General features: G+C 42.4%; 22 protein-coding genes across 40 annotated transcripts; 11 read left to right on the top strand and 11 right to left on the bottom strand.

Annotated features, from left to right (window-relative positions):
- The first annotated feature begins 5,061 nt into the window (after positions 1 to 5,061).
- On the top strand, positions 5,062 to 104,069 carry doc2b (double C2-like domains, beta). Of its 2 annotated transcripts, XM_035177661.2 has the most exons (10): positions 5,062 to 5,757; positions 53,720 to 53,799; positions 63,042 to 63,065; positions 70,403 to 70,477; positions 79,191 to 79,300; positions 81,790 to 81,916; positions 92,386 to 92,543; positions 96,909 to 96,990; positions 98,714 to 98,810; positions 99,597 to 104,069. In XM_035177661.2, exons 1-10 carry the CDS (start codon positions 5,427 to 5,429, stop codon positions 99,728 to 99,730), a joined length of 1,218 nt encoding a protein of 405 aa, XP_035033552.1. In that variant the 5' UTR covers positions 5,062 to 5,426; the 3' UTR covers positions 99,731 to 104,069. The 2 variants fall into 2 exon arrangements, with proteins under 2 accessions (XP_035033552.1, XP_035033553.1); XM_035177662.2 differs by lacking the exon at positions 63,042 to 63,065.
- Positions 104,070 to 116,566: 12,497 nt separating this feature from the next.
- Positions 116,567 to 129,186, top strand: castor2 (cytosolic arginine sensor for mTORC1 subunit 2). Its single transcript, XM_035178640.2, has 9 exons — positions 116,567 to 116,932; positions 119,974 to 120,044; positions 120,803 to 120,996; positions 122,729 to 122,861; positions 123,642 to 123,765; positions 125,231 to 125,341; positions 126,417 to 126,499; positions 126,594 to 126,688; positions 126,956 to 129,186. The coding sequence occupies exons 1-9, from the start codon at positions 116,820 to 116,822 to the stop codon at positions 127,016 to 127,018; spliced, it is 987 nt and encodes a 328-aa protein (XP_035034531.1). The 5' UTR covers positions 116,567 to 116,819; the 3' UTR covers positions 127,019 to 129,186.
- A 2,884-nt stretch (positions 129,187 to 132,070) lies between these two features.
- rcc1l (RCC1 like) lies at positions 132,071 to 139,393 on the bottom strand. The gene is made up of 13 exons (XM_035179495.2): positions 139,322 to 139,393; positions 139,188 to 139,233; positions 137,986 to 138,271; positions 137,542 to 137,671; positions 137,116 to 137,244; positions 136,962 to 137,028; positions 136,476 to 136,527; positions 136,034 to 136,118; positions 135,322 to 135,503; positions 134,468 to 134,555; positions 133,747 to 133,920; positions 132,674 to 132,759; positions 132,071 to 132,519 (listed from the first exon to the last, which is right to left on the bottom strand). Exons 3-13 carry the CDS (start codon positions 138,268 to 138,270, stop codon positions 132,442 to 132,444), a joined length of 1,356 nt encoding a protein of 451 aa, XP_035035386.1. The 5' UTR covers position 138,271; positions 139,188 to 139,233; positions 139,322 to 139,393; the 3' UTR covers positions 132,071 to 132,441.
- A 1,529-nt stretch (positions 139,394 to 140,922) lies between these two features.
- On the top strand, positions 140,923 to 144,047 carry tlcd5b (TLC domain containing 5b). The gene is made up of 3 exons (XM_035178857.2): positions 140,923 to 141,147; positions 141,823 to 142,018; positions 142,657 to 144,047. Exons 2-3 carry the CDS (start codon positions 141,829 to 141,831, stop codon positions 143,202 to 143,204), a joined length of 738 nt encoding a protein of 245 aa, XP_035034748.1. The 5' UTR covers positions 140,923 to 141,147; positions 141,823 to 141,828; the 3' UTR covers positions 143,205 to 144,047.
- A 268-nt stretch (positions 144,048 to 144,315) lies between these two features.
- On the bottom strand, positions 144,316 to 170,445 carry LOC118122249 (rho guanine nucleotide exchange factor 12-like). Of its 2 annotated transcripts, XM_047343518.1 has the most exons (37): positions 169,732 to 170,445; positions 161,688 to 161,779; positions 160,333 to 160,431; positions 160,159 to 160,208; positions 159,466 to 159,523; positions 159,088 to 159,287; positions 158,033 to 158,110; positions 157,653 to 157,886; positions 156,650 to 156,775; positions 156,391 to 156,489; positions 156,022 to 156,132; positions 155,819 to 155,917; positions 155,689 to 155,731; positions 155,065 to 155,170; positions 154,830 to 154,967; positions 154,700 to 154,732; positions 154,401 to 154,515; positions 154,095 to 154,200; positions 153,486 to 153,725; positions 153,211 to 153,355; positions 151,024 to 151,193; positions 150,798 to 150,944; positions 150,139 to 150,224; positions 149,534 to 149,659; positions 149,233 to 149,347; positions 149,002 to 149,102; positions 148,653 to 148,730; positions 148,461 to 148,536; positions 148,215 to 148,382; positions 147,762 to 147,849; positions 147,599 to 147,679; positions 147,441 to 147,520; positions 147,009 to 147,329; positions 146,669 to 146,914; positions 146,384 to 146,583; positions 145,772 to 145,844; positions 144,316 to 145,687 (listed from the first exon to the last, which is right to left on the bottom strand). In XM_047343518.1, the coding sequence occupies exons 1-37, from the start codon at positions 169,761 to 169,763 to the stop codon at positions 145,674 to 145,676; spliced, it is 4,374 nt and encodes a 1,457-aa protein (XP_047199474.1). In that variant the 5' UTR covers positions 169,764 to 170,445; the 3' UTR covers positions 144,316 to 145,673. The 2 variants fall into 2 exon arrangements, with proteins under 2 accessions (XP_047199474.1, XP_047199475.1); XM_047343519.1 differs by lacking the exon at positions 169,732 to 170,445 and having other exon boundaries at positions 160,333 to 160,459.
- Positions 170,446 to 171,023: 578 nt separating this feature from the next.
- On the top strand, positions 171,024 to 184,795 carry emsy (EMSY transcriptional repressor, BRCA2 interacting). 8 transcript variants are annotated; one of them, XM_035178966.2, is made up of 20 exons: positions 171,024 to 171,282; positions 172,972 to 173,080; positions 173,172 to 173,271; positions 173,369 to 173,443; positions 174,020 to 174,195; positions 174,282 to 174,437; positions 174,663 to 174,922; positions 174,991 to 175,216; positions 175,372 to 175,590; positions 175,864 to 176,013; positions 176,114 to 176,287; positions 176,381 to 176,517; positions 177,061 to 177,234; positions 178,519 to 178,729; positions 178,867 to 179,034; positions 180,567 to 180,722; positions 180,839 to 180,933; positions 181,287 to 181,856; positions 182,447 to 182,851; positions 183,757 to 184,795. In XM_035178966.2, exons 1-20 carry the CDS (start codon positions 171,280 to 171,282, stop codon positions 183,937 to 183,939), a joined length of 3,747 nt encoding a protein of 1,248 aa, XP_035034857.2. In that variant the 5' UTR covers positions 171,024 to 171,279; the 3' UTR covers positions 183,940 to 184,795. The 8 variants fall into 8 exon arrangements, with proteins under 8 accessions (XP_035034857.2, XP_035034854.2, XP_035034856.2 ...); XM_035178963.2 differs by having other exon boundaries at positions 177,031 to 177,234; XM_035178965.2 differs by having other exon boundaries at positions 175,357 to 175,590.
- An 8,435-nt stretch (positions 184,796 to 193,230) lies between these two features.
- lrrc32 (leucine rich repeat containing 32) lies at positions 193,231 to 201,059 on the bottom strand. Its single transcript, XM_035179256.2, has 3 exons — positions 200,830 to 201,059; positions 199,252 to 199,345; positions 193,231 to 196,592 (listed from the first exon to the last, which is right to left on the bottom strand). The coding sequence occupies exons 1-3, from the start codon at positions 200,871 to 200,873 to the stop codon at positions 194,721 to 194,723; spliced, it is 2,010 nt and encodes a 669-aa protein (XP_035035147.1). The 5' UTR covers positions 200,874 to 201,059; the 3' UTR covers positions 193,231 to 194,720.
- A 2,338-nt stretch (positions 201,060 to 203,397) lies between these two features.
- mpzl1l (myelin protein zero-like 1 like) lies at positions 203,398 to 218,526 on the bottom strand. Its single transcript, XM_035177982.2, has 6 exons — positions 218,364 to 218,526; positions 215,858 to 216,039; positions 212,937 to 213,147; positions 211,220 to 211,346; positions 209,485 to 209,590; positions 203,398 to 208,575 (listed from the first exon to the last, which is right to left on the bottom strand). Exons 1-6 carry the CDS (start codon positions 218,434 to 218,436, stop codon positions 208,480 to 208,482), a joined length of 795 nt encoding a protein of 264 aa, XP_035033873.1. The 5' UTR covers positions 218,437 to 218,526; the 3' UTR covers positions 203,398 to 208,479.
- An 888-nt stretch (positions 218,527 to 219,414) lies between these two features.
- Positions 219,415 to 240,143, bottom strand: rabep1 (rabaptin, RAB GTPase binding effector protein 1). Of its 2 annotated transcripts, XM_035177975.2 has the most exons (19): positions 239,971 to 240,143; positions 236,968 to 237,096; positions 236,647 to 236,850; positions 236,315 to 236,475; positions 234,773 to 234,892; positions 233,140 to 233,275; positions 232,701 to 232,879; positions 232,302 to 232,412; positions 230,891 to 231,352; positions 230,281 to 230,385; positions 229,859 to 229,975; positions 229,228 to 229,326; positions 227,672 to 227,812; positions 225,753 to 225,942; positions 225,562 to 225,573; positions 223,810 to 223,865; positions 223,398 to 223,496; positions 222,841 to 222,957; positions 219,415 to 222,624 (listed from the first exon to the last, which is right to left on the bottom strand). In XM_035177975.2, the coding sequence occupies exons 1-19, from the start codon at positions 240,014 to 240,016 to the stop codon at positions 222,523 to 222,525; spliced, it is 2,586 nt and encodes an 861-aa protein (XP_035033866.1). In that variant the 5' UTR covers positions 240,017 to 240,143; the 3' UTR covers positions 219,415 to 222,522. The 2 variants fall into 2 exon arrangements, with proteins under 2 accessions (XP_035033866.1, XP_035033867.1); XM_035177976.2 differs by lacking the exon at positions 225,562 to 225,573.
- An 11,199-nt stretch (positions 240,144 to 251,342) lies between these two features.
- vps37d (VPS37D subunit of ESCRT-I) lies at positions 251,343 to 279,156 on the top strand. The gene is made up of 4 exons (XM_035177980.2): positions 251,343 to 251,604; positions 257,519 to 257,690; positions 270,783 to 270,865; positions 276,474 to 279,156. Exons 1-4 carry the CDS (start codon positions 251,386 to 251,388, stop codon positions 277,011 to 277,013), a joined length of 1,014 nt encoding a protein of 337 aa, XP_035033871.1. The 5' UTR covers positions 251,343 to 251,385; the 3' UTR covers positions 277,014 to 279,156.
- A 7,035-nt stretch (positions 279,157 to 286,191) lies between these two features.
- kcnj1b (potassium inwardly rectifying channel subfamily J member 1b) lies at positions 286,192 to 289,873 on the bottom strand. The gene is made up of 2 exons (XM_035177979.2): positions 289,674 to 289,873; positions 286,192 to 287,958 (listed from the first exon to the last, which is right to left on the bottom strand). Exons 1-2 carry the CDS (start codon positions 289,688 to 289,690, stop codon positions 286,839 to 286,841), a joined length of 1,137 nt encoding a protein of 378 aa, XP_035033870.1. The 5' UTR covers positions 289,691 to 289,873; the 3' UTR covers positions 286,192 to 286,838.
- Positions 289,874 to 292,201: 2,328 nt separating this feature from the next.
- Positions 292,202 to 299,850, bottom strand: foxred1 (FAD-dependent oxidoreductase domain containing 1). Its single transcript, XM_035177978.2, has 11 exons — positions 299,450 to 299,850; positions 298,651 to 298,871; positions 297,659 to 297,769; positions 297,036 to 297,154; positions 296,775 to 296,869; positions 296,498 to 296,599; positions 296,246 to 296,322; positions 295,420 to 295,580; positions 294,360 to 294,489; positions 294,170 to 294,274; positions 292,202 to 293,637 (listed from the first exon to the last, which is right to left on the bottom strand). Exons 1-11 carry the CDS (start codon positions 299,604 to 299,606, stop codon positions 293,383 to 293,385), a joined length of 1,533 nt encoding a protein of 510 aa, XP_035033869.1. The 5' UTR covers positions 299,607 to 299,850; the 3' UTR covers positions 292,202 to 293,382.
- Positions 299,851 to 302,666: 2,816 nt separating this feature from the next.
- Positions 302,667 to 332,470, top strand: LOC118121804 (F-BAR and double SH3 domains protein 2). Its single transcript, XM_035177977.2, has 20 exons — positions 302,667 to 302,905; positions 306,085 to 306,182; positions 309,142 to 309,187; positions 313,848 to 313,924; positions 314,180 to 314,324; positions 315,621 to 315,754; positions 318,502 to 318,556; positions 318,637 to 318,765; positions 318,850 to 318,972; positions 320,620 to 320,715; positions 324,309 to 324,425; positions 325,627 to 325,725; positions 326,704 to 326,856; positions 326,978 to 327,112; positions 327,540 to 327,623; positions 327,705 to 327,888; positions 328,105 to 328,328; positions 328,438 to 328,648; positions 328,792 to 328,856; positions 329,422 to 332,470. The coding sequence occupies exons 1-20, from the start codon at positions 302,885 to 302,887 to the stop codon at positions 329,503 to 329,505; spliced, it is 2,280 nt and encodes a 759-aa protein (XP_035033868.2). The 5' UTR covers positions 302,667 to 302,884; the 3' UTR covers positions 329,506 to 332,470.
- Positions 332,471 to 333,270: 800 nt separating this feature from the next.
- rsf1b.1 (remodeling and spacing factor 1b, tandem duplicate 1) lies at positions 333,271 to 349,206 on the top strand. Its single transcript, XM_035177972.2, is given in 16 exon segments — positions 333,271 to 333,460; positions 336,248 to 336,339; positions 336,651 to 336,743; positions 337,252 to 337,457; positions 337,605 to 337,723; positions 338,020 to 341,315; positions 341,700 to 341,978; positions 342,061 to 342,165; positions 342,259 to 342,338; positions 342,794 to 342,848; positions 342,927 to 343,039; positions 343,470 to 343,537; positions 343,966 to 344,185; positions 344,282 to 344,499; positions 344,618 to 344,797; positions 344,887 to 349,206. Coding segments are annotated over 16 exon segments (5,844 nt in total). The 5' UTR covers positions 333,271 to 333,306; the 3' UTR covers positions 345,453 to 349,206.
- Positions 349,207 to 350,437: 1,231 nt separating this feature from the next.
- LOC118121757 (aquaporin-11-like) lies at positions 350,438 to 353,665 on the bottom strand. The gene is made up of 3 exons (XM_035177850.2): positions 352,982 to 353,665; positions 352,225 to 352,341; positions 350,438 to 351,669 (listed from the first exon to the last, which is right to left on the bottom strand). The coding sequence occupies exons 1-3, from the start codon at positions 353,568 to 353,570 to the stop codon at positions 351,569 to 351,571; spliced, it is 807 nt and encodes a 268-aa protein (XP_035033741.2). The 5' UTR covers positions 353,571 to 353,665; the 3' UTR covers positions 350,438 to 351,568.
- A 2,880-nt stretch (positions 353,666 to 356,545) lies between these two features.
- On the top strand, positions 356,546 to 366,229 carry LOC118122595 (glycerophosphodiester phosphodiesterase domain-containing protein 5). Its single transcript, XM_035179415.2, has 16 exons — positions 356,546 to 356,869; positions 358,232 to 358,450; positions 359,616 to 359,719; positions 360,994 to 361,087; positions 361,466 to 361,525; positions 361,673 to 361,771; positions 361,861 to 361,954; positions 362,314 to 362,459; positions 363,156 to 363,238; positions 363,309 to 363,459; positions 363,659 to 363,883; positions 364,322 to 364,479; positions 364,655 to 364,802; positions 364,981 to 365,063; positions 365,274 to 365,353; positions 365,838 to 366,229. The coding sequence occupies exons 2-16, from the start codon at positions 358,277 to 358,279 to the stop codon at positions 365,909 to 365,911; spliced, it is 1,773 nt and encodes a 590-aa protein (XP_035035306.2). The 5' UTR covers positions 356,546 to 356,869; positions 358,232 to 358,276; the 3' UTR covers positions 365,912 to 366,229.
- Positions 366,123 to 393,787, bottom strand: myo7ab (myosin VIIAb). Its single transcript, XM_047343642.1, has 50 exons — positions 393,444 to 393,787; positions 391,531 to 391,648; positions 389,680 to 389,776; positions 387,581 to 387,694; positions 387,328 to 387,480; positions 386,015 to 386,199; positions 385,631 to 385,752; positions 385,032 to 385,174; positions 384,824 to 384,937; positions 383,846 to 383,999; positions 383,668 to 383,744; positions 383,445 to 383,564; positions 382,778 to 382,920; positions 382,456 to 382,666; positions 382,184 to 382,319; positions 381,439 to 381,545; positions 381,139 to 381,181; positions 380,086 to 380,222; positions 379,773 to 379,931; positions 379,523 to 379,615; positions 379,333 to 379,427; positions 379,096 to 379,180; positions 378,386 to 378,604; positions 376,761 to 377,078; positions 376,111 to 376,320; positions 375,862 to 376,038; positions 375,657 to 375,746; positions 375,051 to 375,178; positions 374,477 to 374,603; positions 373,441 to 373,560; positions 373,165 to 373,338; positions 372,800 to 373,027; positions 372,505 to 372,675; positions 372,311 to 372,428; positions 372,097 to 372,223; positions 371,722 to 371,891; positions 371,418 to 371,608; positions 371,201 to 371,325; positions 370,833 to 370,990; positions 370,368 to 370,521; positions 369,999 to 370,154; positions 369,807 to 369,912; positions 369,510 to 369,623; positions 369,204 to 369,291; positions 368,699 to 368,805; positions 368,363 to 368,548; positions 368,104 to 368,220; positions 367,882 to 367,965; positions 367,569 to 367,688; positions 366,123 to 367,309 (listed from the first exon to the last, which is right to left on the bottom strand). Exons 3-50 carry the CDS (start codon positions 389,695 to 389,697, stop codon positions 367,217 to 367,219), a joined length of 6,585 nt encoding a protein of 2,194 aa, XP_047199598.1. The 5' UTR covers positions 389,698 to 389,776; positions 391,531 to 391,648; positions 393,444 to 393,787; the 3' UTR covers positions 366,123 to 367,216.
- Positions 393,788 to 401,195: 7,408 nt separating this feature from the next.
- capn5b (calpain 5b) lies at positions 401,196 to 431,457 on the bottom strand. The gene is made up of 13 exons (XM_035178718.2): positions 431,292 to 431,457; positions 422,819 to 422,992; positions 415,480 to 415,611; positions 410,118 to 410,326; positions 409,651 to 409,843; positions 407,961 to 408,154; positions 406,109 to 406,186; positions 405,308 to 405,503; positions 405,102 to 405,224; positions 404,825 to 405,021; positions 404,103 to 404,224; positions 402,850 to 402,986; positions 401,196 to 402,075 (listed from the first exon to the last, which is right to left on the bottom strand). The coding sequence occupies exons 2-13, from the start codon at positions 422,981 to 422,983 to the stop codon at positions 401,893 to 401,895; spliced, it is 1,929 nt and encodes a 642-aa protein (XP_035034609.1). The 5' UTR covers positions 422,984 to 422,992; positions 431,292 to 431,457; the 3' UTR covers positions 401,196 to 401,892.
- Positions 412,350 to 413,103, top strand: ompb (olfactory marker protein b). Its single transcript, XM_035178719.2, has one exon. The coding sequence runs from the start codon at positions 412,492 to 412,494 to the stop codon at positions 412,972 to 412,974; it is 483 nt and encodes a 160-aa protein (XP_035034610.2). The 5' UTR covers positions 412,350 to 412,491; the 3' UTR covers positions 412,975 to 413,103.
- Positions 431,458 to 433,682: 2,225 nt separating the features above from the next.
- On the bottom strand, positions 433,683 to 443,955 carry cul5b (cullin 5b). 7 transcript variants are annotated; one of them, XM_035179065.2, is made up of 20 exons: positions 443,898 to 443,955; positions 441,507 to 441,616; positions 441,320 to 441,419; positions 440,869 to 441,045; positions 440,619 to 440,760; positions 439,768 to 439,913; positions 439,141 to 439,221; positions 438,905 to 439,043; positions 438,741 to 438,791; positions 437,783 to 437,913; positions 437,504 to 437,611; positions 437,355 to 437,419; positions 437,134 to 437,266; positions 436,915 to 437,046; positions 436,456 to 436,579; positions 436,181 to 436,380; positions 435,911 to 436,072; positions 435,601 to 435,719; positions 435,067 to 435,190; positions 433,683 to 434,874 (listed from the first exon to the last, which is right to left on the bottom strand). In XM_035179065.2, exons 1-20 carry the CDS (start codon positions 443,919 to 443,921, stop codon positions 434,680 to 434,682), a joined length of 2,463 nt encoding a protein of 820 aa, XP_035034956.1. In that variant the 5' UTR covers positions 443,922 to 443,955; the 3' UTR covers positions 433,683 to 434,679. The 7 variants fall into 7 exon arrangements, with proteins under 7 accessions (XP_035034956.1, XP_035034957.1, XP_035034958.1 ...); XM_035179066.2 differs by having other exon boundaries at positions 436,181 to 436,356; XM_035179067.2 differs by having other exon boundaries at positions 438,950 to 439,043.
- Positions 443,956 to 446,741: 2,786 nt separating this feature from the next.
- On the top strand, positions 446,742 to 452,499 carry slc35f2 (solute carrier family 35 member F2). Its single transcript, XM_035177754.2, has 9 exons — positions 446,742 to 447,247; positions 447,861 to 447,966; positions 448,629 to 448,801; positions 449,285 to 449,412; positions 449,578 to 449,737; positions 450,020 to 450,176; positions 450,381 to 450,433; positions 450,548 to 450,702; positions 451,254 to 452,499. The coding sequence occupies exons 2-9, from the start codon at positions 447,878 to 447,880 to the stop codon at positions 451,446 to 451,448; spliced, it is 1,110 nt and encodes a 369-aa protein (XP_035033645.1). The 5' UTR covers positions 446,742 to 447,247; positions 447,861 to 447,877; the 3' UTR covers positions 451,449 to 452,499.
- Positions 452,500 to 452,890: 391 nt separating this feature from the next.
- elmod1 (ELMO/CED-12 domain containing 1) lies at positions 452,891 to 485,148 on the top strand. 3 transcript variants are annotated; one of them, XM_047343338.1, is made up of 13 exons: positions 452,891 to 453,058; positions 453,458 to 453,521; positions 455,908 to 456,053; positions 456,387 to 456,415; positions 456,514 to 456,611; positions 456,889 to 457,018; positions 457,252 to 457,385; positions 457,829 to 457,897; positions 458,531 to 458,551; positions 459,192 to 459,242; positions 460,152 to 460,285; positions 460,556 to 460,755; positions 485,088 to 485,148. In XM_047343338.1, the coding sequence occupies exons 2-12, from the start codon at positions 453,505 to 453,507 to the stop codon at positions 460,729 to 460,731; spliced, it is 1,005 nt and encodes a 334-aa protein (XP_047199294.1). In that variant the 5' UTR covers positions 452,891 to 453,058; positions 453,458 to 453,504; the 3' UTR covers positions 460,732 to 460,755; positions 485,088 to 485,148. The 3 variants fall into 3 exon arrangements, with proteins under 3 accessions (XP_047199294.1, XP_047199293.1, XP_047199295.1); XM_047343337.1 differs by lacking the exon at positions 485,088 to 485,148 and having other exon boundaries at positions 460,556 to 463,869; XM_047343339.1 differs by lacking the exons at positions 458,531 to 458,551; positions 485,088 to 485,148 and having other exon boundaries at positions 452,892 to 453,058; positions 460,556 to 463,869.
- The last annotated feature ends 5,020 nt before the right edge of the window (positions 485,149 to 490,168 follow it).

Genomic DNA, 490,168 nt, shown 5'->3' with positions numbered 1-490,168 from the left:
ATCTCTTCTTGCAAAATGCCTTAACATTGTTCACATACATTAGATTTTTCTTTTAATATAGTAAAAAACGCGCCGGCTTTTGAAACTCAAATCTAAAAACAGACTTCTCATGTTACCACCTCTGAGCTGAAGAAGCTCAGATGACCGCGCTCAGTGTTTTGAATCTACTCCACTTATATATCGACCGGAGGCGTTTTTCTTCCACGTTCAGAAAATCGGGCAGAACAAACAGGAAGCTCGAGCACGAGGCGGCCGTCTCATCGTCCTCCGTCATGTCAGCAGCGCTTCGGCGAGTATTAAGCCAACTCTGTGCCTTCTGCACTACGGAGCTGCATCCTCTTCCCCGTTCATCCGGTAGATAGGACCATAGGTTTAATGTGGCTGTAGGTCGTCAGCTGAACCCTTCTCTTCTCCAGTGGAACTGCTGTAAATGAATTCAAGTTTAAATAAACTGTCTCAATGATAAACCTGCACTTGTCTCGACCTCATGTTTGTCTTATCTGCTCCTTTTAGAGGAAGATTGATGACGTGCCAGTGGAAATAACTTGGACTTTATTGGCTGGTAGTGAATGTCTGAGTGTCGAAGCTGAAGTTTAGGGCTCATTCTCTGTGTGTGTCGGAATTAAAGGATAAATATTAGATATTTTCATTTTCGTTATTGTCAAAAAACGAAAAATACGTTTATCTCTAAACTCAGAAACTGATAAACTGCTCAGAAATAACAAATTAAGTTTATAAAAATGGGAAATGATGTCCTGTTTCTAAATTGTGCACTTGTTGTAGATTGTTTCCAGCTGTGGTTTTGAAACTCAGTGGCTCATTAATATATTTCTAACAGTTCCAGGACAGCACACTGACATGTGGGGCACAGAGTCAAGTTTCTGATTTACAGACAGAACTAGTTTGTAGAAATTCATTAGAAGTTTTGGTCTTTTCATGATGATAAAAACACAGAATTTCACCAGACTTGTGCTGTAAAGTTTGATTCTGACTCGACATTTGTGCAGTTTAAGTTGTAATGTTTGATTCATTTGTTCGACCCAGTTGTGTGGAAGTTAAGCCTCCTGTCTCCACCAGAGGGCGATATTGGCAGACTTATACATGATAGGCAGCTTGACTCCAGGTTGAGTTTCTTCACCTTCATTTCTTCAATGAGTTTCTCTTTAATAGTCGTATGTAGGAATTACATGAGTTCGACATTAACGTTTACTTTTATTTAAAAGTGCAAAACCTGAAAATAAATTTAGTTTCTTCACTTTTCAGTTAAATTCCTTCAGATGTTTCTGTTTTACTGTAAAGCTGCTGTCAGACATTTCACTGCAGCCCAGATATTTTCCAGATATTTTCTGGAGTGGCCGTTTGTGAGAACACAGATTTTCCAGAACTTTTCCTGCAGACCCCCTGGTAAGTGTGGGTGTGGGCGTGTTGATGGCGTTTCTAACACGCGACAAACGTGAAACTTCTCAGGAGGAGAAGACGAAGACGTCCACTTGAAAAGACGACGAGATTTGAGAGCTTTTGAGGTCAAAAACACTTAGTTTGAGGCCTTGATTGATTTTTACTTAAAACTCTCTTCCACCTTAATTAGACCCATAAAATCCATGGATACGTTTGATGTTATGATGAATATTTTAGTTTCCTTGAATAAACATTTGGCAACGTTTGGCTCATGTCTAGACATTTTAAAAACTAATAACCGGACTGAACTTCGTGTCCTTGGAGGAGTCCTCACCCTCTGAGTAGCAGTTCAACTTTAACGTGTGAGAGAAGTTTGTTCATTTGCTGGTTTCAGGGGCAGAACTGCAGGCGTCGGTTTGGCCCATTATATGAAGAAGCATATTGGAAAAGGTCGCTCGTACCCTTGACTCCCTCATTTACGCTGGATTCCCGGGTGACGGCGGCGGCCGAGCCTCCGAGGAGTCGCTCGTTAGGAGACCATTAATCAGATTTCTCCAGACATGGCGTCCAATTTGAGAGGAGGTTGTTTATCCTCCTCCTTCTTCTCTTCACTGTAACAGCAGCGTAAACACAGTCGGGACTCGTCTGCTTGTCGCTGTTGATAAGTAACTGTTACTCAGCGAAGGGAGATCAGTGAGCTGGAGTCAGGCCAGTGGAGACTTTTATCTCTGTGCAGATACTTTTCACAAGTTTAATGATGAAGGAGTCGACCGGTCAACAGACGCAGACGGTCAGAGATGGACACAAGAAAAACTAATGGGCTGCCGGGAGCTGGAGGTCGGACCGGGGGGGGGGGAATTATTCACTTAATTTGAGCACAATCATCAAACAGAAACTTTTACAACAAACATTTTATCTAATAAGTTTGGTTTAAACTTTCTAACTAAGGGGCTTCACTTTAGAGAACGACTGATATAGAGTTTTAGAGGCCGATACCAATATTAGAGAGTAAACAAATTCAGATGTTGCTATATTATTATTATTAAATATATGTTAAAAAAATCTCAATGATCCCTAAGATGTCTTTTTTAAATCCTTATGACCAGGAAATGTAATTGAGGTTTGATATTTTACACTTTAACCATAAACTTTTGCATAAATAACTAAAGAAAACACAAATGAAACCAAATATATTGAGAAAATAAATAAATACGAAAAATTCACATCTGTTTATAATGTAAAAGAGGATTTTTATACCATCATTATTAACACTGATACTTTTATGTCTAATATGTGAAATTCACTCATGAAATTACTAACATTTGTTGTAGAAGTACTCAGAAAAGTTTTTCTATATAAAATACAGTTTATTTTCATCTTTTAAACCTGTGAGAACACATTTTTTAACACTTTATTGATATATCATCATGTTGATATCTTAATCAAATCTGGAATTATTTGGAGTTTTGGAGGAACAATAGTTTTCATCTCGTCACATAATGAATCTAATCACTTTCTTTTTGCTCTGGTTTTAGTCTCCACCGCCTCCAGGAGCCAATCAGCTGCTAATTCCTCCTCCGTGTTCACCGGTGTTCACCGTGACCTCGGTGTGAATCAGTTGTGTTCGTTGTCTCGGAGCCGACGCTGCTGGAGCTCGGGGGATTTATTAGTTTTGTGTTTTCATAGAAAGGTCGACCTGGTGTTTACTGTTGTCTCCTCTCGCTGATTATTTCAGATAATTGCCTCGGCGTGTCCGGGGATTAAGGGACGGCTACTTTAAACATCCCGGAGTCCCTCGCTGCACACACACCTCCCGGTGCATTATTACCAAGCTGTCCAGGTTTTACCACGTCTCACTGAAGACCCTGTTCTGTATGAGTGAACAGAGACAAGCTCTTCATCCTCAAACTCATAAAAAACATGATGAAATTGTAATAAAATGGACAAAGTCTCCGTCTCTAGTTTGATGATCACAATAAAACACAGAAATAACAGTTTCCAGTCTTGTTGAGAATAGAAAAGGGATGTCAAAATATTAGATTTCCTCAAATTATGTCACAAGCAAACACTTTTTTAATGAAGTCTTTGGTTTTAATTGGGATTTGTGGGCTGATCAGGAACAGGAAGCAAGCAGGAGACCTTCGGCGTGTTTCCCACGGCGACGCCTGGAAGAGGAAATTGAGGCCACCTGTTCAGAGAGGGGTTTCCTGGAGGAAGAACTCTCCTCCGGGGCAGCGACGTGAAGCTTCTTGCTGCTTCACAACACCCAGATGATGATGAGTGTGTTCCTGATGTGCACGGAACAAATTGAGGGGAAGACTGGCAGGAAGCAGAGAACAGCAGGGAGCAGCTCAGGGGTCATCACAGGTCTTCATCTTGAATTGAATTATCTTATGAAACTAATAAAACCACCTGCAATGTGCACAGCCCCTGCATTTCAATCTTCCCCCTGAGCTGTAACCTGCTCCTGGCCAACACTAGAGGGCGCTGCACCATCTGTTGACTGTTTGTGAATGAACAGAGGAGCTCCATGTAAATCTGCAGGGACACTGAGAGTCGCTCTGTTGTGAAAGGTCTGTTACAGGAGGAGCGTTGAGGATCTGATCGTTTGCTTCAAGGGGAAAAAATCTACTTTGACATATTGTAAATGTAAATAAAATATAATTATAGTTCTGGATTCAAAGCTGCAGGAGAGAACTGCTGGTGTATTAGACTGAAAGGATTCAGTATCCAGAAATGTTCCTAATTGGATGTTTAATTAGTAAATTGTGCTTTGATAATTCGTGTTGTTAGTTAGTTTGTAGGACCGGTGAGTGTTGTGTTATTAAAGTGATGGTTGCCAGATCTGGTACAACTTGTCCCTCTGACCCTCTGAATGAGAAGGTGAAGAGCTGAACGGGAGGAAAATATAGTTTTTAAAACAAAAAGTAAAAGTCTGCAGCATCACAGATTTCCACTGTGAATAATACATTTAAAAACATCCTTTGTAAACTGAGACGTGTAAAGAGGCGTCTTCAACAAAGTCTGGAAAGAGTAAATGAAGAATTCTGTGTTTTTGTCTAAAGTTAAAAGTTGCACAATGCAGGTGCGGCATTAGCTTTTCTGGGGCCCGGGGGTTGATTTAGCCCTCGGTGGCCCCCTCTGACCTTTTTCTCTTTTTGATTTTCAGTTCACTTTGTGTTAATTGAAAACTTCTGAGGTAGATTCCAACGGTGTTTTCAAAATAAAACAATCTAAAAACAAGTGATTTTTCAGTGTTTTGAGTTGATGCGTTTTGAAGGAAAAACTATAACAGCCTGCATGTTGCCTAAAAGACAAATTTTCCAAAACAAACAATAAAAAAATCACTAAGCATCGGTTCGTGGCTCGTTGTCCAGGTGATCAAAGCAGCCGAGGTGCACACACACACACACACACACACAAACACACACACACACACACTCTCTCTCTCTAATGGACACGCGTTTGCACGATTCTGGCACCGGCGCTGCGTCTTCCCTCCCACTGACAGATGGATGGAGTTAATATCATAATTAAGCAGCCCAACCGACGGTTCCTGTTTACCACTCGGTTGCTAGGCAGTGACATCAGCTGATCCCTCCCCTCCTTCCTCTCTAATCCCTCTCCCTCACACACACACACTCCACTCGCTCTGCTCTCTCTCTCTCAGATAGGCAGCGCAGACGTGGGCAGTGTAGGGGTGTACAGGCAGAGGAGAGAGGGTAGGTAGTAGTGTGTGAGTGTGTGTGTGCGTGAGTGTGTGAGGCTGTCAGACAGCATGGTCTGGGTCTGAGGACAAACACTGGGAGACGCAGCAGCAGCAGCAGCAGCCTCCAGATCTCCATGTAGACCAGTGTGGTGACATCCACAGATCACCTGGACCAGCACCCACCCAGGACGACACCCGGAGAAGCAAGAGGAGGACGAGGAGGAAGGGGAGGTTGGGTCTGCTTCTTTTTTTTTTTTTTATTTTTTTTTTTTCTCAGTTTTTCTGGTTTGGGGAGTAGGCTCCGGGCTGGACCGCATGCATGACACAACGCAAAGGCGAGAAACCCACCATCAGCATCCAGGAGCACATGGCCATTGACGTGTGCCCTGGCCCCATCCAGCCCATCAAGCAGATCTCAGACTACTTCCCCCGCTACCCACGGGGCCTCCCCCCTGCTGTGCCCCAGCAAGCGGGCCACGCCGGGCCCCTGCGATCTGCCCTCTCCACCTCCTCGGCCGCCGCCACTGGCGAAAGTGACCGACCCAATGAGGACACCCCGGACCGGGCTTGTGCCGGAGCCTCCGCCTCCCCACAGGCCGCCAAGAGGGACGAGGAGCCCGATGTGGAGGCATACGACTCAGACGACTCGAGTGAGTGATGGTCTGCGCTCTCATCCTCATCCCTGTGGTTGCCATGATGTTTTTCCAACATGTCTTCATGTGTGCGTCTGTCCCTTTTAGTCATCCCTCTCCCCTTACTCTCTTCTTACTGCATTTCCATTTTTTTTGCCATCGGTTGCCAGGCATCCCTCCAGCCGTGCGTCTTTGTGGCTTTATCTGTCACCTTGTCTTCTCTCGACTCCACCTTCCATCTCTCTCTATCTCCAATTTGCCTGGTGTGTGTCTGTGTGTGTGCGTGTGTGTGCATGTTGTGCGTCTCTCTGCTGCAGCTAACTCTTCTCAGACAGCCAACTGTTGCTGCTGCACAGAATCCACCTCCCCTCCTCCCGTCGCTCGCTCTCCTCTCCTCCGGCTGAAAGGATGATATGTTTGATTTTATCTTCAGCAAATGCATGTGTCTGCAGCAACTGAGTGTGTGTGTGTCTGTGTGTGTCTGTATGTGTGTGTGTGTGTGTCTGTGCATACTTCATATCCCCCCCTGTGTACAGGGAGCTGAGTCTATACTGTCGATCAGCGTAAGCAGGTTGAATGATTCATGGCTTCTCGGTGAAGCTTCACATTAGTCGCAGTTTTTGCGCTCAGCGGAGTCTGACGCTCATCCACCCGCTGAACTGACGGGTGGCGAGACGGGCAAGTTCCAACTGTGTGAGCTCACTGTTTGTCTGTCGCCGTCTTTTCTGTGTGTGTCTACAAAGCATAAAGACATGTGCGACTGTGTGTGTGTGTGTGTGTGTGTGTCCGTGTCTGATTTCATCGCAGAGGAGCCATTGCTGAATGTCATGTTACAGGTTTGTGTGGATGAATAATAGCAGGAAATAACAAATGACAGAGCTGGGACTGGATTTCTCTGACAGATGAACTGAGAGTAAATGTGGTGACAAAATAAAAGCTGCTGCATCATTTTAACACACCTCAGGATCCAGGGGATAAATCACAGAGAGAGTGGAGGAGTCTTTGTCGTTTGGAAATCGCCTGCAGCTCACTCAGAGTAACGTGTTGCACGAAAACAGCAAAAAACGCCTCAGCGTCGGTATCAGACTCTAACGACCTCCTCCAGCAGATTCGTTCCCTGTGCACGAGAGGCTTGTGATTGCAGGTTAATGTGTGACAGCAGAAGAGTTAATCCGTGCAGAGCGGTATTGAAGGGGGTGGGGAGGAAGGGTTTAGGCCGTCTCTAATCCAGAACTGGTCAGGAGCAGTGCGTGGGGGTCGGGCCTGGCAGATGTTGCTCAATGACCTCCGTCAGGGATCCAGGATTTCAGTCCCCGGGGGGAAAAAATAAAGAGATGGCGAGATAGATTCTGTGCAGCTCTCGTTTCGAGAGGCGGCTGCACTGAGATGACTTCCTGAGGGTGTTTGCTGTTTTCAATCAGTCGGCTCTGTCCGTGCATTTATTCAACTTCGCTCCCAATTACACACCAAGATACGATTCCATTTTTATGCACTTTCCTTCACAATCATCTGCTTGTATGTGTATCGTTGAGCCGGGCGAGGGGTGGAGCCTGAGCAGAGCAGGAGGAGCCAGGATGTGACGGATACATTCAGCTGTAGAAATCATGTATTTGTGTTTGTAGTATATTGAAACTGGCGAAATCAGGCGTCACAACAGCTGCTGACGTCTTCGCCATCTTCTACGTGTATAAATGTAATCTTCTGTTTTGTGTCCATCACGTGTTTGAAACGTCGTCCCTCCATCGCTGGGAATTATCTGGATATTTTCCTGCTGTTTTCTCACTCTGTAACATTTTCCAGGGTTTAATTCTGGGGCTGTCTGGAAAAAACCCTGGAGAACATCTGCAGCAACCGACTCTGACTGTTACGTTCTCTCATACAGCCCCTCACAGAAAAGCTTGTGAGATCATCTGAAGTTCAGGTTCTGAAAAGCAGGTTCATTTACCTGAAGTACAAGTTGAGTAAAGCTTCACCTCACACCTTCTACACAAAACCCCCTGGAAGCGTTTTCTACCTGTTGCTTCAACGTGCAGCCGAGCACGGAGGAGCTAAACGAAGTATCGCCCTGGGGCTGCTGTCGATCAGGAGGCAGAGAGGAGCGTCCATTAGCCGCGGGGTTGGTGGTTCCCTCCCGGCTCCTCTGGTTCAAATGTGGGCTTCTTGTGCCCCGAGGTTCCTCCTGATGGACGTGCCAGCACCTCTCATGCATACGGGCGACTGAGAGTGTGAATGAACGAGAATTCTGAAGCACTTTGTCCATTAAGGCACAAAAGCTTTTTTGTTTTTTAAGTGCAGTCCACTTACCCACTGCCACAAGTAAGAGTGAAGGATTCAATCTGCATCTAATGAAGCGTTTGTCAGATCCTCTGAGAGCAGGTGGAACTCAGTATAATCTGTGTGTGTGTCTGTGTGTGTCTGTGTGTGTCTGTGTGTGTGTGTGTCTCCACTGGTTGTTTCTATGGTCTGAGAAAAAGATTTGATTTATAACGTCAGTAAACATTTTAATTCATGATCTCAATCTCTAGTTTCAAGTTTCCTTCAGAACAACGTGACGTTCATTTAGTAAATTAAAGTCAAATAACCATAAAGCACTATTTGCATTGGGGCATGGAAATCGTGTGATTGACAGCTCGTACTGTCCAATGGGTGCAGGTGGCAGGTGTAGGTTTCCTTGAAAGGCCCCCCCCCCCTACTTCTCCAAATATGGTAACATCTGGTTTAAAAAAAACCAACCAAGATGGCACTGGACAAGAATCGTGTCTTCAAAACAGCTGCTCACAAACCAATGGGTGACGTCACAGTGGGTTCATGCTGGGATCAGAACTTAGACAGACAGATGTAGACCTTTAAAACATCTGGATGTCACATGCTTGTGGTTTTATTCCGTCTCTGAAGCTTCTGAGGTTCCTTTGCTCTTTGTTTTTCTTGATATCCGTTTCTCTACAACTTGCCCGACAGTCACGAGATGGTATGAACGTGGTCGAGTGTCTGCAACAGGTGTTGTGATGTCGTGGCGTGCTCTTCGATCACCGTCGCTCCATCAAACTGGTGTTGGTGACGGGTACTTGTCACGGTGCAGGTTCGTGTAAACGTGTAAACGCCTAAACCGCGACGTCTCCTCACAACCGTCCTCCCTGATGATAAGACGCCGGATCATCTGCTCAACAATAGAAATTAATTGTAAATGCAAAGTGTTGGACAGGTAATCCTGTGTGTTTATTACCGGGCCTCACCTACGAGCTGATGTGACTAATGAAGTGCAGGAGAATAAATAAATAATAAATAAATAAATAACAAGTGCCTGTCTGGGTCTGATGCAACGTCCCAAATAATCCCAAGCTGCTGCTGCTGCTGGCGCCGCCGTCATGGGAGTTTGAATAGAAGAAACACAAGGTTTATAAACAACGTGCAGCAGACACACACACCACAGAAGACTGTCAGTAAAACAGGAGCAGCCGGGGGAGCACTTTAATGCTACAGGTGATTCTGTACTTTGCAAATCTCTGAATCAGGTTCGCTGTCAATCTCGTCTCTTTCTCTCTTCCTCCTGGGAAACAGGTGCAATCCGGTCTCAGATTCACTTTCCCAGACGAATGATCATGTTGTACAGACTTGAAATACAAGTCGAGCCTTTTGTATTTGTTTGTTCTATCTTTGATAAGGGAAAGAAAAACTTTTGACTTGAGAACTCAGACAAATCAGTGAATGGTTTCATTCTTTGCAAAATATGTTTGGTGAATATTCATTCTCTGATTCCAAAACCTTGATAAAGCAAACAAATTAAAGAAAAAGATGAAAGGGAAGGCTGGGTAATTTGTTTCTGTAACACTTTTCTTTTTAATCTTATTTGTTGAAATCCTCTTCACGTCCTCATCGTCATGAATAAATAAAATAGTCTGAAAAGAAAGAATCTGTGGCCCTGACAGGACGGAAATACAGACGACCACGACCACGACACTCGGACCAGATGCACTGATTGGCTGGAGGGACATCGCTGAGGCAGAGGCGATAGACAGAAGGGCGGAGCTACGACGACAGGGTCGATGTGGGGGGGCGGGACGTATATCCCAGATTACCAACCTTATCTTTACGAAGTTCTGACTCTACAGCAGCACGACCCTCAGAGTCAGTGACTTTAACTGGACGGTAACGAGCTCATAAGAACAACAACAGTTTCTCCTGCTTCATCAACTCAAATCTAAAGCTTGAACACACGAGTCACACTCTGACGTGAATTAAGTTAAAAATCTACACTGGAGACTTTTCATTCTGCTGCTGTGTGAAACAAAGAGGAAGGAACTCACTGCTTCCTGTTGTTTGTGATTTAAAAGAACCAGCGCTGCCCCAAATTGGCTGCTCGCCGTCCTGCGGGACTTGATCCAGTATCTGCGTGCGTCCTCTGGAGGAAGGGTGGGGCTGGGGGATGTGGGGGTGGGGCTGGGGGATGTGGGGGGGTGGTGGTGCCGGCGCTGGAGCTCCCTCATGAACCAAATCACACAGGGACGCCTCGGTCCTCGCTAACAACCTGCTGGTTAATCTGCATAACGGCGGCACTTTCTGATTCATTGTGACTAAAACTTGACTCTAATTGAAACGGAAAAGTGCATCAGCCACCCAGCGTCCCTGCCCCCCCACTCCCCTCGCTTAAAGGGCGTAATCAAAACCAATTGGACGTCCAGATCTCTGCCACATCAATTAATGGTTGTTTACGCCGGGTGTCGAGGGCCACGTCGCCGCCGAGGCCGGGGGAACGAGCCGCCGCCACCGGCTGGCTGCTGTGTTTTCAGAGAGATAAGCCTCGGAGCCATATTTGTTGACAGGGCGGTGCAGGGTTGGTTGGTTGGTTGGTTGGTTGGATGGAGGGGGGGGGGGGGTCGGTTATATATATGCACACACACAGGTCTCCCCCGAGACGTCTTGCTCTGGCAGTGTCTCCTCTGAACCAGAGTGGAGCTCCACTGTTTGCGTGTAGTTGTCAACTGGTGAGACGCCGACAGAGACGGGAGGAAGCGGCTGAAACTGAGCGAACTGCTGCGGCAGGAGAAAGTCACATAAAGCAGAAAGAAAACACATTTCATTCTTTTTATCGGAGAATGATGGAAGTACTTTTTTTTTTTATAAATGTGACATTTCCTGACATGTTTTGAGAGTTTGACTCTCGGGGGGGATGGAGACACAGATGTTGAAGATGTGCAGTTATATGATAATTCAAATAATAAATCTGACAGTGGGAAGGAAAACTAAACACAGACAAGAATCAAAACTATGGTGTATTTATAGCATATATACTTTTGTTATACTAATACATGTTCAACTTTCTTTTTTATACCAATATATAACCTGTATTCAAGATTTAGTCTGTTTTATATTTAATAATTTGAAATATTACTCATCACTGGTTTCTACCAAACTTATTTTTTAACTTTTCATTTATGTATTTATTATTCATAACCTAAACTAAACTATAGACTGGAAATAGCGTCAGACGCTTCCTCCCACTGTACGAGAATGAAGCCAGAATATCTTGGATATGGTTTCGGCCATCTTGCGTTTGCAGACGTCATGTGGAGTCGGAATCTGTGCAGCAGGTGGAGCCAGCTGACACGTGAGCTCGACCAATCACGAGTCAGCCTCAGCTGTCAATCATGACCTTTCACCCCCGATTTTTTACAGCATCAAATAACCAATTGAAACCAAACTTATCGGAAACACTTGATGAAAACTACCAAAAGTGACAGAAACCGTCTTTGATAAAATTGTATTTTCACATGGAGGAGACAGGGTTCATGACCTTTTCTGCAGCCAGCCACCAGGGGGCGATCAAGAAATTTGAATCAACTCTTTGGAAGCTGTCACATCGTCCATGTTCTTATAGTTTATGGTTGAAACTAAAACATTTACACAGTTTAACATACACAGATTTGATTTTTATTGAGTTTTAAGTGCAGCTGGAATTAAGGATATATTTGTAAATCATTTTAAAGGTGCAGAGAAAAACACACTGACAAGAGTTTGTACAACATTTAACATTAAATCAAATGTGCTAAGTTAAGCGAGGTCACATTTGGAAATTGTTTTATTCACAAGTTATCTTCACACAAAATGAATCAAACAGATTTACCGTCTCAGCGTCTTCTCGTGATCCCTCTGACTCCTCGCGCTGCGATCACGCCTCTTTGCCGGACTTCACCATCTGTTGCAGCTCCAGAAGCTTCTTCTGCGTCCGGCCGTATATTCAGGGTTAATTTTTCAAATGACTTCTGCAGAGTGGCTGAAGTTAATTTTCTCTCTAAGCCAGCGGAATTTCCTCCGCGGCCCAGCGAGGACACCTATCCACAAAAAAAAGAGCTGATAATGTCAGAGGATGAAATGGCAGCGTGGTTTTTTCAGGGAGCGAGAGGAGAATAATAATTCAATATTTTCATACGCACCATTTCATCCCAATTTACTGTGAGAGTACGAGGATTACTGACATCTCTTCATTCTGAGTGAGAGCAGGACTGAAGCAGAGGCCGAGTTATAAATGAGACAACAAACTCGTTTTTAAAGTGAGGAACGATTCGGCAAAGAAGCAGTTTGGCAGAAATGTGGAAATATTGGAGGACGGAGCATTAAAGTCATATTGAAGAAACTAAATTCTGATATTTCAAGGAATAGTCGTAATTTAATTAGTAGAAAAACTCTCATAAATAAATATAAAGAACTGTTTTGAATCAGTCTCATTGTTTCGAGTTTTGAGGAAATGCACAAGTTCTTTGAACATCGTGAAGATGTCTTTGTGGTTCTTTATTCAGAATAGAAAGATTAATTTCACAAATTAAGGCTGATTTACTTTTAGTCAGTGTTGTGTTCACACGTGATGTTAGGAAACTTAATCAGATTTTAATCTGTGTTTTACTTCTCAACTATTCTGCTGTCACATCTGTTGTTTTGATGAATGTTTGCTGCTTGGTTTTACTTTAAAGGTTCAGTGTGTAAGATTTAGGTGAAAAGGATTTATTGGCAGAATTGAATATAAAATAATCCTAGTGATGTTTTCATGGGTATGTTTCATCTAAATTGTACGAATTTATGTTTTCTTTACCCTAGAATGAGCCTTTATGTTTAAATACTTTATATTTACATCAGGAGCGGCTCCTCTCTACGGAGGCAGCCATGTTTTTTACAGTAGCCCAGACTGGACAAACTAAACCTTTTGAGTTTCTATGACAACTGAAGCTACCACAGGTTCTCTCTCATATTTGGAAGAGGAGGATGAGGTGAGGAGTATTCAGCTGCAACATGACACTTCACCACTAGATGTCACTAAATCCTACACACTGAACCTTTAATTATTCATGTGTTTACTTATGATATTACATTAAGCTGATGCTTTTAACAAAAGCGACTTACAATGATATATTGTGAGGTGTCCTTGGGCATCTAGAAAGAAGACGTAAAATAAATTATTATTATTGCAAAAACAATAAACCAAAGATTATTTGAGACTGAGCTGCAAATAAAATTAAGAAATAATTGAAACAAGTATCCAACCAGTGAGCGAATCTCCTACAAACCCTGTGTATTCCTTTAAGAGCAGAAGAAGAGTGTGTCGAGCCATCTGTTGCCTCTCAGACCAAAAGCCGGTTCCAGACCTCTGCAAAAAAAAAAAATAAAAAAACCCAGAGCTGCGTCAATCCACTAGTAAACCTCCCCCGAGCCTCGTAATGCTCAGCTCAATGCAAGGAGTGATTTCCGTGCTGCTGTGCCGGCTGCAGTCCAATCCTGTAATGTGCCTCTGTGCAAGCTGCCATGCAGTAGTAATGAGTCACTGTAGAGTCCCCTGCTTCCTCATGACCAGCCCAGCGACAGACGGACACACTGTCAGTTCACATCCTGGCTTTTTATCGCTGCTCCTGTCTGATGCCGTCGAGTGTTTTTATAAGTTAGCAGCAGTTCGGCCTCTACTCCCCCCCCCCTCGTCCCACTAAGCACATTATGCAATGATAATTCCAGCTATTACACAGATCCATTTGGCGTCTGCATGGGGCTGTCGTCGTTGGGGATGGATTTAGTTTGGCTTTCAGTTGGTCACACTTGCCATTGGATGAGTGTGTTTTTTTTTTTAAATATCGCAGATGATGCTCAACCTCAACGGGGCTAAATTAAAAACCCCTGCATCACTTCTGCGCCCACGCAAAGTGATGCATCAACACTTCACTAACTTACCACACCGCTGCACAGAGTGGGCTCGCCGACAGGTCGCCGGTATCAGGTTTTTAGCCTCTCGTCTCTCTGGCGTGAAGCGGGAGTGAGCTGTGGGCGGTGGAATGAGGGCGAACGTTAGAGGATATCTGGTTAGGAAAGTTTAAAGCTTTCAAATGATCCCTTGGGACAAAGATGCACGTGTTCATGTTTACTGATAGTTTTATTATGATCCTACCAGAGGGTCAGTTCTTCTCTCCTCACCCTTCACTTGTTCTAACCGCAGCATCGATCCCTGATCTTTTTGAGCAGTTTTTACAGCTTCAATAATATCTAGAGTTGTGTATTCTTCCTTGTGTAGTTGCTGCACATGTCTCACTACAATCTAAACGTGTGGTTTTCTCAGCGGTTGGGCCTCAGCCATGAATGGAGGAGCTTCTCCTACACTTGTATTTCCTACTCGGCCAAAGATTCTTCCTTTCTTTAACTCCTGTTGGCTCCCCGAGACGATTGCTTGAACTCGAGTTCTTTCAGAGCGTCTGCATCCCACGTCAGTCGGATCGATCGCAGGTCACCGCGCTGCTCCTGTGGACTCCTGGAAGCCGCAGGAGAGGAAGTGCTCAATGAGGAGCACAGAACCTGTGGGCTGCCGGCGGGGCTCGGTGTCGGGGCCCCTGAGAGCAGCGAGCTGGGCTGAGGACGCTCGCTGGGCTCACCTGCACTAATACCAGCCAGGCGGGAGGATTTGCTGGTGTAGGTGTATTGTGTGTTTCCCTTTATTGTCTGCTCAAGTCGGTTTGATTTCCTCCGGGCGGGGGCGGGTGTCTGTCTTGCCAGATGGTCTCCAGACAACTGCAGGCTTAAAGATTATGCATGTAATCTGTGATCACACTGAACTAAGTCACACAGAAATTACATTTCCATGGTAATTATATACATTTTCAAATGGGAGCGGCGGTGACGAGGCCGAGCAGGTGGAAAGAGATGGAATCAGTGTTTGTTATTTAATCTGCCTCTTGGAAAGTGACTGGATTTATCATGTTACCGAGCAACTGATTGTTTTTGTGTTCTGACGCAGCCTGATTACTCCCAGATTTACAGAAGTAATATTGTGTTTAAAGCCAACATGTGTAGACTTTTGAGACCATGGGTTTTTGATTTTTCTTTTTCTGGAGGCACGGAGTGATTCTTGCGAGCTCGCTGCTCTGATCACGTGACCTCCCCTTAATCCTCTGTCACACACACCCTCCCAGTGTGGAGGTCTGTTGAAGCTGCAAAGATTTCCCATCTCTCTCCCTCTGCTCGTCCAGGCCTCTGTTTCCCTGCCCGTGGATTCAGCCCCTCCACCTCCGCAGCCTCCACCTGTAGCTCCGACATCATGTCAGCGTGAACATATCTGGGGGAAGGGACGGCGTCTGGAGCATAGAGTATCTGTAATATACAATATACACACATATATATCATATATTTTAATATAATATAGAGTATCTCTTATATTCTGCTGCTGTGATAAACATTTCGTTAAGTTTGTTTGTAGAAAAAGTAGATAATGGCAACTGTACATTTTAGATTTTTGCAAAAACTATTTGTTGTGGTACTAATTGTGGAAAGGGCATAAATTCAAAATAAAAATTGAAATGCAGAAGTTTGTGTAGAGTTAAGGAAACGAGCTTTGTGACTGTAAGATAAAGCTGATGTGTAACGTGACTTGAATACATGAAGCTTCGACTATACAGCATCTTTTTAATCACATATCTTTGCAGCCTCTTCTTCTAACTTAAATTTGACTCCATAAGATATATATATATTTTAAATATCTTGAAGAAAGAGCAATATGTGAAAACTGAGAACTGAATTCTGGGTTTTAGACTAAATTATGACATGACAGATTAATTCAGGTGAAATTAAAATATCAAGCTGCTCTGAATTCATCGAGTCAATATCCCTGCCTCGTTTGAAAGACGGGGTGAAGCTAATGCCACGGAATTGCAAATCAAGCTCTCCTCATTGTGCGGCGTGACATTTAGTTGTCATGTTGTCCATTAAAAGCACATTTCGTATGCGCGCGGTGTTTCCAAAATAAAATAATCATTAGAAATACCATCACAGAGCAGCTTACATAAAAAGGCCCCGTGACTCGTCCGCTCCTGGCAGCAGCGCAGAGTGTGTTTGAGTCATGGTCCGTAGAAACTCAGGAAACCAGGGAAATTTAGATTTTTTTCCCATGAAAGTCCACTTACATCAATACATGTTGGGGCGTTGTTGATGGTGTTACTTTAAACCTCCACTTTGTGTGAGGAGGGCGATGAAGAGGAGTTATTCAACTGGAGCTGCTCCTCACATCAAGAGGAAGAACGTCACGGACCAAACAGGCTTCTTTTTCCTTTTTGTGGTATATTTTAAAAAAAACACTTCACTCCCTTTATGAGATTTTGTAAAAGTATAATAATAATCTGTTAACAGGATTGTGAAAAAGCTTCTAAACTGGTTAACACTTTGTGGAATGGTGGGTATGGGCCAGGGAAACCGAGAAACCATTAACTTTTAGAGATTTGAAAAAGGAATTTAACTTTTTTTTGTGCCTTTCTAATCCTGCATAATATATTGCTGTATCGATCAGGAGATTTTAGAAAATTGATTTCTCAAAGGGATGTCCTGTGATTTTTGCCTCTGCCAAGGAGGTGGGTTTTTTGTGTGCGTGTGGTTGTTATTCAGCAGCGTTAAACTAAAACTACTAAACAGATACTGGAACACGTGGTGGAAAGTTGTAATTTGGATCCAGGAAGAAGCCATAAAACTTTGGTCCAGATCCGGAGCATAGGGAGGAATATATATTCACTTCCTTTAACATAGCGAGATGGATCGTTAGCGCATTTGAGCAAACTTGTATTTATCGCTGTTAGGGAAAGTTGTTTTCATTTGCGATTGTTTGTTTCTAATTGAGCGAGATTACGCAAAAAGTACTGGACGGATTTCCATGAAACTTGGTGGAAGCATGTGGAGTGCGTCAGGGAAGATCTCATTAAACATAAGTGGGAGTCACCAGTGATAAATTCCCACAGCGATGATTGGTCAAAGAATCCATTCAAATCCCACCAAGTACAAACTGTTTTGGCTCCAGCTGTTCTGAGCAGCTTCATATTCACACATTCACTTATCGTACTCTGTACATTCTTCTTCTGTCTTGATCTTATCACAGTGACGAGGGATTGGTTGATTGATTGATGGATGGATGTTCCCTTTGATTGTCGGAGATGCTTTGAGGTGACGACTCCAGTGTTTCCTTTCCTTTATTCACCCCCAGGTTTTAAAGGGATAATGAAGCAAAGCACTTTAAGCCCTCGTACTATTCTCCAGAGCGTTGCCACCGGGGCAGTCAGCTTGAGTGTGTGTGTGTGTGTGTGTGTGTGTGTGTGTGTGTGTGTGTGTGTGTGTGTGTGTGTGTGTGTGTGTGTGTGTGTCAGAGAAAATAAAACACATCATTAAGTCTTTAGAATGTAAATCCCCGTGCAGTCTTGAGTGGGAACTCCATCTTTGTAGCAGATCTGCTGTGACACAGAGTGATCGTTTGCTGGATTGATTTCAGAACCTGAAATAGGCCCAGATTCAAACTATAATATGAAAGACCTCCTTCTTCTTTGAATCAGATCACAGCAGCAGAATAATTTAATCATCTGTCTGAATTTTCTTTTTGAAGGCGTCAATCGTTTTTTTATGCTACTTCAGGGTACTTCGCTGTAGAGGGACTTCCTCGGGTGAACCTTTGTGTTGTTGCACGGTCACAGAGATCGGTCGGTTACTGTACAACTACTGTTCTCCATGCAAGTGAGTTGGTGTCAAAAACCCTGCCTCCTCCATGTTAGCAGATAGGACGTGGACCTATGGTGATAATGTGTGTTCAAGTGTTTATATTCCTGATTTCATTGGTTATTTGATGATATAACAACGAGGTGAAACGTCACGATTGACAGTTGAGACCGACTCGTGACGGTTAACAGGACATTTCACGTACACCTTATAATCACGTCTTCTGTTGGCTGCTAGTTACGGATGTTTTTATCCTTCCAATCCCCGAACATGATTTGAGCCCGAGATGTTTCAGCTAGATTAGCATTGGTGAAAACAACAATTCCCATGATCCCGCGCTGCTTAACGATGCAATCAAACGAGCGGCCCGAAGTCACATAGTGGATTAAAGAGAGCTTTATTTCCCTCCAAAGGAAAGGTCAAGTAGAAGGAAAGTGCACGAAACTCTAAGTTGTAGTAGTACAGGACGTGAGTAACTTTCCACCACTACTTCGAAGTACATTTTATATCACAGAGTGTTAAAAAAACCTGCAGCTCTTCACTCGACTCCACTCGATTAGCATTTGCTCTCATCCCACCTGATGTACATCTTTATTCAGCAGCCGAGCAGAAAACCCACACAGCGCTGCACACAATCATTCAGGAGGCAGCTTCCTCACATCACGTCCGAGAACTGACGCTGTGCGTTTCTAAAGGTTCGACTCCCTGCAGGCTCGTCTCTTCTGTCTGTGCTCTGACTCACGACGTCCCTGCAAGTCTCTTTTGTTTATTTTGAATTGTTTTCTCAGTCTTAAAGCTTCGATTCACACACAGTCCTGTCTTCGCTCAGTAGTTTTGCCTCATAGCTGAATATCGATTGTGGAAGCTCAGTGTTCAGCCCTGACTGGTTTCCAGTGAAGTGGGTTGTGGGCTTCTGTGTGACTAAACTTTCCACCGAGGAGATATCGCCTCTCATGGCATCTTTTAAATATCTGAGTCCGAGTCGCCTACTGGAAAACCAGATGAGCTTTTACCGAACAGAGCGCCAGAATCTGTGGGCGGGGAAATGTGACAGAAAGATAAAAATACATACAGGATATGTACAGTTTATGAAGTGTGTCAAACCAAAGGGAGAGAACACACACATTTGATTTCATGAATCAGGAGTTGCAGCCTGATTAATGCACAAACTCCCATCTCCTCTCATGTAAACCTCTTCATTCACCAGAGTAGGATTAGAGAATTGTGTAATATGGCGTATGTTTGTCTCAGTTCCCGTCAAGAGTCAAAGCTCGGCCATTAGTGAATGAAATCCACACACACAGTGCATGGCACGTTGCTGCAAAACAGCCTCATCAACAGAAAAATCAATATTTGCGTTGATCACATAATGCCCGTCCAGGGTTTTCCCCACTTCCTGCAGTGACGGTAACAGGAAGAAAACCCACAGACATTAGCTACAGACGTTCAAGCTTTCAGCCGACATTTAATTGTATAATTGAGGATAGAAATGAAGACCTTTCATCAGCTAATGCACTCACCCAGCAGCTCTCTCGGTGTCAGACCCTCATTACTGCATGGGCAGGCTGCGGACCGCATGTGGCCGCCGGTGATAACGTGCAGGAGACTCCAGCGGAGGAGCTGCGGCGTGTGACGCACATAACAAACAGCTGGTTCCCTCCTCAAAGTAAATCCGACTTTGCCTTGATCCAGTTTGCTCCGGTGCGGGGGGGAGCAGCCGACTGCAAGAACATTGAAGTGGGATGAATAAAAGTCCGTGAGCTCGAGGCTCAATCAACTCCAACAAGTGTCATTGACTGTGTTTGCACCAATATTCTGATATTAACCAGATGTAAACACGTTCTGTTACCTTTACCTGAATACAGATTAATGGATTATCAATGGACTTACGTAGACTTGCAAACATCTGCAAGAGGTGAAGCCAAATTGAAAAGAAAATAGCCAGAATCGTAAAAACTGCAGCATCGTACATGAAACTATTTCAGGTTGTGTTTTTAAAGCTGTAAGAATAATGTTTTGACGTAATTATGGAAGTCGTAATCCTACTATACTCTATAATAACGTCTTATTCAGATACAGATAAAACTGAGTCCCTCCTCCCTTCTTGTCCTTAATGTTCCTTTAGTTCTTCCTTCTGTCGGCCATTGCATTGACCCGTTTGTTCCCAGTCAAACCTGAAGTGACCTGAACCAACCAGCAGCCGACGGCCTCACATGCACTCAAGCTTTCTGTGTGTGAGGGAATAATTGGCTGTATAACAGACCAGCAGTTATCTGTGAAAATGTTTCAAGCCCCAGTGTTGTTTACGAGAGCGCAGCAGCCAATCGGAGCCGAGCAGCTATAACGGCTCATCGATGCCGTACGACCGTCTTTGCACTTTTCTGTTATTCAGACACTGTTTCCACCGTATTGACTTTATTTTCTCGTGGCTGTTGTGTGTGTTGACATCATGGACCCACTGCACGGGAACAATAACCCTCAGCCTCTCCCTGCACTAATCCAACAGAGCGTGCCCGTGAATGAAAGGACCCCCGAGAGGCCCCTGGAACCTCGGTCAAACAGCAGCGCGCCACCATTGTGCTGCGTTTGGACTTTGTGCGGTGTTTGGTTGTAAAAGTGTGTGTGTGTGTGGGGGCAGCTTACCAAGGTGTTGCCGACTCATTAGAGGCAGCAGGATCCGATCAAACCGTATTCGGATCTATACAAGTGGAGCTTTGCACAGAAACAGTAATCTCTGCAGCAGGGGTGGGGGTTGGGGACCGGGGAGGGGACAACGCAGCTACACAGCCCGACTGAATCTTTCATATACGACTATTAGAGCCATTTCCTATAATGTGCTTCACTGACAGAAAGAGGTGCAAGGAAACAAAAAACCATTACAGTGAAAACACGTCCGTTGAAACACAACCATGACGGGTTGTGTTATCAGCCGTGACAGGTATTGTTTTCACTTTGTGAGGCCATGTGTGTGTGTGTGTGTGTGTGTGTGTTTAATCACGACATGTGGTTCTGGAGACGCCCACTGTAACGGGAACTATACCACAGAGGCAGTTTTCAGTTCTTTGGGGGTTTTTCTGTTTGCATTTTGAGTCTCTAGGTCAATCAGACGCGTCTCCACTTCCTGCCGTTGTAAAACAATAAAGCAAAACTATCCCAGATGTGGGTCACTTGGAGTCTGCGAAGTAGTGATCAGGAAGTTCAACCAATCAAATTCTCAGAAGACAGTTCATAAACAATCCAATAATTGCATTGCCATTTTTTATTTGGGTGCTTGTCCTGTGGCACAGGAGGAAGAGCAGGTCGTCCATTAGCCAGAAAGTGTCCTAGGGCACGATACTGAATCTTAGATTGCCACGGTCGTCAAGACTAGAGAAGCTTGTGGGTTAGTTTCTCCTCTTGATGTTTGTTTCCTAGACTGTAAATAAAGATTAACGAGTCATTCAGAGTGAACGTCAGCGCATTGAACTGAGGTCCAGTCAATACACACTCAAGTCAGTCTCTGCTGTCAATCATACCATTTCATCCCATGTTCATAAATCAAATAACGAAATTAAACCAAACGCGGATCATGCATCAATGTGATGAATGACCTAAAATGATCAGATACTTTATTATTGCAGCCAGCCACCAGGGGGCGATCTAGATGGTTTGGCTCTTACTCTTTGCAGCCGTCATGACGTGAATCCTTATTTATCGTCTTGACTGGAAACGTTTCCTCTCCGTCTGAAGATGGATCGTGTTCACGCTGAGCTCTCTGACCCGCCGCTGGGACCTTTGACTCGGGAATCGAACGTGTAGCTAAAAGGACGAGCATTCATTCCCGCCCGTGCTCCGTCCGTTCAGCCTGTCGAAGGTGCGAGAGAAGCTGATGATGGAGCCGCAGGAGGCTCAGGTGCAGAAAAGCTTTCAGGCTGAGTAAAGTCACCTACAGGCGCCGTGACATTTAGAATCAAAGCAAACGCATTGAGCAGCAGAAACCACGGCTCCTCTTTGTCTGACCGGTGTTGGATTGATTGGTCGGAAACAGGAAGTCACTCTCGTACGTTTCAGGGAAAATCCTATAAAAGGCACTTGTAGATTTTTTTCTATTCTTTTCTTTGTAGTGTAGATTTTATGTTTTGACGTTTATTAGTTGAATTTCCCACCTCGGTTTCCTCGGGAGATATTTAAATATTCATCTGATTTGAGATTTTTCACATTTTATTCCAGCGACTGATCAGTTGGATCGACTCTTCTCATCCTGATGATGTGGAAGCTACAGATCGTGTTTTGATCAGGTCACTGATGTGAATCTTAAATTGTCTAATACCTAAATTACATATGTTGACATTGTTCAGCTTTGAAACTCTTCTGCTGAGGTTTCACGATAAAGCATCAAACGGAATTTCAGGTGTAAAACTCTGGGCTGAAGAATTTCTCCTCATGAATACTTAATATATTTTTGGGTTTATTACCTTTTTAAATGTCAACATTTAGAACTGCGGAATTGATTAATGTTCATTACCCTTGTAATGACTTAATTAAGAACTGATGGTTTTATTAAATAAGCACATTTATAACTGTTGATTTTATTTACCATTTATTAATGATTTACTCGCCGTTAATGTTGAGTACTTAATTAATAAATTAATGACTTCGGAATTATGTTTTATTACCGTCAATTTGTGTCTTAGTGACATTATTACTGCAGATTAATGATTTATTAGCATTTACAACTGCTCACCTGTTGCTTTACCCGTTTCTTGCTGACTGAACTTTTAGCCAATTGTTAAAAAACAGTCATTCTTACTAATCTCATATCTTCTCTTTATTGGTTTATAGATTATCTTTGATGCTCAGTGAATTATTTATGAACTATTAATAAATCCATTAGTTACAGCCGACGAACACTGTATTAGAAAGTGAACATGGAGGCAAGTGATGATCCTCAGAGAACAAATGTCATCTTCTTGCATCACGGCCGACGTCTCTTCAGCCGTTTCCCAGTTTGCACCCGACGTGTTTTACCTGAAAGTGATGAAACTGAAGCTGTAGAGGCTCAGAGCTCCGAACGTCTTCTGTGCTGCGGCTTTGTCTCTTACTGCTGCTCATGTGTTTATTCATTTATCAATGAAGGTGCATCTCCTCTCAGTGTTTCTGCCAGTGCTGGTGTGTGTGTGTGTGTGTGTGTGTGTGTGTGTGTGTGTGTGTGTGTGTGTGTGTGTGTGTCTGTGATCAATATGGAGACACTGCAGGACGAGTGGATTCCTCAAGCAGAAACTACACATTCTACACATCAGTCAGTTCTTCGTTAGGCCTCAGTGACTTTCTAGATTATTTTCCTCTGTGTGTGTCTGTCTGTGTCTGTGTGTCTGTCTGTGTGTGTGTGTGTCTGTGTGTGTGTCTGTGTGTGTGTCTGTGTGTGTGTGTGTGTGTGTGTGTCTGTGTGGTGTCTGTGTGTGTGTGTGTGTGTGTGTGTGTGTGTGTGTGTGTCTGCTCCTCTCTTCCCAGATGGTTCATCGTGCACAGAGACAGGGAACATTGAGACAGAAGAGTAAATGGAGGAGGAGGGCATGTGATCACAAGGTCCTGAACACGACACAAACCGAGCATGTCGTGTTTACATCTCCTCAGGATTCACGTTGCCCTCGGATAAAAAATAAAATAATAATAATAATAATAATCTGAATCCTTTCATTGGAATATGACCTCAGATCATATCACAAAGTCTAGTGACGTTTGATAATCCCTCCACTTTGTAATCTAGCAGCAGGTCAAGGTTAGACAGACGTGCTTCTCTGAGTAACATCAGGTATTATTCCTCAAAACTAAACATTTAATTCTTCCTAATCTGTGCAGCCTGGAACAACACATGACTCCGGGCTGAACTCAGATTACACTAGAGGTGTCGAGCTCTTTGAGAACCAGTTGTCAGAGAGCATTTATTCTTCTTGCAGCAGAGAGCTAACGGCTCTGTCTTCTACCTCATCATGTTGGACGCTCCTGATGGAGTCATTGGGTTTCGTGGTGTGTGGTGAAAATGTGGAAACTGAGGATTTCCCCAGAATGGAAGCTGGAGATGGCTGTTTCCATGATCTTGAATAAAACCAATCATAAAAGCGAGATCATTTATTCTTTTTGCAGCAGAAAGCTAAGGGCTCTGTCTTCTACCTCATCATGGTTTCCACTGATGCCAAACTTGACGACAAATGAATCAATGTCTGCATCTGCTGACGTGGCTGTAAATGCAGCCGGGAGACATCCAGACATCCAGAGGTGATTGGATTTTCTTATCGGGTGAGGTGCACAGTGCCGGAAGCTCCTTATTTCAGAAAGTACATTTACCTCTTGGCCTTTGTACACGAACGAGCAGCACGTCTTCCTCTCCCCGTCACTCTCACCCTCATCTTCCTCCCTCTGACTCCTCCCCCTGATTACAAACCACTTCTTCATCCACATCACTTGACTCCTCTCCCTCGGCAGCACAGGGATGTGAATGTGACACACTTTAATGGAATGTACTCTGTATATAACATAGTAATACACCTCCGGTTATACGCTGTATTACACCTAAATATCTAGTACACAGGCCTTCGCCTTTTATTATGGTTTTGTGGAAAACCTTTCATCTTCAATTTTCACGCTCTTCTCATGTTTTTTTGTTTTCGGGAAAGTTGACATTTTCTGGAGATGCAAGGTTTTCTCGTTGAGAACAGTGATTTGTAATTTGCCGGCTTGTCAGCTACTGAGCTGCAGCCTCGGGCGAAACTCTGAGTAAAACAAGGGAGGGACCTGCTTGTTGGCTTTTATATTAAATCTCCTGAAGTCCTTTAGGATGCTACCAACACAGAGGAGGAGGAGGAGGAGGAGGAGGAGGAGGAGGAGGAAATGCACATATACATACGTAGAGCGAATAGTCATGCATTATTCTTTTGATTAAATCATTATCAGCACACACATGGGCATTAGGGTGTGTGTGTGTGTGTGTGTGTGTGTGTGTGTGTGTGTGTGTGTGTGTGTGTGTGTGTGTGTACTCCAGGCGTCTGGTTATGCTGATTATATTGAGCCCGACTCCACCCCCCCCCCCCAATAATCAATCAAAGTGTTTCTTTATCGCTCATTATTCAAAGCAGTCTTCACTTGAGTCATGAAGCAAAACAGCTCCGAGTTATTCTACGAAGCGAACAACTGTTTTGGTGTCGTTTGAGTTTGTCTGCAGGAAAATCTTTCTCTATATACAGTATATATGATGAAAAGCTTTGGAGAACCTGCATGTGCTGTATGTACCCCAAGCAACTTGTGTTTAATATGAAATAATGACAGATGATTGGCTCATGAGCTGTAGAGCGTGTCCCTAATGTTACTTTGGGCAAAATTCAATGCATTTCAACACTATGACGTCTTATTCTGACTTTACAGTGTTCGATCTATATAAGCTTCAGGTCCTGTCTATGGTCAATTTAAGTTTTAGATCGATTCTCTGTTATCTGCGGAGATAAGAAATGTGTTTTTGGACCATTTTGTTTTGTCGACCTTGACTTTTGACCAATCGGCTCCGAAAGTGAATCGGCTGCAGATTAACTCCCAAATAATGTTCCCACTGAGTTTGGTGAAAATGTGTCCATGTGTGTTTGAGTTATTTTGAACACAAACACACAAACAACCAGGTGAAAACAACACATCATCACAGGTGAAGCAAAAGGGTTTCGGAAACTTTTACAATTAATTCAGTTTCAATACTAAACAGTTAGAAACCCCCCCAGATCCGGCATCGTTAGAGAGAAATCACCACATCCTCCCACCAGGATTCATGGAAATCTGTAGTTTGTGTAATTCTCTTTAACTAACAGAGGAACAAACACGTTGTTCTTTCAAATCTATTCATTACTTCACTTTTCATGATAGTTTCAGTTTTGTGTGACCAGCTGCCTTCATTCATTTAAAAACAAACACTTGTGAGTAGTTCATTTCCATTCTGAAGTCCATCAACACCATGTTTAATAATTAACAAGTTTAATCTGCACACTGGCATCTTTAAATATCATTTATTTTACAGAGTAAACATGTTGAATACATAGCACCAGATTCACAGGCAGGACACTGTGCACAGTGCTGGGTTTGAACTGGTAAATTACTGTGTGCTGTGTGTGTGCGTGTGTGTGTGTGTGTGTGCGTGTGCGTGTGCGTGTGCGTGTGCGTGTGCGTGTGCGTGTGTGTGTGTGTGTCCATGGTCGCCCTCTACATGTTGTCAGAGCTTGTATCTTGTGGCGGGTGGTGTCTGCTCGGTGCAGATTAAATAAGGCGTGGCTCCCTCTTCCCTGTGTCAGGCGGCAGCATCATTCAAACAGCACACAGCTCACCAGACGGGTCCTGAGGGGAACTCTCGCTCTCATTTGATTTGTTCTTAGTTGAAACAATTATCCTTTTGTTTCGCAAAAAACCCACCGTCCTGATTTCTCACTTTCCGGGAAGATAAATTGTGTCATTAATTGGATTTGAAATGCTGAACATTCTAATGAGCGCCCTGCATACATTGTGTCGCGTGTGCTCATTTGTCACGAGCCAAAGCCCCTTTTACATTTAGCCCAAGTGGTCATTTCCAATTAATCCCAGGGCTCCCTGTAATTGGCTCCTACGCCCAGGCTGTCAGAATAAGAGCATCCATTATTTATTTGCTTTTCTTCCGCACTGTCCACTCGCAGCCTCGCTGTCGCCTAATTCCTGCCAATAACAGGCCTCCCATGGCTTCATTTATTACAGGCGAGGTGGAAAAAGCATTAGTAACCATGAGTCACGTCCCCGTCCTTTCACCACACCCCTCTTGTCCTCAGGGCGCTGTCACCAGCCAGCCGGGTCAGTAAGGAGCTCAGAGGACGATCAGATGGACCACACGTCCCCTAATATCCAAATAAACTGGAAGTGAAGCTCTGCAGAATAAACAAACACTTTCCCAGAGCATTCACTCCTGGGTCGAACTTAATTCTGGTCTGCTGGTACGAAGCACCTGTTGTTATTTTGCTTCCAACTAAACTTGAATGTCCAAAAGGTCCAAACAAGGTCGGTTTGAAAGCCCCCCCCGTCGTGCTCTTTGTATTAAGATGGACAAAATGGTTTTACGCTCATTCAGGACATTACAATCCAGCCTGTGTATCTGTGGTGAAAATCTGGTGCAGCCCAGCAGGCGTTTTCCTGCCGCCTCGTTCCACCCAGTATCCGACCACAGGCCCCTGCTGGTTAACATAATGCGACCCGTCTGTCTCCTCGTCTCCACGCTCGCTAACGCTCTGTCGTCTTACATTCAATCACAAGACGTTAAAACAACCAGCTCCCTGTTTTCTATCCACATCACTGCACACACAGCTCCTTAACCTCCTGTAACCAACAGCCCAGATTCTATACGTGTACCTACAGATGCACATTTTTCTTTCCGGCCCTGTTCTACTACATTAAAGTGTCAGGTCTCTGCTTTAATTTGAGCCGCTTTACAACACTATAGCGTACGCTGTAGTTAATAAATACTGTGAATGGCTTTTGACATCAATTCCCGGCTGGTGGTTGGTATAGCAACAGGTTTACAAGGTCTGTGTTTAAAATAAATTCCCTTCTTAGTCATCCACACAAAAAAGAAACAGATCATCAACAGGTATTCAATGTGTGTGTGTGTGTGCTGTGAACATAACGATGGCAGCGGTTGAACCCAAATGTCGAGTCTTATTTCACTGACATTCATCAGCCGCGCACATCTGGGCGTAAGTAGCTTTGGTCTCCGGAGGACGGACCTGAGGACGACTGGCTCCTCCTCCTCCTCCGTGACATCTCTTGCGTTCCCAGCGATGTGGCTGCTCTGCTCCGATCCCTCGTGTCTGGACGTGTGACTGAAGAAGCCGCAGCCGGAATTGAATCAAATGGAAATCAGCTAGGGGAAGAACAACAAGCCTGGAATTGTTATTAGCAGTAAAAGAGTCAATAAGGATTTAAATTCAGACGTCGGGATTCAATTTACAGACGTCGGGTTCTGACTTAATGTTGTTTTTCAGAATTGTTTATCATAATTGTGATGTCAGTTCCCTCAGCATATTAAATAATGACTCATAATTAAATGATCTGTATTTCAGAATCATGAGAAAACTGTAAATATAGGTGTTGTAAAGATCTACTAGATTTGCATCTGCAAGATTATAAGACTCGGCTGAATCCTCCGACGGCCTCGTACGCGGCGTCGGCCGACCCGAAGCGATCTGGTCTTATTGCGTCACCAGCTCGTCCCGCCCTCAGAGCCGTCGCCTAGCAACCAAGCTACAAAAACGTTCTCTGGTTGATTAAAAATGTTAAAGAGATGTTATTGTAACCATGATGATCCTCTGAACCCAACCATCTTCTCTTTGAACCAAAACTCTCATCTGTAATCACGACTCTCCCGAGCTCCGGTGCACCTATTTCTGTTATTACGGTTCTGCCTATCCCTGCTATTTTAGGAGACGCTCCAATGAGTCGCATCATTAAAGTCATTATGATTCATCCTGGGGGCCAGTGGTTTTATTTATCCTTTATTTTTCATTTAACCAGCAAAAAAATGTCTCTTTTTAAATCCAGACCTGGCGAAGAGAGGCAGCAGAAAGGGAACCAACATAATATTTGGGTTTTGTAACCGTGGATACGTCAACCAAACTTTGACAAGATGTTTGAGTCCGGACCAAACTTTACTTCGGTCCAGAGCTGTGCTGAAAATTACATCATATTTGCTCACATAATAATAATAACTTTATTTGTATGGCACTTCTCTTACCACAGTTACAAAGTGCTTCACAAATTCCATGGCAGAAATGAATGAATGAAAATAAAAAGGTGGTAAATTCAGCGCCAAATCGTAAAACATATTACGATCGAGACCTTGAAATCTGCAGAGGAACCCGACAGTTCCCAGCTTCCTTCCTTCACACTTTGTTTTTCTTGCTCGCCTCAGCCTGGCAGCGTCCCGGCTGCTTAATGGAACCATTCAGGTAAAAAAAAAAAAGGAACACCCGTTTCTCTGCGTTATGAATTTAGATAACTAATTAACTCGTGATTTCTCCTGTGGAGGCGCTTTCAAGTTATCGCTGATGGAAAAACTGCAGTTTCCTGAGCAGACGGAGACTGAAACCTGGAAGTGTGGTTCCTTCAGGTGTCTGATATCACGACCTGAGCAGGAGGTCACAGGTTTCAGTGGCGACTGGTGCAGTGTTAACTGGTTTGTATTCGCAGATCAGCTCCAGACCTTTATCCAATCCGTGTTACTTTATGTTTCATAACTGGAATTCTGTAAAGTTTCATTTTTTTTTAATGGAGTTTTCTTGTCTTCGGGTTTTTGACGGATATTTAATCCAGAACATAGATTTATGTCCAAGCCCCATTATTGCTGTTTTATTGCCAAGGTGATAAATGAAGGAAAACACAGGCTGTAAATGTCCGATATGGTTCTTCACAGCTCAGAGTCTCACAGGGAACAATGCTGGACGAACAGAACGGAGCTCTGTTCACCTTCTGCTTCAGTTTTTAATAGAAAAACAAATCATGTTTTCTATTGTCCTGTGAACCTGCAGCTTCCATCGTAATCACAGGCTGTTAAAATGGTCAATGGTGGTTTAAAAAGCATCTTGATCGCCACCTGGAGGCTGGCTGCAGCATAGGTCATGAACCTCGCCTCCTCCATGTTAGTGGATAGGACGCAGACCAAACTAAAATGTCACAGGTACACGTCAGATAAATGTTTTTTCAAAGATGGTTTCTATCATGTTAGGTCTTATCTCACTGATGCAGGTTCAAGTGTTCAAGTTTCTGATAAGTTTGGTTTTAATTGGTTGTTTGATGCTTTGATTGACAGCTGAGACTGACTCGTGATTGGCGGGACTTCACCTGGCTTCAGCCCCGATTGCTGAACATTCGTATGTGGGATATTCTGGCTCCATTAATGGATACTGGGAGGAGGTGGAGTCTGTAGTCAGGACCTGTGGGTTACTACCATTGACTTTGCTTTCTCTTGTTACATTCCCAACATTTAATCCTTGATACTACATGAAGTTACCATCTGTTCCGAGGTGTCGCTGCTGGGATCCAGATCAGAATTGATCTACACTCACGATGCTTTTTGTTTCCCTCCTCCTCGCTGCCTGGTCCCAGTTTGCTGCAGAGATGAAAGCGGTGCTGGTGGCTGCTGAGGCGACTGTGGGGAACGGCTTTTCCTGCAGGGAATTGCCGAGCTGCAAAGCGTGAGCATGCAAACTGGGGAGAGGGAACCAAATTCCCCCTTTTCAGATTGGACCAGCATTGGAGAAAAAAAAAAGTCCAATCATTGAGAAGAAAGCGGGTCAAGAGCCAATCATTCGATCAGTAGAGAAGGGCACTTCTGGGCTTTAATGTGTCCTGAATGTCACCCTTTTTTTTTTTTTTAAAGGAAAGGACAACAGGGAAAATAGACTGTTTCACATTTTATAGCAGCGGCCTTGAGGAGGAGGCAGCCTGCTGTTTCCACGTCTGCGTGGTGTGGAACGCTTGAAAGAGGTGGGAGGTGGGGAAATCAAGATGTTTAGCCTTGCTATTCACAGGGTTCGTTTTCATTGTTCAGTCAGAAGTCAGTGACGCACACGGTGCTTTTGGTAAAAGGCCGCGGTGGAGGGAGTATCATGAGAGTAACATCAGTTACGTTTCAGGGAAGGTTTTACCTCAATTATTCATGCAAGAAATGGAAGTTTAATCTTGGAATAATCCGGCAATAAGCCTGAAAATGTTTTGCTGATGAACAAGATAAGCTTCTTTAGCCTGATAACGGCGGCGGCGCTGGCGGCGGCTCGGGGGCGCCGCCGCCGAGCAGGTTCAGGGTGTTTTGCAGCAGGAGCACAATCATAACATTGTCTGTGTTTTGCATTAGCAAACCCTTATGCACCGTGACTCTGAATGCATGGAAACACGGGATGATGATGATGGCTGCGACTCTATTATTGATATTTTCAGTATGACCATGGCAGACTCTCTTTCCCCGACACATTCACTTTACTTTCGGAAAGTGCGTCAGTCCTTTCCACTCGCTTCAAAGCCCACAGTGAGCCAGCGTTTCCAAAAGATTTGTCCAATTATCTGAAGCCAAATTTAGATGGGCAAGGGCCAATCAAATAATCAGGCCGAAGGACACTTGTGCACTTTAATTTCTGCCCGAGGATCACACCTGAGGAGAGCTATTGCTTTTTCAGCATGACAGCGTCTCTGAAGGGGCAATTTCACATTTTCTAACAGCGGCCTTGAGAGACAGAGACATCCCATTTGATGGGTTCCTTTCAAAGCTCGGAGGAGTGATGGAAAGTTGTGGTTGGCCTGTCAGTGCACACACACACACACACACACACACACACACGCACACACACACAGGATGTGGTGGCGACATCATTTCATCATACGTGACCATTATGTCATATTATTTATTTACACCCTGACATTTTACAGCCTGTCTTGTTTTTACGAGCTGGAACCAGATCAAGGCATAACTGTGGTTGTGACCTCGACCATTTGCTCCAATCATTTCCATCATGTTGCTCAAATCTGATACAGATCACCTGCTTCCACACACACATCCGTCTACGTCTCTGCTGTGGACGTCTCACTGTGGGAGCCGTCCCCTCCTTCACAGAAATGACTCAACCAACATCTAGACTGACACACAAAAGCAAATTATTTATATCCACCCATCCATCCATCCATTATCTGCACCACCCTGTCCCCTGTACCACCCGTCCTCTGTAGCGCCTGTCCCCTGTACCACCCGTCTTCTGAGGGCCGCAGTCCATCACAGAGACAAATAACAAAACAACAAATAACCAGTCCATGGTCAATTCAGATTCTCCAATTAAGCCACATGTCTTTGGAGTGTATGAAGGGTGGAGAATAATATGTTAGTGTGTGTGTGTGTGTGTGTGTGTGTGTGTGTGTGTGTTTATGGACAAAATAACTCAACAACTCATGGACATACTTTCACCAAACTTAGTCTGAATATCACTTGGGAGTTAATCTTTAAATGATAAGCTTTTGGGCTGACTGGTCAAAGTTCAAAGCTCAATAGAAGATATAATCCTAAAAATCACAAATCCCTAAAGCGACAATCTAAAGCTTTTTATTGATCAAGTCGTCCCATCATCATGACATCCACAAAATTACATCCCTTATCATCGATGCATTAACTTTTCCAACCAAAGACACAATCTGTAGTTTATTTACATAAATCAACCATTTGTCATCATATGCACAATTATGAAATGGAATAACTGAAATAATAGCATTGAGGTTTATATATAAAGTATTTTCTAGAAATCCTTGAACTCAAATTGAAGCTGTAACAAGCGTTTCAATTGTTCATGTGTGATAATGATCCTCGTCAGTGTGGATCATCATCATCATTTTCAGACAGTTTGAGAACTTTTCCAACCCGACGATGGAAATGTGAGGGATCGTGTGGTCGGCTTTTCATCAGCGGGAGCAGCCACCCTGCATCTGAACCTGCACAATATTACATTACATTCACCGTCTGTGGCTGTGAGTTATGTGTCACTGAGGGATTACACCAACAGCAATAAAATGCAGACGATCGGGATAAGACGAGAATCGCGATGATAAAGGTTTTTAGATTTGTATTAAATTTACATCTATAAAATCTCTCCTGCTCGCCGCTGATAACTGGAAGCAAACACTCGGTGGCATCGTATATCTTCTCTTTATTGTCTCCTTATCTGCTCACCTCGCTCCCACCCACCACGCAGACTTTCTTAAAAAACAACCCAGTGGAGACAGTCTGCGCCTCTGGCTTTTATATGATTCAGTAAAAAAATGGAGCGCTTCAAAAATAAAAAACGGCTCCCACGTTGAAAAAAACACTTTAAGTTATATTAAAATGTATTCTGGATATTCATTATGCTGATTATCGCAGACAGACTGAAAAAAATAAAAGAGACGTCGCCTACACAATCAAAACCAGACCAGGACCAAAACAAGCGACTCACAGACTGTGTGGGTTTTGACATCACAGCAAAACACTCAATGTTTCTTCTGAGCAACACAAATAATAATCCTAAATACAATAACCAGGCTTTGATTTATTGATTAATAATTCAATTCAATTCGCAGCAACAAATCACAGCAAACATCATCTCAACTAACTTAACATAGTGAGGATGAGACCATAGACTGAAGATACAGTTGGACGACCTGTCCACACCTCCTCCCACTACACAGAGATGTCTACTGGACAGTAGTGAGGAGACGATCCTGCATGTTTGGGTTGTTTAGATTAAATTACAAAAAGGAAACACTGAAAAACTGCTAATGAAACAAACTAATCGATCATTTAATGGTCAGAAGATAAATAAAAACACGTGATGGTTGATTATTATTTAAAGGTTCAGTGTGTGGAATTTAGTGACATCTAGTGGTCAAGTTGTATATTCTGACAACTTGAAAGAAAGATGGCGGCCGCCGTAGAGAGGACCCGCTCCTGATGTAAATATAAAGCATTTAAATATAAAGCATTTAAATATAAAGCATTTAAATATAAAGCGCGCATTCTAAGGTAAAGAAAACAACAATTCATACAATTCAGATGAAACACACCAGTGAAAACATCACTAGGATTATTTTATATCCAATTTCGTTAGATATATATCCAATAAATCCTTTCACCTACATCTTACACACTGAATAAGTCACTACTAGTTTAATTTATTAAATTATATATAAGATAATTACTGTTGTTTATGTTGTCAATTCATCTTCCAAAACATTCTTTCAGTTTCTGCTTTTCTGTTTTATCATATCAAAAATAATTGCAGACTTAATATCTTTAATCTTATAATATATAATATTTGAATCCCTTTGACACATCAGGGGAAGATGCATTTTATTAACAACGTTCCCCTGAGCAGTGTGTTGGGATTCACTCCTCATGTTGTCGCACATTACTCTTCATGTATCAGCCGCTCGTTCTGGACACAAGGTCGCACAAGGATAACACAGTCCACTACACCCTACGTTCTCTCAACCCCCCCCCACCACCACCACCACGAGATGTTGTGGTATTCAGCCCATGCAGGGACGGGAGCGAGATCACTCAAGTCTTGTCCGACAGCCGGTTATCGATCTGGGAGGCAATTTTATCCCTGCATTGGGAGAAACCAGCGGCGGCGGCTCTAATTCTCCTCGTGACCAGATCCTATCGCTCATGCACATCGGTGAAAGGTCGGACAGGCTGAGAACGGCCGAGATGTGAGAGCAGTGTTTCATTTGTCATTACTGCGAGGCAGATATACTCCGTATCTTTATTCATTCATAAATCTCTGCTTGATGAGGTGGGCCTCGGGAAATTCCACCACTGCAGGCATCAGCGTGTGTGTGTGTGTGTACAATTACTACACACACATACCTTTAATACATCTACTGTCTTGTTAGGTAGTTTCCTGATCTCTGACTATTAATTAATTAATTAATTAATTACCTTAAACGCGACAGATTCACATCCACACATTATCTTTTACTCGAGTTTTGCTGAAAGCTCTTTTTTCATCGTCCAAACAACCTTCACAAGTTCAAATGTTGCTCCGCGGCTTAAGGACGTGTCTGCACATTTTAAAAAGGTCTGAAAGTCAAGTCAATGTTTTACAGTACAAACCTCATTACCAGTCGTCCCTCGTCCTCCTGCGAGGCCGGAGAGGAGCTGACGTCCAGGACAGACACGGGGGGATTCTCACGTCTATCGCTCACAGCTGCTTAAGACAGCTTTGCTAATAATATCGGCGGTGTTGTTTGTGTTGCTGATGTTGTGCTGCTCGCTGCTCGCTGTTCAAACACAGCGACGCTGTAACCGCCGGTGATGTTCACGCAGACTCGACAACAGCAAATTTAAGCCTCTATTCTGAAAGACTTAAAGCATCTTCCGGTGTTTGTAGATGATTTACTTAAGGCTAAAGATCTACTTTAGCTTTAGGGATTTATTTCACTCACAAAAACACTCTTGTTTTAAGTGGAGCGGTTGATTATTGGAGGATCTTTGCAGCGCCGAGGTTTATTCATCCAGAACGATTTTGTGTGTGCACTCTCTCATTTCCACACATTTACTTCTCCTCTGTGATATGCAATATATATATATTACTGCAGTAGCCGGCTAATTAGCTGCACTGAAGTTAATAAAGGCTTCTTCTCTTCGATCGCTGAATCACTCTCTAATATGATCTGCATACACTGTACAAATCATGCTGCTGGTTTGAAAACTGACTTTTACCCAATAACGTATCTCATCCTGTAGGATTCCCCTCATGTTCACAGCTCTGTAGGGATGTAACGACTAAATGGGATGAACAGCAAAGGTGAAAGAGCGGAAACAACGAGGCTGAGGACGTTTTAAGTGTTGATTTAGTTTGAGTTGGTGGGACCTGGACGTAGAAGTGTGAGAAAGGAGGCTCAGCTGAGGACCAGGAATACTGGAGACATGATGTCGGAACATGTGAGGTTTGGTTTGAGAGTCTTTCTCCATGAAGCCCCTCAGACAGGAGGGAATCTGTGCTGGAAACCCCAGGTTCAGTGAGAGAGTAGAGAGGTTGATAGAATAGTGTCGCTGAGTAGTACAGAAGTACAGTCTCCATCTAAAGAGCTAAAACACGACTGATTGTAGAAGCTTCTTCAGGTCGAACAACGACAGGTGTTGTTCTGAGATGTTCACACGGGCGCCTCTAACACTTAAATGACCGTAAACTGCAGGTTTGCTTCATGGATGCAGACGGCTACGAGCTGCATTGAAATTTGCCTGGTGTGTGTGTCTGTGTGTGTCTGTGTGTGTCTGTGTGTGTGTGTCTGTGAGAGCAGCCTTTTCTACGAGGATCCACAGAGACATTTCCAGGCTTTTGAATCTCGCCCTCGACAATCACAATGTAAAAAGAACAGTGATGGACTGGAGCGTGAAGATAATGGCTCCCCCTTGGATTTTCTTCATGTAATGTGCTAATTTATCAGTCTGCAGCCCCAAAAAACTGACATTAAAAAAAGTTTTGCATGTTTGTGGAGCCAATTCTCAGTGTGACGTAAAAGCAGCGTCACAGGAACACGAGGAACAAGCTCGTCAGGAGAGGTTTTGTTTTAACCAATAGATCTGTACACTAAAAACAGTTTAAGATATTAATCATTCACGTCATGGTATCTTCAGGAGTTCTACAGGTTGACACAGGAAACTGCAGCTGCTTGTGTTTCTTGAAGTTTCACCTCTCATCCAAAAGGCTTCTTCATGTCTCACTGAGTCTCAGAGAAACTTGGATTCTTCACATAGAAGCTGCACATTTTCCAACTAACCACCTGACATACTTATTTGTATAGCACCAGATCACAACATACATTAATTCAAGGCACTTTACGTAGTAAAGGTCGAGACCTTGTGATATCAGAACCCAACAGTTCCCCACAGTGAGCAGCACTTATATTTCCATCGCTTTCTTGAACACTGAGGTTTCTTGACCTTTTCCCAGATTTCCCAGAGAATCATTCATGGATCTCGATGAGAAGAGTCAGACATATTTAGGGGACTGATCTTTATCCGTGTGAGCACATTGGTGCTGCTTGATTGAATTTGATGAGACTGTAGGGCCTTGGCTTTGGTACGAGCTGTTATTCTACTGTTAAATACTGTTTCTCTCTAGTAACAAACATTTAAAGCTGATTTTATTGTGAAGGAAATGTAACTGATCTGCTCAGAGCGTGAATCTGACTAATGCCACAAAATGTCTCGTTGCATTGCCTCCTTTGTCGTTTCATATTTAAACGGTTCATCGCCTGCTGAGCTGCGGCTGCCGGGTCCAAACCTTCATGCACCAAATATTTATGGAAATCACCGGCAGCGTCCATGAAAGTGACAGAACGTAATTGTCAGTGAAGAAGCTGTTTGTCAGGGACAAAACCTCTTGACCCCTGCTCGCCTTGAATCACTCAGCCACACAATGACCACATGCAGCCGCGGCGTATCGTCTAATATGATTGTTTCCAGCCAAATGCATCCCCCCCCCGCCCGCTGCCCCCTTCCACAACCAGCAATTTATTCCCCCTCTGGATATTAGATCAGGTCCAGCTCGATGTGGTGAGCTATTTGATGGGGATATGGAATCGTCCGCCTCATCCATTCCCCAGCTTGCCCAGTTCCTAGCAACCAACAAGATTAGTCTGTTTCTCAGTGGTTTGCAAGGACCCGGAGTACAGACAGATACCATAATCACATTATATGGACTTAATGCATGCAAGCACACTAGATAAACACACATGAGCCTGCACACACACACACACACACACACACACACACACACACACACACACACAGGCCAATGATTCAAAATTAATAAGATGTGGATATGGACAGAATTTTGCAGTCATCATTTATAAATAAAATCAGAAATACAGAGAGAAAACTGCGACAATTCACTTTGCTCCTTATTGTATTTATGAAATCGGGTTAAGCTCTTGTGTTAGACTGAGATCAGCTTTCAGATCAGGGATTCAGAGTGAAAAGGAAAAAAGATATTTAAAAAGAAAAGAGCGTTCACTGAACCAGTGGGATCCCACTGGTTCAGTGAACCAGTGGGATCCTGACGTCTCACTTTTCCTTTGGTGGTTAACAGAAGAAAATGAAATCTCATACGACCATAAAGACATTAAATCAGAGGAAGATCCTTCACTGAGACTTGGAAACAATAGAAGTGTGATATTTTACTGAAAGGAGAAGCAACAGGAGGATGTGTTTGGTTTCACAAGAAGCAGCTGTGGCTCAGGACGTAGATCGGGTTGTCCACTAACAAAAACAGGGTTGGTGGTTCGATCCCTGGATGCACCAAATTGCCCCTGACAAGCTGTGCCGGCGGTGTGTGAATGGTGTGTGGTGGAAAAAAGGGGCGGCACGGTGGTGGAGTGGTTAGCGAAGTAGATCTTCAAGGTTTGAATCCCTGCTGTTTGTGTCTGTGTGGGTTTACTGTGGATACGCTGGCGATCTGTCCAGGATGTACCCGCCTCTCACCTGTCGTCAACTGGGATTTGGCTCCGCCTCCCACAATGCCCGTCGGGTTCGGGTCAACTCGGCTAATTTTCTCGGACAGAAAATTGAATTCTGTTCTCCTCGGAGTCAAGGCCAGTAGATTATTGTCACTTGTTGCTCCGCTTCCCACTCTAACCTGTGATTGATGGTTGGTTAGTTGGCTGCACGAGGCCCCGGTTTGAGTCCTTGAAGGCAGCAGCTATAAAAGCAAAATGAAGTGAACTTGAAACCGGCCTCTGGCGAAGGGAGCCCCTCGGGTCGTTTGGTTTTGACCAAACAAACCAATCAACCCTCGCAGACACTAAATCAGGGATCGTGTCTGAGCGACGGCGCAGGAAGGGAAAACGTCCAGGGCTCAGCGACACGAGGGGGATGAAGCCAACATGTTGCAGCTGCAGGGACAGAAGCACGTGATGGACAACAACGTGGACAGTGATGCTGAGATAAGACAACGAGCCAGAGAAAAGACACATGAGGAGAGAGAGAGAGATGAGATTACTGTCAAACAGGCTGATCCACTGCTTGGTGGGAATCACTGCGGCTGACAGAGGACAGACAGCTGCACACACACACACACACACACACACACACACACACACACACACACACACAGTAGATATATAATTCATCCTCACATGATAAACAGGGAAAGTTTGCTCCTCTGAAAATAGACGCGATGTTTACGCTGCTTGTTCTTTGACTACAGGTCTTTAACCGTGGGCGTTTTTTTTTTATTCATGCAATTAATTCACATGCCAGTTTATATTTTTTTCAAACTGACACAGTAGTTGAACATTTCCATTATTATTTTATATTATTTGATACCATTCCCTTCTTCTGAACATCTCACCACCACCTTGAGGGCGATTCTTCAAAATGGGTTCAGTCGGGCTCGCGGATGAACTGATTACATTTTGGTGGTTGAAGGTTAAAGGTCGACGTCTGACCTACAAAGCATGTTGTTGGTGTTATGAACGCAAACATCTCAGGAACGCCTCGAGGGGATTTTCTTCATACTTGGAAAGAAAATGTTCAGTTGGACTCAAAGATGAACTGATTCGATTTTGTTGGCTGAAGGTCAAAGGTTAAGGTCGTGACGGCCTCAACTGCTCTCACCTCCTCAGATGTGGCTGTAGCATCGACTCTTGTACGAGGCAGTTACTTCCTCTGCAGTGTAAAATGGGAAATATGAAGTTATGAAGAATGAGCCTGAACAAATATATTCAAAGCATTTATTGGAAAAGCTGTTGCCAATCTGCATCGCTGGTGGTTTGAGTGGTTTTCATGCAAAATATTAGCATTTTCATGTTTTTTTTATTCCTCATCCCCTCCAGTTTATGAAAGACTAGTTATTTTCCTATTGTCATGGGGCTCAATCTAGAAGCTGCTCATGAAAACTACTGCTAAAGATAAAACGTATGACAAAAACAGCTCGTGGACAAAATATATGAAGGTACAGGAAACATAAACAACAAGATACTCAACTAAGTTTAAGATTTTAAAAACACGATACGACGCAGATGCGGTTTCTTGATGTTTCCTCTTTGTTCGGCTGCGGTGGCGAACTCCACATCCAGGCTGATCACACACAAAGATGAAGCTCCGCATCAATCAAGCAGCGCTCCATCACACAGACTCCTCGCCGCAGTACATCACAGTGTGGAAACACTCAGGAGTCTTTAGCATGCACATAACATACATCTCCCTAATGGAAACCAGGCAGCAGAGCTTTGTCACCCTCGGCTCCGGGAGTCGTTCGGTCCGACGCGACATTTTAGAGACTAGAGAAGAGAAACTTCGATTAATCACCTGCTCCTCGATGTTTAGTGACATTAGCACTACTCACTGGGAGGTTGATATTACCGGCTCACAACCATAAACCATGTTTATATTAAGATGGTTTGATATGACTGCTCCCTAAAAATGAAGCCAAGGTGCCTTGATTTCCCCCTGGTGGCTGGTGGCAGTATAGGTCATAAACCCTGCCTCCTCCATGTTAGTGGAAAGACGTGGACCACACTAAACTTGTGAAATACATTTTTACCAAAAGATGGTTTGCTCAAGGGTTCATTTTCCTGGTAAATTTGGATTTCAGTAGTAATTATTCCCATTACTGACAGCTGAGAGTGACTCACGATTGGTCGAGCACATATCGACAGGACCTGGATCCCTCTGAGTCGTCCATCTTTGTTGACAGTCCATGGTCACAAATTAAAATGATCACTGCAACACCTTTGTGTTAAAAGTTCATATTTGTGGCCGAACCATTGTGAGCACTTCTGGTTCTAGTGTCTTCTTCAATGTTTCCGTGGACACGAGGGGCAGGTTTGAACTCGGTGATTAGTGGACAACCCGTTCAACCTCCCGAGCCACAGCTGCACAGCTGTTACAGCTTCCTCCGTGTTGGACCGTATATCTTTACATCCCCTCAAAAGGTCAGCGCTGTCAGGGCGGCTCGTTAACGGTGTAAACGCACGTCTCAAAGTTCAGCAGAGATTCGACCGCGAGGGTTAAACGAGAGAACGACGTGGCCTTTCTTCTGTTAATCATTACGGTGCCTGATGCTGGTCAGAGACGTTCTTTTAACACTTTGGTTAAAGACCAGATTTGACCTTTTGACCAGAGTCCTTTAATATCTAAACACAGCTCTTGAGGTGTTGGAGGGATTTCTTTGCGCTGGATTCTCTAACATGATTGATAAAAATGGCAAAACCGACCGGATTGGAGACGACAGTGTTCCAATTTACCACTGCCCCCCCCCCATGAGTTCCATTGTAAGCTTTCAGAAGACGAGCACGAATCGAGAGGATATGAACGTTGCCCATAAACAAGTCGCTATGAATAACATAATGAAATAATCTAGGTGAAATGAAGAGTTTGGTCATTTTTCGTTTTTCATTTATTTTTATAGTTACAGTAAAAAAGACAAAAATGAGTTTCAGCCTGAAGCGTCATCATTTGTTCAACTACTAGCTAATATCTGAACTGTTTTTTAAAAAAGGAAAAAGGAAAACTGCTTCGTCCGCCCTGTGGCCTTTTCTTTCATATTTCATGTTAACTTTCTCCCGTCTTCATCATCAAACATTTCTGACATTCAATAAATGTTCATACAATAGCCCCGCAGCCTACATTGAAATAAATTACAGCCCAAATGAAAGTGGAGCCGACGTCCGCGGGGTCGTCCATCATCGCCACACCTGCTGTTTGGCCCCGTGAAGTCAGGAGCTAAATATCTGTCTGAAATCAACAGGATCTCACGCCGAGTGTTTCCACTCTGCTGCTGGGGGAAAAAAAAAATCCCATTGTGCAAATCTTGTTCCCATTCGGAGACACGTTGAACTCGGCCTCCTCTTGCATATTGCCTCCTGCCCATCGCTTGCTGCTTTGCAATTTCATTCAATCTTTAATAAAAGGACGGAGACGGCGGGAGTTCAGCGTCTCATCACAATGTCGATGTGATGATTTATTTTTTTCACCGAAGCAGCTGATGTATAACGCACTTAACTGCTGCTGTGTTTTTTTTTTTTTATGCAATATGGACTCTGTAGCGTCTCGTGCCTTATTTTTAAACCCTCAGCGTTTGACTGACCGAGGATTCGTCTGTGCGGCATCAACATAATCTCATTACCGGCGCTGATATACATTCAGCAAACAGATTCCCTCTGACTACGAGAGGTGGCAGTTGTTCGTGTGCAGGTGTCATTTCATATCAAAGAGCTTTTCCTTCCCTTCGTTCTGTTGTCAGTTCTGTCCAAAGATTTCATTTCACAAAGGGGTGGGGGAAGGGAAGCAAAAAGCTCTTCTTTCCTGTCTAAGCCAGTGGGCTGCACCAGTGAATGTACGGCAGGGTGGAACAGATAACTTCCCTCGGGGGAGGCTGCCAGCTCTTCATCACCGACTCCCGTCTTCGCAGGTTTGTGAATAAAAATGCAAAGTTTCGCCCCCAAAGAAAAAACAAAAACGATGTGTTTTATCCGTCGAGGCCTCGGACAGAAGTTTGACTTTTAACTCCGCGGGGATGTTGGACTCTCCTCTCACCCCCGTAAGTGGATTAGCACAGTGTGTGTGACAACAATATCATCGAGGAGTTACGCAGGCCGGTGACGAGGGGCGGCGTCTCAGGAGGTAGAGCAGGTCGTCCGTTAATTGGAAGGTCGGCGGTTTGATCCCCGGCTCCTCCGGTCGGCAAGATACTGAACAAATGGCCTCTGATGAGGAGTGTGTGGGTGAGAGAGTTAGAGAAGCTGTGTATGAAACAAAAGCTCTGTGAATTTGAGTTAATGCAACTGCAGTTCTTTACCTTTTAGTGTACTTACCCCCCAACAATGCTATTGGATTCAAGAAGAACCATATAATTAGTCACCTGTAATCACCCAGTGATCCCAGTGTTTCATGTTAAATGGTTTTAAAACAGCTGCAGAGAAAAGAGGAGGAGACAGATCCCTGCAAAGCTGCAGGAGCGTCACTCTCCTTTAAATCAATAAACACAGTGATAATAATTCTATGGAAATGAAAGTGATTGATTCCACTCACTGATACTGGTAACTGTGTTGTTACGCTTCACCGGGCAGACACCGGGTGAATCTGGAGTAATAACGCAGGTGCTCATTTTTTTTAAAGTTGAAGAAGAAACTGTTGTTTGACTTCTGGCAAATCTATCTGAGTAATTCTCTCAGTTGGGCTCATTTCAGCCATCACTGATCTCATTCATGTTTCCATACACCGGCAGCGGTACGCTCCTCCCACACACAGGTTTGGACACTTGTTAAGTTCACTTCCTCCAGCCAGGAGGGAAGAGGGCACAGACTGCAGCTGGACATTTATTTCATAAATAAAGACGACTATAATCTTTCCCTGTAAAAGCCTCAACCTGGAGGGAATAATTAAGCGTCCTGGCAGCCAAGGTCACGGCGAGGACATTTCTGAAAACCCAAAGACAACATTTTGGACAAAATCCCTGACCCTTAATATTTCATAACGACAGAGTAATTACACAAAGATCTTTTTGCTTATCACCTGTCGAATCAACAGAATTTATTAAAATCAAGGATCCGGCCTGAAAATGGATTCCGTGTCCACTCGGAGTGAGATCATGTCGCCGTTGGTCTGATTTATTGTAACAGGATTTCCTGGATATAATTAATAAATAATTGATATTAGCATCAGCCTCCATCCAAATACAAAACCCGCTGACCTTTATTCTAAATGAGTCTGCAGCTGAAATCCATGGGACGTATTGAACGAAGCAGGCCGGAGCTTTATAGACCGAGACACAGAGGAGATTGAAGATGTGGTGTGAAAAGTCTTTTGAGAGCCTCATTGGTTTATCCATTATCCCGACAACTACGAGACTGAAACTCATGCTCCTTTCAGGATGAACTAACTTTGGCGAACCTTTTAACTTTTCATCTAACAGCATTATCCATCCTGCCATTCGATATGAACACGGCTCCATCCTCCGAGGGGGGGGAGAGGCGATGAACATCCTGGAAAGGTCGCCAGCGTTTCACTGGGCCGACGTATAGAAAACAAAGATTCACTCCTGCAGTCGATTTGAACTGACTCCGATTAACCTCACTCCAATGTGCATGTCCGTGGACTGTGGGAGGAAGCCGGAGTAAACACATGCAGAAATTAGAACGTGCAAACTCCCCACAGAAAAGAACCTGGACCATTTTCACTGTGAGACGACCACTGCACCACCGTGCCGCTCTTCCAGCATCACAACCAGAATTCAATGTGTCGGTTTAACACCAAACTAATGACATTCTGATCATTAGCTGTTCTTTGTGTTTAATGCAAATGAACAAACACGCCCTGTACTCGCGGTGAACATTTACCATCCTCCACATCAGCGTGGCGTCATTGTTATTGCCAGCAGGTTAGCATGCTGACATTAGCATTCAGCAGAAAGCACCAGCGTGCCTGTAGTGTAGCTCTTGACTTTCAAACAGGAGAACAGGTCACAGAGGTTCAGATCCGGGCTTCACATGCACCACACATACGTATCGACAATGGACCAATCAGGATCAAAGCATGATGACTTGCTCTTTGTGCAGAAACGTTGTCCATTTGCATGTAAAGCAGGGAATCACGAGTGGTCCCTCAACACGTATGTGGAGACACATTTTAATGCCAGGTTTGAAGTAACAAGCTGCAGGACCTTGAGCACCATCTGATCTAGGGCCCCCACAAGACAACATTAATCGTCAGTGCTTTCCCAAACGCATATCGACCAGTTAAAATAAAACAAAGTGAGATTCTTATGAGCATTTTCTGCTCTGACTCGGAGCCTGGGAGTCACAAATCAAACCCGGCTCAATGACTCTGTGCAAGAGGCCACTTTACACAAACAACACATCCACTCCAGCCCGCTCCTTGCTCCTGAAGGTTTCCATCGCTGTAAAAATGACAAGCTCCTTCCGACTTTGATTCAGATTCACTCTCCACACCAGCCCGGAGGTTGCCTGAGGTCTTTGACCACATGATAAATGTAGTTGTTTCTCTGGGAGGCTGCAAAAAAACCCCACAAACAACAACCTGCGTTCAGTGAAACGTTAACGCTGGAGAGACCTTGTGGTGATTGCTGCATCACCCCGGATGCTGCAGAGGGCGTAAACCAACACTTGTTGCCTTCGCTTAAACAAGCACGGTTCAGCGAGCCATCGGGAAAAGAGCTGCACAGACCTACACCTCGCCTTCCTCCGTCTTTTACCTACCACGCACGTATGATCACGTACCGTGTGCTGACATGCACGCACACTTCACTGCTTCCACACTTGTGATGCACGCTCACATGAGCACATACGCTGAATATTTTATGGGTCACATGAACTCTGCTGTGAAAAAGCTAATTTTAGCCGCTAGCCTGACGTCACGTTGTTAAACATATTCAAAACAAATCAAAGATATAGCAGCAGCTGATACCTGGAGATTTGTCATTTGGACGTGACGTGAAAACAGGAGACTTACAGGTTGTGTTTGGTTTATGTATCCTGAAGCATCAGCACATTGGAGTGGATCAAATTACACGTTTATCAATTTTCTTTTCATAGTCGTAAAATAAAGATGTAGCTACAGAATCCAATGTGCTAAATTTCAGTTAATATTTAACTTTACAGCAACATTTCGATGAAATATTGTATTAGAATTCTAAGTGTTTCTCAATTGATGATTTTATGCTTAAAGAGAAAACCGTGAAAATCTGAAACTTTAATTTACTGTGATGTTGGAACAATTTATCATATATGGAAGATAGTATGTGTAAAATGAACAAATTCAGTCACAGCTCTTATTTGAGCCTCTGACTGATTCATTTTCCATAGTAACAGCAGCAGCAGCAGCGGAGGCTCACGGTATCAGTGGGTCAGAGCTTTCTGCCGCACCAAACATAATTCACCAGTGAGGAAATCTAAATTGTTTTCCATAACATCGGCGCGTGGTGTGGAAACGTAATTGCGAGACTGATGCGTTTCTATATTGAAACAGGAAATTACATTTGGTAGAAACACGTCTGGATTCATGTGCTCTTCCCACTTGGTGACTCTTTGTCAGTTTGGGTCGTTTCATAGTCACTGGAATATTATTGAGTACTGAAATCAGGCTGTTGGCCAGGAAGTACTGTAAGTCTTCATACTTACAGTATTAGAATTTATGTACTTTATATTTAAAAAAACTTGCTGTCTAAGTATCTTGATAAGTACGTGAGAGCCCACATGGTAAAACATTAAAACATATCAGCTATTGGTTGTTTGCTTAGATGCTGATGATTTTGTAAGTAACAATTTTACTGAGTTTCCTCCTGTCGACATTAATTTTAAAAAAGTGAAATACACTTTGCAATAATCTGGTAAATGGGATTTACCGAAGAAGAGTTGTTTGCTTTGTTGCCAGGAATTTAAAAATATATATAAAACTATCAGAATAATAATATTTCTCCTGTAAATTCAAGATGGTCTTGTCGTTGATGAGGTTAATTAAGCCAATATAATAACTTTATTTGTTGTAAATTATAATCAGGCCAATGTGTTGAATGTATTTCTGTTTAGATATTTAGACGTTATGTGTTTCTACCTGCTGCCTGAGGCTCCTTCTCTGCTGCCTGCGTGTCCTGGAGAGAGTTTAGTTTATCGTTCTACATAATGTGCCGTCATAATTAGCACATGTTCAAAACAACGAGACGCTGTCATTACATCAACGAAACAAAATGTCCCCTTGTCAAAACACGCAGGAAGTTCAGAATTAATATGAACTCCATCCGAAAGCATTTAGATGCTTCGGTGTTTTCCCCCAAGTTTTATTTCTCATTAAAATGCAAATGTGAGCAGTCACAAGCTCCAATCGTTTCCCTGTCAGAGGAAGTTTCTGTCATGTCTCATAAAACATTCCCTCATGACAACAGATTACATGGTAAAGAGCAAACTGAAATATATCCGTGTCAAAATCCTGTTTTTTTTTTTCAGACGTGAAATCTGTGATAAAAAGCAAAAAAACAAACAAACGTCTTTTACAGAAACCCGTCTCCCCTCAGGAGAGAGAGAGCCTCCCTCTGAAGAGAGGAGCAGAACGAGAGGCTGCAACAATGCATGCGATCTAATTGCTCATTCAAGCGTCACAGAGGCAGACAAATTAACACTCGGGCAATTTATCTCTCCGTCTGCAGTACAGGTGCATTGTGGGACTCCCCTGGCTCTCTGAAGAAACATGCACATGAGAAGTTTAAACATTCAAAGTTAAAACATTCAAATGTGCACCGGTGGGAGAATGAGGAGATTGATACCACTCTCAAGTCTGATGTGCCAATAATGACCATATATATATATATATATAGAGAGAGAGAGATGGAGAGAGAGAGAGAGAGAGAGAGAGAGAGAGAGATAGAGAGAGAGAGAGATAGAGAGAGAGAGAGAGAGAGAGAGAGAGATGGAGATGGAGATGAGATGGAGATAGAGAGAGATATAGTTAGAGATAGAGAGATAGAGATGAGAGATATATATAGAGATAGATATCTCTATATATCTATATCTATAGATATAGATATCTCTAGATATATATAGATGGAGGATGTCTCCTCTTCCTCCCAATGTACGAAAACGAAGCCAAATTATCCAGGATACAGGTTTCGGCCATCTTGTGCTGGTTTCATGATGTTTCACCCTGTTTTTATAGGATTAAATTACAAATTATACACTTGAACATACATCGGTCTGTTAAAGAACAACTTAAAAAACGTAAAGTCCTGTAGGCTAACATGGAGGAGGCAGGATTTATGCCCTATAATGCAACCAGCCACCATTGAGTGTTTAATATGTTTTGGCTTCACTTGTCGTCCATCTTTATATTCAGTCTGAACACTAGTCAGTAAAATATGAAGCCAGCTGGTCGTGTAGCTTAGCACAAAAACTAGCAACAGGTGACTAAACTGCCTCTGTGTATGTTTATAGACAAGCTAGTGAAGATAACAGAATATTTAACAGGCTAAGTACTCATGTTGTTGACAGGGGGTTGGTGGAGAACAAAACGGAGCTAAAAGTTTGTATAAAAAAACGATGTTTCTGCTCACACGTTGACAACACTTCATTTAAATGCTAATATGTGAGGGCTGTTGTTTATTTTGGACTTTCTGAGCTTAGTTTCTTCAGGTTATAACAAAAAGGTAAGAAACTTAACACGAGGGTTTACATACTCTACGAAAAAACTCAAATGTAAATGTATAAAATCGACTATTTTGCATGTAGAATCCATGAATCCCAAATTTTCTGTTCTTTATTGAATATTTCACTTCCAGCTCAGCCATAATGAGCAAGTCACTCTGGGTTTGACCCAGTTTGCAAGATGAATCACTTCGCACTCAATTTATGCAATTTGACTTTGAGCTATTTAGCGGTAATGGCACCGTAATTGCGCTTCTATTCCACCTGAGCGAGCCCAGGAAATAAACTGTTGGCGGTGCTCACACTGTGCTGTACACCTCTCCGGCTCCGTAACCTCGGCTGCTCCCTGTTGATCAGCAGTCAGACTGTGAGAGAATATTAAAGTTCAGCTGCCCTCACAAAGCCCACGTCTGCAGTGGGTTTACCTGAATGTTTCAGCACAGAGAGACAGAGAGAGAGAGAGAGAGACCAGGTTTTAAGGATAAATGTACAGAGCGGTGCGGTGCATCATGAACCGGGAGGTGACGGCCCGGTCAGCCTCACTCGAGGGGGGGGGAGAATTGCCTCTGCAGTTTAGCCTGGAGGAAAGTAATGGAGCCGGCGTGGCGCTCCTCTTTCCCGAGCATTGTGTCGGCCACTCTGACGGCAGTCATCGCTCTGAGAACCTCCCGTCCCTGTCAGCTGCGTCTCCGTCACCAGCTCCTTTAACACCGTTATTGCCACGAGAGTGAACCGTGACCACAAATAGCTCTCGGCCCGGCTGTGTTGTCGCATGAGGCGGAAGCGTGTGAATCTGTATGATCAGCAGTTTCTTCCCTGTACCCCCAATTCTTCACTGTAGTGGACATTACTGACCGGTCCACATGCGACTCACGGCTGATCTGCTTTGGTATCGTCCGCTTCCTGTTTTTGCCAAGACCCCAGGATGTCTGTTGAATTTGATCAAACCACGTCATAAACCATGCTTCGTCCATTGGTGGAACATGGACCAGACAAAATGTGCAAAAGCACACGCCAAATAAATTCTTTCCTTAAAAAATACGTTTTGGAGCTTTTCAAGGACTGAACTGCTTTGAACCAACTGTGTTGTTCATTAGCATCATTGGGGCTGATGACAATAAACATTTTAGGGAGTAAAGAAAGATCCCCCCCCCTCTAAGAAACCCAAAACCTGCTTTGGGGAAACTAACAGAACACTAAGCACTGCAACAAAACAGGTCCTTGGGTTCTGAAAGCCAAGTCACCCACTAAATCTATCAAAACGATAGAATAACAGGAGAATTGGACCTAAACCAAAAGATAGTGGGAGTCACAGAGAAAATGGACAAATGACAAACTCTTAGAAGAAACAAAACCAACAACACAAACTCAGAGAAGCAACTGAAGGTGTTGAGCCTCTGACAGCAAACAAGCAACTGAACCAGGAAACCAAACGTCCTTACAAACCCTGGAGCCTCAGCTGATTCCCACCAGCTGACGGAGATCCCAGCTGCATCCCACTGCTCCTGATGAGCTGGGGAACCAGTGGCCTGGACTCTGATCTGCAGACGATCTCTATGGCCTTAACAATATATATATAAATACTCTGGGTTGGTTGGATGTTAGTCGATTTGTAGTGGAGACGATTGACAGGAAACTACCAAATGGAAATAAACTACTAACTAAACTTGGAACAAAGCATCTTTTGTATTAGTTTGGATAAATCTACTTTTATTCATTTCAACATCTCTTGAGTGTCTTTTTTTTCTGCCTTTGCTTTCTGTAAAAATATCGATCATCATACTCACACATGCACATGATTGACCAGCATCAGCCTCAGATACATAAAGGAATAAAGAAAGACCAGGTGAAGCAGCGAGGCACAAATATAAATCACCTTTTGTCAACAGCAGACGTCGATGTCTGCGCAACGAGTGAGCGAGAGAGCAAAAGAAAAAATCTGAAATCCATAAGTTTCAAGGTTTTCATGCTGGAGCAGAAATACAATTCTCCCATTTGAAGGTAATTTGACAATTTGACAACTACACAAGCACGGCTGGTTTTTCAAAACTGTTAGAAGCCTGTGATATATTTTTACGGCCGACTTTTAATCAATGCCCTGCCCGGAGGACGCTCCGTCCGTGTCACTCGAAAAAGCGCCGATCCATCGTGGTCAATGCGTCCGCCTCGAAATGTTGCTGCAAGCAACGGCTGCGATAACAGGCGGTGAGTTGTGTCAGCACATGAATCATCACGCACAGCGGGGCACCACTGACTTTGTGCAGAAACTGATGACGCTGTAAATATTTTAATAACTTTCTCTCCCTGGGAAACATCCACATCCAGCTGATCTTCCACCGGAATCCTCTCAGAGCGTCGCCTGATGTTTGCTCACAGTTTACACACTCGTGTGGCGTCGTGCTGCAAACGCTCTGCTTCCATCTGCAAGCTGATTTCATTTGTCATCATTCTAACATGTCGCTTTCCTGGAAATTACTTTTAATCTGAAATCACTGTGTCTGAGAGTAACTGAGCTCCTTCTGATTCAAATAGTTCTCTACAAACTCCTTTTCAGGATCTGCTCCTGTAAAGCAGATATAATGAAACAAATCTTTATTACAGAAAGACGACAACTAGACCTTTTGTTATGTATTTTGACGACTTGTGTTCTTACATTATTGAGAATGTTTTCAACAAAGTTCAAAAGCACGAAACTCCTTCGTTTAATTTCGGTCGAGGATTCGTCCGTCTCTGCTGTAACTTCTCACGACGTCTGACACCAGTTAGCCGGTCGGACAATATTTTGAATAATCACTCGTAATGAATCGAGATTATTCTTCTAACATTTGAATACCTCACCTCACCTGTGAACATGATTTGCACCGTTTCATCAACAGTGGCACTGAGGACAATAACTCCCATGATCCCTCACTTCCTCACGACATCATCAAACTAGGTTGATTGAGAGACCTCTAGTGGCCGAAGTTAGATATCGTACGTTTAAAAGCTTTTGTGGAAATTCTTGTCGACTTGTTTTTCAGTTGTTTGGACTGGAGTTGTTTTATTTTTTTTAATCGTTTGCAGTGTGTGCCCAACCATCCTTCCACCTCCCTGGTGTGTTTAGTCTCTACAGCTGTTCCCTGGTGTTTCCTCACAGTTCTGTTTGTTCCTTTTAAAGCTCCAGGCTCGTTCCCTGATGATTCTTCTCTGTTTGGTCCGTTGGTTAATTTCCTGGGTTTCTCCTGCCTGATGCATGAGTTAGCTTTTCACCTCCAACAACGACTGGAAACTTGCATTTTTCTTTACACTACATTGTTTCTACCGGCCTCGTCTGTATATTCTGCAAATTGGCTCATGTTGAAACTCCAGACGTAGCACAAATAAAGTGATTTAGTCAATTCTGTGCAAAGAACATATGTTTCTTTGCAGAAATGTGGTAATTATTGCTTTCGGCACAGTAAAGTAGTCACTTGAGGATGAATTAGATCTATCACATCACATTTCCACGGAAATTAGGCTGCACAGCAAGACGGAAATACGGCTCCGACAGGAGAAAAATGAAGTGACTCCACTTTATTATTCTCCTGTCAGGCTCACAGAGCTGATCTGGGCAGAACCCCACAGTTCCCCAAATGGCTCATGCAGCTGCAGAGCGACATGGTGTTACAACGAGCACCCCCTGCAAACTGCCTAATACCATCCCACTGTTCCCCCCCCGAACACAGATGAACTGAGGCTCGGTTACAGTGGATCAAATATTAATGTTGTCAAAGGACAAGCTTCATCTAGGAAACAACGTTTGTCTTTCTGGGAAACATATCGGAGAATTAAATCTAAATCTGCAGAGAAAAGGGAGCCACAACTTTTACAGATTCACTCTGGAGACATTATTTTACAGGAAATACACAAAGAGGTCTGTTGTGGTATTTAGATCTGCAAGTGTGTGTGTGTGTGTGTGTGTGTGTGTTGGGGGTAAAGTGGTCAAGACGTTCAATCCCCGTTGATGAGCTCAGCTCTCCACAAGCACTTATTCACTGCTTGCTCGGAGACTCAGGACATCTCTCATCATGAATATAGACTCATGTAATTTAGTGTTTGGAAGCCAACAGGTTATCGATGGTGCATCTCATCAAGGTTCACAGTAGTAAAGTTGACGGAGAGTCTGAGGCCCCGAGAAATCAAACCTCGTAAAATATTCAAGCATATAATTAGAGACTTCACCACAGTATCTGTCATTTAAAAACACTGTACGAAGTTTCCTGATATGTTCATTCATCACAGCCGTCAAATTTTCTCTGAGCGCGACATCGAAGCGTTGACCTTCCCGGGCCCGGAGCTGCTGGCTGCCGCCTTCCTGACCTCTTCACCTCTGTTGCTCTACCGCTTCTCGCTCCACCACTTCAAACTGAGCTGAGCTTTCTGCACTTTTAAATAAATACAGTGTACCCGGCGTACACGTTTGGAAAAAACCTTGATGTGATATCAGTACAACATCGGAAGAAGCAGAAAAAGAATCAAAAACACTCATGACGCCACTTAAGCAGAAATTAACAGGGAATGCCACATGTTACCATGATCCAATGACAGGTCTTACATGTGTGTGTGTGTGTGTGTTGTGTGTGTGTCTGACATGTGTAATATGTAAATAAACACCTAGTTTTTCTGTGACATGGCTTAAGACTTTTACACTTTGCAGACCAAAGACCTAATTTAACAAATACCAAAAGTTAAACACAAATCTCAAATGAAAAATAACCAAATTATCAGTTTTACTAATTCAATTTGATGATTGTTGATTTCTAAGATTTGTAATTTAATTTAATTTATGTTGTGCAAATTACTAGAAGGCAGACTTTCTATTTCCCACACAGCACCGTCAGGACTCCTGAGGTTTGAAGTTTTAGATCCTGTGATTTGGTGTTTGGAGTTTAAGAGGAGATTTGCCAAAGCGATATTAATTGGATACATAAATAAGAAAACTAAAGTTTGGTGCTCCTCTTATTGCTTGAAGAAATCGACAGTAAAAGGTGGATATAGCGTGAAGACGGCATCAAAGAGCATCAAAGCAAATTTGAAACCATCAGGCGGTAAAATTAAGTTGTCAAATTGGAAAAAATGTATTGACATAATTAAAGTGTCACATAGGTTGAATATATCTATTTTTTTATCATAAATATAATTAAAAAAAATTGTAATCTATTCAGTTGATTCTGTTTTGGAGCTTCGTCCAATCAGCTGTTTTATTCTCCTCCTCCTCCTTCTCCCCATTATTTAAATCCCAGTCTGAAAGTGAAACTCACTTCACCCCTGCTTGTAATTAACCCGGCGCTTCCTCTACTGCGTCTTGTTAAAGCTGCGCGGTGCCGAGCGGCCGACTGTAACACTTTATGGCATCATCTCATCCTTTGTCCTTTTCAAAATGCCAAGTGACGAGGGACGCTCGGCTCCTGGACTAATGAAATGTTGTTAGGATGAAAACATTTCAACGAGCGCAACATATAAAAACCAGGCCGTGTGTCTTCAAAGGGCCTCGCAGCCTCTGAAGCTTTGTGTGGCAGCTTTTAGTTCTGCTTTACTCACACTTTGATATTCAAATGGAAAGTGAACAGCATATTAGTTGCGTGTATTTGTAAGATATTTCACCACCTCCGTGTTTTATGTTCTTTTGAAAAATGAAATCAAGTGGACGTGATCTAAAATGTGGGGATGATGCAGTGAATGGTTCCTTTTATAATTTTATATTCCAGGGTTTTTAGATACTGGACTTTAATATCTCAACAACTGTTGAAGGGATAGATAAGAACTCTTTGTGCTCCCCAGATAAGATACTTTCACTTTTTTCCTTTCAATCTCGTGTCGTGCTGTAAAGATCAACAGGTCAGGACTGTACCACTTTAAAGACGAGCTGCTTATAAACGGCTGTGGACTTGATTGCGACTCTCGGCGTCGCCTGCCCACTGGACCGGACTGAAAGAGTCCACCTGAGGTTTCCCCAGTTCTCCTGATGACCACTTAGATTACGAGCTAACTGTGCTTTTAATGTCTCTACACGACTAAAAGACTCTGAAGCCGAAAAACCTCAAAACCCTGATCATTAATTTTCCGTAAATGTCCATTTCTAGGGTGATTATTGAGGCTTTAATTGCATGTCCGCGCTACTAACACCAGGAAATTTCCCATGAGGACCATTAGCGAGCTGGGCCGGATAGCTGGATTCCTTTCTCTTCCCCAGCGAAGTTGTTTGTGCAGCAGGAAGACGTCTTTTCCAGCAGCTAATTTCTGTCTTTCTTCTTTGTCTCTGCAGCCACATTGGGGACCTTGGAGTTCAGTTTGCAGTACGACCAGGAGAACAATGCACTAAACTGCACCATTAACAAAGCCAAGGTGAGCCACTGTGACGATGACGTTGATTTGCAGCTTTTAAACTCACAACAAGAACACTGAAACAAGCAAACTGTTCATAGCAGTTATTTTTCTTTCAGCTAAATGAATCCATCTCATCGTACAAACATCCATCACAACCTCGCCAATCAGACAAATCAATGCAAATCAATTAACAGCCCTTCAATATGTTTCTCAGATTCAATCAGACAACTGTCAAAGATGAACACTTTAGCAGCAGCCTACTCTCGTGTCCGCCCACACACACACACACACACACACACACACACACACACACACACACACACACACTGGCACAAAGAGGCTGTGGAGTAACCACACATCCCACAGTCTGCGTGAGATTTACATCTATTTCCATCTCGTAAAAGTCTGTGTAGCAGTAAGAAATATGTGTTTTGAGTTTGTCACACCGCAGAAGAACGTGTCGTCAACCAACCGGCCAAATCTGAAGGATAAAAAATTATATAGTGGGGAAAAATTAGGTTTCTTAACAAATTATGATTTACTGTGACACTGTTATCACTCTACTAATCCTAAATGAAGCTAAAATACCCCGGGTGTGAATGCCACCATCTTCATCTAGTGATCGTCAGCGTGATAAGAACGGTTTAAAATGACGACTGTGTGGTCCGTGTCCCATCCATTAACATGGAGGAGGCGGGATGTATGACCTATACCGCAGACAGGTGGTGATCGAGACGGCGTCATGTCGTCCATCTTGTTCCATGGTGGTCGTTGAACTTGGGTAAAGCTGAACTAAAGATGCAGGAAACAGTTTCAACAACATTTAACATTTATTTGCATAATTTACTAAATGTATTGATTTTATAATGAATTCTCTTCAATAACACTTTGGCCTGAGACGTGCACACCTGAATAAAGTGCTAAAATATAGATATTAATAGTCTATGTGTTTAAAAAAAAGCTCTATTGCCAATGCTGCTAACAAATTCAATATTTATACTAGTAAAACCCCAAAGGTAACAATTTCAGTATCCTCTTATCATGCAGCACTCGATCAGAACGGATTAATGTTGCAGCCGTTTAAAGACGCCAAGTGGACAAACACTGAGGAATCGATGAATTCTGAGATAAATAATCTATCAACATAACATCCACCACATTGGAGGTGGGCAGCGACAACTAACTCGTATCTGATTTTAATACGGAGCCAATTTTGAGTTAATTTACAGTGAGTCTGAGTTGAGGGGTGTTTGTCCTCTGTGATGTGCTCCGGTGTTCGTGGTGATGAAGTGAGGGATCTGTCAGCCACGGCTGCTGTCGGCAGCTGTAACTCTTCCCATCTATCTTTCTGAATGGGTGGTACGGAGGAGAGTGGGCATCAGAGAGCCAGCCTTGGCAGGAGAGTTGGACAGCAGAGCAGGCGTCGGGCCATCTTGATTTATGGAGGTTATTCTCTATAAGACTCTGCCCCTCGACGTCTGCCGCGCATCCGAGCAGAGAAAATGATTCTTCTCTCTCAAATACCGTATCTTCCAATTTCCATGATTTAATTTGTTTACCAAAGCACTTATTCAAACCACTGCATCTTTTTTTTGCTGCCCGGCTTCCAGAGCTGCAGTCGCCTGAGTAGTAACTGTAATTGAGTGTTCTCTGATTAATCATGTCTCTAATTAGATCTTATGGACCCTGGCTCTGGGTAGAATGAGAGGTTTACACAGCAGGGACAGGAAGTTTACTTGGAAGTTCTGTGGACTCGGGCTGGGGCCTGGTGTGGTGCTCATAGTGTACAATGCAAACAGGACTTTACATTTTACACAACAGTAACAGCTCATAAGTACAAAGCTTATATATCGTCACAGGCGTCAAAATCTGTATTCAGTGGCAGAAACTGACAAAAGGTCGGAAAACATCATTTAAGAAAACAAAATGTTAAAGGAGCAATCGGCCACTGGTCTGATTCTTATTCCAGCAAAGAACAATAACTCAAGTGAATTAAATTTCTAAAAGATAGAATATGAGGAATGCAAAGGGGCTGATCTCTGTATGCATCTCCACTTGCTGGAAATATATGAATAGCAGAATAGTTTTTTTTGGAGATAAGAAAATGGTAGAATTAGAATAGTGAGTGTGTGTGGGCGCATTACTCATTAATCCATCATCCCGACCTCCACAGTATCTACACACACAGGCCCTGGATGTAAATCAGATGGGAATGTTCCTTGGTTAACTGGCATTTAGATTTCGGAAGGGTAAATATAAATATCCTCTGAACTCTTGGTGTGTTGCTAATTGCTGTTTTACTTTCTGCAGACCTCACGTCTATCTTTGGACCTAATTGAATAGATCAGTCTGCGCCTCCTCTCTTACAATAAGTCAACTTGTCAGGAAATACGGATCATGTCTTATCCTGTTTTGGCAAGTATCAGTTGTGGGGTCCCTCAAGGCTCCACCTTCGGTCCTGTGAACTTTTTTTGTTTCCATTTCCCGTGTGATTATATAGATTTTGTCACTGTTAACAATAACACTCTCCTATACCTCACACTCAAAGATAATAGGTGTAGTTTAAAAACACTCTGGGACTGTTTTGAGTACTTGGAGTAAATTTGTCTCGTAGAGTTTCAACAGCATTTCTGAAATTGCCCCTTTTTTGCTTCCTGGACTCCGGCATTGTCTCTAAAGTGTTGAGTAGGAATTGGCTGAAAACACAGGGGGCAAAAGGTTTGATTCTGATATGTTTCCCCTTTTAACTTCTCATTCAAACTAATATCTACCTCTTAGCTCTGAGATCTGTTGCTTTTCCGGATGCACCAGACAAGGACGGCTCAAGGACTGAGTGTTTCGATGGTTTCTGGATCAGACCCAGTTTTACCGTGAGTCACGCTGAAAGCAGGAAAGGGTCCAGTTCTACAAATGTTGTGCTTGTTCTATACCGAATATTTTACTAAACTGTGAAACCATGAAAATATTCACAACAGCTCAGTGGAGCATTTTTACACGTAAAGTAAAACATTTGTGAGTTTCTAGCCGGCCGCACTCGTCAATCAGCCTTGTTAATAATTTGTAAGTGGGACTAATGAAAGGTAGAAGGACAAAAAGCCCATAGACTCATACTTGATTTAATTAAATCCTTCACAACAGTTTGATGATTCACGTTTTTTTTATTTTTTTTAAATGAAAGCTACTCTCACAAAGTGAAACGACTGCTGCGAGAGCCTGTTTTTAGTTTTTCACCCTCATGGGAAAGATTCAAACCTCTTATCCTTTCACATCGATGCTCCGTGTCCCGGAGGACTGTTTATGAAATAACACCCTGTGACATGTTATCTCACAGGGGTTTTTAACATGTCACAGTGAGCGTTGTTTATTCACACGCTGACATCCATCCCACCAAGCAATTCACTGCTCCGGGAGGAAAACTCGCACCTATTTGAGCCAAAGACGTTACAGTGACGCTCAGATTATGTTTGGGGACAAAAGTTACAGCTGCAGGCAACGAGGACTATCTTGGTATCTGTCAATCAAATGGAATAAAGTATCAGGGAAGATCTAAATCGGTTAATGGCTGTTTGCTCTTAATAGATATTTCAATTTAGGTAAATATATCATAATGAAACCTGATGCTTCTTCCACTGAGCAGTAAAGTTCAATATGCTCCTGTAATCAGGTCTCAGCTCAGTGAAACTGTAATAAGTACAGTTCTCTGATCCTCTGTATCCAACACACGTTTAATATTACAAAATACATTTATGGTCATTATAGTGGACATACAACATACTAATAATAATCTACGGTGATAGCATAGCAATAATAATAATGATAACAGCACAGCATAAAAATATCATGGTAATATCAGTAATAATACAGTAGCAGTAGTGTTGTAATAAGCCAGATATGTATTTATGACTAGCATGTAAGAGGTGTTTACATATATACACTCATATATACACATTAACATAGTATATGGATATAGTACATACTATCAATATAGTGTATACTGTCAGATATAGGACAGTTAGAGCATCTTTACTGATATGAAACTTTTATATACAGTAGTTGTTTTCCCTGGATGAGGAGAATTTAGGAATTTCCTTCCTCTAAGAACATAAACAAGAAAGATATCAACTCATCCAAAGACAGCATTAAAGATATAATAATATTATTGCTGAATTTGTACACAATATTTGTCAGTGAAAAATGTAATCACATTACTGGATCATGATTTTCAGTGATGCTGCTCCGTCCAACCTTGTTTGGATCTAAGTTCTTCGTCCTATATTTGCCGATGAAGTTAGAAATAAGAAAAAAAGTGCTTATTTATATTCACATGTAGGACAACGACACGTATTTCACGACACTGCTCTGTGTGGATGATGATGTGTGATTGGCTGCGGCCTCACGTCACAGGGTCAGACTTTAGCTTTTGTCCGAGAGACATTAAGTCCGAACCGACTACTTTTGCTTCTCTGTGTGCGTCCACCGGCTTCGTGGGCTCCTTCGCTGCAGCCGGTGAATCAGATCACATCCGTTGTAATGTCTCTAATGACAGAAATAAGTCAATTTCAGCCTCTTTAAATGGACTTTAATTGATTTAAAAAGGGCGTTCATACATGTGGACACGCAGGGAGACAAATATAGCTCAGAGCTGACGGCGCTTCCTCTTCGTGGTCTTCGTCTCCGTTGGCTGCGGCAGGGAGGATGTGTGGGATCAACCGTGACTCAATCACATGGAAACGATTTTTGGTCTAAAATTCAGCTTTTTATTGGATGTTTCTCTCTCACTGGTGAGATTTCACACAACGACTCGCAGCCCTCGGACTTAAAGAGTTCTGCCTGATATATAAAACTGGTAAAACGTCACTGGTAATATTTTAAAAACTTCGAGGTGAAGCTTATTTTCCTTGTGTGTAAGATATTAAGGAGTTTCTCATTTAAAAAATCTCACTTTACAACTCGCTCCTCCAACAAGCAGAGGAGAAAGTGGGATAGAGCAGAGATTCAGGACACAGAAGACAATAGTTAATTGAGACGGAGGAACAGATCCTCTCCTGACTCGCTGAGCTTCTGAATCATGTGTTTAAAAATGAGCTTCTGAAGATCTGGACTCAAGTTTTCTTTCTCACGACCACGAACAGTGTGTTTGTGTTTCTTTAACAGGATGTTTATCCTCAGCGGAGGTTTGTACTCTCCAAGCTCAAATTGAAATGATTCTGCCAACGTCTCAGGTTTACATGAACTGTAGAAAATATTCCATCAACCAGTTCCCCTCATCTCCTCCTCTGTGTCTTTCTGGCAAGATTTAAAAATGATCTGGAAATTGCCAAAAATAATAAAAGTGTCCCAGTAGTAAACAAGGGGAAAGTTCTGACAATGAAAATCTAATTTCAAACCTCATCATGTCCATGTATTGACACGTAGATAGAACTTTCTCAAAACACACCCGTGATTGATTTTTAGACTGCACACATCCATTTTGAACCGTGCACATGATGCAACAGTATTTTTCTCTGCTGTTAAACTGGGAAAAGTGGATTTGGAAACAACATATTTTCATTGCATCACTAGAAACATAATCCTGTTGTGAAAGTGTGTTTCCTACAAACTGCTGCAAATAAGTTGTTTTTGCAAATGATTTCAACAAGACAGTACATGGGAGAGTTTGTCATGTTTTACTGTCCCATCTGTCCACATGTCCTGCTCCCTGTGCAGACATTGATACCGTGCTACACACAGAAAACTAACCGAGCCCGACCTGAATCCTGTGTTTTCCCTGATTACTGGAGTCGGAGATCCACTCCAACGCCTGTACACGTCATACAAAGCAGTGAACGACGTTTGAATGACACATAAAACACATCCACTCACACACTTTGGAGGTAAAAGAACAAAGCGTCTGTTGTGAAGCTTCTACAACAGCGACAAACATCAGATATTCACCTCAGTAGCCTGTCGGATATAAAGATAAAACGGCCCCGCTCTGTTTTGTACCATTTCAAAATCGCACTCAGTGACACGCTGCCACTTTCTGTTTCTTCTCTCTGCTCGGCTGACGAAAGGATTCCCCGTCTCCTCCTGTAACAACATTACATGCATCTGAAATCGTAAAGAATTAGATTGTCTCCATCGTCGTACCTTGTTCCCACTGACGGCATCTTCACATCACCGCGCAACGGTGAAATCATCCAGAGAACTGCTCCCTGCAGGAGGCCCGGCTGCAGGGCGGGGGAATGCCGTCCTGGCTCCTGACGATGCTCCGCTTACTCAGCTTCACAAAGGCTGTAAACTTACACAACAATTAGTAGCTCGCTAACCCTGAATTTCAATAATTCCCTCCAGCTCGCCCACACCTGACTTTTTAGATTTAGCTGCGAACAGGTCACAGCTGATCTGAGGTCTGTTTCTAATCTCCCCATCTACAGATGTAATTCATCCAGAGTGATCTGTGTGGACTCTGGAGGCTGATGCACAGAAACACACAAACGCCACATGGTATACTTTTAAACTTCGGTCACATGGACGACGATAGTTTCCAGCCGTCCGTCCGACTGTAAAACATTTCCGTGCACAGTCGGACTTCTCTGCAGCTGCTGCTCGGATTGAAACTGTCTTAATATAGAGACCAAGGAAGGAGGTTGCAGGGTTTATCATTGATCAGCTCATGTTCCGAGCTTCTAATTCCTCTTCTTTACCTTTAACGGTGGAAGTACAGACATCTTCAGGGGAGATAAGTGTGGTCAAAGTTCTCCTGACAAAGTTCTAACCAGAGAAAAGTTACCGAGGCCCAAAACGTCCATTTGGTTCCAGACGGCTTCTTCTCTGCGTCGCTCTCCACGTTTTCCAAAGCTCTTCAGTCTGTGTTATGAATATATTCATAACACAGCACATATTCTCTTCACTGCCAATGTGTCTGTTGGTTATTAAGAGTTTCAAAGACACAAGAATTAGAATCTAGAAAGAAACACTGACTGCAATCTTTTAATAACCAACTACTTTGTGTTGCTTTAATAGGAAACAAATAAGATTAATATTCTCGGTGAAATTCAGTCCATGTCTTGATGTGGCAGATATTGTGATGAATAAAATGTCCTCATAATTAGGATAAGAAGAAAAAACGTCTGCAGCATAGACTGTAAATAAAGATGGACGACATGACACTTCCCAAAAGTGAAGCCAAAACGCCTCATTGCCCCCTGGTGGCTAGAAAAGTCATACAGGGGGATACATGCAGTGTTAGAAGATAATAATAAAAAAATATTAATCCCAATTTTAAGGTACCTGAGAGTGAATTGCTTTAAATTGACGCACATCTTTTACAATTAAAGGTTCTTCTGGACCAGTTGTGTCTGCATCTGCACTTTCTTGTTTCCAAACTGTTCGTACGCATGGTTTTGGCGAACATGCGCACATTCTCCCGTCAAGTTTGTTTTTATAGATCCCAACTTTTGGGGCGAGAGGTGGCGTTGGCGTCTTCCAGACCCCGTGAGGCCCCTGGTGTCATTTGAAACATCTCATTATGAAAAGGGTTCCTTCAAAGCATCCATGCTCCTCGCTGCTTCCTCCGGTTAAAGTTGCAGGATTCAATAGTTGTGGAGATATTGCAAAGCATTTCAAATTTGAATCTTATTTGTTTTTCTTGAAGAGCCAGTGTCGTCTGTGGCATATACACATCGTCCGTAATTCCACCGTTCATCAGACGTGTAAATTCCGATGTTCGTCAGTATATTATTTTCACATACTCTGATTTTACAAACTTTTACTGGCCTCGTCCTTGTGATGTACAGCTGATCGTCCTTCTCTCTCCTCTCTGTTGTGTTGTGGTACCTCCTCGCTTCCCTCCCCGTCGTCCGACACACGTCAGAGCAAACAGCTGCACGACGAGCTCCCTCCGTAGAAAAACAAGTTTCCTGTCCTCATCGCTGAATCAGACTCAGTCTCACTATTCAATTGCAGATGTAAGACCTGTTTATTCATCTCCGCCCACACTACAACCTGCCTTCACACTCCACTGCAGTCTTTCATTCTCCTCCTCCTCCTGCAGACTGGCCTCTCATTGCCCAGTACGCCCACACACACACACACACACACACACACACACACACACACACACACAATCACACACACACACACACACGCACACACACACACACATCACACACCACACTTCTCTGCGTTTTTGCTCTTTTGTGTTCATTATCCGTGTTTGTATCACTTTTCGTGTCCCTGGTTTAAAAAGAAAAAGCTTCTTAATACAACTCGCTGTCACTCGTAATCCCTGCATGAATTGAAAATCCTCTTTTTTTCCTATTGGTCAATCGTCACATCGGGCTGTAAATATTGACGAAACGTCAAACAGACGATGAGTCGCTGCCGCGTCACCGCTGCAGTGAAATCAATTCCGGTTCATATCTTAACAGTTTGTGTCGGTGCTGTCGAGTCTCGGACAGATAGACGATAAATTCAATAAAAACAATAAATAAAAAAGTGTTTTGTGTTTGTGTGGAGGTTGTGCATCTACGGCTTCGAGTTATAGATCAACGTTTTGTGAGAAGCTCTTTCTTCTTAGTGACGAGACAGAGACCAGAGGATGAATTAAATCAGCGTTGAGGCCTTTGCACATCAACAGCGACACAGGAAGCTGTGAATTCTTCAGGGGTGGAACTTTGATGCGTGTGATTATTATGCTCGATCGTAGCTTCAACTCATCTTCTTTAAAGACAAAAACAACTGGCAGCAACGGATACAGACAAATATAGTTAATAAATCGACCAATAGACTTTATATGAAACTTAAATACAAGAGGAAGTCGTCAAAATGTGACATCATCAACAACACACGTTCTGATTGGTTGGACGTGTACGTGTCGTAAAGTGAAACCTTAGTAAAATCGACTTGAGTCAGCAAAAATAAAAGCAGCAACATCTGTCGCTGATGTGAAAACTTGATAAGTTTGAACAATAACAATTAAGTGCAAATGAATTGCATGGAAAACAGCGATTAGCTTAGCTTAGCATAAAGTCTGTCGGTGATACCTCGCCTGGGTCAACTTCACAAACACACTAACACACATCGAAAGCTCTTCAATCAACAGGCTGTGTCTGCTTTTTGTGTAACGTGCACATTTTCTGTCTTTTGTCTTGTTTCCTTTGCAAACATCCAACGTTCTTCTTCTCTTTCTCCTCCCTCTTATTCTTTTTGCATGCTCCTCGCCGTCTCTGTGTGTCGCTGCTTTATTGTTTTGCTGGATGAAAAAAAAAACCCCCCAGCTTCCTGTCCCCAGATACAAGAAGGTAAGAAATGAGCTCAAATCCCAGCCAGTCCCCGGCATCAGTAGTCTCCTCCACCCACAGTCCAGACCCAGTGAACCCTGATCGAAACCATCGCCGACCCCAGTTAACCCCCGAGCTCCCTGTCGTTATCCCTGTGACGTGATTCAATTACTTTACCTCAGAAATAACATTGTTTCTTGTGAATGAGTGTTTTTATGCTTCAGCTCCGTCTCTCCGCTGCTCACGTTCTCCTCCGCCTGAACATTAGAGTCGATAATTACTCGGCAAAATAACTCAGGTGATTAAAAGCGAGGACTTTGATGAATGATGTTGACGGGAGCAGACAAGGCAAACGTGGTGATTGACTGCACTGCACAGAAAGGTCAAACAGTTTAATGATGAATTAAGCATTAACTTTATACTAATACTTTTAATTAGCTTCAGAAATCTGTTATTTGTAAAAACTCAGATTCCCCCAAAACCCGTTTTCTTCAGTTTACATGAGTGAATTTCTGCTTTTCTCAGAAAACTCAAGATTAATCTACACTTTCATAATTGATAAATTGGTTATCTACATTATACCACAACTTAAAAAGACACATTTAAATCTAATAAAAGTCTTTACTGCCCTGACGTAGTTCACAAATAGAATACAAATTCAGTCAGAGCTGCAATCATAGATGTTATAATAATAATAATAGTCTTAAATGATAATACACCATTAGAGTTGTAATGTATCTTGCAGGAAAATAACCTTCTGTTCTGTTCTATGAAGCAAATGTTCCTGTATAAGTGTCCAATGTTTGAACAGCAGCTCTGTAATAATAATAACTTTATTTGTATAAAAACTTTGATTCGGACGTTTACCATTTCTGATTTGGATTGTGGGGATTTTTTCTCTTGCTACTGGGAAATATCTCTGGTTGATTTTTACCTCTGACTCTGACACAAGCATCAGGTCAATAACAAGCAGGTTATTAAACCTTCTGATTGTTGTTTGAATGGTTGTTTAGTTTTTCCTTGAATCAGCCTCTTCCACCGAATCGATGGGACGTGACCAACGACCTGCGTGGCCTTGAGACTCGTGTGTCCCAGCGTGACCCGGCACCTCCGACCGTCTCCTCCTCCTTAACCACCCCCATCATCAGCGTTGACATTTATTGGTGATGAATGGGACCCGACTGCCGGCTCTCAACACTGTCGACTTCCATCACTCCGGGATCGGCTGGAGTAGCCTTGACCCCGGGGCCCCTCCGCCGATCCCTGGAGGCCCCCGCAGCGTTAACCCCTCCTTAAACACGACCGCAGGCCGGCTCCCCGGGGACGAGATCGATGCCTCGTCTCATCCGTCCTGTTATCTGCTGCTGCCGGTGATTGATGCCTCCTCCACCTGCGGGTGAGCAGGCCAGTCAGATATGCTAATGAAGACATATGCTGTGGCTGATGATGGCGCGGCGGAAAATAAACCCGTGTGATGATGGAGGGTTTAGAAAACAGACGTCAACAGTCTTCGCTGAGAATAAACTGCGTCTGCTGAGGCTCCAGGTTCTGATAAGATGACACTTTATTGATTTATGTAATGAAATTATTTCAGGAGAAGACCAGAGGCAAACAAAAGATAGAATTGATGCACGTAAATAAGAAAACAAACCAGGACGACACTGAACCTCCACCGAGGCTCAACAATCCTCCATCAAGTTCTTATAGTAGAAATATAAAGGAGGAAAAAAGGAAGTGGTCTGATAAACTTAATCATTTGTCACAGAATAAAGACTTAAACAGTAACCAGGAATCTCCTCATGAGAAATAAACTCAGCACAGTTTTATATAGCAATGCAAAATTGCAGTAATATGTCAACTAGAAAGGAAAAGTTGTAGAACAAGTGATTTCAAGCAATCTGGAGTTTTGCTAATCAGAAATCTGCCATTAGGACACGATGAAGAACATCCCCTTGTACATTTGAAGGTCTTCTGTAAACCACTGGCCTCCATTCACCAGCATCTCCCAGTCCGGGTCCTGCTCCTGATGACCACTCCTGGTCAGTGGAGTAGACCCTCTCTGTCCCTGTTCCCCTTCTCGGACAAAAGATGTCTTTTAAATGTCCGTATATTAAAAACATCAAACCTCAATATGCAAGTTACAGAAGTTATCTGAAGTATCTATCTACGGGTCCGTCTCTAACATCTCTAACATCTCTAACATCATAACAACAGTTATGATGTTAGAGATGTTAGAGACGGACCCGTTTGCAGAATCTTGCCTCCAGGTTTCATTCCTGCTGCAGAAACCTTTTCATCTGTCTCTGTGGTCCGAGCTCGCAAAACGCAGAACTTCATACGATTTAGATTTAAGCCAACTTTCTGTGATGTGGTCTTATATCACGTTTACCAAGGTGCATGTTTGCAGGATTTAAACGCGATTTTATTTCTATTTCTTCATCACACCATTGATATTGCAACTGCAGCTCCGACCCCACACGACCCCGACGTGCCCCAGCACGGCGAGCACCAGCCCCACTTCCTCCGAGAGACGTTAGAAAGGAAGCCGATAATTCCCAAAAGGGAGCTCGACTTCATTTCACAGCATTTACGGGCCTGTTATTCAGCCGAGCTGTTGGGAGCGAGTGTGTGCGGGCACACTGATGCATGTTACCCATCTGCCTTTTCGCCGTGGTCATTCTTCCTCCAACCCTCGGTAATTATGATCAAGCGAGTATTCACAGGCAGCGCGCGCAATCAGCTGCGTGACACAGCTGTCTGCTCATCCCAATCTAACCCCCACATAATGTGCCTCCGCTTAAATCACAGCTCAGGTGGTCGCCCGGAGGCAACAATAGGGGAAGATGAAGACGGCACATTAACCTCTCCAATCAGCTCTCATGGTGCCGTCTCAATAACCGTGTGTGGAAAACACACAGTCGAGAAGGACCTAACGTTTCAACACCCAGAAGTGAAATCAGAGTCAGGGGGCGGATTCACAGGCTCATGGTTTATGTTTACACGTGGAAAAAGATCAAACATGTTCTATACAGATGGATATTTCACGTGTTTGCTTCACCGGGCTGCTCCTCTTATAGGGGAAGAGGAAATAAGAAACAAGATTGACGAGGACAGGTCCCGGCTGGTCCTGCAGAGATCTTGGGGGTTTGCTTTATAACCTGATTTCCCCCCCCGAGCTGCAGACAGCAGATTCCCTCCGCCTCGCAGGTTTGTTTGGATATTCGCTGGTGAGCGTCGTGTGTCTCAGTGAAGCAGCGAGGACACAAACACGTCTCCGTGCGTGTAACTTTGACTCAAATTAACAATATGCAACTTCAAATTAGTTTACCGGTTCACTGACTTTAATATAAAAGATAAAAAAAACATTTTTACTGAAGTCGTGTAATTTTTAATCTGTAAAACACTCAAGATAAAAAAGAAAAAGAAAGTTTATAAGAGCTCAAGTTTGAGACCAGGACCCATGAATGTGCAGGAAGCATGAACCTGATCTTTAAATACCAGGAAATTAGTCTAAGATTTAAATATGTTTGACGGTTCAGTGACTTGGAATCAGGTAAAAACGTTTCCTCTGTCATTCCTCACCCTGAACATCCTTTTGGAAAGGACCTACACACTTTCACATATATCACAGGAAGCATCAAACAATAGAAGAAGAAGAAGAAGAAGAAGAAGAAGAAGAAGAAGAAGAAGAAGAAGAAGAAGAAGAAGAAGAAGAAGAAGAAGAAGAAGAAGAAGAAGAAGAAGAAGAAGAAGGAGAATTGGTTGTAGTCTTCGCCTCAGACGATTTAATGTCTGGACGACGAGGACGTTTCATTTTAATGGTAAAAGCTCATTTCAACCCACCGGCTACTCACAACTTTGCCATCAGCACAAAACTTGACAGACACGTCTCTTGTGAGAAATCGTTCTTTTTCCCCACTTGTTCTCTGAAGACGCACAGAATGAGAAATGAAAAGCCTTTGGCAAAATCTAAATGCAAATGTAATGATGATAAAAGAAAAATGGGTTAGACTTGAAACATTTTTTTTTTGTTTCCACTGCATTTGGCAGTTTGGTGATAATGAATGAATTAATGTCGGGTGAACAAAGCACAGGACTGTGACCTCGGACTTCAGGGTCACCCCCCCATCACCCCCACTGAAGTGAGGCTCAGGCAACAAAACACCTTGATTAAGGTCACAGGAAGGTCGTGTGTTTAAATAATCATGTTTTATCTCAAGTCACTGAACTTTTTCTCTTTTAAACCAGGTCATGAACCGGTGAACTGCAGCAGAGAAAGTATCATTAAGTCAAATCATTTCTTTGTGGACACGTTTATCAGAGGCAGCTCGAGAAATGATAATAATGATAAGGTGTATTTGTATTGCACCTTTCTGAACAATAGTAATTCAAATTCACACAGAGGTGAAAGCATGTTTTAAGAAGGCAGTGACCGATGTAAGCTGTAGGAAGCTGGATCCTTGGGAGGCTGATTGTGTCACAGCGCTGCGACCAGGCTGTTCCTTTTCACAGGATTCTACAAACGTGGTCGAAAAGTGCATCCTTGCAACACTGCCCGAGCAACAAAGGTGCATCCCTCTCGGGTCGACATATCCCAGGATTCAATGCACGCCAGTAATGAAGCTAATGAGTTAGCTACCCAGGTGTCTGAGGCGCAGGAAGTGCGTTAATAGTTTTAAGTATGTGTACATGTCTGCATCATGGCTGCCTCAGGTGTCTTGAATCCGCGCACGTCCTTAGAAATAAAACTACATGTCTGCAAGATTCAATGCACATGTGAAAATAGAAGTTCTGTAGAGTTCCCTCTAGTGGAAGTGTGTGAACAATTACGCTTACGACATATAACGAAGTCGACTGCGACGCTAAACGACAAGTTTATCTCCGACCTGAAGCCTTAAAACGAAACAGGAGGTCAAAGCAGCGACGGCAGAATCTGTGTTGTACGGTCACGTTTTCCTGAACCAGTGAAAACAGCAGGATTTTGGACTATTTGAAGAAGAGTATGTGTGTTGTGTGTTGTGTGTGTGTTGTGTGTGTGTGTGTGCAGACGGGATCTGAAGCAGCCCCGTCTTCTTGTTAGTGACACAGCCTGAGTGTGTCATTTTGCTGCCAGTAATTCCTGCTGAGTGCCGGGCTTTGAGCCGAGCTCTTCTATTAAGCCTGATAATTGCGCTCGAACAGACTTCATATTTGTTTTGTTTTCCTCTTTTTGATCCATTAAAGGAAGGAAAAAAAAAAAAAAGACAGAGAACGAAGACGGAACAATTAAAATAATGGCCTGAGGCTGATAATACAGGATTTTCTCTTTCTGAGTAATGGCTTTTTTCTGTGATGTTGAATCGCATTACTGTGGCAGATTAGAAATTAAATCTGTGTATTGAAAGATCAGAAAGGTTTTTAAGCCTCATAATCATTCACGCTGTACATTAATATGCTGAATCTGGTTTGTTTTGCAGGATGTCTAATTTAACTGTGTGTTACTCTCTTTAGAAAACAGTAAGATAAGTAAATAGTAGTTAATAAGTAAAAGCAAAACTCCTGTCCGTCGAGAATCAAGACTGAACATTTTTCCCCCGGTCACACGAGGTGAAATCAGCCGAGTCTCAGATCAGTTCAGACACGAAGATCAACTCGCGTTCAGGAAATGTGTCTGTTTTTCTGTCGGATTATAAAAAGACTGCGGAGAAAATATTTTATTGTTGTTGTTGTTGAAAAAACATTTACATATTCCTCACGTTTCTTTTTAAGCCTCCTACCTTTTCTACACGTCCCCCTTTCATATTCTTCTTCTGCACTCGACGCCCACTGACTCACACTCCCCCCCCATCTCCCGTCTAAGTGTCTGATATTCATTGTGTTATTTATTTCTGTTAATAAAGACGGAGGAGTAAAGGAAAGAAAGACAACTTTACAAACTTTGAGTTGTGGGATTTTAAAGAAGTATTCATCCATCCCTCCATTTCCTGCTGCTTCTCCGGGCCAGTAACTTTCCCAGCTTCTCCCGGAGCATCCTGAGGCTCCAGGTTGAAGTTGCCCTGGAGGCGTCCTGAGCAGAGACTGGAACCATGAGATGGGGAAGGAGGAGAGGATGTTCGTGTTATTCTGTAAATTAGCAGATTCTCATGAAATTTGCATGGTCTAACCAGATAAACGTGTCGTGAAGGAGCCGTCCAATAAGAAGATACCGGAACCTCTGACTCATTTCAACGCAAAGGAGCAAAAGTATTAAATCACAAGTTTTAATCGAACTAATACAAATTCTTGCTAATTCAAATTTAGTGATATTCATGTTTTCTGAAATTCTCCTACCTAATAAATGAAAGAAAATCATTTTCTCATGAAACTAAAAGCGAGGCTGAATTCCCTGTTTGCTCTGAAGCCGTCAGCGTCAGCGGCTCAAATCTTCCTTCGCCGTTTCTCTCCAAATCTCTTCGGGAGGTTTCGCCGAGCGCCCACACGCTTTGTTTGATTTGCTCATCGTATGCGTGACCTTCGCACACTGTGTCCTTGTGGATTTGCTCTTGTAAAGAATATTAAAATGTTAAAACCTCTTTATTAAAGTCAGAGTTACTCTGTGCTGCACTGAACCAGAGGCTGTAAATTAAGATGGACGACGCGTCTCCGTTTCCTTCTGTTGTACTGAAATAAAATAGATATACGGCTGCTGCCATCTTGCTCTAATGACGTAGTTTGAAGCCAAGTCTGTGCAGCAGTGATCACAGAGCTGCAGCAGTGAGGTCATGACCCTGTTTCAACTACTTCAAACTAAACTTACTGCACAAAGTAGAACTTGAACATACATCAGTGTGATGAGAACGACCTGAAAGGACAGAAACCACCTCTGAGGGGAAAGAACGGGCACTTTGAATTTTAAGTTTGGTTCATGTCCCGTCCACTAACGTGGAGGAGGCCGATACTGCAGACAGCCACCAGGAGGCGCTGCAGAAGATTGTCATTCATCTTTACGTACAGTCTTCATACTGAACCTCTCATCACTTAGAGCCTTCTGGAGTTGAACCAGCGACCTCAGGGTGTATGTGAGAATCAGGTTCACCCCAACAAATAAACACTTTTTACTAGACAGATTGTCATTGAATTTTCTTTGGTTAAAAGTGGTTGACTCTAAATTCCCTGTGGGTTTGAATGTGAGTGTCTCTGTGTGTTGGCTCTACGCTGCCGACCTGTGGCTGCACCCAGCCTCTCGCCCAATGTCCGCTGGGATTCGCTCCTCAACGGATTTAGACATATAAATCATGGATGGATGGTTAATGGTTGTTGCAGATGATAAATCAACAAATTAACGCCTAATATTCTCTTATTCCTAATGAATAAAACGCTTCTCTCTCTTTCTCCTCCAGGGGCTCAAGCCGATGGACCACAATGGGCTCTCAGACCCGTACGTCAAGCTGCACCTGCTGCCCGGTGCCAGTAAGGTACGTACCATGTTAATTAACATTAAACCTAATGACCTATCTTCCTCACTCCTAAAGGAATCAAATCAACGCATCTCCCAAAGTATTATGAACAAATATGAGCACTAAGGTCCATTCGGCTTCCTGCCTGCTGCTGTTTCAGTCCCTTGTTGGAGTTTTCTTTGCAGTCTTGAGTTTTCAGGAACACACACAGTCTGTTTAACTCCGATCCCTCGTGAGAAGAAAGCTAATATATCGACCTCATGATTCAGGGAGCACCACAGTGTGGATATTTCAGTGCATCAGCGCTATACGTCAATGAGAACAACACTAAGCAGAGTGACCCGCAGTAAAAGCTTCCCGATGTTGTGCTTCACATGGGAGAACATTGCCTCTTTCCACGATGCTGCGATCCTTTGGCTCGATGTCGCGAATGGACGCACTCGAAGAGACATAACGTACGATGTGTCGTTTAAGAGCCACTACAGCTCTCTGCACCTCAGCCTGTACGATCACATCACACACACACACACACACACAGACACACACATACAGAGACACACACACATACATGAAGTAAAGATGGAGCCCGAGATGAGTCACTGTGCTTGTTTTGTAAGAGACAGTGGATTCTTTAATTTGATGGCTCGAGGTTAATTTAATCCTTTCATTAAAATCTAATGCAGATCCTGTGAATGAGTTTATTCCACAAAAGCAGCTCAGTGAGAGCTGAAGCTGTGTGATTATCCTTCTACCTGACTCACACCTGCCTTTCTTAAAAAAAAAAAGCTTTTCACACTCGTCTCATTTGTTCTTCGGATGTGAACTTTGTGATTGTTGTCCGTGTCTGCAGAACTTTTTACTTTGACTTCAGATCAAGTTTCCGTGTGTAGCTACGTCTGACAGATGTGTGAAAGGTTGAAGATGTTTACACCAGATATTCACACCACTCCGTAGTTTTCGATTTCCTAAAATGGAGAATTCTGGAAATGCCACCAAACCTGTCGAGCAAACTGAGACGACGGTGCAGTCACCAACACTCACTTCCTGTTTGGTTGTTGTCAGTCATGAGTCGACCACAACTGGTGAAGACAATGCATCGCTCCAAGAAAATAAATCCCAGCTCTTAATTGTCACCATTGTTGTTCCTAGTTCGTAGTATTTTCTGTAACTAAGCAACCAACTGCAGAGTAGAATCTACATCCTGTTTACGCACAGGACAAGTGCACGTGAACGGTCTGGACGGAGATCGTTTTAGTCTTTAAAACCAGTTGCTAATTACCATGTATATTAACAGAATCCAGCTGTTAGTCAGTAGAATTAAACAGGAGACACATTTTCTGTGGATGTAAAATGTTCTGCAAAGTTGAAAAGCCAAAAGTCTGTGGTAAAGGAAACTAAGTGTTTTTAGACAGAGGCTGAAAAGAGGAGCTGCAGCGTTGGACAGTCTGAGGACAGTGACGTGTTCACTGAACATTAGAGCATGTGAACCTTTTCGTGTTATAACACAAATCAAAATATGAATATATCCCCTTTAAGATATTTCTCTAGAGGCACAAAGGGATGGATGAACAGACAGTCGAAAGCGAATGATGCAGAAGTTTTGAGAAACTGTAGCGCATGAGGAGAAGACATCAGAGCAATGATCATTTATCATCACGAGACACAAACAAAACAAGACATTCACTTGGAGAACTAGTGAGAATGTTGTGTATGAGACTAACGGTGCATTTCTTTTCTATATGTTCCGGTTGTCATGACGATGGCTGAGGGAGCCCTGCAGAGCTGATAACTTGTTGGTTTCACCCTAAAAAATCCAGACAAAACTTGACTTGTCTCTGTTGTTTGAATAAACAGGACGTGAGAGATGCACAGTAACGTCCTCGTCACATCACTCGGTCACAGGCCGAGGCTTTTCTCAATCTCTGCCCCTCTGAATAAACTCCTCCATCTCTGCAGACAGATGGAAACACTCGTCACGTCTGCTGTGCATATGCCGTCCTTTATTGTCGGCCACGCCACTCGGCCCGCTGTGTGCACAGCCAGACAATATTGAGCAGTCGACGTACAAAACACAGTGTTAATAACATTCTCACTCTCTCCATATCTGACTGGAATAGATTACTGACCGCTTTGTGTGTGCAGACGGAGACGGTGCTTTGTCGCGACACGTGTTTTCCCAGCATCTTAAAAAAAATTGACTAATTAGTGGCGGTGCAAAGATAGAGTCGTGATTAATACCATGAGAATGTGCAATTAGCCGTTCAGAAAGCGAGGAAGCCCCGGGCCCGATGACGGCAATGAAACTGTCGCACAATAATTGTCACACAACAAGTGTGAATAGGCCAATAAAAATAACAGTCTGTCTGCTGTGCGTTTGTTTTATTGCACAGCTCCTCCCGTTTTAATCACTCCGGTTAGAGAGATGAAATCTGCCAAGTGTTGATATCATCCGTGATAAAAATCCGTCCAACACATTTGGTCCAGAGCGAGATTCCTCACCCTGAGGCTGATACACATGATTCGATGCTTCCTGCGAGATCTGAGTGTTTATAACAAAAACAACTGCAAGACTATGAGCTTCCACCTGTCTTCATTCAAGAGAGTGTATTTGTATTGATTTCATGCTCATACTTTGTAATGCTTTCACCCTACGCTTGCACTCGAAGGCCCACTGCTTGTGCTCAAACTGTTTGCTTGCGCTCATATATTCTTTAAGATTCCCGTGTATACTTAAAATTCCTGCTCTCAAGAAAGACCACGCTCCTGAATCAAGACAGGGAATAAACTAATGTAAAAGTTGGTTATGATTGTTTAATATGAGAAAACACGAGGAACAAGTGATTCTTAGAAGAACCTGTTGAAAAAACCATGTCCACAAACTGAGTTGTTCTGGCCTGAGGTAAAAAAATCTCTATAGAACCATTAAAAAACGTAAATGACACGTAACTACATGAGGCGTGATTCACCCCCATTTGCTCTAAATGGAAATGTTGTTTCATTTTTCAACAGATTAGTTTGTTGCCTTCACGATAACAACCATGATGTTATTGTTAGTGATTAGTGAAGATGATGTCATCATTCTGCAATAAAACATCCGTCCCCCCCCCCCGCTGAGGTCTAACGCTCACTGATGAAGACGTTCTTCATTCCGTGAACAAACAAGAATGAAAAAACAATAAAGTGAGGTTTTAAGGGAGATTTAAAACAGCGACCCTGTTCTTTATGATCAAAGGGAGGATCTCAGATTTGGCAAAGGAAAAAATAAAAAACCTTCGCACAGAACGAGGGTTGTAGATTCTGACCATGTGGGTTATCTGTGTCGAAATCATCGAGAACCATCAATTGCAAAGCACCTCTCTCCCAGGGCGAAGTCACAAAGAGCTTCACGTAAATAGAATAACGCCATAAAAAAAAAGTAGTAAACAATAAATATATGCAACAGAAAGATGGTGAAAGGAAAAACATGCAACTCAAGGACAATAAAAATGCACAAAGTAAGAAAAAGGCCAATTTGAGTTAATGAGTTCATTTGTCTTTTAAAAGCTTCAGCAGATGCTGCAGAGCCACAGTCCGGAGGAATGTGGCTCAATGGAGCCAGATGGGAAATGTTGGAAGTTTTGTACCAGAGGCTTAAAATCTAGGAAAATTATAACATGTGAGTCATATGCAGGAAAAACAAATATGTGTAAATGCTTTAATTAAACACGTTGACAGTGATTTGAAGAAAGAGTATTTTACACTGCCAACAAATCCAGGATTAGGGTTAGTTGGTAAATTCAAGCTCCACTTCGAAATCACTGTCTTGCCTCTGACGCTGTGCCAAGTATGTCACGTGCACTTTTACAAAAACAACGTATGGTCCAAATTCACGTAATCATCATTGTAACAAGCCTGCGTGAACATGGATGTAAGATCCTACTGTACTGATTATTATAATTATAACTATAATCCTTTGCTGCATGTCTTCCGTCTCTTTTTACGTTTGCACAAAACTTCCAACATTTCCCTTGTCAATAAAAGTAAAAGGCTCCAAAAATATGGTCAAAAACTACTAATGATGAAATTTGAAAAGGTAAATTTGATGTAATTGATCGTACGGAGGGCGAAATTATCGTAAAAAGGCGATAATTATCATGCAAATGTCAAAGGTACGATCATTTTGTTTTAAAAGGAGCACGTGGGACGACTATTATGTCTCGTGGCCGGAAGTCACTTTAAATGAATCCTAAACTTTATGGGAAGATAATATGATGAAATTCTGCTGCTGAGACACTTTTTTAATTGTCATCCTCACCACCTTAAGGACACAGGACTTCCTGGACTGGTGCTAAACATTGGCTTTGCAGAATCATATAACACGAACATGCATTTCCTGCGGGACGCTGCCTCTTCTTTGACTTTCCAGCGTTATTACAAACATCGATTGACCATTTTCCTCAGTAGTTTGTGTGGGTGCATGGTTTTTTTCCTGGTTACTTCCTCTCGCGGCCCAGAAACGTGCAGCGATGGAGTCTCTGAATTGACTGTGAGTCTGAGTCTGAGCGTGGACGGTTGTTTCTTTATGTCAGTGAACCCGACCTTCTGTCCGATGTCAGCTGGGATTGGCTCCAGCCGTCCGTCATAGCCCAAATTTGAATCTCTACTTTGACAAGATAATTTGCTTCTCTCAGAGTTTCACCAGTGCTACCTCTTCATCCTGTGATTGGTTTGAATTCATGTGAGGGTGTTTTCTTTTCTTAATGCGACCTGCTCTGCTGCTAATCACCACCCAGCTCCTTTCAGCTTTAATTTACCGAGTGTCAGAGCAGGCGTGGATGTTTTATTTGATTGCTAAGTGCAGTAAAAGTCTCTGCGAGGACACGTTGCCTCGAGGATTCGTCTCCTGTCTGAGTGGGAGGCCTCGGCGTAAAACAAGATGCCGTCACCTTCCCCCCGCTCTCATATTTTCTCTCCGCTCGCCCTCAAAATAATCATTAGGCTCGGTCTAAGAGCCTCATTAAGACCCACTAAAGAGGTCATAAGTTCTGCTCGCGCTCTAATCAGAAGTGAAGTTTCACGCTCGGCTGCAAAGTCAGATCGAGGTTTCGTCTCCGCCGAGGCCACAATCAAACACAATGAGAGGCCTGTAATTATTCCACATTAACGTGACGTCTGCTGACGGAGGTTAGATACTGTAAAAGGATGACGGTGACACTGGAGAAAACAAAAAGCTGCAGCAAATGTAAACCTTTTATACTGAAAACCTACAACGTAAACTAAATTATATGACTGTTCTTTATTTAATGCTTGTTTTGATATCACATTTATTAACAAATGTAATAAAAAAAATCTTCATTGAGGTGTTGAACATGACTTATAACGTGTTGAAAACGTTTTCAAGGCTAATTGTTATGTAGAGTCAACAGTTTGGGACGTCTCTACGTCATAAGATTTACAGTATTTCCCATTACAGCCGACATATATACGTCATAATATACAAAAACATATTTTACACTTCGTAAAATAACATAACGAGCTCTCTAACTTGCTGTTTGCTGCGTGTTCCCTCCGGCTGCTACCTCGTGCTTGGTCCATAAAGTTTTTATGATCCCCGCCAACAGTCAAACCTCGTTATTACAGCTGCAGTCGTAGCATCAAGGCATCAACGCAGTTCAGAAACTGCAGCGTGTGCTCCTGCAGCTCATTGGTTCCCCCTGCACAAATCATTCCCTCCTCATGTTCTGCAGGTGTCAGAGCATTTAGAACAAAATCTAGTTGGAACACAGATCAACAGGTTCATGTAGAAATGGTTAAATGGTTTAAACGCAGCTTTTTGGCCTTTGCAGCCGAAATGACTTGTGACACCAGTTGCTCTTCTTCCTCCGTCTGTGAGGAGGAGGCGGCGGCGGTGGCGAGTTATTTCACCTTTAATGCCGCTCACACTTGCAGAATAGGACCCCCCGCTGCTGCAGATTCCCTCCTTATCTGCTTAATTCACTGGCTCCTCCAGCTCAGTGAGAAACGACCGCCTGTCACTCTGACGTCTTGTCGTTTCACTGATCTGGACCAGTTAAGGCTTTGCAACCCTTTAATTAAACCCTTGTTGGGCTCCATACCTTCAGGTCGGCCCGCCTCATTGTTATTTATTGACGTCCCTGCCCACAAGTCACTTTTATCTGACGCCGCGGTAATTCAGCTGATGGCTTCTTGTGTTTCTCGCCATCCTGCCAACAATCCACTTAGAACCTGACGACGGTCGGTAGAGGAAGAGGAAGAGGAAGAAGCTTCAGACAGTGATGGAGGATTTAAATGGAGAAATGTCACATCTTGACTCATTTGTGGGGACATTTCAGGACTAATCGTGTGTTTTTAAGTCTGTTTTCTCTGCTGCTTTGCAGAGAAGGACTTTTTATATTCACCACAGAAATGTTGTTTGATCATTTACTCGTGCCAAATTCTCTTTAAAATTAAATAAACATTAAATACAAGTTGGGATTTAAAAGGTTATTGTGTAATTAATATGTACATTTTCCTATTTTAAGGAAAATGTTAATTTATGATGAATAAATGTGTTTAATCTTTGTATTATTTAGTAATAACCCTGCACACGTAGCTGGAAGCTGGTATTGTTTTTGTGTGTGTGTGTGTGTGTGTGTGGCTGTGTGTGTGTGTGTGTCTGTGTACAAAATAACTCAACAAAACATGATTACATTTAGACCAAACTTGGTGTGAGTGTAACTTGGGAGTTTATCTCCAGTTGATTCACATTTGGAGCTGATCGGACAAATGTCCAGGTTGATTTATATATACTCTTATAATATCACCTGATAAGTGATGTGTCATGAAGGCACCAGATAAATTATGTGTTTTCCTAATGTATCAATTTGAGATGTCTATAAGGATGAAGGTCCATGAAGATGAATCAACGCTGCAAAGGTTAAGTGCCACGTCCTCAGATCTATAAAGTGCAGCTTCCCTTGACCGAGTTAAGAGTTGTTACTTAACTTCGACCTTGTTACCATCTCTCTGTCACTTCTTTATAGATGGCTAAGTGAAACAAGGGAGTTTATTTTCTTAATCCCGTCTGCAAAGCTGTGATTGTGACTCTGAAAGCAGAGATATTCAGAACATTATTAATATTTCCAAGTTGCTCCTCTTGGCAGATTGAGGGTTTGAGTGGATGAAGGTGATGTGGACTGGAGTTCATGGAGTTGATGGAGTTCATGGAGGATCATGGAGTTCATGTAGATTCTGTTTCAGAGATATTTTATTCCAACAAGAGAAGGAAGGAAGAAAATAAATGAATGATAATTGAAATGCAGCCAAGATTCAAATTCAGGTGTTAAATTAAATTATAGAATAAAATCTGGTATTTGCATTTTTATACAAAGCGCACAGTGTGTGTGTGTGTTAGTGAGTGTGTGTGTGTGTGTTAGTGAGTGTGTGTTTGTGTGTGTGTGTGTGTGTTCGTGTGTGTGTGTGTGTGATCAACTTCCTTCCTGTGGGAAACAACCACTGATTGAGGCAGAAACAATCAGATGTTTATTACGTGGAACGCTGCTATCGGACCTGCAAAATAATCACACCAGCTAATTGATTAAATTCATCAGGCTCACATGTCCTCGCCCACGACTCACACAACTGAACCACCGTCCCCGTCTCGTTCTGTTCGGCGTCTCAGAGGATTCACCCAGAACAAGGTTCCTCTGATGAACCTGCAGCTCGTCTCGGTCACTTTCAGTTTATACACATCTGTAGGTGTAAGTCAGTGGAAATGCTACAGACTGATATGATGCTTATCAAACCACCCAGTGACTCCCAGTGGTTCCTTCAGACTTTCCAGTTTAGTCTGATACGAGATATCAGGTGTGAACGGTTCCTCAGAACACGGTCCAGACCAACGCACCAGAAAACGAGATCAAACTGAACCATGGTTCTTTTCCTGTGCAGTGTGGAAACTCTTTTTAGGATAGTTGGAACTTTTAGACCTGTAATTGCAGGAAGTTGAGTCAGAACTAAAGAATAGAAGAAGAAGAAGAAGAAGAAGTGGCTGCAGTCTTCACCTCTGATGATGTAACGTTTGTACGATGATAAAAACACGTTGATGTCACAGAGGCAACGTGAAACCAGAACTGATCAGATCAAATGGAAACAATGGAACAAACAAATGAAGCTTGTTTCCAACTTTCAGGTGTAAACAAATATCTGAAGGTTTTAGTTTGTATTAAATCTTAATCAATGCTGCCTGGCATGTTGTGTTATACATTATATATATCAAATTGTAAATGACTTAACATTTGAATTCTCTGTTTATTTGGTCCTTTTATTGTTTACATTTTTCCTGACTGAGAAGTTAAAGGTCTCTCTGAAATCAATCAATCGGATAACGAGGTGTGGACAGACTGAGCCTGAACTGAGCCACCGTCTCATCTCTCACTTTCAGAGGAGTCAACACGTCGGACTCTGTGTTGTTTTGATAATTCCTGTAAATGCAGTCCAGTGTTTACTTGTCACTCTCGGCTCTGTTCAAAATGCAGCAGTGAGCGTGTGTTTGCATTCGTTTCACCGCACGTCAACGCATCGACTCGTTCTCTGCAGGGCCCGGAGGCTCCGCAGGTTTTCACTGATGTTTGTGCAACTGGCAGCTTCTTAATGACGGTGACACCTGAGAGACGAGTTCTGAGATCCGGTCAGAGAAAGACGAGCGTCAGTCGATCGTCGCCTTCACCCGTCTCCTCTGTTTGTCTTTCAGGCAAATAAACTTCGGACCAAGACCCTGCACAACACACTCAACCCCGTGTGGAGCGAGACCCTGACCTACTACGGCATCACCGACGAGGATATGGTCCGCAAAACACTCAGGTACGGAGAGGGAGGGAGGGAGGAAATTAAAGGTATGGAAGACAAAAAGTAGAAAGGAAATGTGGGAGTGAAAGTAAAAAAGGAAAGAAATTGGAAAAATGGCAGAAAATAAAACAAGAAACCAAGTGGGGGAAATAGAGAAATAAAGAATAGGTGGCAAAACAAAGTGGAGGAAGGAAGGAAGGAGGGTAATAAGAACAATAGACGGAAAGGGAGGAAATGAAAGTGGATGAGCAAAGGAAGACAAAAAAGTTATACGAAAATGGAGGAAGGAAGGGAGGAAGGGGGAGTAGATGAAAGAAACAAAGGAAGACATTAGGGGGACGAAAGAAATTGAGGATCAGAATAAAAGAATCAAAATAAGAGGAGCTGATAGTAAGAGGAATGCAGAGGAGCGAAAGGCAAATAGGGAAATTGAAAGAAAGAAAGGAATAGAGGGAAGGATGGTTGAAATGACAAGGAAGGGAAGAAGGAAGGGAAGAAGGAGTAGTTTCGGCTGTAGTTTCTGTGGATATAGTTTTAAATGCAGTAAAAAGTTACAGTCATGAAAGTTTCTTCTCTTCTGAAATAAATGAATCCAAACATGTTTCAGACAAACGACCATTTTAACCTCCGACAGTTTTATTTCATGTTTGTGCAGAAAAACTGTTGCTGTGGTAAAAACTGCACTAATTGGCTGTCGGGGCCATTTCTAGTAAATACCAGTCATTTGTTTGGAATCGTCACACAACACGACTGACAACAACAACAACACAAAACGATCCTTAAATGTCTGAAAGTCTCACTTTGCTCCTCGACGCAGAGTGAAGTGTGGAGTGTGTGTCTGTGGGAAACAGTGAATGAAGCCTCCTCGTGTTGAAGCCTCGTACAATCATCGAACACAATTCTGTTGTGAGGTTTAATTAACTTTTCAAGAAGCTGAAGCGTTTCTCTCCAGCTCTGCTGCCAAATTGGATGTTCATCCATCCTCCATGAACAACGGCAGGCGAACGCACAAGTGCTCATCAAGTCATTAGAAAAAGAAAATTATTATTTACAATCTGATCATCAATTTCTTTATGTGTTTATTTTAAACTATTTTACCCACAGATCATGAGCCGGCAACAACGAGCTGCGTCTCACTGTCTCAGAATCACTGTTGATTTGGTGACTTCATCGGTGTGTTGACATGTGACTATAGATCTCGTTACGTTAAATGCTGATGTTGATCGGAAGCGTCTGAAAGTCGGCTCAAAATATCAGCGTTTGTTAAACACACTCAAGTTGTGATGGTCGGAGCACGAGCAGCTCTTCTGTTGTCACAGCCTCCCGCTAAAGTGACTGTTAATGTGCACGTAGCTGTTTAATGAAATAAAACGACCCTGATCTTCTGTTAACACTAATATCTTTGGATATCTCGTACATTTTGGCATCATACCGTCCAAATAACTGCACAATGAACCCATGATTAACACTACGACCGATTAAAAACAAGCAAATACCCCACGATTAAAATTCAAGATTAAAATCTAACAATACTTTGCAACACTCACATACAAAACCCACAAATACGCATATACACTAAATCACATGGGATAAACTGGAATGAGTCATATCTTAAGTTTGCATTTAAAGTTTAGACGTGATCTGATTCACTGATTAAACATTTTGTTGGCTGCATGTTTCTCTTTCATGTGACGACCTTCATTATGCAGCAAAAAACCACATGAAACAAACGGTGTTCGGGGGGGTTGAGTGTGACGTGGTGACGAGTGTGAGTCATGTCATGTCAGGGCCGCGGCTCCTCGCTCCCGGGCCGCTGTCGGCGTTTAGTGAAAACATACAGAGCGTCCGCAGAGAGCGCCGCCGCCGCCGCCGATAATTGACTTTCATTATAAATGTAATGAAATGTGGGAGATGAATATAGATCTCCTGTCTGGAAAGTAAAACCTAACACCAGTGCACTGCATGTCCATTTGTTCTCAGTGGTTCTGAGTTTAAATGAATATGTGTTTTTTTTTTATTGATTGAAAAATAAACTGATGAATATAGTGCGATGTTTACAAAGGACGCCGTCATGCACGGAGTAATTAGATAAATAAGCTGAGCACAGCATGAGACTGTTTGTTCGGGTAGAAGTTTCTCATTCCAGCATCTTTAGGTCTCTTACACGGCTGATTGCTTCATAAAGCTTAATTATTCAATCAGTTTTTGATTGAACGACTCTGACAAAATTATTATAAACTCCCTCTGTGCAGAAGTACTGGGGGGGTTTTCTTCCTCGGTGTGGAGAATGTGCTGATAAGTGAGTCGCTGCGATGGAGGATGATGAGCTCCAGGTGGAAAATGACAGTATTTTTCAGTTGTAAAGCCTCCTCTCAGCGACAGAGACCTTAACCCCAGCCACGCTTCATTTATTCGTCCTCCTCCTCTCACTCTGTTCTCCTCCTCCTCCTCCTTCACTCTGTTCTTCTCCTCCTCTCACTCTGTTCTTCTCCTCCTCCTCTCAGGATTTCGGTGTGTGATGAGGACAAATTCCGCCACAACGAGTTCATCGGGGAAACGAGAATCCCTCTCAAGAAGCTGAAGCCCAACCAAATCAAAAATTTCAACAACTGCCTGGAGAAGCAGTTACCTGTGAGTCCACTGGGCCACACACACACTGAAGGGTTTTAGGTTTTCAAACTGCATAATCAAACTGTGGTTTTACAAATGTATATAATTATATAATCCCTGAAACATTTATTATATTAAATCAATTTTATCTTAACGACATATTCCTCTCTGTACTGGAAAGCACTTTACTATACATTGCACATATCAGTATAGTATACTATATACTATACTGTATTATACTACACAATATACCATATTATACTATCCAACACTATAGTATACAATATATATATGGCACTACACTATACATTATATTATGTTAAAAATATATTATATTATATTGTCTTATTATATTATATAGCACAATCATTACACTATTTTAATATATACCCAATAAAATGTTAATTGAGTTTTATTTAATTGATTTATTTTCATAATACCATATGAATTTAAAATAATAGAGTTGTTTTTCTCAATGACCTTCCTGTGTACCTGTTATTATCAGATAAACAAAATAAATCATACTTCTAATCTTTCCACCTTCATGTAAATGAAATTATCCATAATATGATCAGCATGACAGATATTTATTGTCATTGTACTGACATTTTCTAACAAAGCAAATTAACCCAACTGCTTGTTTGACTTGTCTTTTGTTTTAAAATCATATAAATATCAAATATTAAATAAGTTTACGACCACATTTCTCCATTTTTCCAACCTATAACTCTTAATTTATTCTTCAGCGTCACAGCTTCATGTCAGAACCGTCATTGAAGAGATGAAATGGAGGAAATATGCTGCACCGTCGGTATAATTAACAATAAAATTCCATTACATCATTTTGACAGTAGCAACATGAAACCTTGTGCTGCTCAACAGAAGATAAACACGTTCTGTACACATGACGCTGAAGACGCCGTCCGTCACAACCGGGCACGGTGTCTGTTTACCTGAACGAGGTAACGACAGTATCCAGCGGCGCGCTGGGTTTTGAACCCTCGCCTCTGAAGCAGGAGTGGATTATGCGTTTCGAGAGCATGGGAGTGAAGAGTCATCGAACTGTAATTGAATATCAACGTGCCTACACACTCTGTGCTTTGAAAAGAATCACACGGTGCAATCCTGGACCATCCAGTTTCCCGGAGTACGCAGCCGCTGCCTCCAGTTTCCTGGAGAGACACATTCCCGGTGCTCTGCTCGTATGCTTTGTTCTCCACGTGGGAGTGTGAAATATCAGAAAACACAAAATATGCTCGAGCAGAACTGGTATGAAACTGTGCCTTCGCCAGTCCACGCCTTGGTCTCGTCAGGGCTTATTTAATTTAAGTGCACGCTTTGAAAACGACCATATTTGAAATGTGTGTGCTGCTTGTGGTTTGTCAGACAGTGATTGGAGAGTGAATCAGTCACAGTCTCAGCCCTGATTCTTTTCTTTGGATGAAATCATAACCAGACGATAAAGCAGTTTGTACTTTTCACCGTTTCACATTTGATATATAATTCACAAGCAGTGTTGAAGTGTTTTCACACGGAGAAAACCTCAGACAGGAGATTACAAGATGTTTGTGGCTGAACTTTCACTGTGAAGAGCTGGTTTATCTTTTCGACACGAGGCTGAGCACGTTGGGTCATATCTCTGGGTTAGTTACAGGGAGTTGTGTAGTTGTTGTGTAAACCAGCTGCTGGTTTAACACTTTATTCAGACCTAGTGAATAGGACGGCTGTGGATCGGGATGTAGTTCGGGCTCGGTTCGATCCCCCCCCCCCCCGCCCCGTGGCTCGTCATACATCCTCGTAAAAAGCTTTGCGTGTGTACATCATTTGATTTGTTAAGCAAAGTACTTTCTGTGGTCGTAAGGTTGGAAAACTGTTGTAGATTAAACTGATATTTGTTTTAATATGAACATTTCTGTAGAATATTCAACAAATTTTGCCGAGTTAAATTATCGGCCCACCAATAGTGACCCAGCGGCGAAGTTGAAAACAACCCAGACTGCGTATTGCAATAAATTCAAGGTAGAACCTGCTTGAATCAGAAATACACTTATGCATACACTTGTAAGGTTTTGTTACAGTTACAGTTATGAATAAGAATGTATGCATGTGTGTATTTAAGTATGTACAAATATGTGCATTATGTGCATAATACTACATTTTATACACTATAATACAGTGTATATATAGCAGCTATACAGCAGGAGTGACATTAACACCTGCTCTTCAATTCTGATATTGCTCTTTATTTGGATACAAAGAATAAAAGGAGGTTTCAGACTGTTGCAACATGCAGCGACGTCTGAGTCTAAACCAATAACAGGTTTTTCAGGGACTTTTTCTCTTTTGCTCTGTTTCATTGAAGCTTGGTTTTGCAACTCTGGACCGACCGTCACATGTCTGGTGACGGAGGGTAAACATCACAGTTTGGCTGTTTTCACACAGAAGCGCTTGGAGGCGAAGTGAAGCTTCGACTGTTGCTGGACACGTAGCTGAAGGTGGGAGGCGTTCTGCTCCGCTCGCTCCTGAAGCAGCGGATAAGGAGTTTTTACCCCAACACAGGATGTTGCTTTGCTGTGCTTGGGGGGGGAAAGAGCAGAGACCATTTAATCCTGTTGTCCAGCAGCGAGCAGCTCCTGCCTCGTTGATGGTTCTGGACAGTCAGTCTTTGGACCGGACGTGTCGCACGCAGGCTGGAATATATTCAAATAAATGCTAAAAGTCTGAATTTCCACCACATTTTTGGCCTTTTTAATCAGTAAATCCTCCATCCATCTATTATCTATGATGCGTATCCTTTGAGGGGAGCTGGAGCAGATCCCATTGGGCGAGAGGTACAACAGATCAGCAGCGTATCGCAGGACCAGCTTACAAAGACAAACAACCATTCATTCTCACATTCGCACCTACAGACACTTTATTATATACCTCGTACTAATACTGGGTAGTTCTTCCTCAATTCTTCATGTTGGAGACTTTCCTCCGAGATTCTGCTTGTTTGCTGACGTCATTTCAAATCTACAAATCGGCAAATCTCCCGCTCGGGTGACGAGGAAACTCTATGATGGTTGATGATCGTGGTTCCAACACTATCACCAAAAGTATGAAACATCTACACACACACGTCATAAAGGCCGATGAATATCAGAGGAGGTGTTTGTATGTTCGAGGTTCCTGGACAGCTGTGTCCTTTCTAACATGGTGACCACCCACCCATGTCTATCTAATGGCTGCGTCTGCCAGCGCAGACTCTGGATCAGCCTCCAGCGTTGGCACCAGAGGACGACGACAGGGTCTGAGCAGTGCGAGAGCCCGGAGCCTCATCTGGCAACGAATCCTGGATCAGTGTCTCTGTGCGATGCATTTCTCTGCTCCCGCGGCTCGGCCGGACAATGAAAGGCTTCACAGTCAGAGATGATTACAAATTTGTCACCCACCCTGCTGCCATTTTGGAAAATGGCATTTTTAATTCTTGCTCTGGACGGCATTTTTGGCTCATTACGGTGGACGCGAGGCAATTGTTTAGAGGACGCTGCTTTCTCCCGTGTGGAGGCCGAGCTCCAGCAGCAGTGTTGCTCATGGGCAGATGGCGGGGATATGTTCTCGTAACATGGAGTTTTCACAAAATATTGAGCACATCATAGTTCAAGTTTAGGGAATTAAAGATGTTAATCTTGTTCGGGCCGTGGGTCGACGGACACAAACATTAATGAGCAATGAAACTTGTGAAATACAGAAACTTACGGCTCCAAGAAGATGTTATCCAACGATAATTATAAGTGAGCTTTTCATCATCATCTTTTTCTTCCACCATTAAATGAGTCCATTCACGGTAAAGGGATGAGGAAAAATGGGAAACTAATGAGAGTTGAAATTCTTCCCAGTCCAATTATTATAAATCCGTTTGCCCACCAATCTCTGAGCCATTCAGCTATTGTTTGACGATGAATTAGCCGCTGGGGGCAAGAGCCAATATTTCTGGGGCTTCGGCTGTGCACAGCAAGTATCGGGTCAAACGTTTCTCCACTCAAAAAACAAACAGAGATACTTGTTCTTGGTGTTTTAGGTCCATTCACTATCATAATGGCTATCTGCATATGAATGCAACCTAAATTTAAACGCTATTGGCCACTTGGTAGCAGCAGAAAAAACAGTTTACACATCCAGCAGTTACACAGCAGCATCAGCATTCATCTGGAGAATCCTCAGTTTTTGGTCTCTGCCAACAAAGGGGGGGAATTGTCCCTGTGTTGTTTGCTTCATGTGATGCATGTGTGTATTGTGGGGCTGTAATAATCATCGCGGCACCCAGGGGCCTAAAACGGAGACTTTTATTCTTGTTTTATTTGAAAATAAAAATCCGCGGCCAGCTTCTCTTATCTGATTTTGCCTCCTCATTATCGGAGCTGCGTTTTTTTCCCGTCCTCTCTGTGTGGGACATGTTTGTCGGAAGCTGCAGCCGCTTCTCTTGTATCAGCAGAACAGTCGGAGCCCCACTGTTCGTTTAGAGGTGATCCCGGCGACCCGACCAGGACGTTGGCAGGTAGATTCGTTGCTGTCTCAGCTTCCGACAACACAGATTTACAGCCTCACGTCCTGAACTGCCCACGCATTGTTTTAATAACTTTAAGTCATGTTGTGGCACAGGACCTTTGCTCCATGTCATGGTTTTCTACTTTATTTTGTCAGCTTTTAGTGGTGAGGTTGACCATGGAATGAATCAACAGTTGCAGCACTTAATGAAAGTCTTCTACTCAGACCTGAACGTTCAATAATAGCTGGAGTGTGAGTGTTAGCAACCACCGGTAGTCGAGTCGGAATCAGGAAGCAAACGCAGAAGTCCATGTCATCGTTCCCAAATGTCTCCATTTCTGCCCATTCAGACATTTCAAACTAAAAGGGAGCAAGCAGCTTTTTCCAAACTTCAACCTTTTGGCGTTTGAATACTCCAGAGCTGTGTGGACACCAGATGTAAACCATAAAAACAGTGATGCTTTAACTCTGACATTTGACTGGCCGATGGTGCAACTCCATCACTCAGTCACTGTCGGACTGGCCTCATTGCTGCAGTCGAGCCCAACATGTGATTTGATTCCTGGCTCAGCCGCCTGAACCAGTCAAAGCCAAACTCCCCTTTATCCGGGGATATTACCAGACCTTGTTCCTGGTAATAACTCAGATTCCCTGGTAACCCCCCCCCAAGCCGGGGGCTGAGTAATACCTGGAACCAATTCAATACCCTTGGAATATTATTGTGTTGTGTTGCTTTGTTGCCACGCTGTGGAGTTCAGAAAACAATGGAGCAGGCAGAGGGAGTGATGTATATCTCATTCAATTACTTAGCGCTGCTGCATTTATCCAGAGCGATGTTCAGACAGTCACATCAGAGGTGTCCGGTTGTACTGTGCATTAAATCCAATTAATGGACATCCTCTGGCCAATCTTAATCGAGTTGTCCCCCAGGCAAGGGTGCAATTAGCTGGAGAATGTAAAGTAAACAGTGCTGCGCAGTCCGGTGTTTGCTTATGTGAGTTGATTTTATGTTTGAGCAAATTGATGGAAAAAGGAAAACGAGACCAATAGAAGGCGGGAACGAGGACAGACCTTATATAGTCTGTGAAGAGCCGACGCCACGCTGCTGCAGAAATGTGTTTATATCTGAGATTTATGACGTGATCGTTGGAAACTTCTGTCTTATGTTGGTATCATTTATATGCCAACGTACACAGTGAGTGAAGGTAGGCTAGCTGGGTTCAACTTTGTGAGTGCGAAATAGAAGTAAAGACAGTGAGTGCTCTACAGACGTCTGCACTTGTCAGGTACGCCGGTAACCACCCAGGCAGCCTGAGGTTTCTTACTTCCTCCCTCGCTCACTTTCTGTCTTGATGCTCTTGTATTCCTGTCAGCCTCCTGCTTTGTCACAGACTTCCCAGAGTGCATGTTGTTAAAGGCCGGACAGCGAGACACAGACAACAGAGAGGTTTGTCCTGAACACGTATAAACAGCAGAAGAAGAAACGGGACCTAAATCGATCCCGACAGTAAAACCGAGGCGGCGCCTGAAACACGTTGTTGGCACGTCACACGACATTGACGACGAGTCCACAGGTCCAGCGAGACTTCCTGCAAAAGTCATCTGTGATTCATGCGGAGAGCGTCGGTTTCTCTGGTGATATGTGATTAGCATCCTGCTGAGGGCTCGGCTGCACAGCCTGTGGAACACTGGAGGAGACAGAAGTCTGTGTCCGCAGGGGCTTCTTTCTGCCTGTTTTCCTTCCTCATTTCATTATTCTCATATTGTTTCTGAATGTCGAGGATGTTTTGGGATGTCGGTGATTAGTGCCGAAGACAACAGCTTGCAGCCTGTGATTATTTCAAACAGCAGCTTGCCGCACATCAAATCATATAAAGTAGCTCTCCAGCCATGTACATGGGTGTATAATTAAGTTGTGTTAATGAACTACAGATAGAAGGACTTTTTTTTGGTGCATAATTACAATTGCAACGAGAAAAAGTGTTTTTGGTTTTATTTTACCATCTGGTTGAAGGTTGTACAAGTTGCTGCATTTTACATTTTACCAAATTTCTGCAATAACTTGAAGAATACTCACATATTATCACTTTATAGAGATTATTATGCCAACTTTGTTATGCCAAACTGCATATTTGGTGAATATAAAACCCGATATTTACATATTCTCGCTCTTTTTGCTCCGTCTTGGGTCTCTACCAACTCTATGGCACTGACTATAGACTGTATATCAAGACGACAAGGCAGCTCCCCAAAACTGAAGCTAACGCCACATTCCGTTCTACCTCGGAGCGACTCGACCCGCGACTTCAAAATCCCAAACAGTCTCCATGTATCAATTGTAGGGAAAGTTTTTACTGTTTATTAGCACTTCTGTCATTAAATGTGTCATAAACATAGTTCTGTCCAATTTCTGTCTGTGGACGTGTTACTACAGTGTTAGTATGCGCGAAATGCAGCATTATGTGTTATTATGAACTGGTTATGCTAACAATGGCTAGCTGGCTAACGTAAACATTGTTCCTGTGCAACTGGAAATCATCGGGTTTGACGTCATTTCGAAGGCAATGAATGTGGCATAAATCCTCCTGGTAGCCCTCTGGTGGCTGCCTGAAGTTTAGGTCATAAACCGGGCCTCCTCCATGTTAGTGGAAGAGACATGGACCAAAACTAAAAACTAAAATTCTTTCTCAAATATGGTTTCTGTCACTTTAGGTAGTTCTGTGTGTTCTGATAAGTTTGGTTTTAATGTGTTATTTGATGACATGATGGCATCGTTTGTATCCAGGATATTTTTGTACATGTTTTTGTACAATAGGAGGAGGTGTAGATATGTCGTCCGTCTTTATAAACAGTCAATGGTTCCTAAAAACTGTGGGTTTTGTGTCGAGTAGCTGATCCGATATGTGGAGGTTCTGGACAGTTCAGTGGTGGTGACATGTTTCCTTCCCTCCACTGGGAGACTGGGGATTATCGCTTAACCCTACAAAAGAAATCAAGGATTCTTAAGTAGTATTTCTTGCCATGTATTATAATTTTGTAAATGGACATGTGAAAAAAAAAAAAAAAGCTCATTTGACTTTCTTCTCTCTGAGGTTTAACTTTATAAAATGTGAAGTAGTTTGCACTTTGTCATAAATGAGAGAGAGAAAAGTCTAATGAATATCGTTTTGAAACGGCACAAACCAAATTGAAAGAACTCACTGTGCTAATACCCACTTTCCCTCCGGTCCGAGCACTTTCATGTAGCCCTCGATAAGCTGGAAGTTGTTAAGCCTCTGTGCATTTGCTCTGCTGATGGTCTTGCACTGTATATGTGGTTGCCAGTAAATGCTGAGGTGTGGGAAAGGCCGTTGCACATTAACCAAATCAGCAGCTGTGGGAGTGTTGCTGGTAAATTGCATTTCTAAGTCACTGGGCATAGAAAAAAAAAAGCTCAAATAGCTCTCAAGGGGCTGAGCTGATTTTCTGTGGAAAGTCGAACGTTGAAGAGAGTGTTTTTCTCCGAGGAGAACTTTGAGACAAAAGCACAACGATAATGAGAGTGTGAGGAGAAGCACTGATGACTGATTGATTATCGGGTGTCGCTGATGTGGATGGACACCGGTGTTTATCCTCTTGGCTACTTAAGGGACATGGGTGGTGCACACGGGTATTTAATTTATTGTGCCAAGGTTAATTAGTTAAATCTATCTTTCCCTTGCATTTCTTTGTTTTTCCCTCTTCGCTCGCCTTGAGCTGTGGACGTCTGCTACAGATAATACACAGCAGGAAACCTGGCTGGATGGATGGAGAAGCTGCAGTCGATGAGCAACCGTTTAATTCCCTCAACTATTCAATCGCCTGATCAATTCGTCTTTCTAGGCGACAAGTTCGAACCAACACGCGGTTTCATTAAAACTAGGATCAAGATAAAAGTGCCTGAACCCGGGACTCGAGATCCAAACTCTGATCTCTGTCATTTACTCTGTTTCCCCCCCGACGTCCACGTCCTCCGCCTCCGTGTGCAACTCTGTCCCCGAGCGAACACATTCTGCAGAATCCTAATTGCAACCATATTACATTTTCTATTAACATAATGAAGATAGGAGTTAATTTGTGTATGAAATGTTCCCGAGCAACATAGTCATTTTCTGCAAATCCATCCAGTCTCTCAGTGCCACGTCCATTTGAAGTGATTACGGCATCATTCAACGGTTTTATGGTTGTTTTTATAGACTCTCACCGCACTTTGAAAAATAAGGGAAATATTGTGTGTGTGTTGGGGGTTTAATACAGAAAACCTAATGGACAATAATCAAGCCTGCGATTAATGTTCCTGCTGCTGCAGTTTATTTTAAAACATAATTTCTTGGAGGCAAGAGGAAAGTTGACCCGTGACTCTGGTGAGAAACATTTATAAAACTTTAACCAAACCTCACACATAACTGGATATAACTGGATATAAATGAAATTAGAAAAGTCCATTGATTGGATTTTTTGTTGAGATTCATTTCCATCGCACTGCCCTCAAGTATAAACACATGACGTGAACGTGGCTCTGATGGTGAAAGGTCGTAATTCAGACTAGTTTCTTTGTCCCTGGGCCCTGAAATCCCCGAGTCCATCCCTGGTTCCAGATGTGTGAGCCTCTGGAGTGAAAGCTTTGCTCTGTTTGTGTGCAGCTGAAGGAGAAGAATGCATGAAACGAACAGACTGTCAGTGTGAGTCCATGAATAGTTCTGCAACTGTGTAGAAAGAAAAGAAATCAATTTTCTCTGCCTGGTTACCAGCTGCGACAGCGTTTCTCGTATTGTTTTCATTCTGACTCAGTCTGAGTGTGTGAGTGGGACCTTGTTTCACTGCACTCGTGGGGTCCGACCATCGAAAACCACTGCACATGTGGGGACTGACGGCTGAGACCACCAGTGTGTGTGTGTGTGTGTGTGTGTGTGTGTGTGTGTGTGAATGACTACTGAGCACTGAGAGCTAATAGTGTTTGTAATAATAAAATAATAATTACTCATAAGTACTCATAGAATAGTATTCTGTAAAAATGTTGTAATGATTACAGAGTACTCTGTAATAATATAGTAGCAAATAGCTACTGTGTACTAATGACTGCTGAGTACTTCAGTAATAATGTTGTCATGGAAACTTGTAGGAATGAATACCGTGTACCGTCACAAGTATTTACGATTGAATGAATACTGAGTACTTGTATACTAATGTAGTAATGAGTTTTCATAAAATATGAGTACTGTGTACTGTGGCATTGAATACTGAGTACCCTTTAATGGTGTAGTAATAAATATGATTACTCTGGACTAATGTAGTAATAACTACTGAGTGATCATGTAATAATGTAGTAAAGATTACTGAGTGCTGGTATAATTACGTAGTAATGACTACAGAGTACTGAGTGTTGAATTTGAATTTGACTTTGAATCATCCAATCAGAGCAGAATGTTTGGATTCATCAGTCGGGACCTGAACGTCTGATCCTCAGTCAGTGAAGTCACGCACACACACACACACACACACACACACACACACACACACACACACACACACACACACTTGTCACACAGGTCATGTGTCACTTCAGATGTTTATCTTGTCTCTAAAGAACGTGGCAAATTAATTGGATGAGGCTATTAACTCACCATCTACAGCGGAGATGACATCAATCAGCCAATCAGTGTTGGGCTGATTTTCAGGACACACAGTAACGTCTCAGACTTTTAATGACACCGACCTACTCTCACAAATACTTGACAGGACGAGAGATACTGGGGATTTAAAAAAGAAATGAATTAAAACTTCATGGTTGACACTGAGAGAACGTTTCCAGGTGACGATTCCCTTGTCAACAAGGATTAATAGCATTTCTGGAATTAGAGCTTTGTTTTATCTGATCAGACGATGATGAGAAACGTCACCGTGATGGTTATTATCCCTGAACCTTGTTTCTTTCTCTGCAGGTCAACAAGACAGAAGACAAATCCCTGGAGGAGCGAGGACGCATCATGATTTCTCTCAAGTACAACACCGTGAAGTCCTGCCTGGTGGTGGGCATCATACGCTGCGCTCACCTCGCCGCCATGGACGCCAACGGCTTCTCCGACCCCTACGTCAAAACGTCAGTATTACAAACACAAACTTTAAGCTATCAACAATGGAAAGTATTATATGGGCGATGCTAACACTTTTTAAAAAACTCATTTATACGACACGGTGAAAAATGATTGGTTTATCTAAGCTGGAGATCGTGTCTCTGATCTTATTGGTTGCAAAAGATAAAACAAAACTATATGACGTCATTCTCTGACGTCACAGTGACGTCACAATGACATCATTTCTCCTATATCATCATTGATTATTATCTTTTGATCTATGCATCATACACTGTTTTTTTGAGCCGTGTTGTTGTCTGTAGTTTTATATTTGGATGTATTCTTTGTATTCACAGCTTCTTGGTAAAACAAACGTTGTGCTGCATTTAATACGATTAGGAAATATACAGACTGACTGTCTGAGTGTCCCTGATACCAGGGAACATTTTTAAACCTGAAACTCCTCGGCCTTCGCTCATTTTTCTGTCAGGAATATGTAAAAGGAAAAAAAGAAATGACACACACACACATTCATGTCCTTCACACGACGTTCGTTTGAAGCTTGACTCGGAGCGTGCATCAGGAGCCAGTCAGCCGAAAGGAAGAGTTTCTTTTTCTGGTGAATGCGCTGAGTCAAGTTCATCTTCAAATTCTCTTTCATACTGTGGAATTTATTTCTACATTATCCTCATATTCTGAGACATCCTCCTCTTGCTCTTCACCGTGTGTCTCACTCTCCTTCACCGTGAGGCCCCTCGCAGCCTCTTGCTCATATCTCTGCTGCAGGATCGGAGCTGAAGTGACACACACACTCGTATCGTCACCTATATTTGCTTTACAGTTTTAATTATCATAAGATAAAGGTAAAAGTCCATTTAAAATACCACTTAAGAATAATAAACATCCATGAAAACATTGTTTCATTTCATATTTTATTGGATAAACATGATTCATGCCAACAAACCCTTTTAATTACAGCAGAATTTATTCAATATTCATTCATTATTTTTAATTCGCTGTCGTACATTCGAGTCACGGCCCGAGCCTCCCCCGTGCACGCAGCTGTGCACACGTGCATTTGTTGCAAGGCTGATGGAGAAGAAACTGGTAACCTCGGAAACCAAAGAACCATGTTGAGTGACGAGTTCTTTGGTATCTGACGGTAAACGTTTGCACTTTCACTCATGGATTCAGAAGGGTGGAACAGGAGCTAGTTATCCATGTCGGTGCTTCATGTTCATCAAATCCCATTGAATTGTTGGACTAACTCGCTGAACCTCTTTCGTTTACCTGCTCCTGGTGTTAAACAAATGAGTTGACGACTTTAATTTCACGGCCCAACGTCTTTTCACTCAAAACCCACACGTAAACACTTATTTTACACTTAAAACAAATTGCATGATCGTCTTTAAATGTAGAAACTTAACGACAGGTCGGGCTGTTCCTGCTGCTCTCTCTCCTCTCGTCTCTCCGCCGCGAGCGCAATGCATGATGGTCTATATTGCTCGGTTACTGACCATCGGTTGTTGCACTACTCTTCACGATGCATTGTGGGAAACAATGGCGAACTCACTATATCGTGATTAGTGAGGGATTTCGGACACAGACTTTTGACACTTGTGGATTTACAACGTACATGTGTTGACTTCACCTGAAGGAACCCGTCCATCGGCCCCTGTTGCTCCTCCCCCCCAACGCCGGATGCTCATCATATAAACGTTATTTTTAGTGGATGTACGACGCACACCCAGCAGTAGAGGTGCCGAGATGGATTAGCAGGCAGCGCTGACATTCTCGCACTAAGCAGAACCGTCTGGCTGTGATTATCAGCAGCAAGACACACAGCACGAGAGGCCGTCCACGGGGCTGCAATTTGAAGGAGAGTCCTATTTATCACACCTGAACATTTCCCCAGTCTTTCATCTGGCTGAGCAATGAAAGTGCAATTAATTTCCGACTCCGCTGTGCACACCTCGAGAACAAAAGCGCGACTCGTTTTTTCGGAGAGGAGCGGCACCGGTATAAAAAAAAAATTCAGACGGTTCGAGGTTGAGAAAATCTCCCTGAAGCTTGAAGGACACGCTGGCAGATAAGGGATTTACCGACTGGTTTCGTGTGAGAGGGAATAAAGGGAACGTATGTGTAAGATTGACTTGATTGGCTATCTGATGCATCGGGTCACAGCTGTCACCTGAACAGAGAGAAGTGCTTCTGCTCTGTTGTGTTGTCTGTAAACTGAAGGTAGGAGGCAGGTGTGCATTAGTGGAGCAGGAAGTGGAGTTCACCGCGAGCAGCGACAGTGTAAATGCCCTCGTTAATGGCTCCTCTTGTCAATTACAAGCGATTTTCATCACACGTAGACGTCAGGGTATTTTTAAAGAAAAGAATAATAATAGCAGGGCTGAAAAGCTGCAGCAGCTGACAGAGGAGTAACATTTTCAGAACCATTATATTGAACGGGAGCATTGTTTGCATCGTGACTTTCACTCTCAGCTTTGTTTCGCCCGAGGGTCACTTGTCCCATTACACGACAACAATTAGGTTCCCTGCAATATCCTCATCAACAACGATCCCAGCCCCCTCTGCCCCCTGGGTAAGTTTGTGAGCAATAACCCACTTAGCCGCCTCCCTGAACGCCTGCACGTTACCCTGGGAAATTGAAGCCTGTGTGGGTCCGGTGAGCACGAAAGCAGGAAAAGACGGATGTGAGGAGCCGCTGCGATTGAAATGTACAACACCAAAATGAGCGTTATTGGTTCAAATTGTTTGAGACGCCAAACAAGATACAGACCTCGGGGGTTGAGACATAAGTGCAAACCGCCTCCTGCGTCGTTAATGAAGGCAGAAGCTGAAACAAAGGTCCACACGAACCCATTCTCATTAACACGTATGTACAGTGTGTCGGCTCCCAGAGCAGCAGCAGCACTGACTCACTCCTGACTGCAGTCGATCATAACCAGCAGCAATAAACCCTCAGGATGGATTCATCTCTGTTGCATATTTAACATCGTGCACTCAGGTGTCAGTTTATTAGGTACACGCAGCCAAAGATAATGTAATACAACAACCCACGATGCTCAGGTTTGGTTATACCTCCAACGTAGAGGTTTTGTTTTTACCCCTATACATTTGTTTGTTTATCAGCAGAATTTAGCAAAAACTACTGACTGCATTTCCACAAAACTTTGAGGAAGGATGGGACACAGGCCAAGAAAGAACTCATTCAATTTTGGATCTGGACAAAACAGCAGATCCAGGAATTTTTCATTACTTTCTTTACTATTGTGAGAAAGTAAGTAACATTTCGCAATGATTTCTCAGAGAATCCTTCATTGATTATGACGAACACATTTCAGGCACTGATATTTATAAGTACAGTACTATAAGTATTTATAAATACAGATGTTTTGAGAGGTTTTGGATTAATTTACCATCATTCTGGAGGCTGAACAGTGATGTTATATTGTAGTGTGTTAATTAATCATCCAAAATCTCTCAGTATAACGTGAAACCATTAATTACAGGACTGTTGTATTAGAGTGCATGAGCTTTGATGTACCTAATAAACTGGCAACAGAGTGTAAACAGAGAAATGTTCATTTAAAAACGTGGTACTGTTGGATTGATTTGCATCTCACATCCTGCGAGACGATTATAAACAACTTTTATTGAAACACAACAGCCTCAAAATGACAATAAATGAGTCTAAACTCTCTCAAACAGTTTAAATACAAACTGAACATCATTAGATTTGGGTTTATTGGAGGACTGTTGCTCAAACTGCTTTAGTTTTGACATCTGGGTGTAGTTTGATTTAAAATGCCTCACAAATATCTCGGATGAAAGCAGGAGCACAAGAACAGAAACACACGAAGTAGCTCTGTAAAGATAATAAAACTCAATCAGACCAAACCCATAAAACCTCATAATAACCAGATTTAACATGAAGCTTTTATGTGAACGTCTTGCTGGAGACCTGCTGCTGTGATGCATCACAAACATTTATTTAACTCTAATCTTATTGAAAATACAACAACAAATTAAATTATCCAGCTAAACTAAATATGTATCATTAATCCTGCAGGAGGAAAAGTGAGCTCAGAGGTGAAGACACAGCTGCAGCTGGGTTTTAGCTGCAGGAACAGAAAGCACAGGTGGATCTAGAACATGTGAACATGTGAACACGCGTGTGCGGTGACATGCAGCAGTGTGGTTGAATGTAGGGCAGCACCACAGCACCCTCTGGAGGACAGAACAAAATAGCAGCTGCTTTCACATGAAGGTTTCAGATAATTTCCCACATCAGCGTCTCCACGGAGATGAGACGTGATAACAGTGTTCAGCTCGGGAACGAGTCTGTGATGAGTGCTCCTCCCTCTCTGCTCCTCCAGGTACCTGAAGCCAGACGAGAACAAAAAGTCAAAGCACAAGACGCTTGTGAAAAAGAAGACGCTCAATCCTGAGTTCAACGAGGTACAAACCTTTTTATTCATGTGTTTATTTCTCCTTTTTGCTCGTGTCGAGTGTTCGTCTGACGTGTTTGTGTGCCGGCTCGACCTCCGTGACCCTGAACCTTCAGGAGCACGTCTGGTTTCTTAATCCATCATTAGAAGACGTGTGAAGCTGCTGCTGCTGCTCCTCCTCCTCCTCCTCCTCCTCCTCCTCCTCCTCCTCCTCCTCCTCTCGCCTGTGAATCTTTGATGCATCTCACTGAAGATTAATGCTGTAACATTTTGATGCAACATCCTTGAAAACAAGTGAGAAACTGACAGAATGAAGATAGAGATGAGATTGAAGAGCCACTGATCGATGATCTGTTCATCACGTCGTCAAAGACCCTGAGGACAAACTGTGTTTTCTTAATAAACACACACACACACACACACACACACACACACACACACACACACACACACACACACACACACACACACACTTATGTGTTAAACTGTTTTTGTTCATAAATGGATGCATGAATATAAAGACAGATAGATAGATAGATGGATAGATAGATGGAGAGACAGATAGATTGATAGATGGATGTTAGGAATGTTTAATATACGAGGGTCAAACTTTACATTTAAAGATTTTAAGGAGCTTTAAAGCTGCACTAATCAATATTTTTACATCATCGAGGGGTAAAATTACAGCGTGTGATTCTTGCTCATGGAGACAAACCCACATAATTGCTAGATGCTAAAACGCTGGAATTACCAGCCACTCCATCGCTTCCCCTCAACTCTTCAGAGCCTTCTAGCGTCTTTTAGCCGCCAGAGCAGCTGAGTCCTCGCAGCTGAACGCCTCCTCTCTCACCACAACCATTGATTGTAAACACTGTTGAAATCAGAAATGCGTTTGTTTCCCTGAGGACCGAGCCACCCCAGTTTTTGCAGAGCGATGCCAAATGTGCTTCTGGAGGCTGAGCAGGCCTCTCGCTTCTTTCTGCCACAGGGCAGCTTGGCTCGGGGGGGGGGGGCCACCTGTATATGAACGGACGGCTGCGGCCAAACACACACGCAGGCCAGCGGCTTGACATTTCCTCTGACATTTTTTGCGCCCGTATTCCTCCGTCACCTCTTGGCCTTTCTGTCGGAGCCGAGCGGAGGGGGGGGGTCGTCGTCCTCCCAGGAAAAGGCATTGATTTCACAGAGGTGGAGCAGAAAACCCTCGATTGAACCGAACGTCGTGACGCAGAATAAAAACCCTCGTTTATCGGACAGTGGACTCCATCGATTGCACCGTCATTCTGTTCACATTTTATTACCTCGGTGTGTGGCTTGATGTGAATGTGGACTAATAGGACGAGCTAAGTGTTTGACGATGAGGGAAACGACTCCCTGAGAGTGAGAGCAGGCAGCGACTGGCACCAGCGCCAGCCTGCGCGTTATTTTAGGCAGCGACAAAACATTAAAACTCAACGAGGCGCTCGGAGTAATGTGAATACATTTCAGCAGGAAATAAAACATGGTAATTGCGTTCGGGTTCATAATTTTAATCATGCAAACCCAGCAGCTTGCAGAAGAAGAGTTTTCGTTGTGAAGGAGGTGAAGCAGAATCGACTCTTATTCAACATGTTCAACAACATGTTCAACCTGCGAAGACTTTGTTCTCCGCGGCGATGTGAAGAGACGAGATGTGTATTTGTTATTGGACGTGGGAGGAGGAAGAACTGCAGCTCTTGTTCTCTTCTCTGCAGGAGTTCTGTTATGACATCAAATATGCAGACCTCACCAAAAAGACCCTGGAGGTGACGGTGTGGGACTACGACATCGGGAAGTCCAACGATTTCATAGGTCAGAAAGAATATCTAAATGTGTTTGACGTGTATTGTATAAACATGGCAGACTGAGAACCAGCTGTAATAATCTCCTCTTGTCAGATGGAACATACATTAGTGATCCTGAGGGACATTCAGGATTTATTTAGGGATTTAGGGAACATGTGGCACTGATGAAGTTTGTAAGTGATAAAAGTTCAGTTAAAACAATGAGAATCAAAGTTTTGTGAAAAAAGAAGAAGCTTCTCAGCATTAACGTTAATTCTTCATCTTATAAACTTGTTATTTAACTTAATAGGAACCAGGTAATAAAGTTGTGGCTCCTCCTCCAACATGGCTTCATCTGTAGGTTTATAACACAAGTTACTATTCCTTCATTCATTGTTCACTAACATGCATTTCTTCCTTCTTGATGACACATTACTTGTTTTGTGAAAATTCGTTGTTGAGGTTCATTCCTGATAATGGAAACAGTGGCGGTGTTGATTTCTCTTGAAAATGTAAAATCACAGAACTTTTCTTTCTTTTCACTTTTCAAACTTATTGGCCTTGAGCTTTATTTTAATTTGGAAACAGCAGATGATAAATGTTTGAATATGATAAAAAGCTACTAAATGGCCCTTTCTCTGTCAAAATGATGCATCAACCATCGTAAACAAACCGTCTATGAAGGTTTTTGTATCTAAACGCTGCTGATCTTCAGTTTCCTCCCTGTATTCAGCTGTTTTGTGCAGTTATGAAAACATCATCATATTTCTATGATTTCTATTTAATGCACTGGACCCTGTCCTCTGTCCCTCAGGTGGTGTGTCTCTGGGTATCAATGCAAACGGAGAGAGGCTCAAACACTGGTTCGACTGCCTCAAAAACAAGGACAAGAAAATTGAGCGCTGGCACACGCTGACCAATGAATTACCTGGTTCTTTAAATGACTGAAGACCCTCATCATCCTGTCGTCCAAGCTGTGGTTCCTCCTCCGCTCCGCCCCGGCTGCACCAGGTCGGACTCCGGCCTCCATTTTCCTCACTCTTCTTCTCTGGATTCGGAGTCGGCCACAGCGACACGTCTGTGGGAACATGAATACTTCCTCTCAACAGGGCTCAAATTAAACATATCCAAAATGCTCTTACATGTACAATAGGATTTAGCCGGCTGTTCTTTAATTTGATTTCAGATTCTAAGCTTCATAATCCTGATTTATCGTATGATCAGTGATATTAAATATTCAATTAGATCTTCGAGAATTCCTGGAACAGCACAAGAAACGCCTTCACACTGTCACGTGAATTAAAGCAGAGCTGCAGGAGACAGGAGGTAAAAGAGTCGAGAGTCTTAACAAAGCACGTAGCGAAATGTCATCCTGTGGAATTATGCAGAAAAGTTTAGAGGAATAGATTTTATCTTCTCAAGTCGACCTCCCACATTCAGTCTGCTTGACACTAATATTTAGTGTTGTGTAGGAGCAGATGAATTATACATCAATAACCCACATATTTGAAGATGTTGCACTTTAATGATACGATTGTAAAAGTGTTCGGCTGGTGCACGTCCTGCTGTCCCTCAGCCCGCACGTAGGCGGCTCCCACGCAGATTGAGAAGTTTGGTTTTATGCATCCGGAGCGTTTCAGTCTCAGATCCTCCTCGAAACACGTCATTTTTGCAGATATGAATGTTATCTTCAAGTGAAAAAGACGTCCAGCAGCTGCCAGATTATGATTTATTGTCCAGTGAGAACAGAACATACTAGAACGGCACGTTAATGAAAGTGGAAAAGAAACTAAATGGATCTGTCTCTTTTTTTGAGGGGAGAAATTAACAAAAATCACTATCACAAAATGTGATCAAACAGTCCTGGATCCACTCCATCATTTGAAGGATTCTATCTTTGCTGCTCTGCTGCATCCTTCCACCAAATTTCGTGTTATATCCGATATATAGTTTTTGCGTAATCCTGCTAACTAACTAACTAACTGACAAATCGAAACATAACGTCCTCGAAGGAGATAGTTATAGCGTTAGGTTCTGTCGCCCAAATCAAACGTAAACATGGCGATGTTTCTGCAACGTTTTCCAAAGGCCACTGGTAAATAATGCTGCGCTGCTGACAGGGGTACAGAATGTAATTTACCTACAGATGCTTTACTGTGTGTGCAACGTTCAGACGTGACATTAAAACTAGTAACAGGGGTTCAACAGTTCATCTGTTAACTCTGAACCATCAGTGCCCAAAATGATCTTATAGTTTCAAAGACACAAATCAGCTACGAGATAAAAACAGGATGTTTTAATATTCCAGTTTGGGACAAGCTGCCATAACCCAACACAACAACAACAACAACAACAACAACAACAACAACAACAACAACAACACAACACAACACAACACAACACAACCTCAACATGCAAAGCTTTATGGGTAAGACGAGATGAATGGTTGGTTGTTTAAATAAGTTTGACCAACTTACTAAACCAATGCAAAAAACAACTTTACCTGAACTCCTGCCCGAGGCTTCTTGCAGCAAATATTCATGACATCACAAAAAGCCCAATCTCGGAGCCCAGCGGCTAACGTCCGATTGGCGATTGGTGCATTGTTTACAGTCCAACTAGCAACGTGAAACACAAGAATGGAGTTTCAGGTCCAGACGACATTGGCTCCTCTCTATTTACAGCTACCTGCACATAGCCAAGTGTGTTTCTCTCCTCTGTTTACCTGCGGGCAACCAAACCCTGCTCAAACCTAATCGGACAAACTAGAAGCTTCAGGCCCAAACAATCTTGTCCCTCACCTACGATTAATTCTGCATATTCACATCCAGAATCTATTATAGAGATCACAAGAGATCGTCTCTCTGTAGACGAGTCAATATATCAAACAGATCAATAGGCGCCACCCACTTTAATACTGACTGATCTGATCAGTGTTTATCTCATTCATTCGTCGTTTCCAGATCACAAAACGCCGGTTCCTTATTTGCAGTGCAAATGCAATGAACAGCTAAGTCTGATATATGCATTTTGAAAAAAGCGAGTCAAACTGGGGGATGTATAAAGGCGACGAGGCCGCGGCGTTGTATTCAATCAGCCCCCTGCCTCCTGTGTGTGTGTGTGTGTGGTCAGGAGTGATTCTTACAGACGTCTTCAGAGTGAACGCTTGAAAGAACAGCTGAAACTCAAGGGCGAGTCGAGAGCCGGCACGCAGGGTGTTAGCAGAGTGCCACTCAGTCAGACTGGAACCGACTGACAATTGAAGGAGCGCAATGAGAGCATAATGGTGTAATAGCGGCCGTTTATTCAGGAAGTGAGGAAGGTTATGGGTTTGAAAGTGGATTTCATATGCAGCTGATAATTGTGAACGGGGGTGGAAACGCACAGCGTGCACAGCGACCGCGCAGCGAAGGCGCCACGTGATTGGGCAGCTCCAACGATGTACGTGCATCTTATTGTTTACACTACAGGACACGAGTTTCCCACAAAGACTCGCAGGCAGGATTTTAAAGCTGGATGAAAAAAACGATCCTGCCCGAATGTCAAAAAAGGGCAAAAATTTCAAAAGCGGAAAAAAGTTTACGTCAAATATGCGAAGAAAAAAAAAATACTATCAATAAAAGCATGTATTGTTTACAACAGCCTACTCTCGCTGAAGTTAAAGTCTGCTGCGGAAAGGGCGAACACGCTAACGTCACGTCAGTCGTGCGATGCAAAGCTTTGCCACAAGGGGGCCGAGGCGAGAAGGGAGGAATTTTTAATATACTAGCCGTGAACGTATATTGTTACAATGTTGCTGCACACGTTTTTTTTTGGTTTTTGATTTTTGATTTTATCGTAAGCAGCTCCACGGTAAATGTATGAAACAGAATGTACATGTTTAACCCTTTCTATTCCACAGTGAACCCTCTGAGAATGTGCACCTCAGTGCTCCGTGTTGTTCATGTTCCTCATCAGTCAAATCACAACTGGACACATCTGGAAACACAGACGGTTGAACTCCGAGCCCGGAAGCAAACTACAGGCTTTGTCACTCAAGAACTCCAGATAACTAAAGTTTTACTTCGATTGCTCCAAGCCTGTTTAATTATGTATGGGTTTTTTTCTTCATTTAATATTTTATGTTAAAGTTTTAATGCCCTGAGTCCCTGTGCAATCCTGAAACAGAACTGAAAACTCTTCTCCTAAGTTGCCCTCGAGGACCAGTAGGCTGGGATGCATGCCATGTATTTGTGATTTTATGAGTTTGATTCTGCAGTATAACCTTTTCTGCATGTCCCCTGCACCTCCCACGTTTCTTGTAAATTCCCACAGTGGCGTGCACTGACTGGTAACGCAGAAACACACACACACACACACACACACACACACACACAATCATGTAGGTTTCCTGCAATTCAGCTAACAGCTTATTTGGCTTTACATCACGTCACAGTACATCAGACATGCACATTTTCCTGAAAACTTCTGGAGGGGCTGTATGTGAGAACAAAACATGTCTGAGTCGGTTACTCCAGATCATTTTCTGGAAGTTTTCCTTCCCGCTCCTGAGTAAAATATCCAGAAAATGTCTGACAGCGAGCGATTGGGCCTGTTGATGTTTCCACAAACAAATTCGTAGATTCCGTGTCCACCAGGCCGCTGGGTTTGCTCCGGTTCTTGTGACGTCATCATCCACTCATGTGCGCTAGGTTACGCCACCGGCCCCAAAGCCGACGTTCGCATGTAGCCCAAAACTTGTCACCGCGCCAATTGTACGCGTCGACTGCACAAGCTCCAGATACAAACCTGGAATGGGATGAAATGCCAGACTAATGCAGACCCTCATTTTAATGTGAAATGCTCCGTGGCCATGTACATGTGACCGGAGCGAGTACACAACTTCTAGCAGAGAATATGGTCGACCCTTTACACGCAGCTGACGTGAAACGGAGGAGACGCAGATAAAGATGTCGAGATTCGAGATCTTTTGGTGATAACGGTCGACACCGGTGCTGTGAAAAGAAAAAACACGACTTCTGCAGCGTAATTAATATTGAACCTCCCACTCGTCACCCCATGTTCCATGTTCATGTCTGAAAACAGCCTCAGTGATTTCATGAGGTCTAATCACAGCCGAGCGGATACTTACAATCAGCCCCTTTGAACTATTACACTCATTTTTAAAGAAAATGTGATTTTGATATGTGACACCACACCTTCTGTTTCCCAGCGTCACGTCGGGCCTCACATCTCCGTTTCCTCAAAGTGTTAAACAGCCTCTTCAGCCACATCGACTACCCCCTCTCTCTCTGTGGAATATGTAATGATTACAACCGACATGTGGTTTTGATTTTGTAATATGTCTGCCTTTGTATGCAAGCTCAACATTATGAAAACAAAAGGAGAAAAAAAAAAAACATATCTGCATGCATATGTTCTTGGTTTTGTCACGAGATGACTTTGCCTAATGTTTGATACTGTTTTCTGTATAAAAAAAAAAAAACACACACACACACGACTGTGGATGCTCTAAGATTATGCTATAAGTCAGTCTTTTCTTCTGGACAACTTTTTTGTACCTTTGAACACTATCGCATTGCCTGTTTGGCTGCTGTATTGATTATCTGGAAGCGTGACTTGATGTAAACGAAAAAAATCTCTCCTCTGTTGTTTTGTTTCCTTTCTAACACTCAGGCACTTGTTTGCATTATTCCGGTTCGTTGAATGTATGACTATAAATTATTGTCCCAAATTATATTTTAGTCCTATGCCAAATGGACAAGTTATCGTGCCGCTCCTTGTTTCTGTTTCCTGCATTTTTGCACCACACGCTTTTCAAACAATAACTACAGACGTCATTGATAGAAACTGTTTGGATATAAGTTTGTTGCAAGGATTTTTAAACTTCAGAAAGCATCCAACTGGACAAAACATAATCAAAACAAATCTATCTACACAAATTTGACCTGTGCAGGGTCGTTGCACAGAACCCACTTTAATTCTTTGATTGTTTTTGGTCTGAAACCACCTGACGAGGCCCCGTGTCGCCAGGTTTCTGCAAAAATCTTTGTTATTCTATAAGTTTGGTTTAAAACTAGAACATCTGTCATATCATGTTTCTTGAGGAGGGTTGTTTTTCGGTTGGACGCAGGGTCCCACAGGTCCCTTTTACCTGGGCCCCCCAAAAGTCCTGCACACTATGTAGGAGAAAGAAAACACAAGCATATGCACGAATTTGACAGCACACATGCAATATAATGTAATACAAATGAAACTTGAGATACCTCAACAGTCTCCTCATCAAACCACATTTAAATTCACCTGATGCAGATTTTAATGTGCAGCCAAATAGCAGAAACTCATAAATATCAGACCCCTTAAAAATACCTGATTCTTTCCATCAAGAGCCATGAAATATCTCTTCGGAAACAATAATTGTAAAGAAAGTGAAAACTTAAACTTAATGGTTAGCCACTTCTTTGATATTTTTCATATTCCCCGTTGCAGGGTCAGTTATTTCTGCACACTGAGGTAATAAGAACTGAGTCACGGTGTAAAGCTGAAGGAAAAGATCAGATTATTAGTCTCGTTAAAGTTGTGCAGTGCGACTGTGTGTTGCAAGTTTTGTAGGTCAGACCAGGGTCCGTGCTAATTGTGGCTGCTCACAGCAGGTGGTTCCTGGCTCCTCAGTGACACCAGTGCTCAGTATTTTGACTGGGAAGCAACAGGAAGCTTCATTACTGCTGGGTTTCCTCCCACTGTTCGGCCAGTGTGGTCACGCAAGTTCAAGCCTCTGTGTTGCAAGAGAGATTTCATCTTTTGTGTGTTTTTTAAAAATCATTATAAGCTTTTCAGATGACTCGCCGTACAGTATCAAAAGAATTCAGTTAGATAATGAATTTATCACGACGCAGAGCGGCACTCGGATGGAGGACGTCCCTGAAGTGAGTCCTCTCTTTAACATTTCACCATGTTAAACATCTGAGTTTCACAACAGAGCCTTTTAAAAATTAACATTTGACCTGACGGTGACTCTCAAGAATCACTCAAGTTATTACGATTCATCCTGAGGGGACATGTTGGTACTTTCATGACAATCCAGCCGACAGCTGCTGAGAAACTTTACTTCATATCCTAAATGTCAATGTGAGGATGGCAGAGTTTTAGGATTTATTGTTTAATTCATCCATTAATATCTGACACAAAATGTTGGCAACCATGAATATTTAAACATTTCATGGGAATCTATCAACTATTTGGTACCGTGTTTCAGTCTGTCCCAAAAGAAAATATGCCAAAGAATGAGTTTTGTATGGATTTTTAAATATATTTTATTTTATGTACTATAAAGTAAGAATTAGTTTTATTCAGGGATCACAGGAAGCACATTACTCCTCCAGTATGATAAATACACTGGACAATACAATATATAATACAACTATAGAGACATTATACAGATTACTATCAGAGTACTAGCAGAGTGACTCTCAGGGTTTCCCTTTAAATTACTTGACTGAAGGTAATTATATCCAAAGTACTGCTTCAATACTGACTATACAAGTATCAATGTTAAATTGTATATAGTCTGTATAGGTATCAAGTTCCACCAGAAAGTATTTTAACTCCCATTTTGAAACGAGAGCTTTTCCTCTTCAGAACTCTGCTTAACTGCACGTGGCCAATTTAAAGACAGGCTGTTTTTCAGGTGCTGTTTCCCTGCAGGCACGTTTTACAATTCAAGAAGATTCAGATCTCCCTCCTCTGCTTCTACTTACTCTTGCAGAAAAACCCACCGGGCGGCCGGGCACTGATTCAGGTGCAGGGAAGCAAAGGGAAATCAATTAGCTGTGCGACTGTCTGTGTTTCTTTGTGCCCTCATCACCTAATGCAGCTCGTTATCACCCGACCATGAAGGAGTCTGAATTCTCCATGTCCTCATATGATCATTTACGCAGTTATCTGTAGAAACTGGTTTTCAAGTACCTCACTCCCACTTTAAAAGGTGGAGCCATGCTTTATAATAACTAGTTGAACTTTAACTACAGTGCCAAATGACGATGTGGTCGGTGACTTGGTGATGGAGAACCAAAGCTCGGGAAGAACATGACTCTCTCCTAAATCAATCATCATGAAACCACTGGCTGCCACCCGCTAATAAACCAAGAAGAAGAAGAAGAAGACACAGTAGATGGGGGCAATGCATCTTGATGTTGGTTAAATCGACATCAAACCGAACAACGAAGAAGAAGACCTGTATTTTAAAAGTACAAACCTGTGTAGCCGACAAAAAAAACTAAATATTCTGTCCACAACATTCAGTCACTGTGTACAATTCAAATAAGACTTGGGCATGTGAAGATGGTGGAGATGAAAGCCGAGTTAAAAGAGGAATGAATTTAGGACTTGGACCAGACTTGGCAATTAACCTTCGCGCTGACACGAGGCTTCGTAATTTACTTTACTTGATTAACTTTATCACATGCTTTTAGTGGATGGCCTTTGGGAAGAGATAAACAGAAATACTGAGCAGAAAAGTTTTACTCAGACACTTTTGTTCTTCCTCCCACTTTTTCAATTTCATATCATTGCTCATCCCTTCATACATTTAATGACTTGGCAGAAAATCAAAGCCCAGCTCATCACAAACCTGCAAACATCATCTCTGCAAGGAGTTCAAGACGTCTGCTCTCTAAACACTGCAGCCAACTTTACAAGGGAAAAGCAGAGATGCACAGTTATTCTTGTGCTCTTGGCGGAGACGGCGGTAAATTGTCTGACAGCGTATTGAAAGGACATTTCCATGGATCTATACAGAGCTGTAGAGGAAAAAGCCCATTTACTTCCCCGTCAGAAGTATATTTTAGCACATTTTGAACTTGTGATGTATTTCACTGAGGAAAATGAGGAAATTCGAGCTTTCAGCCGCCGTCTGTCTGACAAATGGAAAAATGCATGAAATGACGAACGAGCGGCCTTTTCCGACTCGATGGATCTGAACTGTAGTTACAGGAAAAAAACATTACAGTGCGCGACAAGACAGATGCAGCAATTAAGACGACACGGGCCGAGTGTGACCATGGCAACGGCACTAACCACACACGGCACGTACTGAAGCCATAAGGCCGCACTGCGTTTTTATAATATGCTGGACGGGACGTTCCTAGCAGATATAGAAACAAGCAACCAATTTATAACTGCTATTAAAATTTAAATTGGAAATCCAAATCATTTTTTTTTTAAATTGACATAAAAAAAAGAGAGTCACAGCTTCAAACATCTCCTGGTTGATTGGAAAAACTTAAAGAACTCTATTTAATATACACGATTCTTTGATTTGAATAAAGACAAAGACAGAAGATTGTTGTAAATGAAAAGCAGGTTTCATTTTGGCAAGAATGTCCCAAGCTGCTTGAAGCTTAAGATGATGTGTTGAAAAACTGAAAAGCTTAAGTTGGTTCTTTATGGGGCCATGTTCTGAAACGACGAAGTCTGAATGATTCATCATCATCTAACTGGCTTCTTCTCTACAGCAACCGCAGCTGAGGTTGATGGGTAATGTAGTCCATCTGTCTCCTATGCCAAAAGATACTGGATCAAATGGACAAAACATTCATTAAAATGGGGACACAGAAAAAAAACATTGGTCCAATTTGAATTTGCAACATTGATTTTATTATATATTATTCTATTTGTTTCTATTTCAGTTGTTCTCGGTGCTTATGTAACCTGTGGGTTGAGGGGACAGGCTTTGGTATTTTCTGTTCTTTGAGAGTGTACAAAGTCCACTGGACCATGAGGAATGGTGTTTGCACAGATCCCAGTTGTGTGCACTGGTGGAGGGAGGTACTTCTAAGACTCGCTCCGCGTCCTGCCAACACCCTGGTTGTTCTCAGGATTTCATCTGGGTCACGAGGAGGAGATTACAGCTTACCCCTGTCCTCCATGTTTCATGCCTCTGTCTGGCTCTGCTGCCTCTTAAATGACACCGAGCAGCAGCACAGAAAGTGAACGTGTGCGGAATGCATTCATAATTCACTCAGTGCTTTCACTGTGCCCCGACTCGTTTCTTCTTGATTCAGAAATGAAAATATCTCACACCCCAAATATCTCATTAAGTCCCCGATTGGAGCATATGGAGGTTTATAATCCTTGAACAAAGGGCAAATCTCTGACTCTCAGCACCTGATTATATCATTTCTGGAAAATGTCGGATGACTCAGACACACACAGGATAGACGGAGCAAACACAAAACTAATGCTCGGCTCATAAGCAGGTGACCGATATCTGTATTTACTCAGTGCAATAAAAGCTCACGGGTTAACCTCTGGAAAAGAAAATCTCCAGAAGTAAGATGAATATTTTTGCAGATGAAATTCTTCAAAACAACTTCACATAGGTACATTTTTTTGGCAAAGATAGATTAGGTTTAACAGACTTACACATTCATGCTGTTTAACATGTTAAAACAAAGTGAAGGGAGTGAAATCTGTCCCGCCCTCACACAGACGTTTGAATGTTTCCAAAAATAAATAAATGTCAACGTTTGGTTGTTTGGATTTTTGAGAACTGGGGACATTTCTCAGCATTGTTCCTTTTGTGGAAATCTACTTTTATTAAGAATTTTCAATTTTCTTAGTAGCTTAGTGTGAACTGCACTAGAAATAGAACTTACTGAATAGTAATTTGAGTAAAACTAATTATATATGGAGGTGCACCAGTAACTGTGTTGGGGTGTAATGAAATACATGTAACATCCATCCATTATCTATACAGCTTCTCCTTAGAGGGTTGCGGAGGAGTCAACCCAGCTGACATTAGGCGAGAGGTTGGATCCACCCTGGTCAAGTTGGAAACAAACAACCATCCACACGCCCACGGTCAATTTAAAGTCTCCAATTAACCAAATTAACCCCTGATCCACATGTCTTAAGCCGTAGGAACCCAGAAAACCCCCCCACACAGGGAGAACATGCAAACTGGACATAGAAAGACGCCGAGCTGGGATTCGAACCAGGAATCTTGAGATGACACCTGGAGCACCGTGCCGTGTACATGTAACAGTGCAACAGATTTAGAATATTGTAAATCATGATTTTTCTTAATTTGTACAGTCAACAACCTTTTATACCAGTTTGAGAACATTTTACTCTACAACAGCAGCAAACGTGGCTTCAGGGCCATTAAATAAAATCTTCATCAGTTTCCTCAGTCTGTTGCATCCTTTGGTGTAAAGCATCACAAAGCAGCCAAGTTTGTAAACTCTCTGTGTGTGTTTGTGTGTCTATGTGCAGTTTCCTTGTGCTATTAGCAGAGTTTTTGTGTACCAGAGTCATCGCAAATCCTCTTATCTCCTGCTGCTCGGCGTCGCTGATGTGTGAAGTTCTTTTGTGCACCTCAGGACAACTGTATCTTGAAAAAGTGCTGAGTGGGCCAGGAAACTACAGTGGCTCAGGGTCTGGAAGCTGCAGGAAATCAGTCTGCTGGAAGCGTCGGTTATAGAACCAGAGGCTGTCGGGAGTAAACATCTGACTCACCAGTTTCTGACCAATAAATGGTACTTGACCATCTTTTCACATGGATTCCAGAAGGTATTTCAAGGTGTTGGGCCTTATGTGTTTGACTGGGCTGCTCCAACCTGCAACACAAACAATGCACTGAATGCTTCTTCTCCCACAGCCTGCGACTGCGAGCTTTGTTTCTCCATCTATATCCACGATGTGCAAATGGAGCATGAACGTGGCTTTAGTATCTTTGTGCAGCTTTCAAATGAATCCCACCTGAGCCCTGTATAGATTATGCTGCACGTATAGATTCTCCCCACTCTGCCAACTTTCTCACACAGTCAGCTATCAGTTGCAGCTTCTGTAATTCTTCTTTTAAGATCCATGGCTCCATCTTTTTCAGTAAAAGCAATCATCGTGCTGCTGCCAGAATTTTAAAATGCTCTGCTGCTCTGCTGCCTTTGGCTGTCATCTCAGCACGGTTTAATTCACTCCACCTCCTCTCCACCTCCTCCTGCGTTAATTCTCCTCCTCACAGGGAGATCCAAACTCCACCGGCAGGATTTCCAGTTTGATGGTTGACACTCTAATTTTTCATATTTTACGATTAATGACTGGAAATATGTGACGTCCCACCGAGATATTTTCCAGGCAAATGCGACGAGAAACATTTGAAAACATCGTCAGCCCTTTCCCTCGGCTTTTGGAATCAAAGAGCAGAGATTTTCTCCCCATCGGGCTCTTATCTTTTTCTATTTATCCACTCACACAATACAGAGAAAAACATCTTCGCGCAAGTGGCAGCACTCAGAACGGGAACAAGCAAATAAACACAAGTTAGTATAAAGCAATCTGTGAGAAGCATCTCTCACACGGCTCATAACCAGAGAACGTTTCTGTGGGCGACTGAAAACACGTCGTGAGTTCAGACTCGTTCTAAAAGCAAATGTGAAAGGAACCTGCTTTTAAAACGGATCCAAGAACCAGAACACGCTGGTTTTTCTGTTCTCATTGTGATCTGTAGACTGTAATTAAAGAGTGAGGACATCGTTCCTGGCTTCATTTCTGGACAGTGGAGACACGTCATCCATCTTTATTTGCAGTCCATGACTAAAACTGATGAATTCATCCTCTGAAGCATATTAAATACATATACAGCCCATAATGTGATGACACATCCATCCAACATTTAGCACCAGGTACGTAACATGAGTAGAGTGGCTTTTATTTAGGTTTGCATATAGTAAAGATTTGAAGCTGCAGAGTTTCAAGCAGTGTTTGAGCCTGAGACTAATCGAAGTGTAATTACAGCTCGAAATCCACTGCACACGTTTCCCATCATGCACCAGGGGTGAGAAATGTGAGGGAGCAACAACCTCGGGTGAGGTGTGAAAGTTTAATTTTCTGTTATCGGTTTGTTTTATTTGTTTTATTTATTACCTTCTTTGTTTTCCTTACTCTGTTATGCACTATGAAAATCAATTTATTATTGTTATTATAGTTTTAACATCACACTACAAATAATTATGGGTTATTTCCTTGAGCACAGTCTGCAGAGTTGTGGACTGTATTTAAAACAGAGTTCTCTGAAGGTCAACCAGTGGAGCCAGCATCCAAATGCTGATTTCACACAACTACTTCAGTTACTTTCGGTTTGTATAACACCGGGATTGCCTGCGAGGAGAAACTTGTAAAACTGTCGGCTGTTATCTCCAAAATGGCCTCCAATTGTCTGATTGGTCACGTTGAGACGAGAAACACAGGCGAGTTCTTAGAGAGACATTTGATGTGACTGGGAGGAAGTGAAAATGAAAATGGAACAAGCTTCACAATCAATTTGACAAGGACTTTTAACAAAGAAAGGAAGCTGAGGGAAGGGAACAGAGCTGGAGGGAAGAACACAGAGTGTGTTGTACAACCAGCTCTGGTTAAAAAAAAAAACGACCTTTCCTCTCTGTGACGCCAGGCGTTTCACCTCCGCCTTCAAACGTGTGTGTCCAGTGTTTTTTATTCTCCTTTCAGTTGAAGACTAAAGAGGAGAAGTGTCCAGGAACCGTCACGGCTCCTGTGGAGCGGAGAGAAAAGCCACGAGTTCCTTGACATATAGAGGAAACTTAATGGACATCAGGTAACGGCTGAACACTGAAGAACAAAGGGTCCACTAGTTAATTGAATGTATAAATGGTTTGAGGTTGAATTCCTCTCACTTACTGGCACAAAGGTTTAAAAGACCCACTTCTAAGTATGGAGATGGAAATACATTAAACAGGTTCCATATACAGAGACTGTATATAGATGTATATGTCATAAACTCAGCCTCCATGTTAGTGGATGGAACATGGTGAAGGTCACATTAATGTTTCTTAAAGATGGTTTCTTTCATTTGACGTCGTTCTTATCACACTGATGTATGTTCAAGTTTTCATGTTTCTGATAAGTTTGGTTTTAATTAGTTATTTGATGATATAAAAATGGTCAGAGACTTCATGATTGACAGCTGAGACTGACTCGTGATTGGCCGAGAACTCGTACATGGCGGCACCCACTGACCTTTTATAAAGATGGACGACATGACAACTCCCCAAAACAGAAGCCAAATTGTTTTGATCGCCATCCAGTGGCCGGCTGCAGTGTAGGTCATAAATCCCGTCTACTCCATGTTAGCAAATGGGAAAAGATGGTTTCTACCATTTAAGGTAGATTCTCTTTTCTTGTGATCATATATTTCTGATAAGTTTTGTTTGTAATTTGTTATTTGACGATATAAAACGGAGGTCAAATGTTGACGGCTGAAGTGTTGTTCATCTTTATTTACAATCTATGGTTAGGAAATGATTGTTGCATAAAGAGCAACACATCTGTAAGAAAGAAATCACAGTATATCTGAATTACTTTTCTTGGTGAGGTTGTTTTAAGTGTTTTTAATTAAACATTTCCTGTCTTCTTTGTACCCGCAGAAACGATATAACAGAAATATGACCATAACAGTCCTGAAGTGTCAACTCATACTTTTACAGTTATCCTGGTGGAACATCACAATAAAAGGAAATCACAGAAAATATTTTTTAATCTACAACTATTATATCATCTGTCATCATATATAAACATAAAACATAATGAAAAAATCTCACTTGGAATGCCTCAGTGGTATTAAACTGTGAGCAGTTAATGTCCTTATTACGTTGTTTGTGTATTTATTTGTCTGGGGACATATTTGCTTTCAGATTTCCACGTGAAGATTAGCAGTTCAATAGTTACATGTCACAAGGGAAACATTTTTAATACAATTATCTCTGTGTTGTGGCAGCAGAGCCCCTGTCTCTGTTTGTCTAATTAATACTTTGTTTTGTGGGCTGTTAACAGCTAAATGTCCCTGCACTTAGAGTGTTGACTGGAAATACTACAGCATCAGAGGCCCTCAGCTACAGACAATTAACACCACAGTGCCTCTGTGAGGCTTTTTTTTATTTATTTAGACGGTAATATACTTGTGGTTTAAGACTCTCAGGTGAAATGCAGACATGTAGCCTTTGGTTGGCAGAAGGAAAGAGGAGCAGTGCTACTTGTTTATCTAAAACACACACATTTTAAGTGTCTGTCGGAGGGAGAGATGCCGAGGTGCAGAAGTTTGGTGATATTCAGGATGTGGCGTGTCAAGTTTCAAACCAGGATTAGAAAGCACTTCAAGATGGCTCGCTCTAGGCTAGAGATTTGGAAGAAGGGATTAAAGGTTGGTGCACGTCTTCTTCCTCAGGCCCAAAATGCTCAAACACACGATGGGCAGGAAGACACTTATTCAAACCCTGAAGTCTTTAACCCGAATAACTGCTACTAGTTCTGCAAAACCTCTTTCACATTTGTGTGTCATACGTCGTTACCACATGCACAGCAGAGCCCAGGAGACGAAGCTGGATATGAGTCATTCATGGCTGAATGAACCTATTAGGGGGCACCAGGGTAAAAATATACTGATAGGGCCCCTCAGCCTCCTGAGATCAGTGTATGTACTCTGTCGTCTCACATTTCCATCAAGTACAATGCACACAAATTACTGGAGGGTTTAATTGAACCATAGATAATGTGTCTCCACTTCTTCCCACTGTACTCCCATACACTGGAGACAAAGTGTGTGCAATAGCGATACAGGGATGGAGCCACGGTATTTAGACCTTTTACTCTGGTCCATGTCCCATCTGCTAACATGGAAGAGGTGGGGTTTATGATCTATATTGCAGCCAGCCACTAGAGGGCGATCAGGACGCTTTGGCTTCACTTTTGGGAGTCGCCATGTCGTCCATCTTTATCTCCAGTGTATGGATCTTTATTTCAGAACATGCACGACGTGGATGGTAAAAACTGAAATAAAGATTGTTTTGGAACTTTATTTTGATAAGGCTCCTCAAGAAGACAATGCAAATTATTCTCGAGAAACTTTATTTTAGATGTTGTTAAAATGTCTTTAAAATATGCAATTGATCAAAATAGCAAAAACAAATTGATTACACAGCGAACAGGAAGTTTCAGGACAGATCGGCGGATGAGAGGAACAAAGGTGAAGAGATCCTCCTCTGCAACATTTAATAATGAAAACGTGTTCTTGGATGTAGGTGGAAATTGAGATTTTTAGTTTAGTCCGACTTAATCACACCCTGCAAAACTTTGAACACACATTTCCGCCGCGGCCTCACAGCTGGAGGTGACATTTCACACATGCACTGGAAATACAACAGGATGCCAATTACTGAGCATTTCACTGTAACATCATTTAAAATATGCTGGTTCCCCTTTTACCACCGTCCAAGAAGTGAAATCCCTGCTCCGACTTCTTCTGTAACTAAGCAACTGAAAGGTGGACAGTCGGCTTCCTGTTAACAAAGCGTGACCACATAGGTAATTTCAGGTGAGTTAGAATGGACGAAGATGATACAGAGCTTTAACGCTAACGTGGATGGAGTTGAATTTGTTTTAAAACAGTGGCTGCTTGTCAGTGCATATTGTTTTTTCCAGCATGATAAACTGGGACGTTTCAATGGAACAGTTCATGTATAAAAATAACAGCTGTCATTTTCAGCCACAGAAATAAAATCCGTCCCAGATCATCTGAGTGGATGTAAATAAACCAGAGTGCAGCCGAATAACCTTCAACCTCACATCCAGTGTGGAGCACAATGCACTTTATGGACCAATCCCCAGGAAAACCACATTTCCCATGATGCCAGGCTCTACTGCAGACCCGCCCCCTTCGGTTGAATGGCAAGTTGTTTGTTTCACTGGGACCAGCTGCTAACTCTTCCAGCAGGAGAGCAAACATGGGGACCAACACTGAGCAGATCCCACAAGCTGCAGGCAGCTGCTCGCAGACTCACTTCCACTCTCAGGGCTTCTCTTCAAAATAAAGGCACAGGGAGGATTCCTTTTAAAATAAATAATAATGATGCAACTACTGAGGTTTTAAATCCTAATATGAAATCTTCAACTTCATTATGTTTTCCCCAAAACTTAACTTAGTTATACTTGCTAGGAAATTATAAGGAAACTGTGCATAACCATAATAAAAACAACTTTTGCCATTAAATCTACCCAAAGACATGAATGTGGTTTCACTTTGTAACTTTATATCATTTTATATATTTATTGTTTCACACAAAAACCGTTGTTTGAATAAATCCATCACAATTCTTTATTGCCTGATCTCTAGATGCTTGTTTTTGTTGAGACTTTTTGCAGCTCACGTGTTGTCAAAGCGATGAAGTTGTATTCTTAATTTGTACATGTTTTTTTGCTATTTGCGTATGTTTTCTTGATTTGAACGTGTTTATTTTATTTGCACGTGTTTTAATAATTAGAAGTTTTCTTAATTTGTATGTGGTTTTTCTATTTGCATGTGTTTTCTTAGTTTGTACGTGTTTTTTTCTATTTGCATGTTTTGCTGATTTGTACGTGTTTTTTTCTATTTGCATGTGTTTTAGAAATTAGACGTTTACTTAATTTGCAGCTGCATTTTTTCTACTTGTATGTGTTTCTCCTATTTGCGTCTGTTTCCTTGATTTGAAAGTGTATTTTTTCTATTCACATGTGTTTTCTTAGTTTGCACTTGTTTATCTAATTGCATGTTTTGCTGATTTGCACCTGTTTTTTTCTATTTGCATGTTTTGCATGTGTATTTTTTCTATGTGCATGTGTTTCTCCTATTTGCGTCTGTTTTCTTGATATGAAAGTGGTTTTTTGCATGTGTTGTTCCCAACTCGCAGTGCTTTGATCTCCCTCGGCCCCCGTAGCTTTATTCTGAAAACCCCCTGCCCGGAAGCTGGCTTGTTTCCGTCGCAGCTTTGACAGCGGCTCCGTTTTTTCTCCCCCTTCACCTCTTTGCTTTCTTTCTTCCTCCCTCTTTCTTTCTCTCTCTCTTTCAAAACGCCTTGCAGCCCGCGTGTGCGTGCGTGCGTGCGTGTGTGAGTGTGTGCGTGCGTGTATTTATTTATTTATTGATGCATCTCATGTCCAAGCACCGAGCTCTCTCGTCCTAGTCGCTCCTTCCAATGAGAAGACGGAAAAGATGGAGCTGCACATTTTAGAGCACAGCCTGAAAGTGGCGAGCATAGAGAAGGAGGGGATCCAGGTCTGCACGCACGCTTTAATCAAACTCGCCTTCCTCGCCTCCAGGACACGGTACGTAACTCCCCCACCCAGGGGCTGACATGTCGGATCCCTCCGCTGTCCCCCCCTTCCTTGCTCTCCATGTCCCCCTCCTCCTCTCCCCTCCCCTGGGGCTCTTCTGGGCTTCACGTCGCATGTAAACTGATGCCGGAGGGTCGCGGGGACCCGTGTGTCTGCGGTGGGGGGGTTTGCGGGGCTCGTCCGGGCTGCGGCCGCGGTCCTGCGCCGGGGTTCAGGCTTAAATCTGCAGTTTCCCCAACGCGGTCTGGTTTTCGGAGTGTGTCGCCGGTCTCCAGGCCCATCCTTGTTTGTGTGGGTCATTTTGTAGCTGTGTGTGTGTGTGTGCGTGAGAGTGTGCATGAGAGAGAGTGTGCATGAATGTGTGTGAGAGTGTGCATGAATGTGTGTGTGTGTGTGTGTACGTGACAGTGTGTGTATGTTGGCTCCTGTACTTATTCCTTTGTGAGGACCATTTTAACCACAGACCCTACAAGTGAGGACATTTTGACCGGTCCTCACTTTTACCAAGGTCTGTTTGAGGGTTAAGACTTAGTTTTAGGTCAGGGTTAGACATTTAGTTTGAAAGGTTATGGGCTAGGGAATGTATTATGCCAATGATTGTGTGTGTGTGTGTGTGTGTGTGTGTGTGTGTGTGTGTGTGTGTGTGTGTTGTGTGTGTTTGTGTGTCCGTCTCTATTTCAACCACATCTGACAAACTTGAATCCTGCACAATAAAGTTCATTCACTGCCGTTCTCCGCCTCAGGAAACTCTCGTTGAAATAGTCCAGGCGGAGAAATGAAAAACAGACGTTTGCACTTGTTCTCTTCGGTCTAATTATTAATATCAGCCTGAGAAAGTGAGTTCACCTCACAAACACACCGGCTGTTTCCTCCACCGAGCTGTTTGAGAGCCTCTCGGCCTTCAGGTGCTGAGATTTGACGCGAGAAGTCGACCCACCCGTGTTGTGTTGGAATGATTGTCGTCCTCAGGTGATGCCAACGACTAAATCCTCTTGGTCTCTACAACCAAGTCCAGTTCCCTTCAGTTTAGTCTGGAATAGCCAGACTGGAGAATGGTCGAGCTACAACGATTATCGTTCTACTATTGGTCAAAAACACTTTCTTTCAAGCAATTAAATTTCACTTGAGTTGTGTTAAGGCCAGGATTCAGTGATGTTGTTTTTTTTAGCGGAACACGTGGACGTTAGATAAATATCAGCTCGTCGTGGGAATTTAGGATTGAGCAAAGATGTCACGTTTTCTCTCAAGCTGGTTTCAGACATGTACCGAAGTCTGGACATTAAACGTACCGGAAATTTTCCCATAACACAAATGTCTAAATCAATTTTCCTGACAAAATGTCAGAAAAATGTTGGGGAAATTGCGTTTCAGCAGGAGAAACACTAAAGACTCTGATAGTGAATTGTTGCCTCATTTAAGTTGCTGTCTTCTTGCTCATTTGTATTTATATAAGATTTGAATGGGGAGATAAGTACATAAAAGATAATAATATATGCTAATACTACTATTAATAACAATTATTATACAAACAACACCAATAATAATATGTTATTCCAACTCTCCATGTTTCTGATACTCGATGCCCTGGATGTATAAAGCTGTCACTCTCTTAATTCTACATTATATTTATTATAATAGTATTAAGATCTGAAGATATTTTCCTCATGAGAAAACTTCGGCTTGTTAACTCGCATCAACAACTTTCAGCCTTAATTAGTTTTCTGTCGAAGTTTTTAATGACTTTTTAACTTTTCTGCTGACGATAAACCTAATTGTAGTTAATTTAATGAACTTTTCTAAATACTCCCTGTAAATGCTCCGTGATCTCCCCCTAACAAAGACTCGTATGCCGAATCTCTGCAGTGATTTGCTGTTTCATTGTTCCTCTGGGTGGACGTTGTCAAAGTAAGTCATCGTGTATTGCTCATAATGACATGATCGTGATTAGAGGAGTATTATCAGCCCGGGCACAAGACAAAAAGATCCAGCTCTCGTCATCCCAATGTCCTCGCTTTACAAAAACACACTGAGAGTCAAAGTGACACTTGACAGCTCATTTAATTCCAAGAGAAAATGCTGCTGTTCCCATAGAGAGCTCTGCTCGGAGTCTTTCTGTTATTACCCCATCACTCTTCACACCTTTCAGCCAAATATGAAGTGCGAGCATTCAATGGCCCGGCCTGCAAAGAATGTGATTATCACAGGAGTGTTGTGCGCGGTGTTTTTCCAGCGCGCTGCTCTGCACACTGTGCCTCAGAAAGTCTGCTGGACATGATGTCAAGCTGAAAGAAAAAACAATATCCCAAACGGCCACAGAGCATTTTTGTTTTGGTAAATTTAATCTTGTCAAACAGCCTCAGACACACACACACACACAAGGATAATTGTGACACAGTATTTTAGAAAAGGGTCTGAAACAAAATGGATTCTGTCATTTGAAAAGGAAACAGTGGATGTCATTTGAAAATGTTCAATACCATCGAAAAACTGAAACCTGTGTTTTGGTACTGATATGAAATTATACTTGTATTATTATACGTATCTCAACTTCCTCCCATTGTATGAAAAATGAACAAAAAACTCAATATAGTATCTAGTTTTTGGTTTGTTTGTTTATAAGCAAGTTTACACAAAAACAAGGATTTCCATGGAACTTGGTGTAGGGATGCAGTTTGCGTCAGGGATTTATTTTATTTTTTTTTACCATTTTCCTATAAATAATTAATGGAACCTGATGAAAAAAGGGGAGTGATAAATATAAGTGTGTGTAATTTGGTGCAGCCAGATTGAATTGAATGGGTCTGTTGTGATTTAGCAGAGGGATTCTGATGCTCGATATAAACCCTCGATATCACAGCCCCACAACTGAATCACTACTGCACTGACTCTGGTTCCAAATGACGTCATCAGCACAAGATGGCAGCGTCCATATCAAACACATATGTCATCCATCTTTATGTACAATTTTTTTTTTTTGAAATCATGAATTCATATATTTGACCCCTCTCTCTCTTTCTCTCCCTCCCTTCCAGATGCAAGTTCTTCAGTTTGACGGAGACTCCGGAGGACTACACCATCATCGTGGACGAGGAGGGCTTTAAAGGTGGGCCCTCGCTCTGCAGGTCTTTAGCGTCACTGTGGCAACCATAGATCGGGGACGGCAGGAAGAAGAGATCACATTGTGCAATCTCTGATTCTCTCCGGTTCCACGTATCTTCTTCTGCCAATGTTTGAGCACTCTTTGTCATTATGGACGTGAGGCAGAGCGGCTGCTCGCGGTGCTTTGTGGTCGGCTGAGTGACTGAATCCATGTCATTACACACCCTCTTCCAGGGTGACCCTCCTCGGTTACCCTGGAGACTACAGGCTGTTTGTTGCGTAACTGGCTCAGGTATTTTCTACTGGTGACCGGCTCTGAGTGGGTCTGTGCCCGTTCTCTATTCAAACTTAACTATGAAACATTTATTCAACTTTGAAAAGAAACCGAATATGGACATACATTATTTATCAGGGATAATTGAGGTGCACTTAGTACGAGGCTATAAGAATATTCTTAAAAACTGAATTAGCTTTCTAATCTGGATCAGCTAACAATTATTTTCATTTTTTGATTATTCTGCTGATTATTTTTTCAATCAACTAAACCTCTGAAAGTTAAGTTTGCAGACATTTAATATTCAAACAACTAGAATCAACAGTTTGGCTTCAGTTTAACTCACTCAGGTTCATTATAAATACAAATGTGTGTCACTGCCGCTGTGACTAAAGTGTACTTTGTGTGTTTCTACTTCAGTTATTCCAATATCAGCAGAAATCACCTCTTCTCAAAGTGTATTTGCTTTGTTGTCTGTCTGTTCCCAGAACTGCCCCAGTCGGAGCACATCAGCGTCGCCGATGCCACGTGGTTGGCCCTCAATGTGGTGTCAGGGGGCGGCAACGCCTCCAACTCGCAACCCATCGGGGTCACCAAAATCGCCAAATCGGTCATCGCACCGCTGGCCGACCACAACATCTCTGTTTTCATGCTGTCGACGTATCAGACGGACTTTATTTTGGTGAGTGTGGATGATAATAATCCAGGATGATGTTTGCAAACCTCTTCAACATGATCACAGAACATGTACATGGTTTGTGACGGTCAAAGCTGTCGATCCGTTTCTATAGCTTCAAATAACTGATTCAAACCGAACTTATCTGAAACACGACCACTTTGACATACATCCGTCTGATAAGAACTACCTAAAATAACGGAAAACGTCAGAAGATTGTATTTTTTGTGTACTTTGACTTTGTAGTTTGGCCCATATCCTGTCCACTAACATGGAGGAGCTGAGGTTTATGACCTATAGTGCAGCCAGCCACCAGGGGGCCATTGAGATGCTTTGGCTTAACCTTCTGGGTTTAAAGGGACCACTCATCCATCTTTAAATACAGTTTGTGCACAAGACATGAAAGGAATTTAGATGAAATATGTTAGAAACTCAAGGTAAAATACAGTTAAATGCACCATAGATTTGATTTAAATAGTAAAACGAAATAGAAGATTAAAAAAAGACACTTAAATAGAATAAAACCAGGGAATACAAATCTAATTTCAGTTGTTATGGAAATATTTGGGACAAGATTTTATGATGGCATCAAGTGTATTTATCTGTATGTTCAGTGAAAACCTGGGTAATGGATGAAATTGAAAATTAGATTTTCTTATCGCCGCTTCACAATAAAAGCCTCCCTGGTTTTCACCGGTTGAATGCTTTTAATGTGAAGCTGCAGGAGGGTAAACAAACAGTAATATACAGGTTTCTATACTTTACATACATCGAGATTTACTAAATTACTAATGTAAATATATTGAATGAAACGAAAGGGAAGTGGTTTTGTGTTTGCAGGTTAATCGTGTGTGTGTGTGTGTGTGTTTTAAGTGTTTTCAATGTGGTTCAGAGGAAAAGCTTTAAAAGCCACATTACGTATCTGTTACACAACAACTGGCAACACAACTGTTTGTGTCCGAATGCCTGACGCGAAAAAAGCAATAACCTTGGATCGAATGCAGCTTCCTCAGCCCCACTTCCTTTTGATTTAGGAAGAAATCCTCTCCCACACCGAAGCATTTTCTGCTACAGGGATTCTTTTTTTTTTATTGCCTTGCTTCAGTGGAAAAACAAGGTCTGCTGAACAGCTCTGGCATGTTTATGAAAATGAAAGAAAGCAGAAAAAAAAACCTGTGTGGACGTTGATAATCTGTTACATAAAGGGGATCAGCAGCTCAGCCTCTTTCTGGAATTCCAGGTATCATACTCCCGTCTCTGCGCCGGCTGCTCCCACCCATAATCCTAATTATTGGTGGTATTAGATTTTTTTTTTTTTAAAGAGGCGAAGCCCTGCTGGGTTCACACCCATCAGGTGTCCCACTGTGTGGGGTTGTGTTACAGAGCAGGAGACAGAGCAGGAGACAGAGCAGGAGACAGACAGCTTAAGATGTGTGGGGTTGTTTTGTTTTTTATTCCCAGGATCCTTTGTGTTACATAAAGCGGTAAAGCTGACCCCAATGATGAATGCACTCATTTAGACGGAGCATTAAGTTTCTGGACTGAGGGAAGCCGCTTGGAGCAGCCACACACACACACACACACACACACACACACACACACACACACACACACACACACACACACACACACGGGATGAAAACAACACTCAAGATCTTTATCCTTGATGTAAAGCGTTAACACATTATAGGGTTAGCCGTTTTTAAAAGTGTTTTTATTTTGTGTTTTCCGTCGTCAGGTTCGAGAGCGAGACCTGCCGATGGTCATGCACACGCTGTCTTCCGAATTCACGTTGCTGCGGGTGGTCAACGGCGAGACTGTTGCCGCGCACAATCTGGGAGTCACCAACGGATTTGTAAAGCCTAAACTCGGTACGGTGTGAACGTGTATTTGTGTGTTTTTGTATCGAATCTAATTATGAAAAGCAGGACACAACTCAAACTGAACCTCAATCCAAACAGATTAAATATTGATTTACTGTGTCACAGTAAAGATGCTTAAACAGAAGATTTTAAAACTCAATAGTGTAAACAACTGAATGTCATTTTGAATTTAGAAATACAGCATGATAGAGTTTTGTGTTCATTCAACAGTGGGAGTGAAAAGGAACAGAAGCTGTGAACCAAACGGTTTCAAGTTGAAAACACAATCCAAAGCAAATAGCAAACTTATCTCGGTTTAATTCTGGTTGCCAGGCCTTGTGCAGCTCCAATATTAATACTTTGTTACTAAACTAATCTTTTGACCTTGGAAATAACTGTTGTAGACTCTCACTCATCGTGAAGCACATTTCAAACGGCCACAGTTTTCACCAAAGAGATAAAGAGAAGAACAAGAATAAAATAAAGTGCTGAAAATGAAATGTGTCTTTTGGAAGAGAACATTTAATTATAAAAGGGAAACTGGTCCAAAGCTTTGCAGCTGCTGTATTAAACCTGGACCAGTGAACAACCAGACAAAGTTCAAACCTTCTTCTACTTGTTGGTTTTTAAGTTTAGCTCTAAAAGTTCATTCTTGACCTTTTTGATCGCAGCTTTCCAAAATGTAACGAGACTGAATGTTTGTTATTTCCACGTAGACTTTATCTGCATATTTCTCACGTATCTGTTTCCCTGCTTCGTGTTTTTAATCTTGGTTTTTTTGTTCCTCAGTGCCCCGTCCCATCATTCACCCTCTATCTAGTCCCAGCAACATGTTCTGTGTGACCAGCCTGGACCCGGACACTCTGCCCTCTGTAGCCACCCTGCTCATGGACGTCATGTTCTACTCTGGAGGGTAAGAACCTGCTCGTCTTACTTTAAACATACAAAAGGACTTTTAATTGTGTTGTATTCATCTCTGAGCTGAAGATGAAAACGATTGAGAACTCACGGATCTGTTAAGTTTGAACGCACGAGTGAGTTGTTGGAGAGAAGATTAGTCTCATAGGAACAACAATGAAAGAAATCCATTCATGTTTGTTTTCAGCTTTTATTCCCTGAAATACAAATTCAAGGAAACTCATCGGCTTCACATCAGTTTTCCCATGAAAAGTTATCCTCTTGACCTCCTTAATCTTTCCTGATCGAAATCTAGGTTTCACGTTTGATGTTTGATGTGGTTAAAGCAGGATGGACACTCGGTTCTCTCAGTTCTTTAAACCCCTGCTTTCCTCTGAAGGCAGCAGGACACATTTATTGATGAATCTGCAGCTTCTGATTGGAAAAAGGTGTCAGACGTCATCACCTCTTTTCCATTTTTATTTTGGGCCAAATGTTGGGTTTTGTCTTATTGTTAAAAAAAGCGTAACTGCAAACACACTTTACGATATAATTGAGATCCAGTAGAATTAAAACTTATGTAAGATTCGAATCCTTTGCTTATTTAAACGCCCTCAACAACATGTTTGTGTTGTTTACTTCGATGTTTGTTGCACGAGTTACATAAACAAAGAGCCACAGCTTCTGCCTCTGGCTGTGGATTTGTGGTTGTGTGTGTGTGTGTGTGTTCCGGTCGTGCTCTGCACCATCCAAACAACAACAGCATGATTTCCTGGAGAAGCCTGGTTCCTTGTGTTGCTGTGGTCATGCGTCACAGAGCTTCGAGTCCACTGATGCGACTGAGAGCAGATTTATTGATCCCTGTTCCACCTCAGCCCTTCTACACTCAGCATGCAGGTGCCCACACAGTCTGTGCACCACAGCACCTGTGAGATTAAATCAGGACCATGTTCATTAAGAGTTAACTTTATTTTATGTTTCTCGTCTGCGTTTGTCTGATAGTTTGCAGGATTATGTAAAAACTCCTCGACCGATTTCCATGAGATTTTGTGGAGAGTTGGGACAAAACCTGTGGATCATTCTGTGGATTCTTTAACATTGTGACGCATTTCTAGATTGGACCGTACAGTGTGAGCTCATAAACCGCGACCTTTTGTCTTTTCCATTTCTAAAATCGCAGCATGTATGTCCATCTTAGGGCTAGGGTCAGTTATCCTGGAAAAGCTAGCGAGAGCAGGCTACTCTTACATCCCACCCCTTCCCCATGGCCGCCTCGTCAAAGTTACACACGAACAAAGTTAGGCACTGACCACTGACTTGTCCGTGACTCGCTCGCTAACTTCTGCTCTGCCTAAGTAGTGTATCTCTTCTTGAACACTCAGGTAGGCACGCAGGCAACGTACCAACACAACCTTTAAGTGAGGCTGGTCCGACAAACATGTGATTTCTAGTCCCACTGACCTCTGTCCTTTCCTCCTCAGCCCCAAAGAGCCCGGAGCATCGAGTGAAGACTCCAGCCACATCCGCTTCTTCTCCTTCTCCCTGATCGAGGGCTACATCTCCCTGGTCATGGACGAACAGACGACTCAAAGGTTGAGAACGGAAAACCCACCTGTGACGCAACAGCACCTTCATAACGCCGCCGTGTCATTAACCAAGCTCGTCCTCTCAAGACGTGGTTTCCTCGTAGCCGGGACTGAACTGGGACATAATGTTTATGCGGGGGAACAAATTTATGATTGTTGTTTAAGGGAGCGATTAGTTTGTTGCTAAGCAATAACGGAGCAGTCGGGCGTCACAGCGGGTTTTCAGTCTGACTCATTTATTCTCCGCTGCGTCCCGCTCTTTTTCACAGTACAGTCTAATTAAGCAGAACGGCTATAAGGAACCCGAGCAGCTGCAGACCCCATGTGGCCGCTCCTCCATTAGCACATCTGATCGTCCATTCACAAATGAGGGGTCCCTTTAAAATGGGTCAGCCGTGACTTAAAGGCATTTGGAGGTGAAACAGTAATTGGACCAAACTTTTTATTAAATGAAGTTAATATTTTGATAGAGCAGCATGTAGGTCAGCGTTGTTTACGTAAGATCTAATGTGTTGCCTTAAAGGAATAGGTCACCCATTTGATTCTTATTATTCAGAGAGTTGGACAGAGTTTACCTGCTGCTCCTCGTGTGTGTGGGAACGGTTAATTGTAGCTTCTCGTGCTGCACGTCGTCCACACAGTCTCTGTTTCTGAGGTTTGTTAACTAAGAGGTGCTTTGACCCACGAGGACACAGAATAAAGACACTTTAAAACCTCAGCAGTGTTTAAAAACTCCCCTGAAACCTGAGGGTTTTCTGAAGAGCTGTCAATGTTTATATAAACTTACATTTCTCAGCCTCTGAAGCAGAAAGAGACATTAAATAACAATATTTGACAGCTTAACGATTTGTCTTTCATTGTAAATCGTTTACGTTTCCCTAAACATTGTGTATATTTAAAAAAAACATCAACAAAGCTGGTAAACTCGCCATGATTCCTCTTCCTCTTCTTCTTCCTCCTCCTTCTCCTCACACGCGTCTCTAACGACTGAGCCTCGCGTAAAATTATACATTTATTGCATCTTATATTAAAGAAAAACAATCTTTTTTGACCCGTTTTATTTCCTTTTGTTTTCTTCCAGGTTTCCAAACAACGTGCTCTTCACCAGTGCTTCTGGTGAACTTTGGAAAATGGTTCGTATCGGGGGACAACCTCTAGGCTTCGGTGAGCAAACTTTCCCTTTCTTTACGAGAAAGGTTGCTTAGGTGAAACTAAATCAGCCCAGAAAATCTGAATCTGTAATTTTTTCTTTCTGCAGACGAGTGCGGCATCGTGGCTCAGATATCAGAACCACTGGCAACAGCCGACATTCCAGCGTACTACATTAGCACCTTCAAGTTTGACCACGCCCTGGTAAGAGAGGATAATAACCCCTTAAATGTTCTGTAGGATTAGTGGATCTTCTAAAAATCAATTCTCCATCATTTTGACAGCTAATTTGTCCATGCAACCACAAGACATTCCAATAAAAACAAAAACAAGAATAAACATAATTTATACAGCACCTCTGAAGACACAGCTACAAGTTGCTCTACGAGTTAAAACGAAGAATTGATAAATATAGAAGTGATTGACAGCCCTGATATCCTGACCAGGACGGATCCTCCCTGTTTTCTCCAGGTTCCTGAAGAAAACATCCAAAGCGTGATCGGAGCTCTGCGGACCGAGAGCGCGTCGCAGTGAAGGGAAACCACGGGAAACGAGCGTTTTCACAAGTCACTTAGTTCAAACGTGTATCATGTCCAAAAAGTGCCAAGAGTGTATCGGCGGACGACTGAGGACGGGCTCCGCGAGAAGGAAGAGGTGTAAGCACAGAGTGAGGGTGGAGTTAGTTGTTTTTCTTTCTGACAGTGTGATGGGGATGATGCCTTTTTGTTACTGGATCATTTTATGGGTTTCTTTACCCTCACTCCTTCTTCGTTTCTCCTCCACTGCTCTGGTAGTTTTAGTTTTTACCCCGACTGACTTTCTTTTCCTCTCTAAAGCTGCTTATTCCCACTCCCTGACCCTCGTGAGCACCATACTGTATTAGTTACAAAATTCCTCTGATGGAAGGATGACGAATGTACTCTGAAAAAAAAGAACGAGATATATACATATATAAATATATGTGTGTGTGTATATCTCGAGTTCTCAATTTCTCTTTTTGGTTTGGTTTTGTTTTTGTTTTTCCACAGGTCATTTTTCTCAGTGCCAAGATGTTTGATGCCTGATTTGATGCCTTTTGTCAAAATACTTTACATGTGTGCAATTGAAGGAGACAATTTGGGCGTTGACAGGCGTTATATGGTTTGTTTGGTTGTTGTTGTTTTTTTTTTTTGCTTTCATTAGCTGCTGAACATGTTTTAATTACAGAAAGTAGACTGTCAGACTTCAGAGGTTAAATTCAGTCGCCTCGTCTGGTGAAACATGAAGTGAATCATGAACTCGATGAGAAATTCATCTTTTAGTGCTTGTGTAAGTTTTATTCTTTCGCACTGTGAGCAACTTGGTCCGCACAGAATCTGCAGAATGTACCGACGCAGGTTTTAAACAGACAAATCGATTGTTATTTATCTATGGTTGATTTTTAATTGATTCTAAGCTAGAAAGCACAGGTTGTGCACAGTTGCACTTGATTAGTTCATTAAAAGATTATTTAATGTAGGAAAAAAAATAATCAATGAAGTGTTTGATGTTTGATTTAATCATTTAATCTACTTAACATTTTGGCAACATGCATATTTTTAACATTTCTCTTTTAGGGTGTAAATTAAATCCAGATAGAAAGTAGAGGATCACACCAGCTGTTAATGTTCTGACCTGTGAGTCATCTTTTTATTTTCAATCAGCGTTAACTCCCGGGTCAATGACGTCGAACATGAATAAGAAATGATTGCTTATGCTTAGCTTAGCATAAAAAACAGGGAAACCGTCGCCTGGCTTGGTCCAAATGAATAAATAAAATACAACTACAGGCAAAAACTCTACAGAAACTAACAAATCTTTTCATTAATCTCAGCACTAACAAATGTAAAATCAATATTTTCTGTTTTACAGGCTCCGTTTACAGAATTCTCGATAACGTTGAGTTTCTGGAAAAAAAAGAGATTTGTTCATCAACAGACGATTAACACAACGTTAAAGAGTTCAACGCTTTTTTTAAAAAAAAAAATCGATCGAGTTGCTCACGGTGTGAATCCGCAGTAAGAACCTGACGATACATCCCATAATGAAAAATGTTTGCATCAGCCATGATAAAAAAAATTACTGAGCCACTTTGATAGTGTACTACAATAATGACGAAGCATAAGCTAAGGTTCACACAGGGCGGGGGGGCGTTGAAGCCGCCTCTCCCCCCCCTGCCCCACCCAGTCTGCACTTTAACGCAGGTTCACCCCCGCAGGCCTGCTGTCATGATGTGAAAACGGAGGGAGGGAGGGGGGGGCGATTAACTTCAGAAGGATTCTGTCCACATGGGGAGTTTTCTGTTGGTCTTAAGCATTTGGTGATAATGTTTTTTTTCGTTTCTTATTCTTTCATGACACCTTGCACCTAACAGCAACCGTTCTCCTGACCAGTACCGATCAGCAGAACCCATATTTATCAGTGTTAATACGCGAGGAAGGGACATTTCTTCTGACTCCATTTCAAAGAAAAAAACGTCTAAAGCTTTTCATTTGGAGCTTCTTGTGTGGAAAATAAATAAATAAACAAGCTTCTTTTTTTGAGCTTGACACGTGTTCAGTTTTTTTTTGTTTTGTTTTTCAAGTGTCTGTACTCCGCTAGGTGCTGTCACACTCCTTTGATCCTGATGTGTTCTTTGATCACTGTGTTCTTCAGCGCTTCCAGATTAAATGTGAATCCGATTATCCAGTCAAACTTCTTTGCATTAGCCATAAACATAAAACTACACGAAGATATTATCTATGGGTTTAATTTCTGCAAGTTTATTTACGGTCATAAAATGTAATTAAATACACTAAGGTTTGTAACGACCATATTATTATAACTATTAAATTTGTAGAGCGTAAAGGGCTTTTCAGGGTCAACACACAAACCATGTGCAACATTCAAAGATTATACAAATGATGTAAATAATGAAATGTGCATTAAAAACATACATATTATACATAAACAAACAAACTATTAATACACATACAAGCAAAAATACACAACAGAAGTAAAATCTATCAGTTAAATCATTTTGATTGAAGCAACAAATTCACTGGGGACATATGAGACATTTCCACCATCAGCAGCGTTTTCTTCAGACGTCCACAGAGGCTGAGCCGTCACATGGTTCCTAATGGGCCGATGTGCATGAGCGGTCACATCACTGTTCCTCTGGAATGTATGAACCATCTGGAAAATCTGAAATTTGAACACGTTTGATCCTGAAATCCACAAACACTTGGTGTTAGAGTCACGACACCTCGGCTAATCCCGACTTTATCTCCATGACGTCCGATTCTATCTCTGAACCTGAACTCAGGGAGAAAAGAAACAAGAAGCCTGCACCTGATTAAAACCAAAGGAAACAACACAACTTTAGACTTTGGCACGTCTTGTATGAAGGTTGACATGTTGTCCACAGGGAGGCGCTAGAGAGAGACTGGCTGCAGCCTCTGGGGACCATGAACATAGTCAATTTCACAGCCCATTGGATTGTAATCGCTTTAATAAACCTGGGATTTTTAAAACATTATCAAAGATAAACAACCTCTTGGGAAAACTGTTCCAACGTCTGACTTCTCATTTCCACTGTATTCTCTATATGCAAAATAAAAAAATCTCTGATTTAATTGGAATTTATTCTCAACTGTTCTCTTTACATTTCCACTTTGAAGAGAGATTTGCATATGGAGAGTAAAGAGGAAATGTTGAGATAAAAACTCTTCATATCATGAAACAGTTAAGTTTTTTGTAAAGTGCATATCAAGAACAAAGTCCAAATGTTCATTACCTGATTTAGTTCAACTTTATTCTCAAAATTTCAAATTTAGACTTGATGGTTTCACTTAAATTAAAAAGTTGTCCTCTTATTTTGTTCTACTTTTTTATACATCTCGACTTTGTTGTTGACAATTTTTCCCTCAACATTTCCACTTTGCTCCCGATTTGCAAAACGAAAAAGTGTCTCAATTCTACAACTTTATTCTCTAAATTCAGAATGAAAGAAACCTCTTCTCATGTTTTATTTCTGCCCTGATGCTCCTCTGCACCTCTCGGAGGAGGAGGAGGAGGAGGAGGAGGAGCTGTTCCAGCTGCAGCCTCTGTGAGGAGCAGGGTCAGAGGAGCACACATGTTAAGTGTTTTCTCTTATCATGATCATCTATCTTCTTACATAACCTCCCTGCAGCTGAACCCCTGCAGCTCACTGCTCTGTCACCGAGGCGTTCGCTCACCTCTCGCTTCCCACTCACTACAACTCAAAGTGAAGACTCCAGTGGAGCCACGTGCATTAAGGAAAACATCTGATCCTGCTGATGCGTCACTCGTCACAGAGGGAAATCTTCACCCACAGACCAGACAAACCTTTACGAGTCAGTGAGTCAGCGTTTCATCCAGACAGAGAACAACAACAATCACACTGTGCCGCCCACTGGTGTCACATTACAAGGGTTCTGCATATGGAAGCTCCAACCTTACACTAACATGGAATCACACGATGTCTGTTTGTCACATCCTCAATCACTGAGGAACTAAAGCTCTGTCTTCACCTGAAAGTCACTTTGACGAGAACCTAAACTCAATGTCCACTTAGTGTCTTCTGGACACAATATTTTCCAGGTTAGGTTTTAAACCCGTTTGTTTGTGAGCAGCATGAAGCAAAAACTCCTGGACCACAAAACATGGTGAAGGATGAAGAACCCATTCAATTCAGAGCAGATCCAAGAATATTTTATATAAACATTACTTTCCTTATAGGAGATCGGACGTGTAAATGTGAAGAATAAACTTGAAATTCAAAGGATTTTAGTCAAACTTTTAAGAATATAACAAACTACTAAAATAAGATGTTTACAGCTGTTTGTTTGTTTGCAGGATTACACAGAAACTACTTAACTTGGAATAACCCAAGGAAGAAGTGTTAGTTCTAAAACATAAAACCTTTCATGGTATAACACATTTGTCTTTGTCCAGTGTGGCAGCATTAGGCTTCCGTACTCCAGCCCCATTAGATTGACCGACCAATGAGAAGTCGGTCGAACAGCGTATCGACCAATAGCCCGGGAGGCTGCAGCCCGAGTGGGTTTTATGCTCGATCAGTAGCTTTGTTACAAATACACTTGCCTTCTCTCTGAGGGCCCTGAACCTGTCACAATGATGAATGGCCCAAAGTTACAGGAGCTCAGAGGGGGAGAGAACAACAGCAACAACAGACCAGAGCTACAGTCACTGAACTGGAAGAATGAAAGTGTCCATCAACCACAACCGGCTGCGTTTGATATCAGGAAATCACAGTTAGAGATCAGATATTTAGAGATGAATATATAATGCTACAGCTCCTTTAACTTCATCTATAACATTAACACCTTAGGATGTAAAGTGCTTGGAGATCACGTAGGTTGTGATTGTGTGATTGTCTTCAGTCTGTGGACAGAGGTGCACGTGTCTTCTTCTACGTCCTCAGGTCAACCACAGGTGGGTAGATGGTGTCTGTGTCTGCCCGATTAAAAAAAAAGCTCATTCTGTGATTTGAAACTTATTTTGTCGTTTGCAGTTAAATAGTGAAAACACGTCCAGAACCCAAAGTCTTGAAATGTCTTTATTTTCTACGACCACATATTTGATCAAACATGAGAATAATTTAAATTTGTTCACACTTCACATTTGAAAAATGAATGAATCAGTAAATGGAATCATCCTTTCAGCTGTATTTGTTCATAAGTAACTGTCCCGTGTGACCTTCATGCAGGAGGAAGTGAACCACGTCGCTGACCCTGTAGAATCCACAGCTCCACTCGCCTCTTGACGTCACCACAGGACGGAGCCGCCCGAGGGGCCGTCGCCTGTGGAGAGCAGCTGCCTCCGAGACCCCACAGTCAAACCCTCCGTCGGCTCCCTGAGGCGACCGCGACTCCAACATCCAGCCTGTTCCACCGCTGCTGCTGGGCAGGAGCTCACAGGAGGGACTTCACCAGCGCCACCATGTGGTCAACACCACAGGCTACATCCACCACTGAACCCGGCACAGTCACCTGAGAGAGACATGACACAACTTAGGGGAGGAACGGGCAGTTTGCTTTGTTTTCTGAAAGTGTCTGAAGCCGTTTTCAGACATGAACTCTGGAGGAAGAGATTTCAGCTGCATGTTTCTCTCTTCGCTTGCAGGACTAAACGGTGTCATCTTACCCTCCACGGGAAGAACTGGTCGTCTCTGCTCCCGATGCCCAAACAGCCTCTCACATTCTTCCCCCAGACGAAGAGCTCGCCGCGATCTGCAACGCAAACCATCAAACATGAGCGCGCTGGGAGAGCGAGCGCCCGCTGAGCCTCGACGCGGAGCAGCTGCAGCCGGGAACCAGCTCTGTCTTTTTAGGAACCATCATCTCTTCATGAGTCACATGGAACATGAGGATGGAGAAAATAACAACAACCCAGATTCATAAGATTCCTGCAAATGTCTTACTACTAAAAGCCTTGTTGTTTAACCCAGTGGTTCCCAAGCTGAGGGTCGGGAGGGGATCCTGAGACGTTTTCCAGAGACAAATACACTGTTAAAGTATTATAGTTTATTATATTATTATTAGAAAAGTTGTATTTACCCCCATATGACTCAACATTCTTTGTATGTCTGAACCACCTGCAGCGACCATGAGGGTCTCAAGTCCTCAGGCGGTTATTTTGAGGGTCTGAGAAGTTCGGGAACCTCTGGTTTAACCAGTAACTACGAGACAAAGAACTAAATAAAATATGACGGATTGTATTTTAAAATGTAGTAGAATAGGAGCATTAAGGACCATAAAATAGCAATGTACATAAAGTACAATTATACTTCGAGTGCAGTACTTCTACTTAGTTGTTTTCCACCATCGCCTAAACCTAAAAGACAGAACATTGATTTTAAGAATTTGATGTTTAATATTCATGTTGTTTGTTGCTTTAGAGTCCGACTAATAAAAACTGGCTAAAAGGATTTTCCTTTTTCATCGTCCAGTTTCAGTCTCATTTTAGATTCTTGGTTCAGAGCCATAAACAGACGTCTCCCCAGACATCTCCACCTCACAGCTCAGACCGGATGAGACTGAATGACTTTGTGGTTTATGAGATTTATGTTTCTATCTTTTATCCTTGCAGGAAAAGAAAAAACACGTAGCTGGCATCAGTAAATCTCATCTCACTTTATGCAGCTTCAGATAAAGTGGACACGTCTTCCACTGGTGTCTGAGGAAACTCTAAAAGTGACCATACAAACTTGTTCTCACCCGTTACTGCAGCGAAATGTGAGAGGCCGCATCTGATCCTGGTGACGGCGACTGACGGGCTGAACTCTGAGCGTCCAAACAGCGCGGAGGGAATCATCTCCGGGGTCGACGATTCTGAAAGCTGTGGTCCTTTTCCAAGAATCCCATATCCCCAAACAAACACCTCTCCCTTATCTGACGAAAACAAATAAATAAAAGACAGAGACGTAGCTCGATATTAGGAGCAGGATATTCAGTGAAGACATCTGGACTCATAATGGGAATAAAAAGACACCAGAGAAACCAGGACTGTGATCAATGATGCCAGCAAGAGTCAGTGAGTGGAGTCGCACCTCTGATGCCAAAGTGAAAACTGACTTTAAGGGAACTTCAGTTCTGGAAAAACTGTTTATCGTCAGTCGACCTGACGGCTGTAAAGGTCTCAGGTCTCTGGAAGCTGCAGCTGATTCAAAGTGCTGCTGCTCAGGTCGTCACTGACACAGAGGAAGTGGATCATATTGGTCCAGTTCTGAGATCTTAACACTGACTTCCTGTCAAAGAATCAGGTCTAGCACACGTCTGCTTTCTGTCCCAGACTCTAAACTAAACAAGGAGAAGCAGCGTGAAGTTTTCATGATCCACACATGTGCAACAGGCTCCCCGAGAGGTTCAGGTCTGTTTACACGTGGAGTGCACGTTTACATTAATGCACACGTGTTCATGCGCCTTTGTATAAACTGACCGTTGAGAATAGCCACCTGCGTCCCGCCACACGCCGCCTGAACCACCTTCCCGCAGCCTTTCAGAGGAAGACGCCGAGGAGAGTTGATCTGTAACACGAAGATTTACAGGAGTTGAGTGAGAGAATATCTGGTTGAGTTTTCTTCTGCTCCCGTCTTGTACGGTGGCCGAGACGTCGCACACAAGTGCATCAGCGCAAAACACGAATGCCAAAGCCACAACAGAAGTGTGAATGAAGTGTTTGTTTTCTTCTTACTGCCGTCAAGTGAGCCGTCGTTTGGGAAAACCCAGTCAAGCCAGTTGCCACTTAAAATGTGATGCTTCTTATTTGAGGTGCTACGGCACAGGTGCGTGTTTCTGTTTTCACAATTTGACGCCTCACTCGACGGCATTAAGTAACTCTGCTTGTTTCCATGACGACATACGTAGTCGCACTCTTCCGTTGAGGCCTTTGCGCTCGTGTTGCGGCTTCGTGGTTGTGTCTTACGTTAATGCACTTGAGTCGTATTCCCAAACATTGTAGTATTATTTATCTCGTATATGATGTATTTGACCCCGAAAGCCGAATGCATGAACAAAAAATCCCTCTTTTCATGTGGTTTCTTTTATATCAAAATGTTGAACGTCACATCTGTAAGTATTTGCCGAGTGCTGTGAACTGAGGAGCCTGGAAAAGACCGTGTGACAGATGACTGGCAGGTGGAAACAGAACCTAACTGAGCCATCAAGAGTAAAACAAACCTCTCAGCATCCGTTCAGAGGCCAGACTCAAGTGTATGACAACATTTCAGAAGACAGAATGTGACGCCTTCAAGTGGTCGACACCTCTACCAGCTGGATGTCAGGTCTCCTCACCTGTGTGGCTTCCGTGACCGAGGCCAGCTGCAGGTACTCGGAGTTGCCCCAGCCGTACAGCTGCCCGTCTCTGGACACGGCCAGGCTGCAGTCTCCGTACGTGTTGACCTGCTGCACCTCAACACCGGCCAGATCCCCCCCCACCTCCACTGCCCCGGAGCTGACGCTGTGGTGACCCAAACCTGGAAGACGAGGAAACGGACGTGAGCAAAAGAGAAGTTTGTAAAAACCCTTCACATTTATTCCTATTCATAGAATAATCAGTGGGACAGTAAAGAAAACATGTATCATTTGGCTCTCAATGTTTACAGGTGCAGGGGGGAACATTTACAAATTTGCTATATTTGCTAAAACTGTCATTATGATCTGAAAGTTGTACAAGAGACAGATAATATTAGAAATAAACGCTTGTTCCTCTGGCTCCACTTGCAGCTCGTAAAGCAATTTGGAAGAATTCAAGGCTTTTTAAACAACCAAGACCCAGACCCACAAGGAGTCAATCACTGTTTGTGAACTGTCTCCATGTTTTTCCTGGTTGCGTGCACAGCGGTGGTGCAAGGGGGGATTTGGAGACAGTTTTGAACGACAGCGGAAAGGGGAGGAGGGGTCTGGATCGTCACTTTCTCTCTCTACCCTAGTTTTAAAACCCTACTGTCTGCAGCCGACTGTGTCCAATATAAAAATAGTCACGGTTTTTGAGAAGAGCACTGACCCGTCTGTCCGTCTGCCCCCCATCCACACGCAAACACCTTCCCAGTCTCGGTGAGGAAGAGGCTGTGGTCCTGCCCACATGCCACCTGGAAGAGAAGAGCTGCATCTTCAGTGACCAGATAAAGACCAGAGAGGTTAGACTCACATTTAGTTACATCAAGTGTAAATTTAAAGCTATTTTCACACATAATCTGCAGAAAATGTCTGGAAAATTGGGTCCAGACAGTTTTTCCTTTCACATATGAAGAAAACAGCAGGAGATTGTTCTGGCCAGACATTTTCCAGACATTCTATTATTATGTCAGGAAAAACTGAAGTGTAATCTGGCTAAAATGAATCTGTGAATAATCTGCATGTGTATATTTGTGGATCCAAAGGTGCGGAACAGGAACAAGAGGATGAGACGTGCGACAGTAAAATGTTCAGGAAAAGGCTGCGCTCACCTGGGTGACCCTGCTGTCGAAGCCTTTTATCTTGTGAATGATGTGACTGCCGCTGTTTGAACATGAGACAAGAGGAACAACAAATCCATCATTCGAGGTTGTCAGCATCTCGGAGGGAGTTCACATCCTTCTGTGCTTCACTCGTCCTTTAACATCCCTCTTGCTTTTACAGAAGTACAGCTCACAGATAAACAATACATTCAACCATTCATCAGAACCACTGGTTTGTTTGCTTGTTTTTCAGCAGGATTTTGCAGAGTCTACTTAAAGGAAGCTTCCAAACTTGATAATGAGAAATGGACCAAGAAAGAACTCATACATTCTGTAGCATATCCAGGAAATTTGTTCCACTCTATTGAACTTATTGACATTTTTCCCTGTGACATTCTTTCAATTTCCTGGAGGATGTGACGAGAATCAGAAGCGGCCCGATGAAACATGTGACTCAGCAGCAGCAAGTCTGTGCTGACGTGTTTGAGGACCCACCTGTAGACTTCATCTTCAACTATCCTCCTCCCACACTGGCCGTACGCGTTGTTGCCCATACTGAAAACTTGGGAGAGAAAACAGAGAGCAGTCAGTTATCAGGGGCTGATGGTTAGTCATGAATCCTCTGGTGTGGGAGGCGCGAGTCTCTTACCCCCCTCTTGATCCGTGAGCACCAGGGAATGAGCTCGGCCACAGGCGACCTGGATCACTCTGGTCTGTAGAGGCTCGACGAGAGGCAGAGCCAGAGGGGACGGCTCCAGGACGTAGTCGTAACTCCGATCTGCAGACAGGGAGGGAGGAAGTGTTGGGATGTGATGAAACACTGGAATTTAGCTCCCAAAAACTGTATATGACAATAAAAGGTCTTCATCAGTCAGTGTATTTACTACAGTATGTGTGCCTGGCCCCTTTCTGTACATTAGTTCACTCTATGGTCACTTGGAGGCAGCAGGTCCAGCTGGATCTCGTGTTGATATAAAAATACAAACTTCTGCAGCTCTAAACTCTAAGTTTTGAAGCAGGTTAAGCAGAGTGAAGTGAAGCAGTGTTTCCGTGTCATCGGTCCTGGTTCCCTTACGGCGGCTGTGCTGCGTGCGCTGGAAGCCCAGCTGAGAGTCCGTGTTCAGGCCCATGGCCCAAAGCTTGGACGCGTCTTTGGTGGAGGAGGCGATGATGGTGAAGCCGTAACCACAAGCAGCAGAGGAGATCTGCAACAGAAGAGGAGTTCAGCCTTCTAAAGGAGTTTCTGTCACAATTAAAATGAGTATTACTGTGGTTGTGGGTGAAATATTATCCACGTTTACAGTAGTATTATTATATGTAATTTTAACTGGATAAAACAAAGACAGTATCGATACTACTTGAATAAAAAGACAAGTACTGCTCACAAACACAAATAACTTCTGTTTTAAACTGGTCACTAGTAACTGCAGGTATTGACACTGAACCAGACTCTGTAGTCCGTGAGCAGAGGATGAAGTAAGAAGCTTCATCCAGCAGTTTTCTAAAGGGATGTTGTCACCTGCTCTGCGGTGTCCAGGCGATACGGAGTGAGCTGGTACTTCCTTGGGTTCTTCCTGCCGCTGTCCGGCACCACGAAGCTGGGGAGCCCCAGGGCCCCGGTGAAGCTGAAGCCCCACACGAACACCTTGTGGTTGGGCTTCCTGTGCTGCCCGACGTACTGGAACACCGGACCCCCGCTGCTTTTCTCCCGGGGTCGGAACGCTTTACCGACGGTCGCATAACCACAGACCTGAAGTCCTGTGGTCATCTGTCGAGAGCAGAGACGCACACAGGGAAGAGACATTCTGTAGAAAGACAAGAGACAGATTGAATTTAGGACAGATCTGAAACAAGCAATCGTTAAAAACACCTATTTTCAAAATAATATCATTACTATATTTATGACATGAATAGCCAGGTTTAAATACATTGAATGTATTACAGGTTATTTCTATGATTTTCAAATAAAATATATAAAAATGTACTTTATCATAAACTCTTATAGGTGTTTATCATTAGATTAAGTTAAAGTGGTGTAAGAAAAACAAAAAAATTGATAATTGCTGGCATTATTTTACATTATTACCAAGATAAATAACACATTAAAAATTAAATTAAACATTAAAGTAGAATAACCATTAAAAATCCATTGAATTAATCAATTGACTTTAGAAAATATATTTTATCTGGTTGTACATTTCAGCTTTAACAGACAGTCAATTGAATCACAACATATAAAAATATCTTTAACACGTTTTGTAATGCAGCCAAATTCCCTTTACTTTAACTGTCAATTTAACGATAGCTTAGTTTTACTCACACTAAATATAAAATACTGGAGCAACTAAAGACTCTAGAGTATTATAAGGATCTATATGTAAATTCGGCTTGTAGCTAACGTCTTCAATAGCTTTACATTTTATCTAATTTTCAATAATGTCCTAGTATTACAAGCTAAAGCTCGCTAACTCAAACTGGAACCAACATACTGATTAGAAGGTGAAAGGACCGTTATAAATGGAAATTAACAAAAAACAAGTGACGTGTAGTTTGTGTGAATGAAGCCGAATTGAAGAGAAGCTTCACATGATCAATTATATTTAATAAAACATGTCGTAGTAAGAAAATAATTCTGACAGAAGCCAGTTGAACATTAAATTGTCAGGAAGGTGAATTCAGTTTCGCTTCGTGTTCTGTCCCGCATGATGTCGCTGAACGTACCTTCCTCCCTTAGTGTCGTTGTGTGTTTCACAGGATGAGAAACAAACTGAAAAGACGCAGAAACAAAGAAGAAACTGTTCAGATGCGGTTCAGTGACATTGTCGCGTGTTTACTTTCCTGAAATCAATATTTACCCCGGAAGAGAAACAGCTGTTCTTCTGCAGTTCCTCCTCTGTGAAGAAGTATGTGGCGCCACCTACTGCCCTGGAGGACTGAACACATGGATTTATAGAGAATAGAAACATGTAATAAAAGTATATAAATAAATACATAGATAAATATACAAATAAATAAAGTACACGTGGTATAAAAAAATACAGAAGCAGGGTTACACATGTATAAGATATGTTTAAAACATGTATAAGAGATATTTAATTAGTGATTTCAGGTAAAAGAGTGAACTCACCAGCTTAATACTGTTTTTGTTGACTAATAGATTTAAAAAAATACTTTAAATAGTGATTTGAGTTTTAGAATAAAAGGTGAAAACCTCCTCTGTGACGTTTGAGGCCTAAACACAAGTGAATAAGAACGTGAGGCTACAAACTAACTCCCCCATTACATAATGGAAGAGAGTCACCAGTATGATGGAGTGAATATATATACATATATGTGTGTGTGTGTGTGCTGGATCTAAGTGGCCAATAATCTGCCGTGGTGTCAGATTAGAGCCCCTGTGGAAGTGGGTTAATGCTGCAGATCTGTCAGGTCACAGGTCGTTAACCTGCAGCAGCAGAGGGACGTGAAACGCACGATTTACGTTGAGCATGAAAACCTTTTACCTGTTTGTATGATTCAGGCTGTGAGAGACACTCGACTGTCGGCAGAGCAACACTCTCGAGGAAACTTTTACATTTATGTGAAACTGTTTATTTACCACAGAATAGGAACAGTAATTTAATTTTGTGGTCGTGTTCACAAAAGACTGCAAATCTAACAGGCGTCTGATGCATGTGCACTGACTGATATTGTCATTTTGACTGTTGCTGAAGGACATGAGACAGTAAACAAGATACAATACAATTCCAGCTGTAGGAGCCGGCCTTCCAGAATCATATATTTTAATTATTTTTTACTTTTTTATAGCTTTCAATTAGTTTTTCTTATAATTTGAGTTTCTTAGCTGCATTTTGTTTTGTCTCATTGTATTTTTTTGTCATTCTAATTCATTTCTATTCTCATTTGTGGCATTTCCTTCATTTTGATTATTGTTTTTTAATGTGCAATCTACTTTAATTTGGTTTGAACTTTATTTTCCTCTGTACAGCACTTTGCATTTGCTAAATTCTTATTATTCTTATTATTCTTATCATGTCAGACCAACCAATCTGTGGAACAGTCAAATCATTCAGATCAGACAGCGTCTTTTAAAAGTCGTGTGTAGTTTTATTCCACTCTGTTTAATGAAAGAATCAATGTTCTCTTGTTTTAACTGCTGTTCTTTTACATTATCTTTCTGCCCATTACATTTTAACTGTGTAAAGAAGAGTGGTAGATGGATGAAGTTTTTTCTAACTATTATTTAAAGCCTGTTGAGTCAAAAGGAGGATTTGTCCCCGAGCAGAGACACGAGGACATCAGGACGTTTTTGATCCAACTCCACTTTAGTTTGATTTTAATGTGACACAGCCTGGTATCATCCGTCCCGTCTAAAAGCAGGTATCCACAGAGAAGTGGACACAGTAATCCTTTAAGAGGATCAGGTCTGAGATCCGGGGGGGGGGAGGAGGGAAACAGGATCCACTAACTGTCTAACGTCGCCTCCACATGGTTTTTCTGTCATCACCGAACATGTGGTCGTTTTAAATGTGCTCAGATTCAGACACTTTGATGGAGTTTGTTCTTTTCTGCCTTTAACAGAACAGACACGGAGATGGAGGTCGAGGCTGTTGACGATCGTCGGGGGAGTTTTAGACATGAATCCTGACTTTGAGGTCGACTGAGAGGAGCAGGTGTTGAGGTAAAACACTGAGTTACTGAACATGATGTATTTTGTAAGTATCAGACTTTTAAAATCCCTGGGACCAGAACTGAATGAATCTGGATAAATCAACCCTGTGAACATGAGAGATTGTTTCGAATCAGAATCGTTTATATATATAATTGTTATTTACTCATGAGTAAAATAGCCTTTTTAAACTGACGTGCTTGTTTCTGATTTGGCTAACACTTTATTATAACCGTGTAATTTAGCATTCAGTGTGATTTAGTTCATAAAACGTTATAATGTAGTTTTAAGCAGATATATACACAGACTTTTAAAGTGTTTTTAAAGTTACAGTCGTTGCCATTAATTCAATTTGATATTATTACAACTGTGTTTATACATCAGCCTCCACTTCTAGCTGCTCACTGAGGACAGGATAGTAGTTGACAAATATCTGCGTATAACTATATCACAGGGTTTTATTAACTATTAATCACATGTTCACAGCTTCTAGTTTGAAGGTTTGAATGTCACATGCAGTGTTTCTCACTGGGTCAAAACAACTTAAAGATATAAACCAAGCTGCTGATTGTCCTTTATTCTAATGCAGCAATATGACCTTTGTTGATTTACAAATTAAATCCACATTGAAACGGACTCACGAGGACAAAGCACAATTAACAAGTCAGCTCCATCGTTTCCTCGCAGGACGCCATGGCCGTGCTGACGGTGACCTGCAGCCTGATTGGCTGGCTGTGCCTCTACCTGTTGTTCCGCTGCACCTTCGCTCAGCGGGGGCCCGAGTGGAGCTGTCGTCTGGTCACTTTGACCCACGGGGTCGTCATCGTGCTGCTGACGGCGTACGTGGTCTTCATAGATGGACCCTGGCCCTTCACACACGCAGGTCAGTGGAATAAAACACATGTACAGTTTATATTTATATACATATGTGTACGTTTTAACCCTTAGTGATAACATTAGGCCCCTGATAGTACTAACCCTTGTTTAAAAAATAGTTTAGTGAGATATATTTTAAGATGCATTTATAAACTTCAGGAGTCACAGCGATATCTAATCAATGAAACCTGTTTATCATAATTCCTTATTTCTATTCAAGTGAATCTTTTCAAAACTCGTTAATTCCTCATATCTGATAGTTTTCTCTTCAAAATATTTCAATAGCGGACAAAGACGGCAGTTGAAGAAGTAAATAAAGGAAATTCTTCTGATATTATTTTACATATGACACATTTTTTACTTTGTTGTTTCACTTACTCCAATGAATTCTGAGTCTGAGCAGGGGCGTTGCCACAGGGTAGGTGAACGAGGCCTTTGCCTGAGGGGGGGGCCCCGGAGAACGGCTGCTTATGGTTGTTTTAAGAAATACAACGATCATTATTTTTGAGGTTTGGTTGAAGACTGGAATGACGTGTGTGTGTTTGATGTGCACGAGACGGTGGTGGAGGTTTGCACTTTACTTTAATGGTTGGATGTGAGGCCCCCAAACATTTACTCTCTTATCTGACCCTCCTTCTCTTGCAGGTACGGAGAACACTGAGCTCCAGATCTTCGCCCTGTCCGTCTGCCTCGGCTACTTCTTCTTCGACATCGGCTGGTGCGTGTTCCACGGCACGGAGGGCCCCCTCATGCTGGCCCACCACGCCGCCAGCATCCTGGGCATCCTGCTGGCCCTGCTCATGGGGGTGTCGGCCTGCGAAACCTGCACCGTGGTCTTCGGCAGCGAGATCACCAATCCGCTGCTGCAGAGCCGCTGGTTCCTCCGGCGGCTGGGCCTGTACGACAGCCTGCTGGGCGACGCCGTGGACCTGCTTTTCATTTTACTGTTCGCCACCGTGCGCGTGGGGGTCGGCACGGTGTTGTTTTACTGTGAGCTCACGTCCCCCAGGACCTCGCTGGTGATGAAGCTGGGCGGCGTGGTCATGTATGGTCTGGCCTGGGTGTTCATGGTGGACATCGCCAGATTTGGCTTCAAGAAAAGCAGAACCAAGTATAAAAGGTGGAAAGAGAATCACAAGCTCAAAGAAATCAACACAGAGAAAGTGGACGGGTACGAGCGACTGAAGGCATGAAGTTCTTCAAAATGTGTGAGATGTATCTGATACACAGGCCTCTGCAGCTTTAAAGGTGCTAAATACTTAATAAGCAGCATTTATTACGAACCAGAAACTTCAATACAGTTACACTGAACATGATTTTGTAGTCAGGGTTTTCAAAATCACTGCAAATGAACAGGCTGCTTCTGGATTTCTAAAAGTCTCGTTACCCCCACATCACTGCAGATACTGTATGAGTTTTGACAGAGGAAAGTTATCTATTTAGAAGTGATTTAATTATGACTTCCATAAAGTTCAACTTGAGGTATTACTCTTATTCCCTGTAGCAGAGCTTCCTAAACTTCAGAGGCCCACATCCGGAACCATTAGCAGGACTGTAACAGAACACTTGAATAATCAAAATTAATCATGAAAATAAATAACTTTGCTTAACATTTTCTATTAAAAAAGAAATAAACCCAAATATTAGATCATACTTTATCAGACATATTTTAACGTCTTTTCATTTAGGTTTTTTTCCCCCCAGGCTACATATTTTGATGAAATTGCTAAATGGAATATTTTTTACATCCCAGTCTGAGGTGCACGTGCAATAACTCCAAGGTCCAACAATTATCTATCATCTGTAGTTCACATTTCTCATATGCAACTTAACGGTGCTATAGTTTCTTTCAGTGAACGAGTAACACAAGTTTTCCATCAGCAGAGATAAACCTGACTCGTTATTTATTTAGACTCTATTCAGGTGTTTTTGGTGTGTGTTGCATCACATGTGCTGCAGCAGGAGTTTCTGAATTTGTGATTCCTAACGTGGGAGTTGTGCAAATGTAATGAAGAATTTGAGAAAGTGTAACTGTTGTGTTGAATTTGTGGCAGAGATAGAAACAAGTATTTAACTGACTTTAAATTTACTGATGCACACGTGTGACTATTTGTTGTTCTGCACCAAAGAACCGTCATAAAACTCCAAAAGAAAGTAAACATTAGTGTAAACTAATGTGACAGTAACGTGATTCAATTTTAACATTTGTAAAACAAATAAAAGCTGCATGGAGACCCCCCCGTTTTAAGTAGTTTGTGTTTGTACATGAGTGCATTGTCTGAAGAAATGACACAAAACGTTTGATATCATATAGTCATAAATGTACATTATATTTTACATGAAAAACTGTTCAACACAATCCTTTTTGTTTATATATACTTTTTAGGTTAGTATCTTCTTTTTAACTTGTTGTCCAGAACTCTATCTAGTGAAGTGGCCAGTGAACATTTTGTACAGATTATTACAGATGTTGAGTTTTGAGAAATCAGGAACATTGAACTTTGACGTGTGATTCTAACGTTAGACCACGGTTATTTGTTTTTTTTCCATATGATGCAACATTCAAGTGCTACGGGAAGATTCAAACAGGCACTTTAAAGTCTGAGGCTAGTCCGCATTGTGTTAGTACGTTATTTGCTCAGGCAAACAAACTAATAAGACGACCGCTAAACAAATGACAGTTAGTTCAACTGCAAGTGGGACAAATTATTCTTTGGAAATCTTCCCCCAAAGAAATGAGGCTCAACCCTTCACAGTGAAAAGGAAAATGTTCCATGCACAAGCCTCTTATCACGTTTTTTAACGCCATCATTTCAGGTTCTTGCAGGAACAGTTCAGAATCTTCTTTTCTAAATCTGTGACGAGGAGATCAACGTTAACGCTGAATCCACGGCACTGTGAAGAGCGGCCCGAGTGGGAGAAACATTCAAATCAACAGAAAAGTTGGAGACACCGTTCATTTCTCTGAAGGCAACGAAAACTCATCCGCAACTGCATTACCGGCAGATTCTTCTAAATAAAATAAAATGTCTGCAACAAGCTGCAGCAAAATGTCCAATTCCAGCTTTTAAATTCAAATGTTCATACTAAGCAAGGCTAAAAACCAGTGGACACGTTAGGGGGGGTGAACGTATTTCTATGAATTTGGCCGATTTTTTAGAAACCCAATCAGTTTTTTGAGAAGATATTTAAGTGTGTATAAAATAAGCAGTGTGTGTTTAAACGTATATGTAGCGTGAGGTTCAGCTCATCTCTTATTACAGACATTTACATCAAGCTTACAGCAGTGCTCCGAGTCCTAAATCAGAGAATCCTTCTGTCAGAGTCTCTTTTCCTTCTCTGATGTGCATCTGTGCGACTTCACACCCTCGACTTCTCCTTTTCATACATCCAGTGTTTAAAGATAACTTATGTAGATGATTATTATTAAAGCAAAAAGTGACTGAATTATCCTCCAGTGAATCCAAAGTCTCAGAGCAAAAACCTGGGTCAAGGATGATGGTGAAAATGATCCACTGATTGTCATATGTGCCTGAAGCGGGAGCAGAGACACACGAGTCCTCCATTGTTCAAGTGTTCAGAGGTCGGAGGTCCAGAGGAGAGTGATCATGGAGGAACGTGAACTCGGCTCCTACGGCGACGAGAGGCAGACGAGTCCGTCATCACTGGGTCCCGTCTGCAAAACATCAGGAACACAGATGAACACAAACGTTTAAAGTGGATGTAAAACTTCCAGGTGACCGAGAGAAGTGAAACCCACCGTTGTTGTCGTCCGAGTCAGTAGTTGTGTCACTGTGTGTTTGTCGCAGCTCGTTGTATTTCAGCTCCACCTCCTGGAAACACGTCATCACAACACAGACGGGATTTATGAGTTCAAATGGAGGAATCGGAACATGACGGAAGAAAAGTGTAAAGAGTTTTCTTGTATTAAAATGAATCAGTGACTCTGGAAACTGAATTTAGTGTTAAACGCTGTTAGGACACCAAACACAAAACCTACGACAACTTCGTGAGTGAAGAGAGAAAACGTAAGGTTAGCTATGTGAAAGGGAGTTCGCTGTTTAGTTCAAATTATTACTTTTTAAATTTGGCTTCAGCTTCTTTAACAGGTTTAAGATTTTCCTGCGACTTTAAAATAATTACATGGCTTTGATTTATTGTATTTATCTTTTCCCAGGATTTCTGGTATTTTAATAGAATTAAAACAAACGATTCTAAAAGCAGAACTTTGATTATATTACCGTAGCATTTCCCAAGTTTCTAATTGTATTCGTTTGATATATTATGTGTAAATAAACATCACTGAATTAAAAGAAGAAAAGAAAACTTCTAGGTTTTCGTAAACGCAGCCGCTGACTCAGACGTGCGATACCTTCAGATGCTGCAGGTCGGCCTGTAGGAGGCGCAGGTGGGTCATAAGCTGCCGGCTGAGGTTAGGACCACCGCCCCCTGTCTGCGAGGAGGAGGACAGCAGCTTCCTCATGTCGATCCCCACGTCGCCTTCTAATACCACGTCATCGTCGGTGCTGCTCTCCTCGGATCCTGCGCCGAAGTCCAGGACCATAAAACCACCTGGATGGAGACGCAGGGCAGGCGAATTAAATAAAATTGATAATTAAACTTATAACAAAAGATCCAGACAGAAAAACCTGTTCACCGTTGCGTTCGGTCGTCTCAGACAGGCCTGCGTGTTCAGACGGGAGCTGGGAGTCGTCTGGGGGTGAACCTGAAGATGTCTGGCTCTCGTCACACGTGACAGACGGCCCCTCGTGGCTCCCAGACAGGGAGTCACCCCGCTGACACCCGGGGGCCCCACTGGGCTTTAACTCCTCCGTCTCCCCTTTCTCCTCCTCTGCCTCCCGGCTCAGCATGTGGTTGAAGAGAGCCTGCTTCAGCACCGCCACTAGAACAGGAAAGAACGTGTTATGATGGGATTTTTCCCTATCTGCACGTCCAGATACTGATCGGGTGAACTGGCCCTTTAATGTGGAACTTACACGTCCTGAGAGCGTCTTCAGCTTTGGACGGGGGAACGCCGAGCTCGTCCAGCTCGTGGCTTTCAATGGCGATTCCCTGACGTGAGCCCTCCTGCTGCAGGAAGGGCAGTCTGTCGGCCAGCTGTCCGTCCAGGAAGGCCTCTAGTTCTGCTTCGTCCAGCTCTTCATCCTCCTCCTCCTCTTCCTCCTGTCGGCCGGCCGCAGCCAGCTCCTCCTCCTCATCCTCTGATTTCAAGCCATTAAAGGGGCCGATGCTCGCCGGTGGAGCTTGAGTGTCCGGAGAAGAGATGGCATCTTTTCCTGGAAACATAAATTTGAATTCTGGAAACAGAAATTTGAATTCAAAATGAGATAAAGTACATCAGAGGAAACATTTTATAAAAACTATAAAATTGATAGTTATAGGAATAGAAATATAGAAACATGACTTGCTTGAGCTCGTTGTCCCGTTGGACTCTTTGCTCGGCCTGTTCATCCCACCGTTGATGATCTCAATGGCGTCACGCTCGGCACTAAAACACACTCGCACACATTAGAACCGATGAAATATTAAGACCTAACAATAAACCTATCGGCGTTATCGGACTCACTCGGTCTGAGCTGGAGCTGAGTCGCTGTGGCGAGGTTTGGCCTTCATGGCGTCAGCACACTGCGTGATGAGACACTGCCACCTGAGGGATCAGAGGCGAAACGGCAGGATGAGAACTACAGAGAACAAACGTCACGTCGTGGTGTTTGTGGGGAAAGACTCACATTCTCTGATCGGACACGGTCTGAGCCATCAGCTCGTAGATCTGAGCGCCGTTGTCCGACATGGAGAGCACGAAGAACGACTTGTTGTCTGGTGAGAACAAAATGTGATAATTCTCACATATTACATGTTACACAAACATCATGGATTTGCATGTAAAGACTAGAAATACTGCCTCGGTCAACCAGTGCTGTTTCAGTCTACGTCATTATTAAGCCTCATAGGAAGTGACTGTGACCTTTGACCACTTATATCTAATCAGTCAATCCATGAGTCTAAGGGAACATTAAAACTAAATTTTAAGAAATTCCATTCTGGTGTTTTTGAGAAATCGTGTTCATATGAATGAGACTGACGGTCAACCCGAAAGCAGAAATGAAAGTTTTGGGATTTATCCTCTGGGGAACATGAATGTCTGCACAATCTTTCACGGTACAGGTGTTAATAGTTCTCACCAGTTGCCACAGGACGAACCAGTACAGTGCTGAGTTTGATGATGGGGCTGAAGATGTTCTTGGTGTCGGTAACGCTCGCCGGATTCTTCCCGTGGAACTTGAGGATCAGACGCTCGTCCTGTTTCTGCAGCAAAACCAAAATGTCCTCCAGCAGAATAGTGTAGAGCTCTGAAAGTAAAACGCTGGTGAAGCAAAACTGAATTGTTTTTTAAAATAACATTTTCATGCAGTGGTGCGTTCATGTACCGATGGTCTTGTCTTTATTGACTTTCCAGGAGAGAGGTCCCTCGTGCACCATCTTCCTCTTGGTCAGGTCCAGGTTCTGCAGGAAAAGAATCAACTTTCAATATAACATCAACATCTCATCCACGTCGTTGAATAAAAGCTACTTCACTCTCTTCACGTCCAGAGCATCAGAGGTGGCAGCTGGTTTCTTACCTTCAGCTCCAGGATCATGGGGTTTTCACTCTGTTTGAGAGACGAGAGATCCAACCTCCTCTGATACTCCTCCAGCCTCTGTTCACACAGAACACAACTCGTTAAAGGGGTTTTAAAACACTGGATATAAGCAGAATCATTTCAGAAAGTATCTAACAATATGCACATCCAAACATGTTGAACATAAGGTGCTGGACAGAAGCGATGAAGACGAGAAATGTCCGTGCACCAATTGATGCTATGACGAAACATAATATATGATGTGGACATATTCTCTATAAAAATTAAATCCCCAAACCTCCAGTTTAGACTTAAATATGAGATTCTATGATGATTCTCGTGTCTGTACCTGTTTGTTCTCGGCCTCCTTCACAGCCTGGTTGACGTGGTTCAGGATCTTTTTACAACACTCACCAGCTTTCTTCACCTTCTCCCTCTCCTCACCGTCCTCTGAGGGAGGATAAACAAGCAGAACAAAGAAATCAGTGATGAAGAAACCAAACGTCCATCATTCTCCTTTGTGAAATACCCACTCTGGTACTTACAGGATAGTAAAAAACCCTTTCTGTCATGTTTGTACCTGTGTACTTGGCGATGTTGTCCAGTAGCAGCGGGTACTTGGTCAGTCTCTGCATCTCTACGGGGATGATGTCTTTGAGCTGCAGCCTGCGACACAGACGGTTGCTCTCGGCTTCCTGAAGACGACACGGTGGGAAATATATAACATTTAATATAATAAACATGTCTTTACTGCTATTACCGAGGTTTTAGTGACGATATTAGACTTCACGTGTTAAAGTGGAGTAAAATATTCAAAATGACATAATTTCATTATTAAACTAGTCACGTCCTTGTATTTAATAAATCAAATTTGTGCTGACCTGCATGAACAAGTTGAACCTCTGGTCTTTCTTCTTTTTGTTCTTGATGAGCTCCAGAGCCGAAGGTTGGTTACTGCAGAAAGTTCCCACCGCTCGTTTGATCTTCTCCTCTTCGTCCTCGCTGAACTGGAACCAACAACACGGACACATTTACATTTACATCATCTGATCAACAACATCTCAACAGCCCACTCGTCAATATCAACACGAGTAAGAACAAACTTTTCACATAATGAAACATATACAGCTTTTTAGCTTTTTAATGAACAACTTTGGAAATAGCTTTATTAGTGTTTTATTATTATTTTTCCCTCTGAATCCCAGTGGACGTACTTTACATTCCCAAATTTGTTCAGACACATCCAGAACTTTATTTTCTAATAAGAGTGATAAAAAATAGCAACGTACATAAGAAGCAACTGAAGTGTACAGAAAAAACACCGTCCTTCTCTCTGATAATCAGAGCGGGTTTTGTTTTTCCTTAGGATCTGATAATCCTAATTGAACCCTTGCACGACAAAGGCTTTTGCTGTAAAACACAGTGCCTGATAAATCCTACTGCAGCCTGTGTTTTACATTTGAATTTGAACAGAAACGTGTCTCACCCAGGCCAGAAGATCGTCTCCGATCTGACCGATCACCGACGTCTCGCTCCTCTTCCTGGTGGCCGTCATTTGTTCTGTAATGGAAACTGTGGAGCACAGAGATAAGATATTAGTGTCCAGATCCCAACATGTGGTCATGAATCTTTCATTTGTTCCCCAGCTGCTTTGATGATGACTTTGAAGATGACAACTGAATGTTTAGCTGAATTGTTTAAGTTGTTTTCATCGTTGAAACAAGCTCTTTGGCCCCTAAGAGCCACCAGCATGTAGTAAGATTGTAGAGTGTAAATAAAAATGGACTAAGTGTCGGAAAACCATCTTTCAAACGTGAAATTTGACTATTTTCTATGGCGCATGTCCCATTTGCTAACATGGAGAAGGCGGGGTTTAGGAGCTACACTGCAGCCAGCCACGAGGGGGCGATAGAGACGCTGTGGCTTCACTTTTAAGGAGCTGTCATGTCGTCCATCTTTGTTTACGGTGTGTGGTGTGAACAAGGAAATATGTCAGCTTCTATTAAAAACATTGTATTTACGTAGATAATTAAACCTTGACCAGGGTTGACGACTTATATCTGGTGATGTATATATATACATTATATTTATTACAGTGGAATTCAATGATTTGTGTAGTAGTGTGTGTGTGTGTGTGTGTGTTACCGTGCAGCTGAATGATCTCCTCCAGGTTAATAAAGATGTGCTTGATGTCGTCAGGGGGGAGGACGCCGTCTCTGTTCAACCTCTGGTAGAAAACACAGTCCAGCACCTTCAGCATCCGCAGGTGGGCGCGCTCGGTGTAGAACAGCTCTGACGGCGCACAAACAAACACGTGTGAGCGAATATAAACCGTGAACGCTGGATATTTCACATGTGATTCCTGATTTACCGTTGATGACCTCCTGCCGTTTGATCTCCTGCGGCGTCAGACTCTCCAGGACGCCGCGGCTGACCAGAGCCTGCCAGTTCAGAGGGTCCTCCTCGCACTCCGCCTCGCCTCCCTGGTCGTCCTCGCTCTGGATGTCGGTTGAAGTGGCCGCCGCACTCGGCACCTCCATCCTACAGCCGAGCCAAGACAGAGGGAGAAGGGCTTTTAAGAAGATTAATAAAAGGAGCAGAAAGGGGAAGATCGGGGGTTTACAAGCTGTTACCAGCATCGCTGTCGAGTTGCTCTTTACTTATTGGTTTTAAAGAGAAATCATCATTATTTTAATAGAATTCCTGCCACATTATCCCCCAGTGTGATCGATTATTAGTCTGCAGCAGCCGTTAATGTGTACTGTGATATTAAACTCAATGGGCCTCATTTACTAACAGTGCGTACGCACGTCTGACGCACGAATCTGGGATTCATCAATATGTTCGTACCTAAATTTGGTGATGAAGGCCCGGCTGTCCTAGAGAGTGTAAACACCCTTTTGACTGAATGCATAGTGTATTAAAACTCCATTTATTTAGATAAACATAGTAGATAGACTTTAATTTACTAATGCATTGACCAAATGTATGTTTCTGGATAAAGGGGGCGTCACTTTAACCCTGATGTCCAGACTGTGCGCGTCACGTCACGTCACGTCTCGTGTTGTGTAGCAGATTTGAAACATGTGTCGAATCAAACAAACACACACATCAGCACTGTACGTGTCCTAACAACCTGTGAGCAGTGCTGGTGTTAATTGGTAAAGTGTAAAGTGAGCGCAGGTCAGAGGAGGAAACAAGAGACACGGGACGACCGGACCTTCACTGTGCGTCGGATCTGATCCTGGAGCAGCGGAGTCCACGTGCACGTCGCGGTGCATCTAACGACTCCGGTGCTCAGGTCAGTGCGGGGCGCAGCGTCCACCGCCCCAGGTGTTACAGCCCAGGTGCAACTCCGTTTAAACATCGTCACAAAGTGCTACACAAAAGTGTGTCCATTGTGTCGTCCACCTTCCACCTGCCACTCGTGCTGCTGTGAGAGTCTTGTGTATTTTACCTTTTAGCGCGGTCTCTCAAAACTTCAACTGTTCTGCGCACAGCTCGCCTCATGACAAACGCACATGTCCTTATATGGAGAAATGGGGGCGTGGCAGTATGCTAATCGCGCACAGAGCGGACACGCGCCAGGTGGTGCGAGAGTAAGAACATTTCCGCGCACATGTTAGTAGATGAGGCCCAATGTCTTTGCATTTTGGATTATTTGGATATTTTTGAGCGAGAAATGGGGATAGAAAGTTGGGAAGACACAGCAAAGGGCCGGGTCGGGAATCGAACTACCACACGAAACACAGAGGACCCCCATGTTTCACAATGATCTACTGTACATGAAGTTACCACTTTAGGCTTAATCTATATCAGTTTATTGACTAAAGCCAAATTAATTGGCAGATTGTCTGTGGGGACAATAACCATTAGTTGCAACACCACAATAACTGTTGTGTTCTTTAGATTAATTTCAGCTGAACATGTGATTACAGTTGACATACTTCATACTTCATAAAAATACTGAATGATATTTACTCCTACAGTTTATAATATAACTTTTATACTGTTGTTATTTATTTTCTTTTGTTGTTTTGTTCTATGTGCAGTAAATGCCTTCTAGTGCAGTTCTATCCTACTAGAAGCACAGGACTTGTATTATTATTGAAATATGTATTGTTATTATTAATATTAATATTTTCTTGATCAGTTTTCTACCACATGTGCACTTAACACTAAAGGCTTTTGAGTATTATACGTTTTTTACAGTATATTTCTTTTACTGTTGTGGTGACATGCTGGTCGTTGTTTATGATCATTTTATCAATGTGATTCTAGAATCGTTGATCTAAAGTTTGTGGGTTTTTAAAGTAGAGTTCTCATTATCTGGTAAAGTAATAGTCCATCACATGTTCTGCTGCAGCTGACACAAAAAATATGTAGTTTCCCTTCTTGTTTTCTGTTGTAATATTTCTAAAATGGATGTGTGATAATATTAAAATGATGCTCAGCATGTAGAACACTTTTAATTATCTTTTTCTCAGCACACCTTGATTTAGTTCCTCTCCCGTGTCCTACATGGAGGGAGACTAATACAAGACAGTCCTGTAAATACCTGAACGTCTCCTGCTCTTCCTCCTGCAGCTGCTCCAGGTTGGAGGGGCTGAAGTCGAACTGAGTGGGACTGACGACGCTCTCCTGCTGGTCCCCACACTGCAGACCCTCGCCCAGTCTGGGCTGGACGGGGAAAGGAGACAGATCTGGAGATAACGAGGGAATAAAGTGAGGATTGTTATCTGTGCATCTTTCCTGGGAAACATTTTGAAGTTTGTCTCAACAAATATTTTCCAACAGAATCCTCAACGTTTTAAAACCCTGAAGGTTTCTCACTGGAGTCGGAGTCCTGTCCGCTGGTGTCCGAGGCCTGAGCGGAGGGCGAGCTGTGACTCTGGGATGTAGTGGAAGGTGAAACATGGAGACCAGCGTCCGATCCCTCGCTGAGCAGACTCCCACGGATCCGTCCGGAGGAAGAAGTGGAGGCGGAGGGGTCGGGCTGCTCCGGGATGCAGACGGCCGGCTGGGAGAGCGGCTTTGGTGACCGCTGCTTGCTCAGCTCCACGGCTTTACCCACTGCACACAAACGCACACACACACACACACACACACACACACACACACACACACACACACACACACACACACACACACACACACCACACACACACACACACACACACACACACACACACCACCAGTCACAACACTGATATCTGTATGTACACACTCATAAACACTAGATATGATAAGATATTACTATTTGCCTCTTTCCTGCCTCTTGTGAAAACGTCTTGACTGATCTAAGAGCAATTTCTTAAAGGGACAAGATTTTACTGGTTTATTACAGTTGCAATAAAACAAGGCACCGTGCATCAAAGGATCTGGGATGTGACTTATCTGTGATATTGTAAAATAACATTAAACTGCAGGTTTTATCTTCACCTGACGTTGAATCCACTCTGCTCAGGCGTCTGGGCGGACCGAGGATGTTGGGGAATCGGGGCTTTTTCACCTTCTCCTCACCTTCTCTCTCAGGTTTGATGCTCTTCTGTTTGTTTGAATGACACAGTTTTTAAATATTAAAATATCTGCTTCACGGACACTGTGGTACAATTAAATCAGACTGTAAGAAACTCAAAGCAGTTATTAGACTTGATCTGGACACTGTGCTATTATTCAAATCAATGATTTCCCAAGATAATCGTGATTAAAAAACACGTGTGTACGTTTCTGAAGAAGCGATCGCACCTTAATCTTGGGCAGGAAGTTGATTCGTGCTCGTTTATGTTCGAGTCCGCGCGGCTCCTTCACTTTGACCCCGAGGTGCTTCATGTAGGTGAGAATCACGTACTGCATCGTCTGACTGCAGCAGGACGCGACGTCAGGCAAGAGGCACATCGTTGTTTTATGAATATCGCACATTTGATATTTTATGTATATAAGACTGCTAACATCTGCTTTCTACAATCTAAAATATCTGAATAGAAACTGAAACACTATACAAATAGATTGATGATGTGAAAGATAAGGAAACTCCCTCCTCTCACCACTTCTCCTCCTCTGACGGCTGTGACGTCAACCTGCAACACACAACTCCAGGTCAGCGCACACACACACACACAATGACTCTAACAACTGAATATTCACTCATCTTCGTGCACGCGCTCACACACTCACAGGATGTCCTCTATCTTGGAGATGATGTGTTCGGCACAGGAACATTCCTTCTCTAAACCCTGTTGATCTTTTCCTCCGTCGACGTCCAGCTTGGACAGTTCGTCCTCAGCCAGAGTCAGACCCATACTGCGCTTCTGTCTGCGCACACAAACACACAAAACACACAGATTCCAGCACATGGGGATGACACCTCCTGAAACGTGACCTGTAGGAGGTTCCTATCGAGAGGTTCTACCTGAAGTCGTCCAGGTTCTTGTGCAGGTCCGGCAGCAGCGAGTCCTGTAACAGCTGCGTGTACTGTTTACACAGCTCCTCTGGGATTAACTCCAGCCTCCGCTTCTCTGCGCCGACACAAACACACAAACCAGAAACAGTCAACCTCAGGATAACTTAATGCAGCTCTAACAAATTAAACTGGAATGTCCCTCAGAGCACATATAGGGCAGAAAAGTCCCTAAATTCAATCAAGCTGCATTGAAATTGGACATATTAATGGATATATCACTCCTCTATATTATTTTTATCTAGATCCATTTTATGTTCTCTGGGAAAACAGTAAAAATGTCGAACAAAACATCCTATTTCACAATGTTACAGAAAGTGAAAGAAATCCAGATCTGCACCAAAATTGAATGAGCTCTTTCCTGACTCATATCAAATCCTTCCACCAGGTTTTGTAGATACGTAATTTTTGTGTAATCTTGTTCACAAACAAACATAGAGCAGCTTTATTATGGGATCAACCCTCCCACCTGTCCATCAAGTATCCTTAGCCTGTTGATTTAGATGTAATGTGATTATTAGCCTGTGATTGTCAGTGTAACAAGGATAGAAATCAGATATTAATATTCTTTCATACCCAGTTCAGCTGCAATCGTCTCCGGCAGTGGAAGTTTCAGATTCTGCAAAGGACAAAACAGTACAAACCATTCAAGGATTCAGAAACTTGGTCAGTGGGGAAAGGAAACTGACAGCGAGAGTGAATTTACCGCTGTTCGGTCCATGAAGAGCGAGTGGAACTCCATGAAGAAGCGTCGACTTTCTTTGGAGCTGGTTTGTTTGTGCATGTCAGCGTAGAGATAACACAACTGTCACGGGAAAAACACACAAATTACGAGTTTTATATCACTGTCATTCTTGTTTCATGTATTTACTGTGTGTGTGTTTGTGTGTGTGTGTGCGTGTGTTGTACCAGAGGTGAAGGGTCAAACTGGGAGACAACATGATGGAGGAACACAGCGAGGTGAGCCGGCCGAGTCTTCAGCAGGTCGATGCTCTGGAAACAGCTGCACTGACCGTTAATCTGAAACAAACACACACACACACACACACACACACACACACACACACACACACACACACACACACACACACACACACACACACACACACACACACACACACACACACACACACACACAGAGAGAGAGACAGACAGACAGACAGAGAGACAGAGAGAATGCAACTTAATATCATTGTTTCATACATATTTTTTCTATGTTTTCGAATTTAACGCAATTTTCTCAGTTTAATCCATCAGCAGCTACTGAAATATAAATACCTGCTCTTGCTGAGAGTCAAAGTAGTCGTCTTCTGCTCCGATGATCTGGGGGTTGAGGAGGTAGGGAGGGCTACCCACAATGCACTGGGCAACGGAGTCCTGCGGGACAGATTGAGGGTTAAAACTACAGACACAAAAACTCAAATCATTCAAACTGAAAAAGAGAGTGTGTGTGTGTGTGTGTGTGTGTGTGTGTGTGTGTGTGTGTGTGTGTGTGTGTGTGTGTGTGTGTGTGTGTGTGTGTGTGTGTGTGTCTTACAGTGTCAGTGTTATCCTCAGCGTCAGGCGACGAGTAGAGGTTCAGTCCGTCTCGCCGGCCGATGTTCGGGCTCTGACAGGGCGTCTCTCTTTTCCCAGGACCCTCTGGGAGGGGACTGCTGTGCAACTAACACACACCCAGACACACACACGAACACACAGGTCAACCCACAGACAGAACAACACCACAATTAAGCCAAATTGATTGTTTAGTCTGGTGCTGAATGCTGGGAAATCACCACAGACCAGGACCATTTCACCCCTATTTATAGAAGCGGTGATAAAAGGTTATTTGTTTTTATAGACGTCTGTGTGACTCATATTTTCAGAGGCACTTCCTGTTGTATTTACAATCAGATGGTGGGTACTCCTACAGTAAACTATTAACAAAATGCACCAGTGAACAGCAGCATCTAATCCATGATAAACTCGAGCTACTGACACTAAGTAGAGCGCAGACGTCGGCTAAGGCCCAACAGTTTCCTGAAAGTATTTAAATATAAAGTATCATAAGTTTATGAGCACGTTTAGCCCCTACAATAAACAATGATAAATCCTTGTAAGACAGCAGGGTCCTTGGCCCTAATAAGAAAATAAGCACACATATTTTGTGTACTTGTATATATATACATAGATCTTTTGTTTTTTTATTTAATGATCTTAACTAGTAGTTCCATTGGAGAGCAGCCAGATCAAACCTCTCCCTCACATTTTTATATATGTGTATGTAAATCTGTATCTCATGAATATGTGTAAACTGATAAAATTCTAATCAAGATGAAACTGGAGGGTATCTGTCATTTTCAGTAACTGATAAATATGTAAAAGTGCCATTGATTAACTTTCTGTTCATCAAATAATAAAATAATTGACAGCATCTTCCAAAACTGGATTATGCAACTGGCACAACACCTCCACCCAAATAAATGTACAATAAAAAGTAAAAAATACTTCTGGGTTAATGGTTCACCACAGGGATAATTATGATGTGTCATTATACTCACAGAGTGACTGTTCATCTGGAGCCTGTCGTTGACGCCGTCCCCCCACGAGGACGAGGTGGGTTCCCTCAGCGGGGGCCCACTGTTGTCCCCCTCCTCAGCCTCCTCACCACTCCTGGACACAGCCTGTAAACCTCTGCTGATCTGCTCCTGCAGCAGCGAGATCTGCTTCTTCGCCTCCTGCATCTCCTTCACCAGCTTCGGTCGAGGGTTTCTGCCGCACTCCTCCTCCTTCACCTGCCATTCATCCCAGAAGAAGCAGAGGGAATGACAAATTACTGCCACAAATTATATAAACAATCCACAATCTCTAGACTCGAGCGCTGAACTAATTATTCCCCTTCGTAAATACAGGAAATACAACAAGCGATGTCACTTTGTACCTCCAAGTCCAGCTGCTGTTTGGTGAGCATCTTCTGCAAACTGTCCATCTTGTGGCTGTGTGTGGTTTTGCTCTCATCCTACAAAACGAGATAACGACGAAACACTGAGTCTGAGCTGAAGGTGAAATAAATGTTCCTGTAACACTGTGACTAATGTGAGAAACCTTTGCAGACAGATTCATGTGAACCGATGAAGAAAGAGAAGTGAAACCGATGAAACTGAAAGAAAGCAAGAGGAACAAGGTCCACATCATAAATTAAGATTATGACTTCATACAGTGACAGAGCACAAGGGCCATAGTGAGGAAAAGGAAATTGAGGTTTCGAGAACAAAGTCGTTAGGAGGATAAAGAAAAACAAGTATATTTTGTAAAATTATGACTATTTTTTGTAAAACTACTACTTTTTTCATGACAAATAATAATCTTCTTCTCACAATCTTCCTTATTCTTTCCGTTAAGTGTCTCTAATGCTCCATCGTAGTAAATAACGCTGAACAATCACGATAACTGATTTTAAGGAACTCAAGTCTCTAGTTCAACAAGTTCACCGTTACCACGACGATAAATTGTTGACACAGTGCATTTTGGTTAAAGTTGGCAGTAATGGACTGAGACGACGTGACTAATGAAAAATAACGAGCTGTGGGCTGAACCAGCGAGATAAGCTCCTCGTATCACGAAGCTTATCACAGTTTAAAACAACATCGTGGAGACCGTTAAAGATCCAGCAAGACAACGTGAGAGTGGAGCTGCAGGACTGAGTCACACTGAGACCAACATCTCTTTAATACAGAAACAATGTTCAAATTCACTCATGAAAAGTATTTATTTCTAAAAGAACAACATGAAAATATAACAATCCACTTTTCCTAATATTTTAAATACTGCTTTAACACTTTTAAATTCTTATTTTAACTTTTGTTTTCTTTATTTTTGCTAAGAAAAGTGTAAAATAAATAAATAAAGTTCATTCATATTTTTTTGCATTATTCATAACATGGCAGATGTGTAAAAAATTTTAATACATTTATTTATTTATTATTAAATCCTTACCCCATCAGGCAGAGGGGAGGCGCTGTGCTCCTGGGGGCTGCACGGCTCCGCACCTGACAGCAAAGGTGAGTGCGGCACCGAGAGAGACGAGGGTGAACCGAGCTCGGCCCCTTCGTCACCCTCACCCTCGTCCTCCTCCAGGGGGATCTGAGGGAGACCCGGGGGCCTTCCCAGCACCGTGAGGGCCACATAGGAGCCCGCTGCCGGAGAGAGGGAGTCGGGGAGAAGGAGAGAAAGAATAATTCTGAGACTCTCAGGAAATTAAATCTCAGTATTTCTTGTATTTCTGTAGCAGCCAAACAAATGGTATCAAGTGATTTATGAAGTTTAGACTTATTGCTCTTGGTAGGAAAAATACAACGAGAAGTGCATACTCACATTTGATCAGCTTTACAACCTCTATGTGGTTTGAATGTGTGACTAAGGTCCCGTTGACCTGAGAAGAAAAAGCATCGGGAGATAAAAGATTTGTCACCAATTTAAAACATAAGTAACAAATATATATTATCATTTTTTTTTAAAGGGTAAAAAAGTTCATTTTTCAGAGGGGATTTTCCACTTGTGTGTAAATACAACATCAGGATTGTGTATATAGTATATATTCATCAATGTATTTTAAAAAGGTGATTAACAGTGGCTCTCTATAGTTTTTGTGGGATTTGGGATAATTAAAAACAGAATAAACATAATAAAATAATTATTAAATGTATACATTCATACCTATGTAATCACCTAAGGCATTAACATATTGCACTGAATTAACAAAAATTGTATAATTATATTATTTCATAGTGAAATTTTGTATTTTGTGGTTAGAACTGTATTGGTCATGCTGGGTATAATAACACAGTTCAAATACAGTATGGAGTTCCACAAGGGTCAGTACTTGCCTTTCATATTCTTGCCTGTTAGTTTTCAAAAATTACCATTTTATTATCGCTTATTATTATTTTAACATACAACTTACTATTAGGGTTTTCAGCATTAGTAAAAATGCAGAGTTTAGCTGTGAAAAGATGAATCTATATCCTTAAATAAACACGTTTTAACTGTTTACAGACCCAGACTCACCTTAATGATCCGGTCTCCTGTCTGAACACCAGCTCGCATAGCAGCTCCATCTATAAGAGGGAGAGAGAGCCGAGTCAGAGACGTTCCACAAGCGTGTGTGTGTGTGTGTGTGTGTGTGTGTGTGTGTGTGTGTGTGTGTGTGTGTGTGTGTGTGTGTGTGTGTGTGTGTCTTACCTTCTTTGACCAGCTGCACAAACACAGGGTTGTCTCCGCTCACCGTCAGCCCGAAGCCATTTTCATCTCTCTGGATTATCACGCAACGCTGGACGAGACCTGACTCACACACCATCGAAAAGAGGATCTTCACAATAAGAGTTTGTGTTTTTGTTCGACCCATAACCATAATATTAAATAGTGTAATTTATAAAAAAAAACATGTGTATATTTGTTTACATGTCACATGTGGTGAGGACAAATTAACAACAATTATTAACAAAAGTAAGAATCTAAGCGGACTTTTGCAGGATTCTTCCTAAAAAGAAATTCTGGCACCGAACATCTGGAATACTTGTTGTCTGCTGGAGTCAAATATCTCCACACAGGAAGTGACAAGTGAGGACAGTGAGAGAGAGAAAGGGTTTTAAATAGCAGCCAGTTCCCTTTCCAAGAAAACTGGAACCACCAGCACGACGCTGCTTTCCTCTCTATAATCTAAAATCTATAGATAAATCTATAGAACGGCTTAAAGGAGACATATTCTGCTCATATTCGTCTCCATCATTTAAATTAGGGTTATTCCTTGAAAAGGTTTACATGCTGTAATTTACAGAAAGCCCATCATTGTCCTCAGACTGTCCACTGCTGCAGCTCCTCTTTTCAGCCTCTGTCTGAAACACAGCTTGGCCCACTCACCTTTTAAGTCTGCAGAACTTTTAAATTTACCCCAAAAAAAACTTATATAACACGAGAGGAAATAAACAAAAGTCTCCTTTAAGAAAATCTAAATGCTCTTTCATCCCTGACGCAACACAAATGCAATCAATCGATTAACACACACACAAGAAAGAAATCCCATGACCATGTGGCAGACGTGACCAGCAGCAGCCATTTAAATCGACCAAGCTCCTCGAGACGCTGTGAAATCAGCCACTAAACTCAGCTGAGTCATTCACGTCCCTGAACTCTGCAAATATCTGCAGCATCAAGGTTTTTTCCTGTGGCCGCTGAGGAAGTTCAGTGACTCGCAGGCTCCGTCTTCAAAGACGTATCTGAGTGGATAATTGGTCGTCTTCTGGCCTCCGTGAAGGAGCCTCAAGACTCCAGGGTGAGGAAAAGGGCAGGAAGGATTAATGTCGACCCCTCAACCCAAGAAGCAACCACCTTAACAACTTGTTTCATCCACACCACCTCTGTTCTCCCCCCACCTCACCAGCCCCTGTGGCAAAGACTGAGGCACAGTCAATGATTTAAAAATGTAGATTGGTGGAAAATGAGACAAACCTCAGTGAGATTAATGTTGACATGGATTTTAAAAGCGTTCGACAGAAGAAACAATGAAAGAAATACTAAATTAAATCTGTGTTTCTTACCTGTCGGGTCAAATTCATGTTTGAGGGAGACGGGGGATTTGTCATTCTTAGCCTTCTTGTCTGTGGGCTCCTTGTTGAGAATGTTTGGGGTCCTAGAGAAACAAGGTACAACGTGAGAACACGTAGAGAAAACATCCAAAAACTTATTTCACAAGATATTGGTGTCAGATGTTTGTACAGAGGGAATCTTGGGAGTTTCTATTTATACATATAAACAGCTATAAAGAAAATTGACTTTGTTTTTAGGACTAAAATGTTTTATAAATCAGGTTATGATTGAACACTTTTGTGACAACCTTCAGAATATAGACAGGAACACACAAGGAAACCACATTTAAAATTCACTAGATTTGTATTTGAATATGCACCAGATTTCACACACACATGAATATAATCTAAATATGTCTGATTTCTTTCATCAAGATCCACGAAATATTCTCAGAGAAATCAGGGAAAATGTCAAAAATGTTAAAGAAAGCTAAAAACAAAACTCCTGCATCCGCCCCCTGATCTGGATCCGCACCAAACATTTAATAGGCTCTTCTTTGGGTCACGTCCCAAGTCGCCACAAAATCTAATGGAAGTATGTATTTTTTTTAAAAATCCTGCTACCAAACAAACAAACAAGGACGAAAACAAAACCGATTAACTTGGTGAATTTGGCCGTAGATGTATGAAAAAGAGAAAATGGTCTTCCTCGGACTTCACAGGGTCGCCGTGTTAAATACCCACAATCCATTTTGAACAAATCATGCAATACAAAATATACAAATATCATAGTAGATATCAAAATAAACATAGGCACATATAAAATTAATTTCACATCAGTAGCTGGTCTTCAGGCCAAACAGCCGTCGTGGAAACTATATCATTTAAAATCATGTTCTCAAAGTGAGATGATAAAGTTTGAATCAAGTGTCAATAGTCAGACTTCAACAAGCTCCATGTAAACTCTGCTTCTTGGTATTTAAAATCCCTCATGGGAGCGTAACCTTATGGTGGCCGTCCATTTATTAATAGAATACGTTCCCTCTGCTCATCCCCCTCAACAGCTCCGACGTGTTCCGCAAGAGGGGGTTTCGTTTGTGCTGCTGTTCCTCCCTCGGACAATGGGGGCCCTGGGCTTTTAACAATGGCTCCCACGTCAGAGCTAACTTACTATACTGTGGCTTTGTGGGACAGATTCCCGGAAACGGAGGCTCAGGGTTTTTTTGGCCCCGCTCCAGTTTCCTGAATGTGGGAGAAGGCTGGGAAAGAAACAGAGGAAGAGGAGAGGAAGGAAGGAGGAGGCACAAGAGTGTCTTTGAGGGAAGACAGGAGGAAATTTCAGCTTCGCTCGCAGAGACTGAACGATCCTGAACAAAACTCAAACTCCTCCTGGTGCAGAGGAAACGATGAGATAAATCAAATCCTGGGATTTCAGATTCAGCCAAATGGAAATAACCGAGATAAATGAGAATATTCTGCTTTGTGTCGAGCTCCTGGAAACAAAAATGGACCAGACCAAACAGCTGATCCTGACTCTTCCCTCTTAGACACAACAAAACTGTCACAAAAGGGTGAAATCACGTGGAGGAGCAGGGAGACAGCTCTCTGAGGGCCCACTCGGGGGGCCCCCTCGCTGTGGTCGGAGGAGATTAGGAGCTGATAAGACTTTGGCGAGACAACGGCAGGCTGCATCCTGCTCAGTGGGTGGCAGCTAAGTGCTGGATAACAATGAGAAATTCATCTTTCAGCTCCAGATATTTAGTTCCTTTTTCACAACTTTTTTTTTAGAAAATCTGCAGCTTCAGGATAAATCCGTCCCACCGAATGACTCAAGCTGAAAAAATAAGAGTTGCTGAGTTGCAGGAGCTATTTTAAAAGTCATAATAATATTACCCATTTGGTGATGCACAGCTCGAGCTGAGATCGGCACTAAACAGCAGCTGAATCATCACATCGAGAGAATCAACAGCTTTGATTAAAGTAAAAGCACATGTTCACAACTCCCACAGTGCATTGTGGCAAGAAACTCGCAGTCCCCAGGCTTTCAATTATGTGACGTGACACGATAACAGCAAACAGAAGTTAAAAATGACTTCGTTGGGAAACTAATGCAACAATCGGTAGATTTTATCAGTTCACTTTTAGTTCTCGGGGCAAATACACCAACTCTGGTGTCACGTTTTGTCCCAACTGCAACGACAAGGCATCTCGATTTGGTGACGTCAGAGCAATTCACGTCTTTGCTTTGCTTCTGGCAGCTGAGGTAACTACTGTTTAAATATCCTAAACTCATGGAAAGAATATATTATGATATGTTTAAAATTAAAAGTGGTGACCTGGAGGCTCGTCTCATTATCCAGGAGCATCCATACAATAACAATGAGGATATGATTAAAGAAAATGTCTTCTTCTTCTTGTCACTTATCAGCTGACATATAAACACTAATACCTATGAGTCACAGACTAAAAATAAAGATGGCTGACACGTGTCCACTTCCTTCCATTGTACAAAAAGCTCTAATAGCCCTGATATCACTGCCGTCTTGCACCGATGACGTAATTTAGAGTCAGAGCCTCAGCTGTCAAATCATCCAATAAGTAGTTAAGCAGAAACTTATCAGAAACGTGAACATGGCGAGGAGGCTGGGTTGATCACCACCAGGGGGCGATCTAGAAGATTTGGCTTCACTTTTGGGGCGCTGTCATGTCGTCCATCTTTATTTACCGTCTATCAGCTGATAATATTTGATAAACCTTCCAGTATTTGTTGAACATGCGGTGAGAAAGTTGCCGAAACGTCAGAACAGTTTCCCAACATTACAGAGATAAGGCCCCTGAACGCCTCATTAAGATCTGATGCATATTTTCTGTTGTGCTCAGGACTCTCTAGTCACCAGAGGTTCACAAACAAGTTCACATGCACAGGAAACGTCTTCGTGTCCATGTGAAAACTTTACTGGCACCGCGATTATAAGGGAATTATTGATTTACTTAATGAATTCGTGCTGGGATACATGTCCGCTGGCTAATTTGCGCAGGTTCTCTCTACTTGCCTTCGTGCACGGTTATCAAACAAGGAAAGAGAAAACGTGCAGCGATCCACTTGGGCCCCAGATGCCAAAAATACCAGACAATTCCTCCGGGAAGATAACAGCAAAGAACTCGGCTCCAGAGGCCGGGAGACAAAAGCCCGACAAGAAGGAGAGAAGCTCGAAGTCCACAAACACTGGAGCTCAGTGTTTGTCATGAACACATTTAAGATATATAATAAAATACAACATGATTTAACCAACTGATAACAACTGATCACTTTCCCTACGCAATGTGTGGCACTTAATATTTAAAGACATGTCACAAATACATAGTTTTGTCTTTTAAAAACTGCAATTTATTCCTAAAGCAGTTGTTCAACCACGGAGGGATAAACATCTGGGGTTTTCCAGCAGCTGGATGGTGCATCTCAGTCTAAATTGAAGTACAATGTGTGTGTTGATGAAGGAACATGTCACACAATCAACAACAGTGTGGCTCACTATTGGGTTTTTTGATGGTGGACACAGTGGAATCTAAAGTAAAGCTGCTTTCAGACCAGCACCGAACTCCCGATATTCTCCTGGAACTATCCAGAGGGGAAGTATGTGGGAGTCAGTTAATGTGGAGTTTTTCCTCCCAGCCCCCTATAAAAACTCTGGATAATGTCAGAGTGAGCCCACGTGCGAATACAGCAGGAATATAATAATAACAATAAACTTTATTATTAATTTTATAAAAATAAAAACATGTTAAAAAGTTATTTGTACAAATTATAAAAGCGCAGGCGTGCGGGCAAGTGTAAGATCTCGTTAAAGGCTGAAGTAAAGAGAAATGTTTTAAGTTTTCTTTTAAAAGACGTTTCTTCACATGTGAAAGACAAACTAAGGAAAAGGTCCGAAACCAATTCTCCAGAAACTCGGGTCTGGAAACAGCTTCAGTGAGATGCATTCACAAGACTTGTCCTTTCATGAAACAATAACTTGCCTGGTTGATTATTGGAGTTTTCAAAATTAATGTTTTCAAGTCTGTTGCATGAATGAATCTTTGTGCGTTTGCCTCTGATGTCACTCGGCTCCGGCCGCAGCTTCACCACAAACATCCAAATTCAAATTTAATTCCCGGCAATTATCTAATCAAGCAGCTCAACGCATGTGAGACTCGTCCAAACACCACACGAGGGTTTAGAACAACAGTGTTTTGCATCACTCGTTCTGAGTCTCTTTGTAGATTCTGTGTTTTTTTTTTTAAATGAGCTCTTTTAAATTATAGGAATATTATCAGTTGCTTCATGTTGGATCTCAGGCCCAGCAGTGATGTGTGACACCAGCAGCACTGTGCTGTCACTGAGCTGGGACGGCCCGGTGGCCTGGTGGGCCGGACAGACATTGTTCAGCAGTGATGTCACCACTTCCCGTCAGAGCCCGGGTTAGGTTGAGGGGGTGCGGCGGGGGTGGGGTGGGGGTTGGGTGGTCGGCGGGCGAGCAGGCGGGAAAACACAAGGATCAGCAAAACTGTGTGACAAAGAGCTGGTCCACTGCCTGCAGCCATTCAGCTTCATTTCACAGTTTACTGTACATCACAGATCTGAGCACTGGGCTGACACGACGTTTTCACCAAACCAGTTCATGAGTCTGTAAAATGCAGCCCTGACGTGTGAGGGGGGGATCAGTGATCGATGATGTGCTACAGCTGTAGTAAGTGTGTCAATGGGTGAATGTGATCAATGTAAAGCACTTTGAAGGTCACGGACAAAAAAGGTCGCTAAATAAAATGCAGCCCGACCTGTGTGATTCTCCGTTATAGTCGTGCAAAAAAAAGGAGAGAGGCGCAAACTTCGAGCAGAATGCATCGCACATCTGGCGCAGAATGTGTCACATCTGCACCTGCGTCTGCTGCTTTAGTCCCGACGCAACGAATCGTGCAAAGTGGGAGTAACAGCACTTTCACGGTCTCTTCTTGACGTGTTGCTCTCAGTTGAAAATGTGAAAAGTGACGTGATGAGGATGTGTGAACACTGAAAAGAAGGAACCTCTTGTAAACCGTGTCTAGTTTCGAACACCTCTACACATCAGGACGATTCCTGAGTAAAGGGATTGACAGATTGTCTGTTTCCTCACTTTTTAACGTGTTTGTGACGTCAAACATGACTCACCGAGGGAAATGAAAAACGGAAAGGCAACTGGCAATGGGAGGTGGGGTCAGCCACAATTTCTTTCGAATGTTTCACTTCATTTAAAAAACTTCTACTAGACTACGTCTCAGAAAAACTACGTGGTCGGTCACACAGCTACAAATCGGTCCATGAACTGTGAAGTTGTTTCCGAACAAACTAACCTCGTGGTTTAAGACTTTTCAGTCGTCTTGTTCTTTACCCATTTTTAGCCATGTCCAAGTTCCCAGATCTCAGTAATTACTTTCGTGAGTCCAAGGTTACTGGAACCGATAAAAGCAACGGCCAAAGTAAAATAAAACCCAGGTTGTAATGAGCCAGAGTTTTCCTTTAAAGGGTCTAAAAGCCGTCTGCCGAGACCCGTCCTGCAGGGAACTGTGCTGTTCCACTTACAGACACCGTGAGTCCATCAGGACATTCACAGCGTTCTTCAGGAAAGACGGAGGATTCAGTCTGTCCCTTGAGTCCAGGCCGACAGGAGGACATGTCCCACTGGGGGTTGTCACATCCTGACAGTAAAATATCACAAACGTTAGGAGAAACCAAGCAGGCTGCTCACCCCGAATTCTTCTCACTGAGAAACCCTTGAACAACGTCCAAGATGTGACCTACCCACTTCTGGAGCCGGTACAAATGTTGCCCCGGCAACTGGACCCCCTTTTTTTTTTTTTTTTACCGACCAGGCTGCAGCAACAACTTTAAAATCCACAGACAAGAGTGTTGTTTGAATAATGAAACAAACTCAACGAGTCATAAAAGAGCAGCGACGCCAGAAAGTACCCGAGAGATGCAACGTGAAGAGTGGTTGTGTCTTCTCCTCTGAGCTGGAAGAGATTTCTCTGACTCAGGGAAGGATCAGATAACAGGAGCAGAGACGTAAACTGATTTGCAAGTAAAACAGTTGTTCTGAAATGGTTCTAAATGCAAAATGAAACAGATGAAACCAAGACGCTGCACAAATGCTGCCATCTTGCACCAATGACGTCATTTGGAGCCAGGGGGGGACAGTGCCATTCTTTGAGAAACATTTATACCATTTCTTTCATTTATTATTTTCTTCTGTCTTGTTTTTATAGCTTTAGGCCTTTAAAAGGAGCTGAGAAGATTGAAACAAGTCACGTGGGTTAAGTCCGACGGGAATAAAGACACACGGGGGAAGCAGTTACCCTGTTTCTCTCCAAAGCTGAGAAATACACCAACAACACTTCTAATGCTCGGTAATCAAGAACCTGTGAATGCTTTGATTTATCTTTACACCAAGATACAAATATTCCCTCAGCGGTTTTAGGGGGAGTCACTTGATGGAGCCATTTCATGACAAACAACATTCAGAGGCCATGATCATACGCAGCTTCCTGAAGTCTTATCTTCACAGGGAGGTTGCCAGGTTTGACATCATTGTGTTTGAACGGAGACCAAAGACTTCGCTCGCTGACTGTATCTGGAAACTCTGCTAGAGCCCATGACCCTACAAAGAAATAAGCTTTCTGTCTTCATTCGTGGATCTCCAGTGTTCCCAGTCTTTATGTTAAAGAAGCCACCAGCTCATCCAGTCATGGTTGACGTAAAGTATTTATATCTGCTGACTGTCCCTCTGTTGTTTATGATTGTAAAACCTTATACAGCCTTAATGTGGAATTCGTGATAGAAACCTTACTGAGAATCCAAACTAGGTCTGCAGAGAAGAGGCCAATTGTTCTAAAGAGCAGCAGAGCCGACGAGCGGCTCGCTCCTGTCTGCAGGCTGAAGGTCGAAAAATCAAATGACTTTGTTTGAGTTTCCGAGGCGGTCATGTGTGCCTTTATTTTGGCGTTTCCTCAGAGGAAATTACTGATTACTGACTGTACAAATACACACAAGTTACCGGGGATGGAATTTGAAAAGCTGAAATTCAGGAATTGACCTTTCAACAACATTTTCACCTCATGTTGATTCTTATGTGGGAAACTGGCCAAACGTGTTTCAGGTTGGTATCAATAAACTCCAGGAGGTGCAAGAATAAAGGACGAGATAAAGATCAGGCTCAAAATAAATGTTATTCCTGTGTTTGTCATCTGATCATAGAATCAAGTTTGTGTTGATGTGCTCAGGTTGATGTGATTTTAAACTAGTTTGTGTATAATTCTGCAGCCGGTTTCCAGACCAACTGTCAGTAACACTCGTGTTTTAACCTTGTTTACAATGATGATGCACTTTAATGTCAGTGAAACATATGGAGGTGTCATAGATCCTCCATCCTGCAAAAGACATGGGCCTGTTTCACTAAATACTAACAGACATGTTTACACTGGGGCATATCGATCCCTCAACCGTCAGAAAGTCAACACAGCAATTTGATCAAATCCTTCAATGAGCAGACAAACAAATCACGTTCACATCCGTTTTTTTTTTTTTTTAGAGAGGAGACTTTTCAGAACTCCATTGAGAAATCGTGTTGTTTTGAACTTGCCTTGAATTTCCCAAATAGACATTAGAGACACAACATACTTTAAGGACCCAGGTGGAATATAAAAGGCTTGTGCTTGTTTCGGCCTAAATTAATTACATCACAAACTTTTACATTTACTAAAATCTAACTTCTGAAATCCTGTCGAATCCTCAGACGCCATCGTCTCCTCGCACAACGCAGCATGAGGAGGGTCAGCAATTCTAACCAATTTAAAACACTAAGATTCACTAACTTGTGGAGACCTGGGGGTTTATATTGAATAAAGTTAATGCCGAATTTACCAGAAGACTCAATCAAATAGCAACATAGCTTATGTCATGTTATATTTCTTAAAAGTGCTTCCCAACAACAAAAACAACTTTAAATTAGAGGATGTTTAAAGGAGTTTGGCGAGTTTCACCTACCTGTCAGTGAGTGTGGACTGTGTGACACTCATTGGGCTTCCCTGACGAGTTTCCGAGGATTTCACCTAAATAACATGTTCACCATAAAATCCTGCTGTTATTTATTAAAACGGCTCCTTCATTCTGTCTCCTCGGTGTGAACGAGTCCTTACATCCATTGGAACAACGTTTAAATCCCGTTATTCAGCTGGGAGGGGTTGTTAGAATAAAAAATCCCAGAGGAGCAGAAATAGTAAAGTTGATCAAAAGTTTATTATAAGGACGAAACTTAAATATATTAAATCCAAGGAATGAAGATAACTTTTCTTTTCCTCTTTGGGGTGTGAGTGTATTTCATCAGTCAGCTCCTGTTTGCTTCAGAAAACACATCTGGAAATGTTTCCCCCAACTTTTCTTACATTTGACTCCAAAATGCAGAATTATTATCTTTTTAAGTCGCTATTGCTCCTCAGGAAAATCCTCCATGAAGAGGCTCAGTCGGTTCCTGGTGTCCGAGGGAAAGTTACGTCAAAGTCTGGCTGCAGGATCCAAAATGAACTTTATCCGTCCTGTTGTTTTTGACGCGACGTCCGGAGTTATTCCGCAGATCAGAGTTTCTGAAGCATCCTCCTCCAGCTCCGTTTGTTTTATTCACCTTCTAATGCAGAGTTGTGGGGTTTTCAGTGTGATGCAAAAGGAAAAAGGAAATGCCTTCTCTCTCTCTCTCTCTCTCTCTCTCTCTCTCTCTCTCTCTCTCTCTCTCTCTCTCTCTCTCTCTCGCCCCAAAAGACTAAAAACAGGAGGAAAACCCACCTTCCATCCTGTTGCGTTCAGGAGCTGCTCGTACATCACAAAACTCTCAGAACTGGTGGTGGAAAAAGTACCAAATATTTATAATTTATAGGTCAAATCAGCAATTTAACATGGACTCGGGTCATTAAAGGGACAAATTGTATCATAAAAATGCCAAAAGTACCTTTTGGCATTTTTTTACCCTAACCTTTTTTTTGCCTATTTACATTCAATAATTTCACAATATTAATATGATTGTGTCTAGATTATATTTTCTATTACTATTTACTGATGTAAAAGTATTTAAATATAAAGGGTCCATTCTAGAGTAAAGACAACCTAACCCAAACAATTCATACAATTTAGATGATAAGTGAAAATTATGTTATATTTTCTAACAATAAATCATGTCAACTAAATCGTACACACTGGACCTTTAAAATTTGGCAAGCCGCAGTTCGCTCGCCCGCATGTGGGTGGCAGCACCGCGTCCTCACTTGTATGTACGCACCCCTACATTCTTACCAGGAAGAAGACGCCCCCCCTCCATCCACAGAGCTAGCAGCCGAAGCTAAGCTAACACACAACGTAAACACTGGAGCACCTCGGCGGAGACCGACACCTTTCCCCGGGGTAACTTGTGTGTTTCCCCGCCGCCCCGGTTCCTCGGACCCCGCCCCACACGATGCGGTAGTTCGGCCCGACGTGTTTTGTTTTTTTCCCCAGCCATGTTCGCGTGGATCTCTGGATTTACCCCGAAGCTGCGCTGCTAACTAGATGGTAAGAGATGGATGTGGCTTCACCCAGGGAGCAGCTAGCTAGCCGCGCTATGCTAACAGCGGGGGTTTTAACGTCAAAACACGACGTTATCCCGTCGTTGAGCTGATGACCCGCGTTTTTTCTGGATGTTTTACTGGTGTGTGGTCGCTGCTCCGTGGACGAGGGGGGATTTGATGGAAGATCCGTTCTCTCTCCCTCCCCCACCCCGAGCCAGAATAAATAATCCTAATGTTTTTCTCCCCTGATCTCAAATAGCAGAACAACATTATAATCACACGTGAGGTTTGTGATCGTCTGTGATCTTCGTCTTGTCGGTTGTTATCTGAGCTAAATGGGTTTTCTTTTGTGTTGTGTTGTGTTTGGCCTTGTGCTGTGCTCTCCAGTGTTTTGTAGTTACTGGGTCGTCCAGTGGTGGGCGGTGCTGTCAGTGCGAACTGGGCTCAACTGGGATTGAAACCCAGTGAATGAGGTCCTGGTTCGTTGTATTCTGTTGGTCCAGCAGCTGATCCGTTCATCTACAATCATTAATTGAGTTGACATCATTCTTTTAAGTGTATTTATGGTGATATGTGTTTTTCCTATGTTAAAAAACAACAACAACAACGAATTGAACTACCAGGAATTGTTTGTGTCGCCTCGTGTAACTGTCGTGCAGAAAATAGTGAAAATACTACAATTCTAAGTAAAAAACAAGAAAGTAAACAATGATGACATCAGTGCAGTGTCCACGGACAGTTAGAAATCAGTGCAGCACACTAACGTTATAAAGTAAGAGTTGTGTATATGACTGTAAAATGACAACTCTGATAAAAAACTAACAGTAAGAATGTAGATAAATACTGAATGATTAAAGTATCAAATCAGTGAATGTATAAAATAAAAATGAATTTGGACACAAGTGGGAAATTATGCAAAGTTGATTAATGGTTATTTTCAAGTAACTTAACTGTAATGTCAAAGTGAAGTGTACTGAACTGAAGGGTGTAATGTGCTTCACAGTAAATCAACAACAGACTATGCTACTGACGGAGATGCACAGACAAATGATGGCTATTTATAAATGCATTTATTAATATTTAGTTAATTCTTTAAAAAAAATCACACATACCTGAATATAACTTATATAAACAGGCCTCTGCACTGCTTCCAATGCCTGAAGAGCTGAGCAAGACTTTGTTCATGTGTCTGGAAACAACCAGAACATTAAACCATAAATGGATGCAGTGAGGAAGTTTGTCTTTTCTGACTGACTGTTGCAATATATCAATTAATTTTGGTGATTTATTCATAAGTAACAATTCAAAGAAAAGCAAAAATGATAAAAAACAAGTAAAGACGTTTATATTCACCTCTTCTCCTTCACACAGCAGGTTAACAAGGTTTCATTGGTCCTTTACTCAGGTTTTTCTTGAAAGCTGCATAATTGATGCTGATTTGTCGATTAATTACTCAGAGCAGTTCACTGGGGGAAAAGCTTCTTTATGGGGGAAGAGATTCAATTAAATTCAAGTGCACTTAATTAAAATGCACCAAGGTTCCCCCTTCAGAAAACCCCGGGTTCATTCCTCTCGTGAGGCTCTTAAGGATAAACACACAGAGCCTGTGACTCGGAGAGGAAACCACAAGCAGCACAATGGTTTATGGGACATGTTTTGTTCATAAATGCATTATTGTCGTCTCTCCACTCAGCCCATGATTCAGCTGGAGAAGCCAGTGCTGACTGGTACCATGCCAGTGGTATGGCCCACCATCCTTGACCTGGGCAGGGATGAGTGCAAAAGAATTCTCCGTAAACTGGGTAAGATCATTCACTTGTGAAAAGATATATTTGACCGTCACTTCTCCTCTTGATGAACGAGATGGTTGACGTGTGTTTCTGTGTTTCTCAGAGCTGGAGGCCTACGCCGGGGTTATCAGCGCACTGAGAGCCCAGGGAGACCTGACCAAGGAGAAAAAGGATCTTCTAGGAGAACTCACTAAAATCCTCGGGTAATGGTTCCCCCATATGTTCTAACACTGGATGAGTGAGAGGAACAATTTCTTCAAATTTTAAACGCTAATGTTGTTTTGTCCACCATCTTTCTAGAATCTCAACTGAGCGCCATCGTGCAGAAGTTCGCCGGGCTGTCAATGATGAGCGCCTCACTACAATTGCTTATCAGTGAGTATACAGCTGATGTTTGAGGGTCATTTATCATGTGCATAACATTATGAGATGTAGCACATTGAATGAGCAGATTGATTTATTAACTTGTGTGTTATATTCTATTCTTGTGTAATTTCAGTGAGCTAATGAAACACTCTAAATAGCATCCTCATTAGTGCAGATGATTTAGTTTCAAATGGTCGTTAACTGCACAGATGGGCTCTGAGATGATTGACTGATTATCAGCAGGTTCAGATGTTAATGGAAAGAGGAAGAGAAGAAAACAATATTAACTTTCAGAGTGTATTGTGTATTTTGGGAAATGTTCATAAGTGAGGTTAACTCCTGTATTTTTGATTCATCCTAAATGGGGTAAAACATGATAATGGCTCTTTTAAATATTTATCTGGTTTGTAAAGATAGTCTGTTAAAACATTTGTGGATTTTTCTGATTGTAAATTGTTTTGTCTTTATCTGTCTCTTCAAACTAAAAAGGCCACGTTCACTCCAACAAATATGAGCTTATTGCATCTCTGATCCCCTCTGGGCTGCGAATTGTAGGAACTAAATGCTGTGTCACCTCTTTTTCAGCATGTCCGGTCCTAACAGCTCGTCTGAATGGTCCATCGAAGGACGCCGGCTCGTTCCCTTGCTGCCGAGGCTGGTCCCTCAAACAGCTTTTACTGTCACTGCTAACGCGGTGGCCAGCGCCACGGCCAATCAGAACGCCTCCCTTCTGTTGCCGGCTGAAACAGGAAACAAAGAAGGTAGGTCAGAAACACTGTTTTTTTCACTGAGGGCATCTTGAAACCGATTAGACCTTAAATGACATGTTTCCTTTCCTCCCCTGCAGTGGTCGTATGTTACTCCTACACAAGCACCACCTGCACCTCCACCAACGCTACATCGACCAGCGGCGCGATGGGAGCAGCGGTGAAGTCACCACGACCACCCAGCCCCTCGTCCAACGTGGTGGTGCTGCCCAGCGGGAGCACAGTCTATGTGAAAAGTGGGTCTCAACATCATAATGGGTCTTATATCAAATGGAAATAGACCTGATAGTAATTAACAATCAAATAATTATAGTACATTTCATATCCTTTTTTGGACTTGTTGGCGACTGTGATGAACAATTAAATTAATCAAGAAAGTAATAGACAGAGTTATCATTCATCGTTAGTGTCAGAACTTATGTCGTCCCAGCCACATCCTGAGCTTTCACCTTCCCTCCCAGGTGTGAGTTGTTCTGACGAAGACGAGAAGCCTCGCAAGCGGCGGCGAACCAACTCGTCCAGCTCGTCGCCGGTGATGCTGAAGGAGGTTTCCAAGATTTCTCCGCAGGTTTCCAAGAGCATCACGGTGCCAATGGGCAGCAGCCCCAAGATGAGCAACATCATGCAGAGCATCGCCAACTCGCTGCCGCCTCACCTGTCCCCCGTCAAGATCACCTTCACCAAGCCGACCATCCAGACCACCAACACCACTACGCAGAAGGTGAGTCACGCTGCTTGGTCACATTTCTCACGCTGCTCCAGAGTTCAATCGTCTTTCTGCTCCATCAGGTGATCATCGTGACGACTTCCCCGAGCTCCAACTTTGTGCCCAACATCCTGTCCAAGTCTCACGCCCACAACAACGCCGCCTTGTCCAAGCTGGGCGCCTCCACCATGCTGACCGCGCCCACGCAGAAACAGACGGTGGTGTTCCCCTCCACCAACCCCAACACCATCGCCGTGACATCAGTGGTCTCCTCCAGTCCGTCGGTGGTCATGTCAACGGTCGCACAATGTAGGTCCAACATACGTCAAGTGTTCGGTTCCAAGAACCTGCATTTCATATTTGAAACTTTATATATTTATTTGTTTTCATTTGAAGGCACAGATGCAGAATATGAGCTTTTCCTACAGTCTCTAATGTCTCACCATCAGTGTTCACTGCCGTAGGTTCTGGTTCGGCTGGAGTGAAGGTGGCGTCAGCCCGACTTCCTTCACCCAAGACACTGGTGGGCTCACCCACTCAAATCCTGGCCCAGTTCTCCAAACAGCACTCACCCAAACACCTGCAGCAGGGCTCGCCTTTAGGAGTCGCCGGCATCGGTCAGACCCAGACCACGTCCTGCTTAACTGGAACCAAGCCGACCATCCAGATCAAACAGGAGTCCGGTAAGGATGCATCACATGATGGTTCTTTCTTTCTTCTTCTATTTCTCTTTATTTGATACTAGATCTCAGGTTTTTCTTTGTGTCTCTGGATATAAGATACTTTTTTGACTAAACCTTAATTGGTCATGAAACATTTCCTTGACCTTTTTAAGAAACCACATTTTTTAAAATGACTAATCAGCTCTGTCATATCTCTGTATTTAAGTAACTTTAGTAAAACTACTCTCTGTTTTTTTTCCTGAGCTCTAATTAACTATATTTGTTTGTGTGCAGGAGTGAAAATCATCACTCAGCAGGTTCAGCCCAGTAAAATCCTGCCCAAGCCGTCGTCAGTGGCTCTGTCCGGCAGCAGCTCGTCTCCCATCATGGTCGTCAGCAGCAACGGAGCCATCATGACCACCAAGCTGGTCACTCAGCCCACAGGTCGGTCCGCTTACACCCCGTGATACCAAATCTAATGCCGTTCATTTAAAGCCTGTCTTATTCACTACTGTATTCTCACGTGGGCTCGCTCTGCACACAGCTTCCCAGGGAACCTACACTCGACCCACTGTCGGCACCAACATCGGAGCAAGAATAACAGCCTCTGGCGGGGGGGCTACCTACGTGAAGACCACCAGCGGCAGCATCATCACCGTTGTGCCCAAGTCGCTGGCCACTCTGGGCGGGAAAATCATCAGCAGCAACATCGTGTCTGGTGAGTCGACACAGTTCTGTAACAGTTCGATATCTGTATCGCACCCTGCGACGTGTCGTGGTTCAATAAAATGTCGTCGTCCCTCCTCCACAGGCACGACGACGAAGATCACGACCATCCCCATGACGTCCAAACCGAACGTCATCGTGGTGCAGAAAACGACGGGAAAAGGAGCGACCATCCAGGGGCTGCCGGGCAAGAACGTGGTCACCACACTTTTAAATGCGGGGGTCAGTCAAACTTTATATTTAAGAGCTTTGGTCCAGATTATTTATTCATCATCAGTTCTTCTTTCGAAATTACAGCATGAACTTTAGAATGAGGGATTTTTCTGTAAGAAATTGTTTTGTTGTGTGTTTTTTATAATTTCTAGATCTCATTGAAACTCCTTCGTTTCAGATATTTGTAGAGAAAATTAAAGTAGCAACAATTTTCGATGATTTAGTTGAGTTTTTCTATTCGTATTATTATGTTAAAAGTAGGTTTTTAAGGGGATTTTTTATCTGGGATCTTGTTACAGACAAAACAATTACATAATACATTTCAAAATTTACAGGTTAAATAATCTTTTAAATGATTCTGATGTTGTGAGCGTTTGTTTGTAAAGAAGTGAGGCGGTGTAACTGCAGTATCTCATGTTGGAAATGTTGGACCTTGTTGTTTTTGATTCTGCCACTTGGTGTCGCCAAATATCCTGAAAACCTAAATCCCACATGTGCTACGTGTAACTGCTTTCATTGCAGAGACATACGTGTGTTTCTGCTTTGCCTCAGGGTGAGAAGAGCTTACAGGCCGTTCAAGGGACCAAGCCAGCGATCATCACCGCCTCCAGACCCATCACCAAGATGATCGTCACCCAGCCCAAAGGCCTGAGCGCTGGATCCGTGGCCACCGCCACCAAGATCATCCCAACCAAGATCGTCTACGGCCAGCAGGGCAAGACGCAGGTGACACGCAATCTCCACCAGCCAATCGGACGCTTCTGTTTACTGAAGCAACCAAACAAGAGTTTATCTTTTAGATCATTTTACAGTTGTAGGGGAAATTCTGTAGAAATCTGTGAAAATGAGAACAAACGACTGACGTGAGGTTTGTTCTGTGAGCTGCACGTTCAGTCACTCACCCGGTGACACCTGCAGATGTTTTCCAGAGAAGTGAGAGTTTGTAATTAAATGCAATCAGTTTGACACAAAGGAGAGAAATCCCCTGTTCTTCTGGCTGACCTTTCCTCTTCCTCCTCTTTACTTCCCTCATTCAGGGAGAGAGATGACTCTGACCTTCAGTCTGTGCACTGAGCAGCCTGAAGGTCAAACAGCTGTAGAGAGTCTGTCTCCTGCAACACGATCGTGTTTCTGACATTAAACCGGCATTCAATAGTATTTTGGCCTGTTTGAGACAAAGCAACAAGCTGTAATCCCCACACTGACATATCACCACCTTCTAAAGTAGATACAGGGATGACGTTGGTTTGTAGTAATTGTGGTAGTTTAGATTTTGACACGTCAACTTTCAGCAAAGCGAGTGGGTCGGTTTGATTCCAGGGGTTTATTTACAGGTCATGAACAATGAAGCCTGACACCACAGGCGTGTCTTCACTTCCTGGGGATTTTTATGTCTATTTTTGAAGAGTTAACGAGTGAATGGTTCTGTAGAAATTCTCATATTTCAGACGATCAACTTATCGTCCTGCAGTGTTTCTCTCTGACTCTTTTAGGGAATCTGAATTTATCAGGATATATATTTTCAGGGAGTTAATTCCATCGTGCTACTTTCAAGGTGTTTTTTTCGCGGAGGGATGAAAATAGGTCGTAGCCGACAAACGAGCCTCGTGACATTAGATCATAGTATTTTAATACGCTCGTTAACTTCCTCTTGTCCATTCACAAACAGTGAGTCATTGTTTTAAAGTCAAACTCATAAATCAATTGTCATATTTAGTCTGAATTCAACTTTTGTGTTCAGTCATGAAGAGGAATTAAGATCAGTGACTTGGTTCTATTGACACAGCTTGCATGTACAGTTCCATATACATAAAATGTATTATTATTATGAATATAAGCAGCTTTAACAAGCCGACAGCATAACAACCGCCTCCTGTCAACCTGAGTCAGCTGCAACCACAAGGGTTGTGAATTTGGACGTTTATCACATTACAGCTGTGTCCTGTATGAAATGAATATTGTAAAAATATCAATTCTGCTTTACAAACACGTTCTGTCATTTCTTTCCAGGTTCTCATCAAGCCCAAGCCCGTTTTCCAGACGGCGGTGGTGAGCGAACAGACCAGGCAGCTGGTCACAGAGACGCTGCAGCAGGTGACGCGCGCCGCAGAGGTGGGTCATGTTCTGGCCTCCTGCTCGGACGGGTCCACGAAGGACGAGGTCGCCAGCTTCACGGAGGCGAGCAGCTTAGCAGGCGAGGCCTCACACGGCAGCGTTCAAGGTATCCTGCTCTTCTTCTCCTCTGTGGCTCAGGGTCAGAGATGAATTAGTTGGCACCGCTCGACTCTTACGTTAGTTTTTTTGCCTTCATGAGAACATTAACTGTGTAAATGAACGTTTGCTCCCATCATTCCTCAGAAATGCACCCTGTAGTGCACGTGTTGTCCTCCAGAGAGCAGGATTGGACCGAGCAGGAAGTATCAGTGGAGTCCACTCCCACTATCATCTATCAGGAGGTGACAGCAGGGGAATCCCAGTCAGCGACCTCCACTATCAAAGCTCTGCTGGAGCTGCAACAAATTACTGGTGAGCTTTTTATGTCAGGGAACGACTGCGGTTGTAAAACCAACCAGGGAAGGGGGATTATCACCTGTGAGCATGACGACAGCAGCTCTGCAGAGTCGAGCAGAATATTCCTGCTGTTAACCAGCGTACAAGTCTCTGAATCTGTCAAAAATACCCAAATACATCACTTCGTGACAGTTTGCCTTCGTAACTTTAGTCTTTCAACCTTTTAGCAAAGAAGATTTAAACATTTATTGGAAACCACCTTTATAATCTATATCTATAGAGCACTTTAAAATATCAGATTACAAATAGCTTGACCAGGCAGCATTTAACACAAAAGAGTCATTAAATCATCAGAATTAAAAGATAATTCAGATTTGGTTTAGATTCCAGTGAAAGAAAAAGGTCTCTCCGATAGAAGTCTGTCTGAGTCAGCCGACCTGATCTCATCGGGCAGATTGCTCCAGCGCCTCGAGGGGCCTGTAAACACTCCGTCCCCTTTTAGTTTCCAGCCAAACTGCCATCAAGCAAATATTCCTGGACTTTCTGGAGCTGCTAAAAAGCTCCCAGCCCGCAGAAACAATGTGTTTTTCCATTGTGACTCTCACACTGAGCTCATTGTGTGACAAACCTGTAGAACTGGGTCTGATGAGCAGAGATAAGAGCTGCGTGGAGTATGTAAGGGTGGGGAGGGGTTTTTTAGACCGATTCTGAATGTAAAGTCCCCGAAGAGATGATTGTGAGAGATCCAGTAATTTTAATGGAGGTTTTCCTCGTTTGTTACCGTCAACCACCTTAAAAACACCTTGTGATCTCTCTGTGTTAACCACTGAAAGGTTTATCAGGTAAAAAGCTTTTTATTTACCTGAACTACAGAGAGAAGCATTCGACACAGGATTATATTAGTGTCACATGTTTATTCCTAATTTTATCATCATTTATCTTGACATTTTTCATCATATTTTGTTAAGAAAATTCACAGTTTTCCCAGATTGTTGTTCCCATTTTAATTTCCTTCCTGCACATTTACCAGTTGTCTTGATAAATTCAGGTTCTGGACATTTGTCAGTGTCACACTGTTGCCTTGAGTATTAGATTTAACAGTGATTTAGTTCTTAGTCACTAATTTGCAATAATTCAACTTCGACATCGTCGTTTTTAAGGAGTCATAAATAAATGCATCATTTCCTGCACAGATGTTTCATATCAAAAGTCTTTCAGTAACTCAGAGAGAATCATCCCTACATTTTCTGGAAAATATAAAAGTGCAACGTGTTGGTTTTGTAAGCAAACACATGTTGGAGTGGTCGTGTTTCTCATTAGATTCCATATGACGTGTCCTTTAATGCATTTCCTTCTCCATAGCACAAATCTGATTTTTCTTTTCTATGGTTTACATCCATGTTTACTGCAGCTGTCTTCTTGTTCACTGTCTTATACATCGTAGGGATTAGTGTAATTATGTGGAACCTTTGGTAGGACTGTGACCCCTCTGTTTTGTGATCATTTATGGATTTGACCTGAACTGCTGCTATATTATTATATAATAGTGAAGGAGAAGGGCGAGGCCAAACTGCGGCAGCACACTATCGACCTGAGCCAGCTGGCCGTGCCCATCCAGCTGACCCAGGAGAAGAGGCCCAGCGCCGAGTCGCCCAGACCCTCCACCTCAGAGGCGGAGCCCAGCACCGAGTTCCTCGCGACAGGTACGACCGCTCCTACTGTCACATGACGGACTCTTCAACACCGTGCTCTCCCTTATTTGCTTTGTATCTAACGTGAAGATCACCTGACAGCTGGACTCTGATTCCCCCCCCGCCAGGTAAAGTCAGCAGAGTTGGCGAGGATCACAACTTCAAACCAGCCGCCGTCTCGGCAGCAGCTGCAGCAGCTGCAGCTTCGCACGTCAGCCACATGGTGAGGGTCAGAGCTCATGGAGATGTAGGTTAAATTCAAAGTTAAGGAGTAAGTCAGCTGATTGAAACTCTCAATCCGAGAGCCAGTTGTGCAGAAGTGAAAAAGAAACCAGATTTTGAACAATCGATTATTGCACCAATTTTTCCTTTTAATCTCCATGTGAACAACCCATATTTGTCCTGACACTCTTCTAAGTTATCTATGTTAATCAGTCCAAAATTTATTCTGGAGCCTTAAATATTTTATTACCTGAACAAATAGTGTTTTATTTTGATTCTCTGAAGACAGTGTTAGATTCCTCCCTCTGTTCTTCTGATGCCGTCGCTCACTCTGCGTCTTTGTGACTCTTCCAGGCGTCTGAAAGTAAAACTGTGTTGGAGGTGGGGGATCTGGAGGGCGACACCTTGGACCCTCAGACGGGCTTGTTCTACCGCTCCTCTCAACCAGCGGCAGATCCCGTGAAGCCAACTTCCAGCTCAGTAGGTGCTCAGCCGCCACCTTTGAGCCAGGCAGAGGCCGAGCAGAGCCGGCACACCTCCACCTCCGCCCAGGCGGCGCCGCCGCCACCGCCACCACCTCAACTGCAGAGCAAACCTCAGATGAGCCAGCCTTCCTCTTCCTCCACTGCCTTCCCCTCCACCCCCCCTCTGACCAAGAAACTCCCCAAACTACGAGAGCAGACTCTGCCCAAACCCCAGACCCTAACCCAGAGCCCTAAGGACAGACCGCTGCCTGCACCAGCCCAGTTAGTAGCCAAGGTCGTGACCCCGAGCCCGCCGACCAAGCTCCTGGTGACACCGCAGCTCCCCAAGCTCCAGCAAGCGCCCACGTCCCACCACAGACCCCTGCACACGCCCATGTCCCACCCTCCTCCACTGCAGGCGCACCACCCTGTCAGCACGGAAAAGACGGTGTCCAGTCAGGTGAGCGGTCGTACCACTAAACCCTGTGGGTGCACAGTCTGCTGTTCACACACGGCATCAAACATGTTTCATATTTACCTTGATACAAACCTCAGATGAATGTTGTTACCTCAGACTGCTGCTCTGCTCTGCTCTCCATCTCTGTGATTTGACAAAATAACAAATTCATTAATATCAGCCGCTGCACGAGGAACATTCATCACTGTTTAATAAACTTAACAATTAATAACAACTGACTGATATATAGCTTTAATAAAACTATAAATGCAACAACTATTTTGCACTGAGGCCGTTCACGTCTCTGACATGTGGATGTAAATTAATCACAGCAAGAGAAGTGGAAACGTCGCTGAAATGAATTCAGTTGTTTGCTACAGCAAACATCTGCTCCATAAATCCTGTGTTCTCCTCAGAGAGAAGGAAACATATGTTCTCTGGTTATGGAGAAAACTGCTGTTGAAGTTTCCTTCTTTTCAAAACATGAAACACGCTTCTTGTCCTGCATCTTATCTCCTCTCCTCTTATAACAAGTTGATTAAGTTGATTAACGATATCTTTTGTTTATCCTCATTAAATGATCTTCCCCGCAGCAGCCGATCATCACACAGAGCGCCACTGTCACCAAGATCACCTTCGGCAGTTCCCACCATTCATCGCCGGTCTTCAGCAGCGCAGAGGCCACGGCCAAACTGGTCCCCGAGTCCAGCTCCGGGCCCCCGGGAGCCAAACCCTCGGTGTCCGACATCCTGAAGATCTCTATGATGGAGGCGGAGATCGACCCGAGCACGGAGCCCATGGTGGTGGATTCCTCCAGCGACTGCGGCCCTCTGGGTAAAGCCCTGGCGGTGCAGGCTGTGTCCGGCACGCTGGACTCGGGCCAGTTCATCAGCAGCTCCGGGGCCGCCATGCATCACTCCCACGCCAAGACGCAGCAGTTCAGCTGCATGCCGGGCCTCACCGCACAGAGGAGCAAGGCAGACCTGGAGGTAATCGAGGTGAGATGTGTATCACATAAATATATATATCGGCAATAAATTACAGAGCTCAGTGTAAAGAATGTGTTCACTTCTCCTACCGGCTGCTTCCAGTGTGGATCTGCTCCACGTCACAGAGCAAACGTTTCATCAGCATCTTCAGCGTCGAATAAAACACGTTTGGATGGAGTCGAACCTTCAACTGTAAATAAAGATGGACGACGTGTGTCAACTTCCTTCTGAACTAAAATATCTCAGATACGAACGCTGCCATCTTGTGCTTTTGGCGTCATTTGGAGGCGGAGTCTGCACAGAGGTGATGGTGGAGTGGAGGTGTGGCATCGAAGTCCTGCCGAAACACCTGCTCGACCAATCAGGAGTCAGTCTCAGCTGTCAATCATGACGTTTCCCACTGTTTTTACATCATCAAATAACCAATTAAACGATGTGACAGCTCACAAAAGTGAAGCCAAAGCTTGTCATTCGCCCCCTGGTGGCCGGCTGCAGTTTAGGTCATAACCCCGGCCTCCTCCATGTTAGCAGATGGGTCACGTACCAAACTACAGTCAAATTACACATTAAATGCATTTTTCTCAAATATGGCTCCTGTCACTTTAGGTGGTTCTTCTCACCCTGATGTTTGTTCAAGTGAAAGTTTGGTTTTGATTTGTTATTTGATGATAAACATCTTGATTGACAGCTGAGACTGACTCGTGATTGATGTCATCACAGCAAGATGGCCGCCTTCTTATTCAGGATATTGTGGCTTCACTTCTGGAAAGTGTGACTTCTGGAGGACTTGGAGACGCGTTGTCCATCTTTATTCACAATTTATAAAAAACCCATATAGTAAATGATCAGTTCACCGTCTGTGTCTGAGCGAGCTGAACCGTGACTGAGAACCTCGATGTGACTAACACGTGCAGGTGATTCCTCAGTACTCCATCCTGCCGGACTCCAGCCAGTCCAACGTGGTGGTGGAGCCCAGCGGCTTCCTGGAGATCACCAACTACACCAGCCAGCAGCTGGAGGAGGACAGCCCCATGGAGCAGGAGGTGGACAGCAGCAACGACGAGGCCGCGGCCGCCAGCCCCCCCGACCAGCCGTAGTCTCCCCACGCGGGACCCTTCGACTGAGGCCTCCGACCCAGCAGACAAACACCCACTGGTTGTTTTTCCTGACAACAGCGAGAATGTTTTCAGTCGTGTAAAATATGAATTTGTTCATAATAAGCCTAGTATTATTTTTCTTCCTCCCCACAACTAACGGCACATGTGGTTTTTATTGGCAGCGAGATGTGCTGCTCGTAAAAATAATGTGGGAGTGAGGTGAAAGGATTCCGACGGTTGGACAGATCCGAACCGACCTGATGGTTCCAGCGTGTTCACTTTGTTACTTACAGGACTTTGTGAGACATTTACACGTTTATGAAATGATTTGTTTGGTGCAGTGTCAAATCATCAAATTTCACAAACACACTTTCCACCAGCCGGAGGTCGTCCAGTGTTTCAATTCACGCTTAAAAAAAAATCATGTTACCCAGAAAACTTCGGCGACATGTATTTTTGTAGAAAGTGTCTCAGCTGTTGGATTTTCTTCTGTGGACGAATCGAAGGTTTTAATCATGAGATGAACTTTGTAACGGTGGATTTAAAGTTTTCTCAGAAAGAGAAGCTGGAGCAGGAGGAGCCACAGACGAGTCCCGGAGGAATCATCGAGTCCAACATTATGTGTTACTGCTCATTTTAAGTGTAAAAAAAAATACAATGAATTAAGAAATGTACCTTTTTTCTTTTTTTTTTGTAAGATATATTCTGGAGTTCAAAAAAGTTTGCTGTGAAACTTTCACCACGTATGAATTTGCATAGAGAGTTTGAACTATGCATTTCTTTTATACCTTTTTCGAAACTAGACGACTTGTTGAGAGGAATCATTTAATCTGCACAATAAATCGGCTCAGTAGAACCTGTCGGTTTGTTTATTGGTTTTAAAGGAAGTTCTCAAATTCACCTGAAGCTTTTAAGATGATGTTATTCTTTAATATTCCATGTTTCCGTAAAGCTGTACGTTTGTGGTTTCATCATATCGGACGTTAGGATGCTTTTTCTTATCAGGATCAAGTCGTCGCTTTGGTTTCGGTCTTTAAACAAAACCTTCCTGACAAAAATAAGAAATATTCATTATGAAAAGACACAGACTCAACTTTCAAAACCTGGATCTGAAATCATCAGTAAACCAAAAGTTAATTCTCCACTAGAATATTGTAACGACTGCATGGTCTCTGTGCAATGTTTCCATTTCAGACATATTAGCTGTTAGTTAAGGACGTTTAAAAACATCTAAAACCATTTCAATCTGTATTTAAGTCCCAGATGTGTTTGAATATTGAAAGCGTAAAAGGACCTTTTCATTCGGGATCAAACTTGTAAAAATCTCTCAAACTATAACAAGGGTTTATGAAAACACATACATCAGAGTTTATAGAGTTTTATGGGCTGTTCTTTGGACGCACACTTCATGTGTTATATATCTACTTACACTTGGCCTGACATTTGCTCAGGCAGCCAAAAAGAACTGTGGAATTTATGTTGGCTCCTACTGGCAGATATAAAAACATATTTATTGCGTTATAAGGATCATGTGAGCCAGGTTTCATGTTTACTGGCCTCTGTGCTGTTGTAGGATTTTTCAGTTTGCCCTGCACACTTGTAAAAAACACACACACACACACACACACTCGCTGGTAGAGTTCAGCTCCACACACACTTTTCTCTCCTCGTGTTGAAAGGGATCCAGTGGGCTCCTGGGGGCCGGCGGACTCTGATTGGCTGGAATCGACCACAGAACATGTGGCTCTGGTTAGGAGCGTGCTGACTTACCGCCCTGCCTCCCTCCACCCTGCACCCCCCCCGCTCAGATGATGGTGTCAGGGTCCCAGAGGGTTACACGCTTTGCCTCCACCCGCTCTGCTGACTCACCTGAGAAACAAGGGGAGAGAGTCTGTGTCACATCGGTGTTTCAGGATCTGAGTTAAGAGTTAATCCGCATTTTCCAAGTCAAAATATTTCAAATACTACGTAATAAAATACTTAAAAGTAATGAATGTAACACAGTATGTTCTCCAGAGGATGAATTCTGATAAGATAAAGTAAAAAAGTACCTTTATTCATCTCCCTCAGGGGAAATTCACACCAACAAGTAACCGTGCAAGAATAGAAACAGAATCCAAAATAAATGAAATAGAAATATTATGTAAAACTGTGAGAACTTTATAAAACCAGAATAGTCACTGGAGCTCATTCTGTGAATCTAGAAATGGATGTGAACCACTCAATGAATTCATCTGTATCCATAGATCATTATGAAAACATATCGTCAAATCATAACTAATGTTTCAAACATCTTTGATTTCACCAAGTCTCAACAGTCCCGTTAAATTCAAACCAGCTGCAAACACTTATCAGAAATATCGGTTCCCTAAATGTTTGTTTGTCAGCAGGATTACGCAAAAAACTACTGAATGAATTTTCACAAAACTTAGAGAAGAAAGGAACCAAGAAAGAACTCAATAAAGTTTGGTGCAGATTCATTTTTCTTTTACATCGGGGTCCATCAATTTCCCAGAGAATATCTCATGGGAAAATCTGGCATATTTTGCGAATGTGTTTACAGTTTGGTGCAGCCTGATTGAATTTAAGAAGCCTTGACGGAGGTTTGTGCTCTTCTGAGTCCTCTCGTGTTTTCATGGGTCTGTTTGTCAGCAGGATTACTCAAAAACTACTTTCCATGACATTTTCAGAGAGATGGGACATTATGGAGCAGATCTGGATAAACAGGCCGATGCAGGAGTTTTATTTTTACTCTCTTTAACATTGTGGGACGGAGCATTAACCTTGATGGAGGTTGTTACTCTCTGAGGGCCCTGATGGTTCTCTATGGGTTTTTCTTTCCCAAGCAACATAAACATCAACCTCTCCCTCGTTCTGATCCCACCGGAGTTCTGCATGATTGAGGTGAAAGGTCAGAACTTTACTCGAGTCTGGTTGAGCTTCAAGTTTAACTTTCTCTTCACTTATCCCTCGTTTATTTCGTGTTCCAGCAGCAACACAGCAGGGAATTGAATCCACTGGTGCAACAACCGTTTCCTGTTGCCGTCAAATTTTTCAGGAGATGGAAGTTACTGATGCAGAAGTCTGAGCCGTCAGTGAGCCGTCAGTGAGCCGTCAGTGAGCCGTCAGTGAGCCGTCCCTGGGCTGGAAACTTTCTCAGAAACCAGACACGTCCAGCTGCTCTTCACTCAGGTTTTCACCGCCCTGTCTCTTTTGCTGCGTTTCACCAGGAGACAGTTTGTGTTGTTCCTCACGATCACTATGTAGGAAAATGACGGGTGTAGCAGTGACTGTGTGAAGGAGTTTCCTCCGACACATTCATCACAGGGGCCGGAGCAGCATTCCTTCGGCTTGAGATGACTTGATTTCATTTCAGCCGTTAGTCAGAGAGCGCTCAGGAGCGGTCTTTATTTATTTCTCAGTGTTTCTCAGACACTGGCTCCTCTTGTGTGAAAAGTCTAGTCTCAACAAAACAAAGGTTTATTTCAGTCGAACCATCAGGAAGTTTCCCGCAGGTTAAACACAGAGAAGAGTCACAATGGTTCTTTAACGTGACGTATCGGTGTTTGACATCTGAGGCGTCTTTGTCTGTGATCAAGCTTTAATTAGCTCCAACAAGGAGGTTGTGTTTTCACCCGTCTTCATGTTCGATGGGAGATTTAAACAAAAACTACCGAACAGACTTGAATCAAACTTGGTGGAGGGATGAGGCTCGCACCCGAGAAGACGACATTCAAGTTTGGTGTGGATGTGGATTAATGTGCGGATCCAGGATTTTGTTTTGCACAGATCTTAGTTTAAATATTTATCGGACTGATATTTATCAGTGAGTAAAATATGATCCAAATAGAAACCTAAATCTAGCAGCTTTTAATATTCTCATTGGTTGACAGCCTGAATGATAAATAGGACGAGAAACCTGTTTCATGAAGGTGAAACTATAAAACGATGACGTTTATTCCTCTTGAGCAGACACACGTAGTTAAGGGTAAAATACATTTCACATGGTTTTCCACAGTTCAAGACTGAGTCAAATAACAAATCATTTTCAGACCACTTCCTTTATATTTGCACTAGAATTGTGTGATGACTTGTTTGAGACATTCTGGTTTCAAGTCATGTTTTTGCTCAGTTTATTTCTCTGTTTTGGTTTCGTATAACTAGTTTCTATCTTTGTTCGACTACTGTTTCATGCCGAGTCTGGAGATGTTCTAGATTATCAGGTGTGGAACCGGAGAAATGAAAAGTTTGACCCGATGATGTTGGACGAACATATGAGAGATCGATAAAGTTATTTCTGGGGAACATGAGAACATGTGATGGCATCAAATAGTTGCTGAGGTATTCAGGTGTGGACCAAAATACAAAGAGGACCCGTGCTGTGTTCTCAGAAAATGTCTGGGAGACATTTGTGCTTGAAGAAGTTATGACGTCTTTTCTATTCCTATTTCTTAAAATGTTGATGTTGGATGAATTATTCTGAGTTTTTCTCCCGGACAAGAGTTGGAACTCTCAAATCTGAACAAATAAAATCAAACCTTTTTCTTTTTTTGTAGTTTGGATCAACCCTCCCTTCTTCAGAGCCGTAAAAAACTTCAGGCCTCCTTCTGAGAGAGAGAGAAACTTTCACAATCCTGTTCAGCTGCCAAACAAACTTACGTTATCCCGTTCTCCTTGAGCCTAATCACACGCTGACATCAACGCAGCGGATAAATAAACTCTCCAGCGTGTGTGTGTGTGCACAATAAAAAGGGAAATTCTGCAGATTATGAAGTTTATCTCACGGTCACATAGTCCCAGAGTTCGCTCATAAAAGAAACAGCCCGAGTCCAAAGTGACTCATCCTGTGCTCTCAGACACCAAAATGTTACTGGAGCGACCTCAAAGCAAAGTGGAGTAAATATGTCTGTTATTTCTTTCCGCAGAAACAGCAGATGCAGGATGTTCGATTCCATTGTCCTGAGTTGGGCTTCACGTTTCGCCCGCTGCCCTCCTGGGTTCGTCGAGCAGCTGCTGCTGAGCGGCACAAACAACAACACCACACCACCGTCCACATGGAGTGAGCGGAGAATTAAACTTCGTGTAACTATGGAAAACAAACGGTGCCCTCTGACCTTTCCCATGGTCCCTGGCGGTGAACGGGGCTGGCGAGCGAGCGCTTGTGTGGGAGCGCTGGGATTAACGTGGATGAGTGATGGGATGATGGTCCGCTCTCTGGAGACGGCGGAGCAAGGCACAGGCGATCGCACACGAACACACACACAGACGTCTTCCATCCATCTGCAGTGATAACGGCCCAGAGACGAGACTGAATCACGGTCACTCACATATTTATATCATCTGAGTCCCAGCAGAAAGATGGAAGACGTTCATAATCTGAAGGAAACAGAGACGTTATCCATGTTAGTTTGTTGTTATTATATTTATCCACTGAAATGTTCAAGCACTTCAATTATTTCCATCATCGGCTTCACAAGAAGAAGATCAAGACAAAAACAACACACAACACACAAACACGTCACTAAATTACAACAATTCCACAAAATATTAGAAAACTGAAATCATAAATTCACTCCTGAGGAGCTCGTAACATATCGAAGACATTTACATTTTTTCTTTACACCAGAGTTGTGTCTTATTTTAATTTATGACACATAAAACCAATATCAGTCTTCATGGCATATTATATTATATATACTGAATTGAAAATCTTTTATTTAATATTTTACTAACTTACTTTTGTGGCCCTTGATCAGGTTCTTCTTCTTCTTCTTCTTCTTCTTCTTATGACTGATTAATAACCTTATTAATAAAAAATGTAAAAAATGTAAAAAACATTTTATATATTTACATATATTAAAGACGGTTTCTGTCATTTTAGGTTGTTCTAATCCAACTGATGTTTGTTCAAGTGTTGGTTCTTCTGATAAGTTTGGTTTTAATTAATAAAAACGCGGTGAAACATTATGATTGACAGGTGAGGCTGACTCGTGATTGGTTGAGCTCCACTCAACGATGGCTTCACCTGTATCCGAGATATTATGGCTTCATTTTCGTACAGTGGGAAGAAGCAGAGAAATATCGTCCACCTATATTTAAAGTTTATCTAAGAAAATATTTTGATTTGTTGCTCAGACACCACAGGACAAGCATCGTTTTCTCTTTCTTCTCACTTTCCGTTCTCCGTGACTCAGCTTCGTCTCCAAGTCCTGCAGCTATAACACATTTCTCTTTTATCTCAGCGTGACTGAAGTATGATAAACACAGGTTAACGTTCACCGGTGACTCCGAGCCCGCTCACACAGACGAGGAAAAGTAGCCGAGGTCTGCTTCCAATTAGGGAAAACTGCAAACCCTTCCCGTCGGCCTCCTCTGATTCAATCTCTGCCCATCACTCATCTCATAAACAAGGAAAAAGCACAACACGGTGGAATTTTACAACAGGAGAACAGGAAGAGAAGAGGAAATGATGCCTCTCGGCCGGGCGGTGCAGCTGCTGGTGGGAGAATGTGTTTTGTCTTTGAGGAGTTTGAAGAGTTTGGTTCATACATGTGCATTAAGAACCAGGAGAAAGCTGGTGGGTCCCATCAGGGGCCTTTGACCTCTCGACTCCCCGAGGAGGAGAAGCTCCTACTACTGTGTATTTGTGTTCGTTTCCCCCGGAGACGAAGGTGGACGCTGGAAAAATAAAGTTTGAGTGTAGTCGTCTCATTTGATCTCCCTGTGGAGCACTTTCCTGGAACCACTGCAGGGATATTTGGACTGTTTCAGTAATTGAGTCATTGGTAATTTGTCGTCAATGATCCGTGCAGACTCAATCATTGTTTCAGTGGCTGCTCGTTGTAAATAAATCTGTTTCGATCTGCTACAGGCAGAACACTTTAACTTGTTGATTTTAGGACATGAACTGCAGAAAATGTCAGGAAAACTGGATCTGGGCCTTTTCTGGAGTTTGTGTTTCAAAGTAGCAGCAGTTTTCCTCATGTTTTGAGGAAAACGTCTGGTTGAGGCGAGCGGCGGCTTCTGGGTAGAACAGGAGCTCGTCAAGGTTTCTGATCGCTCGGCCGTCACTTCTCCGGTGAGGACAGATTTCCACGAACTTTGCCAAACACGTTCACGCTCCCTGGAGGAAGAACGATTTCCGTTCTCGACCCCTCGGCCTTTGGGGTTTTCATCGAGCCAAAGTTTGCACAAAAAGTTTTCATAAATTTAATCGGCAGGTTGCCATGAAGTTTGCTGAGCACATTAGTGAGCTCACACTTTACTGGAGTTCAGTGGGAAGTAACTAAATATACTTAATCGGCTACAAAACCGTAGTCGATTAAGTATATTCAGTTATGATTTAGTTTTAAATGATATTTTAAAAAATCATATTCATCAGATTAATCCACAATGAAAACATTAGTAGCTTCAGTCCACTAGAGATTAGTTCAAATTAATCTAATGACATAAAATATAAGGCTATAAAACAAACTGGATATTTTTCATAACCTGAGTACATTTGTACAGTGCAGGGTTTGTACTTGTAATTAAGTACTTTTAGAGAATACATACTTTTATTTAAGTACAGGAACTGAAAACTTCCTGGAACACACACGGTTGAAACAGTTAAAACAGTCATTTTATTCATTTCTCTCACTAATAAAGTTTAACCTCTGATGGAAAGCACGAAGCCGTCACTTCCAGGTCCTCAGTGATGTAACTCGTTCACAGCAGCAGACGAGCAGACGTGATGAACACCCACACAAACACCGTCTAGACGTATGATTGTATTTATCTTCTGGATAAATCGAGTTCTCAGAGCAGATCAAACAAAAAAAAGATTATTCTGGAGTTTCCTGCAAAAACAAACTCGACAGATAAAAAGTTAAATCAGCAAATTATCACTTATAAAAACCTGAAGATGTTTTTTTTTTATCAAAGAAATGAGCTGGAGCCACATGGTTAATGTATTTGAATGATTTAGTCCATTACTGGAAAAACTTGTTTTATAATAAGATAAAGTTTATGTAGCAGCCTCGACTCCGTCCTGACAGAAATACAAGGACGAAGCTATTTTTAATAAAGTCCCTTGAGTGTGTTTAAAGAGCTTGACAGTGATTCATATGCAACACAAACACGCGGTGACGTGTTGACGTTAGTGCCGAGCTCAAAAAGAAATAAAGAAAACTAACGCAGGACTTCGTTAAAACAAAAGTTCCTGTGAGTGAATATTCTGCCCTGAGATTCTGATTCCTGTGATAAAAGAGGCTTTTCCTGTCTGATGTGGAACAGGACGGCCCGTCGACAACTTCCTGCACCACCCTGGACGGTAAATGAGTCTGAGGGGGATCTGAGTCACAGTAAAAAGCTTTGGTTCAGACGTTAGTGAAGATAAAGCTCCTCAGGCTGAGCAGCACTTTCTCAACGTTAAGGCTTTAATCCAAACGTAAACACGGGAGGAGAAGCAGCCGAGGCCGGAGGCCGCAGAGACGTCAGAGTCTGAATCTAAAGGTTAGGGTTAGGGGAAGTGGTACAGGTTTAATTATCATTAACCTGGAAGGCTTTTTATACAACAAGTGGTAAAAGTGAAAGTTAACGGTGGTAAGTTCGGAAATTTCCCACTTCACAGGCTCCACTCAAACGCCCCGTTATGAAGTGTAACTACAACATGAGCTTAAAGAATAATTAAGTTCAAGAGTCACTAACTGTGATGAAATTTAATATTTAACGTGTATTTCTTTGTAAAAATGTAAAAAGTTCAGGCGACTTATCTTTCAAACTATTTGTCAAACTAATCAAAGGTTAACGTCAGTGGTTTTCACAATAAGAGACGACAAAGAAAGAAGGCTAGAAACCAAATGTTTCTTTTTGCTTAAATAAAAGTTAATCAAACTTCCAAACTCAATATTAACAAACTAACTTAATCTTTTCTTTCTATCTTCTGTCAATGAGCGAGTAGTTTAGTTTCAAAAATATTCTTTTGTATGACGTCTGGTCTAAGTTTGGATATGAAATGTTTTATGTCATTGCAGTATTTTGTGATTTTGTTGTGTAAATAAGAAACATTTTTATTTAGATTTCAGCTCTTTTCCAGAAGATAAATGGTCAAATCAGCAAAAAAAAAAATCTCTCAACCTTATTGTTCTATTTATTGTCTTATAAACTATTTCATTAATCTAATAATTGTCTGTTAAGTTTTATTAAATGATTTGTTAAGTATTATATCAGCGATGTAACACATCCCCGATGTTGCTTCATCACAAAGTGGAAGAGAACACAGATCAAATAATGTCAACAAGCAAGAGGCAATTAGAAAAGTACATTCAGTTTAATATCGTTTCATTGAATTCTTTCCTCATAATTCTCCATTAAACATTTCAATCATCAACCATCGACCTAATGTGTTAATTAGTGAGTTTGATGAGGATTTTGTTTCCTTCGGACGGAGCGAGGCGAGTGTTTGTGGAGTCGCTACAGATTCATCACACAGACACGAATATTTCCACAATATTACAATAATGAATATCTATTGAAAGGGAACCAGGCAACTGGAGTCAGTACTTTGTCCAAATACTTTCTCACACAATGTTGAAATGTAGAAAATGTCGCTACCACAGTAACAGTAATAGTAATAATTAAAAGTTTGGGATAAAGCACATATGAAACTGTGGATCCCAGTGTGACTGTTTCTATTCATTCTTTTATTCATGACAGTATAATATTGTACTTCTGTATCAGAGTATCACAGTTTTTGATTTCAGTGTTTGTGGCAGCTTTTAACCTGTAGTTAATATTTAAATGTCGAAAGAATCATTGAGGAGCATCACAGACCTGGGATCAGTTCAGAAAGCACTAAAAAAATAAATTATTTCAACATATGCTCCGCTTGGACTTCTAGTCATATTCATTTCTTAGTGTCGTCTGTAATAAAACAAGATACACGTCACACAAATAAAAAAAATATATAAAGTGCAAACTACATGGACGGCTTGGACTGGTTTGAAAATAAAAAATAAAACTTCTTCATCTACATCATCCAACAATAAAGAGGATTTTGGTTCATAGTGTTGTTTACTTTAGTTTTAGCTTAAAGCTAAATATCATCATTCAGTACAGTAGCAACACAGACTGGAAACAGGGGAACAGTCAGTTTAGCTGGTTTGGTTCTCAGGTAACAAAGTCCTCATAGTTTATTCGACTTTTAAAGCTCATTAATTAATACGTCTTTTTCTAAAAACATCCAAAATATTTTCCCGACGAGCCTCAGATAGTTTTCAAGAGAACTCCTGTAAAAACCAAAGCTTGTGTTGTATTTAAAAATGGACGTCATGTGTTTGAGGTGCGGTAGAAGTTATTTTCTTATGGAAGCCAGGTTAACTGTATCCCCGTTACTAATCTCATATGCTAAGCTAGGCTAACTGGCAGCTGGTTGTAGCATCACATTTACAACAAAGACGTGGTTCTTAGAAACTCTGACATTAAGAAGTTCATGCAAAAAGTCCAAACTTCTCTTCAGGAAGTCAAAGTGAACATATTTTCCACGGGAAGTTCTGGTTTCAATAGTTTGTACATTTTGCTGTTTTCTCAGGATATCAAGGCACAAGATGTTTCAGCCAATCAGCAAATGATTGTGGTTTTTACCCAATTCAGCTTTCTCAACGTTGCCCCAAATCCTGAAATGGTTAAACCCATGTCAAGCCTTCAACTTGTCCATCGGGAGACGCCACAGACACAAGGTTCATGTGTCCAACTTGTGTCTGGGTATCTTTCTTCTAGGTCCCGTTTTGTTCCTTCATGTTTTACGCTCGGAATCTTCTGATGCGCTTTCTTCTCCCCGAGCGGCTCCGTTGAACGAGAAGTGCCACCGCGATCATCAAGACTAACAACGCCAGCACACCGACAACGATATACGTCGTTTTTCCCGATGTCTGGCACATCCCCTCGGTAAACTTCTCGATGTTAACCGGCTCTGAAAAGTCCTCGTGGACACAGGTCACGGTCTCGATGTCGGGGACGACCACGGCCGAGCGCTGGACCATGTTGAGGAAGCCGAGGTTGCTGCAGCAGTTCAGGGGGTTGGAGCCCATGTAGAGGGTTTTCAGCGAGTGCTCCAGAGCGACCATTGTGCTGCTCTCCAGCGTGACCAGGTTGTTGTTCTGCAGGTTTAAGGACTCGATGGAGGACTCTTTGTTCCACACAGGCAGGGACGTCAACTGGTTGGTGGACAGGTCTACGTGTTTGAGACTCTGCAGCAAGGACAGATCAGTGTGGAGACTGGAAATGTTGTTTTCCCTCAGGAGGAGGTGAACCAGCGAGTGCTCCAGACCACAGAGGGAGTCTTTGTCCATGTCCAGGCCCGGGTTCAGGGACATGTCCAGCAACTTCAGAGGGGTGTTGGCAAAAGCATTTGCAGGCAGATACTGCAGATTGTTTTCCGAGAGGTACAGGAAGTGCAAGCTGCGAACAGAGGACAAGGAAACACAGTCGGGAGGATCCACCTGGTTTCGGCCCGTCAGCTCTGGTTCGTACGGATTTGGCTCCAAGTCACAGATCTTCAGATTGTTCTGTTGGAGCTGCAGGTATTTGATACTTGGAAGTTTTTGGAATACGTTATGGTTCAGGGTGGTGATGTCATTCCCTTGTAGGAAAAGTGTTTCCAGCGATTGCAGAGTGTTTTCCCCGAATGTCAGCCTCTGCAGGGAGTTAAAGCTGAGATTGATAATCTTCACTGTCGGTAGAAGACCTTCGGCAGTCATAGAAAACGAGCCGATGCAGTTATTGCTCATATTCAGGACCTCGAGTGATCTCATAGAGCAGAAAAATGACTCCGGTATGGATTTGAGTCGGTTGTAACTCATGTCCAGGTATTGAAGTTGCGTTAAAAAGACATTTGCCCTTTTCTCAGGACTCCCTGAGACGTTGACGCTCTGGATGTGGTTGCGAGAAATGTCGAGATACTGAAGCACGTTGGTTCTGGGGAGGAATGGAAAGTAAAGCATTTTGTTTTCACTCAGGTCGAGATTCAAAAGGTTGTACAGATGATTGGAGCTCGCGCTGTGGAAAAGCTCCATGCTGTTCTTGCTCAGATTGAGCGCTTTTAAATTGTAGAGATTAAAGTCCGTGATGCACGTGATGGAATTCTTGGACAAATCGAGTTCGGTCAGATGACGCAACGAGTCGAACGCTCCGTCCTCGATCTCCAAGATCACGTTATTGTGGAGGCTGATTTTCTCCAGGGACAAAGAGCCACTGAAGGTATTTTGTGCTATTTTCGTGATGCTGTTGCTGTTCAGAGAAAGGTTCGCCAGGGACGGAGAATCGTCCAGCAAGTAGTCCGACATGCCCGTGTACAGCCCGTTGCCTGAAAGATCCAGCGACTCCACAGCCGTAAGAGGCCCGATGCTGGTTTTGGAAAGAGCGAAGACATTCAGATGATTCTTGGACAGATCCAGAACCTTCAGCTCCGTCATGTCCTTGAAGAGGCCCGGCTGGATGAAGTGGATCCTGTTGGCGTGAAGGTTCAGATGATAGAAGCCGGTGTGGTACGCTAGAGTTTCCCGGCTGAGGTTCTGCACCTGGTTACGGGAAAGGTCCAGCAGTTGGACGCCGTGAGGAAGGTCGACCGGTGCACTTCTGAGGCTCCGATCGCTGCAAAGCACGTCCATCTGGACCTGGGAACAAAGAGAAACAGGCTGATTATGTCGGCGTCCTGCCAGGATTGTTTGACCATGACACAACACAGACCGAATGTTTAAATTAGGGTCGATTTATGAGTCAGTGCGTCCTCGGCATGTTCTTGGCAGCGTTGCAGTCCTTTGAGGTTCAAGATGGTTAGTTGTTCTAATAACAAAAACCCTTTACAATGTTGTCTCCCTTCGAAAATAATCCAAAGAGTGAACTGCCATGAATGATTGACGGCATCGCTCCTAATCCCCTGAGGTTCTCCAACCCAGATAAAACTTTTATTACAAGGATTGTTTTAAGAAAATCCACAAACTCCACATCTTTTCGTCGTCTTCTGCCCATTTTCCCTTAATGGATTCAACTATTTAACTTATTAAATGTAGATTAAGATTGAAACCACATGGCCACGAGACCTCCCTGCGCAAAACAGCTCATAAAACTGTCTCTGCTCTCGCTCCCGGGCCCGAGCACATTGCTCCGCATGTCTGCGGTATCCTGGAGATGGTTGTTTACAAGCCGGCCAGAAAACAAACACATTCATTTATTCAAGAACTGCCGCAGGGGATAAATATCTTCAGTCTGTGATCAGGTATGTTGCAAAGAATCGAACCATCTTTCCTCTGTGACTCATTTGAGAAACTCAAATCTTCTCGGCCGCTGTCGACAGAAACTACATTCCTGAAAACTCTGGAAATCTGAACTTCAGTCTTTGTGTGTCCAACGTGTGATTAATGTGTGAAGTGGGTCAGGACACACACATGGTGAGTTGTACTGTAAGAAATGTCCCGTAGAGGAGGAAACAAGCAAGGAAACAAAAAGGAAAACACTCATTTCAAAGTTTTTTAGACAACACTCAAATGATCGAATGTCCATTTAAAGAGTTCGTCACGACCACCTCAACCCGAGAGCTGCGGGGGCCTCGACTGTTGTTACATGTCAGAAACCACCTCTGTCCCCTCGCTTCCTGTCATCTCCTATTACTTTGCTTAGTGTGAACGACTCCTTGTCTGCGAAAAAAACAGTTCCAGGGGCTGTGGACTTTGTTCCTGGACGTTGGAATCACAGGATAAGTGAATCCCATCATGATCACAGCGAACCACACGGATTCAGTTTGATGTTTCGGCTTGGGGGAAAAAACATACGTAGCTATAGATGTGTGTATTATCCTGTAAATTAACATTTCTTTGTTTGATAATGTCCCTTATAGAAATCTGACTTTCTGAGTAGAGTCAGAAACACGGAGGAGATTTACAAACTGAAACCATTCACAGATATCTGGATATTTATAGAAGCAGGTAACAAACGCCAGATCAAAGAAAAGGGATTTTAGTTTCAGTTTCAGTTGCTATTTTTAGAAAAGATGAAAGGAAGCGAGATCCTGTTTCATATCGTGGATCCGGTTTTTTTTAACAATCCATCCTCCACGTGTCATGTTGGATTTCAGTTCATCTCTGGGAAACTACGGAAACTTTTAGTAAAATCTTATGTCACTTTACTTTATTCATTTGTTTAAAAGGGACGATGCATAAAAATGTGTAAATGAGCCAGATTCAATCAAACAGGCTACTTTTCATCTGCAGTATTTGTTATACAAATCACAAAAAGACGTGTGTATAAAAACACAGTACAAGTACATACGCGGACACAAACAAAGGCAACACAACTGACCCATAGAAACAATTTACATACACAACATTGAGATTAGACAAATGACGACATGTTTGAGTGTTTTATAGAATTAGAGAAGTTTAAAGTTAAAGGTACTTTTTCAATTTGGTATTTCACCGTCCCCTCCGACAGTAGATCTGGTAAACGATGGTTTAATATATTCAGCGAGTGGAGGGGCAAGATTTTACAAACGAGTAAAATACCTGCAAGTTTGATCACGTTTTCCCGATTTAAAAACCTGTATCCATTTAAAATGTCACAGTCATGACAAGCATTTGAATTATGATCCAATCTTTTCAGAGCCTGCTCGTAGAGTCTTTGGTGGTTTGATGGTTTTGAAGTCGTCAACTTCTACAAACCTGTGATTTAACCTTTGTCCACTTCATGAAAGCTCTTCGTTGGAAAAGTAAGAACTTCCTACGCATGCGAATCCACACGTGTCACATTTCCAGTTTATAATTACAACAAGCAGCCGGTTTGCATATCAACATTGAACTGGAAGTTGGAATCCCAAGGAAACGATGTCTCTCTCACACACACACACACACAGACACACAGACACACAGGCACACACACGCACACAAACTGTAATATCTTCTGAGCGAAGCCAAATAATGTGTCAGGGCTAAAAAATTGCAAAGTCCAACGACTAAAACTAATAAACCAGATCAGCACAGGTCAAATAAACTATTTGCCTGGAGTTTATCTGAAAAAGCCTCGAGCACCTGATGGATGAGGGGCCTCAGGTCGGTTACCATCGGCAACGCATACAAATAAACTGACATGAGATGAGAGGAAACCCCACGTGTGTGTGTGCGTTCAGCAGATATTTAACTGGAGATATGAGGAATGTAAGAAGATAAAGATACAAAGATAAAGATATAACGATAAAGATATAGAATAAAAAGCTGAATTCAAGCCCCAGATCCTGTGTGTGGCCGTGGAACCACTACTTGGTGTGTGCAGTTGTTTACTTACAACTTGGCAGGGAGGGAGGTGTCGGGGAGGACTTGCGGACGCCACCACGCAGCTGACCAACAGCGGGACGAGCAGCTGGAGGACGACCATGGTGCTGCGGCACAGGGAGAGTTAGACACACATGAGGGCAGGAAGCAGGCGGAGAGGTGATGTGACAGGGACGGAAGGGGGAAGTAGGCCCGACCTATGACAGAAGCTATTTCTGCTCCGAGATGCCGCACAAAAGGGGCTTTTTGTCACTTGTGTGAATGAAGTGTAAACAGCTGCGGAACTGGTACGACGAAAAAGATGACGAAGCAAATTAATGTGATGATTTCAATATGACAGGTTTTATTTTTTTGACTTGAGACTCATTTTGGGCAACGTGGGAGTGATGTCACAGTGATGGTAAGTACCCATGTGGGGTGAGGAGCACGAGGAAAAACAAAACAGGTACTGTACACCAGCGATTAACAGGTAGTGAAATGGAAAATAAAAAAACCCGGAAACAGGTTTTTAAACTAGAAATTCTACAAAAGTCACAAGCTGTTTATTTCGGGGTTGGAAATTAAAAAAAAGTTTTCATGTGTGATGTTCATCAGCATCAAGAGTCACATGTTGGAGCAGGTTTTACATTAATCACACGGAGCTCATGTGATGTTTGTGGGTAAATTTCAACATCAGATATTTACTGCGGCTGAGAAGCATCTGGATTTATCAGCAATTAACAAATAAATATAAAAGAAGTTTAAAACAAATGTTTGTTCAACAAGCACTTTGAACATCTGCCACTTTACTTGTTATTACTCTGCTGTCAGAACCAAATCAGGAGAATACATTGATTCTACTTGTTTTTTTACACAAAGCTCATCACACACGTTACTTTAGAACTTTTACAAAATGATAAAACGCTGTTGTTCATCAGCAGCAGCAGATGATGTACAATGAAAGAAAACAGTTGAGTTGAGAATATTGTTCTTTTGAAGGTTTGGTGCAGATTAAGAGTTTACGTTTAAAACTTATAAAGACAAATATAAAGTGACGTATCTTCTCTCCTCTCAGGTTGATTTAAAACCCTGAGAACCAAACAAATGCTTAAAAATGTTTCCATAAAAAGATTTTCATCATTTTTTCTTGATCATGATGCCTGAGATTTATTTTCCATCTTGAACAACACGAACATGAATCAATATTAACAATCTCACAGTGAAAAATATCAACATATGATTTCAGTGAAGGACGACGCTTCCCTACAGAATTTGTACTTTTACTTTCATTACTCTAAGTACATTTTGCGAGTAACTAAACACCAGAAACCTTTTTTCTAAACTTTTCATTCAAGTATTTAGATGCTTTACTTAAGTAAAAGAAGCAATGACAGAATGTAAACACGCAGAGATAAGAACTGGAATATGTTCGTACATCACATGTTTAAATATTAAATCTTGTGTACTTCTACAGAAGCTGCAGTTTGAATGCAGGACTTTTACTTCAAATAAAGAAACTCAGTACTTTGTCCACCACTGCACTTTGTGAGCATGTGTACGACAACGACAACAACAACACATGTTGAGACTCATTATAAAGCTGAACATTTACCTCACGCTCAGCTGATGACAAACTCTGCACAACCTCCTGAGCATCCTGATTTCACATCCTCACACACACACACACTCACACACACACACACAACCACACTCTCTCACACTCAGAGATCGATAGCAACCAGCAGGAGCAGCTCAGTCCAGCAGCTCCCCTCAGCCGACTCTCCTCATCGCTCTGTCCAGCCATCACATCCTGTGAGAATATCCTGCATCGCTCGGCCCCCTCCCCACTCCCACTGCTCTCTGGGAAATGCCTTATAAGGGGATTGGGAAGTCCAGTCCCCCCCCATCCCCCCATATCCTTCCCTCTTCCCATTCTCCCCATATCCCACTGCACAAATTCAAAATATCCCTTTTCTAATCCTGAAAACCTCTTCAGAAATACTTTGGATGCTCTCACACGCACGTCTCCATCAGGAATTCGGGGTATTTTAATGCATTTGACCTCAAAACTCAAAGTTCAAACTTGCTCCATGTTTTTTTAAATTTTTTTATGCATGTGAATCAGATTTAACATTTTTTTTAAATGAGCCTTTTATGGGTGTATTTTTTGAAATAGAGATTTGGTTTTGATGCTGATCATCTCCACCCGGGGAGAGCAGCACGTCAGCAGCAGCACTAACTGATGGATGTGGGGAGAAGTCGAGCGCCCAGCGCAGACATGTGGGTGTGTTGTAAAATCACACACCCTCCTCCCAGCAGAGGGCGGGACGTGTTTTGTGGCTCTGGTTCACCAGACTGTTAACAAACATGTAATTATAATGAGTAACACCCGTTAACATGTACAGACAATTAGTTTGGAAATGACTGCAACTGTCTGAGTGACACACCGCTGGATGAGAACGAGCAATAGCACAAGTGCTCTTGAGCAAGGGAACTGAACCTGCGACTGATTCAGGCCAGAAATAACGATTTCAAGCAAAGAAAATCATCTTTGATTTTAGTAGCATCACGATCTACAGACTATATATAATTTTTAAGACTTTATTTACAAGAAATAGTTAAAGTCCTGTTAACAAGTCGTATTTCAATAACATAAATTCTTACTTTCTTGCGTCTTTGCTGCTGATTTTATTATATTTTCAATGTATTTTCAAGCAGCTTCACAATAATAAAGAAATGTGTTTGCAACAGCACGAGAATATTATATTACACTGTTGTTTCATTGTTGTTGCATCAAAGTGTCAGCTGCTGTTCATGTGATGTTAAATAAATCATATTTAGTAACCTTTTAATAATTATATTTATTATCATTATTAATGTATAAGCAGCATTTTACTGTTGTACCAAGTTATTTCCTCTACATCCCACTGAAGAAAGATTGTTTTCCATGATTGAAAGCTGCGGTAATAAGAAAACTTTGACTGTTCCTAAAAGACAAAAGAGTAAAACTTCTGTGGATGAAAATCGGACCCATCTCCATGACAACAGGGAAGATTTCATCCAGTGATGAAGACGGTGGGAACTTGTCTCAGGAAAAGACAGTTAGTGGGTGGTCTGAGCCGACGAGTGCAGGAGGAGGCACATGTTCCTACAATTGTACTTGAGTACAGTACTCGAGTAAGTGTACTTAGTTACTTTCCACCGCATACTGAAGATATTAAATGTTGTAAATGATAAAAGAAGTGAAGAAGAATCAGTCTCACCTGTTCTCCGTCTGCAGCGTCTCGTTCTTCAGCAGGTTTGGTTTCACATTCACCATCATTTCATATGTTGTTATGATTTATCAGTGGTGTCACCCACACCCACACCCACACACACACACACACACAATGCTTCTTTCCTGAGGGATTATTCCCTTTTGTTGTTTGCATCTTTCACCGGGATTCCCAGACTTTTAGTTTCAGTTTCTCTGCAGCTCAGCTTCATCACTGAGCTTGTGTTGACTCAAGGGTTTATTTTAATATTTGTCATATTTCCATTTCCTGGAGGGAAACAGATCAGTTGTACATTCACATATTAATTAGAAATTCAATAGAAATTCACTGAGGTCATCACATGAATGATGTCTACAGATCAACTCTGCCTCCTGCTGGTCACAAACAGACAGTACAGCACACAATTCACAATCATCAGAGCTAAGTACAAAATATATAATGGCTCCAGCTTCTTAGCATTATTTTATCAATTTGAAGTTATTCTTAATGATGATGTAAATCTCAAATATTTCTTCTTGAACCACTGAGGAATCATTCAAGTAAATATATCAAAATCAAACCAGCGTCTTTAATCTCTAAGTGACCGCTCACAAAAACAGAAATGTGTAGTTTGGGCCCCGTGTCATGTTTGTCATGAGTTCCTCTTTGAGATTTTACAGTTTCATTTTAATAACTGTGGGGTCAAATCTTAAAGGTCAAAACATTTACTTTAATCCTTTTTATTGGAGACGATTTGTGAATTTCATGTTCTCTGGATAAAAAAAGATTATATGACTGAGAAAATGTCTTCAAATGTTAACTTCTTCCCTCCTTTAAGTGATAATAACTAGCAAAGGAAACAAATCACAGCTGAAATAAAGTTGTTATGATGGTGAGAATAGTAGAAATCAGCACAAACACAGAGATAATTGGCCAGGAATAGGTTTTATATAAAATTTGAACAGTGGATACAGAGGCGATATGTGTATAAAAAAATACATACAATAAAAGTAAAATAAATGAATCTTATCTTTTCTATTTTGAGCAGATGTTCAAGTTAGCTGATGAAATGTAAAAGGCACTAAATGTACAACATTCCAGTTTTAAGGACGTTAAACAGAGGCCAAGGTCACTCGGAGATGAACGAAAAACAAAAACAAAAATCACAGGGCATTTGTTGTCTTTGATACGCAAGACATAGTGCAGGTTTTACAACAAAACATACCAAACAACTCTCAAATAACACACAACTATTTACCATCGAAAGACACTAAGTACGCACTTTAAGACTCGTCGGGAGCGGAGTGAACGTGGCAGCGTGTGTATTCACTCGAAATCCCCCGAAACGTTGCGTGAGCTCGGTCAGATTGGAAATTGTTCATAATTTATAGTTTACATCACAATTTCTAACGACAGCACTAGAACACGGCAACAAGTCACGGAACAGGAGCAAAGTGACCAGCAGTGAAGGTTCGTCGGTATCATACAGGTTTGTTTTCTGTCTTGTTTTTTTGGTGAATACGTTGAAATACATGCTAGCTAATAAAGTAACAAACAGAAACTAACACGAGACGTTAGAGAAGGGACACGTCTGGAAGGCTACACAGCGCCTGCAGCGCCGAGCGGCAGAGAACCAGGCAAAACAAAATGAATCGAGATTTTCTTCAGTCAGAAAGTTTACGTATGGAAATATGTAGTGTTTAAATATGGAGTGTTTAACATATGGAGTGTTTAAATATGTAGTGTTTAAATATGGAGTGTTTAACATATGGAGTGTTTAAATATGAGTATTTAACTGCGACGCAGAGAACTTAGTGAACAAAAATAACAACTGACTACATTTTAAGACACAAGTGTAAAATGTAAAGTGTAAAATGGAAAATATTTATTTACAAAAAAATATTTCCACATTTGAAAAGCACAATGTGGCTCTGACTCGATGTTTGGTACTGACATTCATATTCGTACGCATCATTCTTGACCTTTAGCGCCACCTACAGTAAAAAGAAACGTTTTAACTTCTCACTAACTCCTCTCGACTTAACTGTGACCAAATATTAAGGCATCTGAAGTGTTTACAAACCCTTTGATACATAACGTGGGTTAAAAGTGACCCGACTCCCTTTTTATTTCCTATATCTTTGCAGTAAATTAATTATTTTATATAATATTATTTTCAGGTATTACTTACTACTTGTTTTTGATCATCACAAATCATTGTTTTTATTTTTAACATACACTCAGCTATGCATGAAATAACAGGAAATGAATATGGTTCATTTCTCACCCATGTTGTGCGTTAGGAGTTTGCACAGCTTGTGTATCAAAGGGTTAATTCGCAGTATTTGTCAGAAATTATAACTTACATGATTCTATTAATAAACACGATTAAAGCTTTGAGTTAACCTTTATAAATGATAAATAGGGGGACATAGCATGCTTGCTAATTTCTGGTCTAACTTAATTCATTAGCCCCAAAACAAATCACAGCACTTCCGTGAGTCTCAGCTATTATTGCTAACGTATCATGCTAACACGCTAAATGCTAGCATGATCCGTAAAGAAACTAAATTTTACAACTGATGCGAGTTACAGAGAATCTCTGCAGCAGCCGAAAAATCCTGATTACGCAAAACCTCCGAACTTCTCTCCCTGCAGCGTACTTCAGGGTGGGGCCACTACACCGTGACATCACTAGTGGGTGTGGTTACAGGTGTGATATTTGTAACCACACCCAAACACACGCTCAAGTTTCACAAGTTCTCACGATATCAAGTTAAGCGATATTCCGACTTAAGCCTTAGCCTCAGTCCTAACCCCGTAGTCCGATAAACCTGTTTAGCCAATATTAGCTTCTTTTGTTGCGTTACAGTTCCGAATGAATCGTTAATGTTGTTCCTGGATTTTGTTTTAACGTCACAGACAGCGGTACATTTGAGGTGGGTTTTTTCCCCCCCGCTGAGCTGCTTTTGATCACGGTTTAAAATGATGCGACTTAAACGTGGCATCAACGCTAGCATGTTAGCATCATCGCTGAAGAACATCAGGCCCCCGTTATTGCAGCACGATAGCGTTAGCACATGGTGAAAGAAAATCTACAAAATATCAAGTTTCTCTCTTCCTTTTTATCTACATATCAACTCGTGCACACAATATCTTATTATTTGTGCAGTAAATTGTTGGTTTTTTTGCATTGTGTTTATTGATTTTTATTGATGGTGGACAGATAAAGACATTTCTGTCATTGCTGAAGGAGAATAAAGCTCCGTTCTATCCACTGATTGTGTTTGAGCTTCACAGCAAACATGGCTACAGTCTTAGGTCACTGTCACGATAGATATGTTCTATCATGCATCTTCTTTTATTACTCAAGCAATAGATCTTTTGGATTTAATGCGACACGTTAGTTTGGTGTGTTTTTCTCTACAAACAGTCGACTGAAGAAGGTTTTGATTCAAGTCATTTTGAGCCGACAGGTTCAACGCTCCCTGCAGGCGCTGTATACGTTGGAGCGTCCGCTGACACATAATTAAGACTTAGAAGAAAAAAGGGAAAAATACATCAAGCATGCCACCAACTCTCTAGACCTCTACAGCAAACAACTTTCCTTCCCTGGAAAGACATCCACAGCCATACCACACTGGAATGAGTTACAGTAAACGGCACTATATCTTACACGAGCAGGAAATATATACAAGTACTGGTCAGCAAGGACGTGTTACTGCATTCGGAAATCACAAGCTGAAGCTGAAGGCATTTGGACTGGTCGCGACACAAAAACATATTTTTCATATGCAACCGAAACCGTTAAAACGAAAAGAGAAATAACAACATGGAAATTTTGGCTTTTAAACGCGTCAAGACAAAAAAAAAGAAAATCTAATTTGGAATGCATTTTAAAGCTTAAAAGCATCTGAGGTGAACTTACCTAATATAACTGTCAGATATTTGGCCCATTAGTTTAAAATAATAATAAAAAAAAAGAGCTTAACATGACATGTAGATGAGGAAAGAAATACGCATATTCCCATAATAATGATTGTTCTGTTAGTAAGTTGCATGCAAACAGTGTATTTAGCATTTATTGAGTCCAACAAATAAGAGCTCCCATGTTTTCATAGGAGGAGACGTTTCACCTCAGTTGAACATTTATTTTCATCGTGCATCTTTTGGAAATCGCTCAAGATTAAAAGATGATCTTTTATTCAAAAATTACACCTATAACCATGCAGATAATTCAGAAACTTGCCCATGTTTTTTTCCAAATTAAGACAAACAGAAAGTTGTTTAAAGCAGAAACGTGTTCAACTGAAGTGAAAATCAAAAAGGAGGCAGTGTTTTTTGTTTTTTTAATTAAAAAAAAAGGTACCTTAACAACATGCCGGAAGTTTACAGGAGAACCGAAGCATTCACAGCAACACGACGCCGGGCGGCTTCTTCTGCTGCTGCGTCACAACTACACTTGAAGAGTACCAAACTTAGCTGGTAGATGTTATTAGAGCTGCATGCAAGGTTACTGAAGGCAATGGAAATCGAACTGAGATGAAGTGAGCTGTGGTTTCAGTTCACTGTTGCACCAGCTTGAAGACGAGAAGAGACATTTTCTTTCTCACTAATGTGACGGTCACTGAAGAGTTTGTTTCATATGATGTCGGCTGATTCAAATAACTTAACGAGTCTTTCAAAAGACATTTGCTGATATGAAAGGTTCTTATCTTACAGAATAAACATAATCGTTGCCAGTATTTACGTTTTTATATCAAAAATGTTTTTACTTCCTAATTTACAAAATCAATATCGGCCTGGCTGTAAATAAAACTGAATTTAGTCCCAAACTGACTTTTTGTTTTAAATAAAAATGGACTATATTCCTCAATAGATTTGTTTTCTCACATCGAATGAGACCCGTCTTTACTGTTGATGATGTTTTTGCAGTTTATGACCACAGCCGCGTGTCGTACCGGCCTCAGCCAACTGGTGAATGATGAAGTGGTGTTGGTCGGATGGGCGCTGCGTCCTGAAGCTACTTCACATGTGACAGGATTCATTGTTTGTAGTGGTTTTCTCTCCCATTTCATTTAAATGCAGCCCTGAAATAAAATGTCAGTTTCTGCCAAAATAATTTAACAACCATTGATTTAGTAAAGAAATACTAACAGTCCGGGAAACGATTCTTTTTTTACTTAAATTTGAACAAGCAAACACTTGATCCCCTTTGGAACTGTGTGATTTCCCCCGAAGAAACAACATTTGTCTTAAACTTGAACAATGTCAGAGTCAGAGGAAGGTTTTTGGGCCGTAGACAATAAATAAAACGTCCTGCAGCTGAAGGTGTTTTGCATGGAAGTAAATTTCCAGCAGCCCAGAGTGTGACTGATGGACAGTTATGCAAAAACACCTACAAGAAGCTATTTCTGTAAAACAGGCCGTGTGAGCTTCTGAAGCCGAGGGGGGAGTTTTACATCGGTTGATATTCTAGTTCACTAAATGATACGTTATAAAAAAGGATAAATTATGCACAAATATATTTTTAAAAAAACGTTGATATTCTCTTTTTGGATGTGCTCGTTCGGTCACGTGACTGTAGCCGTGACGCGTAAAGGCTCAAACTCGTGTTCGGCTGGTGCAACAGTTTGCAGAACCTTCTGACTTTAACAACATATCTAGACACACGTGTGGAATCATATTTGGATTTTCACTTTGATCCCTGTGTTTGGAGAGCGACCTCCAGGCTGATGTGATGGAGTGATGTAGTGTTGTGGTGTCCACGAGGACGCTTCTTTGCCGTTCATGTCTTTACGATAAAGCACATGGAGACATTATGTTATCACGTAGCGGCGTCATGCGTTCGGAGGATGAGAGATACAAATAAAAGAAACTGCACCGGTTATGTCCCTGTTGAAATAATCCCACCCTTCCCAAGAGCAGCTGATAGAGAGGTCTGATACTTTACTGTGATTTTCATCTGTTTTTTTCATTTTTTTCATATTCTGGTCCCCTGTTCCTCTTCAGTTTTTACGAATGTCAGCATAGACGACTGGCTCCATCTTATGGAACGAGTTTTTGCTGTTCGAGTGATCCAGCTGGGCGTATATCACCGGGCCCTGGAACACAGCGAGAGCAGAGAGGAGGAGAAAGAAAGTCAGCGACAGTCACAAGTAAATGGAGATGAATCAGAACAAGGTGCAACAGACTGAGGAACCTTTAAACTGCATATGGAAAAGACATTTAGCTTTTACTCTGGTAAATTATATATATCTGAAGCCCATAATTAAGAATGTGCTCGTTATAACAGTAGAACTTTTATGAAAGCTTTATTTTTTTTAATGGAGACACAGTTTGACTCTAAAATGCAGCAACAAAAAAACCCTTCTCATGTTCACAGGTGATTGTTTGAAGTGAAGTTAAACCGTACGTTAAGTTTATCAATTGATTAGTTGATCTTCAGAACATTAATACTTGACTATTTTGATGATTGGTTGTACCTCTTCTTTGTAAAGCTGCCATTACTCCACATGTACATATTTTTCACTGAATCCAGAGAAGAAGAAGAATCTGTATTGAGGAGAGCTGATGCTGTTTTAAGGCAAAGTTTGGAATATTGATATAATCTATGTTTTACTGTTTACAGCATTCTGTAAGAACTGTATTAATAAATACTTCATATGTTTTACAATTTTTTTATTTAAAATGTTTGTTTTTCTGTTTTGTTTCCCTCCTGGTTCATTTATATCATTGTACTGTTTTTGACTCATTTTATTTTTACCATTTCATGCAGCTTCTTCTGTTCCGATGAAGCACCTTGTAATACTTCTTTAGAAATGTGCAAGATATGAACTTAATGACATAATTAAAGGTGTTTATGATTTATCTAAACCAAATACTGTCCTCGTATCAGTGGATATCATAGAAGGAGTAAGTTTCAGGTGTGTTCAACATCAGAGCTTCATAACTACAACAGATCCCCAGTAAGAAGGAGGCAGCCGGTGGATTTCTCGGTCCCCTGCTCCTACCTGTAGTGGACCCAGGGGAATGGTACTCTTGGAGCCCTCCAGGCCCGACTCCACCTTCTTTCGTGGCTGCGGAGCCTGAGAGCTCATGCTTTCCAAGGACGTACATCTAGTTTAGGTTTACGATTTGCCGTCATTGGTGCACAGTCAACACGAGTAATGGGACACAAGACAGAAATAAAAAAAAAAGTAAAAAACAATGAGAGATGAGCACATGAGATACAGGATGCAAACAGAGAGTGCATGGCAGCTCCCAGGACTTTGACAGAGATAATGAAAGCAGCGACCGACACTAGAGGAGCACAGATGAGTTCAGGTGACTGATGCTGATGCACATCTCAAATTATAAAAATGTAGCTGGTGTAAATTCTCAAATGGAGGCAAAGGGAAGCAGGTTTAGATCTGCAGGAGAAAGTGAGTAAACTCTTTGGATTTGTCTGTATTTATTTATCTATATTTAATTAAAAATATGAGGAAACACAAACTAAATATCTAATTAGTGAATCCTTTTTGTCCACACTGACAATCGACGACATGACAGCTCCCAAAAGTCAACTTAAAAGTCTGAAAACATCACACTGATGTTTGTTTAAGGGTTAATTTTTCTATGTAATGTGCTGAATACTTTACTCAAACATTCACAGTCAATGAAATTACACCTCACAGAAGGTATATGATTGAGAAAACTTAAGATTGAGAATCATTGCTATGCAGGGGGTAAAAAGTGATCTCAAAAAGTTTAGACATTCATTAGTCCACAGTTGTAACTGTATTAAGAAAAGTGCGAGACAAATAAAGCTTATTAAGCCATGATGTGAGAGCAGTGCTACGGTTCATGCATCAGACCGTCCACTCAAATGATCCAGCCCATAAATTTATCAGATGTATTAGAACCAGCTCATCAGTGCACCTCTAGCAGAGACACATTACAATTCTATGTACAGCAGCAGAAAGGGTCCAACACAACCTCAGCTGCATGAGCCCAAAAAGGACCTGAGGCAATTTGCGTTCTGTCATTTCAAGGTTGAGTGAAAACTCCTCAGGAAAAAAAACCTCGACACACGTTTCTGTTGACAGAACCGGTTTCATCCGGACAAAGAAAACACCGGTGAGGGTTAGTTTGACACAGCGGTGAAATATGGTGAGCGGTGATTAGACGACATGCTGGTGAGACAGGTTAGTCGAGTTAACACACTGCAATGGAGGAAAGTGACTGGCACCAGAGCAAACAGCGACCCCTAGTGGCGGCTGCGTCTTCAGCCCGCAGGCTCAAACCATCCAACGGCCAATCAGGAGCCGGCTTCCGCCTTCGATAGCATTTATCGTGTTTATGGGTCAATGTGTGATCACCGAGGACGAACAGGGAGGCGTGGTCAAACTATTCTAAGCATACACAGCGAAAACAAAAGCACGTTTTTTTTTTGTCTTTAACAAAGAATGTTAAGAATTAGTAAAAAACGTCAGCTCATCCAAACGGCCCAGAATGCACAGCGTTTAGTCTAAACACGGGAGAGTGAACCCTGCACCCATGCACAAAGAGTTAGAGTGTTACGGTTTAATGATTAAATCTCTGAGGGCAGAACGTTAAAAAGTAAAAGATACAAGAAACCTGTGCAGTCATCAGATGAATGTGTGGAAACTACCTTACTTTTCAAACACAGCGAGTTTCTCGTTGTGTTAACTCGCTCCAGAGGCGGATATTGTCAGCGATGAAATAAACTGGTAAGACGACACTCACCCGTAATCGTGGCGGTTGTGAAGCACCCTCATGGCGATGCAGGCACCCACAGCGATGAGGACGAGCAGAACTAAAACTCCACCCACGATTGCAATTATCATGTGGGTGTTGTTCTGAGTGAAAGACTCTGGACACACAAAGAAAACAGAGAGGGGATCTCAGATTTATACAAATACTGTATAAATAAGCAATAACGTCAACAAAAAAAACTTAAGTTTAAAGGTCAAGTATGATGCATCCTCCTCCTCCTCCTCCTCCCTCCTCCTCCTCCTCCTCCTCCTCCTAATTATAACCCTCAGCTGGGAGTGTCACGGATACCTGGGCGACCGCCAGTAAACAAAAGGTCTGTGCATTTTGCAAAAATACCGAGAGCGTTCTTTGTGAGAGGAGAAAAGAAAAGTCGTAGTCAAACATCTTTCCATGAGAAGACATAATGTGTTTTCATGTTGGTGCTGTGCGGCTTTTCAGATGATCACAAATGGTTAACGAAAAAACAAAGTCCCACCTGCAGGGGGGGAAGCTGCAACTGGGGAGATAACAAGCCATCACACGCAGTCGTGGGCTTCGTGTAAATGAAAACACACGACAGGAATGTTCCTGTGCGACGGCTCGGGGTTGGCACACCTTTTATATGTTTGTATAAAGCAGATCTCACAGTGCGAGGACACTGCCGGCGGAGCGAGGGGCCGACATGTTCAACTTGTCATCGACAGAACAAGCGAGGATTAACTGTTAATAACCAGAAACCCTGAGACGCACGTGGCAACTATGAAGTTAACAACATTTAGCAGCTGTTCTGCAGGTTTCAACAAGGTCGACTTAAAACTTAAACGATCTCAATGAATTAAATTTGACACCTACATCATGTACGACAGGTATGAAGGATTGTTCTGGCTCGTGCCGATATCTGAGAAAGAACACGCATGCTGCCCAAATACTTCTGTTAAAGATAAAGCACCGGGGAGGCAGCGCAATTATTATAATAGCGTGATTAAGACATACCTAAACCTATTTAAAACCTGGAAGGCAGAATTTTAACAAAACACATTTTTTAGACTATTAAAGGCAGAAACCCTGATTTAGGCTCAACTAAAGATGAAGACAATATTATTTAGGTTTTACATGTAAATGCTTTTTAATGCTCTTTAAATTCATTTTGGGGGGGGATTGAATTCAATGTTTTTAAGACAGTTCAAAACCCCAATCGGCTGCTTTTTCTCTACATCACTTTCTTTCACATTTAACATTTAGACAAGCCGTGGTTTAATCCAGGTTTTCATTAATCTGAAGTGGTGCCACTCACCCACTGGGTCTCAAATGGAGCCTATTTCAGTCAATGACATTTGATTACTATTAATAAATTGGGGGTAAAAGCCAAATTGACAGGAAAACAGTCGCCTCTTTGCCTCTGAACAGATTCAGCACAACGAGGCTTCAGATGTCTCTACAAAGCGTTTTCTCCAACGGGCCAATCAGCACGTGTGTTTGCTGTGTGTGCGCAGGGAGTCAGTGGGTGGATGCGTCTTGTCAAGGCCACAATCCTCTTTACACAGCACCGAGAAGCAGGTGCATTCAAAACGCATCTCGGTATCTGTCGGGGCTTTTAAACACAAACCCTCCAATTGGCTTTCATCATAGAAAATGTATTTATTTAACAATAAAAGAAACATTTCAGTGAATCGATGAAAACAAGAAAAACAAAATCGGATTCATTTACCTTTCAGAACGACCCTGAGCTCCGTTCGAGCCGGTGTTCCCATTATGTCTGGCGGGTTCTTCACGTCACAGAAGAAGGTGCCGTTGTCACTGAACAGAGCCGGACTCAGCTGTATAGAAACGTCCCTTTTGTTCATGTCCCCGATAAACTGCAGTCGGTCTTTGAACTCGGGCGCTCCCGGGAACCCTTTCCCGTGCGAAAAGTAGAAAATCTGCAAAAGAAGGAGGATCCTCGGGGTTAAACTGCGTCAACCAGGAAACACATGCAGAGGCTTTAAATGCAGACATGCACTGAACTGTGGATATTTTTCTGCCAGTCAACTTCTCATGATACCAGTCCTCTAAAAAAAAAAAAAAAAAATGTCTGATTGTTTTCATCAACATCCATAAACTAATCTCTAGGAAATCAGCGATAAATGTCGACAAAAGCAAAATCTCGCAATGTTTAAAGAAATCAAGTTTTGTGGGAATCCTCTCAGTAGTAGTTGTGTAACTTTGCTGACACACACACACACACACACACACACACACACACACACACACACACACACACACACACACACACACACACACACACACACACACACACACACACACACACACACACACACACACACACACACACACACACACACAGTAACCTCCTTGCAGATGTAATCAACATGTCGCACATTCTGACTCGTTAGCTATACAACTAATCACATTAGCAGTGGCTCAATTTCATTTGAACTGTGACACACACAACACAACACCAGGATCCTGAGTCTAAAGCAGCGACTGTGTTAGATCTTCAATATTCATCATTTACACTTTGTGCTTTTCCTGCTGTGACATGTCAAAACTATGCTGCATGAAACAATGGTGAAGGTAAACAATATGAGTAACGCTGATATCATCTAACTGGTTATAAAGAATCAGAGCACGGGGGAACATCTGTGCACAGGTGTTTCTCCTCATTCCTAAATCTCAAGATGCACACACACACACACACACACACACACACACACACACACACACACACACACACACACACCATCAACGTTCAAAATGGAGTCAAGGAAATCCAGATAGAAAGATATAAGTGTGCCGTATCTTCCCACAATTTTAATTTGCCACTGATTAAAATCTGATTAACAGCCAATTTTGGAAAAAATAAAGTCAATGAGAGAATTTCTCTCTTCTTCTTCTACCTGGTTTGGCGCAGCGCTGCTCTACACAGCGTTTACACACACTCACACCTACTGACGCCCAGTGAGTGAGCTGAGGACACGGCGGCTAAAAATAAAAAAACATTCGATTGAAGTGTCCTCAACACCAACGGGGCTCAGGTCCATGTGAACACGGAGACAGGAGCCAGAGATTTTGAAAGCCTTGTTGGTTGAAGTTGGCTGCGGAGGAAGTGACTTCTGTAGAAACCATCTGTCTCTCACAGCCTGAAGATTACTTATCACTTTCACCTCACAGGTAGATTGCTCAGAGCGAAACTCCGCCATGTATGTTCCCATAATCTTACACAGATACCACGAGTCAATATTTTCTGCTCCAGCCGGTTTTCGTTGAGCTTGACTGACACTGTGTCCACAATACGCCATTTTTTATATAGATTTTAAAAAGGACAATTTGCTGTAGACAACTGACACCACTGCAGCAAACCACAGAAATGAAGACAGGGGAGTCATATACCTAAAAGTGTCAGTGGTCAGTTGTTGTCCACAGCAGTGAACCATGTGACCGACCCTTAAACAGGAAGGTGAAGGATATAAAATGCAGATTTTTAAATGCCACTTTTGGTGTGAAAGTTATTTGCAACAACACTGGCATGATTTCCTGGGTATGTTCTTTTCCCAGTGAGACACGAGAGCAGCATAAAACAGTTAAAGCTCTTTTTCTGCGTCAGCTGTTCGGTTGGCAAACAACAACATCGAGTATCGCAGCCAACATCTGGACAGAAGTGAGACAGCTGTTGAAATAACAAGCTGGCGTTTTTTAACATTTTACAAACCGTGGAGGCCACATGGAAAAGTTTTTTGGGGTGTGAAAATCTGGATGGACGACTGAAACTAAACGTTACCGGCTAATTGTGGACGCGCTCCATGTGTCGATTGTGTGTGTGTGTGAGCTCTGACGTGACTATTCTGCTAATTAAAAACCCTACATCTATGTCATTATATTTGCAGGAGATCACAGAGACAGGTGGGCCCCCCCGACCAGGTGCTGTGAACGATCCGCTCTTTTCCCCGAACCAGAAACTTCCAGAACCTTACAACTGAATATTTACATGTGTCTCCAAGTGTAACAGTGAAAGAAATCTTTAAATGTTTGACCCTTTAAATTTGGAGGACCTCTAGCTGTTAATATTGTGAATGTAGAGGCACTGAATCAGCTCAGATTAGTGTAGACCAATAAAAGCACAATGCGTTATTATTCATTTTCACTGAATTGGCACTTGCCAGTTGATCTTAATTGTCTGAACCAGCTTGATAATTCATTTTGCCAGAAACAAATCAATGTGCCTGCTGTGAGTGGGCGACACGGATAATAACATTGTGTGGAAACTCCGCAGCTTTCCACTTGAAAGCCTGTGTTTACTCAGAGCGTTGTGTTCTCAGTCTGCTGCAAGAATGAGAAAGGAAAACTAAAAACACACATGACTACGCTCAAGCTGAAGAGAAACCAAACATGACAAATTCAGCAAAATACAGAGCGACAGCAGAAGCAGGATCATGCGCACAAACACACACATAAAAACAAGCAGATTGTTGAAATCTTGAATCTTTGAATCGATGTCATCACAAGGAGAATAAAGCCTGAGGAACAGCGGAGGCTTTTCTCCGTGTGTCAGTGCAGATACAACAATCACAGGAAAACATCCTGGAGCTGTGGGAACTCTTGTCAGAGCGGATACGGCCGGCGAGGACTTACCACGTACGGTGCTTTGGAGAACTTATTATCGGGCTGACTTGACTGAAAATTCCAGGTCACCGAGGTGCCGCTACTGACCACTTGACTGGACTTGAAGGTGCAGCGAAGAACCCCCGTGGTGCCGTTCTGCATCATCACCTCAGCGTCGGCGTATATGTCGATTGCAGACGTGGGTTTCGTGACTGGAATTAAAAAACAATTTCCAAGGTTTAAGTGACAAGTTTGAATGCGGCAAAGGGAAAAACAGAATAACAGAATTCACTTCTGCATTAACCCAGAATGAGCTGTGTTGGCGGGGGTGCGCCGTTAAGAGGCTGCTCTTAAACCATGTAACACGATACAGTAAATCCAGTTTGAGAGACAGGTAAACGTTTAAATCTCACCAAACACCAAAACACTGCACAACAGTTTGCAATAGAGCTGAAATGAAACCAGAACTTAAGTGAAACCAGAGCTTGTGAGTTTTGTTGCGGATGAAAAACAAACTCTAACCAACTCTGAGCCTCTTTCAACTGTACGACAAGCAGCTCGTTTCATGCGTTTGGATAAGGACAGTAGATTTTTTTGTTCAAAAAGGATGTAATATTGTTTTATATTGTAGTATTTCTGTTTATTTTTATCAATAAAAATCCAATAGATATCGCAACCAGACAGAAAAGGTGTGTCCATGAATGAGTCGGGGGTCATGATCATCTCAGACATGTCTGCTCGGTGCTTTCTAAGTAATTATTTAATCTAGTTAAAATCTGAAAGGTTTCGATTTGTAACATCCAATCCGATAAGAGGAAGCTGCTGTTAGATTATGGACAGAAACCATCTGGAGAACGATTAAATAAATGATGAACGAGAGGTTGTGATAAATTACAGAAGCTGGTGAAACAGAGGTCAATACTGATGTTTAGTGACTTTGGTTCTTTACACTAACAAGACGGATTTTTAAAAACTTTTTGGTTGAGTACAGGATCAACTAACGTTTTAAATAACGTTATTTTTACACTGAGAAGTTACATTTTCCGTAAATGTGGGTCCCAAAAATAAAAAAGAGGACATTTGATGCTTCCTTGTGCTTCATTTGTGATGAACTTGCAGTTATATTAAAAACCAAGTAGCAGTTATACACGGTGTGAGCGTTCTAACCTCACACTGTACATCTGTCACTCAAATCACTGATATAATCACAGCAGATGACCCTTGATCGCAGGCTGAAGGACATGGATACATTTGGGACGTTCGGCGGTTCCTCTCTCGCATCCCTTAAAAAACAAACCTTGACCTCGTGATCTGTTCTCATGTCAAACCGTCATCTAACGGAGATTTAAACTCCAGCATAGAGCGATGAATGTGACAGAAGCCAGACCGTGAAATCAATGTGACAGCATGGAACTGAAGGAAGCGCCTGTCAGATGAGAGTCTGTGATTCAAAACAGAAGAACCACCACTTCCCTAAACTGCAGGACATTACTAAGCATTATTCAAAAAAAATGGCAACAACAAAAAAAAAGTATGTATTATTCAGCAGGAAGGTGTGTTTCATAAAGAAATCTGTGCTGGTGCTGGTTTTTAAAGTCCAGCTCCCTCTCATATGACAAGACCAACCAGTACAGACGTCTTACTGGGATTCAGGGGTGAAAACATGACTGTTGGGCAGACATTAGCACGAACAGTGACGTGAATCTAAATATTTAAGCACAATAACCACACGCATGCTACGTGTACGATCTTTGTCCGGTGGGGGGGGGCGAGGAAGTGAGATGTTATGGTTTTGTCTCTGGACGCTAAGCTAACGAGGGAGCTGATGCGTTGGCACCGTCCTCCTGTGTGTTAATGAAACCTCCCCGCGATAAGGACTCATTGTCCCGCTGGACACGGAGACATGGAGTAACAAAGCTGCTCCGCCGGACTCACAACCAAAAAAAACGAAACCCTCATTGGGAAACCGTGCACTTTAACGTCCGTTCGCTTGTTGTGGAAAAGCAGCTGCGGCGTAGCGGACATTTTTAAACATTTACTACACCGGTGGGAGACCGTCTTCAAATCGGCGTCGGTCCAACACACCTACGGGTTCGTGTCGCGGCTCAAATGTAACGTCAATCAGCGGGTGAGGCTGCACGCTCAACGCGGCGGGTCCCACCGAGGACTCCGGGGGAAGGACGCCAACAAGGGCGGCAGCCACCGAATCTGCACCAAACCCTGTTGTGATTTTAGCCAATTTAAGAACTTCTCCTCGCATTGCACGTAACGTGTTGTGTCGAGGTGTGAGCGGAGAGGGGAGACAAGGCCCCGCGGGGGACGGGCGACGGGGTTTGGTTCTAATCCGAGGGGCCCAACAAAGGGAGATTAATGAGCAGATCCCCCGGCAGATGTTCGGCTGTTGTTAGGTGTCTCCCAACATCGGATGCTAGAGAACAGCGCTAGCTAGCTCCGCTGATACTCCACCTGAACGAACGAGCTCGAGGTTACACATTTCCGAGCCGAGTTCGAACCCGGCGCGGGCTGCGACACTCACCTAGTACAACACACAGCGTAAATCCAGTCAGTAAAACACGCGTGCAGACGGAATGTGTCCATTTTGGCTCCATTATGTTGTTGTAAACAGGAGAAACTGCTCCGCTGCTTTTTTCCTCCCTCCGAGTCCTTTCTTCTTCTTCGGCGGCGTCACGGCTCTGGGGGAAGCTGCAGCTGCTGCCCCCTGCAGGATCACAGGCGCAGTGACGGGCTGCAGACCACAGCCTGAGAATAAAGTGACTGTTAAACATTTAATTCTGCTAAAGTTACACAAAACATATTAATAGTGCTACAACAGACTGTATTTTAGAATATAGGACATCATGGGGAACGTCCCTTGTACGTTTGAGGGTCAAAATAAGGGATGGTTCACCGAAAGTTTTTTAATATTCCCTCCTTGTCTACTCACCACTATGCCGATGGAGGAGTGGGTGAAGTCCCACAAAAAATACTTGTTTCAGGGGTAAACAGCGTTGCAGTTGAACCCATTACAATTGAAGTAAATGGTGACCACAAGAAAAACATAAAAATGCTTAATAATAATCCTTGACTTTCAAATTCGAGTTGAAACGGCGTCATTTACGCGAGCCCTAATAATCCTAGCGGTAATGTTTTCACTAAACTAAACTTTCACTACATCTAAATTGTACGAATTGTAGCTTTTCTTTACACCAGAATGGGACCTTACTTTATTTAAATACTTTATATTTACATCAGGAGCAGGTCCTCTCTACGGAGGCCACCATGTTTTTTGACAGTAGCCCAAACTGGACAAAGTTTTAATGACAACTGAAGATTCCACATGTTCTCTTCCATGTTTGGAAGGGGAGGGTGAGGTGAGGGGTGTACACCTGCAATATGCAACTTCACCACTAGATGTCATTAAATTCTACACACTGAACCTTTAAATAATGATCCTAAAGTATGTGAAACAAGTTGTAGCAAAGCTCAAATTGTGCATGCGAGTTGGTGAACAAAAATTATAATTTAAGATAAGTATTAAAAGTATTTGTCTGCTGAATTTTTAATATTTTAATATACTGGAAACAAGACTTCTTTAATTCATTTATTGTCAATGGGTATGATGCAAGAAGTGACGGTATATTACAGCTTTAGATATATTCTGAGTGTACTTTTATGTATACACTATAAAGACTATAGTGAAACAGTTGTATTCTCAGTAAACATCGGTTACAAAAATGTCCAAAAAAAGCACATCTTCCACACGTCGTCCTTGTCAGACACAAACAAACCTGGGCTTCAAATGTGCTTTATTTGTTTTGAATTTGTATTTATGCTAAAAACCAAGTAGCGGTGGTACAGTGTGAGCGTTCAGACCTCACACTGTACGTCTCCGACCACAAACTCAAACGGTTTCACATCTCTAATCATTTTTCAGGGAATCGAGGATACAGTCTGCAGATGTCCAGCGATGTTAGATCAGAAATTAATCGATAAAAATCTACTTTTAATCATGACCACAGTGAATTAGTAAATGTGTGGTAAGACTCTCCGGATTAGGAACCGTCACATTAATGCCATATGGGCCACGAAAGAAAAACGTTTTTGTCACGGACATTAAATTAAAAGAGACATCAAATGTCACAAATAAAATTAAAACACACCAAGCCAATGCAATAAGGCCATCGGAGAAAAATAAATGTGCAGACTTCACACGGTTAAAATTTATACTCTGTAGGTTCAGTTCACCAGTTTTCATGACGAGGCTGAACTCGTCCCATCAGCCCACAACCACACAAGCCGAAAACATACAGGGTTCTCTCAGTGCAAGTCAGGCTCGCTCGCCCACACATCCACACATTTCATAACACATTGCATGAATCTATCATAAATATCAACTCCAGATATCTACAGTATTGACATATGCAACAGAGGGAAATGTAATACATGCAAGTAAACAAACAAAAAACAAAAAAATCCAGAGATCATGTCCTTGAACCAAACAACGCAGCTGTTTGCAAAATTCATTCAGCCTCATATTTTTCTTTTTTCTTTCCATAAATCCGTGTTTTGCCGCCTGGTGTGTCAGAATGAGAGCCGGGCAACTGAGTCGCCATCTTTATTCAAAGCACTCCGTGACTGCCGGCTCCTGGGGAATGGCTCACTTACATGGAAGTTTGGAAAGAATTAATTCCCAACAATCATGTTTGTTCTCCGAATGCACACAAGGAAAGTACAGAGTTTCACAACAGTTGGAGGGGAAACATCTCCAGAGTTGTTTTTCCTCTCAGTAGTCTGATTTTCTTAATCGATTAGAACTCAATATGTTTTTTCTGAGCTCGTTTTGACAGAAAAGCCCGGAGACTGAAATGTGGCAGCTGATAATGAACCATTTTAACACGAAGCCACATCCTCCCGACTCGTATCAATATTCAAACATTTATTTATTCTATTTGAAAAAGGGTTTTTGAGGGAATGTGCAGCTCAGTTTTACACCTCAAAGGTCCCAGTGCAGCTGCTTAATGAAAACCACCTGTGTGTTCCGGCCTTGCCGAGCTTTAGATGCTACAATTACTCAAACTGCTTGAATTGAACACGGGTTATGAAAGAAGGAGCTGCACTGGTGTCAGTTTTAAATCAGGTTTCTAAACAAAGTCCTGGTCATCAAACAGATTTTTCAAACTTCCTGTTAATCTGTGTCAGTTGAGTACAATTTTTTGTAACTTTTCCGAAAAGCAGCAAGTCGCACACTTCCACCACTTTCACGCAGCGGTTGGCTACGGTGGTGAAAGTTGAGATAGTGGATACGATTTGAACTCCGGTCTATTCTCCTTGTAGTTTATCAGGTTGAGACAACAGCACGTCCATGTGACAAGACAACAGGAAAACGTCCGGAACATTCACAGCGAGCGAGTGCACGTGTTGATGTTTCCAAACTGAAAAAGGAGCGTCAAACACGTAGAAGACGTGAATTTGGAAAGACGAGGACAAGTCAAGGTTTATTTTGGGGATAATGGCCGAAGCCACTGTCGATGTTCTGTAAACAATGTTCCTGACATTTTCCTGTTGTCTGAGCCGCACAATCTCCTGCTGCCTTCTTCATATGTGAAAGACAAAGTTCATGTCCAAAAACATCAATAGAGATCTTGTACATATGAAACGTCAGTCTCTAAACCCTCCCCTCCCCCCCCATCCCGAAGTGTCCTTGAGCGACACAGAAACGCCTCGTGTCAGCTCAGCGTTGTTACAGCGTGATCTTCATTTCTTTCATTTGAATTTCATGATTAAACTTAGAACAAACTCAGTTTAAAAAAAAAAAAAAAATCTATGAATAATTTAATCATCATAATTAAGAGTGTATTAAAATCTGTTTCTTTCATTAAACATTTGAATGTTGACACCTGATTCTTCTGATCTCTTCATTTAACCAACTGGGTTAAATCGTTATGTTGTTATTTCAGCAGCTTTATAGAGCAAAACAAGACACAGTGGAGGATGATAGAGAAATTCATGGTATTGCTCACTTTGTGTTATGTTCCTTGTTTTTTTTTTTTCAATCCTATTTAAGTTACGTGCAAGTATTTTCCATCCTTCATTGTGTTTTTTTTTTTTTTTGCAAAGGGTGAAATGACCAGAACAAGGTGGAAAATGCTTCAGGAAAATAAAACAAAAAAAAAAAGACGTCGGAAAAAAGAACAAGCGAGTGAAACGAGGAAGCGATTATCAAACCGCTTCGAGAACAGGAGGAGAAGAGTTTACGCATCCAATTGTTTTTTTCTATTTACCTGGAAAAAGAAGTCGCAGATGAAAAGTGCTTTAGAGGACGACAAACCTTTTTGGTTGAGCCTAATATAGACAAGTCATATCTACAGTAGAAACGAGACACAGACAGACCCACATGACGATGGACTTCCTCCCCCCCCCCGTCCACAGTCACACATTTAGTTATTTACATTTTTTTTTAGTAGTGTTCTTCTTCATAATTCTATCCTTGGTGTGTTCCATGATTTTATAAGTTACACAAAAAGGCCATGAGCTCCTCATGCTGTGTCCGTCCTTGTCCTTCCAAACTCGTCCACGGGGGGGGGGCGGGCGGCGTATGGGCGGGAGGAAGGAGGCGTCAGATCAATAATGTTATTGGGCCAGTGATGAAGAAAAAGGAGGGGGATGAAGCTGAGGGCAGTTTTCATTCAGTGGTATCATGTGTCTGGAAGCTGGTTGATGTCAGTCAAGTTGGTGTCGTTGAGGATGACTCGGATTCGGTCCAAGGACTCCGCCTGTCGTATTCGCTCCATCTGTACCTGAGGACGCAGACCAACAACAATACATTCATTCAGATGTTTGTTTGTTAAGAGATAGAGACAGAAACACAAATGCAGGGGGTCTGGGGTTCGATGCCCGGCTCCGAGTGTCCTTGTATGGAACAGTGCTGCATATAGAAGTGCTGTGTACAGGTGTCCTGTACTGTAAAGTGTTTAAAGTGGCACAACAGACTGGAAGAGCCAATTCCATCTCACCTGAAGAGTCTGAGAGAGTTTGACAAAGTCCTTCTGAACCTGTTCACTGACGTCCAGCTCCGTCTGCAGCCGCTGAGCTTTGTCTTTCTCGTCGAGGGCCTGACGCTCCAGTGCACCCTGCAAATCCCCACGCACACAAACACACACACTAATCAGACCAGAACAACTGAATGGAGCCAGTGACACGCAGGAGAAAAGAACCGTAATAAATATTTAACTGAAACACACTCGCTGAATAATTAAAAGAGGGTGTAGACTGTGAATCGCTGGCTGTGGGACTGGTCTCGTGTCAGACTACAACTGTTTCTGGATTTTTAGAAACATAATGTTAAATATTTACAGCATGTACAGGCTCTCTCGTGCATAGAAAGAACATCCTGCTCAACGTTAAATTACAAACCACCTGCTTTAAAGGGTGGAAAGCCCGAACTGTCCAAGGAGCTGCATCACACTCAAGCTAGATTCGATATAATATCTGCAATGCTCTGATATGATTGGCCAGGTTTTAAGCGACGGGCTGTTTCTGGTGGTTTGGTGCAGCACAGTGTCAAACTGACCTTTGCAGTGTTCAGCTCTTTGAGTCTCCGCTCCAGGCTGATCCTCAGGGCCTGGAGGTTTTCCAGTGTCTCGGTCTTCTCTGCTAAACTTCTCTCCAACTACATAGAGAAACAGATTACAACTGAAGGGAGGGTTGTGCAATCAAGCGTTTTTAAAAACCTACACATGCTCGATTTTAACATTTCCATCTTTGCAGTGACAGATTTTCAAAATAAAAGGCTAAATACATTCAACGTTTTTTCGGCCACTTGGAGGCAGCAGAATAAACTATAAACACAACATCTGATTTATATATATATACTTTAATAGTTGTGTTTCATGATAGTTTCAAACATGTTAATAAGCCACTGTGAAGTGAATCATTTTTCTTCACTGAGGTTTTCTTCTTCATGAAATCAAAGAGAATAGTACCTGTTCCTTCTCGGCTTTTATTCGCTCCAGCTCCGTCTTCAAACTGGAGAAAGAAGCTGCAGGAGGGAGACGTCATTAGAGGATCTCACAGAACTCATCTGAATCTCAGTGCCCACATGTTCCCTCTGGAATAATAACCTGGCACCTTGAAGATTATTACGCCATTTATGAATTATGGAACAAAGCTGCGAGTGGAGCTGCTCGGCTGAGTGATGGTGTGTCAGTGTGTGTGTGTGTCAGTGTGTGTGTGTGTGTGTGTGTGTGTGTGTGTGTATGTGGTTGGCTTGTGTGAAACAGACAGTGAGAGGTGGTTTACAGGAAAAACCCTAAAAACTAAAGACTGGCAGCTTTGACTGACGACCATGAAACACTCAAACATGGACGTGTTTGTTCCCCAGATTAAATCCAAGCAATTCACAACAGTGTGTTAAAGTGGAATTACTGATTAGTTGATGTTACAATTACTAATTCAAGAAACAATTTGAAATACATCCCACCTTGTGTCATCTGATTTTTTTTGTATTTCAAATAATTATACTTATGTTATTACACCTTGGGCCTAGAGAACTCGTGTTTGTGGTTTTCCTATAACCCTCACAATTGATTAAATTATATTTCAATACTCAGCAACAGTTTAAATGAGAGTCAGAATTATTAAATGCATCACATCACAAACATGGAACACTTTACTAATATGCCTATAGGGACGGGATTTAATGGCTGGATCCATTTTGAATGAATAAAGTTCCCTGATTCATTTAACTCTACAGACAACAAATCCATTCTTGAATCTTTCATTCTGTCTATGATCTGTTTTGATTCTTGTTTGTGACCTTTCAAGTATCTGCACAGAAAGAAAACACTGATGATGTAAACAAACGTGTGCTCGGTCAGCGACAGACTTGATATGAAGAGCGACTAATTGTGGCACCTCGACTTAAATTAAATGTTCCACCCAATGGAAACACTTGTAATACAATTGTTTTGCAAAAACTACCAACTAAGGGCCAGATTTGTGGAAGGGAAGTCACATTGTAGCAGGGAAACTTTTTATTTCCTGTTCCTCGTGTTAAAAAAAGGAACTTCTGTGCATTTTTTTAGACTTGACCCAGACGAGTGCACGACCTCAGTCTTTGCTCTGATGCAGATTATGATCTGCAGCAGTGCAACAACCATTTCACCTATAAATAACTTCAAGTGCTTGAAACAATTTGCACTATATCGAGTCAATATTTACTGAAAGACAAAGTGCAATTAATATTATATCCAAGGCCTGAAGCACATGAATATAAAAATAACTTTTCCGGGCAACAAAGGGAAAGCGAGTAAGGACAGATAAAGTCAGTGGTTCAGGTATCTGTGGGAAATTACTGCACTGATTGAATATATTTTTATAACTAAGATTCTCCACCAAACAATCTAGCAAAAGATAAACACCAGGGATTTGAAAGGATTAAAACTTAATAACTACAATTAGATCCAATGAAATGCCCCTGAGCTCCATCCCAGGCTGCAGCGTCAGTGTTGCATGCTTGATATATATAGATCTAAATCTACAGTGAAACATGTAATGATTAATCTATGGCATGGGACAACATACATTAGGGGGAAATTATCTATTAATGCACATTATAGCCACTTCAAACACATGTGGGGGAGCACTACACTGATGTCACACTACAGTTATTAGTCTCGCAGCTCTGCCATTAACACACACACAGAAGCAGCTCCAGTGAAACTTGTTTTTCATACCTTCCAAGATGTCTGAACGACAGAAATCAACGGAGAAGAAACAAAAGGAGAAACAGAGGAAAATGTAAGAAATGCCCATAAAATAAAAAAGTACGTGTGTCGGATGCATTGGTTAGATATTTACCGTGTAACGAACACCGGTTAGTAAATGACGAAACCGAATAGTTTAAACTGAACCACCTGAGTCTCACCTATCTCCTCCTTACAACCCTCGATCTCCAGCTGCAGCGTGTCCTCCAGGTTCTCCTTCAGACACTGCTCTGCCTGGATCTGCTCCTTCAGAAACAGGATCTCCGCTTTCAGCTTCTCCTCCATGTGATCGGCCGACGTCCGCAGCGCCACCGTGTCCTCGCGCAACCGCAGCACCATCCCTTGTAGCTCCTGGAGAGGAATCAGACCACATTACAGGGGATCAATGTGGGGGATCATCATCACCATCATAGAGCACAATCTGGTAAGATGATGAGCAGAGCCAAAGAAAAACAATGTGGAAGCAGCTCCCGGGCAGAATTGTGACTTTTTAAATGTTATCGTTTGCTAATAACATACTTTTCTATATGTAGATGGTGAAAAAGATCGGTTACACTATTTGCAAAGTGTTCACTATAACACCAAGAAATACGTCTGTATCAGCTGATATTGATAAAAATGCTTTGAAAGTAATCCTCACAATAAAACACACTATAGCAAACATGGCCCAAACTCTGAACATGTGTTGGAGAGACACTGTAAAAAGAGGAAGAGGAAAAAGCTCAAATACAAAATAGTGTTACCAGGGATTTGCTCGTCAAAACATTATGCAAGGCTTGAAAACTTCATACACTCACTCATCTAACGCCTCGTCTATTAGATTTCAACCTGTCAAAGTGGCATGAGATTTATCCTACAGCTGTCTGAACGTTTCAATGCATCGGTTTTTGTCATCTCGATTGTACTGCAGCTTGTTGAACCACCAACAAGATGTCACAGGACCATCAGCGATGTTCTCCACCTCCACTGAAGCTCCACTCTTTTTTTTGTAATCCACTGGACCACAGAGAAAGAGGCTCTGAGTAACAGTGTGTGGGACGAGATGTGTGTGGAACCTCCTGAACAGCGGAGGGGTTGTAAGTTGTAAAAATTCTCTTCTCGTCGTGCAGCTCAAAATGAGCCCGGGTGCCATTGATCGGTGAAAATGAGCCGGTGGAATCATGAAGGAATTACCACAGGCAATTAGCTCCTGTGTGCTACACTGCAGGGATTATTTTCTCCATCAATTGGTGTCAGATTCCTCTCTCTCTCTCTCTCTCTCTCTCTCTCTCTCTCTCTCTCTCTCTCTCTCTCTCTCTCTCTCTCTCTCTCTCTCTCTCTCTCTCTCTCTCTCTCTCTCTCTCTCTCTCTCTGGCATGAATGGTTTATAGACGGTTTATAAATGGATAATGTGATGCATAATGGAGAGCTGACTCTGAGTATCCACAGCAACAGACTGTTAAGAGTCAAATCATTGTGAACTGGGATCATCTGTGTGTTTTTTTTTTTAGCTGTTGTAGAATGTCAGTAAAAATACATTTACTCATGGTCAGTACCTTCAGGGAGTGTCAGTAGTACGTTTGTAAAAAATTAAAGCCAAAATCAACAAATCCCTTTTTATTCTGCACTGCATTAAAAAAGATTTGTACAACCACAGCAATGTTTCTGTAAATACGACCAGTCATCGTAATGCTCTGTGTATTCAAAGATCATAAAAGTCCCCGGGGAGAAACTTTTAAAATGGTGAAGTCGCAGCACTTTTACTTGTAACAGTATTTCTTATGTGTAATAAGTGTATTTCTCCAGTTCATTTGAGCGAGAGGTGAATGCACTGCACACGCTCTGATTAGCATTTGGAAAGGAAATCCACTTAACACAGTAAATCCTGATTTTAAAGCTCTTATCATACTTTGATCTTATCATAACCTTGAATTTCTTATCTTATTGTATTATTATTGCTTCACATCACAAAACAATTAAATCTCAACTAATCATTTGCTCCAAGGAATGAGGTATAAAGGCCGGGCACTGTCATTAACGCATTATATCACATAATTGAGTTTTGAGGCAGAATACACAGCGCTTCTTGGGTTTCACCTACTTGCACAGTATTGGGCATCTGGAAGTCTTCCTGTTGCTGGAGCTCTACGTGCAGCCTGTGTTTTCCCTGCAGACTCTCGTTGTCTCTCTGTAGTCGACTCAGTTCGTCCGCCACCTGCTCCCTCGACTTCACCAGCACCGCCTGGAAGAGCACAAACCAGACAAATCACTCTTTCTCATCGTGTGTCAGTTTGTTTCCCTTTTTCTAGCTCCTGTCACAAGTAACCAGCTCCACTTCTAAAACACAGAGTGATTCCCCAGCAAGTCTCTGGAGCCACGATTCATCCGATTCTCCCCCCCAGAACTTATACTTTGCTTAGAGCAGCGCCATGACTCACTTCATGACAGTATTAAGACTCATGCTCCTTCAAACCACATGAAGCAAATGTAATGTCTCATTGCTCTGGCGGACGTTTGAAAGACCTTCAAGTCCCATTAGGGCTGTTCCTGCTTCCAGCTGCACATTCATTACTGAGAATGTTTGTCTCACTGGTCACCCTCCTGTTTGTCCATCTCTCTCTCTGGATGATATTCTGCGAGAACGAGTAAGTACTTGACTTAGAACTGCACGTGATGTGCATTTGTTTTTTCTCTGTTGGGGTGGAAGACCAATTTTTGTACATTTAACTGAAACCGAGAGCTTCATAGTGTCAGGAAATATTTGTGGTCATGAAGAACAGTGACGTCATGTGACAGTTCCTCTTTAAATTCCAGAAATTGACCGATTAGTTTATTTTTTAGGTTTAAACCAGATGTGAAATAATTAGGTCAATTATCAATTAGTAGACATAAAGGAAAATTATATAAACAATTGATATAATCAATATGCACTCAGTCCTCAGTTTTTTATTATCTACTATATCTACTTCTAATGTGTGTTGAGAATACTTTGTTCAAACTACATGATCATTAGCCCAGATTTTTCACTCGCCAACAAATTTTTGAAAGCCAAAAAAACGGAGCCACATCTGCATTCGACACGATTCAGGGGAGTCTCCCACACGTCTCCTCCTCTGGATAGATTTCTAACAGGCTAATTATCTATGGTGCTGTTGAACTGTGTTAAACTACTCCCAAGAAGTATAATGCAATACAGTTCAACACTGAAACATTGTGAAAGAGGAGTTTTCACACTTACTCTCCTTAGTGCACATGGCAATAGTTGCAGTGAAAAACAAATCTGTGAATTTCTCTCGTGGTGGAAGAGCAACCTTTGGACATAACTTAATTTTTTATGAGCGACCACAACTCCCGTAGCCAAGAGCTCCTTCGTATCAACAAATACTCGCGGTAAGAAGGAACAGAAAAGTAAACCCAAAACACGGAAAGCCAGCATCCTGGAGCTGCAGTTCACTGTGGCTGCAGGTCAGATTACAGAGATGGTGCTTGTTGTCAATCCAAAAACAATGATATGCTTATTTGAAGGGCTTATTTCGTGCCAGTGCAAACTCAATCCCGTCCAATATTAAACTCTGTGACCTAAGACGGAACGAGGGATCCAAACACAGCTGTCGAGAGCAGGCAACGCAGAGGCTAACGGAGGGGTGTGCTGCTCACCATCTGCTCCTGTGTGTTCCTCTTAGCGTCACTGAAGGCTTGTTGTAGTGTGCCGAGCAACGCCTCCGACTCCTGGACTCTCTGCACCAGGGCGGAAACCTGCAACACAAAACACATCACTGAGACAAGAGCAAAAACGCCTTCAGGGCTTCTCAGACATTTACAGAGATATTTACAGGACGTGAACATATGTTTGTGCGAAACGCTGTGGTAATCTTAGTCAATGAATGTTAGCATATGATCAGTGAGAAAATCCAGTGGAGCAAAATGTTGGTGAAAGTACTGTAGGTCAGATACTTCAGTGTCTGTGCCGGCTGTGAACAGAGCCGCGGCTGTGAGTGACATCTGAACCCATGCAAAAGATGCACTTCCTGTGTGTATCCCCCAAAGCGATGCAATCTGAGCTCCTGCAGATTCACAACTTGTTGTGGGAGGGGGGGGAAGGGCGGTCACATCTATTATGTGAAAAGATGACGTAGCCCACAATGTTAGGTATGTTGTTGTGTGCACAGTTCATGGAGAATTTAACCCAGTGAGCAGGAGGATAAACAGACAAAATTGACTCGAGCAGCTGCACTAAATCAAACACCCGAAAAGAGAAATAATCAACTTAATCATTTAGTTTTCAGACCTTAGCAGCCGTTTCCTCGTTGCCTGATTTCACTGAATCTTCCAAAGCCTGTTTCTCCGTCATCGTCCTCTCCAGCTGATCGTTGGCCTGACGCAGCATCACCTGCAGTTTCTTCACCTGGAGCAGAGAGAAAGGCAGAATCCTCGCAATGAGCGTTTCTCTTGTCAAACTGCTGATCACTTCAAACACAAAGTGGCTTCGTTAAAATTACAACTCATCATGTGTTCAGGCGATGACATATTCCTCCGGCCCCCACAAAACTTGAAAGAGCAGATGATTTCGGTGCTGAAGTCGTAATATTTCTCTCACGAAACCCAGAATATCAAGAGGCACCACTTTGATACCTGATTAACATATTTGTTTCATGATTCTGCTCCACAAACGAAAATATTACAGCCGAATGGACAAAAAAAAACACAAACCTGGTCTCGTGTCTCGGCCTCTTGTCCCTGGATGGCCTGCAGCTGCTTCTCGTAGTTGGAGCACATGTCACAACGTCGGCCGAGCTTCCTGCCGGCGTTTTTCACCTGGCGACAGACAAACCACAAAACACTTATTGATAACTGTTTGATGACATAATGTCTAACACCTAAAGCGATACATTATCTATTAGTTAACCTGTCTTGAGAGTTAGAGATAAACTCGAACACAGAGAAAGACATTTTTAAAACTGGCTTGTTCATTAACAGCAATTTGATAATTCAGCTTTTTCGTTAGATTCATTCATTTCTGGAACTGGAAATTCATCAAAGTTAGGGCCACCTCAAAGAGAGTGTACTTTTAAAAAAGAGATTGTTACTCTATCATCATCACCATAATTCTGTCCAGGAAATGAAAATTAATTTATGGGAAGAAATCCCTGGAAAAAGATACATATTCCCAGGAACCTTTCATCTTAAAAAACACAGAAAAATCTTTACCAACAATTACCAACTGTATAAATATGATGTCCTGCCATAACCACTATGTAGCCACTAAATAGTTTGAACCACATTTCAACCTCTGTGAAACAGCCTCTGGAGGAGGACGCACCTCTTGCTGCAGCAGGTTCCACTCGCTGTCGCTGACCAGTCGGTAGCCTACAGGCGGTAAGTAGGCGTTGTTGGCCGTGTGGGAGATGCTCGACAGCAGCGACGCCGTCTCCTCCTGCTCGGGCGTCATGGCTTTGATGGCCTTCTCCTGGTCTTTTGTCAGCAGGAAGTGGCTCGACGTCAGCTTGATCGAGCTGATGGACAAAGTTTCCCCGAAACTACTGTCTGTCACGCTGCAGTCGGCCCCCACCAGGGGCCCAAAGTCCGATTCTTCCAAGTGGCTGGCCGACTTGGCCTTGTGGTTCTGGCCTCCGAGGCCCTGCTGGGCAGACAGCGAGGAGCCGAGGCTGTCCGTCGACTGAACTCTCCGCAGGTTTTCTTTGTAGGGGTCCATGGTGCCCCCCAACACCACGTCAGTATCTAAAGAGTGCATCGAGCCGTGAGCGCTGTGGTTGGCGTGGGGCTAAAAGAGAAAGAGCAGATTAAGTTCTGAGAAAAATGGAAATATGAAACAATCACAAGGGATTAATTTCATTCATGCTGCAGATGAGATGAATAAAAAGCAAAAGGGACTTTTTAAAAATTCAATAACTAACACCAAGTGTTTTAGAAGCTTTGTGTGACTCTGATACCAGTGGAACTAAGAGAGAACACGCTGACTTCTTTCTGCTGCAGCACAGTCGGAGTCAAGACTGACACGACATGTAAAATACTCTGATATTCAAACCAGCCCAGTGCAGTTTATAACTGCTCTGCAGACAGCGGCCGTGACGGAAACTGAATCAAGGAACTGCTCAAACTGAAGACAGCTGGTCAAAGTCTCTGACATGCCAGAAATCCAACTGATTCAGAGTTCTTTCACAATAATGAGGTCACTGTCACCTTTGACCTTTAACCACTGAAATCCGATCAGTTCCTCTTTGAGTCCAAGTGAAACTGGTCAAAATGGGAATAAAGTCCCTAAAGTCAAACTTGAGATATCATGTTCAAGAGGCCAAACAAACATGGTTTGTGAGGCAACCGTGACCTTGATGTTGTGAACACCCAAATCTAACCATTAATCTGAGTCTAATGGAACATTTGTGCCAAATTTGAAAGGATTATCTCGATGCGTTCTTAAGATATCAAGTTCACAAAGTAAAAGTGTTTGAGGTCACAGTGACATTGACCTTTGACCTCCAAATTCTAATCAGATCATCCATGAGTCAAAGTGAATGTCCTATGGAGGATTTTTTAAGTTACAGTAAAGGAGGAACAACGTTTCTCAAATCATCACTGCTCCTGAGTTAAAGGACAGAAGTGACGGTGCCATGTTGTGTGTCTGAGGATCACTTTACTCAAAGGGGAACATAACACGACGATAATGGCCCGGCTCTGTTCTCTCTAAGGGACGTATCGAGTAACGCTCAGACCTCCTCGACGCTCAGCCCGAGGAAGGAGTCCTCCAAAGGCTCGGTGTTGTCTCCCCCGTCCTCCTCGTGCATCTCGTTCACTTGGCTCAGCCTCTCCTTCTCATCCTCCTCCTTGGATGGAGATAAAAGGTTTTAAAGTCATAGAGTTATTGTTTCATGTTGTGGTTTGCAGTGGTGTTGAACTGGACTACATTATCCTGAGGAGTTCTAACAATCATGGATTGAAGCATATTATCTTCAAACTGGACAAAATTTCGTGAGTGTTAGAAATAGAAAATACTTTATTTGTCAAGGCAGAAACGTGTCTTTGCTGTCACATCTAAACAGGCATATTTAAAAGAAACGTTTACAATAAAGACACTTTAATAAAACACGACAAAGTTGTAACGCTGCGTGTACCTGGTCCTTCTTCTTCATCTCCTCCACCTGGCGCAGTTGTTCCGATGACAGCACGTTCTCTATCCTCTGCATGTCCCTCATGAGGAGGCGCTGGGACTCCAGGAACTGGTCGTTGGCTCTCTGCCACGTGTGCTTCAGCTGATTGTGCTGCTGCCGCTCCAACTCCAGCTTGTGGCAGACTGAGACGCCAAAGAGACAGAGAAGGTTGGGGCAGTGGTGTAGAGCGGTATGGAAAGATTAGGTGCCAGAAACAATAACATGACACTGCATGTATATGTGGCTATTATTTTTTAAGTGGCCAACTTTCACGAACGCAAATGTAGGAAGTCCTATTTCAAGGTGGCTTTTATTGTGAAAAAAAAGAGACCCAAGAGACTAAAGAGCAACAAATATAAACCAACCTGTCAAGATTCTTATAAAAAGAAATATCACAAAGTACCCTCATGTAGCTCTTTCCGTAGTTTCTCTGCGTCTTCCTGCAGGACAGATTTCTGCGTGTTCAACACGGCCACATACATCTCCAGGTCCGTGCGACATGACTTCTCCGCCTCGAGAACGTGATTGAGCTCTTTGACCTGTAAATAAAAGAAAAGCAGAAACATGAAAATGCGGTTCATCTTCTCTCCTATCGTTTCAATTTGTAAATGTAACAGTTTTATTGATGAGGTGGTTACTGGTATGACGAACAAACACGCGATATTTCAGCCTGAGTAAGTCAACGCAGCAGCAGTGATGCGGTTTGAAACTAAAACGTAGTCGTGAGGATGTAGCCTGAGAGAAATGCCCGACTCTTCTGCTGCTACGTCCTCTGACTGTTTACAAGCAAGTCCCTAACTCTGTCAGTCTGTGGTTGAGTGGCACAGAGCGTTTTTTTTTTTTTGCTGACAACAGCCATCTGCTGCGGCAGGAAACACGCTCGATGGGAAATTTGTGGAAGGCTGTGGTCACCCTTTTCGATTCCGCTCAGTTACAGTAGATTCCAATGGTGACAAAGCTTTAAAAAAGGGGCAATAAAATATCAAAACATCCATTAAAAACGACTGAGACGTCGCCTCGGTCCGTCTGCATCATCACAGTGGACTCATTCAGCAGAACACAGCTGAAACACTGCACTGCATTGTAACCGTCCCACACGACGATTAAACAAGTCGAACTGAAACCAAAACCGCGACGATCTGTGAGGAAAAGCAACTGTCAACGTTTAACAGCCATTTTTCATGCTTACGACTGGTGAGAACTACCGACAATAAAACACATCGTAGCTGCAGTATAATTTTTTTTTTTTTTTTAAACAATGGTACCACAGTAAAATGACTTTATAACTACTGTGTCAATACTGTCAGACATAAATAAAACAGTTTCTACCAACACAAGTCAATAAATCATCCTATGAAAAGGTTCATTTATGAATTTTACAGACAAGTTGTCAAGCAAAACATGGATTTAAGTCAATGAGCTCTCTATTATTTCAAAAACATAATAATTAAAAAGCCTGTCACGTGTTTTCATTTTAAATTATAATTAATTTTACTTGCTCTATCGCCCCATCAATGCTCAAGTAAAAGTGACTATACTATTTTATTATACAAAAAATATTTCATAACCAACAATATTACTACTCCCAATCAGATGTAAAATTAAGAGGCACTACTTTAAATTACAGCAGGACAAAAATTACTATTTTGTCCTGCTTCATTTTCATCTGATTTATAATTTTTTGACATTTGGTAGTTGAAGATCTTAAAAAGTCTTAGAAAATCTTTAAAAACAATAGATTTGAATTTAAGCATTTAATTTAATTTACATAGGTTATAAATATATATTTTTTGCCTGATGGGTTTCTTTTGTAAAAAGGTATTTTCTGAATGTAGCATTTACACATTTATACGTCAGGTTTTCCGGTGCGACTGAGGAAAGGGACATAAAACTAAAACAATGGAAGAGTTTTCTACTTGTAATGTAATTAACCTTGTTAAATTCGATGTGGCTGCCACTCATTAACATCACGCCCAGTTAACTTCTTATTGTGCATTAATTTTCCACAATGAATGATTGATTTGTCGCCGACTGACCTTCGAGGCCTCCAGTTCTTTCACCCGCTCCTCGGCTGTCGTCAGTCGGGCTTTCAGGGCTGCGATCTCCTTCTCCATGGGCATCACCACCGAGCGCAGCTTCTCTGCGTCCTCCTGGGCCTTAAAGGGGTTTTGAACTCGCACATTAAAAATGTACACATGTGGATAACTGCACAGCTTACACTTCTTTTATGTGCTTCACTTCCTCTAACCGCAGCAAAAACACACGATATAACGTCATCATAGAAACTGAGACGCATTGTAATTCAGTCTTTACTTAAAAATAATTCAGACTGATACAAGGTAGAAAACAGGAAGTGACATCAGGGACCTGGGTTCCTGTTAAGTTCCATTTTTAGACACAGTGAAATGAAAAATACTACTTTCATAGTATAGTTAATTAATTTCTTGGTTTCTGTAGAAATTATTTTGATTATCTAGATATCAAAACCTCTCTTTTTTCTTCCAGTAAACCATTTAAATATTTCTGCTCACATTTTGGGGGCTTTAATGATAATTTATTTATTTTATCATCGGGTTTTTTATATATTTCGATATTGGTTTTAGGATTTATTATTCAAAGGCTTGGAAATTACTAATGTATTTCATACTCTGGCACATCTTGATTGTGTATATTATTTTTTAATTTAGTTTAGTTGAGCTTGCCAAGACAAACTCCAACTTTGTTGATATAGCAATAATGTAGTGAATCCTGATTCTTGAATTATATTATTTAATCTGTTAATGTCTATCTATCATCATAATTATAAAATAATAATAATAATAAATAAAAAGTGCCTAAAAAAACCCATCAAATCTTCACATTTGAGAAGCTGAAACCCAGGAATAAGTTTGGTATTTTTATAATAATGACTGAAATAATTATTTATTTATTTTTATGTCAAAACCAATTCAGTTGCTTATCCAATAAAATGTGATTTGGGTTGTGAAGCTTCACAGCTCTCTACGCTCAGCTATGTCAAGCGAGCCAATCAAAGGTGACGGATCTGATCGGTCTTGTAATCACACCAGATGCACATTATCTATTTTCAGTCTTAACTATGTGACATCTCACACACTCTGCTACTCACAGTAAAAAACCTGGAGCTGACCTGGTGATGTAAAGACTCCTGTGCCTCAGTCTGGAGTCATTACATCACCGGGTCAGCTCCAGTTTGGTGTGGAAAATCTAGATCCAATTTATAGGTGCTTATAGAAAATTAGTGTAACAGGAGTATGAGCTATCGGCTGCCTAAAAACTCAACATTGGTCAACACCTCGTGAGCCGTCCAGCTGGCTCCGGTGTCTGGCACAGTCTGAGCTGTTCTCTGGCTCATCTCCATGTTTCTTGTTTTGTTCTTTTACTGAAAATGTGCGGCCACAAACTAGAAACTTAAGATTCCATATCAACACAAACTCATACACTTGCCAACAAAAAAACGATCTGTCAAACCAAAGGAAATGTCTTTAGTACAGAAGTGGAGAATAAGGCTCAGCTTCATGTACAAGACTCAAGGAAATATATTGAATAAAGAAGCCTACTTTTTTCATTTCCTCCTCCAGGTTTTCCTCCTCCTGGCCCACCGTGAGGCGGCGTCTCAGGTCTCCCATTTCCCGCTCCATCGCCTCGCGGTACTGGTTCCACTGGGCTCGCTCCTGATCCAAGCGCTGGTGGAACTGGACCTCGTATTCACACACGGTTTCTATGACGATGAAGCACATAATCCAATAAGAACAAATCTTTCAGGCCGGTTTTAAACCAACAACCATACTGATAAAAACAAGCAGATTATATGTGTTGATTAAAGATGTTTTACGTTTTCAGATCGGTGACAGAGGTTTTCACTGCACATTGAAGAGCCGCTGGGTTTTACCTTTCATGATGGCCTGCAGCGAGGCCACCTCCTCCTGCCACTGGCCGCGGACCTGGTCGATGGCTTCCTGTTTGGTGTTTTCCGACACGGTGGCCACAGTTTGGATGTTCTCGATCTCAGACTGGGCCTGAATCAGCTGGATCTGGACGGAGCTCAGCTCAGCGTGGGCACCCTCCAGCGCCGCAGTCTGCCTCTTCCACTCCTCTGGAGACAAATCGAGGAGGACATGAATGATGGTGGAGAGGGAAATATACAAGAGTAGAGAGAGAGATGCTCTTCGGTTAATGATACCAACAAGCTTGTGTGATTATGGATCCGTACCTTCCTTCGTCACAAAAAGATCTTTAATCTTGGCTCGTTTCTGGTTGAACTCGGCCTCCAGCTGCTGTTTGAGTTTGATGAACTCGGCCCTCTCCTGCTCCAGAGCTGCCACTCGCTGCTGCACCACCTCTGGAAGATGGAGAAGACACAGGACAGTAATTAAATCAACCGGTAGTTACATATAATGGAGTTAAAGTCTTAACAAATCCTCCGGTTGGGAAACTGCTAGACTTTGCAGAGTAATTGCGATTAACACACGTTGCCCAGGATGATAATAATACACTACAAGGAAGGAATAATCGTCCTAAGAGCAAATTCTAAACAAATACTTAAGATACTTTAAATGGAGACCATATGAGTATTTCTATTTTTTGGATTAATACAACTCTCAAACTAATGTATAAAATGTTTCCAAGTCATAGGGTTTTCCAACAATCTAGTGCATCTAACTTCCTGTTTTTCCCAGTTGTTATTTAAAAGCAGTCGGTCAAGACATGGGACGACTGAATCCTCAGACTCAGACAGAGGCATGGAAACATTTACAAGCAGCCACAGCAGGACTCCGCCACGCCACCGTCATGTGACGGCTGAACGCTGAACACTTAGTCTCATGTGTTCCAAGTGAATTTCAGCAGCCGGGATTTAGTGATCACCGAAAAACAAAGGAAATACTTTTACTCCCAATGATTTGTCACGGTGTCGACCTCCTTGTTCAGATTTTTGATTTAAGATTGAACAAAGATCACATGAATCACAATGTAAATACAATAAACCAGAGGAGCTTCAACATTGATTCACAGACAATGGAAAAAACGGATCAAGCTAAATCTCAAGCTTCTCTCCGGCAGTTTACAAAAATGTGGTGAGATCTTGCATCAATGATGATCACTGATATGGAAACCAAGTGAGAGAAGCTGAAGATGAACACATACCAACATGTCAGCTTGAAACTTTCTGCAGCATCAGTTAACGATAACTTACGCCAGAAACTGAAAACAGTTTTTTCCTTATTGATTTATCTGCAGAATATTCTCTCCATTAAATCGTTTAGTCTATAAACTATTAGAAAATACTGAAAAACTATTTCCTAACACCAAGATGCCGTCATCAACTTGATGTTTCCTCTGAACCTTAAAAATATGAAATATAAATAAGAAAATAGGAAAAAGAAAATCTGCAAATCTATAAAACTGAGAAGATGGACCTAGGAAAACATTTTTGCTGGATAAATTACTTAATTATTAATATAAATGTTGACTTATTTTTATAGCAATTAACTAATCGACTAATGGACTAATCGTCACACATCCTCACAATCAGATTTCCACACTGATATTACAACAAGCTACAGTTCTAAGTATTGACCTGAAATGTTCAACAATCTATACATTCCTCTCTGACTCTGTGTTTCTATGTCTATGTCTGAGCTGTTCAGGTGAGAGATAACAAAACAAGTCAAAGGTCAGACGCGTTAGGTTTGTCAAGTGACGATACAACTCTGTCAGGAATCATTCGTGAGAAGGACAGAACTCGCTCCAACACAGACACTGAGAAATAAAGACTGACAGAATGAGCAAAATGTTGCTATAACCTCAAAGATGCACATGGAAAAACTTTTACTGCTGCAGAAGTGTCTGCTAGTGATTCAAGTGAAGCATATAAACAAAATCCAGCTACAACTAATGGTTTCGTTCTGGAGTCTATCAAATTCAATAAGAGTTCAAAACCACAACCTTCACTCGGGAGCAGAAATCTAGATAATCGTGAGCCAAGTGAAAGCTCAAAACTAAATAGTGACGATGAACAATATAACTTCTTCGATGTCATGGTGAGGTCACGTGAAGACGAAGGAAAAGCTTCAAATCCTCACATTCTTAAAGCTGCAACCACCTAATGTTTTGTAAATTCTTCAAAACAGTTGCACAATGATTTTAAGCTAATTATACATTCTTATACCCAAGTTACACAAGTTAACATACAATGCAACTCCTCACTCAACATGTCCATTCTTGCACGTATCAGCTGTGCATTGGGCAATATTATGTTTTTATTTTATTTTCATGTGCAATATTACCACTCGTGTGCAATTACACCAATCACATGCAATCTGTGTGACATTACTGTTTTGGTGTTTGGCTATGTGCAATATTTTCAAAAGATTTCAATATCACGTGCAAAACATCATGTGCAATATTTCAATATAATTTGCAGTATCCCTTATTACTTACTCCTTTATCGTTTCATTTCTACTTTCTGCCACTGAAGTTAAGTATTAGTTTCTCTCAATAAACTTCATTTCATTATAATACACTTATATATTTTACTTTATCTTAATCTTAACTTGTATTTCAGACTTAATACGAGTTGTATCTTTCATCTTGTCTGTATTTTATTCTACTTTATATTGTTCTGAACAGTAATATTGGAGAAAGCTGGTACACGAACTTCCTTCGGGGTGAATAGAATCCTGTGTTATTAAATGTGGATCAGTTCCCTGCAGGACCCTCCGAGGTCCCCGGACCCCTCCGAGGTCCCCGGACCCCTGGTTGAGCAGCAGAGGGGTGAACCTGCTGCAGGATCAGCCTCCTGTGCCGGTGCTCCAGCCCCCGAGCGAGTGCGTGTGCGCCGGCCACTCACAGCTCAGAGTACCGGGCTAATAAGACCCATATGACCCGTGTTAACCGCTGACCAGGCTGGGCCAGAGCTTTACACCAAATTAACCAGGACTAGCCTCAGCTGCGAGCTAACGTGCTAACGTAGCCCTGCTGGTAAACAGACAGCGGCGTTAGCTCGGGTACAGTTAGCACGGCACGGTTCGGATTTAAGCAGCTTTAACAACAAACACGCATGGAGTTAAATGTAGAATCCGAGGCGGTGACAGCCAGTGACACGTCGCCCGGATGCTAACGAGCTAATGTTGTCAAGGATGCAGAGGCCGCTAGCTCCGGCGCTGGCGGCCCCGGGCACCCCCTCCACAAACCCGCACACACACGAGACATTTACCGTCATGTTGCGGCGACGGGGCGGATCCCGAGGCCGGCTCGGCCATGGTTTCCTGCGGGGGAACTGGAGGCTATTACCGGGGCAGAGGGGCAACAAGCTAGGAGCGTCCAAGTAAACAGGCTAACATCACAACTGCTGCGGCAAGCTAGCGAGGAGGCGAGTCCGCTGGTTCCGGTGGGGCTTTCAAAATAAGATTCACATCGTTTCACGTGGGTGACTGTGATGTTCAATCCGCAAGAGATCAAAGGTCCCTGGACCCCCAAGCCTTTGATATTGTTAACATTTGTTCATGAAAATATACACAAACGAAAAGTAATACGGCCTTCGCACTTTTGGTGCTCGGTGCCCTAGTTATAAAAATAAAACACCTGTAAAGTTGGACTTGTTACTTCACTGTCTGTTTTTAAAACATCCCTCAGAACGTACTTTCACCGGGTGGCTTTTATTGGACTGTTTTAGCTTTTAATATGTTTATTTTATCAGTTTCCTTCGCCATTAGATTTAAATGATGCTGTATTTTATTTTAAAGTTGTCCTTTATTAGCTTTCGAATTATTATTTTGCTTGTTGCCTCTGATGTGTAAATATTTTGTTGTTTTATTGTCGTCTATTGTAATGGCTGTTTTTAAATTTGCTATAACGATATAATCAATATTATCATTATTACAAAGGGACAAACTGAGAAAAAAGAGGCACAACATGTCTTTTTGTCCTTTGTATCATATTCCATCCATGTTGTACTATAATATAAAAGCAAAACCCATAAAAACTATTAAAACCATAAAAAACTTTTTTATCGCAGTTCACCTTTTTAACGTTGATATTATGAAGCTAACCCACCTATTTCCTGTAAAGTACTTACTAAATATAGGTGGCTTTGATCATTCCTGTAGCTCCTTTCAAAATAAAAGCAATCCACATGAATCCTTTAGAGAAGTAGAATTAATGAAGATCCACCTTCCACGTTTAAATTTAAGATTTATTTGGACATAAAGACAGTTAAGGGTCACTAAATAATACAACATATGAAATTCATAAACAAAAATTCAAACGTGACTAAAAGGGGAGTTTTAACACTGTCAGACATATGATGATACACACACACACACACTCTCACACATACACATACACACACACACACACTCACACGTATGATGTAGTCACTAGAGGAAGGCAGAGGGTGGGGACAGCACATTCTGAGCATTCAAGTTTCGTTGTTAATCTAAGAAAAGTAGAAACTGTCATGCAAATTTCACATACAGTACAGGATGCCTCCTCTCATCTCATATCCACTTTCCCCTTTCACTCACTGAGACCATCAACCCTCATCAGCCCTGAAGTCGTCAGCTGTAAAAAATAAAAAAAAAAGGTAAGATACATACAAGTATTGTGTTTTATTCAGTGGAATGTTTACACGTTTTCTGTGCATCATGGGAAAAAAAACATCTCATTTCAGTCGGACTTGATTCTGAATCAGCAGAATTTGTGACTCTTGGCAGGAAGCTGTTGCACAGCGAGGATGTGTTTCGTACAGATAGACATGCAGTAAAGAGTATTTATGCCTTTCTGGTCACAGAGATAAGGAAATAAACTCAAACAATTTGTTTGTAATGTTCCTTCTTCTGTCAACAACATGACAGGTTCTTGAAGGACTTGCTCAAAAAAAAGAATTGCCCCAGAGCTTTTCTGGAATCAAGTTTGATTCTAAGAATGCTGTGTAGAAATGACCAAAATAACCTGAGGACTTAGTCAACGTAGAAAAGAGGGAAGTGGTGAATTGTCCTCTTTCCGATGAACAGCGCTGAAAAGCTGCAGCACAGATGTTTTCTTGTCCAGAAGCGTGAAGTGTGTGTGTTTCAGCTTTAATGTGATATTTTCTCTTTAATCTTCAGCGGCATTGAGAAAGAAGAGCGTCCATGGAAGTTTTACGTAAATACATGTGGCTGTGGGTGATCTGTGGGACCGTTTTTGGGAGTGTGTTGATCGCCATCCTCTTCTTTCTCATCAACAAGTGGATATCCAGAAGTGGTATGTCTCACCTCTGCTCCACACGTCTATCTGTCAGCTTAATAGATGCTATGTCATCAGTGTTTACTTTATAGACAGAGCTTGAGTGAATATGTGATTGTTTTTTTTCCCTTTACACCAACTTACACAATGTATAATTGTGGTTATGTCATTGAAGCAGCCTTGAGTTCATCATAGACGGACAATTACAGATAGATATTGGTATTGTAGTGTAGAAAATGCAGCAAAACTAAGAGTGCTACTGCTTATTTGTGCATAAAAGTGAAATAAGATCAAATTAAATGCACAGAAAATGATTCTCAGAGTGGTGAAATTTGGAATCACATATCTAAAACACCGACTCTGCACTTTGGTATCAGATGTGACACAAGTCAGATTATTCTACACTAGATTCAGGGTTTCAAGGCTTCTTATGGGTCCCATTCACGTCACAGGATGAAGAAGGAAAAGTAAACTGAGGAGCATCACAATGTAACTAAGTACATTTACTCAAGCAGTTTACCAAAGTGTAATAAGAGTATTCAAAGGGAGGCATTGTACTTTATATGCTGCTATAATCATAAATACATTATGATGTACTTGAGCAACTTAACAGTTATAAAGTTGTTCAAATTAGCCACAATTTTACTAATTGTAACATTAGAGTAACGCTCGTATTTTAAAGCATCAATATTTAAAGGAAATGTCTCTACCCCAATCAGGCAATGCTAACTTTTTGATATAGTAATGATGTCATTTTCCTCATCATGACACAATTTATACCGTATGATTACAAATGATTTGTTAATCTGAATAAGCTGGAGATCATGTCTTGCTGCAAAAGTTAAAACATTACTACACTAGTTGATGTAATTGTGTGACTTCACAGTGACCTCCAAATGACAACGCTATAATTTTTGGAAGTATCTTCACTGAGGATATTTGTTACCTTGACATTTGACCTTTGACCATTCAGCTCCAATGGTTATTCATCTGCGAATAAACTTTAATTAACTTAGAAATACTTTCAGTTTTGATATTATTAACAATTTTGATTATGTGACTGTTGTGTTTTTAGGTGACTGAAAGTTTGAATGGAGATTTTGCTTAACAGACTATTTCTAATCAATAGCTTCAATATTTAAAAACAAATAAATAAATACAAATCTACATAGGACATAATCACGCGAGTTCTTCTGCCTTAAATCACTCATCTGGGAAGTGAAACAAATGCTGAAAACGAATCGAAAAGACTTTGCAGAAACACATAAATCAGTTAATGGTTGTGTATTGGTTCCAAAAATGTAAATGGTCTGTATCCCTCTAAGCGCCATGCACATACAAGTCGCATTCAACAATTCATGCACACACTCATAGAGCGCTGCTACACACAGTTGAGGTTTATGTGCTGAAGTTGTGAGAGATCCACCTCATGAAGATGAACCATCACACTTCAGTGATTAATGTCGACCATCTGCTGTCTGTCCTGAACAGGGGCCCCCTCTCTCTCCTCCTCTCGGCCTCTTTCACCCATTAAAGTTGGGTTTTTTTCTGAGGGGAGTTTATATTATACAAACTGAGCGTGTAGGAATCAACGCCGTCCAGACTTTAAACCCCCTGAGGCGAAGTTTTGTGATTTATAATTTTGGACGACATAAATAAAACTGCCTCGACTTCACATCGCATTATCTGATTACTCTGGAAAATCCACAGACTTTGACTCTGAGTTTTTTCCTGGAAACGAGTCTCTGGTGAGAAAGGAGAGAAGAGAAAAGAAGTTCCAGTAAAAACAGTGAAAACTGCTGGAGCCTGAGATACTTTTTCAGAGACTTCAATTGTACAAAATGATGACGAACAAAAACCTAAACGAAAGTAATACTTGAGTTTGAATTCAACTTGATCTGACATGAACTGTACAGTACATGCTATATGCTAATATAAGTACTGTTGTACTATTGTCTCTTTGGTTTTTAAAGTTTCAGTTATAAACAGTGTTTCTAACGAAAACTGAAGCTACATCTATACCGACACATATCTGCTATTAACACCATCGTGAAATGATGAATACAAATGATTACATAAGAACAAAACCACAGAACTGTTACATATCCATAAGTTGACTCTATAAAGAGCCTTTTATGATAATCGACGTGTTTTTAAACATAAAAAGCCAAACTCAGCCTTTGTGCTTCATCCATACTTATCATAAAAACTTGCACTGCTCCATTAAAATGTCACTTATATGAAAAAGTACTGTATTAAAAGAAAAATTTTAAGTAAAGGTACTCATAAGTATAAAAATGTATCGAATTTTATGTATTAATGTATGAAAATAGATCATGTTAAATATATCAGTGGATCCATACCAGTTTTATTGTTGTAGTCGGTCAATGTGGAACAAATTTTTAATATTATTTTGGATTTTACATTAATCTACAACAGTCAATCATATTTTATAAGCTTTTATTTATAAGACTGCATTTTTATTTACAATTTTAATCTTAAAAAATGTATAAAACTGTCATAAGATGAAGCAGGAAGTACAATATTTCCCTCTGAGCTGAAGTAGAGTACAAGCATAAAGTATCATGAAATAAAAGTACTTAAGTAAATGTATTTAGTTACACTCTGTCGATGGAATGTCACCTAACGTGCTGGGTCAGCGAATTCAAACACAATTTCATGTGAAAGCAAAAAGATTTACAGTGAAATGAGCGGTTTCATTTTCAGTAGCAGTTTAATTTGTTATAAACACCAACACATTGCAGATCTGCACCACAACATAGAACAGGAAGGGAAACTAAAGCATTGTCACTGTTACTATGGAAGTACACTGTATGTACTGGGACGGCTTTAATACAAAGCAACGGAAAACTGATAATAATTGTACAAATTGCTATTATTAGGGGGTTTCCCTCTGGATTTGATTAGCTGAGATGAAACTTTAATGATCCCTGTGGAGAAACTGGGCTGCGGATGAATAAATAAAGAACAAATAAAGGGAACAAACTAATAATTATAAGTAAAAACACATGTGGAGATAAAAGAGGCTTGTATGCCAAACACTCAATAATACACTGTATGTATATAACAGGAATTAGGAGTCTGTGTGTGAATGTGAATGTTTATTATTGGGTTTTACAGTATTTCCTATTTCATCCTCATTATATGGTCTTTAAAATCCTATTGTATTTGTCTTTGTCCCAGTTTGTTAGAACAGGATCCAGGCCCCAGCTGTTAATGAGCTCACTGCAGAAAAGACCCTCTGGTGTTTTTATGATGTTTGAAGATTTGACTTAAAGAGTTTTAAAATTTTAATTGAGGGTTTTTCTGGGGGTTTTCTTATGTAACTTTTATTTGACTGGATGTTCTCTCTGTTTTGTTTTTTTCCACAGGCAAACACAGAGTCTCAAAGCTGCAGAGAGGATTTCTCTCCAATGTCGAGTAATGCATTAATGTCTTCAGTATATTTTTTATCAATTTTAATATGAAATACATAGATTTTCTTTGGGTTATTAGAAGCACAATGTCAGTGAACTGTTGAGTCCAACGTTTTGGGGAAATAATAACTTGTTTTCTCACTAAGATATATATAAAAGAACTGATGCCTCTATTGATTATGAAGCTACAGCTTGGCAATGTTAGCTTAGCTTAGCATTAGGACTGGAGGCAGGGGGAAACAGTTAGCTTCAGTCTATCAAAGGCAGAAATATCCACCTACACCAGCAGCTTTAAAACTCACAAATCAACAAGTTACATCTTAGGGTTGTGAGGAGTAAATGAAGCATGTTACTCAGATTTACTTTCAACATCCACTGCAAAAACGTCAAGCCCTGTGATTATAACAAAGTGGAACAATTATTATTTATTAAAAACTGCAGTTCCTATGAACAAATACTTCAAATTGAGTCTAAAAACAGCTGCAGTGTTCAGTCGCCTCTGTCTCGCTGTTATTACCTTTGTTATCACCACTTCTTCACTTCACGTGACGTAGCGTGATCAGGTGTTTTTGACCACTTTGTTAATATCTAAAGAAATACTAGGTAGATTTGGATTAAGTTAAATCAGGACATGTTTAGAGAACTGATTTCTATGAGTGTGTGGAATCTGCTGTGGCTGGAATGAACTTTGTTCTCCTTGTGCCAATCAGAGAAGTTTAAACTAACCACAGCCTCTCAACTCACAGTCTCACTTCTGCCTGACGGTAACGTTCAGCCTTTAGAGGTCCAGGCTTTGAGGTTAAGTTAAAGGTCACTTAAAGAAAAAGAACTGAATGAACACCAAGAGATAATCGTTTTTCGGAAAAGTATTAAATGTCCTTATCCAAGTATGAAGTAGAGGAACCAAGACTGGATTTTTTGTTTTTTATAGTTAACTACAAATGTCAGTCGGATTTTAAATGAGGTTTTCTTTCCCCCGAAGCAGAACCTGGTTCTAGTTTCACTGCGGCTTCGGAGTTTCAAAAACACATTTGAGGATCCTGTTCACATACTATTACCGTTTCAGTTTCTCAGTTTTTATTATGACAGAATTTTTGCTCTCTTTATTTTTGGAAAAATACCTTCATCATTACAATAACAGAAGAATAACAACATACTTAGTTCTTAATGATTCATTCTCAGTAATGAATTCATATTGAAACGTGTCTCTCTTACTCAAAATAACATTAGATTTGTATCTATTATTAGTATAATCGTTAAATTGTGATTATAACATTAGTACAGATAGTATTTATAATAGCAACAAAGATGTTGGGCAGTTCCTTCATGTCAGATTTCACTAATCACTAAAACTTTGCTGTCCTCGATTCCTCAGGAGCAACAACTACCAGGAGAGACGCCCTGCGCCCAGCGTCACACCTCCTCTTCCTCCTCGGACACAGTTTCTCATTGAAGGTCTGACTCTGCTGGATCTCGAATGGATCATATGATGCAACACTTCCCCTAAAATCCACCCACACCCTTCTTCTTCATGCTCTTACAACTAAACTACACATTCTCTGCTCATTTTTACCACATCATCCCAAAAACTGGACACAAAACCTCAAGAAATCTAAAGTTTGATCAGAACCCCCAAAATCTGAAGGGCAGATAAGCACGAGTACATTTGCGGTGTCACATCGGTTCGGCTTCACAAAGCAAACAATCATGACCACAGATGACGGTAAAATTAGACAATGTAAAGGGAAGTGAAAAAAAAACCTGTCTGTGAACTGGACTCAGGTCTGAGACCAAACACATCCTTGATTCAGTGGAGTGAAGTATTACAATCAAATGTTACTTTGCCGTGAAAATACGCAAAGTAACCGACTAAAAGTAAAATTACTCATTGCAGAAAAATAGTCCTTTGACTATCGTTAGATTTGTGTTATACATAAGTATAAGCGGTATTTTACTGATTGAGGTATATCTTATTTTTAAACTATTTTAATTTGGATTAATCCCCTGTGACCATTTTATTTGATCAATGAATTACTTCTTTAATAAACATTAGAATTCAAATACTTATCACATTAAATTGGATTAATATTGAAAACCAATTCCCGTAAATGGCTATTTGTGTTCTGTATGCTATATAACTTCAGTTTATTCAATAGGACAGTAACATTTCTTTAATCTAATAGTTTGTTATTCTCTCAAATACGATGGACTCTGAACTCTTTGTGACTCTTGTTGTTTCAGAGTGCCAAAGCTATGAAAACCTGGCTGAACAAACGGACAATGGGGACTACGAGGAGGCGCTGACGGAGTTCGAACAGGCCCCGGATGAGCAGTTGGACTATGTGAAGGTGGAGAATGAGGAGGATCTCCTCCCTCCTCCTCCTCCTCCGTGCCAGGATCCAGACGTAGACAATGACGACGCTTCCACCGAGGACTACGACGACATCGGAGGCGAGGATGAAAACCAGGATGAGGAGGACTACGACGACGTGGGATAGAGAGATGAAGAGATTAACCTCAGTGACACTTTTGACTCTGGACCACTTTGCCTTTCCACAGAAATGCTTTTGATCATTTGTATTTTTTGATATTATTTATGAAGAAGGAAGTAGAGTTAGGTGTGGTGTGAGAAAAGCACAAAGAAAAACAGTTTAGAGGTTTTTGTTCTTTATCACAGGAATCTTCAGCCAACTTTACTTTTATCTATAAACATAATCTCTATGAACAGATTCTACATGTGAGTATTTAGAACATCCTGTAGGTGAGGGACAATATTTTGCGGCAGGAAGTCGTCTGGTTTCCGTCTCTAGTTTGACCGATTACGTTTGAACAGGCTTTGGTTGCCTACACATCACAAAATCTAACTCACCAGAGTGTCAGTCACCAATCATCCGGTCTCCAGGGGGCCAGCTCCAACCACCAACCTCCACCGGATCCTCAGACCTCACACAATATTTCTTCTTGTCTCCTTATTATGTCTGGAACCAGCCAAACTTTACTGACATCGCCCGCAGCCACCACAGGTTCCTGTTTCTTACTTTCTTCATTAAAAGTTGTCAGTGGTTCTGTTTTTAGGTTCTGAGTTACTTCTGCGCATTACTCAGAACCTAAAAACAGAACCACTGAACAAAGTGATTCAGCTGAATTTCTGTAATTAAGTCCTGCAGTTATAAAGAACGTATGATGTTAGGATGCTTATAGGACAATTATCAAATCAATAAAAAAAAAATACTTCTCCAGACTCAAAGAGAGTTTAAGAGAGATAAAGAAAATGCGTAAGAAAGTTTTTATTTTCTCTACTTCTGTTTATGGCTGATTTGCCCATCACACATTTCCTCGAATCCACAAACAAGAGCGAGCGCCTCGTCCACCATAAAACCAGAGTTTACGCACACAACCGCTGTTTGGCAGCAGCTGCAGCAACAGTCAGCAGAAAGTGGTGGAGCTGCTGCCGCTGCTGGTCGTCCAGTCAGAAACCGAAGCTGGCTTCGTGTCCTGACCGCTGTGAAGTCAAAAAGTGCTGTCACAGTTTGGAGGGGGGGTGGGGGGAGATGCTTTAATGACATAATGACAGAAAAACTGTTGGGGAAAGAAAAACTCTTCTGCCTGTAAATAAAGAGTGAAGCAAAAATACAGATGCAAATAATGAATGATTTTACATCTCTGGGCCTTGTGCAGTCGAGAGGTTTAGAGAAATGTGTCTTCGGTGAATCAGGAAACTAACAAGTCAAAAACATTCAACACAACTATTTTATAAGATCGGAAAATTTCCTTTCATAAGCAAGAAGATGGAAATAACAATAAAATGTTATAACAATAATGGTTAAAAAAAAACTTCACATTAACATTTGTTGACAATGGAACATGAGCAGAAAAAACTATAACAATGAAATAGATCAAATCATATTAATTAAGTAATAAGATTTGTCAGTGTAAATAAGAGGAAATATCATTCAATCGTGAAAGTTTTCACAAAAAGAAGTTTAAAAAACGTTTTAAAAAACTTAATAATAAGAGCTTGGTCGTCCACTGTTATCAGATGTGTATATAGATATAATTGGAAGTATAAAAAAATAACAATACTACTATATACAACTAATACTAATATACAATGTAAACAGAATATATAAAGTGTGGATAGTTGGATTCATTGTAGTGAATTTTATAATATTACTGCATGTTTTTAATGTAAATTCTCACCCTGAGAAGAATCCATCAAATTAAACTACAATATTTCATATTTTAGTACTTCAAAAAGATACTGGAGTAAATCTTTTGAGCTATTCTCCACCTCTGCCTAAAATAGATTGATCTGCGATAAACAAAATATCAAATTGAAATTATTCATGGCCCCAAGAACAATTTTACTTTTTTAATTACCATAAATTTTTACTTTCTTTTTCACGCTGGTTGGCTTGAGGGCCCCCTGGTGGCTGCACAGCTCAGAGAGGCCCCTCATATCCAACCTATACATTGTGTCTATGCCTTAAGCCGTACCATGCTGAGTCTGATTATTAGACATGGGGGGGAAAGCACTTAAAATTAATTTGGATATGTTTATGACAAAAAAACCCAAATCCAATAGTTTGGTGACCTACATACATGAAGTAATCCGTCACACACACCACATAATAACACACTGTCAGTCCCCACTCGCTGCTTCACTTGCTCCTGAGCTGTGTGATGGGGCGGGGGGGGGGACTGGGCCACAGCTCAGGGTTTAGAGAAGTGAGGGGCTCGCCACAGAAATGACGCAGCACACAAAGTGGGTGAAAGACTCAAACGGCTCAAAAAAAGTGAATTCAGCAAAATGAGGAAGAAGAGCTCAGTTACAGATTCACTCTCAGCAAACTGACGAGCCTCCGGTCAAAGGGTTTTCTGGAAGTTCTTCCTCTGTCTTAAGTTAAGTTATACAAATAAAGTTTGACTGATTGATTGATGGTTTCTGAAGTGTAGCTTTGGTAGAGATGGTGCAATTAGTTTCATTGTACCTGTAACGACTACATGACACTTTTTGAGTTGGTTTAATTAGAAAATAGAATTGAGTGAGGACTTTAACTTTGAAAGGCTAAAACCGGAAGTCAGGTTACAGCTCAAGGCATTAACTAACAAAAGGCAAAAGCTACAATTGGCCACAGTCAATTATTAGATAGTGTCAATAAATATATATAAATTCATTGAATACAATAGTTAGTCTAATTTAAGTTAATATGTTTATTTGATTTAAAAAAACCTGTGGACAGACGTTATTCTCGTCGAGCAATTTAAAGTAAAAAACTGGGAATGATGGTTAACAAAGGGGCCCATTCTCTCACGTGTGCCCCAGGGCACAGCAGCAAGTTAATCCGGCCATGTTCATGGTAATATCCTGTTTGAAGGCTTGAATTTGGGCCAGTTGTAGATACTCGCTGCAGCTTGACTGTTTGTAGAAAGTCAGAAACACTTAAAAGAATGAGACAGCGTAGAGGCAACATTAGTGTTCCTCTAATTCAATCTGGTTTAAAGAGCATGAGCAATTTAATATAGTTTATAAGGTTTTAAGGCCACCGCATTTGTAAGAATTAATTGTAAAAATTGCTGGTATTTTTAAAAAAATTTTTTGTTTCAAGACTTTTACTGTTGCCGCTGTGAACTTTGAAACAGACCATAAATACATTTGATTTAATTTCATTTTAATACCTTAAGACTTGCTTGAAATAACTTTTTGCTAAAATATAAGTATCATTTGTCAATTGAATCTAAATACCTTAACTATGAATTATTTACTGTCTTTATACTTTTAGCTGCATCGTGACAGGTGCTATAAGCTATAAATAAAATGTAATATTATTATTATCATTAACTGTATTATTAGTATTATATTTGGTCTATATATTAGTGGGATCATGACAGGGATCAGGAAAATGTTTTATTTTGACGGTGCGTACCGGAAGTGTAACGCTGAAGCGCTTCCCCCCGCTTCACGCTGCATGCGGGCGGATCGCATCACATTCCGACGGGAGCGATGTGAGCGCGGCGCGGATCCTCCGCCTCTGAACGTCCACAGCCGCAGCGCGAGGGGGAACATGTCCGGATCGAAGGAGAACAACTCTTGTCCGGACGGCTACAGGGCGCTGAGCCCCGCGGAGCTGCGGGAGCTGCTGCACAGCGACGGCAAAATGGACCAAATCATCCGCCTCAATGAAACGGTGGGTCCCCCCCCCCCAAAGTGCTGGGAGCGATCCGCGCTGCGTTCCCGGTGCGGTCGCCCGGCTCCTCCCGCGGTTCGCGTCCGTTTCTCCGCTTGTTTCTCCCCCTGGAAATTCACGTGTTTCTGGGTGTTTTGGGTTCATTTGCGTGAAATGTGTGTGGGGGGGGGGGGTTTCGCGTAAATCCGCTTTTTCGAGGCTCATCGATTGTCTGCGTGGCGAGTGGTCGGATTTACAATTCGTTCCCCTCTCGCTCCTGATATTTACATTTATTAGTTGTATGAACGCAAACGCAACACAAAGGGATTCACGTGTTTTTCTTTGCGTGTGTTTGTTTTAATCCACAAGTGTCCAGGAAGAACCGCAGCGTGGCGTGAACACCCCGAAACGCGCCGTTGTGTTGCGCCGAGCTCCGCTTTGAAATCTGGCAATTTGGGTTTTTTTTGTCCGTTTGTGGAACCGCATTCTACCTGGAAGAGGATTTTACATAACTTTCAACATTTCATGACATAATATCAAATTCGGCTTTACTTCAATATACATAGCAACATCCTTTAGTGTAGAAATGCAACTTTTACAACTAGTCCTCCAATGCCTCCTTCCCTCAAAGGATTTTCTAAAAGGCTCTAGCGAGCCTGTTTAATTTCAAGTAACATTTCACTTTTCCTGCACTAAAATGATTTTTTGTTGTGCTGGATTAATGCCGAATTGTAGAGAGGTGTCAGGGCTGTAGAAAACATCCTCACTCGGATAATTTCGTGCGTGCAGGTTTGCGTATGAGCGTAGGAATTCAAAAACTGCTGGGACTTCAAAGGAGTTCCACGCGCATTTGTCTGCATGTCAGTGATGCACGTCTGGGAGGGCTACATGATGACCTTCCTTGCGTCAACCAATACTCCATCCATGTTCTCTCTCTCTCTCTCTCTCTCTCTCTCACACATTCTTCTACCTATATCTAGCATAATGCATTTGGCAGCCCCTAACCTCAACCATCACAGCTAATTGTCTAAGCGTAACCTAACCCTAAAACCAAGTCTTAACCCTCAAACAAGCCTTTGTAAAAGTGAAGACCGGCTAAAATGTCCTCACTTTCCAAAAATGTCTGTAAGGTCTGTGCTCCTCACAAATATTTAAGTACACACACACATTTCCTAACTTTTTCATGGGCCCCATTTTCATGAGGTGTGCCTTGGGGGTGCTCAAACCGAATTGACTCACTCAATCAGGATTCAGCAGGCTATTGAATTTCATTGCTTTTTCATAGCTGTGGGTGGGGTGACAACAGCGGTGGGTGTAGTGAAACATAACCAGTGAGGGCAATTCGTCATCGTACACGTTCTCGCTGCGTTAACATACATATTAAATAAGTGAAACTTCTTGAAATACCTGGCAGGCACGTTGGGAACAGCCAAACTGGTCCTGTGCGATAATGTCTTCGACCGCACTCTTTGTCCTTGATTCATTAAGACAGCAAAACCCACATGTCATTTGATTTTGCTTAGAAACAAGAGAAAGCCACGACTCTTTTTGTTCTTTGGCAAAGTGTGTGACATTTGAAACCTGGCTCTGATAATGAATTGGGAGGATGGAGCCACAGTGGTGGAATCTGACTAAGGGGTCATACAACTCTCCCCTGGGAGTCGAGCTCAGTGACTCAGAGACTCGATCCGGCGAGCTTGCGGTTGTTATAGCGAGTATTCACCCATCGTCTCATTTATCTGTCACTAAAGAATAATATCAAACTCTCATTAGCGTGCTCTCCTGCAGATACATTAAAAATGCGAACCATATGTTGTCGTGGCTGCACAAAATGATGATTTCACAACGCGTCTTTCTTCTCCGCATGGGCTCTGCGAGCAGGACGCTTCATTAATTTCATGTAAATGATGACTGTTATGTAAACTGCTGAGTTTAATCAATCATAATGATTCAGGAACGCTACAGCCGCCTTGGCAGTGTTTCCTCTCCTTCTCTTTATTAACTGTCCAAACAAGAAGCGACATGTCGGGCTCCTACAACAATCTCAAACATCAGGTTTTTGTTGTCGGTGCCACCGGAGCTTCCTCCCAGAGTCGCAGTTTTGTTGTGACCCTTAACCGCGGAGATTGGTGGATAAATATTATCATAAGTACTAAAGAGACCAGTGTTCAGGTAGAAATGTTTGGTGAGAGAACAAAGACTCACTGTGACCTCACATGCACTGTAGCTGCTTTGCTGTGGTGAGGTTTGGGGTTGAGTGTTGCAGTCATAACACACTTGATTGAATTGGGGGAGAACTTTAACCTGGACATGAAACACTTCCTCAGTCGAGCTCGTTGTTGTTGCAGACTTGAAAGTGGCTTTAACACCTTTTTTTTGAAAAACGGTCAAGCCCAGAAAGCTGACAGTGAAACGCTGCTCCTTCACATTTGGAACAGGAGATTATGCGGAGTTTGCCTTTCATATATAAGGAGCACGACAGCAGATTGTCCGGGTCAGGCACGTTCACACCAACAGGAAAATGTCCGGAACGTTCAGGCGAGGGGTGGCGTCCTGGAAAAGTACGCAGTGGGCGGGATGTGATGTATAAAATGTGTTTTTTGTTATATCACATCTACACCAGTGTCGGACCTTATCGCCTAAAGCTCTGAAATCTTGTCTTTCCGAGTTGACGTCGTTGTCGCCGTCTTCTACGTGTAAATGGATCTTTTTCATCCTGACATATTGTTGTCTTCCAGTTTCACAACCATAGTGTGTTAGAAACATCATCTACACGCCCACTGGTGCACAGTATTTTCTGTAACTAAGCAACCAACTGCAGAGAAGACAATCCGCTTCCTGTTTATAGATTAATGGCACATGTTGTGTTTTAAGGTGTGTGAGTGTGTATTCTAAAATGCTCATGTGAGTTTTAAAACAGAAGACGTATGGATGAAGTTCTAAACTCATCCCAAATGGTGTGAGGAGAGAGTTGAGTTCATTCTTTCCATTCAACATTTTGGAGAACATGCATATTCCCTTTATTGCAGAGCAGGACTAGTGTTACATGAAGGATTCTCTTTCATGGAAAAGACTTCACACCCCATCAATTTCTGCCGTGACTTACGCCTTTGGTTTCCAGAGGTCTCATTAGGTCTGAGCCTCACTTAAGATGAAAGGGAAGCACCTATTTACTGCATTTCATGTGGTCAGACACGTTGAACCGCAGAAAACAACAGCGCCGCTCCGGCAGAGAACCAGACTCTCCTAAGTGCTCCCCGAGTGTCGTTTGTCAGGGATGAAGAAAACACTATCGGCTCTGTTCTCCTGGCTGTGCATCACAACACAAAGAGCATTCACTCCCCCAAAGACGGCAGCGGGGGCTGTTTGATGAGCAGAAAAGCCAACGCCGGATATGGAGTGTCCGTTTGGATTTCTGTTGAAGGAAATGCGACGCATGTTAGGGCTTTGAGCCTGAAACAAGCTGTGCTATTTTTATTCCTTTTTGAATGAACATCCCATCTGTAGTTTCTCACTTCATTCGACCGCAGGCCACATTCTGCAAATTCCTCTGGACTCGGGACTCCGACGTCCTTTTTGACGACCCGTAAAATGTGAGACAGATGCACCAAACAACTCCGGACCCAGTGAAACGGCCTCCAGGCCCCAGAGCGACTCGCTGCTGAATGAAAGCAGTTGAGCAAGAAATGTATCCGGCTGGGCAGAGCAGCAGGAATGTGGAGAGTGATGGAGTCTTCAAAGACGATTCGGGCTTTGTGCAGCGAGTTCCTCACAAAGTGTCATTGTGTCAGTGTTTGAGACTCTGAACCGTCTCTTTACAGTTATGTGCCGTGACTATATTGTTTGGCAACACTTAGAGAGGGAGTGGCAGTTTTTCAATAATTTATAGCTTTCTTATGGTCTGGTGACAGTCCCCACCCTTCCCCCCCCTCGACACAAGCCTGCATTTAACATATTTAATCTATAACAGAGTGAGTTTATGTCCTTTTATCACAAACAGCAAAATTGTCAATTTTAATATTTAAAGTTACAATCTGTAGGGTTTTTATTATACTGAACCCATTTTTGATAATACTTATGGCCAGTATTTGTCTACAAGAGCCTTTAATTGTATTTTCATGCTGTGACTTAACGATTTATAGATTAATTGAATAGTCAGTAAAATGAAAAATTGATTGGCAACTTCTTTTCCAATCACGTTTTAAGCAAAAATGTCAAACATTCACTGGTTGCAGCTTCTCAAAGGTTCCGATTTTCTGAGACTAAACTGAACATGTTCGTGTTTTGAATGCACCACCCTGTGCTTCAGGAAGTATAACAGGCATTTGTCTTTCGTTTTAATGGAAAAGCCATTAATGAAGAAATGAACTGCCAGTTTCATAGATGGTTGCACCCCTAAAATATTGGCCTTATCTTTGGTACTGCTGGAATCTGCCTTTCCCAATTGGACATTGAAGGAGTGATATAGTGCCTACAGACGAGGTGTTTCAGGATTTCCTTCTACAACAGACTTTGGGCTTTTTATGTCTGCAGAGCTTCTTAGATTCACAAAAAACCCACATAATGCACCAGATGGAAGAAACACTAAAAAAGCATCGTTAGTCTCCTTTTAAGTGCGACCGCTGCTCAAGGAAATGACACAGGAAATAATAACACCTAGCAGTAAGAAAACACAGTTGGCAGGATGTGGCCCCCTCTCACATGTACACTCCTGCAAATATTTGCAATTGTTTCGTTGACTTTGGAAAGTTTAAGTCAGGCCGCCGTTGGTTAACAAAAGCTCTACTGTGTTAACACATGTTTGAATATGTCATCTCATGCCTGTAGGGTCCAAGACTGAAGAGACTACATAGAGAATAGTTAAGGTCGTATGCAGGTATTCATCAGCTACAGACAAATTAAGACCGGCTTCACAAAAGCAGCTCATAAATCTGCTGTCATTCGGCCGTGACTCCATCTTGACACCGACCGTATGAACTCGTGCGTCTGCAGTGGGTGTAACTGTTTTTGTTTAATAGGCCACGAGAACCACTGGGACTGTCTTTCATCAATTTATCGCAAGGCACCATCACGACTTTCCTGCAGCTGAAAGGAAACAAAGCGCTCACAGGGTCTCTTTTGCATAAATGCTCCCTCTGCATTTTTTAACACCATGAGCGGATTCCGTTAAACGCACCAGGACGGTAATACATGGTGTCAACTGTACAATCGAGTGTTGCAGTGTGGCTGGTCTGCAAAGGGGCTGCACGCGTGTTGACATTAGCGACTAATAATTGCATTTAATAAATAGGAAATAGAGCATTTTTTGGGCTACACATGCTTTTTATGTAGAAGAAATGTTCGCTCAAACATATTTACATTGAAATAAAGTGAACTCAAGAGATACATTTTCAGGCCATAATGTCAAATGAACCACAGTAATATTAAAGCTCCTGTGAGAAAAACATCAACTCCTCATATTTGAGAAGATAAAACAGCAGATATTTGATATTTCTGTCATTTGATTGTATATAACGGAGAATTACAGACATATTGAACAAAAATAAATTGTGGAGTTTCCAGAATATACGAGAATCAAGTTGTGATTGAAAAAAAAAAGTCATAATATTAAAAAAATAAAGTAATTTAAGAAGAAAAATTTAATTTATTCTTGTAACATTACGATTAATATATTTAAATTAATATTACATTATTAATATTATAATTTCCCCCCTTTAAATGACCCTAATCCTCTCGTCATTTTCAGATTTGTTGCTGATTAATTTTCTAAAGATTAATTTTTTGCTGGTTAATCCATATATTTACAGGAAATCCCCCTTTTTCCAGTTCACAATTGAGCTTCATGTGCTCACTGTGACGCAGTATTATCACACGCATGATAAATGTATATGAATCCATTTCTGTTCATCGTTTTAATCATCGGGTTTCTGTTCAGTTCCAGGAGCTTCAGGTGGACAGGGAGATGCTGCTGACCACCAACCGCAGCCTGGCCGAGGAGAGCCTCGCCCGGCGACCCCGCCTCAATAACGGCAAACTCCAGCTGGCGGAGAAATACCGGGAACTGTCCAACCTGGCAACCACGTGCTGGGAAAAACAGAGTCAGCTTGGTGAGTGCACCCAAAAGACAAAGAAGGGAGAGGGGGGGGGCTGGTTCTGGTTTCATATAGGTAAGACCACAGTGGTAGATTTCTGTGGTGGTTATGACAAGGTCACTGGTTCAAATTCCAGGACTGGGTTGTTAAATATCTCCGTAAGCAGGTTTTGCCAACATCTATCTGACCTTAAGTTTACTTTACTCAGAGGACCACACAAGCTTTAACAAGCTTTTACGTCCAACTGCAATGAAAACAAACCGAAAGACGAAATCGCAGAAAGCCCACAGAAAGTTTGCGTCCTAACTTCTTCGTGTTGAAACACTTCCACGTGACGTCCCACAGTGGCTCCTCATTGTCTTCCCTTGTAATTGCAGTGAGACTTGCAGCCTTGTCTGCTGCACAGTCTGAGGCACAGAAATCACTGCAACACTCTCACTAGTTCACAGTTGGGGGAAGATTCACATCAGAGTGCGGAGCAAGCTTCAGAGTGTCAGCGAGACGAGCCTTCAACTGCTCAGCGAAAGCCTCAGCATGACTGGAGTTTGGTCATGGGAACGAAATGGAGCATATCAAATGCCAGCAGGAAGCTTGCAGCAGTTGTCAAGGAATTTGCCGGGTGAAAGGGGCCTTGTCTTTGTTTAGGCAAGTCAAGCTTTTGACAGGGCAGCTCCAGGGCAGCGCCGGAGGATGTCTCCTAAGCCTCAGCCCCAAAATTTTTAAGCCTCATGGGCAAATTCCGTGCGCTCTTTACAGTAGAACCAAGCCAAGGGCAGGTGATAAAATAAATCTCTCTGCATTAATTTCCAGAGGTAATGTCAACTGCAGCTTATTCCTAACTGCCAGTGAAAGCTTTTAATGGAGCAGTCGCTGTGCGCCGCGTTTACCCCTCGTGAAGAAGCCGGTTGCCAGATCTCTCCGCCTCAGCTGCCGGCCAGTGATGGAAGTTGGGAGGAATGTTAAACTTCCTGTCAATGTGCGCGCTTTACACAAGAGGCAGTCCCACCTCCCCAGCAGAGCAGGATGGGTGGGGGTCCGCTCTTCCTCTGCAAAAAACATCTGATTCTCGTTTGGTGCGACGAGGAAGAGGGGGCGAGGGGGGAAAAAAGAGGGGGAACGAGGAGGGTTTTTTCTCGTGAAGCGTTTTCTCGGGAGGTTTAATCTCAGCAGAGACAAACTGTGCAGTGTATCGAGGCCGACGGCTGAATTGTTTAATACATCCTGCTGTTTGCTGGACGGATCTGCGACCACGGAAAGCTGGAGGAGAGCGATGTGGTTCCCAGGAGGCGTTGGAACTCTGAGTGGTTCTTAATGTCAACTCTGGACAGTTTCTCACAGCTTTTGTTGGCGTCTGTTTCTCTCTGCTTCCTCCTCCTGCTGCTGCACTGTTTACTCTGACTTTTACACTTTGGAATAGTGATGCTCAAAGCCAATGTTTTTTCACCCTAGAATACAAACGCTGATACCCAAACCTGGAGATCAGCTGATACGATGTTCAGATCATTATCGTTCCTCTTTTTATCCAAATCTACAAACTAGAGTCTGACTGTTTTATGTTTAGGTTGATAAAAACTGGTCTTTTACAGTCTTATCTTATTGGCATTTATGCACCAATATGAAATATTTCACAATAAATTTATGCAGAATGTCACTTTAGCTGTTGGCATCATAGATCATTCATAAAAAAATGTAGTTTGTTATTATTAGTATTATTATTACTTTAAAAAGATGTTGACAATACAAAGGGTGTGTTAAAAATTAACAACACTTAATGTTGCATATATGTTGTAAAACACTTTCCAAATTGTATTTAAATTTAATTTAACTTCTATTTCTTTCATTCAACAAGTGAGCAACACTGATGTTTCCCCGAAGATAAAATAGTTAAGTTTTACAGTTCTTAAAACATGACACATCTATATTTTTACGGTCTATGCAAAACAATTGAGCGAGAATGATGAGAAGTATTCCACCACTTATACAGGAAGCATCATTATTCTGATTTTTTTTAAATAAATGCTGCCTGTGCAGCTCCTGCACGGCTTGTCAGTAGCTGCACAGACTTCCACTTGAATGGGGACCATGAGCACAAAGAGAATAGACAGTGAAAGTCTGCTCACTAATTCATCTGCACTGTTTGTGTTGACAAGACATCGGGCTGATTTCCGCAGACAGCTGCGAGTGTTTGCTTCCCGGCAGAGACCGACAAAATTAAGCCGAATCCACTCACGGTTCAGTCGTCTTCCACATCTTCACGTCTCTCAGCCAGAGATAATATCTCCTCCGCGAACTCAAACAAGACTCAGATCAGTGTGCCAGGCTTTTTCTTCCCAGTCCATCCGTCTCATAGATGTAATCTCTAATTCATTAAGGAATATCCAGAGTCAGTTAATCATCCTGAGCGTCCACAGACACACAAACTGTGGCAGCTCCACAGAGACGGTGATTATTCATGTCACAGGTTTTACAGGACTGTTGTGACTCAGGGAGGATCATGTGTCAAGCTATCGTCTACACAACGTTTAACTTAAAATAACCCTGTGGTGCTCTATTGTAAGAGCTTTCCACAACCTACACATTTTACACATCATGCACCAAACTGAATTGTTCCCAAGTAGCCACTGCCTACACACAGTATTTAGCACAGATATAATGAATGTGGCGCTGTCTCATCTTGTTTGTTGTGGACCTCTGGACTCTTCAGTTTAGTGTGAACAGGTGAGAAAGGTGCGTCAGTGCCTGGTCCTGCCACACGAGGTGGTGTCAGTCTGGATCAAACTGAACCATGGGAAGGTTCGTTTGCACTGTGAAGACATGTTTTTGTTTCAATTGGTTCGCAGGTTTGCTTGCCTTCCTCACCTCTGTTGATATAATGTTGAATGACGAGTAGGTTCATTTTGCTGGTAGTGATTTCACAATGATATTACAGTGGAAATTTACAAATTGAAACAGTTCATTAATTTTCTCCCTTCAAACTGAAAGACTAAGTTTTGCATTTTATACCAGAAAGTTATCAGAAGTGACTAAACGCCGCAGCCCACGTAGATGATGACAGGAAGTACATATTTCATACTAACTTCTTTAGTCCCTAAGTTACAACGTGGAAGCAAAACTAACAATAGAACAAAGAAATGGAATTTATTCAGCCCTAAAAAGGTGAGGCTGTAATTGAGTATCAAAAACAGTACAAGAGCTAATGTGGAACGAGAGACTTGCCAGAGCTCGGGGGCAGCAACACAGAAAAATAAAGTCCAATTCATGTTTCTGTGTCGAAGCTACGCTTTTGAATTTTATTTCACTTTATTATTTTGTCCTTATTTATATTATTAAACTCAAAATATACCAACACACATATATCATTTTTCTGATGTATTTGAGACACTCAAAATCATTTAAAAGTGCAGTGTTTAGTATTTTTTTATTTAGTCTCGTGGCCTTTGTACATACTTGTCTCACTTTAACGGAGAATGGACCAAACGTTGACAACACCAGATCACTGAGATATTTTCAGCACGGCTATGGTTCTATTTAAAACATCAATACACAGCGTTTATCGGGTGTCAGCGACGAGGAATTCAAGAGCACGAGCCTCTGTAGATTTCACACTTAATGTTTATACGATTCGACATTAAAAAAATGACTGTTATTTCAAGTGACAGCAGTAGTTTTGAGTTATGTGCACGTTCGAACGTACACATCACCGTTCACATAATAAGTGGGGAGTTGACTGTGTTTCTATGCCCATGTGGCCACTCTAGATTCCTCAGTGGGTGTTGAAACGCAGTCTGTTACTGTGCCGAAGCAGACGTAGGCGAGATGGGGCTGAAGTGCATCGGCGGAACGGTTGACAGTTGTCCAATAACAGCTTAGCAGCAGTAACTACACACAGTCTACCTACTAAATTCAGGATTTAGAAGCAGCACGCACGAGGCTGCTGGACGAGCTGGAGATGGTCAGTTTATCAAGAGGATAAATGGCGGTTTGTTTTCCCTCAAACCACAAGTACGAAGGCTCGAAGTGTAATTAATGCATTAAACATGGTTTTTATCTGCTCTAACCATCATTTGATGCAGTGTTACTTCCAAGGCCAGCAGCAGCATTTCATACTTCATATTACAAGTTTCATTAAAAACAAGTCCTGTCCACGGTGAAGTGTTTCCTGGCCTAGAACTAGGTGCTATTATATCAGAGCCTTTGTTTAAATTAACATTATGTTACATTTCAGTGACTAGTTTTACCTGAGAGAGCGTAACGTTAACCAAACAAGTCAGTTCGCCCTCAATCCTTTTTCTCTTGTGATGTTGAAAAGTACAAAACAAGGACATGATCATGGACTTTATATGAAGATGGTCGACAGCAGGTGACAACCCAGCTTTTTAGCCTTGGACTTTTAGCATGATAGCATTAATTATGTGCATTAAATAAGTAATGAAGTCACCCTTACTGCATAATTCTTATAATGCATCATCTGCAAAAACACTAAAGCTCAGCATCAATGAGCGGTGACAGTGTCACGTCTTCAAACTTCACTTTGTGTTCGACCTTAAGACAAACTACTAACAAAGCTCTCTTGAGCCACAGCTGATAAAATGAGCAGAGTTTACAGCTTTAAACAAGGGATGTGTTCAAAACTACTATTTGATGGTAAGTCTCTGACCGTTTGCATTAAGGTAAATATGCGCTTTGCAAGTATATCAGCTTAACACAAAACGTCCTGGGTGACACGTGTCTCTGCAGCCAAGCTGTTCCCTTGTCGATGCTGCAGATGTTTGAGTTCAGTGCCATTTTCAATGTGGAATCTGCTGTTACGCCGTTTATCACCGAGCAGAGCCGCCTCTTGTTTGGCTCCTGGCATCAGTTTAGTTAAACCATCGCAGGTCTGTTGTGCTGCATTGTTTGATGTTATTGAGCAACTGTTGTTTTCATCTGTTTGACTGCTGCCGTCTGCTCCCCGCGACAAGACCGCACCTTTTGTCTGGTACGGTTCCTCTTTAATCTCCTGTAATCCGCGTGTTAATCCACGTTTCATTTCAGAATGAGCATGAAAGAGCAGAAATTCAAATTCTAAAACAGAAAAGATCAAGTCCAGCCTTCGTTTTCTGACCGAGCGGTTAATTTCTCTTGTCACGCCCACGAGTTCAGCAGGAAGAGGGGTCAGCAGCTACAGGACGTATTTGTGATGTTGGGTGCGGCCATCAAACAGGGATTTGGGGGGTTTGTTTGCCGTCATCATACGAGAGCGAAGGCTTTTATGTTCACTTCCTCTGGGATTGTTTCTGTCCATCTCCTCTGTAGCGAGAGAACAAAGTGCCTACAGTTTATTTGGGACTTTCCATATTGAGACTTGAGTAAAAGGATCCCACCCTTTAGCTCGATGTCAACTTGACACTTGATGGTTCTGAGGGTGTGAAGGTGTGAAAGGTCTGAACGTTCCCTCAAGTTCCAGTGCGTGATACAAACTGGAGATTTAGACATTTATGAGGTGTTTTGCCGTCGGGGCAGATTCAAAAAAAGAGTGAGCTCAGTGTCTGATACATATTTTAAGGATCCAGAGTAAAAGAAGTTGTGTGAAGATGCTGAGTGTGTTCCTCTCAGTCGGGTGAAGCCGTCAGACAAACCACAGGGTGAGAGTTTCCATTGACTGCGGCAGAGACGATGTGAATGGTACAGACACGTTTCAGCTTAGTTTGGGCGTTTGGGCCCTCAAGCAAAATGGACCCTTGAATATGATACCAAACCACATGATTCCAATCTTCAATTCGTTGTTTTTATCATTAAAATTATAGACAAAAGACAAAACACACATTTAGATGTTCCAGTCTTGGACCAAAACTCTAAAACTTGAACACAACTGACGCTGCAACCTGGCTTTGCATTAATGAACCATGTACAGTCAATATAATGAAACTCAAGAGGAACATGAGCTCAATATAAACTAAAATTAGAGGTGCAACCTGCCCAAAATAAAAAGTGAAAGTATGTTCAAACAGCTGTTGAGGGTTGTTTTTTTTTTAGCCATGGTGGCGTAACGCTATGGACGGCAGTGTTAGTCCACCACTTAGTTCCAGAATGAAATATCTCACAAATCGTTGGAGTGATTGACATGAAATCTAGTACAGATGTAGATGTTGCCAGGGCAACAAATCCTACCAACTTTCATGGTCCTCTGAATTTCCCCATAACACCACTTGGAGGTTGAAATTTGTGTATTTGGAGTCAACAACTTAACAACATCCCCACAAGCTTCAGTTGTACTTTCTTCAGTTCCAATTAGCACATTTTCTTGCTTTGAAATAATCGTACATTCTAAACAAAAAAGGGTGCACGGTGTACATTGCACGCTCAACATCAGCGTGTTAGCATCGTCACTGAAAGCACCGCTGCTCTTCCTCACAGAGCCGCTAGCATGGCTAATGCTCTTAGTCACGTTTTTTTTTTTTTTTTAAAGAAACAAGATTGAATTAATTGCAAGCCCCGGGAGTGTGAAGCACTTTTCTGAAGAGGTTTGTTTTAAGCCTGTGGAGAGAGTGTTGGAGTTTGGTCTGAAGCGGAATGGATGGAGATGCAGTTAATTTATTAATCCCACAGGGAAATGCCAGTATCAATGATGGGAGAGGATCAGTTCACTGGATTCTAACTGTTCCTGTTCTCTGGTGTTCGCTTTGAAGATGCAGTGACACTTTCGCTGTCCCCGTGCAGATTATAACACTAAACCCAGTGTGTCATTGGAGATCAAACCAATGTCATTGCTTGTTTTCTGAAATTCGAGTCCAAACTGCTGGCACCCACCCCCAGGAAGTCTCATTTAATGTGGCTCAGTCATGTCTGATACCCGGGATCACCTTGTTGCATCCCGAGGCTAGTGCAGGTGAGAAGCTCTGGTTTGTCACTACACTGTTCATACTCCTGGTTTGTACAAGCAACTCCACTGCAGAGCATTATGGGATAGCGTGCCCTCCCCTGACCAGCAATAGAGTTAGGAGTGACACGGATTAAGATACATTGGGGACAAGTTCTTTCCAAATGGGAAGAGAACAGGGGAAAAAATCCTTGAAAAAGATTTAATAAACAGCTTTTTCCGACGAGGTCTTCCACTCACTGGTCCTGGCATTAGACGGCTGTCTCAGAGCCAGCGTTAATCCCATGAGCAGCATTGTCCATGACAGAACAAGCTGAGGAAAGAGCATCAACCTCCAAAACAGCAGGAAAGTCAAAGGAAAATAAGATGTCATGGATGCTGATCATAGTGTTTGATCGGCGGGACTCACCACAGCTCTGCACTGTGAGTGAATGGAAGGAGCAGATGGTGGAAGAGAAACCGATATATAACAGCTCCTATTGTCAGTTTGATGTCAGTTGTATTATTTTTTTTTTCCTCTCGGTGCAGGAGCATGGCAGCGTGGCACGAAGTTAAAAACAGCAAAGTGTTACCCTCGGCTCGTGGCGCTTCAGGAGGAGCCGTGAAGCCGTTATCCCACTTGAGTTGGATTCAGCACAGAGCCTCTCAGGGTTTTTCCGTGCTCTAGAATTGTGGCAGAGACGACAAACAAGAGGCGGGGGTGCTGCAGGGGTGTATCTCACTGCTGAGTCGCTGGCTAATTTTCAAGCCTCGGATACATCCGTGCCCTGCAAGGCCCCATCTGTAATACCATGACCTATTTGTGTATAATCAGCAGCAGATTGCTTGCCCAGCATGTTAAAGTGCATTTATTCACTTGATTTCTCACAACTATCCGGTGCAGTGGAGAAGGCAGCTTTATAACGGGGGGTGGGGGGGGAATTGTATTCATTATTATTGACTGATGGCGTGTTTGTGTTTCCAGCTGGCGCTCAATCAGTCGGGCTCATGGATGTCTAGCGCCCGATGATCCGGGACGATGTTAGCTGCAGGTTAACTCGTTGTTTAGCCGCCCAGGCCGTGTATTGACTTATTTCAACGGTGTCGTATTGAGCCACAACAGGAAGCTGTGTACAGTGAAAAGAGCTGTAAAAACATAGGCCGTAAATAAAGATGGAGAATGTGTCTCAACTGCACAGAACATCATGTGGAGCTGTGATACACGTGCTTGGCCGATCATGGAATTAAAACGTTTAACCTCCTTTTTTATGGCATCAGTTAACTACATGAACACTCGAACATGCATTGGTTTGATAAGAAATTCCTAAAACCTCAGAAACCACCTTTGAGAGGAAATTATTGTGACGTGTACTTTGACTTTTTGGTTTGAACCAAGTACCGTCTGCGAGCATGGAGGGGGTTATGAAGTGTACTGCAGCCAGCCACCAGGGAGCGATCAAGAAGATTTGGCTCAGCATTTGGGAGCTGTCATGTTGTTCATCTTTACAAACTGTCTGTAGTCAAAACACACATAGTCCACTACCTGCTCTTCTAACAGCTGGTGAATCTAGTGGAAGCAGTTAGCAGCAGAAGCAGATGTTTCCCTCAGGAGTTTGTAGAGAACAAAAACGGAAATGGAATCGTTTAAAGGATGATGATGTTTCCACGCAGGTTGGAATCTCAGTTTAAAACATGGACGTACAAGCATGAGTGTGTGAAAAACCAGTGTGGAGTCGTATGAACAGTGTGGACACATGGGCACAAACCTGGAAAAGGGGCTTTTTATCCAGTGATTTAACGTTTTTACATGATTATAAGACAAGTAAATCAGATTTTAGGAATTTTTAATGAAGCAATTGAAACAGATTTTGAAAAACCATATCAGATATAGATTTTTATATATATATATATATACATACATACATACATACATACATACATACATACATACATACATACATACATACATACATACAGCTGACCTTTGGTGAGCAAGACAAGTTGCAATATGAATATCAATTGAGTTATGAATAATGTACCAGATTAATCATTTATATATTATCCATGACCTTTAAATATTGCTGTAAAGAGGAAGTCTTGTTGTCATATGAAGTTAATATTTTTTCCAACGATACATCTGTGTGTAAAAGCTGCTTTTTCTGCTTCAAATTGACCTTTTCATCGTCTCAATGTGAATTAATTACCTCCACATAGAGGTTATCTCTTCACCCCTGTTCGTTTGTTTGTTTGTTGTTTGGTTGGTTCGTGAACAGGATTACATAAAAACCACTGGACTGATTTTCATAAAACCAAGAAAATACTCATTAAATGTTGGCAGGGATCCAGTAATTCTTATTTTATCACCTTCTTTAACATTGTGAGACAAAGTTTTCTGGCGTTTCCATCAATTCCCAAGGGAACGAATTCAAGGATCTTTATGAAAGAAATCAGGCGTATTCAGAGTTGTTGTGTGTGTGTGTGTGTGTGTGTGTGTGTGTGTGTGTGTGTGTGTGTGTGTGTGTGTGTGTGTGTGTGTGTGTGTGTGTGTGTGTGTGTGTGTGTGTGTGTGTGTGTGTGTGTGTGTGTGTGTGTGTGTGTGTGTGTGTGTGTGTGTGGATTGAAGGGGACCGTTGGGCCTTGGCGCTGCTCTGCACTCTACTGAGTATCATTCTATTTTTGAGTTGATTTATTGACTTCATCTCTCAATTCGTGATGTTACATGTGAAATGCGACAGAAATACTCGTGAGGAATGACGATGCCTTCAGGGAAACAATTAAAAACCCTGCCTGCTTTCATACCTCTGCACACCTGCCCTGTCACTAGGTAGAGCGAGCGGCTGTTTGTCTCTTCTGTAAAGTTACAGTAATCTGACAGGCTCATATTTTGAATCCTGCCACGACCTGAAACTGACCCCTGCTTCCTGCTGTATTTATCTGATGCGGTATTAGCCCTGCATATGGCACATTGCGGCATTTAGGGCCCAGATTACAACCAAATCTCACATTTCAGCTTCTTCCTGCCAACCTGCCGTCTCAAAGCAGAAGCGAACTTCTCCTGTTTGGTTCCTCGGAGTTTACTGGAGGACTCCTGCAGCCTTGGCAGGGCCCATTAACATGTCGACATCAGCTGTTTGCTGCGAGGTCGGTGCTCAGCCCACCGTGCGTTCACAGCAACTGTCACATCGATCAGTGTTTCCCACAGCGCGAGTCCTCCAAGACGATGTAGGCTTTGACTTCACATTGTCTGAGGTCACAGTCGAGCTCTGACTCTAAACCTGACCGGACCGGACACCTCGACAGTGGGGGCTTCCGGGGCATCAGTGCCCCTCAAGGTGGATCTGATCATTCTGTTGTGGGGACAGTGTCTTCAGCTTTTTAATGACTGCAGACCTGTCGTAGTTACAGGGTGTTTTCGAAAGATTTCTGATCTAGGTGGTCCAGTCCGGAGCTGTGTTGCAGTGCATGACTGAAATAAGAGAAGTCAAATTTCTAAATACGTTTTACAGGTGAAGAAATATCTAACCCCGTCTCGTTCTCGTTAGTGAGGTTTAACTCTGCCGAGTCCCAACGGCTCCCCTTGTAAAACTACATTGAAATCCTATAGATCCAGAATTTTATTTGGATCTGATTCTGCACCAAATTTCACACACTCGTAGATATTAGTCCCCTAAATATGTCAGATTTTCTACCATGAATTATTCCCTGAAGAATCTAACAATGTCAAATATGACCCATCCATCAAGTTTCATGGTTATCTTTTCTGTTGTGCCTGCATCTTGCTTGCTTACAAACCAACAAACAAAGGGACAGGGGTGAAATCACGACCTCCTTGGTGGAAGTGAATGTTTGAACTGCAACTCATTATTTTCATTATTTTAAACCACCCACTGTTTCATAGAAAAAGCTGGAAAGAGCACGAGCTAACTAATCATCCAATCGGTCTATATTAAGTATCTGTCTCCGTATTGTTAGTGCATTCACATAAACCTCCCAGCGTGCACAAGGTTAAACTTCCCCAGAAAAACTTTGCGGAGGCTATGATGTGTCTTTTTTTTTAAGCGTGTCTCGAGGTCTCAGGCGGTCTCTGATCAGCGTTTTTTAAAATATGTGAATCTGACTGACAAACGCAGCAGAGAGAGAACTCGAGACACAATGAGGCGGAAGCGGCGGCGAACGCGGGTTTGCCTCGACTCCTCATCGTCTCATATCCGCTCCCAGACAAAATGTGTTACTCCATCAGCGGCACCATGCAGTCGTTAGTGCTCCGCAGCGCTGGCCTCCAGGTCCTCTGCCCCCCCACGTCGCTCTCCACCTCCTCAAATGTAGGGCACATTCAGCTTCTCCGTGCGCGTTTGTTTGCCTGGCTGTCACCTCACATTACACCCCCATCTCCCAGCAGCTGCAGTGAGGGGTCATGAAAAAGGCCACTCCTTAATACATGCTTTCTTCTTACTACAGCTGAGTCCGCGTTGACACAACGACGGTCAGAGCACAAGGAAGATGGATTATTAATGTTGAGGTCACTGCGTCACAGAGAGCTTCAAGGAATCTGGTCGTCATTATGTTTCCAGCTCAGAAGCTTTGATCTTTTTATAACAAACGTATCTCTTCCAAAGATCTGGGTGAATTATTTGATTGCCCAACTGCATTAGGAACATTCAAAGTGAACATCTTGACTCGAACCGCAGCCGCCTGCACGCTTTGTCCCTCTCTCTGTGGATTTCCCCCGAGGCCGGAGAGTTATTCGAGTCAATGCTGTGACCTTTGTTTGCCCCTCAGTTTCCAGTGAACCCAGTCTGACTTGTGGGGGGTTTAGCGTGGCTGTCGCAGCGTCTCTTGCAGGGACAGGACACACCTCCCAGTCAGCTGGGTCAAGCCTGTTCACAATGATGGCCGACTGCCGGCCCCTGGGAGGTGAACACATGCTGCGTGGGAGCGTCATACATATTCAGTGTGTGTGTGTGTGTGTGTGTGTGTGTGTGTGTGTGTGTGTGTGTGTGTGTGTGTGTGTGTGTGTGTGTGTGTGTGTGTGTGTGTGTGTGTGTGTGTGTGTGTGTGTGTGTGTGTGTGTGTGTGTGTGTGTGTGGCGCAGCTGGTAACACGTGGCGTTGGTGTTACTTCCTGTATGCAAACGTGTATAGTTTGTTTTTTCACGAGGTTGAAACGACTATAAACTGAATTAAAAGTCTTAAAGGATCATTTCATTCTTATGACATCGTGGGTCCAATTTTCATAGTTTCATACATCATTAATTCCGCCTTCATTAATTATTTAACGAAGCTAATTAAGGACATTGTACTTGCAAGAATAAATATTCTGAAATTAAATTGATTTAAATACTAATGATTTTACACCTTCAACTACAGACGTTTGCTGTGTTGGACTCTGAAAGGCAGCTGTGGGCTTTTATCTCTATTAAGCCTATATTTATATATGCACCACTGAAAGTTAAAAAGCTGTAGCAGCTCCTGTTTGATATGCACCAATATATGAACAGTCAATTATCTCCTATGGGATAGAAATGCGGGGGGGGGGATTCTACAAAAATACAACACAATATGGAAATGGGAGCGTTCAGTTCTCCTCAGCGTCTCCGCTCAGTTTGCTGACCTAACGTGTCACGATGACAAAATAATTTCCCCTCAGTCCTCATGTCGCTGCTCCGCGGCTCCTGGTGTAGCGTTGATACGAGCTGGTTTGAACGTCCTGTGGCAGATTGGACTGGTTCAGTTCCTCCTTTGTTCTGCGAGCGGCTGCTTTCATCTTTTTCTCGTATTGACACGGCCATAAATAATTCAAATACAGCATGTGTGCGTGAACAGTAACCTCCTGGGCGCCTCGGGCAAAGCACGGCGCCAAAGAAAGCGCTAATGTGCTTAATTATAACATTTATCCTTAATTAAGTGTTGGTTTTAAGTTTGATAGTTTATGTGGGTGCGTGCTGGAGAAAGTAACATGAGGAGATACAGAAAGACTCTGATATGGAAGTCAGCTTCGTGGTCACCAGAACTGAGACCAGCTCCCCTAAATAGCTCAAAGTCAAATATCTCCAGTCCCTGTTTCCCCCTTCTTCTGGCCAGAAGCTGTCCACCACCATCTCCTCGTCAGCACATACTCTGAAAGGCTCTTTGTGATCTGGAAAATAATTTTCTCTGCTGCGGTTTCTTGGTTACTGGGTTGTTATTTTTTTTTCTTTCTTCTTCAGCTCCAGTGAAGTCATACCTCATCTCCCTCCACATGCATCACTGATGTTTCCTTTGTCGTTGCAGGAGCTCACGTCCAGAAGCACAGCCTGCAGACGATGCAGAACCTCCTGCAGGAGGAGGTGGCACAAGCCGAGGAGCATTCAGAGGTAACAACGACCAAACCAGCTCTGTTCTTTTGTTCTTGCCGAGGAGGAAAACGAACAGTCCTCCATCTCGTTGGCCGCGCCGTTGTAGTCGATTCCTGAAAAGCCTGGAGTCTCGCTGGCAGCCCGCCCACTTCTGTGCAATCTGATCCCTGAAGACATGAGGAATATACATCCACAGTGAGCAGTCGACCAGCATCTGAGAGGAATATCCATCTCAGCAGCCGCGTTAGTGACCGTTAAATATGTGTTGTGTTCATTCTGCCCTCTGATGTTGCAGCTTTAAGGATTTAAGAACAAAAAACCAACATATTTTCTCTGTTAAAACGTTTTCCAGAGTCAATTTAGATTCTTCTTGGGGATGAAGCAGCTTTAGATCAGTTGGTGTCACTGTGCCACTAAACGCTGAAGACAGATCTTAAATGTTCGGGTCCGAATAAAGACACACGAGTGAGTCTATTTTTCAAACTGATGGAAAACTCAACAAAAGCGTTCATGTTTTGAATGGAAATGAACATAAACTGTAGATCAGTGGCTCCCAACATAGAGATAAGTGAAACCGAGATAAATCCAAGGGGCTGTAATGAGGAATTCAAAGTTATTTTATGAAATATTTCATCTTTTCATGCTTTTAAATATCCCTCAAACAACACAGAGGCAGTGATGAGGCATCAGAAACTGATCCAGACATTCACATCACTGATAATCTGATTCAATATGTTGCAGGTTGAATTTTAAATGAGGAAAAATGCAGCCTGAAGGAAAAAACGTCACTTACAGGCACAATATCCCAAAGCGATAATCACCCGGCCCAAACACATCATGTTCTCACGTGAGCAGCTTATCTTAGATGTTCATCCACATCGGAGCCAAATCACAACTAAACCTCAGAACCACCCGTCCATGAAGAGACCGGAGCTTTGGTTTTATTTTATTCACAGAGATTTGGTGACGTCTGCTTCAATGATTCTCCGACATGCACTGACATGAGTGTTTATACACACACACACACACACACACACACACACACACACACACACACACACACACACACACACACACACACACACACTTGTTTTCATAATTGTGCAGCCTGTCCATGGGAAATGTGTCACATACAGGCTCCATTTTAAAAACATTTCAAATTTAAACCTATCGAGAGGAGAAACTCGTCAGTTTAAATGCAGATGTGGTTCATAAAGACGCAGCACAACACATTCAGTTCAGTATAAGCTTCTGTCTTTTGACTCTCCAGTGCCTGTACAGACCGTTTCACAACAGACTGAGCCACTGACAGAGCCACTGACAAAGCAAACTACTCCACAGAGAGTTAACCAATCAGTGTAAATACTGTTTAGTGGCCTTTGAACTGAAATCTGCCACAAATAGCATCAAAAAGCTCTGTTTGATATTCTAAACATCTGAAGGATTATAACTTTAAAACAGTTTAAAAAAAACATGCCTGCAGGGGCAACAGTTTGCAGCACAGGTGTGTTTACACAGTGTCGTGGCTCAGCCGCCAATCAAAGACTGTGGTTTTCTTCTTCTAAGTTAAAGGAGAATAAATGAATTCAAAGATGAATTTTAGTTGCAAAAGCATCAGAAGTGTTTGGTTCATTATGGGACAAATTGAATGTCCACAGTCCAGATAACTAACAGTAAACACTGGATGATGTAACCTTGTGTATATTCTATAAGTTTTTCCTCTGTATAAACATAAAACATTGAAGTAAAGCTAACGATCGTCCATGTTGGAGTAAAACAATGTTCATGTCTGAGCAGCACGATCACGTTTCTCTGCTCGTTGTTCACAAGCTACAGGAACCTTCAGCTTCAGTCTTTAAATAACGTGATGATGCACAGATCCGGTGTAAATCCTCCGTCCTCCTTGTCTTGTTCACGGATGAAATCCACCCCCGGTGCCCGAGTTGCTGCTCCAGACTGGGATTGATCTGCTCTCTAACACCTCCCCCCCCCACCTCTCCTCCGATCAATACCTCCCCCCTCCGTCGTTAGCTGCTGTCCGCTGATTGATTGAGGAATGCCCAGCACAGGCCGAACAGCCACGCTGGCTGAATGCGAAGAAAACGCCTCAACACGGACACAGCAGTAAATATTTGATAGACGCTTGGTGTTTTATACCTGAATCTGTGGGTTAAACAAACTCTTTAAGAAGATGGACGTGTTAAATCATCTGTCTATGTTTGGATTTTCTGATTTAATAATGTAGGTGTACGTTGACCACAAAGACAAAGGCGTCTCTCTTCAGCCTCCGTGTTCTCTCCTCTGATCTCACACATTCCAGATTAAACCCTCACAGGGTTTTTATTGGTTCAGTGGGAAACCGTCGAGCTCCTCATCAGCGTTGACATCCAATACTCCAGTCTCCAAAACATCTCAGAGCTCGGACGTAGCCACTGTAGTGTTGACGTGACTGTGGAGAAAAGATGTGTGTTTTAAGCCTTTCGAAGACTTAAGTCAACATCATCTTCTGTTGCCTTAAGTCAAACAAGCGTCCTCGTTGGGAGGATTCCTCGTCAGGTACCAACTTGAACAGAGCTATCTGAAGAAGGAATCAAACTTTAACCTGTTGTCGTCCATCGGCGCTCGTGTAAATCCCTCACGCCCCCCTGCAGCCTTACAACAGAGCTTTACTTTATGTGTCCGGATATGAGCTCTGAATCGAGGACACGCTCATTGAACTGGTTCAGGCTTTAACTGTAGTTCACAGCCTTGTTTTCTGAAGGGGCTGCAGATTTAGTGTTGCAGCCGTGGAGGTGACTTCTCTTTGTCTTTGTCAGACTCACACTGACGGCTTCACTGTATTTAACGGCTGGTGAATAAGAAATCCTGCTGCAGATCTGGATTCCTGTTATTTCTGGGAAAACAGAGTTTAACTGATGCGTCACTGATCGGTTTTCTTCGTAAACTGTGGAGAGAAAAAAGATTTTAATAATACATTGTGTTGACATAAACTATTGAAGACTGTCTCTGCACTAATCTACATAAATTCAGCCTCAGGGCGAAGTTTAAAAGTAATTTAATCTATGAATCAAAGTAAATATCAGAAACAGATGTTGCCCCTTGTCTGTTTTTATAGATGGAGAAATTCATCGTACACTTTTTTTTTTTTATAATCTTATTTGCTCAAAGCAGTGTAACCATCCCTGTTCTGTTCTGCAGACACTGACACGGACAGTAAGTTAAACACATCATGAAAAGAATCATAGTTTTCTGTTGAATCGTCCATTCATCTTCCTCCACTAAAGCCAATAATCAAAGTTAAAAAACTTACTTCCTGTACAAACTTCAATCATATTTCTTGCATCAGACTTGAGGTAAGAATCCAGATGTGGTTTGATGTCATGATGAAAGGAGAAGCAGGAGGTTTAATGTCGACATCCAGCTGCAGCTTTTATTTTTGATTCCGTTCACTTGTGCAAAGTCAGAACATGACGCTGCAGAAGTCGGTTTGTTTACCACACGTGACCATGAACAAGCTTCGCCTGTAGCAGCTGTCGTGTTCTCGACAGTGAGGTCAGTAGATTCACTGCAACCTGAGGTTACTAAACGCCGTCCTTGGCAGATGGAGAAGCTCTCGTGTCACAGTGGGTGAAGACGCAGTGGGAGGGAAGGCAATAAACCAGAAACTCCACCAATCACACGCTACGGTTGACCAGGGGGCGAGTGACAATTAATGGAAGGACAGTGAGCGAGGCTGAGAGAGAGAGTTTTACACTTCAGCAAACAGCAGCTGTAAAGTTAACGTCTCAGATTTAAGCTTTAAAACAACTTTTCTAAAAGGAAACGTGTGGTTATTGCATTAATGAATAAAACCAGAGCAACTTTGAATTGATTGAAGTGTTTTCTCTGCACCTAAATCCTCATATATATTATTCCTCAGGGCGTTAGAGCTCTTTTTTTTAATAGAAACTTTTAAAAACCGCCTCTGGGCGACATCACCTGTGGTTTATTTTGAGTAAACCTTCTTGTAACCAGAGCGAAGAATGTGTTTTAATTAACTGCTCCAAACAGCAGCACTTTTTTTTTTTTACTGTGTGAGTGAATTGTGCTAAAACTACAGCTGTGTAGTCTTTTTATAAAGTGAACATTTGTGAGGTGTTTATAAAGATTTATATCTTTAATTAGAATAGATGTGCTGGAGGCTGAGAGCCACAGACGGAGGACGTGTTTAGACTTACACGTTTCTGTCTTTTCCTGACGGACTAAAAAACAGAATAACACCAACGTTGTTCTTTAAATGAAGGAAAAGTCCATTTGTTTGATGTAACTTCTGTTTCCAGGTTACTTGAAGCTTTAGGTCTGAGTAGATCATCAAATATCAACTGTCCAAACAATTGTAATTAGAAATCATCCTGTTTTTACAAATGATCAATGAAACTAATTTGCGTACCTGTTAATTCACAGGTCATCACACTGAAGCTCAGAATGAACCAGGTCACTGTTACTGTGAACATGAAAAACACAATTAGAGCTGAAAAAAATCAATAAGGCCAATCAGCAGAAAAATAGAAATCACACCACGTCAGTTTGGCTTATGGGAATTTGTGATTGACCAAATGACCAAACACTTAATTGATTTATGAGATTAATTGATTTGATGGAATATCGTTATCATCACTGAGGGGCAATTTGGCGATCAGTGGTAGTCAAAACCAAAACACTGCAATGAAACATAAAAACACTAAATGCATGATAGTCCAAACCAGCAGATCAGTGCAAATCTAAAACTGATAATAGATAATTAACTTGTTTTTCATCTACACCTAAAAGAAACCTAATTGAAGAAGGTTTTAACAATATAAGTAGCAACGTTCAGTTTGTCCAGGAAAAGTGTGATAACTCTTAGTAGCTAGTATGTAAATCACAAAACGAGTGTAAAACAGATTTAGCATGAAGACAATTTACGTTTGATTTAACTTGATCTTCTTCCATGAGCAGATGTTTTACACTTACATGCAGCGTTAGTTCCTGTTCATACACATCAGCCTGAGCACGGCGCTGTACGTTCACTAAGTGGCGATGCACGGAGGAAAGTAGGTCAGGGGGTGAAATTAGGTTACATACATACTGAACACATTTAGAGCTGAAACAATCGATTAGGCTACGGTCAGGAAAAATCTGTTGCCGGCCATTATAGCGAGTCGACGAGTCCTTTAGGACAGGAGGTGATAAAACGGCCAAACTAAATATCTGCCTTTCGTCCCAGTTCCGTGTTAAACTGAATCACATTTGACTTAAGAACAATAACTGTGGTTTATGGGGCAGATTCACTTCACTCCCGAGCAGCTGAGGCTCAGACTCCTCACATCCTGGGAACGTACACAGAGAACCATCGCACGGCTTTCAAGCTTTGCCAAATGTAACAGTTGCTGCGCACGGATCTTTGTTGACTGTGTAAAATGTTCTTACAGTGAAATATTGTAGCCGGCAAACTGTGCCAAAGTTCATGGGTAAACATCCCCGAGCTGATTAAATCCTCTTTATACTTGCAGGAGTTTGTTTGAGCGGCTCCCCCGCGGTCGGACCTCCCTTTGTGTGTTGTCCTTCTCCGCTGATGCCGGTTTGTTTTGTCTGTGCTGCTTCACAGGAGCTGCTGGAGAAGTTCATGGAGGGGAACGTAAACCTGGACGACTTCCTGGACTCCTTCCAGTGCTCCCGGAAGACGTATCATATCCGCCGGGCGCAGGCGGAGAAGATGCAGGAGGTCGCTCAGGCCAAACGCCAGCCGGGCAAAACCAAGACGGCGGAGGAGAGTAGAGTCCCTGAGGTGAAGAGGGACTCGGAGCAGCCTCAGGAGCCGCAGCGGCCCAACGGCTTTGTAGCGCAAGGACCTTTAAGAGTGTTCCAGGTACGCTACGGCCTCACGCCGGCCATCCTCCTGCCTCATTACCCCGTTTCTCCTCCTGCCTCGGCCCCGTGCTATCAGGGTAGTACCCCGCTGCCCGAACCCCAGCTGGGGCAGACCCACATCCTCAGCCCCAGCACGCCACACCCAGGACACGGCCAGCCGGTCGGCCTCAGGGTCATCGGACAGCTATCAGGGGGCTGGCCGGCGAACGGGCGGCCGGTGAGAGTGCAGCAGCTTTACAGGCCGAACCCTCAACAGCCCGAGCCGCCGTTCCGGTAAGCTGGAGGAGGGCGGGGGGGGAGGAGGAGGAAGATGAGGAAGAGGATGAAAAAAAGTCTGTTTGAGAGGAATCAAACAGTGGCTGTCACAACCACGTAAGCAAAGACTGATGCAGAGGCAGGCGGAGATGCCGACGTCCGTCTCTGTTCTTCATCCATGACACGCAGACGTCACCATCAGAGGAACCCGGGCAGAGAGGCGGCGGAGGCAGGGAGGACTCGGCATGGTTTTTTTTTATAGCTGGTTCCATTTTGGATCCGGTGAAACGCCAACAAATCTCACATCAAACCTTAAATCTCACATTGTTCTTCTCCGTTAGTGAAGAGCAACAGAAAACGTACAGTTACAGGGACGAAGTGAGACCGTAAACCAGTTTATCATTTATCAATCATCATAATTTCTGGGAGATATTAACTGTGATGGTGCAAACTAGTATTTTTTTATTGTGTGACATCACTCGGTGTTAAAGTAACGACGGTTACATTAAGAGGAAAAGCAGCAATAACTGAGCTGCAGATTATCCTCCTGAAGGCGATGACACACAATCTGCAACAAAATCAAAATTAAACAGAAATAAAGTGTTTAAATCTCATTTCAAACACAAACGTGAGCTGATGAAGTCCGTTAATTAAGTGTCAGATAACAAGCTGCTACTGAAACTGTAGTTTCTGGCTCCTCCGTCAACAGAAACATCTTTGAGTCATAGTTTTTTTGTTTTTTTTACTCTTTACCTGAGATAAGTTATTCAAAAACAATTCAAACCAGACTGTGGATTTGAATTCAATAAAAAATGCTATCGAGCCCCGTCCCCCTAGTGTTATTTTAAATCTTATCATATTTTTATACTTCAAACTGGAGGATGTGAAGCACATGGTTGTGAAGCACATCCACAGGGAAAAGAACAAACTCTGGTTGTTGGATGTGATGCGGCTCAGGACGCCGGGTGTCATCAAAGTGAACAATGGCATCAATAACGTGGATGTTTTTGTGTAAACTCCTCCGTCGAATGAGGGGAAAACCTTCACACCTGGATCCTGGGGCGACGAACAATGGGTTTTAGATTGAAGGTGAAACAAAGACGCACTGTGGGAGCAGAGCAGGACGTATTTATTAATGAGTCCCAGACTGTAACCTGTCAGTAGTGTTTCCTGTGTCGTGTGTGTGTGTGTCTGTCTGTGTGTGTGTGTGTGTGTGTCACCGTCACAGGAGATTACCCAGAGCCCTCTGCCTTCTTGTGCGATTTCAGCGAACAGTGTTGCCGCTCACACATCCGTGAGCCGTTTTATTTATTCATGTAAATCCTATTTTAAATGGCTGACTTCAAAGATCCTTGTTTACCGTGCTAAATGAAGAGCTGCGTCTCCTTCACAAAAGCAGCCGGTGTTTGTGGTTCCTTTTTTTGATTTTTAATTTTTAATTTTTTTATTTCTGCCCCCGAACTGAGATGCAGAGTGAGGTGGAATTTAATCTCTATGAGAAAAAAAAAACCACAGCCGAACATCTTCCTCTCTCTCGTTCTCCGTCCTGCAGCGTTTAAAGGGAAAAGCTTCGGATTGTAGTTGTAATGTGTCGGCTCTCAAACACACATTTAGCTCATTAATAACTCAGATAAGTGCATGCTTACTACATCTCGACAAAGTACATGAAAATGCCTTTTACAGGCCAGTGCCCAGTTACATAAATACAAAAATGACTTTCATATTTCTACTGTAAAGAAGCTCTGATTTTAACATCTGTCATTTTCTCATAGGAAATATCTTGATGAATTTTGAAGTGGATGTCAAAGCTCTGAGGATTTTTCTTTAAAGCGTTCTTCCATTTTTATTTTTTATTTTTGGGTGATATTTAAAAGTGTGGGTCATGGTTTCTATCAGATAACGCTCAGAACGTCGACTGCTGAGATCTGTGAATGTTGTTTCTGCAGCTCAGCGTCTTATGGAACCACGAGGTCAGAATTTGAATAAAATTATAACCCAGGCTTTGTGTTTGTTCACAGATCTCAGCAGTTAGACTGGTGATGATGGTACAGCTGATAAAAAAAACAATGGCTAAAACTTCTTTAAAGATGAGAAAGAAATAAACTTCCTGTTTGAACAAGATGCAAATGTGCCAAATAAAGAGTTTTGTAACTTTTAAAAACCCAGCGGAGGCTTTTTGATTTGTTTGTTTTTCTTTCTTCGGACTGGATAAAAGTTTTTAGGTCTTTTTTCCTCTTGAGTTCAGTTTTTATAGTTTTTTCATTTCATGCCTCCAACCACAGGGTTTTGTTTACAGTCTGTCGTTAAATCAGTGAAGGACGCCTCACCTTCTTTTAACGTGCACACTTTTAATTCAACAGAATCCTTGAGGCTTTCTTGCAGGTCCCTTAAAGGAATTGGTTTAGCATAAAGGTGGGGGGGTGAAGCATTAGCCCAGCTCTGTCTGACGGTAACGAAAACTACACATCAGCCCCTGGAAAGCTCAGTAATTAACACATGATGTCTTATCTGTTTATTCTGTACAACAAACAAAGTTTAAACGGGCATGTTGTGGTTTTACAGCCCTGAAACTTCCGGGATTCTGCAGCTAAAATCAATCATTTGGTTTTATGTTATTTCAGAACATGTGTAAAAATGACTTGATTGATTGTTTGGGCTCTAATCTGATTATAGTCGGGTAAGAAGACTCCAGGAAGTTTCCACGTGTCTTTTTCTGATGGAATAATCAAGATGCTCATGATGTTAATCAGTGACAGTTGTAAACGAGGCTGGAGGTGAAGTTGTTTCCTGCAGACAGAACCATGCTACCTGCTTCTATTCACAGTCTTTATGCTACGCTAAGCTAACAGCTGCTGGCTGTAGCTTCTGAGGTTTGGATGTAACTGGGCACCGGCTCCGACTCATCATGCAGTTCTGTGTCCACTCAGGGTCTTCAGGGGAGAAATCAAGATGCAGTGCGGCTTCTTAAATTTAATTAATGTGTTGCACAGAGGTCGTACCCCCCCCCCCCCTACACACACACACCTTCACAGGTTCATGTCAGAGTCTTAACCATCAGAACAGTGAAAACCTTCAACATTCCATTGTTGCATTGAGATTTGACCGGTGTAATAATATAATAATAAAAAGTTTGAAACACCAAATTTTTCAGTTTATTTTACTGATCCTGCATTTTACAGCTTATTTCCTGGAAACTTTACACACAAGTAAGTAAAAGTTACCTGGTATTCATCTGTAAACTTTATAAATTAGTTTATTTACAAGGGAGAAATGGAGAAACTGTTTTTGCTGCAGTTAAAATTCATTCTGTTGAGTTTTTAGTAAAGAAGTTATTGATGAACTGCTTCGTTTCTTACTCTTCCATCAGCCACACAGTTTATCCTGATGTTGGCTGAGAGTCATTTTCTAATTTCAATTAAAGACTTTGGATTTACAGCTAAATACCAGAAAGTTTCCAGGAAATTAACTACAACACAGGACCTGTAAAGTTTTCTTTTTGCAGAACTGTCTGAATTCTCCTGAAGCAGAATTCATTTAGTTCAGACCTGATGATTCATGCGATGATCGGACACTAGTTTGAAATATCCTCCGACTGTAAAGTGCTTGTTTCTGCGACTGTGCTTCTGTTCGTTCAGCCTGTTTTCTTGTGTCTCTCTCTCTCTATATCAGGGACTCGACCCAGCAGCCTTCTCAAAAACACAAAAGAAATAAACACAGTGATAAAACAGATAAATGAATGTTGCCTTTTAGAATAAAACCTCTTAAAATGAAGTCCAGTCGTTGAGCCTGAACATTAACATCTCACACGAAGGAGCCGTGGCCACAGGCGCTCGGACCAGGTGACTCTGAACCATGTCACAGCCGATCAGCGCCGCACTGACTGAACATGAGCTAATAATATCCAACTCATTTCTGTTCATGTGTGCGGAGCCGCATGAGCTCGAGTGTTGAGCTACAACGACACAACATGGGACTGGACGCACGTGGACGTCAAAACCTTTCAGAATAAAGTGTCAATTTGTAAAAAATCTCAAACAAACATTTGAATGCATTGTTTTTTGGATCATGTGATCAGTGGCTGGTTTTCTCCCGTTTAACTGTCTTTTCAAATTAAAAATGATGGTTATTTAAACTGCAGGATCCTCGTATGTTAATTGTTTTTCTGGGATTACAACAAAGAAATCGTTGATTCCTGAAACTGGATGGTTTTCGTGTGACAGACTGATGATTAAAATGCTTCTTATGCATAGAGCAACTATTATTAATTCATGTTAAAGGACAAAGTGGCACAAGGCCTCCGGAGTCTGTTCCATCTCCATCAGGACGTCGATAGAGAGAACATGTTAATGTATGTATGCGCTAAACATCAGTGCTGTTATATGTGGGTTACATGATGATTACATGACTGTAATGTGCTGTGACGGCTGCTCTGACTCACAATCAGTGAACTAAACGAGCTTTTATACAAATTCTTCAACCGCAATGAAGCTTATTATAACATTATACTGAACAATGCAACAACTACAGCGCTAAAACACAAACACAGTGAACAACACTGGAGATAATGTCATTCATTAGTATTGTTGTGCGTCACAATAAGTTAAGTAGGTTAGAAATACACAGGAGAAGTCAAATGTACCTCGGAGCTGAACCGAAGCAGCAGCGGAAACATCTTAAATATGAATTACAATAATGTCACTGCTAAGTAGCACATAACAAATGTGTTCAACATGAGGGTTGGGATCCCAGAAGTGGTCACGGGAGGAATCTGAGGGGTCGAGAGAGAGTTAAAGGGGAATTCTACAGAATTTGGAGTTTGTCTGTTTGTTGTGCAGAGTGCAGGGAGGAGCGAGGAGCGAGGTGTGATCACATGCTCCCGACCCTCCGTCAGACACTTGGATTAATTTCTGGCATAACAGAAATTTGAATGAGCCGTCTTCAGGCTCTGGCACAGTTGAAGTACAGTCACGACTCAACTCTCCAAACTCCCAACAAACACAAAAGTGAAACCAGGACATGGTGACGTGTTATATAGTCTGAAAACTTGGAGGCCAGGCTGGTGGAGCTGATGTTCCACGTTTCCTCCTCCTCCTGTTAGAGCGCAGTCTAACAGAACCCGACCGGAACCTGATGTGGAACCTGCACGTAGACAAACTCTGAGACCTCAGAGGTTCTGATTCCTCAAAGTCCCCGTGGTTGAGCCGAGAACTTGACATCACTCTACATTTAAATAAGACACAGCCATCTCTAGTAAACCTGCTCATTATTCCCTTCTCCTCCTGAGGGAATCTATAAAGCTCGAGGCCGAACGTTGCATTGGTTGAGATTTACAGAGGTAATAACTGTTCCATAGGGAAACGAATAAAAGTCTCTATCTGACTGGCAGCAGGTGGGAGCCTGGAAGGTCACTGCTTCGTATAAGTGGTCCAGCTGGTGGTGGTGTGGGGGGGGGGGATCCTGACCGGTCACAAACCTCCTCCGTTAACTGTGAAGTGCAATAAAAAGTACTTCATACAGAAGGTTTCCGATGTGATTTCAGCTTTGTGAGTCGTGTCGTTTTAGGGGAAAAAAATGATGTTTTGATTAAATAAATGTTTGTGTGTGTGTCTGAAGTGCATCATGTGCAGGCGGGCGTCTCCCGGGGGACGTTCTTTAAGTCGGTCTGTCGGACGCAGCTGAGGGAAAATGATGCTAAAATATTTATATGGAGTACATTAGGCCATACTCTGCGTCTGTGGGTGGTTGAGACGCTGCTAAACCACGAATCTGAGGAACATTTCTGCTGGCGTCTGACCAGCTGCTCCACTGAGACGCCGCCTGAACAGCTGATATACAGTGTGTGTGTGTGTGTGTGTGTGTGTGTGTGTGTGTGTTCACTGGAGACATCATTTAGGAACAATGCTGTGGAGGAGGTTGTGCAACATTTTTCTTCTTCTGTCTGAAACGACAGGATGTTAAAATGTCAGAATCTCTCGGCAGGCGTCACATCTGGAGTTTTAGTACGAGGACGAAACAAAAGTAAACACAGCTGCTTCGCTCGCTTCAATCCCACCTGGGACTTTAAAGCTTTATCTTTTCAGCCGTGATAGTGGTGTTGACTCTGCGGGTGGCAACTGGTCTGACAGTGGAAATATATCAGGAAGTATTGGATGGAAACTTTCTCCGGTGAATTCAAGGTCCCCAGAGGATGATCCCGCTGTGTTTTGGGGCCTCGAGGTTGGAGACGTGGGCTTGAGACCCAAAGGTTGATGAAACTAAAGTGACAGAACGCATCTTTGAGTGGAAACGATTTGACGTGTCCCATCTGCTAACATGAAGAAGAAAAAAACTCTCCCCTTTATGAAAGGTGGCTCCATTAGCGCCACTAATTAATTATTAATCATTTAACAGCTATTAGCACCGTCGCTTCACTGTAATTATACAAAAAGCAGATGTCGTCTAGTATTTTAATTCATCACCTGATGCTACTGAAAAAAAGATGTTCCTCATGAATAATGTTTGAAGGTTGACTCGCTTTTAAATTCTCGTGAAGTCACATTTAAACGTCCATGATTCCACAAGCTGAAAACAAATGGCTGCAGTTAACAGTTATTTACACAAGTTAAATTCACTTTCTGATGGGAAAGTTCTTACACACGCTGAGCTTCACTCTAATACAATCATGTTGACGTGTTATTGGATAAAACTCGACACTGAAGTGACCTGAAACAACACGTTTACATGTGACATCATTTACGTTTGATGCACGTATGGATCCGGAAGTCGTCAATAAAATACATTTGTCCGATCGAACTCGTCCAGTTTGTCACCAGCTGAAATCAAACTGAGAGAAGAAATGTGTTTTTTCACAAACAAGAATTATATATTAAACTTAGAATATAATAAAACCATTTGTCCCACTAAGTTTGTCAGAACTATGATGGAATACGAGTGGAACCAAACTAATCATTTAAGTAAATAATGTATTTGGGTAAATGATGAAAATTAAGGATTAAAATGGACTAGATTCTTACTGTTCAGTTGCATTTTTAATTTGCAAACTATCACACACTGTAAACTTATTTTAACTAGATAAGTTTTACTAATCACTCAAACAGCAGTTTCTCTGCAGAGTTCATGGCTGCATGTCTGAGATGTGACGTCTCAGCAAGTTGCATGTTCCTATGGTTAAAAATAAAAAAGTGAACTTCTCAACCAGAACCTCAGAGGAGCCACAGCAAGATGCAAATGTCAGTGGTTCTCAAAGGGCAACCTGGTATTTACTGTTGTTCAGTGTCGATGGAAGCATGAGGATGAATGCAAAGGTTTACTGGAATATTCCAAGTGTTCAGATGAATTCACAGTTCATCATTCAGCAGGAAAAGGACCCTGAACAAACATGAGCTGTAAGAGCTTCTCAGGGTGAAGAGGTGGAACGTCCTCGACCGGACGAGTCACTAATATCTACAAGTCTGCAAAAAATATAGAATGTGATGATTTTTTATTTAAATAAAATTACAATTCACGTTTTCCTCTTCCTCTCGTTGGCTCCTCTGGACCGACCATCCCTCCATCCATCCTCCAGACGTCCTCAGGTGAACCTGCTCTCCTGCCTCTTCTTTCCCACCCACTCACTCTTAAACCGCCCGTCTCCACCAGCTCTTCATCAGATCGTCTCCTCGTGCATCTGTTTTTAAACCTCCGTCCTCTTGAGGGAACCATCTGAGTTCCCTCACTGCGTCTTCCTGCTGATTCCACCAGCTCTGTTACAAATATATCTCAAATTAAACCGACTCAAATTACAGCTGAGGCTCGGCCCTTTAATGTAGAATCCATTATTTTATTTCAGATTCATTGTGCGGAGGCTCAGAGCCTGAGAATCGGGCCTGTGTGTTTATCGTCTCCATCTCGGGGGGGATAGAGTGTGATTGTGATCAGTGAAACCAGCCTCTGGCTCCTTCAGATTAAAAAACGCTGCTGTACCCTTCGCTCAGTCCTCTCATCTTCATCTTCATTTTTTATTTCCCCTCCTCAGCTGCTCTGACTCTCTGAGCCGATCCCCCACAACACTTCTCTTCATTGTTATGCAGATGAAGCCCAGTTTACTCGCCTCTGTAAATCCAAATGGGATGACAGCCATTTCAGAAAAAAGTGCTGGAGCCTTAAAGGAACAACCTGCCTCCACAACACACAGAGACACACAGCTGCTAAGTAACCAGGCCCGTCACTGTGGTCGCATCAGGGCCGGTCGTGTTGCTGCCAGTCAGTAAACTGAAGGGCACTGGGGGGGGTGGAGTTTGAACATCAAAAGTTTGCAGGCTGAACCTTTTCTCACATGAGTGAGCACGTGGAAGCTGCTGCTGGCAGAACTGGGACAATATGGAAAAAAACCCCAGAATTAATTGTTTATAATAAGATTTTCAGGGTAATTCCAGTAAATCACAGCAGCGCTCCGATGCTCTCTAGTGGCCGGAGAGGACAGGAGACATATTCAGGTTCATAATTTGAATTAGTGTTGTTATTTGAAAAGGTTTTAAAAGCTCTAAAGTTCAGAAAACACATGACTTCTCTCACACGGCCCATCGCTGCTGCTCCTCTTTTCAGCCTCTGTCTGAAACACTTGGTTTTAGCTCCTGTCTCTTTAATGCTGCGGTTCCCTTACACCTCGGAGCTCAGAATGACATCACACCCGAACAACCCGAGTTGATGGCGTTCCAGTTGCACAGGAACAACGTTTGAACGACACATTTAATGACAGAAGTGCTGATAAACAATAAAAACTACAGTGTTGACTACTGTTGATTTGCAGAGGGGCCATCTTGGATTTCAAAGTCGGGGGTAGTGAGGTTTGTTCACCACCCCCGTTGCTTTACGACGAAGCGGTCGGAAACTCCGAGCTCTGTAGTTTAATAGAACACGGCGTAAATCGGGGTTCAGTGTCTTGCCCAAGGACACTCCGCTCTGCCCCCTCAGCCACAGCCGCCCCCGCTCTGCTCTGATTGGTCCGTATTCCTTGAATGTGGGACGTGCTGATGGTTGTTAAGCTGTAACTCGCTGCAACTTCTCATTTTCATCCACCCACTGTGATTTGATAAATATCTGCAGCACAGTTCAGTCTGTGCCGCTCGCTGTCACATCCTGTTCTAAAAGGTTCCGAATAAAACTCTCAAAAGACATTTTCTTCTGCTTCTCGATCCTCATCGTTTATTTTTTTGCGTTTCAGATTCCCACCTCACCGACTACAGACGTTAGTTTCCCTGAGAGGTTTCGGTTTTTACACAACGTGATCTACAAACTGTAGACTGGTCACATTTCAAATCATCACATGTGCAGCAGCTACATTCACAGTTTCCTAATTATCAAGGCACATGAGCCGAGTCGGCAAGAAATAAAAACAGAAAAACAGCACGTTAAGCAAATCAGCAGGAATCATGAGAAAACTCTAAAGTCCTCACTTCTTTTTGTCCTCACTCAGCCTCTGTAGCGACAGATTTTCATTATAAAAGGCTCAGGCCCCTAATCTTCTCGAGTAGTACCCACTGTGCCATCCAGTATCCCCCCCTTTAATTTTCTACACATCAGAACTTCAGGCTCCAGCTTCCACACGTTACCTTCACAAGTCCCAACGATGCTTTGATTGAAATGAGCAGCTTAGCTCTCGCTCATTTCTGGATTTCTTTTTTATTCCAGACGGTTAAACAGCCTTGAATGTTTTTTATGCCGTTCGAGGCAAAAAGAGTCGACAGTGATTCTGAAGTCCTCATAGAATCGTTTCCTCACCACGTGGTTTGACTAACTGTGAAACTTGGCCAAAAAGGGGAAGTAACAGACACTTTCCCACAACCCCAGATACTTTCCCGCTCCTTTTTCACATTTTCGTGATGTCCACAAAGTCGTTGATGTCGATCACCTGAAACCCCAGGTTGTCGATGCCGCTCTTCTGCTGGCTGTGGCTGTTGTGGTTCCTCTGGTCCACGTCGCTCTCGAAGCAGTGGACGCAGTGCGGCGTGGTCACCCGGACGCTCTTGGAAAAGTTTGAGAAATCCACGTGGTACTTTCCGGTCTTAGTGCGGGAGATGATGGGCAGGAAGCTGTACCCCCACTGGATCTCCTGCGGGATGTAGGAGGTCCGGACCTGGCAGGAGGAGCTGGTGGACTCGGCCGTGCCGTCCAGGAAGACCACCAGCTCGAAGTCCTGCTGGGGGAGAGTGTCGACTGAGAGCTCGTAGAAGGGACTCGACACGTTGATCACATGGTAGAGGGTCAGAGGGCAAACGAAAAACAAGTTGTCCTTGCCAGCGTCGACCATGAAGTCGATGTCCACCTGGTCCAGAATGATGGTCTCTCCGTCCGGCGTGGTCGTGGTCCTCAGCAGCTTGCCGTAGATCTGGCTTCCGATTAACAAGGTCTTCCGAAGGTTGGCCACTCGGATCAGGAGGCACAGACTTCCTTTCTTCAGGCAGATGACGGCTGTTTTGCTGAAGGTCACAGTCTTTGCCCGTTTTTTGGGCGACGAGATCTTGGCCAAGACGACGCCGCACATGAAGCAGTTGATGAAGACTCCGATTATAGACTGGGCGACAATCAGAGCCACCGTGCCGGCACAGTGACCCGTCAGCGCCCTGCCACCGTACCCTATGGTAGTTTGGGTCTCCAGGGAGTAGAGGAACGCCGTCGTGAGGCCGTTAACATTGTCTACACACCGCACGTGCCCTTCTGTGCGGTTCTGTCCGGCCAGGTCCCCGTTGCTCTTTGCGATCCAGAACCACAGCAGGCTGAAGATGAACCAGCTCCCCGTGAAGGAGGCCACGAACAGGAGGAAGACGAAGCGCCAGCGGATCTCCACGAAGGTGGTCCAGAAGTCCACCAGGTACGCAAAGTGGTTGCTGTACTCGATGTTGCCAAACTCAATGTTGCAGCGCCCGTCCTTGGTGACCAGGCGGGATGTGCAACTTTGGTGTCCGTGGAGCAGCCGCAACATCCTGGAGCTGCAGGGGGCAAACGCAGGAGTTAGTTCAGAGCATCGAACAGTCGACCAAGTTTTACCAATTTGGCTCATGGGGGGGGGATTCACAATCTCACAAAACACTACTCCTTACATCTGTAATGTTTCGGTTCGGAGAAGGAAAAGTTCTTCATTGTGGGAATAAAAATAAAACAGAATAAACATGTTTCACACCGTTTCATTATTATTCGGTTACAACGGCCGAACAGTTGAGGAATTTGTTTGTGGTCTTTTTGGATGGATATACGTCCCTGTACCTTTAAGGATTAGCTTTACAGATTAAAACCGACGATAATAAAATCCAGCTCATGAAACTTCATTATCTCCAAAAACACACTGTTACTTTGAGTCACTTCCACTTTCTACATTAATGCCGAATGTGTTTTCATCCACAGCTGAAACAAATAGTCCCAGATAAATGCACCATATTCCCGTCTGAGCGACATTTTAAAAACTACATTTTGCCTCATAATCAGATTTTAACCTTGATTTCCCTTTAATTGTTCATGTATTTATTGATGATATACCGTGAGGTGTCCTTGGGTGTGTGGAAAAGTGACGTGAAATAAAAAGTATTATTGTTGTGACCAGTTTTCTAAAGAGTTGAGTGGGATCCTCTCGGGGCTGAATGTCACAGACAGAGCTGGGATGTTGAGCGAATTGATGGACGGTCTAATACTGTCTAGGTTTTGTTCTTTATACATAATTTATTGACAAACAGAAAAATACACAGCCGCTTTAGGCCCAATGTGGGAAACACTGTCGGAACATTTGATTACACAACCTGGAGTTTAGCATGAAAATGTGACGGCTCAGTTGTTTGTATTTTTCCAAGAACACGTAGAGCAGCTCGAGGCGTTTGAACGTCGGAGCGATTAATGGGTGACATGGGTTCACATGTGATGAATAAGAATCCAGAGCATGAAAATGAACAGAGCACAGAACACGTGACGGTAAATCTAATTTCCCCCTTTTTTCCAGTCATTACAGCAGAAGCACCGTGTGTTTGTTTAGTACAGAACAGTGAAGGGAAAGATATATAATTGTATTTGTGTTATAATGTGAGTTCTGTACAGTGTGAACCACGTTTCTCTGAGTCACTCACATAACAGACGCTGATCCAGATTCACATTCAAGAAACTTGAGAAACTTCAGAACTGAAATAAAGATTTTTGGATACATTTTATCGCACTTTAAGAATAATTTTATTGATAAAGTGTTTTTCAAATTTGTTAATAACTGTCTTCAAAGTGTCTGATCCCACAAGAGTTGAAGTAACTTAATAAACTAACTAACTCAAATCCTCGTTATGTCCTCGTTGAGCCTCTTTATATCTTTATAGTCTTTATTCAATGTTGTCGAAGTCTCTTTGTGCTCCTGCTGTTTTTTCCCCTGTGATTAAGATTAAATTATGTTTTTTTCAGAAATGCTGATGTCAACACATTCCTTGTTTCTTTGTATTTCTGATACACAAAAGTTCAATTTCACATTCAGCTGTAGACCACAGAGAGAAATTCTCTTAATTAGTTAACATGTTAAAGCAACTTTCCTCTAAGCAGCTGTAAATACTTCAGTAAAGACAGTCCTGTTTGAAATGAGACTAAATGCACAGATATCACAAATACTTGAAAACTCACTCTGTAGTGTAACAAGAGAAAAGTTTTACAGCCTCAGTTGAAAAGTTTGGTTGGAACGTACCTGGGAACTGAGACCATGGACCCCGACTGCTCACTGCAGCTCTGCTGGAACTTCTCCTTTCTTTTCAGCAAGTGGCCGTGGAGGCGTTGGAAAGATTTTAATCCACAGTGAAATGTCCTAATCCCAGCCACATGCCACCATGTACACTGCCTCCATCCAGACACAGGGACCAGCCACAGAGCTGCCAGGGGACGTCGGCTGTGTCTGACTGGCAGAGCGACACTCTGCACTACTCCACTGAAACCAGTGAATTCACCATGATGGAGTCATGGTGAGGACGGCTGCTGCAGAAAATGTTCTGGAAGCAGAGTTTGGGGAGAAAAGCCTTCAGAGCTTTTGTGTGGCAGAAGGTGAATCCATTGAAGGGGCTAACGTGGCCGGTGGAGCACCCATGCTGTTTTTGTTTTCAACCCTGAGAACATTTGGGATTTGCATCGGGCCTCACAAAGAAATCCCTCAATTGCATGTCCCCCCCCGGTCCCCATCCCCCCCCCTTGTCCAAACTGGAAGGCTGCCTCACATTTGCATTAAAATGAAGAGCTGCAGGGACCACAGTGTCTTTGCCACATTCTGCCGGCTGCACGAGGAGCATATTTCCCTGATCTGTTATGATATGAAAGAGGCCTCGCGTGGAGAGGATGCCCCCCAGCGATGGACGCAGATGCCACTGATGTGTAAGTGACGGGAAAATTGGATGATTCAAGATGCAGACTGTGTTTCTGCTGAACTGACGCAACTGCAGAGGCTCGGCTGCATCAATCTGAGAGACTGGTGAAACTTTTACAGTCGTCTCAGGTGCATCGTACACAAAAATAACATCCAATCAAATACTGCACAGCACACTGTATTCTGCAGACTAGATAGATGGATGGATAGATGGATAGATGGATAGATAGATAGATGGATAGATAGATAGATAGATAGATAGATAGATAGATAGATAGATGATAGATAGATAGATAGATAGATGATAGATAGATAGATAGATAGATAGATAGATAGATAGATAGATAGATAGATAGATAGATAGATAGATAGATAGATAGATAGATAGATAGATAGATAGATAGATGATAGAGAGATAGATAGATAGATAGATAGATAGATAGATAGATGGATAGATAGATAGATAGATAGAATAGATAGATGGATGGATAGATAGATAGATAGATAGATGATAGATAGATAGATAGATAGATAGATAGATAGATAGATAGATAGATGGAAAGATAGATGAAGATGAGGATAGATAGATGGATGGATAGATGAAGATAGATAGATAGATAGATAGATATAGATAGATAGATAGATAGATAGATAGATGGATAGATAGATAGATAGATAGATGGATAGATGGATGGATGGATGGATAGATAGATAGATGATAGATAGATAGATAGATAGATAGATAGATGGACAGATGATGAGATAGATAGATGGATGGAGTAGATGGATGGATAGATAGATAGATAGATAGATAGATAGATAGATAGATAGATTAGATAGATAGATAGATGGACAGATAGATAGATAGATAGATGGATAGATGGATGGATGGATAGATAGATAGATAGATAGATAGATGATAGATAGATAGATAGATAGATAGATAGATGGACAGATAGATAGATGATAGATAGATAGATGGATAGATGGATGATAGATAGATAGATAGATAGATGGATAGATAGATGGATAGATAGATAGATGGATAGTGGACCTTTAAGTCCATGTGCATCGTGCTTTAGTCATGAAAGCTGTTTCTTATCAGCGTAAAATCTCTTTCTCTGACTTTTTCTTTTAGCAATAAAGAAGGTTTATGATTTTCTCCTCCAAACTTCACTCATACAAGTTTTCAAAGGTCAAAAACATCTGATAAAAAAAAGCCAAGATTTTAGAAAAGTCTAAATTATTAACACATATTCGTTTCTTTTCATTCTTCCCTTGTCTTTGACTATTGTGGAGATAAACTCACTGTTAAATCAGCGTGTGCATAAAGTACCAGATGTGACGTGAGTGTAATTGTTCACATACTTGCTGTGTACTGCACGTACCACTGGAGTATTCCACTGGAGGATTCACACCACTGAACTCAGGATTCTGGATTTGTATTCTGTAAATAAGAAACATGGTGACCGTGGGAGGTCACATGTTTATTTCCCCCAATAATTGAATCATCTAAAGGTCATTTTCATGTGTGAGTCTCATTTTTCCAATTTGAAAAGCTACTTGTTGGTGCATCTTTAAATTATTATCACGAGTATAGAATCAGATCTTTTCCAGTAAGTAATTGTTCCTGACTTAGTATCATCACATCTTTTATTAAATCCATGTGTTAAATGTTGTGATGCTCTGTGCCGGTTCCTTGATTTAAAGGAGATCAGCACAGAAATGGCTCCATCTGGTGCAAGGTTCCTGAACAACTGTAATATTGTTGTTGCACATCTGTAGAACAATTTAAAATGATCTATCTGAATGTATGTGCACCGACGCCCCCTCTTTAAAATGTCCACAAACCATCACACAAGTTACAAATAACATTCTTTATTTTAACATTTAACATTGTGAACTTGAGAACCCACACGTAAAAAAATAAAATAGTCACATCTTATTTCAGCTTCCTGGCAAGAAAATGATAATTAAATAAACAAGGTCATTTATTGTTCCTGAGTCCAACATTCTGTAGATTAGTATTTTATCCCAGGTAAATAAATAAAAGTAAGTGTTTTTCTTGTTTCTGGGTGATTTAAAGCTTTTGTTTTCACAGATAAACAGTAAAATCAAATAGAAAATTGAAGCATCCACTAGCATCCACACATTATTCAATTTGCTCAAAGACAATGAGTCATTTTGTGAAACCCAGAATAAAATAAATAAAGAATTCAAACCAAATAAATTAAAATAAGCAAAATATTCCAATGATTTTAACAGGATATGGAAAAGAAAGTAAGTCAGTGATCGAGGTAATATTCAGAAATGAGGCCAATTTTTACATAAAAATGTCAAGATGAAATGTATATAAATAAACCCTAATTATCAATCTATTACCAATTGGTAAAATATGATGTGACTGTATACAGTATGTACACTATACAATGTACAGTTGACTATACAATGTACCTGAATGTAACAAAAATACCTTTGAGTATAATATAAATCATTACTGTACATTAATGAGGTTTAACAAAAACTGGGTATTGTGAAGCTTTTGTACACGATTGTATTATATAGAGATACAATATACATTATACAATTGTTCCCCCCCAGAGGACGACTCAAGAACTTAAAAAAAAAAAGGCCTCGTTATCTCAAACGTAACACGATTGATTATAGGAACATTATAGTCATCATGTCGTTGTTGTAAAGCCGATCGATAACAAAACATCTTGTAATTTCTTGTGCTGACGAAAACGTTGAAGTCACGGCTGAGATCTGGGAACACTGAGGCACAAGTCAGGTTAAACGAGCACATAAAAGGATATGGATGTGAAATTGAAAGCAACTGAACACCAGAACCCTAAAAACCGTTGCTATTGGACATCGCCTGGAACAGTATTGATCAGCTGAGAACGACAGAACCAGACTTCAGTGATTAATTTGGAACAAAGTTAACATTACTGACAGGGAAAACATTCACCGCTATGAAAATAAAACCAAGGTTGTCATCCTTTGTCACCGGCCGCAGAGCGAACGGGATTTTCCACGTCCTCTACACGATGTTCCTTTCCAGCATCGGCTCCTGGGCCAGGATCCGTCTGAAGTTGAATCCACTCAGGTCCAGCGTTTTAAAACCTCCGTCCAGGATCAGCTCGGCCACGGCCCGACCCACGGCGGGCGAGTGCTGCAGGCCGTGGCCGCTGAAGCCCGTGGCAAAGTACATGTTGTTGACCAGAGGGTGGATACCGATGATGCCGTTCTGGTCGAAGGTGTTGTAGTCGTAGTAGCCGGCCCACGCGCTGGTCACCTGAGGGCGGGAACAAGACAGAGGGGCCATAAGTACCAGAAATCAGCCTCCTGGTTTTAATTCTGCAGTAAGTCATGAAATTGGAGAAGTAAGTTTTGGTAGCACATTTAAATTAAATCTAATATATAAAGTGAAACAAATAAGTTAATATAACAAGAGATGAAAACTGTTTTTTTGGTATCTGGTACAACTTGTAACTTCTCTCAATTAAAACGATAACACAAGACCTAAGTTGATGATGTCATTCAGCAGCGTGGGATCACGGGAGCTGTCTTGACTCGATTGGAGTTTTAATCACGTTACGCAGCAAATGGAAATGAGTAATCCAGATCCTTAGCGAGTGACTAATACAAACAATGACAGCTAAGAGTGGGTTTTTCCTTTCGTCATACGTTGTTTGCAGCAGAAGTTATGACACTGAGAACAAACTAACTTCAAAAACGACCAATATTGTCTAAAGTAATGTTGGGAATCCTTGAGTGCACTGGACGTGTAGAGTTATTAGAACAGAGGAAGACATCGCAGCTTCTACCTTGAGCTTCTCAAAAGCAGGAACCCGATGAGCCAACGGCGGCCAAATCTTGTCCTCAAAGAAACTGTGATCCACCTCTAGATTACTGATATCCGGCTCCTCTGCCTGAGGGGAAAACAAATCATCAAAACAATTAGATATTCCATCAAACAGGTTATTTCGTATGTGTGGAACAAGTCGAGGAACAAACCTCATCTGGTGACGCACCGGCGATGTAGTTCCCTCCGAGCCCCTCTCTCCTGAAGTACACTCCTGAGTAATCGACCAGGAAGGGGGTGTCCAGACCCGGACCGTCAGGGCAGTGGAACACATACACGAACCTGGAAGAATCCACAGGCTTCAGCATGAAGTCAGACTTTGGATTCCCTCAGAGCTACGTATAATGTATTTCAACGTTCAGTTAATTCAATTTTCGTGGTGGAGTCTTTGGCGTGAAAACGGTCAGAGTTTAAACGCTTCCCCTGAGGTTCTACTCATGTCTGAGCGGGAGAGTAGTTGGATCCGTCCTCCGGCTCCGTGACGCAGCGTGAGGAGGATTTACTGAAGGTTTTTAAAGATGAAGCTGAAGCTGGTTTTCGTGCCAAGTCCACAAGTCGAAATGTGTGTGACAATGAGGTTTTTATTAATAACTAGAAGGGAAGAGCTCATACTTCCACCAAAAATTAATGGGCTGTTCATTGGGTCAGTCTCCACAGAACGTGGAAAGTGTAAAATAAATAATTATGGACCAGAAGTCAAGCCCCCGGGTGAAGAAGCCCTGGTTAACATCTGGTTTCCTTCAGTTTCATACTTTGGTTGGAACATGACACAGGTTTTAAATTACATTTTAACTTGGTGAACCCAGTGAATCCTGTATATGGAGAGAATTACATTAAAATTCTACCTTAATGATTTGGGGCAGTGAAGCGCTCTTCATCGCTTTTCCTCTTCTCCGGCAGCGAGTTGTAAGAAACGGTGACTCCGAGGTTGAAGTGCCGACTTAGTGTTGTGTTTGAGGGGCTTAGGGGTTCGGATTATTCACATGCAGTTCATCAAATGTGGAAGTAAACACCCTCGAAATTAAAGCTGACAGTCAGCGCTATGAAGTTGGACAGTTTTCCAATTTACTGGAGCGCAGAGTGCAGATGAAACTGCCAGAATACTAATGAGCTGTGCCGTGCGAGGCTCCGACAGCCAAAGGAAACCAGACATCTTGACAGCACCACTCGTTATTTAAAGGAAAAACTATAACCATCAAGTCGATGACCAACCTTTTCCGAGGCTCGACGGGCAGAGGAATTCCAGCGATGGTGCCTTTAGGGCCGAAGCCGATTCCCATGATCTGTGCCAGTTTAGAAGAAAAGGCTCCCGCCGCATTCACCACAATGGCACATTCCACCGGCTGGTACTCCAGGCTGTTGGGCATCTGCACCTGCTCGACACAAGCACACACCCATCATTCAGTGGGATGGTCCTGTGGTGGGGAGTCGGTGAAGCGAAGCACTTCCACATCTTTCGGGGGGGATGTTAACCTGATCAATGCTCTTTGCACATATTTCAGAGATGTTTCATTAGAGATGAGGAGATTTTTTAATGTTAAAGAAGCTTTTGTTATTTATTATTAGATGTTAACATGCAAATTAAAAGGGTTCTTATTCCTTTTTTTTATCAAGACAGATATAAAGATGATCAAATGTGCCTCATCTTTAAGAGTTGGGAGGAATCTGAAATAAAGCAGATTATATAAACCATAATATATCAAAGTAATCGATTGACAGACAAAAACTTGAACTTAAAACTTAAATATTTATTTTTAAGTTTTGGAACTGTTGGTTTACCCCCAAAAAACTGTTTGAACATTTAAACTCTGAGAACTCAGGTAATAAGGATTTGTCAATATTTTCTCACAATTTATAAGATGATCTATTAATCAAAAAGACAATCTATTGATTTACAGATATTAAAAATAAAAATATGAGTTTGTGAACTGAGATCATATAAATAAATTACAGGTTTATATAACAGAAGACAGAATCTTCCTGCTACATCAAATGTTTTTGTTGACTCTGGATTATAAATTCTCACAGTCCGACTTACTTTCACGGATTTTATTCTCTTCAAAGCCACATTTTCACCCTCGGGAGTCGTCGTCACATTTACTGTGTATTTAAAATCTGTGGAGGAGAAGGATCTAGTTAAAATACAAACTCATGCGTCACAGTAAACACAGACGGGCGTTAGACTGCAGGAGTTTGTGTTGAAATCAGTTATTGTTTAACACGTCTGCCTCTCTGAGATAACTGTGATACTGGCAAACTGGAGGAACTCAACTTTCTAAACGAAACCCACCTGTCACTTCTCCACAGCACTGGATCACTCCCATGGAGACGGCCTTCTTTCTGAAGGCGTTCAGCAGAGTCCAGGGGTCAAACCAGCCCTCGTTCTCCAGCCCTGGAAGGCAGGACGAGTGGAAGTGATTGTTAGAGATGTTGGATGAGTTGATGCATCCACATATCAGGTGTTGTGACATAAAGAAGCTCATGCATTCATTGAAACCTTCTTGAATTCACAAAGAATAAGAGAACTACTTCTCAAAATGATGTTTTATAGTTTTATTGGCACTCACCATAAGAAGCGAGTGCCACCCCGTCTGAGTTGATCCATGGAAACTTCTCCTTTAGTTGTGTGGGAGAGAGAAGTGAAACTTTGGCTCCGGCATACCTGGGATCAGATCATTGGATTAATGACCCGGTACTGACACCTCGGTTCCTCAACTGAAAACCTCCTGCATGAATTTTCTGAATAGAAATGTTCTCTATTCGCAGTTTCCCACAAGATGAACCTGATTTCTGTGGCACAGTTCTACCGAATGAAAAGGAGTCAGCACCTCTGGGTGCTGTAGTTCTGCTCCATGATGTGAGCCACCTTCTCACTGGCCAGGAAGAGGTACCCTGACTGATTGAACTGCAGGTCCACGGGGTCTTCGTTCATCACGCCGAGGTGATCCTGAGAGGGACCAGGGAGGAGACGGACACGGGATGAAAAAGATTTAAACAGCGAAACGGGGATGCATCATGCAGCCTCCAGCTCATACACAGATACAGTGAGTTCTACTGAGAGCTGCAGCAGAGGTGGTCCTATAAATAACACTCGTCCTCCGGGTGGTACAGAAAAGACAATACGGTTATTATAGGAATAGTTTAACATTTCTCACATCTGTCCGTTAACTATAAGCCAACAACCAACAGCCTGTTAGCTCAAGTGAACTAAGCCTAAGAGGGTTCTGCTCCAAGCTAAACAGCATACCTGCCATTCTACAGTATTTATAATATTTACTAACCCATTTAAGTGTTTAACATTTTATTGTAAAGGATTCATAATCAAAACCTTGTAAATAACTCGAAACCCTGTAAATAACTATAAATAAAAAGAGAACACAATTACAAATATATATATATATATATAACTTGAATGAAATGAATAAACACAAATGCTCGTCTTTTGACCTACATTGATGTTCCTCATGAAGTCTGCAGAGGCCAGGGACAGGTGGATGTTCTCTGGCAGGGAGAACTGCTGTCGGATCCCCCCAGCAGAGAGCACTGTGGAGGCCTGGGAGTACTGGGAGAAACACAGGCAGGAGGTGGTGGTTAATGAGGAAAGGATCTGCTGAGCATTACACTCACTTTCACTGAGATCTCAGGGATTTCACTCAGGAACTTAATAGGAGATAAATGCAGTGTTTTGACTCATCTCTTTTTAATGGATTTAGTGTTTCTGATATTTTATGTCAATATTATTAATTCAAAAAAAAAAAAATAGCTTCCATATCATTAACCCAGTGACTCCAAAAAAAAGTCAAATTGTGTTGTGACAGGACACACTTCTTTTTATTAGATTATAGTTTATCCTCTAATTTATATGAATATGAATATTTTTCAATACCTTCCATGTAATGTTACCCACCGACTCCAAACCAATACTGAGTTGTATTATGACCTCAGACAAATATGACACAGCTCTTTCTTGAACATTTCTGTGCTTCTTATAATCTAAATGAACAATTTTATGGAAGAACTTTATTGTCTTCCAACAGACTTTATGCCATGTTACACAATTCAAACTCAATTTAATTCAAAACAACTCTATTTGTCTCTTAAAACAAGAAAGGAAACTTAAAGTGTGTGTATATGAATGTTAAAAGGACGGTGAACAGGGTAACAGCTGTTAACAAAACTGATCGTATAAGAACGTAGATAAATACTGAATGATTAAAGTGATCGTAACACAGATATAGATTATGTACAGTTAAGGTGAATATGAATATATGTACAGGACCAGGCAGCAGCAGATGAATGAATATATATGCAGCAGATGTTCTATGACTAGATGATAATACAGTTAAGTATGAGTTTAGAGTCAGTGGATCAAATGTCTGGAATATGATTTTGCTTGTATTTTGGATGAGGATGAAATGTAACAGCAGGTATCTGGCTCCTCACCGTTGTGTCCTTCTCCACCACCACCACCTTGACCTCTCCGGGCACCCGCTCCTTCTGCTTCAGCCAGTAGGCGACGGACCAGCCCACCACGCCGCCGCCAACGATCACGATGTCGGCCCTCTCCGGGGGGAGGTTGGGGTTCAGCTCGAAGGGGCTCCAGCCGCTGCCTGGAAGAGCCTCCGCCGCCTTCTTCCTCACGGCCGCCAGCTGCACCTCCAGGTCTGGGCCGGAAAAGTCAAGATTCAACATCCATCCATCTTTGCATTGAAGATGTTGACTCACACTTTAGCACCCAACACATTTCTATAATCTTTAGCTGCTGTTCTTCCATTCGGTGCATGTTTTCATTCATGTATTAGAGAATAGACAATAATACACAACTTTACATTCAGAAATCCCCAAATTATTAAATGATTTGTTTCTACACACATATTTTCAACTTGTATGTCAGAACTTAAACTATCTCAGAAACTTTTGGGATCCTCTCTAATATTCGGCTTAGCTCTGATCCTTAAACACTCATTTTATTTAGTTTAATAGGCGACATAAGTGTTAAACAGCCCAAGGATCAGATGTAATAGTTTGTAATTAAACTAAATAAAACGAGTATTTGAAGATTATATCTATGCCGAATTCAAAAGAGATTATTAAGTAGTTCTTACATAGTTTCACTTGTGAAATACAAGTTGAATTTATGTGTGTAGAAACGAATCCTTGTATAATTTGGGGGTTTCTGAGTGTAAACTTGGGTATTATTGACGTGTTGAGCAGCCGGACTTTCCGCTCGATGTCCCCGCACCTTTGTAGAAGTCATTCCGCAGAGATGCTCCGGTGTTCAGGCCCTGACGTGGCGCTTTGCCCCCCCTCAGCCCCGGGTGTCGTTCTGTCACCGGACCGGAGGAGAGGAGTCCACGAGCGGTCCGCACGTTAGCATGTAGCCTCCGACACGCTAGCATCGCTGCTGTGGGCTAACTAGCTTTTGCGGGCTAACTAGCTAGCTAAGGGCTAGGTGCAGACTGTGGGCTGGACAGCAGCGGGAAACGGTGCAAACCACAGAACCGGGATTGAACACACGACACCAAGCTGCAGCTCACTTCTGTGGAAATGTCACGTGTGAAATCTGAGCGTGAGGTCAAAGAGAATTCTGTGAAAACTGACAAAACCACGAGATACACCGGCAATATCCGGCTGTCCTTCAAAATAAAAGCACAGGTTTCTACATGACTCCCCCAATGTAATGTTTAAATGTGTGAATTTATGATTTTAAACAGAGAAGGTGTATTTATGATAAATGCATTTTCATATGGTTGCATATAACATATTTAAATTGTTGATTAATCTAAATATTGTCTTCATAAGTTCATGACTATATATACAAGTCAATTAAATATCAAATCAGGTGAAAAATATCCAGCTTCAAGGTGATGATTCATATTTTGTCTGATCAACAGTCAGACACCTGAAAATATTCACTTTACATTCATGTAAAGATATGATAATAAATCATTAGTCCCACAATGGGGACATTTTCCATATTACAGCAGCAAGAGTCAAAAAGAGGCATCAGTAAGTAACACTTAAGTGTAAGAATGATAATACTTTAGTGAAATATAGAAAATACAAATGGAATAAAAACTAAAGTGTTGGAAAATAAACATGGCTAAATGCTTGGGCTGTAATATTTTGTGGTCATGTTTTTGCAGTTTTGTTCACTTGGACACTTGGAGTCTCCACGTGTAAATAAACATATGTAGGCTATAGAAAGAGCATGTTTGAGAGAGAAGATGTTTACATGTGGACAAGAGAGATTTTATTAATGTGAAATTAAGTAAAGGGAACTTTATATAAAACCATGTTTATTTCCCTTTGTGAGACTGTAAGGTGATATCTGGTAAACTCCGCAATGGGTGATCAAAACTGTCTACAAGTGAAAAATAGAATACTTGTTCATATCATACTTATTTTCTGATACATACTACTTGCAGACATTGTAAACCTGCCTCCACACTGATAAAGTCTGGTGAGCTAAATCAGGGACAATGATGGGATTAAGTCCAAATAAATAGGTTAATCAGAATATTGACAACAAACCAAACCAAACTGGAAAAAAAATATCACCAAGACTTGCAAGACTATATATATATATAACCAGCAAGTGGCAGTTTTGCATATGGCTAAGAGGAATAAACTGAACCTGAGCAGGAGATGAATCAAATTATGCTGAAGTTTCTCACCATGAAATAAAATGTCACGTCTTTGAGCAAATGTATTTTATTTTGAAAAGTACTCTTGGAAACGTGGTGATACTCCCGCTAATTTGCACCCGGTTACAATCGGAGGTGTTGGCTCGTCATGTCACTCAGGACCAATCACAGATGAGGAAGAACCCAAACATTTGCAGCTTTCAGAATGACAAGAATTAAAGTACAGCAATAATTTGATCTAAACATTAATAACCTTTGTCTTTATCATATTTTATTATAGTTGATAGAAGTAGAATCTTTTTTATGACCCTAAGGGGAAAAAACTACAATTGTGATGCTAATTTGTACTTCTACTTCTAGTTTGACCGGATGTTTGTTTGTGTAGTCAAATTTCATATGTAATGTTTAATGGGTGGAAAGTATAATTTGAACCATATTTTACGACCTGCGACACAGAATACAAATAGAAAGATGTGAGTTCTCATTCGAGATTTTACATCCTCACCATAGAAAGGCTCTCATTTTATAAATATAAACCTTCATATGACAGTTATTTAGGAAAAGTCTGAAATATTTACACTTGCATTCCTTAAACTGTTTGAATCTGGCTCTGTCTCACTGGGAATCTTTGGAGATGTTAGGTATGATGAGAGATGAAGTTATTCTCGGATATAAATGAGAACATTTAAAATAGAATTAAAATTCCTTTTTTATTTGAATTTATCTTAAGATACAAGTTTGAAAATATTCAGACTGAAATGTAATTCTTCAACACAGTCTATGTAAAACGACACAAATAGCTGTAATTTGTTATTCAGCTTTTCTCGCTCAGTAATGTTTTTAAGTTAAAAAATGAAATAGTAATAATCTAGGCCTTGTCCTTGCTCGGCCGGCTCTGTGGAAGGAACTCTACGTTCTGGATCATCAGCTTCTCCAGATCCCTCTCCAGCTCTCTGACTCGGACCAGGGAGCTCAGCAGCGTCTGACCTTTGGTCTCCAAAGCTTTCCTCAGCCGTTCTGCTCTTTGATCTGAGTATTGTCACTTTTCAGCTCCAGGTACTTCTCCACCATCTCCTGCTTGCTGATATCCTGCATTCTCTCCACATGCTAATTTTCCACTCCTTCTAAAAAGTTGCTCTGGAGAAACTCGTGCCATGTCACCTCAGTGCTGAAGTCAGGCTCCTCGTGGTCGTCCATCAGGAACTGTGTGGTGTTCTTAGGGGCCATTGATGACAGTGAAATAAGTATATTAAATAGAAAACAAATATTATATAAGCTATGGACAACCTGATAAAAATAAGCAGTTGTTGTAAGTCTGTAATAAATGTAAATATATCAAATATATTAGTCATAGTATCAATATGAATGACTTTATTATTATTATTGTTGTTGTTGTTGCTATTGTTATTATTATTATTAGTATCATTATCATTATCATTATCATTAGAAGTAGTGATAGAAGAAGTACTAATGTGATTTTGTATTATTATCATTCAAATGTTTAGACTGATGAACTGATACACTACTACGACTAGTAGAATTAGTCATAGTATTAATATGAATGACTTTATTATGATTATTGTTGTTATTTTTAGTGGCAGTATTTGTATAATTATTATTAGAAGTAGTGCTAGTAGTAATTGTAGAAGTAGTATAGTCTACTTTTAAATAAGCATTTAAGTGTAAAACTTTTATTCTTTTAAAAACCGGCTTTACTTTATCAATACTCAGCTTTTATTGTGAATATTGTTTACGGAAGTGAGTCCTGTGCGTCCCAGCTTTTACTTTGGAGACCGGATGTGTGCTGTGTTGCCGTGCCGGGCTTGACGCCTGTGTTTTCTGTTCCCCGGGGCCACAATGTTTTCAACGGGACTCAACTTACTCCTCTCCGGACTCTCCATGGCCGCTTGATCCGGCCCCGACCGCCGCGTCTCCGCGTTAACGCTTCCTCCGGACGTCCACGCAAACTTTTTCCCTCCCCCCCAGATAAACTCTCGTCCTCCGGGTGGTTTTTATGTCAAGGACCGAGGATGCAGCCCCCACCGAGAAAGGTGAGTTTTCTCCCGCTGTAGCCTCCGAAGCTAACGGCCAACTGCTGCATATTTAACGGCTGGAAGTGTTCGCTTTGTTGCCGCTCCGCCGGCTCCAACGACCCACTTGCGTGGTTTTTTTTTTTGTTATCCCCCGCAAAACATCCACCACCGCGTTTTCCCGGGAGGTTTCACCCGCTCCCGCTGTTTCCCCCGGAGCCAGGGAGCCTGTTGGGGGAAAAACTCCCCCATGTGCCTGAATGTTTTTTGGGGGAGAAAAGCTCCCGTTAACGTGCACCCCCGGTTCCCCCAGCGAACCTCCTGCCAAACGTCAGTCAAAAATACGCGAGTTTTAACAGCGGCCTGCGTTTAAAAAGTGCGCAAGAATTCTCAAGTTCTCCGCACTTTTTGCGAACTAATTTCCCCGAAGTGTTGCGTTGCATCGGCGCACAAACGCCCCACGAAGCGTCACTTGAGTCCGGGTAAATATCCCTTTAGTTCCCACTGCTCCCGCTGCCTTCCGCGCTCCGACTGTGGAAGTTAAAAAGTTACGAATTCACGCAAATGAATCGCAGTTTGCGTTTTTGACGTCGCCGATTTTTAGAGCGGTGTCACATTTATGTAACAAACATCAAAGGAAGCACATTATCTGTCATTAACGCACGTTTCCCGCTGCGGTTACTGTAAACCCGCAGATTTCTGGATGGGGTTTGGCGCGTTCGTTTCCTCGTACAATTGGGGAAAAAAGTAAGAAAAGCAGATGAAGTTTTTGCAGATTGAACATTTTATAGTTGGAATAAATAGTTTGACGTGTTTTAATTAGGAAAAGAAATAAACGCAGAAGCACAAATCTCAGCAGAGTCTGGTCCTGTGTGAAAAAATGCTGCTGTGGGATCATATTTCAATAACATGGCTCTGCAGCTCAGAAAGTGGACGTTTTCTTCCACAGGACGTTCTGCAAACGGTTTGATGTTGATTACAATCAAATAAGATGTGTTTGATTATTAGTAAAGGCTTTTATGGACTGGAAGGATTGTCTGTGTTGTCCATAATGTTGTAGTTTTGGGAACATTTGGATTTTATGGAGTAGAAATACTTCAAATCTACGTTGTTTTACTGTTGGTGAGCGAAATTATTCTAAAATTGAATCCACACTTTTCTCGTGAAGTCAAAGCAGAAACTCTTTGAAGAGGTGATTCCAGCTGCAGGCGTCTTTACACAGACGTCATTTATGTCCGTTGGAATAATTTGACATTTAACTTTTTGTGTACTCTTGTACTTTATGGATTTGACATTTAAAAATTCTGGAAGTGAACTATGGAACTCACTGTTGTTAACATTTACATCTCCATTTTTAGTTGTGATTGTCTGGGTCGTAAATAAAATGAGGATGTCACAATGTGTCCCTGTTGACAGCACTGTTCATAACTCATCTGCCAATTAGAAAGTCAGGGAGGTTGAAGCTAATTTTCACTAATACTTATGGATTTATAAATAAATATTGAAGATATATATCCTTCATGAGCTGTTCACACGAGAGGATGAGTGAAGTTTTCCCATGTGGCTTCAAATATTTAATGATTCAGATCCATTGCGTCATTGTTTATTATCCTGTTCCAGCTTAATGTGGTTCTTTACTGAGTGTACAATATTTTGAACTGTTCACTATCAGGTGTCTCTCTCTGTCTGTGGAGATTAATAACTTGATAATATCTTGCTTCAGCCAATTAATATGTCTAAACACCCAGCGTATTTGCTTTAAAGTAGTTTTAAAGCAGATGTGTTGCAATCTTTTACTTTATTTCTTCTTTTTACTAAAGACTGAGTCATTATATCATCTGAGTTTCATCATCAGTGTGATGCTTTTTATTTCCTGGAATTCATCAGTTGTTTGTTCTACAAAACGTCCGAAAAACATTTCCTGAAACCCAAGAGGAGTTTGTCCAAATTATATAAAGGTCAGAAACCTACAAATCTTCAGTTTATTAAGACAAAAACAAAGTTTGGAACAAGTATATATTTGTTTTTATTAGAAGGAAAATCAATTCAAAGATAATTCAATCATCTATATAGTTTCTTATCATTTATTTGGTGAAAATTAACGTATGTTGTAATTTTAATAAAACAAAATTCTTTCTGACAAACACATGTAGCAAGACGGCTCAGCGCTTTAAAGATATCTGCTGTCATCCGAGGTTGACGTCCAACACCAGCTGCTGTAACTGCTTCTCATGTGATTGAAAGAGCAAAGTGTGAATGTTACAGGAGGTTAAATGTTCTATATGTTTCTTGTTGTTAACACAAATCTATGGAAGTATAATCTGTGCAGCCAAAGCCTCATATATCTTATTCTTCTCTGCCATCGAGCTCAACGTTTAGCCGCATCATTGCACTGAGCCTAGTATATAACTAATGTTTTGCCCAAATACTATTGCCTTCCTTTGGGTTTCAAAAATCATAATACCTAAAAATATAAATATAACAGAAATGTAGTCTCTGAAAATTGATTTAGATTTGAACTATAATCGCATCAGATTTGATGATGTGAGGATTTGATCCCTTTTCTTTCTCATGCACGACACTTAACTTCAAATCTTTGGGGGAAAACAAGACTTTTGCACGACGCTGGGCTGTGGGAAATTAAAACGGTTGTCTTTTAATTCAAACGGTTAATTTATGAGTGAAGAAAATAAATAGTAGATTGATCAATAGAGCCCTAATTAGTTTTACTATCATGCCGTCAAAGAAAAGCATCTAAACCTCACATTTAAGAATATTTAAAAATAGTTTGCAATGAATGTTTTAGCTTAATTTCAGCTGAGATGATTTAACTTTAATTTGGCTCATGATTGAAATGAAAGGAAAGAAAACACTGCCAGTCGTCGGTAATGAGACCTGGTCACTGCACTTCATAATTTATCTAACGGCCAATTAGAATCCCACAGAGGCTGATTCTCACCTGGCCAGAGCTGCTGTGTGATAATGAGTGCAGCTCGTTTTCACCAACACCAGTTGTGAGCTCAGCTGAATCAACACTGGCCTCCGGAGTCATCGGTTTACCTGTGGGGAATAGTTTGTCAAACGGCCGTGTGGTTTTCAAACGGGAGAAATCCCCTCGTTCTCTGTGTGTCAGCCGAAGAAAAGATGTGCAACTCTCAAAATTGATCGTATTAATTCACGTTTTCCTCCTTCTCCTTCAGGTCCGGGTCACCCAGGAGCTGAAACACACTCATGCAGAGCAGATGAGCAGATTACAGATCAAACATCAGGCAGAATGTGACCTCCTGGAAGACCTGAGGTGAGCATGCAGGGGTCAAGCTGTAGTACAAGTACACGAAGTGGATTGAAGATTATTGTGTCAACCAGATTATACAATTTTTTTAGACTGGTCTTCTCACAAGTGAAGCTCTTTATGTGAGTGAAACATGAAATTACACCACTTCCAGTAAAGCAGAATATAAATTCAAGTTGCTTTTCCAACAAGCTGTTCTCAGACATGAACATTTGCCCTTTTCAGGAACATGCAGGCGACATGACGTATAAAATCCACTGCGGAACTGTGTTTTTGTCACAGACTGTAGATAAAGATGGGCGACATGTCTCCACTTCCTCCTACTACCCACAAATGAAGCTGTAATATCCCAAATGCGAAAGCTGCAGTCTTACTCATTTGGAGTCTGTGCAGTAGCGATCAGGGGATGCAGCCTAAGCACCGAGGTCCCGTCGATTCGCACACTTGACCAATCACAAGTCAGTCTCAGCTGTCAATCATGACGTTCCACCCCAGTTTTATTCAATCAAATAACTCATTAATACCACATTTATCAGAAACATGAACACTTGAAGAAAACTTTTTGAGAAAAATGTATTTGATGTGTACTTTGACCTTTTTAGTTTGGCCCACGTCCCATCCACCAACACGGAGGAGGCAGGGTTTAGGATCTATATTGCAGCCAGCCAGTAGGTGTCGGTTGAGATGCTTTGGTCTCATGTTCAGCGAGCGGTCATTTCGTCCATGTTTAAATACAGTCGATGGTTTTGGTTGACAGCACATTGACGCCGGCGCCAGCTCTTATCTTCAGAAGCTCTGGAATCTCATTGTCTTTCCGAGTCGACGTCTTCGTCAGCGTCTTCTACTCGTATGGCTCCTCTTTTTCATCCTGACATTTTTTATACTTCCAGTTTCACGTCAAACTCGTGCTTGCAGGAAAGGCTCCTGAAAATCGCTCTTCAGAAGTCAGAACAGTTTTATTTAGTAGTTGACATTTTTCTGTGATTGATCTTGAGCCCCTCATCATTTGTCCCAATTGTCTGTGCTCTTCTGTCGTATTAAATTTAGGCTTTTAATGTTAAAGCATCTTACGGCAGTGGATTAAAGGGTTAGACTTGTTTATGCACACACTCAATTAAAGCCAGACAGTTAGTGTTATACGCCTACCATTAGAGGAAGTTTGCTTTCCCACATACTTGACTTGATTTATTCTGCACTATCTCTCCGTGGCCCTTTGATTTTTTTTTTGAGTGAGTAAATATTTCTTCTTGGTCTCGTATCCAAGTCGTTGAGACGGGATGTTCCACAATCTAAAATATGGCTAATAGCTGCTAAAAGTCTTTAAATTGGAGGGTCAGGCAGAGTAGATAGTGGCCCTTGAGACACGCAGACAGCTGCAACACTGTGTTGAGATGCATTCTACAGGTTGAAACGCCAAAGGTTGTGGCTGTGTATTCAGCCTTAGTGTTGGGTTGAGTGGACAGCCCTCTGGCTCCCCACTTCCTGTTTGTGGCTGGTGGCAGCTCTGAACCTCCAAACAGCTGGAAGTTAAGGTCACAGAGAGCTGCCAGATGTTCTGACGGCCCTGAGATCACTCGTCGTGGGAGGCTCGGCAGCGTAACTCTGCCAGACACTATGTTCGACGTGCCTGGTCACAATCCGCCAGGGTCACTCCCCCAGATCGAGAAATGATTCAGCAAACTGGAAATGGCATCTGGTCGTCAGCAAAAGCTCCATTTGGGGAAAATGACAGGAAGCGAGAGCGGGGGGGCTGGTGAAAGAGGAACCTTTGGAAATGTGGAGGAAAGGAAGGGAGTGAAGGAAGAAAGGGAAGCTCCCAGGAAGTACGCCAGATTGTTTCGAGTCAGGGTGGAGCATGGCAGTCAAGTCTCAACATGTTTAATGACTTAATGATGATTTGGCTGCAGTCTAGTTTTTTCCCAGGGCACTGACCTCTTTTCTTTTCTTAGGCTTTTGTGTAAATTTAACTTGCAAAGCCATTTAGCTCGTTCCTGCTACTGTAAATCAAGCCTGCGACGGTTAAACACCATAATAAAAACAATATGTTCTGACATGCCTCACATTTCTCAGCACGTTCTATATGTATTTATGAAACCAGCCAAACATTTTCAGCTATTTTAAAACTCTCTCAGCTGCATTTTTGTCGGTCTGTTAGGATCAAGAAGGGCTTCTTTATAAACTCACAAGCTTTCAGAGGAAAATCCATCGTCGACGAGGCAGTAAAAGCAAATCCCTCGGCTGCTGCTGCTGCCTCAGTAAAACTAACAAAAATGAGACTAAATGATTTGGTCCTCAGCTAAAAACTGCGTTATTAGAAATATCCATGTTAATCATCACAGTAAAGGGCAAGTGAGAGGAAATGGTAGAATATAAATATATAAAATAATATATAGCTTAATTTCTAGATAGTGGGAGGAAGTGGAGACCATCTTTATTTGCAGTTTATGGTTCTGACTCATTGAGCAAACTATTCCACAGTCTCTTTTTTGCATAATCGATGAGGGAATGCAGTCATCAGAGCTATGGGGGAGTTGTCACTGCCATCTTTGAGTAATGAAGCACTTCAGCACGGAGAAACCATCACCAAATATCTTTCTGGTAGCTTGCATAGTTTTTGAGATACTAAAGTTGCATCATGTTTCCTGCTTCGCTCATTGCACATAGGAAACCATTCAAAAAACAAAAAGGAAATCAACCATTACACATATACAAGCGTGAAGGATCAGCAGTGTATCACAAAAAAATATGGTAGAAAATTGGAAAATAAAGATTTGGATAACTTGCAGGTTTGGGCAAACAAAGAAAAGTCTTAGCTTCATCTCTTAACCACCACGATAAATTGGCATCTAGTGTGTGTATAATGTTTTGTCCTAATATAGATATTTTGGTTATAGTCTCGTCATTTACTGTCATTTGAGGTTTTGCTATTGTTCATACTCACGTTCCCTTTTTTCCTTTTCTTCAGGAGTTTCAGCCAAAAGAGGGCAGCTGTAGAGAGAGACTACGCCCAGGTAAGTGATTCTGAACTCGCTGGTCTTTTCTCACAGTGTGAGTGTTGTTTGTTAACAACATCACTGCGCTGCCTTGTCATTTGTGTTTCTAAAAATACAGTTATTCTTTTTACGATATTGTCCAAAGACACCATATGACCGAGGGGGGGTTTAGGATGTGGGCCTAAAGAAAACCCTTAGTTCTCTTGTGGCCAGATAACTCGTGAGTGGGAACCAGCCACAGAGACAAACACCACAACAGAGAGAGAGTGATCCGCCGGCTTTGCTTCCTCCTCGCTGTGTTGTTTTTACCCGCAGCTTCCTGGAGACGTCAATCGGTCGTCTGAAAATCCTCCGCTCCTCCTGGGCTCTGTTCAGGTTTTGCAGCCGTGTGTGGAATGTCCACCTCCGGTGTGAGGAGAGGGGGCACGTCTGTAGTTATCCAACGAGCCACCTCACGTCTGCTTGCACATGTTCCTTTGGGCTTTGTTATTCATACATGAATAACAGTTATGCATAGCTATGTTTTCAATTTGACACGAGTCTGGTCTGTTTTGGTTCCTGAAAGCTGGTTTGAAATCCATGTGGAGCTGCTGTCAGCATCGTGACCGTAAGCCCCGAGCCAAAAGTGCAGTTTATTGAGAGTTAGATGGATCATGACCATGGACCGTTTGTAAAGATGGACGATGTGACAGCTCCCCAAAGATTTTTGATTGCCACCTCGTTATTTTCCCTCGAAGATGGTTTCTGTCAGTGTAGCTAGTTATCATCATACTGATGTCTGTCCAAGTGTTCATTTTCCCTGTAAGTTTGATTTAATTAGTTATTTAATGCTATAAAAAGTGGGTGAAATGTCCTGATTGACAGCTGAGACTCACTGAACCACTGACTCACAAGTGGTTGAGTGCTACTGTGCAGACTCCGGCTTATTAGGGATGTTTTTGATTTATTTCTGGATGCTGGGAGGAAGTGAAGAGGAGTCGTCTCTGATCATGACCAAGAGTTTAACATACGTGGACCTATAGCCTTAAAGATGAAGTTGAAGCAGAATTCAGACCGGAGGATTTCAACTGTTCAAAAAACAGTTTTACTGAATATTTGGTCCGGTAAAGGTTTGGAAAGTTGAGCCAGAGTTGACGGTGGAGCGGTGCAGGCGGAGGAAGCAGGAGCATCAGCTTGGCAGGAAAACAGACGAGGTGGCAGGCGGACAAGATTAAATGATGCTCAGGAAGGTATGAAAGAAAAACAAAACCACAACTTGAGTTTCGCGGTAGTGTTACTGCTGCTTTGGCAAACAGGATGATCAGACAGGGACTGAAGTGTAGAGCCGGCGGCGGGAGCTGATTAGTGGAGGTGCACTGGTGAATTGGCAGCAGGAGAGGACTGATTGTCCAGATACACATTCACACTCAGCCTGTTTATTTAAAAGTGTATTAAAATTGAACGAACAGCACAAATGCCAAGTGTGAGGCCGATAAAATAAACAGTTCTCAAGAACCACAGATGGATAGAGATTTCTGGAGTTGTTAGATGTTTTATTGCTGGTCTTTTATTAATGAAACACACAGGAGGTCAACCACACATCTTAAATTTACAGCAGCCAGTCAAAGTCTTGATAGATCATAAAGCTTTTCACTCATTAGGAGAAACTAATCATAAACACTGACGTCTGACTCTCGCTGTTGAAAATCTCTGATAACGATTTGTACCTTATTTATGATTCTCGTCCGGCTCCATGTAATCGTGTCACCTTGCATGAAAGATTAACATTGTCTCAGAAGGACGGAGAAGCAGACGTACGACACTAAACTCACACGAGAGAACCCCCGTGAAAGCAATTATATCATTGATCCAGAAGAATAATGCATCCGTAATTATTCCCATCAGTCGAGCACCTTTTTTTTTGCAGCACACTCCCTTGTAGACTAATTCCTGATTGGCTACATTGTCTATTTCAAATTGTTAACATGTGTCCGGCAGCTGTATCATCACTGTAGTTATCAGCTGGTTCATAGGCTGACAAGGAAGAGAAGACTTTTGAAGTTGTATGAAAGTGTTCTAGCGGCTCTCGGAGGGTGTAAAGGGCCGTTTTCTCAATTTGTGACAGTTGATTAATGAGAAATTAATCATTAGATTAATTAGTAATCAAAATAATTGTTGGTTGCTTCACTGAAATGGAAGAAAATCGTCTTAACTACATGCCTTGTTAGCTTGAATGGCGCTGTGTGTGTCTGAGTCGTGCTGGCTGCTAGTTACGGGATCAATTAGACACCCGCTGTCTCGGCTCCTCTGTGGATCTCCTGTGCTCCACGACCAGGGATGATTACAAAGGCCCAAGGTCCAACCCCTCCGCTCTAATCAAATTACTAATCAGAATTTATTCCTGCTGTTTGCATTGCCCTTGTTAATCGGTATTTACTCTTAAATAAATTCTAAATTTGCATTTAAAATTCAAGTTGTGGACATTCACTTTGTAAAATCTTCCAAGACTGTTAAACTAATGTGTGTATAATGAGCATTAATGGTTCTTAAAGGTTACTTTAGCCAAATAATTATTAAGACAGATCCTTGGGACCCCACAAGGTTTCTAAACCAAGTTGCTGTCAATTCACAGAGAGCTCAGATCTAGAAGAGGAGAGCTGCTGTTAACAAGTGTGACTGATAGAAGCATCTAACTCATAGAGGGGTTTCTCAGTTAGATATTAGATTAGTGGAAGAGGGATAAACATTTGGATGTAGGCAGTTAGAAGCCAGACGAGTCCCCTCGCCACCAGCTTAATTAGTCATAGAAACCTTATTAGAATAATATTCCTTCGGGCTATAGACTGTGACCCTTTAAACAGAGAGCTGGACCAGCCACCCCTGTACTGGGGCAATACTGGGATCCAACAGCTGCCAATGGTTGAATCAAAGTGGGTCAGAGTGTCTCTGGAACACTTCGTTCCCTCTCGTAACGACCCCCTCCTCTTCCTTTTTTTAAACATCTCTTTTCTTTACGCGCCTTTTTCTGGGTCTCTTACACCTGCAAGCTGCTTCAGCCATTAGCCGATTGCTATTCAAATCACACAGTGTTGATAAAATGTCCTCCTCTGTGCCGCTCTTCCTCTGCCGTCCTCGCATCCCTCCTCCACCTCCCCTTGTCCCCGTCTCACTATTCAGGCGCGTCCGCTATGCTAGCTCAGTTTGGCGATTCCCCCCCCTCACCAAGCTCCACAATGGCCGGGTTTGTAGCAGCTTTGAAGCTCTGGCACCAAGATCACCACGACCAACGAGTTCAGCAGAACAGGGTTGTCTTTTCACTGTGGACAGAGGAAGGATAGATGGACTAATTTCCTTCACGGCTCCTTGTTGGGGCATATCGAACTAATCGGGGGGGGCAAAAGGTACAAATAATATGTGGGGTGTTGATCTTCTATCTGGAACGACAAGTGAACCAAAACTTTTCCTACATATTTAATCTCTCGGAAATGGACTTAAAGAACTTACCGAACCCGACCCAAGCCCGATGCAGTTAATGCACACGGCTGCACACGCGTGGTTACTGCTTCTTATCAGAATCTCCAAATAACCCAAACCCCCAATCTGCATATCCTAGGACTGGGAGGAATCTGGGCTACTCGGACAAAACCCAAGCAGACACGATGAGAAGATGCAAACTCCACACATGGTACACAACTTCAAGTTCAGCAGGAGAGTGAGGCAGCCCTCACTGTAAACACTGTGCCGACACTAAGCCAACACCCGTCACTTCCTGTTAAATGTCCGGTTTAATCTGTAACACCAGTGTTGTCACAAGTTTATAACCCGGTGGTGATATTTCCACACACGGTGGTGTCCCTCGCTCCTCTCTCTCTCTAAGCCCAGCAGCCTCAGTGCTTTCTGTCGGGGAGAGGAGCTACCTCTGACTTTTTAACTTTGCAGAACTTTTACATTCACAAAAAACTATGTAAGAGGAAAGAACAACTGAAAATTATCCTTTAAATCGAGCCAGTTGGTTGTTTCTTGTAAACAAAGTCTTGTAACCTAGCAACATCTATATTTATATCAGACAAACTTGTAAGCCACTCCCATTTGCATCACCTGGACATTACTAAAAAGACGTCCACCATAAGTACATTTCTTTCACACCAGACATATCATCCTTTTTTTTTTGTTCTCCTGCTATTTGCTCTGTCTGTCTATTTCAATTCTTCAAAGGTTAACCTCACTGCTGGCAGAGGTGGAGCAACCTAATATATCTCCCAGGGTGAATGTGGTAGAACTGAAGTACATTTTTCTTCCAAAAAAGAGCCGACATCAGCATAAAGCTCAGCGAGCGAGCAAAGCCTCTAAAGTAAGCTGTGGCTAACAGGTGAACGAGGCCATGCAGCACTGAATCGCACTGAGAGGCCGATTGACTGAAGAAAGAAAACGCTTTTTAATGTGTGGTTTTTAAATTAGTTTGGTGTGTTGGATCAGGAATCTGTTATTTCTACCCTGTGTGTTGAGAAAAGAATAAAATGCGTCTCCTCGTGCTTCTGTCTCCGTGATCCTGCTGCCCCGGTGGTTTATGTGACAAGGTCACGAGGGGTCACAGTCTCCTTGAGCACGTCCCTTTGTGAAGATGAGACACAGGAAATGTGTGTTGGTGTCAAAGGTGAAAGGTCGTCACCGCTTAGGTCTGTTTCCTCTTCTCTTCCAGGCGCTGCAGAAACTGGCAAATCAGTATCTGAAGAGGGAATGGCCCGACAGTCTGACCGGGGAACAGGATGACCACAGGTAAAGTCAACAAACAGAACGGTTGGAACTCTCTCAATTTTAATATTTTCTCGGAGGTACATGACATCTCCCTCAAATCGAATATTTATTTTAGGAAGGAAAGAAAGAAAACTATTACATCCATTTTATCTTGAGTTTTTACTGTTGTTCAGGCAAAAATAGGAAATGAAATGTCTCTGTGTCAGAATTTTAAGAAGTAAAAGCATGAGTTTTGAGCTGTATGAAACAACCAGTATGTTTTTGTGTTTGGTTTAGGAACATGTATTGTGTGTGGAGGGCCTATTTGGAGGGCACAGTGCAGGTCACCCAGTCCAGAATCAGCACCTGTGACAACTACAAAGTCCAGGTTGCCGATCCGGCCAAGACGGCCAGACTGCAGAAGGAGCAGCAGCTGAGGAAGGTAATGAAGGTCAAGCCTGTGACTCTGCTCAGGTTTCACTTGTTTGTTTCCTTTTTATTCACACAAACACACGCACAGCTCCACCGATGTAATCCAGAGAGAAGTTGGTCTGAATCTAATGTGGACATGACAGTTTCTGAAACAGGATTCTGACATTGTTTTGGAAATTATGATTCAGTTCCCTTGAAAACATTTGCAACTCTTTACAGACCCCTGGCTTCAGATGCTTGGTGGAGGACAGATGTCCCCGATCTGAGCCCAGCGTCTGACTGGGACAAAGTTTGTTTCTGTGCTTAGCGTCCAGAAAACCCAACCACAAACCTGTCAGTACACTCAAGTGGACAAGCTGTAGAACGACGACAGCATCTTTACAAACATTTCTGTACTTCAGATACATTTCATTTATCAGTTGACTTGTATGCTGATACCAATATATCAGCTTGGCCTGAACTGCACTTGTGTAACACAGTGATTTGTTCGTATATTACCTGTGTATCAGCTGCCAATCTCAAGCACTGATAAAATCCTTATTTTATGATCCTGACATTGTCGGAGAAATCCACATAAACTCAGATTAAGGACAAAACTCTGACCCACTCCTCAGGGTCAGCAGATTTTTAAAAAAAAACTGCTAACACGTCTGAATGAGCTGTAAACGTGCATTTATGATTGCATGGCACACAAATTCTAAATAACTGCACCTAAAAATGTCCTGTTGATATTGGAACTGCAACCAGAGTTGTAACGGAGCAACTGGAACGTGGCGTTACACTTTCTAATGAAGGTCATAATGATAATTATTATCTATAGTTGTTGTGTCAGCAGCAGCAGACATGTTCATGTTCTTTGTCCCCTGTTCAGTGTCACTTCCAGCGGAACCTTCCTGTGTGTAATTCTGATAAACAGCAATAAACGATATGTCAGTTGAGGGCAGAAGTCACAGCAGTTGTTCTCATCATTAATGATCAGCCGACGATGTGTGATTCTGAACCCTGTGCGTCTGGAGGTGAAGCCTGTTCCCTGATCACGAGGTCTGAGGCCACCTCCACCCGGCGCCGCTCTCTGGTTTCTGCTGGACACGTTCCGCTGCCTTCAGCCCACAAAGCTGCTCTTGTTCACCCTCACATTTCAGGAGATGCCATCATGGCTCCTGTATAACACATGACGTGACGTGCACCCCACGTGCTGTGGATATGATCAAGAGCTTTTTGCATATTTCCATTGTAGGAAATTTTAATTTGCATACATCTCTCTCCCTTATTTTGTTGTCCTGTGTCTCCAACCTTCCCTCCTCAGTGCATTGAACAGCTGACGGTGGTCCAAGCCGAGCTGCAGGATTCCGTGAAGGAGCTGACGAAGAGCAGGAAGAAATATCAGGAGAATGAGACGATGGCACAGGCTGTGAGAGAGAAGGCAGAGCTGGACGCCAAGTACGACCCAGATTACTCAAAATGTGCATGCGGAAGTGTGACATTTTTTTGATTTGTCTCTCGGATATTTTGATAAAAGGGATTTTAGAAATATACTGCATTGAGAAGTAATACTAATTATGTCTTAATTCAAAATGCTGCGTTTGTTTTGAAGAACTTTTCAAAATGCAAAAATATTCAGTTTAATATATTAGGAGATCAAGACTATTATAAGCAGCAAATGTTAATATTATGGAAGCAGAATACATAATTCATACTTGGGAAATATCAAAAGAGTTCAAACATCATTCTGTATTGACGTTCAAACACAGACGTGCGGTAACACCCAGTGACACGTACTGTTGAGGTCATGGGGACTAATTGATCGTGAATATGGTCGTTAGTTTCAACCCAAACAATCAAACAACATCCTGAGTGTAGCTGCCGGTTTCAGAGAGTTTTCTCTTCTCCCCCTCATTCTCAACACTTTGTCCTGGCACACCGTGAACAGCTGGCACTTTGACTCACCGCATTGCAGACATTTTTCTGCCCGTCAGGAAAGTTTATTATGGAGCCCGGGCCCAGTTCGCTGATGTTTTCTCTCCTGGAAAGGTTTAGTAGCTGGTTTGGCACTTCTCTTCTAAAACTACAAATACTACTCAGTGGAGTGGCCGGGCTTGTTATGTCCACACACACACACACACACACACACACACACACACACACACACACACACACACACACACACACACACACACACACACACACACACACACACACACACACACACACACACACACACACACACACACACACACACACACACACACACACACACACACACACACACACACACACACACACACACACACACACACACACACACACACACACACACACACACACACGGGTAAAAAATGTGAACTTCAAGGTGTGAGCGTCTCAAACTTTTAAGTGTCTGTAGAATTTAACGCTGCTGTGACTGGAGGTCATTAAGGGCAAGGAGGTTAAATCTGATTTGTGCATTTTATTTACTCAAGGACACATTATTATGTTTAGATTCAGGTTGATAAGTTTGATTAGTGTTATTACTTGAAAAGTTTAACCACTTCCAGCGTGTGGAGGAAATGTCAGCCTGGCTTTGTGAGGGGGCGTGTCAGACCAGCAGCATTATGCAAATGTAGGGAATGACATGATCCTGTCTACTGACGGGGTTTTTCCTTTATCACAGACTTTACACTGTTTATCTGTGCAGAACATTCATATTTACAAAAAAGGAAATAGGAAGGAATCTCTGAAAAGACATCATATGTCTCCTTTAAAAAATATTTATGTGCATAGAACAGTTTTTATACTTATCCTGGTTGTGTGCTGCGAGCTGTAAGTGCTGTCATGTCGATAAAAGCATCTTCATAACACTTAATGTGACCTAGTTGCTGAAAATCTGTGTTTATAAGCAGCAGGTCAGTAATCAGACTACTGTGAACTATTTGGTTTTGGAAGCTTGTTCTTCACATTTTAACTGTAGTTGTGATAGACGCTGCTTTTGTTTTCTTTTATTTGCCTGTGAGATGAAGACTGAGAGAGCAGCGGTTTTCCCTCACCGAACAAAAGTCAATGAGTTTAACACACAGCCCCTCGTTCAGCAGTGGAAACAGACTTAATGTATGTAGACGTCCAGACGCTCCTTTCTGCCGGTGTCAGTTTGACTGTATCTTAGGTTGGAGTTATTTTAGAAGCGAGAAGGTATCACTCCACGTGCTGATCTCCCCTTTCATCCAGCTGCTCCGATACCGTCCCTGTGGAAAGTCTTTGTCCTTCACATGTAAACATACAATTAACTCAGTAACCTACAGATACATGACCAAGACATCGAGACGAGGATTTACCTTAAATCTGCATGGTCGATATTGTTCATTCTTTTTAAATAACTCTTCCATTTTACTTAGCAAAAAGGGTTTTGATTAGTTATATTCATTTCAGTATTTAGTTGCAACAAGAAAAAGAAACAAATTCTCAAACACGAGTCAATGATTTAAAAAAATTACTAAAACAATCAATCATCAAAATCGTTACTGGTTATAACGAGGGTTTCCTCCCTGTTGTCCCCACGTGCAGCCTATTATATTCATAATATTTTGATTAAGTTTAATGGGAGGTAAATAGGAAACGTCACAAAAACTGGAACAGAAAGAAAACCAAGTTAGAACAGAAAATAAATCTGCTGCAAAATAATTGCAAACAAACTCAGTTACAGATTTATTATAAACACATTTTTTGAGAATTAACAATCGTTACGTTTATTAACAGGAGTAAAAGTTGAGTTTTTTCCTTTTAACTTTTATATTAGGTTTCTTTAATCCCCATACGTTGAGCACAGAAACCAGGTTTTTCCGTTTAAATGATGTTGGAGTAATTCAGCTGTGAACTTAAATCAAAGCCCACGTCAACCTGCTGCTTTTTGTTGCTTCTTACTTGTCATTTTGTTTGGTGATCATCTTTTTTCACCCTGGCTACTTTCGTGTTCTTTTAACAGAACTGTTTATGATACTTTAAGTCGTCTATGAACAGCAAAGCTTCTTCATTTTAGTCTCCCTCAGTTTGGAGAATTTTTCCACTCTCTGTCGACCTGATTAAATTATAACATGAACAGGAGTCATTCCTCCATTTGCTGCTCATATGCAAAACTCCAGCTGAAAAGAAAAATTACACTGTTCACTGAAATCGAGGAATGTCAGTCATGGTCTTTTGTCTCCTCTTCTGTTCAGGTCAAAGTTAAGTCTTTTCCAGTCCAGGTCCAGTCTGCAGAGAGCGAGCGTTAAGGTACGAGATCTTTACATCCAACAGTCTGCTGCACATTTTGCTGCTGCACTCAGCCAACAGTGTGAACGTATGTGTTCCAGCTCAAAGCCAAGAGGAGTGAGTGCAACTCCAAAGCCACCCATGCCAGGAACGACTACCTTCTCACTCTAGCAGCCGCTAATGTTCACCAGCAGCGCTACTACGACACAGACCTCATGGACTGCATCAAGGTGAGGACCTGCTCTCAGAGTCGGCTGCTGGAGGGTGGAACAAAGATGTACACTTCTGAACCTTAAACTTGTCTGTGTCTGCAGGTGTTAGACGGCAGAATTTATGAGCAGGTCAAAGATTACCTGGTGTCACTGTGTCAGACGGAGCTGGAAACCTACCAGGCGGTCCACAACACCTTCAACCAGATCTTGAGCAGCTCAAATGGGGTAAGTCCTTAAATCCACTGCTCAACAACTGGTTTATGTGCAGGGCTCGGACATTTCTTCAGTTCCCAAGATTGTATATTGTGTGTAGGCAGTAGTTACTTGGTGTAAGTGGTTTATTTCCTGCTGAATAATAAGTAAAATGTCTACTCTGTGGACCACAAAGACGTCATCGGAACTTTGAATAAACGGGTTTGTGCAGCAGAGCTGCATTACAACAACCTTTTATTCATCCGGTTGTTGTAACGCTGCACTCAAATAACTTTTTTGCATTTACACACTCAAATTTTTACTCACTTATGCAACTAAATGTTGGAACTGTTGGAGCCTGATGTGGTGAAAGTGCAGGAGGACAAAACGCAGCAGAAAACGGTTAAGAATCAGCATTTGATCAGGTTTATTTAGGCTGATATTGTTCCGTTTATAGATCCCAGATCAGTGGTATCCCTCAGTGTCAGTGTAAATATCAGAGGAGCTGGACACCTCTGCCTCACCCACTGCTAATTAATTGAATTGGTTTGAGTTACTCGGCGCTCCTCAGTTACAAGCTCTCGAGCCGCCGGCCTCTGTCGCTCTGTTGTGTTCAGGTCATCTCAGCGGAGAGAGAGAGAGAGAGAGAAAGAGAAGGAAGCAGTGGTTTTCAGCAGAGCTCACATTTCAGCCCATGTGCTTCCTGTGTCAACACAAACCCCCTGAAAGTGACCTGAAGTGTGCTCTGTGTAATGTGACATTTTGATTAGTTCCCACCATGAAAATGTTCAATCCTTTTAATACGTCGTGTTTAATCAGTTTCAGAATCTATCTCAACTGACCACACATAAAAATCCCAATACACTCTCCTCCTCTGGTTCCACTGGTCCAATGGGAACGTAACAGCTCTCATGTGTTTTCCAGGCAGTGAATAAAAACTCTGTGATGATAGCGATAATGTTTTGCTTTAATTCGATTGGTGTTATCATGCACTTGTCACTTCCAGAGAACTTTATTGCTCTGTGTAGTTCTTTGTGTGTCAGTCGTTGCCTCTGTAGCCTCTTGTTTCCCTTTGATAAAGTGGAAGTCCAGTCCAGTGACACCACAGCAGTTCTTCTTATTTTCACTGGGAAACACTGATGAATATTTCAGTTATGACTGATGCAGTAACCAGTTCATCTTTGTCATGTATCTGGAGAGATTCTGAACAGAATGACAACAAACTGACCATAATATCACTGATGTCATGAGAAAAGTATAATAATGCCTCTGATAAGCAACAACAGATTGTTACTGTTGGATAAGATACACATGAATAAAGATAAATACTGTAAAGACAGTAAACGAGGAACTGATAACAGAACTGATAAGTGTAAGTGAGGTTGTTCTGCTGTTTAGTTTTTTTCATGAAGGATGTTTATTATGAATATTTATCCTATGTTCCCCTTTACCTGAAGAACCTTTGAAAAAAAATATTACTTCTATATTCTACTGACATGTTTTAATATAACAGAGATAATAATAAACTCACAGATGAGGAGGATGTAGTAACCTATAGGTTTCTAGATAATTAAAAGTAAGACAAAATGTGGACAAGTCACCTGACGGAAGTACAACATCATTAGAGTAATTTGAAATAAAAACCAAAAACTTAAGTATGTTCTTTATTTTTTTCCGTAGGTTGTCCAGGAGTTTCACCAGCAGCTGTTTGCACAGAAGAACCCAATGTTTCAAAAGGCTCCGGACTTCTTGTACCAGCCCAGCGACACAGATACGGTAAGTTCTAAATATTTATTTTTGTTATTCACACTAAATACATCTGCATCCACAGAAATCTAGTCGCTGACATTTCTGATCTCGTCACTTGTCTCAGTCCTCTGACTCACACGTGATTCTTGTAATTAAGTCTTTCCTCAAGACCCGATGAATATACACAGGAGGTTTTGTGTAGAAATACATTTACTGTGTTTCAGCTCTCAGCCTTTTTTTTTTTTAGCAGTGACCTCATTCACAACAGGACGTGAACTTTGACCAGTTCTAAACAAATCGATGTGGTTCTATTTGAATCGTTATCTGGAAGAGTCTATTACTGTCGTAGTAAATTGCTGTTTGTATAGTCAAACCTTGTTCAGGCTGATGTCAGCAATACACGACGAAGTGCAGCCCCCGTCATTTCCATGAGTCGACTCATAAAAGAATCCTCAGTGAAATGTCATCCATCCAGAGTTCACATGAATAGGAGTGACGTAAATCCACTATTCAAATCTTGATGGTCATGTCACAGTGAATGAAATAGTTTTATTTCCAGACCAGTAAAATACTTCAGCATCGTGCTCAGGCTCAGAAAAACTGGAATTTACCTAATGAGATATTTTTCACCAGTACCTGAATCAACAGGCCCGGTGCTAAAGGAGCCCCCTTGTGTGTCTTATTTTTAATTTAGCCTCAATCTCCTGCTGTGGTCGTATCTGCTCTCACAGCTGCCTTCCCTAAATATCTACGGTTATAAAAGTTGGGTTTTGTGTGGGACATTTGCATCCTGCAGTTCCCACCTGAGTCGTGGGCTTGATTTAAGTGCAATCTGTCCTGCTCTGCACTTTTACACCTGTTCACCAAACCTTTATTACCTTCTCATGAAGTATAAAATCTATTTCAGACAGTTCTTCATCCATACTGGGCATTTATTGTATATTTTACCCTCTATAAATCTAATGTTAAATATCCTTACAAACTTAGTTCTAAAGACGTTTTATTGAGACGCCCTCGTGTGCATATCTGCCAGTGATTTATTGACTGCTGCTGCACACACATGTAATGTGATGCAGTCGATGTCACACACACGTCTTTTCGAGTTGCACCGACTCCACAGATCCTTTTCTCCTCGGCACTGGTTCCTCCGCTTCGCTGGACAACACTGGACAATTTGTTCAAACTGCAAACGCCGGCGTTGTTTTCATTGGAAGTCAAACAAGCAGCAGCCTGTTCCTAAAGAAAACATTAGTGGTGGAGAGCCTAGCCTGCCTCTCCCCCTCCGTCACTCCCTCCGTCCCTCCCTCCCTCCCCTCCCCTCCATACCTCTTGCACCAGACAGAGGGATCCGGTAAGGAATAGAGCTGAACTGGGAGGGAGGGGCAGGAGGTAGGCCGGGCCCTGTGAACGGCCCATCTGTGAAAAGGAGGCATTGTGAGTGGGCCTCATCAGAGTGCACTGACCTCCCCACCCCAACCTTTTCCCTCCATGCACGCACACACACAAACACAGACACGCTGCTGTTTTCATGTGGAAACATCTTCACTTAAATTAAGGGTTTGATTTAATCTTAAAGCAAAGATCATTTGTAGTAATGAACCTGAATCAGGAGCAACTTTCTGCTCTGCGGAGTTTTACACTGAGGTTTGTTGTCCTGCTTGTTTTCACCATCTTTTTCAACCGCAGCTGTTGTTGAGAAATGTCTAAAACCCTCTGCACACCACCTGACCTGCACCAAACAGCAGACAGACTCAGTCAGAGAGAAGGTGGTGAACATGGGGGGGATTTAGCATCGGAATAGATGGATATCTCCCTCGAGAGCTGGTAGAGACCAAACACTGAGCTAAAAGAGAGGAAATATTGGCCTTAGGTTTACCAGGTGACCAGGAACCGACCAGGAACTCCACATTAATCCTAATGTTCCTCCAGAAACTTTTTGCTAACGAGTCCATCATATCAACGTAAAGGGGATTATTTGCTCGTGTTGTGTTCAATTTGTTTCCACTGCCCCCAAGAGGCCAAAAAAAACTGTTAATGCAGTAAACAGTAATTAAAGATAAATGTCCAATCTTAACGCTCACAAATTGGATATCGACCTTAAATAACAGCTGCTAGCACAGCTCAGAAATATACGTAACTTCTGCATCATAAGCTATTTTACTTTTCAGTCACTAGCAACTCAAATATCAATCCCACTGCCATCATCAGTTCATAAGCTGCATTTGCTTGGAGCAGGTAATTTAACACTGTCACCATCATGGAAGAAATGTGCTGGGTTGTTGTTTCATTTTAAAACAACCTTTGCTTCTTCAACATTTTTGCTATTTTTATGGATATTTTTCATGGCCGTAGTGTTTCTTCGGCCTCTGTCACAGGATGGCGATGTTCATGTGGTTAATCTTGCCTTCAAAGCTCCGATTGGCTCGGTTAACGTCCCACAGAGGAAAATCTGTCAGTGAACACAACATCAGATCATAGAAAGAAACTCCTCAAAGACTTTTGGTGGTTTTAACAAGAAACGACAACTAAACAACATTAAAGCTCTTCAAATCGTATTGTAGCATTTTTCCAATCACTGTTTTGGTTTTATGGGCCCGTTTTATTGATTTGGTTCTACTATCCTCATATCAGCAGCAGGCAACAGTTTAAATCCGGATAAATGCATTTTATTTGAGGCATTTAGTGCCAAACGGCTGGCAGACAACATTAGAGCTCAGCTGGTGAACGATGTCAGAGAATTAATCAGCTCAAGAACCAGATATTTCCCTCAGGAGTTGGTGGAGACCAAAACAGAGCGAAAAAGAGTAAAACTGGACGTGTGTTGTTTGTTTGTTTGTTTGTTCACAGCAGCAACTTAATAAGGTGATGATGTCAGTCGTGCCCTGAAGTGACCAAGAATCAATTGTGCAGCGTTAAAGATTCGTACTTTTCTACATGAAGCGGTTTTTCCTGCTGAAAAATTTGATATGTGGAGATGTGAGGTTTTTGTTTCTTAGACCTTCACTCACTCAATGTTTCTCGGTGTAAAGAGATTTTTCTCCCTCCCTCTCACATAATGATGTTTCCTTTATATTATTGCACTTCAGGGTTTCATGAACGTGAAAGATTATTATATTTCCAATGTTTTCAGTGAGACAAACACTCCATTCAAGCTCCAGTCCTGTGAGTGTCTTTCTTTACAACACACTTTTCAAACTTGGCCCGTGAAATATGAAAAGAGGAAGTTGCTACCTCGGCGTAACAGCAATGGTAAATATAACTCACACTGGTGGCATTTAGGAAAACACAAGGGCCTTTTAAAGGTGCTCTGGTGGGTCATGGCACTGAATACAAATGCATTAAGCGATATTTAATTTTAGTTATAATTGCCTCAGACAGGATGAGTTGTTTCTGTGTGAGGTCATTTACATCACAAAGTATTTTTACTGTGAAAAACCACCTTGTTTTTCAGAGAAATGTTTTTCTCTTTCTTTGGCTCAAAACCTTTCCTAGAAAGTCTCTTCCTTTTACTCTACTGAAGTTGTTGTTGTATCTTGGTAAAGTATTGTTGTGGTTTATTTGTTACCTCCTGTGTCTGATCTCTTTCACTGACTTGTTTGTTTCTCTGTCTGTGATTGAAGGTGATGCAGCTACAGAAAGAGAGCGGGACGTCGGAGGAGCACGGCCTGGATAAGGAGGCGAGGAAATGGGCGAGCCGTGTGGCCCGAGAGTACAAGAGCATCATCCACACACAGCGGGTGAGACCAGGATCACACTCTCACTTAGTGAGAGCAGGCTGCCTTTGTTTATTTTTTATTCATTGGTGTATTTAAAAGGGGAATTAAAATACATGGCTTTAAATGTGTCGGAGTTTGCCAAAGGTCAATTATCTCATAGTTCCTATTTAATAAGTTTTAAGATGCTTTGATTAGAGCAGTGATTGGAAGAGAATTAATGCTACTAGATATAAGCATACATATACTTTTGTTAGTACTAATTGGAAGAAGAGAAGTGGATAAAACAAGGAATTCAGGAGGGCAGCCTGAAATATCTTTAATCTAAACTTTGTTAGAGTAAAGATCGTAGCTGCTCGTGCTGCCGGTCCCGAAATCTGAAGCCTCGAGGCAACAAAGTGTTTGTCTGTTTCCGAAAAATAACAAATCAGTTAGTGCAAAGCTGTAAAGGAAAGAAAAGAACCAGCTGTGTTGACCTTGATTCTACAAGGAAGCAGCTTCTCCTAATTCCCTTGAAACAACACACAAGGAACAGAAGGGAAGTTGTGGCAACATAAACGGTGACGGTGGAAACAATATTTTAATAATTAATCCCATTAAATCAATTAAGAAATATATTTATAATATCAAAACCTTTGACCAATGTGTCTTTTTTTTTTTTAACCCCTAAAATATAGAAACTGAAATGTAGTAATGTGTCTGAGCCATAATGTTGTGTGTTGTATTATTACTGTAAACTGTCGTCCTCTACTACGTGTTAATGACTAACAGGTGTCTTTTGTCCTGGAACTGGAATTTGTCCTTTTACCGTAAAGCAGCGAGGTCGCTCGGTGTGATGATAATAAACCTGCAGATCATAAAAATAATTTCGCACATGTGTGAAGCAGAAGAGAATAAAGCTATTAAAACGTGGCTCATGAGTTCATCATCAAAACCACGTGACACACAATCTTCCTCCGTGACGGAAAACTACAACACAGTTTTGTAAAGTTCCTCTCTACCACAATGTCAAGTTAGAAACATGTTTTCAATACACCAGGATCAAACGCTGCTGTTTCCAGAAACAAGGAAATGAGTCACACTCCATCAGAGGCTTTTGTGTTTGGACGGTTTCCTTCCACTGCTGTTTTTCTTTTTCTTCTACTAGATTTTTTGATGGTGGTTTTAATTGTTAACTGTTGTCACTGTGATGTTGTTGTTTCTTCACGCTGTGATTTGTTCTCAGGCTCTGGAGGAATATGGAACGCAGGAGTCGTCGGAGCAGAACAACAGTGACCTGGAAACGAAGATGGAGGTGGCCAGACAGAGTCTTCGGAGGGCAGAGGTAGTGTGTGTGTGTGTGTGTGTGTGTGTGTGTGCAAACATGTGAGTGCATGTGTGTGCATGTGTGCATGTGTGTTATGAAGTAAGAGGTCTGATTTCTCAATCACTATCTTATTACTGAAGTTTGCCCCAGGGCTCCACCTACTGGTTAAAAAGCTGAAATGAAACGTGAGGGTCAAATGATCCCAGTAGTCGTTCAGTGAAAAGCTGTGAGGTCTAGATGAATTACTGAGGAAGATTAATCTGCAGATATTTTGGTTTATTTGTCCGTTTTTTAATTAGATTAATTTGGGCTGGAATGGACCAAACAACTGAACTGAATCTGAAGGGTTTCAGTCCAGGCTCAATTTTATGACATTTTGTGGAGAGTTGGAGAATGACAAGAATTTCTTTAACTTTCTTTAAAGTTGTGATCTGTGGTGTTTGTTTGACATTGACGTTCATTTCCCAGAGAATAATTCATGGATCTTGATTTAAAACAAGTTTAGAGGACTGATATTAATAAAGATCTAGATCCAGTGGATTTAAATGTAGTTTCATGAGGAGACTGTTTGGCCTTGGAGGAGATGTGAGCTCTACTGAGTGACTTTCTAGTTCATCATAGAATTAGCTCGAGTTACACTCTTAACAAACACTGCTTCTGCTTTGTGACACCAGAAAGATAATTCAGTGCTCAAGGGGCAGATTCCTGTGATGACTCAGGCCTCATATATCTGTGGTTTTATTTACTGAGAAACAACTTGTCTGAGAGCAAACTAACGAGCCAATTGGAGGCGGACCAGTACTAATAAGACACCTACGCCCAATTGGGTTTGACAGCTTTCACACCAACTGAAACAAACCAACAACTGAATCAACCCAAACTGTGAAAAGTCAAATACTTTAGCTGATACTTGAGCTGATGAGTTCGTCGTATCTCCTGTTTCTCAGTGACGTTTAGTGTGTTATCATGTGTATTTGATCATTTTGTATTGTGCAGACGGTGAAGGTGAAGGCTGAGGCTCGTCTGGACCTGCTGCGAGAGGCGGGAGTCACTGTCGAAACGTGGCTGAAGAGCGCGATGAACCAGGTCATGGAGGAGCTGGAGAACGAACGCTGGAACAACCTCAACACCCACGATCCTGCACTCTCTGTAAGACCCACAAAACCGCTAATCTATACATGTCTTATACAATCTGTTTTTACTCGTAGTATTATCTACTCACTCCGATGTCATTGGGTCAGATGACGTCATGTCTCTCTTGTCTTTGCAGGGGACGGGAGATTTGGAGCCAGAGGACGAGGAGGAGATGGAGGACAGCGGTGAAGTGTTGGACGACAGCAGCTCCAGTCCGTCCAGCACCTTGAAAAACTATCCCCTCACCTGCAAAGTGCTCTACTCCTACAAGGTACCAGTGGATTACTGCTGCTTTATCATTTTATCATTTTATCTCTTTTCACCTGCCTTTTATTTTCAAGTTCTTTTCAAATTTATGAGATTTGACGCATTTATTCCTCACTTCCTGTTACTTTTGGTCTGCTCTCTGCATGGAGGGGGTAGGGGGGGTTGTTTCTATAGTTTTTCTTGGTTTTACATTGTTTGTATGAACCTAACCCTAACCCTTCACAAATGAGTCTGATTGATAGATATTGGATTTACTGTCATTAATTATAATGAATGGATGCATAAATAAGCAACTTTTTACCAACAAGTTCGTTATTTTAACTCACAGATGATGATTAGTCAGTGTAGTTGACTGCTTGTCTTTGTCGCCCTCAACTGGACAAATCCGTTACTGCTTTTCATCTTATTTACAAACTGATGTTTGTTTTCAGTCGTCTCAGCCTGATGAACTGACCATTGAAGAGCAGGAGATCTTGGAGGTCATTGATGATGGCGACATGGAGGACTGGGTCAAAGTAAGAATCATCTCCACAAATTCCACCAGTTTGGTTTATTGTGTATTTCCTCATTATAACTTTTTCCCTGTGCGTTTCCAGGCCAGAAACCGCAGCGGACAGGTCGGCTACGTCCCAGAGAAATACCTGCAGCTTCCTTCCTCTAACAGCCTGCTGAGCATGCTGCAGTCTCTGGCTGCGCTGGACGCCAGATCCCACTCCTCCAGTAACTCCACCGAACCTGAAACCGAACTACCGACCGGCTCCGTCAACGGAGACTCCAGCGGTGAGTGACACTTGTATAGAAAAGTTTGGGCTCCTCTGGGCAACTTCAATATGTTGTTGATTTATGAATGAAATGAAGTGGATGAGCTCATTTTCCTGCAGGATTTGAATTGACTCACTTTCCCTTAAAAATCAAAGATATGATGTGATTTGCACACAGTTAAATTTCCAGTATTTCACTTTGTTGAAGTTTCTGAATCTTCTCTCTTTGTCACAGTGTCATTTGCGAAGGCCTTGTACGACTACGCGGGACAGACGGAGGATGAGCTGTCGTTTCCGGAAGGCGCCATCATCCGCATCCTGAGCAGAGAGACCCACGAGGACGATGGTTTCTGGGAGGGAGAGTTTAACGGCGTCGTCGGCGTCTTCCCGGCCGTTCTCGTGGAGGATCTCACCGCCGCCAGCGAGAATGGAGACGGACAAAGAGACGGCAGTGCGCAGGTGTGTTGACGTTCTGATGTTTAGAAATGAGAATTTAAAAACTGGGGTATTTGCAGTATAAGCTTACATTTTATTCTCGCACTGTATAAATTCATATTTTCTTTTCCAGGCCTCCCCCTCCACTCTACCGCTGTGTGACCGATCCCCTCGCAGTCCCTTCCAGCCGGGGCCCCTCCACAGCAGTCCCCTCCAGACGCCCACCATGTCCTCCCCTCTCGCCAGCCCCAGCAGCGCTACCGCCTCTCCCATTGGCCGACCCCCCGCCTATCACAACGGACATCACAGGCCGCCGCCAGCGCCGCACAAAAGCCCCTTTCAAAGTAAGCGTCCGTGTTCTTGAAAGGCCCAATAGAAATTCACTTTATTATTATTTAGTGGATATTGTCTGGAAAGTTAGAACAGCTGTTATGGCGACTGGTGACTTGGCTGAACTGTTGGTGATGATGATCTGTGTCCTCGTCAGGTCCAGCACAAGGTTCCCCACAACCCCCCAAATACCCAGAGAGCGGATCAGGCACCATTCGACCTGTGAGTAAACCAGAGTTAGTTTAATCAGCTTGATTTGGATTTAGTCTAAGACCTGACGATGAGGCTTATTAGCTAAGATTTGATAAATCAGAGGATAATCTGACAAGAATATTTTATTTAATTTTTAAACAAGCCAAAAGTTGATCTTTTCAGACAAACCTCCAGCAAACTGCTTTCAAATGAGATATCATCCAACTGATGTTTGGTGAAAAGACAGGAAATTACAGGTTGTATCATCTGTGTTTGTATTTGAATGTAGATCTGAAGAGAGAATGTCTGACCTGATGTTATTAATTGAATCAATACATCCACATGTGGATCATGCAGCAACATAAGGAAACACAACTTCAGCTACACAAGTCTGAATGAACATCTGCACAAGATGTCATGCTAACAGATCAGATAGTTGTTGTATTGTTTCAGTCTGGAGCAAAGTGGTGACGCAGCTGAATGACTCATTCATCCCTTTTATGTTCATGAGTAAATACACAGTGTTGTTGCAAACGACAATAACACAATAGTTTTCGCTGTGTCTAACTGAACGATGATTGACGGATGTGTCCAGGTCCGTGCGGCTCCTCCGCCCCCGAAGCAGCATCCTCGTGGGCAGGTGAAGCGGAGGGAGGACGTGGAGATCACGCTGGTGTGAAGACGTCCCCCCGGCGGTGGCGGCGGCGGCAGCAGTGACTGACGGCTCTGTTCAGACAAGGGATTGGCGGCTCTGTGCCTCTCAACACACTCCCAAAGGAAACTTGTACCTTCTCTGAAGACGCCCCCTGTAGGCGGGGAGAGGCCCTCCACTCTGTCCTCACAGGGTCAGTGAGCTGTGGAGGAATATTGTGCCTTTCTTTTCTAAATTTCTTCTCCTTTTCAGTTTTTCTCATCTCTCCTCCTCCATCACCCAGGATTTGTCTCATATTTGAAAGGGGCGGATAAATAAGAACAATTTTATAATTTGATTTAAAAATTACACAGGTTCTTATCTTCTACCAAGACACAAATCATTTTCAGATATCAGTGATAATTTGCAGATAATGTTACTTAATGTGAGAAACTCTATGCAGAAAGAAAACTACAGTAAAACGTATTATTGTAAGAAAGTAATATGGATTGATTTGGACGGTTTCAGAATTGTTTTTGTGAACGTCTCCTGCCGAGCGTCAGAACAGACGGTTGATGCCACTGCGATGTCGTGTGTTCGGTACGAAGCTCGAACCAGGAAGACATTAGTTTGATGATTTCTCTTCATACCAGCATTTAAACAACAAAACGTTTGCTTCAAAGTCGACTGTGACTCAGATGTTTGAGGGAACAAAGAGTTCAAGAGCCCCCAAAAAAACAGATTCAGATGAAATATTATTATTATATTATAATATAAACTGCTGCTCCACAAATAAACTAAAATAGTTTTTTACTTAAAGTTATCAGACAAGAGTCGATGGGACAAACATCTGTTGGATCTTGTTCTTTTACTAACTGAGCTGAGCAGCTTTCAACAAAGATATTCGGGTCGTCAGTGGCTGATTCGTTAGAAATTGACTCTGTGTCGATTTAATTCAGGATAAAGTTTTACCACAACACGATGGTGTCTGGGAAAGATGCTGCGTTTGATCACTTTGAAGCATGAGCGCTGTATCGCTTCAGCTTACCACAAGATTGTTGTGATGACATTTTTTGATAATGCGTAAAAAAAATCGTCTCTGTGAGAATATCCAACTATCGTGCCGTGTTTTTTAGGGTCCGATTTTTCATTGTCTCACTTGTGCCTTAAACGACGCAGCCTCCTGCACTGTTTTTAACGTGCAGCTGTTTTTGATCAGAATCCTTTAACGTGAACTCACTGGTCAGAACCAGGAGCCCGAGAGTCGCCAAGCAGCGACCCGCAGATCAACATGGCTCTGTGCAACCAGTCCTCATCAGAACAGAAATGTGTGGCTCAGGAGGAGTTCCTTCTTCACGATCAACCATAAAACCAAACAAGCAATCGAGGAATTTATAATGAACACGGCCTCGCTAACCGTTCCCCCCTGTTTCCAGTCTTTATGCTAAGCTAAGCTAATCGCCCCCTGGCTGCAGCTTCACATTTAACCGACTAACATGAGTGGCATCGATCTTCTCGTCTAACTCTTGGTAAGAAAGGAAATAATTTACAGATGTTATAATAATGAGATCTGTATAAAAAAAAGTCACAAAAGTTCTCCAATATAAGGAAATTATATTATTATTAATAATAATATTGTAATGATCTCCACCCCCGTTATCTCACAGGCGGTTTTCTCTCCTATTTCCATGAACTGATGAGCTATTGAGACTCATCACAATTGGATGATTATTGATTCTATGCAACAGAGTTGATATTTGGGCCGGACGGCAGCATGTTGTGAACGTGCAGCTTCAACACAAACCAAACGTCCGGTCGTCTCCACACTCCGATCAAAAACGCCAGCGGCAGGCGAGGCTGGTCCTCCCCTCCGACACGTGAGCTGTGACCGCACACGGTTACACAAACAAGGGAAAAGTGGCAATTTTAGTTGAGTGATAGAAAAGTCTTGATCGAGAATAATAGATCCTTTTTGCATTTAAATTTGTAGAACTCTGCTTGTTGTTGTTGTTGGTTTTCTTTGCACCAACATGCTCAGAAATGCCTGAAGGGAGACGTAGTGCGAACATACACAGTCTAACTTTGTTTTTGTTTTTTTTTCCTCTTGTGTTGTTGGGATGTTGGCAACTCTAACGTTTCCAGTAATGTTTGACTGGTGGTCGGTGGAGGAGCAGTGACAGTTAACACTGAGGTAATGTGCAGTTTAAACACGCCTTTATTTTGGAAGGAGGAAACCATCCTGAGCTGCTAGCTAGTCCAATTTAAAAAGAATCTATACTGTCATAGTGAAGCACTTTCTGACGTCTTCTTATTCCTTTTCAGTATTGTGGATGCTACGTTGTTTGTCCGATATTTCTCGTTTGACGTTTTGTTTACCAGCTATATTGGTATGAATACTTTTTCTTTTATCGGCTCTTGTTATTTAGCCTTAAATAGCCAGTGTAGTGTCTTTGATTGAGGTTGAGATGTGACCTTTACGAACGTATTGTTTCTTTGAGATATTAATAGTTTACAGAGAGCTTGGAGATGGATATCTGAACAAATAATAGCACAGCTTTTGTTTGTTGTTTCTTTGTTTCTTTTAATTTTGTTTTATTTTTTTAGATGTAGGATAAAGACTTATTAAACCGTAGTCGGATTCGATCAGAGGAAAAGAGAGATATCTGTCAGCCACGTTGCTGTGTTCTCGTTGATCTCCTTGAGATCTGAATGACATCAAACTTATTTTTGAAGTTTGCATTTACCCTGTTGTATTAACAAATGAATATTATAAAAGTTAAAAAAGAAAAGATCTCTTTTTCCCAACAGAGACGTTGTTTTTTGTTTGTTAACTTGCTACTGGTCCTGATTCCACGTTAAGTCTGAATCAGAAATGTCAGCGTCAAACTGCCCTGGTTTTACAATGTAAGCTCTGCAGAGGCTGTCGAGTGTCATATTTACACACCAGTGGATGTTTAACTGTATTTATTGTGTACAAATAAATGTGAAATAAAGATAGCTTACATGAAAGAAACTGAAAAGATTCTGTTTTGTTTATTTCACAGTTTAAACTTTATTGTCACGTCTAACTCTCGAGTTGATACAGGTACTTGTACTTTTATTTTATGACACTATACTTCTACTCCGCCACACTTCAGAGGCCAGTTGTTAACTTTTTGCTCCACTGCTTATTTTGCTGATTCAGGTGATTTATGCAAAATATAATCAACAATTTTGATTGTAAGTATAAGAAAGTCACAACTGGTACATTTGCTGTATTGCAACAGCAAAGGGGATAATAAGTAAATATGCAATATAAATGCAGAATCATAGAAATAGCAATAATATTTTATATCTTATTGTGCTTCTAATATGCCTTTGTTTGTATCTATATAAGGTAATACATAAGTAATTGTAATTTATGGTACTTAACGGATATTTAGCTTTGCCCTTTTACATTTTAAGCATCAGTAAAAATAAGGGAAATAAGAAAATATTTCCTTATTTTTATAGTATATTTTTTAAGAATTAAAAATTATTTATTAGTCCCACAATGGGGGAATTTGTCAAATTGTCATCAGTAAGTAATAATAAGAGTCAATACTTAAATGTAAGGGATATGAATGGACTAAAAACTAAAGTGAAAAGTGAACGTGTTGCACATGAACCATTGTATTGCTGAGACAGAATGAATATTGCACAGTTAAAGTGAGTAACTTTTACTGCTGGTACTTCAAGTACATGTGGATGCTGATACTTTTGTACTTTTTAAAATCCAGGAATTACTTCTCCTTCTGTCCGTCGTTTTATTTTGTTAACCCCGGAAGCAGCCGGTTTGATTCCGGCCGGCTTGACACTGGTGTGGAAAAGATGGCTGCTTCGGCGGCAACGGCGAGTTGTTCCCCGGGTTTGTGTCCGAATTACGCCGTAATCTGCTCCTTCCTCGAGCGGTACGGAGCCTTGCTGGACCTGCCGGAGCTCACCTTCCCGCAGCTGGAGCGATGTCTGCAGGACACCGCCGCAGGTAGCGAGCTCCGCCTCCCGCACACTTCACCGCCGCTCGTACGATAATGGTACCGTGCTAACAGGCTAGCAGCTAGGTTAGCTAGCCGTGTGTTATTGTGTGGCTCTCTAACCTTCTCCTCCTCTGCACGGTGGCCCCACCGCGTCCCCCCGGTGCGGCTCCGCGGGGAAAACACACGCGCGGCTCGTGCGTCGATGATCCGGGGGGGGAGCCGCCGCGCGGGTCGAGGTTTTCTGTCACTTTTCAGCTTTTGAATCGGGCTCGTTTTCCCCTCAGCTGCCTTTTATCTGGAGCTCGTCACAACACAGGAGGAGGATGTGCGCGGATAACGGTGCGTGCGCGGCGGGGGGAGGAGGCGTGGAACCCCGCAACGCGACGCGGGCCGTGTCGCTGGTTGCGTGGTTTTGCGGGACGGGCGTGAAACCGCACTTTATTTACACTTAAAACATTTTTGTCGTGCAGTGGTTCGCACAGTGTGTGAAGTTACCCGCCGCCGCCAGCACATCCGCTCTGAGCTTTCAAAGCAAAAGATCGTGGCACCCCCTAAAACACCAGTGAATAAGAATAATCCACTTTAATCTCTTTGCTTCGTATTTATAATCTCTTCAACACACTTTCCTGGTAGTTTCACACATTTTCTGACGTGTAAACGCCACAAATGAAGTATTTTGTGTGCGTATGAAATCAGTCGACTTCCGTTTGCGCTGCTAATTGTGTTTGGCTTGACTATTTCTCTAATTAAGTTGTGTTGCTTTGCGCAGGCGTCAAGTGTCCCGCAGCAGATCGCCCCCTCACTTTGTCATCATCTCGGTTCAGACTGAATCTGATACTGGAGTGAAACTGTTTTTATAAATGTCAAACTGACAAATCTGTTGTGTGGCGTGGACAGAGAAACGTGCTTTTATTGTGAAAACGCTATTGTGTTTTCCAGAGATAAATACAACTTTTAATTTAGTTGTTTTACACGCTCCTTGATCATTTGATCCAAAGGTCTCTTTGAGGTAGATGAGGAAAAAACAGCAAACTTGTACTTCATCATGTGCCTTTTGTTTTGTCTCCACAAATCTGAAACGGTCTCGTTCATGATCACATCCAGATTAGACAAATCTAGATGTGATGCTTTTTGTGTTGGTTGGATTTGTTGTTGATGGGAAAACAAGCTGCAAAATGGTCTTTATCGTGTGTGTGTGTGTGTGTGTGTGTGTGTGTGTGTGTGTGTGTGTGTGTGTGTGTGTGTGTGTGTGTGTGTGTGTGTGTGTGTGTGTGTGTGTGTGTGTGTGTGTGTGTGTGTTGTTTTGTCTCGTCCCTTGACAAACTCGTCCACGTTGGAGTGATCTTGTGGTTTTTGAGGTGAACCTGGTAAGATGTGCTCCAGATGGGGGAAAGCTACAGAACTGTCCTATGTGAATGTTTGTGCATTTTATTTGTGTTGAATTACACAAACATCTGAAACTGTCCTCATGCTCCGCTTGATTAGACAAATCTTGGAATCATAGTTTTTGTTTTCGACCTGCTTGGATTTGTTGTTGATAAGAAAACAAGCTGCAAACTTGTCCCGATCATTTTATCGTCTGTTTGCACTTTATTTAGTTTTGTATTTCACAAATCTAAACTCTGTTTCACGCTCTCCTTGATAATCTGCTGCAGATTTCACAAGTGGGGTCTTTGAGCTAGATTTGGTTCAGATGTATTCTGGATGGGAAAACATTTTTAAAAATACTTGTTTTAAAATCTTCCTTATTCAAAGCTTTCTGCCAGTGCGAAGGTTCGATTCTTCATCTTCATCCAGACACGACCACTCGTTATGACGTGACTGAAAGTTCACGTTCAGGTCACCTGACCCGAGTGTGACCCAGCTCCTGAGACTCATCAGCAAGTGGAGCTAATGCACATCAGTGACTTTTATTATTTGTTTTTAATGACACAAGAGGATCAGCGAGGACGTTAACGTGCACGTTAGTCGTCCAGTTTCGTTCAGATCCTGTTTGTTTGTTGTTTTCAGAAATGATTCCAGTCTTAGCGCTGATCTGGGTTTTACCTGTGACCTGGGCCTTGACTCTGTCTCATAGTGGAAACCCTTTTCACCTGTTATCCGATGGGTTTGTGATGTTTTTTACATTATTACTATTTCGGTAAATTCATCCAACTTCGCTAATGGACACAAAAAGACTCGCTGTGGTTTTAATGCTGATTAACGAAGGGATGAGCTTGTTTCAAAGGAGCAGGAAATCATCCTATACATATCTTTTTTGTTGTAATAATTTTCAGCACAACCCTGAAATCTTCCCTTTTGTGTTGTTGATCATTTGATTTGGCATCAGAGCTTCTACAAATACACACACACACAATAATTGAGGTATTGTTTCTTCCCACAATAAGCTCATCTCCATTCGAGTCCATTCGTAAAGTTACAGAAATAAAACATCTCAACCTGCTGGTTCCTGTGTGATATGAAAATCTAGATGTCTCCGTTTGTCTGTGGAAAATTGCTCTACTGCTTTCTTATCTGGTTTTTCTGTTGTGTATATATATTGTAGTTTGTGTATGTGTGTACATATTGTGTAACTTCGGCCTGTTTCAGTTTTAAAACATAAACAAACATGAGAACGAAACTATTGAGACAGACTATAAGACACTGGAGTTAAAACAGTCACAGCTACAGCTTCAGATGTCTGATTACGTTAGCTTCTGTTCGGATCTCAGATAGAAAATGCTCGACAGATGCCAAGTTTTATCTGAAATGGATTTTCGACACTAAACCTCTTCGTCTGTCAAATGTCTCCTCAGTCCCGAAGCTGCTGGTCGATCTTCACGTGAAGCTGCTGAGGAAGATCGGCAAGTCGGTGTCAGCAGACCGATGGGAGAAATATCTGGTCAAGGTAAAGCTCAACTTCCAGTTCCTGTACATTTATTACACATATTACCATCGTTAATATGAGAAATATTGATTAGTGCAGTTTTTACTCTGGTGGGAATTTATCTGAATTCACCTTCAGGACATCGTGAGACACTCGCTCCGTCTGTCAAACACCTAAGAACAGTCTTTTTATCACGTGGTGACTATTTCTGCTCCAACTGTGAGGCTGTAATGTTCCGTTTTTGCTGAAGCTGTCAGATGTGTTAAAACAAAATTAAATTAAATCAGTTCATTTGTATAATTGGATTTTTTATTCCCTTATTTCCCCTGCAGGTGTGTCAAGAGTTCAACACAACATGGGCGTGGGAACTGGAAGAAAAGGGATACAAGGAGATGACGTTAGAGAGCAAGACAGCAATACTTAAAGTAAGAACACTGGGTTTATGTTGTTCTTCTTAAACAGAGGCGGGTTCTGGTTTATTCACTCACTACAATTATTGGTTTATTGTTTTATCGCAGCTCCAACGAGAAAAGTTTTTGGAAAGAGTTTATTAAGTGAAGTTTGGATTTTTAGTTTTGGAAAAACCAGACACCAAAAGGTTTTTCCCGTCAAGAAATATAATCCACAAAAATAAATAGTTTTTGTCCGGTACAATCTCAACCCAACGCTGCAGCAACATGTCGATTAATTGACATGTTTTTTTTGTTGCACTAACATCTACTCAGGATCTAATCTTGAGGCACATTTGCCTCTTTGCTTCAAAGCTGCTCTGAATCCTCCAGCTATAGAATCAATACTGTAGTTTTTGTTTTACTCCCACAGCTCATGTATTGTTGCTTTTGACCTAAACTAAAACAATAATGACGTCATGTACATCCTGTGATAACTGTTGTTGGAGTTATTAATCATTCTGTGCGTTTCTTTTCTCTCCAGTATTTGTGTGAGTGTCAGTTTGATGAAAATGTCAAGTTCAAAACCGCCATCAACGAGGAGGACCCAGATAAAATGCGGCTGCAGCCGATCGGCCGAGACAAAGACGGTCAGATGTACTGGTTTCAGCTGGACCAGGAGGACAACGTGCGCGTTTACATTGAGGAGCAGGACGACTCGGACGGGTCCTCGTGGAAATGCATCGTCAGGTAAACAAGCAAAAGTTATTTTAATGAGAAAAATATGCTGCAGGAAGCATGAAATGAAATTGAAATGCTAATGCAGCATTAGCATTATATTCTCTATGAAGCAGCTACTCTGTTATTTACTGTGAACTTGTTCTCTTCTCCCTGCAGAGAACGAAACGACTTGGCCGAGGTTGTGGCTCTGCTGAAGACGCAGATCGACCCCGAGCTGTTGAGAAGGGACGAGTTAAAAAAGGAAAACAATCCCGATGGTGAAGGGGACAAAAAAGGTGAAGATTTGACTTTTAAACTGTTGTTTCTTCACTTCTCTTCTCTTTTCTTCTCTCTTTATATTCCATAGAATATAGAAGCGTCAACTCACTCACTGTGAAAGTTACGGAAAATATCAAGAGCAACTGACTCAAACATTTACCTTCTTTAGATGCACCTCTGGAAAATATCCGGACTTCAGTGCATGTCTGAAAGCAGCTTCAGAGTTTCTTTACCTTGAAATTATGACCTAAAACTTTCTCTAAAAAGATCTTTCTGAACATTTGATCGTATTATGTCCCTTTTTATAATCCAGGTGAAGCTAAAAAGTCTGACAGCTCATCAGATGAAGACCACAAAGACCCCAACAAAGCTGCGTGCCCGGTTTCACCAAAGACAGAGAACAATGAGAAAGAAACGCAGAAAGAAAACTTGAAATCAGAAGCTTCTGAGGTCAAATCTCTCAATGGCATCATCGAAAGCAAAAGTGAAGCAGAACTTCTTTCAGAAAATATCGGTACAAAAGCCCAGAGCATCAAAGAAGAGCCGATGGAGGTGACGGACATTAAAACAGCGATGTGTGAACCGGCCTCTGTAACGTCATGTTTATCAGTGAAGGCAGAAAAGGGAGAGGAGGTGAAGAGGAACAGCGCTGAGGAGATTCAACAGGCCCTGAAGAACGACCAGCAGGCCAAAATCCCCCTGAAGAAAAGAGGAATGAAGTTTAGTGAAGACTTTGAGAAAACCACCGCTAACACGGTGCAAACACAGTTTGTGTCGCAGGTCAGAGACGCTCCTAAAGAAGACGCTGGTCCTAAAGAAGACGCTGGTCCTAAAGAAGACGCTGGTCCTAAAGAAGACGCTGGTCCTAAAGAAGACGCTGGTCCCAAAGCGACGCTGGTCCCAAAGGCGACGCTGCTCCTAAAGAAGACGCTGGTCCTAAAGGCGACGCTGCTCCCAAAGGCGACGCTGCTCCTAAAGGCGACGCTCCTCCTAAAGAAGACGCTGGTCCTAAAGAAGACGCTGGTCCTAAAGGTGACGCTGCTCCCAAAGGCGACGCTGCTCCCAAAGGCGACGCTGCTCCTAAAGGCGACTCCTCCTAAAGCGCACGCTCCTCCTAAAGGCGATGCTGGTCCTAAAGAAGACGCTGGTCCTAAAGGCGACGCTGCTCCCAAAGGCGACGCTGCTCCCAAGGCGACGCTCCTCCCAAAGGCGACGCTGGTCCCAAAGGCGACGCTCTTCCTAAAGCGCTCTTCCTAAAGCGACGCTGCTCCCAAAGGCGACGCTGCTCCCAAAGGCGACGCTGCTCCCAAAGGCGACGCTGCTCCCAAAGGCGAAGCTGGTCTTAAAGGCGACGCTGCTCCTAAAGGCGACGCTGCTCCTAAAGGCGACACTGGTCTTAAAGGCGACGCTGCTCCTAAAGGCGACGCTGCTCCTAAAGGCGACACTGGTCTTAAAGGCGACGCTGCTCCTGAACAGACAAAGAAAACACCGATTGTAAATGAGCACGTTAACGGTGAAATTAAACCCGAGTTGGAGAAGGAACTCCAGAGTCTGAGCGAGACGCTAAAAGATGTCGCTGCCGCCAACAAAGAACAGACGACTGAACCTTCTGTGGTTAAATCTGTAGAAGCGAGAGTAAATGACTCGAAGTCCACAGAGAAGGAGGCGAAGGATAAAAAAGATGAAGCCGGCAGTGCAAAGGTTACGGAGGAGGTCGCATCGCACCAGGAGAACTCGGATAAGAAAAATCTAGAAAAGGAAAACGACGCAGCAACGGAAAAGAAAGAAGCACACGAGTCGCCTCCTCCACCAAAAGGAGAATCACCACCTCTACCTAAAGATGGAAGTAATGCACCGGAGGAGTCGTCTAATCACGAAGACTGTGAGAAAACGAAAGAGAGCCCGGCCGATACAGAAGAGTCTTCTGCTGCATCATTAAAGGAAACTGATAAAACATTAACAACCGCTGAGTCAGAGAAACTAAATTTAAATCATGAAGCCACGTCCAAAGACCCAGAATCAAAAGATTCACAGGAGAAACCAGCCTGTGCAGATGCATCAGAGTCGAGTCAGACTAAAGAAACAGACGAAACAGAGACATCAAACAGAACAGAAAACATGAAGCGAACCGTGAGCGATAAAGAATCCGAAACATCTGAGACTAACACAGAGAAATCAGACAAATTGGCAACAAAAGCGACGCCAGGAGTCATTAAAACAACAGAGACGCAGGCTGCCGGCAAAGATCCTCCAAAGGAACCTGAGGATCCTGAAAACACAGAGTCACAGTCCATCATTAAAAAGACAGAAACGGTAAAAGACGGTAACGACGCAGAGGATCAGGAAATCACACAAACTGCTACTGTCATTAAAAAGGTGGATAAGGAAACAGTCAGTGAGAAATCAGAGGAAACACCCGACGTCAAGGAGAGCGCAGAGTCTTCTGTTATCAAAACGGTTGATAAATCAGAATCATGCAAACCGGCCGAGAAGCAGCCGAGTGTAACGGTCGCTGAGACGACGCCAGAGGAAAACAGTGCAGCCTCGGAAAAGCTCGACAAGACAGAGAAGCCGGAGGACACAAAGAAAACTGTCAACTGTGAAGACAATATGATCCATGATGTCACCAAGATAAGCGACTCCACGTCAGAGCCCATGGAGGTCGAGGCAGCGGCCGTTAAACAGGATCTGACAAATCCACGAGAAGATGACGAGATGAAGACGAACTCTGTTGAACATGAAACGAAAGAGGAAACGTCTGAAGGAAAAGATAAACCATCAAGTCCTGTCGAGAAAACTGACGTTGCTGGAGAAACGGATAAAAAGCCCAACAAAGAAGAGGAGAAGGAGCCTGAAGGACCGTCGAAGCCAATGGAGACAGAGCAGCCGTCGTCAGAAACTAAAACTGATTCTGACAAGGGAAGTGAAAAAGACGCAGACAGTGAAAAGCTCACAAACGACCCTGAGAAAATCCTCAGTCAAGAGAAAGAAAGTAAAGAGGATTCTACGATAGATAAAACCTCAGAAACCGATAAAGCAAAGGAGACGAAACTGGCGCATAAAGAAAGCGAAAAATCAACCAAAATGGAGAATTCTGAAAGCAAAGACGCTGAGGCCGAATCCTCGACTGGAACTGAAAAGCCGGCTCATCCGAGCAAAGAACCGCCAACCGATAAACCCGAAGACGAGGAAAGGAAAAGCAAAAGCGAAGAGGAGGATTCAAACACTAAAAAAGAGGTGGCGAACGGCAGTGAGGCTCCAGCTGGCGTTCGGGAGGCAGCTATTCGCCGAAAACGCAAGCGCCCGGCCCACCGACGGAAAGTTGTGGTGAAGAGAGTGGAGAGGCAAGGGGACTCGGAGTCCGACACCAACACGGGGAGATCTCTGCGAAGGTCGCCGAGGATCTCCAGGCCGACACCGAAGGTGGTGGAGATCCACGACAGGAAGTTGGAGAAATCGCAGGCGACTCCGCCAACAGAGAAAGAAGAGGACGACAAGGCAGAGAAAGAGAAGGACGAGGAAGAGGAGGAAGAGGAAGATGCGGTGAAGGTCGTCCAGAGGAAACCGAGAGAGAAAAAGGTGGATCAGGAGGGTCAGCCCAAACCAAAGGTAAGACTTCCACCAGGTGGCGATATTTACCACAACCAATATGGGTGGGGCTGATACGATAAAGGCATTAAAACATTCCAGATACTAAAAAGATATTGTTATTAAACCTTTATGACAAAGAAATGTAATTGAGGTCTGAAATTTTTCAGTTTAACCCAACATTTCATTATAAATAACTAAAATACAAACGCAACAAGATATATAGAACTTGATTTAAGAATATAAAAGTACAAATGCATGTTGTCTGCATTGTTTATTCTGCAAAATAAAAGTTTTCACATTCGCAAACATAAACACAGATACCAGCAGGTCTGAGGATTTAATTTTCACTTCATTCTTGTCTCGTGATTCACTGAGACGATTTCTTATGTGTTTGTTGTGAAGGGGAGAAAGAGACGGAAGGTTTGCTGGTCGAACACTCGAACGCGCCGCAAAAAGAAAACCTCTGAAGACGAGGAGGACAACAGCGAAGAGGCATCCAGCGAGGAGGACAGCGGGGATGAGGACGACAGCGACGAAGACTACAAGGTGGAGCGGAGCAAAAGGAGGCGGAACCGAAACCGAGAGAGACGGAGCTCGGCCTCCTCCACGTCCTCGGACGACGACCTACCTCCGAACGACGACCCCTGCAAACACTGTGGTCTTCCAAATCAACCCGAGCTGGTTGGTACCCACAGGATAAAAGCTAATAACCTTGTAATAACCTAAGATCGACTACTAACATCTGTTCACATCTGCTTTGTAGATCTTGCTGTGTGACTCGTGCGACAGCGGCTACCACACAGCGTGTCTCAGGCCTCCGCTCATGATCATCCCCGACGGAGAATGGTTCTGTTCTCCCTGTCAACATGTACGCACCAGTCGCAGCTCTGAACTCAGCTAATAGAGAATGAATGAAATGGAAACATGGCTTTAATGTTGTAATCTCCATCCCCCTCTGTAGAAGCTGCTCTGTGAAAAGCTAGAGGAACAGCTTCAAAACCTCGACGCCTCTTTGAAGAAGAAGGAGCGAGCGGAGAGACGGTGAGACATTGGAGTTTTTATCTGTTGATCAAAACTTAGTTCACAAGGACCGTTTCCTTTTTTCTTTTCCTGTGTTTTCTCAAAACATAAAATGTTTAGTTCTTGTTTGTCGAGTCTTGAAATGTCAACTTAAAGGTACATTTTAAAGCAAAGCGTCTGATCTACTGTTTTATGTCATAATTTGTGCTGTTGTCGATCAGGATTTCTTAATATTCTATTCTTCTGATTTCTTTGTCCACTTTCTGGAGATTTGACCTCTAATCACACCTTTTACTTTGAAATTGCAGCTCCTTCACATTAAAAGGCTTTAAAACGTACAAAGCACAAAGTACAAAGAAATATTCTAATTATTTTAAAAGCAGATGCTAAAAAGTTTATGACTTCTGGTTAGAATATCTTTATCATGCTTGCTATTCAGATTCCAATGAATCACTCGTGTGCGTTGTCTCCCTCAGGAAAGAGCGTCTTATTTACGTTGGAATCAGTGTTGAAAACATCATCACACCCTCAGTAAGTACAGTGTTTGTTCAGTCAAATATTTCACCTGTGGATGTTTGAATCATTAAAAACACACTCTGGCTCTCACAGGTGGAGGCGGAGGAGGAGAAACCTGAGATCGTGATCAAAGAGAAGAAAGAAGTGAAGAGGAGTAAGAGCTGGGGTCGGAGGTCAACGAGGACAAAGAAAAATATCAGCTACAGGTTTGTGCTCTTACATCAGACGTTAATAGTTTTATTTTCATTTTAATGTTCAGTGGATCTTTTGAACAAGACTTTATTGTTTCATGTGGAAAGTCACGTTACAGCAGAACAAAGAGACTAAATATGTGTTTTATCTTCAAACACTGAGACGTTCAGGAGAAAGTATTTGATCCATAACACTGACACATGAGTTCCTCCTGCAGGGGGAGTCTGTGTCCTGTCTGCTATCTGATCTAATGAATCTTGTGATTATTAATCGTGAGTTTTACTTTTCACTTGGAGTAAATCAGCTGTTGCAGTTAAGTGTATTTCTCAGGTTTTTAATAGTTAGTTTTAATTTCCCTTTGCAGAAGGAAGCTGTTGTTGGGTAGAGAAACAATGTGATTGATCGCTCATCTACTGTGATTCTTGTCTGATGTTCATTTTGCAGATTTGATGAATTCGACGAGGCGATCGAGGAGGCAATCGAGGAAGACATCAAAGAAGCCGAGGGTGGAGGTAGGAAGACTTTAAGAAAATGATTTAAATCTACAAAGGGACTCAGTCGAGCTTATTCCTCCACCAAGGCCCATTAAACCACATTTAAATTCACTTGATCCGGCTTTTTATTTGGATCTGCACCCAACACTCACAGATCTCAGTCCGCTTAAACATGTTTTTCATCAAGATCCATGAATTATTCTCTGAGAAATCAGAGAAAATGTCAAATAACGTCCTGTCTCACAATGTATAGAGAATTTAATTGGTTATTTTTCGTAATCCTGCTAAGTTACAAAGAAATTCTGACAAAAACACAACATCCTTGCTGAGGTTAACAACCGGTCTTAGTTGAGTGAGTGTAACATGTACTGATGTTTGATTTCTGCTCCAACCTGTGGCTTTTGCTGCTTGTTAAGGTGTTGATGACGGGTGTCGGTTGTCTGCAGGAGCTGGTCGAGGTAAAGACATGGCCAACATCACAGGAGGCCACAGAGGAAAGGACATGTCCGTCATCCTTCAAGCGGATGAGGAGAACAAGGAGAACGGCCGCCCGCCACCAATCAGCTCCGCTCAGCGCAAGAGAAAGCGCCGGCGACTCAATGACCTGGACAGCGACAGCACCGTGGACGAGGAGGAAAGCGAGGAAGAGTTTCGCATCAGTGAAAGGTACGAACGTACACAACTGTGCTCACAGTACAGTTTGACTCTCAAAGATGTTTGTCTCCTTTCTAAACATGTTTGTTTTTCCGCGGCTGGATGCAGCTCAGAAGAAGAATTTGTCGTATCGGAGAACGAGTCGGATGCAGAAAATGACTCCAACAACAGCGACTTTGGCAGCAACGGCAGCGGCAGGCGTCACACTTCCTCACGGAAGAGGAAGCCACCGAAACGACGACGGAGCTCCCGAAAGCGGCGGAGACCGAAAGGGTACTCAGACGATGAAGAGGAGGAGACGGATGAGGACGAGGACGATGAAATGGGTAGATGGTTTTATTTTATATTAGTCTGGACGTCTGTTTTTCCAGTGTTTCTATCTGGAGAGGGACTGTCTCTTTACATTTGTCTTTTATTCTTATTGCTTTGTGTGTGTTTGTCCAGCGACTGAAGGCTCCAGCGAGTTCAGCGACAGTGATCTTGATATGAGCCGACGGCGGTCTCGGCGGAGTCAGAAGAAGCAGGTGAACTACTGTGAGACGTCGGAGTCTGACGGATCTCGGGCCGAAAACAAACGGGTGACAAAAAAACCCGGACCTCCCCGGGACAGTTCAGAGAGTGAAGGTCAGTCCGAGACACGCAGGACACTTTTAGAACCACGCTATATTCCAGAATAAGTGATTTTAAAGGTTTTCCTTGCTTTCTGTTTCTAGCTAGTTCCTCCAGAGACTCTGAAGAGGAGCCGACTGAGAGGAGGGTGAAGAGGAGGGCCGACTCCTCGGAGGAAGACTCACGGCAGCGTCACAGACGTCTTGCACTGAAACGCAGGAGAGCATCTGAAGACGACTCGTCGGACGACTCATCAGACGACTCATCAGAGGAGGATCGTCCCGTCCGCAAACGGGTGAACCGCATCGATTCGGACGATGACGACGAGGAGGAAGAGGAGGAGAAACCAAAGGAGAAGAAACCTGAGGAGGAGAAGAAACCTGAGGAGGAATCAAAGGGAACAAATCCATCGGACTGCAACGCGGTGGAGCTGCCACCCACCAACGGACAGAGCCCGGTAAAGAACGTCGAGGGCGTCATAAGCCGACCCGCTGCTCCAGGCACCGTCCCACAACAGGAGCCGCCCAAAACCATCAGCGCAGCGCCGGCCACTGCCATCGCACCGAACGGCGTGGCTGGCCAGGAGATGGCAGCGCAGGAGGATGACGAAGACGACCTGTTAGGAGTCACAGACCTAGTGGACTACGTCTGCAATAACGAACAATTGTAAAAAAAAAAAGAAAGAAAATGGTGTACTGTTTCATTTTTTTGTGGTATTGTATTTTTATATTGCTTAACTTTATTATTCCCTCCCCACCAACACGTCCTCGTCCTTTTTACTCGTGTCACGTGGAGCTTGACTCTCAGAAACCTCCGCCGCAGTAAGAACTGGATCTTTGTCGCCAGTCTGTCCCTGTGGGATTGTTCAATAACCAGTAAGGGCACCGACTCAAGTCTCATTCACATGGTAACAATCATCTTACCTGCAGACCACCCACATCATCCAGCTCCACTGCCAAACTACTTCTTCTAAAACTGTGTCACTCGTCATTTCTCCCGTCACATCGTCCTGTTTTCTGTTTTTTAACCCCACGTCCAAGACTTCGACAAATTCAGCTCCATGACCCAACGACGCGCCGGGAGAACTGGCACTGAAACTGTTTGTGTTGAAGATTTGTCGTTTTTTTTCTGAACGACTGGGACTTAACATTTTCTTGGAGTGAAGCAGAAAATCATTCCGTGAATTATACGAAGTTCTTGGAATCAAACATGAATTATGGTTTTTAAAATGTTACCTTTTCAAGGCTCAACTTTTTAAACAATGTGCTTATCGGCTCAACGGCCCCGTTGAGACGAGAAGATCGATACCACGCTCATGTCCGTCAGTTTAATATGAGGCTAGCAGCTGTTAGCTTAGCACAAAGACTCTTTTAATGCGGTACAGAGAAGGTACTTTCCCACTGGTCGGACCAGAGAGAGAACCATGCTATGCTAACAGAAGCTAGTTGATGGTTACTAAAGCCACAGAGTGCTGCACTGGGTCTGAGCCAGTGATGTTGTTAAAATAGTTTGTCTGGACAGATGCAAACCAGGCGTGAATATGAGATTAAACGTTAAAGTTTCAGATTTAAAGCAACACTATGTGACTTTTACTGAGCAACAGCGCCCTCTGCAGGTTCACGTGGTGACTGATTCTGTTTGGCTCCGTGTTCGAGCGATAAAGTGGTTTTCAAGTCCATTGTAAGTTAAGCTAAGATCTGACTGCGTATCTAAATAATGTGAAACACAACCGATCGGTGGGTATTACCCACGATCCCCTGCTTCCCGAACCTGTTCCGTGAATACAGGTGATAATCTGACCGAGCATGTGTCTGTTCCCCCGTCAGTTGCTATTTGTGGTCTGCTGAGCAAACACCATTTTGACTTTCACGTGTAGTCTGTGTGTCCTCGGGTCATTTGACGAGCGAACGCAGCAGTTACACATCCAAACACTTTCATTAACAAAGGCTTTGGACGGGGGTCGTTTGATTGAGTGTGAGACTGAATTCATGATGTTGGCAGAATGGGAAGAAGATTTTAGTCTCTCCAGCCTCCATCTAAAATAGATGTGTTGCTTATTGGAAGGGAATCGTTACCAAGTGAAACCAGAAACAAAACTAAAGAGCATCAGCCTCAACTTGTCTCTTTTAACTTTTTAATATTCTCTTCTTAGGCTTTTAATAATGATTTTAACTAGAAACAAAGTAAATGAAGTAATTCCCCATCATGTGTCTCTGAACGTAAACTATTCAGCCTCCGGTTGATTTTTATTTCTTAAGCTGCTTAAACTGTTCAGATGTTAAGACTGAAAAATACTGTATAATAGCTCTATGAGACGTATTTCAGGAAGATTTGCTCATCGCGATTTTACAGTTGAACATTTGATTGTTTTTTTTTAAAACTAAGTTGTAATATCTCTAAACCTCAGTGATGATCATGTTTAATAATGTTTGTGAATTCCTCACAAAAAAAAAACCAAAGTGTCAAAACGGAAATTGGCATCAAATCGTTTTTTTTTTTTTTTTTACGTCTGCAGTTTTGTTACAGATTCATGAGATGAGCTGTAACGTGTAGATTAACGGACGTCGGGGGTGTTGTGACGTGACTGTTGCTTCGTATTTAACTCGCGGATACAAGAGTGGTATCAATTTTCTCATCTTATATCTCCTACTGAAAGTAAAAGTCCCCAAAATGTCACTGTTTATTCATCTTGGATCATCGTGTCGTCTGGAATCGCTGATACTCAAATATGTGTGTGTGTGGAAGACAAACACATTACTCCCGTATTTTTCCAAGAGTTATAACGTATATATGTTCAGCCACGTGGGTGTGAATGTGTATATGAGACCAACCCGTTGACCGGCCTTCACTTCTCAGCTCCCTCATGTTTGTTGAATGTTAGAGTAGCTTTTGTATATTGTTAATCATATATAATTATTTTTAACTACGTGCGCTGACGTCAGTGTTGAGCTCCCGGTTTGTTTGCGTAAAAAAACAAAATCTGACTCTCTCTCATCCCTCCGGAGATCTAGTCTAGTTTCCTCTTATAACATCCATGTTAACCTTTGTGATTATTATTTTTTTTTTTTATAACAATGATGTATTTTTTTTTTTGTATATCTTAACATTTATATGTTGTCGTCTCCGTCTGAAATGTAAAGTGTCTTATTTCCGTTGTACATTGTCCATAGAAGGTTCAGAAACCTGCAGACGGTTGGTTTTCATGAACTACAGATAACACTCAGCTCCACAACACTCTTACTTTCATTTTTCAGTTTCACCTCCCCCCCCCCCTCTGGATCTTCCTATGTACAAAATATGTTTCTATCCAAATCCTCTATTTTCATAATCTTTGAGTTGTCGTGTGGTTCAGGTTTGCGGTGACCGGCCAAACCTCAACCCTCCAAGATTGTGAAAAATAAAAAAAACGCGTTAGTGGAATAGTTAGTTATTTTGAAGCCTTGGGACAGAAAAGAGAAAGACGCCAATGATTCACTGACCTCTGCTGGAACCAGTCTGTGTGTATATCTGTAGTTTCTTGCTGTAATATATTTAGAGGCATCTTTTTAAAAACCATGGGGGGGATAAAATGTATATCGGGCAATTCTATTGGGATTGCATGAGTTTCTAATAGTTTTCTTTTGTAGCGAGATAATATTGGCACAACAATGTTTTTTTTGTTTTTTGTAACAAAACCAGAAAACTTTGGCATGTTTTAAAGATGTCCGTCACCCCCCCCCCGACCGTGTTGCGTTAGCGCTGAAGGACTCGTGAAGTAGACGACACGTAGCGAAGCATGCGCTGAACTAAAAGGAATGTTCCAGACGCTCGGGGAAACTTATCGTAGAAGATAAATCGAGGACATCGGAATCTGATCCAAGAGAGGAAATGTAAAATATTTTGTAAATTAGTCTCAGCATGGTCTTCAGAGGATGAACCACTCTATTTATCACAGCGTTTTTTGATACCGGCCGCGGCCTCAACGGGACTTCCAAGACGAAACAGTGCTTCTATACGCGATATTTAGCTCTTTAGATTTTAGTGGGACAGAATATAGCAACTCTACAGATGTGATGGAGGTGTGTGTCCTGGTGGGGGCGGAGTCAGAGACCTCTGTAAGTTTAACCCTGTTTCTAAGCAGAATGTATTCACACGTATCTGGAGGTTATGAAATAACCGGTAGCACAGGAACGGGAAGAGCGGAGTGAAATTTAAAGGCTGCGACGGGGTTGAGGGAGGAAGTCGGTGCCAATGACGAGAAGTGTTAACAGAGTTTTCCTATTTACCTCATGATGAGTGTGGGAGGAGAGACGCCCTGTCCACTGTGTACAGACCCGAGTCGACTGGTCGTTGGTGTTTTGTCTGATCATTTTGTTAACTTTACCGTTATTTCTTATGAATCTGATCTTGTACATTTGTCATAATAAAACGGGTTTGAAGCCTCACGTCATTCTCTGGTCTGACTCGCAAAAGAAAATTATTTTTCGTAATTTAAGTTCTATATATTTGGTCGTATTTGTGTTTTTATTTTTATTTATAATGATAAAGTTCACGGTTAAACTGTAAAATATCAAACCTCAGGGACATTTCTTAGTCGTAAGCATTTGATAACATAGGATTAATATTTTTCTTATGCACAGATCGGCCAATATTAAATATCGATATCGGTCGGACTCTTGGAAAATAAGATGAGTTAAAAAGTAATAAGTAAACATGATATAAAATAAGGAAAAATAAACAGCTAAAATGTATAGAGTATACAATATAAAAATTATTGCACCATTGCATTTATGTTGAAGGGATACATTTATATACAATGATTTGATTTGATTAAATTCTGTATTATTTTCTGTTCATCTATGACGTTAACGTGACAGTTACAATATTATATATTATAAAGAATAATGAATGAATGGTGATGTTGAAACTATGATATAAAATACTCAGTAACAAAGCTATGTGTTCTTCTATTTATATATTTTATACAGGGTCTGAGATGTTTCCCATTGAAATTAATGGGTAAAAGTTCTCAGACTTTTCTATATGTATATAAAATATTGATCATATCTAAGGACTGATTGAGTTATGAGATTATCAATCAGTTACAGTTACGTCGTTTCAAAGAGACTTTGGATGTTTGGAGTTAGAGTAGAAAATAAGAGCAGAGCGTCACCATGTGAGGAAATGAGTTTCTCATTGAAATGACATCAGGTTTTTAAAGTTTAATAATAATTCAGCCTTATATTCATGATATGTGAACAACTTCCTGCCTCGTCCGTGTTAATCAGCTGAACTAATGTAGTTTGAGTATTTCTGCTGAGTCAGCGTGTGATACGGGGGGTCAAAGGTCACGTGTAACCGATTGTGTGAAGGTCAAAGTAGCAGCTGCTCCAGAGGAACACGTTTTATGAGCCCTTTCTCTTCTGGGATTATTCTAAATGATTCTTAAGTACGTACGGTTTCCTGTAAAGTTGGTAAGTTTTAAATCAAACAGTATAAACACAAGAAATGTCATAGAAAGGGAAGTTTTAATTAAAAATATTGATATATTTAAAATATCAGGTATTAGAAAGCATTTAAATTACAACACTATACAAAGCCTGCCATTGAACAATATTCAATATTCTACATTTTCTAACATGTTCTACATTTTGCTGACAGAGTTTGGGTCAGAAATATGAGAGAAAATTACGTTTATTCACATTTTTTAAAAAATAATCATCAAGTCTTACTCCCAGAAACTTAATTTATCATGAACATCCAGACTGTCGAGGTATTTAAAGATGTAAATGATCCTTCACAGAGAAACAGAAGAGTCGAGACCAAAGAATAAATCCAGTGGGACAAAGAAAAAGAATTCACACAAACAATATATCATGAAAATAAATCATATTAATTGAACTCATGCAGATATCACACCAGGTTCCCTTCTATCCCGTCATCAGTAGAAAGAATGTAAATGTCAAACATGATTTTTGCAGGAAAACAAAGATTCAACAGTAAAAGTTTTTGGTCTTTTAAACTTAAGACGGAAAACTAACAGTGTCCTCACAGTGAAAAACAGTTTTCTTAAAATTCTTGAAACACGAACGGTGCAGTTTGTGTAGAACGTCAACGATTGTGCGACAAAATGAACCCAAATCAAACTAAACACAAACCGAACCATTAAACCCTTTGTGCTCTGTCACTCATTCATTACATGATAACGTGCAGTCAAGCTGTTTAAATTATGATATTAGTTTTTAAACATCAGCTTCTTTGGCTCGTGTGTGTTTCTACTGTGCTCATGTATTTTACAGGAATGTCACATGACCTGCTGACACTTAGAAAACGTCTTCTGTCTGAACTTTACGCTAATAATAACTCCAGAGACTTGACACCCCCCCCGTCCTCCTATAGGATGTTGACGTGAAACATAATCAACCACGTGAACATGTTTCCTGTGATGCTGTAAATCGACTGGAGAGGAAATTATCTAATTTATCACAATCACCTCAGGGGTCATGAAAAGAAATCAGAACAATTATAGCAAAAATATGATTCTTTGTCATCTATATGCTTCGCGACCCCCAGGGGGCCCCCGACCCGTAGTTTGGGAACCGCTCACATCCTCAAGTCTGTCGCGAGAATTATAAAATCTATTTAAAGTCGAACTGAAGCTTTAGTAAAAAATCTGAAGTTATAACCCTAGTGTGAACGTTTGAAGTTAGTGTCAGAACTTTTAATTTAACTGGTTTGAAATCAGTTTGTGCTGCTGTCGTTCACGACACAAGGAAAAAATAAACTTTCCAGACTCTGACATCGCAGCTACTGGGTTTTCTGTTTCCGAGCAGCAGGGACGTCGACCGTGGTTTTTCCAGAGAGGAAGGGAATAACCTTCTCGAACAGCAGGACGCAGCTCGCCACACCTGGAACCACACGAGGAGAAAAACACCGTAAATAAAGACGGACGACATGACAGCTGTGTCCCTATCGCCCCCTAGTGGCTGGCTGCAGTATAGGTCATAAACCCTCCCTCCTCCATGTTAGTGTGTGAGACACACGGGCCGAATAAACTAAACTTAAAATCTAAAAATGCAAAATACACATTAAATACACTTTTCTTCAAAGATTACAACCTACTTTTATATTTTTACATTCGATCAGAAACCACTTAAACTACAACCACGTACATCTCTTTAAAGTAGAACCGACGTTTGTGCTTCTAGAAAACTTGATTAAATTGTATTAAATCTTTGTATTAATCCTCTCAGCTCCTGAATGTGTTTTACTGTCATTTAATCGGAACTGTGATGCTGTTTATTTTATTATTCTTACAAAACCATCAGAGCTGGATTCTGTTCAGTATCTGTATTTGTGAGAGTTACAGGATGTTTTTAATGAAGATGATGATTTGTTGCTTCTCCATTTCAACAAGTCCCGAGTGTGGGACGGAGACAGGATGTGTGACGTCGACCTCTTACCCAGCATCGGCCCCAGCCAGTAGATGAAGCAGTACTCCAGGTACGTGTGTCCGCTGCAGGGGAACTGGATGGAAAAGGCCAGGACGGGGTTAAAAACCGCTCCTGAAATACTGCCACCTGCAGGGAGGGAGGAAAACAGCAGAGGGTCACGACTGAAACACCAAAAAAGAAAATCTATCTGACAGATTCTCTGACAAATATACGATAATTCGGTTGGTGGACGACGTGACAGCTCCACAAAAATGAAGCCAAATCGTCTTTATCGCCCCCTGGTGGCGGGTTGCAGTAGACATTATAAACCCTGCCTCCTCCTTGTCAGCAGATGGGACATGGACCAAACTAAAAAAGTGAAATTCTACACTAATTATTCTCAAAGATGGTTTATGTCATTTTAAATAACACTGCGCAAACTTTTCTGAAAAGTTTGTTTTAAATCATTTGATACTATAAAAACAGGGTGAATTATGATATAATATAATATTTGTTTGTTTACTAAACCTCTTTGATGGCAAATTCAATATATTGAAGTTTGAGACAAAGTCTTTTCTCACATTTTACAGTAAATTAGGAAGTTAAATAGATATTGTCAGTGTTGCAGCTCTTGTTGTGAAGTATTTATATTTTGTCTTATTTTATTTTGTACATGATGTTCTCTGTTTAATCTGTGCAGTTGTTGTTGAGTAGTTGGAACAGCCTGTATAATATAAAGTATATATAAAATCTCTTGTAATAATAAAACTTCTCTTTAATGACCCACCTGCATAAACCAGAACCGTGATGACCGCAGCGAAGCAGTGGACCCGGAGTTTCTCCGGAACTCGGTGCACATGTGCGGCCACAGCCTGAACCATGAAGGCGCAGACCAGCTCCACGGCCGCGGCCTCCAGCACCGTCCCGCCGAGGGGGTCGAAGCACCGGTAGCCGAACTTCTGGTGCCGGAGGTGGAGGTCGGACAGACCCAGGGACCACACGGCGGCGGCGAAGTGCTGCGCGGCCACGGCGGCTCCGAACTGGCAGAGTATGAGCACCGAGGCTGCCTTCCCGGAGCTGCCTCCCCGGCAGAAGCCCTCCAGAACCCCGCTGGGGTTGCAGGCGGCGCCGCGGAAAGTTAGGAGGTGAATGACGGTCATGGTGTAGGTGATGGTGAGGCCGACCGGCAGCTCCAGGCGGCCGGACTCCCCCAGCAGCTTCAGCTCGTGGCAGCAGCCGCAGAGCTGGAAGGTGGACGCCGCCTCCAGCAGGTAAACCCGGGAAGCTCCGGGGAGGAGAGCCGCAGTCCGCCGGGTCAACTCGCTGAGGAGCACCGCGACCCCCAGCACCGCCAGGGACACCCACAAGTCGGTCATTGCTCCGCGGTTCGACCTGCAGCCGCTGCCGAGCCGAGCTCCTCCTGACTCGGGTAAGTTTACTTCTGTGCCCCGCCGCTGCCCCCGGGGCCAGAGCGTCCAGCTGCACGCCGTGCAACCGGAAACAAGACGGGTCAGCCTTCACAATAAAAGCAGGGCAGGTTATTTAATTATTTTTCCAGCTAAATGAAAAGGTTCACAGCTAAAAACATGATTAAAAAAATCTGTTGCTTTATTGCTTTGTACCAATTTTCTTGTGGAAATTAAACATGTGGACCAAAATGAAAATCTTTGAAGGCAAAGCTTGTGTGTCTCTGACAGATCCCCAAAAGTGAAGCCAAAGGATCTTGATTGCCCCCTGGTGGCTGGCTGAAATATAGGTAATAAACCCAGCCTCCCCCATGTTTGCAGATTGGATGTGGACCACACTAAAATGTCACGTACACATCAAAATACTTAATCCGTCTTTGTGAGTTACTTTTGATCACGCTCTATGTTCAAGCGCTATTTTTTACGCTAAGATTCTTGCGGCAAATGACGTCTTTGCTGCTTGATGGCGGAGTTCGTATCTGGGTTATTTTGGCTTAATTTCCGTGTAGTGGAAGGAAGTGGTCGTCCATCTCAATCAAACAGTCTCTAACTTTTACACTTTTGTTGGTCTGTGGATATTTTCCCCTTCAGACAAAGACAGTTTATATGTTTAATACAATTAACCATCTCCTCACTGTATATTTCATTTGATTAAGGTGATATCAATAAAGAAAATCCGCAAAACTGCCTCAAAACGCCGAATATCCCTTCAGCAATGATTCTCGAAGCTTGGGAACATCTTGGTGTTTTATTTTGGAAGACGTAACAGGAAGTGGAGGTGTTTATTCTGAAAGGCTTGACTGAGCTCGTAGATCATAACTTGACTGACTGGATGTCAGATGCTGCAGTTTAACAAGTATTCAAAACAAAACGTTGAACAGGATGAAGTCGTAGCTGTTGTTATAATATTTTATTCTAAGTAAATAATGATTAAACTATAACTTTTACATCTTATCTTTATCTTTATCTTTATCTTGGGTCTGGACTCTGCATGTGATCACATCAGGCTGAACAGTCACGTGTTGACAGACACAGCTGTGAGGGGACAACAAACCTCAACTGACAAATGAGACAGACACACACATGAGACAGACACACACATGAGACACACACACATGAGACACACACACATGAGACACACACACATGAGACAAACACACACATTTTTGTGTCTGTGAACCTCAACATGTTTTTCAGTCACAAAGCTTTAAGTTTTACTTTGAGCTTTTAGTCTGCAGCTTTATTTGCTTTATGTAGGTCGTATAGAAAAAAAAGGTTACGTCACTAATCTGATGTTGGTATAAAGACTTGGTTTAATTTTAATCCTCTGATGTTTAGATTAAATCATGATAAACTATGTCAGCTGCAACATGCAACTTCACCACTAGATTTCACTATTTCTACACACGGAACCTTTAATATGTTGCTTACTTGTATGTTTTGTCTATATATGTTTACACGGGGGATCAGAGAGAAACCGTATTTCAATCACGTCTATGTCCTTAACATATGGTCAAATTGACAATAAAGTTGACTTTGACATCAAAGTGAAAAATTTATAATTTAGTCATACAGGCAATGTTACGCTAACAAAAAGGGGTTTATGGTCCAGTGGAGGAAGACGAAGACTAAAGAGCCCGGGAGAAGATGCGGAGGAAGATGAGGAGGTCTAGAAGACGAGGTGATGGAACCAGTTAACATCTGTAATGTGTAGGTTTGGTTTGTGGTGTTTTCAGTTTTCTCAGTGTGTGTTTACTCTGGTTTTCCTCCGCCGGTTTCCTCCCACAGTCCCAAACACATGCAGGTGAACTGGAGACTGTAAATTCCTCACATCGATGTGACTGAGTGGGAACGATGAAGAGTCCACATGAGCCGGACTAGACCACGTTCGCAAGGCGGCCATGTTCCTATAAGTCACCAGTTTGATGATCCAGCTTCAAACGTCATGTAAACACTGGCAAACTGTTTTTATTTCACTGAATCTGAAAACACGATGAGGAATAAAACCTGGAGGGACACAGGGTTGAACGACATATTTGATGGCTCATTAGCCAACAGCTAACATTAGCATTCAACTAAATAATTTAAATAAATATAAGTAAAATTGATAAAAAATCTTAAATACAAAATATATCAGACAGATTTAAGCAAATAACAATTCATTTGACTAATTATCTCTAGGGTTAGGTTTCGAAATATACAAAATTGGGCCTTTATATTTAAATACTTTATATTTAAATACTTTATATTTACTTCAGGAGCGGGTCCTCTCTACGGAGGCAGCCATGTTTTTCTACAGTAGCCAAAACTGGACAAACTAAACCTTTTGAGTTTTTATGACACCTGAAGGTTCTCTGTCATGTTTGGAAGCGGAGGTGAGGGGTGTTCAGCTGCAACATGACACTTCACCACTAGATGTCACTAAATCGTACACTCTGAACCTTTAAGAGAGTTGAACTTGAGTCAAAGTGCAGTTTATAACAGGTGCGTGTTTATCATGACATCATATATATTATTATAGTCTTTATGTATATATATATATATGTATATATACATATATAGCATATTTTCCGTGTTTTACTTTCCACCTGGACTCACCTGGTGATAATATCCTGATTTCCCCCTGAAACCTTCCAAAATAAAGCAGTTTTCTTCCTGTGATATTTATATTTACACATTCAAATCATATTTCTTTGCATCCAGACACTCATTATAGTAAATTATTTTGTATATTTCTATATGATTTAATGATAATCAACTGGAAACCACATGTTATTGTAGCTGCTCCTTGACTCTGGGTCTCTCGATGTTACACAACAGTGTTAAATTCCTGCTTTAAAAAAAACCTGCTGCGGTTTTAAAGGCGAAGTGTTTTATTTCCTCTGAGTTGATGTGGTTTCATCCACAGGAGGCCACTCGCTGCCAGGCTGTAACCGGAGAGGGTCCTCGCTCTGCGGCCTCTTCCCCCGCGGATCCCCGGGAGGCAGAGGCGACCTGGAGGCGGGATGACAACATGTTGATGTTGGAACATTCTCCGGAGACAGTGAAGCTGCGGCAGCGTCGATTATCATCAGCAGCAGGAAGCAGGTCTCCGTGACATGTCCCGTTCTCTGCCTCCGCGCGTCGGCTCTCACCAGACTCCCTTGTGAAAATCTCCATTTTACCAATCATCACACGCGCTGACGGAGCCGGAATCAACTTTACACGAGGTAAGATGTTTTCATGTATTAATAGACTACAATCTCCAATTCGGCGTACACACAAGACGATAACGAAATTGAAACCCGGAACTGGAAATGATTTTACTTAAATACTTGAGACGTCTGACGATCATGTGTATTAAGAATTTACCTGTAAAATGGCAGAAAATAAACCTTGAGTCCGGTTCTGTTGACGCCGATAAGCAAAGCTGACATTGACCTTAACACATGTCTATTTGTATTGTGGTTTGCTTTACTGTGTTTTTGCTTTATTACATATTATTATTGTGATGATGATTATTTCTGTTTATATACATGTGCCACCAAATACAAATACCGACAATCTACTAATAACGATAATAATAATAATTATAATAACTTTCTTTATATTCAAAACAAAGTAACAAAGTGCTTTATAATAAAACAGATAATGCAAAATAAAATGTAACAATGTAACAAATCAATAGTAAAGAATGTGACGTTAAAATAAAATCAAGATTGAAAGAAGAAGTGTTTTTTAACCTGATTGAGATCTGCAGCCTCACACCTTTAGAGACGAGTTGTGATTTGAGATCAGTGCTAACGATCCATTAGAATCAACAAGTCAATGGTTGAAGTTCACTTCCTGTTAGAAACCAGGTTCTTATCTGTGAGTTGTGCTTTAACCTGTCGACATTCACCTCGTGTCAGTGGAATATGTGTAAATTATACACAGCAGATAACTGTGAGTGAACTGTGGCCCGAGCAGATGTGAAGCTCTACTTCTCTGGGAACAAGGAGCAGACATGTATCCGATCATTTAACAAAAACAAAAACACTGAAACAATAGTCTCCTTGAGAACAGTTCTGGAGTCTTGGCAGAGTTGAATCAAGCTGTGAGAGATTTCCTGCAGACGGACTTGTTTAATGTTTTAAAGCCTCTGCACACATGTAATGTATGTGATGTAATGTATGTATGTAATAAAGATGGACGACAAGTCTCCACTTCCTCCTACTGATGAGAAGTGAAGCCAGAACATCCTGGATTCTAACGCTGCCGTCCTGCATCGATCATTTGGAGCCGGAGCAAGTGATGAAAGGATGGAGCCACGATGTCGGGATCCTGCAGATACACAAACTCATTCAATGGCGAGTCAGGACGCCTCAACTCCCACATTGTTTAGTTTAGAACCAAAATATTATGTGTGAAAGGTTCCTGGGACCAGAGTCCAGGGTCCAGACCAACGGAAAGGAGGTGGTGTCAGTCCAGATCAAATAAACTTTGTTTTCATGGCTCAGACTTTTGGACCAATTGCAGGAAGTGGAGACGGCATCAAACGAGAGAAGTAGAAAGTTAAGTGAGAGATTATTTCTGTTGTTTGTGTGTCTCAGGTGTGTGCGAGCAGGATGGAGGCTGTGTCCACGTGTGTGTGAGTCATGGCGTCCTCGTTGTCTCGGCTGCAGCTCGGCCGGCTGCACGGCCTCCGGGCCAAACTGCTGCGTCGGTACGAACACCAGCCTCTGGTGTCGTGTCTGTCCGGGTTCTACGGCTGCAGGTGGAGACGCCACGAGAGGAGCCGCACTCAGCCCGGAGACTGCTGCTGCAGCAAGGTCAGACCACGTCCAACATCTGGACACATCTGGTCCAAGTCATCAGGCCCTTAAAGTCATGGCCAGGTTAAACCAGTAGGGGGTCCTGGGGCAGATTCATTGAATTACAACTGTTAAGGCCTTTTCAAACTAGACGTGTTATTTAATTTAATTTTCACATTATAAATTGTTGTCGAGTGATATCGCGGGTTTAATTTTTAAGTTTTGCTTCCGACATGTTCACATCTAACCAATCAGAAGGAGTCACATCTTCCTCCTCGATCCAGATATAAAGTTTACTTTTTGTCGACTTCTTTAATATAATTGTATCTCAAGTCATTGCTCCCAGTTATTTTTGTCTTTTAAAAGATGTGATTTATCCGACCTGAAGCTACAATCAAATTAAAGGCGACACTGAAACTGTGTTTTTCTCCACTTTAGTTTTTAAATCACAGTTTCATAGCTTTTCTGCTCTGGGTTGTTTTTACCTCTTTACCTTTTGATTTGGTAAAAGTATCTTTAGTGTCTTTGTGGAAGGATCCTCTCTCTCAACCATCTGTCGTCCAAGCAAATGAACATAACTTCTGCCTTTTCACATTTAAACCAGTAACACATACAAACCTGCTATGAAGCCATTGAGCACCACAATCTGAAAAAAGGAAATTGAAAAAATTATAAAAATTAACTTCAATGTGAAGTTGAAACCATTTACATTCAAAAAATGTTAAACTTCAAAACAAATAAATAAATGATTCGATCTAATTGATCCTTGTAAGAGAAAATAGAGCTTTGATGCTGCTTGGAAGAAGAAAATCAATCAACCAGTAAAATGTAATGATTCCTATTAGAGAGGAAGTTTTATTTATTTTCTCTTTCACAGTTATTGTAGTTCAGCATGATATCACCAGTTTAACCATCAATTAAAAGATTATAAATGTTTTATGGATCTCACATCACTTCATTACTGATCTGCTTCTACGTGGTAAACGACACAAACAGCGAGGCCTCGTGGTTCTGAGGTTTATTTCACAGCCGAGCCACTTTAGTGCTGATGCTGTTTGAATTCCTCTTTCTACTGGTCAACAGTCAAATCTCCATGGAAACCAAATGGAATCCAGGTACAATCTATGTGTTTATGAGCTTTGTGGTAAAACAATGTTCCATGTTGTGTTTGTGTGGTCGACAGCTGGAAGGAGTCAGCTTCGTTCTGCTTGTGGCGGCTTTCTGCTTAACGCTGGTGTTTCTCTACTTCTGGGGACACGCGGAGAACGACTACGATGACTTCGATTGGTGGGTCGAGTCCCGCTTGCACTCGAGTGAACAAGCAGTAGATTACATGTGTGATTACAATGCTCCCAGAGTCGTAAAAAACTATAAACTCTCTCAATGAATCCCACTCTGTCATGTTTTCTATGCTGGAATATAACATGACATCTCTGTTTGGTCATTTAATCAATTTAATCCAACTCCTCCAGAAAAATGTAAAATAGAACGTCTCTCAGAACAGAAAAAAGGAAGCGGTCTGATTTCCTAAATTATTTATTAATCATGAAACAAAGTCATAAACAGTGAATGATTAAGAAGTGTGTGTTATTATGAAAATGGCCTGTGTGGCAGTGTTAAGGCGAAAAGAAAACTCCTGAATCCCCCTGATCCGGATCAGACCAAACTAGATTTTGACACTTGATCGTCTTCAGGCGGTCATCATCATCATCATCATCATCATCATCATCCAGGCTTTGGGGCCGTGGGCGGTCATCGCTGAGTCAGTCCAACTCAAACTTACTTAAATCTGTAGAATTAGTCGACAGTATATCGTCATCCAAAGGATTTTATGAATGTTTGTTGATTATTTAAATGACTTCAGAGAAATCCACTGGTTTCAGGTTGTGGACTCACGACACAAATGATCAAAGATCGGTGATGCTGAACCAGATTCATTTCCCCTTTTAGTCCTGATGCAGATCTGAAGACTGAAAGGAACTGTTAATACAGTTTATTGGGACTAAACACTGGAATCTTTCATTCATTTGTGGATTTTAAATTTGTCCTTTAAGCTCTTTTAAGAAAGCTACGGTAAAACAGTGACCGGAAACAAGGGAGATGTAACAGCTGGATTTGAACTGTGGACTTTACTGTTCATGTCACCATCTTCACCTCTGAGCCACAGGGACGCACCTTTGTTTAACTTAATGACACGTTCAACCATTAACAGTTTACTGTTCACATGAAGCATCAAGTGTTCTAAGTCAATATAAGTAAGATTAAATTTGTTATTAATTTAAAAACGTATTTTAGTTATCAATATCTAAAACATTGACTTTGTTTTTTTTCTTCTTTTGTTTGGTAGCGGTGTCACCGTCATATCACACATCCGACTCTGTCTCTCTGCACATACTGGAGGCATTTTATTGTCACTCTCTCTCTCTGTGTTTATCCCGTCTTTGTGTTTATCCCGTGTTTGTGTTTAACACGTGTTTGTTTAACATGTGTTTGTGTTTAACACGTGTTTGTGTTTAACATGTGTTTGTGTTTAACATGTGTTTATCCCGTGTACCGTTCAGGTTTAACTTTGGGAACCTGGGCTTCTGGTTCCCCTGGTCTGTGGTGCTGCTGGTCATCGCTGCAGGTTTCTTTACCTACGTCACTGTGCTCATGGTGAGACACCGGTGAATGTTTCACTGATTAAAGTTGTTTTGTCATACACTTAGTTTCTCTTTTTGACAATTGTTAATAGTACAGTTGCATTTCTTTGTTTTAAAAATCACGTAATTGTTTTATATTTTCCCAAGTGACTTGTTTAAATGTTATAAAGTCATGAATGAATGGGTCAAATCTCTCACCTGAATAAGATCCTTGAATTATAAAGGTCAGATTAAGTTTGTGTGTGAAACCAGAGACGAGGCCTCAGAGTCTTTATCTCTTTCCACAAATGTGAGTGAAGGTCAGTGAGGAGTGAAAACCTCTGATGTGAAACCTTGTTTGTCTCAGTTAATCTCATCGTCCCTGATCAGGCTGATGTCGTTTGTGTTGCAGCTGCTCGCTGTGTGTTTGCTGTCAGAGGGACAGAAACTGTATTTACACTGGAGTCACAAGGTAAATCTGCTCTGTCTCAGCTGCAACATGCAACTTCACCACTAGAAGTCACTAAATTCTACACACTGAACCTTTAAATGTAAACGGAAACTCGGCACTTTCACACCTGCTGCAGAACTATAAAGTTATGTGACGTCTTTGTGTCAGATCGGGATCCTGGTCAGTCTCATGTTCTCCGTCATAGCCACGGCCGTCCTGTCCGACCTGTGGAGTAAAGAGTGGACGACGTTACTTCTCTCCTTTCAGGTGACTCTCTCTCTCTCTCTCTCTCTCTCTCTCTCTCTCTCTCTCTCTCTCTCTCAGTTTTCTGACGTCAGATTTTCTCTCTGAACCAGGTAACGGCTCCTTATTTACATGTGGGCGGAGTCTTGCTGATGACAGCGCTGGCTTGGCCAATTGCTTTGCATTTCTTTCGCATGAACGGCAGAGGTGAGGTGCACATGACACGTATTCAAATTATAAAGGTGTCAAAGTTTTGAATGAATAAAAACTTTCTAAACTGCAAAACTGTTGTGAGTTGAAGGAGGAAATTTGTTTTAAATCCACCTACTGTCACAAGTTTATGAATTAACTCAATAACCCTTCACAAGCAAGTGGATAACATCTCTTTAATTAATGAAATGCAGAAATGTTCACTCTTTAAACCGGTTTGAGATTAATCCTCAATATAATATCAGTATTCTGACATAAAACAGACTGACACGAACACGTCTCCGTCTTTTCAAACCCCAACTCCGTCTCCTGTGCTGGTTTTAAAAGATGCTGCTCATGTTCTGTGTGTGTTTCAGTTAGACGGGGCCTGATCGTCGGTGTGTACCTCGTCCTCCTGTCTGCTCTCTACCTGGTGCCCCTCGGTTTGTATTCTCCTTGTATCAAAGAGGAGTGGAGCCTGGGCCCTGCACCGGCCCTCATCGGACACAGAGGAGCCCCCATGGTGAGCAGCCGGCCCAGATATCACACTTTATTTTGTTCGTGTCATTTTCTTATTGAGCTTTTTGCCAGATTGTCTGAAATCCTTCCGTTGCACTGGTTCACTGAACAAGAACCAGGAAACTTAAACAACAACAGTTATTGTTTTCATAAACTTATTATTCTGATAATCTTCTTGATTAATCATTTAGTCTGAAACATATTAACAAAATGGCTGCCACAGTTTCTCAGAGCCCCCCGCTGTGTGTTCACTTTGCTTGTTGTGTCAAAAAGTTTGGTCTTTGTAATTTACATTTTGACAAAGGAAAGCAGAAAATCTTAGAAACTGAAACCAGAGAAAACTGAACTTTAGAGCTTGTAAAATGCGTGATTGCAAAAACTCATGGTTGCCAAGATTTGTATAAAATGTATAAAGACGTCAGAGCAGTGAAATCATCCAACTGTGAAAATCTTCCAGAGCAGGAAGTTTAAAGTCTGGACACAAGACGAACACTCTTCGCAAATCTATGGCAAATATGTGAAACATTTTCCTGGACACAGTTTATGTGCGATGCTCTTTCCAAACAGGAAGTGAACTCATATCCTTCTCACCCAAACTGTTTACATTTCTGTAAACACAACGTGAGAGATATTTAGAGTGAAAGAGCAACCTGCTTTTCAAATGTAAATGTTATAATTTATTGGTCCCTGTGTGTTGCAGCTCGCTCCAGAAAACACTCTGATGTCATTTGAGAAGGCGGTGGAGGCAGGAAGTAAAGGTCTGGAGACCGACGTCACCATCAGGTCAGTGGGCGTGAAAAGTATTTCTACACACTCTACTTTGATGATAGCTGTTGTGTTGTCATGGTTACAGTTATGACGGAGTCCCCTTCCTGATGCACGACCGCACGCTGCGACGGACGACCAACATCGACGAGGTTTTCCCAAACCGGACCGACACCGCGGCGGCCATGTTTACCTGGGCCGAACTGGAGAGCCTGAACGCCGGCGCCTGGTTCCTCTCCGTGAGTCACACAGAACGCACAGTAGACAATATAGAGAAATGTTTTTATTATATAGAAGTTTAATTTATTTAGCTGTTAAATTAAAATACTAAATATCAAAGTGTGCATCACACAGCAGCATGTACAGCAGCACCACACAGTCACCAGTGAGCAGCTTGTGTCATTGTGTTAATTGGGTATCGACGGTCGTCCCTTCTAGCTCGATCCGTTCGGTACGGCCGGCTCTCTGGGAGCAGACGAGCGTCAGCGGGCGGGAAACCAGTCGGTCTGCAGCCTGCAGGCCTTCCTCCAGCTGGCGGCTCACACGGACAAGCTGGTGATCTTCGACCTCTACCGTCCGCCCAGAGGTCACCCGTACAGAAACACCTGGATCCAACGCACGCTGGAGGTCATCCACAACGAGTCGTCCATTCGGTCCTCACAGGTCAGACACAGCTGCAACAGACTTCACTTCTTGGTCCATGTCTCATCCTTCCCACGAAGTTTTGAGGAAATCTGTTACAAATGGTAAAAAGGTCAAATTCCTCTGAGGCCCAAACAGCATTTTACCCCCTAAACTTCTTCTATTGAAGAGAAATCTATAAAACTGGTCATTTGACAACTTCAATAGGAAACTAGATCAGTTTTATAGTTGTGTAAAGTGTCGAAGCAATAAGTTTATTTACATTATGTTCTGTTCTCCCTTGTTTAGAAAGTGTGTCACACTAGACTCAATAATAACATATCTAAATTAATCATAGCATCATTTAACTAAAGGTCAGAGATGATTTACAAAGAGTATTTATATATTATATATATATTTATATTTGTGTGTGTGTGTGTGTGTGTGTGTGTGTGTGTGTGTGTGTGTGTGTGTCACCAGGTGCTGTGGCTGCCGTCAGATCTCAGGTCTGTTGTGCAGGAATTTGACCCCGAGCTGCAGCAGACGTCAGGAAGTCGACTCCCTCTAGAGGAGCTCCAGAGCAACAACGTCGTCAAACTGAACCTGGACTACACGTCCATGTCTGCCGAGCTCGTCAGGTGTGTGTGTGTTCGTGTGTGCGTGTGTGTGTGTGTCTGTGTGTGTGTGTGTGTGTGTGTGTGTGTGTGTGTGTGTGTGTGTGTGTGTGTGTGTGTGTGTGTGTGTGTGTGTGTGCGTGTGCGTGGATGCTGCCCTGTGTAATATGTCGTAACACTCCTCTCCTCTCGTGTGCAGCGAGTACGCCGCCGTGAACATCACCACCAACCTGTATGTGATCAGTCAGCCGTGGCTCTACTCTCTGGCGTGGTGCTGCGGCGTCCACTCAGTCGCCACCAACGCCCCCCAGCTCCTCAGCACCATGGGCTCCCCGCTCTTCCTCATGGTACGACCACGACTCACAGTTCAACCACTGCTTCACACGGTTCACACGGTTCTCCAGTCGTGAGTCATTGTTAAAAAGGACTTTCCACCAGGTTTTTTACAGAGCTTTCTCCTGCACATCATGGTCTTCATCATCAGACTGAGTTTGGTTCATTGTCACGTTTCTCTCCTTCTTTCAGACTCCAGGTGAATACAACCTGATGTGGATTCTCACTGATTTGCTGTCTGTGGTGTTGATCGTCCTCATCTTCAGTTTTCACTGGTGAATCTCTCTCACACACACACACACACACACACACACACACACACACACACACACACACACACACACACACACACACACACACACACACACACACACACACACACACACACACACACACACACACACCACTTCCTGTTCTTAACATTCAGAGTAAACTCCAGATGTAGAAGTGACTTCAGGGGACTCAGTTTCTTGTTTTGCTCCCAGGTGGCGAGAGCGAGGACTGACTTCCTGCTCGGGCAACAAAATCTCACTGGACAAAGCCACTTACAGCAAGTTCCGGACGGGTAAGACACCGTGAAGGAACGGCCCCGATGCTTTGTTGAGATAAATACTTTCATATTCATCCTGAGGTCAATTTACTTCTAATTATATCATAAATTAAATTGGGGAAAGACACACATCAAAGGTTCAGAACCGAACCCACTGAATTGGGGTTTTAAACAAAACAAGACATCACCCTGAGAAAGTTTCACTATTGGACGTTTTATAGATCAAAAAATGAATCTGGAAAATATTCTGCAGAATAATTGATAGTTGAAATATTCTAAACACACCTAATATTAAGTTAAATCCATTGAGAAATTATGTTTCCACCACTATACCTAAAAACACATGTTTTATTTCCAGTGTGAAATGTCCAAATCCTCATTTAACCATCACTGTTATTTTTTTGCTTCCAGCTTCTTATTCTCTGAAATGCATTTTCTGAAATCACATTTTACACAAAGGGGAAAACAAACATTTTATTCATCTGATCTTTGTTTTCAGAGATGAGTGACATATGGTCGATCTCCAGCGCGAACCTGCAAGCAGAGAAGACGGCAACCGTCACCGTGCACTGAGCCACAAACTGCCGACCTCTAAGATCTCAGTGAACAAAAACATTTCTTCTCAGAAACAAAAAAGTTCTGTTTATTTTGAGCAAATAAAAGTTTTAAAGGAAATGGTCAATATTTTAGCGACTGATCAGAATCAAAAGTATTTTCAGATATTTCTCTGAAGTCTCTAAATCCATCTAAACTCCAGAGGCGCATTAAGAGAAATGACGTTTTCTGTTCTTTGCAAAATGTCGTTTATTCATCAGGATGTGTGGTCACATATTGAATACAACAATTTCTCCTTAATAAACATGGTCCAAAAAAAAAGTTATGTGATTATTTCTTCATGTTTAAAAATCAGTGCTAGTGGTTCAAATATTTAGAAAAAAACAAACAAATAAAATCATTCACCATCTTCAGTTTGTGTTTCTGGACAGACTACTGTGGATCGACTCCGACCAACAGGTGGTGATTGAACTTGGTGGCACACGTGTGGTCGGTTTCCTTGCACATGCATCACTACAGAAAACATCAGCAGCTAGTTTAACATCCAGATTTGACGACGTAAACTGTACGAACTAAAACAAACCAATCAAATGAAAGAGAAATAAAAACACTGGCTGAAATCTAAAGGGGTCGTTTGAATGAGACGTTACCTCTAGTGAGGTTTACACAGCGTTTTTAAGGGATTTGATCCACAACACATTCAAAGGTGACTCGATACTTTTAACTGGTTTGGTGAACTTACGAGACGAAAAGCAAGTTCTGTATCTGTCCAGCGTCTCAGTGACGTTGCTGCTTTATTTTTTATTTTGTAGTTAATATACTTTCCAGCGCACCAATCAGAAGACTGTTTTGTTGATGCCTGCGTTTGAAGAAACATCATATTCCTAAAACTGAGAAACGTCTCTAAATAAAATAAACGCGGACATCTAGAGTCGTCCAGTGAGACGGTGACAACACTTTACACTGAGCTGAATAAAAAGCCGAATAACTGTCGTCCGGTGGGAAAAGGTGATTTAAAGGCAGTGGGTGAGTTTTAAGACGGAGCCCATTCATAAGAACATAAAGGAAAAACGTTGGCATTACAGTGGGGGAGAGAACCGTCAATCGTCTGTCTTTAACAAACCCTCGCTGGGGACAAAGCAAAGATGAGTGTCCACGTGGCTTTACACTGTGTGTGTGTGTGTGTTCTGTGTGTGTGTGTGTGTGTGTGTGTGTGTGTGTGTGTGTGTGTGTGTGTGTGTGTGTGTGTGTGTGTGTGTGTGTGTGTGTGTGTGTGTGTGTGCAGGATTGATTGACGGTGGTCGATGACTTTCCAGTTTCAGCTCACTTGCTGTTGCCCCGGGACGTTCTCTGTTTAGTCATGGTCGTCAGCATCTGGCTGATGTAAGAGGTCAGGAGGTCGTCCATCTTGTAGCCCTGAGGAGCAAAACATTGATCTGTATTAGAGTTTTATTCATTTCGATTTTTTATTTCAAGTTTTTCAATGATGTTGAAATGGATTATTTTCTTGAAATATATCACTTTGCTCCACTGTCTCTCGCTCTCTCGATAAAGTTTGATTAGATTATGTGGAAATGTTTAAAACAGCCAACAGCCAAGTGAAATAAAGTAATTTAATCCTTTTTTTTGTCGGCATATTCTCACAAAGTCTCATGTCCTCGGTCCTCGGACTCACCAGGGAGGTTTCACACAGCAGTTTGCTGCCTCGGACCAGGTTTCCGATGGTGATGTGGAAATACGTGTTGCCGCTGCTCCAGTTTGAGATTTTGGTGAAGGGGTGAGTGGTGAGGATGTCCTGCAGGATGAAGTCACACTTACAATTTGAATCTACAAGTTGTGGTTTGAGCAACTTAAAGCAAGACTGACCAAATCTAAACACAATCTGTGTTTGAGGCACAAGCAGAGATTTATGGGTAATGAAGTTCTGCACACGTTTATCTCCGACTGGTGATTAATCATGTGCACAAATATGATGGATCTGAACCCACCTTCGAGTTCGGATCGATCAGACTGACTCCGTGTTTGTTTATCGCTATCAGGAGGGTTTCTGGGTAATTTGGATCCGTTGTTTGCTGCAGAAAAAAACATTTAAAACCAAAAACTTAACACACAGTGTGGTGCAGCTTGTGTAGTCATGCAAAGTGAGGGAGACACAATACATGTGATCACGTATTTTACAAAACGAGCTGCACAAATTCTAAAGTTTTTACCTTCACTTCAAAGAACGCAGAACCAAACGTGGGCCACTTGTAAATGATTTTGAGGAGCAATAGTTTTGCTTCTTCTGGAGTTTTCCCTGATTGTTTGTTGAACAGCGACAGGATCGACTGAGACGGGACAAAAATGACAAAAACAACAAGTTAAAAACCTCATAACGACACAACACGCATTTAGTAGAGATTATATCTGAATCTATATGTTGTATCGACAGCACATTTCAGTCTCTGCTGTTGTGACACGTCCGCTCACCCTCTTCCAGTCGTCAGGGGACAGATGTCGGAGCTGGTCCTGGGGGACGAGCTCCTTCAGGATTTTGCAAATGTTCTGGAAGTGCGATTTCTCCTCGTCGTACTTCACCCGGTAGATCAGCGCCGCCAGCTGGTACACCTCGTCCCTCGGACACTTGTGGTAGCCACGCAGATACTTAGGCAGCTCCTGCACAGACGACACAGTTAACACCTGTGATGCTGCAACGTCTGGGAGCTTTTATTTATTTTCCCCAAGCTGTTCATATCCTTAATATTTAAGGTCTGATCTTTTAATTTACATTTATTCAAAGTGCCATATAAATGTGTTAAAACTCACCTGGTAGTAGTGGAAGATGGAGTCGGCCATGGAATCTTTTCCCGGCACCGTGTTGGTCCAGAGCTTCTTCATGAAGAACACCTGGTACGTCAGTGAAGGCACGACACCTTCTCAGTGAAGACACAACAGGAACAACAGGACCGGAGCCGATGAGAAGAGACATGAAACATCAACTTTAAACATTTATATACATGTTGGCAGTTTGTTCTGGACTCAGTCTCCACACAAGCTATATAAGTTTGACCTTGTTTGAAAAGCTCCAAGTCTCCTTATTCTATCTGTGTAAAGCATTTTAAAGCAACAACTTAAACACAGATTTATTTTTTAAGCCAAACATTTCTACCACGTTTAAAAGAAACTGAACCAAAGTTGCACACTGTCTGATTTTTAAGTTTAAAGTGTCACCTTCTCAAAGAAGATCAAGGTCATGACTATAATCAACAGCACTGGAGAGCTGCAGCTTTCTGCTTGTGCAGCAACAGATTGAAGAGGTTCATCTTTTTACCGTCTTTCACGGGTCTGGCTTTCTTGATCCAGTCCGTCAGATGCCTCACGAAGTCGAAGAAGAAGTCGCCGTCGGGGACACTGATGACCTGGAGAACCAACCACAAACTGATGTTCTCTAAGAAGCAGCTCATGGTATTGATGTAAAAGAACCAGATTCCACAGGTGTGCAATAACCAAAAAGCATAAAAGGTTACCGGATAAAATAAAGTTAGCTCTGTTCTTTCTGCTGAAGAAAACTCATGGACTCCTGCAGTAACTAAAACCATATTCATCAGATTCCAGATAGTCTACAGTCCCTTCTCACCTTGTCTGTGATCTTGACAAAAAGACTGAAGCCCTCAGAGGATTTGAGCAGCAGACGCCCGGAGATGTTGTGGCAGAAATCTTTGGCTTTGGTGCTCGACTCCACCTCAAACACCTGCGAACACAAACCAGGACAAAGTGAAACAGCTGGAACACGACAAAGGGAAACAGCTGGAACACGACAAAGTGAAACAGCTGGAACACGAGGCCATGTGCAGTGTGTGGTAGTGAAGATGTCGATGCTACTTCCCTTTGGTCGAAAATGCTTAAGCTTATTATTATCTCAGTCGTCACTGACCTCGTCTGAGTCGTCCGGGAAATAAACTTTGTGGAAGATCTGGGTGGTTTTGTGCTGGATGGCCTCCACCTCCACCAGGTGAGGGGGATACTTCCTCGAGCCATTTCTACGACAAATACAAGAGGAGATGTTAAACGACAGAAAGTGAAAGAGTGTAAAGAGAGACAAATACCTCCAGCCTGTGTGTGTCACCGTAAGGCTTTCTGTAGCCGCTGCATACAGTCCGGAGCGAGAGGACAGTGTTTCTTGGCCTGGAGGAACTTCTGGACGTGAGGCAGCAGGACGTTACTGGGAGGAAACAAACCAGTGCAGAGCCACAGCAGCTCCCAGCCCTTCTCCTCACTGTACCTACACACACACACGGGAATGAAACAATTGTATGAATAATTCACAGGACTCAAATATGTGCTCTGACAACTCTGAAAAAGCTGAATCCATGTGCAGGTGAACTACTTGAAATGCGCCTTCGCTTCTATAATAAAATACATATTATGTGTTTCTTATATTTCTAACCACCAGTTCTCGTCATATGTCAGAAACGTGTGCGTGTGTCAGACTCACTTGATGTGGTTGTCAGTCAGCTGTTTGAGGATCTGACAGAAGATCTCGTCTTTCAGCGGCTCGGCCTTCAGCGCTCCTTCGAAGATCTGGTCCGTGAGCTCGTTGACGAAGCGGACGCGTTTGGACGGGTAGTCGCCCATGTACTTCATCACAGGTGGAGACGCAGTTAAGAACAACAACATAACAACAGCTTGAATGGATTAACATTAATGATTCAATCATTTGATACAGAAACAGGAAAAATGGTTGTTTTAGAGAAAATATTACAAAGAGTGAGAAGATATTAATTCTCAGAGAAAAAAGGTGGTTTTCTTTAATCTCAGATGTTTGGATGGACAATAAAATGTGACTATTTCTGTAATTGCCTTTGCAAATGAGATTAATTAATTAATGGATCTTGGTTTAAAACAAATAAATCAGGCATGTTTAGGGAATTGCACCGACACACTCTCTGGTGAAGGATATCTGTGGAGGCCAGACAGGCCTCCTGGGCGAGCTCCTCGTGAGCCAGCACCTTCTTCAGCAGAGGCTGTTTGAGAGGCTCCCTGGTGCAGCTCCACAGACGCTCCTTCCCTCGGGACTTAGGGATCATCACCCTGCTCAGGGTGCTCTTAGGAGGAGGCCTGCAGACACACAGGAGGGGGTTAGTGGAGACCAGGACACACACTCACACATAACATGCTAGTGTAAGCTTTAATTAAGAAGCCCCTCAATTTCTGGCAATAGATCCTTTCACCTACATCTTACAAACTGGAACTTTAAATAAAGGGGCCAAGAGCACCACAGCGATGTTTAACCATAAATGATGTTTGTAAGTACAGAATAAAAAGCACCTGAAGTAGTCGTAGGAGAACTCCTCCAGCGTGTACGTCTTTGTTTTGTCCTCGTTGTCTGACGGCTTCATCTGGGACGAACTGATGGATTCTCGTCTCTGATCGGGAGTCATGGTCACGAGCGCCTGAGATGGAGAGAGAGAAATAAGACATGGTTTCTCAACTGGGACCAAGCAGTAATCAATAATCTCCAGTGGTTAGTCGTGGCTCCACTCACCACGATGTCGTACTGCGGTCTGGTGATGGTGGGCAGGACGTAGATGCAGTCAGCGGGGAAGTCTCCCCTCTGTTTGGTCTTGTCGTTGATGCCGTGAGCCCAACCAGAGTTCATCACGTGTTCTCCGTCGTGATCGTCCAGGATGATGAGATCCCCTTTGGAGAAACTCAGGAAGGTGGAGTCGACCCCCGCTGCATAAAGAACACGTATGTAAACCTGTTTAAAACACGTGTCTGACGCCCCTACATGCAAAACAACCGCCTCAAAACGTGCTTTTCTTTTCCGATAATCCCTAAATGTTTACCGGGGTTGGGACAGTCCATCAGTCCCACCACGTACTTGGACCTCTTCCTCAGACCATCGAGGAAGGAGACCACCAGATCCCGGATGTCCTCGGCGTTGTTGGAGGTGAACGTGTACTTGTCTCCTTTCATAGTGGCCAAGGTAAAGCTCTGGCCCTGGAGTTTACCCCCTCTGAAAAGGAAATTCATTTTAAACCAGTTTAATCCCGACCATCAAAAGGTAATAATTTAAATGCTGGATAATTGCTTTAAAGTAAAATTCCCAGAAGGAAAATCGTTCAATTGAGAAGCCATAAAGTAAGATCTCATATTTTTCACCTCTACACACATAAAAAATCATCTAATTTGTGACACAGGTTTTGTTTTTGCGATCGTACCTGCTACTGGACACCGCAGTGATCTCTGGGAAAGACAGTTCCAGCAGCACCTGCTCCTGCTCGTCCACAAAGTAAACCCCGGTCCAGTTCACCGCCACGATCACGTCGTTCTTGGGCAGACTGGGTCCTGTGAGGGAGACGTGTGTCACATTTAGAGGAACAATAAAGATTCACTGTAACACTGGAGTTTAACAATGAGACACAGAATGATTACCTGAGAATTTAAAGGCCTCGTAGAAGCGAGAGAAGAGCAGGGGCCACTTCAAACGAGCGAAATCCACCACGTCCTCCTTCACCTTCTGTGTGTTCGACCTCCTCTTCAAGTTTAATCCCTGAACAATCAACTACAGTTAGTTACTGTCACTCACAAAGAAAGTGTCTGTTGTTGGTAGCTCCTGCTGCAGGTACCTTCTTGTGGGCTTGGATTATAAGATGAGACCACTTCTCTGACGTCTTAGTGGCGGTGATCTCTCTGTCGGGGATGTAGGACGGAATGAGGCTGAGCAGACGATCCTGGAGGATTTCAGGGCCGTAGTCCACAAAGTACTGCTGAGAGGCCAGTTCTGCCAAGTCCTCCTCCTTCAAGACCAGACACAGGGCAAAGGGACGATGAAGAGGATAACAAATGTCTCGTTTAGTGACTGAGTCTCCTTCTGAAGAAAGAAATGGATAAACTGTGAATTCAATAACACAAAGCTCTCACCTTCTCGCAGCGATACTCTCCGAACTTCACCCCTCGGACGATCTGCTGGTAGATGAGGTTTGTGGCCACTTGGTCCTCGGCGGGGTTGTGCCAGGGGCTGAAGATCTCCTTCCTGAAGAACAGCCTCCAGGGGGCGTTCCTCTCCTGAGCGCCCTGCTCCTTTGCGTACTGCTCGCACTGGGAGACGGCGTCCATGACGTGGTCGCTACCGCTGCCCAGTGACGACACCTGACGAAAGCAGTTTCATAACGTCATTCGATCGTACGCTGTACTGCAGCAGTCTAACAACAATACATTACACGTCTGTCCCCGGGGGCCCAGTGTGTCCCAGTGTCTCCCAGTGCGTCCACGCCCCTGGTTCTCACCTTGTCAAACAGGGCGATGTACAGCGAGAAGCCAAATCGATCTCTCAGGTTGATCTTGTCCGCCAGAGCGTTGCAGAGCTCGCTGGCGGTGGTGGCCGAGTCTGCCAGCAGGGTCTTAGTGGTGCCGTCCATAAACGTCACTGGTAACATGATGGGCTTCTTAGATTTAGTGGCCTGTGTGTGTGGGGGGGGCAAAAGGTCAAGTTACTTTGTTTTTTCAGACTCTTCATTTCCCTGCAGACAAAACAAACACAGATAAAGCAGCGGGTAAAATACCTGCAGCTCCAACCACGACGGCGGCTGAGTCCGTGTGCGATTGATAAACGTCCTCCTCAACCGCTCCTCGCAATATGGAGCATAACCCGGGGGACCGTTGATCAAGAACGTCCGTAAATACTAAAAACAGAGGGACAGACGTAAAAAGACAAGACAAACTTCATCAAATCACTAATCCTGAGTAAAATAAAGCAAATAAAAAGGTTTAAAATACACACTGACTCTGTTTGAGATCATAACAAAGGAATAAACAGAGTTAATTGTAATTTACTGAAGAGAGAACGAGCAAAAAGTTTACAAAATGAGCCATGAAAATATTTACACAGCATCTTGATTCATCCATTATTTACTTATTATTAGCTGGTTATTGTTGTGTTGTCTATAAAGTGTCAGGAAATAGTGAGTCAAAGTCAGACGTCTTGTTTTGACCAAACAGAAATAAAAGATTTTCCCTTTTCCAGTCACAGAAGAAAAGGAAAGTATTAAATCTTCTGAGCTGAAATTATAGGATTGGATATTTTTTCCAATACAAATCAAAGAAAACATGATGTCCTCTCTTTATTCATGTGTTTTCTTTAATGACTTTTTCTTGTTCAAACTCAGACTCCGGAGCTTTTATGACGGAGACAGAAAGATGTTTGTGACTTTCAGTAATTGATTTTTCTTATGTTCTCAGTTGGATTCTGTCTTTGGAGCATTTATTTCCTCTGTTTTGTTCAGTCTGGTTTGATTTGTCAATATCACAAGGTTCTTTTTTTGTGGATAATTTGCTTTTGCTGCAGAAATTATGGAATAATTCAAGTAAGGAGACAATGAAAAGGACAAGAAGTTGTGTTTCAGTCACCGACAAACATCACATGAATCACTCATCAGTCGTCTGGCCTACACACATCTGCATTCGCCCAGCGGCTTTTCTTCTCCCCTAACAAACCCAGGTAAAGCGAGAGCGGAGGTCTCAGGGGACCAAATGCTTGAGTGTGACTTTGCACTACGGGGGTGTGAACTCCTCGCGAGGAATGAGTCAGAGGTTTCTTACTTTGAGAAACCTCTCTGAGGGGGCGAAGCAGCCGAGGCAGAGCGACAGCAGGATCCATCCTCGGGCGTGACTGCTCTTGGACGGATTCTGGGTGAGCTGTTTGCAGATCTGACAGTAGATCTCGTCCCTGGAGCAGAGAAACAACAGCAGACCCACATCAGGGGTCTAATCATTTAAAGTGTGAATCTCTCAAGTGTTCTAGTGACCATCTTAATTAATGGTTCCAAGTAAAACAATTAAATCATGTCATGTGTGGCCACTTTACATTTTTGTGGAATGAAATTAACCTGAACTCGACCCAGAGAAAGCATCTGCCTGTCCCCCACTATCAGGACATATGCACTTGTACAAAATGCTCAATATAAACCTTCCTCTGGTGCTAGTAGGTTTCTTCAAATGTCACCTACAAGATAAAACCTTTTGAATTTTAAACACTGGCTTTGTCTGTAGCGCCACCCTCAGGACAAACTCTACATCTGTAACCTCACACATCATCTCAGAGGATGTTGTGCAGCAGGCTGCTCTGTGGTTTCGGTGGAGACGTTAAAGGAAGCTGCTCCAGAACATGGGTCACCTGAGGGCGGGTCGTAAGATGCCGTTGCCGATGATGAAGTGAAGTTTCTCCAGGTTGGAGGTGGGCCGGTCCTCCAGCATGCTGTTCCCCTGGAGGCCGTAGTCGCTCTCGGTCAAACGCCTGGTGACCTGCAGCAGACAGAGAGAGAGAGAGAGAGAGAGAGAGAGAGAGAGAGAGAGAGAGAGAGAGAGAGAGAGACGCTTCACCACACACTTCAACTGAACGTCTGCTCAGGGAACCATCAGCAGGTCCATCGATCAGCTCGTCTGCAAACGGTGCTGCAGCAGGACGACCTACTTTTTGTAGACTGGATCGATTCTATACTGGTTTTTAATTTCAGTGTTTCCACTAAAAGATATTTTTTACTATGCAGGGAATTTCATCTGCATTCCAAACCTAAGGAAACTGGATTGAATTTGTGATCTAAAAAGGTAAAGTTTGCAGGATGGACCTTTGATTCCTGGACAAACAAATTCATCACAGCTGCAATAAAAGACCCAAATAGTTGAAAATAGTTTAAGAGTCAGTCTAGAGTCAGTGGTTTGAAGATGATCGGTGATGTGAGAGACAGAAGTTTAAAGATAAAATGGAAAGTTTGAATCTCACCTCCTCTGTGATCTTAGATTTCCTCTTCAGGGTGAGGGACACGAGTTTGTGTCTGATGCTGTTCCTCTTCTGGTTGTCGATGGCACTGTTCTGTAGACACAAGCGAGGAACCACAAGGACATCTTACACATTTGAGGACAGTTTGACAACAGGCTTCTATCACCGAGGTTACTGGCGTCCTTCAGGCGTCTTCGTTTCCCCTCACCTCTCCTTCCACCTGCAGCTCCTGCAGCTCTCTCTTGTACGTCCTCTTCCCGAGGGTTTCGTAGATCTTGGTCATGACGGGAATCTTTTCGCTGCCGTCGTTTATGACCAGCTGGCTCTTGGGTTCGGGGAGGTCGCCCATGAACCTCAGCACGGTGATCCACACGGCCAATGCAGCCTGGAAGACCAGAGAGGAGGTTACCAGTCATCTAAATAACAGTGTGAACAAGAGATCCAACTCGAGTCTCACCAGTTGATCTCCTTCGTCCTCGTGAAAAAGCAGCGGCTGTTTCAGCGGCCGTCTGATGTACGTGTGAGTGGAAACTCCCTGGAAGTAGGTGGCTGCAAACTTAGAGAACTTGTACTCAGACAAATCCTCCTCTTCTTCATCGGGCAGCGGCAGAGCTTCATTCAGCAGCTCCTCTTCAGCTTCCTCACTGTGAGAAGTGTTCTCCAGGTCCTGAATAACACAAAGAAAACCATCGATATCAAACCCAGTGAGGATGAAACAGAAGTGGTTGAGCAGGTGATGCTGAAAAAAGTTTCATATCGAGATACTTCAGAGCCAGATGTGAAGACAGAGGTGGAGACAAGTAAGAGATAAAAGACGTGAAGTGAATTCGTCATGTTGACCAAAAACAAACTCCAGATAATGAACCTATATTTTTCTGTGTCTGTTGGAATCAAAAAACGTTTCATCCCTACTCATACTTTATTATAACCATATAAATTTGAGAGCATCTTATTTAGCAACTGAATACAAAAAATACTGCAGAAACATTTGCATTTCCATAGTTGTTTTGACTTATAGCCACACATGTGAATCTGCAGGTGGCATTAGGGATCATATAAGGAAGTGAAACTTGTGGTCAGGGATCCTGATTGGACACAAACACATACTTCAAAGCCACTTGGTGCTTGTCCATCCTGGTTGGGCAACGGCCCCGAGTTTCCCAGGAAACCGAACATACGGTCGACCATGTCGGAGTGATCGACAGGCTGCTCCTTCTCCCTCTCCATCTGCTCCAGCAGCTCCTTCTTCCTCCTCGCCTCCTCCTTCTCCTCGCGCTCCCTCTCCTCCTGCTGCTGGGCCAGTTGGACGAGCCGCTCCTGGTGATTCCTCTCGGCCTCCGCCTTTGCCCGCCGCGCCGTCATCTGGTTCCGCAGCTGCTCCTCCTCGGCCAGACGCTGGCCCTCGGCTTCCAGGCGATGCTGCAGCTGTGCGGGGGGGTGAGAGGACACAGAGGGACGGAGGCAGGTAGGACGTTGAACAGATTAGTGTTTTACTGATTCGGCTTTTTCTGTTTGTGTAAAACTGGATTAGAGGAACTCAGGGGACATATTACAGGCGTAGAGACATTATTCTAAGAATGACATCACTAGACACCATTTATCAAAGAATATAAAACTATTGTTTACATCTGAACTCAGTCAAAAATACTTTTACCATTTACAGTAACTGCTAAAAAGCCGAATAAACCTAAACTTCTACACATGAAAAACATTGTAGAGTTTCATTTGTGTTGTCATGAACATGTCACACAAATGTACACACAACAGTGATCACATGTAACAGCAGCCGACTCTGATCGAGCTGCTTCACCCACTTAGCTTCTTCACTGTCGGTCACTGGAACAGCTGAGACCTGCTGCGCAGCCTTATTTGATTTTTCTCCAAAATCTCTCGTCAATTTTACAACAAACAGATTAAACGATAATTTGCAAAAACAGATAATTTATTCAACATTGTCTTTCATAACAGGATGAGTGAAGGCAATGTGCAACAATGGCATTTTCTTTTTCAAACTAAAAACAAACATTAAAAAAAGCTCACAAACATTTTCATAATTCATCAAAATAAAAGAAATTAATCAAAAGGTTTTTTACGCCGACATATTTTAGGACCGGATTATATGAAGTTCCAAAATCTTCATTATCAAATAAATAAATGAATGAACATTAATAGATTTTAAATATATAATAAAACAATAATAATCAAAACTTTGCCCTTTACTCATAAAGTAACAAAAAGTCAAAATTTTAAATAAAGCTCAAAATAAGGTTTGATTGGCGTCATTAGGGACTTTACTTTTGCATTTTTGGCAAAATATTAAAAAACATATTGAAATATTAGATGTGTTTATTTGACTTTGATTTCAGCACTTTTTACTCTAGGTATCCTGCCAAAAAAAATTTGTTTTTGTGTTTGTTCTGGACTCAATCTTTATACAATTCGTATTTCATAATGGCACACTTTTATTTTCTATATCAACTCCTGAACTCTTATGATCCCGACAGGGAGGAACAGAACCCTGGCTCTGTCCGAGGGTAACAACATTTACAATTTGGCATATTTAAGTTATTCAAAATCTCCTCCAGTATCTAACCGTGGCATCACATGATCAAATGTCATAAGGCTTCACAGTTATGTAACAAAACGTCACTTCAGCACCAGAATCCTCGTCTGTGTGGCACGTCAACAACAACATGATATAAGTAGCAGTAGTAAATGTAGTAGCTCTTTACCTCTGCCCTCAGCCTCTGGCAGAAGCGTCTGGCTATCATGCCCCTGGTGTAGGCCTGGATGGTCAACACGGCACGCAGGCGCCGCCAAAATGTCCGCCGGATCAGGAAACCACGGGAACGGGCTTGGATGAGAGTAACGCGAAGGCGAGTGATCTGGTAGCTTCTTAAGAACTTCCTCGACCTGTAGACGGCCTGAAGGCGCAGGAAGCCCGACTGCATCTGGGAAGTTAGAGAATGAAACAGATCGTAAAGTTTCCACGTGGAGAAATACAGGATAAGATGTGGAGCTCTAACTACACCTGTTAGATCACAAGGACACAAACTAAGATTTTTATCTGAGTAAAGGCTCATTTAGGATTAATATTAAATTCATATATATGAATGAAGCCTTTTGTTCGCACTTAACCTCAAGACACGAGGCAGAAAATTCAATAATGGTGGAACTTTTTGAGGAGAGACTTTGAGATTATAATATTATTAAGGTTGGGCACAGGGACGAACAGTTTCTGCAGAACATCTGGATGGTAGCAGAGGAAAAAGTTGCTCCTTTGATCTCTTATCCTCATAAAACACTTTGTAACCCAAGTCTTGAAAGGTGCTAATTCGTATAAATGAGCCTTAACTGTGTATAAACAACTTTTGCTTTTGCACAGTAAAGCTCTACAGGCCACCTTTCGAATAAAACTACACACTGACTGTTGAGGACTCACAATTTGGTAATTCTTTCTGCACCGATATCCCCTCCAGACCTTTTGGATAAAAGTCACCGCGCTCCTCAGTCGGAGGAAGTTGTTCCTGTAGAATAATAACACATAATACACTGTGAGCTGAATCCTTCCTTTTGGAAATGAACACGGAAGTTTACTCCCAAAAATACAAAGTGTACTTCCAGTGAGAGTGTGAGTGAATAAAGGGAAAGTACAGGTAGAGTATAGAAAGATCCTGACCTCTCTTTCAGTCCTCGCACAGACTTCTGGATGAGGATGACCTTGTCCGTAATGGCCTTGTCTCGCTCCACCTCCAGCTGCATGTCGTGGTGATCCTGAGAAACAAAAAAAAACACAAGCAGGCGGTTGGACATGAAGATGTAAAGGAAAATAAATCTATTTTTTAATGCCAGTATGAATGATGCACAACCTTCAGGAAAATCTTGGTCTTTCCAATTTGCCAGTCGTCATGTTTCCCCAGTCGAGCCAGAACTATCTGCTGAGAGGTCCCTCGCAGATCCGCCTGTGAGGAGGAAGAAACACAAGAAAGTGATGATTGTTACGAATGAAAATGAAATGTAAACAGACAGAGCTTAGATTTTCAGTGCTTTCAAAATAAAAGTCCCCTTTCCCATTTGTGAAATACAAACAATAACACAGTCAGTGGTTGTGTTGTTGACCTGAACATGAGCAGGTTTGACTCCAGGCATCAAGACCCGGTAACGGTCCACAAACTCCGCGAAGCTGTATCTGATGGGGTAACCGGCTCGGCGAATCCGGATGGTCTCCATCATACCGGAGTATCGCAGCTGACGGATGCAGAGCTCTCTGTCGAACAACTGAGGAAACACAACAGAAGAAATCAGTTTTACAGACTTACATGTGGTAAAGATTGTAGTATTTCTAACACACACACACAGACACAGACACAGACACAGACACAGACACAGACACAGACACAGACACACACACACACACACACTGCTCACTCACCATCGGTTTCTTGAGCTCGTTGGGTTTTATACAACGAACGAAGAACGGCTGACACACGCTGAGCGTCCTCATCAGCATCTCCAGGGAACGTTTGAACTGACTGCTCAGAGTGGGAGAGCGCTTCCTCGTCTCGAACCACACACACACACACACACACACACACACACACACACACACACACACACACACACACACACACACACACACACACACACACACACACACACACACACACACACACACATAATTCAACCTCATTAGTTACAGGACACATCGGGTGTAAATGAATATTCATGATGCTAAAAATGTTTAACCCCTTAAAGACTTTACATTCAACTGGTTATTTTATTTACTATTATAATTATTCTCTGATCACGTTTGTTCAAATTCAAGTTGTGTCGCTTATATATATTATATGTGTATAGATACAGAACCAAAAACCTGAGCTTTTTCTCAACCCACTGACTTAGAGCTGCAAGTAATTATCAATCATCTACTAATTATTTTGTCAATTAACCAATTAATCATTAGTCAATATGAAATGTTTGAAACGTTCGGAGTAGTGTGGAGGAGGTGGAGACGCATCGTCCATCTTTATGTGCAGTCTGTGGTAAACACTGGTACACGATGCATACACAACGTGCAAACACATGAACACAGCTACACACAACCAGACAATGGAAACAATGAAACAACACAAAATCTCTGACACGTCTCTTCACAGTCACCAAACAGAGAGAGACAGGACTTCCTGTTTCAAAGGCCCCGAACTTCTCAGAGAAGCTTTGTTCACTTTACGAACACCGGACTTTGCCTTTTTTATATTTCCACTGAGTAAGAAAAGACTGAGAAGTGTGTGTCAGAGAGTTTGCACATTCACGTTCATTCATTTTATCCTTTTGGTTTCTGCTACAACAAAGTTCACACCTGTGGAACAAAGGGAGGAGCTTAAAGGGGCAGAGGGCGACGCCCCACACCCTGAACATCTGGGTTCAGTTAAAACAAACACACACAGGGTTTGAGTGAGCACGTGTTGCCGAAGGCCGATGATTACCTTGGGAGTGGGGGTGCTGGGCTGCTGATAGCCACACAGAAACTGATGTCAGAGGAAAAGACGAGAGGACACGGAGAGACAGCAGAGTGAGAGGAGCGCTGTGACATTAGTAAAAGACAAACACTGCGAGGGGGGGAAAAAGCTGCAGGAGGCAAAAGTCACCGAGGACACGTGAAGACGGCGACGCCTTCAAAGTCATGACAAACGTGGACAAAGGAGGTTAAAAAATATTAGTCCATCATTACAGGATTTTAACGTGCGGTAAAATCAGGTGGTGTCACAGTCATGTTAGTTCTCACCATGGCCACGTCCGCCTGGAAGATTTGCTTGATGAACTTGTTCTTGGACGAGTGGACGAGCTGGATGATGTCGGTGTGGAGGCTGTCTCGGTTCTTCTCCAGGAATCCTGGAGGAGGGAAATGATTCAGAGAGAAGCAACAGGTAGTTCAACGCCTGCAGCTTGAGTCATTTTGGCCCAAACTCAAGACAAAATTAAATACTGTTCCAAAAAGTAAGTAAGTAAGTAAGTCTTTTTATTTATAGTTATTTATAATAAAGTTTATGGTTAAACTGTCAAATAACAAACCTCACTTACAGTTCTTTGACAGGACCACATCTTCGGAATCATTGATCATTTTCTTTCCAAATATATAACATTATTTGAATATAGAACATTGCAGAACACGTAGTGCTGATTAATGTGAGAAATTTGTTCTCAGTCGATCAGATAATTGTTTGTTTTTATGGATGAACAGCCTCAAAACAAGATAAATATATTCAATTTACAACCATAGATATAAATTATAATTATCTATTAAAGCTGCTGAAACAAATTAATTAAATTGAACTGATTAATTTTCATTTGATTAACTAATCTATTAAATAACTAATCTAAACTCTGTGCAAGAGACAGAATATTTAATTTCTGGAGGACAAAATTTCACAGAAACAAAAATAAGTCAGAAGACCTCATCACGTTGAGAACAAATAAATCAACGTGCACTCTCGACAACAATGAGTCAAAAACCATTAAATCCTACGCACCTCTGGTCTCGTAATGCACCACACCGGCAAAGTGCTGGATACCGAACTGGGTTTCGTAGGTGTTCTTAGGAGGGATGTAGTTGGAGTTGAGCTTGTGCTGCGAGTTGAGCTTGTAGAGCATCGTAGCATCAGTTCCCTGACAAAGGAAACCAGAGGAACCAGGAATCAATTATAAAGCAACGCAAAATAAACTTATCTATGAACATTTCTACTCAGAAACATGTTTCTAAAACCACATCACAGCTTTCACACGACTCCTCCTGGTTTCGTACCTTAGGAAACTTGCTCTCCTCGTCGATGAGGGAGATGATGTTCATGGGCTTGTGTGCGATCATGTCCAGGGCGTCCTGGTTGTCGGTGAACTCGATGTGCTGCCAGCTGATGTCCTCCAGGTTGTACTCCTCCTGCTCCAGTTTGAACACGTGACGAACGAAGAACTGCTGCAGGTTCTCGTTGGCGAAGTTGATGCAGAGCTGCTCGAAGCTACAACGGAAAATCAGAGGGAGCAGAAAGGTATTTTAATATTAGATGAATAGATAAGCATTAAAAATACACTTAACGTTACTTCTGATCAAACCACAAAGTGTAAAAGACCTGTTGACGATGAAGTTCTCGAAGCCAAAGATGTCCAGCAGCCCGATGGATCTGCGCACGATGTTGCTCTCGCAGGACGGCGGCCTGTAGATGGCGGCATTGATCTTATCCACGATCCAGACAAACAGTCGGCCGTAGATCCCCTGACACGAGAAACTCAGAGTCAATACAAAACTTGAATTCTTTTATTCTTTTAAAAGCTTTCATCTCAGTGTGAATTTTAATTAATTTTATCCTATTGTGGTTTAAATCCTTTTGTCAAACACTTTAACTTTTATATTGATTAACTCAGGTAATTGATTTTTGTTGCTTTAATTTAGCTTCTACTTTTCAATATATATATTTTTCATTGTATTATAACGTGTATATCTTGTATATTTAATCATATATGTGTATAGTATATTAACTTATTTATGTATTTCAGCTTTAACCACACCCAAAACTGATGTGAAATATCTTCATCACTACAACCAGGTTAAAAAGTTCAAGTTCTGAAGGTTTGTAAAATTAGATAAATGGAGTTTACTGACAAAATCTGAGGTATTTGGTTGTTGCAGATGAGAGATTTTTAGTTTTTGAATCTAAATCACTTAAAATAACATGTTCTTCTCTGAACTGTGTTGTTTATTTATGGTTAGTGACTAAATAATTGTGTTAGAGATCAAACCTTAACAAAGGCGTCTCTGACATCCAGGCCTTGTCCCACGCTGAGAGGCGTCGCCACGCTTTCCCCTCGAGTGATCAGGGTTCGTGTGGTTAAACAAACCATCACGTCCTTAGGCTCCACCTACAATAACCAACAACCATTAGAGAAACCAGCAAGTGAGTCTGTCATTCATGAGACCAACACGTGCACTTACACAAACACACACACACACACACACACCTACCTCCATGAGTGAAGCAGCAGTAACCAGGTCAGGAGATCTCACGACCACACAGGCGTCCAGGTTGTCGTATGTTCGAGCTGAGAGACACGAGTAAGATCTTAATTTTCCACACCTCTGAACAGTTTACAGTCCAGAACCAACTACAGGTTTTTAACGATGACAACAGAGTGGGACGTACCCTCGAATCGCAGGTTTCCCATGTGCAGGATGGCAGCGAGCAGCTTGGAGATCTCCCAGTTCTCCGTCTCGGTGAACATGAGGACCTTCATGGCCGACAGGATGCTGGAGTAATCTCTCAGGTCGTCGCGACCGTCACACTGTGTGCAGTTCCCCTGCAAGATTAAATACGCCGAGAGCCTCGGGTTATCTTTGTCATTATCAAGTCTTCTTTGCAAAGTGAAGAGAAGCCGCTTCGTGCTGCTCTTTAATGGAAATGTGGAAAGTTCAACATTTACCAAATCAGCCAGTTCTCATCCCCGACACATTTTCTCTTACAGAACTAGGACATTATTTAAAAAACAGAACAAAGCATGAATCAGAGTATTAGTAGAACTGAAACTATCATTCTATCATCTTTTGTTGCTTATTAATGGAAAAATATATCCAACTGGGTTTCAGCCTCTCAAATGTCTTATTCTTCTGCTCTTCTTATTTGTCTAAAGCTATTTAACTAAAACGTTTGTTAACTGCTGGTCAGACAACACAAGAAATTATGATCAGCCTTTTCTTTCTTTTTGTAAAGTTTACGGATAAAACCAAATTATTAAAATTAATTAGTTGTAGCCCGATGCCTTTGTGTGACTTGTTTTTGAGTGTGAGATGGTCTCATCGCTGCACCGTCCCTATTGCCCACAGGAGGCAGTAGTGAGACCACTCCAGCTCCGCACACCAGAGTAATGTAAAGACACCGCTGCACTCAAAAGCTCCTTCAATTAGATTCATTGACATCTAACAACGTTTGTTTAGTTAAAACCGTAACTGAACAAATAGTCATTCTAAATTTTCCTCAGATCAGTGTGAAGAAACAGTCGAGTATCATCAGCGAACAGAAACAGAAACGTGGATGAAATGCACCCAAACCTTCGGCCACATCTGTAAATCAGTCACCACACAGACAGTTTGGTGTGAACGGTCCCTCACGGAGCCGCGGACTCACCATGGTGAGGTAGGAGTAATCTGTGGCGAGGCCCAGACCCAGTTTGGCTTTCATCTCCGGAGGCATCCCCTTCAACACGCAGTAGAAGATGTGGTAGTTCCTCTCATCTGGAGCCTGGAGGAGAAACGAGAAGATTTAAAGTAAAAACTGGAGCTACGTGATCATCTCATCATTTTGTTATTGTTATTCATGTTGTTTCTGATCTTACCTGGCGACACACTCGGGACTTCTCCAGCAGGTACTGCTCGATCTTGGCTCCTTCGATGGCGCCGCGCTTGTTGAAGTGGATGTCGACGTATTTCCCGAAGCGACTGGAGTTGTCGTTACGAATCGTCTTCGCGTTTCCGAAGGCTGAAAAGGAAACATAAATCCAGAGTGAGGTGATAGGAGGATAGAAAGCACAGGGACACAGGCCGACGTATCTTGATAATATGATATTCGAATCTTCACAGTTCTTGTGCAGAGGGATAATAACAAAAATGATTAGATTTGTCATCATCAAATTCTTTTTTAACTTTGAGAAAAGGGACATTTGAACATCTCCAAATCTTCTGCTGATGAAGATCATTGAATATGATCAAAAGCTCAAGAACAGATTGTTTTCTCGGAGGCTCCAAGGTCACAAATTAACCTTGAACCCCAGATTTTGAGCCAACATGGACGACAGGTCAGTCAAGAGTTGTTTAAAGATTGTTTTCGACTTTTACTCTTCCAGCATTTCCCTCCACTTTATGAAAAACAGAAACCAGAGTGGGAGACGATATTTGATGCAGTATTTCAAAACAACAACATCGGCAGCTGTGTGACCTTCGAGGATGGGCGTGGCCTCCAGGACCTGCTGCTCGATCCAGGAGTGCTGACCGCTGATGGCAGCGAGAAACTGCAGAATCAGCTTTGTGCTTTCTGTCTTCCCAGCGCCGGACTCACCGCTGTCACACACACACACACACACACACACACACACACACACACACACACACACACACACACACACACACACACACACACACACACACACACACACACACACACACACACACAACACAAATACACACAGCCTTAAATACACACATTCAATATACAGGACTTCCTGGTTGAATAAAGGTTAAAATAAAAAAATGTCTTGGTGTTAAATCCTCAACACAGATCCCAGTGCTGATAGATTCATTGGACTGGTTTGTGCCCACTCACCTGATGATGCAGCACTGGTCCTTGTTGTTCCGCTGCATGTTGAAGTAGCAGTTGTCGGCTATGGCGAATATGTGCGGCGGCAACTCGCCGATCTTCTTGTTGGTGTAGAGGCGGATTTGGTCGGGGGTGTAGATGGGAAGCAGCTGGTACGGATTCACTGCCACCAGGATGGAGCCTGTGTACGTCTGCAAGGACCAACAGAGACAAAACCACAGGACATTTCATGACTTTGTCTTTTACAGAATAGCTTTATAACTATATTATCCAATTCAGTCTTATTGTCGACTGTAGATTTGACTTCACTGTATTTGCTTCTGAATCTCGAGCGTTTCTACTGTTAAGCAACTACAGCTTATTATGTTATTTTGTGATTCAGTTGCACTGTAGATCGGATTTCACAGAGCCCGTCAGATCAATCACATGAACTTCTTTACAGATAATTTACACATTAGAAAAATAATTAATAATGTGGTATATGTTCACATTAGAAGCTGAGTTACTGAGTAAATAAGAAAGGATTCAAATTAGTCGTTAGTAAAGCAAGAATAGATTTCTCTGCAAATTGAAAGTGAGGTGCAGCAATGGAGGAAATAGATTTTTTACTTTTGTTAAACTCAAGATAAAGACTTATTATCTTATTATCTTGTGATATCAGCAGCTCTTACCATCCACAGTTACAGCAGTGACATATTATGACATTTTTAAAAGCGTGTTAAGAGAAAGCAGCATCGCAAAAAGAGTTTTAGCACATTTTCTGTCACAAATGTTTTCTATTTTGACTTTTTACTCACCCGTCCACCACAATTTGTCTAAATGTAGAGAGACGACAAAACAACCAAACACAATTATAGGACTAACTATAACAACACACACACACACACACTAAACCACTACAGGAGATGTTCCCTCTGAACTCTTCAACGTCCACAGTAAACATGTTTACAAGCCTCGTGTGCTGTTGCATGTGTCACAGAGGAGGAGATAACAAGCTAGAGAATAATCACACGTGAGAAGTTGAGTTTCTCAATCTGCCTTCTGATCACCATGATAATTACCATTTCATTTCCTTTTGATCCACAAATCATCCAACACTGAAACTCATAACTATGAGATAAGGCCTCTGATATTCTCTCGTTAGTGATGTAAACAGCTTAACCTGAATAAGAACTTAACTTGGCTCCAGTTGATGGTCTCTGCAATTTCAATGTAGAGACGAATGAAGAAGCTGGAAAGTCACTGAAAACTCTGCACCTGCTACAAACATCTGTGTCACATCTGTGCGGTTACATCGGTCGTAAACAAGAGGTACTAACGTAGATGACCCGCTCGTTGTAGCGGATGAGCAGGTTGCGGAGGATGCCGGCTTCGTTCAGGTCGCCCAGGCGGATCATGTCCTCCACCCCGTGGATGGAGGTCGGGTGCATGGGCTTGATGTTGGTGGCATTCTGAGGAGAGATCCAGTGTTCCTGTACGAGCGGGGGGGAAGACGGAGAGAATCAGAGGGACCACGATAATGGTGTCCATGCACACAGGTCACATCTGGTTCCTGCTCTGCTGTGGACGTACCTTGGCTTCATCATCCAGAACCTGGATCTGTCCGGAGTCGCAGAGTTTGACCACGGCTCCCACCGGCACGTCAAACTCTCGACCCGTCTTGAGGTCCAACCACACATAGTCGCCCTGGATGGTAAAACACGTCTCCGGTTAAATATGGATCATTTCACCCAGAATTCACATTTAAAATGATTAGCACTCAGTTTAATCAGATCATAAATGATCATTGTGAAGAAAAGAGGAACTTTGAAAACTTTGAAATTTGATTATAAACCTGTTTTATTATAATAAAAAATCCTGCCAATTTGACCTCTTAACGTGGCTGAAATGTGGTGATAGGATTTGCATGGATAGGTATAATTAATACATTTTCTATCAAGTATTCTAAACCATTATCCCCGATTGAATAAAAGCTTTAATCACAGTTGAACTTTTCTCACAAGAATAACACTTGTTTGTTTAATCCTCCGTCACTCGTTTCTTATTTTACTTACTTTCTTTTGTTCCCGTGATTACGGGTTTTAAATAAAAACCTTACATCACTCACCTGAAGTTGCTTTACTCACTTTTTAGCTGCCAACTTTCTGAATGAGGGGATTTAGTCTGAAAACGGTTTAAAGCTGATGTAACCCCCCCCGAGGTTAGAGGTGTGGGAGGTTTCATTTTAGTGGGGTGAATTCTCCTGCTGTATTCTCAAATGGAATCACACAGACACCTCTGGATAGTTTCAGGAGGATGTCTGGAGTTCTGCAGTGAAGCCTGAAGCCTGAAGCAGCGTTAACACCAGTTCTTACTTTTATGTTTGATTTACGTCGTGCCCTCACCTTCAGTAACCTCATAAACAAAAGGTGCATTAGAAACAATGTCAGGACTCGTAGACAATCTGGTGACTTATCCTGCTTCCTGAACACACCTCCAGTTTCCAGGTTGTTTAGATGCTGCACACAACAGCAGCCGCTGATAAATCACAACAGAAAAACACTGCGGCACAAAGCTCAGCGCCCCCCCACCCCCCCTTCCGTCTAGACCGTGACCTTAAAGACGCTATTTTTACTTCCGTTTAACAACATCCAGATGTGTCCCACTGAATGAGATTCATAGCCGAGGCTCTGAGCTGAGACTGAAGCTGTGTGTCTGAGTCGTGCCCTGCAGACTCTGGGGGCATCTCTTCAATCTAGTTATTGAAGAGAAGCTGCTGAGGCCCTGATACGAGGTAACCACGGCCGACTGAGTGAAGAGACCAGCCGGCTTCTGCTGTTTTTAGAGCTCTGGACAATAGATGCATTCTTTCTTATTTGATTGTTTTTGTATATTTTCAAGTTTTCACCCAGTTTACTTCATTGTAAATATTATTACGCAAAAACTCCTGGACGGCGTCACTCAAAAGGGATAACTGAGATAATCTGAATTCCTCTGATTTGGTTGATTGACCCTCCTTTTGCAATGCTCTTGATTTAATTACAATTTATTTGTTATATCAGAGTTTGCTGCTGGAATCTCATTTAGTCATCAAGCTCCATCTTATCTCGCAGTGAAATTATAATTGCTTTCTGCTTATCAAGGTTTTTAAGCTTATAATTTTTCATGTGAACAGTGTCACGTGTACGTGAAGACAGGTTTGCCAAATTAAAGACAGAATAGCGAGGAAAGACTGGAGGAGAAAAAGGACGTGAGTAACCTTCTGCCCTCCTTTGACAGGCAGTACTTAGATGGCCGGGAGCTTAACTCCCAACATGTCCCCATGTATTTGCTCATAGGCATCAGCATGTGTCCAAATTCAGGGTCCTGCATCCTTTGGAGGACTCGGTCTACTCCATTAAAGCAGGTTTGGCCTTCGTAGAACGAGCAGACGAGGGAGGCTGAACCATAATGAGACAGTCTGGTCTGTGCAGGATTTCCTCTTTGAGGCCTGCAACGAATCGAAGGACGCGGCCCCTGATTTAGGTCTGTGCTTGTTTTAAAGTTAGCACAAGCCTATGCTCTATAGCTATAGCTGGGTAAATCTGTGAGTTTCTACTCCAGCTATAAATGCGAATCCTGCTTTTGTTCACTTTTGAGAAAATCAAAACACTGGTTCATGGATGGAGCCCTTTGGACCCAGCGGGACCGACCTGCTGCAGAATGACCATGGTTCAGCTCCGGGTTGGTTCCAGGACATCAGACGTCACAGAGCGCGGCCTCTGCAAAACGAGACAGACACCAGGCGAACTGAGAAAAGAACAAACAACCTCTTGAGAAAACGTCCTCATACTCGACAGGTGTAAAGACGACTTCTTCAAAATCTGACTGGTTGACATTTACTTTGCCACACAGGGTAAAATGGGGGCCTGTTTCCCCCCCCCTAAAGAAAGTGTTCTTGTAACCTCAGACTCCACAGCGCCGGGTCAGAGGAGAGACAATCGGCCATGTGCTTCAGCTGGGAGACCAGAAGAGGGACGAGGGGGGGTAGTGGGGTTAAAGGCTTACTTGGATTCCTGGGGCTAATCCTGTCGCTTTAATATGAGGCATAATTGTTTGACTGCTGAATCATTTTCTCCCCCCACTGAGTTGTCTTTTCTTTGTGGTACTGGACAGACTGAGATATTATTTTTACTGTGAACTGACGATGTAAAGTATAGAAAATACAGTATATATGTAAAATACAGAGCTGTAATGAAATCAGATGAATGAATGAATTAATAAATGATTCAAACTGAAGTGAGTTGATATGAACACAGACAGCTTGTGTCACCATGACGATAACCCACGCCTGGGGGGAGGGGTTAAGTGTATTAATGATCCATTGGTGGTCCAATAAGTAGATTAACATTTAGTTAGTTGTGAATTACTACGTATAAAAAGAATCTGCATCAAGATTTTATACGTAGAAAAATAAATCCACATATTCATGTTGAGCAGGGAGGTGAAGCTTCAAAATAAGAGCATCGGTGCAGGTGTACATCGTTCGGTTCAAGTTCCATCCACATGCAGATAAACATTCATATGTTCAGCTTATCAGAGACAGAGCCTCTTATCCAGAACCACATGGGGCCGATCTGGCAACTGTCCCAAACACAGACCTATAGATCTGAACTACACTTCACTGTGTTTACCCACAACCCACCCTGTTTCACCAATCTACTGGGAAGACCTTTAATCACTCGATCAAACACTTAATCATCCCAACTCTAAAACTGCACATCCACGTTTTATCTTCTGATTTATTTATTTTGGCTTTTTGGGGGTTTATTTAATTAAACATCTTTACATAAAGTTTCAGCATGAATCAGACAACAATGCAATGTAATGTTTGTTTGTTGGAAAAGCAGAGAGCAGAGGTACAGGCCTCTCTGCACTGGAGGATGAATTTCAGGTATTTTAACAAAACACCAATGATGGTGCTGATGGTGTGAAGAGTCAAAATGAACAGCAATGTTTTTATAAATCAACTTGAGATGGACATGAATGTTTTGCACGAGCTTTGAAATGATAAAAATCTTTAAATCTTTACAGCAGCCCATTGGATGTGTGTTGAGGGACGTCAGTGCTGGAACCTGGGTCAGTTCGGAACAGATCAAAACCCTAAATAAAGTTAAACCAGCCTCTAGCTTAGCACATAGACGTTTCTTAAAGCAGTTTCACAGATATAATAATATAATACAATATAAAAGCTAACATTCAGAACAAAGCAATCGAGTGAGATTCTCGATTAAACCTCAGAGTTCAACACCTCCGCTCTGTCGTCACAGCTCGTGAGACCCCAAGTCAACCTGTCTCACAGATTTTCATGTAACGGCCAACAGCAATCTTACTAATGCTGCTAATCTGTGTGTGGGTGTGTGTGTGTGTGTGTGTGTGTGTGTGTGTGTGTGTGTGTGTGTGTGTGTGTGTGTGTGTGTGTGTGTGTGTGTGTGTGTGTGTGTGTGGCCCCATAATGCCGCTCTAACAAGCATGTGTACTGTGTGTGTAGCGGCGGGACTCACATGGCAGGGATTCAGAGGCGCAGACGAACGTGACGCATTCATCGTTGACAAACAGACAAACAGCAGCGGAGCTTAAGAGCCGAGCGTCCATGTCTTCATGAGCTCTGCGGTTTAACATCTGAAAAACACACACAGAAGTTCAGTTATAACATTCACAGTGGTGGAAAGTTTCGTACACTTACAGTAAGTACAGTATTTTTCAGTATTAGTCTTTTTTAGTTCTAATCCATTACATTTCAGTGACAATCGTCCATTTGCCCGATGGCTACAGTCTCTAGTTTCCTCTAAGATTAACACTACATACAAAATATGAGAAGATTTCATATCATTATTATGATCATTGTGTTAAATAAAAACAAACCCTTAATAAATGAGTTGAACTTAGATCCTTTGGGAGGCTGGTTTACTGTTTATCTACAGGGAAACTTTATTATGAAGTTAATGGCATTAAAGAAAAGCTTTTGTTTATAGATAATTAATTTCAAAAGATCCAATTAAAATATAATTATCGGCTACGTCTCATTTATCTAGAAACCAAAAGTGTTTAGTTGCACAGTTGAGAACTGATATTATTCCTCTGGCTATTTCTTCAGATGAAATAAGTTCACAAATGGAAAGTGAGCCTCTTCTTCTTTTGTAGAGTTCAGATATTGACTTTTAATAACTCAATTAAACCCTGAAATATTCTGGTCAGAAAATCTAAACCTGGAATCACTGTTTAATTGTAATGTGTTTTACTTTCTTTTGTTTCAAAACCCTGGAAAATAAGGGATAAATGATTTATTTAGCATTTGTAACGATTTCTTTATTCATTTTAGCTGAAAATTGGTGGAAATATCAGAAACTCTACTGAACGGCTGACGTTTCACTTTTGCAAACAGAGAATTTAAATCTACTGGCAAGTGGTTTAAAGTGGAACCGAGAGAACTTGAAATATTTCTCGTTGAAATCGCTGCTGCTCGTTGGAGAAATGTGTTTTGTACTGAACCGGTTTCTTTGTTTGAAGCTAATTCTTCAGCTGCAGCACCGAGAGGCCCAAACTAAACTGTGTCTCAATACTTTCAGCTTCATTGTACGGTTCAGATTTACTCCTGTGAAACCACTTGAAGGCATTTCCATGTATTTTCATTATGAATGTGAACAATTAATACTTAAAACAGCAGTTTAACCCCTTCTTGAAATCTTAAGGTCCATTTATTTGTCTTTTTATGAAGCTTTAAAATGAAACTAATGTTCAAGAAGCTGCTTTTAAGGTAGTTAATGAGTTTAGAGCTGAAATAACTTTTAAATTGACAGAAAAACACTTTTTAAACGCATATTTCTAAAGCAAAAACGGCGAAATACTTTTGGTTCTCTGCTGAAATCCTATTTTCAGCTTTTCTTTGAAAAAAACCTCTTGCCATTGTTCAGGAAAGATATATCAGATTTATTGTTATTGAAAATCATTACGAGTTGCAGCTGTACTAAAGTTAAGATTCAGTTTTTTGGGTAAAGATGCTTTAAAATGATCTTGTCTGATTTAGTTTCTATGAAGTCTCATCACATTCACATTCATAAATTCCCTTCTAACCACTTTTAAAAGCAGAATTATGTGACTCTCGTGCTGTTTGTCGGAGCCGTTCTTCCTCCGCGCCGAGGTAACTCTCATCACACAGACACTTAAACTGTCGCTTTACCTGACAAGCAACAAATCTCTAATGGAATCTAAACTGGAGGTAAGAACGTTCAGATTTCATGCAGCGCACACATCACACTTACCGGACGGCTACATAACGGCTCCTTTAAGTGCTGGCACAGGACAAAGTGAGCAGTAAGAGGCTTTGGCCTAAAGCTACAGCAGAGCAGCAGCAGCACTGTGGCCTGGCAGCAGGTTAAGCCCTCGGCCTCGACCCAGGTTCACCTGCTCCACTTACCCCTCAATGCATTCTGTGAGGGCCCCTCTTCCTCCTCGCTCGTCCCCTTTGGCCCCTGTGTTGAGTGGGAAGGCGGGAGCCGGCCCCAGAGTTGACAGGACAGTTGATCGAGATGCTGCAGAGGAAGCTGGAGGAGGGATTGAAGTACGTCTCTCTGTGTGGTCCTGCCGCTCCTCCTTTCCTTTGAAAAAAAAAAATCTATTTCCCTCTGCCTTCACCTGTTCTCCTGAGGGTCCCGGGGCCTCCTGTCCCTGGCCGAGCGTTAGCGGCCCCGGTTACAGCTTGATGTCTGGGTCAGTGACGGGACTCTCCAGACTCTCTCGCTGTGTCTCATTCATGGCTGCTGATCCTGATTAGCTGGGAGGTGGAGCCTGTTGGTGGCAGATACAGAGACCAGCTGGGAGGTGAGGAGGGAGGTCAGGATGTGGAAGGAGCTACCGAAAAGCTGAGTAAGTTTAAAGGGTCAATTCACAGAAATTAAAGGGATAGTTCACCCAAAGAATTTAAATTCACTCTTTATCTACTCACCACTCTGACGATGGAGGTGGTGGGTGAAGTGTTTGAGTCAACAACACACTTCTGGAGTCTCAGGGGTAAACAGCGTTGCAGCCAAATCCAATACAATGGAAGTCAATGGTGACCACTTCTTCAAACACAAAAAAACAACAGGAAAAAAACCCAAAACCTCCTCCTCCAGCCTCCAATTCGATCTGAAACAGCGTCATTTACACTGTGTTTTTAGCCTAAATGTTCCCATGTTCACATTCACACACACACATGCTCAAGCTTGCGCCTCCGTGCTCTCGCCAAAAGGAGAACGTGACGATACTCGCTGACGTCGCCAAGGCGCCACTTTTAAAAATGACTGTTTGTGTTGTAATTGTGAGCATGTGACCTCAAATCATTAACGTTAACGTGAAGTCACATCACAGCGGAAAACAACAAACGTCTTGATTGGTTGGTTCTGGATATGTAAGAATGACACTTCACGCCCCCATGCTTCAGTTCACACAGTGGTCAACAGTGAAAGGTGCAAAAGGTCAACGCAGCTCAGGTCAAAGGTGCAGCACTAATCCGCTCAGTGCAACGAGGATATCGGCACGGATCCGTCACCAGGCGCCACAGACACAATAATAATAAGAGTATGTGTCTTCACAGAGCTGCTGCTGTCGCTCTTTAACTCAAATACACATTTTAAATCTGTCTCTTTATTACATTAATCTATAATAGATTAAGTTATTCTGAGTAAATAAAACAAAAAGTTGCTGAATCTAAAAACCCAGAGGTAAGGTACAATATGGGTGACCAGTGTTCCCAACTTAGGTCGTTGAAAAGCCATTAAGACAAACCAGAAATATATTTAAATTGTAATCATATCCAAAAAGAAAATACTGTGATTATATATATCCACTGGTGGAATAAACGTCTTTTCTTCTTTCCACATCCAATACATTTTCATGCTCACTTTCATACAATGATGACAAACTCCGGAAATAGGTTTTCCCATTTTATTTCAAATTCATGCCACAAGTTGACATTAAATACAAAAGAAAAAATAATAATTTCAGATTGTAGCTATAAAATAACCACAGTGTAAACGAGTAAAACCGAAACTCAGCGAACACGCATCGAGAAAACGAAAAAGTTAAAGCTCACGCCAAAAGTAACACACGGACAAAGCTCACAGTACAGAATACACAGCACGGCTTTCCCATACGTAGCTATCAGTAAACATCCCAGTTTGGAACGCAAGGTAAAGTGGATATATAAAATTAACAAGGTTATAAAATACTGATAAAAGTCATCTTAACTTGTTATAAAGACCATAGCATCCTCTAGAAGTGTCACCATGCAGAAGGTATTCGAGTTTCCTGTTAATAAACATCAGCAGAAAAATACAAGAAGAATCACAAGCTCATTCCTTGAGTGGACAAGACTCAGTCTCAGATATAAATGTCTACGTGACGCCGTCGGTTCACACAAAGCCCGGTTGTTCTGTCTCTGGGACTCCATCATGAATGAGTTTGAACTGAGTCCCCTACGTAGACGAGGCTGCGGGATCACGTCATCGTTCTGAAAGTGGTGAACGGAAAAAATATAATCGGAGAAATGTACTTTTGTTCCTTATTCCTTGTCCCGTGATACCTTCACTGAACCGATGCTACGCTACACGTGTCGTCACTATTCTGAGAGATTCTGGGAAAACAAACGTGAGGACAAACAGCCTCAAACACGACCTGGACCTGGATAAGCTGATAAACTCGATGGATAAAGGGATGGAAGGATTTAACAATAAAAAAAATACCTTTAAAGGCCACATATTTCTACTAAAATCACAGAAAAACAACTTTAAACGTGGCAACGGGACTGAAATTGAAGAGGGTTTTACTCCCTTAAGATTTGTTTTGAGGAAACTTAAAAAGAAAGTTTGCCGTTAGCCTGAGTTTGGCTTCTCTGTTGAATCCATATAATAGTTGAGTGGATTATATCGACCGGGTGGAACAGAACGTCCCAGTTGTGTTTGTGTCTTATTGTTTTCTTATCCTGTTTTTTATCTGTATTGATTCTGTACTTGAGCTGCTGTAATTCCTGAATTTTTCCCCCCATGAGGATCAATAAAGGATTATCTAATATCACGGCATCCCTTTGCTAATGCTAAGCTAACCTCATTTGTTACTGCAATCTGAGGCCACCCCTTCAGGGGTCACCTCCCAGGCCTCACTTCGGAGGTCGGTCAGAGGCACGATCATGTTTTGCCGTTCAAAGAAAAAGTTCAGTGCTTCACTCGTCACATCAACAACAAGTCCAAGCTGAGCTGAAGCTTCATTTTAACCACACAGACATGAAGAGTAAAGACTTGGCAAGAAAGAAAATATCCTAAAAAATGTTGAATTTCCTTTAAGGTGCGGCAGGTTTCCACATCGTTTATTTTCCCTAAAATCTCCGAGAAGAGAAAACGTCAGTGGCAGAGAAAGGATTCACCCGAGGTCGTACTCATAAGTTCAGCAAGGCATCATGGGAATAAAATGCATAATTGACATGATTCCTCTACGTATTCTTGCCGATCACTAGAGGTAGCGAGCGAGGACGTCTCCCTCTCGAGATGAATGTCCAGAATATACTGTGAAGCGTCCGTCAACTCGTGGATCCCATAATAACAACCGATGAGTCAAAAATGCTGCTACTTTTATATACATACTGTATACTGCAGTTTACTGAATACAAAATGTTTGAATGCATGCACGTGTGCAACACAAGCCTCATACTCCACGCAGTATGTTTATCAAAGTAGCAACAGCAGGTTACGTTTTGTTTTTTTTACAACACTCCCGAGAACCAAAAAATATATATTCTGTGATGGTGCGAGCAGATTCAAAGCGGGTTTTGCTACATGCACTGGCATTTTTGGATTCGTACAAAGCGGCTCAGCTTCCCCCCGTGTTCTTAAAACCAGCTTTGGCGGAAAATATATACACACACAGAAAACTGATGGGGCTTTATAGCAACTGTCAAAAAAGCCAGTGAAGGTCCTGGTTAGTCTAGTAGCTGGAGCGTGTGTGTGTGTGTGTGTGTGTGTGTGTGTGTGTGTGTGTGTGTGGTGGTTAACAGTGGAAGCCATGACACTTTTGGCAATGGACCATGATCAATGAGAAACCATGGCAACGCAGGGGAAATCACTTTCAAGATAAAAAAGACAAAAAACAGAGCAGGACACACAGTGGAGAACTAACGAGGTACAAAACCCCCAGAGGTTAATTGGACCGGTCGTACATTTGTCCCTCAGGTAAAACAGCTTCTCTTCACAATAGACGGGTTCGTCTTTTTGGCACGGGCTGCCGCTCACGAGCAGGAGGCTGAAGAGGAGCACCTCGCCATCGTCACTGCGGCGCCTCACTCTTATTGTTACAGCGAGCGTGACTCAAACACTCCCACGTGTCAGAGCTGTCAGGTTGTGTATTCGCGGTTTTATGTTATGTGCCACATCCGCACAAATAATAAAAAAAACAGGGAGCTGCAGAATAACACAACTGGTGAGTGCAGGGAAATCTGATGGAATGAAATGACAGCTGAGGAGAAACTGTGAAATATAAATATCTGTGGTGACTGAAGGAAGATTTTCAGAATCAAATAAGAAAAATGGCAAATTAACACAAACTCATTTCATCCTTTTCAGTCTTAAACCTGATTGAACTGACTGCTCTTTCCTCTGCTGCGCTACCTCAACAGATGAGGTGTAATAAATGTGTATAACTGACTTTGATAACAGATATTAAATTATTCATTGATTGTGTATTTAATCAATTATTGACTTTGTAATATTGACAACTTGAGTTTCCCTTGTTTACGTGCCACCATTTGCAGAAGGCTGATGTGACAGCCACTCGTTTTGCAGGTTTTTGTTCATAAATCAAATATTAATTTTGACCATTAAGAATTCATGAACGTCACAAATTTCCTGCCAAACCTTCTAATAGTTGATGGTATTTCACACATCAACCTGCAGGTGGCGCTGAAGAGAGAAGTTAGGCGATCATTTAGGATTCATCCTCTGGGGACAATGAACATTTGCAAGTAAACAAACCAATAAAACAGTTGTTTATGTCTTCAAAAGTCTGATTAAAAAAATATTCTGTTGGCAACATGAAAATGTTTTTTAACCAGATCATCAGGTTTTGTCAACAATACAATATTTTACCCCCAGAAATATCGTTGAAGATGGATATGGACACGATTTTTGGCAAACTGAACAAAGAGAAGCACAAACCGAGCAGGTGCTTATTTTCCTCGACCCTTTTGGTTTGAGTTAGGAAATAAAGTCGAATGGTTAAAGAATAAAACCACATGGGTGCAACAGGCCTCGAGCAGCAGGTACTTAGTGAGGGAGGGAGAATGGTTTCTGTCTTTTCCCACCTGGTCTGTGGATAAAAAACCAGCAGCTGTCCAGGCACGTGCTCCAACTTTAACTGTGTCTAACTTTGCACTGCTCGGCACAACAGCTTCTAACGCTGGCTCTCTGCAAGTTAACGAAACTTCCAAACACAGTCCAATGTCACGTCAACCTGGAGATTCACTGCAAGAGCTCAGCCCGTTTTCTGATTTCAGCTTTGTAAGATGCTCCCGACCGATGATCGGAGTTGGTTGGTCGTCTTCAGGCTTTTTGCAAACTTGAAGCATAGTCATGAAAACCTTTTTCTTCCTCAATGCGCCTGCGCAAAAATCCAGTGACAGTGAAACCAGGACGTGAGCAACATGGTGCGTCGTATGACAGAAAACATGGAGGGTCCGCCTGGTGGAGCAGAGCAGCAGCACACCAGCTCGCTTGATGTTTTGTCCTTGTCACATCACAACCAACGTACCAGAGAGAAATACCGGGGGGCCTCTTTTTTTTAAAGGTTCTGCACATTGGAAAAGTTAGCATGTTTCTGCCTCGTTAGCTTTGAGGAACCAGGAGCCACACTGGTCCAGAGGGGCTCACGGGAATGTAAAGTGTGAGTAGTAGCCGACCGCACGACACGAGCACATAAATCGTGAGCGTTGGCTTTCCATCGCAAACGATTTCACCCTTTACAGTGCGAGAACATTTCTAAAGTCACACAGTGTCTGTCCAGCCGAACTCTTCCGTCCCTCTGTCGGACTGAAAACAACGTAAAAGAGCAGAGAGAGGATAAATAGCACCTAAATAGTCGTCAAACAACTGCTGTTAATGTTCACAGATGCTCAGGCTGTTATGAATATAATCACTGTGTTACAAGACAAAGGCTAAGTGCTTCAAACCGGTTGATATGGTCAGACTGACGCTAACATCAGGTGCATTCTTGTAGACATGCTGACTGCTCAAATCTAGCATTTCCAAAGAGAATAAATATATATATATATATATTAACAATTGAACAGTACAACAACAAGGCCATGAACATACTGGAAAAGAACCCATGCAAGACACATTTACAGAGATGCTGTACAGAAAAAAAGGAGTGTGATCAATTAAATGCCACGAGAGACAGTTCAAGTAATGGAAAAAGGCGCTGATTTAAAAAAGAAAAGAAGAACAAACAAGTCGATAGTTTGAGAGATTAGTGCACTAACTGTCATACATTCAAAGAAAATGTCTCCAATGACATTAAACATTTTTAATTCTGGATATGAAAACAAGAAGAAGAAGACATTAAATAAATTCAAAAACTCAATGCAGTGATATTGCACTTGTTTGGGAAAAGAAAAGCAGACATAGATTTTCAGTCTGGGCCCTTTTTCGCAAAAAAGATGCTCAAAGGTCAAACTGGATGGAAACATGACGTATGAAAAGAAATGCGATGGTTCATCAGAGATAGATTATTCCATCGCTGGTTCAATATGCAAAAAGCCATCTGATCTGAAAATCCCTTTTGAAAGGTATCGAACAGTTTATCCCGTGTCCGACGCTGTTTTCCTGCAGCGGAGGCAAAGCCAGGGCCGAGGCAATGGCACAGGTTGTTTGGCAGGACGTCTCCTCCGATTCCCCCCCCCTCCACCACCCCCTCCTCTTCCTTTCACCCTTCAGGGGCCTCGTACCCCCATTAAAACTAAATAAAGTGCAAGGTGTGTTTTTCGCCTAAAGGGCTCTTTTCCTTTGAGTTCACACCTTTCCTTAGAAATAGTTTTCTTCCCGGTATAACGTGGATTAACAGAAATACATTCATCCAAGCACTCCTCTTTAGGAAAACACTGAAATCAGCAGGACACACACACACACACACCACACACACACACACACACACACACACACACACACACACACACACACACACACACACACACACACACACACACAAACACACACATTTGTTCCAGTATCCCTGTAGGGACAACTCAGTGTCACCCTCACCCCAAACTAGGTGTTAACCCTCAACAAGCAGCAGTCTGGACCAGCGGAGATCTCAGTTCTGTCCCCACGAGTCCCCATTAGTGGGTGTGTATCCAGTTTACAGTCCTCACTGGGATATAAAAGCAAGTACACTCTCTCACACACACACACACACACACACACACACACACACAGACACTCACCCCTGTTCTGTGCCAACAGCAGAAGCGTAGCTGCTGTGTCTCAGGGTCTCGTGGCGCGAGTATTTGGCCCGAGCCAACGGACTCTCAAGTCAGAGGAAGCGTCAGGCAGTGGTGTTGCCATTAAGAGATGATGTGGCACAGGGGGTGGTGGTAGGCCTGGGCCAGGCCAGGCCAGGCCAGGCCGGTTTGAAAGGGACTGGGGGAGCAAAGGGCCTGGCTCATCTTTGGTCCCATAAAGCACTTGATTTATGTCAGGGTGAATCTTTGCACTCCGTGGAACTGGGTAGACATGGGACGGGGTCAGGGAGTCAAAGGAGGACAGCTAGCACGATCACAAGCACCGGCTGCTAAGCTACGACCGACGACATGTGCAGCACAGGCAGAGATTAGTTTATTTCCTTTTTTTTTAAAGTCATGCAGTTTGAAGATCGTCCATAGCAACCGGCAGAAAGCGTCTCGGGGAGTTTGGGATGGTGCTAGCGATGGAAGACGGGGAGGCAAGATTTCACACATGAGCACGTTTTGCGGGAAAAAAAAACAGCACAGAAAAGCTCTGAGTCGAGGGAGAGAGTAGCTGCTGTTGGCTTTCGTTTGTAAAGTCCACGGTAGAAAAATGACAGACAGAGCTGCATGCTTTCCAAAGCACCAGCAAACTGGAGGAGTCTTGAGGTGTCTGGGGGGGACGACGGGGTGGGGGTGGGGTGGGGGGGATCATCACACGGATATAAAAGAGTATACATTATATGTTGATATACAGGAGACAGACATCACAACTAAGAGGACAGAGGTGGGACGGATGCAGAGTCACAAATGGAGGCTGTGCTACCACGGAGGGAAGCCGACGGAGAACGTAAAGGAGCATGTAACACAACCCCCTCAAATCTCCTCAAGGTGGAGAGACTCAGCCTTAAGGCAATGCATAGCCCTTGGAAACATTGGCACATGCATGGCGAGTGCAGGAACGTCTGCATACGTGTATTTTATGTGCATCGCGAGTGTTGAGGAGAAAGGAAAAGATATATTTGTAGATTAGATTCAGACGGATTAAGTGAATCCGTCAGGATAACAAAAGGCCTTGTCTTGAAAATCTGTAGCTCAGACTTTGATGGAGATTCTGGCGAAAATAAATAAATAAAAAATCTGTCATGTCTCAAGTGAACGCTAAATAAATGACAGGAATGTGTTCAAACCCACAGATATGGACGCCTCCCATTTGCAGATAAAGGTTTAGGCCTTTAAAAAACACTGGTAAGAAGAAAACAGGGGGGAAACTATAAGAGAAACAAAGAGAGCGCAAGCGGCACAGTGAGCTCCCACGACGGTTTCGGAGGATGAACGGTGACAGAGAACGGTCGAACGCCGCTTTGCGCGTCGATCATTATAGTCGCTGTAAACGATCCCATCAGATGTTGGTGAGCGTGGTGGAGGTGATGAGGCGCACAGTGAGCGTGCCCGGGAGGTCGTTGTCCTGGCGGTTGCCCTTGTCGCGGAGGTGAAGCGTGAGCTGCTCCTGCCGCTCGTTGGGGTCGCTGAACATGATGACCTGACCCAGGAAGGTGTCCACGATCATGTTCTTGTTGTAGATCTGTTGGCCGCACGTGGGGGGGAGGCAGAGGTCAGGAAAGGGAAGGTAGGGAAAGGAGGAGAGAGAAGGGAAGAAGGTAAGCAGTTAAGAAAATATGCAGGGGACAGGAATTATGAAGTAGAATGTACATATTTGTAGAAGATTTGTAGAAAATGTCAGAGGAGCAAGAACATCGTGCTGCATCTGTGTTAAAGGTAATAATATAAATATCACTACAGCTCACACATGTTCAATATCTCCTAATCAGTCCGAGATACGAGTTTACAGATTTTAAAGTTTAAATAAACAGTTGTCAGACTAAGACTCCGTATCAGTCAGTTACCGTGAGTTCAAAGATCCGTGCGTCTCTATTACAAGACTGAACCGACCTGCAGAGCGTGACCACGTCCGTCTCCTTTCACGAGACAATTTCACACGTCTGATTGAGTAAATTTAATACTACATCGCCAGGAATGATTCCCTAACAAGTACTTCCACACATATCCCCTGATATTGAGCCTGTAATTGATCGGTTACGGATGTTCGGTGAATATCCTCAGTGGCTCGACTCTCACGTGAGGTGAATGCAGGTGACGTGGACGCGGCGGTTTCACCTTTTGTTTGCCACCAGAGCAGCGGCACAATAAAAAACCTGCTTAAGTTGTGATTGTGTTTGATGCCCGAGACCAAACAGTCACACGAGGAGCTGATACACTTTGGTTGCAGGTCAGAATCCCTCATGAACGTGGAGCTGTTGGCGTTTGGTCATATAATGTCTGCGGAGCGGCGGCTCACCTCGATGTGGATGCCCTCTTTAGGTTTCTTGCGGTAGAACAGGCCTTTGATGTCAAAGTTTGGGCACCGTGTGTCCTTGTGAACCGGAGAACGGACCCTCTCCCCCTCACAGGTGATGATCACGTACGGATCCACAGCTGCAGGGGAAAAAACATCTGTAAATCAAAACACTGTGCTGACGAATGACACTGATCACTGTGCATCTAGTGGGTTAATTCCAGATTATACAGTTTGATACGGTAAAGAACTAGTGATTATTTATCAATGTAATAAGGTCATATTTGTAGGTAATAAAATACCGAGGAAAAAGTGCTTTTACTTTTAATAACTTCAGTAAATGTTGCTGATAATATGGATACATAAAAGTACTTTTACTTAAGTAGGATGTTGAATAAAGGACTCATTTACTTATTACATATTTAGCTCAGTAAACGGTTCTGTTTGTAATTAGAAGAACTCATTGGAGCTGCTAGTTATCGCTGATGTGATTTTCTAGGGCTTTGGACGATGCATATACAGTATTTCATTAATATGAAATTTACATTTATATTATGGGATGGATGTCTGAGGAATGAAATGATGTTAATGAAGAGAGTTAATCAATTCCGTAAAACACTCACATCCTGATCACCATTGGACAAGAAAAGACATTTACTTAAATATGGTTCTTATGTACAATTTTGAGATATTTGTACATGATTTGAGTATTTCGTTTAGTTACTTTACTGCAGTAACTGAGGTAAGGAGCATTTCTAAATTGTTATATGGATACAAATGAAAAACATTTTAATTCCACCTCCACAGTTCATTCAAAAGGATCTAAACATTAAAGCCACTATGTGGAGGATATGAAAACTTCTGACTTCACCAATTAATAGTAGAATTCTATTGTTTTTATAGCTTAAAACATCAGAATACATTTAAAAAAATGGTTAAAATCACTTAAAAAAATCTACACATAGTGGCTTTCAAGGTGAGTGAGTTGTAAAACGCACAGACACGTGTGCACACTGTGAGAGACTGAAGGAGCAGGACTGTGTGACTGCAGGCAACAACTACACTAAATATCTATGCATTGAGTTTCAGCAGAGGGCGCTGTGGTACCTTGTGCTTTGCTCAGGAGTCTTTTCTTACTAGGATTGAGGCAGTGAAGCTCTGTGCAGGAGTTTACAACACAACAACATGATCATCAACATGTAGAATCACATGATCCAAGATGCAGCTGCTGTTCAGAGACGGTGCACGGGCCCTACCTCCGTTGGAGTCCTGCCCCTGCAGCCCCTCGGCGTTCAGTACATGGACCTGAGTGACCAGCTGAGGGTAGCCGCACATCCCCGTCCAACACGTCTGAGGAGGGTCGTCCAGGGTCAGCTCTCTGGGAAACACAGAGGTCACATGTATGTTAGAGGATCGGTGACCGGACGGAAGCTTAAACTGATCTTCTGCAGTTTACAAGAGAAACAACATTAACACAAGCATGGTTCAGTTTGATCCAGACCAAGACCACTTCTCTTGGTCGGAACACATTTTGTCCCCGTTGGTCTGGATCGTGGTCGGATGAACTTTTTAAAACCTCGGAGTAAACTGAAAAGTCAGGAGGTCTGGACCAAACAGCGGAGGAGTGACAGAACCCCCCCACACACAACACAGGTTATTGATTTCTGCACAAAAATCTATTGTACTAACATAAACAAATCCTTATAAACATATTAGCACTGTTGACTTGTCGAAATGCAAACTACATATCTAACTATTTTACTTAACGTTAGAGAGAAATGTAAATGCAAAGCAAGTGGAGCAGGTCGATTTAGAGTACGTGACTTCATCCTGACATGTCAAAGACAACTTTCTCTTATGTCCAACTGTCTTTTGCCGTCACTACCTCCATCAGGGCTTCAGCTTCAGTTGAGCTGTCGGACTCTTGAGATGTAACCGGGGATGGAAACACACATGAAAGGATAGTTTACAGATTTACTTGCAGTCTGAAGGCACATCAGTGAAGACACGCAGGAGGAACTCGCCCTGCTGCGTCGGGTCAAACGTCGTGGGGATGATGACGTAGCGGCCCTCCTTCAGCTCCTTCCTGAGGAAGACGCAGCGCGAGTTGATGTAGATGGAGCCCGCTACTTTCTGCTGGGCCGAGTGCATACGGTACTTCCGATTGAGCTCCACCTGCAGGATGAAAGACACGCTATAGAAAAGTGTCGTGGCGGTTTCTTTGATCCGTGCATGCGTTAGTGGTGTTTTTGTACCCGGTGAATATCGAAGCCAATGGCGAGGTTTTCCCCTTTTCCCTCTTTGGGTGTTGCTCTCTTTTCTTTTTGCTGTAAGCAGATCAACACCTCATCCTCCACCTTCTTCACATCAAACACATACTGCAAAGAGGAAAAGAGGAAAATCACATATCACACGTCTCTCTGTGACGCACACACACGCTCACATCAGCACCACAACCAACCTGAGGGTTCTGCAGGAAGGTGGCCTTGTGATTGATGCAGCCCCCCGACCGGTTGCGGAGGGGGTCCTGGCGATGGACCCAGGAGCCCCTCATCACCTCCTCCTCCCAGGTTTTGTGGATGCTCAAGTAGGACGTGTTGATGAGGCGACACAGGATCAAGTCGGTGAAGTACTGGCAGAAGTCGTCGAACGTCATCCTGCAGGAGGGCAGGAAAAGAAGAGGAGAGACACGAGCGGAGAGAGAGAGGAGAGGGAGAAGCTTGAGAAGAAGAGCTTTAACAGGTGTAAAAATAGAGGAAATGAAACCAGAAACAAAAGAAAGGGTCACAAGTTAACGTGAGACGGGGATTTATGCTGTTGACAAGGAAAGAGATTTTACTGACGGGAGATTTTTAGGTTTTTAACAAATAAACAATAAAAATCACAACAAAAACATTCAGTGTTTCCCTCATAAATGTAATAACACTATGGAAAAGACTCTTTCAAGGTATAGTTTGATGCTTTGGGAAATATTCTTATTAATTTCATGTCATTAAATGATAATATTGAAGATCACTCTGGTTTTATTGATCAGAAATAGTCACATAACTTCAATTTAAACCCAGAAGTTTTTGTACTGATTAAAAAACGAGACGTATCATGTTAATTACTGAACTTTAGAGATGCTGAAAGGTGGATTTGATTAGTTTCCCTCTGTTTTCCATTTTTATCTTAACCTGCTGTCGGCTGATACCAGCAACACCGTTAATAATCAGTTTGAGGGAAGGAAACCACAGAAGCGTCAGGTACACTTGGTTCTCACCAGAACTCGCCGTCGTCCTGCACCGTGACTCCCAGCTTCTCCCGCTCGCTCTTGCTCACTTTGTTCCACTCCTCCGAACTGAGATGAACAAAGACAAGAGAGCAAACGCTTTGTTTACAGCAACTGCAGAGAGAACCAGGCTTTGATCAGGAGCATGTTGTTTTTATTACAGATGCCTTTCTTTCTAATTTCCCCTGAGTTCTAAGTGTCATTGTTTTCTGATCGAATAGCATTTCATATTGATTTTGATTGTTATTAAAAAACCCAGTATTTCTTTTATGTTGCTGTCTTGAAAAATTCTGACTTTTTTTTTTTATACAACTGATTCCGCCCATACAAAAAAAACATTGATATATTATATAACCACGAGTATTTCTTTTTAAAGTTATCTTTTTATTACTATTATTTCTTTAATGGAAAATACAAAATAAAAGACCTGCAACACCTTGCCAACATAGAACAAGGCTGTAGGGGTGTGTCTTCTTAATCCTCAAATCACTTTATAAAAGAAAATAGAATAAATTTGCATTATAAACATCTTTTCAAATCCTTGTCCTTATAGAAAAAGTTAATCTTTTCATTCCATCCATGTAAATAATGTCAATCCCATGGTCAACTGTTGGAATTTCCACTTGAACCTCCTGCCAGAAACAGTAGTTAGAAGATCTGGTGAAGTGTCTGTGAATCTTTCAATTATCTTTCAATTAAAGGTGCAGATATATAAATCATGTATGTGTTTCGTCCCACACGGGAACTATGAAGTTCGAAGAGTCTGTTGGGGAAACAAAAGCAACCTGTGTGCAGTTGTTACTGTGAATAATATGTCAACATCAAGGTCCATTCTGCATTCACAGCTCCGGGGAAACGAGCCTTTACTGGACGCATTAGCTCCGTGTTTATGTCTTTGTGTTTATGATTCACTGACAAACGTCAACATCTCAACAGTCTGTCAGACTCCATTTACTGTAACGGGTTTTTATCAAACCATGAATAAATTATTCAGCGCGAGCGAGTCGATGATTGAGAAAGAGGAGAGATGACTCACGTTGCCTTAATAACATCTTTCTGTCTTTCAGGCCTTATCAATAATTCAGGCGGTATTGTGACACAGCTTCACCACCTCCCTGTTTGTTTCCCCGAGTCTGGGGAGCTGACGATTCACAGACAGAGGGACGACCGGGGAGCGACTTCATCGCAGCTTCGCCTGATTCGCTAACAAGCGAACGGCAGCGGAGAGGAAAAGTGGAATGAAACACACTTTTCTCGGGGACAAAAAGAGCCGTAATCCACCTGATTGAACGGCCCCTTGTGCAAACCGGTCATTTTTGATCCACTTAGACGTCTCAATTGAAGGGTTAGATGTCCCCGATTTGTCCTGTCTGTTACGGGAAGGGTCCCGGGGACGATGATGCGTGAGCAGCACTGCACCGTTCACTTGTGTTCTCCAGACAAACAACACTCCTACTGGGCTGAATCTTGTTCACCCTGTGGCCCATTAGCTTGATTGCAATCTCCACTTTTCATTGTCAACATGACATTTTCCTATTGTGCAGCGTTCCCGTCGTCGCCGTGGCCATTAAATATGGATTTTTTTTCCCCAGTCGTTTGTTGTTTGCTTATTTATCGCATGCAGCCTCTTAGAAGGAGCAGTGGCAAAGGAGGACAAGTGCGTTTTGACATTTTAAAAATTAAATATCTGAACTTGTTAACGTTGGTGAAAAGGACACGTGGGGAAAAAAAGGACGACTTCATTGTATCTGTTGCTCTGGTAAATGTCACATCTGACTCACATGGATTCGCAGTATCTTGAAAATGTGGATGATGAGTGTGTCGGTGGCAGTGCTGTAATCACCTGTCGCTCCACGGGCCACTCCACTCCTTCTCCCCCCACGGGTTCCTCATGCGGATCATCTGCAGCTTCTCCGATTTGAAGAAGGCCAGCAGTCCGTGACCCAGCCGCACTTTCCGTACGTCGGTCACAGCGTACGCGTGGCCTTTGACCAGGCCGCAGTCCAGCCGTGCCTCCATGTCCTCGATCGTGGTCGCCTGGGTAACAACGAGAGGGATCCGGTTGTGTAAAGAGATGCTGTCGTGAATCACTAAAGTTATTTACAACAGAGTCTGGGAAATAAATAACAGGCAGACGTTTGGAAGAAATGTCTGTTTTCTGTTATCTGCTTTTGTGTGCGAACCAAAACTGATTTTTCAAAACACATGGGTATGTAATGCCCAGAAAATGATACACAGGGAGGTTGTGGAAGATTTGTACCATTACTGCATGAAACATTAATGGATAACTAGCTTGGTTATGACAACATTTTGTTTGTGAAAATAATTACTGAGATCTGGGGACACTGGTCTTCACATGCCCACAATTTCAGCCCAGAAACGAGCTCAGGGAAAACCTGACAAGCATAGCTTTATCTTTAAGGAGCAGGATGCTTCTCCAAGGCTGATAACCTATCTTGTCATGTCAAAGCAGTGTTTCCTCTCTAAAGATTGGTGGTCGCTATATTCTACTTTGTCCTGCCACAGTTTCATAATGAAACAAAACAAGCTAACATAACATTATAGGAGATCTCTAAATTGGTTTTTTTTCTCCGCTCTATTTGCAGTGTGCTCGCTCGCTTGCGCTTTAATCCATTAAGTTTTTCCCGTCCACACAGACAGTCAGACCTCATAGTTGCCCTGTAATGCAGTTCTCTCTCTCACACTATAATTTGTCTTTCACTCAGAATCGGTTGTAAGTGAGAGGGATGTTTCATTGTAATCTGTCCAGTAGCAATCCTGCTGATTAACAGACACACAAAGTGAAAACCTGACCTCCTTGGCAGAGGTAAAAAACAGAGACCTGATCCGAGGGGGGACTTGAGTGTGTTACATTGTTTTTCCTATCATTATGAAACTGCGGAGGGACAAATGAGTCTCCGACAGGCTGCCATAGTCTAAGTAATTAATGGGAAACTCTGCTTCAACATTAAAAAAATGAACCCGAAGTGAACACCATCCATCTCGTCTGCACTCCGTCCTGCTGACAGTTCCCCATTAGCTGTGCTGATCAAAAACAAGGTTAATTTCAATCTGCAACCCAGAAGCTCGGTTTGAGGGGATAATGGATGGAATGCAGAAAAGCTTTGTGTCTGGAAGCAGCAGAGAGGACGGACGAGGTCGTCTCAACCCGACGAAGGAGATTTTGTCACAGAATACCAGTGAAGCATGAGTTCAACTTGAGAAAAACGTATCATTTAAACTGGTGCATTAAAAGTGATCCTGCTTTAACGTCAAATTTACACGTTGAAGTTGCAAAGCTGAAGTGTAGATCAGTTAAAACGACCAGTGTTTATCGATATTCAGCCAAGAAACTGGAAGATGTTTTTACTTATTAGTTTAAATACCAAAATATAAACCGGAAACTCAGCAGATGTTAATGATTCCCCAGCGATTTATCTGACTAGCTTTGTTGAACCCTGTATTTTCCTGTGGTACAACTACGAGGTGGAGGTTTTTATTGTATCAGAGTGATACTGCGTCTCTCGGCTCACCCTGATGGAGCAGCTGATGAGGCCGTCCCTGTTGTGGACTTTGAGAACTCGTTCAAACAGCTGGTTACGGGCCACTTCGTCCGTCGCCATCTGACCCTCCAGCAGGTCCACGGGCTCCGAGACGCCCCCGGTGAAGTCCACCAGAGCGTCGGCCGTGTTTCCCCCGTCCAAAGCCTCGTAGCAACCATAAACCCTGCAGGAAGAGGACCAGAGGTGGGAAACATTTATTACAGATACAATTAAAATTAACTGTTGAATGATTTAGTCATTTTTAAGCAAAATGGATGAATAATTTGCTCAATTTATTCATTTTCTGAACCCTTAAAAAGACAGGTCTCCTCATTATCTTTGAATGGGGTCATTGGATTTATAATGATGGTAAATAGCTTCTCTTAAAGTCGTGTGGCAGAAGTTTAAAACGGTTGAGAAGAAAGTGTATCCGTATATCTGTTGGCACTGGGACTAACTTGGCATAGGCCTTCTCCACCAGGGCGCTCCAGAACTCATTGCTGTCGTTGGAGTGGCAGTAGACCAGCTGGTTGTCCACCGTCGGTAGCCGGTCGTCAATCACCACATCCACCCACTCGCCAAAGCGCCAGAAGCGGAAGTGGAAAATCCCGGCGTAGGATTCTGGCTTCTCTGTGTCCCACTCCTGCTCCTTCCAGTCTGGGATGACCTGCAGGGGGCGGGGGTGGGAGTAACAAGGGGAGGAAGAGGATGGAGGAAGAGGAGCAGAGGGCAGGTAAGCCAAACAAACACCGGTTGGTCCACGGAGCGTGAAAAGCGTCGAGGTGGAGTTGACTGCAGACCCTCTCAGAGCCTGCTGATGCATTTAGGATCAGGGGACGAATTTATCACCTTGGCCCTCTAGCTCATAAATCCTGCTGTAATAGGACATGGGTGAGAGGTAATAACTGTTTGACTGCAGTGTGTGTTAGTGTGTGTGTGTGTGTGTGTTTGTGTGTGTTTCAGCTGCTGCATTTGTTGTCGTCCTGCGAAACCGCTACAACACAGCCTCCATTTTGTGAGCTGCACTCATCTATTATCCAGGGGGCAAAAAAACTAATTCAAGTAAAGCCTCAAAGGATTTAAAGGTATCGAAATTTGCACGACAATAAAACACAGAGCGATAAACAACCGCCTGTCAAATACAGAAATAACCGAAGGAAAGTCACAACATTCGGGATCATTTAAAAAGGGTCAATGCAGCTTTATGGAGTTTTGTTCATTATGTATTAATCAGTAGATTTGCTGGAGAGTTAATTTGGACCTGATCTTACTTCTATAACTAAAATGACTTCTACAGATTCTGCTCATTGTGTATTTACATAAACACAGAGAGAGAGAGACTATAAATAGAAGTTCTGTGTCTGCAATGGATTTATAGGAGCCAATGCCAATATTGTTTTATTTAAAAAAACTATATAATAAGTATATTTTAACGTAAAATATATATACACACTTCTTTTCTACATTATTTAGTCTGTGGAAGGTTGATATGTTATTGTCCTCAAGAACTTTCTGACAAATTGATGTCAACGTTCTCTTCTAATCATAAATCAAACCCTTTATCGATTAAAGAAGTCCTTCACTCAACATCCTAATTAAGCTAAAGTATCAATATCCATATTATCAGCCAAATTCACAAAACTCTAATTAAATGAAAAGCACCCGTTCCCATAAAAGGCCGATATATCAAAGCTCAAATCAGACCGAACTCATCGGCCAGTGATCAGTCTATGATATAAACTCTCCTTGTTTATTTAAATCGATACCTGAAGAGTGCACAGAGTTATATCCTGCGCAGCCACAACACCCAGTGTAACGGGTACTTCCTGCACTGTGTCATGTTGTGATTGCCTCTCAATCCCTTGAGCCCGCTGTGACTCAGTGTTAACCCAGAGGACCTCACCTCAGAGCCTCGCTCCGAAAGGGCGCCCACGAGTCCTCCGCGGCAGGCAATAAAAAGTGCAAATGATGCAGTGAGCGACACCACACGTGAACTGACTGACACGGCTCCAGCGGGCGTCCTTGGAGATGTCAAGGTGCGCAGACCGAACAGGGGTTCCTGTCAACCCTCCCCGCAGGAGGTGACACTCTGCTGATGGAGAGAATCTGGCGTCTACAGACTCCGACTGCGAAGCAGCAACAGCCTCTTTTAAAGGAGGCGGAGGAGAAATATAAATAATTTTGTAATCCTATGAGAGGAAATATTTCTTGCACTCCATCCTGCTGCTGATTACTCTCTCACGGGAGAGACTCTATCTCAGCTTTCATCTGGAATCAGTGTCGCTAGGCAGCAACTAAACTCTGGTTGGCAAGTGAACTGATGAACGTCCAGAAACACAAGCAGCCACCTTAGCTTCTCCTGCTGTCTGTTGATGTATATGTATAAGTACACAAATACGTCTCCTACCCCCCCTAGACAACAGCAAACAGCAAATCACTCACTCAAGCCTCTGGGATGTTAGTAATCAGTACTAGAGAGATACTAGTCACTAGTCACATCCGCTACTAGAGTCAGGGAATCTGTAACTAAGCAAACACGTGAGTCAAACAGTACGAAGCCCGGTCCCCTGAAGGAAAACCTTGTGCTGTGGTTGCAAATGTCATTAGACCTGGTTGCTTAGCACCTCTGCTCATTTGTTCTCCGCCTCCTCCCTCTTCTATCAATGTGAGACACTCACGCAGACTGTGAAAGCCTGCAGGCAGGAGCAGAGAGTGAGTTACTGGACAGAGGGAAAGTGAAGTGACGCTTTCGTTTGGACGTAGCTGTCGATTTGAACCCAGCCTTGCATACGGTCATCGACCTCTCAGGCCGCTGAGCTGTGCCGTCCCGACATGTCCACAGAGTTGGAGCAGGCCTTCCGGCCGGACACCCAGCTGACCGAGGTGATGCGCCTGCGGGCTCAGTCTCTGCAGCAGCGAGGCCAGAAGAGGCAGGATGGCGAGCGGCTGCTGCGGCCCAACGAGGCCGTGTACCGACTGGACTTCACCAAACAGTCGCTCAGATTCTCACATTGGACGGTGCGGCTGCCGGCGGTGGGACACCTCACCATCACGGCCACCTCGCAGCTCTGGACGCCTGACCTCACCCACCTGATGACGCGTCAGCTGCTGGAGCCTGCTGGGGTTTTCTGGAGGTCGCCGGGTGATGCCAGCGATGCGCCCGTCCAGTGCTACGAGGCCGATTCTCACGAGTTTGGCGAGAGAATTGCAGAACTCGCCAAGGTAAGGAAAGTGATGTACTTCCTGTTTGCGTTCGCAGAAGGCTGCAGCCCAGAGACTCTCGACTGCTCCATCATCTTCACAGTGGACAATTAAAAGTGGGAAATCCCTAAAAAACCTGGACAAATACTTGCAACAGACTCTTCTTCTGTACTTTGTGGTTGTGAACTTGTAGTTGACGAAGTGAATTTCAGGTTAACCCTGTATTTTTGTATAGATGATGAAATCTCAAATCCAATAACAACTCAAGACTTTTCTTATTTCTTTTGCAGTAAAAAAGATTCTGCGTCTGTGAGCTTTGTGCTGAACCTACTGATCACAAACTGAGTTCCTTTCTGGTCTTTGATACTCAGCGTGAATCGAAAATAAATCAAATAATACAAACAAACAAAAAAGTGTATCTGTGTTTTGTTAACCGACGTCTGGAGCACAGACGATTCCTTCAGCTTGCGTGTTAACTAAACCCGTGATCCTCCCTCTCCTCCTGTTTGACAAACAGCCGGCCCTGACGGGTTTGGTGGGGATGAGTCCCATGTGAGATAATGGATAGAGACAGCGTGTATTTGTTTGCATGTGTGTGAGCGTCTCCCGGCGGATGGCGGAACAGGTTCATGCTGCCTCATCCATCTCCGTCTTGCACGGTGACCCTGACAAACAAGAGAGGGGAGGCATGTGGATTTCATCTCCCTCGCCAAAGGGGATAAAACGGCAACTGTGACTGGAAACGAGAAGACGCTTGTCAGATGAAAAGCGAGAGAAAAGAAAATAACGAAGACGTCAAGAGGTATTAGACTCGTCTTTGTTTTTGTTTTGTAACTAACTCGCCACCTGAACCGTCAAATCTGCCGAGGCTGGATCTCCCTTTTCCAAAACGTCTCACGCTGCACATTCTCAGGAGTCTCAATTAAATTGATTTTGCCCGACAGCCTTGGAAACATGAATATGAATCATTATGGAGGGTCCTCAGTGCTGTGTGTCCTTTTGTTTGTCACATTTTGGACCAAGAGTTAAACAAATGAAGCAGGTTGGAGGGAAATCCTCCTCCTGATTTTATTATTGAAGAGATAATAAATAAAGACTTTGTGTTGAGTGATGAAAAAGATCTAACGTGTCCAAAAATTAGAAGATAGCTAAATGAAAGGCACGTTGGTTTGGCAGGTAATTATCATGTACAAAATACAGACTAATAATGTTTTGAAGGACCAGCTCTCAGATTCACTGGGGATGAGTCTCTGTCCCCGAGAGATTTGGACCATTATTTATAAAGGAAGTGAAGCTGGTGGCCAACAGGAGAACGAACAAAAGAACGACTCTACACACAAAGAGCAGTTGAACTAATCTGATTTTACAAAAGGTAGACGACGGCAACAACAACAGCTACAACACAGACACTGAAGCTGAGGCCAGATAGCTTGAAGTTTTCAGGTCACTTAGTGAAAGTGTGCTACACAGGGTTTCTGGAGGTTTCCACAAGTTAAATCTGAAACCTTTAAAGACCAGAATGAATGAAATTTAAGATCTATCTCACAGATAAAGGATTATCAGAGTCCTGGAATTACTTACACTTCTCTATAACTGAAGATAAAGTGAAGTAGTAACGCTAGACACAACACAGACTAGGGCTGGGTGATATCAGGTAAACCTTTACCTCAATTACAAATCAATTATAGTTTATATATCTATATATATATATAAAGAACTAAAACACAGAGACAGGAGGGTTGTGGTAAAGATCTTAATAATGTTGGTAACAGCTACAAACCACCAGAGGAATCACTTGTGTCTTTTATCTGTTAAAGTACATTAATACATTTAGCCATCAAACTAATGACGATCTATAAATCGACATAAACACATAGATAACTCGATATGGATTTCAATCTTTACTTATGTTTTCAGACTTTAAATAAACGTGGAAACGTCTACAGCTCCTCTCTTTGTCTTGGAATAAAGCCAAAATATCAAAATATGAACGCTGTCGTCTTGCACTGACTTGCGAGACGGTTTGACTTTTGACATGTCCCATCCGTTAACATGGACGAGGCTGAGTTCGGAGATGCCACATAAGTACGTCCATGTGTACACACACACACTGTCTGAGCCGTCCGTGACAATCCAGTGTCTCGTTACAAAAGGCCGAAGCATCTTGTTGTCAAATCCCATTAAACCTCCATAATCACTTTGTTTCCTCCGTCAAGCTGAATGTCAGAATAATCCTGACACTCAAAACTCCAGAGCTCACCACACTTTAAATAAATGAACAAAAGAGACTTTGTGGTGCCAATCATGTGAAATATTTATCGGAATCAGTGTGTGAAAGGCTTCAAAATGCATTTACAACTGAACAAGAAGAATGTTTTGAGGCAAGATTCAGGGATCTACAAAATGTGTGGAGAGTTTTGAAAGGAAGGTGTGTAAAAATCTCAGTTTGAGTGATTGCGTGTGGACGAGAGACTCAAACGCAGAGGACAGCGAGGACAGGATCGTCAAACGCTGTAGTGTGGATGTAGCTTTGGGAACATGTGAGTGCATCAGATCCACACGACAACACTTAGACCTTAACCAAACAGAAGTGTACGACAGACAAACACACACACTTACCTTTTGCCACAGTGACTCTCTGGACGCCAGACTGGAGCACGCCGCCACGAACCAGCAGTTACCCAGTTGCCCCTGATGGAGGTCGTGGGCACTGATGCCATCAACAAACAGGTGAGGGTCCTCACACAGCTCCTACAGACACACAGGAAAAACAAGTCTGGTTTATCATCAGTGCAATTATCATGTAAAAATAAGGGATATTTCTGTTTGTGGGTAAAAAGGACCTGAAATTGGACTGTGATTAACAAACTATGCTGTGGAACATGAACGGGGCTATCGAGGCAGACTCCTGAATCAGAAAGACACCATCTGTCCCCACGCACCCACGTATCATATTCATGATCTTTAACCCAAGTGTGGGAGGGCCACAGGAAATCTGTGAAATGAGATTTCCTGTGGCTGCTGAGCCGAGGTCCATTTTCTGCCAGTGTGCGGCACAAATCTCCTCCACAGCAAACAACATGGAGCTGCACAAGCTGCTCCTCTGTTCCCTCTCCTCCGTGTGCACCTGCCTCACACAACCTCACCACCGTCCATCGCAGGACACACACACACACACACACACACACACACACACACACACACACACACACACACACACACACACACACACACACACACACACACACACACACACACACACACACAATCAGACTTCCTGTGGTTCCTGCGACAATGTGCACGATGATTACTACAGGCTGTGGGCTGATACAGGCCACTTACCGAGGGACACACTGTCCTCCACTCTTTTGTCCGAACACAATGGCACCAGGACTCAGCAGAAATGTGAATGCACCCGAAAAAAAAATCCCCCAAAATAAATAACAATCTTGCATCACAGATGTTCAGACTCTTATTAAAGCTACAAAATACTTTCCTAAGTAGTTCATGGTCTCAATCTCTAGTTTCAAGTCTTCTTCAATGCAGCATGATGTTAATTATTAAAATGATTGTCCAAATGCATTTTGGTGTGGAGACTGTATTTGTGAAAACTTATACCGTCCAGTGGGGGCAGGTCAAAGATGTAAGAATATATATGGTCACTTCTGGTGTCAGAAAACCAAGATGGCGTTGGACAAAATGCTAAATTCGCTCGTTTCAAAACGGTGGGGTTGAAACTCGGAAACTGTGCCATGTCCTTTCATCTGTTGAAAAGCTAATGTCACATCGGGAGCTTTTGATTTCGTGATGGCTGTTGAGTAAAAAATCAAACAACCTGCATCACATCCATCAGTTCAGCAACTGGTCGATACCAGACTTTCGTTTTTAAAGTTAACACCGGCCCGGCTTGATCGTTACTGGAGCCTGCAGAGCTCGGCTGGTCTGGGTGTTAACAGTCTGCCTGCTCGCTGCTTTATGGGACCGGCGGGTCGATGGGCACCTCGGCCATTACTCCACAGGCAGCGGAAAGCCCAGCACCACTTAACAGCTCCTCATCGTTACACACTTGCAGCTCTCAACTAGGGTTAGAAAAGTAAAAGAGGGAGAGAGAGCTGATGCATGTGTTCATGGGATGTACACACAGCGGAACGTCCGCACTGGGACTAAGCAAGTAACACAGAATGGAAACAGGATTCTATTAAAAACTCGGGATCAGTTTGAAGGGCACAGCTGGTGATACTTTTTTTAATACATCATAATTTGTATTATTTCTTTTTATATTAAAAAAAACAAACAAGTTTCACTAATTGTTGATGTTATCTGATGCACGTTTTGCACAATAAATCGTTTGCATCCAAATTAAGAGCAAATGTTGGCTGAGTATCAACAAAAGAAAATGCAAATTAAATATTGAAGAGCATTAAAACTATTTGTGTTGTTGTGAAGCAGCTCCAGGATGATCTCAGGATTATTGTGTCGAGTTTAACTCTCGTCCTACAATAATAATCTAAATTATTAATACGTCTGCTTTGGTTGATATTGTTTACAACAATAGACGATTACCTGTTAAATAGTTTAATAACCATTGCAGAGAGATTTGTACCCTCCAGGATAAATGGAAGGAAAACGGAGTGTGGAGTTTTTCTCATCTTTACAATCACTCAACACACTTTACACTACAGCTCACATTCACAGAGACTATATAAAAAAAGCTTCTCTGTCAGTCATCCATTCGTACACTGACGGCTCAACCATCAGGGACAGTTTGTGGTTCAGTGTCTTGCCCAAGGGCACGTGGGCTGGAGGAGTATTTCCTGCTTCACCTCCTGACTCACAGGATCTAATGAAAGAAAGTGGATATTTGTGAATCTAGACAGATTTTTACCACATGTAAATGCACAGATGGTGGAGCGATGAGTGGAAACCAACCGAAGCCTTTTTCTACCTCTGCTCCCGGAGTCCCAACCACAAGCAGCTGACATGAAGTGAAGACATCGCCCAGAAGTGCGAGCATGTGTGCGTCTGTGTGCGTTTGCCCTGCGACAACCTGGTGAATCCTCCAGTGAGAGTCACAATTGGCTCAAGCTCATCATCCTGCTTAAGTAAAAAAAAAACATCAGCTTTGCTACTCGCCTACAAATTCCACGTGTGTGTATTTATATCCAGATCATAGCATAAATACACACGTTGGTGTGAACCCAATGCTTGCACGTCCCCCCCCACACACACACACACACTCAGGACACGACCAAGGCCACTGACTTGCTGACTCTGCAAAGCTGATTGCTGCAAAAGCAAAGTTTTAATCAGAAGCAGAGGCCACTGCAGTGTTTCCCCGGAGGCCTGCAGTCTTTACCAGCAGCCCCTCTCACCTTACACAGGCCGGCACTGGAGTGCTCCCCGCCTCAAGCCTGTGCCGCTGAGCCGCCGGGACTGAATGAAGCTGCGTATGGATGTTGTTTCGTGGAACTATGTCTGACCAGTGCCTGAGTTAAGATCTCTAATCATGTTTTGTCTCCCCCCTTTTCCGCAACAGCATCGATTGTCCGAGTCTGAGCAGCAGCGAAGGGCTCCCTGTGGTGGCCCGCCATCCAGGGATCGGCTCGGGTGGAAGAGTAATAGAGTATCGATCCCTCTCCGGCCCTGCAGACACTGAAGTAATGTGAATATTGTGGCTGAGCACGGTCTAATCATTTACCCTGCCACTGAGAACCTTTTCAACCAGCTTCACGGCGTTTCTCAGCACCATCCATCAGCTTGTGAGAGGAACCATCAGCCACAGGAACGAGCAACCAGCCGCGAGAACAGAGTAACAGACGGAACATAAAAAGTGGAATCCAGTAGTTTTAAAGATCCTTGTCGAGAGAAAGTTTTCTTACTGAGGAACATGTCTGAAAAAAGAATTGTTTGGTCTTATAGGGCAATGTTATGCTGAAAAGAAGATAAACTTTTTATTAATGAAAGCAAAGTCAAAAGCGTTAAAATAACCGGTCTGAGACACCTGAGGTTTTACGAAGGTGGTGAACCAACTCCCCCAAAACAGGAAGCATTTGCAAAACCAACTTTTAACTAGAAGTCTTGCTAGCCAACAGACCTCTTACAGTTCATGATTGGAGACTTTAAAAGCTGGCGAGAAATGAAACAGAGACGAAAGCCAGAAGTTAGCGAGAGAGTCACAGAAAAGTCGGCTTCTAGAAGTTGTCCGGCCGTGCACGTTCTTGTGTCTGCGTCTGGTTCTTTTCTTCTGTTTTGCTGCAGGATGAACCCGAACATCTTGAGAGTCTCACAGCCGACGGTGCAAGAAAATGGAAAACACTGGTTCTAGATGATAGTTTTAAGTTGAAAAGATTGGTGGTTGATATTTTAAGAATATTCTAAACCTGTTTTCCAGTCAGTCAAACAGTCCCTCCATCAGGCTGCTGACGGTGAGGTAGCAAAAGACTTGAGCCACTCGTGCGATCAGTGTCAGGGTGAAGGTTCACAAGCTTAACCCCCCCCCCTCCCCCTTGTGCTCGGTGTTATCCTTGCTCAGATGCATCTCGGCGATTTATGGCTGCAGTGAAGTCCCAGTGGCAGAGCGTGCGAGCATAAAGAGCAGGCTCTAATAAAATGTTCCTCCTCGCTGCCTGTCTCACACTGTCTCTCAGCCGGTCTGTCTCTCTCCCGCTGCCCTTCTCCTCTTCCCCTGCTTCCTCTCCTCCTCTGATTCAGTTATTTATGACTTGACTCGGCGAGGGTGGGGGTGAGGCAGCGATATAGACTACAGGTCACACGTGTTAGCTCCCCCAGTTTCCACTTACTGTTGTCAAATCCAGTGGAAGTGTAGAAAATTGATTTACAATTTCTCTGCAGCCGCGTTGAGGTTAAAGCAAACAGCTCCTGCTTCGTTGTTGACAAATCCTCAGAACGAACTAACAAGAAAACAAACATTATCCCTGAACCGTTATCTATATCGTTTCTCCTTTGAGGGTGGCGGGGGAGGGCTGGAGCCAATCCAAGACCCTGACCTTGGCCAATTCGCCTTATTGTGCTTTAAAGATGTCTGAAAAATACATATTGTGTTGACACCCAAACCCAGAGAAATCCACAGTTTTATTGAAGGTGGCTGGATTGTTCCAGTTTGGCCTTTTATTGTCTCATATCTGCTTCACCTGCAGTTTTGTTATAACTTCGAACAACCTATGACGGAGGACAAACACACTGAGCCAGTCAGCTGTTTTTTCCTTCCACCATTTGTATTTGTCACTCGAACGATATCACGATTATTCATTTGTGTTTGCTGCGCATTCTGTCGCCGAAGCTCTCCCAGCAGAGCGTGAATCCAGAGGGGAACCAAGAGACCGATCGGACGAGAGATGGTGGTGAAGACGACAACTCCCGTGATCCCACGCTGCTTCACAACTTCATCAAACTAGGTCTTTTGTTATTGTTTTCTGTTTATAAACAGTATAAAACAAATGTGGACTAGTACAGTGTATATTCACTTTGCCTCTAACAACCTTTCTACACGTACTGTGGATGTTTCAGTGCACGATGCAGGGTGACATGTGCAGTGACCCCAACTTCTCTTCAAGACCATTTGAACTCATCACATTCGTCTGTATTTGCTCACAGTTCACGGTAACATGAGATTTAAGAAAGAGCTTCTCACAACAGCCTCAATAAAATGATGCAGGAAAAAAGTATTCGTTGATATTTGTGATTCAGTTAAAACAGGAACGTGCTTGAATTCGGATTTAAAAAGTGCCTGTTTGGTGTTTGTAACCTCCTGAGACGACGGTTTAAGACCCAAGTCGTGTCCTGACGAAACGAAAAGGCTGCTCCTCCTGCGTCTTCCTCCTTCCTGACTTCTTCCACTTTTCAGTCTGCATGACTGACATCAGCACAGGCCAGAACGTATAATCTGTGTGACCCAGTTTCCATGGCAATGCACGCTGGCTGTCGCTGCAGCGGCACACAGGCAGAAGGAGGTTACTCCATCCAGAACCACAGCCTGCTGTGTGAGGGGGATAACAGAGGCAGGGGAGTCAGCTCTCTAAATCCTGAGGCCCTGCGTCTGACATCATGTGCCAGCGAAACATACATATACAGTATCGGCTTATACGAGCCGACTGAGGGAGAAGGAGTGAAACAGCGATTAATGAGTACTGACATAATGCCATGTGGTGAATTATGAATGATTAGTCACACTGTAGATCATCAAACTGTTATCCTGCAGGGACCTCGGCCCTGAGGGCTCCCTGGTGGGAAGGTTTCAATGGAAACAATAAAATGACAGACATCTACAGGAGGTTGGACGGAAGTGTAAATGACACTATTACCTGACATATCAGCAGAGCACTGGGGTTTTCTTCATGCACTCAAGGGTCCAGTTAGCAGGGATGGTTTTATCCCTCTACTTTAGGACTTGAGCAGTGGGTGGACCAGAGGTAAGAGGAGCGTGCTACTGGTCCATGTACATACAAATATGTCTGTATCTTTATTTCCACCCATTTGTTGATCTATCACATCAGGTCCTTAACTGGCAAAATAAAGTTCATCCAAGACTCTGGACTTATGTTTTCTCATGGTCCAAAATCAAACTCCTCTATGTTAAAAAATGTTTTTTATTTGACCAACTAAACAGCATTTTTTGTGACTTTCTGTAAAATTGTGAGATTATGTTTTTTTTGGGACATTTTCAACTATTTCTCAAGGAATCGTTTGTGTATCTTGATGGAAAAAAAGAATGAAAACCTCCACAATAGAGATTATGATTTCATTGTTTTATTGCCTCAGGCTTGATCTTAAGCGGAACCGTTAAATTTAAGGGGACATTGGCAGAGGTGTGATGTGAGCTCTGCTGAGGATCGGAGTGGGAAAATCACAGAAATGTTTACATGCAATATATAGAGTTTGAACTGCCTGCAGAGCTCAGAGAACAGTTACAAAGAAGTCTGCTGCATTGAGGAGCCACAGCGGCTTCCTTCGTTCTTAAATGGACGATGTGTGGTTACAACCAGGACTGTGTCTGCAGCTGTGTCTACGTGCAGAATCTCTCTCGAGGGCTTCGGTTAGAGAGATAATCAAGAGCCTGATGGTCCCTCTGGCAGAGCTCCAGAGATCCTGTGTGGAGATGGGAGAAACCTCCAGAAGGACAACCATTGCTGCAGCACTCCCCCGATCTGGACTTTGTGGCAGACAGCCAGAGGAAAGCTTCTCCTCGATGAAAGACATTATATAGAAACTACAGGACGGTGGTCTGACGAAACCAAGATTTCTTATTTTTTCCTCAAATCTAAGCGGAACACCTCTTGGATGAGAGGTGAAACAAACAAACAGAAACAAGTCCAGTTGCCTGCATACACTTGTACAACTTCTGAAGATACCTGGAGGACTGAGAATCTTCACACGTCTGAGAGAAACCGACCATGATGCTTACAAGTGGTTATTTTCCTGAAATTTTACAAACTGTATATGTCTGTGTAAAGCATTTTCTACTCTCTGTGGCTTTTTAAAACCAATTCCAACCCGGTGTATCCATGCCCCAAAGCTTACAGTGCTTTATCGTCTATTTGAATGGGACCTAAATGAACATCATGCTGCATTGAAGACTTGAAACTAGTGATTGAGACCATAAACTCCTTATGAAAATGTTTACTGATGTTATAAATGTCATCTATAGAAAGTCTTTTAAAACCAGAGAACACAAGTTTCAGGCACTTCAGCATTGGCTTCGCTCTCCAGACCTGAAGTCAACGTCCATTTTCATCATCAATTAATAATAAATAATGATGAAAGACACTAATATATCTGCTCTCGTTAATGTTTTGCTCCACACACTTAACAATCTAAAGTGCTGATACCTATAAACATTATGGCCATAAACAAACCTCCAGACTGGTTCGTCAGAGTCTGACAATCGTCTTTGAGCTCTATCAGACCAGCTGAGGTGACTTCACGGCACAGCCCGACTTACCCGAGGTCTCTTCCACACCACGCGTCCGATCCTGTTGCCGTGAATAAAGAGCGAGTCGTCGAAGGCGGGGAAGCGGGGGTCCTCGAAGAGCAGGCCACTCTGCAAGCACTGCCTCTTCAGGGTGGAGTACTGCTGCCCCTCGAAGGCCTTCACTGAAGTGAACATCCTGCAGCCCTGAACCACACGACAGGGACGACAAAGAGACACAACCAGTCAGGCCAAGGCTGTACAATGAAAATCCCCCCCCACGCACAGATAACATCATATCATCACTTTCACTCCGTATTCCATCACCAAAAAAAGAAATGATCCAAACCCAAAAAGTAGCTTCTCTCAGCATTTTTAAAACCAATTTACCTTCCCACACCCATGCTCCTCCACACTCACACACACACACACACACAGCTGACTGACAGCGGCACCCAGCAGACTTTAATACCTTAACAGTAAAAGCTCTCAGTGGAAATAGAAAGTCAATGTGCGCTGCTGCCTTGAGCAAAGCCTCGATTCACTGGGTCAAAATGATCAATCTGTCAATTCACCGATGTCCTCCAGGGCCTAATTATCACCGCCATGCACTGAAGGAGCTGTGCACATGCTGGTCAGCTGAGAAGCAGCGGGGGGGCGGAGAGAGCGAGAGCGAGAGCGGAGGCAAACTAAGATGGAGGTGAAGGGATGATCAATAATGAAATGTTGGATTGAGGACAAAGACAAACCTTTCCACATCTATTCAGCTACATCATATACGATTGTTCATTGTTTTGACTTATAAATATCCGGACTAACACTGTGATGATTATCAACGCCAAGGAGGTTATGGTTTCACGCCTACCTCTCTGTTTTTCTGCTCGATTATGCAAACATTATTTCCACGATATTTTGTGGAAGCACGGGACTCGGGCCAAGAAAGAAACTATTAACAACTAATGGTTGGATCCAGATATTTTTTAAATCACTTTCTTTAACATTGCAAGTGCTTTTATTGTGTTGATCCCGATAAAAATCCTGATCTTAAGTAAGATTTTAAAGGAGGTTGGATTTTTTTTCTGCTACTGTCCTGTAAACAATTTCAGTGCAGATCTGGACAAAGGGCATTTTTGTTGTTTATTCAATAGTTTCGCTAATTTGGCTTTTGTTGGACACAATCAATGAAACTCTGTATTGAACTGATCTGTACAAGAATCGACATGAATGCATCAAGATGTGATTCATTGGATTTTTGCAGTAATGAGATGAGGTACTTTAAATCTTCTCTTGGACATCGTGCTGCGTGTTTCATACTCTATCAGGATTCTTGCTCATCAAAGCACGAGACCTGATTCGAACCCGACGGTGTACAGACGTGACATGAACATGACCAGAGGGGGAGCAGGTCGGGTGGGTCCCTGGGTTAAATGTCTCAGTCAGAACTAAAATACATTATAAATAACTCTGGATGCAGTTTTCCTGATTTGAATGAATAATTAGAGATGAAAATGGAGGGGAGAGGTTTATGAATTTTAAAAAGAGGTCAAGACTCAACATCTGCAAATCAGAACAGGCCGGCTGTCCTCGAGGTTCATTTGAATTTCTGACTGAAGTTTAGAATTTATCTTTAGAGGTTAAGAGGAAATCTCAAGTAAAAATTGATAAATTTATTAAAATGTTTTAATGAAAACAAATAATCTTACTGAAAGATTTGTCGTATTTCACTGTAAACAAAAGCATCTTGTCAAAATGATGATGTAAACTTAAAAATATGCTCATAGAATTACGATTATAAGCTTATTTTATTCATTTTCTGTCCCTACCCCTTTAGTAAACTGGTTTAGAGATACATATTTATCTGGTTGCTCAGGAGGGAATAATTCTGGATTTCTTGTGAAGCTGAAAACCTCTGGAAATTAAACAGTTGGTCAGAAAAACTAAGAAACAGCAAAACGTCAACTTGGGCTTTGGTTACTTTTCTGTCAATTTAGAGACAACATGATAACAGATTAATCAAGAAACTAATAAGCAGATTAATCTTACATTACATATAATTAGAAATAAGTCACAAAACCAAATGAGGCACAAAAACGTGCAATAATGTAAAACATGTAGTCAGTGCATGTAACACATGGCAAAAGTGTGAAATCTAAATTTATCTTCCCGCCTGCACTCTGCAGTACAGCGAAGTAATAAAACCAAATCCAGCTTAAGTCTCCTAATGCCACATTATTACCCAGCAGCACTATCAACTAAAGTTATTTTTAATTGGGGTGAGTTGACCTGTTCACCCTTTAGCAGTGCTCAATGACATCCAGCGTCTGGGGAAGAGGAAGTGAACAGAAAATGGAGGGATGCCAAATCAACGGGAAAAAACAGAGCCATGTGAAATACGACGACTGCACCTTTCAAACAGAATTAACCTGACGGCGTCAACAACTGACACGGAGGGAAATCCAATACTTGTAGTGGATTTATGTGGAAAACAGGGCAGGTATCCGTGTTTGGAGAAGCATCATAAAACTCTAGACATCACTTGTCACAGGTAGATTCAAACATGAGCCTCAGTGACGCCCTCAAAACATTCACTAATCTCCTGTTTATAAGTAGACTCCTCTATAATACAACCTCTCAGGAAGGTCCGCGAGTGTACGTCACAAATAAGACCTGGTCTATGTTGTTCTCATTAACTCGGGTCTGCACAGTCTCCGAGCTTGATTAAAGAAAACATCCAGTAGCTTCAATTCAGAGGAATTAACAAGCTAGCTGACTCTTGAGTGAGCGATAAGTAAATTCCTGGGGGAACGAGGAGGTCGCAGTTGGAAGCCAGATCTGACAGATGGCCTGGTGTCTTGGCTCGTGACTGCACCGGGGAGGACCGTGCTCTCATCTGGCCTCTGCAGACGGCCGATGGCATTACCTGCAGAGAGCGAGTCCTGAGGAGATACGGAGCACGATGCCTTTACTACTGTGGTAAACACAGCAGGGAGCACTGCTCTGTGTTAAAGCCACAAGGTAGATAAAGATAAACGGACAGAAAACACTTTATACTCTTGATTATTGTCTGAACTTCCAAGGAATTCTGTTTTCAACCAGTTTTTCCATCTTGAAACAAACAGAAAACAGAAAATCCGACGACCTCATGAAGTTAATGCGGTGAACACATTAACAAACAGTTGCCTAGTTACACATCCAGCAGCAACATCCACGTTCATTTGGAGTCACGCTTCTGTCCATCTGACAAATCTAAGTAATTAGATCTCAATGTATTTTTATCCATCCATCCATTATCTATACCGCTTGTTCTTTAAAGGGTTGCACGAGGAGCTGGGGCCAAACTGTTCACGCTCACATGTACCGATTACACCCCAGAGAACCAGACACGGAGAGAACATGCACACTCCAAGCAGAACGAGCCCAGCCAACCTGGGACCAGTGATCGGCATCGCCATGACGCTCGGAACTTCCAGGAGTTTTGTTCTTAAACAGCAGCTGGTAACCTGGTGCAGAACCTGCTGTAAACACAGAATCTGACGTATTATGACAATATAAAGTTAACATGGGGAGCTTATTAACAAGCGGTTCCCTAGTTACACATGTAGCAGATACAGATAAACATTCACGTTCATTTGGATTCCGTCCATTTGACAAATCTAAGTAATTACATCTTCATTTATTTTTGACCCAATTAATTTTAATCATGTACACGTTGTACAAATCGCGCAGCATCTTGGGACGCAATGCATCTGAGTGAGAGTTGTTCACGCCTGACATCACTTCTCCGAGTGAGAAACAACAGGATCGAAAACAAGTTTGACGACCGTCCTAAAATGTGCATCGTAAAAAAGTGAAGGTTCATTCACGAACATATTAAGGGGCACAGATGCTTTAGTGGGTTAAAAAAGAAAAAAAAAGGAAACATGCTGCTGAACTGCAGACAGATGTTTGGGGAGACGTGATCTGTGATGATATAAGACTTCAGCTCGTCTACAAGTGGGGAAACAACACAGATGGAGAATATTTAATGGATCAGAGTGGAAACTCAATAAAAAAAATGGCAATGCTACAGGAAAAAACATAATCTGGAGACAGGAAGGATACGGTCATGATGTGGCTGAGAACATGGCCACTCTGAGTTTTCTAAGTTAATGGACAATGAAAGTATGGATGTCTGCAAAAATAAGATTCATTCATCATATTGAATAAACTGGAACAATGATGATCTTAATAAATAGAGCTCGGCCGATTTATGACATATTTGTGTCAGCGTGCATGTTTGCTGGTATTCCCCTATTTAAAAAAAAACAACAACACAGAGAAGATGTGAATTTATGTCGACATATTAAATATTAATATATTAATACTCATGATACAGTTCTATATATTTGTGGTGAAGTTTATGGTTAAACTGTAAAATATCAATTCAACATTTTTTGACTTATTAGGAATTATAATCTCTGTATTTCAGTTTTCCTTTCATCTGTGTTTGTTTTTTTGATTGTTAGCAGGATTACGTAATCACCACTCGATAGATGACCATCAGACTTAATGGAAGGATGTGGTTTGGTTCAGGGAAGAACCCATTTCATTTTGCTGTGAATCCACATCAGGGGAAGATCTTTATCAGTATCTGCTCCCCCCCAATATCCATACTGGTTGGGCTCTAATAACTCTAGACCATAACTGACGATGACAGATGATGTTTGAACGAGTGAAACAGGAGAAACTTCATGTTGCTGGGGAGAAATGTGCACAGAAGGAAAAAACCTCTGCTCAGGATGAAAATGACTGACAGACGATTCTGGCCCCAAAACAACGGAGTCATGATTCAGAGATGACGGGGTCCTGCAGCAGAGAGAGGTGGAGGGGGTGGGGGGGGATCCAATCAATCAATGTTCAATACACAGAGGAGCAGAGCAGAAGGAAACAAAGTGCCCCCGACCAACAGATGGGAACGCTGTGGACATAATAGTGCAGCGTCTAATGCGGTGTCATTAGCTTCGCTGTGGATCTACAGTGACAAATTGTTCCTTAAGCTTGTTTTCCACCCATTTCTGAGAATATGTTCCACTGATTTTACTGAACAGTATCAGACGCTCGTCATCTTGTGAGATCGAGGACTTTTTGGCGGCGAGGTCAGAGGAGTCATAACAAACCAATACCCCGGCCCCGCGCCCGTCCACGAGGCCGGGCTGTAACAACACACGAGCGTCGGTCCGGACTGCAAATTGCCTCAGCTTCTTCATTCTGCTCTGCCAGCCTCAGTGAGCAGGAGGAACTGCTGGTCAGCAGATGTCAACATTCATCTCATTCAGCCGCTGTAGCATGGCACTGTGCAGCGTCCTGGCAAAGGTAGCACAGGGTTCTGCTGAGGGCACGGAGGGCACTGCTGAGATGATGGAGGACAAACAAGTGCACTTACTCATGTAAGAGAATAAACCAGCGTAGCGGTAATGTGATATCATTACTGTGAGTTCACCTGCAACACGCAGCGCATACAGAGACTCACAGTTCAGAGACAAGGCTCCATGAAAAGAAGGGAAGCGAATGTGAAGCTTCTGAGGAGACTCAACATAAAGAAGCACATATTTCAAAATGTTATTTCAATGTGTTGTAAATTACATGATGAAAACTACTGCAGCCGAACTGTAACCAACTCTCACACACACACACACACACACACACACACACAAGCTTCGGAGGCTTCGACAGACACGCTCCATCACTTTGAATGTGGTGACGTCATGCGTGGCCAAACTGCATTGTGGTCCGTGTTGCTGCGCTGTGCTTGCAGCAGAAGAACCATCCAATCAAATTGTGTCTGAACGACCGGCTAATCAGATCACAGCAATTAAAAAACAGGTCCTGTCTGACGTCAAACGTCACAATGAGCCTGGAGAGAGGAGGTAGCTGGTGAACCTGTGTTTATCGGATTTATTTCCTGTTTACCTCCCTTTAGCGTTAAACTGACAACTAGCATGGAATCTCGGGATGAAAACGAGCAGTCGTACACGTGGAAGACGCCGATAGAGTCGTGAACTTGGAAAGACAAAGAGATTTTAGAGATTTTGGCCATAAGAGCCGACGCCAATGTTTATGCGATGTTTACAAAAACACACTGCAGCAGAACTTGTACGTCACGTTCTGCTGCTCTACTCAGGCTCCGCCCCCTCGCCTGAATGTTGTGGACATTTTCACGACCCGGACAATCTCCAGCTGCGTTCTTCATATGTGAAAGGACAACTCCAGAGAATGTCCAGATGCAACTGGGTCGTTCTTGTCACACTGACCAATGAACAAGTGTTCATTTTACTAGGAAACCTAGTTTACCTCAATTATTTGATCACTAATATGGCAGTATAATATGGTATTCGTATCCTGGATATTTCCGCTTCAATTCTGGGAGAAAGAGGAGATGCATCATCTATATTTACAGTCTGTAGTAACTCCACAGGTTCTAACTTCCTCCTGCTGAAATCTAGTTGCTAAAACTCAATTCTTGCTGCAGCATTTTAAATCCAAAGACTGATGCAAACACATGACTATTATGGGCTATAACAACAACACCATCAGGGATAAGGATCAACAGAGTCCACAGCCACAGCTCAAGTCCCCAGCAAGAATATTATAGTGGTTTGTTGACACGGGGAAACAGGTTATTTTTTTTTTGCTCCCCCATTAGAAATCCTGATTATAGCTGTTCACAAAACTGTATCACATCATTAACGGGCACAGCGGGCAGCAACAGATTCTGGCGGCGTCCTGGTCAGAGATCAGGGAGGAGTGTGTTCGCGTGATGCTGGTGTCGGTGGCAGTGGTGGGGGGGGAAGTGAGTGATTGAGTCTGCTTCTGCTGACAGGCTGATTACTCTCGGAGAAGTGGACAGGGAGCAGTAATGCACCAGTATACCAGAGAAGGGGAGAGACAGGGATGGAGGGAGGGAGGGAGGGGTGCGCCAGTCCGTCCCTCACCCACACACTCCTCCACCACCTCCACCCCCACCGCCTCCTCCTGCATCAGGGAGGAGGGCTATCCCAGCGTTCCCATCCTCCCAGCATCGTGATCTCCTCTCTGCAGTACCTCCTCCTGTAGGCTTGGCCACGACATACATGAGTCCACACGGTTCAATTTCACCTCGTTAAGTCCGGCTCCAAAGATGATGCACATCACTCTGACTTGTTTTAAATAAATATATTGATTTTACAACCAATTATCAAAATAATTGGGGTCCAAATACCGATTTATAACCATTATTTCATCCTTCAGGGATACAAAAAGACAGAGTTGATGTGTTCTTGTTCATTAAGTCACATTTAATCTGATTAAACAATACTTTTCTCGAGGTTCCATCAGGTAGCAGATTGTTTTGTCTCCCTCAAATGAACATTATCACCAATTAGGCTCATATTACAGTGAGAATACAAGATTAAGGCTTTGCTTCATCCTCAGGAATCTAAACAGAAGTTGACTGAGGTTCATTTTCCTGCTCAGACTGAGACACACCAGGGTTATAAATATCTAATAAACATCTGTATTGGAGGATTACTGCAGTTGTTTTACTGTAACACATCATTCTACATTGTGTGTGAGGAAACAACGACAGCGAGACTCATATTTGGGTTTAAAAAACAGCCGGTGTCAAAAGTTCTCTGCTTTTAAATCCCAGGGAATCCCCTCGTAAACACTACGAGTCTCAAGACCCCACTTGCAGAAACATAACGCCTGGCAAGTCGGGTAAATAACAAAGGGCGTCCGCTCCCCACAAGCCTATTAATGTGCGTTTATCCCCCTGGTGCGCTGCAGAACAATACACTTGTGAAATTATTAATTTATTGCTCCTCATGCAGTGGAAAGCAGACTCCAGACTCAGACACAAAGATGATGAGCTGCTGGAGGAGGAAGAAGAAGAAGTCCCTGCAGCTGGGAGCCAAACTTAGAAAACATCCAGGCTTCCCTGCAGGAGACAAGACTGATATCACTGATAAATCATAACCTGTCAAATGGAGGGGGGGTCACTACTGTGTACATCTCAGGTGCATATAGGGCTTTATTTTGTTATTCTAAAAAAAAAAACAAGATTCAATTTCTATATATCTTCAACAATAAAAGCTCAATCTTTGCCCTGCACCTAGTGAACGTGTATTGTGATGAAGAGCAACCAGAGGCGGTGAAGCAGCAGCTGCGGCTCCGATATCAACACATATTCCGCTATTTGTGCGCAGAGTGGACGCGCACAGCTCGTTTCTCACCGGTGCAATACGGTGTCTGGATAAATATCCCCCCCCCCCATCATCCCCATCCCCATCACCTCCCCCCCCACCCCCACCCTCTCCCTCTCCTCCCCGGACTGAGGCCACATCTGAATCCACGGTCAGTCAGGGACAGGCTCTTATGTGTATTGTGGGGATTTAAGCAGCCGCTTCCTGCAGCCCCCCCATCTCCATCCTCATCTCCAGCCCCGTCTCCACATGCACCTGCCCGGGGAGACGCGCGACGAGCCGGTTACCTGGACGGAGGCCTCTCCCGTGGCAACGTGGCTCCCTCTCGGGTCCTCCTCCGGGGGTCCAGCCGGTCCGGCTCTCGCTCTCCTGGGGGGGCTGCTGGGATTCCTCACCGCTCTCTCCCTCTCTCTCTCTCCCTGGTCCGCTGGAGGAGCTCCTCTCTCTCCCCCTCTCTCTCCTCCTCTCCTCCCCTCAGCAGCGGAGTCAAGCTGCCGAGCACAACACCGGGGAGGAGGGGGAGCCGGAGTAGTGCACCGCTGATTTCAAAGTAAAATCATCATTCAATTAGTTATTTAAAAAGGTGATTACAAATTATATATTTAAAATAAAAATACATTTTGACTTGTGCTTCATTACATCCATGGTGGATCAACATCATTTTGACACTGCGCATATTAAATAATGTAAATATTGGACTTTAGTGTTAATGAAAACTATATTTGTTCACATTTATGAACATTAATGTAGCCGAATTCTCTATTACGATTTCCTCTTCGCTGACTTTAATTATAGATCCTAACAGACAATGATAAATCACTCTTAATGCAGAAAGAAACTACAAACGTGATAATTCTCAGGCAGGTTCTGTAGACCCAGTTAAAGCGGGTTTGTTTACGGGGGACATGGAAGATAATGGTGTCGTGGGAAAGTGTAAGTCACGTTGAATAAAAAAAACACGTACATCGTGTCTTTAAACGCAGGTTTTCATGAGTTATGGCAGATTTTTAAACAGAAATAAGCCGAAGCTAATTAGCGTACCTTAATTGATTCTCAGTTTACATCTGTTCAGCTCACACGGTTACTTCCACTCATGTTTCTCTGATATAAATCTCCTGTTCCTTCTTTTACAGTTTAAAAACATCCACAGAACAAGGTCCCAACTTTCCCTGAGTAAAAACAATCCTGATTTAATCCCTGTTGATGGAAGAAGATGCCCAACTGTGTTTTATTTTGAAGGTACAAATCGGAAGTGCTTTGTTCTCTGTTCAAGTGGTGGTGGCGGTGGGGGTGCTGCAGACTGAGCATGCGCAGAGCTGCTGTAATAAACAAGAGGATGAAATGTGCAGCAATTAACACAAATATCCATCTAATTAAAAGTGTTAAAACACATGAGAAGAATAAAACACTATGTTTATGTTTGAGGGATAAGATGATACAGATAACAGCAGAAATAACTGTGTCAGGAAGCTTCTTCTGGACAATAAGGATGTTCTACAGTCAAATACTTTATATTCCAGTCAAAACATTAGAGGAAAACTTGAAGAATCCAGGTCCCGACAGTAAACCCTGATGAAGGAATGAGCAGGTACTTGTATTTTGTGCCTGGACCTGGATTATTCAGGCCATTGTTTTTGGAAGACCAGTAGCGTAAAGATTATCTGGTGATTTCTGGTACAAACCTAATTTCTGAACATATTGTTTACAGAATAAAAATGTGAAGTTTTATTGTTTGAAAAGCAGAACTTGACTAAAAGTAAAAAGATTTGCGGTGCACACCTATGTTCAGGTACATCCCCACCACCTCCCTGAAGAGAAAATACTTTGTTAATAATAATAATAATAATAGAAATAATAATAATAATTTCACTGTGCAATTCTAGACACCTTACAATATATCCTAAATGAACATAAATCAATCAATAAAATCAGATTAGAACACACAAACACACATCAATACAACATATGTGACACAAGAAAAAGGTTAAATAGTAAAGCACAAATTTGAAATCAGTTTTATGTGGAGGTTGTTTATGTGGAGGTTGTTTATGTGGAGGTTGTTTATGTGGAGGTTGTGCACCTGCTGCTTGGTTCCTGCAAAGGTTTGATGTGTTGGTTTGGCACCATCTCCTGGTCAACCTCCACTGGTTTAATACTGTGCTTATATGTGTTTATGTACATTTGTTGTGTGTGTTTCTTTGATGCTATTTATGTTTATTGTCGCATACTTCACAAACGACACAGCAGCGCAAGGGGAAAATATAGTAAGAATAAAAGTATGAATAAAAATGTAGTTCCATCTCTTTATATACAGTCTATGGTTTATTTATGTATTTGTCAACAACCATTACTAACTTTAACTGTTCCTGTGAACTACAGGTGGACTCTGCTCTATAAACAGATGATAAATGATAATATACCAAAATAAATACTGTAAATTTATATACACTTCAAAAAGGTCCTTATATCTGCTTACAGTTACATTACAGTGGATTACAGATCATTTTATTTGTGTATAAAAATGCTAAATTACAAGAGGGAAGGGGTTAAAGTTAAGTCTTACCATAAAAACAATTAATCAGTGGCGGAAGTTCCCTTTAAAACATTTCCCCAAACTATAAATCAAACATATAGTAAGACTTGTTTTCCTGAACTAGGATGAATGAGAAGCCAGCGTGTTGTTTTATAATAAGGTGCTGTTTATTTAACCATTTTATTATTCACATCTCATGGTACACTCTCCTATAAAGTTTGAATTGTAGTATTTACCATGTGTAATACTGACCTCAGCCTCTTCTCCCAGGCTTCCTGCAGAAAAGAGCTTTCACAAACATGAGCTCCCGTTTTAACTCCCAACACCACCTCTGCCTCTGGGAACGTTTGACAGAGGGAAACAGACTCTGGATTTATAGCAATATGCTCATTTCCTTTTCCACCTTGTCCCTATTTTTGTAAACCCAGGGACAGAGGCTGGACGTGGTTAAGAGTCGGAGTCTACTTCGCTGTCGGGTTCAGTCCTGCAAACTGTGAAGTGCTTATCTGGCTATTTGTACACACTGAACGTCTGGATTAAGTGCTTGATCGGTTGACCTCTGACCGCAGGGAGTCACGACAGCGCCAGGGCCTCGGCGACGCACCGACTCGTCGCCCTCGAGCGAAGAGCGCCCTGCTGTGTTCTCTCTCGGTTAAGTCGGTGCAGGTTTGACGTGGATTAAAACTGGACTGCAGGTATTTTGAGCTCCAAAGTTCCTTCCCTGTCGGCATGCCTCTAGACTTGCACAAGCGTCGAGCAGGAGTGTTGTAGCGGCCGCCCAGACGACACAACCATGGCATCAGAAACTCACCATTAACATTGAGCGGCCTCATCTGGACAGCAAAGGTAACTCCCTCCATCTAAAAACACGTAGAACCACTTGGTGCAGACTCCCAAATGCAACATTTGCATTCTTGTCTTTTTTGTTTTTCTTTGTACAACTTTAAGGCAGGAAGTTCCACTTTTTCTTTTTTTTTTTTAAATAGGTCTCGGTGTTAAATTCATGCCTCCCTGCACAAGTTTTTTGAATTTATTGGATTTTTTATTCTAAATAGAGGACGGGGAGCCTGGAAGTACTCTAGTGTCCATCAGGCCTGATCCACTGAAACCACAGTCGACACAAGTCATCCCGACGCGTTGTGCTAGGCCATGTAGATGAAGGTGTTTATATCGGTCTCATCCCTCTTTATGTACTTGTGATCGATCAGCCACTCGATCTGCTCCTTGATCATCTTCTTCTGTGGTAAAAACATGTTCTTTAGGATCTCCACCAGCTCCGTCTGCAGCTGGGCGTTGTTGATGCGCTTCCTCATCTTCATGATCTGGATTATCGCCTCCTGGACGCGAGTGAGCGTAAAAGACAAGTGTGGAGAAAGGGAAAACAGATGGATTACAGTGTAACCTCAAACCGCAGATGTCTGTTCAAAGTCCACGATGGGAAATGTAAGATGATAACGTTTATTCACAGTTGGGGGGGTTTCACATAACAGCGGTGTCTTCCCCTGCACGCTGCGAGCTCGTCTCCATACCTGTGTTCTTAGTATCCTGAGCTGGACGATGCCCTCGTTCTCCTCCTCCCTCATTCGCTCCGTGGTGAGCTGCAGTCGACCAATCAGGTTGATCTTCCCCCTTTTCTGCACCTTTGAGTTTTTTCTGAAAAAATAAATGGAAAACAAAAAACACTAACTTCCTGCATCAATGCACATCTCCATCGTGTTTGACTGGAACTTGATTTTGACTTGTGTTACATCCACATTTAGACTTTACTCAGGCCAAATGTTTCTGTCTGAGCCAAACCGAGTAGAGTCCAAGCCGGATCAGAGCATGACAGGTGTTTTATAGGTTTCTGTGTCGACTCAGCCCGTGAGCAGTCCCACAAACCACAGACTAAACCCCTTCTCTCATCTCTTTTCACAAATATCTGAATAAAAAGGGGGCATGTTGAACATACTAGCTGTGTATGGACTCATTCTACGAGCTGAGCTGCAATGAGACGGTCTGGTCTACCAAGGATTTCCCCTGAATTGAGGCACAGCTACTGTTCCTAACGTAGAGTTTCTTACATGAGAGAAAACTCCTGGTTGACGTAGAATAGTGTTCCTTCTGCAAAGTCTTTGGGTGACGACACCACCGGGTCGTACGACAGCACCTGTCGCTTCAGTTTGGGAAACGCCACCAGAGACTGGGAGGATTCAGAAGAATAAGATGAGTTCAGGAAGAAATGTCACAGAAACAGCATTTCAGTGAATAAAATATGTTCAGAAACATGAACCTGCTGGTGAATTGGTGACAGACATGATGGAGCCAAACTGCCAGTTTTATATTTATCATTTGTCTTAAAACATCCGTATACCCCCCCATGTCTTTCTTTACCCAGAGAGTGCGTCGCAGCTCCGCGTCCGGCAGCTCGGTGGCTAACTTTAGGTTTTCAAAGCTGATCCTCTCCCGGGGCCTCTGGTTCCAGGCGAACAGCACGGCCAGCTGAAAGGTGGTCACCTCCAGATCGTACTGACCCACCTCGTTCTTAAATGTTATCTAGAGAAATGAGGGAGCATTATATTTAGTCCCTTTCACAGAGAGAGCCAAACGGATCAACACTCAAGGAGTGGAGCTTCAAACAGGAACTTGTACAGTTGCACTCACAATGCCGTTGGACATGAGGTGATGCCAGTGCAGCTTCCTCCCACTGTGGTTCTTCTTATAGAAATCTTCTACCTCTGGTATCAAATCCTCCAGCTCCGTAGGAAGCGACACAAAAACCTTCTCGCTGCTCCTCGACCAGGCTCCGGCATTTAGGATCTTTATGTTGACGGAGTCCGCTGCGAGGGAACGTACGTGGACGTCTTCTTTACTTTAAAACACGTTTTCAACCTTAAAGTATATTATGCTGTCTATACATATACAGATGCACCGCTCACCTGGTAAAGCCAGTTTGTTGTGTTTATGCATTTCTTTGAACGATTGGTTGAGGTCTTCTGATACTTTGATGTCTTGAAACATTCTGGCGAGCTTGTTGACATAGTCAGCAGGCATTCCTACTTCCTGTTTCGGACCGATAAACAATTTACAGTTTTAATAGGCGATGATTTCATTGGTATTGCTGCTAGTCTTGTATCAATACTGTTCATATTCCATATCTATTTCTTACTGTACATATCTTGTTTATTTACATATGCACACTCTGTACTTTTACTGCTTTTTTGCCCTTCTGGTTAGATGCTAAACTGCATTTCGTTGTCTCAGTACTTGTACTCTGTGCAATGACAATAAAGTTGAATCTAATCTAATCTAATCTAATTTTATGGCTTCAATCAAACAACTTTTCAGATTAGTAGAAAATAAAGTGAACAGCAAACGTCTCCACCCGTGTCCCTTACCCTGAGCCACTCCACCATGTTCTCCTCTATCTCGCTGTCCGCTGAGATGTCCAGGATGAGACGTCGGGTCAGGTGGGCTTTGTGGTAGCGCATGAACACATCTTTGTTCTGGACGTACTTCAACACCAGCAGCTTTAAAAGAGCACACAGATGGATGTAAAAAATATATATGTCGTTTAAAAACAATACAACAGAACACAAGTGCTTGCTGACACGCACCACTTCCTTGAGCTTGGCTTCTATCTCTTCAGACGTGAGCTTCTTGCTCAGCGGGGTTTTCCTCAGGAGCATGTCACAGTAGTTGGCCAGCAGCTCTGGACATTTTGACTCTGGTTGAGTTTTCAGACCTACCCTGTACAAACGGGCAGAATAATAAATAATAATAAAGAGCGCACTCAGGCATCAGAAGCTGGATCTCACACAGGGATCTCGTCTCTTACCCTTTCTGTTTCAAAGGAAGCTCTAACTTAAATATAGTGGCGTCGTTCACGACAGCTTTGTACGCCTGTGGAGAAGTTTGGAAAATAGTTAAGGATCTGACAAGCGCCTCCTACAACCACAGCGTACTGGTAGTTAAAGTGGAGCTCACTTTGTCTCTGGCTGTGAGGAAGCGTGGGTCGTCCTGAAAAGCTTCTTTCACCAGTCGACTGAAGCGATTAAACAAGGTGAGCAGCTGCTCCACGTATTTCTCTGAGTCCTGCAACAAAGAACAGATGAGGAATCCAAGAGTTTAAATTCACATGCACCATTAGAAGAACACGTTTTATTAATAGTGCTGCCTGTTGCTAAGATGTATTCTCAAAGCTAAGAAGGAGGTACTCAGCGCCTCAAGCTATGATATTAACTTTTTATTGTGTGTAACACTCACAGAGGTGATGGTCTCTGCTGAGGCCACCATATCCGCCAGGCCAGCGTTCATGATGTGATCCTCCAGGTCCTTCAGCATGGGTTCGATCCCGCTGGGCACTTTGTCCATCAGGGAGAACATCAGATGTAACTCTGTGGAGCAGGAAAAAGAAATGTCTTTACTTTGAGTCAGTGTAACTGCTCAAAATACAATTACACACCAACACCAGAGACACAAAAGGCTGAATGATACTGGTCAGACATGGTGAGTTCAAATATCCCACTAGCTGAATGTTTATCGTCTTGTTTTATATTCTATAGCTTGAATTAAAAAACCAATAGATGCTAGATAATAAAAATAACCATTAGCCTGAGTCCTACAGTGGAAATCCAATACTAATGTTTCCAGGCTTGTCTCGGTGTAGCACTAAAAGTATAAACAATGTTAAATACTAAGCTTTTGTTTGGCCGCTGCATCATAAACCTAGCAGAGGACAGGCTACATTAAATTACTATGGCTGCTCTTAGTCCACTGGTTGAATCAAACTGCACAACAACAGACACACACATGCACATACAAATGCAATTGCAAATAACAATGTGTGTTTAATGCAGCACAAACACAGAGCACATGATGTCTCTCGTAAAAATATTCTTAAAATCTATATTCAAAATGTTATCTTAAGAGCAATTTGTATTGTATTTTATCTTTGAATCAAGAAAAGTGTTGGGAACAAACATAATAATGCATGAGCTCATCTGTCAGACCAAGTGAGTTTTAAGAGCCTGTGATGTGTTTCTTAACTTAACGGCCATTTGAGGACAGAACCTTAAAACATAGATGTATGTATGAATGTTAATTGAATTGATGTGTTGATAAACGGGTCGAATCAGAGGCCAAATTATAATAACTCACTATAAATTGCTTTTAAAAACAACAACACTCTCCTATCCCTTTATCTTCATGATGTATATCTTACCTCCATTCCCCACTTCCAGCTTTTGTCTGACGTCTGAGGACTTCATCATGGCTAAACCCGACACATGGACCATTACACATTAAGAGGACTGATGGAAACAGACATAAATGTTCTACAAGATGCTGGACAAGAGGGTTTGGTCAGGTCTATTTCCTGGTGCAAACCTGAGCTGGCTGTGCCTTTGGTGGGAGCGGTCCTGCCGTACTCACTCTCTGTTTCATTGCGTTTGATCATGCCTGGGCACTCGGCTAAGATGGTCTCCTTGAACGACGTTACTAGAGCGTTGACGCAACACTCCATTAACTGGGAAGATGAGCAGAGGAGGAACAACTCAGGAGAAATGCACACGTTACAGTTTTTGTTTTTTAATGGCTCAAATGGATGATGTGTAGAAACTCACTGCTTGTACAGAGTTACAGTCCCGTCTCGTCTCCAGGTATCGCAGTGCACGTTTCTCCTCTTCCCTCAGCTTTGAATCAGCCTGGAGAAAACACACAGCAAAGCACACACAACACAATTATTACAACATTTACACACATTTATTTCACATAAAATCTCATCTCTATGGCCTTGGTATTCTGACTTTCTTTGGATAGAGACTTAAAAACTTTTGGATGGTTACTTAAACCAACTTCATTTACACTCAGTGTTAAAGTTTGACCTGAATATTTCTGGTCCCTGCTGTGTTTTAAAAGACTCAAGTTTCAGCCCGATGTTGTGAAATTTAACTGTGAGACAGAAGTTAACGTGAGTGAATCAGCGAAAAGAATCTCCAGAGCAGAAACTGTTGCCACACAAGAAATATCATATGTTTTATATTATTTACTGACCAGCAGCAGATCATTTTTATATTCTCATCTTTATGAGCTTGATTTTCCCCCATTTTTGGATCAAGACTGAATAGAAATAATGTTTATCAGCAGTCTCAGATACATATTTAATCAACAGTCGTAGTAAGAAGATAAGTAAGAACATCTCTTTCCAGGGCCTCTAAATGAAATAAACCTATGACTCATATTTCACTCACATATTTCATGTAGTTTTGGACGCCATTTTGCTGGAGGTAAGCGGGGGCCTGTGTTCTGTAGAAACGCTCGGTAGAATCCATGTACGCCTTCTCAAAGTTGTCTCTGTAGATCTGCAGCTTGTCGTCGGGGTTGGAGCAAAGATTCACTGCACAGAGAAGAAACAGACAAGAGGTCGACAAGAGTCCGGATCAGGAAAAAGTAAGAGAACAACGCAGAGATGTAAAATTCAACTTACAATATTTAAAAGATCCCAGAAAATGGAAAAATGACATTGCACAACCAAATATCAGAGTGAGGTGTAACAGCTTGAAGGTACACTGTGGAGTTTGACCACTAGTTGCTTTATGGAGAAGGGTTTTTATTTATTTATATTCTGTTTGTATCATGCATGTGCAACAGGACGTCCAGGCATGTGTGAGCAATGGCACAGTTAAAGGCTACAAGCTCGAAAAAAAACATATCTTGTGCAATAATGTTTCACAAGATAAAAACAAGGATTTGCTGTGCTTATGATTTACATGACGAGTTATTAGGCAAAAGAACAATTTAGATGTCTTTAATGCTGCAGTACACCAAATGAAGACATGTAGATTAATCTAATAAAGTTAATTATTAAAATTATCTCAAATTATTGCACACAAAATGGTTCTTAATATCTTAAGTCAACATTAAACCAACAAAGAGAGCAAATGGAGAATGACGTTTGTCTGAATGAAAAGAGGGAGTTGACTTTATAGCGACACAGTGAGATCTCTGCTGAATGTGATTACCTAACGCTCTCATGGAACAACAGGGCCTTTCGGGGTTGGGATATGTAAACAATAAGGTAACCTGGGTTACTGTTTCTCACCGTAGGACTCCCGCACTCCGATGACCAGCTGGGAGTCGAAGGCCTCTCCCAGCCTCTCAGCGTGGACCAGTTTCATAGCACTGTCTTGTAACCTGTTTTTAATGTTGGAGAAAATGGACTCGTTCCACGTGTCCAGCATCAGCTGCACAAAGAGGACAGACATGCAGTGTTATTTACATGAGATGCTTCTTTGAATCACAGAGAAACCTTTGTTAAAACTCTTTGTTTACTCCCTCCTGCAGCTTCTGACCTTGCGGACGATGCTGTCCTCCACGTTCGACTTCTTGTTGCTCCCTTGCTTCCCCATCAGAGTGATCTCCAGCTGGCAGAAAGGTTTGGGCAAGATGTCGCACTGCGTGAAGAACTTCCTCCATTCTACGATGTAGGCCTTCAGTAGCGCTGTGTCGTCCTGATGACTCAACACCCGCTGAGAAAGATTAAGAAACAAAGGGACAGGGCTGATTACCTCCTGCAGAATGCAACTGACAGACTCACAGATATTAAGCAAGAGGAACCGTACTTTAGCAGTGAAAAGTAAAAAGTGCTGGAGTGGAGATGTCTAAGTGCTAATTAAGGCACTTAGGATGTAAATGAAGTGGACACATGGGGAAATAAAGGAACACCAGGAATACTGTTAAGTCAGGAAACAGAATCATTTCACAGATGATGGGACAAAACTCCCAGTTTAGTCCTGGTCTCACCGCTTGTGCTTGTTTGATGAAATCTAGGATGTCCTCTTTGAGGGCCTGGTGGATCTTAGCTGGACCTTTGTCATCCCACAGACACACAGCGTGGACGTCTCTGCGGGAAACCGAGAGGAGGCACCATGTTACCTGTCCTGGTTTTACTGGTTATCAGGTGAAAACCGCTGCATCAGAGTGAACTTACGAGAACAAGTCAAACCACTGTTGTTTGGTGACGGACTCCTGTCGTAGGAGCTTCAGTACGATGGGACGCATCTGGTCCCATTTGTCCTCGAACTGAAGGGAGCCTTTGTTCTGGAAACACACCGGAGGAAAGTGAACTCTGTTATTCAAACTGTTTATTCACAAAATAAAATAGTTAATTACAATTAAAAATCCTACTGTATGAACTTACCCTTTTTCTAACCTCTCTTTAAATATCTGCCAATTTTTAACTTGCTTAACAACAATGAAATAACACGTCAAACATATAAACAGCAGCATTTTGTATTGAGAACGGCACAATAAAGTAAATATCTAAGTAGTACTAAACCCCGTGTACAGAATTTGTCCTGATCAATGATTAATGTGTTCATTACTCTTCTGACTTTGGTTCAGGGTTTGATTAATATGCCCATTACTCTTATTGTGAAAAAAATCCCAGTTTTGTCAAGGTGAGGAAAACAACTGTGTATTCTATTTTATTTATTAAATTACTAGATTATCATAAAAGAAGGAAAACAAGTAAACCTGACAAGCTGGAATCATTGAAATCATTGCCATACATTTTCTGTCAATAAATAAGTTGACAAATAGATGCAACGCCTTGTCGTGATTTCTCTCTCTAAGAGTACAGTACACTTGTAGTGGTAAAACATTATTACAGACTTTTATTCCTTCTGATGAAGCTGTTCCAGAAGATAAATTGGTGACAAAATCCAGGAAAAACCCTGAATCAGTGAGTTGAGAAACGTGCAGAAACAAATGCAGATGTTTTCATACAGGCGTGGGGGCTGTGATTGATGTGCTGAGTATTATATGACTCACACACTACAGCCTTCACAGTGAGCAGAATCAACTGAACACCTACGGTAGATGTCAGAGCCACGTGTCTAACACGTCTATAACTAATCTTGATTTGTCCTTCCACTTGACACTGATCTGAATAAATCACAAAGCAGCTGCTATTTCTGTACAATTACAAAAAAATATTACAAAAAGGTGCAATCTTCCTTCTACTGCCAACAAGTACGTGCTTTAATGCCCATGCATCCATCACCATCCCACACACACATATAGACGAGTTAATAGTATCTGCTGCTCTGTTCCATGGACATTGTTACAATCTGAGCAGGCACTCTCAGCCGTTGTTGCTATTTCTGAATTAAAACCCAGTACAAAGCCGTCTGCTGAGGACTGAAATAGGCCTGGCTTGTTAATGAAGGTTGATTACTGTGATTGCGGATGTTCACTCATGTGCATCAGAGCGACTGGTTGCCATTTTCGTTTGCGGGCAGGGGCAGAGCTAAAGAAGAAAGTAATGCCGAGGTCTACCTGCCTAAGACGCTAAAGACTTGGACCTATGGATGTTTTGATGGTCCACAGCGCCCCTGAGGTGACTGGATTTCTACTGGATGGTTAATAACCAGTTAACAAACATTGTTATTGTTTGAAGAAAATCTAAATGTTCACCCATACTTGTCACAAACTTGTCCTTTGCTGTGGACTAATGTAATCAGTCTTTCTGGGGGGGGGGGGCTCTCAGCTCAGGGCCCCAGGGGGACTGCCTGCCTTGCCTACCCTGTTGCAACGCCCCTGGATGGAGACAGCTGACATGTGTGCTCCCATGCAGACTTTAGCTTTGTGTGGTGTGTGTGTGTGTGTGTGTGTGTGTGTGTGTGTGTGTGTGTGTGTCCATCACTGGTCTCCTGCAAGGGACACTTGCAGGAGACCAGTGTTTGGTCCGCAGTGTGATTCTCTAAGAGCTGCACCCAGACTCCTGGCTGGTGTGCCACCTCCTCCTGTGCCACCTCCTCCTGTGCCACCTCCTCCTGTGCCACCTCCTCCTCCTGGCGGTGTGATGTATGACCGTAGCAGCCATACGTGCCTGCGGAGCTCCGCGTTGCTAGCGAGGCAGCAGCAGAGGATTAAATGCACAGAAAGTAGCTTGTAGCAGCTTTAGCTCGTCTCACAAGGAGCTGCACAGCTACAGACACTCACTGACAGATGATGTGAGGGTCTGTTGCTAACGTGCACACACACACACACACCTACACCCACAAACACAAACACACACACTCTATAGTTGTAACTCAGCCTCAGGTGAAGCTAACAACACGCGTCATCAGCCCCGCCGCCTGCACCTTCACGTTGAGCTGCTTGTGTTTAGCTAGAAATCAGTGAGGTGCACTTAGCTCCTGTTAGCCGGAGGTAAGTTCACAGCTGCCCGCAGGAGGGGACGCGCGCAGCGGAGCCGCGTCCGGCTCCGCGGGGCTGCTCGCTGGCGTCGGGGCCGGACACCGAACCCACAACCCGCGGGTGACACCGGCTCCAGCCCGCGAGAACACGCGAAGAATTGAATTGAAGCGGCTCCTACCTTTAGCAAATTAGACGTCGCCATGTTCCCTCAACTTATCCTCTCGTGAAACCTCGCGAGAGCTGCGCAGCGGGCAGAGATGAAGCTTATCACACTTTAAAAAAAACAAAACAGGATTTAACTTTTTATTAGTTAATTAATTTAATTATGAATGAATAAAAGAGGCATTTAACACATTTGATCTTGTTTCGTTAGTATTTCTTCTCTCAGTAAAGTTTAAGTCATTTTTCTTTTCTGCGCTTGATATTTTAATTGTCTTTATCTTGACAGAAATAACAATATTTGTGATTGTATATGTAGAAAAAACTCAAATATCAGACGTTGTCAGTAAAACACATTATAAAGTCTAACAATATATTGCAATAAAAAAGACAAATGTCATGAGCTGAAAACATCAAAAATCAGCCCCAAAAAACGATAACAATTTTTTTTAAATAGATGATGCCAATTTTAAACAGTAGGATTTTTTAAAACTACCCTTTATATACAAAAAAAAGTCAACTTAAATTTGATATTGTTTATTAACATATTTTTATAAAAATTTGTGTTGGTACAACTGAAAAGATGTAGACCCAAAGAAGTCATAATCTTTTAGAGTAGAAAACAAATATTTACTGAATATAAAATTAACAGGGAACATTAAAACTATTTTAAAAAAAGCAGGCAATGAAAAATATTAAAAAGCACATATTTTTGTATCTATGTATCATCTTCCATTCATGTCCATAATTGTGCTCACATCTCGCACTGCACCACCAGTTATAGTCATATTACATGTTACAAGTATTTCATTAGTGTGGGGCTTTTTAAAATTGTTATATACTGTAGATGTAACCTCAGGCAGCTTAAGGTGAGTATTTCGCACCGTGTTTTTGTTTCCTCACTTATACTTCTGTCAATATTCCACTGAAATCTTTGAAATCCTACTTATACAGCTTGAAGTATCCTACTGCAACATTGCTGGTCTGGGCAGAAGTACAAGTGGTGGTAACATCTACTGTGTCTTTTTTATCTATTTATACTCTTTAGCTCAGGTCTTATGACCTTTATTCCACTTTCCAGCAGAGTCTGGTAAAACTGGGAGAGCAAGAGTAAAAGGCAAACCGTGCGTAGCTGTGTGTAACACACTGGGAGCAAAGCTGGAGATAAGAAAACAATATTTCTAAAGTTTCAAGGACGGTTTTTGCTTCTCCTCATGATGTTTGTTCATTCTTTCTCCGTCTGATAGGCTCGGTCAGATGCTTCCTCACACACGCGAGGGGAATAAGGAGAACACCAGCAGGTTTGGTGAACAGCACTCGGTAAACAAGGAAATACATTATTATGGCTTAAGATTCTGAAAATGAAATTAGATTTTTAGAAAAGTCGTATATTTCTACTGATCTGGTGGATTTTATTTCTCATGTTTTTAGAAATTAAGAGTTAGTGATCAATTGTGACAATTGTTTCCCACAAGAAAAGTTTGTGAGGGAAAAAAACGTCATATATTATAACTTGACATAATGGTGATTTGGTAGTTTTGAATCTCTTTTTGAGTTGTTTGATGTATCTTAGTTTTCTTTTGGGTCATTTTGAGGTAATTTTGCATCCCTTGTTCTTATTTGTGGTGGTTATCCGCCTATACTGATAAGTAGAAGTCATGATAGCGCCTCCCGGTGGAGAGATGGCCGCACAGCATCTGGTCCATTAGCAGCTCTGTCTTTATTCAAGCAGCAGATCTCAGACTCTTCTCTCCTGTGAACATTCGGTGAGTCCAACAGTTTCTTTACTTCTTGTTCTTCTAGAAGATGCTTCACTAGTGGAGGAAAAGCTTGTTGTGTTGTTTGTGTTTGTATTGTTTTGTATCTTAAAGAGTGATCACTCTGCTCAAAGTCTGAGAAACAGAATGATTTGAACTGATTAGTTTGATTGTTTATCTCTGAAAGTGTTATTGTCTTGTTTGTTAGTTCATCTCTGGACTCTTTATTGTATCATTCAGACTTTTTCTTTTCTCACTACTTTATATTGTAATTCCTCGTGTTTACAGACAGAAATGTTTATTAATTCAACATGAAAAGTTTCTTTGTTGTTAAAGTTGATTCAGCGTTAAAGAAACGTTTCTATATGTTGAAAAAGAGTCACTGCATCACTAAGGGTCAAGTTTTATATTGAAGTAACATGTAATAAATATGGTGTGACTGGGCCGACAGCCTGGTGTCTCTACTGAGGATTTTAAACTCTATTAGGATTTTAAGCTCAATGAGGATTGATCAACCATTGTTGAAGAAGGGGACTCTTGTATTTTACATAAAGCTTTATTTCACTGTGATGCAACCTCTCTGGATTTAGACAATACAGATACATTTTTATGAAATGAGGAAGTAAATCAGGAAGTATATCAGGAAGATATTTTTGGAGGCAAACTGCAAAGGCCTCACCTGCAAAAATAAAATGCATGAACGTTCCTGTCAGCTCTCAGCAGCCTTTTGAACAAGTTTGAATCTTTCAACTGAGGAAGCACAAACTGGCAGATCAGAATTATCAACTTCTTTCACTGACTTCACTCAGATGTTCAACTTTAAGGTTTGAATTTAATTTATGAATGGGATTCATTTGTTTTGTTTACAGACACATACAATTCAATACAACCACTTTAACCCTTTGACACACAAGCTAAACAATCTAATGCACAACATGGGTCATAAATTACCTTTATTAATTTCCTGTGTTTCTTTGCTATATCTTTGAAATAAATGTATTTCATCATTTGATATTCTACGTATTCATTAAATATCTTGTTTTTAATCTTTATTTTCTTTTTTCCTTTCTCACTTCATGAACAAACGTAAATTTTGTATTTCTACATCACTTTTACACACATGGGACTAAAAGGACTCCTACAGTTTATATTCACTACGGATTCATTTCATTTCATTTCACACATCTGCTTCTGCACATCTGATGCATGTGAGTCTTATTTTACATGTCATAACTAATGAGAAAGATAAATATGTACAATACTAACCAGCTGTTGACATATTCTTTTCTAGATAACTAACCATGGCTAGATCAGACCCGGCAGAACCGTTCCTCATCAGTGTGACTTACAGGATGTGTATCGTGCTGGAGATGTGTTTCCATATTTCATTAAACAAACAGTAAATTAGTGACCTTCCCTTTTAAATGGTCATCAACACCGGATCAAGTTTGACTGCTCTTCACCCAATCAGAGCCCAGGGGGCGGGGCTAGGCAGCAGGAAGTTAGGCTGATTCAGTGAGGAGGGGCTCCAGCTCCGCGTGGAGGATAAATTATTATAAAGCGTGAGAAATAATCACATCTGCAGAAATCGGTCATGACGGAAGAAGAAAAGGTTCGTGCACACGCAGTGTTTTTAATTCTTCCGATGGAGCCTCTTTGCGTTCATCTTCATCATTTGTAGAACGCGCTAATCCAAACTCCATTGGACAAAGTCAAACATTTAAATTCTTGTGGTTATTGCCGGTCATTCATTCATGTTCTAACATGATTTAACGCAGAATTCAAGTCAGTTCAGGCTAAGTTTACATTCGGCGTAAGAAGTTTTGATTTTAAATGTTAAACAGATGGTTAAACGACCCACAAAGTGCAATGGAAACACATCATGTGAGTTTAACAGCGTTAAATCAAACCGCTGTAGCCAGTTCTGAATTAACCACAAAATAAATCCAGCTCGTATGAATCATCTTTTTACTTGTCAGTTTCATTCTATAAAGAATAAAGATGTTATTATGTGAAGGTTTTGAAGTTGTCCCCAGAAGTACCTGCTCATTGTGGACCATCATTTCTGTGACAGTCATTTTTTTTGAAAGATGAAAGAAGCTTAAATAGTCACATGGCATTCCTGTGCAGATTCCGTATCTGCTCTGCTTGAATAGTCCGATGAAGACAGGAAGTGAAAAATAGCCTGTGATATCTTTCATCTCTCTGTCTCTCTGTCTCTGCAGCTTTAGGTCTCAGAGACATGGAACGACGTGAGGAGGAGAGACGGTGTGGGAAGTGGAGGGTGGCCTGTGGTCTGTACAGCTACAACCTGAGGGATGTCTTCACATGGTGAGTGTTAAAAGATATGTCATAGTAATATGAGCCATACTCCACCAGTTCTTACGCTACATTGTTATTCGTCTGATGTGTCAACTCACTGAATAAGCAGGAGATTCATTGTTTAGTCAGGAAAGAAAAAAATGTTTTGATTTTTGATATCCGATTTGAAATCTTTTAAAGCAAATATGTTTTCCCTTTTGGCTGTTGATCGAGTTACAACAAGTTATTTGAACGTATCACCCTGTGCTCTGTGATGTTTAACAGGCATTTATCACTGCTTTCTCTCATTTTATTACAAAACGATTAATTGAGTAAATAACAGTCTCTGTCTCAAACACTGGGTTTTAGCTCCTGTCTCTTTAAGACCTCCTTCCTGAGAAAGCCCAGTCTGCTCTGATTGGCCAGCTGATCCACTCTTGTTGTGATTGGTCACAACCACTTCCAGACTTTTACATTCACAAAAACGATATTTTACACACTAGAGGAGAGAAAAAGTGAAAAAAATTTGTCTCTTTTAAATAAAAGAGTTTATCAGAGAAAATTCAGCTAAAACACATTCTCTTATTCCCAGTCTGCAATCTTTTTATTCTACTGTGACCCCAAAACAAAAATTAAAATTTGCCTGATGTTTTAGTTTTTAAATATAAGCTCAACACCCCTTGGATCTCCAGGCATCTCCTGAAGACCGTGCTCATGGGCCAGGTCTTGTCTCTGCTGATCTGTGGCACGGCCGTGAGCTGTCAGTACCTGGCCGACGCCGGCGTGGAGACGCCCATGCTGCAGAGTTTCCTCAACTACGCCCTGCTGCTGCTCGTCTACACCACCATCCTGCTCACACGCAAAGGTCAGGACCCCCGATCAGTATTCAGTAACTGATCACAAGTTTCACCAGGTTTAATAATATTACAATTTATTTCATTCTAAGTCACATCAATCATAAAACATATCTTTGTAAGATGGTTTAATGTCATTATGGTTAAACATTTATTGAACTAGGAATAAAAAACCCTATTTGAATCCATGAAACTCAAGGTCGATCCCAGTTTACTATCACATGGCGACACCAGCTCCTCTGTAGCTGAAGCATTTTTTAGCTCACATGATACAATTATCCAATTATAAAGGGATTTAAGAGAACAAGAGAGCTTGTCATCGTGAAGTATTTGAAACATTCCTCTTCTCTTCACCAGGCACAGCTCTACACTTTAAGCTTTTTTCAGATAATAAGACATGAATGTGTGGAAAACTTTTTTTGATGGACCAAAATGAAAATGTTTCACCTTCGCTCTCTCTCCTACTCTGAAGTAAACATCTCTAACTCCTGCAGGTGAAAGAAACATCTTACACATTTTAAAAACCAAGTGGTGGAAGTATTTTGTGATGGGTCTGGCAGATGTGGAGGCCAACTATGCAGTTGTGAAGGCGTACCAGTACACCACCCTGACGAGTATCCAGGTGGGAGGAAACTGTCACACTGGACTCATCACTTTGTCTTGACTTGTTTATTAAACCATTCTCATAAACGGTGGATGTTACCCATCATCCCTGGCTTTCTGAACACAACTCTGTTTAGAATTCTTCATATTTTAAGAGCTTCCCTGTTGTCGTTGTGTGTTTCAGCTGCTGGACTGCTTTGTGATCCCGGTGCTGATGCTGCTCTCCTGGTTCTTGCTGAAGACGCGCTACAGGCTGGTCCACTTTGTAGCCGTGTCGGTGTGTTTGTTGGGGGTGGGGGCCATGGTGGGGGCGGACATTCAGGCCGGAAGAGACCAAGGATCCAGTAAGAACACTTATATTTGTTATATTAATGTGTATAGGCTGTGTAGCAGTGACTTGTTCTGCAGTATCTGATTATTTAAACTATAAAATTGTGTGTTATTCGCTTCACAAAATGGCCTTAACATCTGTGGAGGTCACACACAAATTGACAAGAAGTCATCTTATCTTTAAAAGACCAGGTTGTTATAGAACAAAATGTCCTCTCCACGTTCCAAAGCTTCCATCACGGGTCCCATAGAGAAAAATATGAACCACCTTTATCTTCCCTCTTGTGCCTGTGCAGCCCGTGACGTGGTGCTGGGTGACGGTCTGGTTCTCGTCAGTGCCGTCCTCTATGCGGTGTCCAACGTGTGTCAAGAGCACACGGTGAAGAACTTGAGCCGGATCGAGTTCCTGGGCATGATGGGTCTGTTTGGGACCCTCATCAGCGGCATTCAGCTGTAAGTTACTGATACGATCCTGTGTATTTAACTTTGTGACCAGTGACTCAGTTACTCAACACGATTGTGACCCTGTGCAAAAAATGTTTTTTAACACATTGTCCGTTCTGAGTGGCCACGTAATCTTAGAAAGCTGAATCTGAGAATGCATCATTCTAAAAAGTTCCCATTTTTACTTACCTTTTATGTTTCTTGACTTTTCAGAGTTGTACTGGAAATTCCTGCAGTAGGAGCAATAAAGTGGGACCTTCGTATCTGTAAGTGAAGCGTGTGTCTTTGTTAAATTAGTGTCTTTGATAGTTGATGATTGCCACTGGAGTTTTTCTGCTTTTCAGTCGTCACTGTCTAACTCCTTTCCCTGTGATGTGCAGCCGCCCTGTTTGCAGTCTACGCCCTGTGCATGTACGCCCTGTACAGCTTCATGCCTGTGGTGGTGAAGATGACCAGCGCTACTGCCGTCAACCTGTCTCTGCTCACCGCCGACCTCTTCAGCCTCTTCTGTGGCCTCTTTCTCTTCCACTACAAAGTGAGTCTCAGTAAAAAGCATCACTGTGTTGCTGTCAGGTATTTATTCATGTTCAATGAGCTTCAGAACTTTTTTGTTGTTTTGAAAACCGCTTTTTATTGTTGTCACATTGACTAGACTTGTTATCTACTGTAGTTATTGTGTATAATGACATTTTGAGGAACTGTGGAACATGACCAAAGAAAAATCGGATAAAGAAGGGAAGGTTAACGCTGTATCTCAACAAGTTAAAGGAAGTGGAAGAAATATTTCAGGACCCAATGATCCAGAGCTGCTCCAAAATTAAATGGTTCAGATGAATACTTGGATGAAAGATGATGAATGAATGAATGAACACTTACAATAAATGATTTTGAAGAATCTCAAATGGCACAGATTGTGTCAAATGGCCAATTTGGAGATGACACCTAAACATAGCTCTACTAAAACCTCTCTAACTTTGTTCTGCTTTATTTTATCAGAGTAAAAATTGGCACAGATAATGTTCAGATGTTGTGCATTGGTAAAGTTATCAATGTTGATAACGTTTCTATCTGCTGTCTCATCCACAGTTTTCACTCCTGTACATCATCTCGTTCGTCGTCATCACTGTGGGTTTTATCATGTTCAACGCGGCTCCCACGTACACGGCTCTACCTGAGGACGACCCCGCGGATCAGCCCGCTGAGAGCCCCTCCGACCAGCTGCTGGCATCGGACACAGACTCTGAGAGGAACGAGACGATCACCGCCGTCGCTGCACTATGACGCAAACTGACTGACGACAGAACAAGGGCTTTTACTTTGGAAGACAAACGCAGCTAGACTGCAACACTGAGATGTGTCAGAGTGAAGAGATTATTTTTATACCATTGCTCAGTGGGCGAGTGGACAAACATCAGCTCTAACGTTTAGATTATTACACAAGTGCACGTTTTCTTGTACTTCAGACATCGCATGTCTTCCACTGCAGTTACCATTGACACATTATGAATTGTTATTTATGCTGTTTTATAGATCATCTGTTACTGCACTCCTAGTGGACGTGTTAAACACAACCACTATGTCTGGTCACTGGTATTTTTTGTCTCCAAACTGATCAGTTATTTGTCTTGTTTCTCCATTTTTTTTAATTAATATATTTGATATTATATTTGATTGGTTGAAGACCCAGCCTCACTCCAAAGCTGATAAACCTTTTGACTTGATCAGGTGCTACTGTGACTCACAGGATTACTGGACGGTGACGGGTTGAGCGTGAGCGCCCTTCCTCCCCTCTATAACCCACCTGGTTATAGTAAAAGATCTCTCCAGAGCTGCTGAGAAGGGCGGTCAGGGGCTCTGGATGAAGAGAAAGGACTCCACCTGAGTAGAAGGCACCTAGTAGTGGAGGCCCTGATGCAGGGATTCACTGCCGAACCCTCTGGAGACATCGAGGGCCTCATCAGCGAAATGTAAAGAAAAGAGGGCGCTCACTCGAAAACCCAGCGGAGATCTAATTTGTGCAAACAAGTGATTTTACCATCTAGTCAGAACTGTGCTGTTACATTCAACTGTATTATGACTGTTTTTTTAATCTGAACAAAAACTACTAACAAAGTTTTATTTGATTTCAGTTTAACTTTCAGCGGTTACACTTTAAGCATTGATTTCACTGTCCTTTGCCTTGTATCGCTAAGAGTTAAACACATCTGCCGGCAGCAGATGTTTTTATCTATTTATTTTATACTATGAAATCCATTTTGACATTTTATATTTAATGTGCTTGTTTGGTTATTATGTATAAAGCATCAAATAAAACTCATCCATCAGTCTGGTATTGTTTGGGTTGTGTGAGTTTACTCTAAGCCGTGTGACGGAATGATGACTTAGACAAAAAAATTGACAAAAATAACTACACATTGTGTGTCTTGACTAAAGTTAATGTTTTTGTCAGTTTTGCCATTGATTTGGAGTTTGTTTTTGATAAATGTGACTTCAACTTTATTTTTTAACTCAGTTTTTGGTCCCTACCAGCAAAATGCTTAGTTTAAGCTTCTAAATGCATCTGCATCCTATTAACACAACATAATCTTAAAAAACATCAAAATCTACACAATCTTACTGTGTTTTAAAGAATTCTCTGATCATTTCTTCCACTAAACGATCAACAAATTGTCCATAATGCTGTCGCCGGAGGTCTGGAGCCTGTGTGCCGCGCACTGCATTGCCTCGCTGCAGCTTTTAGACGCGACCTGCTCAGCCTCGGTCAACACACTTGTCATCATGATGGAGGAAACGCAGGAGACTGTAGCAGCCGAGTGAAGAGGACTGAACGCTGCGGCTCCGCCACATCCACACCGTTCATTTCACCTGGTGCTGTTTAAAAAAGAAACCCGGTGAGAAGAAACACGTCTTTTTATGATTGCATATGTTTTACTGCATGCGTTTGTTTTTGCGGGGCTCGTTTCTGTTGCTAGGGATTATTATGCGTAGTGTTCGCTTGCAGGGAGACGATCGAGCAGCAATCGCCTCGTTTCACAGGATCGCGCGTCTCTAGAAGGAGGAAGATTCGTCCGTGAAGCTTGAATATTGTGTCTCGGGCGTGTTTCTGTCTCGTTTGATCGAACACAAGCCGGAGGAGACACGGGCGAAGCGACGCGAAGCGAAGCGACGCGCCGCAGATTAACGCACGGCTTTAACCGTCCAGCACCGCGGACAGCTCCGGAGCCGCGGGCCCGGGCGCAGCGCGTCTCTTCGGCCTCGCTCACAGAATCTGTCCGCTCCTCTGTCCCCAGGATCCGGACTCAGCTCAGCGAGGGCCCCGGAGGACTCAGCCGCAGACATGAAGCACTTCCTCAGGTAAAGACCTCCATTGTTCAGCCTCATTGACAATTCACTGTGAATGGCACCACCTCCTCGCTGTGTTTTACCATCGATCTGCTGTGATGATGGCATGTTTCCACCAAACACTGTGGTGGACCCGGCAATTCCCACTTCTCCCATTGAAGATTCCCCTCGATCGATGCTGTGTAAGTGGCTGTTACATGGGTTTGATATGGTTTCTCTGTGGGAGGAGGCCTCTTCATCATGGAGCACATGTACAAACCTCTGCTGCTGTTTCTATTTATAGTTCAGGTCTGTGCATTTCTGTGCTGGGTCTGTTTATCTGCATCTCTAAAACAGAGCACCTTTAGTGAACATGAGAGATAAGATACCGTCACATCAACAACAACAATAGTCAGAATAATGATTATCAACTTTATCTCTTAGAGCAAAGTTAGCAAATCGTAGAAGAACCAGATCATACCCAGTAATGCAATATGACATAACAGAAAAAAGACCAAAAAATGATTGCACAAGGATGTATTTTTGCATTATGTATAAGAAGATATTACATGTATATGCATAAATAGACTGTTTCAAGTTTATAGGGAGAATGTAATGAATCTTATGATTAGCAGTAGATTATAGTGTTATTAATGACTATTATTATTAGTTATATATCATATATTTGCAAGGTTTTCATTTTAATCCAAAGTTGCTCGTGTATTTATTAATAAAGTCACAATATTGTAATATTCTTGGGTGTTTTGGCAGCTTTGAGCTACAAGAAAATTCAAAGGCGTAACAAGGCTTTGATCTATGACATAAGAGAAACACTGTGAAAAGTGGAATTGAGCTAAAATGGAGTAAAACAAAGTCAGGAGGAGAACAGTCCAAGATTTTATTTGAATTTTAAGTAAATGGTTTGTATTTATATACGATCGATGATCATTACCACCTCTGCTTCGAGGGGCTGAAGCCAAATCCCAGCTGATGATGGGGAACGAGGCTGGGTTCCCCCTGGACCTTTATGATTGATTGACCTCTACAGGTACGTGGAGAACATGCCAACTCCACACAGGAAGGTCCTGGCTGGCTGCAGGTTCCACCTTCTTGCTGTAAGGTGACAGTATCATCCACTGCACCCCTGTACCAACCTGGTCCTTAACCATTTTGTACTTTATGAACCAACAGTCGTATATCCTCTACATCAGTCTGTCAATTTTAACATGTATATTCATTTTAGACTCAACATATCATTGGAAAATTACAGATTCTAGTCATATTTCCCATAAATCCCTTTGCTTCCTGCCCCCGGGTTTCTTTTCGGTTTGACTCCCTTTGTTTTGATCCTCGGCTTCATTTAATGAACAGTGGAGCCGGCTGAAGCTGCCAAATAGTTTTTGCTGATGACTGTGTTTGTTTACAGTAATTATACTAATGTGTCAAAATGAACGTGGCAACAACACACTGATGTACAAATGATTTGTGTTGCACTTTTAATGACTTTGGCTGATCCCAAACAGCCGGAATGTAGCGTAGGAGGCAAAACTCAGAGGATTCAAAAGTCTGCAAATTACTCAACGTACATGTTGACGTCAAAAACGTTGGTGCGTGGTTTTAAATGAAGGTGACTCAGATCAGTTTTCCCCATCATTAGTAAACTGATCTTTATGTGTACGAGTCAGTGCATGTTCCCTTTAAATCAAAACTAATGATCAGGAGGCAGGTCCAGTGTCACATTTCCTGTGTTTTAACCCTGGAACTGTTCGGCTGCTGTGTGACCTTTGAATCCTGCAGCCACGCCCCCTCGCTTCCTTGAAGGTTAAGAAAATGACAGGGAGTCTATACGAGCTGTTTAACATGCCGCTCTCGTCTCAGGCTGTAGAAGAGAGGAATTAATCCTCCAGGACCGGAGCTGTGATTCTCTTCCCTTCTTCTTTTTGTTGACATGGAAGATGATGTTTCGCACTAATCCCTCGGCAGCAGAAGGATTTATTTCTGACTGAAAAGGTTGTAAACTCCATTCCACTGGAAAACAAACAGCGACCGAGAATGTTGGCCTCCAAGATTAAATGACAAGTAATGATGATAATAAACTTATTTATACAGAATCCAGGGAAATAACCTTCGCTTTATCTTTTCTAACACAGGATCATAAAATCATTTTCTGTCTTGTTTCCCAGAGTTCAGTGCGGTTCCATGTTTCTTAATGGGTCATTCTGCATATCCCAGGACACACATCTACATTTTCCTGCTCGGTGTCACCTGTAAAAATAGCCCACTTTGATCCGAGGCACTTCTCCCCTGGTAGACGAGAAGTGAAGCACAATTCTCTGACTTCCTTTTCTCTGTGCAGCCTCTTCCTCCATTAAAGTTATTCCCTCAATCAGTCTGATCCCTGCCGTCTTCTCCTCTTCAGAGTGGTGACCCAGTTCTTCGTGTTCCTCTACTGTAAACTGCTGTGGCGGGGCCTGAAGTTTGTCGCCAGGAAGTTGACGGGACGCTGCGAGCTGCAGAGGATCTGCTACAACAACAAGCATGGAGCCCGCAGGACCCTGAAGATTGGTACGCCCGGATTCTGCTTATGTGTAAAGCAACCATGCAAGGATGCCATCATACCAGCTGTACACTGACAGACGGGTCCAGTGTTTGACAGAATATTTGTATTGAATTATTTATGGTTAATTTTTGATATTCTGGCTTTTATTGGAACCTTGAGAGCGAAAATTAAGTTCCATGATTATTTTGTGAATGTTTTAGTTTCCATCCTTTGTTTTTCTACTCATCCAACGTCTTTTCCGGGTTTTTATTTCTGTCATGAACCAAAATAAGTCTCTAAAGAATGATTTTTTCATGTGATTTGCAGTTTCCTTACACTTTGCAACCTTTTCCTTCCAGAGTCGTCCCTGAGGTACTCCAAGAACGGGGTAAGAGTCTCTGATGTACAGCTTATGCAATATAACACCGTTTTTCTAGCTTCACTCTGTTTATTCCCTGTTTTCTTCTCATGTTTCGTTCTCTGCAGCTGCTACAGTCGGCCCTCAGCGTCCATCCTGATAAAGTGGACAAAACCATTGACGACATCATGGCCTTGAAGAAGATCAACCCTGACACCAACCCACAGTGAGATGCTACATTACACATCACATTTGTGTTGCCTCTTATCACTTGTGGTAAATTAGAGGTTAGGACCGACAGCACTCTCAACACAGACGGTTGTTATGGCCCCAAAAAAATCAGTAGATAAACCCGAAGGCTCAGAGGAAGCCATAACATATAGAAAGGACACAACAGATGAAATTTATCAAAACCAAACTCAAACCATTAAGGGACGCCCGACCAAACTAATGCAACACGTGGTTCAGAGGTAAAGATTGTGCTTATATGTGTGTCCCTGCAGGCTGGGCATCTCCCTGCAGGCCAGTCTGCTGCAGATCGTGGGCTACAGGAGTCTGGTGATGGAGGTGGAGAAGCTGCGCAGGGAGCCGTACGACTGTGAAAACTCGGAGCACGAGGAGATGCTGATGAAGGTACGGCAACTGAAAAGGAAAAATGATCTGGTGTCAGGACTAACACCCGAAAAATCAAACAAGTACAGAATGAGCAGATGAGAGTGATTCATGTGTGTGTCATTCGTGTGTGTGTGTGTGTGTGTGTGTGTGTGTGTGTGTGTGTGTGTGTGTGTGTGTGTGTGTGTGTGTGTGTGTGTGTGTGTGTGTGTGTGTGTGTGTGTGTGCGTGCGCGTGTGCGTGTGCCTTTGCAGCTGTGGAAGGAGCTGCGTCCCGACACACCTCTCACGGGCCGCATCTCTAAACAGTGGTGTGAGATCGGTTTCCAAGGCAGCGATCCCAAGACCGACTTCAGAGGAATGGGTCTGCTGGGCCTCCATAACCTGCTGTAAGAAATAATGATCTCACCCATTTGAAAACAATGTTTGTGAAGCACTGAGAAGTTTGAAAATACAGTTTAGATTTATTGTGAAACAGAGGAGTTGAGTAGTTCCTTCATGTGGCTGCGTGAGTCCAACACCTCCTGTGAATGTGGTCTGAGGGATCAGATTGAATATACGTCCTCAAAGCATCTTTGTTGGGTTCAAACTCAGGTCTGAACAAGGTCTCATATTTCTGTAAAACATTGATCATGGTCCAAACACCAGTCAGACAGTGTTGCACCGTAATGGGAAACTCATGTGTTGTTTATTTTTGAAATGAAGTAAACACAACGGCAGCAAAAAGACATTGAAGAATGTCCTTTTAAAATGGAATAATAACTGTTCTGTGTTTGTATCGTAAGTCTTTAGTGGGATCTTCAGATAAATCACCTCTCTTGTGTCTCTGCAGGTATTTTGCAGAACACGACAAGGCCACTGCTCTGCAGATGCTCAACGACTCCCTGCAACCGAAGCACAAGTACGTCCACACCCTCCGTCTCCTCTTTTAACAAAACATGGTCAAAGCATTTTAATGGAAAACACCAGGTATTTATTATTATTATTATAATCAGGGTACATGATGAGTTTAAATAGTTTAAGGTTTCAGGTTAAATGTATTGATGTATAAAATGTAGCAAGCACAGATAAAACATCAAATTAAATTCCTCAATAAAACTGTGAAAAGTTAAAAGAAACTTGTCTTCACTACTCAAACGATAACAAAACCACAATATTCATTTAATCAGGCAATAATATAACAGATGTTTTGGTTTCAGCTTGTTCCAAAAACCCAACTATTACAGCTTTAGAGTTTCTACCACATATTTTAACCTGCACTTTATCATCCATAAATCTGCATTAATCACATTATTCTGCTTGATTATATTCATTCTGCTTCATTATTTCACTGCATCATCTTTTATAAACTGCTGCTGCTGAGTGGGTTTTCTTTGTCTCATTTCACAAATGAAGATTCTTCTTCTCTTTCTTCTTCACCTCCTCCACCTTTTTTACCCATGCCTCCTCTTCCTCTTTTACCTCCTCCTCCTCCTCCTCCTCCTCCTCCTCCTCCTCCTCCTCCTCCTTCTTCTGTCTGTCACATTCACTTCAGGAGCACAAACCAAAAGCAAAGGTACTCACTTTCACTTTCATTCACTTTTTCACTCCATTCATTTTCTGTCGCTTTTTTCGGTTGATGTTTTACGCGCAGTTTAAAGCTGAGTATGATTTATCTGCAAACACTTTATCAGCCTAAGACACACTGTGGGGCTGCAACACAAACTAATATCCCAACCTCAGTGTTAGTGACAGTTCTGTGTCTAATTCAGGAAAAATATTGTGCATTTTTATAAACCAATATTCTATTTCTAAGTTTAAAGATGTAGTTTTTAAAGATGTAGTTGGGGCTGAAAGCCAAAGACAGGGTGGAGGATTCAGAAAGTGTTGAAATGTGAACAGACACATTGTGGAGTCTGGTCTTTTTTTATGTTTAATGACAATAAGAAAAATAAAGAATAACAAATGAATTGTGCTTTTAAGTAGAAATCAGGAAAAGCTCAAAAACTATATATCATTGGTTCTGCTTTTCATTATTAGTCGTAATTTAGCCCTCAAACAAACAAGCAAAGCTACAGTTTGCATTTTTTTAACAACACTGCATTAAGTAATATATACGAGATTTCTCTGTAGTGTTAGTTTCTGTCCACAGTGTGGCGCTCTCGCTGTTGTTTCACATGTAGACCGTCAATGACTCAAGTGTGTGTCCTTCACAGTGAGATTAACAAGCCTGAATGGGAACAGAAGAACCTTGACAAAGCTATTGGGTAAGTGTGTGTGTGTGTGTGTGTGTGTGTGTGTGTGTGTGTGTGTGTGTGTGTGTGTGTGTGTGTGTGTGTGTGTGTGTGTGTGTGTGTGTGTGTCTCCTGATCAGCTCTGATAAACAAGGACTGACTTTTTAAATCACACACTCAGTTAAAGTCCTCCTGTACTCGCGCAGCGCAGTGAGGAGACTCCAGCTGAGCAGAAACCTGTAAACTGCTCCTCAGTTACTACTCTGGTGAATTAGGAAACACTGGAGTCTGCAGTAAAAGTACCAGGTGGCTACAGTATAGCTTATATTAACAAAAATATATAGAATTAATTTCTAATAGTTTTAGTTTCCTGATGTTTTGTAATTTGATGGTCGAGGGAATCTATTTGTTATAAAGCCCTTTGTAACATAGTTTATTATCATTATTAAAGGAAAAGGTCATTATTGGTAGCATAATAGTATAATATAATAATATCTAATACCATGAAGGTAATTGTAAACGTAAAAACAGAGAGAAAAACAGCATAAAAACATAAATATGTTTTCCTGTTTGTTATATGAAGTGACAGTTGTTAGATTCTGGTTCTTGAAGAACATGTGGTCTTTTCAAAGAGGAGCTGCTGGGACACAAATGCAAAACTTTGACCTTTAAAAGAAAAACGTTTTAAAGATAGAATCAAACTTATTATTAAATATGAAAGATAATTGCGAATATTTTGATATTTTTACATCCTTTTTCCAGGAAACCTCTGTTTCACTATCTTCTGTAATGTGTTGTTGAGAATTTCCTTAATCTGGGGTATATACACATACATCCATCTCTATATCCTTAATACTCACTGACACATTTCATTTCCTCGACAGAGTTCAGCGCTCCCTGTCCCACTGTTATCATACACATGTGTTTCTCACCTTCCTGCAGTTACTCGTTTGCCATCGTGGGCATCAACATCACCGACCTGGCTCACTCTCTGCTGGTGAGTGGAGCTCTGAAGACTCACCTGTACAACGTGGCCCCGGAGATGCCCAGTCTGCCGCACCTCCAGCAGACCTTCTGTGAGTGGGACCTACTGGGATATACTGAACCAAAATATACTAGGTTTTTTTATTTTTATTATCTGTGTTTAATGGAGACAGCCACTTTTTAGTCACTTGCAGGAAAGCACAATAAACCATAGACTGTATACAATTAATGGTGATATGAAAGCTTCCTAAATCATCTTGATCGCCCCCTCATGGCTGGCTGCAGTAGAGGTCATAAACCCTGCCTCCTCCATGTTAGCAGATGAGACATGGACTGAACATAAATGACTTTTCTCCCCCCAGGTTACCTGATGCAGGAGTTTCACCGCTTCTGGATCGAGGAGGATCCCAGCGACATCATGGAGTTCAACCGGATTCGCTCCAAGTTCCACCGGAGGATCCTGCGACAGCTGAAGAACCCGGACATGGCTCTGTGCCCCCACTTCGCCGCCTCCGACCTCCACCTGGTCAACCTCTAAACACACACACACACACACACACACTGACACCCCCCCACTGAGCCCAACAGAGGCCTCCCCTCTGTGTCTGCCATCTGAAAATCAGAAATCAGAAAACTGGACACACGTGGGGAGGCTCTGGTCCTTGTCTGCTCCGCCCACCTTGTCCCAGCTAACGTCATGTCGCGTCACTGCCAACAGCTCACACACACACACCTACACACACACACCTACACACACACACACACACATGCACTGCCTCTGCGCCCTCACTGCAGCGTCAGACCACCAGCATCAGAGATGACCATAGCGATTGTAGCTGTGCATGAGGAGGCTGCACCACACCCCCCACAGACTCATCGTCACCTGTTGCTTTAATGATTCATGACGATTGTATCACAGCCTTTGCACCTCAGTTAAACCTTCTGCTTATTTTAACAACAAACCAAATTTTACTTTCCCAGCCAAAAAAAAATAATTTAACCTAAGTGATCATCAGCTCAGAATATTCTGGCAATCAGCTGCTCGGGTTTTTGTATTTAAACTGAAGAGCTATTGAGGAATAATGTACATAATGAAGTGTGAGAGAGAAGTGAAGCTGGCGCTGATTCAATCAAACATCACAGGGCCGGCTCAGCTCTCCACTCTGCCTGTTTGAGGTCAATACTACAGATTGTACTGTAGATTCTCATCATGTCGACACGACATTAACACCTAAGACTCCTACTTGTTGCCAAAATACAGTTTATGGGTTTTTTACCCCCGTCTTTTATTCAAGAATGTGGTGTTTCAATTGATTCCACGTTCAGATTTTGTGATGCTTTCCCTCAAAGTCACTGCTAGGGCTAAGATTTGCTCTGCTTGTGCTCGAACACGGACTTCAGACAGATTCCCTGCGCTCTAGCTTCAGCTCTTGGATTTCTCCTCTACTTTTTCATTTTGTTTTATGCCAAAAAGTCCTTCAATATTCCCCAGACAACAATACGTCAGGTGAAGTGACGACGAATGAAATTGAGCATGAGAAGAGCAAATCAAACCAGATGAAGCACAAGCAGGAGCCAGTGAAAGCGTCTGAACGTGAAATCAACGAGTTCCACGCAAAACCACACTCTGTAATAAAAGTAGGAAAACAAACACATGCAAACATCGAATGTTGAGAACTTTAAATCACAGCAGCGGTTTGTTTCTCATGAGCTCAAATCTAAGTTTTGTAAACCTGTTAAATGATGCTCATAAAGTTTTTTTTCAAATAACTTGTTTGGTTGAGCTACAGATTTTAAATCAGAAGCAATACTATTAATATTTTGACTCATTTATTCCCTTCTACGTATTTACGCTGAAAAAACAATTTAAAATTGTTTTATGATTGTTATTTTTACAGGTTTACAAAAATCTTTTGCCTTTTTTTGACTCCATGCATTTATTCTGTTACGAATGTTTCTCACACTCACGATTGTTTGATTCTATTAATTCCTTCATTGAATGTGACACTGTGTCCACTGTTGTATCAGCCAAAGCAATAATTTACATTCACTCCACCGCACATCTCTGAGCCTCAGTGTTTTGTTTTGCTTTCTGACTCCGAGCTGGAATAATAATGATCGGAACAGAAGCTGCTGCTTGTCGTATTTATTAGAGATGAAGTGTAACTGAAACATTAGCGTAATTATGGTGAACACACGTCTGGCTGCTTCTCGTAACGTCCAGGTTTGGAGGGAACATCTTTGTGAGAGTAAAAACCTATTTGTCCTCGTCAGTGAGGTCAGACGTCGGGGGCCGAGGGGGATGATGGGAACCAGTGAGGTCATCGTGTTCCGGAGAATGAAAGTGGTTTCAGATCTTTTCCACTATGACGTCATTTGCTTCAAGTTTAGCTTTTTCTTTCCTCCAGTGTGTTATAATGGTTTTTCTGTGACTATAAAAACCTGAGCTGTGTGAACCACAGCGCCACCCATTGACCGTACAACAGAATTACAATTTAACCCCCGAACACCCATATTTAACTCCTGCACTTATTCTCTCTCAAGCATCAACCACCAGGACACGTGAAGCTGCTACAGGGAGGTGACCGTGACAATTTAAAAGGCTAAAGATGGAAACGTTGACCAGCCACTCAACGTTTCCTGTTCTCTAAGAGGAATTTACACAGACAGATGTCACCGTCACTGCCTGTATCCTTCTTTTCACCTGTTCTCCACCAGTTATTCAATTAAGAGGTAAACTGGTTGATTAATTAACAGCAGAAATGTGAGGAAAGTCTATAAAAATGGAAGAAATGTGTTTTTCTTCGTAACTATCCTGTTAATTATCTCGTGACAGCCATCTTTTTGAACTACATATGGTTTACAGCAAAAATATAACAAATAGCATGCTGACCTAACACATCACGGGGCATAATCTGAAACAGATAAACCACATTTCAATTAACTACTTTCAGATTTTTATGTGAAACATTATTGAATTTCACTGAGAAAACCCCCAGAATCCTTCACTGTCTGCACAGCGTCACTTTGATTATTATCTCAGCTCCGAGTCGCACTTTTGATTTTCACCGAACGACAAATGAAACAAAAGCTTAAATCTGTCTCACGTCTTCTTCTCCTTCACCGTGTTGCTTCTCGCCAACACGAGCGTTGGCCTCGTGTGCGAGAGGCCGACGGCTCCGACTAATAGTTTTCTCTCTTTTGCTGCCATGCCTGCACTTGTTGATTGTGTTTGAATCGTGTGGAATATCTCCGTCTCATTGAAGTGAATGTCAACGCTTCTCGTCAGTATTTACGCAGCCGTTTGCTTCGCTGAATGTCAGTCGCTGGTTCCATCTCCTGCTTGCAACTTCTTTTGCTCTGCTATGGTCAGCTGTGCACTACTGTAAAAAAAAAAAAAAAAAAGATGCAGTTTCCTTTGTGATATAGTGAATTTAGAAATTTGTGGTATTTGGAGTCTGAGGGCCGACGTGTCTCATGATCCTTTAGATGAAGTTAGCTACATGCTGCTGTATATTCTGCTTCGAAGCTGCCTTTAAGACTGCAATCTGCATGCTGATGATTTTCAGTGTTCTTCAGTAAAAGCCCAACATACAGTACTCCTGGATATTGTACCGATGTGCTTCGTTTGTCTGTGTTGTCCTTTTTGAGAACACAATAAAAAACTGATCATTGACTGTTTTTGTCATTTATTTTAAGGTGAGGCATCAAATTGGTTTCTGTCAGTGAGCCGTCAGTATAAGAGACTGTTAAAATGAATATCTAAAGCAGCTGTAATAAATCATTTTATGACAGGAGTTTTGGATCAAATGACAGGGTCTAATATAAGAGGTGTCGCTAGTCGTGATGAAAGTGTCAACACAACTCTGCAAGTTCTCTGCAAAACGACTCGGATTCTCGTGACACGATCCAGAACTGAATCCTCACATGATCCTCAGATTCCTGTCGCAACATCGTCATCAGCACAAAACACAAATATTAAAAGAGTTATTTAAATCCCCTGATGATGGAATGCACACAAAAAAAATACACATTATTATATATTTCCACATTTCAGCCCTGTTTGTTTTATTTACATCTTCAGGATTATTTACATCGTGACTTTATTTACATCTTTTCTCAGGACGTGTCGTTGTGTTTTGAACAGGATCACAGGGTACCGTACATTCTGTGCAAATCTTCTGTTACAAATAAAGTTGAGTGGAGAAATAAAGAGTAGTAGAGTCGCACCGTGCTTCTCCTTTCCTAACTCCTCACAGCTTCTCCTTCACATCTTTCCTTGACCTGGTGACGTATTCCATCCGGGTGAAGGAGTAGTGGTTAGGAAAGGAGATTATTTGGACTTTCCGGACTTCCCATCTTTATCTGGTTTCCTAATTTGATTGTCTGCCCTGAAGTGATTCACATTTAATTATCCTCACCTCCTATTTAGTGTCTGAGCTCCCGTCTCCTTCTTCAGTTTGTCTGCTCAGTTCTGTTTTCTCTCCATGTTCCTGACATTTTAAGCTGCATTTTGAAGTTTTGGAAATCTGCTTTTCCTTGTGCCTGGAAACCCACAAACAGACTGTAAGCTTGACTTTGATTGACTCTTTTCTCAACTACCTGCCTTGTCTGGGGTGTCTGCAATTTGCGCCCTTTAAATTACACAACTTATCGTCCTCAGAACAAACATTTTAAAGCTCTTATAACAGAACAATCCTCAGTAATGTTTTTACTTTGCAGCATGTTAAACATTTGCAGCCTCGTCAATAAGGTTTCAGACTTGAAATCTGGTCTTGTAGCGTAGAAAACTCACCGGTTCTCACAGAGGCGGTTTGTCCGAGGGCTGTTTTCTCCAGATTCAGGAGTGTGTTTCAGAGCGAGTGGAGGCTACAGTGCGTTATGATAATGCAAGTGGAGGAACATGTTCGTCACATCAAAGCAGTGGATTAGTGCGGATCAGCTCCAGACAAACTCTGTGCTAATGAGAGCTAAGTCACATCTGCAGGGCATCGCTGCAGCTCGACACATCCGTGCAATCCTCACTTTACTCAGCGCTTCTTAAGCTTTCTGCCCCAAAGAAACTTTCCCCCCGATTCAGACAAACAACAACATGTTCGCAGGGTAAACAACCAGCGACATGATGGTGCGATAAGACATTTGCGGAACATGGACTTGCAGCATTCTTCCCTCTGAGGCTTTTTTATCACGTAGAGACATTTCTAACTTTTCTATTTTCTTTGCACCAGTTTTGTGTTTTAAGACCAACACTGCAGTCCGCCACCAGGGGGCAGTGGAGATATTTTGGCTTGGGAAGCAGTTGTGTCATCCATCTTTATATTCAGTGTCTCCATCTACACATGTTTCAGTTTGAAGGTAACGAGCTACAGCATGAAATAGCGCTTTTTAAGTTTTAATACTTTCATTTTCTGATGTGTAAACATTGAATCACTTTTCCATGATGTTACAAACTGTTATCTTGCTGATGTGTTCAGTTACACGCAGCATCTGTTGTACATCTGTCTGTCCTGGGAGACGGATCCTCACGTGTGTTGTTAGTTTTACTCTTGTTGAGGGTTAAGAACAGACGATGTCGTTAAGATCTATGAGACAAATTGTGACACGTGAATATGGGCTATAAAAATCTAATTTGATTTAATTGATAGAATAATTCAAACAGAATGTGAGGCTGAAAGGGATCCAGCCTCAATAACACACATCAGATGTCACTTGGGTGAAATCAATGACATTTCAGTCCACAGAACATCACCAGCTACGTTTCCTCCCCCCCCCCCCGCAGCTTCTTTACATCTCCCCCCTGCGACCTTACACAGAGGAGGCAGTCTGTCAGATGAAATGCATGCTGGGAGAACTTGGGTTGAACACATGACATACAGGTAAGACAAAGGTGCGGGCTTCCTTCCAAACCGAGGTGGAAGGGGGAAGGGTTCACTGATATTTGTGCCAACAGCTGCAACTGCAGAGGACAAACACAAACTGGATTTGAAGGACATAGAAACCTGTAATAACTCAGTATCTGGAGGAAGTGGAAATTAACAATTTCATCACCTTATATATTTATTGATTGGCATCACCAGATAAGGTGTAATTAGGTGAGCAGGTACAAATTGTTAAGGATGGGTTGTGATTGTTTATATGACCATTTGGAGGATTTTACACCAATAGAAAATTAGGCTTTATTCCAATAAACCAGCCCTTCCTCTCATTTGGCAGTAGAATCCAGACACGGCGCCAAAATTCGAGTCATGGTCAAAACAGATTTCCTATTCCAGTTATTTCCTCCACCAAGGAGGTTATATTTTCATTTGTTTATGTGTTAGTTAGCAGGATTACACCAAAACTACTTCATTTCTCCCAAACTTGGTAAAAGGAACAGTATAGGTCAGGGAAAAACCTAAAGTTTTGGTGAGGATTTAGGAATTTTTTCATTTTGCGAAATAGGATTATTTTCATTGTTGTTGATCCTCGCAGAGACTATTTCCTGGATCTCGATGAAAGACGTCTGTCCTCTTTAGTGGACTGATATCTGAGCGTGTGTGACGTGCTGCAGCCTGATTGGATTCAAGTGACTGCTGGACCCTGGTGGAGGTTCGAGCTCGACTGAGGGACATTCTAGTTCTTCTATGAAATAAAAGACGTCTGCTTGGATGATCAAAAACCTCATATTATAATATTTTCTTTGCTGCTACATTCATATAAATATATGTATATGATACAGTGTTGTTAACTGTATTAGCAAACAGTCGCCCATTTGTCCCCCAGAAGTTACAGACCAACATTATCATTCCCGTGTCGTCGTGTCAGTGTCCAGCTAATGAATCGAGCTCCAATACTCCCGCTGACGGGCGGTGAACCGTGAAACCAGCTGTCGAGAAGCGAGGCTGCAGCGACAGTAAAAAAAAACACGGAAGGTCATTTTGTGCCTGTTTGTTGTCACTTTGCATTTCTTTGTAGTCGTTTCTTCTTTTATGTCGGTTGGTGGCGGTTTTGATTGACTTTCACCAAGAAGGGAGCTTCAAACAGAGGCCGGGGCCCGTGGCCCCACTTACCCCCGCTGTAATCCTCCCAGAGGATTACTTCACACAAGACTGAACAAAAAGTGAGAAGTCGCCAGAAAAACCCAAAACAACGAGCTGAGAGATGTTATTAGGAACATGAGAGGAGCCGCACTTTCATTTAGGGACTTGAGTTTGGGTTCCACTGTTGTTTCTGAGACTTTAACTTGTGAACATGGTGCAGAGTTTAGCAGCTAAAGAGTCCGATCGTTTTCTGAGGGGTTGTTCAAGAGCTAAATATTAGAATGGTTATGTCCAAATAGGTAAATATCTTCTAATGCATTCACCGGAACCATTTCATAAAGAATCTATTCTGTATGTCAATTTTTGTCTGAGGTAAAAAATACATTTATACAGGTTTGAAATGTGTGTTTACATGTTCCGGCTGAGGCCAAACCTCATTTCTGAGGTTAAGGTTATGGATTAAGATGTAAATTGTGATTTCAAACACGAACCTGGAAACTGTGAATGTTAAAATTCACCAAGTCCCTCGTTAAAACCTTAATTGATTGGTTTACATTACAACATAAAAGAATCAGGCCTCCTCCCTGGCTGTTAAATGAAGAAAATTGAGTCATTTTAATATGATAATCTATCATAATAACAGCAGTAATAAATGAAATTAATGATAAGAGAAGAATATTCAGGTGTTTTGTTTTGGAAATGAATGTAAGGCAATGCAGTCCTTACCCGTGTGTGTGTGTGTGTGTGTGTGTGTGTGTGTGTGTGTGTGTGTGTGTGTGTGTGTGTGTGTGGCTGATGACATCACTCTGTGGCCCGTCTTTGTAGCTCATCTCTTTAAATTCACCACAAGCAACAAAAAGCTTTGAGCCAAAAGCTGATTCATTCAGAAAGAAAATATATCAAACGAAGTCACCTTCTATGACAAAGTGTAATTTCACCTTGAGGAGATGTGGAGACGATGGACTGCAGTCGGTGAAACAGTTCATCCCAACGACCATGTGAAGGTGCTGGTGTGCAGCTCTATTTCATCCCCCGCCGCCCCCCCGCCCTCCAGTCGACTGCATCGTCCTGCTGTACCTGGTCCTGCAGCACACGTGTGAGTCCTGCAACACGAGGATGAGTCTGCAGCCCGACAGTTAAACACAACGCTGTCAGTCCTGACACTGCTGTTTCCACTCAAGCTAAATGCTAATGTGCTTGTTTTTTCGACGGGGCCTCTTCAGAATGCAGGGCAGCAGCCTCGTCTTTCCACGAGGAATCGATTTTTCTTGTTTTCCAAGCCAATCAATTTTCGTGCCAAGAGGCAGGGAAAATCCAGCGCAGATTTCATACATGTGCAGCAGCTCTAATTATGTTAAATTCACCAACGCTGTCTTATTGATTGAGCTCAGGCGGCTGCGGCTGCTCCGAGCTCTCCGGGGCTCCCATGCAGATAAAATGTGATACAGACGTACAAGGCAGCAAATTCATGAATCAAACTGCGTGTATATCAAAAAGTCAGCGGCACAGCAGCCTGATTTATGTGTCGATATGTGAGTCCAACTGGAGTTGATCTATGAGCCAGGGGCCGCGCCAGGGTTTTTATAAATACAGCAGATACATGTTCATTCTCTGAGGCACGTCCATCTTCTCTGATTAGTTTCTCCTCTGGTGTTTACTGACATTTCACCAGCAGAATAAAGAGCATATGGCTTCACACTGGATGATAAACTGAACTTCTTGAATTTTAAAACGACGATGGTGAAATAACCGATTGGATTCTCATGCTCTTGTAGCTCCAACAACCGGTGGCATCAGCTCAAGAGGCAATTAGCGCTGAAACAATTAATTGATTCACGAGTTCAGTCAACTGACGCAAAAAATTAACTTGTCACTTTTGATAACTGAGTTATTGTTTAGGTTTAATTACAGCAGCGTTCGCGTTGCTGCGTCTTCAAGAAAGTGACCAGACTGGACACGTTCACGTCCATCAGCTTCTCTTTATTGTTCTCACTTTCTCATCAGTGAAATCTGCTTGACGGCCAAACTATGGCGACTCTCAGGGGACACACGGACTTAGTCACACAACCATCTACTTCTGAACTGCAGTTCGAGCAGTTGTCTGACGTCACACAACAATGGCGGCGCTCGTGGAGTCGTAGCTACTGTTGCGCTCTGTTGGACCCTTGTTTCCTCGTTTGTGTTCCCTCCCTCTCATGTGTTGGAATGTGTTTCCAAGTATAAAAGGGCTGTAAAATAAAATGTGTTATGGCGTCGTTTTCCCTCCTCTGCTTTGTTTCTGTGTAAACGGAGGCATCTCATCACGTCTCATCACGAGCCAAATAAACATCAGCTTCTCACGGTCAGCCATGTTTGTTTACGTTTGATGTATGTATATCAAACACAATTCTTCAGTGCGCTCCCTAAATTACATCTGAAACTAACCAGATCCAATATAAACGATGTAGCAAAGACATAAACCTTGGTTTCAGGTGTGAGAAAGGCCCTAATTTCAGGGTCATTTTGGTCTGATAGCGATTCTGGAGCAAAGGTCAGGGGTCACCAAGAATAATTAGGATTGATCCTCTTAGGACCACGAACATCCACATGTTAATGTTGCCATTAGTTACCACGTTATCTCTCCTGTGTCAGATCGATGGATCCGCTGACTTTGTGATCCTTTGACAAAAAAGACACTTGACCCGATGTGGAAGCAGAAGAAGAAGAAGAAGAAGAAGAAGAAGAAGAAGAAGAAGAGAGATGATCCTGTGCAGCGTCAGTGATTCACAGTTCATCACATGGTCAGCAAAGGTCACCAGCACAGGAATACTTTCACACATGCCAGTTCAATAAGGGCTAATTAAGTCCCTACATGCTCTGAACACGTGGAGATGAGCAACAACAATAATAATCTTTAATGACAGAGCTGAGTAAAAGTCACACTGTTTGATTCAGGGAGGAATGTTTTTTCTCTCTGTGTGTGTGTGTGTGTGTGTGTGTGTGTGGGTGTGTGTGTGTGTGTGTGTGTGTGTGTGTGTGTGTGTGTGTGTGTGTGTGTGTGTGTGTGTGTGTGTGTGTGTGTTGCTGCTGATACATTGACAACAACTTGCTAACATCCAGCCTCTGCAGTGAGCGTATTGATCTGCCCCTGAGGTTCTGTTCTCGTCCTGACGTGCTGCTGCACTGAATATCAGGTGTGCTGCTTTGGCAGGAAGACGAACGCGTGTTTGGGAAATCACAGATTTCCGACTCTGTCATCAAAATTCTCTTTGATGCACTTGTCGTTGTGTTGCTCTTCTTCTTCTTCCTCGCCTCCTCCTCCTCCTCCTCCTCCTCTTCCTCACAAACACACATCCTCTCCTCCGGTCTGAATCTTCTTATTCTCCTCGCCCTCCCACTCTTCCTCACCTCCTTTACATCCCCCCTTTTCTCATTCTGTCACCATCCTATACCTTTTCTTATTTCTTTTTTTTTAACCAACCACTCCCTCCTCTTCCTCTCTGTCTCTGATTAAGCTTGCTGGTGCATTAATAAAGTGCAGCTCCCCCTCCCATCCTCCTCCAGTGGGATTAGGCAGAGCACTAATTCCATCTCCCGTCCTGGCCGCTTTGAAGTCGACTGCCAGGGAAACCGCCAGCTTCTTCAATTTTTCTCTCCCATTTGCATAATCCCACCACTGCACTGGTACATGCTCATCAGACTGGAGGATGAGCTGCATATTGGCATTTAAATAATCCAGTAGTTTCCAGTAGCATCACTTTCTTCATCAGTGGCTCCATCAGGGATCAATGGATCGCTGTCGTTATCGCCATCAGAATGTCAGCTTTGTTCACGACCCACTTCCTCACCGCTCCCGGTTTAATTCCCCCCCCCGTCCTTATCGCCATTTCTAATTAGCATGTGCAAATGGTAATTCTTGCTCATTGGCAGCGGCTGATCGTATTCGCGTTGCATTATCTGCCCGAGCAGCAGCGTGAGGGTAATTCCCGCGTCTGTGGCGAGGGCGCCGCAGCGTTCCAAGAGGAGCGTCTGTGTGTGTATTCTGGAAACATCACACAGCAGAACCGATGTTTGAAAAACAGAGCAGTTGTAAATGTGTGAATAATCATCTTTCCCCCCCGTGAGGAGGAAAATGGAAGAAATCTAAACCCTGAAGGTTCCGTGAAAAGGGATCTCCTCAGTGTTTCCTCTAATCCGTGAGTCAGCAACCTTCGGTCAGCAGTAATGACTAATGTAGGGACGGCAAGCGTGTCCTGTTTTTCAAAATGAAAGAAGTCCTTCTTGCACAAAACCAGTGTTGCTGTTGTGATGTGTAATAACTGCAGAGGTCACTCGGGAATACAAAGCTGACCATGTTTCAGGCCTGGTGCAAACTACAGGATTTTAACCTCCTACCCGATTAATAAAAACATGGGAGCCCACGGACTTAAATGATTTTTAATATGATCATCGTCAGAACGCACACACACGAGGATTTGGCCCGAACACACCTGGTGTTTGTGGGAAACGGTTTCTCGGCGGCGGCTCCAGAGACTCTCACAGAAACTCGCACGATGGAACATGACACCTGAAGAGAAACAAACATGGAGAAGGATCCACGTCGTGTTCTGTTCTGCAGCGAGAAACCGAAAAGAAGAAACCTTTGAAGTTGAAGCTTGGATTTATACATTTTGCACCGAACATTTCAAGAATAACGTCGTAAAAGAGGAAATTTGTGGATATCTTACTTTAGGATTAGAAAGTTTCTTGCAGAATCTTTTTAAAGATATTTATGATAGTGTGATGCTAATGTGACAAAAGATTAATTATTTGTGAAACCTGTACTAAAGTATAATTAAACAACACGTTCCTAATCTCAACACAGGCAACAAGCTGATCTTCTGATATTCCTCCTCTAAAAGGACATGTCGCCTATAATTCTGACTTTAATCATTTATTTTATTTTCTCATAATAGTACTACCACACATTAGATTCCTCTGCCCGTAGAGATTGTTGAAGGTGAAACCAACAAATAAAAAGTTAAAGAGCAGCTCATTAATCTTCTTCTTCAGGAGCATTACACACACTTTGTGGTCTCGAACAATGTAAACTGTTATTTAACCTTCTGATGGTTGCAGGACTATAACTGTACATGTAATTAAAGCACAAGTCGGTGATGTGCAACACATCCATCTGGTGTCGTCATTGTGCCGTCTCCGTGTGAGATCTGGAGATAAATCAGTTCCCACACTGGAGGCGTCTGTGTCGCAGCCTTGGTGCAACAGGACACTGGAGCATAAATCAAACTTAATGGGGCGGCAGTGGAAATTATTAATGAGCGCTCGCATCCAGGAATCTGTACCCACAAATTATCTTTGGGATTTGCTCAGAGTATATGTGAGGTACTGAGTCTGACTAAGAATAAATATATGTTGTTGTGGCAGCAGCATGTTTCAGAAATGTTGGTGATAAAGCCTGAGACACGGCTTCATGCCCCGAAGAAGAAAGTAAATGATCTTTTCCCTGAGAGGTGAAGGCTGCTTCCAGTGGAGCCTCAACCAGGTACAGGAGGCTTCAGTGCTCAGGCATCACATATAATACAGTAAGCCCACTACCCAGCATGCACTGCTGTCATCAAAGCAGGAGACACAACTGCTGAGTCAGCTACGTGGATGAGGTGAAGGTTTGCAGTGACCAGTTCCAGGATTGGACCGGTTTAAACAAACAAATATCTGAAAAACACTAAAATGTCCTAAATTGTCCAAAAGCTATTTTCAACCATTCCACTTGTTTTCAGCGCTTGTTGTAAACTACAGATGTCGATGTTGTTCGGTCCCTCTCACGATTACCTAAACAAACAATGCACCACACAAACAATTCAGCACTGATTGGTCCGTGTGTGTGAGTCAATAAATCAATGTGTCGGTGTCCAGGCTGCTGCTGTGGCCTCTGCATCATCTGCAGGCGACGCCGGTGGCTCTTTATTACAGAACCTGTCAGTGTATGCTAATGGTCGGTCACGCTGCAGAGTCCGAGGGGGAACTCCTTCAGTCGCAAGGCATCCAGAGCTCTACCACATGACTACCTACAGCAGATGCAAGGGAATAAGCGCCTGTGCGTGAATGTTGGATACACTTATCAACCTTTAGCCCGACCACTTGGCCCTAACCCTCCGTTTTGCTTGTGCATTGTTCCAATTTCTGTATGTGATGCAGGGGCAGTGCCCATACACCCCTTCAACAGCAGTGTATTCAGGACCCTCTAAAAAACAAAGGGGTAGACGGAAATTCAGGAATACTTTACGAACGTACGAAGCAAATCAAGACGGCAGCCGTTTGGGGGTTAAAATGCTGATAAATATATGAAATCTAGCAAAATAACCATGAATTTCTTTGCAAATCCAACAGAATCTCTTACAGTTGTTTAATCCAGTATCAAATGAAAATGTCATTGAATTGCTGTGACAAGCGTTTCAGGGAAATCGCTATTCACGCCGTCAACACAAGCCTGTGAACAGTCTGAGTGAGAGTAACGAGTAGCGTCAGTAACTCCTGTGTTTGAAAATAACTTCCCGGCTCATGTTATAAGGTTTTCAGTAAAGTTTCTATGAACAGGACTAACGTTACATTGAAATGACGTAGCGAGTGGTGTCCTCTCCCCTGTGGCTCTGTTTGGGGACGACAGTGAAGTGACAAGGACACTTCATATCTAGGGGTCGGGCCAAGGCAGAGGAATTACGACAGGTCCTTAACCTTATCCTCTGTGTGGCTGCTGTGGTGTCGCTTAATTCAGAGGGATGATGGTGGAGGGCAAAGGTTAAAGGTCAAGTGTGTGTGTGTGTGAGAGAGAGATATATTATGTTTGTGTAGGAGAGAGGATAAAATAGGCTGCCATCAAAAAGCTCATCAGCATATCAGTGTTTACACAAAGAAATCCCTGTGATGTGATCTGAATATATTACAGGATGAAAAATGTCTAATTTATGCACTGATGTTTTCATTATTTAAGCTTTGAGACCTTCAGTTTGTCAAATAGTCACAAAAGATATGATACAAGCATCGGGAAGTTTGGGCTATTTCACAATTTAGCACTTTTGGAAATATGTTTATTGGCTCAGTGAGACTAGATGACCTAGAGGTTCCCTGCTTCCTGTTAATCTTGAACTACTTCCTGACTCTTCACCTGCGTATTTACGGACTTTCTCAGCGAGAACAGGTTTTTGTATGTTCTGCAGAATGTTGTGTTATTCCTTTAACACACAGCTTGTATCTGTGAACCAATTAATTGCGGTAGAAGTTGTCATTTGCTGCTTAATATGAACGATTGAACAAAAGTGGAAGAATATGTGGGGAAAACCACACAGGCTATAAAATATATTAAGCTATTAAATATTTTCTATTTTCTTCTCAACAAAAAGGACTTTGTGTTCGTACAAAAATGTTTTAATTGATTTTTTTTAATTTAAGCTTGGACACCTTGGATGTGCTGAAGTGAGAGTATGACGCCGGACTCTGCTGCGGTGGCGTTAACACAGAGCGCTTGTTCAACATTCATCTTTTAATTTGCTGGAATTTTCCTCGCTGCCGTCCCTGAGGTGGTTTTCTCGACTCTTGCTGAAGAAGAAGGGTGTGAGGTGACTAATCACTCCGCAAAAGAGACGGACATAAATATCCTCAGGCCAATTCGGCCTCGCTCACACGATAACAAAATTACTAGTCTATCACCCAAATTGTCCCGGCACCTGACAGGGCTAATAGTTTCCACACATTCAGTAAATGACACCGAGGACAGATACCGAGGCTCCGATGATAATTCTTATTGCTGCAGCTCCGTGTTAGTTGTGGACTCGACCTGCGTTAAAGCGCTCGAAGCAATAACTCGGCTGCACTGAGGAGCTGTCGGGTTCCTGACATCATGTCCACGACTCCCAGAGCTCCTCTTCCCCTCCGACTGATGAAAATGAACAAACTACCTCCCCCTCCTTAATTTATTTAATTTAACAAGCCTCAATGAGGTAGCTGAAAGAATACGCTAAGGTTCTCCAGGCTCAGGGAAGTCAGGTTGATGGAGGGCGGTAAAAAAAAAAAAAGGGATTCTTGTTCCTGTGGCTAAACGTGATGGAGTTACCTGAACTTCCTGCTGTAAGAAATGTATTTGGTGTTAATATCAGGGAACAACATGAGGGAGAAGCCATTTAAACTTGAGGCAAAGCTTAGTCAGTCCATGAGTTGGTGTCAGTGATGGACAAATTGTTGACCAAATCTGGTTTTGCAATTCTTGTTGCTCATGTTTTCCCTTTTTTATATGTTCTTTGTTCAATTTCAAGTTTATTCTGTATCACAAATTGTTCCTAACATTGTCCACATCTCTTTTTACATTTGTGCATCACTTCTTCTTCTAAAATCAAATATAATGGTTTGTTAAAGGATTTGTTCAGTTTACTTTTTTCCTTGTAGTTCCGTGCCCTTAGCATCAACCCTGAGTTCTTTCCAAAATTCATCCATTCTTCATATTAACTAGAAAAGGACATTCACTGTTTATGAATGTTTGAATGAGGAAGGACACATTCCATTGCTCCTAGAAATCGACTGTGCTTTAAACATGTTTTGGGTGAACGTGTCCTGCACAATGTTTCAGTGGGTTGAATATATTTAAGAACATGTTCCCAGCTCTGCCCTTTTCCTTCCAAATACCAAATGTTGTCAAGATCCTCTCGACTCCTGTAGAGTTTACAGCAGCACAACAGAACTGCTCCACAAAGTTGAAGGTAAATTCATGGTACATGTGTTGGTTTCATTTCTCTTTTAACCTTTCCACAGGTTCCTGTGATGTTTTGCAGTCGCAGGTCGCACTCGGTGGGTCTTACTCACCCTTCCATCACTTTTCTGTGGCGAAAAGAACGGCTATAAAATGAACACTTGTTGTTTGAGATGGATTTTTGTATTTGTATTTATAAATTGTATTTTCTCTATTCTATATAAAAAAAACATCCCCGTCCAACCCCCCCAGACCCTGGCAGGACCTATGGAGGCGAGAGAAATAATAACCTGCATTCTGTTTGTGCAGATAATTGGCTAAGCAACGAGAAGGAGGAGAAAAGATTTGCACAAATTGCTTCACCACGTTTCAGCGGAGATGCAGCCTCTGCTCCGCAGGGAAACATGTCGGTGTTGTTGTCGAAACAAAAACAGATACTTTTAAACGTGAGTGTGCAAAATTTCATCAGAGGGGTTTGTGCGAGTTTCTTTATCAACACAGATAACCTGCCCCCCCCCCAATCTGACATCTGAGAGAAGCTGCTGACGGTGATTAATACGTTCGCAGAGGAGACGGGTGAGTGACGCCTCTCCTCCTCCTCCAGATACCATCATCTTCACACCCTTCATCTGATCGAGCGCCCGGCTCTTCCTACCTGCACCGCCGCCGCCGCCACCTCCTGTAGACAAGTTATGTTGGAGGCAACAACGCAGAGAAATAACGCCAGTGTTTCCAAACGCCTGTGACTAATAACGCTTGTATTTAATATCCTCGGATTTCACTTGAGAAAACAAGGAAAATGCATTTCCAGGAGCTGCTAATTCTACTTTCAGGAAGATAAGACTCCTGTATTTGTTTTTGGAATTAAAACATCTAATTAATAACTATAATTAACTAATGATTATACATAACACATCATTGGGGATGACATTTTATTCTGTATACATACACACAACATGACACCTCCCCTAATGTCTTTATTGTGCCCTAGTGACCGGCTGCAGTATAGGTTATAAACCCCGACTTCTCCATGTTAGTGGATGAGACATTGAGCAAACTACAAACACACCTCAAATGTTTCTCAAAGATGGTTTCTGTCATTTGAGGAATAATTCTTATCACTGATGTTTCTTCGTTTTTCTCTTAAGTTTGGTTTTCATTAGTCATCTCATGCTATAGTAGTGAAGTGGAACGTCGTGATTGACAGCTGAGGTTGACTTTCAATTCATTTCTGGATATCTTTATCCATCTTTATTTACAATCTTTGTTCCGTCCCAATGTTACAATAACATGACTCATGATGAGATCCGAGCGCTGCCTCCACGTAAATAGCATCAGTCATTTCACCTTGATGTATTGTTCTCGTAGTCAATTACAACCTACAGATTTTCACATGTCACATTAATGGATGAGAAGGAAAAAAAATCGGACATGCAAGTGTTTGTATCGGGACGTTTTCAGGTGTCGTCATTGGTGCAAGATGGAAATTTGGTATCCGGGATATTTTGGCCTCATTTCTGGATAGTGGGAGGAAGAGTCCCTCTTTATTTACACTCTGTGGTTTAATCTCCCTGCTGCTTAATTGACTCACAGTACGTCATTCTTTGTTAACATATCCTATAATGGCTGACATGTGTAGTTAATACTCCCTCAACTTCCTCCTCACACAGTTCAACCTCTGTGTCTGACGATGTCAAAAATAATCGGAGCTACACCATGTTCTAACATGTTTGGAAGCAGGACCCGGTGTTCTAGGAATTCCCGATTCTCCCCCCGCCCACTGGGGAGTAGCAGGTTTTGTTTGATGCGGTGCCGCAGACTTCATCTCGCATCATAACCTGGATGGATGCGCTGGCGGCAGCTGTCGAGTTAGCCCTCGCTCTGAACCCTGTCTGTTAGCGTGTCAGGCGGTGTCACTGAGGTTTGCCTTTGGAATCTCCTTTTCATGCAGAATCGGAGTCTTTTCAAAGGCCCTCAGAAGAGATAAGCACGCCCTGCCGACCTGACGATGGAATACAAATGACCTTTTGAGCAGCGGGAGGTGAAAAGGGAGCGATAACGCAGAGGAAACGTGTCAGCGGGGAGAGGGAGCGTGAATGTGAACCATATGGCAACGAAAGGTACGAGACAATATGTGGGAGAGCGAGAGAGAGAGGGTTAGAGTGATGAATGGGTTCCCTGAAGTATGGTGTTGATTTTTGGCATTTTGCTGAATAGAAGTTTTCAGCCAGTGATATCTGCAAAGTGCAATTTCAAAGAAGTTCTTTTATGATCTACAGAAAACCAGCAGAGACATTCTCTAAGGCACAAATCTTTACATTTCCTCTTGGCTGCAGCTGCTGCATTAAGTGTCCTTGTGTCCCGAGATCACCGGAGAAAGTTCACTGGAGCTGATGTTTCTGCAATATTTTATGCATAAGATACATTTGTTTGTTGTGGAATTATTCAAATTGGACATTAGAAGATGCACACTTCTGTTGTGTCTGCAACAGCGCCTCCTGCAGTCACATATGGTGATTATCTCTGTGGGGTTCCGTATGCTGAACTGAAACACGACTGAACGGTGGATATTCCCCATGATCCCTAGAACAAATCCACCAAACTGTTTAGAATTCTTCATATTTTAAAAGTTTCCTGCTGAATATTGGAGATAAACTTTAGTTTTAATAACTTCTGAGTCTTTTTACCTGATCCACAGTTCAGCTTCACTCTTCAACCTGCTGGACCTGATTCTGACAGTTGAAGCTGCGACTCTCTGTCAGTTCTTCTCACAGGAGATCGAACCCACTCACCCAAAGTTACATGGATCAGACGTTCAGGGTGAGAAGTGGGAATGAAAGAGGAAACATTCCCCTGATTCACAGTCACTGAAACATCAAACTCATTTTAATAAAGCTGCTATTTTAAAGTATAAAAGTTGCATAGACCAGGCTCCAGCCAGGAAACAGCCAGACTTCCACTGTGCAGAGTTCAAAAAAATACTTGAATACCTCAATGGTTTACTTATTATCTAATTTCTTTCATCTGTACAAAAAACTAGTGCAAAAGTGATATTTATCTGTTTAATGGGAGGTTTTGCTCATGAGAATTTGTTAAGACGAGTAACTCCCTGGAGGCAGCAGGTTCAAAGTCGGTGTGATGCATCCTCTTGGGACCCTCAACGTTCCATCAATGTGTGGATGTGTGAGCGGATGAAGGGAGTGAGAGACAGCGGCAGCGGGAGGGGCAGAGATGACAAAAGAGGAGTATAGAGTCGTCTGCCCGGGGGCGAGACCGTCAGTCAGCTCCTCAGAAGTTTTAACTCCTCGGAGCGCAGCCATTCTGAGAGCGGCTTCCTCTCTCACATGTTCACCCACCAGTCCTATGATGCATATTAAATCAGCGGGTTGAATAATGAAGCCTCTCCCACATAAATTAGAGAGACATGTGGAATTCCCCTCAGGTTCAATCACCATGAATATTAAAGACAAACTCACAAGGTTACAGAGAGAATCGCAGACGGGCAGAACAAGCAGAGGGTGGATGAAGAAATATGACGAATGAAGGACAAAGGGGGAGAGAGAGGGAGCAGATAAAGCAGAGAGCTCCTGGCGAGAGGTGAAAGGAGTCGTTATAATTCTATATCGGCGATGGCCGTGTAATCATTTTGCTCACATCTGGAAACAGAGTTGGAAAGTGGGATCATTAAATTTGCAGTTCTGTCCGTGGTAATGTCAGTCTGCAAGGTTGTTCTTTTTAAAGTGATGTATCCTGGAATATGGGAAATTAAATAAACATATCGATATTACAGTGCAGGACGATTAAAGGAGTGTGTGTGTGTGTGTGTCTCTGTGTGTGTGTGTGTGTGTGTGTGTGTGTGTGTGTGTGTGTGTGTGTGGCCAGTTCTGAAGAACTCATTCTAATGCGTCAAAACCAAGTATCCGCTGTGTAGTTGAGATCATAATGATGTTCCTCAGGTGTGGAAACATCAACACGTTGACAGATGTTGAGGCTGGTGTGATCCGTAGACTGTAAATAAAAATGGACGATGTGTTTCCACTTCCTGCCATCGTACAAAACTGAAGCCAAAGTATCCCAGGCTTGCAGGGGGCTGCCATCTTGGTTCTTTGGAGCCAGAGTCTGCACATTGTTGAATGTGAGGTGGAACAGCCACTGGTCTCACCTTGTTTTTATAGCATCAAATAACTTATTAAAACCAAACTTACGAGAACAAGAACTACCTAATATGACAGAAACCATCTTTGAGGAAAAACAATTATTAAATGTGAACTTTGACTTTTGTTTATGTCCCGTCCACTACCATGGGGAGGTGGGATTTAGGACCTGTACTGCAGCCAGCCACCAGGGGGGGGGATCCAGATGATTTGGCTTCACTCTGTGGAGCGTCCATCTTTATTTATCTTTGTCTATGGGTTGGATCATTCTAATTATCACTTGAATTTCAGTTCAATGTTTCATCGCATTTCAATGCACAACCACCAAAGATTGTAGGATAAATGACAGGATGACTCACCTGACAGATATTCTCTCCGTCATGTGTTCTTCACCTCTGGTTCTCTTCAGAGATGTTCTTCAGTGTGAGCTGGGAACAAACCCCCCTGATCTTCCTGACACTGACTGCTTTTATTATGATACTCACAGACAGCGGACCCTGCTCATGCATTCTTAATGGGAGGTTTCTGGAAAAATGCTGACTCCCGGTGGATATTCAAACAGCGTCGGCCCTTGTCCAGTGTCAGATGTTATTCTCATCAATCACGCCGCGTGTCCGTCGGTCCGCAGCAGCCGCTGGACACGATCAACCTCTCACTCCGTCTCTGTGGCTGCTCTGGGTCCTAATCCTAGATTGTGTAGGTTGTTAATGGAGGTTGGAGTTCAAACTAAGATTGTCCCTGCAGGAAAAACACAAACACGTCCTGCAGAAGAATTGTGCAAATACCGAAAAGTACAAACAAAATAATCTAGCGACATATTTACAATTCTTGCCAAAACGCCACCAGAACAGTTGCACACGAGTAAATGAGGGTGAGTCAGTTTTGCTTCTGTGTTTCTGTGCAGCTTTATCTGAAGTGGAGATGAATTGCATTTTTTTCCAAAAGTTAAATCTACTTTGCAGCGTGGGCTGTGAGCGGAAACATCATTTTGTCAATCAGCAGCGCAAAGTAGCAACGTAGGCATCTCTGTAAAATTACAGATTCTTCCTCAGGATCAAATCCCCAGATTTAATCAAAATGCCAGCGTCTGAGTTCCTGCGTTCTATCTGACAATGGGGCTCTCTTGTTATTGACAGTGAGAATTACACTTCTCTTTCTGGAATTCTCTGAGGGAGGAGTGAACGAGTGGAAGTGGACTGGCACTAAATGACTGAAAGATCAAGGGGGTTTCGCAGCCACAGAGGGAGGCGAACGGCAGATTACTGATCGGACTAAGACATTCATGTTTTCAAATGGATATTTCTCCGCGCTTGAGTGAAGTTTCCAATTTTAGCTGTCGGCTCAGTTCAGAGGATGTTATCTGGAGTGAGTAAATAAGACTCGAAGGGATAAAGGTGGAGTTTGCATGTGTGTGTGTTTGGTATTTGACTGCAGTGCACGACCAGAGCTTCAGTATTCTTCAGTAGAATTATACGAGAGCTCTGCAGAAAGACTGAGAGTCTGCAGCCAAGCTAACTGTGAGGTGAGGTTAACACTTAGTCATTTTACAGGTATAATGCTTATGATTAAACTCCTTCAGATGAATCATCTCCTCCACACCCACTACTTCCCTAATGATGACACGTTACATAAGATAAATATACACGAAATACACACAAAAAAAAATACATCCCCAAGTAAAGCTTTATTACAAGCTCTTTCAAATTAGGAATAAATAAATTCCAATATCTTTAGACGCAGAATATTAATTGGAAGCAGCAGCAGCAGCAGCAGGTTGATGGGGGATAAATACTTGAAGGTAAAGGTAAGAGCCCTTTATATTTAAATACTTTATATATAAATACTTTATATTTACATCAGGAGCAGATCCTCTCTACGACGGCCGCCATTTTTTTTTACAGTAGCCCAAGACTGGACAAACTAAACTGCAACATGACACTTCACCACTAGATGTCACTAAACTCTACACACTGGACCTTTAAAGTTGAATGATGCTAGTTTCTGCTACGAGTCGAACAAACAACCTGCATCTCGGACCAAACATTCCTTATCATCCTGTTTGAACTGACCTCATATCTGTGAACCCTGATGCCCCCGGAGTTGAACCCAAACCCTTGACTCCAAACCCTGCTCAGCCTGAATAGAAGTCAAATCTGGACCTGAGCCTCAACACAAACTCTACAAGTCCAGTCCCAGGAAATAGCCTGAATGATTTAGGTAATGATGGGAGAAATTTCCATTATAACTGTCATCCTAACAGATGAATACAGTACATTTATTAGGCTGGTTCTGAATACACCCATAGAAACTGACAGGAAACAGATGAGTCACCCTGTTTTTTTTTGTGCCTCTCTTTCTCTCTCTCTCTTTTTCTCTCTCTCTCTCTCCTCTGACTTATAATCGGATAATTGAAGGGCTGCATGTTCTCTTCTCCATCTGCCATTTCCACACTCTCACGTCTTCATATCCTCCATCTCCCGTCACACTGTTTGAACTTAGCAAACACACAGCTGCACCGCCAGTGACTAATTCTCACTTTTCTGGTTTCACACAGACGCTCACACGCACACGATGGGATACCTTCATATTGAGAGAAGCCCCGGGAAGCAGAAGCATCAGTCCTGCCTTATAGGGACCAGTTTGAGCCCATTGGCAGCAGATCACATCATTCCAGGCCTCCACTGGTTTCTATTGATTGTCGTATTAAATGAAAAAACATTAGCAGCCTCTTAAAACTTGTTTTTGTTGTATAATCTTCAAGTCTGGGTTGTTTTGTTAAAGTTTGTTAAAGCCTCGATGCAGAATCCATGATTCCTATCGACTTCACGATGCTGCTCGAACTAACATTAGCATCTCAGACTGATCCTGAGCCAGACTCGCAGAGAGCATAATAATTCAACCACCAACCGCAGCCAAGAGTTTTTTGTTTTTGTTTCTTTGCCAACTCCCAGTATCGACATTAAAGCTGCACCAGACCAGAACCAGACCAGGGATTGTGTCTCAGTGAAGAGAGTTGATCTGATCTGAGAGTCGGCTCATCGTTAGTTCTTTGTCTGTCCCTGAGTGAGAGAGGAAGTTACATTGGTCCGACCCAGTTTCTCAGTTTTCCCAGTGGCCGTTGCTCTTGTCAGAATTACAGGTCATTTCAAATTGCTTTCACACTGAATGAAAAATCATAGTAATGGTGCGTTCACACCAACAAAGTCAATGCAAAAACGTGAATAGACAGATATTTAGCATCTCTCACCCCGGGTGAAACGAATGATGCAAATTTCTGTCCCTTGAGTTGTTATATTTGAATTCGCTATTGAGGAAAACACTGAATCAACCCTCAGATCTGGACTCATACATATAATAGTTACAAATTTTAGTTCAACTTGAAACTTGAGCAAATTACAGTGTTTGCTCTCCAGTCTGGTTTGTGATATGAATCACTGTCACAGGAAACTCATGGTGCACTCCTCCTCCTCCTCCTCTCCTCCTCCTCCTCCTCCTCCTCCTCCTCCTCCTCTCCTCCTCCTTCTCCTCGCAGCACCTTCATTATTAAATTCAGAAACGTTGGAGCCAGGGCTGAGGTTCACACCCAATCCCAGAATATACCTGTGAATGAAATGCTGAGGTTTCCTCCGATGATCAAACACAACTCTGCCCTGCGAGAGATGCACAGCTCCATTTTCTGACACAAATGAAAATCAAATCAATCATTAAAACCAAATGGGTTTGCGCAATTTTCCGACTATTGTTTTGGTAATTACAGGTTTTAATTTAACATAATGTGAAATCTCTAGCTGCGTGCCCCTCGCGACAATGGAGTAATCCATCCACCCACCAGCTCATTCACGGCTCTGACAGAAAGCAGTGGTTCCTGGCCCACCAGCCTGTGGAGAATCGATTGGCTCTGGCTGGGGAGAAAAGAGAAGATCATGCTGACGGATTTGCAGAAGGCAACTCCACATACACACACAGGAACACACACACGTTATTATGGTGTTAGAAATACAGGCACACTCGCAGGAATGCAAGTGAGATGGTTGCTTGCAGACGTCTGCGGCACGTTCACCCTCCAAAAACTGCACCCGTGATCTCTGCAGCTTTGCCTATTCTCACAGAGAAAAGAGGAATAAACACCTCGGTGGTTCTCGATGCTCTGACCCTCCTCCTCTCTTCGGTCTATGTCTCTTCATGTGGAAGGATGAACATGTAACAGTAACCACTGAGCCTTGAGCCTGTAGTGAAAAGTCAGCCAGCCTCTGCAGCAGCTCTCACCCAGAGGCCGTCCGTGCCCTTACCTCCTATGTGCCGTTATTGTTCCTCTGGTCCGTTTGGTTCTGCCCCGGTGTTTCTTCTTTTTGTTGCAGGTAACTGGCGGTTGGGGCGTTTTCGCTTTGGCAGCGCTGACCTTATTAAATACATTATTAACTACATATTGATCCCATGAATCTGACACTATCACAGTTTCTATAGCCTTTAAGAATAGTGAAGGAATAAGGCAGAATAATAATGCAGCTGTGTTACTATCGGAGGATCAAGCTCAGACTATCACACCAGAACAGAAAATGCTTTGATTCATCCATCACACGAGCTTCAGGAGAAAAGTCTCATCTATTTTTCACCTGAATATGATTTTCTTTATATGTTGGGAAAGCACAAAAAAGTGCAGCTATTTGACTGAGAAATTAAGATACGACTCTGGGTTCCTTGACTAATAAGATAAGATGAGATAAGAGAATAATTTATTAGTCCCACTATCTTTCAACTTTCATGGCTGCAAACGGTAAACAAATGTAAACATTAGCAGAAAAGCAGATAATCAAGAAAATATAAACACAAGGAAATAAAAAACAAAACAACAATGCTGTCTTCAGTACGATGTAGAAATTGAATTGATGTCAAAGCAACATGATGAAACTTTTCGGCTCCAAAGTTTTATTAAATTCAAGGAACAGATTAGACACTCGTCTATAATTTGTTTGATGCAGGAGTTTTCAAAGTCTGACAGTTTCTGACACACACACACACACACACACACACACACACACACACACACACACACACACACACACACACACACACACACACACACACACACACACACCGGAACTAATGCTGCCACAGAGGCTGCGAGTTGAAGGAGGAGAAACAAAACAAAACACAGAGTGAACAATGACTTCACCAAGTGGCCATACAGACAAGTCCAGATGAAAGATGATGGTTTTACTCTCAGTGTTGTACTTGCAGCTTGTTTCGCCCCTAATTTACATTGTTTTTGTGAAAGTGACAGAACCGTTCTCACTTCTTAAACTACTACAAGTGATGGATTCATGTTTATTCACAAATGACAATGAGGATGATTGGATCCTCGGGAAATGTCTGTCACGCTCATTCAAAGAAATATGTTGCGTCTGTGTGTTCAGATTTGATTTATGACTCCGAGTCAGAACAATGAACCACTGGATACTGGATTCTTTAAAAAGTACCTTAATTACGTCCCCGAGTTGTGCATCACAGCTGCAACTGTTACCGTCACTGATAAGAGGCCAAATTAGTCAAACAAATACAACAACTCACTTCCTGTTGTTTTTGGAACGTCCTCATTAAAGTGTCAGTTTCTCCTCATGCAGCATCTTTGCTCTCTCTCTCTCTCTCTCTCTCTCTCTCTCTCTCTCTCTTCCACACTCATCTCCCCCTGACAACTCACTTCCATGCAATTCTTTTTCTAACATAATATACTTCCAATAATATTAATAATTTCTACTGTCTTTATTTGCAAGTGTCATAAATGTTTGAGGAACAAATCGCGGACGGGCACCACGGGCTCGTACATCACGGCTCCTCGTTTGTACCGTGGCAGAGAGATGGAGGTGGATGGTGAATTTATACAGTGTTTAATTTATTGATCTGAGTCAGCTTGATGTTTGTGATTCCATATTAACGGCCCGACTCTCTCAGACGGCTTTTAATTTGGTGTCATCAGAATCGCTAGCAGGAACACAGCTGTGCTGTCTCATCATCCGTGCCGGGGGAGAAGATGGAAAGCGAGCTGGGACCTCAACAAATCAGCTGCAAATGACAAGACTGATTTGATTTCTCATTTTGGCATCGGAGAGGAGCCCATTTTCAGGCTGAGAATGGGAAAGGGTACGTTAATTCATTAGCATGAAATATAACTTTAGGAGGAATTTGGAGTTGTTATCGTCGCTCTGGGGAGGGGCGGCGCGGCGTGCGACTCGCAGCGCCGATGGAAAACCACAGTCAAGGTTGTGCAAATTGAGTAAAGTCACACACTGACTGACACAGGATGGATGGCTGCTGGAGCTGGGACTTTTTAAATATTAAAGACCATATGTCCAGAGCAGACACAAAGAGAGAAGTGAAAGGTAGTTTTATTTTAGAACATTCATTATAATACCGGGAAATACATTTACTATGTCACTCCTGGCTTTTTTAATCAAGATACTCTGTCTTCTTAATAGATACGACATATATGAACGTGGTCATAATAGAAAAACAAGACTTTGGGCTTTATTTTAACAATTTAAATGTCTGAAAGGCTGCAGCACTCGGTGCAGGCTCGATAAAGTTATCTGGAGACAACGCTCATGGACCAAAGTTGTACAAGTACAAAAGGTAACATTTAATTTGAACACATTTAAGTTTGTGTTTAACAGACAAAGAACTTAAAGGATGGGAAGTAAATGCTTGATTTGACATACAAGGTATTTGAGGGGTTGAGTTCCCAGCTCCAATCAAAGGGCAGAGCTCAGCTGCATCTTAAGCATCGGATTCCAGTTGAAAATCTCATCCACTGCGTTGGAGACATTCTTGAATGAGTCCAACAATTTGTTTCTGTTGATAACAAGTATTGAGTTTAAAGTTCAGTTCAACCAAGAAACAAAAAACATATTGTCTTCGAGGCGTCTGCCCCTGGAACAGAGGTTAATAGTGTTCCCAGTATTGACATTCGTTTTTTTTTTATTTGTCTTGCACAACCAAGAAATCCTCGTGCTGCTACACAACCGCAGCACAAAGCACAACATCCATGTGTTGTTTCCCTTCACTCACCTCCTGCATCCTGTTCTGTTTCCTGTGCTCGACTCTTAAAGACTATTGATTTCCTCCATGTGGGTTTGATTGATTTTGTTCGTCCTTACTGAATCAGGAGACGAGAGATTAAAGTCCTCGGCCGCTCACACACCAACAACACGTACGACTGATTCACTTGTGATGCCCGACCATGGCTGCAATTAGACCAGGGTTCACGTCATGAATCCAGAGGACTGAAGACGCCCTTGAGAACAAAGATGTTGCAGCTGCATGTCCACACCTTGTGTTTTTATCACTTCTATTTCTTTGTTAGAGAAGTTTATTTCTTTTTACTGTATTTTGTCTTTTTATTGGTGTCATATGATTCTTTTCTTTTGAAGATAATCACAGTCATTTTAGTGATCTAGTTGTTTTAGTCGCTAACATTGACTGACGGCTGTTTGATGCTGTACAAGTGGCCACAACAACCAAAGTAAAACCAAAACGACAAGATTGAAGAGTAAAAATGTAGATAATCTTTTCTGTGGGTTTGCTGCAATGATTGACAACTTTCCCAATTATGTCATCCATCGTTAATATAAATTAAACATTGATTGGCACTTTAAGCCATGATATAGCAGCTCAACTCAACCAGGAATAGTCGTTGGTTAGTTAACTTCATTGGTTCTTAAATATCTCAACAACTATTCTGTATTGACGTCAATGAAATGTGCACATTCACGTCTTCCTTGTGGATGAATTGTAATTTAGTTTTACCTTCATTGCTGATCGAGCGCGATCATCAGGTCCAAACTGCAACATTGCTTTTATTTAAATACCTGCACCAACCTCGGCTGTCGTTGATTGGCTGCAGTAAAGGTTATGAACCCTTGATTGGAGGTTGTTAGATCAATTTTCCAAGGTTGACATGCATGAGTGTGATGTCCAGGTGTCCAGATAATGTTTCATCAATTTAATTTAATCTCTAAATATTTCCCGGCAGCAGATTCACTCGACCTACGACCTAAACACGGCTGTTTTCCACCAGCCAGAAGGTTCAATGGACATTTACTCACTTGTATATATTTTTGTTTTGCCGTTTGATGGAGGAACAGAGCAGAAACTCTTATCAGCTGCTGCTTTCTGTTGCTGCCACAGCCGCTGTGTTTCCTCCTCAAGCTGAATAAGATCATCTACCCCTGCTCCAAGGTCAGGGATAATAGCTCACTAAGTGGATAACTGGATTACAGGCGATTCATATTTGTTTGGTCATGGACCCCACAATACACACACACACACACACACACACACACACACACACACACACACACACACACACACACACACACACACACACACTGAAGCGTTGTTGAAGTGTGAACAAACACAAACTTTGCCGACAATTATCCTTTGCGCCGCTGACGAAGTCGCCCTGCTGACCCTCCTCTGAAGACTTTAATCCTGCAAAAGTCGAACCGTCGGCGAATCGAGCTGCCTGTGATTTATTCAACTCTAATTAACCTAACTCTGGTGTTAATATGTGTTTCCTCAGCCGCGCTAAAATAATCCCTGCGGAGAATTTATCAAGGAATTACACAGGTTGCAAACAAACCTCATGATAATTTTTCTTAAACAGACCATAAACCATCGCAGGAATACAAATGTCACTTCTCAAGACCGACAGAAGACAGAAGACAGAAGACAGAAGACAGAAGACAGAACGGGCATCTGACTCTTTCTCAATCCAGATGTTTGCTGGTCACAGCTCTGATGTAAAGTCTTGGTCGTAGATTGGTGAATGGCTGCGTGTTGTTTAGACGACCTGCACAGTTTTTTACCCTTTAGGAAACACTTCTCTTCAGCCTGATCCCTTATATTTTCTAGTGATTCTTCCCCCCCCTCCCCGGCCATGACGGTGCATCAGGAAACTCTCCCTCCATTCATGGTTCCCCTCCTGGATCACCATCACTCAGGTGGAGCGACAGAAGTCAGATGTTGCTCCACTTCGCCCTCTTTGCCTGTGACCCTTCAGCACCTCTGTTTGATTATTCACCGCCACAGCTCCCACACTAGGCAGAGTGGTGTGTGTGTGTGTGTGTGTGTGTGTGTGTGTGTGTGTGTGTGTGTGTGTGTGTGTGTGTGTGTGTGTGTGTGTGTGTTGTCATGCTATCACACAAACAGAGGCTTCAGTAAAGAGCCCAAACCGCTCCTGTTCAAAGGGCTACCCTCATCAAAACCGCAGCTGTGTCACTGTCGGCGTGCAGCATTTTTCCACAAGCGAGTGTTTGGGCAGGACAGGACGCCGCCCGCCCCCGCTGTGACCCGAGCCCTCTCTGCGAGGGGCTTGTCATCCTCGACAGCTCTGCGAGGAGAAACGTCACTGAAGGATATTAGCACAGCGTCTCTGTGACTTTCCGCTCCTTGTTACTTCTTCAGCGTGATGGGATTCAGTTCTAGATGAGTCATTTACTGCTGAATGTACTTTGTGATTTTTGATGGTTGGTTTTTTTTCTTATTGCCTCGGTTCTGGCTGCAGCCTCTGGAGAACATTGGGTCTGTGGGGAACCTTGAGGCTGTGATGTATTGTTGTGATGCATCCACACACAGAGTCTCATAATCACCTTTGTGTAACTATCATCTCCCAGCTGGAGGTCTGAACTGCAACAACGTGGATAATCGTCCCTGCACGGTTCATACAGAAGCTCATATAATACATGTGTCATGGCTGTTCTTATGCCTGATTATGGTTTTACCTCATCGGAGGTTTTACACACATAAACCAGCATCTCTGCTCTATTTCCCAGTTTGAATGGGGGGTGGGGGGTGTTTGTCACAACTGTTTGTTCCCACTCAGGGCGTCATGACACCACTGTTTCTTCTCTTGTTAGAGGATTGTGTAACTTGATGTTCGGGGTTGCACATCATTATTAAACCCAGCGGGGCCAGATCTGCGTTCCTGAAGAATATAATCTGTTTAAATGTGTCTTAATCCAACACTCACATGTGGTTATTGATAATCTTTCCTTCATTTCGACATCATTTCCCTCTTCAGCAGATAATAAT

This window comes from Hippoglossus stenolepis, chromosome 15 (genome assembly GCF_022539355.2).
Source record: "Hippoglossus stenolepis isolate QCI-W04-F060 chromosome 15, HSTE1.2, whole genome shotgun sequence".
NCBI classification, from domain to species: Eukaryota; Metazoa; Chordata; class Actinopteri; order Pleuronectiformes; family Pleuronectidae; genus Hippoglossus; species Hippoglossus stenolepis.
The sequence above is the reverse complement of the archived record's forward strand: the minus strand, read 5'-3'. Positions and strand labels throughout refer to the sequence as shown.

Coding starts and splice junctions, on each gene's coding strand:
- doc2b (XM_035177661.2), top strand. CDS start 5,427: ATGACACAACGCAAAGGCGAGAAACCCACCATCAGCATCCAGGAGCAC. Junction 70,478..79,190: donor TGCTGCCCGGTGCCAGTAAG/GTACGTACCATG, acceptor TTTGTCTTTCAG/GCAAATAAACTTCGGACCAA. Junction 92,544..96,908: donor TCCGACCCCTACGTCAAAAC/GTCAGTATTACA, acceptor CTGCTCCTCCAG/GTACCTGAAGCCAGACGAGA.
- castor2 (XM_035178640.2), top strand. CDS start 116,820: ATGGAGCTGCACATTTTAGAGCACAGCCTGAAAGTGGCGAGCATAGAG. Junction 120,045..120,802: donor GGACGAGGAGGGCTTTAAAG/GTGGGCCCTCGC, acceptor GTCTGTTCCCAG/AACTGCCCCAGTCGGAGCAC. Junction 126,689..126,955: donor TCAAGTTTGACCACGCCCTG/GTAAGAGAGGAT, acceptor TGTTTTCTCCAG/GTTCCTGAAGAAAACATCCA.
- rcc1l (XM_035179495.2), bottom strand. CDS start 138,270: ATGTCTCTTCCCTGTGTGCGTCTCTGCTCTCGACAGATGACCACAGGA. Junction 137,672..137,985: donor GCCTGGACACCGCAGAGCAG/GTGACAACATCC, acceptor CTTCTGTTGCAG/ATCTCCTCTGCTGCTTGTGG. Junction 136,119..136,475: donor TCGACAGCAGGGTCACCCAG/GTGAGCGCAGCC, acceptor CTTCTCTTCCAG/GTGGCATGTGGGCAGGACCA.
- tlcd5b (XM_035178857.2), top strand. CDS start 141,829: ATGGCCGTGCTGACGGTGACCTGCAGCCTGATTGGCTGGCTGTGCCTC. Junction 142,019..142,656: donor CTGGCCCTTCACACACGCAG/GTCAGTGGAATA, acceptor CTTCTCTTGCAG/GTACGGAGAACACTGAGCTC.
- LOC118122249 (XM_047343518.1), bottom strand. CDS start 169,763: ATGAGTGTCACACAGTCCACACTCACTGACAG. Junction 155,171..155,688: donor GACGATTGCAGCTGAACTGG/GTATGAAAGAAT, acceptor GTGTCGGCGCAG/AGAAGCGGAGGCTGGAGTTA. Junction 151,194..153,210: donor GAAGAGCAGGAGACGTTCAG/GTATTTACAGGA, acceptor GCTCGGCTGTAG/GATGGAGGTGCCGAGTGCGG.
- emsy (XM_035178958.2), top strand. Junction 176,288..176,380: donor CAGCAGCAACATCGTGTCTG/GTGAGTCGACAC, acceptor CCTCCTCCACAG/GCACGACGACGAAGATCACG. Junction 180,934..181,286: donor CTTCGCACGTCAGCCACATG/GTGAGGGTCAGA, acceptor TGACTCTTCCAG/GCGTCTGAAAGTAAAACTGT.
- lrrc32 (XM_035179256.2), bottom strand. CDS start 200,873: ATGCTCAGGAGGTTGTGCAGAGTTTGTCATCAGCTGAGCGTGAG. Junction 199,346..200,829: donor TGTCATCAGCTGAGCGTGAG/GTAAATGTTCAG, acceptor CCTGTGCCGCAG/CACCATGGTCGTCCTCCAGC. Junction 196,593..199,251: donor ACCTCCCTCCCTGCCAAGTT/GTAAGTAAACAA, acceptor CTTTGTTCCCAG/GTCCAGATGGACGTGCTTTG.
- mpzl1l (XM_035177982.2), bottom strand. CDS start 218,436: ATGGAGCCAAAATGGACACATTCCGTCTGCACGCGTGTTTTACTGACT. Junction 216,040..218,363: donor TACGCTGTGTGTTGTACTAG/GTGAGTGTCGCA, acceptor TTTTAATTCCAG/TCACGAAACCCACGTCTGCA. Junction 208,576..209,484: donor TTCCCCTGGGTCCACTACAG/GTAGGAGCAGGG, acceptor GCTGTGTTCCAG/GGCCCGGTGATATACGCCCA.
- rabep1 (XM_035177975.2), bottom strand. CDS start 240,016: ATGGCCGAGCCGGCCTCGGGATCCGCCCCGTCGCCGCAACATGACG. Junction 229,976..230,280: donor AGGCCGAGACACGAGACCAG/GTTTGTGTTTTT, acceptor TCTCTGCTCCAG/GTGAAGAAACTGCAGGTGAT. Junction 229,327..229,858: donor ACGAGGAAACGGCTGCTAAG/GTCTGAAAACTA, acceptor TTTGTGTTGCAG/GTTTCCGCCCTGGTGCAGAG.
- vps37d (XM_035177980.2), top strand. CDS start 251,386: ATGCGGGCGGATCGCATCACATTCCGACGGGAGCGATGTGAGCGCGGC. Junction 251,605..257,518: donor TCATCCGCCTCAATGAAACG/GTGGGTCCCCCC, acceptor GTTTCTGTTCAG/TTCCAGGAGCTTCAGGTGGA. Junction 257,691..270,782: donor GGAAAAACAGAGTCAGCTTG/GTGAGTGCACCC, acceptor TTGTCGTTGCAG/GAGCTCACGTCCAGAAGCAC.
- foxred1 (XM_035177978.2), bottom strand. CDS start 299,606: ATGCTAGCGTGTCGGAGGCTACATGCTAACGTGCGGACCGCTCGTGGA. Junction 294,490..295,419: donor CCCGTCGAGCCTCGGAAAAG/GTTGGTCATCGA, acceptor GGATTCTTCCAG/GTTCGTGTATGTGTTCCACT. Junction 294,275..294,359: donor CCGGTGCGTCACCAGATGAG/GTTTGTTCCTCG, acceptor TTTTCCCCTCAG/GCAGAGGAGCCGGATATCAG.
- LOC118121804 (XM_035177977.2), top strand. CDS start 302,885: ATGCAGCCCCCACCGAGAAAG. Junction 314,325..315,620: donor AGGAGCAGCAGCTGAGGAAG/GTAATGAAGGTC, acceptor TTCCCTCCTCAG/TGCATTGAACAGCTGACGGT. Junction 324,426..325,626: donor GCATCATCCACACACAGCGG/GTGAGACCAGGA, acceptor ATTTGTTCTCAG/GCTCTGGAGGAATATGGAAC.
- LOC118121757 (XM_035177850.2), bottom strand. CDS start 353,570: ATGACCGACTTGTGGGTGTCCCTGGCGGTGCTGGGGGTCGCGGTGCTC. Junction 352,342..352,981: donor CACGGTTCTGGTTTATGCAG/GTGGGTCATTAA, acceptor CCCTCCCTGCAG/GTGGCAGTATTTCAGGAGCG. Junction 351,670..352,224: donor CTGGCTGGGGCCGATGCTGG/GTAAGAGGTCGA, acceptor GTGTGGTTCCAG/GTGTGGCGAGCTGCGTCCTG.
- LOC118122595 (XM_035179415.2), top strand. CDS start 358,277: ATGGCGTCCTCGTTGTCTCGGCTGCAGCTCGGCCGGCTGCACGGCCTC. Junction 361,772..361,860: donor CGTTACTTCTCTCCTTTCAG/GTGACTCTCTCT, acceptor TCTCTGAACCAG/GTAACGGCTCCTTATTTACA. Junction 362,460..363,155: donor GACACAGAGGAGCCCCCATG/GTGAGCAGCCGG, acceptor TGTGTGTTGCAG/CTCGCTCCAGAAAACACTCT.
- myo7ab (XM_047343642.1), bottom strand. Junction 370,155..370,367: donor CTGACTGACAACCACATCAA/GTGAGTCTGACA, acceptor GTGTGTGTGTAG/GTACAGTGAGGAGAAGGGCT. Junction 368,806..369,203: donor AGCCAGACCCGTGAAAGACG/GTAAAAAGATGA, acceptor TTCACTGAGAAG/GTGTCGTGCCTTCACTGACG.
- ompb (XM_035178719.2), top strand. CDS start 412,492: ATGTCCACAGAGTTGGAGCAGGCCTTCCGGCCGGACACCCAGCTGACC.
- capn5b (XM_035178718.2), bottom strand. CDS start 422,983: ATGTTCACTTCAGTGAAGGCCTTCGAGGGGCAGCAGTACTCCACCCTG. Junction 405,225..405,307: donor CCTTCCTGCAGAACCCTCAG/GTTGGTTGTGGT, acceptor TCCTCTTTGCAG/TATGTGTTTGATGTGAAGAA. Junction 402,076..402,849: donor AAGAGGGCATCCACATCGAG/GTGAGCCGCCGC, acceptor TGCGGCCAACAG/ATCTACAACAAGAACATGAT.
- cul5b (XM_035179065.2), bottom strand. CDS start 443,921: ATGGCGACGTCTAATTTGCTAAAG. Junction 437,612..437,782: donor CAGCAGAGACCATCACCTCT/GTGAGTGTTACA, acceptor TCTTTGTTGCAG/GACTCAGAGAAATACGTGGA. Junction 437,267..437,354: donor CTTCCTTTGAAACAGAAAGG/GTAAGAGACGAG, acceptor CCGTTTGTACAG/GGTAGGTCTGAAAACTCAAC.
- slc35f2 (XM_035177754.2), top strand. CDS start 447,878: ATGGAACGACGTGAGGAGGAGAGACGGTGTGGGAAGTGGAGGGTGGCC. Junction 448,802..449,284: donor CATCCTGCTCACACGCAAAG/GTCAGGACCCCC, acceptor TAACTCCTGCAG/GTGAAAGAAACATCTTACAC. Junction 450,434..450,547: donor AAAGTGGGACCTTCGTATCT/GTAAGTGAAGCG, acceptor TGTGATGTGCAG/CCGCCCTGTTTGCAGTCTAC.
- elmod1 (XM_047343338.1), top strand. Junction 457,386..457,828: donor CTGGGCCTCCATAACCTGCT/GTAAGAAATAAT, acceptor GTGTCTCTGCAG/GTATTTTGCAGAACACGACA. Junction 457,898..458,530: donor TCCCTGCAACCGAAGCACAA/GTACGTCCACAC, acceptor CATTCACTTCAG/GAGCACAAACCAAAAGCAAA.